The following is a 576,716-nucleotide window of genomic DNA, read 5'->3' on the forward strand; positions in this document are numbered from 1 at the left end:
CAATCCAACAAAGTATACAACAACCAGCCAATCACGGCAAGCGATGTACCGGTATTTTCTGTGCACACTGCATACAAAGCCTGCTTGGATTGGGTGGGTCAGCTCTCCATGCCTGCCCAGACCTCCCTGTCTTCAAGACGATCTGAGCGGTAGTACACAATGTGATACCGCCGGCATGAGAGAACCACTGAGTAGAGAGAGGGGGCAGCGCACAGTGGCTCAGCTAGTCCCTGAAGCTGGTGGACAGCTTCTCCTGTCCGGCTAGGAAGTAAGTTTCAGCACGCCGTATACGGCATATAAGAAGACCCCCGACTTTTCAGACGTTTTTCATGTGTTAAAAAGTAGTCTTATACGCAGGAAAATACAGTAGTTTAGACATACAATTATTCAGTTCAAGACAAGGCCATCAACTTTAAAGACATTAGCATCAAGCTGTCCCCAGTGGGGCTCACAATTAACCACTTCAGCCCCGCTAGGTGAAACCCCCTTCATGACCAGAGCACTTTTTACACTTCGGCACTACACTCCTTTCACCGTTTATCGCTCGGTCATGCAACTTACCACCCAAATGAATTTTACCTCATTTTCTTCTCACTAATAGAGCTTTCATTTGGTGGTATTTTATTGCTGCTGACATTTTTACTTTTTTTGTTATTAATCAAAATGTAACGATTTTTTTGCAAAAAAATGACTTTTCACTTTCAGCTGTAAAATTTTGCAAAAAAAGACATCCATATATAAATTTTTCGCCAAATTTATTGTTCTACATGTCTTTGATAAAAAAAAAAAATGTTTGGGCAAAATAAAAAATGGTTTGGGTAAAAGTTATAGCATTTACAAACTATGGTACAAAAATGTGAATTTCCGCTTTTTGAAACAGCTCTGACTTTCTGAGCACCTGTCATGATTCCTGAGGTTCTACAATGCCCAAACAGTAGAAAACCCCCACAAATGACCCCATTTCGGAAAGTAGACACCCTAAGGTATTCGCTGATAGGCATAGTGAGTTCATAAGTTTTTGTCACAAGTTAGCGGAAAATGATGATGATTTTTTTTTTTTTTCTTTTTTTTTTTCTTACAAAGTCTCATATTCCACTAACTTGCGACAAAAAAATAAAAAATTCTAAAAACTTGCCATGCCCCTCACGGAATACCTTGGGGTGTCTTCTTTCCAAAATGGGGTCACTTGTGGGGTAGTTATACTGCCCTGGCAATTTAGGGGCCCAAATGTGTGAGAAGAACTTTGCAATCAAAATGTGTAAAAAATGGCCTGCAAAATCTGAAAGGTGCACTTTGGAATATGTGCCCCTTTGCCCACCTTGGCTGCAAAAAAGTGTCACACATGTGGTATCGCCGCACTCAGGAGAAGTTGGGCAATGTGTTTTGGGGTGTCATTTTACATATACCTATGCTGGGTGAGAGAAATATCTTGGCAAAAGACAACTTTTCCCATTTTTTTTTTTTTATACAAAGTTGGCATTTGACCAAGATATTTTTCTCACCCAGCATGGGTATATGTAAAATGACACCCCAAAACACATTCCCCAACTTCTCCTGAGTACGGCGATACCACATGTGTGACACTTTTTTGCAGCCTAGATGCGCCCAAATTCCTTTTAGGAGGGCATTTTTAGACATTTGGATCTCAGACTTCTTCTCACACTTTTGGGCCCCTAAAAAGCCAGGGCAGTATAAATACCCCACATGTGACCCCACTTTGGAAAGAAGACACCCCATGGTATTCAATGAGGGGTATGGCGAGTTCCTAGAATTTTTTTTTTTTTGCATAAGTTAGCGGATATTGATTTTATTTTAGTCTTTTTCTCACAAAGTCTCACTTTCCGCTAACTTAGGACAAAAATTTCAATCTTTCATGGACTCAATATGCCCCTCACGGAATACCTTGGGGTGTCTTCTTTCCGAAATGGGGTCACATGTGGGGTATTTATACTGCCCTGGCTTTTTAGGGGCCCTAAAGCGTGAGAAGAAGTCTGGAATATAAATGTCTAAAAATGTTTACGCATTTGGATTCCGTGAGGGGTATGGTGCGTCCATGTGAGATTTTATTTTTTGACACAAGTTAGTGGAATATGAGACTTAGTAAGAAAAAACAAAAACAAACAAAAAATTTCCGCTAACTTGTGCCCAAAAAAATGTCTGAATGGAGCCTTACAGGGGGGTTATCAATGACAGGGGGTGATCAGGGTGATCACCCCCCTGTCACTGATCACCCCCCCTGTAAGGCTCCATTCAGACATCCGCATGATTTTTTACGGATCCATGGATACATGGATTGGATCCACAAAACGCATGCGGACGTCTGAATGGAGCCTTACAGGGGAGTGATCAATGACAGGGGGGTGATCAATGACAGGGGGTGATCAGGGAGTGTATATGGGTGATCACCCGCCTGTCATTGATCACCCCCCTGTAAGGCTCCATTCAGACGTCCGTATGCTTTTTGCGGATCCGATCCATGTATCCCTGGATCCGTAAAAATCATACGGACGTCTGAACGGAGCCTGACAGGGCGGTGATCAATGACAGGGGGGTGATCAGGGGTTTATAAGGGGTTAATAAGTGACGGGGGGGGGGGGGGGTGTAGTGTAGTGTAGTGTGGTGTTTGGTGCGACTGTACTGACCTACCTGAGTCCTCTGGTGGTCGATCCTAACAAAAGGGACCACCAGAGGACCAGGTAGGAGGTATATTAGACGCTGTTATGAAAACAGCGTCTAATATACCTGTTAGGGGTTAAAAAATTTGGATCTCCAGCCTGCCAGCGAGCGATCGCCGCTGGCAGGCTGGAGATCCACTCGCTTACCTTCCGTTCCTGTGAGCGCGCGCGCCTGTGTGCGCGCGTTCACAGGAAATCTCGCGTCTCGCGAGATGACGCATATATGCGTGACTGTGCGCAGGGCTGCCACCTCCGGAACGCGAATCTGCGTTAGGCGGTCCGGAGGTGGTTAAAGATGAGCAAATTTCCACTTATGAAATTCATTCTCACTTTGTTTGTTCGTAAAAGGTGAATTGCGTTATGGATTCCGTTACCACGGACAATAACGCAATTCTGACGGACGGAATGCATGACTGAATGCCTTTTCGTTCCGTCATAATAGAAGTCTAGGGCTGCAAAACGGGACGGATCCATTTTGCAGCCCATAGACTTTTATTATGACGGAATGAATAACTACCTCTAAAGGCATTCCGTCATAGAATTGCATTATGATCCATGATAACTGAATCCATAACTCAATTCACCTTTTACCAACAAACGAAGGGTGAACGAATTTCAAAATATGAAATTCGCTCATTTCTACTCGCAATATGTTGGGACCATTTTCCCACATTTATGACCAGACACGTGATTTTTCTTTTAATTTTTGGCCCTAGTTACAGCTGAAATAGTCTCCAAAGCCTCTTGAACATGAAACTGTCATGGCCACTTCCAGATTTGTATATGGCGGGTGTAGTTTATACAGCATTCAGGTAGGCGTAGGCAGTAGTAGTCTCATCTTGTCTATGGGTAGTCTGGACTGTCACTGACCTGGGGAAGCAAGTTGTCAGTATCTCCTATTGGACCAATAGGAGATACTGACAACTTGCTTCCCCAGGTCAGTATTTGGCTAAATGCATAATTTTTTTTTTTTTTTTCCTAACCTCTTTGGTCTCAGCTTCATTTTTATCAAAATGCAGTAAGCCTTAAAGGGAACCTGTCATGTGGATATTTTGATTATAATCTAATTATATACAATCATGAACTACTAAAAAGTACCTTAGATGTATTCACTTACTGGTGTGACAGATGGTTACATGAGCTGATTGGAGTCCTGCGTGATGTCAGAGTCCAGCGTATATTTAATTCGGAGCTATAGCCACTCCCCTGCCCACCTGCTGCTGATTCATATGGAAACAAACTGTCATTCAGCAGCTGTTGGGCGGGGAGAGTCAGGAGCTCATTAATATAAATGACTCATCATTATCAGCTGGAGCTTTTCAATACAAGGTGTTGGCAGATTGACTGGGTCAATTAAAGAAAGTGACCCAGCATTTTGCTAAGCGAATCAATCACTTATTTGTGTTGCCCTTAGTTAGGACACCATAAAACTAGTGACAGGATCCCTTTTAAGTATGGCTGCTAATCCAGATAAAGATGAGGTACTTTTCTGTGGTGTGGAATGTCTGATGTGGATTGCAAACCCTGTTCAAGGTGCCTGTGCATTGCAGACTGCAATGAGGCCTAAACCTGAGATTTTCCTGCAGTGGCTAGTAATAAAAAAGGGTAAATTACTCTTACCGGTAATTAAATTTTCCAATAGCCTCCACAACGGCATTCACAGGAGGGTGTCCCCGCCTCCAGGACAGGAAACAACGAGGAAGCACAGGATTTAAGGAGCCTCCTACCCTTACCTTACCAGTCAATAAGAGAGGACACAAGTGATGCATAAAAAATTATATATTATAGTAAACAAATTACATCATTTGTCTACATTTAAAGTTTGGGAGGGAAACCAATGCCGTTGTGGAGGCTATTGGAAAATCCAATTAACGGTAAGAGTAATTTACCCTTTTCCCCGGCGCCTCCACAACGGCATTCACAGGAGGACTAACAGAGTAATCAATATATGGGGGGGGGGGGGGGGGGGCACAGCAGATAGAACTTCACGACCAAAGGACAAGTCCTGATCCCTTACTACATCTAGCTTATAGTGCCTGAAAAGTCATATGGTTGGCCCATGTGGCGGCTTTGCAGATTTGTTCCAGAGGGACTGCTTTCGTCTCTGCCCAGGATGAGGCCACTGCCCTTGTAGAATGAGCCCTTAATACCTCTGGTGGCAGAGGATATTACGTTCCTAATCCATCTAGCTATGGTTGATTTGCTAGCCGCTTGCCCCTTATTAGGGCCCTGAAATTGCAGAAAGAGGCGGTCCGATTTGCTTAGTGGCTTGTAGGTAAGAAAGGACTGATCTCCTGACGTCCAGATTATGGAGAGTTCCCTCCGAATCAGTAGATGGAGACTGAAAAAACAAAGGTAGGGAGACTTCCTGTTCACGATGAAATCTGGATACCACCTTTTGGGAGAAAGGCAGGACAGTGCCTGAGGATTATACGATCATCCAGAATTGTAAGATAGGGAGTAGGGGTGCACCGAAATGAAAATTCTGGTCCGAAACCGAAAATTCAGGATACCCCTTGACCGAAACCGAAACTGCCTTTTTGCCCAAATACTTTTAAAAGACCCCCCACCCCATAACGGTGCCATCCACAGACCCCCACCCACCCCATAACAGTGCCATCCACAGACCCCCACCCACCCCATAACAGTGCCATCCACAGCCCCCCCCCACCCCATAACAGTGCCATCCACAGCGCCCCCCCCCCCCCCCATTGTACAATTAATAGAAAATAGCGGGGAGGGACTGGGAGGAGGAGCTGGGGGCCGGTGCGTTCACTGTGCTCCGGCCCCCAGCTCCAGTAGTTATAAAATGTTGTACAATTAATAAGCATTCTATTCATGAGGCCCCCTCTGCAGTATTGCATTCAATACAGCCACATCATACTCACAGGGCTGTCATCTTAATGCTGGCCGGCCGGGCAGAGGAGTGGCAGCGTCACAACTGACGTCATGTGCCCGGCCTACTTTCTGAATGAAGGAGGCGGCGCAGGCATGTGACGTCAGTCGTGACGCTGCCGCTCGTCTGCCCGGCCGGCCAGCACAGCCCTGTGAGTAGGATGTGGCTGTATTGAATGTAATACTGCAGAGGGGGCCTCATGAATAGAATGCTTATTAATTATACAACATTTTATAACTACTGGAGCTGGGGGCCGGAGCACGGTGAACGCACCGGCCCCCAGCTCCTCCTCCCAGTCCCTCCCCGCTATTTCCGGCCGATATGTAAAAATATCGGCAGAAACAGCATTCTCGGCCGATATTTTTGGCCGCCGAAATTTCGGTGCACCCCTAATAGGGAGGCTTGCAGGAGAATGCTTGAATTTCCCCAACTCTTCTGGCAGAGGTTATGGCAACTAAAAAAAAGTCTTCATGGTGAGGAGTCTTAGAGGGATATTATCAATTGGCTCAAACTGAGGAGTAGTGAGAGCAGAAAGAACTAGGCCCAAGTCCCAGGGAGGAATCGCCGGACGAGGGAAGAGCGAAGTTCTTACTGCCCCCTTCAAAAAACGTTTGATTAGAGGGGAATCTGACAGTTTTACGTCCAGGAAGGCACTGAGCGCGGAGATCTGTACCTTTTAGAGTTGACGGGCGTAGGCCTTTTTCCAACCCAGCTTGCAGGAACTGGAGGACCTGAGGAACATCAGGAAAATCTACACTTCCCAAGAAGGACAAAAAGGCATTCCAGGTTGTCAGGTAGATCCGGGAAGTTACAGGTTTCTGGCTTTTGAGCATCGTGGAAATAACCGCATCTGATAGGCCCTTCCGTTTTAGCAGGAGGCGTTCAGATTCCAGGCCGTCAAACTGAGTTGCTTTACACTGGGATGATTTATTGGTCCCTGGTGGAGTAGGTCCGGGTTTGACAGCAGTGTCCAATAAACACCGGCTGACAGTTTGAGCAGGAGTGGAAACCAAGCCCTTCTTGGCCAGAAGGGGGCCACCATAATTACATGGACCCGCTCTTCCTGAGCTTTTACCAGGACTCTTGGAATGAGGCTGAATGGAGGGAAGGCATAAAGGAGCTGTTTTGGCCGGGAGAGGGCGTCTAGCCATACCGGATGATCCTTTTGCGAGAGGGAACAGAACTTTCTGACCTGCCTGTTGCTTTTGGTGGCGAACAGATCTAACACTGGGGTCCCCCACATTTGGCAGATCTGGCTGAAGACGTGGTGATTAAAGGACCATTCGGTTTCCCTTATGAGATGTCGACTGAGATAATCGGCCACCACGTTTTTTTCCCCCCTTGATATGCACCGCCGAAAGGGACAGAAGGCTTCTTTCTGCCCAACAAAACATGTTTTTTGATACTTCCGCCAGTGAGCGACCTCTGGTTCCCCCTTGTTTGTTTACGTACGCTACAACTGTAGTGTTGTCCGTCATTATTTTTACGTGTTTTGGAGAGGAAGCTTTGTAAAGGGAAAGGAGAACTCTGTGGACTGCTGACAGTTCTTTTAAATTTGAGGAGGCGTCCTGCATGTCTTTCTCCCAGGATCCCTGAACTACTGATCCTGAAGAATGACCTCCTCACCCTGAGTTGCTGGCGTCTGTTGTAATGACCATAACATCTCTTGGGTGCCAGTGAACCCCTACGCTCAGGTTTCCCTTTATTCTCCACCAAGTTAGTGACTGTTTTACCTGTCTGGGAACATGAACCTTTCTGTCTAGAGATAGTTCTTTCCGTCCCATGAGGATAGGAGAAAAGCCTGAAGGACTCTTGTGTGACTCTGGGCCCACCTTACTGACGGGATTGCGGCTGTTAGCAGTCCCAGTACAGCCATGATGTCTCTTATTGAGGACCGATCCCTGCTGGGAAAAAAGAGACACTGTTTGGATTAAATGAGATTGTTTGTTAGTCTTGAGGAAGAAAAGACATTAGATGCCTTGAGTCCAACAGCACCCCTAAAAACACCTTTTCCTGATTGGGGATAAGGTCTGATTTATTTATTTATTTTTGGATTTATTATCCACCCTAGAGTTGTAAGACAGTCCTGGATTTGCTTGAGGCGTGATTGTAGAAGTTGGCGCGACTCCGCAAACACCAGAAAGTTGTCCAGGTATGGAACGATCTGTACCCCCTGAAGGTGTAGAAATTTCGTGACTTCTGACATTATTTTTGAAAAAACTCTGGGGGCAGAGGATAGGCCGAAAGGAAGGGCTGTGAACTGAAAATGGGACAACTTTCCTTCATAATAAATTGCAATCCTTAGAAAACACTGCCTGTGGTATATTGGGACATGGTAGTAAGCGTCCTGAAGGTCGACGGTAGCCATAAAGCAGTCCTGCGGAAGGATCTGTGTGGTAGATTTTATGGTCTCCATTTTGAATCTCTTGTAAATGATGGATTTGTTTAAGGACTTTAAATTAATTATTAGGCGAAAGAAGCAGTTTTTTTTTTTTTTTTAAATCAAAAATATAGGGGAATAGAATACTTTGCCGTGTTGTTCTTCTGGTACAGGGATGAGGACTCCTTTGAGGATTAATGTAGTTATCTCTGACTCTAGGGATGCCTGTTTGTCGGGCTGCTGCCTTTTGGTTGATAAAAAAAATGTTTTGGGGGTGGGGAAACAAATTCTAGCTTTAGGCCTTCTCTTATGGTACGAGTGACCCAAGGGGAGGCATGAATTTCTTGCCAGGCGGAGGAGAATTGTTTTTAGTCTGCCTCCTACCTGGGTTAGCGTGTCATTGGGTAGGGCAGGTAGAGGCTTCTAGCTTAAAAAGGTATCCCCTTCCTCTACCTCTAGAAGGTTGCCATCTTTTTGAGCCGTCCCTTTTAGTCTGATCTGCTCTTGACCTTTTTTTATTTTGAAAGGAACGTCTCTGTTGGTAGTAATGGTTATCAGAGGGGAAACCTTTTTTCCTATCGGAGGCCTTCTCCAGAATGTCATCAAGAGCGGAGCCAAACAATCTATCTCCCTCACATGGGATGGAGCACAGGTGGTTCTTAGAGCCTGCGTCCCCCGTCCATGAACGGAGCCATACCACCCTACGGGTCGCATTGGCCAAAGCATTGCTTCTTGCAGAGAGTTTAACCAAGTCGGCCGAGGCGTCTGCTAGAAAATTGGATGCTCTCTTTAGGGTGGGAAGGGAGTTTAAGATTTCTTCTCTGGACGTACCCCCTGACAGATTGCTCTCTAGCTGATCTAGCCACACCGAGAGGGTTCTGGCCGTACAAGTGGACGCTATGCTGGGGCGCAACATCACTGTATTTGTCTCCCAGGATTTCCTTAATAGATTTTCACATTTTTTGTCCATCGGGTCTTTAAGGAGACCCATATCCTCAAAGGGCAGGGAGGATTTCTTTGAAATACGGGCCACTGACGCATCTATGTTGGGAGTTTTATCCCACAAATCAGAGTCAGACTCTGAAAAGGGGTATTTGCGCTTAAAGGCGGCCGATACAGTCCACCTTTTATCAGGATCCCTCCATTCCCTGGAAATAAGGGCTTTAATATTATTGTGGATGGGGAAGGATCTCTTTTTTTTTTTTTTCTTTTTCTTTTTTTTTCTCCCAACCCCTGAAAAATTTGATTGTGTAGGGACTGAGTCTTTTACATCTTCCAATTTTAGGGTAGATTTAATATCCTTCAGTAGGGATTGCGTTTCTTCGGGAAAGCACATAGGCCTCCCTGGCAGCCTCCTCAGAGGATAAGGAGACCTGATCATCCAGTAACTCCCCTTCATCCAGATCCACTTGGTCTGATATTTCCAGATTTAGAGAACGGGAAGGCCCAGGGGAAGGCGCCAATTGTCTAGAATCAGCCGCAGCCTTAATCTCTTTTCTAATGAGGGTTCGCATGGACTCCACGAAGGAAGGTGATTCTTCAGCGATAACCCTTTCAATACATCTAGGGCAAAGGGTCTTTTTTGGATCCGACACCAAGCCTTTACGGCAACCACCACACTTCCTGTGCCCCGAATCCCCTTTGGTTTTAAGCTTTCTGGACTCACTGTCCTTAAAGGAATAAAACAAACTTTGTATAGGACAAAGGAGGGACCCGGAGTAAGGGTGGTGAGGGATCAGTATAGTAAAATTACGGACACCCAGCGTGCAGGGGGAGGAGAGGTGCAGGACTCCTTAACCCTATATACCTATGTGGAAAACATAAAAGAATAGGGATAACTCCCTATTCTGTTTTTGCAGTGATGGGAGAAAAAAAAAAAATTGTCACTGCGGTGGGGCGGACTGAACGCAAGTGTGCGCACAAGATCAGGCCTGATCGGGCCAACACTGCGTTTTTTTGTAGAGACTATAGAATGTCCTATTCTTGTCCTCTCTCTTTCTTTCTCTCTTTCTTTCTCTTTCTTTCTCTCTTTCTTTCTCTTTCTCTTTCTCTCTCTCTTTCTCTCTTTTCTTTCTTTCTTTCTCTCTTTCTTTCTCTCTTTCTTTCTCTCTTTCTTTCTCTTTCTCTCTTTCTTTCTCTCTTTCTTTCTCTTTCTCTCTTTCTTTCTTCTCTCTTTCTTTCTCTCTTTCTTTCTTTCTCTCTTTCTCTCTTTCTTTCTTTCTCTTTCTTTCTCTCTTTCTTTCTCTCTTTCTTTCTCTCTTCTTTCTCTCTTTCTTTCTCTCTTTCTTTCTCTCTTTCTTTCTCTCTTTCTTTCTTTCTCTTTCTTTCTTTCTCTTTCTTTCTTTCTCTTTCTTTCTCTCTCTTTCTTTCTCTTCTTTCTCTTTCTTTCTTTCTTTCTCTTTCTTTCTCTCTTTCCTTCTCTTTCTTTCTTTCTTTCTTCTCTTCTTTCTCTCTTTCTTTCTCTCTTTCTTTCTCTCTTTCTTTCTCTTTCTTTCTCTCTTCTTCTTTCTTTCCTCTTTCTCTCTTTCTTTCTTTCTTCTCTTTCTTCTTCTTTCTCTTTCTCTTTCTCTCTCTCTCTTTCTCTTTCTCTTCTCTCTTTTCTCTTCTCTTTTCTTCTCTTCTTTCTCTCTCTCTCTTTCTCTCTCTCTCTTTCTCTCTTTCTCTCTCTCTCTTCTCTCTCTTTCTCTCTTCTCTTTCTCTCTCTCTTTTCTCTTTCTCTTTCTCTCTCTTTCTCTTTCTCTCTCTCTCTCTTCTCTCTCTCTCTCTTTCTCTCTCTCTCTCTTTCTCTCTCTCTCTCGAAACGGTTGAGTACAGTGGTAAAGCAGGGGCACTTCCTGCTCCCTGAGGTAAAAATTTGAAACTGTTTCTCTCCAGCCATGCAGTTAAAGGGGTTAGCTAGAAAGATATTTATGACTTACTGTACATGGTTAATACAGTTGAAAAAAGACATAAGTCCATCAAGTTCAACCAGGGGATCGGTGGGTATGCAAATCCCAGAAGGAATTGACTCAGATTTCTACACATTTTCATAAGCCTTAAAGGGACGCTGTCACCAGGATTTGGGGTATAGAGCTGAGGACATGGGTTACTAGATGGCCGCTAGCACATTCCCAATACCCAGTCCCCATAGCTCTGTGTGCTTTTTATTGTTTAAAAAAAAATGATTTGATACATATGCAAATTAACATGACATGAGTCACATACAGCACTCATCTCGGCTAATTTGCATATGTATCAAATCATTTATTTATTTTACACAAAAGCACAGAGAGCTATGGGGACTGGGTATTGCGGATGTGCTAGCGGCCATCTAGCAACCCATGTCCTCAGCTCTATACATCAAATCCTGGTGACAGGTTCCCCTTAATGTTTTACTTTTAAGAATTCATCTAAATCCTGCTGTTAAGACATCCTGAGGAAGTCTATTCCACAGCTTCAAATCTTACAGTAAAGAAGCTTTGACTCTTCCGGAGACTGAACTTTTTCCTCTCCAATTGGAGGCAGTGCCCCCTTGTCTTTTGAGCGCATTTTACATGGAACCGTTTTACACCGTATTTTTTTTTATTGGGCCATTTATATATTTAATAAAAGGTTTAATCATGTTCCCCCACCCCTTTTTAGACATCTCTTCTCAAGACTAAATAAATTCAATTATTTGAATTTTTCTTCATAACCAAGACCCTCCATTCCCCTTATTTTAGTGTAGTGCGTCCTTTCTATGGACTGGTGCCCAGAACTGAACTGCATATTCCAGATGAGGCTGCACCAACACTTTGTAAAGTGGTAGTATTACTGCCCTGCCCTGCGAGTCCATGCCTCGTTTAATGCATGAAAATATCCTGGTGGCCTTAGAAGCAGGACATATGAAGAACAGAGATTTGCTAAGTTGATGCCCAATCACTCAGTGTTCAAGTCAGCTTGTAGTTTATGGACATCTTCCATAGACTGTACAGTTCTGCATAGCTTAGTATCTTCTGCAAAAATAGGAATTGTGCTATTAATCTCGTCCTCGATATCATTAATTAATTAAATGAAGGGCCCAGCACTGAACCGTGGGGTACACCACATAACCCGGGACCATTCTGAATAGGAGTCATTGACCACAACTCATGGTTGGACATGGTACTTCAGCCAGTTTTCAATCCAATTACAAACTATACTTTCCAAGCCTATAGACCAGGCATGGCCAACCTTTGGCTCTCCAGCTGTTGTAAAGCTACAACTCCCACCATGCCCTGCTGTAGACTGTCCGGGCATGATGGGAGTTGTAGTTTTGCAACAGCTGGAGAGCCTCAGGTTGGCCATCCCTGCTATAGACCTTACTTTGCCTATTAAAAGTCTGAGGGACAGTATCAAAAGACTTTCTGTCCAGGGGTGGCTGTGGATGTAGTGTTTCTGGATTTTGCAAAGTCTACTACTCACCTCCTCCTCCTAAAAACTAATCGGGTTAGTCTGACAACTTCTGTCCTTTGGTAAACCCATGCTGGTTATCACTTTTATAATATTTAGTGTCACATACTCCTGTATATAGTCCCTTTTAATATTCCTTCAAATATTTTTCCCACAACAGAAGTTAAACGAACTGGTCTATAATTACCTGTGGAGGACCTTGACCCTTCTTTGAATATGGGCACCATGTTTGGCTTGTGCCAATCACTTGGCACTGTACCACTACCTAGAGAATTAATTATAAACGGGCACAGCAATGACTGAACAGTAACATTTCAAACAAGCTCTGCATCATTAGAAATTACCAGATCCAACAGAGCATTGCCCCTAATGGGATCTTCTACAAACTGGCCCATAAGTGATCCTGCTGCAAGTTGAGGAATTTTCTCCCCTTTGCGGTTGAGGCAGAACCATGACCCCAGTCTGTCATGACCCCCAATCTGACCTCAGATAATAGTCCTATGCCTCTTATCAGCCCCATGGCCTAAGAACAGCCCCAAGCTTTATAAAAAAAAAAACTAAAAAATAAATTGCCTCTCCTGCTCCTGGATGCCACCCGCGATCTTCTTCCTCCTGCTGTCAGCTGTGCTGTGAACTGGCGCACACAGCGTGATGTCACAGTGCCCTGGTGTTGTGCGCAGCCACTGCACAGCTGACTGCCGAGGACCAGGAAGCAGTGAGTACAGAGCCTTCACCGCTTTCCGGTCCTCCGGTACTAATGAGCTCTTCCATAACGGGAAGTTTATGGGGCGAAAAATACGGTAGTTATGCCCAGTCTTCCTACTTTCCTCGCTAACCCCAGCCCCCACTAAATCCCCACTGTCCCCCTCTCTATCACTGAGGGCAGCGCGCTCATGTTCTGTGATACTAGACTGCGCAGAAGCGCAGGCCGGTATCGAAAAAATTGAAATCCTGGTATTGTATCGATACCGGGACAAAAGTATTGCAATTTCAATACCTGCAACAACCCTACTAGTGTGTTCCTTCTCGGGACTGGCCTCCATTGCACTTTTTCCTCTACCCCTTCTTCCTACATTAACCCAACTGCTGACCTGATAGTCCTCATCTTGCCCTCCTCCTCCCACCTCCATTTCCCATGATCCCAGAATAAAAAAAATATGGATTTTGTAGGCTCAAACTTCAAAATATTTGTGGTCATGGCTACGGAAAAGAGGTATCTGAAGAACCCTAGGTAGAGAAGCAACGGGAACAACCTATCCCAGCTAGGCGTGTCTTAGCTAACCTGACTAAATGGCTTGTTGTGTGCCCTAAGCCATGATCGTGGGTAGGCCTGTAAGTGGGCAAAAACCAAGCTAAGTAGGGTAGAAAAGGAACTCTAATGGCATGTGCAAACGAATCCCCAAGCCAACTGCAAGGCGTCGGATCTAGAGTGAAAATTCAGGGTGTTTTGAGGAAAGACCAGAAGGAGACCTACAACCCATCTTGTGGATGACAAGGCCAGAGACATGATGCTCAATATTGCAGATACTGCCCCAAAGCAGAACGGAGGAACGGGAATACGCTGTGAAATGGATCATGAAAACCAACTGAACCTTGTAAAGTTTTGGTTCTAGTGCGAGTACTGGCAATGCCCTAGCCTCAGGAGGTCATGGGACCAAAACCTAACTGCCTAGACCAGTGATGAGCAAACTGCGGCTCTCCAGCTGTTGCAAAACTACAACTCCCACAATGCCCTGCTGTAGGCTGAAAGCTGTAGGCAGTCTTTGCATGCTGGGAGTTGTAGTTCTGCAACAGCTGGAGAGCCGTAGTTTGTCTATCACTGGCCTAGACTATGCAGGAATGAGGGCCAAAAAGAACCATGTAGATAGGAAGAGAATCCTTGAATAGTTCCCCAGACAACAGCTATCTGCTAGCCGTGGTCCGCGCATTGTTCTACTGTGTACCCCTGAGAATTGTTTTAATGCTTGAGACGCAAAGACCGACCTACTATCTGAATCTTCTACCGTGAGGAAATGCTGGACCACCTTGTCCAAAACCCTATTCAACGTGGTTGTAGGGCGTCTGAGGTTAGTGCGGCAAGAAGCTACGAAGCCATAATATACAAGATTCTGTCTATGCCCTCCCATGAGTGAGGGAATGCAATTGCAATGAAGCTACCGGCGAAAAGAATTCCTGGTCGTGGTAAAAAGGAAAATACTTTTTGCGGGGTCCTGGTTGACAAGATATGATCGACTACGATCAGACTGAAATGCTAGAGGGAATTGCCCTATTTGTTCTTCCTCTGGCAGGATCTGAACGAAAGCGTGAACAATTAAAGCAAGACGAAATATCTGCATAAGACATGACAATGATGCTGTAGGGCGAACAGGACCAGTTTGCGGTCAAAACATAAGGTGAGTGATCAACATGGATGATTAGGAAATAGGGGAAGCGGGTATGTATGCGATACATACGGGCCGAATCAGCCCAGATGGACAGGCAATCGGCCCCCGAAGTGGTCATCGGGCCCCCGAAGCTAACTATAATTGACCTGAATAAGGTACAGGTGAAATTAAACCATGAGCCTGACCGATGTGGCAGGCGATACCCAAGATAAACTACGTGGCCTGAATAACATGCCAGGCGAAATATCGTTAGGAACGAGACCTGACCGACGCGGAAGGTGACCCCCAACATGAGTTCAACTGCATGACCTGAAAAGACTAAGGGAAACGTGACACAAAATGGAGGTAACGGACATTAACTAAAATGAAACCTAAATAAAATAAGCTGGTAAGCAGGTAAAGATGTGAGTCATTCAAAAGCATAGCTGCACAGGTGGACAGACAACAATTGGTCGGACCCCTGAAGCCATGGGGCCAAAGCAACCACCAGGGGCTCATGGGACCGGGCAGCCGCCGAGATGCGATCCTTAAGAATTAAGGACAGCTTGGGAAAAGATTGGGGCTTAACCCAACGGGTTTAGTAATCAACTGGGACTCGATAACCTAGAAAGACAAAGACATGGGGTAAAGCTTCTTAATGAAATGAACCAAAGTACTAATCTGTAAATTGGCAAAAGAGAACTTCTAAAAGGTGTACCATGGAAAATGGTATCAGATGGCCGTATGACCTACCAATGTCTATGACAATTGTGAAATCCTCTAAGCCAAGAGCCACTCCAGCGAGCCTCTTATGGTGGGAGCCATACGGCAGTCAGGGCAATAAAGATGGTCTTGTTTGGCTGTTAACCCTTGCTTTGTTAGTGGAAAAAATGGGTTAAAATGGAAAATTAGGCAAAAAAAAAGACTTTCAGATTTCATCCCCATTTGCCAATAACTCTTGTGCAACACCTAAAGGGTTAACAAAGTTTGTAAAAGCAGTTTTGAATACCTTGAGGGGGTTAGTTTATAGAATGGGGTCCTTTTTGGGCGGTTTCTATTATGTAAGCCTCGCAAAGTGACTTCAGACCTGTAGGGGTCCCTAAAAATTGGGTTTTTGTAAATTTCTGAAAAATTTCAAGATTTACTTCTAAGCTTTGTAACATCCCCAAAAAATAAAATATCATTCCCAAAATAATTCAAACACGAAGTAAACATATGGGAAATGTAAAGTCATCACCATTTTTGGGGGTATTACTATGTATTACAGAATATAAATCACAGCTAAGACGATATCCCGTCAGAAGGAGTAATACCACAGGAAGTATATATGTATATTTAAAGTAATCACAGGGAACAACCTGTTCTAAAACGTAGCCTTTAATCTAATTTACATAAAATAACAGACTCCCACGAACATACATAAACAAAGAAACAAAAAAAGAAAGAAAAGATATAGCCTTGATGGCATGGGATGATACTGTAATGTCCAGATGGCAGGCTCCGTAATGGACAGGGTAGACAGTTGTAAATTCTAATCTGTCCCTATGCCTAACCCTAGGCTCAAACCCCTGCCTAAGAACGGAATGGCCGCCCTGATGAGGACGATCCCGTGTTCTGGAACCTCCTGCTGAGTCCTACGTATACCCTATAGTGTAGGTTGTAACCTAGGTCAGGGCCTACTCTAGGTATATAGAACAAAAAAAAAAAAGGAATTACAGTATATTAAGCAATTGATCTCCCACAATCATAAGAACTACGTACTGTGGGTGAGCAATTGCTCCCAAAGATAAAATCATGCCAAATTCGCAAGATACCACAGGTGTTATTGCCTATGGATCTATGTGTCATCAAAAAAATGATCTCAAAATTGCCGTACACATTTGTACCTGCCGATGTATCATCAATATAGATATATATGCTGAGCACCAGAAATACTGCCTCCTAGGTTGGTGGCGTGTGGTCGGGTGTCAGAGTCCCAACGCGTTTCACCCTAATAGATTGCCGGGTTCCTCAGGGGACATGTTATAGTACAGTGCTATTATTTGGCATTAATAAGAGGTAGCAAGGCTAATCAGCCAACCCCTCAAGAGTGATGACAATATTTGACCAGATTGTTAACTGGTCAATATTAGTTCATTCATTAAATAGCTTATAAAGATAATGATTTATAAAGGTCAGATGTCACAGTCCTATACATAGACCACTGAAAAGCACCAGGTCAGTGCATAACTCATAATAGTGAATGTATAGCATGAAGTGCAGGCTCCTGCAGGGGTATCTAGATACATGCAGATATAAGTGATTACCAACTTAACAATAGACTTAATGACCCTCTAAGACAATATCATTCATGCAATCGCATGTGTGAGATGCAAAACAAGTAACAAGATACTACTTGCACGTGCCGGATACAGCCAAGGGGGCCCCAAATTATTCATGGGGTTGGCGGTGCATTCATTCGCAAAGTTCGGCCGCAGCCCCTGTACAAGCTGTTGAGAGTAAAAAAAGTAATGGTAATCAGCCTCGTGCCAATTGAGCCAATAGGTACCAGCCCGTTCCAGATAAAAAGACAAGAGTCCACAGTTCATAGAGAAACTCACCATTAGTGGTGCCTCACTGGTCCTGTATGTGAGGTCACCATGCCATAGAGCCCTTCCTGTTTAAATTACCCGCACTCACTTGATAGTGGGAGGGGCCGTGGATGTGCAGCCTATCCCTGTCCAGGCCCAAACTGGGCGTGGGCCAGTGACGCAGAGAGCATAATCACACCCATAGTGGGTGTGTTTAACTAGCAGACTGACGTCGGCCGCTCCCCGATTGGCTACAATTATCGAATATCCCATGCACCCTATATTTCCTATCCTCTCAGTGGTGTCCGCTACCTGCTCACAATGAAGAAATGATAATGCCTTTGCGGCCGTCGGACGAGGTAAGGGCGCTTGCTACTGACGTCACCCAGGGTACCCGATCACATGACCATGCCGACGTAGCGTCATTAGCATAGTGTCAGGTCCTGATATAGTGACGTAGCTGGTCGTCTCCGATCATGTGACCAGGCCAGCCTTAAGAAGTGTCATCCAGTTATATTTTAATAATGCTTGCGATATCAGTTTAATTATTTACAGATGTCAATCGCTGAGAACAAGACATATATCTAACCATAATCAACGAGCTTGTGTTGCACAGCACAAGTGCACCTAAGTACGATAGAGGAAATAAGTTGAGTGAATCATGGCATATCAAAATCAGTGTGGCCAATATATATTATTGGGAGATATACTTTTTGTGAGATGGGTAATGGAAGAGGTAATCCTAATGGCGCAGGTGTCCATTGGATATAAAGAAAGCTATTAATGAAGTCTTAGTTATGTCGTAGTGGATCAAGTTAATGGTATGTGTGTGTATATATATACCTGGGTCGGGCAGCGTGGAGATCTTTTTACCTTTTTGTGATATGCCTGTTATAAGTGGAGACTTGTGAGTATAATAAACCATTTTATCTGATGAGGCATTGCTTCACAATCTTGCGAATCCCTTGGTATTCTACAGATTGTGTAGATTGGGGGAGTGAGTTCTGGTGGATTTCAGCCCTTGTTTCCATGCCCGGGTTCCCAGAAAGGAGCCTTATGGTGTAAAGAGGATTCAGATGAGAAACGTTTGGCAGTGCAGTCCTATATAAGACTTAGGCCTCATGCACACGACAGTATTTTTTCACGGTCCACAAAAACGGGGTCCGTGATCCGTGACCGTTTTTTCGTCCGTGGGTCTTCCTTGATTTTTGGAGGATCCACGGACACGGAAAAAAAAGTTGTTTTGGTGTCAGCCTGGCCGTGCGGAGCCAAACGGATCTGTCCTGAATTACAATGCAGACCCCCCCCCCCTCCCCAGTTTGAATATCATTGGTGGCCAGTGCAGCCCCCCCTCCCTCTATTGTAATAATAGGTTGGTGGCACAGTGTGCGGCCCCCCGCCCCCCCCTTTCCTCCCTCTATTGTAATAATTTGTTGGTGGCACAGTGTTAATGCTATAGAGGGATGGGGGGCGCACACTGTGCCACAAACAAATTATTACAATAGAGGGAGGAAGGGGGGGCCCGCACACTGTGCCACCAATGAATTATTACAATAGGGGGGGGGGGGGGGGGTGCACTGGCCACCAATGATATTCAAACTGGGGAGGGGGGGGGGGGGGGGGTCTGCCCCCTGCTGCCTGGCAGCCCTGATCTCTTACAGGGGGATATGATAGTACAATTAACCCCTTAAGGTGCTGCACCTGAAGGGGTTAATTGTGCTGATCACAGCAGGGGGCAGTCTTGTACACAGTTTGTAGTGTATTCTAACTAGAAGTGTCCCCATCACCATGGGAACGCCTCTGTGTTAGAATATACTGTCGGATATGAGTTTTCACAAAGTGAAAACTTAGATCTGAAAAAGCTTTTATGCAGACGGATCTTCCGTTGTCCGTCAAAAAAATAGGACAGGTCATATTTTTTTGACGGACAGGATACACAGATCACGGTCTCGGCTGCAAAACGGTGCATTTTCAGTTTTTTTTTTTTTTTTTTCTTTTCCCCACGGACCCATTGAAAGTCAATGGGTCCAAAAAAAACCCGGAAAACTGCACAACGGCCACGGATGCACACAACGGTCGTGTGCATGAGGCCTTACAGTGACCTATATGGTGACTTTGACGCACATCACTTTTTAGGATCAGCAGCGCCAAGATTTCAGGCAACGTATTGGACTTCTGTTTTGTAACCTTTGCCATATGTCTACTTTACTTTTGCATAATTTATTAAAAATCAATTTTTTTAATAGTAAGCTTCCAGATGTTCAAGACATTTTCTAAAACCTAATTTTTAGTGACTAATCTATATTTTATAAACCATCCATTTTTCTACTTCCATAAAAAAAAAACTGCACCGCTCAAACTATTCAAAACTTGTAGGAACTTTCTTTAACCACTTTAACCCCGCTAGCTCAAACCCCCTTAATGACCAGGCCACTTTTTACACTTCTGCACTACACTACTTTCACTGTTTATTGCTCGGTCATGCAACTTACCACCCAAATGAATTTTACCTCCTTTTCTTCTCACTAATAGAGCTTTCATTTGGTGGTATTTCATTGCTGCTGACATTTTTACTTTTTTTGTTGTTAATCAAAATGTAATGATTTTTTTGCTGTAAAATACTTTCAGCTGTAAAATTTTGCAAAAAAACGACATCCATATATACATTTTTCGCTAAATTTTGGGTAAAAGTTATAGCGTTTACAAACTATGGTACAAAAATGTGAATTTCCGCTTTTTGAGGTTCTACAATGCCCAAACAGTAGAAAACCCCCACAAATGACCCCATTTCGGAAAGTAGACACCCTAAGGTATTCGCTGATGGGCATAGTGAGTTCATAGAACTTATTTATTTTTTGTCACAAGTTAGCGGAAAATGATGATTTTTTTTTTTCCTTACAAAGTCTCATATTCCACTAACTTGCGACAAAAAATAAAAAACTCGCCATGCCCCTCACGGAATACCTTGGGGTGTCTTTCCAAAATGAGGTCAGTTGTGGCGTAGTTATACTTCCCTGGCAATTTAGGGTCCCATATGTGTGATAAGTAGTTTGCAATCAAAATCTGTAAAAAAAAAAATGACCGGTGAAATCCGAAAGGTGCACTTTAAAATGTGGGTCCCTTTGCCCACCTAGGCTGCAAAAAAGTGTCACATCTGGTATCGCCGTGCTCAGAAGAAGTTGGGGAATGTGTTTTGGGGTGTCATTTTACATATACCCATGCTGGGTGAGAGAAATATCTTGGCAAAAGACAACTTTTCCCTTTGTATAAAAAAAAAAAAAAAAAAGTTGGCATTAGACCAAGATATTTCTCTCACCCAGCATGGGTATATGTAAAATGACACCCCAAAACACATTCCCCAGCTTCTCCTGAGTACGGCGATACCACATGTGTGACCCTTTTTTGCAGCCTAGATGCGCAAAGGTGCCCAAATTCCTTTTAGGAGGGCATTTTTAGACATTTGGATCACAGACTTCTTCTCACGCTTTAGGGCCCCTAAAAAGCCAGGGCAGTATAAATACCCCACATGTGACCCCACTTTGAAAAGAAGACACCCCAATGTATTCAATGAGGGGCCTGGCGAGTTCATAGAAATTTATTTTTTTGGCATAAGTTAGCGGAAATTGTGAGAAAAAAAAACAAAGTCTCACTTTCCGCTAACTTAGGACAAAAATTTAAATCTTTCATGGACTCAATATGCCCCTCAGCGAATACCTTGGGGTGTCTTCTTTCCAAAATGGGGTCAGTTGTGGGGTGTCTGTACTGCCCTGGCATTTGAGGGTCTCTGCAATCATTACATGTATGGCCAGCATTAGGAGTTTCTGCTATTCTCCTTATATTGCGCATACAGGTAATGAGATTTTTTTTTTTTTTCGTTCAGCCTCTGGGCTGAAAGAAAAAAATGAACGGCACAGATTTCTTCATTCGCATCGATCAATGTGGATGAAAATCTCTGCCAAAAAAAAGAGGGGAAAGGCGTCTGCCAGGACATAGGAGCTCCGCCCATACCCACTTAGCTCGTATGCCCTGGCAAACCAGATTTCTCCAGTCACATCAATCGATGTGGATGAATAAATCATTGCCGGGATTTATTTATTTTTATATACAAAGTAAAAGCGTGCAGAAAGTGACGCACAGGAATGGTGCAAACAGTGGAGGAGGTGCTCTCAGTAAAAAAGGAATCACCCTTCCTTTTAAAAGTGAATAGTAAATGAATAAAATACTGGGCACTCTCCAAAATATATGTACCTCACAGTTTATTGAAAATTAAAAGCTAACAATTCATAAAACATACATGATCTTAGAATAATTGATAAAACATACAGATAAAAATATATAAATAAGTTAATAAAAATATCAAGAGCCCTGGGTATTAATATGATCCAATCTATGGGGATGATAATGCTAGAGAAAATTGTCTATTCCACTTTAGTGGTTATATTCTGTGCAGTCTTTGCAGGAAAATGAAATCCACAATGTTATTATCCTTCAAGTAGGAGACAGAGAAGCAGCTGGTGAAATAGCAGTGAATGATACGTGCGGCGTCCCGCTGTTACTCACTATTACGGTGCTATACAAGATTCTGCTGCTATGCCAAAGCCTTTTAGGATCGGTATTTCCTTCGGTCCTTTCCCCACACTGTCCTTTAACACGCCGCTCTATAGATGTAGGTTCCGGCGCTTGTTACAATCATCGGCTCCCTTTTCAGCGCTGGACGAGCGTCATACGTCCCTCTGGTAAATCAGTGTCAGATGCGCCTTGGATCTCCGATTGTGACAGGGTTAACTTGGGGTGTCCGTGGTCTTTAGGCTGGCAAGTTCAATGTCCATAGGGGGGTTTTCTTTACACCAAATGCGTTTCGGGGTCCTTTATCACCACTGAGGAAGGGTGATTTGTATTGTCGTGTCTGCGTGAATGGAGGAGAGCATGTAAACGTCACGCTTGTCTCTCCATTTCACCGCAGGCAGTTCTTCGTTACACAATGTGGCCCTCTGCCCCCTTGCAAGACGGGTGGTAACGAGCCGTTGGGGGAAGCCCGCTCGACTAGTTCGCGCGGTGCCACAGGCGCCAATCTGTTCTAGAAACAAATGCCTAAAGAGGGCCACACTTGTGTAGAAATTGTCCACATAAAGATGGTACCCCTTGCCGAATAAGGGTGACACCAAGTCCCAGACTGTCTTCCCACTGCTCCCCAGGTAGTCAGGGCAACCGACCGGCTCCAGGGTCTGATCTTTTCCCTCATAGATCTGAAATTTGTGGGTATAGCCTGTGGCCCTTTCACAGAGCTTATACAATTTGACCCCATACCGGGCGCGCTTGCTTGGGATGTATTGTTTGAAGCCAAGGCGCCCGGTAAAATGTATTAGGGACTCGTCTACGCAGATGTTTTGCTCTGGGGTATACAAATCTGCAAATTTCTGGTTGAAATGGTCTATGAGGGGCCGAATTTTGTGGAGCCGGTCAAAAGCAGGATGGCCTCTGGGACGGGAGGCGGTGTTGTTGCTAAAGTGCTGGAAACGCAGGATGGCCTCAAAACGTGCCCTGGACATAGCAGCAGAAAACATGGGCATGTGATGAATTGGGTTCGTGGACCAATATGACCGCAATTCATGCTTTTTAGTTAGACCCATGTTGAGGAGAAGGCCCAGAAAAGTTTTAATTTCGGAAACTTGGACTGGTTTCCACCGGAAAGGCTTGACCTAATAGCTTCCCGGGTTGGCGGTTATAAATTGTGTGGCATACCGTTGTATCATTTGTTTCGGCCACGACTAAGTCCAAGAGCTCCGCAGTCAAGAACAGCTCAAAAAATCCCAGGGCCGAACCGATCTGAGCTGTCTCAACCCGAACTCCAGAATGGGCAGTGAAAGGGGGAACTACAGGTGCGGCTGAAGTTGGGGACTGCCAATCGGGGTTTGCCAGCACCTCTGGGAATCTAGGGGCTCTACGGGCCCGTCTTTGCGGTCGCTGCGACGGGGTCACTACTGCTCGTGCCACCGTACCAGCTTCAACTGCCCTTCTGGTGCTCGCCACTTCACCAGGTTGTACGGCAGTGCTGGTACTAGGTCCAGGGAGGGCTGCGCTTCTGGTGTATGCCTCACCACGTAATCCGACAGCGCCAGCCCCACTCTGCTGCTCTTGAAGCGAATCCTGCGCAACCTGTGGTCTAGCGACACGGGGCAGGGTACGCCTGGTGCTATCAGGGACCTCAGCCCCCTCGTCCGAACTTTGGGTCAGAGAGCCACTGCTTTCTACAGGTTCGTATTCTGACCCGCTAGATTCATCAGATGAGGGTTCCCATTCCTCATCCGACTGGGTCAGAAGCCTGTAGGCCTCTTCAGAAGAATACCCCCTGTTTGACATTTGGTCAACTAAATTTAGGGGGTATTCCCTGAGACTACCCAAGAAAAAAAGCAAGCCTGTCTTACAAAGGGGAGGCTAGCGAAGTACCGGAGGCCGCTGCGGTTGATAAATATGAAAACAGATTTTTTTTTTTATCGCTGCAGCGCGTGTAAAGTGAATGTGAAGTGATCAAAAAATATATTTTTTTTTGTCACTGCGGTGGGGTGGGTGTGGGCGAACGCACGTGTGGGCGACCAATCAGGCCTGATCGGGCAAGCACTGCGTTTTGGGTGGAGGGCGAACTAAAGTGACACTAATACTATTATAGATCTGACCGTGATCAGTTTTGATCACTTCCAGATACTATAAAAGTACAAATGCTGATTAGCGATACGCTAATCAGCGAATCGGTGACTGCGGTGCGGTGGGCTGGGCGCTAACCGATCCTTAAACTACCTAACCAAGGGGCCTAAACTATCCTAAAACCTAACGGTCAATACCAGTGAAACAAAAAGTGACAGTTTGCACTGATCACTTTTTTTCCTTTCACTAGTGATTGACAGGGGCGATCAAAGGGTTAGTTGGGGTGCAGGGGGGTGATCTGGGGCTAAGTGTACTGTTGGTGCTACTCACTGTGAAGCCTGCTCCTCTGCTGGATCCAACCGACGAAAAGGACCAGCAGAGGAGCAGGGCAGCCATATAACAGATCATATTTACGAATATGATCTGTTACCTGGCACTTGATGATTTTTAAAAATCATTGGCTAGCAAGCGGATGATGCGACCCCCCCCCCCTTGACGAAATGCCGGCCCGAACTGCGCATGCGTGGGCCGGCAAAGCGCGTCATCTCGCGAGATGACGCGTATATGCGTGACTCTGCGCAGCGCTGCCGCCTCTGGACCGCACATCTGCGTTAGGCGGTCCGGAGGCGGTTAAAGGATAACTGTCACACTTAGACCCTAATTTCAATTTTCATAAATGTAGTTACATTGCATTGCCACATGAAGTTCCAGAATGATATTGCAGAATCCGTTACTATTAGACTGACTTGCCCCATATTTAATAAGATTCAGCCCTTAGCAAACAGTCTGCATAAAACTGCAATTTCGCTATTCAGTTAAGGCTGCTTTCACACTAGCGTTCGGTATTCCGTTCGTGAGCTCCGTTTGAAGGAGCTCACGAGCGGACCCGAACGCAGCCGTCCACCCCTGATGCAGTCTGAATGGAGGCGGATCCGCTCAGACTGCATCAGTCTGGTGGCGTTCAGCCTCCGCTCCGCTCGCCTCCGCACGGACAGGCGGACAGCTGAACGCTGCTTGCAGCGTTCGGGTGCCCGCCTGGCCGTGCGGAGGCGTGCGGATCCGTCCAGACTTACAATGTAAGTCAATGGGGACGGATCCGTTTGAAGATGCCACAATGTGGCTCAATCTTCAAGCGGATCCGTCCCCCATTGACTTTACATTGAAAGTCTGGACGGATCCGTCCCAGGCTATTTCCACACTTAGCTTTTTTTTGCTAAAATAATGCAGACGGATCCGTACTGAACGGAGCCTCCGTCTGCATTATTATGGGCGGATCCGTTCTGAACGGATCCGCCCGAACGCTAGTGTGAAAGTAGCCTAAGATGGCCGCCACTGCCCTCACTAGCCAGTGACAATAGCCCCCCAAAAGTGTCAGTAACCAGAGCCTCCCCCAAAGGGTTAATCTCCTGCAGCACAAAGGGGTCCTCTTACCACATGTTGCTTGCATTTATACACTGAGCAGATGGCAGATCTCCCTTCACTGGTCTGTGCTGCTTCAACTCTACTTCTCCAGCTCTGAGAGAGCATCTGCCAAGCGCAGGGAGAGGGAGAAGTGCACACAGCCCAGGCACTGTTTATCAGCTGCTGGGGAGGACCTGGCTTTAATCATTTACTTACAGTCCCTGGCTGTCAGTAATCTGACCTTGCACGCAGCGTGCTTCTGCGTCCTCCGTCCTTCAACAGATAGACGGACCATGCCTAGCAACCCTATTTTAAGTATAGGTAAAAGTAGGCAGTACATGGAACAAAACTGTGTAATTAAGGGGTAATTGAATACACAGTGAAAAGTTGAAATAGGGCCACCAAGGAGATATTAATCACCACAATCCAATACTCCAAAAAAAAAAGACAGTTCTACTTTAATCCTCTGGGCGCTTCACAGTAAGGCTACTTTCACACTAGCGTTCGTCGGTCCGCTCGTGAGCTCCGTTTGAAGGGGCTCACGAGCGGACCCGAACGTAGCCGTCCAGCCCTGATGCAGTCTGAATGGATGCGGATCCGCTCAGACTGCATCAGTCTGGCGGCGTTCAGCCTCCGCTCCGCTCGCCTCCGCACGGACAGGCGGACAGCTGAACGCTGCTTGCAGCGTTCGGGTGTCCGTCTGGCCGTGCGGAGGCGTGCGGATCCGTCCAGACTTGCAATGTAAGTCAATGGGGACGGATCCGTTTGAAGATGCCACAATATGGCTCAATCTTCAGGCGGATCCGTCCCCCATTGACTTTACATTGAAAGTCTGGATGGATCCGTACGAGGCTATTTTCACACTTAGCTTTTATATGCTAAAATAATGCAGACGGATCCGTTCTGAACGGAGCCTCCGTCTGCATTATTACGATCGGATCCGTTCAGAACGGATCTGATCGAACGCTAGTGTGAAAGTAGTCTAATAAAGGCAAAAGTGGAGAACATTTTTATGTTTTGGCAAATTTTAATCTTTCTGTCAGGGATCTGTAAGTGGTCCAAAACGGATCAGTTTGCATTCTAATGCATTCTGAATTGAAATGGATCTGCTCAGAAATACATCCGTTCAGTCTCCATTCCTCTTTGGAGACTGACACCAAAACGCTTGCAGCGTTTGAGTCCATCTGTTGAAACTGAGCCAAACTGATCCTGGCACACAGTTGGTCAATGGGGACGGATCCGTTTTCTCTGGCACAATAGAAAACTGATCCGTCCTCCATTGACTTTGGTGTTCAAGACTGATCTGTCTTAGCTATATTAAAGATAATACAAATGGATCTATTCTGAACGGATGCATCGTAGTGTCTAACTATCTCCTAACAGCAAAGAGAAATAGTGACTATTCTCTACAGATTCTGCTGGATCTCTCTGCAGCATTTGATACCGTAGACCACCATAAACTCCTCACAATGATCCACTCAATTGGCCTTAAGGACACTGCTCTCTTGGTTCTCTTCCTATCTCTCTGGCTGCTCCTTTAGTGCATCATTCACTGGCTCTTTTCTCTTCCTCTTGATGTTGGAGTTCCTCAGGGCTCAGTACTAGGTCCTTTACTCTTCTCCCTCTATACAGCCCCAATCGGACCGACTATCAGTAGCTTTGGCTTTCGATACCATCTCTATGCTGACGATTCCCAACTATACACATCGTCCCCTGCTTTACTCCAAAACACCAGTAATTGTCTGGCAGCTGTCTCTAACATCATGTCCTCTCTATCTAAAACTTAACCTCTCGAAAACTGAACTTCTTGTCTTTCCCCCATCTACTAACTCTCCTAAACTTGATATTTCAATTTCAGTCTGCAACGCTATCATAACTCCTGTGCAACATGCCCACTGTCTTGGGGCCACATTTGACTCAGATCTCTCCTTTTGTTCCCCATATTCAATCCCTTACATGCTCTTGTCAAGAATATCGCCAGAATCTGCCCTTTTCTTAGGGTGGAAATGGCAAAAACTCTTGTTGCCTTGATTCCTTCTTGTCTTGACTACTGCAACGCATTACTAATTGGTCTCCCTCTCACTAAACTCTTCCCCCTTCAGTCTGTTCTAAATGCTGCAGCCAGGCTCATCTATCCATCCAACCACTACACTGATGCTACTAGCCTGTGCCAGTCACTTCACTGGTTGCCCATCCACCATAGAATACAGTTCAAACTTCTCACCCTCACCCACAAAGCTCTCCACAGCGCTGCACCTCCATACATCTCCTCCCTCATCTCCATCTACCACCCTACTCATGCTCTCCTTCTGTTAGCAACCCAAAATTAATAACATCCAGAATACGTACCTCTCACTCCTGTCTTCAAGACTTTTCTTGAGCTACACCTACTTTCTGGAATGCTCTGCCCCGGAATACTAGGACAATCCACAACTTCTCCACCTTCAAACGTGCCTTGAAAACACACATCTCTTCACGCAGGCTTATCAAGCTACCCAAACTGACTATTCCCCACACCAACTCCTCTGGCCTAAGCTCGATCCTCTAGTAGTCTCAAAGCAGAACGGCTGACACCACTCCTGTCCGTTCGATAATTGCTCAAATCCTACTTTGTGTTGCCCCCAATTCCTTAGATTGTAAGCTCTTGCGAGCAGGGCCCTGACTCCTAGTGTTTCAGTTGCATATTATCCAGTTATTTTTGTTTTGTATATGAACCCTATGAACTTGTAAAGCGCTGTGGATTATTGTGGTGCTATATAAATACATTTTATTAATATATACTTAATTTTTTTTTTTTACTTAAGGCCTCTTTCACACGAACGTGTGCGCTCCGTGGTCGCATTGCAGACCACATTTTCGGATCCGCAATGCACAGGTGCAGTTCTGTGTGCATTGAATGGGTCCTCAATTCCAGAGATGCGGAATGGAAGCACTACGGAGTGCTTCCGTGGGGTTTCGTCCCGCCAAAAGAGAGACATGTCCTATCTTTTTGCAGAATGGGCGGATCGCGGACCCATTAAAGTAAATGGGTCCGCGATCCATTGCAGCACGGCCACGGGGCACACACGTTCGTGTGCAAGAGGCCATATAACTATTTTCCACCTTAGGGGCCAGAACCTGGGATCTTATTACTTTGTCCTATTCACCCTGATAGATCTCCATCAGGGTGAATAGGACTTCACACTCTCCCTTCTGCCCTGTGCCATAGTGCACACAGCAGCAGGGAGCTGACTATGGCAACCAGGGCTTCAGTAGCGTCCTGGCTGGCATGGTAACAGATTGGTGTCCCAGGATTACACTACTGGGGATCAGAACTGCCACAAATGATTTTAATACTGGGGGTGGGAGGGGGCGCACTGCGCCACTAATGATATGATTAACATTTAATACAGGAGGCGGGTGCGGCACCTGAGGTGTTAACTGCCGCTAATCGCAACACCCACCTCTGGGTTTTGTATTAAACCTTTCCTTTAATATGTGGCACAGTGCGCCTGCCCCTCTCTCCTCATTGGCAGTAGCAGCACAGGGGGAGGGAGAGGCTGCTTCCATCTCTCCTATGCTGCTGAGGAGAACATGGAACATGCTGAGGGCAGTGCGTCCCTTGTTCTGATACTAGCCTGCGCAATAGTGAAGTCCTTCTATATTTACATCTGTACTTTCTAGCCGGGCAATTGAGGTACTTAGCACCATGGGTTTCACCTGTAGAGCTCCCTAACTCAGAGTATTACCTACAATATTATTTGCAGCTTTCTAGTCTGTGGCCTGTATTGGCAGACTTGACAGCAATCTCTGGACATCCCCTACCTATCCATAAACTAGCACATCAGGTCTGGAAGGCTGCAAAGCTTCAACAATATGCTGACCTCCCAGATGAGATGCCACCATGGGATAATCAATCACTACCAATGCTGATGCAGTGCGAGGGGGAAGGGTATTTGGCATGGTTATGGAATATGGAGTACTTAGGCTGAAAGATCTATGAGAATGGGATCCTCTTCTCCTTTACTCAGCTTCAAACGAAGGTGGGAGTGGTGCGCCCTCATTTTTTTTAGATGCTTACAGTTGCGCCATACACTTCAGGCGCAGCTGAGGTCCCTGAAGAAATCAATTTCAAAATACCTGCTCATCGGCATTCTTAAAAGCCAAGGCCCCAGGGGCATGATATCGGCCTTTATATACACACACCTCTTGAATATCAAAATGTGCTCAAACTCCGCTGGCAGAGACTAGATTGAGGGAGTGCATCTCAAACCTCACTAAAGAAGAATGGAATGAGGCATTAGTCGCCCCGTGAGGGGTATCGCCCTCCCTTCACAATAGACTTATACATTTATACTTCATAGGAGCTACCTTACTCCAGTCAGACTATATAAGATGGGCAGATTGATACATAGCGGATGTCACAGGTGTGCACAACCAGATGCAGGCTTTTGGCACCTGGTGTGGGAATGTAACCATGTTCAGAACTATTGGAGGTATGTGGCGACAGTACTATCCACTATGATCCCAGGTGCCCTAAAGTTATGCCCAAAAGTGTCTCTTGGGAGTAGTTGATGATGAGGCGCTATTGCACTATAACTGTATTTTTCTGAGGGAGACTCTCTTCATGGCTAGGAAGGCAGTTGCTCTCAGGTGGATGGCAGATAGGCCGCCTACGGTTACTCAATGGAAAGCCTTGGTATTCAAATAATACCCTGGGGGGAAAAATGATGTTCTCCCATAGAAAATGTCCTCAGACATTTGAGAAGGTTTGCGGATCATGGTGTTCCTCGCCATTGACAGTATCTTCGATACATATGCATTCTACAGAGTAAAACAATTTTTGAACGTATGTACCCTGTAGACAACACAAAGCAACGACACAATACTCTGCTGTTGTACCTCCTTTATTAATTGACATTAATGAGATTTAAAGTTGTAATCTGAAGAGATCAATGTGACTCACCAATGGATCCATATGTAATAATGTGAGTATGTAGTGTATCAGTATAATGTATGCAACATTCCAATCTTTGCTTGTTACACTTTTTAAACTCGTTTTATTGAAATATATCAAATTCGATACCCGAAACTAACTTAATTGCTGATCCTGTTAATTGCGCCCGGGTGCCTGCTGTACTATACAGCTGGCACCTGCAGAGGTGTAGCTTTGCTTTCCTGCATCTAATTCGCCTCTCCCAGGAATTGCCTCCAACTTTAGGGCTCTTTCACACCTGCGTTATTGTCTTCCGGCATAGAGTTCCGTCGTCGGGGCTCTATGCTGGAAGAATCCTGATCAGGATTATCCTAATGCATTCTGAATGGAGTGAAATCCGTTCAGGATGCATCAGGATGTCTTCAGTTCCGGAATGGAACGTTTTTTTTTTTGCCGGAGAAAATACCGCAGCATGCTGCGCTTTTTGCTTCGGCCAAAAATCCTGAACACTTGCTGCAAGGCTAGATCCAGAATGAATGCCCATTGAAAGGCATTGATCTGGATCCGGCCTTAAGCTAAACGTTGTTTCGGCGCATTGCCGGATCCGACGTTTAGCTTTTTTAGAGTGGTTACCATGGCTGCCGGGACGCTAAAGTCCTGGCAGCCATGGTAAAGTGTAGCGGGGAGCGGGGGAGCAGCATACTTACCATCCGTGCGGCTCCCGGGGCGCTCCAGAGTGACGTCAGGACGCCCCAAGCGCATGGATGACGTGATCGCATGGCACGTCATCCATGAGCATGGGGCGCTCTGACATCACTCTGGAGCGCCCCGGGAGCCGCACGGATGGCAAGTATACCGCTCCTACTATAGCGTCCTAGCTGCCATAGTAACACTGAAAGCATTTTGAAGACGGATCCGTCTTCAAATGCTTTCAGTACACTTGCGTTTTTCCGGATCCGGCGTGTAATTCCAGCAAGTAAAGTACACGCCGGATCCGGGCAACGCAAGTGTAAAAGAGGCCTTAGTAAATCAGAAAGAGACCATATCAGCATGACGCAACATGCCCTCAACTCCATCCAATGCATAACTATACTAACCCAATCTCACCCAGTCCCCTTAGGGTTTTGGGTGAATAGTTTAAAATGTAACTTAATATCCTTGCAACTATTTTCACGCCTAAGATGGGTGTAAAGTATTTGTAAGCCCTCTTATCCATTTCAGCCACCATGATGGCTACGGAGGGGATTGACCTCTGTAGGGGCAGAAAATCAACAGCGTTTAAGAAGCCCCCCACCCACTCCCACCCTCAGTGTTTTTCCTATCCCCATGGGGCAAGCTGCACAGAGAAGATTTCTTAGGGAGTTGAAAATTATTCTTTTTTTTTTTCCCCTTTTTAGAATTGGCTTAAAAAGATTGGGGAGATTAGCGTGAATCTAGTCTCTAATATCGGGAAACCTGATTTCACTGATGGTCTGCTTCCACACTAACAAGAAGGAAGACCGGCGGGAGCAGAGATGCCGAACGCCGCACAGGGCATTGCTCAAAGCTCCGCTGTGATCCTGGCTATTTCTGAAAGAGGGTGGAGCTTGATGGCTTGATAAAGGGTACATAATCATATGGGATTGGCTCCTGAGGCAAACCCTGATGATGTAACATAGTACATAAGGCCGAAAAAAGACCTTTGTCCATCCAGTTCGGCCTGTCATCCTGCAAGTTGATCCAGAGGAAGGCAAAAAAAAAACTGAGGTAGAAGCCAATTTTCCTCACTTTAGGGGATCAGGCAATCGGAATAAATCCCTGGATCAACGATCTCTCTCTAGTAGCTATATCCTGTAATATTACACTCCAGAAATACATCCAGGCCCCTCTTGAATTCCTTTATTGTACTCACAATCACCACCTCCTCAGGCAGAGTGTTCCATAGTCTCACTGCTCTTACCGTAAAGAATCCTCTTCTATGTTTGTGTACAAACCTTCTTTCCTCCAGACGCAGAGGATGTCCCCTCGTCACATTCCTGGGAATGAATAGATGATGGGACAGGTCTCTGTACTGTCCCCTGATATATTTATGCATATTAATTAGATCTCCTCTCAGTTGTCTTTTTTCTAAAGTGAATAACCCTAATTTTGATACTCTTTCAGGGTACTGTAGTTGCCCCATTCCAGTTATTACTTTAGTTGCCCTCCTCTGAACCCTCTCCAGCTCTATGTCTGTTTTGTTCACAGGAGCCCAAAACTGTACACAGTACTCCATGTGTGGTCTGACTAGCGATTTGTAAAGTGGTAGAACTATGTTCTCATCACGGGCATCTATGCCCCTTTTGATGCAACCAATTATCTTATTGGCCTTGGCAGCAGCTGCCTGACACTGGTTTTTGCAGCTTAGTTTGCTGTTTATTAAAATTCCTGGATCCTTTTCCATGTCTGTGTTACCGAGTGTTTTACCATTTAATAAGTACGGGTGACTTGCATTATTCCTTCCCATGTGCATAACTTTACATTTGTCAGTGTTAAACCTCATCTGCCACTTATCTGCCCAAGCCTCCAATCTATCCAGATCGCTCTGTAGTAGTATACTGTCCTTCAGTGTTAATTGCTTTGCACAGTTTAGTGTCATCTGCGAAAATTGATATTTTACTATGCAAGCCTTCTACAAGATCATTAATAAATATATTGAAGAGAATAGGGCCCAATACTGACCCCTGAGGTACTCCACTAGTGCGATGTCATGTCAGATGCCGAGCTTCAAAACAGCGCGGCAGCTCAGTCAGCGTCTTCCCTGTCTGCAGCGACTATGTCTGCTCCGGAGGCTCCTGGGACCCGTGGTGATTGTGCAGACCCACCTTCAGTAACTCCATCTGTGAGTCTCCCAGTGGGAAACCTGCATCTTTTTTTCTGCTAACATTTACTTAAGTTAGTTAATAGCCTGATTGGGGATTGCTCTTTTACCAGGTTAAGGAAATGAAAGCTTAAACAAAAAACAAAAAAAATTCCGGGGGATAAGGTGACTGAAAATTTTTACGGCACATACTGTGTTAAATATTTTTGTTTTTAAACCCCTTACCGGTACACCATGGTTGCTGAGTCCTTAAGGAGTCAGGACGTAACTTTCCTAACTTTAAAACTGCATTGCGGTGGGGGTTAATCGCAACAGGTTGTCTCATGAAATCATTCAGCAGGCATCCTGTCACAACGCTGGGGAGGTTTTACCTTATCCGGCGGGCGGCGGTGCCATGGCTCAGAATATGGGAACACTAAAACATGATTTATTTTAAAAAAAATATGAAATCATTGTGTAACACTTGCATAAATAAAAATAAAGTGTACATATTGAGTATCGTAGCGTCTGTGACAACCTGGTCTATAAAAATATCACATGAGCTAACCTGTCAGACGAATGTTATAAATAACTTGAGGAGAATGGTGTTGAGATGTGTCCCTGGTGCTACCGCTAGCAGGGATAGACGATGGATCCTTAATATTGTTAGGCAAGCAAAGCAGGAAAGGAAAGTGGATGTTATTCTCCATCTTAGGAGAAACTATCTAGCTTGCAGTGAGGTTTCAAAGGTGAAAGAAGCTTTTCATACACTTGGAAAGGATATACGGGAGGTTGCATCAACTGTTTCATTCTCTGCAGTTTTGCCTGGGCATAACCTTCAGCATGACAGGAAGATGCGCATTAATGAATTCAATGTATTGCTTGATGAATGGTGTCTGAACCAAGGGTTTGGCTTTGTGTCTCATGTTAGCGCTTGTTGGAATGGAAAAGAACTGTACAAGAAAGATGGTTTGCATCTTTATTTCTGTCAAGGGAATGAATGTCCTCGGTGAACAGTTCCAAGTATTTGCTAAGAAGCATTTAAACTAGGAAAGGGGGGCAAAGGAGTGATAATCCAGCAGTCCAACTGCCCCCCGGAACAATGCCAGAAGAGGCCAGTAGCACAAAGGTTTAGAAATGACTAGCTCAGAGTCTCTTGTCTACAAATGCTCAGTCTAGGGAATAAGATCAATGAACTTGAGGCTATAATGGCATCTGAGAATATAGATGTAGTGGCTGTTACTGAGACGTGGTTCAAGGGGAGTAATGACTGGGATATATCAATACCAGGGTTCTCTCTATACAGGAAAGACAGAGAAGGCCCTGTATGTGAAAGATGGCATAAAATCGAATTTGATACAAGTTAGCGAGAACAATTTAGTCAGTTTGGGTTACCTTGCAGCTTGATAATCGTAAGGTAACTCATGTAGGTGTGATATATAGACCACCTAGCTAAGTCAAAGAATTAGATGATCTACTAGTTGAGGAAATGGCTAAAATGACATTGAAGGGGGAAGTAATCATTATGGGAGACTTCAATCTTCCAGATGTAAACTGGAAAACCAAAATAGCTAGTTCTGCCAGGAGTACAGATATTCTAAATTCCCTACTGGGATTATCTCTACAGCAAGTAGTGGAGGAACCAACCCGGAAGGAGGCCATTTTAGATTTTAGTATTCACAAATGGGAATTTGGTATCTGATATTACTCTAGGGGAAAGCTTGGGATCTAGTGATCACCAGTCAGTGTGGTTTACTATAAGTACAGTGACTGAGTCACACCACACAAAAACAAAAGTTTTAGATTGTAGAAAAATTGACTTTTCTAAAATTAGATTAGTGGTATACGAGTCCCTATCAGACAAACTGTTTCATTGGAGTCCAGGAGAAATGGGACTATAAGTCACACTATTGAAGGAAACAGAAAATTGCATTAGGCTTGTCAGTTAAAGCAAAAAAGGAAGAGACCACTGTGGTACTCAGCAGAAGTGGCCAAAATCGTTAAACAAAAAGATGGCATTTAGGAATTATAAAAAACAAACAAAACGAGGATGACAGACAAATTTCTAAGATTAGGCAGAGAGAGGCCAAACAAGTTATAAGAGCTTCTAAAGCACAGGCAGAAGAGAAATTAGCTCAGTCAGGAAAAAAATGAAACTAAAACAAGGTATTACCAAATTAAAAACAAAATATGGAAGGTATATGGAAGAAGATAAAGAACTAGCTGACTGCCTCAATAAAAATACTTCTTTTGTTCAGTTTTTACAAAGGTAAATGAAGGAGAAGGACCTCAGTTAGGGAGGAAGACTAATGAATATTTTGATGCATGTGTCTTTACAGAGGAAGAGGTTCTAAGTCAGCTGTCTAAAATTAATACAAATAAGTCACAGGGGCCTGATGGGATACACCCAAAGCTATTAAAAGAGCTCAGCAGTGAACTAGCAAAACCATTAACGGATTTATTTAACAAATCACTGGTAACGGGAGTCTTCCCAGAAGATTGGAAATTTGCAAATGTGCCCATTCACAAGAAAGGTAGTAGGGAGGAATCGGGCAACTATAGGTAAGTAAGCCTGATATCAATAGTGGGGAAATTAATGGAAACCATACTTAAGGAGAGGATTGTGGAACATCTAAAATCCCATAGATTGAAAGATGAAAAACGGCATGGGTTTACTTCAGGGAGATCATGTCAAACGAATCTTAGTTTTTTTTTTTTTTTTGATTGACATCGCTTAGGCCTCTTTCACACTTGCGTTGTCCGGATCTGTTGTGTACTCCATTTGCCGGAATTACATGCCGGATCCGGAAAAGCGCAAGTGAACTGAAAGCATTTGAAGACTGATCAGTCTTCAAAATGCGTTCAGTGATACTATGGCACCCAGGACGCTATTAAAGTCCTGGTTGCCATAGTAGTAGTGAGGAGCGGAGGAGCAGTATAGTTACCGTCCATGTGGCTCCCGGGGCGCTCCAGAATGATGTCGGAGCGCCCCATGCGCATGGATGACGTGTCCATGCGATCACGTCATCCATGTGCGTGGGGTGCCCTGACGTCACTCTGGAGCGCCTCGGGGGGCGCACGGACGGTAAGTATACTGCTCCCCCGCTACGCACTACACTTTACCATGGCTGCCAGGAAGCTATTCAGAAAAAGCTAAACGTCGGATCCGGTAATGCGCCAAAACGACATTTAGCTTAAGGCCGGATCCGGATTAATAACTTTCAATGGGCATTAATTCCGGATCCGGCCCTGCGGCAAGCGTTCAGGTTTTTTGGCCGGAGCAAAAAGCGCAGCATGCTGCGGTATTTTCTCCGGCCAAAAAACGTTCCGGTCCTGAACTGAAGACATCCAGATGCATCCTGAACGGATTTCTCTCCATTCAGAATGCATGGGGATAATCCTGATCAGGATTCTTCCGGCATAGAGCCCCGACGACGGAACTCTATGCCGGAACAAAAGAACGCAAGTGTGAAAGAGCCCTTATCTAGACTTTAGTAAGGCTTTTGATACTGTCCCACATAGAAGGCTTATCAATAAAGTGCAGTCTTTGGGCTTGGTCTCCCATATTGTTGAATGGATTAGGCAGTGGCTGAGGGACAGGCAACAGAGGGTTTTAGTCAATGGAGTATATTCAGACCAAGGTCTTGTTACCAGTGGGGTACCTCAGGGATCTGTTCTGGGACCCATATTGTTTAACCACCTCCGGACCGCCTAACGCAGATGTGCGGTCCGGAGGTGGCAGCCCTGCGCTCAACGACGCGTATACGCGTCATCTCGCGAGGGCCGGGATTTCCTGTGAACGCGCGCACACAGGCGCGCGCGCTCACAGGCGCGCGCGCTCACAGGAACGGAAGGTAAGCGAGTGGATCTCCAGCCTGCCAGCGGCGATCGCTCGCTGGCAGGCTGGAGATCCGAATTTTTTTAACCCCTAACAGGTATATTAGACGCTGTTTTCATAACAGCGTCTAATATACCTCCTACCTGGTCCTCTGGTGGTCCCTTTTGTTAGGATCGACCACCAGAGGACTCAGGTAGGTCAGTACAGTCGCACCAAACACCACACTACACTACACTACACCCCCCCCCCCGTCACTTATTAACCCCTTATAAACCCCTGATCACCCCATATAAACTCCCTGATCACCCCCCTGTCATTGATCACCGCCCTGTCATTGATCACCCCCCTGTCAGGCTCCGTTCAGACGTCCGCATGATTTTTACGGATCCGATCCATGTATCCATGGATCCGTAAAAATCATGCGGACGTCTGAATGGAGCCTTACAGGGGGGTGATCAATGACAGGCGGGTGATCACCCATATACACTCCCTGATCACCCCCTGTCATTGATCACCCCCGTCATTGATCACCCCCCTGTAAGGCACCATTCAGACGTCCGCATGATTTTTACGGATCCATGGATACATGGATCGGATCCGCAAAACACATGCGGACGTCTGAATGGAGCCTTACAGGGGGTGATCAATGACAGGCGGGTGATCACCCATATACACTCCCTGATCACCCCCCTGTCATTGATAACCCCCCTGTAAGGCTCCATTCAGACGTCCGCATGCGTTTTATGGATCCGTAAAAAATCATGCGGATGTCTGAATGGAGCCTTACAGGGGGGGTGATCAGTGACAGGGGGGTGATCACCCTGATTACCCTGATCACCCCCTGTCATTGATAACCCCCCTGTAAGGCTCCATTCAGACGTCCGCATGCGTTCTGTGGATCCGATCCATGTATCCATGGATCCGTAAAAAATCATGCGGATGTCTGAATGGAGCCTTACAGGGGGGGTGATCAGTGACAGGGGGGTGATCACCCTGATTACCCTGATCACCCCCTGTCATTGATAACCCCCCTGTAAGGCTCCATTCAGACGTCCGCATGCGTTCTGTGGATCCGATCCATGTATCCATGGATCCGTAAAAAATCATGCGGATGTCTGAATGGAGCCTTACAGGGGGGGTGATCAATGACAGGGGGGTGATCAGGGAGTCTATTATGGGTGATCACCCCCCTGTCATTGATCACTCCCCCCCTGGTAAGGCTCCATTCAGCCATTTTTTTTTGGCCCAAGTTAGCGGAAATTTTTTGTTTGTTTTTGTTTTTTCTTACAAAGTCTCATATTCCACTAACTTGTGTCAAAAAATAAAATCTCACATGGACGCACCATACCCCTCACGGAATCCAAATGCGTAAACATTTTTAGACATTTATATTCCAGACTTCTTCTCACGCTTTAGGGCCCCTAAAAAGCCAGGGCAGTATAAATACCCCACATGTGACCCCATTTCGGAAAGAAGACACCCCAAGATATTCCGTGAGGGGCATATTGAGTCCATGAAAGATTGAAATTTTTGTCCTAAGTTAGCGGAAAGTGAGACTTTGTGAGAAAAAAAACAAAAAAAAATCTATATCCGCTAACTTATGCAAAAAAAAAAAAAATTCTAGGAACTCGCCAGGCCCCTCATTGAATACCTTGGGGTGTCTTCTTTCCAAAGTGGGGTCACATGTGGGGTATTTATACTGCCCTGGATTTTTAGGGGCCCTAAAGCATGAGAAGAAGTCTGGGATCCAAATGTCTAAAAATGCCCTCCTAAAAGGAATTTGGGCCCCTTTGCGCATCTAGGCTGCAAAAAAGTGTCACACATGTGGTATCGCCGTACTCAGGAGAAGTTGGGGAATGTGTTTTGGGGTGTCATTTTACATATACCCATGCTGGGTGAGAAAAATATCTTGGTCAAATGCCAACTTTGTATAAAAAAAATGGGAAAAGTTGTCTTTTCCCAAGATATTTCTCTCACCCAGCATGGGTATATGTAAAATGACCCCCCCAAAACACATTGCCCAACTTCTCCTGAGTACGGCGATACCACATGTGTGACACTTTTTTGCAGCCAAGGTGGGCAAAGGGGCACCTTTCGGATTTCGCAGGCCATTTTTTACACATTTTTTACACATTTTTTATTTATTTTTTTATTTTTTATTTTTTTTTTATTTTTTTTTTTGTGTTTTTTTTTTTTTTTTTTTTTTTTCCCTTCTTTTTTACTTCTTCCCTTTTCTATTCTTTGTTTTTTTTTTTTTCTTCTCTTCTTTTATGGGCAGTCAGAGGAGGCTCTAAGTCCTCTCCTATATAACCACCTAGGTGTCACATATATTTTGTGCAAAATATTAAATTGTACAACAGTGTGATTAAAGTTGTGTGAAACGGATTTTAAACTTTCCCCTATATTCTCCCAATCTGGGGGACCCATATCTAAAAGTACAGAAGACCAGGATCTTTGTCCTGGAGAAAGAACACCCAAAAAAAATTCTTTCATTAAGTGTCTATAACAATGTGATATTTTAATTCTCGTGACAGTTTTTTTACAGAATAAATCATGTAAGAATTGTGGAGTATCTATAGAGAAAAGGTGACTATTCAAAGTAGTAGAAAGTGCTGACCTCAATTGAAAGTATGCATACCAAGCCACCTCGCCCAGGTTTGATCTTTGTCTTAGCTCCGTCAGAGACAGGATTTGTCCGCCGCTGACCACCTGATATAAGTACTGAACATTCTTAGTCCTCCAATACTGGCAACAACGCAAGTCCCCTAACTCCAAGAGCTTTGAGTTATGCCACAGTGGGGTACAAATAAGTGATGCCTTGACTCCACACCAGCTCCTTATAACTAACCACGTCTTTATAGCCATTCTGCAAAAAAGTGTATACCCAGTCTGTGGGTTTGCTAAATAATCGGACTCCAATACAGTAAAAAAATCCGAAAAACCTGAGTCTTTCACCACTTTGTTGCAGAAATGGCTACTTTCCCAATCATTAAAAAAACAAAGTTGAGAAGCCACCAAATAGCCCTTAAAATAAGGGAGGTTGAGACCTCCCTGATTATAGGGCATAAAAAAATAAAGTGCCTTCAGTCTCACGCGCTTCCTCCCCCATAATAGATCATTAATCATCCGCTCTATCAATCTAAAATACTTGTCCGTGATCCATACAGGCGAGTTGCGCAGGACATAAAGCACCTGGGGCAGCACTACCACACATGTGGTCACATGTGGGGTATTTATACTGCCCTGGCTTTTTAGGGGCCCGAAAGTGTGAGAAGAAGTCTGGGATCCAAATGTCTAAAAATGCCCTCCTAAAAGGAATTTGGGCCCCTTTGCGCATCTAGGCTGCAAAAAAGTGTCACACATGTGGTATCGCCGTACTCAGGAGAAGTTGGGGAATGTGTTTTGGGGTGTCATTTTACATATACCCATGCTGGGTGAGAAAAATATCTTGGTCAAATGCCAACTTTGTATAAAAAAATTGGAAAAGTTGTCTTTTGCCAAGATATTTCTCTCACCCAGCATGGGTATATGTAAAATGACACCCCAAAACACATTGCCCAACTTCTCCTGAGTACGGCGATACCAGATGTGTCACACTTTTTTGCTGCCAAGGTGGGCAAAGGGGCACATATTCCAAAGTGCACCTTTCGGATTTCGCAGGCCATTTTTTACACATTTTGATTGCAAGGTACTTCTTACACATTTGGGCCCCTAAATTGCCAGGGCAGTATAACTACGCCACAAGTGACCCCATTTTGGAAAGAAGACACCCCAAGGTATTCCGTGGGGGGCACGGCGAGTTCCTAGAATTTTTTATTTTTTGTCACAATTTAGCGGAAAATGATGATTTTTCTTTTTTTTTTCTTTTTTCCTTACAAAGTCTCATATTCCACTAACTTGCGACAAAAAATTAAAAATTCTAGGAACTCGCCATGCCCCTCACGGAATACCTTGGGGTGTCTTCTTTCCAAAATGGGGTCACTTGTGGCGTAGTTATACTGCCCTGGCAATTTAGGGGCCCAAATGTGTAAGAAGTACCTTGCAATCAAAATGTGTAAAAAATGGCCTGCGAAATCCGAAAGGTGCACTTTGGAATATGTGCCCCTTTGCCCACCTTGGCAGCAAAAAAGTGTGACACATCTGGTATCGCCGTACTCAGGAGAAGTTGGGGAATGTGTTTTGGGGTGTCATTTTACATATACCCATGCTGGGTGAGAAAAATATCTTGGTCAAATGCCAACTTTGTATAAAAAAATGGGAAAAGTTGTCTTTTGCCAAGATATTTCTCTCACCCAGCATGGGTATATGTAAAATGACACCCCAAAACACATTGCCCAACTTCTCCTGAGTACGGCGATACCAGATGTGTCACACTTTTTTGCTGCCAAGGTGGGCAAAGGGGCGCATATTCCAAAGTGCACCTTTTGGACTTCACCGGTCATTTTTTACACATTTTGATTGCAAGGTACTTCTCACACATTTGGGCCCCTAAATTGCCAGGGCAGTATAACTACCCCACAAGTGACCCCATTTTGGAAAGAAGACACCCCAAGGTATTCTGTGAGGGGCATGGTGAGTTCCTAAAATTTTTTATTTTTTGTCGCAAGTTAGTGGAATATGAGACTTTGTAAGAAAAAATAAAAAAAATAAAAATAATCATCATTTTCCGCTAACTTGTGACAAAAAATAAAAAGTTCTATGAACTCACTATGCCCATCAGCGAATACCTTAGGGTGTCTACTTTCCGAAATGGGGTCATTTGTGGGGTAGTTATACTGTTTGGGCATTGTAGAACCTCAGGAAACATGACAGGTGCTCAGAAAGTCAGAGCTGTTTCAAAAAGCGGAAATTCACATTTTTGTACCATAGTTTGTAAATGCTATAACTTTTACCCAAACCATTTTTTTTTGCCCAAACATTTTTTTTTTTATCAAAGACATGTAGAACAATAAATTTGGTGAAAAATTTATATATGGATGTCGTTTTTTTTGCAAAATTTTACAGCTGAAAGTGAAAAATGTCATTTTTTTTGCAAAAAAATCGTTACATTTCGATTAATAACAAAAAAAGTAAAAATGTCAGCAGCAATAAAATACCACCAAATGAAAGCTCCATTAGTGAGAAGAAAAGGAGGTAAAATTCATTTGGGTGCTAAGTTGCATGACCGAGCGATAAACGGTGAAATGAGTGTAGTGCCGAAGTGTAAAAAGTGCTCTGGTCATGAAGGGGGTTTCACCTAGCGGGGCTGAAGTGGTTAATTTCTTTATCAGAGAAATTGCAGAAGGCCTCAATGGTAAGGTGTGTCTTTTTGCTGATGACACAAAGATTTGTAACGGGGTTGATGTTCCTGCACGGATACACCAAATGGAAAAGGACTTAGGAAAACTACAGGAATGGTCAAAAATCTGGCAACTAAAATTTAATGTTAAGTGCAAGATAATGCACTTGGGACGTAAAAACCCAAGAGCAGAATATAAAATCAGTGATACAGTCCTAACCTCAGTATCTGAGGAAAGGGATTTAGGGATCATTATCTCAGAAGACTTAAAGGTAGGTAGACAATGTCATAGAGCAGCAGGAAATGCTAGCAGAATGCTTGGGTGTATAGGGAGAGGAATTACCAGTAGAAAGAGGGAGGTGCTCATGCCGCTCTACAGAGCACTAGTGAGACCTCATTTGGAGTATTGTGCTCAGTACTGGAGACCATATCTCCAGAAGGATATTGATACTTTGGAAAGAGTTCAGAGAAGAGCTACTAAACTGGTACATGGATTGCAGGATAAAACTTACCAGGAAAGATTAAAGGACCTTAACATGTATAGCTTGGAAGAAATACGAGACAGAGGGGATATGATGGAACCTTTTAAATACATAATGGGGAATCAACAAGGTAAGAGGAGAGGATATTTAAAAGAAGAAAAACTGCTACAAGAGGACATAGTTTTAAATTAGAGGGGCAAAGGTTTAAAAGTAATATCAGGAAGTATTATTTTACTGAGAGAGTAGTGGATGCATGGAATAGCCTTCCTGCAGAAGTGGTAGCTGCAAATACAGTGGAGGAGTTTAGGCATGCATGGGATAGGCATAAGGCCATCCTTCATATAAGATAGGGCCAGGGGCTATCCATAGTATTTAGTATATTGGGCAGACTAGATGGGCCAAATGGTTCTTATCTGCCGACACATTCTATGTTTCTATAACAAAAAAAATAAAAACTGTGCCAAAACGGCTGTTACCTTGCCTCACAAAAAGTGTAATATAGAGCAACCAAAAATCATGTACCCTAAACGAATACCAGCAATACTGCTACCCTAATCATGTAGTTTCTAAAATGGGGCCACTTTTTGGGAGTGTCTACTCTAGGGGTGCATCAGGAGGGCTTCAAATGGGACATGGTGTAAAAAAAAAAAAAAAAAAAAAACAGTCCAGCAAAACCTGCTTTCCAAAAACCGTATGGCATTCCTTTCCTTCTGCGCCCTGCCGTGTGCCCGTACAGCGGTTTACAAACAGATACGGGGTGTTTCTGTAAACTACAGAATCAGGGCCATAAATACGGAGTTTGGTTTGGCTGTTAACCATTGCTTTGTCACTGTAAAAAAAATTAAAATGGAAAATCTGCCAAAAAAGTGACATTTTGAAATTGTAGCTCTATTTTCCATTAATTCTTGTGGAACACCTAAAGGGTTAACAACGTTTGTAAAATCAGTTTTGCATACCTTGAGGGGTGTAGTTTATAGAATGGGGTCATTTTTGGGTGGTTTCTATTATGTAAGCCTCACAAAGTGACTTCAGACCTGAACTGGTCCCTAAAAATTGGGTTTTTGAAAATTTCTGAAATTTCAAGATTTGCTTCTAAACTTCTAAGCCTTGTAACATCCCCAAAATGATCCAAACATGAAGTAGACATATGGGGAATGTAAAGTAATAACTATTTTTGGAGGTATTACGATGTATTATAGAAGTTGAGATTTTTTTTTTTTACTTCATTTTACCAGTGTCATGAAGTACAATATGTGATGAAAAAAAGTCTCAGAATGGCCTGAATAAGTCAAAGCATTTTAAAGTTATCAGCACTTGGTGACACCGGTCAGATTTGCAAAAAATGGCCAAGTCCTTAAGGTGAAATAGGGGTTGTGCTGGTTCAGAGCTGAACCCGAACATGGCAGTCCACCTGATGTTGGCATCGGAGCATCGCGCAGGGCAACGGCTTTTGTTTACAACAACACACTGCCACACTGTTCGGTGACGTCACCTGCTCTGATGTACTGGGCTCTCCATGGCACGCCCATCACCGGAAAAAAATGCCTTTGCCCTACTTGATTTAGCGCAGGGCAAAGGAGAGCATTGGAGCATCAACTGCTCTGATGCTTAAGGCTACTTTCACACTTGCGTTCAGAGCGGATCCGTCTGAGACGGATCCGCTCATATAATGCAGACGGTGACTCCGTTCAGAACGGATCAGTCTGCATTATATTGTTAAAAAAAATTCTAAGTGTGAAAGTAGCCTCAGACGGATCCGTCCAGACTTTACATTGAAAGTCAATGGGGGGCGGATCCGTTTGAAGATTGAGCCATATTGTGTCATCTTCAAACGGATCCGTCCCCATTGACTTGCATTGTAAGTCTGGACGGATCCGCACGCCTCCGCACGGCCAGGCGGACACCCGAACGCTGCAAGCAGCGTTCAGGTGTCCGCCTGCTGAGCGGAGGCTGAACGCTGCCAGACTGATGCATTCTCAGCGGATCCGCATCCACTCAAAATGCATTAGGGCAGTACGGATGCGTTCGGGGCCGCTTGTGAGACCCTTCAAACGGAGCTCACAAGCGGACACCCGAACGTCAGGGATGCTTCCTGGGTGAAAATGGGGATGTGTCCGGGTTAATCTGTGAACCCGGACAACCCCTTTAATTGGACAGGGGGTGATTTGCAAACCAATTACATTATGAAGTGCAACGCATTGGGGTATACTATTAGGGATGTAAATACCCATAAAGCATACGTTTAAGGTTATGCAGAGATCTGCAAAGCCATATGAAAGAATAAGGTTGCAATGAAATGAATATCTGATTTGTTCTTCAACCAAAACAATAACTCAGTAGCCCGTTTTAAGGCCCCTTGCAGATGAACATTCCTCCTGCAGCGAGTCCACAACGCAGCTGCCGGCCTGACCTCCCAGCGCTGTCAGGGGTCATAGCATTATATTGATTTATCCAGTGTTATCCAATACACTCCAGAACTGTGAGTTACTTGGCATCATAAATCAATATAATGCTATGTGAATCCAGTCAGTGCTGGGAGGTCAGGCCGGGTGCTGCTTTGCAGACTCTCTGTGGGAGGAATGCTTGTCTGCAATGGGCCTAAGGCTTTACCTAGCTAACAAATGTACATAAACCAGTTAAATTAACATACCACTAACAGGAAGCTAGTAAATAGTTATATAGATATATAAAAAAGCGAAGAGTAAGCATGTAGGTGAAAAGAAGGTGGCCTACAACAGGACATGACACAAGACGAAGGAAAAATGGGGTGGGAGAGCAGTGTGACCTCTAGAGGCATGTACAAGAATAACACAATTGCAAGACGCGATCGAACTGTTCAACCTGGTTATTCATGATGGCTGTGAGGTGTTTCAATCTTCTAATGTCAATAAGGTTAGTGAGATCAAGTTGTGTGGGTGCTACAGTCTTCCAAAAGCTGGCAACAAGGCATTTAGCAGCCGTCAAAATGTGTAATATCAATGACAGTGTTTTTCTGAGGTGTTATGGGGCATGTTAAGTAGGTAAGAGGGTTTAAAGAAAACCTAGTGTCCAGGAGTTGGTAGAGCAAATAAATGGGATCCCTTATACATATCTTTTGGGAATGCCCAGTCCTGTTCCACACCTCCAGATCCTGAGACGCCTCAGTTGTTGGATGTGGTACTAAAACAACAATATCCTCTACATGCGTCTCCCATAGAGAGAACTTGTATAAGTCAAGGCAGCTTTCCTCCAAATCAGTTTCTATTCTTCGGGGGAGATTGCACGATCCAAAATGGTATCCCATTTGGTCATATAGGAGTGACGTACAGAAGGAGTGGAGATTAAACCAAGAAATGAGTCCCTTGGTCAAATCCAAAAGTTTGCACAATTTCACAAATTGGGTTGGGATAGAGACCTGTGGGGAATTAAATATACTGTTGAGGAAGTATTGTATTTGTAGGTTCTGATATCTAGTGGAGTCTGGGAGCTGGAAGGTAGATCTAAGAGCATTGACTGGTAAGAGCCACAGGGTTCTGTGGTCTGTTATTTCTGCAAAGTGGAATAACTAACTTCCTAGATAACCATTGTCTAAAAATGGAAGGGAGCATACCCTCCGGAAATATGGAATGGAAAAGGAAAGCGGTCATAGAGGACTTACCTGAGACCAAGGCAAATCGTCTGCAGATTTGCCAGATGTTGCACGTAAAGGACATCGGGCCCAATAGTTGGGACTGAGTTGCAGGCGGAGTGGGTGACCATAGAAGGGAATTTGGATGTATGGGCGCTAGTTTTAATATTTCCATCCATCTAGAGTAAAGGGCTCTTTCACACTTGCGTTCTTTTCTTCCGGCATACAGTTCCGTCGTCGGGGCTCTATGCCGGAAGAATCCTGATTAGTTTTATCCTAATGCATTCTGAATGGAGTGAAATCCATTCAGGATGTCTTCAGTTCCGGAACGGAACGTTTTTTGGCCGGAGAAAATACCGCAGCATGCTGCGCTTTTTCCTTCGGCCAAAAATCCTGAAGACTTGCCGCAAGGCCGGATCCGGAATGAATTTCCATTGAAAGGCATTGATCCGGATCCAGCCTTAAGCTAAACGTTGTTTTGGCGCATTGCCGGATCCGACGTTTAGCTTTTTCTCAATGGTTACCATGGCTGCCGGGACGCTAAAGTCCTGGCAGCCATGGTAAAGTGTAGTGGGGAGCGGGGGAGCAGTATACTTACCGTCCATGCGGCTCCCGGGGCGCTCCAGAGTGACGTCAGGGCGCCCCAAGCGCATGGATGACGTGATCGCATGGCACGTCATCCATGCGCATGGGGCACTCTGATGTCATTCTGGAGCGCCCCGGGAGCCGCACGGACTGTAAGTATACCGCTCCTACTATGGCAACCAGGACTTTAATAGCTTCCTGGGTGCCATAGTAACACTGAAAGCATTTTGAAGACTGATCCGTCTTCAAATGCTTTCAGTCCACTTGCGTTTTTCCGGATCCGGCGTGTAATTCCGGCAAGTGGAGTACACGCCGGATCCGGACAACGCAAGTGTGAAAGAGGCCTAAGCATAAAGAGAGGAGCAAGCTGGAAGTAGTCTCAGGTGTGTGGCCCAATAGTACCTATTAGACAGTCCTCCCTGCATTTTAAGAGCTGTAAAAACACTGCAGGCTATTGTCTTTTTTCCATTCCATATGAACTGCAAGATGGCTGATTGGAGAGCGCTCGACTCCTTCCCAGGAACAGGGAGGGTCTCAAATGGGTATAACAGTTGGGGAAGAATCAATATTTTAACTGTTGCTATTTGTCCAAAGAAGGATATCGGCAGAGTCCTCAATTTGGTCATAAGGGATTTGAGGTCATGGAGAGGTGAAAAATTTGGATCATATAGGGAAGAGTACATGGGAGTTAATTGTATCCCTAGATGGCGCAAGCATCTGGTACTCCGTTTAAAGTGAAAGTTGGTTTGTAGTAATGCTAACCCATCAGGGGGAGGTCAGGTGGTAGGGCTTCAGTTTTGGTTGTATTTACTTTGTACCCTGATTTGATTTCTACAGTAGTCCTCCAATAAACGAAAAAGACTTGGAAGAGTGACATGCAAGTCAGACAAGGTGAGAAGAATGGCATCTGCAAACAGAAACTTTAAGTTCTACATTATTAATTCCATGTATGTCAGGGTGAGACCTGATGTCTGCTGCAAGTGGCTCAATGCAAAGCACAAAAAGGAGAGGGGAAAGTGGGCATCCTTGGCATGTTCTATTACTTATAGGGAATGTACCAGAATGGGTCTAAAGCACGCGCAGTGATAACAATAGCCCGCAGGGTGGAAAACATGAAAGACCAACTTAGACGGTTGAATGCTTTTTTTTCGCATCCCAGCTTAATAGAGCTTGTTGTTTAGGTTTATTGACTACGTCGATCAAGCTTATAGTTCTCCTAGTGTTGTCACCACCCTGCCAGCATGGAACAAAGCTCACTTGGTCCTTATTTATCAATTGAGGGAGCAAATATGTGAGCCGGCTAGCCAGGATTTTAGTAAATATTTTTTGGGTTGAGTTCAGGAGGGCTATGGGTTGATAATTTGAACAGTCTAATGGGTCTTTGCCTGGTTTTGGAATGAGGGTTATATAGGAGTGGGGAGTCTACCTAAGGCCCCATGCACACGGCCGTGTTTCACGGCCGTGGAACCGCGGCCTGGATCCCTTCCTGTGAGCTGGAGCGCACGGCGTCACTGGTTGCTATGACGCCGTGCGCTCCCTGCTGCCGCCGCAATACAGTACTACACTGGTATGATCTATACCAGTGTATTACTGTACTGTGCCGGCAGCAGGGGGCGCACGGCGTCATAGCAACCAGTGACGCCGTGCGCTCCAGCTCACAGGAAGGGATCCAGGCCGCGGTTCCACGGCCCGCACACGGCCGTGAACAACGGCCGTGTGCATGGGGCCTAATAAGAAGGAATTGAATGAGGTTAACGTGGTAGGAGGAGAGGTAAAAAGGATTTGTAATAGAGGTAAGGTAGGCTATCAGGCCAGAGGACTTATTGTTAGGGAGCTGTTTTAACTACCCCCTCAAGCTCTTCCGCTGTGATCTGGGTATTAAGAGATGCTAGTGCCATGTTTGCCATCTTTTGGCAGATTACATGTATTCAGAAAAGCTCAGAAAAGGTTTTGGCGGTCTGTCTAGTTATTTATGAAAATAAAATAAATCCTACACATCTGCTGAAAATGACTGTTTATTGTTTAACAACTTCAACCCCCCTAGCTGAAACACCCTTAATGACCAGGCCACTTTTTACACTTCTGCACTACACTACTTTAACAGTTTATTGCTCGGTCATGCAACTTACCACCCAAATGAATTTTACCTCCTTTTCTTCTCACTAATAGAGCTTTTCATTTAGTGAAAAGTCATTTTTTTGCAAAAAATAAATAAATAAATCGCTACATTTCGATTAATAACAAAAAAAGTAAAAAAAAAAAAATGTCAGCAGCAATGAAATGTCATTGCTGCTGACATTTTTTTTTTTTACTTTTTTTGTTATTAATCGAAATGTAGCGATTTATTTATTTATTTTTTGCAAAAAAATGACTTCACTTTCAGTTGTAAAATTTTGCATCCATATGTACATTTTCTCTAAATTTATTGTGCTACATGTCTTTGATTTAAAAAAATGTTTGGGTAAAAAAAATGGTTTGTGTAAAAGTTATAGCGTTTACAAACTATGGTACAAAAATGTGAATTTCCGCTTTTTGAAGCAGCTCTGACTTTCTGAGCAGCTGTCATTTTTCCTGAGGTTCTACAATGGCCAAACAGTACAAACACCCCACAAATGACCCCATTTCGGAAAGTAGACACCCTAAGGTATTCACTGATGGGCATAGTGAGTTCATAGAACTTTTTTTTTTTTTTTGGCACAAGTTAGCGGAAATTGTGAGAATACAAAAAAAATAAAAAAAAGTCTGTCTCCCTTTTCGCTAACTTGGGACAAAAATGTAAATCTTTCACGGACTCAATATGCCCCTCACAATATGCGTGAGAAGAAGTCTGGAATATAAATGTCTAAAAAATTTTACGCTTTTGGATTCCGTGAGGGATATGGTGAGTTAATGTGAGATATTTTTTGACACAAGTTAGTGTAATATGAAACTTAGTAAGAAAAAAACAAACAAAAATTTTTCAAAATCAATGACAGGGGGGTGATCAGGGGTTGTTAAGGGGTTAATAAGTGACCGGGGGGGGGGGGGGTGTTTAGTGTAGTGGTGTTTGGTGCTACTTATTACTGAGCTGCCTGTGTCCTCTGGTGGTCGATCCAAGCAAAAGGGACCACGAGAGGACCAGGTAGCAGGTGTATTAGACACGGTTATAGAACAACAATATATACCTATATTTTCTTTCAATGGCCAGTTCCCACAATCTAGCGCGCAAGAGCACTATACAGCAAAGCAGATGGCATGATCGTCGTGTTTCCTAGCTAAAATTCGAAATCTTTCAATTGAGCAGTAACTGTGGTCTTTTGTAAAGCAGTGTCTCATTTCAGTTTTGAGCCCAGGGCAATACAATTTCCCTTGAAGACCATCTTATGTGCCTCCAATTACCTTACATCTGGTGGCATTAGAGGCAGAACTTGTTAAGAGCTCATTTGCATCCCTTTCCTCCCAGAATTCCAGAGGAGCATGTATGGCCTAGAAGTCTCCTCACACTGATTTAAAGAGCTCTCTCTCTAAGGAGCGATAGTCTGGTCCATAAATATTGGGACATCAACACAATTCTAACACTTTTGGCTCTATACACCACCAGAATGTATTTGAAATGAAACAAACAAGATGTGCTTTAACTGCAGACTGTCAGCTTTAATTTGAGGGTATTTACATCAAATTCAGGTGACCAGTGTAGGAATTAAACAGTCTGCATATGTGCCTCCTACTTGTTAAGGTACCTAAATTAATGGACAGTTGGCTTCTCAGCTGTTACATGGCCAGGTATGTGTGTTGTTCCCTCATTATCAATCTTATAACAAGGACAGATGCACTCTGCGATTTTACTAAGCCCTCAAACTGGTGTTAAAATTGAGATTAGCCAACATGAGGACATGTCTGAGCCTGAGCACTGCGCCAAGGTTTCTTAAGTAGCTTGGGTCCTAACACTCGCCTACCTGAGCCGCATAGACAATACCAGGGGCCAGAGGGTGAATTACAGGAGCGTGAGGACCGGCTCACAGACCACTCGCCAGTTAACTCCAGCATCTACCATGCCAGCAATGGGAGGAGGGAGGAGTCTGCAAGTCCCACTCAAGACTGGCATGGCGTGGTGTTCAACAGGCAGGAAATGCTTAAACCCATATGCATCCGCTTGAGAAAGGCTCAGTTGGAGCCGAAACGTCGCTTTGCCATTGATGGGTGAATAAACACAGATTTTTTTCAAAGAATTGCTTGGAGTGCAGTCCAATTTTTTTTTGTATATATGTATATGTGTATATATGTATGTGTGTGTGTGTGTGTGTGTGTGTGTGTGTGTGTATATATGTATATATATATATATATATATATATATATATATATATATATAATATTTTGAGCATATCCAACACTTGTGGCCCGTTGCTAATGTATTTGCTCCCCTTTATATATGTGCATATAAAATCAATGAGCATATAAAAGATCCTGAGTTCATTTCAAGTGTGCTATTTGCATTTGGAATCTGTTGCTGTCAACTCTCAAGATGAGATCCAAAGAGCTGTCACCATCGGTGAAGCAAACCATCATTGGGCTGAAAAAAACAATTAAATAATATAATTTAAAAAAAAAACATCAGAGATGGTTAAAACAACTGTTTGGAACATCCTTTAAAAAGAAGGAACGCACTGGTGAGCTCAGCAACACCAAAAGACCCGGAAGACCACGGAAAACATCTGTGGTGGATGACCAAAGAATTCTTTCCCTGGTGAAGAAAACACCCTTCACAACAGTTGGCCAGATCAAGAACACTCTCCTGGAGGTAGGTGTATGTGTATCAGTCAACAATCAAGAGAAGACTTCACCAGAGTTAATACAGAGGGTTCACCACAAGATGTAAACCATTGGTGAGCCTCACAAACAGGAAGGCCAGATTAGAGTTTCCCAAACGACATCTAAAAAATAGCCTTCACAGTTCTGGAACATCATCCTATGGACAGATGAGACCAAGATCAACTTGTACCAGAGTGATGGGATCATGAGCAGTTCCTTTCCTTCTCCATACTCCTCTTCCCAAGCATACAACCTCATCAGTGAAGCATGGTGGTGATGTCATTGCGTGGGCATGTATGGCTGCCAATGGAACTGGTTCTCTTGTATTTATTGATGATATGACTGCTGACAAAAGCAGTAGGATGAATTCTGAAGTGTTTCGGGCAATATCTGCTCATATTAAGCCAAATGCACCTATACAGGATTGTAACTGTAACTGTACCTTTGTCTTTGGACTTGCACCAGCAGGAAAAACGGAGTTTAATTCATATGCAAATGAGCACTCGCAAGTGCCCAGGGAGGAGTTCATTGTGTAGGAGCCCAGGCTGCTCTGCCTTCATTTCACTTTACTCCTCCCCAGCCTCTGCCTTTGCCCGCCCTCCAAGTCTCTTGCCTCATCGATAGGTCCGGACTTGAGGGCGGGCAAAGGAAGAGGCTGGGCAGGAGTAAAGTGAAAAGAAGGCAGAGCAGTCTGGGCTCCTACACACTGAACGCCGCCCCTGGGCACTTGTGAGTGCTCATTTGCATATGAATTAAACTCTTTTTTTTCCTGCTGGTGCAAGTCTAAAGACAAAGGTACTGTTACAATCCTGTATAGGTGTGCTACAGAGCCATGTAAGCACTGTATATGGCCATATGGAGGTGACAGACTCCCTTTAAATGGAAAAGGGGGAAATGCAAGACAACGAACACAAAGAAACACAGAGATTAGGCAACAATGTCCAGGTTGGGGCTAATAAGACATGCCAAAGAAATCTAGTATTGCCCAACATCCTATCGACAAAAGGAGGAAGAGAGGTGCAGAAAGAGAAACGCTGTAACGGAGCGTCCCTAGCGATGATGCGCTCGAAAAAAGAAAAACAAAGATGTAAAAAAACTAGTGACAGAACAGTTTCCACACTTGCAAGAAATGCTGCTCGAGCTTCTGCTGGGGGACAGTCTTGGATCTGTAGTGGTAGGTAGTTCAGGTAGGTGCAGCCCAGGACCCAGACCTGGAAAGTCCATCTTAGGGAGGAGAACGATGCCTCTTCTGTCTCATAGTCCGCCATATTGGGGCAGGTGGTGGCTCAGGAACTTCAGTGCTCGAAAGTCTTAGTATATATACCCAGAAAGGAACATGGCTCCCGAAGATCAGCGTGTGTTCTCAGGGTGGCTGTCTTGAAGCCAAGGGGGCAGCGGCCTCCTTGCTTTAAGTCAAGGTAACCACGCCCCCTCTTGCCTTTGAGTGACAGCCCGCAATTATGTTTCTCTTTCCGAAGTCTCGCTCATGTGCGGTTCCTTCTGTTTTTACTGTGAGATCCCATGGCATGATCAGTTTTAATAGAATCAATGCGAGAGACCATCAGTTTAAAGTCCTGGCGTAAAGAGGAAATTTCAGATTTGCATGCATTGAAGTCCTCTTTAGTGGGCAAGTGTTGTGATGTCTGGAGTATCGCTGAGGCCCGTTAGGGAGGCAACACGCCATTTTCCCAGTCTTCCACACGGTCAGATCTGGTCCCATGCAGCAGTGTACCCCTCAGTCCTTCCCAGGGTTTGCGCTGGATCTTCTGGGGGCTCACCCTAATTACCATGCCGGCATCGCTGCTTGTTTGGTTGCCTATTTAGGTGGCATGGTGGTCATTGTTGGTCCTGTGCGCATGTTCTCAGCGGTGGGCCTGATGTACTGCTCAAGGGAAGACCCTGAGGCCTGAGAGTATACTCCCTTGCTCCCTGCGACCGAGGAGAAGTAGTGGGTTTTAGGGAGCAGCGCTGTTGTGGGCCACTGCGCAGGAGCTGCTGTGTCACAAGGCAGTCCCGAAGCAGAAGATGGGAGTAGGCCGCAATCTGGAGGCAGTGGGGAGGGACCACAATATAGGTATGTGTCTAGAGTTCTGCTCACCGGAGTAGTGGCTGGGGTGTTCCTGGGCTTCTTGGCAGTTAGTTTTGTTGTAAAGATATTAATAGTTGTAATCTGCTCTCCAATATCTTTTGTGTAAGGAAATGTAAATCCCCGTTTCCCTCAGCCGCAGTCAGAGCCAGACCCAGGTGTTGCCATCTTGAATTCCTGCTGAGCAACTCCTCTCCTCCCTGCCCAGTCTGTTTCTTTTATTTACTCACAAAAGGTGTAAAAGGGGCTGGCCCAAGACAAGGATACAGGAAATGATGACATACAGTCAAAGGACAGTGAAGGGCATCCATGTGGCTAGACAGACAATGCACACACCCCATCCCTGCATAAGGAAGGATGAGTCATGTCCATTGTCTGACCAGCCAGGTGGCCGCCCATCCCCCATCACGGTCAGCATGGACCTCATTCAATACTGCTCAAAGCGACTAGTATCTAGTGAAGATCATTCTACTGGTTTTTATAGGTTTGAGATTATCTGCGAGACGGCTATTGTCAGTATACGGTATGAGTATACCGGCAAGGCAGATATGTATCCAGAAAGGGATAGCGAAGCCGCAGCAGAGGTTTAATATGTATCTCTCGTTATGTAGACTTCACTTCTCTAATGTTTATAGACATTTGAAGGGAAGAAGCCCAGTGCATTGCACTTAGTGCTCACTAAGATATCAGCATAATAAAATTTCCACAACAGTTTCCTCCCCATGACTGGTGCATATGAGTCCCCTTATGAAAGCAGAGCAGCTAGCTTACGCCGCCATCTTAGACATCCAGGCCACGCCCCCGGGCAGTAGCTTATGAACTGCTATTTTAATATCACCACGTCCTAGAGCCTAGTTGTTACAATGAATATATAGGATGGTGTTGTGAAGTGAACAAGGAACATCTTGCCTATTTAATAATATACAGTGTGGCTATCAAACAAGTAGGTCCTGATTCAGGGGTGTAGCTAAAGGCTCATGGGCCCTGGTGCAAGAGTTGCTTTGTGTCTGAGGCAGGAAGCACAAGGTAAAAATTGAACCTGCACCCCTCCCCCGTGCTAAATTCTTGCTCTAACCCCTTCCCTCCGGGCAGAGGTGTAACTTCACCTGCATGCACTTTCTTAAATCCATCCCAGTGTCATCTTATGGGGCCTGATAGATACTGCTACCTTTGCACCCCCTATAGCTCCCTGACTCGTATATTCTTAGGACACAGGTGCAATAAGGTTTTAACATTTAGTTTCTTCTGTTTGTATTAAAATGAAACAATCCAATAAAGATGTTTTTCAAGGGCTTAATAGAGTCTGGCGAACAATCAGGCAATATTACATGGCCTGTGTGACAATGTTTAAGATGTTGATGTATACACTTGTGGTATGTGTGAAATTTGCATGCCTTAATGTCACACAGGCCATGTAATATTGCCTGATTGTTCGCCAGACTCTATTAGTATCAGTATGGATGTGTTTAGGTCCAAATGGGTTTTGCTGCGTGTTTTACTTATAAATTTTTTTATTTATTTTTTTTGGGGGGGGGGGGGGGGTTCGGTTTGTCACAAAGTTACATGAAGGTGGACACTGTCCAAGGCAACTGCAATCAGGTTGTCTGCTTTCAGGACATGTATAGGTTTCGGGGTTTACCTAATTTTGCAAGAACTGTAATCTTTGTATTTTGTGGGTTGGTACTGTTTTTTTTATATTTTTTTTTTTATTATAGTTTTACATGTTTTGAACTCTGCACCTGTGTTTTTCCAAAAAAAAAAGAAAAAAAAATACTTTACTTTACACAGTCACATGAAGGTATGTGTGTAAACTACTCAGTGGCATTTTGACAATGTGCCGAGTATTTACGGTCAGAAAATTGTGTATGGGGGAAGGTAAATATATATATATATATATATATATATATATATATATATATATATATATATATATATATATATATATAGATATATATATTTTTTTTTAAAAAGTACCTTAGATGTATTCACTTACTGGTGTGACAGATGGTTACCTCATAATATACACACAAAGATGCCACGTGCTAATGAGCTGATTTTGAGTCCAGTCTTTTTTATTTATTTATTTTTTTATTCAGAGATATAGCCACTCCCCTGCCCATCTGCTGCTGATTCATATATAAAAAATCAGCAGCAGGTAGGTGGGGAGAGTGAGGAGCTTATACATTTTCATGACTCATCATTATCAGCTGGAGCTTTTCAATACAAGATGTTCGCAGATTGACTGGGTCAATTAAAGAAAGTGACCCAGCATTTTGCTAAGAGAATCAGTCACTTATTTATGTTGCCCTTAGTTTGGGACACCATAAAACTGGTGACAGGTTCCCTTAAATACGTCATGGCGTCAGATGACTTCCCGCTTATTTGGCAATTATGTCATGATCGGGTGCCCGTCTGATCAGTGCAGGGGCCCGGCAGTCATAGAAACCGGGCCGCTGCTGTATCTGCTGGCATCGCTGTAAAAGCTAATGTTGGCAGATTAACCCTTTCTATAGGGCAGCATAGAAGGTATTTGCGGTGGGTGAGGATCTCAATCAGGTCCCTGCGCTATGGTGACAGGGACCAGATGGGTGAGTAGGCAGCCTTCTACAGAAGCCTAGGAGATTCAGCCCTTGGCTGGGTCTCCTAGGCAACTGTTACTGTATTACACTGTGTAATACAGTAACAGGCAATGCATTACAATACAACTTTAATGCATTGCAGCAGGGATCAGACCCCCAAACGTTGAAGTCCCAGAGTGGGACAGAAATAATGTGAAAAAGTAGTGTTTTTAATAATGAATAATAGTTTCAAGTAAAAGCGCACCTTTCCCCGTTTTATTTTTAGAGAAAAAAATAGAAAAAAAAACCACATTCGCTGCATATGTAACTACCGGCTCTATAAATATATCAAATCTTAACCCGTCGGATAAATATAGTAGTAAAAAAAACAAAAAACTTTTTGGTCACCTTACCTAACAAAGTGCGACACCAAACAATCAAAAAGACTTATGGCCTATTCCCCCGCCCCCCCAAAAAAAATAGTACCAGTCACCTCATCTTGCAAAAAATTAGCCCCTACACAAGACAATCAGCCAAAAAATTAAACACTATGGCTCTCAGAATATGGAGACCCTAAAACGCTTTTCTTTTTTAGAAATGCTTTTATTGTGTAAAAGTGAAATGCATTTAAAAAAGTAGATCTATTGGGTATTGCTACGTCTAGGGCTGCTGTAAACTATTTTAGTAATCGAGTATTCTATCGATTTTATTTTTTATTTTTTTACGAGTAATCTTATAAGAAAAAAAATATTACTGTTTACCTTTTATAAAAACTCATCAGACCCCCTGCGCGATCAGCCAACGTGCATCAGCTCCACTATCCCCCAGTGCCATCAGCTCCACTATCCTCCAGTGCCATCAGCCATCCATTGCCATTCCCCCCCCCACTGACATCAGATCAGCCCCTCCATGCCATCTATTGCTGGTTATCCCCCTTCAGTGCCATGTCCCCAGCCAGTGAAATAAATTACTTAACTTTCCTGTAGTTGTGCCACTCCACAGCTCCTTTCTCTTCTCTGCGCGCTGCACTGGATTCTGATGTCACACAGTGTGTCACACAGTGTCGGGTCATAGCCCACACTAAGTGCACTATGACCTGACGAGGTGTCAGGATCCAGTGCGGCGCGGTACGGGCCGGCGGGTGACCACAAAGCGGTAAGTAATTGCAAGCGCTTCACTCCCGCTCCGGAGCAGTTTGACGGTAGCAGTTTATCAATCAGTAAGCAGCTTTACAAAAGTCGCACATTTTTTTACGAAAGTCGCATGTTCTATTAAAAAGTCTCATAAGCATGGTTCTCACTGGAGTGAAATTGCGCACTTTTTGCAACTTTTTAACCACCTCAGCCCCCCTAGCTTAAACACCCTTAATGACCAGACCACTTTTTACAATTCTGCACTACACTTTCACTGTTTATTGCTCGGTCATGCAACTTACCACCCAAATGAATTTTACCTCCTTTTCTTCTCACTAATAGAGCTTTAATTTGGTGGTATTTCATTGCTGCTGACATTTTTTTTACTTTTGTTGTTATTAATCGAAATCGACACTTCACTTTCAGTTGTAAAATGTTTAAAAAAAAATGACTTCTATATATAAATTTTATTGTTCTACATGTCTTTGATAAAAAAAAATGGTTTGAGTAAAAGTTATGGCGTTTACAAACTATGGTACAAAATGTGAATTTCCGCTTTTTGAAGCAGCTCTGACTTTCTGAGCACCTGTCATGTTTCCTGAGGTTCAACAATGCCCAGACAGTAGAAAAAAAACCCCACAAATGACCCCATTTCTTAAGTAGACACCCTAAGGTATTCGCTGATGGGCATAGTGAGTTCATAGAACATTTTATTTTTTGTCACAAAGTCTCATATTCCACTAACTTGTGACAAAAAATAAAAACTTCCATGAACTCACTATGCCCCTCACAGAATACCTTGGGGTGTCTTCTTTCCAAAATGGGGTCACTTGTGGGGTAGTTATACTGCCCTGGCATTTTAGGGGCCCAAATGCGTGAGAAGTAGTTTGAAATCAAAATGAAATCAAAATCTGTAAAAAAAAAAAAAAAAAAAAAAGCCCTGTGAAATCCTAAAGGTGCTCTTGTGAATGTGGGCCCATTTGCCCACCTAGGCTGCAAAAAAGTGTCACACGTAGTATCACCGTACTCTTGTGTTTTGGGGTGTCATTTTATATATACCCATGCTGGGTGAGATAAATATCTCGGCAAAAGACAACTTTTCCCTTTGTATATTTAAAAAAAAAAAAAAAAAGTTGCCATTTGACCAAGATATTTTTCACCCAGCATGGGTAGATGTAAAATGTCACCCCAAAACACATTCTCCAACTTCTCCTGAGTATGGCGATGCACATGTGACACTTTTTTTGCAGCCTAGATGCGCAAAGGGGCCCAAATTCCTTTTAGGAGGGCATTTTTAGACATTTGGATCCCAGACTTCTTCTCGCGCTTTAGGGCCCCCTAAAAAGCCAGGGCAGTATAAATACCCCACATGTGACCCCACTCTGGAAAGAAGACACCCCAAAGTATTCAATGAGGGGCACGGCGAGTTCATAGGAAAAAAAAAATTAATTTGGGCACAAGTTAGAAGAAATTTTTTTTTTTTTTTTATTTATTTATTTTTTTTTCCCTCTGTCTCTCCCTTTCTGCCCTGGCATTTGAGGGTCTCCGCAATCATTAAATGTATGGCCAGCATTAGGAGTTTCTGCTATTCTCCTTCTATTGAGCATACAGGTAATGAGATTTTTTATTTTTTATTTTTGTTTGGCCTCTGGGCTGAAAGAAAATATGAACGCCACAGATTTCTTAATTCACATCGATCAATGTGGATGAAAAAATCTCTGCCTAAAAAAAGGGAGGGGAAAGGCGTCTGCCAGGACATAGGAGCTCTGCCCAACATCCATACCCACTCGTATGCCCTGGCAAAACCGATTTCTCCATTCACATCAATCGATGTGGATGAATAAATCCATTGCCGGGATTTTTTTTTTTTTTATACAAAGTGTTTGCCAAAGCATATGAACACCGCCGCCTCCTCAGCTCATATGCCTCGGCAAACGTATCTTTTACTGCAGAGGAGAAATCTCGTCTTGCAGCGCCGCATACACCGACTTTTTGTTGGCTGGTGCAGATGATGCAGAGAATAATCGGACATATATGGATGGCTGTAGTTTACGAGGATTCATTTGTATTGAAGAGACATACAGCAGAGAGAATGGTGCTCATGTTGGCACAGGAGATAGAGAAGAACAACAACCATAGATAACAGGAAAATGCAATAACAGATAGTCAACACATAGAACATTATGATAGAGTATTTGTGTATAGTGACATCTAGTGGTCAGACTCAATACTTCATATACATAGGCATACAGGGAAATAAACCAAGCAATGTAGAACATAGCATGAAACAATGTTCAGTCTCCAACACACTGGTGGATTTCCGATCACTGGGGTCACCTCCCCAGTCTGCATCCACATATCCAGTCAGACCACTTTTCCCTGTTGATGAAAGTTTTAGTTTAAAGTCTATTGTTCCCTTCAAATAGCGTATGATCCTTTTTGCTGCGTTCCAGTCCATCTGGGTTGACTGGGATACTTTTCTGCATAAGAATCCCACTGCTGTGGCTATATCAGGCCTTGCCACTGTAGCAATGTATAGTAACTTCCCCATTGCCCTTCTTGAATTGTGAGTCATTTTGCAGGGGGTTAATTGAGTTGTTTAATTCTTTAAGATAATTTGTCTCCATAGGAGAGTTGACTGGTTTGGCATCATTGAGCCCAAAAGTTTCAATTACTTCCTGTATTTTGTGACTCTGGTTAATAAGAAAACTACCATCTTCTTATTCTCTTTCTATCTGCATGCCTAGGAAGTGTTTGACATCACCTAGATCCTTAGTTTAAAAGTCCATGTTTAAGACCTCCAGCAGTCTGGAACAATCCCCTTCTTGCTCATAACATACTAACAGATCATCTACATAAATGAGTACAAAGATCCACCTACCATTTAGTTTCTTGGTGTATAGGCAGTAGGGCTGCACGATATAGGAATTTTGTGCGATTGCGATTAGGGCCCTAAAAATTGCGATAACGGTATGCGATGCGATATTTTAAGGGAATTGTGCTAGAGGTCGATTTGCTTGGATTTTCAAGGCAAAAGCACATACAAATTACTGATAATGCTGAAATGTAGTTATGCTTAACTCAAGAACTGAAATGCAGTGTTTTTCAAAATAAGACATTTACTAAATTATATAACATATTTGCATTACTGCAAAAGTACAAAATACAAAACTTGCCATTTTCTTAATAGCACTGCACAGAACAGATAAATAAAACAGAATACATAAAAGAAAATTTGTTCATTAAAATAACGACTTGCCCTCCAGCCCCTCCTCCCTCCCTATACTGTAACTGATGTATCGCCGGCCGCACTGTGCAGCATAGCGGCCGGCGACACATCCGCGTCAACCACGTAAAAAGTCAACTATCGCTTTATAAGGCGCACTGCCATTTTCCCCCCACTTTTGGGGGGGAGGGGGGAGTTTGTCTTATAAAGCGAAAAATATGGTAATATAATTGTAGCATTTTTGGACCGGCCAATTGGCGATTAATTGCGATTGCTTTGGCGATATATTGTGCAGGCCTAATAGGCAGGGATCGGCCTTGCTCCTCTGAAAGGATTCTCTCAAAAGCGCCTCATTAAGCTTCATGTTCCATGCTCTGGCTGCTTGCTTGAGCCCGTAGATCCCCTTCTTAAGTTTGCACACCTGTTCTGGCTTTTGTGGGTCTACAAAGCCCTCTGGTTGCTCCATGTAGATGTCTTCTGTTAAGTCACTGTGTAGGAAAGCACATCAAAGTGCTTTACTAGCATTTGTTTTGTAGTTGCAACTGAGTAGAGCTCTGATTGTGGTATGTTTGATGACTGGGGCAAATGTCTCATCGTAGTCTTCTCCATATTTTTGGGAGTATCCTTTGGCTTTGAGTCTCGCTTTATATCTCTCAACTGTATCATCAGTATTGTACTTGACCCTGAAAGTCCTTTTGCAGCCAATTGCCCTCTTTCTGGCCGGCAGTTGCGTTAGCACCCAAGCCTGCGTGTTCTGTAGTGAGATGATTTCTTCCTCAGCTGCCTTTATCCATCTCTTGGCTTCCCTCTCCGGGAGTTGTTTGTCTTTCCAACAAGTGGGTTCTCTTACGCAGGATGTTTCTACTTTGTACGAGAGTCTGTTGGGGGGTTTACCTTTGTTTTTCCTCATTGAGCATCTTGTTTCAGTGTCATTAGCTGGTTCAGTTTGTTCCAGTCTCTTCTGTGACACAGTATCACTCTCGGGTTTGTTCCATAGGAAAAAAACACCTGCTCAGCATTATTTGGTGGTTCTGCTCTTGGCATGGCTGGCTCCGTTACTTCATTTCTCGGGTCCTCAATAAAAGTTACGCTGCTGCTGATTGTCACTTTATTGGTCTTTGGGTCTAGGATTCTGTATCCTTTGGTGTTGTCGGCATAACCAACAAAGACACCTTCAATTGCTCTATTTTGAAGCTTGCTGCGCTTTTCTCCCGGAATGTAAGCAAAAGCTTTGCTTCCAAATATCTTGAGGTGTCCTATGCTTTGTTTTCGACTGTGCCATAGCTCGTATGGAGTTTTGGTTGTTGCCTTGGAGTGTAATCTGTTTTGTAAGTAGGTGGCCGTTTGTGCTGCTTCTCCCCAATATTTTTCAGGGAGTCCAGAATCTGTCAACATGCATCTGATCATTTCAGTCAGAGATCTGTTTTTCCTCTTTGCTACCCCGTTCTGCTCTGGAGTATATGGGACAGTCTTTTGAAGTTCTATTCCTAGTTCCCTGAGTGTATTTTCTACTTGAAACCCGATGTACTTGCCACCATTATCACTTCTGAGTACTAATGGTTTTCTGTGAAATTTATTGCTCACTTTAGTAACCTAGTCCTTCAGCTTGTCGAATACTTCTGACTTATTCTTCATTAGGAATGTCACTGTAAACCTTGTAGTCTATAAAAGTTAATATGTATTTATTTCCTCCTGGGGTGGTTGTTCTCATAGGCCCACATACTTCTTCTGTGTGTATTAGGTCGATCGGTCTTGTTGCTCTGCTTTCACTTGCCTTTGGTGGGGTTACTCTGGTGGCTTTGGCCTTGATGCAACACCTTAGCGCGTTTGGGCAGCCTGTTAAGTTGAAGCCTTTCGTTAAATACCATCTGGCCAGCTCCTGTATGCTGTCAGGGTGCCTGTGGCCCAGACGTCTGTGCCATAAATGAATACAGTGCTTGTGCTTATGTGTGCAGAGCTTTGTTTCTTGCTCAACAAAATCAAGTTCATAAAGGTGCTTACCCGCTTTAGCTGTTGCTATAACTCTTTCCCAATCTTGGATAGTGCATTGGTCACCTTTAAACGTTGTGGTTAGTCCTTTGCTTGCCAGTCGCCTGACTGATATAAGGCCGCCATTGAGTCCGGGAACATACATCAGTCATTGGTATTTTTACAAATGACCATTCCATATCCTGTTACTTCAGCAGTTGTGCAACTCCCGTCTGCAAGATATATGGTTTCTTTCTTGTCTGGATTGAGCTCTACGAAGAATTCTCTATCGTTAGTCATGTGACTTGTTGCTCCAGAATCTATATACCATTTATGGTTTGTGACAGCATCTGTCACTTTAAAAGTTCCGTGCCACGCTGCTTGGCTGTTTTTCATCATGGTTATGAGTGCCTGATTGGGATCTTTTTCCCTCTGCTCATTCCTCCACAATGGACAGTCGCGCTTGAAATGCCCAGCCCTGTTGCACCTGAAACATAGTTTAGCCTTCCAGTTTGGCATCTTAGTGTCTGTTGCTTTAAGTGCTGCTCCTGTATCGCTCTCTTGCCTGTGAGAAGTTTGCTCCTTTCTGCGCTTGTAGTCATCTGAAAGTCGAGATTTCACCAACTGTAATGTGAGTTCTGCTTCAGATCTTGTCTCTAATGCATTAATCAGAGGGTTGTATGATTCTGGCAGGCTGCATAAAAGTATTGCTGTCACATGGTTATCTTTGATCTCCTCTCCGAGGTCCCTGAGTTGTGCAACAATCTCCAGCACACTTCTCATATGTTCTTGCATATCCCCTTCTGGAGTCAGTTTTGACTGATACAGCTTCCTTAATAAATATAACTTTTTTTAAGCTAGAGCTCTCATGTAATCTACGGAGTGCATTCCACATGCCTTTGGCAGTATATTCCCCTTTTATGTGGATAAGCTGTTCAATCTTCTACCAGTAGGGCTATTGTGGCTTTTGCCTGTTTGTTTTTCTTATCCCACTCCTGGTTGTCTACATCCGGCCTGTCTGTGGTGAGGAGATCCCATGTGTCATCTTTGCTCAGCAACATCTCCATCTTGAACTTCCACATCTGGTAGTTGTCACTATTTAGCTTAGTGATCCCCAGTTTAAGATCCCCGCTGCTAGCCATGATTAATGTACCTTGCTCGTATTCTAAGCACCTGGATACCTCAGAGCAGATTTCCTCCGCAGCTTGATCAAAGATGGTGTGCAGATGAAGACTAGGCCTCTGTTCCGACTGTCTGATGATTCACATTGTCTGGGCCCATAACCTTTGTTGGCTGGTGCAGATGATGCAGAGAATAATCAGACATATATGGATGGCTGTAGTTTACTAGGATTCTTTTGTATTGAAGAGACATACAGCAGAGAGCATGGTGCTCATCTTGGCACAGGAGATATAGAAGAACAACCACCATAGATAACAGGAAAATGCAATAACAGATAGTCAACACATAGAACATTATGATAGAGTATTTGTGTATAGTGACATCTAGTGGTCAGACTCAATACTTCATATACATAGGCATACAGGGAAATAAACCAAGCAATGTATAACATAGCATGAAACAATGTTCGTTCTCCAACACTTTTGTATAATCTGACAGCAGCGCAATGCTTCTGTCAGAATGCACATCAGTGCTGCAGCTAGTAGATCGGTTGGTCCACCTGGAAGGTAAAAAAAAAACAAAGCAATAAAGAAAAAACCAGGCCACAACACAATAAATTTATTAACTTTATAATAACATTTGAACGGAACATATATAAACTTTATTTAACTTTTTGAACAGAACATACATTTTTTTTTGCTAACTGGTGATTTTTTTTTTTTTTTTTTTTACCTTTTATAGGACAAACCTCTCCTTCCCCATGGGACAATGTGCAAAGCGCAAATCGCCCAAAGATGTGGTAAAGTACATTATGCACTTTGTCCCAGGTGAAAGGAGAGGTTTGCAGCAGCTGTGTGTGAATGGGCCCTAATAGCCCTGTGTGCCTGTCCTGTGAGATGCAATCCCTAAGTGCTAAGTGTACCTGTGTGTGGTACTTCCAGAAACACTCCCCTAAGCATAGGGCAGGGTGGTCAGGGCAGTCAGCACAGAAATAGCGGGTGTCACGCCTTATTCCACTCCTGCTGCAGACACAACATCTTTTTCGGGGTGACTGTTGGGTTGAGGTACCAGCAACGACATTGGGGAAATGCCGCTTGTGTAGACGGCTCACTACACTGGTGGATGGGGCCACGGAACCTCCTGGATACAGGAGGTTCTCAATGATCTAGGAACAAATGCCTGAAGAGGGGCACAGTTGTGTAGAAATTGTCCACATAAAGATGGTAACCCTTGCCAAATAAGGGTTGACACCAAGTCCCAGTCTTCCCACTGCTCCCCAGGTAGTCAGGGCAACCGACCGGCTCCAGGGTCTGATCTTTTCCCTCATAGATCCAAAATTTGTGGGTATAGCCTGTGGCCCTTTCACAGAGCTTATACAATTTGACCCCATACCGGGCGCGCTTGCTTGGGATGTATTGTTTGAAGCCAAGGCGCCCGGTAAAATATATTAGGGACTCGTCTACGCAAATGTTTTGCTCAGGGGTATACAAATCTGCAAATTTGTTGTTGAAGTGGTCTATGAGGGGCTGAATTTTGTGGAGCCGGTCAAAAGCTCGGTGGCTCTGGGACGGGAGGTGGTGTTTATGCTAAAGTGCAGGAAACGCAGGATGGCCTCAAATCGTGCCCTGGACATGACAGCAGAGAACATGGGCATGTGATAAATTGGGTTTGTGGACCAATATGACCGCAATTCATGCTTTTTTGTTGGTCCCATGTTGAGGAGAAGGCCCAGAATTATTATTTTTTTTATTCGGAAACTTGGACGGGTTTCCACCAGAAAGGCTGGGCATAATAGCTTCCCGGGTTGGCGGCTATAAATTGAGTGGCATACCGGTTTGTCTCTGCCACGACTATGTCCAAGAGCTCCGCAGTCAAGAACAGCTCAAAAAATCCCAGGGCCGAACCCATCTGAGCTGTCTCAACCCGAACTCCAGACTGGGCGGTGAAAGGGGGAACTACTGGTGCGGCTGAAGTTGGGGACTGCCAATCAGGGTTTGCCAGCACCTCAGGGACTCTAGGGGGTCTACGGGCCTGTCTGTGCGGTGGCTGCGACGGGGTAACTATTGCATGTGCCACCGTACCAGCTTCAACTGCCCTTCTGGTGCTCGCCACTTCACCATGTTGTACGGCAGTGCTGGTACTAGGTCCAGGGTGGGCTGCGCTGCTGGTGTATGCCTCACCACGTAATCTGACAGCGCCAGCCCCACTCTGCTGCCCTTGAAGCGGATCCTGCACAACCTGTGGTCTAGCAACACGGGGCCGGGTACGCCTGGTGCTATCAGGGACCTCAACCTCCTCGTCCGAACTTTGGGTCAGACTGCCACTGCTTTCTACAGGTTCATATTCTGACCCGCTGGATTCGTCAGATGAGGGTTCCCCGACTGGGTCAGAATCCTGTAGGCCTCCTCAGAAGAATACCCCTTGTTTGCCATTTGGTCAACTAAATTTAGGGGGTATTCCCTGAGACTACCCAAGAAAAAAAGCAAGCCTGTCTTACAAATGGGAGGCTAGCAAAGTACCGGAGGCCGCTGCGATTGATAAAAAAAAATAATCAAAAATGATTTTTTTTTATCGCCGTAGTGCTTGTAAAGTGATTGTGCAGTGATCAAAAATAAAAACATTTTTTGTCACTGCGGCGGGTGTGGGTGAACGCATGTGTGGGCGACCGATCAGGCCTGATCGGGCAAACACTGTTTTGGGTGGAGGACGAGCTAAGGTGACACTAATACTATTATAGATCTGACTGTGATCAGTTTTGATCACTTACAGATACTATAAATGTACAAATACTGATTAGCAATACACTAATCAGCGACTGCGGTGGGCTGGGCACTAAACGATCGCTAACTACCTAACCAAGGGGCCTAAACTATCCTAAAACCTAACGGTCAATACCAGTGAAAAAAAAGTGACCGTTTACACTGATCACTTTTTTCCCCTTTCACTAGGTGATTGACAGGGGTTAATTGGGGTGATCTGGGGGCTAAGTGTGGTGTTTGGTGTACGCACTGTGAACTGTGCTCCTCTGCTGAGGCCAACCGACGAAAAGAATCAGCAGAGGAGCACAGCAGCCATTAACACCTTGTGTTTATAAATATAAGGTGTTAAAATGGCCTGTGATTCGTCTTTATTTTTTTTTTAAATCATCAGCCTGCCAGCGATGATCATTGGCTGGCAGGCTGATGATGCAACCCCCCTCGAACGTTTGCCGGCCCGCGATGCGCGGATCGGCTGTGAGCATAATCTCGCGAGATGACGCATCCCTGCGTGACTCTGCCTGAGACTGCTGCCTCCGGACCGCGATCCTGCGCTAGGCGGTCCGGAGGTGGTTAAATAGTCCCAATAGTGGGGGGCGTGGCCGGAAGTTGATATGTGAGGACGTGTGTGAGAGAGCTCCGGACCCAAATCCCCTAACTTCTGTATTATCCTGTTAATTCATTGCCGCAAACATTACATCTCGAACCCGCAACACACAAATATGGCTCGGAATAGAGCGCAGTCTGCAGCGGACAGACTCAAGGAGTTTGCTCGCGTGGAAGACCAAGATGGCGCCGGATCTCGTTCGCCGTCGGCGGAGAGGAAGCTGGATCTGGAGAGGCAGAGCAATCGACCAGCGAGCCGTCTCTTAAACAAGTGACTGAACAGTTACTATCAGCAATATCTGTCTGCCGCACGTCCATGGTGGGCAAACTGGAGGAAGTAAAGGTGGATATAGGCCTGCTCCGCCATGACATGCAGGCCATTCGGGACCGAGTTAAAGAGGCCGAGAATAGAATTTCTGATGTGGAAGATCGCCTGCAGCCGCTCCCTACAAAAGTGCAGGAACTGGAACAAAAGGTGAATTTCTGGCAGCAGAAATGCGACGATTATGAGAATCGTACACGTCGCAATAACCTGCGGATCATCGGCTTGCCCGAGAAGGCAGAGGGCAATAATCCGTGTGCATTTGTCACTACCTGGCTTCAGGACTCTTTTCCGGACGCCACATTTTCAACAGCATTCGTCATTGAACGAGCGCATCGCGTCCCTGGTAAACCCCTTCCACCGGGGACTCCTCCAAGACCTCTGCTGGCTAGGCTGCTGAACTATGGATAGAGATCTGGTGCTGCGCATGGCGCGCGGCAAGCAGGAGCTGAAATTCGAAAACGGCACCATTATGATTTTCCCGGACTTCTCATCCGAATTGCAAAAGCGCAGAGCCACTTTCAGTGCAGTGAAGCGGAGGCTGCGTGAAAAGAATTTGCCATATTCTATGGTGTATCCGGCCCGCCTGAGGGTGGCAGATGGTGACGTGAGCCGGTTCTTCAATACTCCTGAGGAAGCCACTAACTGGCTGGATGGAAGAGGGAGAAACGCAAGAGCTCAAAGATAGAAAAGTGAATATTTCCCCTAAAAGCATGTAGTTTGCACATGAGGAATGGATCCCAGGGGACTGGATGTTGGGGCACGAGGTAACACCTGGACAATCTGAGCATTTATCCATTGGACGCTCCTGACTCAGTCTACTGCCCATCTATTCTGACTCTATGGCGTATTGTGTGGTGGACAGTCAGGATAGGAGGACACTAAGCATACTGAGTGGAAGGACGCAGTACATATACTACCCAGTCTGCTGGAGAATGTTCGTAATGTCTCGGTCATCCATGCTCTTCCCCGGTTCCCATCAGAGGTTAGGGATTGGGTCCTAGGCTGTGTAATCAGAATTACTTCTGAATTATTTACAAAATCTTAGGTGCTACTGGTAAATAACCATAAGCACACCCCGTTAATCTGAAGTGCCACCAAACAGTTGTGGTATACTGTTTTTGTTTATATTGTTAAGAGTGATGCGAATGGTACGAGGTTACACCATGCAGGCACTCACAGTATGTGTCAGGATGAGCCTGACAATGCAAATTTTCTGTTTTCTGTGCTGTGTCGGTTATAGTGCAAATTTATGGGAGAAGCGGAAGGTAACTGAGGTCCTTTATATCATGCCAACATGTCAGTTACGTATAATGTCATGGAATGTCAGGGGATTGGGAGCCGCTAGAAAAAGAGCCATGGTGTTCTCTGCAGTCAGGAGATTTAACCCGCAGATTCTTTGCCTGCAGGAGACTCATTTAATAGCAGATAGTACGAGACGCTTGCAAAAGCCCTGGGTTCAATGGGCACAACACTCCTGCTATTCGAATCTGTCTAGGGGTGTGTCTCTCATGGTTCATAAATCTCTACGGTGGGAGGTGGAAGCATGTCAGGTGGATAAAGCGGGCAAGTTCGTATTTGTAGCTGCCTATATCAATTGTCAACTATATGTTATTATTGGTTTATATATCCCTCCGCCCTTTTCACTGCAGGTGGTGCAACAGGCAGTGAGTTTTGCGGCCTCTTACCCGTCTGCCCGTATAGTTAGCCTAGGTGACTTCAATATGACCTTAGATAAGGATATGGATAGGCATCATCCGGTAGCGGCTGCTGATGGTCACTCCACTAACAAAACGGCCTTGGCAGAATTAATGGAGGAAGTGGGGTGGATGGATGTGGCGATTGAAATACCCTGATACCAGACAATATTCATGTTACTCTGCCAGCCATAATGCGCTGTCGCGCATAGACTATGCTTTGGGCAACCCAGGTGTGTGCATTTTAAAGTATGATATAGAGTATGGCCCGAGGGGCATATCTGACCACGCCCCTTTACAACTGACATTGAGGCTGGGTGGGGATGTGATCAGACGCTCAGCTCGGATTAATCCCTTCTGGTTGACCTTGTTCGGACCGTCTGATCGCATTCCTGACCAATTGAAGGTGTTTATGGAAGGGCATGAGGAGGAATCGAATAATCTACTGTTATGGGAAACTATGAAAGCATATCTTAGAGGCTGTCTCAGGTCTACTATATCATATATATAAAAAAAATCGGCGGCCAGACCGGAGGAAAGCCTGGCGGCAGATTGCTCTAGATTAGAAGCAGCGTATATCGCGGATCCCAATGATGGGAATAAGGAGGCATGGTTGGCGAAAGGGAGACAATATTTGACTCTGCTTAAGGAAAAAGCCCAAAGGAAGCTATTTTTCTCTAAGCAGACATACTTTGAGTTGGGCAATCAGTCTAGTAAACTACTGGCCCACATCGTTAGGCAAGGTCAAGCATCCCCTGCTATATTGCGCGTCAAAGCACTGGATGGGCAGATGCTTTCAGATCCAGAGGCTATAGCGGGCAGGTTTCAGGAATACTATAGAGACCTTTATGACTCCAGGGTGGATCATGAGATAGCTGATATAACGCATTATCTAGAGGATCTAGAGTTCCCTACTTTATCGCAGGAAGCAGTAGTCAGCCTAGAAGCCCCCATAACTATACTGGAGATACAGGAATCTATCTCCTGGCAAGAGGTAAAGCTTCTGGTCCTGATGGACTGCCCCTAGAAGTGTATGTCAAATACTCTGCCCTTACTCCTCTTTTGCTTAAAATGTATAATGATGCCTTCAGGAATGGATGTTTTCCGCAAACTATGTATGACGCAACCATTGTAGTGCTCTTGAAACCTGGCAAGGAACCGGATGAGTGCGGGTCATATCGCCCGATATCCTTATTAAACATTGATTACAAGATTATAGCGAAAATACTTGCGGTACGACTGGGTAGAGTAGTTACCTCTTTAGTTCATCCAGATCAATCTGGATTCATACCGGGCAGGTCCACCACTGACAACATCAGAAGAGTGCAGGTGGTGACCCAGATTGGTCTTAGAAGGCAGGAGAGATGGGCACTGGCGTCACTCGACACAGCAAATGTAATGTAACAGGCTAGTTCAAATCTGTAAAAAGAACACAGATGGGCGCACCATAGGGTAATTCTGTGAGTGTATAATAGTATACGGAGAGAAGTGGTAAGGCTCACCTTGTATGGTTGTGCAAAGGTAGGCACAACACTATTGTAGGTATTTTGTCAAACAAGCCTGGATGTCTGGATATGGCGGTCTGCAGCCACGGGACCACAAAGAATCTTCAAACGGAGAAGCCTGGAGCCCCCAAGAAGATGGTGGTATAGGAGAACAAAAGCACGTCCCACGGCGCAAATTACCGTCAGCCAGTCACCAGGATCAGGAAGGAATCTTTTATTGCAGCGATACAACGCGTTTCGGGGAATCACTCCCCTTCATCAGGTACAAACAGCTGCACCGAGGTGCAGCTGTTTGTACCTGATGAAGGGGAGTGATTCCCCGAAACGCGTTGTATCGCTGCAATAAAAGATTCCTTCCTGATCCTGGTGACTGGCTGACGGTAATTTGCGCCGTGGGACGTGCTTTTGTTCTCCTATCGACACAGCAAAGGCATTTGATTCGGTTGAATGGCCATATTTATTTCAGGTTCTCAGGAGATTTGGATTCGGGCCTAAATTCAGGCGTTGGGTAGAGTTACTATACAAAAATCCCAGGGCGGGAGTATTGGTGAATGGGATGCTATCGGACAGCTTTGATTTGAGGAGAGGTACTAGACGGGGCTGCCCATTGTCACCATTACTATTCGCGTTAGCCATAGAACCATTGGCCATGCATATTAGGGCGGACCCACAGTATCATGGCGTTCGAATTGGTGACCAAGAGGATAGGGTAGGGTTATATGCCGACGACATGGTGCTCTTCATGTCACAAGCAGAAGTCACACTTCCTAGAGCGATTTTAACAATTGAATCATTCAGCCAATTCTCGGGATTGCGGATCAATTGGTCCAAATCGACTCTTTGTCCTCTATACCAGTTGGAGGATGCATTTGACTCAGGAGAGCTGCCTGTGGTGCAGAGCTATAAGTATTTGGGTGTACATATCACTAAAGATGTGACGTCCTTTCATACTCTGAATATTCAGCCTCTACTGGTGTATTGTAGGGAGAAATTCAGGGTGTGGCAGAACTTGCCTCTATCTACACCGGGGAGAATCAATCTGATAAAATTGATTGTACTACCAAAGTGCCTGTACGTCTTGCAGCATGCACCGTATGTGGTTCCCAAAAGGTTTTTCCAGAACCTCAACTCGCTGCTATCACCCTTCATTTGGGGCACAAATAGGCCTAAACTCTCAGTAGTTAATTTATCCCGGTTTAAGAAGGAAGGGGGTATGTCTCTACCTGATGTATATTTATATTACTTGGCTGGTCAGTTGAGGAAATATAAAATCCTGGGTGACACCGGGAAGTGGTCTTTGCAGACAGGAGAAGCAGCTGGCTGATTACCTGGGTGTGAGCAATTTATGGTCTGTGTTGGAACAACCCAGCCTACATGCACGTCAATTACTTCCGATTCACAGGGTGGCCATTCAGGTCTGGAGAGCTGGCAGGGGGCTGCATGGGGTGGATACGGAACTGCTGGAGACCCCGATTTGGGACAACCCCATGTTCCCTGATCTATTGGAGATGCAAGATAAGACGTTTTGGAAGGAACATGGGGTTGTCACACTGGGCAATCTGTACAGTAATAATGTGTTTAATGACTACGAATCCATGAGCCGCAGACATGAGTTACCTAGGCAGGCGTTCTATAGATTCCTACAATTGAGGCACGCTATGCAGACTCACTATAGGAATAACCCAATCCTACTGTCCAATTTTCCTATGATTGGAGTTATCCGCTCCCAAGGGCCGCGAGGCTTTATTTCAGTGTTATACACCCACCTGTTGGACGTTAAGCTGAAAGGTACCCCAATTCACGCTCTTAGTAAATGGAAGGCTAAGATCCCAGACTTATCTAATGAGGATGAAGCAGATATTTTAGAATCCCCCACACTAGTATCACCTGCTGTGAATAATAAATTTATCCAAGTCTGCATAATACATCAGAGCTACCTGACCCCGTTACGACTACACAAGATGGGTAGACTTGAACGCTCTGATTGTCATAGGTGTGCATCAGCAGATGCTGACTTTTGGCATCTTATATGGGAATGTTCTTATGTGCAAGCATTTTGGGACAAGGTGGTTGCATTACTCACTAATCTTTTGGGCTCCACAGTACCATTGCAACCAAAAGTTTGTCTGTTCGGAATATTAGATGAAACTGTGTATACGCACCACGTCAGGATATTCTTGAGAGAGGTATTATTCCTGGCAAGGAAGGCGATTGCCATGAGATGGATGGGTGATAGACCACCCACCTTGACACAATGGAAACAGCTAGTCAACACCATCATACCATATGAAAATATAGTGTTCAAAAGTAGGGGCTGCACATCTAAATTTCAGAAGGTATGGGGGAAATGGTGTGCTTCTTCAAGCACTGCTTACTCAACCCATGGATTGTCTGAGGCCTTAAGTGCAGAACATGCCGTACAGCAGTGATTTTGACGTATGGGGGGAGTTGAGCGAGGCGTATAGAATTGGGTCAGCTGAGACGTCATACACAGTTTTTTGTAGTCATATTTATTTTACTTGGGTGGGTCTTTATGTTCAAGGTAATATTGGAACAACGACACAGCGCAGGTGTTTATTGTTAAAAATTTTATTTCTCATGATTTTGCTTAACTTACTTGGCAATATGATGTTCATGTCGTATGTACATTATCTCTGGATGCTTTAATTGTATTAATGCTACTGTATATTGTCCTACGACTGTCATTGATACTTGCTTTGTGTTTTCAATAAAGCGAATTTAAAAAAATAGTAAATCTGTCTAGAGATTTATTTACATAAGAAAATACGCCCACTTTCAGAAAACTGGCTAGCATAGTGCAGAGCAGAAAAGTCGTAAATTTGTGCGCAGTTCTAGCGTTTGTGCATTTTTTTTTGCGACCTTTTTCACTCTATTATTCTGACTTGAGCTAATGATAGATCTGGCCCTCAGAATGGCTTGGATAAGTCAGTGTTCCAAAGTTATTACCACATAAAATGACTTGTGTCCTATTTGCAAAAAATAGCTTTGGCAGAAAGGTGAGACTTTTAAATAAAAGTACATTTACAATTTCATTATTTTGTAATCAAGTTTTATTTGTGAAAACTATGTCGGGTTTTTTATTTTTTTATTTTTTTTTTGGGCTAAAAAAAATTGCTGTGAATGAATAAATTATGCTGTGTAAGCACAGCTTTATTCCTAAGGCAGCGATTGGTTGTGCAAACCAGTTTTACTGCACTTCACTTAATGAATTAAGTATTATTGTTGCATAAAAGTATGTAGTAACTGACCCCTTATAACACAGTAGTTCTAGAAATGTTACTAGAACCGCTTCAGTGAAAAATCTTAAAGGGATTCTGTCACCTCCCCTAAGGCAAAAAACGATTTTAAAGCAGCCATGAAGCACAGCTTACCTGGATTAGGCTGTGCTCTTTTATCTTGCAATCCGTCCAGCAGTTACTGCAAAAAACGACTTTTGATATGCAAATGTGTCCTGAAGGTGCCCAGAGGGGCGTTTTGTTCCCCTTAGTGAGCCCAGTACCGCCCCTCTTACAGTGCCCAGCACGCCTTCCTTGCACTGTCTAACCGCCCCCAGCCTGCCACAGCCTCTCCTCCCTCTCCTCCCCCTCCCTCACGCCGAACGAACTCTCGCACAGGCGCAGTACCCACTGAGGGCTGCGCCTGTGCGATCAGCAGGAGACTGAGGGCAGGAGCTTCAGCCTCGTCACTGGGCATGCGCCGAGCCCAGTGACGTCCGATGCTCGCTCTTCCCTGCTGACTGAGGGAAGAGCGAGCATCGGACGTCACTGGGCTCGGCGCATGCCCAGTGACGGGGATGAAGCTCCTGCCCTCAGTCTCCTGCTGATCGCACAGGCGCAGCCCTCAGTGGGTACTGCGCCTGTGCGAGAGTTCGTTCGGCGGGAGGGGGAGGAGAGGGAGGAGAGGCTGTGGCAGGCTGGGGACGGTTAGACAGTGCAAGGAAGGCGGGCTGGGCACTGTAAGAGGGGCGGTACTGGGCTCTCTAAGAAGAACAAAAAACGCCCCTCTGGGCACCTTCAGGAAACATTTGCATATCAATAAAAGTCGTTTTTTGCAGTAACTGTTGGACGGATTGCAAGATAAAAGAGCACAGCCTAATCCAGGTAAGCTGTGCTTCATGGCTGCTTTAAAATCGTTTTTTGCCTTAGGGGAGGTGACAGAATCCCTTTAAACTGTTGAACTCTGAGACTTAGTATAATTTTATACTTTATTGTACCGTTTATTTTACCAGTGGAACTTTGTGATTTGATCTTCTCAGGGTAACCAGGAGCCAACAGCCACCCCTGAGACCATGGTTCAACCTTTTGCTGCTATTCCTTTCCCACCTCCACCGCAGAATGGTCTGTCCACAGAATATGGAAGCCATCATCCACAAGAATATGCGACTTCTTCCACTGAACATGGACTTCCACTGTATGGAGGAGGACAAGGTCATGCAGAGCATAATGCCCCTGCTACAAGCACAGCAAATACATCTAGTACGGTGCGTGTCTATGGGTTCTAGGTCTATTTATTGCCAAATTTATTATATAAGGATATGGAACCTTATTCAGTTCCCATCTTTTCTTCTTTCTCCTAGCATTCTTCTCGGTATGGGTTAATTTTTACTACCATTCATTTTGCATGCACCTTTTCATTGATTCTGCACAAAATTAGTTATTGCCTGCAGCAAAGTACAGTTAATCCTTAAATGACCAGGAAATTTTAATTTCGTTTTTTTACTCCCAACCCTCCCAAAGATTTAGATTTATAATAAAAAAATTTTTTGGGGGGGCAAAATGCACTTTCTAATGGCATCATATACGGTTGCATAAAACTGGGGTGGGATTAGAAAACAAAACATTCTGCCACAGTTTTGGGGGGGGGGGGGGGTGTTTGCACCATTTCCTTATGCAGTAAAACTGACCAGTTACATCTCCAGGTCGGCACAATTTTTTTTTGTAGGAGGTGAAGCAACCAAAAAAGGCAAATCTGAGATTTGGATATTTTTTTTTTACTTTCTTTTTTCCCCCAGTTTTGCCATGTGAAAATATTTTCGTAGTATGGGTTTTTTTTTTTTTTTTACACGAGGTGCTTCCCTGGGTGGGTTGGGTGAGTGAGTGAATATTTAAAAATAAAATCTCAGATTTGCCTTTTTTGGTTGCTTCACCTCCCTCAAAAGAATTATCAAAAAACTCTACACACCCCAAAAAAGTATCATTGAAAAGTACAGATTGCCCCACAAAGCTCTATTTTGTACACATTACAGAATATGGCTATAAAAAGGATTTGAATTTTTTTTTTTTTTTTTTTTTTTACACTATTACATTTTTTTTTTTTTTTATTAGCAGGGCAGCACTCCTCACTTCAATTGATGCAAATAATTCAGGTGCCAGCGTTTACCCCTGGGTCCTGGGGTCCAAACACAATCCAAATAAATGTAACACAGCACTCCTTCGATAAAAAGTGAAAAAATACAAAATTTATTCAACACCTGTTGATACAGATATTTAAAGAAATATAAACACACAAATACTTACTATAAGCGAACAGATATAACACACAAGAGACAGGTAGTACGTACAATAACTAGCAAACATCAGTCCTAGGGCAGGATATAAATAGTGCACCAATCTTGTTAATTGGTTCTCATGCCATGCATCCCTCTTCTTCAAAACATGTGAGCTTGTCGGGCTACACAGTTTCCTACCAGCTTTCCTGACTTCTGAAGTGAAACTGCTAGCTAAACATTAAAAGGAACTGGCGCCCCCCCCCCCCCCCCCCTTAATTTCTAAATTGCTGACATATATCCCAACTGTGATCCTGTAGCGCCCTCAAATAGGGTAGCATAAGAAATCTGACAAATCGGCTCTCGTAAAGTAATGGCCTGTCTCTAGAATATGTATTGCTGATCAGTGCGGGTCTTGGCAGTCAGAAGACTACAGAAAGTGATGCCATCCCTTTACAAGAAGGGGAGACCAGAAAATGTACTATAGCATGTATTTATGGCATTCACTGTGCTTTAAAAATGACACGACTACCTCATTTGGGTAAGTATGACTACTACAATGATATACAATTTTTATAGTTTTTTTTATTTTTATACATTCAACTTTTTTTAATCTATTTTGGGGTGAGGCACAGCAATGCTTTATAGAAACGCGCTGATACTCCCACAGACTGCAATGGTAAATCATTGCAGTCTAACATGCGATCATCTGATGATTCATTTGATAAAGTCCCGTAGGCGGGGCTAAAGTGTGGGGGGAAAAAAATTTGATAATTTTTATCCATTTATATAAATAGGTAATTCGTATGTCTGAAAATGCCCAAGCTTTTAAAATATAAAGTATTTATTAAATATAGGTAATGTCGCACTAATATGAGATGGGGATCCAACAGAGGTGCACCGACTAGCAGACAACACCCAGTCTGATAAGGATAAATATATAAAAGAATGGAGGTGGGTTACTCACTAAAAGTATAGGGATCTTTTATTACACATATCACAAAAACAATCACAGTATAATGACAGCGATAAAATAGGAGAGCAGATAAAATGTTGGTACTAGCAATAGTATAAATAATAAAATAAATAGGTAAAAATATATTAAATTCAACAGTATCAATATAAGTATAAATAGGGGAGATATATATATATATATATATATATATATATATATATATTAATATTAATAATAGCAATGTTCACTGAACTTATTCTGATGTATAGTTCCATATATAGTAATCCACTCCGGCAACCAGTCCTTATAGCAGGTCTCTAATGTGTAATGGTCCCAAGCGTATGCAGCTTTTGAGAGTTTGCTTAGACAATAATTCAGCTGCTAATACGCACAGCGGCGTCCCGCTGTATTGATAGGAAGCGATCGCTTTAGGTGGGATGTGCAAGGTCTTACCCGAGGATCCTTTATGCTGGATGATAGCCCCTCGACTCGGCATGTTGTCTGACTCCGGTCTCAAGGGTTTGTATTCAGATTCGAATTTGGCGCCAGTAGAAATGTTTCCTACACATGGTTAGATTGCCTTACGTGTAGTGACGTTAGTGTACTCCGGCAATTCGCTGACCAAAAAAATAATCTCCAGGCTTCCTCGGACTTGCAGTCCCACTCCTCTTGGTGGGGGGGGATACCAGACGCGTTTTGGGGATTTACATGAAAGACCCCTTCCTCAGTGGTACCACTGAGGAAGGGGTCTTTCATGTAAATCCCCGAAACGTTTTTCAGTTTTTGGGCGATTATCTTAACCACCTCCCGACCGCTGTACGCACCGATGCGTCCGGGAGGTGGTTGTTTAGTTCCTCCTGGACGCATCGGCGCGTCATATCGCGAGAAGCGAGATTACGTCACAGCCGGCCCGCGCATGCGCATCGCGGGCCGGCATTTCGCAGAAGACTATTTCGTCAGCAGCCTGCTGGCCACGATCATTGGCTGGCAGGCTGCTGATTTTTAAAAAAACCAATCAGCAGCCATATAACCCCACATATTAGTAAATATGATGGGGTTATATGGCTGCTGTGCTCCTCTGCTCCTTCTTTTGGTCGGTTGGTTCCAGCAGAGGAGCACATCATTACTGTGAGTACCCACCACACCACATTTGGCCCCCAGATCACCCCAATTAACCCTTTGATCACCCCTTTTATCCCCCCCATGTCAATCACTAGTGAAAGGAAAAAAGTGATCAGTGCAAACTGTCACTTTTTTTTTTTCACTGTTATTGACCGTTAGGTTTTAGGTATAGTTTAGGTCCCTTGGTTAGGTAGTTAGCGATCAGTTAGCGCCCAGCCCACCGCACCGCAGTCCGTTATTCGCTGATTAGCGTATCGCTAATCAGCATTTGTACTTTTATAGTATCTGAAAGTGATCAAAACTGATCACAGTCAGATCTATAATAGTACTAGTGTCACTTTAGTTCGCCCTCCACCCAAAACGCAGTGTTTGCCCGATCAGGCCTGATCGGTCGCCCACACGTGCGTTTGCCCACGCCCGCCCCACCGCAGTTACAAAAAAATTTTTTTTTTTTTGATCACTGCACATTCACTTTACACGCACTGCGGCGATAAAAAAATCAGTTTTGATATTTTTTATCAACCGCAGCAGCCTCCGGTACTTCGCTAGCCTCCCATTTGTAAGACAGGCTTGCTTTTTTTTTCTTGGGTAGTCTCAGGGAATACCCCTAAATTTAGTTGCCCACATGTCTAACAGGGGGTATTCTTCTGAAGAGGCCTACAGGCTTCTGACCCAGTCGGATGAGGAGTGGGAACCCTCATCTGATGAATCCAGCAGGTCAGAATACGAACCTGTAGAAAGCAGTGGCTCTCTGACCCAAAGTTCGGACGAGGAGGCTGAGGTCCCTGATAGCAGCAGGCGTACCCGGCCCCGTGTCGCTAGACCGCAGGTTGCGCAGGATCCGCTTCAAGAGCAGCAGAGTGGGGCTGGTGCTGTCGGATTACGTGGTGAGGCATACACCAGCAGCCCAGCCCTTCCTGGACCTAGTACCAGCACTGCCGTACAACCTGGTGAAGTAGCGAGCACCAGAAGGGCAGTTGAAGCTGGTACGGTGGCACGTGCAGTAGTGACCCCGTCGCAGCCACCGCAAAGACGTGCCCGTAGAGCCCCTAGAATCCCAGAGGTGCTGGCAAACCCTGATTGGCAGTCCCCAACTTCAGCCGCACCCGTAGTTTTCCCTTTCACCGCCCAGTCTGGAGTTCAGGTTGAGACAGCTCAGATCGATTCGGCCCTGGGATTTTTTGAGCTGTTCTTGACTGCGGAGCTTTTAGACTTAGTCGTGGCAGAGACAAACAGGTATGCCACACAATTTATCACCGCTAACCCGGAAAGCTTTTATGCCCAGCCTTTCCGGTGGAAACCAGTCCAAGTTTCCGAATTTAAAACTTTTCTGGGCCTCCTCCTCAACATGGGCCTGACAAAAAAGCATGAATTGAGGTCATATTGGTCCACGAACCCGATTCATCACATGCCCATGTTCTCTGCTGCTATGTCCAGGACACGATTTGAGGTCATCCTGCGTTTCCTGCACTTTAGCGACAACACCGCCTCCCGTCCCAGGGGCCACCCTGCTTTTGACCGGCTCCACAAAATTCGGCCCCTCATAGACCATTTCAACCAGAAATTTGCAGATTTGTATACCCCTGAGCAAAACATCTGCATAGACGAATCCCTAATACATTTTACCGGGCGCCTTGGCTTCAAACAATACATCCCAAGCAAGCGCGCCCGGTATGGGGTCAAATTGTATAAGCTCTGTGAAAGGGCCACAGGCTATACCCACAAATTTCGGGTCTATGAGGGAAAAGATCAGACCCTGGAGCCGGTCGGTTGCCCTGACTACCTGGGGAGCAGTGGGAAGACAGTTTGGGACTTGGTGTCACCCTTATTCGGCAAGGGGTACCATCTTTATGTGGACAATTTCTACACAAGTGTGGCCCTTTTTAGGCATTTGTTTCTAGAACGGATTGGCGCCTGTGGTACCGCGCGAACTAGTCGCGCGGGCTTCCCCAACGGCTCGTTAGCACCCGTCTTGCAAGGGGGCAGAGGGCCGCACTGTGTAACGAAGAACTGCTCGCGGTGAAATGGAGAGACAAGCGTGACGTTTACATGCTCTCCTCCATTCACGCAGACACGACAATACAAATTGAGCGAGCAACCCGTGTCATTGAAAAGCCCCTCTCAGTCCACGACTATAACCTCCACATGGGAGGGGTCGACTTCAATGACCAGATGTTGGCTCCGTATTTAGTTTCCCGACGCACCAGACGCTGGTATAAGAAGGTGTCTGTATATTTAATTCAATTGGCTCTGTACAATAGTTTTGTTCTCTACAGTAAGGCTGGGAGAACTGGATCCTTCCTCAAATTTCAGGAAGAGATCATCGCGAACCTCCTGTATCCAGGAGGTTCCGTGGCCCCATCCACCAGTGTAGTTAGCCGTCTACACGAGCGACACTTCCCGCCACCCCGAAAAAAATGTTGTCTGTAGCAGGAGTGGAATAAGGCGTGACACCCGCTATTTCTGTCCTGACTGTCCTGACCACGCTGCCCTATGCTTAGGGGAGTGTTTCCGAAAGTACCACACACAGGTACACCTAGCATAGGGATCACATCTCACCAGGATAGGCACACAGGGCTATTAGGGCCCATTCACTCACAGCTGCTGCAAACGTCTCCTTTCACATGGGACAAAGTGCATAACGCACTTCGCCACATCTTTGGGCGATTTGCGCTTTGCACATTGACCCATGGGGAAGGAGAGGTTTGTTCTATAAAGGTAAAAAAACAAACAAAAAAAAAAAACAGGTAAGCAAACAGGTTAATGTTTAGTTCCAAAAGTTAAAGTTACATGTTCTGTTCCAAAGTTAATAAAATTATTGCGTTGTGGCCTGTTTTTTTCTTTTTTTTTTTTTTGTCTTTTTACCTTCCAGGTGGACCAATCGATCTACTAGCTGCAGCACCGATGTGCATTCTGACAGAAGCATTGCGCTGCTGTCAGATTACACGCAAGTCGGTGTATGCGGCGCTGCAAGACGGGATTTTCTCCTCTGCAGTGACAGATACATTTGCCAAGGCATACGAGCTGAGGAGGAGGCGGCGTTCCTATGCTTTGGCAAGCACTTTGTATATGTATGTGTGTGTATGTGTATATATATAATCCCGGCAATGATTTATTCATCCACATCGATTGATGCGAATGGAGAAATCTGGTTTGCCAGGGCATACGAGCTAAGTGGGTATGGATGTAGGGCGGAGCTCCTATGTCCTGGCAGATGCCTTTCCCCTCCATTTTTTTTTTTTGGCAGAGATTTTTTCATCCACATTGATCGATGCGAATGAAGAAATCTGTGCCGTTCATTTTTTTCTTTCAGCCCAGAGGCTGAACGGAAAAAAAAATCTCATTACCTGTATGCTCAATATAAGGAGAATAGCAGAAACTCCTAATGCTGGCCATACATGTAATGATTGCGGAGACCCTCAAATGCCAGGGCAGTACAAACACCCCACAACTGACCCCATTTTGGAAAGAAGACACCCCAAGGTATTTGCTGAGGGGCATATTGAGTCCATGAAAGATTGAAATTTTTGTCCTAAGTTAGCGGAAAGTGAGACTTTGTGAGAAAAAAACAAAAAAAAATCAATTTCCGCTAACTTATGCAAAAAAAAAAAAAATTCTATGAACTTGCCAGGCCCCTCATTGGATACCTTGGGGTGTCTTCTTTCCAAAGTGGGGTCACATGTGGGGTATTTATACTGCCCTGGCTTTTTAGGGGCCCTAAAGCGTGAGAAGAAGTCTGGGATCCAAATGTCTAAAAATGCCCTCCTAAAAGGAATTTGGGCCCCTTTGCGCATCTAGGCTGCAAAAAAGTGACACATCTGGTATCGCCGTACTCAGAAGAAGTTGGGGAATGTGTTTTGGGGTGTCATTTTACATATACCCATGCTGGGTGAGAAAAATATCTTGGTCAAATGCCAACTTTGTATAAAAAAATGGGAAAAGTTGTCGTTTGCCAAGATATTTCTCTCACCCAGCATGGGTATATGTAAAATGGCACCCCAAAACACATTCCCCAACTTCTCCTGAGTACGGCGATACCAGATGTGTCACACTTTTTTGCTGCCAAGGTGGGCAAAGGGGCACATATTCCAAAGTGCACCTTTCGGATTTTGCAGGCCATTTTTTACACATTTTGATTGCAAAGTACTTCTCACACATATGGGCCCCTAAATTGCCAGGGCAGTATAACTACCCCACAAGTGACCCCATTTTGGAAAGAAGACACCACAAGGTGTTCTGTGAGGGGCATGGTGAGTTCCTAGAATTTTTTATTTTTTGTCGCAAGTTAGTGGAATATGAGACTTTGTAAGAAAAAAAAAAAAAAAAATAATCATTTTCCGCTAACTTGTGACAAAAAAAAATAAAAATCTAGGAACTCGCCGTGCCCCTCACGGAATACCTTGGGGTGTCTTCTTTCCAAAATGGGGTCACTTGTGGCGTAGTTATACTGCCCTGGCAATTTAGGGGCCCAAATGTGTGAGAAGTACCTTGCAATCAAAATGTGTAAAAAATGCCCTGCAAAATCCGAAAGGTGCACTTTGGAATATGTGCCCCTTTGCCCACCTTGGCAGCAAAAAAGTGTGACACATCTGGTATCGCCGTACTCAGGAGAAGTTGGGCAATGTGTTTTGGGGTGTCATTTTACATATACCCATGCTGGGTGAGAAAAATATCTTGGTCAAATGCCAACTTTGTATAAAAAAATGGGAAAAGTTGTCTTTTGCCAAGATATTTCTCTCACCCAGCATGGGTATATGTAAAATGACACCCCAAAACACATTCCCCAACTTCTCCTGAGTACGGCGATACCACATGTGACACTTTTTTGCTGCCAAGGTGGGCAAAGGGGCGCATATTCCAAAGTGCACCTTTCGGATTTCACCGGTCATTTCTTACACATTTTGATTGCAAAGTTCTTCTCACACATTTGGGCCCCTAAATTGCCAGGGCAGTATAACTACCCCACAAGTGACCCCATTTTGGAAAGAAGACACCCCAAGGTATTCTGTGAGGGGCATGGTGAGTTCCTAGAATTTTTTATTTTTTGTCGCAAGTTAGTGGAATATGAGACTTTGTAAGAAAAAAAATAAAATAAAAAATCATCATCATTTTCCGCTAACTTGTGACAAAAAATAAAAAGTTCTATGAACTCACTATGCCCATCAGCGAATACCTTAGGGCAGGCATGTCCAAACTGCGGCCCTCCAGCTGTTGCAAAACTACAACTCCCAGCATGCCATAATAGCTGTAAGCTATCCAGGCATGCTGGGAGTTGTAGTTTTGCAACAGCTGGAGGGCCGCAGTTTGGACTTGCCTGCCTTAGGGTGTCTACTTTCCGAAATGGGGTCATTTGTGGGGTAGTTATACTGTTTGGGCATTGTAGAACCTCAGGAAACATGACAGGTGCTCAGAAAATCAGAGCCGTTTCAAAAAGCGGAAATTCACATTTTTGTACCATAGTTTGTAAATGCTATAACTTTTACCCAAACCATTTTTTTTTTTGCCCAAACATTTTTTTTTTATCAAAGACATGTAGAACTAGAAATTTAGCGAAAAATTTATATATGGATGTCGTTTTTTTTGCAAAATTTCACAGCTGAAAGTGAAAAATGTCATTTTTTTGCAAAAAAATCGTTATATTTTGATTAATAACAAAAAAAGTAAAAATGTCAGCAGCAATAAAATACCACCAAATGAAAGCTCCATTAGTGAGAAGAAAAGGAGGTAAAATTCATTTGGGTGGTAAGTTGCATGACCGAGCGATAAACGGTGAAAGGAGTGTAGTGCCGAAGTGTAAAAAGTGGCCTGGTCATGAAGGGGGTTTCACCTAGCGGGGCTGAAGTGGTTAAGTAGGGTCTCATTTTTTGAGGGATGAGATGACTGTTTGGCACTATTTTGGGGTGCATATGACTTTGATCGCTTGCTATTACACTTTTTTGTGATGTAAGGTAACAAAAAAATGGTTTATTTAGCACAGTTTTTACTTTGTACCTTTTACGGAGTTCATCTGAGTGGTTAGGTCATGGGATATTTTAATAGATGTGGCGATTACCAAATATGTATACTTCTGTATTGGGGGCTGGATCTTACAGGCTCTTCACCGGAAGGCAGCGCGATGCCTTTCTTAGACATCGCTCTGCCTTCCATGCCATCGGGTCCCCCCCCAGCCGCATGGGGACCCGATGGCACCGCCAGATTGACCTGCGGTTTGCGGCGATCGCTGGTGCGGAGGGGGATAGGGGGGGGGGGGGGGGGCGTGTCGAGATGCGGATGGCCGCAATGTAAATTTAAACTTGGGACGTACCGGTACGTCCTGAGTCCTTAAGGACTCGGGAAACTGGGAGTACCGATACGCCCTAAATTCTTGAGGGGAATATTCTCATCACATGACGTGAACGCATTGCTCCCGCACTGAATCTGGACCCTTTCATTTCGATGGGTCTGTGTAGGAGCGTTGTTTTTCACGCATCACTTCTGCATTGCGTGAAAATCGCAGCATATTCAGCGTTTTTTCACGCAGCCCTGGTCCCATAGAAGTGAATTGCATCTGGAAGCAAGTGCGGATGCAATGTGTTTTTCACTGATGGTTGCTAGATGTTTGTAAACCATTTATTGATTTATTTTTTTGTGAAAAACACTCAACGCTTTGCATCTGCATGGAAAACTGAACGCAATTGCTGACAAAAGTGGCTGAACTTGCTTGCAAAATAGTGCGAGTTTTTCACGCTTGTGTGTGAAAGGGGCCTTAGAGTGTGTACAAGGCCCAGTCTACCAAAGCAACCAATTGGAACCCATTTTTTTTAACATGCTGGTTTCAATTGGAGGACAGAGGGAGCTTCCTCCCTCTAACTGCCCAAATCCTGTGGTTGCTATTGTTATGGCATCTAAGGGGTTAAATGCCAGAGAAGTTCTCAGATCTGATCATTGCAGCTGGGTGTCAGCTGTTGTAACCTCTTAACCCCTGATGTAATAGGTCAGCAGGGTGTGAGAGATGTAGGATTGCTGATCACAAGACTATTCCACTCCCATACACCCCTTGCACACCACTGTTGTACTGTTACCTCAGTATTTGTAAAGCGATTAAAATATGTTGAACTTACTGACAGGGCTGTGGAGTCGGAGGCAATTTTGGATACTTGGAGTCGGCAAAAAATACTCAGACTCCTACTAGATTTAAATTGGAATTAAAAAAAAAGCAAGTTTAAATGTCCCAATTCACAAAAAGTTATAATTAATTTGATAAATTTCAGTGGCTCAAAACCTCCTGTACCACGTAGATAGCTACACAACCCTGGGCGACCTACCCCTGGTCGCATTGGAAAGAAAGTGATAAATATGGATAGGGGACACTCAACTATCCGCAACCAAATGGATAATAGAAACAATATAAAATATAAAAACTATATGGGTATTTAAAATTGAATTAAATCGATCAGCATATAAGTGCATACTAAAAATATTATATCACATAAAGGTGCCAATAATGATATTGAACATTAATTAAAACACTAAAATGTACTGTAAAATTCACTAAATAAAATAATGCACATCACAAAACTCTAGTTGATGCAAATGTAATCAGCTGTCCCTTTTGGCTCCGGGTTATTACTAATAGCGCTACCACCTCAGTGTATTATGGAAACATCAGGGTCACTGCTTATCCGCTAGAGGGCCTTGTCAAAGGCTGTATCAGCTGGTAGCTTGTATAATAAGGCGCACGCCTATTTAGTTGTTCTTTAGCTGAAAATGCTTATTTCTTTGTGGTCCTTCAGAACGTCATACGGTATATGGGCTCCTTTTGGTCCTGTAGCTGCTATAACCAGACGTGTTTCGGGGTCTGAACTTGCCCCTTCCTCAGTGGTCATATTTATCCCAGTTATAATTAATTACTGTATTTTTTGCCCTATATGACACACCTGCACATAAGATGCACCTAGGTTTTTGAGGAGGAAAATAAGAAAAAAAACATTTTAACCATAAGGTGAGCTTTTGGTGGGGTTTGAACTAATGGTGGTCGTCTGTGGATGGCACTGTTATGCGTGCATCTGTGGGTGGCACCGTTATGGGGGCATCTGTGGGTGGCATCTGCAGATGACACATATACAGAATCTTATCTTATGTGTCATCCACAGATCCCCAGCCTCCCCCCCCCCCCTCCTCCTCAATAAGTGTCCCTGTGTAGTGAATGGGGGTTCAGCATCTGTTTCTGTAATGGCAGCGGAGCCCGGTGCCTGCTTCATTCATAAAGTGGGCAGAGCAGGTGCGTGACGTAGTGAGCTACGCTACGAGCGCCCACCCTGCCTCCTGACTGCCAAAAAGTTAGTAGTAAGTAGTGCAGCGCTAGATTTAAGATGATTAGAATACTTAAACAATACCCACAAGTTAGATATGATTACCGTATAATACAGTGAGCGGGGCCAGGTGTAGTAGAATACAGTGACTGCATCGGGCCCCGCTGCCATTACAGAAATATTTTGCGAAAAATACGGTATTTCTCTACTGTAAGAATAAAGGCCAATGCATGCAGTGCATCGCGTTACCACAAAACGAACACGTTAAGTGACCATGAAGAAGCATGCTTTTCATATGCTTCACTATATGGCATGCAACGCACAGTTAAAGGGAACCTGTCACCAGTTTTATGGTGTCCTAACTAAGAGCAACATAAATAAGTGACTAATTCTCTTAGCACAATGCTGGGTCACTTTCTTTAATTTATAATGATGAGTCATGAATATTTATGAGCTCCTGACTCTCCCCTCCCAACTGCTGCTGAATGACTGACAGTTTGTTTCCATATGAATCAGCAGCAGGTGGGCAGGGGAGTGGCTATAGCTCTGAATTAAATCTACGCTGGGCTCAATGACCTCTCGCTGGACTCCAATCAGCTCATTAGCATGCGGCATCTTTGTGTGTATATTATGAGGTAACCATCTGTCACACCAGTAAGTGAATACATCTAGCTTCTGAGGAGTCGGAGTTGGGGAGTCGAAGTACCAAAAACTGAGGAGTCTGAGCATTTGTCTACCGACTCCACAGCCCTGCTGCCTGAACAAAATTAAACTAGATGGCTCTCCCTTATTGCAAATCGATGGTTTAAATGGTGGTAACTAATTGTGCAATAATGTTAGTCACTAATTAGATCAACAACCATTTGATATTTGCACCCATAGCAATATTGTGAAGGCTCATCTGATATGACTTTTTCCAAGACAGATTTCCACAATTTACCATGGTATGGCTTGTTCATATGTCAGTGTTCTCTATAGACTGCACACATACCCATTCATTTTAATGTGTGTAATAAAACATTTGTGTTTTGGCACAGAAGCATACTTTATTTTATTTTATTTTTTATCCTTGTTCATTGATCCATCACACCCATTGGTCTATGGGTCTGTGAAAAAATAACTGATGCAATACGGATGCCATCTGTGTTTCACAGACCTTTTACGAGGATGTGCTCTGAAAATTAATTTTCAGCTGTGTAGTGTCTGTGGAACATGGGTGACACACAGAGCAAAAACACACGGGCCAAACACTGACTTTTCACTGATGAATTACTGACCATCTTAAGGCTACATGCACACGACCGTATGTGTTTTGCAGTCCGCAAATTGCGGATCAGCAAAAAAAAGATTGTTTCGTATGGCTTTTTTTTTTTTTTTTTTTTTTTGTGCGGATCCATTGTAATAATGCCTATCCTCGTCCGCAAATAAAAAATAAAAAAAATGGACATGCACTATTTTTTTTTTTTTTTTTTTGCGGAGGAATAGACATACTAATACGGAGACCCATTGAAATGAATGGGTCCGCATTCTATCCGCAAAAAAAGGAACGGACACGGAAACAAAGTACGGTCGTGTGCATGAGGCCTAACACAGATTTCAACACGGACGTGTGATTGAGCCCTAAAACAAGATTTTACTGTGGATTGAACACCTTGCTGTGTATTTCCAAATCGGTAGTATCTACTATGCAAATGCTAAAACTTGAGCATTTTCTCCCCCATCCCTGGCTATAAATTGCATTTTGTAAAACCATGTTTGCTGGAATTGTTCTGTATGTTAGTTACAGATTTGCAGCCTGGAACCTACTCTGAATTTATAACTAAACTGGCACATCTTATGACATCCTGATAATGACCTATCCTCAGGATAGGTTATCAGTTGAGGTTCGTGGTGGGTCTGATTCAAGCGCCCCTGCCAATCGGCATTTTGAAGAGACTGCGTCAATCCAGTGGGTGCTACCGGCTCATCCTAGGTCTGATGTCACTTTCAGCCTTCACATGGTCTAGGTGCAGCTCAGTCCCATTCAAGTGAATGAACCTGAGTTGCAATACCAAGCGCATCCACTATCCTGTGTATGGCACTGTTCTTGGAAACAGCTGATGATCTGTGGTGTTGGACCCCTGCTGATCAGATTGATTGACTTATCCTGAGGATGAGTAATAAATATCAAATGCTTGGAAAACCCAGTTAATGTCGATTTAGGGTTTATATTTGGTTTAAAAAAAGTGTAGAATTTATATTGTGTACTAAAACCAAATGTATGATTGTCTTGCTAATGTAGCTTAGCTGTTTGTACACTTATTTTATTTTTTATTTTTCTGCCAGCAGACAGATGGGGCTCAGCCAGAAGGGCAACAGCCACAGACTCAAAGCAATGACAGTTCTGAGACAAAACCAACTCCGAAAAGACTTCATGTCTCCAACATACCATTTCGTTTTAGAGACCCTGATCTACGTCAAATGTTTGGAGTGAGTAATTGGTTTAAAGCGGCTGTCCAGTCATGAAAACAATAGTTTTTTTTGTTTTTTAATTTTATTTAGCCTTACAAACAGTAGAGTAAAGGCAGAGTGGTTATTAAATCCAGAGTAGTAAAAAAAAAAAGAAAAGGCTGCAAATATACCGAGGCAAATGGGACTTAGGCCGAATGCACACGGCCGTGAGCGGTCCGTGGAACCGCGGGCTGGATTCCTGCTGAGAGCAGGAGCGCATGGCGTCATTGGTTGCTATGGCGCCATGTGCTTCCTGCTGCCGCCGTAATACAGTAATACATTGGTATGATCTATACCAGTGTATTACTGTATTGTAGCAGGAAGCGCACGGCAACATAACCAATGACGCCGTGCGCTCCTGCTCTCAGCAGGAATCCAGCCCGTGGTTCCACGGACCATGTGCCTTCGGCCTTAGAAGAGGGATTCTGGATGTTTGATTTAATCCATTTACTAAGGTAATAGGTTCAAGATAATTTTATTACCTTGGTAAAAAATCATTCCAAATCGCTTTAAATTGGGATGTTTTTAAAAGTAAAATTTTAGTACAGTGTGTTTTTATTTTTATTTAATTTTTATTTATTTATTTTCTGCAGCAATTTGGCAAAATTCTTGATGTAGAAATAATTTTTAACGAAAGAGGCTCAAAGGTAAGTTAAAGCTAATTAACTGATTCAACTTCAGTGCACCAGATGGGAGGTCCATATCGTCTATGGAAAATTAGTCGGGTTGTAAATACTTCCCTAGATTCATGATGATTTTTAGTGATTAGGATATCACTGTTATGGGTAGCTATGCTCGATACATATTTTAATTGTAATCTTTTTTTTCTGTAGTGTATAGTTTGTCTATGCCACATGATGGATTACAAAACGGCAAATGCAAAATGGTTTAATTTTACATTATACCTTAAACACAAATCAACAAAAGAGCCCTAAATACATAATTTTAATTTTTACCTTTTTTTTTTTTTTCCTTTTCTTCAAACTAGGTTTAGTTCTTAAGTTAGTGTACAAAAAGGTAAAGTAAAAGGTTATGGAAGATGATTTTTTTTCACATATACAAACACCGTCAAAGCTACATCTGTTTAAACAAATGTGATTTAATCCAGCTCTTTCCACATCTGGTTCAGTTTAACATTTAAATTCATACCGATTCCTTTTTTTTTTTTCTTTTCTTCCCCTGTTGGAATTTTGTCAGAAAAACAAATAAAATACGTGGCAGTATAATCTGTTCCAGGTTGTTATGCAGCCAAAATGGAGAAGGCCTAAAGGGGTTGGCGACTCTTGGGTTACTCACTGTTTTACAGTCACTTTTTTATTTTTCCATTAGTTAATGTTTCCTGGTGATTGCAGCTCCTCCTGTAAGTAGTGGCTGTGCATTTTTTGGGTCCTGCATACCAATATCTATGGCATCAGTCATAGTGGCTATTGTGCCTTCCCCGTCCAGCCAGCATTGAGCTCTCCCTTCCTGTCATCTACTGTGCAGACTACTCATGAAGCATTTGGCGCCTACACAGTAGAAGAAATTCTCAGCTTTTTAGTGTGCTCTGATGTGCACCACTGGCAAGTGTGCGCACTATGGGTTGTTTCCCTGTTTGAGGTACCATAGCCAGTAAGGAATAGGGTTGTACTGCACATGCTGCGTTCCCTGGCATCTCCTGTAGGGCTGCAACGATTAATCGATGTAATCGATTATATTCGATAACTGGATTCGTTGTCGACGAATCCAGTTATCGAATAATCGCCGATTCGTTGCTATTCGGACGGGCGGGCGGTCGCTGCATCTTTATTTTACCTTTTTACAATGACTCTCCCGCTCCTGTAACAGCCAGGCAGAGCGGACGGCGGCGTAACGTCACTCACTCACGTGACACGCCTGCTCCGCCTCCTTCATTCATGAAGTGGGCGGAGCAGGCGCGTCACGTGATTGAGTGACGTTACGCCGCCGTCCGCTCTGCCTGGCTGTTACAGGAGCGGGAGCGTCATTGTAAAAAGGTAAAATAAAGATGCAAGCATCGGGGCCGGGGCTGTTAGGGGGAAGGGGGAGGGGGATCTGTCTATGGCACTGCTATGGGAAGGGGGGGGGTCTGTGTATAGCACTGCTATGGGGAGGGGGGAGGATCTGTCTATGGCACTGCTATGGGGAGGGGGGTCTGTGCACTGTTATGAGGAAAGGGATCTGTGCACTGTTATGCCCATAACAGTGCACATATCCCCCTCTCCATAACTACGCCGTCCACAGATCCCCCTCTCCATAACTACGCCGTCCACAGACCCCCCTCTCCATAACTACGCCGTCCACAGACCCCCCATAATAGTGTCGTCCACAGATCCCCCATAAGTGTCGTCCACAGATCCCCCATAAGTGTCGTCCACAGATCCCCCATAAGTGTCGTCCACAGATCCCCCATAAGTGTCGTCCACAGATCCCCCATAAGTGTCGTCCACAGATCCCCCATAAGTGTCGTCCACAGATCCCCCATAAGTGTCGTCCACAGATCCCCCATAAGTGTCGTCCACAGATCCCCCATAAGTGTCGTCCACAGATCCCCCATAAGTGTCGTCCACAGATCCCCCATAAGTGTCGTCCACAGATCCCCCATAAGTGTCGTCCACAGATCCCCCATAAGTGTCGTCCACAGATCCCCCATAAGTGTCGTCCACAGATCCCCCATAAGTGTCGTCCACAGATCCCCCATAAGTGTCGTCCACAGATCCCCCATAAGTGTCGTCCACAGATCCCCCATAAGTGTCGTCCACAGATCCCCCATAAGTGTCGTCCACAGATCCCCCATAAGTGTCGTCCACAGATCCCCCATAAGTGTCGTCCACAGATCCCCCATAAGTGTCGTCCACAGATCCCCCATAAGTGTCGTCCACAGATCCCCCATAAGTGTCGTCCACAGATCCCCCATAAGTGTCGTCCACAGATCCCCCATAAGTGTCGTCCACAGATCCCCCATAAGTGTCGTCCACAGATCCCCCATAAGTGTCGTCCACAGATCCCCCATAAGTGTCGTCCACAGATCCCCCATAAGTGTCGTCCACAGATCCCCCATAAGTGTCGTCCACAGATCCCCCATAAGTGTCGTCCACAGATCCCCCATAAGTGTCGTCCACAGATCCCCCATAAGTGTCGTCCACAGATCCCCCATAAGTGTCGTCCACAGATCCCCCATAAGTGTCGTCCACAGATCCCCCATAAGTGTCGTCCACAGATCCCCCATAAGTGTCGTCCACAGATCCCCCATAAGTGTCGTCCACAGATCCCCCATAAGTGTCGTCCACAGATCCCCCATAAGTGTCGTCCACAGATCCCCCATAAGTGTCGTCCACAGATCCCCCATAAGTGTCGTCCACAGATCCCCCATAAGTGTCGTCCACAGATCCCCCATAAGTGTCGTCCACAGATCCCCCATAAGTGTCGTCCACAGATCCCCCATAAGTGTCGTCCACAGATCCCCCATAAGTGTCGTCCACAGATCCCCCATAAGTGTCGTCCACAGATCCCCCATAAGTGTCGTCCACAGATCCCCCATAAGTGTCGTCCACAGATCCCCCATAAGTGTCGTCCACAGATCCCCCATAAGTGTCGTCCACAGATCCCCCATAAGTGTCGTCCACAGATCCCCCATAAGTGTCGTCCACAGATCCCCCATAAGTGTCGTCCACAGATCCCCCATAAGTGTCGTCCACAGATCCCCCATAAGTGTCGTCCACAGATCCCCCATAAGTGTCGTCCACAGATCCCCCATAAGTGTCGTCCACAGATCCCCCATAAGTGTCGTCCACAGATCCCCCATAAGTGTCGTCCACAGATCCCCCATAAGTGTCGTCCACAGATCCCCCATAAGTGTCGTCCACAGATCCCCCATAAGTGTCGTCCACAGATCCCCCATAAGTGTCGTCCACAGATCCCCCATAAGTGTCGTCCACAGATCCCCCATAAGTGTCGTCCACAGATCCCCCATAAGTGTCGTCCACAGATCCCCCATAAGTGTCGTCCACAGATCCCCCATAAGTGTCGTCCACAGATCCCCCATAAGTGTCGTCCACAGATCCCCCATAAGTGTCGTCCACAGATCCCCCATAAGTGTCGTCCACAGATCCCCCATAAGTGTCGTCCACAGATCCCCCATAAGTGTCGTCCACAGATCCCCCATAAGTGTCGTCCACAGATCCCCCATAAGTGTCGTCCACAGATCCCCCATAAGTGTCGTCCACAGATCCCCCATAATAGTGTCGTCCACAATTTGTTTTAATATGGCCTTTGAACATAATTTTTCAAGTAAGATCATATAAACCTCTCTTTTTTGTAATTTTGTCGTTTTTTCCGATTAATCGATTAATCGTAGTAATTAATCGGCAACTAATCGATTAAATAATCGTTAGCTGCAGCCCTAATCTCCTGCACTCTGAAAGTACAACCTCATTCCTCATTTGCCTCGGCATTTAAGATGGTGGAACTATCCACAGTATGCACACTTGCTACACTTGTCAGTAGTGCACATTGGACTTCACACTGGAGGCAGAAAATTGCTTCTACTGCGCAGATGCAGTATGCCTGATGTCTGCAGCCACTATTTACAGCAAACCGCAGGGGAGTTGGAGGAGAATGTGAGTGATAGTTATGGCTCTGGTAGTGGTACTCAAAGTTCAGTGTCAGTCTTCTCCCAGGGGCTGATCAGTGGCACTTGCTGGGGTTGGGGCTCCTGTCTGGTGGTAGTTGGGATGCCCTTGATGTTAGAGGTTTGTCTAGGTGCAAGGCAGGAGTGCAGATGAAATGGCCAGCAAATGATGGAGTCGGTAACGAGGCCAGTTGGTTTCAACAAATCTCTTTACTAAAGTGCAAAATGGGAGTAGTTAACTTCAAGCAGTAACCATGTGCACTTCCAAATCATATTATAGTCCAATCTTTTCCCCAACAAAACTGTATGGACAGCAGCAGTGATGGAGGTTGTAGTACTCGCCATAAACATGTACAACACTTTGCTGTCTGATTCCAGTGCATGGCCTTGTGTGTTCTAGACCTAATTTTCTTCTCTCTTGAGCACTTTCAAGGTAAATTTGCTTCCTTGGTTGTTGAAGTCTGAGATGAAGATTCTCTGAACTGGGCCCTAGCAATGAGAGGCTTGCACATGTACTGTAGGTCTTCAATGTAGCACAGCTAGACTAGGCTCCATACTGACTAATCAGACGGTGGACCCAGGTTTGTGACCCTGACAACCTAACACAATGAGCCAAATTACCATGAGTTGTCCAGACAGCTATCCAGTACACCAGGTGTATAGAGTGTGGTCATCAGCTGATCCTGCTCCATATGCAGTGGGCCCAGTCAATTTAATCCCTCAATGGCTTCTTCGCTGTTTGAGCCCCTGTAGTGAATTTGCAGAGCTCTGAGTAGCTGGTATGACACCCTGAGACATTATGAGGGTGCCCAGGCCTTTCATAGCTAGCTGCCCACAAAGCTGTGACTGGCAGCCTCTCAGAATCCTGTAGACTGCAGTAGTAGTTGATTTCGGTCTATGGAACGAGCAGTCAGAAAATCAAATTTTCAAGTCGAAGGAGACTGAATTACAAAAGGCTGAATAAAACGTGATCAGTTGAATGTAACCCAAACTACTGGCAATTAAAAAATATATATATAAAAAATTCTCACCACAAAAAACTCAGCTCAGACAAAAACACAAAAAACTCTCAGCTCAGACAAAAACACAAAAAATTACTTGTACGTGTGTATGCATCAGTGTCTTATTTCTCTAGCAATTATTAGCTATTTTACATATTTAAATAAACTTTGACATAATTTTATAGTAGCTGTTAGAAATTGTGCACAGTAATAAAGACAAATTAACATTGCATTCCTTTCTTACCTTTTTGTACACTACACATTGGTAAATTTTAATTAATATTTTATTTTTATTTTTTATCTGGTACTTATGGTATCAAACAGGTCGTTTATTTTTGCTCTGTTCAAAATTTTAGAACATTCATGTATCAAAACATGCACGAGTGGTAATTGGGGATGCATACAGCTGCAAGAAAAAGTTAACTCTTTGCAATTACCAGTTTTCATTGACTTACTAATGTGGTCTGATTGTTATCAAAGTTACATTTATAGACAGCGTAGTTATATAGGTAGCATGACTAGAAAGACATAGGTCCGTCAATTTCAACGATGGAATGGGAAGGTGGTGGTAAGCCAGAGTTCAACACATTTAAATAAGCGTTAGCACTTTTTTGTATATTGTATATTATCTTGTAAGCCTTATTTAAAACGGTCCACTGTTCCTGCATTGACAACCTTCCAAGGTAAACTGCTCCACAGGTTTAACCCCTTAAGGACTCGGGGCGTACCGGTACCGGGGGGGGGGGGGGGTCATTTGACATTCCGGTCCATTCGTGTGTCCTGTGACCCGATGAACCGGAAAAAGACTGCGATCGGTGGCGTGATTACACACCACCAATCGCAGTACGAAGATTTGGAGAGGCGGTGCTGGCCCTGGTGCTGAACACTGCTGTCCAGGGTGCTGATTGGTGCAGGGGAGAGAGGAGCGAGATTCAAACTTCCTGCGCTCCTCTCTCCCCTCCTCTTCCTGTTCTGCACGAGCACCCGGCAGCATCGTCCAGCACCAGCTCCTGCGCCCCCCTAATCGCCATCCATCACCCTCCTGCACCCATCGCCACCCAGGTAGGTTAGGGTCAGTGAGGGAGAGGCACTGTTAGGCAGGGAAAGAAGGGAAAAGTTAGGGGGGGAAAAAAAAGCACTTTTATTCAAAACCTCTTTGATCCATCTATCAGACCACCACCACCAGCTTAGATGAGGACATTTTGGGGCCTCGTGCTGCATATGGATCTAGTCCCAAAACCCAGTGTCAGGCATTACTGTAGTGGGGACGTCCTATACCAGACCCCACTGTACAGTATGGTTATGACACATCCCCGGTTTGAGGCCATCCGGAAATGTCTGCATTATTCCTATAATGCAGCATGCCCCCCCCCCCCCCCTTCCCCGAGGTGATCCTGCCTATGACTGTCTGTATAAGATATGGCCGGTCATCGATCACTTTGGGGCCAAATTCATGGAGGCCTACGTACCTGGAAGGGAGGTTGCGGTTGATGAGTCTCTCGTTGCGTTAGAGGGGAGACTCAGTTTCCGCCAATATATTCCCACAAAGCGGGCGAGGTATGGCGTGAAGCTATACAAAATTTGTGAGAGTACCTCAGGGTACACTTACAAATTTTGTGTGTGCGAGGGGCGAGATTCCCGTATTCAACCCCCCAGAATGTCCCCCCACTCTGGGTGTTGGCGGGAAACTCGTGTGGGACCTTATGTACCCACTGATGGATAACTGTTACCACTTGTACGTGGATAACTTTTCTACCAGCATTCCCTTGTTCAGGTCCCTTGCCGCCAGATCCACGTTCGCTTGTGGGACCGTGCGGGAAAAATCAACGCAGCCTCCCTGCCTACCCCCTCCAGGTACCTATCCCCAGGGGTGAGACCCGTGCACTTACCAGTGGAAACCTGTTGCTGGTCAGGTATAAGGACAAGAGGGATGTCCTTATGCTGGCCACAATCCACGATAACAGCACCTGTGCAAGGTACCGCGGCAACGGTCCTCAAGCCAGATTGTATCGTCGACTACAATCGGTATATGGGAGGAGTTGATCTCTCTGATCAAGTCCTCAAGCCATATAACGCCATGCGCAAAACCCGGGCATGGTACAAAAAAGTTGCGGTCTATTTGGTGCAGGTTGCCATGTACAACTCTTTTGTACTATCCCGAAGCGCTGGCAGCACAGGGACATTCCTCCAGTTCTATGAGGCAGTCCTCAAGGCCCTGATCTTTTTGGACTGGGAAAGAGCAGGCCGGAGTACCTCAGGAACTGGAGGCGCCCGGATCGTCCCTGGCCAACACTTTCCAGGTGGGGTCCCCCATACTGGAAAGAAGAGACTAACCCCCAAAAAGTGCAGTGTGTGTCGCAGGAGGGGGATACGGAAGGACACCACCACTCAGTGCGACACGTGCCCCGATCCGGGCCTCTGCGTTATCGATTGCTTCAGGGAGTATCACACTTCCATGGAGTACTAAATTTTTATATATTCCCAACAGTCCACTAGAGAACATAAAAAACTATGGCTCTCAGACTTTGGAGACACAAACAATTTTTTTTTCCCCCAAAAAAATATTAGTTTTAGTGGAGGCATCCTCAAACTGCGGCCCTCCAGATGTTGTAAAACTATAACTCCCAGCATGCCCAGACAACCTACAGCCATCAGCAGGGCATGGTGGGAATTGTAGTTTTACAACATCTGGAGGGCGGCAGTTTTAGGATGCCTGCTTAGTGTCTCCAAAGTCTGAGAGCCATACCTATTGGGCATAATCGCGTGCGTAAAAGTAGTCGCTATAAAAATAACTTTTGACCAAACGCCTCGGATGAACGGTGTTAAAAATATAAAATAAAAACTGCCAAAACTCCAATTTTTGGGCAAAATTTCCATTTGAATCCTTTTTTGCCGGTAATGAAGCAAGGGTTAACAGCCAAACAAAACTAAATATTTATTGCCGCTATTCTGTAGTTTGCAGAAACGCCTCATATGTGGTCGTAAATGGCTATATAGCCGCATGGCAGGGCATAGAACGAAGGGAACTCTATACGGTTTCTGGAAGGCAGATTTTGATGGACAGTTTTTTTTTTTTTTTTTTGACACTATGTCCCATTAGAAGCCCCCCCGATGTAGCCTAGACTAGAAACTCCAAAAAAGTGACCCCATCTAAGAAACTACATCCCTCAAGGTATTCAAAAGTTACTTTACAAACTATTTTAACCTTTTAGGTGCTCCACAAAACTAAATAGCGAATGTAGAAACAATTTTAGAATTACATTTTTTGTTACATTGCCTCAAAAAAGAGTAATATAGAGCAACCAAAAATCATATTTACCCCTAAAATAGTCCCAAAACAACAACCACCTTATCCTGTAGTTTCCTAGATGGGGTCACTTTTATGGAGTTTCTACTCTAGGGGTGCATCAGGGGGCTTAAAAGGGTGCATGGTGAAAATAAACCAGTCCAGCTAAATCTGCCTTCCAAAAACCATATGACGTTCCCCTTCTATGTCCTGCCGTTTAGCCCAAATAGTAGTTTATGACCACATATGGGGTGTTTCTGCAAACTACAGAATCAGGGCAACCCATTTTGAGTTGTGTTTGGCTGTTAACCCATTTTTTCCAGTAATAAAGTAAGGGTTAAAATGGAAAATTTTCCCAAAAATAGAAATTTCGAAATGGTTTCTCCATCTACCATTAACTCTTGTGGAACACCTAAAGGGTTAAAGTTTGTAAACCCAGTTTTGAATACCTTGAGGGGTGTACTTTCTTAGATGGAGTAACTTTTTGGGAATTTCTATTCAAGGGGTGCAACAGGGGGCTTCAAATGGGACATGGTATAAACAAAACCAGTCCTGCAAAATGTGCCTTCCAAAACCCATATGGTGGTCCCCTCCTATGTGCTCCCATGTTTTTGCAAACTACAGAATAAGGGCAACCCATTTTGAGTCTTGTTTGGCAGTTAACCCTTGTTTTACTCTTATAAAAAATTGATTATATTGGAAAACTTAAAAAAAAATAGAAATTTCGAAATTGTTTCTCAATCTGCCATTACCTCTTGTGGAAGACCTAAAGGGTTAATAACGTTTGAAAAGACAGTTTTGAATACCTTGAGGGGTTTCTAGAATGGGAGGTTTCTATTATCTAAGCCTCACAATATGACTTCAAACCTGAACTGGTCCATAAAAGTGGGATTTTGAAGATTTCTGAAAAATTTGCTTCTAAACTTCTAAGCCTTGTAACCTCCCCAAAAAATAAAATATCATTCCCAAAATGCTACAAACATAAAGTAGACATATGGGGAATGTAACTTCATCACAATTTTTGGGGGTATTACTATGTATTACAGAAGTAGAGAAACTGAAACTTTGAAATTTGCTAATTTTTCTAAATTTTTGGTAAAAATATTTTTTTTTTTATGGAAAAAATTTTACTTTTCTGACCCAATTTTAGCAGGGTCATGAAGTACAATATGTGACGAAAAAACAATCTCAGAACGGCCTGGGTAAGTCAAAGCGTTTTAAAGTTATGAGCACTTAAAGTGACACTGGTCAGATTTGCAAAAAATGGCAAAGTCCTTAAGGTGAAATAGGGCTGAGTCCTTAAGGGGTTAAAGTTCTTATGGTAACAAAGCTTTTTTGCTGCTGAAGACTGAACTTCTTTTAGGAGTGCCTCCTTGTCTCCTGAGAAGATTTAACATAAGACATGTAGTTCTAATTTTATTCTGGCCGGCTTTTATGTTTGCCGTGCTTCCGCCAGAACTCCAGCCCGCCCCCATTATAGTCAATGGGGCTGGAGCGGTAGTCCAGGGGCATGCGTTCCTTGCCGCTAGTGTGAAAGTGCCTTTATCCATTTTGTAGCTTTTCTTTTGACTTTCAAGTCTTGCATATTGAGCAAACTGAGTAAACCTCCAGAGTTTAGGGAGAGGGAAATGGAGGCTATACATGGAATGATGAGCTTGTCCTCATACAGCAGCATTGTTTCTGGGCACAATCTGCTGTCCAGAAACAACTTGCTTGTATGAACGATTGTTTTGTTCACTCATCGGGTGATTGGCTGAACCTTAAAATGGACAGATTATCAGGAACGAGTGTTCTTCCCCATTATTTGGGCTGCCAACTGTTCAAATCGAACAAGCAAATCTTTTATGGCCAAAGTTAGAGGGAATTTGGACAATTCCTCCCTGTAAATGTTTCAGTTCATCAATATTTTGGGCTGCTTGCATGCAAAGCCCTCTTCGTGTCATATTAAAGAGGACCTGTCACCAAAAAATGCAATCTGAAAGCACCAGATTTTTGGAAGAAAGCATTCGTTCCCGACAGTCGACTGCTCGTTCGTTCATTTACATGCATGGATCATGTGTTTTCGGTCTACCAAATATGTCTGATCTTTACTTATGATGTATAATAAAGCTAATATTTCTAAAAGGTGTTTGCAGTATGCATCTTTTTGTTTCGGTATTCCCACTTTGCTAGCAAGTAAAAAGAAACTTTCCTTTTACCTTTTTAGAATTTAAACGTGCACTGTCCCAGTGTTATGGGACAGTGCACATTGAACAGCGAGCTGGAAACACTTTCCCTAGAAAGGCCCTAATTCAACCTCAGCCCCGGGGACAACCCTTGATGGTGGGATTTCCCTGTCTTGCAAGACCCTGGAATACCCTAGATGGTTTCCCCTGGTTGGGTTCCTCAAGGGGTCGGCACTAGTTAGGAATAGTCCCATCTATATTGATGATCTACTTTATATAATAGATTAACAAAAAATATGACAGATTAGGCAGACTTAAAATTGGATACCAGATACATCATATAGGTAGCCGGAAGAAGCACGTCAGTGCAAAACGGCCGTTGCTGCTTCTCAACGCAGGTGCGGCTTTTGTTTCTGTGATGGCTTGTCCGTCTCAACCCTTTGATGTCTGGATGTTTTGCAAAGCAATAAAGACATACTGCAACTGGTGAGTGCCACTGATTTTGCTACTTATCTCGTTTTGGATACATCATGTTCCAGCAGGGCTAGTAGGAGAGGATACAGCCTACATACGAAAAAACAGATAAGTGCCCATGAGGAAAAACTAAATCCCAAATCGCAATATGCAGCATGGGAAGTTTAGCTAACATGTGAATGCATATTCAAGCAGGGGGAATTCAAATAGGGTGTCGGAGTGCGCCTCAAACCTCCCGGAAGACAAACTTCCGGTCAGTGGAACGCATGCCGCGCTCACACTTCCGGTATCGTGGAGCGCATGCGTCGCTACAGGTTTGGTGAATTGCATGCATTCAAGCGTGTACCTGGAAGGAAGGGGGGGGGGGCATGTGTAGGAGGCTGTCTCTTGCTGTTCCCGATAATCCCTGCCCTACAGCCGTGCATGTGTATTTCGAGGGCAAAAAAGGATAATATATGGGAAAGTGAGTGGCCTCAAAAATAGATACACGCCCCTTCTAAGGTAAAAAAGCCAACGTTAACAATATTAGAAAGTAGTTAAGGTCTTAGACAGATCATACATCCAGCAATACGTGGCTATACACCCCTCATGCCAACCCTGCCCCTCTACTTTGGATGTCCTCTGCACCCGCTCGATAGGGACACTCATGACACTGACAAATTGTTCAGACTGTTAACAAGATAAGAACAGTCAGGTTAAGAAAATAAAGGTGACAAATAAAACATCACACTTCTAAATATTCATTTGAATGCTTTCCGCAATCATGGCCAGTTGGGGCTGTCGAATTTCAGGAGAAGAGGTCTAAATCAGAGGAGGAGAATTTAGATTTATTTGAGAGAACTACATATAATGGAGGGCTGAATGATGTTATATAAAACAAGTGAAAGTCAATCTCTCATTGAGGCCATAGGGTGATTGTGATTTACATTTGTATATCCACTCTGCCACCTTCTGGAGAATTCTCCTGTCGGTCTCCCTTTCTAGGAGAGGGAGGTACCAACTCCAGGATTGATAACTTAAGGATTCGGGGGTTACCTGCATGGTACTCATTCACGTGATTTGCAATAGGGGTGATATTTTTCTTGCTGATATCGTTGATATGCTTGCATACCCTTTTCCTCAACTCCGTAAAGGTCTTTCCAATATAATCCTTAGGGCAGGGGCACTAACAGATGTACACTTTGCCTTTGCTTCTGCAGTTAACAAAATCACAGATGTTAAAAATCTTACTGGTAGCAGAACACATAACCGTTTTGGATATGGAGATGAAGTCTCATCCCTTGCATGTCCCGCATCTAAACATACCCAGAGGTCGACGGTCAAGCCAAGTGCCAGGTACAGCCGGAGGTACATAGTGGCTATGTACCAGGCGATCACTGAGGCTTCTACCCCTCCGGTATGTTACACTGGGGTGAGGAAAGATGTTCTGTGCCACGTCAGGATCCATCCATAGGATGGGCCAATATTTGTTCAGGATTGCTTTGATCTCTGTGTTCGCCACATCAAAAGTGGAGATAAGACAGGTTAGTGTCTGTTCTCCCTCCAATGATCCAATGGTAAGTAGAGCTTCCATTTATGTGGCTAATGCATGTTGGCAAGCTTGTCTAAGGGTTTCATTGATCAACAGGGGGTATCCCAATCTATGGTATCGTTTTCTCGATTCCAAATGGAATTAATCGGTGCTGGAACAATTTCTGCACACCCGCGCAGATACTGGCCTCTCGGGATACCCCTTTTCTGCAAGACTGGATGATGACTCTCCCAATGCAAAATGGCATTGGTTACGGTGGGTTTCCTGAACACAGTAGTGGTAACACGTGGCACAGAACAGCTCTCCTCAACCCAGTGTAACATACCGGAGGGGTAGGAGCCTCAGGGGTCGCCTGGTACATAGGCACTATGTACCTCTGGCTGTACCTGGCACTTGGCTTGACCGTTGACCTCTAAGTATGTTTAAATGCAGGACATGCAAGGCATGTGACTTCATCTCTGTATCCAAAACGGTTGTGTGTTCTGCTACCAGTAAGATTTTTACCATCTGTGATTTGGTTAACTGCAGAAGCAAACGTGTAAGGTACATCTGTCAGTGCCCCTGCCCTAAGGATTATATTGGAAAGACCTTTTACGGAGTTGAGTAAAAGGGTATGAGGGCATATCGACGATATCCGCAAGAAAAATATCACGCCTGTTGCAAATCACGTGAATGAGTGAGTACCATATAGGTAACGCCTGAATCCTTAAGTTATCAGCCCTGGCGTTGATCCCTTTCTCTCCTAGAAAGGGAGACTGGGACAGGAGAATTCTCCAGAAGGAGGCACAGTGGCTATACAGATGTAAATCCAAATAACACTCTGGCCTCAATGAGAGATTGACTTTCACTTGTTTTATAGAACATCATTGAGCCCTCCATTATATGTAGTTCTACTTGCTAGCATAGTTCTCTCAAATCTAAATTCTCCTCCTCTGATTTAGACCTCTTCTCCTGATATTTGACAGCCCCAACTGGCCATGAATGCAGAAAGCATTCGAATGAATATTTATAAGTGTGATGTTTTATTTGTCACCTTTATTTTCTTAACCTGATTGTTCTTATCTTGTTAACAGTCTGAACAATTTGTCAGTGTCATGAGTGTCCCTATCAAGCGGTTGCGGAGGACATCCAAAGTAGAGGGGCAGGGTTGGCATGAGGGGTGTATAGCCACATATTGCTGATCTAAGTCCTTAACTACTTTCTAATATTGCTAAAGTTGGCTTCTTTACCTTAGAAGGGGCGTGTATCTATTTGTGAGGCTGCCTACTTTTCCATATATTATTTTTTGCCCTTGAATTACACATGCACGGCTGTAGAGTGTGGATTATTGGGAAGAGTAAAAGAGAGCCTCCTACACACGCCCCTCCTCCCTTCCGGGTACACGCTTGAATGCATGAGATTCACCAAACCTGTAGTGACGCATGAGCTCCACGATACCGGATGTGTGAGCACAGCGTGCGTACGACCGACCGAAAGTTAGTCTTCCGGGAGGTATGGGGTGCGCTCCGGCACCCTATATGTATTCGCCCTGCTTGAATATGCCTCACTGCCTTACCAAGCACCCTTTCTGAGGCAGCCTGGCAACGATGGGCACTTCACTTGTGTGCTAAACTTCTCATGCTGCATATTGCGATTTTGTTTTTCCTCATGGGCACTTTGTATCTGTTTTTTCATCTGTAGGTTGTATCCTCTCCTACTAGCCCTGCAGGAACATATGATGTATCTGGTACCCATTTTTAGGTCTGCCTAATCTGTCGTATTTTTTGTTCATCTTATTGTATAAAGTATATTATCAATATGGATAGGACTATTCCTAACTGGTACCGACCCCCTGAAGAACCCAACCGAGAACGCGTTTCTGTATTAAAAGGGGTATTAAAAATCCAAACCATCTAGGGCTGTGATGGCTAACCTTGGCACTCCAGCTGTGGTAAAACTTCAACTCCCAAGATGCCCCCCTTGCTTGGCTGCTCCCAGGACTCTATAGAAATAAATGGAGCATGCTGGGAGTCGTAGTTTCACCACAGCTGGAGTGACAAGGTTAGCTATCACTGATCTAGGGCAATCCAGGGTGTTGCAGGACAGGCACAAGGACAGGAAAATCCTACCATCAGGGGTTGTGCCTGGGCTGAGGTTGAATTGTGGCCTTTCTAGGGACAGTGTTCCCCGCTCGCTGTTTTCAACGTGCATTTGCTAGCAATTGGATACTACATGCACAATGATAGTCGGGCTAATTTTTTTTGCCCATAGCTATCTATCCTCTTGATTATAGGGGGATTTTTAACTTTATCCCTTTTTAAAATAATGTTTTTAAGGGTCCTTTTTTGCAATTTATATTAACGACCATTTTCTGAGGACACCACTATCTTTCCTATTTATATACTTTGTTTTTGGTATTTTGGCTTGGAGTGCCATGTTTTTACTTTTGGTTAGGTGATTACCGCTGGGTTAAGAGGTTTATTAGAGCTGATGACCCCTGTCCACAGAAATACAGAAATGGATCTCCTCCCTGGGTTCTGAATATAGTTTGGCATGAACTTGCTTTCGCTCCATTAGACCCTCTAAGAGGGTCCCATTATGTTGGGCTCTTAAATTGGCCGCCTTTCTGTCCATCACATCAGCCAGTAGGGTTAGTAAGATCATCACAGCCTCTATTGACTATCTGTATACAGCATACTTGAGGATAGGGAGTTCTCCTTGCCTATCCTCTATGGGTGCTGTCGTAAAACGAGTGGGAAATTTGGATTACTTTTTTCCCCCCACTTGCCTGAAAAGAGGTACTGGAGAGCTTGCAAAAAGTTTTAAAAAGAGATAGATAGATGGATGGATGGATGGATAAGGGGGATGTTCCCTCCTTTTTAAGCCATTCTGGTTACTGCTTCCTGTCCTGAGGAGGCGGTCTTTCTATAGGTACTGTCATGGTGTCAAGGAAAATCTATTACCATTAAATGTATTCTAAATTTGTACCCATGAAACCGGCTAACCTGTTGCCTGTGCACTTAGCAGCTTAAGGCATTTGTGTTAGTCCCATGTTCATATGTGCCCGCACTGCTGAGAAAAATGTTTTATATATGCAAATGAGACTCTAGGAGCAACTGGGGAATTGCTGTTATGTTGTCATTCTCAGCTCTGCCGTCTCTGCATTTTGACTGAAGTCAGGTCCAGGCGTTATAACATTTTCCCTGCCTGCCCCTGTCAATCAAAATGCAGAGGGCGTGGCAGTTAGAGAGCTGATCCTCTAGGTGTAACGGTAACTCCAATGTTGCTCCTTGAGGATCATTTGCGTATATAAAACAATTTTCCTCAGCATTGTGGGCACATATGAACATGGGACCAGCACAAGTGTATTCAGCTGCAAAGCACACATGCCACAGGTCAACCAGTTTCATAGGTACTGATGCTGACAGATGCCTTAAATAACAAACTTTCAAAAATTCAAATTCTCATATTGCTAAATTGAGGTAAAGTTACAACTGTTGAAAAGTAGAGGTGTGGTGGGAGGATTGTTACTGGGGGTTATGCTATGATTGGTTCCATGTGAGGTACAAGGTTTGTTAGAGATGGTCATGCACTACAAGTACATCAGATATTTCACCAGTCATTGCTCAAATTGTTCTGCTGATTTATTCCAGGCTTGCAGCTAAGGGTACTTTCTCACTTGCAGAGTGATCATTAAGCAGTTCAGTCACCGGTACTGCCTGCCGAATCTGGCAATCTGCATGCAAAAAAATGAATTTGTAGACGGATCCGTCTTACAAATGCATTGCAAGAACGGATCCGTCTGTTTGTCATCTGGACAAACTGATCCGTTATGTTTTTTTCACATTTTTACTGATCTGACATTGCAGTATTTTGAATGCCTTATCCGGCACTAATACATTCCTATGGAAAAAAATGCCGGATCATTCAGGCAAGTGTTCAGTTTTGTTTTTTTTGGGCCGGAGATAAAGCCACAGCATACTGCGGTATTTTCTGTCCTGAACAGTCAAAAAGACTGAACTGAAGACATCCTGATGCATCCTGAATGGATTTCTCTCCATTCAGAATGCATGGGTATAAAACTGATCCGTTCTTTTTCCCGTATAGAGCCTCTAGGACGGAACTCTATGCCGGAAAAGAAAACCGCTAGGGTGAAAGTACCCTTATGGGGCATGTCCTTTCTCAGGGGTATGTCCTTTCTGATGTAGCCCTTTCCCTGCAATCGCCACAGCTTCTAACAGAACATATGGCTTATGACAGTTGAAGGCAATATCTACAGAATAGGTGATAAGTGTCTGACGGCAGGAGTTGTGCCACCAGGGCCCTATTATCCTGTGTCCTTAAGTACTTTGTAGTGGGGCAACTCCTTTATTATAGAGGTTTTCCCTCCCCTTCATTGTGGAGGTTTTACTCATTCTGCTCAATAAAATACATGAATGATATACCGTAACGGTTTCTTCCCAATTCATTAAACTAATAACACAATTGGTCCACGTTTTAGTAATCAAGGGAATTGCCAAACGTTCGTCTTTTTCTTGCAACTGTAATTCTTTTATAGCAATTATGTCTTCCATCATGGCATGCATATGACAAACTTTTTAGTTATGATTAGAGATGAGCGAATGTCCGCTTATGAAATTTGTTCACACTTCGTTTGGTGGTAAAAGGTGCGTTATGGATTCCGTTACCACAGACATAACGCATTTCTGTGGCAGAATGCCTTTTTAGAGGCATTCCGTTATTCATTCAGTCATAATAGAAGTCTATGGGCTGCAAAACTGATCTGTCCCGTTTCCGTTACGTAGGGGAGGACTCTATGTTGATGGAATGAATAAAGGCATTCTGTCATAGAATTGCGTTGTGGTAACGGAATCCATAACACAATTCACCTTTTATCACCAAAGTATGAATGAATTTCAAAATATGAAATTCGCTTATCTCTAGTTATGATTTACTACTGATTAATATTACAGGGTGTTGGTCTGTATTTTAAGGAAATTGCAGATATTTGCATTATGCCTAAGGGCTCATGCACGGTTTGTATTTTTTATTTTTTTTCAGTCATTTCATTGTTTAGTGTTTTATTTATTTTATTTTTTTTAAGCCCCATTGACCCGTAAAAAACAAAAGAAAAATATGTTTGTGTGCATGAGCCATTATTCACACAGTCAGTGATTTTGAGCCAAAACTAGGTGCAACTCTAAACAAACATGTGCAGATCTTTCTTTCTCTGTGTAGGCTTCAATCCTGGTTTTGGCTCAATCACTGACGTGTGAATAAGGCCGAATGCACACGGCCGTGTTTCACAGCCGAGAGCGGTCTGTGGTATGCCAGGCTGGATTCCTGTTCAGAGCAGGAGCACACGGCGTCATTGGTTGCTATGACGCCATGTGGACTACAGTAATACACTATACCAGTAATACACTATACTTGTATTACTGTAGTCCAGCGGCTGCATGAAGCGCACGGTGTCATAGCAACCATAGACTGTGTGTTCCTGCTCTAAACAGGAATCCAGCCCGGCATACCACGGACCGCTCTCGGCCACGTGCATTCGGCCTCAGGCTTAAGGTTTTTAAAACGCCAGCTATTACACATAAAACTTAGAAAGGGGAGTGCTATATTTGCTAAATCTTTTGAAATGGTATGTGATGTTTTTTTTTTTTTTCTTTTTTTTTTTTTTTTCTTCTTCCTTGTGTATTTGGTAACACTTTGTATTCTGAAAAGTTCATAGGGAGCGGAAAAGCCTTCTCGATTATAAATTAACATTTACGGTTACATGGTTACATTTTAACTTCAGACAGGGAATATATATATATCTATCTATATCTCTTCTTCTAATCTTCTACCTATTTCTTATTATTATTTTTTTTTTTATCTGCCATTAAAGTCTGATTCCCAGTCACAATATTAAGCTGAATCCTTAATTGGCAATAGAAATGGGTGTTTTTTGGTTACAAACCAACAAGTAATACATGCAAAGCACTTTGCAAGTTGTTTGATTGAACTATAGTTTGATACAAAATGAATGCAAAGCTAGAAGTACATAATGAACCTAGAATATACTGTACATAATATACAAGAGTTTGTGTAGGATTGGCGATACAAAGAGATGAACAGTTTGTTTTTAAACTTGTATCATAAGGGTAGGGTCTCACTTTTTGTTTAACTAATCTGGCAGGCCGTTTCAGCAGAGAACATATTGCTGGAGTTCACTAGATCTGGCCTAACTGGATACTGGCTTCATTGACTAACTCATGCAATGGCTGTTATCTGGCCAAAGCTGGCATTTCATGGGAAAGTAGACGGATCCTAATATAGTCAATAGGGTACGGTGGTAAAAGTATCCGGCTAGACTGGACCCGGGGAACTCTGGAAGAGCCTGCCGGATCAGTTCAACAGAAGTGTAAACCCACCTAAACTTGGCTCATCCCCTTTTGCATTCAGCTTTTTTCACTGCCAGAAAGTTATATTTACATTAGGTTTCCTAATTTTAAGTTTAAACTCCATTATGAGCAATTCCCATTACTGACAGGCAGCTAAGAGTATCTGTCAGCATGATCAACACTAGTAAACCAAGCATACTGCTTGATAGGGTTGGTTGTGCTGAGTGCAAGGATTCCTATTTTTCAGCAATCCAATGTGTCTATTCCTACTCTTTTAAAGGGAATGTGTCATCAGAAAATGGTCCATTGTTTAAAACTTGTTTTATATAATATTTTTTTATTTTTTTTTATTTCTCCCCCCATGTATATTTAAATAAAAAATCCATCAGTTTTTGCACTGGCCATGAAGCCTAAATGGTACTACTTCTCGCTATGTACAAGTGTTAGTAGATTTAGATTTGTCCTTTGTACGAATCCAAATCTTTTTGATTCTCTCACTAAACAGTGTGAGTTCCACTAATTTTTTTTATAAGTATGGCCCTGCTGCAGCTGAATGAAGATGGCTTCCAGTAATGCACGGTTAGGGTCCATTCACACGTCTGTATGTGTTTTGCAGATCCGCAAAACACTACCACCAGCAATTTGCATTCCGCATTTTGCTGACCGCGTGTCGCCGCACTAATCGAAAATGCCTTTTCTTGTACAAGAATAGGACATGTTCTATTTTTTTTTTGAGGAACGGAATTGCGGATGCGGACAGCACATTCCGGCCCCATTGAAAATGAATGGGTCCTCAAAATTGCGCAACGGATGTGGACTCATTTTGCGGATGTGTGAATGGACCCTTACTGTAAGTAGCGGCACATGCCTAACTTTATTACACAACGAATACAAACCTGGATTTGTTGATTGCACCAGATCAGAGTTTGTATTCTGTGTGTAATAGTTACAGGTATGGCGATTAGAAACTTATGGGGTGGAATTTATCATGAGTGGAATATTTGAAGTCCGTTTGGCTTAACTCTATGTTGGAGTACTTTATACCACATTTATCAAAATTGGAACAGTCCTATCGGTATACTGATGATTCGGTTAATACCTGGATACCAGACTGGAGGAAGGATTTGGATGATACAATGTGTGTATCCTGTCCCTACCTTGCCCTGTCAAGTCTATTTTGCCATAAAAACCTCCTAATACAGAGTCATCGCCCTGATGAGAGCGGCCGCATCCGGAACCTTGCCCTGTTATCAATCCCTGGAAAACCATGTTAGGGAAAATTGGTGGAGTGAGTACCTGTAACTACTCTACTTATTCCAGACCTAAACAAAATCAAAAAGTTCTCACGAGAAGGTCCAACGCGTTTTATCTTTATGGTTACCCCAGACTCCTCAGGGGATGAGGGAGCAAAATTGAGAAAGTTGTGGTCCGGTGTCACTACAAACACTGAGGGAGGGCCAGTGGATTGCTGTACTACCACAAAGTGTATTAAATATGGCAGCTTGATATGTTCACCTATGTTTAGCGGTAACTTTCTTAATGCTATCTAAATGCTAAGAACAGCTCATGCAAGATGGCCGTAACAAAATTCATGTTAAGGAAACTGAATACAAAAATCTAATCAGAAAATAAAGTGTTTCTATCTAGTTTTAACTAGGGGGTAAAGTTTTTGATGACACATTTCCTTTAATGCTAATGAGATGGATGGCAGTTCACACCCAGCATCTGCACTGCCATCCATTACACCACTGTGCAGCATGTACAAAAGCTCTTGCCACCTCACAATAGTAACAGTGCAAATATTGCTGAGGGCAATACCAGCACCTATCATATCCATCCAAAAGACTTGATAATGGGTTCCTGGAACCAGAAACAAATTTTGTCTGTTTTGAAAATTGCCCACCAATAAAGTTCCTTTTATCCATTTACTGGTCGTTTCCTGCGACTGCCTCAACTAGTTGAATTGGTTCCAATCCATGGGGTACACCTCCCCTACTCGCCCTCCTGTTCTTGCTGTTAAAGTGTGAAGAGCTAAAGCTAAATAATGCTTTCTCAGGGGTGCATGTAGCATGTTCAGTAAATAGAAAAAAAAGATCTAGGGGGAACTTTGTTAGCAAATGACAGCCAGAGTTGTCGTTCTGCATCTCCACCACCAGGTGGAGAGATATTGGGGTTGATGTGCTGCAACAATTGTAGGGTATGATACCAGAACATCAATTTTTTTTTTAATAGGAATTATCGCTATGGGATGTGCCGGTAGAAGTCATGGCAGCTCTTCTCCAAATCAGTTTCTATTCCTGCATGGTCCAAGATAGTATCCCATTTAGTCATATAGGAATGCCGAACAAGAGCGGAAGGGGGCTGAGCAGAAAATAAATGTCAGAAATAAGTGTTTTAGTTGAGTCCGATGGCTTACAGTTTTTCTAAAGAGGTTGGAGTGGAGACCTGGGAAGACTTAAATAAAGTAGTGAGGAAATGTTATGTCTGCATACGTGGATATCTAGAAGCTTCTGGTAGTTTAAAGTTAGAACTAAGGGTAGTGAACGGCAAAAGGCGTAGGGTCCTATAGTCTGTCTGCAAAGCAGAATACCTTGTTAGTGAACCATGACTTAAAAAAAATGAAAGCATACCCTTTGGAAATACAGGGTTAAATAGAAACAATGCAATAGGGGATTTGAGGGCTGTTAGAGTAACAATTAAACTTTTTATAATAATTATGTTGTCCCTAATCCCCAAAATTTTTACTGTACGATTTTTACTATACTTTACATCCCTAAAGTGCACCATTCAGTGTGTGCTTAAAACTCAGATCTCCGTACACATCTCAGCGGTGTACGGAGTACTCCTTTTATGAAAGGGCAGGAGCGCACATTGTCTGGGGAGCACGGGCAGGAGCAGCAATTACTAACTCCTGGCATAGCACATGGGTACCCTGTACCCATGTACTATGCCAGGATTAGCTGACCGGAGCAGCTCCTGCCTGTGTCTGCTCCTCTGAGCTAATCCTGGCATAGTACATGGGTTCAGAGTACCCATGTGTTCTATGCCAGGAGTTAATAATTGTCAGGGGAGCACTGGCAGGAGCAGCAATGTGTGCTACTGCTCATACTCCCTGCACTACTGCTGACCATTCATAAAATTTGTACTCTGTACACCGCTGTGCTGTCAGCGGTGTAGGGACAACAGAGTTTTAAGCGCACTATGAATGGTGCGCTTTAGGAATTTAAAAATAGAAAGTTAAGTATATTAGGAAAAATGTATTTAGGGGATTAGGAACAAGATACTAAAATATCATAGGTTTATTTACTCTTTTTAAAGAAAAAGCTGTTTGCAGGCATGCCATACGGTACACATAAAGGACATCGGGCCCACTAGTTTTGACTAGTTATGAGCGAATTTTATATTTTTTGAAATTCTTTTCTGTTTGGCTTGTGGTATAATGTGAACTGCGTTATGGATTCCGTTACCACGGAATGGCTTTAGAGGCATTAAGTTATTCATTCCGTCATAATGGAAGTCTATGGCCTGCATAAATGATCCATCATGGAATTGCGTTATGGTCCGTGGTAATGGAATCCATAACTCAGATCAGATTATACCACAAGCCGAACCGAACATGAATCTCAAAATGTGAAATTCGCTTATCCCTAGCTGTAACGGTAGTGCAGGGTGTATTGGAGACCACAGAAGGGAGTCTGGATATATACTTTACTTTTACTTTTCTTTCTCAATCCACCTCAAATACACATAATTGTGGGTATCCTCTAGAGATGTGCCCCTATAGTATTTAGTAATATCTGGTACCTCCAATCCCCCCCCCCCCCCCCCTTGTGTTTTAACAGCAGTAAGGACTTTAAACAACATTCTATGTTGCTTGCCATTCCATATAAAACGCAAAATGGAGGATTGGAGAGCTCATAGGTCTCAAGTAAAGCAACTTAGGAAGAAGAGACGTTTTCTCTATGCCCGAAGAAAGATAAAGGCAAGTTCATCCATATAGTCATAAAGGTTCTTGGTTTGCAAAAAAGAGCAGCGAAATTCTGAGCGTACAGGGAAGAGTATATGGGGGGTAACAGTATCCCTAGGTACTGTAGAGCTGAGTACTCCACCTCAAGTGAAAGTTGGTTTGAAATAATGCTAACCTATCCTGAGGGGTGGGGTGTGGAGCGGAAATGTATTTACTTTATAACCCGATAGTCTGCCAAATTCCTCCAGTAAGTGGAAGAGATTTGTTTGAGTAACCTATAAGTCAGATAAATTGAGGACATAATCTGTAAATAGGGAGATTTTAAATCCTATACTGTTAACTAATATACCGCGGATATTAGGATGGTGTGTAATGGCCGCCGAGGGCTCAATACAAAGGACTAGGGTTGCATCGGGTATCTAACTTAAGACACCCAATCGATACTTTTGCACCCGCTTCCATGCGATACCGGGATTTGGTATTTTCCAATACTAAACTGTGCAGCCTAGTATCTTTTAGGGAACATGCTCCAAACATACCACCTACTAGATTTGATCATGCTGAGTTTAAGGGAGAAATTCAACATCTCCTTTTGCATCTGAAAAGTTGCATTTAAAGACTCTTGAAAAGTTGTTGCATCTCCCACTTCTTGCCGTCCTCACCATTTTTCTAAAAAGGGTGTGGCAAGCCTTGAGAACGAGACATGGCAAGCTATCCAGACAAATTTATCTTCATTTGCAACAGTTTTCTGTCTCCAAGCTGTCGTAGAGTTCTGGTAAGGTGCACAGACAGAGCTATAGGATGCACCTAATTTATGACCAGGCCTGCACCTCGTCATAAATTAGGCACATGTTCCAGCAGTGCAGGGGATAATAAGATGGGGAGATTTAGCAAGTCAGACACTTAATCTGCCAAAGTGCATATCTCTGCCCTAATTCCAGTATTCTGTTCTGGCATAGGATCAGAATAGTGGGACCACCAGATCTGGCCTATGCCTGACATTGCTGGTAATAGACTGATACCATTCCCAATACTGGGGTCTGGCCGTGTGGAGTATGAGCTCCCTGTTCTCATGATCAGTGTGGTTGGTCCCCACTGATCAAACAATGTAGTTCCCCCTATCCTGTTGATGGGCATTACTTTTTATAACCAGAATCCCCGTTGGTGCACTGGGTGCATAACTTCACTGTGAAGTGCTCTCATTAAAGGGGTTCTCCAAGATTTAAGAAAATGAAAATACTTAAATATTACTATTGTACCTTATTTTTTGCCCCAAAAGTGTGGGGGGGGGGAAGTGATCATTAGTACCGGAGGACCAGGAAGCAGTGAAGGCTCTATCCTCGCAGCGGCTGTTGGCTGTGCAGTGGCTGCGCACAGCGCGAGGGCGCTATGTGACCTCACGCTGTGCACGCCGGTTCACAGCACAGCTGACAGCAGGAAAAAGACAAAGCGCGGGCAGTGAGGAGTGGCCGCGTCCAGGAGCAGGAGAGTTAAGTGGTTTATTTTTTTTTTTTAAAGATAATGTGGGCAATAGCTCACCCTCTGTCACAAAGAGGTGCTCAAATCTAAAATGATTCACCCTTCAAATAATGCAAAAATGATGTCTAGTACTAGAAGACTGGCACACTCGACATATGGGACTCTATGGATCAATGCAAATCAATTTATTGTACATATACATAAAAGGGTAAAAGAATAAAAGGTAACTTATAATAAAATGTTTGATTACTCAAACCTAGTATGATATGAATATTACCACTTAATTACTATTTGAAAATCGCATAATATTGCACTTATTATTGCATAATACCATAAAACATATATTTCAACCTCCTGTATCATGCAATGATCTTTATGTTGGTCGGATGGTAATTACAAGAAAACTATAGCTATTTGCAGATGAGTTCCTATGGGGAAAAAAAAGGTCTGCCTTAGTTATATCCTTTGTGGAAAAAATGGAGGCAAGAGGATAGTAATGTCCTCTGGGATAGAGTCAATATTCCAATTGTGGTTACTTTAAACGTAGTTATTTCCTTTTGCACTAATAAGTGCAATATTATGCAATTTTCAAATAGTAATTAAGTGGTAATATTCATATCATACTAGGTTTGAGTGATCAAACATTTTATTAGAAGTTACCTTTTATTCTTTTATCCTTTTATGTATAGGTTCAATAAACTTTGTGATTTGCATCGATCCATAGAGTCCCATATGTCGAGTGTGCCAATCTTCTAGTACTAGACATTGTTTACCCAGGGAGCATACCCAGGGACAGGAAACAACGTGGAGCTCTTTAAATACTCCCCTCCCCTTACCTGCTCCAGTTGTTTCCTGTCCCTCTGGGAACAAGCGTGGAGTTCCACTGGTGGGAGATTCGTTCGGGTTTCCCATCAGTAAATCGCCGGCTGGTCGAATACGGGGGCAGGATCGCGGGACTGCGGTGCGTTTCTCCCTGTCTCCCAGGTAAAGTCAGCTTTACCCTTTGAGGATTTAGGTCTCCTAAAGGACCCAATGGATAAAAGAAGCGAGGCCCTACTAAGTGTCATGGGAGGCTTCCATGTCCATCCTTGGACCTAGTGTAGCCTCAACCTATACAGCCAGGTCCATGACTATCTAGTTAAAACCAACTAGAGGAACACCTAGTATCAGGAACCCCATGAGAGAATATTTTAGCATCTCTGCCAGTTCTTAAACAGGCGGCAAATTTTCTGGCCGACGCTTCGGTCGATTCTATTAAACTACCAGATCTGCGGCCCTCTCAAACTCCACCATAAGGGCAGTGTGGCTTAGGTCCTGGTCAGGTGATGCGGCATCCAAGAACAAGCTCTGCGGCATCCCATGCGAAGGTGATAGGGTGTTCGGGTCAGTCCTGGACGACATCCTAGAAAAGGCCACAGACAAAAAGAAGGGGTTTCCCTCGGAACAAAGGAGTTTTCGTCAGACTGTTTTTTCCTGCATCCAGGGGCAGACAAGACCAGAAAAGGAAAGATTTTTCTCCCCGGTGGCATTCGGGAAGAGGAAGAGGTCGAGGTTTTTTATTCAACCCCTCTGACTCCTCCCAAAAGTCAACAAAACAATGACTTCAAATGCAGGGTAGGAGGAAGACTGAAGTACTTCCTCCCAGCCTGGGAGCAGTGGCGTAACTACCGGGGAAGCAGGGGAAGCAGCTGCTTCGGGGCCCGGGCTGCCAAGGGGGCCCGGCGCCCCGGCTTAAAATATTGTGTTCATTTTCAAGTTAGTTAAATATTGTGTTCAGGGCCCCTTCACAGCAGCCGCTAGTGTGATCTAATTTTACTGTCTGCTAAAGTCTCCTGGTCTGGGATTCGAACCCACAACCTCCAATCTATTAGTGAATCAGTGGCAAAGCATTTACCCTCACAGCCATAAAGGCTGCATTACAACTGACTGTAAAAAAAAAAAAAAATACATCTATACACATGACAGCTGCCAAAACACACCTAGCACTGCTATATCTGTATATGACAGCTGTCCCTGCACACTCAGCTCTGCTATATCTCTATATATGACAGCTGCCCCAGCAAACCCAGCTCTACTACATCTATACACATGACAGCTGCCAAAACACAGCCAGCTCTGCTACATCTATACACATGACAGCTGCCCCCAACATACCAGGCACTGCTATATCTCTATATGACAGCTGTCCCAGCACACTCAGCTCTGCTATATCTCTATATATGACAGCTGCCCCAGCAAACCCAGCTCTACTACATCTATACACATGACAGCTGCCGAAACACAGCCAGCTCTGCTACATCTATACACATGACAGCTGCCTCCAACACACCAGCACTGCTATATATCTATATGACAGCTGTCCCAGCACACTCAGCTCTGCTATATCTCTATATATGACAGCTGCCCCAGCAAACCCAGCTCTACTACATCTATACACATGACAGCTGCCAAAACACAGCCAGCTCTGCTACATCTATACACATGACAGCTGCACCAGCACACTCAGCTCTGCTATATCTCTATATATGACAGCTGCCCCAGCAAACCCAGCTCTACTACATCTATACATGACAGATGCCCAAACACACCCAGCTCTACTACATCTATACACATGACAGCTGCCGAAACACAGCCAGCTCTGCTACATCTATACACATGACAGCTGCCCCCAACACACCAGCACTGCTATATATCTATATGACAGCTGTCCCAGCACGCTCAGCTCTGCTATATCTCTATATATGACAGTTGCCCCAGCAAACCCAGCTCTACTACATCTATACACATGACAGATGCCTAAACACACCCAGCTCTGCTACATCTATACACATGACAGCTATATATAGAGATATAGCAGAGCTGAGTGTGCTGGAACAGCTGTCATATAGAGATATAGCTGAGATACTGCTATATCTGTATATGACAGCTGTCTCAGCACATTCAGCTCTGCTACATCTCTATATATGAGCAGCTGCCATGTGTATAGATGTACACTTAGCCAGCTATAACAGTAGAAGTCTCATATTTTTTCAGTCAGCATCAAGGCAGCTCCTATGGTCTAGTGGTTAGCTGTTCTGCCTCTGAAGCAGAAGGTCGTGGGTTCGAATCCCAGCAGACTCTTTTCTGAAATACAAGCACTGAGTCCATATAAGGACATACTGGGCGGGACACAGAAAGAGGCTGCATCGCATCGCTGACATGGAGGTAAGTAGAAGTGTTTATTTATTTTTTTTAATACCCGACTGTTACTGCCATGGGGGGAGCGGAAGGCACCTGATACTGGCACATAGGGGGGGGGGGGGGAGTGGGGTTGGCACCTGATACTGGCATGGGGGGGGGGAGAGAGGCACCTGATACTGGCAGGGGGGGGGGGGGGGAGGGAGAGAGGCACTTGATACTGGCACTTTTTTTGTGGTGGTGGTGGGGGGGGGGGAAGATGGCACTATGATACTGGGACATGGGGGGGGGGGGGGGTTGGCACCTGATACTGGCACATGGGGAGGGGGGAGGGAGAGAGGCACTTGATATTGGCACTTTTTAGTGGGGGGGGGGGAGATGGCACTATGATACTGGGACATGGGGGGGAGGAGAGAGGCACTTGATACTGGCATGTGGGGGGGGGGGTTGGCACTATGATACTGGCACATGGGGGGAGAGGCACTTAATACTGGCACTTTTTTGTGGGGGAGATGGCACTATGATACTGGCACATGGGGGGAAGAGAGAGGCACTTGATACTGGCACATGGGGGGTGGGAAGGAGAGAGGCACTTGATACTGGCACATGGGGGGAGATGGCACTATGATACTGGGACATGTGGGGGGGGGGAGAGGCACTTGATACTGGCACATTATTGGGGGGCATTATGGGGGACACTAGGCTGGCAGCCTATCAGAGGCCGGACACTGAGGGGCATCTACTGGGGCACTATATATGGGGCATTTTATACTGGTACATTTTGGGGGCACTAGCAGGAAGGGGGGAGAGGAGCACTATGGGGGAATTTACTGGGGGCACTATATAGGGGTATTTTATACTGGCACATTATGGGGGCACTATGGGGACATTAGCTCAACTGGGGGCATTACAAGGGTGTATTTTTTGCACTGTCACATTATAAGGAGAATTATTACTAGTGGGGGGGGGGGGGGCATTATGGTGGGTTTTATTACTGCCCCATGGTATGACCCCCTAGTAGCAGCACCGGCCTCTCCCTGCTTTGCTATCCCACTGCCCCTTCTCCAAATCCTTATTATAAAATCTTTCTCATTAGGATAAAACACAACATCAGCTCCGCCGAGCCCCCGGCCAAAGTGTGGAAGTGGCGTCCGAGATCCCCAAGGGCCGAGCCAAGTAACTGTAAGTGTTCATGTGGAGTATGTTTATGTTATGCACATATAGCCTACACTGTGCCCCACAATATACAGTATACCGCTACACTGTGCCCCACAATGTACAGTATACCTCTATACTGTGCCCCACAATGTACAGTATACCTCTATACTGTGCCCCACAATGTACAGTATACTGCTACACTGTGCCCCACAATATACAGTATACCGCTACACTGTGCCCCACAATGTACAGTATACCTCTATACTGTGCCCCACAATATACAGTATACCTCTACACTGTGCCTCACAATATACAGTATACTGCTACTGTGCCACACAATATACAGTATACCTCTACACTGTGCCACACAATATACAGTATACCGCTACACTGTGCCACACAATATACAGTATACCTCTACACTGTGCCCCACAATATACAGTATACCTCTACACTGTGCCTCACAATATACCGCTACACTGTGCCACACAATATACAGTATACCGCTACACTGTGCCTCACAATATACCTCAACACTGTGCCACACAATATACAGTATACCGCTACACTGTGCCTCACAATATACCTCTACACTGTGCCACACAATATACAGTATACCGCTACACTGTGCCACACAATATACAGTATACCTCTATACTGTGCCACACAATATACAGTATACCGCTACACTGTGCCCCACAATATACAGTATACCTCTACACTGTGCCACACAATATACAGTATACCGCTACACTGTGCCACACAATATACAGTATACCTCTATACTGTGCCACACAATATACAGTATACCGCTACACTGTGCCAAAGGAGTGGGGTTTACACAGGAGGAGGGAGGTGCGAAGCGCGCTGAGGGGGGCCCTTACAAATATTTGCTGTGGGGCCCAGTCACTTCTAGTTACGCCCCTGCCTGGGAGAGTATCTCCAATTCCCCCTGGGTGTTGGATGTAGTCTCATCAGGCCTAAAGTTGAAGTTTTCCACTCTTCCCCAGGAGGTTTTCCACATCACCAAAAAAGCCGATCCAGTCCAAGCATTAATACTAGATCAGAGAAAGATCCTCTTGCAAAAAGAAGCTATAGTGTCAGTTCCCCCAGCAGAACAGGGAACAGGTTATTATTCCCCTATATTTTTAGTCAAAAAACCAAACGGCTCATACAGAGCCATTATAAACTTAAAGGGACTGAACCAACATCTACTTTACAAACGATTCAAGATGGAGAGCATAAAATCCACTATAAGTCTCTTACAGAGAAACACCTTTATGGCAACCCTAGACCTCACCGACTCGCATTACCATATTCCAATCTGCAGAGAGCATCAGAAATTCCTCAGATTTGCAGTACAGCAAGATTCGGTGGTACTCCATTATCAATTCCAGGTCCTTCCTTTCGGCATTACGTCAGCGCCAAGAGTCTTCTCCAAAGTAATGGCGGAGGTGATAGCAGACCTTCATCTAAAGGGCATATTAGTTGTGCCTTACTTGGACGACTTCCTTATAGCGGCTGCATCAGAGAGTCTTCTATTAGAACAAATAGATTTAGTGAAGCAAAGCCTAACGGCTCTGGGGTGGCTGATAAATATAGAAAAGTCAGACCTCTGGCCCGAAAGCAGAAAGATCTTTTTAGGGATGCTGCTGGACTCAAGTCTCATGAGGACCTTCCTCCCACGGGAAAAGATTCAGACTATCAAGCAGGAATTTACTCTATTCCGCAGCAAATCAAGAGCGACAGTCAGATCAGTAATGAAGATCTTGGGTCTGATGTCCTCATCTATCCCAGCAGTAAAGTGGGCTCAGGCTCACTCACGAACCCTTCAGTCTTTTATGCTCAGAGAATGGGACAAGAGCAGAGCTTCACTAGAGCGGAGGGTAAGAGTCCCTCAATATGTAAGAGATTCCGTGAATTGGTGGTTGATCAGCCAGAACCTAAACACAGGCGTTCCGTGGCAACAAACAGATGTAGTCACTATTACTACAGATGCCAGCAAGAACGGTTGGGGGGCCTTTTCAGACAGGTCCGTAGTACAGGGTGGCCGGCAAGGAGATCCGATCCTAGCCTCTTCCAAACTGAGGGATTAAGTGCAGTCTGAGAGGCCTTGAAGGCCCTTCACTCAGATATCCGCGGGAAAGAAGTGAGAATACTCTCAGACAACACCACACCTGTGGCCTATCTAAACAGGCAAGGATGCACAAGAAGCCCATCCTTAGCGAGGGTCTCAAGAGAAATTTTCTCAGCAGAGATATCTTAAATGAAGGGGAATGGTCCTTTAAACCCAAGGATATTCCATCAGATGGCACAAACATGGTTCCTTCCAGAAATATATCTGTTCGCCACGCGTCAAAACAGACAAGTAGAGAAGTTTGGCTCTCTAGCCTATACGGATCACCCACTCATAGTGGACTCTCTCCCACCCGTGGCCAAAGGTAAACCTGTATGCCTTCCCTCCCTTTGCGTTAATCCCCAAAGTACTGCAAAAGGTACTACAGGAGAACCACAAGCTGATCCTGATCGCTCCTTACTGGCCCAAGAGATCGTGGTTCCCTCTCCTAGTGAGGATGTCAGCAGGAGACGTGTGGCGACTACCAAACATCCCGGATCTCCTTCACCAGGGCCCAGTATGGCATCCCAAGACAACACAGCATGGAGACTGAGCGGGAGATATTAAAGGGAAAGGGCCTCTCGGACGCGGTAATTTTCACAATTCTCTATAGTCGCAAGAAGGTGACTTCTAAGATTTATGACAGAATCTGGCAGTCTTTCAGAAGATTCACCGGGTGGGGGGGGTTGGGGGGGGGGGGGTACCAGAGGTCCCCTTGTAATCACTAAGGTCCTAGAGTTCCTCCTGTCAGGTCTGCAGAAGGGGCTAAGAGTAAGCACTATAAAAGTCCACATATCAGCTTTGAGTGCCTCACTTGATATTAAATTAGCAGAGGTAGACCTTGTTAAGAGATTTGTGAAAGGAGCTCGGAGAAAGCAACCAATAGTGAGGTCCACTGTCCCCCCTTGGGACTTGAATCTAGTCTTAGCAGCCTTATCAGACAGTCCCTTTGAACCCTTATCTGAGAGATCTCTAAAGTTACTTACCTTTTAAAACAGTTTTTTTTAGTTGCCATCACCTCGGCTAGGAGGGTGGGGGAGATCCAGGCCTTCTCGTGCAGGCCCCCGTACCTGTCCATCAAGGATGATAGGATAGTACTGAGACATTCTCCCTCTTTTTTACCTAAGGTGGTCTCTTAAGTTCCACTGTCTTTAGGAGGTGTCCCTCCCTTCCTTTGGATCCCCGTCAGGCGGTCAGGAGCAAAGGCGATTCCACAACCTGGATGTAAGAACAGTCCTTGCCTACCTGAAGGCTACGGAAGATCTCAGGAAAATGGACAGACTGTTTATTCAATTTGCAGGCCCAAATAAAGGGAACGCAGCAAGAAAGGCATCTGTTAGTCGATGGATCAGATTGACAATCCTGACATGTTATGACTTGGGGAGGTTCCTCCCCCGGCAGGCTTGAAAGCCCATTCAACCCGATCTGTAGCAGCCTCTTGGGCTGAATCAGCGGAGGTTCCGTTAGAGCAAATTTGCCAGGCAGCCACCTGGTCGTCACCTTCTACTTTCTTTAGACATTATCAGTTAGACGTGTTGAAGAGCAGGGAGTTATCATTTGCTCACAGAGTATTATCTGCGGTTGTCCCCCCCCCCCCCCCTGATATGGGATTCCTCGGTTATTCCTCCGGTCGTGCCGCTGGGGCGGCGTTTAGTAAGATTTCAATTACTTACCGGTAATTGGTTTTTCCTCTAGCCCCCACAGCGGCACGGGGAATTTCCCTCCCATTAGTTATTCTAACTTTTATTTTATTTTTAAAAGGGAAAGAAGGAAGAAGTTTTTTTGTGTCTTTTCTCGGAGAGTATCCTTGTATATTTTTCAATAACACATAAAGATTAATTTTGTTGCATCCATTCGAGTTTCTCGGTTATTTACTGGAGCAGGTAAGGGGAGGGGAGTATTTAAAGAGCTCCACGTTGTTTCCTGTCCCTGGGGAGGCGGGGTATCCTCCTGTCGTGCCGCTGTGGGGGCTAGAGGAAAAACCAATTACCGGCGAGTAATTGAAATCTTCGCATTGGGTTCTGAGCTGAGGTCTGATTGTGGGACTGAGCTCAGGTCTTGTTAGGGTCTATTAACATTGGTGGTCTGATTGGGGCTGTTAGCTGAGGTCTGATCTGAGGTCTAATGAAACATTTTTTTTCTCATTTTCCTCTAAAACCTCTTATAGGGCGAAAAATACATTAATTTTTATTTTTTTTGTTAAAACTGCTTGTTTGGTCTATGGGGCGGTCATTGGGAGAAAAAATGGTCCTATTAGTCTACACAAAACCTGTCCTAATCACACTGGAGGACATGTCTCCTCTTCTGCTCTACTTGTCAGAGATTATGATCCTGAATACAGCTGATCTTTAGCTTAATCTCTGTAGCAATGGAGTTCTTGAGGAGACATGAAGTAGGGAGGACAGACTGTGGCAATATGTTGCTCTGGTAATGGAAACTGCATACAAGTGCTGCTGCTCATTAGCCCCAACCTCCTTTCTGTACTTCATGTTTACTCATGAACTCCATTCTCATTTTATCAGCTGTTTTCAGGATCATAATCCCTGACAAGTAGAGCAGAGAGGAGGATGCAGCAGCTCTTTACCTCAGTGTTCTGAGGTAGAGCCGGTCCTCCTGTGTGATTAGGACAGGTTTTGTGTGTACTAATAGGAATGATTGTTCCCCAGACAAATAAGCCACTATAGCTAATGAAAGGTATTTGGGAATATGTTTTATAATAAAGTAATTTAGTATTTTTATTTTCTTCTTTCCTGGAGAACCCCTTTAAACTGCATCTCAGGCCATCCTATCTGCTCTTAATGGCAGCTGTAATGGTCTCTTGGTTGACTCTGAGTAGAGGGGAGCTGCTGTGATGCAGCTGAATGCAGCATGCGTTCCATAGTTAAAGGGGTTATCTGAAATGCAGTTCTGATCTCTTGTGGCTGCCATTTCCAAGATCATGTGCTGTCCATCCACCATGTGGTCCCATCCTGGCATTGCAGCCTCCAGTGCCTGCGTGAGTATTGAATCTCGTGAAAGAGTCAGAGATTCAGACTTGCACATGTGCTGGATGTTGTAATAACAAGCTGGGATCACGTGTTGAATTCTGAAAATAAAAGCTCCACAAAAGGCATGTTTGTTCTGCCCTCACCAACCTCTAATCTAAAGGGCACCTTTTCGGAAGATTTGTACCCTTGAAACTGGCTGACCTGTTGCATTTGCACTTGGCAGCTTAAGGCATGTGTGTTGGTCCCATGTTCATATGTGCACGCATTGCTGCAAGCCTCAAGGAGCAAAAGATGTGTTGCCATTACTTCTAGAGGCTCGGTGCTCTCACTGCCACACCCTCTACATTTTGACAGGATAAAGCCTTGTTTACACGTCAGTGTGCTGTATGTGTTCTCCAAGGAGATCACATGTCCCCATTCATTTTAATGTGTTGTATTCACACATCAGTGTTTTAGCACGGGTGCATGCGCTATTTTGTCCGTTCACAGATCCATCACATCCATTATATTCTATGGGTCCGTGAAAACCACTGATGCCATCCGTTTCAAAGATCATTAAGAAGAGATTCTTTTGAAAATTATTTTTCAGCTGTTCAGTGTCAGTGAAACGGATGCAACACGGACAGCTAAAAACGGACACACGGATGCATCACTGACTGCCTGCTCACGTATTTAAGCACAGGCTTAAAGGGGTTTTCTCAAGACACTTTTATACTTGCCTGCTCCCGGCGTGCCGTCCACTTCCTGGTTTCGGCAGGGGGCGGGCTCCATCTTCATTGATGTCTTCTCCCGGCCAGGGCGCGCGCTGTGCTTGCCAGGAGGAAGTCACCAGGGCACATGTGCGTACTTGGTGTGCGCGTTCAGTACAGCGGCCGGCCAGGAGAAGAAAAGAAATGTAGTTCATTATCACTGTTAAATCATTAACGGATTTAACAGTGATCATTAAGATGATAATACCCCTTTAAGGCAGTCGCGTCGCCAAGCTTGGCCCTGACTTCTCCTAAAGTCAAAGTGGAGAGGGTGTGAACGTTGCAGAGAGCTGAGCCCCTAGGAGTAACTGCAGGGCCCCTGTTGCTCCTAGAGGATCATTTGCATATATTAAAACATCATTTTTCTCAGCAATGTGGGCACATCTGAACATGGGACCAACACTGATGGCTTCAGCAGCCAAGCGCACATGTAACAGGTCACCCAGTTTCGTAGACACAAATCTGCTGACAACATGGTCAAGACTGCTGAACCATTCCATTTTAATATAAAGACCAGACTAGTTCCACAAATGTATAACAGTCAATCGAATATGACCTAGAACTAAATCACTTGCTGAAGGTGATTCATCAATGTATTTCTTGTTGAGGTTTGTAAACCCATCGATGAATATCCAGCTATTGCCTGTAATGTGAAAAAAGCTTCATGCCATTGAGCCATGTGGAATCAGAATTAAAAATGGCCACCCCCCCTCCTTCTTCCCTTCCTCTTTTTCCTTTGTAGGTATATTCACTCCCCTCACATTGCATGTGTCTGAAGAGCATCAACATGACAGATTAGCGCTCTGTGTTTTCTGGTCTTTCACTGTTGCCAACTTTAAAACAAATGAGAGGTTTTGATGTCCTGTCTTGTGTGTGTTTTTTTTAAATTTTTTTTTAGGGTTTATTTTTAATTCTGGCTCTTTGGCGGCTGATGTTTTCTTATGCCCCTTTACTCCCTTTCCACTCTCCCTTCCCTTCTCTTTTCTTTCCCCTTCCCTTCTCTAATGATCTGCATGTATGTCTCCCCTTTGCACGCAGGGTTTTGGTTTTGTAACTTTTGAAACTAGCGCGGATGCTGACCGGGCCCGGGAGAAATTGCACAGCACGGTGATTGAGGGGCGAAAAATCGAGGTGCATGTCTTTACCTGAAACTGAAAGATTGCTAAATGCTAGCAGCTAAACACCATTCTGTCCTTACTTTTCACTTTTTTGCCGTTCTTCATATGTCCCTGATTATCTTTTTAATTGCTTGTCTTCTGTTTAGCGCAATTATTATAATGTCATGTCATTTTTAATTTGTACATTAAGCTGTTATCCATTCTGTTTTCCCCAACTCCTTCCTGAAAATACTGCCAAACACCATACTCCACCGTCCCCCTTCGCCTGCCTTACCCTAATTGTGCTATTACATGGGTGTCATTGGTTGTGGGTAGTTTATCACTAAATAATGAGCTGCTCCTGGACTGGCAAACTGAAGCAATGGCAAGTCCAAGTGCAGCCAGCAAATGAAACATCGCGAGTGCTGTCTGTGGCTGCTGATGCACAAGTGTAATAGCACCATAAGGCTATACGCACACGACAGTGAAAAACATTTTTAATGGCTATCATTCTTCTATTTTAAAACCAATGGTGGCCTATGGGGTTATTCACATGACAGTTTTTTGACTGCCAGTGAATATCGGATGTCAGAAAATAGAACATGTTGGTTCTTGTCAGTTTTTTACTGACAGTCTTCCCCCATATAATTGAATGAGTCCGTTTTTAATGTCTCTCAGAAAGGCATCAGGGAAAAAAACATCTTTTCAAAATTGAAAAAAAGTCTGTTAAAAATAGATAAACTGTCCGTGTTGTGTGCATAAATTGTCTGCTTATTTTGTGTAGTTAAAACGAGTTATGCTGGCTATGAACTAACATTTACAGGAGGATGCAGTTCTCCAATATGAAAATCAAACACCATCTCCATACCACTACTTGCCATGAAATGTGTTTTAATACTTTGATTTCCATATTTGCTGCCTCCTTAAAGGGAACCTGTCACCTCAAAAATGCATATAAAACTGCCACCATTACCTTATAGTAGCCCCCAGTCTGTTCATAATCATATGTTTGATCCAGTAGTCTGATGCTCAATAGCTTAAAAAAATAAATAAAAAATATTTAAGCGCCATCAGCGCTATCTAGCGGTCAGCTTCAAGTCAAGGGGGCAGCGGCTTCCTTGCTTAAAGTCAAGGTAAGCATGCCCCCTAAACCCTTTCTTGTTTCACAGCCAGAAGTCTTGCGCAATCACAGTGCACTCCTTGATAAGGCGCAATCCCATCTCCGGCTGCCGCTGTTAGGCGGCTTTCAGTGGCGCATCGTGCATGCGTCAGACTTCTGCGATCCTGGCCGCACTTCAGGCAGTCAATCAAACAAGAGAAAGGACAGTTAGGGGCGCGTGCTTACCTTGACTTGAAGCAAGGAAGCCGCTGCCCCCTTGACTTGAAACTGACCGGCAAGATGGCACTGATGACACTTAAAATAGTGCTGGCAGTTTTATATGTGTTTTTGAGGCGTCTGGTTCCCTTTATATAGAATTCTGTATTTTGCACAGCCTAACACCTCTCCAAGATGTCTTTTAAAACCTGTAAACTAGAGTGTCTGTGCATGCTGGTTGTAGACTATGTTTATGCCATTTTTTTTTTACTACCTTTTTATTGTAGACCAGTTATATACAGCTATGGCTCAATTCACACCATATTTTTGTGTACAGTTGGCAATGTATGCAAGGAACAAAAGTTTTCTAGCAGTATACTGTACGAGATAAATGCCAATTGTCTTCTTTTGGCATATGTCAGGCAGGTATGCATCTGGACACATTTAATTGTATAGAAAGGAATACATGGACTACTGAACTGAGCCTCACACTGAGCACTTAAATGTATAGAAATTGTTTTATTTTCCATAATTGCTATCAAAGCCAGACATATCCAAATGTAAGGGTGCTTGTTTGCATATGTATTCACAGTACATAGTTTGAAGACAGCAAAACTGTTTACTTCCCCTAAATCTCAAAATGAGGACAACTCTCTGTAACTTTATGCCTCGATTTAAGGATCAATGTGACAGATCTGCCAGAAGTGTGTAGTTGTATACTGTTTACACTGTGTGTTTGTCGGAGATATCTACTGCTGGTGAGATTGGCTGATGTGGTCATGTGTTTAATCCCAGAGAACTAGACCAATGCCGCTGGAGAAAGAAGAACGTGAGAATCTAATTTTTTAAGCAGTTTTAGGGATTGTCTGAAATGTATCCGGCATGGCTGTCCACAACCCGGCAAATATGCTGAGAATCGGACAAATCTGTGCATCTATATACACACAGTACAGACCAAAAGTTTGGACACACCTTCTCATTCAAAGAGTTTTCTTTATTTTCATGACAGATTCACACTGAAGGCATCAAAACTATGAATTAAAGGGGTTGTCCGGGTTCAGAGCTGAACCCGGGCATACCCTTATTTTCACCCCGGCAGCCCCCCTGAGCCTAGCATCGGAGCATCTCATGCTCCGATGCGCTCCAGTGCCCTGCGCTAGATCGCGCAGGGCACAGGCTCTTGTGTTTTCAATAACACACTGCCGGGCGGTAACTTCCGCCCAGCGGTGTGTTCGGTGACGTCACTGGCTCTGAGGGGCGGGCTTTAGCTCTGCCCTAGCCGTTTTACTGGCTAGGGCAGAGCCAAATCCCGCCCATCAGTACCGGTGACGTCACCGGTGTTCCTGTCAGCCCCATGGAGAGCCCCGGTACGTCACCGGAACTCAGAAAAATGCCTTTGCCCTGTGCAATTTGGCGCAGGGCAAAGGAGAGCATCGGAGCATGAACTTGATGCTCATGTCAGGGGGGCTGCCTGGGTGAAAATGGAGGGCTGTCCAGGTTCAGCTCTGAACCTGGACAACCCGTTTAACACATGTGGAACATAACAAAAAAGTGTGAAACAACTGAAAATGTGTCATATTCTAGGTTCTTCAAAGTAGCCACCTTTTTGCTTTGATTACTGCTTTGCACACTCTTGGTATTCTCTTGATGAGCTTCAAGAGGTAGTCACCTGAAATGGTTTTCACTTCACAGGTGTGCCCTGTCAGGTTTAATAAGTGGGATTTCTTGCCTTATAAATGGGGTTGGGACCATCAGCTGCATTGTGGAGAAGTCAGGTGGATACACAGCTGATAGTCCTACTGAATAGACTGTTAGAATTTGTATTATGGCAAGAAAAAAGCAGCTAAGTAAAGAAAAACGATTGCCATCATTACTTTAACAAATTAAGGTCAGTCAGTCCGAAAAATTGGGAAAACTTAGAAAGTGTCGCCAAGTGCAGTCGCAAAAACCATCAAGCGCTGCAAAGAAACTGGCTCGCATGCGGACCGCCCCAGGAAAGAAAGACCAAGAGTTACCTCTGCTGCGGAGGATAAGTTCATCCGAGTCACCAGCCTCAGAAATCGCAGGTTAACAGCAGCTCAGATTAGAGACCAGGTCAATGCCACACAGAGTTCTAGCAGCAGACACATCTCTAGAACAACTGTAAAGAGGAGACTGTGTGAATCAGGTCTTCATGGTAGAATATCTTCTAGGAAACCACTGCTAAGGACAGGCAACAAGCTTGTTTAGGCTAAAGAACACAAGGAATGGACATTAGACCAGTGGAAATCTGTGCTTTGGTCTGATGAGTCCAAATTTGAGATCTTTGGTTCCAACCACCGTGTCTTTGTGCGACGCAGTAAAGGTGAACGGATGGACTCTGCATGCCTGGTTCCCACCGTGAAGCATGGAGGAGGAGGTGTGATGGTGTGGGGGTGCTTTGCTGGTGACACTGTTGGGAATTTATTCAAAATTGAAGGCATACTGAACCAGCATGGCTACCACAGCATCTTGCAGCGGCATGCTATTTCATCCGGTTTGCGTTTTTAGTTGAAAAATAAATGATGGTCCAACAGGACAATGACTCCAAACACACCTCCAGGCTGTGTAAGGGCTATTTGACCATAAAGGAGAGTGATGGGGTGCTGCGCCAGATGACCTGGCCTCCAGTCACCGGACCTGAACCCAATCGAGATGGTTTGGGGTGAGCTGGACCGCAGAGTGAAGGCAAAAGGGCCAACAAGTGCTAAGCATCTCTGGGAACTCCTTCAATACTGTTGGAAGACCATTTCAGGTCACTACCTCTTGAAGCTCATCAAGAGAATGCCAAAAGTGTGCAAAGCAGTAATCCAAAGCAAAAGATGGCTACTTTGAAGAACCTAGAATATGGCATATTTTCAGTTGTTTCACACTTCACTTTTTTGTTATGTTCCACATGTGTTAATTCATAGTTTTGATGCCTTCAGTGTGAATCTACAATTTTCAAAGTCATGAAAATAAAGAAAACTTTGAATGAGAAGGTGTCACCGCAGCACATCCAATGGTGAAAAAAATGTGGGATCCTTTATTCACCCAAGCAGCGACGTTTTGGTCCGCTTGCTGGGACCATTTTCAAGCAATGCATCATATACAACTGTGGGTTTTTATGTGATCGTGTCAAATTAGCATACATAAGTGATACTTAATCAATAATATTCAAAAAAAGGATACAAAACCTTTTCATATGGATATATAGAAGCATCATATTCGAAAAGCGGTGTTATAAAGCATATAAATCCGTATGTCTCAAACATAACAGTACATCAGTACATTAAACATATACATGCTTTGCATAAGTGATAATCAACAGTGAATAATTGTCACCTGTGTGTGTGACATCGTAGGAGGGCCAGGCATGGAATCAGGCGAGCTCAATGGTAGGCGGATACAGAGTTGCAAGCGTATGCCACATGGATACGGCGTCCCGGAACTGAAGCTGCGCATGTCCGTGACATCACTGGAGGAATAATCACGTGTTCGCGAGTGGTCCATCACATGACACCTCGCGTCATATGCAGCTTAGGTAGAGCGCGTAATACAAATACAGTATAATGTGTATAGGCCAAATATACATCAGGATGATCTACCCAGGGTACACTCCCGGGTTACGTGCTATCTTACGATGCACTGTCATCCGGAATATACGAGCGGGAGAGGAGGGGACCAGCGGCAGCTGTTGCCCTGCTACTCCCATCATTAACCCTTGACGGGCAGAAAACTTCCAAAATTAGCCAGATTATGTAAAAAAAATGCATTTGAAGAGCGCATCAATGTGAATAAGAATGTAAGTACAGTATACCCAGGAATAAACCGCACGTGTCCAAAGCAACCAACCTCCTGTTAAGCTAAGCCCTTCCATCCACAGGTCCTGTATGTGAGATAAAAGGTGAAAATAAAAAAATATATTATCCAAATATATTTAGAATTAAAAGAAAAAACAGATTTTTCGACACCAATGACAACAAGGTCATGAAAATAGGGAATCGTATGAATAGCCATGGTTTGTACTCCACATTTAGACCCCCCGGTTTGATCGTTTGAAATTTGAAGATCCATTCAGATTCCCGTTTTTTAAGTATTTTTATGCGATTACCTCCTGTTCGTGGCAATGGGACATGGTCTATGATCATGAACCTGAGATCACCTTCCCCATGGCCCATGTTCGCGAAGTGGTGTGAGACTGGCAAATCCTTGCATTTTTTCCGCATAGAAAAGCGGTGCTGATTGAAACGGGATTTGAAATCACATGTGGTCTCACCCACATACAGTAACTTGCATGGGCACCATAAAACAGATGACATAACAAGAGTCACAGGTTAAATAAAATTTCAGAGGATAAGACACCCCAGTATTTGGATGAATGAAATCACGTCCCTTCACCATGTACTTGCAGTTCACACAGTGAAGGCACGGGTAACTGCCACACTTCTTAGGAGCCAAAAGTAATTGGTATACACCTTTTTGTGAGCCAGTCATTTTTCACTAGTTTGTCTTTAAGATTACTGGCTCTTTTGTATGACATGATAGGTCTATTACAGAATTCAGGAATATTCTTATGTTCTGTGCCAAGAATTGACCAATATTGGTTAATAATTTTACTGACTTTAGTACTGGCTTCACAAAAGGTGGATACAAAGGGTATTTTTTTAGATTGATTCCTCTTAGTGCCATGAAAAAGGTCACCTTTCTCTCTCTGGTTGATACGACTCAATTGTTGTTGTAAAACGGATGCTGGATTCCGCCTCTGAAAGATTGTGTCATTCTTTCTAAAGTTTTGTCGAGTGTGCAGCTGTCACTCACTATCTTCTTGGCTCTGATAAATTGGCTGTACGGAAGTGACCGCACCATCGTCCGGCGATGAGCGCTGTCATACCTCAGGACGGTGTTGCGGTCAGTAGGCTTCGTATAGACTTCAGTTTTTAGCATTGTACCGATGCGCTGGACACTGACATCCAGAAAATGCAATTCACATGTGGAAAATTCCAATGTGAACTGTATGTCCTGTAGGGCTGCAGCTAACGATTATTTGAATAATCGATTAGTTGCCGATTAATTTCTACGATTAATCGATTAATCAGCAAAAACGACAAAATTACAAAACAGAGGTTTATATGATCTTACTTGAAAAAATATGTTCAAAGGCCATATTAAAACAAATTGTGGACGACACTATTATGGGGGATCTGTGGACGACACTATTATGGGGGATCTGTGGACGACACTATTATGGGGGATCTGTGGACGACACTATTAAGGGGGATCTGTGGACGACACTATTATGGGGGATCTGTGGACGACACTATTATGGGGGATCTGTGGACGACACTATTATGGGGGATCTGTGGACGACACTATTATGGGGGATCTGTGGACGACACTATTATGGGGGATCTGTGGACGACACTATTATGGGGGATCTGTGGACGACACTATTATGGGGGATCTGTGGACGACACTATTATGGGGGATCTGTGGACGACACTATTATGGGGGATCTGTGGACGACACTATTATGGGGGATCTGTGGACGACACTATTATGGGGGATCTGTGGACGACACTATTATGGGGGATCTGTGGACGACACTATTATGGGGGATCTGTGGACGACACTATTATGGGGGATCTGTGGACGACACTATTATGGGGGATCTGTGGACGGCGCAGTTATGGAGTGGGGGATCTGTGGACGGCGCAGTTATGGAGAGGGGGATCTGTGGGCGGCGCAGTTATGGAGAGGGGGATCTGTGGGCGGCGTAGTTATGGAGAGGGGGATCTGTGGACGGCGTAGTTATGGAGAGGGGATCTGTGGACGGCGTAGTTATGGAGAGGGGGATCTGTGGGCGGCGTAGTTATGGAGAGGGGGATCTGTGGGCGGCACAGTTATGGAGAGGGGGATCTGTGGGCGGCACAGTTATGGAGAGGGGGATCTGTGGGCGGCACAGTTATGGAGAGGGGGATCTGTGGGCGGCGCTGTTATGGAGAGGGGGATCTGTGGGTGGCGCTGTTATGGAGAGGGGGATATGTGCACTGTTATGGGCATAACAGTGCACAGATCCCTTTCCTCATAACAGTGCACAGATCCCCCTCCCCATAGCAGTGCCATAGACAGATCCTCCCCCCTCCCCATAACAGCCCCGGCCCCGATGCTTATAAGTTGGACTAATCACGTCTGCATCTTTATTTTACCTTTTTACAATGACGCTCCTGTAACAGCCAGGCAGAGCGGACGGCGGCGTAACGTCACTCACGTGACGCACCTGCTCCGCCCACCTCATGAATGAAGGAGGCGGAGCAGGCGTGTCACGTGAGTGAGTGACGTTACGCCGCCGTCCGCTCTGCCTGGCTGTTACAGGAGCGTCATTGTAAAAAGGTAAAATAAAGATGCAGGGACCGCCCGCCCGCATAGCAACGAATCGGCGATTATTCGATAACTGGATTCGTCGACAACGAATCCAGATATCGAATATAATCGATTACATCGATTAATCGTTGCAGCCCTAATGTCCTGATTTAAGCCATTTAAATAATTGTGAAAACATATGTAGCTCAGCTACTGAACCCGTCCAGATAACAAAAATATAGTCTATGTATCTCCACCACCTCAGCACATGGCTGAAGTGGTGGGACACAGACATGTTGTTCCTCCAAATGAGACGACCATGTTGGCGTACGTTGGGGCCACATTCGTCCCCATGGCCGTCCCCCTAATTTGCATATAGTAATCATCTCCAAAAAGGAAATAATTACTATGCAGGATTAATCTTAATAAAGCGAGAAAAAGTTTTAGCCTCAATAGAGTAATTTGAGTTAGCCAGAGCAGATTCCACAACTGCTATCCCAATGTTATGTTGTATAGAAGTATACAGACTGACTATGTCGAAGGAGGCCAATATGGCGTTCTCCGGCATTGTCACGTCTGCTAACTTACCCCAAAAAATCGGTATCTTTTATGTAAGATTTAGATTCTAATACATAATTTTGAAGAATTTTATCCAAAAAGATGGAGGCATTGCTTAATAAAGAACCACGGCCAGAAACAATGGGTCTGCCGGGTGGACATTGTAAATTCTTGTGAATTTTTGGTAGCAAATAAAATAAAGGAGTGACTGGATGATCTATCTGCAAAAACTCACTAAGGTGTTCGTCTATGAGACCTATTTGTGTGTACATGTTGATAAGTAACTTTAATTCACGTTGGATGTCAAATTTGGGGTCCCTTTGGAGTTTAACATACACTGCGGTGTCAGATAATTGACGGGTTGCTTCTGCCATGTACATGGAAGTATCCATGACCACTACCGCACCACCCTTATCAGCTGGTTTGATTCAACCAGAGAGAGAAAGGTGACCTTTTTCATGGCACTAAGAGGAATCAATCTCAAAAAATACCCTTTGTATCCACCTTTTGTGAAGCCAGTACTAAAGTCAGTAAAATTATTAACCAATATTGGTCAATTCTTGGCACAGAACATAAGAATATTCCTGAATTCTGTAATAGACCTATCATGTCATACAAAAGAGCCAGTAATCTTAAAGACAAACTAGTGAAAAATGACTGGCTCACAAAAAGGTGTATACCAATTACTTTTGGCCCCTAAGAAGTGTGGCAGTTACCCGTGCCTTCACTGTGTGAACTGCAAGTACATGGTGAAGGGACGTGATTTCATTCATCCAAATACTGGGGTGTCTTATCCTCTGAAATTTTATTTAACCTGTGACTCTTGTTATGTCATCTGTTTTATGGTGCCCATGCAAGTTACTGTATGTGGGTGAGACCACATGTGATTTCAAATCCTGTTTCAATCAGCACCGCTTTTCTATACGGAAAAAACACAAGGATTTGCCAGTCTCACACCACTTTGCGAACATGGGCCATGGGGAAGGTGATCTCAGGTTCATGATCATAGACCATGTCCCATTGACGCGAACAGGAGGTAATCGCATAAAAATACTTAAACGGGAATCTGAATGGATCTTCAAATTTCAAACGATCAAACCGGGGGGTCTAAATGTGGAGTACAAACCATGGCTATTCATATGATTGTAGAAAAGGTTGTAGCCAGCTCACCTTCCGATCCTGTGTGACGGTGCACGGGGCGGACTCAAGCCAGTCCGGAGGTAGATGCACAAAGTAGAAAGGCTCCGGCACCAGAAGGACGTAGTGAAAAATCCCGGTCTTTATTTTTGTCACCACAATACAATGATCATGACTAAGAACAATATCGTTCGAAACGCGTAGATCGTGGGGATAAGTGGGTTCCAGTGTCACTGTTGCTGGTTGTACCTGTATTGTGGTGACAAAAATAAAGACCGGGATTTTTCACTACGTCCTTCTGGTGCCGGAGCCTTTTTCTACTTTGTGTGTTCATATGATTCCCTATTTTCATGACCTTGTTGCCATTGGTGTCGAAAAATCTGTTTTTTCTTTTAATTCTAAATATATTTGGATAATATATTTTTTTATTTTCACCTTTTATCTCACATACAGGACCTGTGGATGGAAGGGCTTAGCTCAACAGGAGGTTGGATGCTTTGGACACGTGCGGTTTATTCCTGGGTATACTGTACTTACATTCTTATTCACATTGATGCGCTCTTCAAATGCGTTTTTTACATAATCTGGCTAATTTTGGAAGTTTTCTGCCCGTCAAGGGTTAATGATGGGAGTAGCAGGGCAACAGCTGCCGCTGGTCCCCCCCCCTCCCGCTCGTATATTCCGGATGACAGTGCATCGTAAGAAACTGATCAGTCAGATCTATAATAGTATTAGTGTCAACTTAGTTCGCCCTCCACCCAAAACGCAGTGTTTGCCCAATCAGGCATGATCGGTCGCCCACACGTGCGTTCACCCATGCCCTCCCCGCCGCAGTGACAAAAATTATTTTATTTTTTTGATCACTGCACAATCGCTTGACTTCACAAGCGCTGCAGCGATAAAAAAAAAAAATCAGTTTTGATATTTTTTTTATCAATCGCAGCGGCTTCCGCTACTTCGCTAGCCTCCCATTTGTAAGACAGGTTTGCTTTTTTTTTTTTGTCTCAGGGAATACCCCCTAAATTTAGTTGACCAAATGGCAAACAAGGGGTATTTAGAGTCCTAAAGGCTTCTGACCCAGTCGGATGAGGAATGGGAACCCTCATCTGACAAATCCAGCGGGTCAGAATATGAACCTGTAGAAAGCAGTGGCAGTCTGACCCAAAGTTCGTACGAGGAGGTTGAGGTCCCTGATAGCACCAGGCGTACCCGGCCCCGTGCTGCTAGACCACAGGTTGCGCAGGATCCGCTTCAAGGGCAGCTGAGGGGGGCTGGCGCTGTCGTATTACGTGGTGAGGCATACACCAGCAGCGCTGCCCACCCTGAACCTAGTACCAGCACTGCCGTACAACATGGTGAAGTGGCAAGCACCAGAAGGGCAGTTGAAGCTGGTACGGTGGCGCATGCAATAGTTACCCCGTCGCAGCCACCGCACAGACAGGCCCGTAGAGTCCCTGAGGTGCCGGCAAACCCTGATTGGCACCAGTAGCTCCCCCTTTCACTGCCCAATCTGGAGTTCGGGTTGAGACAGCTCAGATCGGTTTGGCACTGGGATTTTTCTAGCTGTTCTTGACTGCGGAGCTCTTGGACATAGTCGTTTCAGAAACAAATCCTTATGCCACTCAATTTATATCCGCCAACCCGGGAAGCTGTTATGCCCAGCCTTTCCAGTGGAAACCTGTCCAAGTTTCCGAAATAAAACATTTTCTGGGCCTCCTCCTCAACATGGGTCTAACCAAAAAGCATAAATAGCGGTCATATTGGTCCACGAACCAAATTCATCACATGCCCATGTTCTCTGCTGCTATGTCCAGGGCACGATTTGAGGCCATCCTGTGTTTCCTGCACTTTAGCAACAACAGCACCTCTCGTCCCAGAGGCCACCCAGCTTTTGACCGGCTCGACAAAATTCGGCCCCTCATAGACCACTTCAACACCAAATTTGCAGATTTGTATACCCCTGAGCAAAACATCTGCCTAGACGAGTCCCTTATACATGTTACTGGGCGCCTTGGCTTCAAACAATACATCCCAAGCAAGCGTGCCCGGTATGGGGTCAAATTGTATAAGCTCTGTGAAAGTGCCACAGGCTATACCCACAAATTTTGGATCTATGAGGGTAAAGATCAGACCCTGGAGCCGGTCGGTTACCCTGACTACCTGGGGAGCAGTGGGAAGACAGTCTGGGAATTGGTGTCACCCTTATTTGGCAAGGAGTACCATCTTTATGTGGACAATTTCTACACAAGTGTGCCCCTATTCAGGCATTTGTTCCTAGAACAGATTGGCTGCTGTGGCACCGCGCGACCTAGTCGCCGGGGCTTCCCCCAACGGCTTGTTACCACCCGTCTTGCAAGGGGGGAGAGGGCTGCCTTGTGTAACAAAGAACTGCTCGCGGTGAAATGGAGAGACTAGCGTGACATTTACATGCTCTCCTCCATTCACGCAGACAAGACAATACAAATAGAACGAGCAACCAGTGTCATTGAAAAGCCCCTCTCGGTCCACGACTATAATTTGCTCATGGGAGGGGTGGACTTCAATTACCAGATGTTGGCTCCTTATTTAGTATCCCAACGCACCAGACGCTGGTATAAGGTGTCTGTATATTTGTTTCAATTGGCTGTATTTAATAGTTTTGTTCTCTACAGTAAGGATGGGAGAACAGGATTTCCTCAAATTTCAGGAAGAGATCATCGAGAACCTCCTGTATCCAGGAGGTTCCATGGCCCCAATCACTAGTGTAGTGAGCCGTCTACACGAGCAACATTTCCCCAATGTCGTTGCTGGTACCTCAACCCAATCGTCACCCTGAAAAAGATGTTGTGTCTGTAGCAGGAGTGGAATAAGGCGTGACACCCCCTATTTCTGTCCTGACTGCCCTGACCACCCTGCCCTATGCTTTGGGGAGTGTTTCCGGAAGTACCACACACAGGTACACTTAGCATAGGGATTGCGTTACACAGGACAGGCACACAGGGCTATTAGGGCCCTTTAATTCACAGCTGCTGCAAACCTCTCCTTTAACCTGGGACAAACTGCATAATGTACTTCACCAAATTGGGGGATTTGCGCTTTGCACATTGTCCCATGGGGAAGGAGAGGTTTGTTCTATAAAGGAAAAAAAAAAAAAAACACTGGTAAGCAAAAAAGTTAACGTTCTGTTCAAAAAGTTAATGTTTATATGTTCCGTTCAAATGTTATTATAAAGTTAATAAATTTATTTCGTTGCGGCCTGGTTTTTTTTCTTTCTTTTTTTTTTTTACCTTCCAGGTGGACCAACCGATCGACTAGCTGCAGCACTGATGTGCATTCTGACAGAAGCATTGCGCTGCTGTCAGATTACACAAAAGTCGGTGTATGCGGTGCTGCAAGACGAGATTTCTCCTCTGCAGTAAAAGATACGTTTGCCGAAGCATATGAGCTGAGGGGACGGCAAACACGTGTTTGTGTGTGTGTGTGTATATATATATATATGTGTGTATGTATGCATGTGTGTGTATATATATATATATATATATATATATATATATATATATATATATATATATATATATATATATATATATATATATAAATTAATAAAAAAAATCCTGGCAATGGATTTATTCATCCACATCTATTGATGTGAATGGAGAAATCGGGTTTGCCAGGGCATATGAGCTAAGTGGGTTTGGATGTTGGGCGGAGAAGCTGTACTGGCAGCTACTATGTCCCACCCCCCTCTTCTTTTTTTTTTTTTGGCAGAGATTCTTTTTTCATCCACATTGATCGATGCGAATGAAGAAATCTGTGCCGTTCATTTTTTCTTTCAGCCCCCAGAGGCTGAAGCTGAACGGAAAAAAAAAATCTCATTACCCGTATGCTCAATATAAGGAGAATAGCAGAAACTCCTAATGCTGGCCATACCTGTTATGATTGCTGAGACCCTCAAATGCCAGGGCAGTACAAACACCCCACAATTGACCCCATTTTGGAAAGAAGACACCCTAAGGTATTCGCTGAGGGGCATATTGAGTCCATGAAAGATTGAAATTTTTGTCCCAAGTTAGCGGAAAGAGAGACTTTGTGAGAAAAAAACAAAAAGAAATCAATTTCCGCTAACTTGTGCCAAAAAAAATAAAAAATTCTATGAACTCGCCATGCCCCTCATTGAATATTTTGGGGTGTCTTCTTTCCAAAATGGGGTCACATGTGGGTTATTTATACTGCCCTGGCATTTTAGGGGCCCTAAAGCCTGAAGTCTGGGATCCAAACGTATAAAAATGCCCTCCTAAAAGGAATTTGGGCCCCTTTGCGCATCTAGGCTGCAAAAAAGTGTCACATGTGGTATCGTCATACTCAAAAGTTGGGCAATGTGTTTTGGGTTGTCATTTTACATATACCCATGCTGGGTGAGATAAACATCTCGGTCAAATACCAACTTTTATTTTATTTTTATACAAAGTTGGTATTTGACCGAGATATTTATCTCACCCAGCATGGGTATATGTAAAATGACAACCCAAAACACATTGTCCTACTTCTCCTGAGTATGGTGATGCCACATGTGACACTTTTTTGCAGCCTAGGTGGGCAAAGATGCCCACATTCCAAAGAGCACCTTTAGGATTTCACAGGGCATTTTTGTACACATTTTGATTTCAAACTACTTCTCACACATTAGGGCCCCTAAAATGCCAGGGCAGTATAACTACCCCACAAGTGACCCCATTTTGGAAAGAAGACACCAAGGTATTTCATGATGGGCATAGTGAGTTCTTGGAAGTTTTTATTTTTTGTCACAAGTTAGTGGAATATGAGACTTTGTAAGAAAAAAAAAAAACATTTTCCGCTAACTTGTGACAAAAAATAAAAAGTTCTATGAACTCACTATGCCCATCAGCGAATGCCTTATGGTGTCTACTTTCTGAAATGGGGTCTTTTGTGGGGTTTTTCTACTGTCTGTGCATTGTAGAACCTCAGGAAACATGACAGGTGCTCAAAGTCAGAGCTGCTTCATAAAGCGGAAATTCACATTTTTGTACCATAGTTTGTAAACGCTATAACTTTTTTACCCAAACATTTTATTTTATTTTCAGACATGTAGAACAATAAATTTAGAGAAAAATGTGTATATATAGCTTTTTTTTCATTTTCAGTTGTAAAATTTAAAAAAAATCATTTTTAATTTTTTTGCAAAAATTTCGGTAAATTGCGATTTATTAACAAAAAAAGTAAAAATGTCAGCAGTAATGAAATACCACCAAATGAACGCTCTATTAGTGAGAAGAAAAGGAGGTAAAATTCATTTGGTGGTAAGTTGCATGACCGAGCAATAAACCGTGAAAGTAGTGTAGTGCAGAATTATAAAAAGTGGTCCGGTTAAGGGTGTTTAACCCTTTTCATGACCAAGGGTCATTGATGCCCTAGTGTCCGGGTCAAAATTTACAAATCTGAAATGCGTCACTTTGTGGTAATAGCTTTGGAACACTTTTACTTATCCAAGCCATTCTGAGATTGTTTTCTTGTGACACATTGTACTTCATGATAGTCATATATTTGAGTCAATATATTTCACCTTTATTTATGAGAAAATCCCAAATGTACCCAAAATTTGGAAAAATTCACTTTTTTTCCAAATTTCAATTTCTCTGCTTCTAAAACAGAAAGTGATACCTAATAAAATATGTATTACTTAACATTTCCCATATGTCTACTTTATGTTGGCATCATTTTGGAAATGTCATTTTATTTTTTTAGGACGTTAGAAGGCTTAGAAGTTTAGAAGTAATTCTTAAAATTTTTAAGAGAATTTCCAAAACCCACTTTTTAACCACTTCAGCCCCGCTAGGTGAAACCCCCTTCATGACCAGAGCACTTTTTACACTTCGGCACTACACTACTTTCACCGTTTATCACTCGGTCATGCAACTTACCATACAAATGAATTTTGCCTCCTTTTCTTCTCACTAATAGAGCTTTCATTTGGTGGTATTTCATTGCTGCTGGCATTTTTACTTTTTTTGTTATTAATCAAAATGTAACGATTTTTTTGCAAAAAATTGACATTTTTCACTTTCAGCTGTAAAATTTTGCAAAAAAAAAAAGACATCCATATATAAATTATTCGCCAAATTTATTGTTCTACATGTCTTTGATAAAAAAAAAAATGTTTGGGCAAAAAAAAAAAATGGTTTGGGTAAAAGTTATAGCATTTACAAACTATGGTACAAAAATGTGAATTTCCGCTTTTTGAAACAGCTCTGACTTTCTGAGCACCTGTCATGATTCCTGAGGTTCTACAATGCCCAAACAGTAGAAAACCCCCACAAATGACCCCATTTCGGAAAGTAGACACCCTAAGGTATTCGCTGATGGGCATAGTGAGTTCATAGAACTTTTTATTTTTTGTCACAAGTTAGCGGAAAATGATGATTATTTTATTTTTTTAATTTTTTCTTACAAAGTCTCATATTCCACTAACTTGCGACAAAAAATAAAAAATTCTAGGAACTCGCCATGCCCCTCACGGAATACCTTGGGGTGTCTTCTTTCCAAAATGGGGTCACTTGTGGGGTAGTTATACTGCCCTGGCAATTTAGGGGCCCATATGTGTGAGAAGTACTTTGCAATCAAAATCTGTAAAAAATGACCGGTGAAATCCAAAAGGTGCACTTTGGAATATGTGCCCCTTTGCCCACCTTGGCAGCAAAAAAGTGTGACACATCTGGTATCGCCGTACTCAGGAGAAGTTGGGTAATGTGTTTTGGGGTGTCATTTTACATATACCCATGCTGGGTGAGAAAAATACCTTGGTCAAATGCCAACTTTGTATTAAAAAAATGGGAAAAGTTGTCTTTTGCCAAGATATTTCTCTCACCCAGCATGGGTATATGTAAAATGACACCCCAAAACACATTCCCCAACTTCTCCTGAGTACGGCGATACCAGATCTGTCACACCTTTTTGCTGCCAAGGTGGGCAAAGGGGCACATATTCCAAAGTGCACCTTTCAGATTTTGCAGGCCATTTTTTACACATTTTGATTGCAAGGTACTTCTCACACATTTGGGCCCCTAAATTGCCAGGGCAGTAGAACTACGCCACAAGTGACCCCATTTTGGAAAGAAGACACCCCAAGGTATTCCGTGAGGGGCATGGCGAGTTCCTAGAATTTTTATTTTTTGTCACAAGTTAGCGGAAAATTATGATTTTATTTTTTTTCTCTTTTTTCCTTACAAAGTCTCATATACCACTAACTTGCGACAAAAAAAAAAAAATTCTAGGAACTTGCCATGCCCCTCACGGAATACCTTGGGGTGTCTTCTTTCCAAAATGGGGTCACTTGTGGCGTAGTTATACTGCCCTGGCAATTTAGGGGCCCATATGTGTGAGAAGTACTTTGCAATCAAAATCTGTAAAAAATGACCGGTGAAATCCGAAAGGTGCACTTTGGAATATGTGCCCCTTTGCCCACCTTGGCATCAAAAAAGTGTCACACATCTGGTATCGCCGTACTCGGGAGAAGTTGGGGAATGTGTTTTGGGGTGTCATTTTACATATACCCATGCTGGGTGAGAGAAATATCTTGGCAAAAGACAACTTTTCCCATTTTTTTTATACAAAGTTGGCATTTGACCAAGATATTTTTCTCACCCAGCATGGGTATATGTAAAATGACACCCCGAAACACATTCCCCAACTTCTCCTGAGTACGGCGATACCAGATGTGTGACACTTTTTTGCAGCCTAGATGCGCAAAGGGGCCCAAATTCCTTTTAGGAGGGCATTTTTAGACATTTGGATCACAGACTTCTTCTCACGCTTTAGGGCCCCTAAAAAGCCAGGGCAGTATAAATACCCCACATGTGACCCCACTTTGGAAAGAAGACACCCCAAGGTATCCAATGAGGGGCCTGGCAAGTTCATAGAATTTTTTATTTTTTTTGCATAAGTTAGCGGAAATTGATTATTTTTTTTTTTTCTCACAAAGTCTCACTTTCCGCTAACTTAGGACAAAAATTTAAATCTTTCATGGACTCAATATGCCCCTTCAGCAAATTCCTTGGGGTGTCTTCTTTCCAAAATGGGGTCAGTTGTGGGGTGTTTGTACTGCCCTGGCATTTGAGGGTCTCCGCAATCATTAAATGTATGGCCAGCATTAGGAGTTTCTGCTATTCTCCTTATATTGAGCATACAGGTAATGAGATTTTTTTTTCCGTTCAGCCTCTGGGCTGAAAGAAAAAAATGAACGGCACAGATTTCTTCATTCGCATCGATCAATGTGGATGAAAAAATCTCTGCCAAAAAAAAAAAATGGAGGGGAAAGGCGTCTGCCAGGACATAGGAGCTCCGCCCTACATCCATACCCACTTAGCTCGTATGCCCTGGCAAACCAGATTTCTCCATTCACATCAATCGATGTGGATGAATAAATCATTGCCGGGATTTTTATATATATATATATATATATATATATATATATATATATATATATATATATATATATATATATATATACACACACACACAAAGTGCTTGCCGAAGCATAGGAACGCCGCCTCCTCCTCAGCTCGTATGCCTCGGCAAACGTATCTGTCACTGCAGAGGAGAAAATCCCGTCTTGCAGCGCCGCATACACCGACTTGCGTGTAATCTGACAGCAGCGCAATGCTTCTGTCAGAATGCACATCGGTGCTGCAGCTAGTCAATCGGTTGGTCCACCTGGAAGGTAAAAAAAGAAAAAACCAGGCCGCAACGCAATAATTTTATTAACTTTGCAACAGAACATATAAACTTTAACTTTTTTAACTGAACATTAACGTGTTTGCTTACTGGTGTGTGTTTTTTTTTTTTTTTTTTACCTTTATAGAACAAACCTCTCCTTCCCCATGGGTCAATGTGCAAAGCGCAAATCGCCCAAAGATGTGGCGAAGTGCGTTATGCACTTTGTCCCATGTGAAAGGAGACGTTTGCAGCAGCAGTGAGTGAATGGGCCCTAATAGCCCTGTGTGCCTGTCCTGGTGAGATGATCCCTATGCTAATAGTGTACCTGTGAGTGGTACTTCCGGAAAAACTCTCCAAAGCATAGGGCAGGGTGGTCCGGACAGTCAGGACAGAAATAGCGGGTGTCACGCCTTATTCCACTCCTGCTACAGACACGACATCTTTTTCGGGGTGACTGTTGGGTTGAGGTACCAGGAACGATATTGGGGAAATGTCGCTCGTGTAGACGGCTAACTACACTGGTGGTTGGGGCCACGGAACCTCCTGGATACAGGAGGTTCTCGATGATCTCTTCCTGAAATTTGAGGAAGGATCCAGTTCTCCCAGCCTTACTGTAGAGAACAAAACTATTGTACAGAGCCAATTGAATTAAATATACAGACACCTTCTTATACCAGCGTCTGGTGCGTCGGGAAACTAAATACGGAGACAACATCTGGTCATTGAAGTCGACCCCTCCCATGTGGAGGTTATAGTCGTGGACTGAGAGGGGCTTTTCAATGACACGGGTTGCTCGCTCAATTTGGATTGTCGTGTCTGCGTGAATGGAGGAGAGCATGTAAACGTCACGCTTGTCTCTCCATTTCACCGCGAGCAGTTCTTCGTTACACAGTGCGGCCCTCTGCCCCCTTGCAAGACGGGTGGTAACGAGCTGTTGGGGGAAGCCCGCGTGACTAGTTCGCGCGGTACCACAGGCGCCAATCCGTTCTAGAAACAAATGCCTAAAGAGGGCCACACTTGTGTAAAAATTGTCCACATAAAGATGGTACCCCTTGCCGAATAAGGGTGATACAAAGTCCCAAACTGTCTTCCCACTGCTCCCCAGGTAGTCAGGGCAACCGACCGGCTCCAGGGTCTGATCTTTTCCCTCATATACCCGAAATTTGTGGGTATAGCCTGTGGCCCTTTCACAGAGTTTATACAATTTGACCCCATACCGGGCGCGCTTGCTTGGGATGTATTGTTTGAAGCCAAGGCGCCCGGTAAAATGTATCAGGGACTCGTCTATGCAGATGTTTTGCTCTGGGGTATAAATATCTGCAAATTTCTGGTTGAAATGGTCTATGAGGGGCCGAATTTTGTGGAGCCGGTCAAAAGCAGGGTGGCCCCTGGGACGGGAGGCGGTGTTGTCACTAAAGTGCAGGAACCGCAGGATGGCCTCAAAACGTGCCCTGGACATGGCAGCAGAGAACATGGGCATGTGATGAATCGGGTTCGTGGACCAATATGACCGCAATTCATGCTTTTTTGTCAGGCCCATGTTGAGGAGGAGGCCCAGAAAAGTTTTAAGTTCGGAAACTTGGACTGGTTTCCACCGGAAAGGCTGGGCATAAAAGCTTCCTGGGTTAGCGGTGATAAATTGTGTGGCATACCTGTTTGTTTCGGCCACAACTATGTCTAAAAGCTCCGCAGTCAAGAACAGCTCAAAAAATCCCAGGGCCGAACCGATCTGAGCCGTCTCAACTCGAACTCCAGACTGGGCAGTGAAAGGGAAAACTACAGGTGCGGCTGAAGTTGGGGACTGCCAATCAGGGTTTGCCAGCACCTCTGGGATTCTAGGGGCTCTACGGGCACGTCTTTGCGGTGGCTGCAACGGGGTCACTACTGCACGTGCCACCGTACCAGCTTCAACTGCCCTTCTGGTGCTCGCTACTTCACCAGGTTGTACGGCAGTGCTGGTACTAGGTCCAGGGAGGGCTGGGCTGCTGGTGTATGCCTCACCACGTAATCCGACAGCACCAGCCCCACTCTGCTGCTCTTGAAGCGGATCCTGCGCAACCTGCGGTCTAGCGACACGGGGCCGGGTACGCCTGGTGGTATCAGGGACCTCAGCCTCCTCGTCCGAACTTTGGGTCAGAGAGCCACTGCTTTCTACAGGTTCGTATTCTGACCCGCTGGATTCATCAGATGAGGGTTCCCACTCCTCATCCGACTGGGTCAGAAGCCTGTAGGCCTCTTCAGAGGAATACTCCCTGTTAGACATGTGGGCAACTAAATTTAGGGGTATTCCCTGAGACTACCCAAGAAAAAAAAAAGCAAGCCTGTCTTACAAAGGGGAGGCTAGCGAAGTACCGGAGGCCGCTGCGGTTGATAAAAAAATATCAAAACAGATTTTTTTATCGCCGCAGTGCGTGTAAAGTGAATGTGAAGTGATCACTGCGGTGGGGCGGGTGTGGGCGACCGATCAGGCCTGATCGGGCAAACACTGCGTTTTGGGTGGAGGGCGAACTAAAGTGACACTAATACAATTATAGATCTGACCGTGATCAGTTTTGATCACTTCCAGATACTATAAAAGTACAAATGCTGATTAGCGATACGCTAATCAGCGAATAACGGACTGCGTTGCGGTGGGCTGGGCGCTAACTGATCGCTAACTACCTAACCAAGGGACCTAAACTATACCCAAAACCTAACGGTCAATAACAGTGAAAAAAAAAAGTGACAGTTTGCACTGATCACTTTTTTCTTTTCACTTGTGATTGACAGGGGTGATCAAAGGGTTAATTGGGGTTCAGGGGGGTGATCAGGGGCTATAGTGTAGTGTTTGGTGTACTCACTGTGAAGCCTGCTCCTCTGCTGGATCCAACTGACGAAAAGAACCAGCAGAGGAGCAGGCAGCCATATAACAGATCATATTTACTAATATGATCTGCTATCTGGCACTTTGATTGGATTTTTTAAAAATCAGCAACCTGCCAGCCACGATCATTGGCTGGCAGGTTGCTGACTAAATACTGCTGTGCGAAATGCCGGTGCGAACTGCGCATGCGCGCGCGCGCATATTCGCGACGCGAGATGACGCGTATATGCGTGACTGTGCGCAGCGCTGCCACCTCCGGAACGCACATGTGCGTTAGGCGGTCCGGAGGTGGTTAAGGACCAGTTCAGGTCTGAAGTCACTTTGTGGGTCCTATATAGTAGATACCCCCATAAATGACCCCACTGTAGAAACTACACCCCTCAAGTTACTCAAAACTGATTTTACTTACTTTGTTAACCCATTAGGTGTTCCACAAGAAATAAAGGAAAATGGAGATGACATTTTTAAATTTCACTTTTTTGGCAGATTTTCCATTTTATTAAAAAAAAATTCTTTAACACATTTAGGGTTAACAGCCAAACAAAACTCAATATTTATTACCCTGATTCCGCGGTTTAAAGAAACACCCCACATGTGGTCATAAACTGCTGTACGGGCACACGGCAGTGCGCAAGAAGGAAAGGAATGCCATACGGTTTTTGGAAGGCAGATTTTACTGGATTGGTTTTCTGAATGCCATATGTGTTTTATTTTTCTGCCGATCGTCTTGTGTAGGGGCTCGTTTTTTGCAGAAAGTGTTGAGATTTTTATTGGTACCATGTTTGGGTACATGGGATTTATTGATCATTCATTATTACACTTTATGGGGCAATATGACCCAAAACTTGGCTGTTTTGGAACATTTTCATTTATTTATTTTTACAGCGTTCATCTGAGGAGTTAGGTCATGTGATAGTTTTATAGAGCAGATCGTTACTGACGTGGCAATACCTAATGTGTACTTTTTCTTTTTTAAGTTTTACACAATAATAGCATTTCTGAAACCAAAACAAATGATGTTTTAGTATCTCCATAGTCTGAGAGCCATAGTTTTTTTTTTTTTGTTTTTGGCGATTGTCTTAAATAGGGTATCATTTTTTGCGGGATGAGGTGACTGGTACTATTTTGGGGGTCATAAGCCTTTTTGATCGCTCGCTGTTGCACTTTTTCTGATGTAAGGTGACAAAAATGGCTTTTTTTGGGCACAGTTTTTTTTATGGTGTTTATCGGACGGAGTCTATCATGTGATATATTTATAGAGACGTTCGTTACGGACGCGGTAACACCTAATGTGTTCTTTTTTTTTTTTTATATAGGAAAAGGCAATTTCCTTTAATTTTTATTTTTTTTCCATTTTTATTATTTTCACTTTCTTTTTGTCATGTTCAAGAAACCAATTTGAAATGATTCGAGCTATGTGACATGGTGCATTATCCTGCTGGAAGTAGCCATCAGAGGATGGGTACATGGTGGTCATGAAGGGATGGACATGGTCAGAAACAATGCTCAGGTAGCCCGTGGAATTTAAACAATGGCCAATTGGCACGAAGGGGCCTAAAGTGTGCCCAGAAAACATCCCCCACACCATTACACCACCACCAGCCTGCACAGTGGTAACAAGGCATGATGGATACATGTTCTCATTCTGTTTACGCCGAATTCGGACTCTACCATTTGAATGTCTCAACAGAAATCGAGACTCATCAGACCAGGCAACATTTTTCCTGTCTTCAACAGTCCAATTTTGGTGAGCTCGTGCAAATTGTAGCCTCTTTTCCCCCCCCCCTATTTGTAGTGGAGATGAGTGGTACCCGGTGGGGTCTTCTGCTGTTGTAGCCCATCCGCCTCAAGGTTGTGCGTGTTGTGGCTTCATAAATGTTTTGCTGCATACCTCGGTTGTAACGAGTGGTTATTTCAGTCAACGTTGCACTTCTATCAGCTTGAATCAGTCGGCCCATTCTCCTCTGACCTCCAGCATCAACAAGGCATTTTCGCCCACAGGACTGCCGCATACTGGATGTTTTTCCCTTTTCACACCATTCTTTGTAAACCCTAGAAATAGTTGTGCATGAAAATACCAGTAACTGAGCAGATTGTGAAATACTCAGACCGGCCCGTCTTGCACCAACAACCATGCCACGCTCAAAATTGCTTCAGTGGGGGACTGTAATTAACCAGTTTCTTAGTACTACATTATATTGTATTTTTCGCTTTTATGGTGTAATCCCCATTTAGTATGTGTTGCACAATTGACAACGCAGTCCATGGCACATCTTGCATGATGTATGCAGTCCTGGAACAGGAGTTCAAGGGTGCATATCTTTGTTCAAGATGTGAGCAAATTACCCGTTTGGAATCGCAAATCGAGTCTCTAAATGGGCAAGTTGCAACACTGAGAGGCATTGACAATTTGCTAAAGAGTTTGCTTCGCATCAAACAAGCACTCTTTGGGGTAGATGAGGGGGAGGGTGACAGAGGAGGCTGAGGAAAGTGAGGTTACTAGCTGGGTAATAGTTAGAAAGCGGGGTAGAGGGAAGAGTGCCAGGGAGGCTAGCCCTGATCTGACACACCGCAACAAGTTTGCACGTTTGGCAGATGAGGGGGAAGTCAGTCCAGGGATGGCACTGCCGCAGCCAGACACTTCCTCTGCCAGTCAGGGGAATGTCAGCTCCGGTAAACAGGGGACCAGGAGAGCAGGGCAGGCCAGACAGGTGCTGGTAGTGGGAGACTCAATTATTAGGGGAACAGATAGGGAAATCTGTCACAAAGACCGTGATCGTCGAACAGTGTGCTGTCTTCATGGCGCTAGAGTTCGACACATCGCGGATCGGGTTGACAGATTACTGGGAGGGGCTGGAGAAGATCCATCGGTCATGGTCCATATTGGAACCAATGACAAAGTTAGGGGTAGGTGGAGAGTCCTTAAAAATGATTTCAGGGATTTAGGTCAAAAGCTTAGGGCAAGGACCTCAAAGGTAGTATTTTCCGAAATACTACTTGTACCACGGGCCACACAAGAAAGGCAGCGGGAGATTAACAAGTGGCTCAAGAACTGGTGTAGGAAGGAGGGGTTTGGATTCCTGGAGAACTGGGCCGACTTCTCTATCAGCTACAGGCTCTATCATAGGGACGGGCTGCACCTCAATGGGGAAGGAGATGGCTAGAAGGTTGAAGGAATGTTTAAACTAGGAACTGGGGAGGGTAATTGTTATAGGATGGGAAGATAGTGCAGATAGAGACCGGGGGCAAGGTAGTTGGACTGGGATGAATGGAAGGAGGGACTAGAACAGTTCAGAAGGAAAGGTGTAGGGTAAAAAATATACATAAACCTCTCAAATGTATGTATACTAATGCCAGAAGCCTGACTAATAAAACTGGTGAACTGGAATTAGTGATGTGTGAGGAGGACTATGACATGGTGGGAATAACTGAGACATGGCTGGATGATGGCTATGACTGGGCAGTTAATGTACAGGGTTACAGTCTGTTTAGAAACGATCGTCAAAACCGGAGAGGGGGAGGGGTCTGCTTTTATGTAAAGTCCGGTCTAAAGCCCACACTCCGTGAAGATATAAGTGAAAGACATGAACATGTGGAGTCACTGTGGGTAGAGATACATGGCGCTAAAAACAACAATATATTACTAATAGGAGTTTACTATAAACCACCTAATATACCAGAGTCCACAGAAAATCTACTACTAAATGAGATTGACAAGGTGGCAAATCATAATGAGGTGGTTATTATGGGGGACTTCAACTACCCAGATATTGACTGGGAAACTGAAACTTGTATATCTCATAAAGGAAACAGGTTCTTGGCAATAACCAAAGACCGTTACCTCTCCCAACTGGTTCAGGACCCGACTAGAGGGACGGCCATACTGGACTTAGTATTAACCAATAGGCCTGACAGAACAACAGATGTGCAAGTTGGGGGACACCTGGGAAATAGTGACCACAAAGTAATAACCTTCCAATTATCATTCAAAAGAACGTTTCTACAGGGAGGAACAAAAAAGCTAAATTTAGCCAACTAAGAGAGGCCATAGGCCTAACTAAATGGGATAAAGTCCTCACAAATAAAAATACAGCCACAAAATGGGATATCTTTAAAAGCATCCTATAATCTCATTGTGAGGGGTACATACCGTATGAGAGTAAAAGGTTAAGGAACAAAAAGAAACCATGTGGATAAACAGAACTGTAAAGAAAGCAATAAATGACATAAAGAAAGCATATAAAACACTAAAACAGGAAGGTAGCACGGAAAAACTGAAAAACTATAAGGAAAAAAATAGAACATGTAAAAAACAAAAGCGTCCAAACTAGAGGCCGAGAGATTAATTGCCAAAGAGTAAAACTATCTCTAAAATATTCTTCAATTATATAAATGTTAAAAAGTATAAATCTGAAGGTGTTGGCCGTTTAAAGAGTAATGAGGGGGGAGTCGCAGAGAGCGACGAGGAGAAAGCAAAGCTGTTAAATATATTTTTTCTCTCCAATGTATTCACTGAGGAAAATAAACTGTCAGATGACATGTTGAATGTTAAAATAAATTCCCCATTAAGTGTCCTGTCTGACCCAGGAAGAAGTACAACAGCGACTTAAAAAGATTAAAATGGACAAATCGCCAGGACCGGATGGCATACACCCCCGTATCCTAAGGGAATTAAGTAATGTCATAGCCAGACCCTTATTTCTGATATTTGCAGATTCTATATTGACAGGGAATGTCCCACAGGTTTGGCGCATAGCAAATGTGGTGCCAATATTCAAAAAGTTTATATCTGTAAAGAATAAATCAAGGCAACTGGATAGCGATCTGGATAGGTTGGAGGCTTGGGCAGATAAGTGGCAGATGAGGTTTAACACTGACAAATGTAAAGTTATGCACATGGGAAGGAATAATGCAAGTCACCCGTACTTATTAAATGGTAAAACACTCGGTAACACTGACATGGAAAAGGATCTAGAAATTTTAATAAACGGCAAACTAAGCTGCAAAAACCAGTGTCAGGCAGCTGCTGCCAAGGCCATTAAGATAATGGGTTGCATCAAAAGGGACATAGATGCCCGTGATGAGAACATAGTTCTACCACTTTACAAATCGTTAGTCAGACCACACATGGAGTACTGTGTACAGTTTTGGGCTCCTGTGAACAAAACAGACATAGCAGAGCTGGAGAGGGTTCAGAGGAGGGCAACTAAAGTAATAACTGGAATGGGGCAACTACAGTACCCTGAAGAGTATCAAAATTAGGGTTATTCACTTTAGAAAAAAGACAACTGAGAGGAGATCTAATATGTATAAATATATCAGGGGACAGTACAGAGACCTATCCCATCATCTATTCATTCCCAGGACTGTGACTGTGACGAGGGGACATCCTCTGCGTTTGGAGGAAAGAATGTTTGTACACAAACATAGAAGAGGATTCTTTACGGTAAGAGCAGTGAGACTATGGAACTCTCTGCCTGAGGAGGTGGTGATGGTGAGTACAATAAAGGAATTCAAGATGGGCCTGGATGTATTTCTGGAGTGTAATAATATTACAGGATATAGCTACTAGAGAGATTGTTGATCCAGGGAGTTATGCTGATTGGAGTCGGGAAGGAATTTTTTATTCCCCTAAAGTGAGGAAAATTGGCTTCTACCTCAGTTTTTTTTTTTTTGCCTTCCTCTGGATCAGCTTGCAGGATGACAGGCCGAACTGGATGGACAAATGTATTTTTTTCGGCCTTATGTACTATGTTACTATTAGATGCCCTGTAGGTGGCAACAGCGGACGCTTTTGGAAAGTGTCTGGTTGCCATGGCAACAATCGGGTGCTGCAATCGCAGTGCAGCAGCCCCGATGGTTGAAAAGGGAGCTCCCTCCCTCTATTAACCTCATGGATGCCGCAACCGCGGCATCTATGGGGTTGCAGCAGAGTGTTAATATAGAGCTGACACTCTGCTGATGGCCGCGGCTCAGGAATAGAGCCGCCGCCATCACACACAGCAAGGGTACCGGGGGCAGAGATGGAAAGGGGGGGCGATTGGGGGAATGTACGGCCAGCAACATTGAGGGAAGCTGGGCCAGGAGGGGCGGGGAGAATGAATGGGCGGGGAGGGGGCGGAGGACTGCATCAGGGCACTAGGGCAGGAGATCATGTAGATGAGCAGGAGAGCCGAAGACTAGCGGCAGGCGGACACAAGGGGGGCTTGGCGCATAGATGTGGGGGGGGGGGGGGGGGGAGAAACGATGATACTATGCAATTTCAGGCTCTGATCTGCAGAGCGCAGATCAGAGCCTGAAACCGGCATTTTAACACTGCCGCGATCCGATTGGTTAGTCTGCACAGACTAACCAATCGGATCGATTGCCGGCAAGGGGCCATTGATTGGACCCTTGCCGGCATTACTGCACTGTATGCTGTCCGTGACAGCAGCAGGGCAGGGGCAGAAGCTTTAATCCAAGCACTTTGCAGCGCTTGGATTAAAGAGCTGCCAGAACGTTTATATACGCGATAGCTGCACGGGGCATGTGCAAATATCACTTGTATAAACGGATTGCAGTCGTGAAGGGTTTAAGCTAGGGGAGCTGAGGTGGTTAAATGTTTATTTTTTATTTATTTTTTGCAAAAGTGTCTAGATGTTATATACTAGGGCAGTGTTTCCCAACCAGTGTGCCTCCAGCTGTTAAAAAAAAACTACAACTCCCAACATGCTCGCACAGCCAAATGCTGTCTGGGCTTGCTGGGAGTTGTAGTTTTGCAACAGCTGGAGGCACACTGGTTGGGAAACACTGAACTAGGCAATAAAAGTATAAAATGCCCTATATGCATTGCTTTTTGTAGTGGCAGTTTAATTCTGTTTCCTTCCATTTTTTTTCTGCCAGTTTAGCAGTTTTTTTGTTTTTTTCACATCGTGCGCGGTTTTTGTATTTTTTTTATTTTTTATTACATTTCTCATAGACACCTTTATAATAGAAAAAAATCTTTAAAAAAAGCATTTTTAACGACCTTATTGTGAAGCCTCTTTAACAGCCTTTAGACACTTTCACACAGCCAGTGTTTTGCATCAGTATTTTTTGGTCACTGTACACAAATAACCATAGTAATATGGTATATAAAGCCAAAAAAAGACATTTGTCCATCCAGGAAGTCAAAAAACAAAACAAAAAAAAGTGTGGTAGAAGCCAATGCATGAGACTTCTGCGATCCCGGCAGCACTTAAGGCAGTCAATCAAACGAGAGAGGACGGTTAGGGGGCGTGCTTACCTTGACTTGAAGCAAAGAAGCCGCTGCCCCCTTGACTTGAAACTGACCGGCAAGATGGCAATGGAACAGATTAATTTTTTAAACTTCTTGCCAGGTCTGCTATGCGTGGCAGGCAGAAAAGGTAATTTATTGCCCAAAAAGTTTTTTTTCTCACACACAATGAAACAGATGGATTTAACTGAGATTATATTGCATTCTCACAAATAAAGCACAGGGGTTTTTTACATAAAAAATTGATATTTCACCCCTACAATGGAACAGATGGATTTGCTGAATTTATGTGCCTGCCTCTCTCACATGTGCAGGCCTCAGTTACTTTACACCCGAAAATGGGAATTTGAAGCCCAAAAATGTAACAGCGGTGTTTGCTGATTTTACGTGACTGACAGGAATGCAGCGCAGGCCACAAATGTACTTTCTAGAATTTTTCAACAAAAAATGTAACTGCAGTATTTGGCGGTTTTATTGGATTGTCAGAAATGCAAAGGTACTTTATTGCCCCCCAAAAAGGGTATCTTTAACAATAAATAAAACAGATGGATTTAACTGAGATTATATTTCAATCTCATAAATTAAGCACTGGGGTTTTTACATAAATAATTGTGAATGTCACCCCCTACAATGGAACAGATGGATTTGCTGAATTTATGTGCTTGCTGTCACATATGCAGTGCAGGTCTCAGTTACTTTACAACCAAAAATTTAAATGAGTCACTCCACAATGGAACAGATGGATTTAACTGATTATATTTCACTCTCAGAAATGCAGCACAGGGGTACTTTACAGAAAAAAAATGGGGATATGTCACCCCTTGGGTCCCTGAACTCAGACGGTATTATTTTCCCTTTCCCTCGCACATATGCAGTGCAGGTGCACTTTAAAAATGGTATATGTCGGCCGCTGAACTACAAGAACAGGATTAAATGATTGTCCCTGGCACATAGGCATTGCTGGTGCACTGCTGTTGCACAAAATGGCCGCCGACACCCACCTAACTGACGGATTAAAACTTTTTTTTTTTTTTTTCAGTCTCACTGGGCTCAGGGTAGGGTACAAAAATGTTGCATTGCACCCCCAAACAAAAAACACTGTAGATCAGACTTCACACCAAGTGCAGATATCAGTATTTCCTAATCTCTCCCAGCAGCAGCATCCTATTCTTACAACTAGTAAGGGCAGAGTGACTTGCGTCACTATGTGACTCCAGCTTATATAGAGGCTGGGTCACATGCTGCACTTGGCCAATCACAGCCATGCCATTAGTAGGCATGGCTGTGATGGCTTCTAAGGGCACACAAGTTAAATGTTTGTTGATTGGCTGTCCTACAGCCTTTCAACAAGCGCCGAATATCGAACTCTAACCTGAAGTTTTACGAAAATGTCCGGGTACAAAAAACAATCACAGAAAATAATGCACTATAATAGATTCAAGCATAACATATGGACTAAGCCCTCACTCTATTGATAAAATCTGAGACACTTGGTCAATAGATTTTGATCAAAACACATCTAAGCCCACCTACCAAACGACAAGGTGGTCTCAGTTCAGACTGGTCCTACGCTAAACCTGCCTATGCTGTTATGCATTTATGTTCAGGAGCGCAGACCCTGCACATAGTTTGTTGCTCCTAGTTACCTCCGTGTGCAACAGCAACCGGTGGGAGGAGGAGGAGCACACACACCTATAGGGGTTCGCTCAAGCCTACTCCTTATGTCACTGTACATGAGGGAATACAGTCTCTTGCTGCATCCCATGTACATGTACGTGTTATGATTAGGTGGCTGCAGGAGCTTGCGATCAGCAGCACACGCCCAGCGGTTTCTGACAGGCAGATTAACCGTTCAAATGCTGTGGTCAGTGCTGACTGCGCCGTGTGTGGGGTTTACAGAGGCTCCATTGCCCCCTCCCCTTCCCCCCACACTGCGATGATGGGGCAGATGGTTGCTATGGCAGCCACCGGAGCCTTACAGCTACGGATACCCAGAAGATCCGGCCCCTAGGCTGGGTCTCCTAGACAACTGTCAGTGTCTTCCATTGAAAAGACACTGGAAAGCTGAAATCCCACAGTGGGACAAAAGTAAAAAAATAAATAAATTGGTTTTTCAAGTGAGAAAAAAAAAAACTCCTTTCACCATAAAACTATGTATAATAAAAAAAAGCTATCGCCGCATCCGTAATGACCTATTAAAATGGCACATTATCTACTCCAGGCATGCACAACCTGCGGCCCTCCAGCTGTTGTAAAACTACAACTCCCACAATGTCCTGCTGTAGGCTGATAGCTGTAGGCTGTTCGGGCATGCTGGGAGTTGTAGTTTTGCAACAGCTGGAGCGCCGCAGGTTGAGCATGCCTGATCTACTCCCTCATGTGAACAGCAGAAAAATAAATAGAAACTGTTCCAAAATAGCATTTTATTGTCACTTTGCCCTAAAAGTCCAATATTGAATGATTACAAAATCATAATTACCCAAAATGGTACCAATAAAAGGCGATCAACAGAAGTTTTTTTAGAAATGTAGCTTTCAGGAAATAAACACCAAACATGATTTTTGTTTTCAAAAATGCTTTATGTAAACACATAAATACACATTTGGGATTGTAGCATCTGTATCAACTTGCTCTATAAAAATACCTGATCTATCCTGTCAGGAGAACTCCGTAAAAACAAAAAATAAATAAAAAATGGTTTGCTGGGCGATCAAAAATTATATATAATACCAAAATAGTACCAAAAAAACTGTCCCCTTAGGCCTCTTTCACACTACTGTATGGCTATTTCAGTGTTTTGCGGTTCGTTTTTCATGGATCCGTTCTGTTCTTTTTTTTTTTGTTTCCCTTCAGTTTTTCCGTATTGCATATACAGTATACAGTAATTACATAGAAAAAATTGGGCTGGGCATAACATTTTCAATAGATGGTTCCGCAAAAAACAGAACTGATACTGAAGACATACAGATGCATTTCCGTAAGTGTTCAGTTTTTTTTGCGGACCCAATGACTTGAATGGAGCCACGGAACGTGATTTGCGGGCAATAATAGAACATGTTCTATCTTTCAACGGAACGGAAATACGGAAACGGATTGCATACGGAGTACATTCCGTTTTTCTTTTCTTTTTTTGCAGGAAATGAATGGTTCCGTATACGGAACGCAAAAAACGGCCTGTAAAACGGAAAAAAACACGGTAGTGTGAAATAGGCTTTATCCTGTAGTTTCCAAAATGGGGTCACTTTTATGGGAGTTACTATTGTAGGTGGTGCTTCAGAAGGTCTTCAAATGTGATATGACAACTTAATTATCCCAATGGAATCTTCTGTCCAAAATCCCTGCTGTGTGCACATACAGAAGTTTACGACACCACATGGGGTGTTTGTGTAAACTGCAGAATCAGAGTAATATTTTTTACGTTTTTTTTCCTGGCTGTTAACCCTTTCTATGTTACAGGAAAAATGAAAAATCTGCAAAAGTGACATTTTGAAATTTCTTATGGAACAAACAGCAAAGTTTGTGAAATCTGTTTTGAGTAATTTGAGGAGAGTAGGTTCTAAAATGTGAGTCATTTATGGGTTGTTTATACCATATAAGCTTTACAAAGTGACTTCTGAACTGAACTGGTCCTAAAAAAAGGTGGGTTTGGAAATTTTCTTTTACATTTAGAAGCCATTTTGAAATTTTTAAAACCTTTATAATTTTAATTTATTTTTTTATTTAAAAAATAAAATGACATTTACAAAATGATGCCAACAAAAATATGGGAAATCTAAAGTTAATAACTATTTTGAGGTATCCCTATGCGTCTTGAAAGCAGAGAAATTCTAATTTTAAAAAATAGTGCATTTTTTTTATGAATTTGGGATTTTTTTTTAAATAAAAATAAAACGTATGGACTCTAATTTACCATTAACATGAAGTACAATATCGCAAGAAAACCCTCTCTGAATTGCTCGGTTAAGTAAGAGTTATTACTAGGGATGATCAAATATAGCATCCGAAGTCGATTCGCATAAAACTTTGTTGTAATACAGTATTAGAATGTATTGGCTCTGATGAGCTGAAGTTATTACTTCACAAAGGCTCACAAGACTTTGTAAACCAATTAATGTAAAAAAATAAAAAACCCTGGGTACCGAATTCTGGTTTGGTTCCACATTACCACTTGGAACTGAACCTAAGTTTGGTATCAATTTATAAAAAAAATTTCTACTGTAATTCAGTTATATGAAGAGACTTCCTTCAGCTCATCTGAGTTAATACATTTTAATACTGTACGGAGCTCCTGCTTCATACAGTATTACAACAAAGATAAGCTAATTGACTTCAGAAGAAGCATTCTGCGTTGCGTGGAAATTGAACTGAACACAATCGAAATCTGACTGTACTGGCTTGCAAAATGGTGCGAGTTTCACTGAACGCATCCAGACCTGATCAGTCACGCTCATGTAATAAGGGCCTTAGGCTGGGCCGGCGCTTTTTTACGGCAGCCCAGTCTACGCACTGCACGGGTCCCTGCAGCGGGGAGTGAGGACCTGGCTCTCACATGAGAGCCGTGGCCCCTTTTCTAACAACCCAGACCGGCAGTAGTGCCGATTCGGGTTGTTTAACACTTTACATGCTGCGGGCAATGGCATCTGCCGCATGTAAAGTTCTGACAGAGGGAGCGGACTCCTGTCTCCCATCGGCACCCCGCAAATGCAATCGTGGGGTGCTGATGTGTGTGAAGGCTGGCAGGGGTGAGATGTAAGCCCCAGACCAGCCTTGAGTAATTTCCAGCAGGCTGTGCCTCTCTGACCAGCAGGCCAATGTCAGAATAGCACTGACATTAAAATCCAATGCACTATAGGGATAATGCATTGCATTTTAAAATAAATCAAAATACTGTCTTATAGTCCCCTTGTGGGACTATTAAGTGGTAAAAAAAAAAAAAGTTTATTCAATAAAAATCCTGTATGGTGCAGTAACATTGTTTTATATGGAAAGTGGACCAGACTAGAAACCTTCCATGATACCCAACAAACATTGGGGAGTAACTGTCACTGGATTTTAACACCACAAATATTGTGTTTAGACATCAACACGACTCCACTTTTATCACTTAGACACATTTTAAAGCAGTTGACAGCTGGTTACATTACACTAGTAATCATTACATAAAATGGCTGAACATCCCTTATAACCAATTTAAGCGAATTAGAAAGAACTCTACAGATGACACAACTTTTTCTTTCTCAATCTAAATAGCTAGTGGGACGTTTTGTAGAAAAGGTATATTTGAAAAGAATGATTGCCCTGGAACAGAGAATAACTCTCCACCAGGAGCACTGCCTACTCTCTTGCACTAAGACCACCCCATCGGAGAAGGAGACTGTTAAGCACAACTTTATCAACATCCACTCTCATCACAATATGTATGCAACATTCTTAGAAAACATTGGCGCGTTCTTCTTACTACTGTAACAATCTCCCCCCCCTTCCCTCCCCCCAAATCTGGGTAAAATCCTACCAAAACAGCCAGGCGTCACATTTAGAAGAGCGCCCACCCCCAAAACACCTTGCTCAAACCTAGGGACCGGATGGAGGAACAAAGGGGCAGTGTAATCAGGATTATCAACACCTTTGAAACAGAAACCTCTGGTATCTTCCTAATATATCAAAAACCCTCTGTTTCTTGTTAACAGACTGAGACCTTAAGGGAGTCCTGACTTGCACCCATTTTATTACATTTAGAAAAGGGAACTAATTATGTGATAGTTTGGGCCCTAGTCTTTACCAGAAACAAAGATTCTATAGGCTTTTTTTTTTTTTTTTTAATCTTAAACTTTTTTTCTAGGTGACTATAGCAAGCAATTATTTGCTAGTTCTATTCACTAATGGGTCTTTATTATAGATTGGGCAATTCTGTATATTCCAATGTAGTGCTTCCACCTGCAGGCCTCTATAGGAATACTCCTATTACAAGGTGACAGCTTCCCTGATCTTGGCTAGGGGAAGCTGTCACCGTTGTGGGAGCACACAGATCCCACATTTTCACCACTCAGATGCTGTGGTCACAATTGACTATGGCATTGGAGGGGTTATAATGTTTACAATCGGCATGATCACAGACCTTATTCCAAGATCTCTTCTGTTTCAAACAGAAGAAACTCACTTGTCGAGCGACATATTTAAAGTGACTACTTCTGCTATATATTTTCTGTGCTGGTAGTCAAGGGGTTAGAGGGCTTTTCCTGCAAAACATCTATTGAGATTTACTGGAAAGCTTCATTATTTACAGTGGTCATTACTGTTAACCCCTTCTTGACAAAATTATTTTCCACTTTTGAATTTGTTTTTCATTCCCTGCCTTCCCAGAGCCATAACTTTGAAGAGAAAAAAAAAAAAAAAAGCTATTCCAGAATAATGGGTCTCCTTTTTACATTCCCTGTGCTGTAAAACTGATCTGTGCCTTTTATTCTGTGACTTGACGTTTACAGCATTACTATATCTATATAGGTTATAGTTGTGGTTTTAATACTTAAAATTAAAACTTTGTAAAAATGTTTATTTTCATCACCATAACTTTTTATGTCTGCATGTGCAGTTTTCAGTGATATCACTGTGTGTATGACTTTTTGATCACATTGATCATCAATGAAGAAAGTGAATTCACAATTTTGATTCCCACCCGTATTTCACCATATGGAATAAATATTTATAAATGGCTCAGGCATTTTTAGATACAGCAGTGCAATTGATCTTTATGTTTTGGAATATTTTTTAATAGGAAAAGGGGGGTGAATTTTTATATTAACCTCTTCATGACATGGGGTGTACAGGTACGCCCTTATGTCCTGGTACTTAAAAACACAGGGCGTATTTCCGATCACCGCCGCGCAGCGTCCCATGACACCCCCCCCCCCCCCCCAATGTCAGCGATTGCTACAAACTGCAGGTCAATTCAGACCTGCGGTTTGTGGTAATCCAATGTTGCGGTGGTGGCGTGTGGCGGTGCCATCAGGTCCCCATGCGGCTGTTGGGGGGGGGGGGGACCAGATGGCAGCGCAATATCTAAGGAAGGCATCGCGCTGCCTTCCGGTAACGAGTCTGTGAGATCCAGCCCCCTGGATCTCACAGGCCCCGGAATCTGTATGAGTCATACAGCCAATGCATTCCAATACAGAAGTATTGGAATGCATTGCAAAGGAGTAGACCCCCAAAAGGTCAAGTCCCAAAGTGGGACAAAAAATAAAGTTTTCACCCCCAAAAATTAAGTTTCAAGTAAAAAATAAACAAAAACGTAATTTTCCCCAAATAAAGTTAAAAAAAATTGGTAAAAAATAGGGGGGGGGGGAGAGTATACATATTACATATCGCCGCGTTCGTATCGACTGGCTCTATAAACATATCACATGACCTAACCCCTCAGATGAACACCGTAAAAAGTGTAATGGCAAGCGATCAAAAAGGAGTTTGCCCACCAAAATAGTGCCAATCTAACAGTCGCCTCATCCTACAAAAAATGAGCCCCTACCTGAGACTATTGCCCAAAAAATAACTATGGCTCAGAATATGCAGACACTAAAACATTTTTTTGTTTAAAAAATGATGATGTTGTGTAAAACTTGAATAAATAAAGAAAAGTATACATATTGGGTCCGCGTCCGTATCGACCGGCTCTATAAATATATCACATGACCTAACCCCTCAGATGAACACCGTAAAAAATGTAAAATAAAAACTGTGCTAAATAAACCATTTTTTATCACCTTGCATCACAAAGTGTAATAGCAAGAGATCAAAGTCACACGCACACCAAAATAGTGCCAATAAAACCGTCCTCTCATTCCGCAAAAATCATACCCTACCCAAGGTAATCGCCCAAAAACTGAAAAAATTATGGCTCTGACTATGGAAACACTAAAACATGATTATTATTTTTTTGCTTCAAAAAATAAATCATTGTGTAAAACTTACCTAATATGTATACTTTTTTTTATTTATGTATTGCCGCGTCCGTGACAACCTGGTCTATAAAAATACCACATGATCTAACCTGTCAGATGAATGATGTAAATAACAAAAAATAAAAACTGTGCCAAAACAGCTATTTCTTGTTATCTTGCCTCACAAAAAGTGTAATATAGAGCAACCAAAAATCATTGTACCCTAAACTAGTACCAAAAAACTTCCACCCTATCCCGTAGTTTCTAAAATGGGGTCACTTTTTTGGAGTTTCTACTCTAGAGGTGCATCAGGGGGGCTTCAAATGTGACATGGTGTAAAAAATAAAATAAAAACAGTCCAGCAAAATCTGCCTTCCAATAACCGTATGGCTTTCTTTTCCTTCTGCGCCCTGCCGTGTGCCCATACAGCAGTTTGACTACATATGGGGTGTTTCTGTAAACTACAGAATCAGGGTCATAAATGAGTTTTGTTTGGCTGTTAACCCTTGGTTTGTAAAAGTAAGGCTACTTTCACACTTGCGTTCGTAGTGGATCCACTCCTATAATGCAAACGATGGTATCCGTTCAGACGGATCCGTCCAGACTTTACATTGAAAGTCAATGGGGGACGGATCCGTTCGAAGGCGACACAATATGGTGAATTTTTCAAATGCAAACGCTGGTATCCGTTCAGTACAGATCCGTCTGCATAACTAAGTAAAAAAAAAAGTCTAAGTGCAAGTCAAATGGATCCGTCCTGACTTACATTGATGGTCAATGGGGGTGACTGATCAGTTTACAATTGCACCAAAATTGTGTCAATGTAAACGGATCCGTCCCAATTGACTTGCATTGTTAGTTTTGGTACGTTTTGGTGTCCGCCTCCAGAGCGGAATGGAGGCGGAATGGAGCCAAACTGATGCATTCTGAACGGATTCTTATCCATTCAGAATGCATTGGGGCTAAACTGATCCGTTTGGGGCCGTTTGTGAGAGCCTTGAAACGGATCTCACAGGCAGACCCAGAAACGGCAGTGTGAAAGTAGCCTTAGTAAACAATGTCTTCTCATGTAATATTTTCTACAAGACCATGCTATGTGTTATAATTAATGTTACTCTAAGTTTAACACATGATTTTTTTCGTTATTTTTTGTTGTAATTGAGAAGAAAACTTGCCATGTAAAAGCATAAACTTTCAAATTCAAACAAAGTCCGGTAGTAAAAAAAAAAAAAGTAAAGCCCTTTCTTGCAAAAAAGGACTTAAAATGAATCAGTCAGCAGATTTGTACCTAATGAAACTAATGTGTTGAATGTGTGCTTAGCAGCTGAAGGCATCTGTGTTGGTCCCATGTTCATATGTGCCTGCAATGCTGAGAAAAATGTTTAAATATATGCAAATGAGTCTCTAGGAACATGGTACATAAGGCTAAAAAAAAACATCTGAACATCTGTCCATCCAGTTCGGCCTGTTATCCTGCAAGTTGATCCAGAGGAAGGCCCCCCCAAAAAAAAGGGGGGGGGGCTTTGCTGTTACTCCTAGAGCAGGCATGTCCAAACTGCGGCCCTCCAGCTGTTGCAAAACTACAATTCCCAGCATGCCTGGATAGCTTACAGCTGGGAGTTGTAGTTTTGCAACAGTTGGAGGGCCGTAGTTTGGACATGCCTGTCCTAGAGGCTCGGCTCTCCAACTGTCACACCCTCTCCACTTTGACAATAGGAGAAGTTTGGGCCAGGTGTGATGCCTTGCCTTGTCAAATTGGTGAGGATATTTTAGAGAGCGCTGAACCTCTAAGAGTAATGAAAATGCCCCCATTGCTCCTGTATACTCATTTGCATGTATTAAAACATCAGTTTTCTCAGTATTGCGGGCACATATTAACATGGGACCAACACAGATTATGCATATAGAGAAGTCCGGCTCACTTAATCACCTGGATCACCCGCGTGCACAGAACAGGCAGGTGAACCTATGTAGCATAATGGTAAAACAAAGTTCGATCATATAAGAGACAAAAAGAGCACAACTATATTAGTTGATCAGGGTGAAGTTAACATACAGAAAACAGTTTGAATTAATCCAGCAAACAATTAACAAATATTGGCCAATACTTTGATGTACTGTGCTGTATGTTAAGACAAGGATGTAGAATTGTTTCCAGAAGACCTCGAACTATAGGGAATGATGTATTCTCCTCCATGTATATGCAACAGGCTAATCAAAAAGAGGATACCTGGCTCACTTATAAAGGTTTCATCTGGTTTGGAAGCGCACACTGCTGCACATGTACTTAGGCAGTGAATATGAAAACCTTTCCATGATGCAAATAATTCCCATGTATACCTGATAAAATCGTACATCAATTTTAATTTGGGGGTAGTATATGTCATCCACTGTACGGGCTGTGAAATGATGTATGTGGGATGCACCACTCGAAAATTCAAAGTCCGAATTTTGGAGCATCTCAACTATATCAGTAATCCTGCCAGTGTGAACATATCCAATGCTGCTAAACACTTCATATAGAAGCATGAACGCAAGGTGCGACATTTTAGAGCCTTTGCGATTGAACAAGTGAAACTATCGAAAATAGGAGGTGATTTAAAGCGGTTGGTTAGATTGAGGGAGGCATTTTGGATTTTTAAGTTGGATACCAGACATCCGAATGGTCTTGATTAGGGATGAGCGAACTCGAACTGTATAGTTCGGGTTCGTACCGAATTTTGGGGTGTCCGTGACACGGACCCGAACCCGGACATTTTCGTAAAAGTCCGGGTTCGGGTTCGGTGTTCGTCGCTTTCTTGGCGCTTTTGTGACGCTTTCTTGGCGCTTTTTGAAAGGCTGCAAAGCAGCCAATCAACAAGCGTCATACTACTTGCCCCAAGAGGCCATCACAGCCATGCCTACTATTGGCATGGCTGTGATTGGCCAGAGCACCATGTGACCCAGCCTCTATTTAAGCTGGAGTCACATAGCGCCGCCCGTCACTCTGCTCTGATTAGCGTAGGGAGAGGTTGCGGCTGCGACAGTAGGGCGAGATTAGGCAGATTAACTCCTCCAAAGGACTTGATTAACTGATCGATCTGCAGCTGTGGATCATTGAGCTGCTGATCCTCAATTGCTCACTGTTTTTAGGCTGCACAGACCGTTTGTCAGTCTCATTTTTCTGGGGTGATCGGCGGCCATTTTGTGTCTTGTGGTGCGCCAGCACAAGCTGCGACCAAGTGCATTTAACCCTCAATGGTGTGGTTGTTTTTTGGCTAAAGCCTACATCAGGGTGAAGCTGTCACACCAAGTGCATTTAACCAGCAATAGTCTGTTCATTTTTTGGCCATATACAAAATCAGGGGCAAGCTGCGCCTGTCACCAAGTGCATTTAACCCTCAATGGTGTGGTTGTTTTTTGGCTAAAGCCTACATCAGGGTGAAGCTGTGACACCAAGTGCATTTAACCAGCAATAGTCTGTTCATTTTTTGGCCATATACAAAATCAGGGGCAAGCTGCGCCTGTCACCAAGTGCATTTAACCCTCAATGGTGTGGTTGTTTTTTGGCTAAAGCCTACATCAGGGTGAAGCTGTCACACAAAGTGCATTTAACCAGCAATAGTCTGTTCATTTTTTGGCCATATACAAAATCAGGGGCAAGCTGCGCCTGTCACCAAGTGCATTTAACCCTCAATGGTGTGGTTGTTTTTTGGCTAAAGCCTACATCAGGGTGAAGCTGTCACACCAAGTGCATTTAACCAGCAATAGTCTGTTTATTTTTTGGCCATATCCCAGTCTAATTCTGTCACTAAATCCATACCGGTCACCCAGCGCCTAAATACTAGGCCTCAAATTTATATCCAGCTAAATCTGTCCCTAGTGCTGTAGCTGGGCGAGTTATTTAGTGTCCGTTCAAGCACATTTCTTGTTCTGGGTTGAAATACAATTCCCAATTTAGCAATTTCATAATTTAGTGGTTCCTGCTATATCAGAGCTATTTGAAATCTATCCCAAAAAGGGTATATAATATTGAAGGTGCACATTGGGTCATTCAGAATAACTTCACACACACCCGCTACTGTGTATTTCCAAGTCTAATTCTGTCACTAAACCCATACCTGTCACCCAGCGCCTAAATACTAGGCCTCAAATTTAAATCCCTCTAAATCTCTCGTTACCGCTGTACTGTTGTTGCTGGGCAAGATATTTAGTGTCCGTCAAAGCACATTTTTTGTTCTGGGTTGAAGTACAATTCCCAATTTAGCAATTTCATAATTTAGTGGTTCCTGCTATATCAGAGCTATTTGGAATCTATCCCTAAAAGGGTATATAATATTGAAGGTGCACATTGGGTCATTCAGAATAACTTCACACACACCCGCTACTGTGTATTTCCAAGTCTAATTCTGTCACTAAACCCATACCTGTCACCCAGCGCCTAAATACTAGGCCTCAAATTTAAATCCCTCTAAATCTCTCGTTACCGCTGTACTGTTGTTGCTGGGCAAGATATTTAGTGTCCGTCAAAGCACATTTTTTGTTCTGGGTTGAAGTACAATTCCCAATTTAGCAATTTCATAATTTAGTGGTTCCTGCTATATCAGAGCTATTTGGAATCTATCCCTAAAAGGGTATATAATATTGAAGGTGCACATTGGGTCATTCAGAATAACTTCACACACACCCGCTACTGTGTATTTCCAAGTCTAATTCTGTCACTAAACCCATACCTGTCACCCAGCGCCTAAATACTAGGCCTCAAATTTAAATCCCTCTAAATCTCTCGTTACCGCTGTACTGTTGTTGCTGGGCAAGATATTTAGTGTCCGTCAAAGCACATTTTTTGTTCTGGGTTGAAGTACAATTCCCAATTTAGCAATTTCATAATTTAGTGGTTTCTGCTATATCAGAGCTATTTGAAATCTATCCCTAAAAGGGTATATAATATTGAAGGTGCACATAGGGTCATTCAGAATAACTTCACACACACGCTTCTGTGCATTTCCAAGTCTAATTCTGTCACTAAATCCATACCGGTGACCCAGCGCCTAAATACTAGGCCTCAAATTTAAATCCCTCTAAATCTCTCGTTACCCACCGCTGTACTGTTGTTGCTGGGCAAGATATTTAGTGTCCGTCAAAGCACATTTTTTGTTCTGGGTTGAAGTACAATTCCCAATTTAGCAATTTCATAATTTAGTGGTTTCTGCTATATCAGAGCTATTTGAAATCTATCCCTAAAAGGGTATATAATATTGAAGGTGCACATAGGGTCATTCAGAATAACTTCACACACACGCTTCTGTGCATTTCCAAGTCTAATTCTGTCACTAAATCCATACCGGTGACCCAGCGCCTAAATACTAGGCCTCAAATTTAAATCCCTCTAAATCTCTCGTTACCCACCGCTGTACTGTTGTTGCTGGGCAAGATATTTAGTGTCCGTCAAAGCACATTTTTTGTTCTGGGTTGAAGTACAATTCCCAATTTAGCAATTTCATAATTTAGTGGTTTCTGCTATATCAGAGCTATTTGAAATCTATCCCTAAAAGGGTATATAATATTGAAGGTGCACATAGGGTCATTCAGAATAACTTCACACACACGCTTCTGTGCATTTCCAAGTCTAATTCTGTCACTAAATCCATACCGGTGACCCAGCGCCTAAATACTAGGCCTCAAATTTAAATCCCTCTAAATCTCTCGTTACCCACCGCTGTACTGTTGTTGCTGGGCAAGATATTTAGTGTCCGTCAAAGCACATTTTTTGTTCTGGGTTGAAGTACAATTCCCAATTTAGCAATTTCATAATTTAGTGGTTCCTGCTATATCAGAGCTATTTGAAATCTATCCCTAAAAGGGTATATAATATTGAAGGTGCACATAGGGTCATTCAGAATAACTTCACACACACGCTTCTGTGCATTTCCAAGTCTAATTCTGTCACTAAATCCATACCGGTGACCCAGCGCCTAAATACTAGGCCTCAAATTTAAATCCCTCTAAATCTCTCGTTACCCACCGCTGTACTGTTGTTGCTGGGCAAGATATTTAGTGTCCGTCAAAGCACATTTTTTGTTCTGGGTTGAAGTACAATTCCCAATTTAGCAATTTCATAATTTAGTGGTTTCTGCTATATCAGAGCTATTTGAAATCTATCCCTAAAAGGGTATATAATATTGAAGGTGCACATAGGGTCATTCAGAATAACTTCACACACACGCTTCTGTGCATTTCCAAGTCTAATTCTGTCACTAAATCCATACCGGTGACCCAGCGCCTAAATACTAGGCCTCAAATTTAAATCCCTCTAAATCTCTCGTTACCCACCGCTGTACTGTTGTTGCTGGGCAAGATATTTAGTGTCCGTCAAAGCACATTTTTTGTTCTGGGTTGAAGTACAATTCCCAATTTAGCAATTTCATAATTTAGTGGTTTCTGCTATATCAGAGCTATTTGAAATCTATCCCTAAAAGGGTATATAATATTGAAGGTGCACATAGGGTCATTCAGAATAACTTCACACACACGCTTCTGTGCATTTCCAAGTCTAATTCTGTCACTAAATCCATACCGGTGACCCAGCGCCTAAATACTAGGCCTCAAATTTAAATCCCTCTAAATCTCTCGTTACCGCTGTCCTGTTGTAGCTGGGAAAGTTATTTAGTGTCCGTCAAAGCACATTTTTTGTTCTGGGTTGAAGTACAATTCCCAATTTAGCAATTTCATAATTTAGTGGTTCCTGCTATATCAGAGCTATTTGAAATCTATCCCAAAAAGGGTATATAATATTGAAGGTGCACATTGGGTCATTCAGAATAACTTCACACACACCCGCTACTGTGTATTTCCAAGTCTAATTCTGTCACTAAACCCATACCTGTCACCCAGCGCCTAAATACTAGGCCTCAAATTTAAATCCCTCTAAATCTCTCGTTACCGCTGTCCTGTTGTAGCTGGGAAAGTTATTTAGTGCCCGTCAAAGCACATTTTTTGTTCTGGGTTGAAGTACAATTCCCAATTTAGCAATTTCATAATTTAGTGGTTCCTGCTATATCAGAGCTATTTGAAATCTATCCCAAAAAGGGTATATAATATTCAAGGTGCACATTGGGTCATTCAGAATAACTTCACACACACGCTTCTGTGCATTTCCAAGTCTAATTCTGTCACTAAATCCATACCGGTCACCCAGCGCCTAAATACTAGGCCTCAAATTTATATCCCGCTGAATTTGAATACAATACATTGGGCCAAATAATATATTTGTTGTTGTGGTGAACCATAACAATGAGAAAAACATCTAGTAAGGGACGCGGACGTGGACATGGTCGTGGTGGTGTTAGTGGACCCTCTGGTGCTGGGAGAGGACGTGGCCGTTCTGCCACATCCACACGTCCTAGTGTACCAACTACCTCAGGTCCCAGTAGCCGCCAGAATTTACAGCGATATATGGTGGGGCCCAATGCCGTTCTAAGGATGGTAAGGCCTGAGCAGGTACAGGCATTAGTCAATTGGGTGGCCGACAGTGGATCCAGCACGTTCACATTATCTCCCACCCAGTCTTCTGCAGAAAGCGCACAGATGGCGCCTGAAAACCAACCCAATCAGTCTGTCACATCACCCCCATGCATACCAGGGAAACTGTCTCAGCCTCAAGTTATGCAGCAGTCTCTTATGCTGTTTGAAGACTCCGCTGGCAGGGTTTCCCAAGGGCATCCACCTAGCCCTTCCCCAGCGGTGAAAGACATAGAATGCACTGACGCACAACCACTTATGTTTCCTGATGATGAGGACATGGGAATACCACCTCAGCATGTCTCTGATGATGACGAAACACAGGTGCCAACTGCTGCGTCTTTCTGCAGTGTGCAGACTGAACAGGAGGTCAGGGATCAAGACTGGGTGGAAGACGATGCAGGGGACGATGAGGTCCTAGACCCCACATGGAATGAAGGTCGTGCCACTGACTTTCACAGTTCGGAGGAAGAGGCAGTGGTGAGACCGAGCCAACAGCGTAGCAAAAGAGGGAGCAGTGGGCAAAAGCAGAACACCCGCCGCCAAGAGACTCCGCCTGCTACTGACCGCCGCCATCTGGGACCGAGCACCCCAAAGGCAGCTTCAAGGAGTTCCCTGGCATGGCACTTCTTCAAACAATGTGCTGACGACAAGACCCGAGTGGTTTGCACGCTGTGCCATCAGAGCCTGAAGCGAGGCATTAACGTTCTGAACCTGAGCACAACCTGCATGACCAGGCACCTGCATGCAAAGCATGAACTGCAGTGGAGTAAACACCTTAAAACCAAGGAAGTCACTCAGGCTCCCCCTGCTACCTCTTCTGCTGCTGCCGCCTCGGCCTATTCTGCTGCTGCCGCCTCGGCCTCTTCCTCCGCCTCTGGAGGAACGTTGGCACCTGCCGCCCAGCAAACAGGGGATGTACCACCAACACCACCACCACCACCTCCGTCACCAAGCGTCTCAACCATGTCACACGCCAGCGTTCAGCTCTCCATCTCACAAACATTTGATAGAAAGCGTAAATTCCCACCTAGCCACCCTCGATCCCTGGCCCTGAATGCCAGCATTTCTAAACTACTGGCCTATGAAATGCTGTCATTTAGGCTGGTGGACACAGACAGCTTCAAACAGCTCATGTCGCTTGCTGTCCCACAGTATGTTGTTCCCAGCCGGCACTACTTCTCCAAGAGAGCCGTGCCTTCCCTGCACAACCAAGTATCCGATAAAATCAAGTGTGCACTGCGCAACGCCATCTGTAGCAAGGTCCACCTAACCACAGATACGTGGACCAGTAAGCACGGCCAGGGACGCTATATCTCCCTAACTGCACACTGGGTAAATGTAGTGGCAGCTGGGCCCCAGGCGGAGAGCTGTTTGGCGCACGTCCTGCCGCCGCCAAGGATCGCAGGGCAACATTCTTTGCCTCCTGTTGCCACCTCCTCCTTCTCGGCTTCCTCCTCCTCTTCTTCCACCTGCTCATCCAGTCAGCCACACACCTTCACCACCAACTTCAGCACAGCCCGGGGTAAACGTCAGCAGGCCATTCTGAAACTCATATGTTTGGGGGACAGGCCCCACACCGCACAGGAGTTGTGGCGGGGTATTGAACAACAGACCGACGAGTGGTTGCTGCCGGTGAGCCTCAAGCCCGGCCTGGTGGTGTGTGATAATGGGCGAAATCTCGTTGCAGCTCTGGGACTAGCCAATTTGACGCACATCCCTTGCTTGGCGCATGTGCTGAATTTGGTGGTGCAGAAGTTCATTCACAACTACCCCGACATGTCAGAGCTGCTGCATAAAGTGCGGGCCGTCTGTTCGCGCTTCCGGCGTTCACATCCTGCCGCTGCTCGCCTGTCTGCGCTACAGCGTAACTTCGGCCTTCCCGCTCACCGCCTCATATGCGACGTGCCCACCAGGTGGAACTCCACCTTGCACATGCTGGACAGACTGTGCGAGCAGCAGCAGGCCATAGTGGAGTTTCAGCTGCAGCACGCACGGGTCAGTCGCACTACAGAACAGCACCACTTCACCACCAATGACTGGGCCTCCATGCGAGACCTGTGTGCCCTGTTGCGCTGTTTCGAGTACTCCACCAACATGGCCAGTGGCGATGACACCGTTATCAGCGTTACAATACCACTTCTATGTCTCCTTGAGAAAACACTTAGGGCGATGATGGAACAGGAGGTGGCCCAGGAGGAGGAGGAGGAGGATGAGGAAGAGGGGTCATTTTTAGCACTTTCAGGCCAGTCTCTTCGAAGTGACTCAGAGGGAGGTTTTTTGCAACAGCAGAGGCCAGGTACAAATGTGGCCAGCCAGGGCCCACTACTGGAGGACGAGGAGGACGAGGATGAGGAGGAGGTGGAGGAGGATGAGGATGAAGCATGGTCACAGCGGGGTGGCACCCAACGCAGCTCGGGTCCATCACTGGTGCGTGGCTGGGGGGAAAGGCAGGACGATGACGATACGCCTCCCACAGAGGACAGCTTGTCCTTACCCCTGGGCAGCCTGGCACACATGAGCGACTACATGCTGCAGTGCCTGCGCAACGACAGCAGAGTTGCCCACATTTTAACCTGTGCGGACTACTGGGTTGCCACCCTGCTGGATCCACGCTACAAAGACAATGTGCCCACCTTACTTCCTGCACTGGAGCGTGATAGGAAGATGCGCGAGTACAAGCGCACGTTGGTAGACGCGCTACTGAGAGCATTCCCAAATGTCACAGGGGAACAAGTGGAAGCCCAAGGCCAAGGCAGAGGAGGAGCAAGAGGTCGCCAAGGCAGCTGTGTCACGGCCAGCTCCTCTGAGGGCAGGGTTAGCATGGCAGAGATGTGGAAAACTTTTGTCAACACGCCACAGCTAACTGCACCACCACCTGATACGCAACGTGTTAGCAGGAGGCAACATTTCACTAACATGGTGGAACAGTACGTGTGCACACCCCTCCACGTACTGACTGATGGTTCGGCCCCATTCAACTTCTGGGTCTCTAAATTGTCCACGTGGCCAGAGCTAGCCTTTTATGCCTTGGAGGTGCTGGCCTGCCCGGCAGCCAGCGTTTTGTCTGAACGTGTATTCAGCACGGCAGGGGGCGTCATTACAGACAAACGCAGCCGCCTGTCTACAGCCAATGTGGACAAGCTGACGTTCATAAAAATGAACCAGGCATGGATCCCACAGGACCTGTCCGTCCCTTGTCCAGATTAGACATTAACTACCTCCCCATAACCATATATTATTGGACTCCAGGGCACTTCCTCATTCAATCCTATTTTTATTTTCATTTTACCATTATATTGCGATGCTACCCAAAGTTGAATGAACCTCTCCTCTGCCTGTGTGCTAGGCCTAAATATATGCCAATGGACTGTTGCAGTGGTGGCTGACATGAAGCCTGATTCTCTGCTATGACATGCAGACTAATTCTCTGCTGACATGAAGCCAGATTGTCTGTTACGGGACCTCTCTCCTCTGCCTGGGTGCTGGGCCTAAATTTATGACAATGGACTGTTGCAGTGGTGGCTGACGTGAAGCCTGATTCTCTGCTATGACATGCAGACTGATTCTCTGCTGACATGAAGCCAGATCCTCTGTTACGGGACCTCTCTCCTCTGCCTGGGTGCTGGGCCTAAATTTATGACAATGGACTGTTGCAGTGGTGGCTGACGTGAAGCCTGATTCTCTGCTATGACATGCAGACTGATTCTCTGCTGACATGAAGCCAGATCCTCTGTTACGGGACCTCTCTCCTCTGCCTGGGTGCTGGGCCTGAATATATGCCAATGGACTGTTGCAGTGGTGGGTGACGTGAAGCCTCATTCTCTGCTATGACATGCAGACTAATTCTCTGCTGACATGAAGCCAGATTGTCTGTTACGGGACCTCTCTCCTCTGCCTGTGTGTGTGCTGGGCCTAAATATATGCCAATGGACTGTTGCAGTGGTGGCTGACGTGAAGCCTCATTCTCTGCTATGACATGCAGACTGATTCTCTGCTGACATGAAGCCAGATCCTCTGTTACGGGACCTCTCTCCTCTGCCTGGGTGCTGGGCCTAAATTTATGACAATGGACTGTTGCAGTGGTGGCTGACGTGAAGCCTGATTCTCTGCTATGACATGCAGACTGATTCTCTGCTGTCATGAAGCCAGATTGTCTGTTACGGGACCTTTCTCCTCTACCTGGGTTCTGGGCCTAAATTTATGAAAATTGACTCTTACAGTGGTGGGTGACGTGAAGCCTGATTCTCTGCTATGATATGAAGACTGATTCTCTGCTGACATGAAGCCAGATTGTCTGTTACGGGACCTTTCTCCTCTGCCTGGGTTCTGGGCCTAAATTTATGAAAATTGACTCTTACAGTGGTGGGTGACGTGAAGCCTGATTCTCTGCTATGATATGAAGACTGATTCTCTGCTGACATGAAGCCAGATTGTCTGTTACGGGACCTTTCTCCTCTGCCTGGGTTCTGGGCCTAAATTTATGAAAATTGACTCTTACAGTGGTGGGTGACGTGAAGCCTGATTCTCTGCTATGATATGAAGACTGATTCTCTGCTGACATGAAGCCAGATTGTCTGTTACGGGACCTTTCTCCTCTGCCTGGGTTCTGGGCCTAAATTTATGAAAATTGACTCTTACAGTGGTGGGTGACGTGAAGCCTGATTCTCTGCTATGATATGAAGACTGATTCTCTGCTGACATGAAGCCAGATTCTCTGTTACGGGACCTCTCTCCTCTGCCTGGGTGCTGGGCCTAAATTTATGACAATGGACTGTTGCAGTGGTGGCTGACGTGAAGCCTGATTCTCTGCTATGACATGCAGACTGATTCTCTGCTGACATGAAGCCAGATTCTCTGTTACGGGACCTCTCTCCTCTGCCTGTGTGTGTGCTGGGCCTAAATATATGCCAATGGACTGTTGCAGTGGTGGCTGACGTGAAGCCTCATTCTCTGCTATGACATGCAGACTAATTCTCTGCTGACATGAAGACAGATTCTCTGTTACGGGACCTCTCTCCTCTGCCTGGGTGCCGGGGCCTAAATATCTGAGAATGGACTGTTCCAGTGGTGGGTGACGGGAAGCCAGATTCTCTGCTATGGAACCTCTCTCCAATTGATTTTGGTTAATTTTTATTTATTTAATTTTTATTTTAATTCATTTCCCTATCCACATTTGTTTGCAGGGGATTTACCTACATGTTGCTGCCTTTTGCAGCCCTCTAGCTCTTTCCTGGGCTGTTTTACAGCCTTTTTAGTGCCGAAAAGTTCGGGTCCCCATTGACTTCAATGGGGTTCGGGTTCGGGACGAAGTTCGGATCGGGTTCGGATCCCGAACCCGAACATTTCCGGGATGTTCGGCCGAACTTCTCGAACCCGAACATCCAGGTGTTCGCTCAACTCTAGTCTTGATATGAAAAATGAATTTATGCATTTTTATTGACAATTCCATTTCGATCGATAATGGAGAAATAGGATTTGTTTATGTTGTAATAGCATATGCTACCAAATACACTTATGCATGACAACTTGTATCTGTATTTGCATTTGTATTTTTTATTTTGCATATGAAATTTTACATTTGTTTTTGGTTATGGAATTTTCACATTATATATACAGAATTATCGATTTCACATGGATGCTTATTGCATCTTCATTGTTGGACAATGTGAACAGTGCCTTACCTAGGTAGCAGAGGGCTCCACCTTTCCCTCTTTTCCCTCATTTCCCTTCCCCCGCCTTCCAGGTGGGGGTGGAACCATGTGCTCCCAGACCAGTATTTAATCTCTTGAAAAGACACTGTTCACAGTTAAGAATAAGAACTCTATTTGAAACACTTCAATGTTGCTACACTAGTGGGTGCATGTCCTGTACATTATTTTCTACTGCCTGAATAAAGACTAGGATTTTGGCTACCAAGAAAACATGAGTGCTGGAACTTTGTTTTACCATTTAAGACCAACACAGATGCCTTCTGCTACCCAAAGCTCATACACTAGGTAGGTCAGCCAGTTTCCTAGGTAGAAAGGTGCCCTTCAAAGATGTTTCTGGGATTAACATATTGATGACTTGTCCTTGAATAGGAGCTACGCTAGACCACAGATCTGTGGTGTTTGGACTTAATACACGGTTTACTTCTGGAACTGCAGCTTCTACTTGAATGGGACCTGAGCTGCAGTATGGTGGCTTGGCTACGACTGTGAATAGAACCTTCTGCTTCTGGTTGCATCCACTGTTAAAGGTGTTTTCTTGAGCAAATGGCATTTATCATGTAGAGATAGTTAATACAATGCACTTACTAATGTTTTGTGATTTGTCCATATTCCCACCTTTTCCTGGCTTGATTCCTTTTGCCATTACATTATACACTGCCCATATCTATGGTTAGGACCACCCTGTAATCCAGTAGCGGTGGCCCTGCTTGCACACTGTAGAAAAAAGTGCCTTTTGATAAAAAAAAAAAAAAAAAAAAAAAAAAAGCACAGCCAGCAAAGGAATAAAAATGGACTGTAACAATATATTAGAAAGTGGCTTGTATTAACTTTCTGTACATGATAAATGCTGCTGAAGTGAGAAAACACTTCAGTTTCCACCGCCTGTAGCTGTTCAGCAGTGGCGTAACTAGAAATTACCTTTGCAACTCTCAACTCCTGTGCAACCCTCTTTTGTGGCTAGTCAACATTGCTCTCTCAGATGAGGACTGTCAGCCATTCAGTTCAGTACCTAGCTTAGTGACAGCCATACAAGTGTTCCTGTCAATGCAGCTCATTCATGTTAATGCACCATGATCTGAGCCTCTCATGTATGGATGTTACTCTGAATTTGTTTTGTTCTGCTGATTAGTAGGGGTCTCTTATGTAGGACCCACTCTGATCATTCCCCCTTCAATTTTAAAAATTCAGTTGAAGAGCCAAATGGCACGCTGTTGTTCTGTCACATGCCTTTTTAGGATAGACCACGCCATCAAATTGGTTGGTCCTCTAAAGCAGTGTTTCCCAACCAGTGTGCCTCCAGCTGTTGCAAAACTACAACTCCCAGCATGCCCGTACAGCCAAAGGCTGTCCAGGCATGCTGGGAGTTGTAGTTTTGCAACAGCTGGAGGCACACTGGTTGGGAAACACTGCTCTAAAGGGCTTTGAGATGGTAGAATTGAGCCATATAGGTGTAGTATAATCTGACTTTTGGTAAATAACTGACATCCTCTTTAAGAGCTATAAATTATATATGGTATGTAATATATTAGTTTGGTTGCTTTTAGAACACCTATAATTAGATTGTCTGCTGTACATCTTTAAACAGTATTTTGTTAATTCAACTAGTTGAAAGCTTGTGATGAAATGACTATTAGTTATATATTGTGGTAGGTCAGGAACACATTAGGTCCCCTGCTTTCTGTTAAATTGTAATGGATCACTTTCTACCTAAAATATCCCTGTTAAGCAGGACAGTATATTGAAATAACAAAAATAAGATAAAAAATTTTGGTCATTAAATTTGCTAATATTTGTCATAATATAACAAATATTAGCCTCAAAGTACCACATTGTGCATATCTGTTTAACTTTAACATAAACTATTATATAATTTATAAATGTATACACACATTATTTATCTTATTGTTTATTTGCATGTTAGGTTGTTATAAACTAAAAATCCCTGCATTGCCGATGCATGCTTTTCAGTTTGAATGGCTTTCTGCATGAAAAACATTACTGCATGTTAAATATAAGCTATGGTTATCCTAACTAGATCTCTTTCCTTTCCACTTATGGAATTTGTGCTAGGTCAACAATGCAACAGCTCGTGTGATGACCAATAAAAAAACTGTGACTCCCTATGGAAATGGTGAGATTTACTAATTGGTTCAAAATTTTTCATACTTTGGCAAAAAAAAAAATACTGTAAGCCTCTAAAGTTGCAAATTTGACTGACTTCCATTCTTAAATCTGTTTTGAGCCTGAAGCACACAATGCTATCTATTTTGCGGTCCACAAATTACATATCTGCATGCTTTATTTTATTTTTTTGGAAATGACCATTGACTGCAAAATGGAATTGGACATATTCTTTAACATGGCTGCGGACAGTACATGGATAACATCTGTTTGCTGTCCGCATTTTTGCGGACCCGTAGAAATGAATTGGGTCTGTGTGTAATTTGCAACAAATTTGATGTGGCCGCAGACCCAAAATACTGTAGTATACATAAGGCTTTACAGGGCTTCTGTCACACCCCCCCCCCCCCCAAAAGTCATTTTTCATATTCAAAATATGGTGCTCTTACATTTTTCTGTGGCTTAGTTTCTTTAAACTTTAAACGAGTTCTGGCGGCAGCATGGCAAACATGGCGGCTGGAATAAAAGTATGACATGTCGTGGTTTTATTCCGGCCGCCTCTCGGCATGTTTACCGTGCTGCCTCCGGAAATCCTTCCCGCCCTCAATGGGGCCGGAGCGGTTGTCTGGGGGCACGCGTGCACTAGCAGCAGCACGGATCAGACGGGCTGTTCACCCGCCGGAACAGCCTGCCTGCCGCTAGTGTGAAACTAGCCTATATCCATGTTTCTTTAGTGTTTTTCCTTCATTTCGGTCTGAAGGGGACCTCGTTCTCGAAAGCTTGCCTTATAACATTTATTTTAGTTGCCCATTAAAAGGTATAAAATTAAGACTTCTGAGGCCTTAGAAGGATGGCGATTTTGTATTCATATCTGTACGTATAGTCCTTCTGGTGATTGTAAAGATCTGAAGAATATTTTAAATGTGCATCATACATTACGCACAGTGCTGTTGTGCATTTTACTACAAACCGTTGTTTGCCACAGTTTCTTTTGTTTTTGCAGGATGGCTCCTTTTTTTTGGCTAGGTGGATTGAACAAAATCTGAAATTCAGCTTTTTGTTTTTTTCATTTTGCATGCTCAGTGTGTGATTAGTACTTTAAATGGTAACTAAGGCTACTTTCACATCTGCATTTCTTTTCCGGTTTTGAGATCTGGCACAGGGTCTCAAAACTGGAGAAAACTGCTTCAATTTTGTCCACATTCATTGTCAATGGGACAAAACTGAACAAACCGGAATGGAGCGCACCAGAATGCATTCCGTTCCATTTTGTTGCATTCCCATGCCAGACACACAGCCATTGCAAGCAGCATTTTTAACTGTGGCCTGGGATACTGATCAAGACTAATCTGGCATGAAACACAATGTAAGTCAATAGTCCCTGATCCAGCGCTCATTGATTTTTAAAATGGTCCCCGGATCTGTCTTGTTCATTTTGGAGGCAATACAACTGGATCCGTTCTGAACGGATGCAGACGGTTTAATTATTAACCAAATGCATTTTTGCTGATCCTCTGCTGGACACAGATGTGGAAGTAGCCGAACACTTTAAAAAACTCATAGACTATAAACTAGACTATAAACTTCCTGGGTGGTCAGGACATTCTAAAATATTCGTTAAGAGATCACAGTTGCATGCTAATCATGCAGCTGCTGTGTGGGGCCCGCTGTCAGTGACTGTAGGGCTTCCTATAGAGAATGCAGGAATGGTTCCTTAGTGTCCCTGCCTTCCAGATTGCTGTATATAACAGCGCTGAAGTAGTGCTGTGTATACAGCTCGGGAAGTGCTATGCTGAGGATGAAAGACTACAGGAGCAGCTGGGTCTTCCTAGATCAGCTCTAAAGTTGAGCTGTATAGCGCTGGTCACTTTGCCTCACAAAAAGCATAATGGTAAGCAATCAAAAAGTACTATGGGGGAGAGCTAGCAAACTAGTGTAAAGTATTGCAAACTGGTATAAAGTCCATAGCAACCAATCAGATTCCCCCTTTCATTTTTCAGTGATTTGTAAAATTAAGGGGCAAACTGATTGGTTAGTATGGGTAACTAAGCCAATTCTACTTTACACCAGTTTGCTAAATCTCTATGTACCCCAAAATGACGCCACTGAAAATGTCATCTCATCCTGCAAAAATTGAGCCCTCAAACAAGAACATTGCCAGAAAAAAAATGGTTCTTAGAAAATGGGACATGCAAACAGGATGATTTTTTATTTTTATGTTTTATGATTTTATAGAATACTGACATATAATGTCCATAGTTACCTGCTCTATAAAAATATGATCTACCCAATCAGGTATATACCGCGGGGTAAAAAATAATATTAAAACTGTGCCAGAACAGATTTTTTTTTATTACTTTGTTCACCCTGCCTCCTGAAAAACATCAAGTGATAAAAAAAATTCTTATATCCCCCAAAATAATAATAAAAATAATAAAAAAAACTACAGTCTGTTCTACAAAAAGCAATTCTTCAGACAGCTATGTTGGCAGAAAAATAAAAAAGGTTATGCATATACTGTAGTAAATGGGGAAGATACATATGTGTGTGTACAGTACAGACCAAAAGTTTGGACACACCTTCTCATTCAAAGTTTTCTTTATTTTCATGACTATGAAAATTGTAGATTCACACTGAAGGCATCAAAACTATGAATTAACACATGTGGAATTATATACATAACAAAAAAGTGTGAAACTGAAAATATGTCATATTCTAGGTTCTTCAAAGTAGCCACCTTTTTGCTTTGATTACTGCTTTGCACACTCTTGGCATTCTCTTGATGAGCTTCAAGAGGTAGTCACCTGAAATGGTTTTCACTTCACAGGTGTGCCCTGTCAGGTTTAATAAGTGGGATTTCTTGCCTTATAAATGGGGTTGGGACCATCAGTAGCGTTGTGAAGTCAGGTGGATACACAGCTGATAGTCCTACTGAATAGACTGTTAGAATTTGTATTATGGCAAGAAAAAAGCAGCTAAGTAAAGAAAAACAAGTGGCCATCATTACTTTAACAAATGAAGGTCAGTCAGTCCAAAAAATTGGGAAAACTTTGAAAGTGTCCCCAAGTGCAGTCACAAAAACCATCAAGCGCTACAAATAAACTGTCTCACATGCGGACCGCCCCAGGAAAGGAAGACCAAGAGTCACCTCTGCTGCGGAGGATAAGTTCATCCGAGTCACCAGCCTCAGAAATCGCAGGTTAACAGCAGCTCAGATTAGAGACCAGGTCAATGCCACACACAGTTCTAGCAGCAGACATCTCTAGAACAACTGTTAAAGAGACTGTGTGAATCAGGCCTTAATGGTAGAATATCTGCTAGGAAACCACTGTTGAGGACAGGCAACAAGCAGAAGAGACTTGTTTGGGCTAAAGAACACAAGGAATGGACATTAGACCAGTGGAAATCTGTGCTTTGGTCTCATGAGTCCAAATTTGAGATCTTTGGTTCCAACCACCGTATCTTTGTGCGATGCAGAAAAGGTGAACGGGTGGACTCTACATGCCTGGTTCCCACCGTGAAGCATGGAAGAGGAGGTGTGATGGTGTGGGAGTGCTTTGCTGGTGACTTATTCAAAATTAAAGGCATACTGAACCAGCATGGCTACCACAGCATCTTGCAGCGGCATGCTATTCCATCCGGTTTGCGTTTAGTTGGACCATCATTTATTTTTCAACTGCGGCTGCGGTCATCCCTGCTGGTTCTGCACCTTTTTAATTCCACAGTTGTCCCTTCTACATCACTAAAGTTATTTATTATTGTGCTTTGATACAGCATTTGGGGAACATTCAACTTTTGCAATTACCTTTTGAAGCTTTCCCTCCTTATGTAGGATGTCAATGATGGGTTTTCTGCACAACTGTCAGGTCAGCAGTCTTTCCCATGATTGATTCCTACTGAACTAGACAGATACAATTTAAAGGCTCAGGAACCCTTTGCAGGTGTTATGGATTAATTAGCTGACTAGAGTGTGACACTTTGAGCCTAGAATATTGAACCTTTTCACAATATTCTAGTTTTCGGAGATTGTGAATTTGGGGTTTTCATAAGCTGTAAGCCAAATTATAACAAGTAAAGGCTTGAAATATCTTGCTTTGCATGTAATGAGTCTCTCGTATATTAGTTTCACCTTTTAAGGGTACTTTCACTCTAGCGATTTTGTTTTCCGGTATTGAGTTCCTTCACAGGAGCTCAATACCGAAAAAAACTAAACCGTTTTATCCTAATGCATTCTGAATGGAGAGCATTTCATTCAGGATTCATCAGTTTAATTCCCGTTTAAGTTTTTTGGACGGAGAAAATATCGCAGCTTGCTGCAGTTTTATCTCCGGCCAAAAATACTGAACACTTGCCGGCATGCCGGATCCGGCATTAATTTATATTGCAGTGTATAAGAGCCGGATCCAGCATTAAGTTTTCCGGCAAAACGGATACGGCTTTTCGTCCTGCGTATGCGCAGACCTATAAAAATGCAAAAAAATAAAATTAATGCCGGATCTGTTTTTCCGTATGACACCGGAGATATAGATCCGGTATTGCAATGCATTTGTCAGACGGATCAGTATCCGGATCCGTCTGACAAATGCTATCAGTTTGCGTCCGGCTTGCCTGAACTGCAACTGCCTGCCGGTATCCTCTGCCGCAAGTGTGAAAGTACCCTAAGTTGCATTGCTGAAATAAATGAACTTTTGCGCGATATTCTAATTTTTCGAGTTTCACCTGTATATATGGGCTCTAGTGAACCAATAGTTGAAGAGGCGACTCCTGTCATCCAACGCACATCTTGGGAAGGGGATTCGTGCAGTCTTATTTCACTCCTTGCTTACCACCCATTGACTGGGTACAGATGAGGCACATTATTATGACCACTTCCTACTGTGCTAACAAAGTTTTTTTTATTGGCAGTAAAGGCTTTTTGTGGCAGTGTCTGAATTGGACCTACGGTGATTGGCAAAGGGTTGCCTTCTCCGATGAGTCACATTTATTGCTTCATTGAACAGACTGATATTATTCTGGGTAATGTATTCTTGAAATTATCTGGCCCCCATGATTTATGTGGAAGGCACTCTCAACCGATGTGGTATGAATCAATCCTTTCAGATCATTTACACTCATACATGCTGATTAGCTTTTCTGCGGAGGATGGGATCTTCTAGCAAAACAATATGAAACAGCACATGGCTAGAAATGGCACACACTGGTTGGACAAGCATGACAAAGACTTAAAAGTACTACCTTGGCCCCCTAATTCGCCAGACTTGAACCCAATTGAGCATCTCTTGGACTTCCTCGATAGTTTTCACTCTATGGATCCTCCCCCATGTACCCTCCAGCAGCTGTGGGATGCACTGCAATCAGGATGGTTTGAGATACCTGTGACCAAAATACCAGTACTTTTGAGTCACTCCCAGCCAGTGTAGCTGCTTGATCTTAATGCGACTCAACTGTATGTTTGGATGGTTGACCTATATTTAATAGTTTTAAAATGTGCGTGCAGAGATCACTGCTGTGCGCTAATCGTGTCACTGGCTCCCCATATGGAAGGCAGGGATGATTTTTTTCACGGTCTCTGCTTTCCCCAATGTTTTATATGCAGCACACAATGAACGATGTGTATAGGGATCAGGAAGGAAGTAAATATACAATAAACTCTGTATTTAATTGAAAAAGATTGTTATACACTTAATTTTAAGAAATCTGTGAATCTTCCCTCAGAATGTTAGAAAGGCTCAAGTGGCATGCAAAAGTTTAGGCACCCCAAAATTACTGTTACTGTGAATAGTAAAGCAAGTTGAAGATAAAATGATCTCCAAAAGGCATAAAGTTAAAGATGAAGGTCCAAAAGGAAAGGATTACTTTGCTAAAGTATGAGAACTTAAGGTGATTAGAGCGCTTAGAAAACTTTGACGGCAGTATCAGACCTTAAATAGCCTGTTGGGGTTAAGGCTGGTTTGCAATCATCATTAGTAAAGGTCTGGTGATGCAAATTTCAAAGCCTTATAAATACCTAGATTACTCTAACCCGATTCCAAACAAACAGCAGCCATGGGTTCTTCTAAGCAGCAGCCTAAGGGTCCATTTACACTTCCGCAAATGGTTCTGCGTCCGTTCCGCTAATTTGCGAAACTGGTGCGGACCCGTTCATTTTCTATGGGGATGGAATGGATGCAGACAGCACAGTTTGCTGTCCGCGGATCGCGGCCCTGATCTTCGGGTCAGTAGTTACACAAAAGATAGAACATGTCCTATTCTTGTCCGCAGCTGTGGACAAAAATAGGCATTTCTATAGGGGTGCCGGGCGGGTGTGTTGCGGATCCGCAATTTGTGGGTCCGCAACGCACCACGTACGTGTGAATGGAGCCTAACACTCTGAGAATTATTTAGGCTCACAAAGCAGAGGGCTATAAGAAGATTGCAAAGTGTTTTCAGGTTGCCATTTCCTCAGTTTGAAATTAAATTTAAGAAATGGTAATTAACAGGAACAGTGAAGGTCAAGAGAAGGTCTGGGAGACCAAGAAAGAATTCAGATACCATAGGATTGCTAGAAAGGTAACTGAACCCCTGCTTGACGACATTCAGGAAGATTTAGCAGACTCTGGAGTTTTGTTCTGCTGTTCAACACCTGCACAAATATGGTGTTCCTGGAGGAGTTACGAGAAGAACCTCTACTGCATCCTCGCCTCAAAATTCAGCCTGTAGTGATGATGGCTACTGAAGTTACTTGTACAGAACAGGAAATAAGGACCTATTAGAACTAATGACCAGGATTATATACCAGTACTTTTTATTTTATTTTATTTTTTATATCGAGTGACATTGAAAAGTGAAAAAACAAAACACAAGAAACTGTAAAATAGTTTACCGCAAATGTGATTTTTAACAAATAGGTTGTTTTCTGATGACACTCCCTTTTATATTTCAGTATTCAAGCCACAATCATCCTGAACAGTGTTTAGAGTTCAGGCAGGAAAGGACAATACTGTCCTGATAAAACAGTTTTTGCTGTGCTTCTGAATACTTTCATGGGCTACAAACTACAGCCACAATCTTATCTTTATTTATTTTATGCATTTTATATAGCGCTACTATAATCCGCAGCGCTTTACAGACATTATCATCCAACTGTCCCAATCTAAGGTTCCTATCAGTATGTCTTTGGAGTGTGGGAGGAAACCGGAGTACCCGGAGGAAACCCCCACAAACACGGGAGAACATAAAAACTCCATGCAGATTGAAACCCTTTAACTCAAGATCAGAATCGTGGTGCAAGCTGCCTTAAATTCACATACAGCTTTAAAGGGATTCTGTTACCAGATTGAACCCTGTTAAGCTAGCTAACATTAGCCATGAGCTAATGTCAGCTAAACCTAACTAGCCTATTCCTACTTTTATCTATACCCCCGTTACACCAGAAATCTAACTTTTATAATATGCTAATTAGCCTCTAGGAGCAGGGGGGCATTGTTCCTGCTCCTAGAGGCTCCGTTCTCCCACCTTTGTCGCCTCCCTCCAAGTCCTGATCGACAGGGCCAGGCAGCGCTCGCATCTGTCTGCCAGCCCTATGCTCTGGTGGAATCTCATGCCGTTCAGTATTCGGTGCAGGCGCGGTGAGAAAGCTGGCAGCCTGCGTGCAGCATCCCCGCACTTTGCCTGTGCCGAATGGCATGAGATTTCTTCAGAACACAGGGCTAGCAGACAGATGCAAGCGCTGCCTGGCCCTGTCAATCAGGACTTGGTGGAAGAACGGAGCCTCTAGGAGCAGTAACAGCACCCCCCCTGCTCCTTGAGACTAATTAGCATATTATAACTAGATTTCTGGCGTAAAGGGGGCATAGATAAAAGTAGGAATAGGCATTAATGTCAGCTAGCTTAATGGGGTTAAATCTGGTGACAGAAACCCTTTAGTGTCCATTCACACGTCCGCAAAAGGGTCCGCACTTGTTCCGCAATTCCGGACGTGAAGCGGCCCCAAACTTCCGGTCCTCAGCTCCGCAAAAGATAGAACATGTCCTATTCTTGTCCGCAGCTGCGTCAATAATAGGCATTTCTATAGGGGGTGCCACAGACGTGTGAATGGATCCTCAAGTCGTCAGGTCGGAAGTAAAAGCTGCAGGTTTAATGCAGCTCTTGCTGTGACTATTTTGTAACCGCACAAACACAGTTAAAGGTTATGTACCCCTTCCGAGGCAAATTATAATTTATTTTTATTGCATTTTACTGATTTGGGGCAAAAAACGTTTTTAAATTGGTATTAAAAATATTGAGCCGTTCTATCACAAAGGGCTAGCTGTAAATCCTACATTTTTTACTTTCACTTTTGTGCAGGTCATCTAATAACCCTTATCTTTATTTTACTAAGAGGTCATAAACACTTATTTAAGCCACATTGTTTTTAGTAAGATAAGAATTAAGCTATGGGTGTTTAATGTCAGAGAGCAGAGTAGCAATGTTAGTTGGCTGAGTCTACTTTCACATTAGCATCATGGATCTGCAAAAATTGGTCTCTGGATTTGCTAATACAAGTAAATTTACATATATGTACATGTATACATATTTGCTTATTAGCCATGCGTCAGTATGTACAATATGTCATGGACAAAAGATTAATGTCAGGTTTTTTTTTTTTTTTTTTCCTTTCTTTCAGGTTGGAAACTCAGTCCTGTAGTTGGAGCAGTGTATGGCCCTGAACTATATGCTGGTAAATCTTAACATAAAAAAGATTTTTAAATGTCAGACTCAGACATAAGAGATTTATATGTACTCAAGATTTTCTCTACCTATAATGAAATGTACTTTGAACCGTGGGGCCTGTCACAAAAACCGAATAGAACTGTGTAGAATAACATAGCACAGTAGTAACCATTATCATGTTCCATATGTGCCAGGCCTTAGAGTAACTAAGCTTTTGAATAAATGTTTTATAGATGTTCCTAATGCCATTGTAACACTTTTTTTCTAATATACTTTTATTAATGGTTTTTAGTTAGTAAACCTCCGGGGGCACAGGCAGGAGCAGCAATGTGTGCTCCTGCCCGTACTCTGCGCTGCAGCCCCATTCATAATGGCATCTCCATACACCGGAGTTAGCGGTATACAGAAATGTCAATTTAAAGTGCTTTAGGAGGGGGGAAAGTGTATTAAAAATACAAAAAGCATTAATAGTTTATTACAAAAAGTGTTACTATGGCATTAGGAACATCCTATTAAAACTTTATTCAAAAGTTTAGTTACTCTTTAAATTCAAAATGCTCAGAATGCATCAGTTAGCCTCCGTTCAGTCTCCATTCCGCTTTGGACGAAACTTGGCCAAACTGATCCGTTCTGACACACAATGCAAGTCAATGGGGACCGATCCGTTTTCTATGACACAATCTGGCACAATAGAAAACTGATATCGTCCTCCATTGACTTTGAATGGTGGTCAAGATGGATCAGTCTTGGCTATGTTAAAGATAATACAACACGATCTGTTCGGAAAGGATGCAGAAGTTTGTATTATCTGAACGGATTAGTCTGTGCAGATCCATGACGGATCCACACCAAATGCGTGTGTGAAAGTAGCCTAAATCAGATTCTGAAGTTATTATGCAAAGTCTCACGAGACTTCGCGAGGTAGTAACTTCACCTCATTGGAGCCAATACATTCTAATACTGTACAGAAAACTCGCTCTGTACAGTATTGAAACGAACCAGACTTAAACAAAAAAAATGGGAGCTCACAAGGTACCCATATAAAATATAGTATTCTGTTGAATTTATTTTTACATATAAAAGGATGTTGATGTTAAAAAGGAAAGTGACAGAAGAAAACACCATCCTGGTAGCACACACAATACAGGGGTATATAGTATGTGTACAATTATGTAAATGCATATTAAGACATGATGCATCAAATATAGTGATCTATAGTTGCATAAACGATCATTATACATAAATGGAGGATACTGGCAACCAAAGTATCAAGAGACAATCACCTCTCATTTATATTGACCAGAATATCCACATGCTGCATAAGAAAAAATTAAAAACTCCCTTAACCCCTTAAGGACCGGGCTCATTTTTCACCTTAAGGACCAGGCCATTTATTGCAAATCTGACCAGTGTCACTTTGTGGTGATGACTTTAAAACGCTTTGACTTATCCAAGCCATTCTGAGCTAGTTTTTTCGTCACATATTGTACTTCATGACACTGGTAAAATGGAGTCAAAAATGTTTATTTATAAAAAAAATATACCAAATTTATCAAACGTTTAGAAAAATTAGCAAATTTCCAAGTTTCCATTTCTCTACTACTATAATACATAGTAATACCTACAAAAATTGTTATTACTTTACATTCCCCACATGTCTACTTTTTGTTTGGATCATTTTGGGAATTGCATTTTTTTTTTTGGGGACGTTACAAGGCTTAGAAGTTTAGAAGCAAATCTTGAAATTTTTCAGAAATAAAAAAAAAAAAAATTTTTAAGGACCAGTTCAGGTCTGAAGTCACTTTGTGAGGCTTACATAATAGAAACCACCCAAAAATGACCCCATTCTAGAAACTACAACCCTCAAGGTATTCAAACTGATTTTACAAATGTTAACCCTTTTAAGGGTTCCACAAGAGTTAGGCTTCATGCACACGACTGTTGTGCATCCGTGGGCGTTGTGCCGTTTTCATATTTTTTTTCGCGGACCCAAAGACTTTAAAGAGGACCTTTCACTAATATACAAACTCAAAACTAACTATACCTGTGGGCAGAGCGGCGCCCAGGGGTTCCCCCTGCACTTACTAGTATGCCTGGGCGCCGCCCAGTATATGCTCCGGTGTCTCAGCTCCGTCTGTTGTATTGGACTGATTTTTTTTGTAGGAGGCGTGTCCCTTGCTGTAGTGCTGGCCAATCGCAGCGCACAGCTCATAGTGCAGGGGGGACCCCTGGGCGCCGCTCTGCCCACAGGTATAGTTAGGTATGAGTTTGTATATTAGTGAAAGGTCCTCTTTAAATGGGTCCGTGGAAAAATCGGAAAATGCACCGTTTTGCAGCTGAGACCGTGATCCGTGTATCCTGTCCGTCCCAAAAAATATGACCTGTCCTATTTTTTTTTGACTGACAACGGTTCACGGACCCATTCAAGTCAATGGGTCCGTGAAAGAACACTGATGCACACAAGATTGGCGTCAGTGATCCGTGGCCGTAGGTTACTTTCATACAGACAGATCCGAAGATCCGTCTGCATAAAAGCTTTTTCAGAGCTGAGTTTTCGCTTCGTGAAAACTCAGATCCGACAGTACAAGGAGTGCAGAATTATTAGGCAAATGAGTATTTTGACCACATCATCCTCTTTATGCATGTTGTCTTACTCCAAGCTGTATAGGCTCGAAAGCCTACTACCAATTAAGCATATTAGGTGATGTGCATCTCTGTAATGAGAAGGGGTTTGGTCTAATGACATCAACACCCTATATCAGGTGTGCATAATTATTAGGCAACTTCCTTTCCTTTGGCAAAATGGGTCAAAAGAAGGACTTGACAGGCTCAGAAAAGTCAAAAATAGTGAGATATCTTGCAGAGGGATACAGCACTCTTAAAATTGCAAAGCTTCTGAAGCGTGATCATCGAACAATCAAGCGTTTCATTCAAAATAGTCAACAGGGTCGCAAGAAGCGTGTGGAAAAACCAAGGCGCAAAATAACTGCCCATGAACTGAGAAAAGTCAAGCGTGCAGCTGCCAAGATGCCACTTGCCACCAGTTTGGCCATATTTCAGAGCTGCAACATCACTGGAGTGCCCAAAAGCACAAGGTGTGCAATACTCGGAGACATGGCCAAGGTAAAAAAGGCTGAAAGACGACCAACACTGAACAAGACACACAAGCTGAAACGTCAAGACTGGGCCAAGAAATATCTCAAGACTGATTTTTCTAAGGTTTTATGGACTGATGAAATGAGAGTGAGTCTTGATGGGCCAGATGGATGGGCCCGTGGCTGGATTGGTAAAGGGCAGAGAGCTCCAGTCGGACTCAGACGCCAGCAAGGTGGAGGTGGAGTACTGGTTTGGGCTGGTACCATCAAAGATGAGCTTGTGGGGCCTTTTCGGGTTGAGGATGGAGTCAAGCTCAACTCCCAGTCCTACTGCCAGTTTCTGGAAGACACCTTCTTCAAGCAGTGGTACAGGAAGAAGTCTGCATCCTTCAAGAAAAACATGATTTTCATGCAGGACAATGCTCCATCACACGCGTCCAAGTACTCCACAGCGTGGCTGGCAAGAAAGGGTATAAAAGAAGAAAATCTAATGACATGGCCTCCTTGTTCACCTGATCTGAACCCCTTTGAGAACCTGTGGTCCATCATCAAATGTGAGATTTACAAGGAGGGAAAACAGTACACCTCTCTGAACAGTGTCTGGGAGGCTGTGGTTGCTGCTGCACGCAATGTTGATGGTGAACAGATCAAAACACTGACAGAATCCATGGATGGCAGGCTTTTGAGTGTCCTTGCAAAGAAAGGTGGCTATATTGGTCACTGATTTGTTTTTGTTTTTGAATGTCAGAAATGTATATTTGTGAATGTTGAGATGTTATATTGGTTTCACTGGTAAAAATAAATAATTGAAATGGGTATATATTTGTTTTTTGTTAAGTTGCCTAATAATTATGCACAGTAATAGTCACCTGCACACACAGATATCCCCCTAAAATAGCTAAAACTAAAAACAAACTAAAAACTACTTCCAAAAATATTCAGCTTTGATATTAATGAGTTTTTTGGGTTCATTGAGAACATGGTTGTTGTTCAATAATAAAATTAATCCTCAAAAATACAACTTGCCTAATAATTCTGCACTCCCTGTATATTCTAACACAGAGGCGTTCCCATAGTGATGGGGACTCTTCAGGTTAGAATATACTAAAAGAACTGTGTACATGACTGCCCCCCGTAGTTAACACATTGGTGGCCAGTGCGGCCGGCTCCCCCTCCCTCCCCTGTAGTTAACTCGTTGGTAGCCAGCGCCCCCTCCCTCCCCTGTAGTTAACTTGTTGGTAGCCAGTGGGCCCCCCCCTCCCCCCCTGTAGTTAACTCGTTGGTAGCCAGCCCCCCCTCCCTCCCCTGTAGTTAACTCGTTGGTAGCCAGCCCCCCTCCCTCCCCTGTAGTTAACTCGTTAGTAGCCAGCCCCCCTGTAGTTAACTCGTTGGTAGCCAGCCCCCCCTGTAGTTAACTCGTTGGTAGCTAGCCCCCCCTCCCTCCCCTGTAATTAACTCGTTGGTAGCCAGTGGGGCCCCCCCCCCCCGTAGTTAACTCGTTGGTAGCCAGCCCCCCCTCCCCTGTAGTTAACTCGTTGGTAGCCAGTGGGCCCCCCCCGTAGTTAACTCGTTGGTAGCCAGCCCCCCCTCCCTCCCCTGTAGTTAACTCGTTGGTAGCCAGCCCCCCCTCCCTCCCCTGTAGTTAACTCGTTGGTAGCCAGCCCCCCTCCCTCCCTTCCCCCCGTAGTTAACTCGTTGGTAGCCAGTCCCTCCCCTGTAGTTAACTCGTTGGTAGCCAGTCCCTCCCCTGTAGTTGACTCGTTGGTGGCCAGTCCCTCCCCTGTAGTTGACTCGTTGGTGGCCAGTCCCTCCCCTGTAGTTGACTCGTTGGTGGCCAGTCCCTCCCCTGTAGTTGACTCGTTGGTGGCCAGTCCCTCCCCTGTAGTTGACTCGTTGGTGGCCAGTCCCTCCCCTGTAGTTGACTCGTTGGTGGCCAGTCCCTCCCCTGTAGTTGACTCGTTGGTGGCCAGTGGGCCCTCTCCCCTCCCTCCCCCTCCTAATTAAAATCTCCCCCCTATCATTGGTGGCAGTGGAGAGTACCAGAGTCCCAGTTTAATCACGGGGGCTCCGATCGGTAACCATGGCAACCGGGACGCTACTGCAGTCCCGGTTGCCATGGTTACTTAGCAATTTGTAGAAGCATCATACTTACCTGCGAGCTGCGATGTCTGTGTCCGGCCGGGAACTCCTCCTACTGGTAAGTGACAGATCATTAGGCAATGCACTGCACAGACCTGTCACTTACCAGTAGGAGGAGCTCCCGGCCGGACACAGACATCGCAGCTCGCAGGTAAGTATGATGCTTCTACAAATCACCATGGGAACGCCTCTGGTAGAATATACTGTCGGATCAGAGTTTCACGATGTAACTCATATCAGACAGTATATTCTAACATAGAGGCGTTCCCATAGTGATGGGGACGCTTCAAGTTAAAATATACCATCGGATTGGAGAAAACGCCGATCCGATGGTATAAAAGGGACTCCTGACTTTACATTAAAAGTCAATGGGGGACGGATACGTTTGCAATTGCACCATATTGTGTCGACGTGAAACTGATCCGTCCCCATTGACTTGCATTGTAATTCAGGACGGATCAGTTTGGCTCCGCACGGCCAGGCGGACACCAAAACGACTTTTTTTTTTTTCATGTCTGTGGATCCTCCAAAAATCAAGGAAGACCCACGGATGAAAAAACGGTCACGGACCTACGGACCCCGTTTTTGCAGACCGTGAAAAAATACTGTCGTGTGCATAAGGCCTTAATGGCAAATGGAGATAAAATTTCTGAATTTCGATTAATTTTTTGGGGGGCACATTTTCCATTTTAATTTTTTTCCCAGTAACAAAGCAAGGGTTAACAGCCAAACAAAACTCAATATTTATTACCCCGATTCTGTAGTTTGCAGAAACACCCTATATGTGGTTAAACTATTGTATGGGCACACGGTAGGGCGTAGAAGGAAAGCAGCGCTGTGTGGTTTTTGGAAGGAAAATTTGGCTGGACTGGTTTATTTACACCATGTCCCATTTGAAGCCCCCCCCTGATGCACCCCAAGAGTAGAAACTCCATACAAGTAACCCCATCTAAGAAACTACACCCCTCAAGGTATTCAAAACTGATTTTATTTTGTTAACCCTTTAGGTGTTCCACAAGAGTTATTGGCAAATGGAGATGAAATTTCAGAATTAAAATTTTTGGGCAGATTTTCTATTTTAATTTAACCGCTTTAAGTCCGCCCATAGGATATAAACGTCCTATGGGTGGACCTCTATTTCTGAAAGCACGTTTTAAAACGTCCTTTCAGAAATAGCAGCTGCACGCTAATCGTGCAGCTGCTGATCGGGTTGCCCGCTGTCAGTGACAGCAGGGCAACCCAGAGATAAGGCAGGGACAGTTCCCAGGTGTCCCTGCCTTCCGGATCGCTGCAGACACAGCGCTCACCGAGCGCTGTGTCTGCAGAGCAGGAAGCGCTATGCGCTTCCTGTTCCGGCCCGGCGGTCATGTGACCGCCGGGACCGGAGCGTGCAGGAGCTGTGTGAGGTCTTACAGAGACCTCGATCAGCCCTGCTCTGAGGCTGTACAGCGCAGAATCACGCTGTACAGCCTCTCTGGGGGGTGCATTTCCACTGTAACTGGGGCTACTATGTCAGCCCCAGTTACAGGAGAAATCAACAGTGAAAAAAAAAAAGAAAAAGTGAAGCAAATGTCCCCCAGAGGTCTTGTATGACCTTATGGGGGATGAAAAGTGTAAAATAAAATAAATAAAAATAAAGGGTTGAAAAAAATAAAATAAAAAAAAGTTTCACATGTAAAAAAAAAAAGTCCCCAAGTAAGGAATAATAAAAAAAAAAATTGAAAAAATAAAATAGACATATTTGGTATTGCCACGTCCGTAAAAACCAGCTCTATAAAAATATCACATGAGCTAACCCCTCGGGTGAACACCGTAAAAAAAAAAAGTGTCAAAACAAGCAATTTTTGTCACCTTGCATCACAAAAGGTGCAACACCAAGTGATCAAAAACGCGTATGTCCCACAAAATGGTACCAATAAAACCGTCACCTCATCCCGCAAAAAATGAGCCCCTACATAAGAAAATCTCTCGAAAAATAAAAAAACTTTAGCTATCAGAACATGGACACATTAAAACATAATTTTTTTGTTTCAAAAATGCTATTATTGTGTAAAACTTTAATAAATGAGAAAAAGTATACATATTAGGTATCGCCACGTCCGTAACAATCTGCTCTATAAAAATGTCACTTGACTGAACCCCTCAGGTGAACGCTGTAAAAATAAATAAATAGAAACTGTGCTAAAACAACCAATTTTTTGGTCACCTTGCCCCATAAAGTGTTATAATGAATGATCAAAAAATCATATGTACCCAAAAATAGTACTAATAAAACTGGCACCTTATCCCCTAATTTCCAAAATGGGGTCACTTCTTGGGATTTTCTACTGTAAGGGTGCATCAGGGGGCTTCAAATGGGACATGGCATCTAAAAACCATGTGGAGTTCCTTTTCTTCTGCGCCCTGCTGTGCCCATACAGCAGTTTACGACCACATGTGGGGTGTTTCTGTAAACCGCAGAATCTGGGTAATAAATATTGAGTTTTGTTTGGCTGTTAACCATCGATGTGTTAAAGAAAAAGTTGGATTAAAATGGAAAATCTGCCCAAAAAGTGAAATTTAAAAATTTGATCTCCATTTTCCTTTAATTCTTGTGGAACGCATAAAGGGTTAACAAAGTTTGTAAAATCAGTTTTGAGTAACTTGAGGGGTGTAGTTTCTACAATGGGGTCATTTATGGGGGTATCCACTATGTAGGCCCCACAAAGTGACTTCAGACCTAAACTGGTCCTTATAAAGTGGGTTTTGGCAATTTTCTTAAAAATTTTAAGAATTTCTTCTAAACTTCTAAGCCTTCTAACGTCCTAAAAAAATAAAATGACATTTCCAAAATGATGCCAACATAAAGTAGACATATGGGGAATGTTAAATAATAAATATTTTATGAGGTATCACTTTCTGTTTTAAAAGCAGAGAAATTGAAATTTAGAAAATTGCGAATTTTTCAAATTTGTGGGTAAATTTGGGATGTTTTCATAAATAAAGGTGAAATATTTTGACTCAAATTTATGACGATCATGAAGTACAATGTGTCACTAGAAAACAATCTCTGAATGACTTGGATAAATAAAGGCGTTCCAAAGTTATTACCACATGAAGTGAGATATGTCAGTTTTGCAAAATTAGGCCTGGTCAGGAAGGGGACAAATGGCCCAGATGGGAAGTGGTTAAAAAAATATAATTTGAGTAACAAAGCAAGGGTTAACAGCCAAACAAAACTCAATATTTATTGCCCTGATTCTGTAGTTTTCAGAAATGCCCCATATGTGGTTGTAAACTGCCGTATGACCACACGGCAGGGCGCACAAGAAAAGGAACGCCATATGGTTTCTGGAAGGCAGATTTTGAATTGATTTTTTTATTTTTATTTTTTTAAACCATGTCCCATTTGAAGAACCCCTGAAGTGACCCCATTTTGTAAACTACGGGATAAGGTAGCAGTTTTGTTGTTACTATTTTAGGGTACATATGATTTTTAGTGGCTCTATATTACACTTTTTGTGAGGCAAAGTAAAAAAAAAAATTAATTCGGAAATGTCATCTCCATGCCATTAGCTCTTGTGGAACGCTTAAAAGGTTTGTAAAAAGTTTGTAAAATCAGTTTAGAATACCTTGAGGGGTGTAGTTTCTTAAAGGGGTCACTTTTTGGAGTTTCTACTCTAGGAGTATTCTCGGGGGGAGGGGGATGCTTCAAATGGGACATGGTGTCAAAAAAACAGTCCAGCAAAAACTGCCTTCCAAAAACCATATGGCGTTCCTTTCCTTCTGCACCCTGCCGTGTGGCCACACAGCAGTTTACGACCACATATGGGGCATTTCTGTAAACTGCAGAATCAGGGTAATAAATATAGAATTTTGTTTGGCTGTTAACCCTTGCTTTGTTACGGGAAAAAATAAATTAAAATGGAAAATTTGGCCAAAAATAGCTGTTTTGGCACCGTTTTTTTAATTATTTTTTTATGCGTTCATCTGACAGGTTACATCATGTGCTATTTTTTTATAGTAGGTTCTTACGGACGTGGCAATACCTAATATGTATACCTTTTTTTTTATTTAGGTTTTACACAATATCATTTTTGAAACAAAAAAAAATGTTTTAGGCTACTTTCACATTAGCGTTTTTCTTTTCTGGCATAGATTTCCGTCACAGGGCTCTATACCGGAAAATAACTGATCAGGCATATCCCCATGCATTCTGAATGGAGAGTAACCCGTTCAGGATGCATTAGGCGGTCTTTAGTTCAGTCATTTTGACTGACTGATCAGTTTTTTTTCGCCAGAGATAAAACCGTGCACGCATGCTACGGTTTTCTCTTTTGCCTGAAAACTTGCCTGAATGCCGGATCCGGCATTTATTTCCATAGGAATGTATTAGTGCCGGATCCGGCATTCAGAATGCCGGATCCGTCCTTTCGGTCTGCGCATGCTCAGACCTTTAAAAATGAGAGAAAATACTGGATCCGTTTTGCCTGATGACATCGGAAAAACTGATCTGGTATTGCAATTGATTTTTCTGACTGATCAGGATCCCGATCAGTCTGAAAAATGCCTGATCAGTCAGAAAAAATTACATGCGTTTGCAACGGAACTGCCTGCCGGAATCAAATAACGCAACTGTGAAGGTACCCGAAGTGTCTCCATAGTCGAAGAGCCATAGTTTTCAGTTTTTTAGGTGATTGTCTCAGATTGTGTATCATTTTTGCGGGATGAGATGACTGTTAGGGTGGCACTATTTTGGGGTGCATTCGACTTTTTGATTGCTTGCGATGAGACTCTTTGTGATGTAAGGTAACAAAAAATCGCTTTTTTGAAACTTTTTTTTTTTTGGGGTGTTCACCTAAGGGTTTTGGTCAGTGGTGGGCAAACTTTGTCAACTGAGCCAAATATTGCCAAAACCACGATTGAAGTTTATTTTGAGAGCCACATTTTTAAAACCTAAAATATATAGGAAGGAAGCGCATGCTGAAGTGAATGGGTCCATGATGCAGGCTGCACACGGCTGTGTGCAGCCCGCATCATAGACCCATTCACTTCAATGGGTCCAGGATACGGCATATGAGTGCTACAGAGTGCTTCCATGGTGCTTCTGGTTGTGCCTCCGCACCTCAAAAAAGTAGCGCATGCGCTACTATTTTGCAGTGCGGAGGCGCAGCCAGAAGCACCACGGAAGCACTCATATCCCGGATCCTGGACCCATTGAAGTGAATGGGTCCATGATGTGGGCTGCACACGTCCGTGTGCAGCCCGCATCATGGACCCATTCACTTCAGCATGAGCTACTTTTTTGCAGTTCGGGCAGTTGGATGCGGATCGCGAACCCCATTCAAGTGAATAGGTCCGCGATCCTCATGCAGCTGCCCCATGGTCTGTGTCCGTGCATTGCGGACCGCTATTTGCGATCCGCAGTACAGGCACAGCGCCATTACAATTGTGGGCATGAGCCCAGAGTGGTTTTTTTTTTTACATACTTTTATATGTACTTTCTTTTATTTGGATCTAGCTTATTATTTTATTTAATAGAACTTGGATAGATGGATTGGCTCACCCTCCACTAACAAGGAGTGGGTGCTCCCCCTGAAAAAGATATCCCCAATCTTTCAGAATAAATGGACTAAATGAAAATTAACCTCAATTAGGATCTGAAAGTTCAGGCCGTAGCCAGTAATTGCATAGACAGTCTTGATCATAGGATATCTTCACAGCATGTGTGACTTAGTCTGCTGCTAAACCGCACTGTGTAACCGGTATTTTGTCTGCTGCTACTGCACTATGTAGCCAGTATTTATAATTGCATAGACAGTCTTGGTCATAGATTTTCTATGATCCTATGATCAAGACTGTCTATGCCAGGGATGGCCAACCTGCGGCTCTCCAGCTGTTGTAAAACTACAACTCCCACCATGCCCTGCTGTAGGCTGATAGCTGTAGACTGTCCGGGCATGATGGGAGTTGTAGTTTAGCAACAGCTGGAGAGCCTCAGGTTGGCCATCCCTGGTCTATGCAATTACTGGCTACGGCCTGAACTTTCAGATCCTGATTAAGGTAGTGCGCATCAATCCCTGCGCATCTGAAACACTTTATAGTTTGTATACATAGACAAACTCGATACTATCTAGTCTATTCTAAACTTCTATCTATTGCAACATAGTTACCTACAAGTTCTATGTGTTTTAAACATATGTGCATGTATTAATGTGATTTATTGAGGATCCTCATTTTATTTTATAGTGCGGTGTTAATAAATAAATAATTACACATACGTATTGGCTGGCGGTCCATGTGATTTTCATTTGTAGGTGTGCCCCTCATATCTTTTCATTTAGTCCATTTATTTTATTTTATCTTTATTTTATTTTTACTTTTATTAAACTTGTCTGCAGACATTACTTTTGCTGTTGAAACACATGCCAAGTAAATGTTGATGCCAAATAATTGAGTCACCTGTAGAAGGAGGTAGATGGAGGTACACTGACTCTGAAAGGAGGTAGGAGGTACACGGACTCTGACTTGTAGCCTGCAGCGGTGTTCTGTCTCTGCCCGGGAAGTTTTTTTTAATACCCCCTAGACACTTCCTCCTCGTTCCGACATCTACTCTGGAAGGAGGTGCGTACTGCCGGCCCTACTGTGATGCGCATGCACTAATACTAGTTATTTTGCCTGTGGGACACAAAGAAAGAGAGGGCACGAAGAGAGAGAGTATTAGCACACGCGCGTCACAGTAGGCCCTACTGTGATGCGCGTGCGCTAATACTAATTAGCGAACACGCCCTCTCGATTTGTGGAACGCAAATGCGTCCCACAGGCAAGATTCGATTCCTCTGTAGTGCAGGATGGGTTGCTGTGGGAAAGAGCCGCATTGAAGGGTCTAAAGAGCCGCTTGTGGCTCGCGAGCCGCACTTTGCCGACCACTGGTTTAGGTCATGTGGTATTTTTATAGAGCAGGTTCTTACGGACGTGGCAATATGTATACCTTTTTTTTTTTTTACTTCTTTATAATATATATATATAATATAAGTTTTAGCGCAATAGTTTTTATTTTTTTGGGCGATTGTCTTATGTAGGGTATAATTTTTTTGTGGGATGATGTGACTGTTAGATTGGCACCATTGTGGTGGGCATACGCCTTTTTGATCGCTTGGTGTTGCACTTTTAGTCAGTTAAGGTGACGAAACAAATGTTTTTTTAGCACCGTTCTTATTTTTAATTTTTTTCAGTATTCACCTGAGGGAGTTATGTCATATATTTTTATAGAGTCGGTCGTTACGGACGTGGTGATACTTAATATGTATACTTTTATTATTTAAGTTTTACACAATATAATTTTTGAAACAGAATCATGTTTTAGTGTCTCCATAGTCTAAGAGTCTGTTTTTTCAGTTTTTGGGCGATTGTCTTAGGTAGGGTATCATTTTGTGGGCTGAGATGACTGTTAGATTTGCACTATTTTGGGGGGCATACGACTTCTTGATCGCTTGCTATTACCCTTTTTGGCATGTAAGGTGACAATAAATGGCTTTTTTGACAGCTTATTTTTTATTTTTTTTACGGTGTTCACCTCAGGGTTTAGCTCGTGGTATTTTTATAGAGCAGGTTCTTACAGACGCGGCGATACCTAATGTCTACTTTCCTTTTTTGGGCCATTATCTCATGTAGGGGCTCTTTATATATATTTTTTTTCTGCGGGATGAGTTGAAGGTTTGATTGGTACTATTTTGCCGTTCATACGACTGATCACTTTTATTACCCTTTTGGGGAAGTAAGATGGGCAAAATTTCAATTTCATCATAGTTTTTTTTATTTTTATTTATTTTTATTTTTTATGTTCACCGTGCAGGGAAAGTAACATGACCGTTTTATAGATCAGGTCGTTCTGGATGCGGTGATATGAAACGTGTGGGGGATAAATGTTTTTTACTTTTTTTACCTTTGACCCAGACCCACTTGGTTCTTGAAGATCCAGTGGGTGTCTGTCTGTATAATTCAGAAGGCCTGGAGCGCCACGTCCTTCTGAAACAGCTGATCGGCAGGGGTCCGGGGTGTCGGACCCCTGCAAGTCAAATGCTGATGATCTATCCCAGGGATCAGCAACCTTCGGCACTCCAGCTGTTGTGAAACTACAATTCCCAGCATGCTCCATTCATTTCTATGTGCGTTCTTAAAAGAGCAGAGCAAGTATGCATGCTGGGAGTTGTAGTTTCACAACAGCTGGAGTGCCGGAGGTTGCCTACCCCTGATCTATCCAGAGGATAGATCATCAGTTTAAACTCTGCAGAACCCCTTTAAATAGCTTACATAATAGAAACCGCTCATAAATGGCCCCATTTAAGAAACTACACCCCTCAAATTAGTCAGTACAGATTTTAGAAACTTTCCTTAAAGAGGACCTTTCACCTGGAAAAACATTGTGAACTAAGTATCCTGACATATACAGCGGTGCCCAGGGATCTCGCTGCACTTACTATTATCCCTGGGCGCCGCGCCGCTCCGTTCTCCCGTTATGCCCTCTGGTATGTTCGGGGACTTGGTTATAGTAGGAGGAGACTGCCCTTGTTCTGCTGGGCGTTTCCTCCTCCTAGGCTGCAGCTCACAGCCTGGGAGAAAAAAACCTCAGCCTAGGAGGAGGAGACGCTTCCGTTTTTGCGGAACCATATATTGAAAATGTTATGCCCAGCCCAATTTTTTCTATGTAATTACTGTATATGCCATACGGAAAAACGAAACAGAACAACTTATCCATGAAAAATGGACCGCAGAACACTGAAATAGCCAAACGGTAGTGTGAAAGAGGCCTAACCCTTCGGTTCCACAGGAATTACAGCAAAATGGAGGCAAAAAAAAGAATTCTGGCAGACTTTCCATTTTAATCAATTTGTTTCTGTAAGGCCTCTTTCACACTGGCGTGTGAGCCCCTTTGCAGTATTGCGGACCACATTTGCGGATCCTCAATACACGGGCACCGTTGCGTGGGCATTCCGCATCACAGATGCGGACCCATTCACTTGAATGGGTCCGGAGATGTGGAATGGTGCGGAACGGAACCCTATGTAAGCACTACGGAGTGCTTCTGTGGGGTTTCGTCCCGTACTTCCGTTCCACAAAAAGATGGAATGAATGGGTCCGCAATCCGCTGCGGTTGCCCCGCAGATTGTGCTCTTGTATTGCGGCCGCATTTTCCGGGCCGCAATACGGCAATGGGGCGCACACGCCAGTGTGAAAGAGGCCAAATACAGCAAGGGTTAGGCCTATGAAATAAATGATAGTGTTTCGACTATATGTAATTTCATCCTAAAATGTTTTATTTTCACAAGAGCTAATAGGAGAAAAAGTACCCCTAATTTTGTTACTAAGTACAACAATTTCCCCATTTGTGTTAAACTGTTTGGGCAGGCTGCAAGAAAAGAGAACACCATGTGCATTTGAGGCATAGTTTGTTGATTCATACAGCACTTGCTTACAACTTCAGAGCCTCCTAGGTGCATTACTAAAAATAAACTCCCCCCAAGAAGTAACCCCATTTTAGAAATCACATATCCTTACTTACTTTTTCCAAGTGTTGTAGTGAGTATTTTGACTCCTCAGGTGTTTTGCAAAAGGTAATGCACAGTAGATAATGCAAAGTTAAAATTGCATTTTTTTTATCTGATATACCAAAGATATTAAGTGCCCAATATGTTGTGCCCAGCTTGTGCTAGTGTGAAAAGTAAGCCCTCTAATTAGGCCTCAGTTTTTTGCAGCTTATACATGGGACCCTTCATTTCTATGGGCAGCAAAAAATTCTAACAGCACACGCATGTCACCCATGTGGCTGTGCTACAAATTACAGAACATGTCCTATTCTTGTTTCTTTTGCAGACAAGAATAGGCATTTTGACAATTAGGGAAATCTAATCGCAAACAGTTCTCCAGCACACCTAACAAATCTATTTATTGTAGATATAGTAAAATCATCTTGTAAAAAATTTCTTTTTTTTACCAGATCTATGCATTCTGGACATAGCCACGTCCTTAACCATGGCATTTGATGCCCAGTGTGGAGATTTAAGCAGCTTGTGCTGACAACTGTAAAGGCTCTGGAGTGAAATAATAAATGGAACCCCTGAGTAGTGGTCACTGTTTTGGAAACTACACCACTCAGGGTATTTAGGGGTGTAGTGAGCGTTTTAACCCCAGAAATGTTTTGCAACAGTGAATGAACAGCACAATGTGAACAGTACAATGTGAAAATTGTAGTTTTTGCACAAATATGGCAATGTTGTGGCCAGTTGGTGCCATCTGAGACTCGCCACAGGTTCCACTCTCATATGAGCGCTGCCTTCTCTTCAAACAGCTGATCGTTAGGGGTAGAGAGTAGTGAATTTCATATTTTGAAATTCGTTCACACCTCGTTTGTTGGTAAATGGTGATTTGCGTTATGGATTCCGGTACCGCGGACCATAATGCAATTCTATGACTGAATGCATAACGGAATGCCTTTGGAGCCCTTCCGTTATTCATTGTCATAATAGAAGCCTATGTACTGCAAAACTGATCCGTCCCTTTTCAGTTATGCAGGGGATGACTCCAGCTATTCAGCTAGGAGGGCTGTGGTAGAGAGTGAGGAATGGAAAGGCAGATTACTACTTTTTGTCATCTTTTCGCATAAGTCCTCCTCAGGAGGCAGCCCTGGGGTTGGCAACACCGAGGTTTGTTGTTGAAGTTAATCAGTTGTGAGTTTGTGACCTCGACAGACAGGATGCCTGTAACTTGAGGGACACCCTCCCACTTCTGGGGTGTCTTCTTGTGCACTATATCACCTGCAGACCAGCTGCAGTGTAATCAAAACACCTGTAACTGGCATTCTGCCACTAGCAATCCAGTTGCCTCGGTCCTTCCTTGGTGGGCCAGCATGTTGGGTCTGAGTGAATTAAAGTTGGTGTGCAAATCTGCCATTCCAAATGGGGCACAGCCTCCCCAGTGTTTGGCATTATATATTTATTTTTTATATAAATACAGGGATATCTTTATGTATCAAATTTTTCTTATAGGCACCAGTAATAAGTGTTTATAAGGTCAAAGAGCAGATATAAGGAGCCCATTGGCTCCCTGGCTGACGTAGCAGAGAAAATTCAGAACCAGCTACCTAGATAAACTCAAAACTGTACAGGGAAATCTGCACAATATTTTCATTAAAGACCAATACAATTTTTATTTTATTTTTTTAGCTCAAAAGGAGTATAATGCAATAATAAATAAAATAAAAAGCCACCAAAGGTGTACATAGGTAAAAAATAGAGAAAAATGGTGGCTCACTCACTATTCCACTTCTGGAATGGTGCACTACCCCACAGCACTCCCAAATGCTGGTGTGTAGAAAATGAAATAAAGAAAATTCGGTAGGGGGTCACTCAATATCAGGCAAACACATATTCGTATTGTATCTAAAATGTAATCTTTATGGTAAATAAACATGAAACATAAACGTCAATAGAGCGTATGACCCAATGTGACGGGTAAGTCTATCACCAACCGGGTCTATATCACAATAATATCAGTTCAATTGAACTAGACCTCAGGATCATATATTCATATGCACTCGCATGTATTATAAGCCACAGAGAGTTAATGGTATTCTATTAGTAGTTTTACGTTAGCAAATCTTCATCTGTTATCGCCAATTTGTTTGCGTGGCGTGTATCTCCGCACTCATCTGCAAGGACCTGTGGATGAAACTTCCCCCGCTCCTACGGGTACGATGTGGCGCTATAGCACAGTTCACTGTTGTGACCTGCCAGGACCTACCTGGCGTCACTGTTCGGTCATGTGATTTTGAAGTTTTCAAGCGGAGATTCAAATCATCTATAGACCTGGGCAGTCGATTTGAAGATTGCTATTGGAATATGCAGTTTTTGAAGTATACAATTTTTGGAGCGCTCCTTCTCGATGATCCCTCAACTGTATTTACCAAACGTGTTTCGGGGTGAAACAACCCCTTCAGTGGAAAACCACTGAAGGGGTTGTTTCACCTGAAACTCGTTTGGTAAATAACAGTGAGGGATCATCGAGAAGGAGCGCTCCAAAAATTGTCAGTTTCAAGTTATTTCAGTGACCATTCTTGGTTTTTACCAACAATTTTTGTCCATGTGTATTTGTGAGTTTAACCATACCCTTGTGGTCATTAACTGTATCATATAGCAGACACTGACTCTTCAACTGACATAGCAACTGCTGTTTGCACAGGAAGTCGGCCCCTCTTCATTGAGACTTCTATAGGAATGAATAGAGAAAGTGAATAGATGCTGTTTTTTATTTTTATTTTCTAATGTTTTTCTTTTCTTATTGTAGATTTATTATATTTCTTGAAGGTGATTATGCGGCTGCCATCTTGCCTGAGCTGTTTAATATTTAGAAAGCTTTTAAAGAATTGCTTTATGGCAGCCACATGGGCCATAGAAACAATGGTCAGAAGTGGACCTCTTTGACTTCTATTGGAGAGTTTTTTTTCTAGGCATTCTGTGACCTGTGCAATGGTCATTGTACAAGGTGATTGTCAATGACAAAGGTAATTGGATCCTGTGTTATCTATACACAGAGGTGATATGTTATTCCAAACCTGCCTGTATTGATAAGAAGACAACTGCAGTAAAGTGATCTGTACAGCCTGAGAAGTTGTACCCTTTTATTTTGTATTTTTTTGGTTAGTTTTTTTGTTTTGTGTCCTACTGCATTGCAGAACTGCAACTGTTTGTGTATATGTTCTTCACATGCAGTTGCCCCAGGGGCAACAACTGCATAGATTTTGTATGTTTGTGTGGGTTTTCTCCAGATAGTTCCGTTTCCTTCCACTCTGAAGATGTACTGATTCAGAATTTAGATTGTGGACCCCCCCCCCACTTTGACATTGAGTAATGAATGTCTTTAATAAGTGCTACAGAATATGTTGGTACTATGCCACTAAGAGAAATATACATGTTTAAATCTTTTCAGTTTTTTACATGGTCTTAAAATTTTTATCTGAATTTCAGTCTACTTCAGTTGTACAGTAGTTTAGTTGTCTATATGCTAGTTACAGAAATGATACAAACCCCATTGTAATACATCCCTTAAGTATCTGTACTGGAACAATCTTGTGTGATAATCTTGTTTTATAAGACACCAACATGTTTTTTATTTTATTTTTTATTGTTCATCGCACCTTTTAATATCCACAATGACCAAGTGACTGAGGCTGAGCTCCTGTGTCAGACACAGCCCAGGTACAAGAGTGGTCGGTTTTTTTTTTGTTGCTAATCATACATAGTAACATAGTACATAAGGCCGAAAAAAGACATTTGTCCAGTTCGGCCTGTTATCCTGCAAGTTGATACATGTCTAAATTTGTACAAAAGGGACAAAGTTTTCAACAAATGATGCTACCAGAATTAAGGTTGAAATTTACTAAAAATGTGTTATTTCTTCTTGACAGCTGCACCTGGACTTCAAGCTGATGTCTCTTTGGCAACTGAGGCAGGTGTCCCTCTCCCTGGACCTCGAGGGGTTAACACATACATTCCATTGATTAGTAAGTACAAATTAGATTTTTTTTTCTAAAATCTGGTCAAAGATGTTGGGTAATCTCAAAGTTATGGGGGGGGGGGGATTATAAAACTGCTGTAAAGTAGAACTTGCTTAATTGCCCTTAGCAACCTATCAGATGGCAACCAATCATTTTCTCCTTTGGAAGAGTAGTTTGATAAATTTCCCCATTGACCGATAAATATAAACCTAGCAGACAGCGAAATTCCAGTTCCTAAGATGCTGCAGTACGCTGCTATGCCAATAAGTAGATGATGGGGGTACTAATGATGCCAGACACCTGCTGATCAATTATTCATGGTCTGTTCTCAGTCCGAACCAAAGGACCCCCGACCCTCTTTAACCTCTTTCAGACACAGCCAGTGTTCACCTTCCTAACAGAGCCTTTATGTGGTAATAACTTTGGAATTATTTTACTTAACCAAACCTAAACTGCGGCTTGGATGCGGGCCAAAACAACGGCCGTGTGCATGAGGCCTTTGCCTAAAATTTTTGCACAATACTGTATGTCAGTATGTATGCTAAACTGTGGACTGTGTACATACATTTTATTCAGCCTCTTGAGTTGTCTCATGACAGGAACCTATCGCTTCTCCACAGAATAGGGGGTAACAAACTGATTTGGGGCGGTCTGACTACTGTGGATAGGTGCATATGAATTAATACAAGGGTAGCAGGCATAGCAGCTACTATGGGGTCCACAAATAAGGGGGGTGGTATTTCCACACAGACACATGGTGCAGAGATGGCACTGGAGCCTGGGCAAAAAGATAGAGCATACTGTGAAAGTTCGGGCCACTGTTCCAGTCTGCCTGCCCAGAAGTCCGTGGGTTCAAGGAATAGGGTATGCGCCAGAGTGTAGGTAGGTCTGAACCTGGCCATTGAGGCAGCAGGTTTTGCTTACAGATTTGCCTGGTGCGGCATGTATAAACTGCTCCACATTGCGGATATTGAACTGGCGGCTGCTGTGGTTTCTGCTGCTTGTGGTGGCAGGAGGTGAGTGATTCTGTGGGTGACTGATAGGGCTGCACGATATGGGAATTTTGTGCGATTGCGATTAGGGCCCTAAAAATTGCGATAACGATATGCGATGCAATATTTTAAGGGAATTGTGCTAGAGGTCTATTTACTTGGATTTTCGAGGCAAAAACACACAAATTACTGATGATGCTGAAATGTAGTTATGCTCAACTCAAGAACTGAAATGCACAGTGTTTTTCAAAATAAAACATCTTTTACTAAATTAAATAACATATTTGCATTACTGCAAAAAGTACAAAATACAAAACTTGCCATTTTCTTAATAGCACTGCACATGCACAGAACAGATAAATGGAATAAATTAAGAACATGTGTTCATTAAAATAAGATTTTCCGAACAGTGAACAAACAGGAACTTTTTATAGAACGCCATAGTCGGCAGCAGCAATACAACATTATCTTAAAATGGTTTTCTAAAAGTTATGTGCCGCCCAGGCTGGTAATAAAAGCCTATGTATACCTCCATCACTCCCTGCTGGGCTTTGATATTAGGGAATCCTGTCTGCGGCTGCTAGCACTTTGACTTCTCTTGATTGCAGATCGTAGCGTCAGCAGCTGACACAGTGCCAGACTGCCAATCTCTGGCCACAGCGGTGTCACATCTGACCACAGTCAGTGATTGGCAAAGTGGCATTGTGACCTAGGTCAGCTGCAGATGCTACAATCTGAAACCCAGAGAAGCTAAGCAAATGCTAATGGAATGGCAACAGATGGGGCACCCTAATATCAGAGCCTGAGGGAGGTATGCATAAGCGTTTTTAGTACAAGACTGGGGAGTGGGGACATAAATATTATCTCTTTATTTTTCACTTAAAAAAAAATAATTTAAACTTGCATAAAGTAGAGGATTACAAAAGCATTAATGATTGATTTGTTCTCAATTTGTCTGATATTACTGTCCCACCAAAAAGCATATGTTGTATATGTGCTTTTTGGTGGGACAGTTGTATCAGAGATTGAGAACAGTGAATCATTAATGCTTTTGTAATCCTCTACTTGATGCAACTTTATATATTTTTTTAAGTGAAAAATAAAGATACATTTTTTTTGTTATCTGAATGATATACACAGGCGGGCCATGTGCGAGACGAGTGACGCCGGCGGGAGTACCAGCAGCGTCCCTCGTCCCACGCAGCGCACGTCTAAAGCAAAAAAAGACACCAACCTAAAATACAGTATAGACTCTAGAGACTGTATTACAAAAACATATAAAAGTGCCATTTATAAAAAGAAAACTAATCATAACAAGAAGTGCACTGATGCATACGCATAGGTGTGCAGTGGATGCGGGGAGATCGCAAAGGCCACACGCCCCCAAGAGGGAGACATGTGACCATACATTCCTCCCACAGACAGCGCACACCCTGCGGGACATCTGTCCAGCATCCTAAAAAAGAGGTGATAAATACATCAGAGAACTATCTCTCCCTGGGGACATAATTAAAATAAAGAGAACCCCTTAAAGGGAACCTGTCACCTGGAAAAGACAATTTACACTAATCGCAGTGCCTTAAAGTATCTCTCATAGTGGGCCCAAAGATGTATTAATATCTTCTTTCTGCGTTGTGCTGTCTCATAAAATCGACTTATAAAACTGTGTTTGGCCCCTTTTTGAAGTCGTGCTAAAGTCACGGGGGCAGCGACCTCCTTGACTCAACCATTGGATAAGCCCGCCCCATGCCGCTCCTCCGCATATTGATGGGCATTTTTCCCTGTAGCTGTGACTGTGCTCTTCTCGTGCACGCGCCGTGCGCGACCTGCCGCAGCGCGATCCCGGCTACGGCTCCCTCCTTGGCATCTGCATGTTGCCTGCGCCGTTCCTATACAGCGCGCTCGCGCCCATCACTTCTCCCTGCGGCGTGAGCGCGATCACTGTCTGCTTGAACTGCAGCGCAGGGAGCCGTAGCCAGGATCACGCTGCGGCAGGATGCGCGCGGCGCATGCGCGGGAAGAGCGCGGTCACGGCTACAGGGAAAAATGTCCTTCAATATGCATAGGGCGGGCTTATCCAACGGTTGAGTCAAGGAGGCCGCTGCCCCGTGACTTCAGCACGACTTCAAAAAGGGGCCAAACACAGTTTTATAAGTCGATTTTATGAGACAGCACAACGCAGAAAATATGACTACATCTTTGGGCACACTATGAGAGATACTTTAAGGTACTGTGATTAGTGTAAGTAAATTCGTTCCTGTAAGTGTCTTTTCCAGGTGACAGGTTCCCTTTTAATGAAGCAGTTTCTGGTCCTGCATCCTGAAACAATTGTACTCTGGGCCTACAGACTTACTAAATCCACACAAACTTCTTTATAAGTACTTCCCAAATCCTAATCCGAAAAACTAGTTCCAAACACTACTAAGAGGTTCTTTGACAAAAACACCATCATATCCACCTTGTCTGGTTTCAGACAGGAACGATGATTAGATACGATATTACCACTGCTGCTAAAAGCCCTCTCTGATGCAGAGCTCGTTGCTTGGATACACAGATATTTGTGTGCTAATTTGCATAGCCTAGGGAAGTTGATTTTGTGAAACTTACACCATTTCAAAGGATCTTCTCCATGATCTATAAGTGGCATATAAATGTAAATGTTGAGTTCTGCAGCCACTGCTTCTCTAAACTGTTCTATGGGATCAAATATGGTGTTGCCTGACAGTGGTGCTGCTGCACGTGTAGAATCTTGAAAAAAGTTGCAAGACTTTTCTTCTTGGTTTTCGCAGCAGGTGGGTTTCCCACATGACCATCCCCCTCCATCGCTGCAGTGCTTTGGGGTTAAGGTTGCTGCTGCTGAAGTTCCTGAAACAAATGAAATAAAAATGCATGTTTTAGGAATATGTTACATGAAATTCTAACCAGTTAAGCAGACTGGTTTCACTCACCAGCAACTCGGCGATGACTCGATCGTTAATGCTCTGGGTCTCATCGGCTGACAGGTACTGCGTTCTGAACCGTGGGTCCATAAAAGATGCCATGTTTAACAGGTCTTGGGTGACTTCATATTTCTCATTAAGGTACTGTAGAATTCTTGATTTTAGTGACTTGGTTAGGTCAGTGTCCCCTCCCTCTTCAGCCAACACAGAGGTGTTCAGGAGATTGAGAGCAGGCTTGACACATGAAATGCTTACATAACTTTCACCTGATAGGGCATCTGTGAAATCTTGGTGTGGACTGAGGGCCTTGTTAACAGATTCCAAAACCTCCAGGTCCTGCCATGAGGGCAGTAGGTATCTCACTTTACGGTCTGTGGAGAGAATCTTGGACAGAGCATTTTTGCTGCTCTGACTCGTGCTATCATTTTCTGAGTGGAACCACATCTTGTTGAGCAGTTGGTCACCATAGCATGTTCTGGAAGGTTGAGTTCTCTTTGTGTCTCCCTCAAGGCCACTCTCTTCTTCCAGCTATGGGAGAAGTGGCCCACCAACTTCCTGCATATCCCAGTAGCCCTGCTAATACATTGGGCATGCGCACTATTTTTCATGGCATTTCCTGTGAATAATAAGAGCACAACAACATTAAAAAGTTATTCTCAATTTTATTTAGGAGGACAGGACAGTAGTTAACTACATAGAGTTTGGGTGTAGTTGTACCATTTAAGAATGTTAAATAGACGGTACAGCTACCCCAAACCCAATGAATAAATTGCTGCCCTGCATCCTCCAAACAGAGCAGTACGGTAACAGTTATAGTAGTATTTGGAAACACAAGACAAAAAATGTACTTCTACTTACCAATGGCCAGATGAAGTCTATGCCCATAGCACTGAAATCTTGTCCACTGATTAAGCTCCACAGCTTTGACCATATTTGTTCCGTTGTCTGTTGTGATGGCGACCTGATGATCTTCAGAGGTTCCATGCAGCCAATGCCTCCTTCAAGGCTATGTTCTCTCCTGTGTGGTCATCAGGAAAATAGGATGTTTGCAGGCAACGGCTTTTCAGTTGAAACTCCTCATTGACAAAGTGCACAGTTAGACTAATATATGGTTCAGTTGTTCTGCTTGACCACGTAGTGGTGGAAAAACATTTCACCCAAGACATTTCCTGTTGAACCGCATCACGGCATTTGCTGTAAAGCTCTGGGATAGCTGTTTGAGAGAAGTAGGTTCATGAGGGCAGCTGATACCTCTTGTTCAGGGTGTGGATCAGCTTCTGAAATCCAACTTTGCTAACAGTGTATATGGGCATCATGTCTCTTGACAAGCATTGGGTTATGGCATCAGTGATTTCTTTGTCTCTGTGAAGACTTGGCATATGGCGTGATACACTCAAACGCATCTGTAATTGTGCTCTGGCTTGTTCGGCTTGCTTGCTTGTTTGTTTTGTAGAGCACTGGCAGCAACCGCTGCGTCTTTACTCTTGGCTTTTAGTGTCATGCATTCTTCATACTTTTCTCTGTGCGGTTTTAGGTGCTGGTATAAATTTGTTGTGTTGCAACGTGACGTAGCAACTCTGAATTTGCAAGTTTTGCAGAGTACCTCTTTTTGCTCTGTCGGTTATCATAAAGCCAAAATAGCGCCATATAACAGAGGTAGCATTTTTTTTTAGCCGATAAATCAATTTTAGGGCATGTCTGGCTGGCAACTGCATCCATCTTCACCTGGTCTTCACTTTTCAGCACACTGGAAAGTTAAACATAACATGATCTATTCCCAGCCAATGCCATTTTAAAGTCATATTAAACAATAATAAGACATTACATCCATGATAGACCTGTTCAGAGGGCAAGAGCATAATGCAATATAAGAATTGGCACAAATACCTGTTTCCTTGTCAAATGTAGGTGAATAAATCTGTGGTTGTACTTTGTGCGTCTTCTCCAGTTTTCTTTCTCTTGTTTCGCCACCTAGAAAAAATTAAAAACTATCCAGATCTAAGCCAAGCAAGTGTGTAAAGAACATTAGCCAATAATTATGGCATTGGTACCTTTTTTTGTTTCCAAATGTAGGGGAACCACAATGACAAATCTGCTGTTGTACCGCAGTCTTTTGGCTTGTCCAGTTTGATAACTTGTTTTAATAGTGACACCTGTCGCCTAGAAAGAGTAGTAAACACTGTTGCCAAATGTAAGGAAGGGAACCACGTTGACAAATCTGAGGTTGGAGCGTCTCTTGGCTCTTCCGGTTTTCTTACTCTTGTTTTGCCAGTGACACCTGTAGAAAGTAAAAAACTGTTCAGAGCTAAGCAACACAGGGGTAAGAAGAACCTAGCCCTTAATTAGTATTGGAATTTGGAACCAGCACCTTTTTCTTTGCCAAATGTAAGGAAGGGAACCACGTTGACAAATCTGAGGTTGGAGCGTCTCTTGGCTCTTCCGGTTTTCTTGCTCTTGTTTTGCCAGTGACGCCTATAGAAAGTAAAAAACTGTTCAGAGCTAAGCAACACAGGGTTAAGTAGAACCTAGCCCTTAATTGATATTGGAACCAGTACCTTTTTCTTTGCCAAATGTAAGGAAGGGAACCACTTTGACAAATCTGAGGTTGGAGCGTCTCTTGGCTCTTCCGGTTTTCTTACTCCTTGTTTTCTTGCCAGTGCCACTGAAAAAATGTCAAGATCTGAGGCAGCCAAGTAACAGGATGAGAAGAATCTAGCAGTCTCACCTTTAAGCCAGCAAGAGTCGTAGTCGTCGGGCCACTGTCGGATGTGTTGTTAAAATATATCACAGTTAAGGCTTTGTTTTTAGTGGCCATCAAATCAGCTTGCAGAATTTGTGAGATTCAGGCTCTGAAGATGGTAGAGCCTTTTATCTTGTATTTCCAGACAGAATGGTGTTTAGGTTGGAGGCTTCCTTCCTTCCTAAGGTGGTCACAAATTTTCATAGGCAAGAGGAGATTGTGATTCCTTCCTTCTGTCCTAATCCAAAAACTGAAGGTGAAGAAGGATTTCCTAAACTAGATGTGTGTAGGGCCATCAACTTACAATGCTATGGGGGCTTCGCCTCCCAAGAATTTCAAAACTCACTCCACAAGATCAATTTCTACTTCATGGGCAGAAAGAGCTAATGTGTCAATTGAACATATCTGTAGGGCAGCAACATGGTCCAACCCTCATACCTTTATAAAACATTATAGAGTGGACACGCGGTCGAAGCAGGAGCTTTCCTTTGGTAGGAGAGTTTAAGAAGCCATTGTCTCTCCCTAGAATAATTTGATCTGATATCTCATGCTATGCCGTCATGGAGGATAAAAGGGAAAAACCATATTACTTACCGGTAATTGCCTTTTCATGAATCCTCCATGACGGCAGGGATTTCCCTCCCAAAAAAATATAAAAATAAAATAATTACTAATAAAAATAAAAAAACACCCTGTAATTAAGAAGTAGGTGGGTATGTGTGTGTGCAAAAAAAAAAATATATAGGCTGTCGGTCCAGAAGACACCGAGGAGATGCTGGAGGAGGGTCTATTTTTATACTTCCTGTCTCTATCTGGTTGGATAACCGACCATAAGGAATGAGACAAGTATAATACAAATAAATCGAGTGATACTAGAGTAGTCCAAAAATCACATAATTTATTTGAGAATCACAGAAAGGACACATGATCAGCAGTGGTCACAATAGAACAATAGACACAGGTTACAATACACATTAAAAACCAAGAGGACTGATGGTGAAATGTTGATACATACAGGTCCTTCTCAAAAAATTAGCATATTGTGATAAAGTTCATTATTTTCTGTAATGTACTGATAAACATTAGACTTTCATATATTTTAGATTCATTACACACCAACTGAAGTAGTTCAAGCCTTTTATTGTTTTAATATTGATGATTTTGGCATACAGCTCATGAAAACCCCAAATTCCTATCTAAAAAAATTAGCATATCATGAAAACGTTCTCTAAACGAGCTATTAACCTAATCATCTGAATCAACTAATTAACTCTAAACACCTGCAAAAGATTCCTGAGGCTTTTAAAAACTCCCAGCCTAGTTCATTACTCAAAACCGCAATCATGGGTAAGACTGCCGACCTGACTGCTGTCCAGAAGGCCATCATTGACACCCTCGAGGAAGAGGGTAAGCCACAGAAAGAAATTTCTGAACGAATAGGCTGTTCCCAGAGTGCTGTATCAAGGCACCTCAGTGGGAAGTCTGTGGGAAGGAAAAAGTGTGGCAGAAAACGCTGCACAACGAGAAGAGGTGACCGGACCCTGAGGAAGATTGTGGAGAAGGACGATTCCAGACCTTGGGGGACCTGCGGAAGCAGTGGACTGAGTCTGGAGTAGAAACATCCAGAGCCACCGTGTACAGGCGCGTGCAGGAAATGGGCTACAGGTGCCGCATTCCCCAAGTCAAGTCACTTTTGAACCAGAAACAGCGGCAGAAGCGCCTGACCTGGGCTACAGAGAAGCAGCACTGGACTGTTGCATGTCATTCGGAAATCAAGGTGCCAGAATCTGGAGGAAGACTGGGCAGAGGGAAATGCCAAAATGCCTGAAGTCCAGTGTCAAGTACCCACAGTCAGTGATGGTCTGGGGTGCCATGTCAGCTGCTGGTGTTGGTCCACTGTGTTTAATCAAGGGCAGGGTCAATGCAGCTAGCTATCAGGAGATTTTGGAGCACTTCATGCTTCCATCTGCTGAAAAGCTTTATGGAGATGAAGATTTCATTTTTTGCACGGCCTGGCACCTGCTCACAGTGCCAAAACCACTGGTAAATGGTTTACTGACCATGGTATTACTGTGCTCAATTGGCCTGCCAACTCTCCTGACCTGAACCCCATAGAGAATCTGTGGGATATTGGGAAGAAAAAGTTGAGAGACGCAAGACCCAACACTCTGGATGAGCTTAAGGCCGCTATCGAAGCATCCTGGGCCTCCATAACACCTCAGCAGTGCCACAGGCTGATTGCCTCCATGCCACGCCGCATTGAAGCAGTCATTTCTGCAAAAAGGATTCCCGACCAAGTATTGAGTGCATAACTGAACATAATTATTTGAAGGTTGTCTTTTTTTGTATTAAAAACACTTTTCTTTTATTGGTCGGATGAAATATGCTAATGTTTAGAGATAGGAAATTTGGGTTTTCATGAGCTGTATGCCAAAATCATCAATATTAAAACAATAAAAGGCTTGAACTACTTCAGTTGGTGTGTAATGAATCTAAAATATATGAAAGTCTAATGTTTATCAGTACATTACAGAAAATAATGAACTTTATCACAGTATGCTAATTTTTTGAGAAGGACCTGTATATAGAAGTATAAAGTGCAAGTGCATAAATATTACTAGTTGGTCATCATTTAAAGGATATATAATATCCAAAAACTATGGCTCATAACTACCAAAAGAATACCTACATGTATTATACATCAGAATTTGTCACAAAGTTAGTGTGGTAATACACACCACATTTGTCAAAGCTGAAGCAGTAGGGATAATTGGAGTTATACTCAGCACATAATAAAAGAAATACTGACCACTTGGTTTAAATGTACCGTACAGCAACACCACCACCTAAAGCACAAACACACACACAGCGCGCATGTGTATGAGATAGAGATATATAGATATCTATCTATCTATCTATCCATCTAATAAATATCTATCTATCTATCACACACACACACAAATACGCTGCATACATGCATACAGACCCACACTATCAATATAATGAAGGGAGAAGAAATCCTTTTTAAACGTACCCGTATTTTTCACCCTATGATGCTCTGGTCCATAAGACGCACCTAGGTTTTAGAGGGGGACAATAAGAAAATAAAAATATTGCACCTGAGGTCAGACCACCTATCAGACCCCCAATTTTAATCAGACCTCAGTTGACAGCCCCAATAAGACCCCCAATGTTAATAAGACTACAATAAGACCTCATATCAGTCCCCAATGTGAATGAGCCCCAATCAGATCTCAGATATCAGCCCCCCCAGCAGCATCATATCAGCCCCCCCAGCAGCATCATAGCAGCCCCCCCAGCAGCATCATATCAGCCCCCCCCAGCAGCTTCATATCAGCCCCCCCAGCAGCTTCATATCAGCCCCCCCCAGCAGCTTCATATCAGCCCCCCCCAGCAGCTTCATATCAGCCCCCCCCCCAGCAGCTTCATATCAGCCCCCCCCAGCAGCCGCATATCAGCCTCCCTCCCCCCCCCCCCCCAGCAGCCGCATATCAGCCTAAAAAAACACTTACCGTTCCTGCTCCGGATGCTGCCGCTCCCCCCACCCTCACTCGGTAATCCTCTTGTACAGTCTGCTGTGTTGGCGCGCACAGTGTGAGGTCACAGCGCGGCCTCACACTGTGCACAGCCTTCACAGTGGAGTGCCAAGGACCAGGTAGTAAGAGCTTTCAGTGCTTCCCGGCCCTGACAGAACCTCGAGTTGTCTTGATTAGTGTGTGCCCCGGCACGCCTAGCTGCGTCACTGTTCTGTCGTTGCAAGTCCGAGAGTGTTCCTCGCCAGGGGCCTACATAGAAATCATCGGGCCCCATAGCAAAACTCAGAATTGGTGCCCCCCTAGAAAAAAGTACTATTTTTGCACTAACCTAAGGGCTCATGCACACTAAAGTGTTTTTTTTTTTTTTGTCTGCATCCGATTCACATTTTTTGCGGGTCGGATGTGGAGGGCACACTGACTGAAAAATGGCTACGCCCGTGTACATGAGCCCTTATAACAGGCATCCTCAAACTGTGGCCCTCCAGCTGCTGTAGGCTGAGACCTGTAGGCTGTTCAGGCATGCTGAGAGTTGTAGTTTTGTGACAGCTGTAGGGCCGCAGTTTGAGGATGCCTGCCTTTATAAGAACAGTATGGGTACATTTTATGTGCGTTCTATTTATGTTCACATGAAACATTTAAAGGGTTAAGATTAGGGATCGGCCGATATTGATTCTTTAGGGCCGATACCGATAATTTGTGAACTTTCAGGCCGATAATTTATACCGATATTCTGGGAATTTTCATTTTTGAAAAAAATAAATAAATTCTTACACACATCTGCTGAAAATTAATGTTTATTGTTAATGTGTATTTTTTTTTTTTGTAAATCTTTTTTTCATTTATACTTAATATTTTTTTTTTTTTTTTTTTTTTTTCTAACTTTTAGCCCCCTTAGGGACTCGAACCCTTGTCCTATTCACCCTGATAGATCTCCATCAGGGTGAATAAAAGCTCTCACTGTCCCTGCTGCTCTGTGTTTTGTGCACACAGCAGCATGGAGCTTACCATGGCAGCCAGGGCTTCAATAGCGTCCTGGCTGCCATGGTAACCGATCAGAGCCCCAGGATTACACTGCTGGGGATCCGATCGGAGGAGGAGGGGAGGGGGGATCCTGTGGCCACTGCCACCAATGATTAATACTGGGGGGGGGGGGCGCACTGCGCCACCAATGTTTTTAATGTGGGGGTGGGGGGCGGACTGCGCCACCAATGATTAATACTAGGGGGCTTAGGGGGGCGCACTGCGCCGCTAATGATGTTAAATCTCTTGTTTATTCATATACAGGAGGCGGGAGCTGGCTGCAGAATGACATAGCCGGCTCCCAACCTTTATGAGCGCTAGCTGCCATCAGCGGCACCTGAGGGGTTAACTGCCGCAGATCGCAGCTACAGCTCATAGAGGTCGGGAGCCGGCTATGTGATTCTGCAGCTCCCGCCTCCTGTTCAATTTGAATGAATGAGAGATTTCTCTTCATTGGTGGCGCAGTGGCCACAGCCCCTCCCCTTCTCTTGTCCCCTGTCCTCCCATTGGCTGCAGCGGCAGCACAGGGGGAGGAGACACTGCTTCCTTCTCCCCTGTGCTGCTGCTGAGGGAACACGGAGAGCGCTGAGAGCAGCGCGATCTGTGTTCCCCATAAGTTATCGGAATATCTGCAAAATAAATGCTGATACCGATAACAGTCAAAATCCTCAATATCGGCCGATAAAATCGGTAAACCAATAAGCTAGCTCCAGTCCTGCTACACATCTGCGTAGCAGAGCAAGAAGAGATCTTATAATATATACACTGCCTGTCCAAAAAAACCACCTGGATTTAACTAAGCATATAGTTATGAGACTCCTATTGGATAATTACTGCATGGGCGATTTATCTTTCAGCTGGCAATAAGTTATTTAACCCCAACTGGTGCCATGAGTTGCTTCTTATTTCTTAAACAACCATATCGAAAGACACATCTCGTGGTCGTGGAAAAGATGTTAGTTTGTTTTAGAAGGGTCAATTCATTGGCATACATCAGAGAAAACATCTAAGGATATTGCAGAAACTACTAAAATTGGGTTAAGAACTGTCGAATGCATTATTAAAAACTGGAAGGATAGTGGGGACCCATCGTATTCGAGGAAGAAATGTGGTGGGGAAAAAAGTCCTGAATGATCGTGTTGTCACTTAAACGGTGAAATCATATCGAAGAAAAACAGTAGAACTTAGGGCTATGTTTAATAGTGAAAGTAAAAGCGTTTTCACACAAACAATGCAAAGGCAACTCAAGGGATTGGGACTGAACAGCTGTGTAGCCATAATAAAACCATTAATCATTGTTCAGGGAGTATGAGACATCATTGTTACACATGGATTTGCTACCACAGATTCCAGACCTTAACCCCATTGAGAATCTTTGAGATGTGCTGCAGAAGGTTTTGCGCCGCAGTCGGACTCAACCATCATCAATACAAGATCTTGGTGAAAAATTAATGCAACACTGGATGGAAATAAATCTTGTGACATTGCAGAAGCTTATCGGAACAATGCCACAGCACCACACAAATACAATATATTACATAGACATATGCTTCAAATTCTGAGGGTGGGTCAGTGCCTCCTACCTCTCATTGGCCTCTAAGAAATAGGCCATTAGTAATTGGCCAATGAAGGGTAGGGACTGACCCCCCCACCCCCCTTCAGAATTGGAAGCATATGTCTATGGGGGGGCCACTGTGTTAAGCAGTGAATAGTGCTGTGTGTATTTGTGTGTGTGTGTGTGTGTATAATAATAATTAATAATAACCACTGACCCCCTGTCCCCCCTTGCTATTCCTACATGACACACACCTTGCCCCAAACAGTCAGCACACTAGTTTACACCAAGTGTAAGCTCGCTCTGTGTCCCCCTCTTTTCCACCCTGCAGCACAGCATGAGCTGACTGTCTGCTGTGTCTTTGCCTACTGGTTGTGGGATGCTGGAGAGGGAACCACAAGGTCCTGACAGCTATTGAATTTAAACACTACCTTCCTGGTCGGGCTCTGCAGGTTACAGTGGTCAAAGCAGTGAAGCGCTGCTAATCTTGCTGGGAGCTCGCTCTCTCACGGGGCTCTGCTGTGCTTGTAAAACTGTAAAGAGAGATACATCAGGCGAAGCAGCAGAGTGAATGAGACTAAAGATTTGGCAGGCAGCTGCAGGGGCAAAGAGGAAGAGTGGAATGTACTTTGGTACGAAAGGAGGCGGGGCCATTCAGCCTGGCCTGGCCCCTTTAACTCACGGGCCCCATAGCAACTGCGTAGATCTGCCTCTATGGGCGGTACACCAGTGTTCCGCTCTGTGCAAGACTGGCTGAAATGTGAGAACAGTCTTCTGGACATTGCTATGACCTTGTGTAAGCCTTGCATGACTAGGTTAACCATGCAGGGAAGCATGTGCTATATCCCCCAGGTTCATGGTGGCTGAGATGTTTTGGCCATTGTCGCTGACCTCCTAGCCCAGTTGGAGTTGGTAAGATGACGGCCTGAGGGATGTTTTGCTGCATAATGTGCTGTAGCAACTGCTTGTCTGTGTGGCCACTCTCGCCCAGGCCGATAAGCTCCAACACAACAACAACATGGCAACGCTTGGCTTGACACATGCTGGGAAGTGGGGGGCCTTTGAGTGGCCCTGTGCCCTGCTGCTGTTGGGGGTGGGAGTATGTCCATGGAGGAGGAGGTTGCAAATAAATGCCAAGTGTGGGAGCAAGGCTGACACAATAATGAGGGGGGTCAAAAGGACCTTGCCTTGTTGCAGTATTGCGGTAGAGCTGTGAAAGACCTGTACTGTCCCTGCCCATAATGACTTTTCCAGGTGTCCTCTGTGGAGTGCACTTTGCCACACAGCGTGAATCGCAAGGAGAAGCCCACGTTTTCTGCCGCAAGAAAGTAGAAGGCAGAGATGTGTTTTTTGTGATTCTGAGCACATGCCATCAGCTCCCTGAAAGTCCATTGCGAGACCTTAGTGGTACAGAATTATACTGAAAGCTTTGTCACTGTGATTCTGTAGAAGAAAGTTCAATAAGAGGAACATTTAACATTATAAATCATGATGGCGTCTGCTGCAAGTCCAGAGTGGAGGATCACGCTCACACATGGAGCGTGATTCCCACAATGGACTTGTTCTTTTGTGCTACAACCCTAAGGGAATCGAACTCTACGAAATGGGATGGCAATGACTGCACCAACTGTAACTTGGCTGGGTGGGAATTAAGCTTGTGTATCGGCAGAGTTTTCTGGCCATTCATTCCATTATCGATGACTGATGTTGGAGCGAAGGAGGGAGTCTGAGCGGGAGAAGAAAAAATTGATGACTATGTGTACTGCCCATGGGTGAGGCCTGGCTGGCACAAGGAGACCGGGAGAAGTTTTCGTGGGACACCCCTTGAAGGGATTTAACAGAGGACACTTGGACCCTGTTCTACTGTCTCACCTTTTGTGTTTTTAGATTGATCAGCCTGATTTGTAGTTCTGGAAGCAGTCAGCCCAACTATGTGGCTTGCTGATGCCTTCAGCATCTCATTTTCAACCATTTGTTCTCTGCTACAATTAACTGGTTACTAACAGATATGGCAGGATTTTCCACAGACCTCTTTTAATGCTATTTAGAACACTTATGGGATCATTTATCAAGCTGATAAGTAGAACTGGCTTGGTTGCCAATACAAACCAACTTGCTCACTTTGCTCTTTGTATATCGTTCTACTATCTAGCAGGCCACAAAAACTAGCATACATTATAAATATAAATATATATTCTTCATTTTCAAACCCCATATAACCCGTCCCACCCCCAGATGTGTCCTCCTTCAGCACCAGTCCTTCGTAACCCGACCGAGGAAAGATGTAGAAGGATGGAGAGCGAAGGAAAATCTATCTATTCCATTCTCTCCAGATTTTACTCCATTTTATTTTAATATCTCTTTGCTTATACAGGGTATGTTGGTATCTCTTATTGGTATCTACCAATTTTAACCATGTATTAATACTTGTAGCCTCTCGCGCAAACCAAGAGCGTGCTATTAGGAGTCTTGCCAGGAACATTATCTTAAACAGAAGATTTATTTTATATTGATAACAAGCCACCCTGGCAAGATCCCCCCCCCCCCCCCCCCAACACCCAAAAATCAACCATGAAAGGAATCCGCACGTTCAATTTTCTCTGGATATAATCCTGAATAGACCACCAATATTGTTTCAACTTTGGGCATGACCAAAGCGTATGCAAATAATCCGCATCCGGAGCCTCGCACCTAGGACAATTGGCATGACTCACAATACCACATCTCTTAAGCCATCGCGGAGTAACATACAATCTAAGTAGAATATTAAACTGCACCAAAACGTGATACAAATTATGTGAAACCACGTTAAGATCCTGAAATACTTTCTCCTGATCCTCCACGTGAGTCATTGAGAAATCAGGAGAGCAAGCCCTCTGACCAGGAGACAAAAGATCACCAAATGGTACTATTAGTAAACTTTTATACAGTTGAGAAATCTTCATCCTTTGTCCCAAATTCTCTATCAATTCATTAAATTGTGTAAAAGCGTAAATTTCAAGCCGTTCTTCTTCTTTAATATTTAATAGTGCAGACCTTAACTGTAGGTACCGAAACTATGATAGTTTATGTACATTTTGTCTTTGTGATAATACCATGAATGAAACTATATCCCCATTTCCTACTACCTGTGTCAAATACAAAATATTACCCTTTTGCCAATATAAATCTCTATTTAATTCAGCTAAATTTTGAAAATGCTTATTATGCCAGAGCGGAGTACATCCAATTGAGCCTTTCACTCCATACCACAGAGTCTGATCGAATACCATGACTTCATAAAGAGGTTCCTGGCAGATTTTAAATTCTCTATTGGGGTTGGTCAATTGACCAGACTCCAATAGTGTGAAAAAGTTGTCATAAGGAGATAGTAACATAGTACAAAAGGTCGAAAAAATACATTTGTCCATCCAGTTCGACCTGTCATCCTGTAAGTTGATCCGGAGAAAGGCAAAAAAAACTAAAACACTTAGAGTGGGCTATCAGTTCACTCACGAAAAAAACTGAACTGTGTGGCTAAAAAGTAACCCCTGAAGCAGGGCAGATTAACTCCTCCTCTCTCCAAGGGCTTATACCAATGCTCTAGTTTAAGTCTTGCGTGTTTCCGCCCCCATAGTAGATCCCTAATCATTCTTTCTATTTTCAAAAAAATCTATCCCCAATCCAAACTGAAGAGTTCTTAAAGAGATATAATAACTGTGGTAGAACCACCATCTTAATTAGGGATACTCTCAGCCTTCAATAAAGGTAAGGGTTATCTAAAGGCATATTCATATTGTCCAAGGGCATGAAAGTTGTTTTTTACCAGTTTACATCCAGACCCGAAACCTCTCCAAACGGATGTATCGTTTGAATAATGCTCAACAGCGTAAATTGTGTCTGCTGAACATAAAACAAAATATCATCTGCGTACAGAGAAATTCGGTCTTCAAACCCCACGATCCTAGGGTCCTGTCTAACTCTAGCAGCCAAAGGCTCAATATAAATATCAAATAAAAGAGGAGAGAGCAGGCATCCCTGGCGAGTGCCTCTAGTTAGAGGAAAACTTTTTGTCAGACGACCATTTATATTCAATCTGGGCCAAAGCCCATTTTATGAAGCACTCTCCACAGGAACCTCCATTCCACTCTATCGAAAGCCTTAGAGGCGTCACTAGATAAAATGGATCGTGTATCCCCTCTGGACGTCTGTATATTATCTAAAGAGACGATGTAGATTATAATGGGTCCCTTTCTTAGGGATAAAACCTATTTGGTCTGGGTGTATAATTGATGTCGTAACAGTAGATAACCTCCTGGCCAAAATCTTAGAAAAAAGTTTAACATCTGTATTAAGAAAAGAAATAGGTCTATATGACCCCAAACCCTTAGGGTCTTTACCCTTCTTTAATGCCCGTATAATAACAGCCTCTGTTTCTGGAAGGGATTCCTCCTCTATTGAATCAGTGAGTGGTCTCCACGGATAAGGAAGAACAGTCTCCCTATATTTACGATAAAACCCATACGGGAGTCCATCCGATCCAGGAGAGGAATTACCTGAGCCGCCTTTAATTACATCATCTATCTCTTGAAGGTCCATCTCAAGATGTTCTTTTTGACTCTTTAAGAACTGGAAGAAAAATGCAATCCAAGTGCGAGTCAATCACATCATCTGGAAGAACACTGATTCGTATAGTTCAGCAAAATACTTTAGAAGTTTTTCATAATTCTCTCCTGATCTTCAATAATGGTCCCGTCTATGGCACGAATGCTACAGATCTTTCTTTGGGTCCTGGCTAGCTATTACCCTGGCCAACGTCTTTCCTGGACGCCCTGCCTCAGAAAAATATATTTTTGTCCTCTAAAGAACAACCACTGTTGGGCTTTTTCCAAAAGAAACTTAGAGAAAGCCTGACCCATCCTCTGCATACTCTCTCTGGCTTCCTCAGTCTTTAACCTGGCATAGCCAGCCATTCCAGCTACTGCTGCTTCCTCTAATTCTTTCTCCTTCCTAGCATATCGTTTAGTCACATTGGCAATTGTACTAATAATAATCCCTCTCATAACTGCTTTAAACGCGTCCCAAACAAATTGGGGTTTGGCTGAAGCGCAGTATTTTTTTTCCCAAAAGGAAGTGATCTAATTTTCTGTCTGGTTATGATCATAAATTATTGATGACCAGTGGGGATTTAATCTAAATGGTGGTCTATATCTAAGGTTATTCCTAAGCATACACAACTCAATTACAAAAGGAACATGGTCTGAGACTTATCTGGTCTCATACTTCATCCGCTTGATACAGTTTAAATACCCTTTATCAAGGCCAGATCAATCCTAGACATAGATCTTCCAGATTTACTTGTACATGAGTAGGCCCCTTTTTTTTTGTTTTATAGATATTCCCAAATATCCACAAGGCCAACCTCCTGGCAAAACAGCGCCATGGGGGACCCCTGGGTCGGGGAATAAATATTTCCTCCCATGGTAATCATATCCCTCTCTGGATTAAACACGCAGTTAAAATCCCCCTGGACTATAACCAGACATTCCGGCCATTGATCCACAAACTCCATTAGACAGGTCAGTATTTGTATGGAAAAAGGTGGAGGCATATAGATAAAGGCCAGAATACATAACTTCCCATCTAGCCTACCATGGAGAAAAACATATCTCCCCTGTCTATTAATAGATTATGCCATGTGACTACTCTAGAGTAAGTGGTATATGTATATGTGGTATATGTAGAATTATCCTGTGCTTTCCTCAAAATCGTATCTCTATCGAAAGTGGCTAGCATCTTAACTATTACCGTCCTTGGCCAGCGTCCAGGAATCTGTTTACCATCAGGTATTCGATGGGCCCCTTCTATTAGAAACAGAGATTAAAAATGTTTCTTCCCGTAATTATCAAAAATAATGGATTGTATTATTCCAGCTAGGTTTTTTTCATCAGAGGATTCTATTAAACCTATATCTGTAAATTATAGGTTTAATATGTATGTGAAGGTTCTCATTTATCCAGGTCATGGTATATCTGTAAAGAATAAATCAAGGCAACTGGACGTACTGTAGATTTCTTGAAAACGTTTCACTCGTTCTTCCAATGAGCTTTCTCTCTTCTGAGTGAATTCTTTAGGAATAAATATGTAATTGAATCAACATCTGGTAATTATACCCAGCATGGGGTCAAAGGTGTTGATTCCATTATCCTAATTGGAGTCAGTAGGTGATAAAGACTTCCCAGAAAAAGGTGTCAAGACAGCATTGTATTTATTCCAAGAAAATTCTTGTACAGTCACTCAGAATTGAGAAAGCTCGTTGGAAGAACGAGTGAAACGTTTTCAAGAAATCTACAGTATGTCCAGTTGCCTTGATTTATTCTTTACAGATATACCATGACCTGGATAAATGAGAACCTTCAGACATATTAAACCTATAATTCGGATGTTACATCTTCTTGAGCGATCTTCTAATTCCACCGTTTTTCCCCCCAGATAATTATAATGTATTTTTGCTATATTCTTCGCTTTGAATGCTTTCACTTCTTGTTCCAGGTTAGCCACTGTTTTCTCTAATTCTTTAGTTCTATCCCGGATCTTTGTCAAATCATCTCTCATAATAAGGAGATCTGTCTGTACTGTCCCCATTTGAACGGCAATATTTTGTATCGCTTTCCCATTGTTTTTAACAATGGATAAAATTTCCTCTAATGGGGAGGAGTTGTCCATATAAAATTTCCTCTAATGGGGAGGAGTTGTCCATAGGTGTCTCCCCCCTCTCTAATATGAGCGTCTCCTTCAAGTGCCTCCTCCGCCCTGACCTCTGAAGGATTTTTTCTTATATTAGTATCCAGCTTCCCCTTTAGTCCTGACCTGGTACTAAAATTTGGAGATCTCAAAAATGTATACATTTTAGAGGACTCTGTTTGTTTCTGTCCCACCTTAACCGCGTTTAAATCTGTTGAGCGTCTGTTCTGTTTGGGGGCCATTGTGTTTTTTTTTTTTTTTTTTTCTCCTCAAACTCTTCTCACTGCCACCTTTTTTTCATTAAATTTTTTTTCTCCTCGCCCCCACTTCAATACAGGAAGTTAACAAATAATTGACAATCCTGGGGGAGTAAGGGTTAAACACTAAGACTGTCACATAGGGGTTAGATTAAATCGGGTATTTCAGGGTGAGGCCGAGAAAAAACACGAGGAGATGAGGAAATGAGGCACACAAGGGGTGCAGGGGGGGGGGCAGCCGAGATGGATCTCACCAGTCGAGCGTCTTCTCAAGGTCTTCCAGTCTGGTTTCACCCTCCGCAGACACTTCAGGAGAGTCCCACAGGCAGACAAGAAATAGGGAGGGAGATCAGAGGGGGAAGAGAACAATCCACCGACGGCCCAAATCAAAAAGCAGCATGAGGAATCCAGCGGAGCTTCGGCATCTCTGCAAGCGTGGAAGGAAACAAGTCGGAGCAAAGTCTCCACCGGGCAGCAGGAGGGCAAACGAGGCAGGCACCGGGCTGGCAGGAATAGAGGAGATGGGAGCGCTTTCACCTCCCAGGCAGGGGAATGGAGCAACAATCGGAACAATCCTCCCGTCCCGCTGCAATCACATAGCGGGAAATACAAACGGGGATTCCGCACCAGCATCACCTGGATCTAGAGCCATCTCTGAGACAGCAGACATGAAGGTAAGCCGGAGAGGGAGGAGCGAGAGCACAACGCTACGCTCACGTCATCACGTACTTGTATAAATTGATGACTGTACTGCCCATGGGTGAGGCCTGGCTGCCACAAGGAGACCAGGAGAAGTTTTCATAGGACACCCCTTTAAGGGTTACTAACAGATATGGCAGGATTTTCCGCAGACCTCTTTTAATGCTATTTAGAACACTTATGGGGTCATTTTATCAAGCTGATAAGTAGAACTGGCTTGGTTGACCATACAAACCAATCAGATTCCATCGTTCATCATGGTGACTAAGCCAGTTATAATTTTACACTAGTTTTATATATCCATATAACTCATCAGGACACAACTTTGTTTTGCAAAATGTCACTTTGCTCTTTGTATAGATAGCAGGCCACAAAAACTAGCATACATTTCCCTTCGGATTTAAAGATCTTCTTGACTGAAATTACATCAGTAACAAGTTTTGGCTTGAAAGCGTGGATCTGGAGATCCCTCCATTACATTTAAAGGGAGTTTTTCACCTGAACTGACTATTTTATAGAACACTAACACTATGATCTGCATTATAGTCCCCATATTGGAATGCTACATACCGTATAGCTGTCTGTCTCTTATTTTCGCTAAACTTTTATTCAATATGTTAATTAGGTTCTGAAGGTGCCCAGGGGCGGCGTTCAAGTGGCCGGTGCCGAGGCCCCTCGTCGCTTTTTATATTGAACCCCTCCCCTTTCACCCCTCTGACCCGCCCTATGTTCTTCAGAAATCTTCCCCATTATGGGCAGAGGCACAAGAGCGTTTAATGCGCATGTGCTGGCCCGTACATCTAGCCGGCTTTGTGTCTCTGCCCATAATGGGGAATGAATTGCGCAGGCACGGCGAATCTTGTGAACGGCTCTGGCGCTGGATTTCTGAAGAACCTAAGGCGGGCCAGAGGGGTGAAAGGGAAGGGGTTTCATATGAAAAGCGATGAGGGGCCTGGGCACCTTCAGAACCTAATTAACATATTAAATAGGTGTTTAGTGAAAATAAGCGATGGACAGCTATACGGTAAGTAGCATTCCAATATGGAGACTATAATACAGATCACGGTGTTAGTGTTCTATAATGGTCAGTTTAGGTGAAAGACTCCCTTTAAAAGCACCTTAATGTATTTTATTGCATTTTATTTATTTTTTTCCCAAGAAGCAATCCGTGGTAATTTTTGCACAATACCAAGTTTCACACTACAATATTATACATGCAAATACACCACACTTTCTGCTTGGTGTAATCTAATCCAGCCTCATAATGGGTCTGATTCAAAGATCTATGTGCAATAAATAAGATATGAGGGCACAGGCGGACTTGGCACAGATCCTACAGTGAGTGAAATTTCCTGGTGCGCCAATGCCCAAGGCCTCAGGCCCAGTGACATCACGACTAGTATCACTGGCCTGGACGCGGCAAGCTCCATTCCCTTGAATGCAGCTTAGCCCCGCCCAGGCCAGTTGATACAAGTCGTGATGTAACTCGGCCAGTAGTAAACAGTGAGAAGGCCGTGGCGCTCCTGGAGCACCGCTGCCTTCTCAAACAGCTGATCAGCAGGGGTCCCGGGGGTCAGACCCCCGCCGATCAAATGATTTATCCAGGGGATAGATCATCAGTTTAACCAAAGTGCAGAACCCCTTTAACGTATAAGCATGATGGTTTCATACTGTGGCGTAGATGGCAGTATTTTGTGCTGCATTGTGGTATTTGGTTTGCCATGGTGGTATTTTTGTGCTGCTCTGGGGCATTTTGTTCTGCACTACAGTATTGCTGGTCCTGTCTACTTCTGTTATCCCTGCCTACTTGTGTTGCCCGGCCTACAACATGGAGCCACTTAAAGTCCAATGATGTACAAAAGTGAGTGTACAAAAAAGGTATATTGTGGAAAATCTGTTAAAGTTGTTATTGGAAGTATCTTCTGTGTGTCTGTTACTAGGGGTGGATTTTGCTTGTCAATAGGCAGTGGACTGCAAATTAGTTGGTGAGGCCCCTAGTCACCATGACTTATTTATTTTTTCTATTTATTTTTTTCAGGTAAAATTAAATGATTTTGAAATTTGCTATATAAACCGTTCTCTATTACATGAAATTGTGTAAAAGTACAGTGACTCCTTAACATACTTGCCATTCAGACATATTTGGTTATTTTCCTCTATAAATATGTAACCAAGTCTAATTGTGACATGCCATGTATCTTACTCACATTGACAATCATTGGATCCAAAGTCATGTGACTTTCATGTTGCAGAGCAGCCCCAGCCTAAAGTGATAGTAAGCATGACACAGCTTTGCCTGATAAGTGACAGAAGTACGAAAATGAGATCATTAAAACCAAAGTAACAAAGGCTTGTTTTTCCTTTTGCAGTACCTGGTTTTCCTTACCCTACGGCGGCAGCAGCTACCACAGCTGCAGCCTTTAGAGGTGCACACTTAAGAGGACGTGGGAGAACTGTGTATGGGGCTGTGCGAGCAGTACCACCTACTGCCATCCCAACCTACCCAGGGTAAGTTGAAGTCTTAAATATCAGAGGGATAACTGTGGAAGACATGACCCTAAGATTAACAGTCAACCAGGCAGACCTATCAGTAGATGCTAGACACCCATTGTCAGTTATACTGCTGGTGTCATTCATGATATTTAAACAAACTGGTTGAGTAAATATTAACAAGTTATATAAATTGCAACATTATTATTATTATACACACTTATATAGCGCTACTAATTCCGCAGCGCTTTACAAACATTATCATCCAACTGTCCCCAATGGGGCTCACAATCTAAGGTCCCTATCAGTATGTCTTTGGAGTGTGGGAGGAAACCGGAGTACCCGGAGGAAACCGGAGTACCCGGAGGAAACCCACGCAAACACGGGGAGAACATGCATCCTTTAGAGCAGTGATGGCGAACCTTTTAGAGACTGAGTGCCCAAACTGCAACCCAAAACCCAATTATTTATCACTAAGTGCCAACACAGTAATTTACCCTGAATACTACAGTCCAGTATAGTCTATCTTCCATGTACTTTATTATTTAGCTTTAATAGCCTGCCTACATTCAGTGAACTGCCTGTACTGTTTATTGTGCGTCCTGCACTGAATGAATTGCAGGAAAAGTCTAAGGCATATTGGTACACCATAGAATTTTTCCAGGGTGCGGGTGCCCACAGAGAGGGCTCTGAGTGCCGACTCTGGCACCCGTGCCATAGGTTCGCCATCACTGCTTTAGAGGTTTTTATTTGTTTACACACAAGCTATTCCTCCTTAGCACCAAGTATCAAATAATCACAAATAATTCACACCTTGTATAGTGTTCTACATTCAGATAGAAAGTGAGTGCATACTGATCCATTCATTTAATAAAGAAAACTTAATCTGATCTGTTATTTTTTAAAGATTAAAATAGTCTTCCTAGATGTAAAATGAAGGGCTGGGTTGTGGGAGCGGGGAGGAGGCTTGTTTATATAGCTTGTCAATAACTGCACCTCTGTGTTTGTGTGTGACCAGTCATAGCTGACACGCATGAAATGTGGCCTCATACATAATAACTGGGTGAGCAAAGTGGAATGATGTATGAATAACCACGGGCATAGATGTTCTATTCACAGCATCTTTCTGAGAAAAAAAAGGAATTAAGCTTTAGAGCAATTTAGACATTGAGAAACTTTTTGCATGGTTTTACAAATTAGAAATATTAAGTTGCTAAGAGTTAAAGAAGTTACTCGGTGTGGGAAAATAATGGGCAAAAGGCTCAAAGTATAAAAAAAAAAAATGCTAAATGCCTCTCCATTCCCTTACTGTTTCCGTTCAAGCTTTTACTGAACCCCTGCTGGTCTCTGATTCCGGGTTCATCTCAACACAGAGGAAATTCCTGCTCAGCCCTTTACTGGCTGATGAAGAGCACCTTTTGCTACTTTTCCAGTGTGTTGAGTTGGGAACTGCTGGGATTCCGTAAGCAATGAATTTGGAGTGGTGAGGATCAGTGTTATTTAACTCGCTCTAAGCTCCCACTCTTTGCCTATTATCATTCCCTGTTGGCAACCTCTTTAAGATTTAAAGTAATGCACCCATTTGGTTTAGGCTACTTTCACACTCTTGTTTGGTGCAGATCCGTAATGGATCTGCACAGACTGATCCGTTCAGACAATACAAACGTTTGCATCAGTTCAGAACGGTTCATTTTTTTATATCTTTAACATAGCAAAGACTGATCCGTCTTGAACACCATTGAAAGTCAATGGAGGACGGATCCGTTTTCTATTGTGCCAGATTGTGTCATAGAAAACAGGTCCGTCCCCATTGACTTGCATTGTGTCAGAACGGATCCGTTTGGCTCAGTTTCATCAGACGGACACCAAATGCTGCTAGCCGCGTTTTGGTGTCCACCCCCAAAAAGTAATGGAGACGGAACGGAGGCAAACTGATGCATTCTGAGTGGATCCTTTTCCATTCAAAATGCATTAGGGCAAAACTGATCCGTTTTGGACCGCTTGTGAGACCCCTGAACGGATCTCGCAAACGGAAACCAAAACACCAGTGTGAAAGTAGCCTTAGTGGTTTGCCTGTAAACCATTTTATGATAACTTAAGCTAACCATACATAAATCAGTAATGCGTACCATCATTTGTCATTATCTTTTTGGTAAAAGGAGGTTGTCCTGTCAGCATTTTGAAAAACAAAGTACTTTCTTTCTTCATCACTCATAAAGGTGTTGCTTGAGATTTAATTTTAAAAAAATTTGCTCAACCTTTAAATGCTTAACTGCTCTAGTCCCCCTTTGTCCAGTATCAGTGTGGCTTCAGCAGTAATTTGTTTTAGCAGTCACATGCTATTGATGGAAAAATGACCATTGAGTCAGGTGATTTCCTTCTACACTCACAGGAACGATAAACCTGACATTTTTGCTGCTGGACCAACAAGGACTGGTAAGGCTTCGCATTTAAAAGGTGATGGTTTTTTTTTCTTAATTTTATACTGTTAATATTTGTAACCTTCTCTGACAACCCTGTAAGTTAGAGTACAGTGATGCCATGGAAACTGTCCTTGTGGCAAACGGACAGTCTGCATAGGTTTTCTGTGCAGGTTGTGGTACCTCTCCTGCATGCGGTTTGCTGGCTGCTCTGTTCCTCCTGACCTGGCTTCTGACATGTCCACTGATGCTCAAGGGCACAGAGGGTTAGGAAGTGCAAATTGGATACCTCTTCTTCAAACCTCCCTTCTCTGAGGGTGTTTATTGCTTCTCTGATCCTGTCTAGACCCTGCGGTAATGTACCAGTTAATGAGTGCCACTCCCCTTCGCTAACTAGCCCCTTAGAGGCACACCTATAACCCCTGTTTCAGCCCAGCGTTGCTCAAATATCAGGCATTTATCACCTTTACTATACCAATTTACAGTACAATCTCCCATTATAGGGAGGTTTACATCCATTAACAGTGTGATGTTATATACTACATAAGTGCACCGTCCATTGATATTGCTTGAGGAAATATGACTCATGCCAGGGGTGCACCCAGAAATTTAACTTGTGGTCTCAAGGTCCTTGAGGCACGGCAGTCAGTGCATCCACTATAATGAATTGGGCTAGTTTGGTGTGCAAATAAAGGTGATGAAAATAATTACATTGCTTGCACCACTTTAATTCTACACCAAATCACAATACATCAGGCCATGCTTTCGTGACTTCATAACTGCTTCTCTGAGTTAGGCAGAAGTCGGAGAGGGGTAGTAGTGCTAAGGTATGCGAGTTACTGTTACTAGTATTTTACTCCTTTCAGAGTTTAACACCTTCCTCCTGTAAACGTCTTCATTTTCTCATTTTTCTGGTTTCTTCCAATACCTTTGAAGAGCCATAACAGTTTTTTACTTTTCCTTCACATAAACATTTAACTGCTTGTTTTTTCCAATGTTTGAACTTTGCTTTATCATGTATTGCAAAAACAGGAAAAATTCCTTATGAGATGAAATTGAAGAAAAAAAATGTTGCTAAGTTTTTTTGGGTATTGTTTTTATGGCATTCGCTGTGCGCTAAAATTGATGTTGCTTTTTATTGTGCCAGTCGCACAGCCAACACATGATGCACACAACTTTTTAGAATGTATTTCCATTTAAACAGCTGTGTTTTTATTTTTCAATTTTTGTCACTGATTTGTTGAATTTTTTACTTTGGGGGAAGGGGGTTTGTGGGAAGTGATGAAAAACAGCAATTGAGGCTCCCTCCATCTGTGACTTTGGTGCTGCAGTTACTACGGACTGTGGCACTGGGGTCGGAGTTGCCTCTGATCTGTCACTGTAGTTGGGTCAGCTGTTGAGCATACCCTGCACCCACCACATATGGGTCGGACTCTGTTCCTGAGCCCACTCCATGCACTTCTGCTTCCTCCTTGATGCCTCAACACTTTTTTATGCCCACCCAAATCACCAAGAAATGTATAAAGCAGTGCTTTCTTAGTGAATGTGTACACAGTACTTTTGCTCTGTCTCGATGAGTTAGGGACAAGCCGAAAAGGGGTAGTAACAGTAAATACCATACTCTTGTATTAGTACCCCTCTCTAACTCTAGCACAGATAAAGCAGACTTATAGTGGCCGCCAAGGAGAATAAAATATTACACTATGGTAGCAATTTTACAACGGTTTCCACCTTTCTCCATGTCATGAATGTGGACTTACCCTAAAGTATACGCCACCCTACAATGAATGTGTTTTATTTTTTTTTATTTTTGTTTTTTCCCCCCTAGTGTTGACAGGGGAAATGTAACTTATAAATACCCAGATTTTGGCTGTATCTGCGTATGACGCAATGTACAACACTCACAAATCTATGTACCAAAGACTGAAAAAAAACACAAGATATACCCAATATATTAAGTGAACATGGCAATATATTGACTTGGTGTTTAACTTGAACATTGAAAGAGTGACATGACACTTAAAGCGGTTGTTTCATCACAGAAAATGGGGGCATATCGCTAGGATATGCTCCCATTCCCTTATAGGTGCAGGTACCACTGCTTGGACCCGCACCTATATCGAGAACAGAGCCCCGAAAGTGTTGGAGAGCATGCTTGGTGGCCAGACAGGAGTCCTCCAGCCACCACCTTGCAGGGCTCCATTCCTGATATACATGTGGGTCCCAGCGGTGGGACCCACACCTATATGACAATGGGACAATTCAATAATCCGCAGCACTCGCCGGTAAATGATGAAAATAGTGGTGATTTATTCACTCAAGCAGCCAGTATACAGCGACGTTTCGACCTCAGTTGATAAAGACCAACTGAGGTCGAAACGTCGCTGTATACTGGCTGCTTGAGTGAATAAATCACCACTATTTTCATCATTTACCGGCGAGTGCTGCGGATTATTGAATTGTCTGGATGAGTTGGGACCCCCAGCCAGGATCCCTATCTGCGCGCACCATTTGGCTTGTAAGCCATTTCCTGGTCAGTACCCAAAGGAGTGGGATGAGTAGTGCTGCCAACCCCTGAATTTTCTATATGACAATGGGCCATATCCTAGTAATATGCCCCCATTGTCTGTGATGAAACAACCCCTTTAAGTGATGCTTTTTTTATATATTATATGGACAAAAGGTTTAGGATGTCTCAATCTTTGAATCCAGGTGTTTCAACTGGTCATTGCCACAGGTACTGTATATGAAATCAAGAACCTAGCCATGCAGTTGGTTTTTACAAATACAATGGGGGGGATATAAATGTAAACAATTTGCCTATCCTTAAACCAAACATGGTTTTTCTAGAATAGCTACTCCAGTTTTCCCTACTCCAGCCTCCTGAATCTGGAGTGAAATATAGCTAACCACACCCACTTTCCAAATGATATTTCAAAACTGGAGTGAGCAGTGTAAGACTGCAGAGTGTTGCAAATTATTAGCGCCGAATTCTGGAGCGATTGCTTGATAAATCGGGACTGTGTGTGTATGCGTGGGTGTGAATATATATAAATAAATATATATATATATATATATATATATATATATATATATATATATATATATATATATATATATATTAATCTATCTCTCTCCCCTCCATGTATTGCAGCAGGTGTTGACTACCAAAAGTGACTTGTTAGCGCAATTTAACATCTTTAAGACACAGACAATTTTCACCTTAAAGGGGTTGTCTCATTAAAAATTGCATTTATCATGTAGACAAAGTTAATAAAAGGCACTTACTAGTGTATTGTGATTGTCCATATTGCTTGCTTTGCTGGCTAGATTCATTTTTCAATCACATTAAATACTGCTCATTCCCATGAAAACATCTGGCGTTGGAGGGGCAGCCAATGGCAGGCAGGGATGAGCCTTAGCACCAGTAATCCCTCCCCTCGAACGCTGGGTGTTTTCATCTGTGCACGAGTAGAAGCAGTGGGGGCTGTGCGGGCTTCAGAACCGATGTGGGTGTCAGGGAGTGATTTAAGTATAATCTGTGAGAGGGGCCTTGGCATATGGGGGGGGGATTTCAGGGGTCGGATAACCCCTTTAACTTTCTCTACATTATAAATTCCATTTTCTGAAGCGAGACAAATTCTTTAAAGAGGACCTTTCACCATTCCTGACATGCCTGTTTTAATAGCTTCATTCATTCCCCATGTAATAACAGTTCTGGAACATCTATTCTGGCTGTGATGTGCCATTCCTGTATGGTCTGTGAAGGTTCTCATTTATCCAGGTCATGGTATATCTGTAAATAATAAATCAAGGCAACTGGACGTACTGTAGATTTCTTGAAAACGTTTCACTTGTTCTTCCAACAAGCTTTCTCAATTCTGAGTGACTGTACAAGAATTCTCTGGGAATAAATATGTAACTGAATCAACATCTGGTAATTGTACCCAGCATGGGGTCAGAGGTCATTATACCCAGCATGGGGTCAAAGGTGTTGATACCATTATCCTAATTGCAGTCAGTAGGTGATGACTACTTCCCAGAAAAAGGTTTCAAGACAGCATTGTATGTGGCAGACAATAGATGTCTAACCCCCCGCTTCTATTCAAGCTTTGCTTCTCCATTTTTATGTAGATGGCCTCCTTCACACCTCGTTTGTACCAATCGGCCTCCTTATCCAAAACACGTACTTGACTGTCTTCAAGGGTGTGACCTGTTTCTTTTAGCTGTAAGTACATGGCTGAATCTTGACCAGAGGTTTTGGCTCTTCTATGCGAGTGAAACGTTTCAAGAAATCTACAGTACTTCCAGTTGCCTTGATTTATTCTTTACAGACATTCCTGTATTTCTACTACACTCTATCCAAACAGTGCTGCCATTTTCAGACTGTGCAGGTCCACACCTGCAACTTGTTACCCCCCCCCCCCCCCCCTGTACCATTACTGCAGACTGCTAGCAATTCATTCATAATTTCTAGTAGTAATAATATAGGAATGGCACATTATAGAGCCATAAGAATAGCTGTTCCAGAATTACATGGAGAAAACCATGAAGCTATTGAAACGGGCATGTCAGGAGTGGTGAAAGGTCCTCTTTTTTTTTTTTTTTTTAAATCTGATCTTTTTTATTAATATTATACGATCAGTGCGATTACACCATATAACAAGCAAAAATGCAATATGCAGTGTTACAATTGAAATAACATACTGGTATAAACGGAGGTACAAAGTATATGTTCATCCATACATAAATAAAAACAAAGATCTGAAACCATCCCATCTACCAATCTGCAAAATTCCTCCCCCCCCCATACCCCCCTCCCTTTCCAGAGTTGTTTACATCTACTCCGACTGTCTAAGACGATACTCGTATGCCAGCCATGGTTCCCACAGCTTTTCCTATTTAAGAGAACACCCCCTTTTCTGAAAAACAGCCTTTTCATATCCAAGCATGATGTTTACTTTACGTCGAAATTCACCATACGTAGGAGGGCTGGCCTGTATCCAATGCTGAGCAATCAGCTTCCTGGCAACATAAAGTAGGTGGCCCACAGCCACTCTAAGTGATAGATCAAGCGCAAGCTCAGAAATTTACCCCAAAATGCATACTATGGGATCGCATGGAATACATATTGAATAGGCTGATTGAACAGCAGTAATGATCTTCCCCCAATACATAGTCAATGCCAAACAATCGCCATAACATATGAATCAGTTCTGCCAAATTCTCAGCACATCTAGGACATTTAGCATAGAGTCTGACCCCAATTTTCTGTAAAAAGATTGGCGTTTTGTAAACTCTGTGTATAATAAACTGTTGCAAGAGCTTTCCACCCTCACTCAAGGATGATCTGGGCACTGCCTCCAATATATCCGTCCATTGTTCTGGAGAGATATTACCTACATCCTGAACCCATTTCTGCATTCTAGACATCGGATGCGCCCAACAACCATTTATACGTGACAGATATCACTCCTCTCCTCTCGCCCCCCCCAACATGATGCAAACCAGCATTCCTCTGAGAGCACACATTGCCCCTCTGGGTCATGGCCATATAGGCATGACGTAATTGTAGGTATTGAACTGGGCTTGGAAATACCAAATTTCTCCTGAAAGCTAGTGAAAGTTCTAAAGACTCCACTTTCTAGAAAATTACCAAACCGCCAGACCCCTCTCTCCTTCCATTCCTCAAAACCATTCAGCAGCGTGAATTCAGATAGAACTGGGTTACCCCATAGTGGAGTATATTCACATATCTTAGCAACCCCCCTCAGGTATTTGACCGAGTTCCATACCAAATACATTGTATAATGCAAGAGAAGATCTGACCTCCTCGTTTTCGCCTCTACCCCTTCCAACAATATCCTCCTAGGGGAGACCTTAATCCCCAGATACTTAAATACCTCTACACACGGGACATTATTAGCAGATACCGCCCTTGATATTGGTTGACCATCCACAAGCATCATCGCCGATTTATGCCAGTTAATCGTCAGACCAGACAATCACCCAAATCTTTTGATAAAGGACATCACGGCCACCAATGACGCAGATGCGTCCCCCCAAAAACAATAGGGTATCATCGGCGTACATAGCTACCTTATTTTGTAAAGTGCCATACTGCAACCCTTGGATCTGGGCGGACTTGCGTACCGCCGCGGCCAGCGGTTCTATCGCCAATGCGAACAACATGGGCGATAAACGGGCAACCCTGTCGGGCTCCCCGATATAGATTAAATTGCTTGGACACCACTCCCTTCGCTCTTATACTGGCCTTCGGGCTAGAATATAGTACTTTAACCCACGTAATAAAGGTATCCCCAAAACCCATGTACCGGAGGGTAGTCCATAAGAACTGCCACTCTACACTATCAAAGGCCTTGGCCGCATCTAAGGAGAAAATGGCCCTGTCCCCCACATTGTCCGAAGCAAACTGCAAGCTAGCAAAAACCCTGCGAATATTGATAGCAGTTGACTTCTGGGGCATAAACCCCGTCTGATCAGGGTGAACCACAGACAATATTACTTTGGACAAGCGTGCAGCCAAGGCCTTTGCCATTATCTTAACATCCGTGGATAACAAAGGGATATAGGCCTATAGGAGTCCTGCAACTTTGGGTCCTTTCCAGCCTTAGGCAAAACCACTATCAGGGCCTCTTGCATTGAGGCTGGTAAGTAACCAACCTCCAGGGAATACTTGAATACTTCCAGTAGATCCAGTAACAGGACCCCAGAACACCTCTTATAGATCTCAACAGGCAGCCCATCTAACCCTGGTGCCTTACCATTAGCCATCATTCGTACTGCCTCTTCAAGCTCCTCCAGTTTCAAAGGGGCATCTAGCAAAGAGCGGGCCTCCGGAGTTAACCTCGGGAGATCAGTCTCACTCAAAAACTTCATTATATCCTCCTCAGAACAGGATGTCTTCGATTCATAGAGAGAGGCATAAAATTAGCTAAAATCTCTAAAATGCTACCAGAATCGTTGCCCCCCCTGAATCCACTAAGCCCGTGATGCACGTCTTACCCTGTTGCTCCCTAGAAACCACTGATGGCATATGCCCCACCTTTTTCACCTTCCTCAAAGAATTGCTACTTATAGAACAAGCGCTTTCTGTTCGCGGCCTGTAGAAGGTGACATCTCAATGCTTCCTGCGCTTCCCGTAACTGCACACCATTTTCTGTAGTCGGTTTCTGGGTGAAGGCAGCCTCAACTACCTGTATGTCCTTTATGCATCCGCGCGTCCATCTCACTAGATTTAGATTTTATTTTACTGACAGATTTAATCAAAATCCCCCTCACAAATGCCTTGGAGGCTTCCCAGACTGAGTAAATGGAGGCAGTGTTCCGATGTACCTCAAAATATTCAGTCATGGCGGTCACCACCTCCTCCATGTCTCCCATCAATGTCAGCCAGAACGCATTAAGGCGCCACACCCTTCTCCCCAGTACTGGGTTTCCCGTCAGTGCCAGATCAATACACAGTGGTGAGTTGTCCGATAGAGTCCTAGACAAGTATACCGATTTAGTCACAAGCGAGTACATACGGGAGTTCACTAACCCTAAGTCTATCCTAGACAGGGACGTGTATGTGGATGAGCAGCAAGAGTACATCCGCACCCCCGGATGAGTTTCCCTCCAGACGTCTAAGAGACCTACTTCCGTTAGCAATCTGCTAAAAGCATTTTCAGCCCCAGCTTCACCTCCCGCCGACACCTTACATCTAACTAAGGAGTCATGTAATACATTATTAAAATCACCTATGAGGAGGCATGGCAAGTCAGAGAATTCCGCCACAAACTCCAGTACCGACCCCAAAGGCACTGAGGTATATGGCGGAGGTATATAAATGCTCGCCAGCACCATTCTGATTCCCTGAAGAGCACAATGTACGCCCACAAACCTACCCTCCGGATCCACTAGTTCCTTCAAACACTCAAAGCGGACCCTCTTATGAACCAGGAAGCTGACACCTCTAGAGTGTGCGGAGAAGACAGAGTGCACAAAGTAACCTATCCAAGATTTTTAAATCATATGTAGTCTAGATTGAACCATATGTGTCTCTTGTAAACAGCAGACATCTGGTTGGTGCCTCAATAGGTACTGAAATATACTGTTTCTCTTGTTCACCTCCGCCATTCCCCGCACATTCCAGCTAATCACCCTGGTTGTCATAGTAGGTCACAAAACTATAATAGCCGCAACCGGTGCTTCTGCGTAGCCGACCACTATTGCATCGAATTATTACCTGCATTCTTAAAACAACACCGGAAAGTTCCCTCCCCACCCAATCCCCCCTCTTACCAACCAGTAAAGTATACTGAAAGGACCTATTAATACTCCAACAATACAGGGCTAAAAAGAACCAGCCCAACGTAACAAAAAGCGAACTTAAGTTCAAAACACAGCGAGATATAGCGGTTACTCGCGCTCCTGTGAGAGGACCCCCCTGAACAACAGGTCCGGGAAGTCCAGATTAAATACCGCTCAAGTAAATATACATTCCCCACGGAAGGGTATTGAAGTCTGACTGGCGGCTACAGTACCTACAAGTGTCAAAGTTTTGATTCCGGAGCTGCCGTTCGTTCTTATCTAGCCATTGCAGCGCCGAATCCGGGTCTTCGAAGAACATCGCAGAACCGAAGGCTACCACACGGAGTCTAGCCAGGAACAACATGGAGTATTAAACCTGCAATCCACGAAGGCGTCGCCTAATCTCCACAAAACGGGCTCTTTGCTTCTGCACTTCGGACGAGTAGTCTTGAAAGAAAGATATTTTGACCCAGTCTATCGGTAGATCCGGATGATCCCTGGACTGCCTCAATAGAACGTCTCGATCTCTGTAGTGTAGCACTTTAGCCAAAATTGGCCTGGGCCTCCGGCAGGCTGTTCTGTCGGGTGAACAGACCGTCATATCTGTCCTGCCGCTAGTGACCATGTGCCTCCAGACTGCCGCGCCGTCCCTATTGACTATAATGGGTCAGGGGCGGAGTTCCGCCGAGGCACGGCAGCGCACGTTGAGAGGCTGCCGGAATAAATGTCGGACATGTCGTAGTTTTATTCCAGCAGCCTCTCGCCGAAATTCCGCCGCCGCCCCCATTATAGTCAATGGGGACGGAGCGGCAGTCTGGAGGCACTCTGTCACTAGCGGCAGGACGGATCAGACAGGCTGTTCACTTGATGGAACAGCCTGCCGGAGGTCCGTGCCGCTAGTGTGAAAGTAGCCTTAGGTATTCCACAAGAATTTTAAAGGCTATGAACACCTTTTGAGCGCTAAAAATCAATAACACCATATCTCACCATAATGCAGCACATAATAAAATTACCCTTGTTTGTTTACTGGTATCAGCTTTGCTTCACATGCCCTTAGAAATGCTCTTTTAGGAGTGTTGATCACTGTTGCCCGCGTTCCTGTGGCTTGCACAAGCTCTGCTGCCCCTTCCCCACATCCTGTTACATAGCACATCTATCAGCCACTTGTATGCTACAACCTATAATCAGCAGATCTATTTCTCACTTTCCATTCTGTAGAAACCCATTATTTGTAGACAGCAATAGATATTTCTGATGACAATGTTAGTGCAGCAATCTACAATCCGAGAGCCATGGCATTATAAGCATGATGTAGATCTCATTTATTAACAGCACTCACTTGGTCACAATATGCAGTCCCCAGTGAGCGGTCACTTTTCCCACACAGATTAAAACTAGCACAAAGGAAAACTGGCTTAGTTGCCCATAGCAACCAGATTCCGCCTGTCATTTTTCCAATGGAGCTGTGAAAAATGAAAGGTGGAATTTGATTGCTATGGGCAAATAAGCTAGTTCTACTTCACACTAGTTAGAAAAATGTGTATGTGTGTAAAAAAAAAAAAAAAAAAAAAAAAAAAAGAATTATAATTATATATATATAACATATACATATTTATATATGTCTGGACGGTACGGTCGGAGTGCCAGCGGCTGGGGAGGCGATCCACCTCCAAAGGTATAGAAGCAGAGAATTCCACAGCACATCCAAATAGTAAAAAGTTAAAAAGCGACTTTATTCACCAGACACGCGACGTTTCAATCCGCTCAATGGGATCTTTCTCAAGCAGTGACAAAAGTGGGCAGTGCATAGTGCATATTTATGTGGTTTAAACATCATTAAACAATTAACAAATCAAGTACATTCATCACATTTAGTACAATAAAAACAACAATATAGATATTATCACTTGTATTTGAACAGTCAAAACCTGTAACTCATTTGAGTGTGTCAAAATGGCATTATTCCTTCTTATACAATACAGCATAAACATAAAAATGTAACATAATAAGTTGATTGTGATAATAGTGAACACAGGTGTAGGTCTTTTTAATAACCTAATAATCTAAAGTGCACAGGTGTACCTTCAGTGGGAGATGATATGGATCACAGGAGTGTGTGATGGAGTCAAGACACATGGATCTCGGCGTACCAAACGATGCAGTGTGCATGTCAAAGGACCTTTCCAAACAGTCCGGTCACATGATCGTGTGTAAACCGGTCACATAGTGCGCATGTCCAAGGACCTTGGAACATGTGATCGCACCATGTGATCACGCACCCGATCATGTGGTTAGGTGTATCACGTCACAAGAAGAGAAAGGGGATTCTGAGTGTTCCGTAACCTTACGCAACCTTAAGAACAGCTGATCGCATGTCCGATCATGTGCTCCATTGTGTAATCGCCCCATCGTGGACAGTACACAAATGTAAAATGCTTGGCTGAATTATACAATCGCCATGATGACATCTGCAACTCAGCACATGAAGCAGTCACATGCACCAGCATACCATGATCACCAATCGAGTGCCAGTGTTAACCGCAAAAAACCGGCTCCGATGCAAGACGCATATAAATATGGGTCAGTGGTCCGTCAGGGAGTTTGGCAGGCAACACATTGGACGGAGGTACCGTCGCTATAAAGGAGGAAGAGGAAGGTACATGATATGCGGTAGTACCGCCAATTGCCAAATCGAGTGGTTAGCTCAAGATGGTTATTATAGTATCCCCCAGTCATATCGAGGAGCACAACCATTGTGGCCCGGTTGTCACCACACATCCACAGGTTGGAATATCCCCCCTGTTCGCAGGATACCATTCCTGGAAATCCAGTGTAACAGACCCGGGATCATCCTCTAGACTGGGGGGCAATCATAAGAACACCCATTGGAAGAATCCTAGTGTCACCTATCCCTCTGGTGCCACTGACTCCAGACACACCCCTGCATAACCGGCCAGACAAATGCAGGTCACTATCTGGACATCGTCGGTCCCCCATAGCAATACTGTGCATGGTAATATCCATGCGCTAAAGTACAGAAAAAAATAATTATACAGTATAATACTCAAATATTGGATAAATAATGTATACAAAAAGAATATATGAGAATTCGTGATACAACTAATCCAGGTCCCATCATGATCCAGTCGGTTGACCTTGCACTGCTCACCCCTGGCAAAAACAAGATCAATTATCACCATCGTCCTGAAGATAATAAAAACAATGTATAAAATTACCTTGTTTAATAAACAAGGGGCACTACCACACATAACTCCAAAATGAAACAGGCGAGCAGAATCCCAACATGACCACTCAGGACAATAGCGCACTGCATCGTTTGGTACGCCGAGATCCATGTGTCTTGACTCCATCACACACTCCTGTGATCCATATCATCTCCCACTGAAGGTACACCTGTGCACTTTAGATTATTAGGTTATTAAAAAGACCTACACCTGTGTTCACTATTATCACAATCAACTTATGTTACATTTTTATGTTTATGCTGTATTGTATAAGAAGGAATAATGCCATTTTGACACTCAAATGAGTTACAGGTTTTGACTGTTCAAATACAAGTGATAATATCTATATTGTTGTTTTTATTGTATTAAATGTGATGAATGTACTTGATTTGTTAATTGTTTAATGATGTTTAAACCACATAAATATGCACTATGCACTGCCCACTTTTGTCACTGCTTGAGAAAGATCCCATTGAGCGGATCGAAACGTCGCGTGTCTGGTAAATAGTCGCTTTTTTACTTTTTACTATTTGGATGTGCTGTGGAATTCTCTGCTTCTCTCTCTCTCTCTCTCTCTCTCTCTCTATATATATACAGGTCCTTCTAAAAAAATTAGCATATTGTGATAAAGTTCATTATTTTCTGCAATGTACTGATAAACATTAGACTTTCATATATTTTAGATGCATTACACACCAACTGAAGTAGTTCAAGCCTTTTACTGTTTTAATATTGATGATTTTGGCATACAGCTCATGAAAACCCAAAATTCCTATCTCAAAAAATTAGCATATCATGAAAAGGTTCTCTAAACGAGCTATTAACCTAATCATCTGAATCAACTAATTAACTCTAAACACCTGCAAAAGATTCCTGAGGCTTTTAAAAACTCCCAGCCTGGTTCATTACTCAAAACGGCAATCATGGGTAAGACTGCCGACCTGACTGCTGTCCAGAAGGCCATCATTGACACCTCAAGCAGGAGGGTAAGACACAGAAAGAAATTTCTGAACGAATAGGCTGTTCCCAGAGTGCTGTATCAAGGCACCTCAGTGGGAAGTCTGTGGGAAGGAAAAAGTGTGGCAGAAAGCGCTGCACAACGAGAAGAGGTGACCGCACCCTGAGGAAGATTGTGGAGAAGGACCGATTCCAGACCTTGGGGGACCTGCGGAAGCAGTGGACTGAGTCTGGAGTAGAAACATCCAGAGCCACCGTGTACAGGCGTGTGCAGGAAATGGGCTACAGGTGCCGCATTCCCCAGGTCAAGCCACTTTTGAACCAGAAACAGCGGCAGAAGCGCCTGACCTGGGCTACAGAGAAGCAGCACTGGACTGTTGCATGTCATTCGGAAATCAAGGTGCCAGAGTCTGGAGGAAGACTGGGGAGAGGGAAATGCCAAAATGCCTGAAGTCCAGTGTCAAGTCCCCACAGTCAGTGATGGTGTTGCCATGTCAGCTGCTGGTGTTGGTCCACTGTGTTTTATCAAGGTCAATGCAGCTAGCTATCAGGAGATTTTGGAGCACTTCATGCTTCCATCTGCTGAAAAGTTTTATGGAGATAAAGATTTCATTTTTCAGCACGACCTGGCACCTGCTCACAGTGCCAAAACCACTGGTAAATGGTTTACTGACCATGGTATTACTGGGCTCAATTGGCCTGCCAACTCTCCTGACCTGAACCCCATAGAGAATCTGTGGGATATTGTGAAGAGAAAGTTGAGAGACGCAAGACCCAACACTCTGGATGAGCTTAAGGCCGCTATCGAAGCATCCTGGGCCTCCATAACACCTCAGCAGTGCCACAGGCTGATTGCCTCCATGCCACGCCGCATTGAAGCAGTGATTTCTGCAAAAGGATTCCCGACCAAGTATTGAGTGCATAACTGAACATAATTATTTGAAGGTTGACTTTTTTTGTATTAAAAACACTTTTCTTTTATTGGTCGGATGAAATATGCTAATTTTTTGAGATAGGAAATTTGGGTTTTCATGAGCTGTATGCCAAAATTATCAATATTAAAACAATAAAAGGCTTGAACTACTTCAGTTGGTGTGTAATGAATCTAAAATATATGAAAGTCTAATGTTTATCAGTACATTACAGAAAATAATGAACTTTATCACAATATGCAAATTTTTTGAGAAGGACCTGTGTATATGTATATATATATATATATATATATATATATATATATATATATATATATAATATTTTTTTTTTTTGAGCGAGCTTGTGTTTCAAGTTTGGCGTACAAGGTTCAGTTTATCTAAGAATTCCGTTATGGATTCCTCTTCCACGGACCACAAGTTATGGTACGGGGTGGCGGAATCCTTTTTTATACAATATTTTTATTTATTTTTTTTGGGGGGGGGGGGGGGAGAGGTGGGCAAAATTTCAATTCTATAATGTTTTTTTTGCGTTCACTGTGCGGGAAAAGTAACATGGTCCTATGTGCGGATATAGGAAGAAGTATGTTTGTTTGTGTTTTCACTTTTTTGACCCAGACCCACTTGGTTCTTGAATATCTAGTGGGTTTGATGCCTCCTCAGTACACTGTATAGTGTACTGCAGTTTTTTTTTAAATTACATTTAGCCTTTAGCAGACTCAGATATGCCATGGCAAGCCGGATGCCTGTGGCATCGAGGAGGGAGGGGGGGGGGGGGGGGCGGGGCTGGCTGGCTGGCTGGGGGGAGTTCTTGAAGGGAGAAGGGTGACTTGGCCATCCTGAACTAGGGGGGAAGGGGGAGGGTGTTGTGTCCAGCCTTGAGAGAGGGGTCATTCTGAGGGGGTTGATTTGCACTGGTGCCGGAAGAGAGAAAAAAAATGGCCAAAAAAGTAACTTGTAAACGATGAATCCTTATTGTATAGCTTTGATAAAATGGCTCCTTGTTGGTCCTTGCTGTGTACCAAACTCGTTTCGGAACAACAAATTGTGCGTATCATAGTCCCCTGTAAGAGATCAGGAGCTGCCAGGCAGCAGTCATGTACACGGTTCTTAGTATATTCTAACTTGAAGCGTCCCCATCACCATGGGAACGCCTCTGTGTTAGAATATACCCCCCTCCCTCCCCAATTTTAATTTCATTGGTGGCCAGTGTGCGGGCCCGCCCTCTATTGTATTAGTTTCATTGGTGGCCAGTGTGCGCCCCCTCCCGATCATTGGTGGCAGCGGAGAGTTCGACCACGGATGCACACAACGGTCATGTGCATGAGGCCTATCTCTGTTGCAAACTGCTGACGACACTCTAAGCTCAGCAGCCACTTATGTCTGAGAACATGCTGCTTGAAGCTTCACAATGGCGAGGTACTGTTTATCAATTCCTCTTGTTCCTCTTGTTCCTTCTTTCTTCTTCGCGGTGCACGCGTCTCACCCTTGACCTCAGGCTTGTATATTCATGAAAAAAAAAAAAAAACGCAGTCTCTTTATTCACACATGTGACACAAAATAGGCAACGTTTCGATCCTGGAAGGGGATTGCGTTGTATTTTTTTTTGCAAAGAAGAGTGCTGCGTTGATTTCTCATAAATATCTATATAATCTATCTCGTGTGTCAGCATTTGGAGAAGGTTCAGGAGAGGAGTGGGACCCCATGCATAGCACTGTTGGTGGTAGTGATTACAGTAGTAGCACTTGTAGCCACAGTGGTGGCAGGAGCAGTTTTAGCCCTGGCAACAATGGCAAGTTGGGGCAAATACAGAGTGGAGAATCCCAAGGGGGGGGGGGGTGCGCGGCAAGGAGCCCTCAATGAAAGTAAAACAAGTGTCTGGGAAGGTAAGGACTATGATGATGATTATGTGATGGACAGGACCTGGGAGCTGGTTTCAGTGCTGAGAAGGAGGTGATATCTGAGGAGGAGGGTGGGGGCATTGCAGAGGCCAAAACCTCAAACTAAAAATTTAAGGACCAGTGGGTACAGGCTTTAAGGGGTTGTCTCACTTTAATATGTGCCATTTATCATGTAGATAAAGTTAATATAATATTATCCACATTGCTTCACAAAATTCCCAGAAATTTACCCACCAACCCTCATTTTCATATAATAAACTCTACCCATTAATTTTTGGCTTCAGTAATAATGACACAATAAATATAAATAAAAATAAAAAACCGAATTTAATCAATCAAAATCAAATATTAATATTTGGTATGAAACCAATATAATATATAAATTTGATATGATGAATCCTTGGGATGACGAAACGATCAGGGAGGTGATGATAGATCCCTAAAAGAGGGACCATATACAATGAGAAGTGACCCAATAAAATCATAGACCATATATATAAAAAATAAATAAAAAATATTTATAAATAAATATAAAAAATAAGAAATATATAAATAAAATAATAATAAAAATAAGCTTGATTATTAAAATCGAAATTGAAAGCTATGGTAGTACTGCATATCTATTTATCATATCATCCCCCCCCCCCCCCCCCCCCCCCAGAAAATATCAATCTATCTTGAATTCAATATGGTAGATAAATTTAAATAAAAATAAAAATCGGGTAACAACTACTATCTGCATACTGAGTAATGAGCGCTTACAAAGAATTCAGTATTGTTAAAATCGATTGGTCCATCTGGTGAATCTCGTATGATTCTCTATTATACCAGATATCTATCGCACACATGTAAACATTACCTGACATCGTCAAGAGGAGACCGGATGTCACTAACTGGAGACCACAAAGGAGAAGCGCAAGCGCCCAGTTTACACGTCATGCAGCTGACATCTGACCCGGGCTACACGCACGGACGGGATTGGCTGCATGCTTCGGGGGGGTGGGACTCTGGAGGGCATAAAGGGAGGCCGCAGCGAGCGCGCGCACACATATACCCCGCATCCCCCGACGAAGCCGCAACAGCGGCGAAACATGTCGGGAGGGGTGTAGTTATGTGATGTCGGTTTTAGGCAGTCTGTGAGGGAATAAGAGGAGTTATTGGCGCTGAGATACAGAGATCATAGATAAGCATATAGTGGCAGAGTGTGACAGTGTTGATGCGGTGTGCAGTACCTACCCCTAGTGTTAGACAGCCTGAATAGCAGGTTCAGGAAAGGAAAGTTTAGCAGCTGTACGGACACAGAGATATGGCTACATTGACCTCTATGGCATAAATAGAGGCAACATTGTAAGCCAATCTGAACTATTTGTTGTGCAGATATTAAAGTATCAAAAGCAGGGGACTGGTAACAATTTGTGAGCCCCAGTATGATAATAACTGAATACAGGAGGCCTCAATAAAGGTTCTCTAATTGCACTCCTAATAAAATAAGGCATATAGTCCCAGTGCAAAACCCATAATTAGAATTCCAAGTGAATCTCAATTAAAGGTGAGGCTGCCACACACACAGTCACCACGCCATGCGATAATAGATAATAACTGTATCTAGCCATATATAAAGATATTGCCAACAAAGGTTGCAAAAACTAGGCAACCAGGTTATTTTTGTCTCCCAACTCCTCACAACTGAGAGTTTTAATTTTTCTTTATATTTTCTCTAATCTATGTTTGTTTGTGAGTAAATATTATAAATAATAAAGTAAAGCTTTTTAACTGCTAAAGAGAGATCCCTAAAGGGATTATTTGGTCCTACAGACCAACATAGTATTATGAATTATATCCCGAGGATCTCTTAAGGGACTGTAGATTCAGCATTTGGAGAAGGTTCAGGAGAGGAGTGGGACCCCATGCATAGCACTGTTGGTGGTTGTGATTACAGTAGTAGCACTTGTAGCCACAGTGGTGGCAGGAGCAGTTTTAGCCCTGGCAACAATGGCAAGTTGGGGCAAATACAGAGTGGAGAATCCCAAAGGGGGGGGGGGGGGGTGCGCGGCAAGGAGCCCTCAATGAAAGTAAAAAAAGTGTCTGGGAAGGTAAGGACTATGATGATGATTGTGATGGACAGGACCTGGGAGCTGGTTTCAGTGCTGAGAAGGAGGTGATATCTGAGGAGGAGGGTTGCAGAGGACAAAACCTCAAACTAAAAAATAAAAATTTAAGGACCAGTGGGTACAGGCTTAAAGGGGTTGTCTCACTTTAATATGTGCCATTTATCATGTAGATAAAGTTAATATAATATTATCCACATGCTTCACATTTCACATCACATTTATACACTGCTCGTTTCCATGGTTACAGGCCACCCTGCAATGCATCAGTGGTGGTTGTGCTTGCACAATATAGAAAGTACTAACCTATGTGCGCTCCCATGGTCCCAGCCACCAGAGAGGCTGACTTTTTCCTATAGTGTGCAAGCATAACCACCACTGATGGCTTGCAGAGTGGTCTGTAACCATGGAAACGAGCAGTGTATGTAATAGAAAAATAAATCTAGCCAGCAAAGGAAGCAATATGGACAATCACAATACATTACTAAGTGTCTTGTATTAACTTTCTCTACATGATAAATGCAACTTACTGAAGTGAGACAACCCCTTTAAAATGTACAAGACTTAAGCCAAGCTCAGCTGCTTCTAGTGGTCTAGTATTTTTGCCAATTTTTCTTCACAGTGCAGACAAAATCATTGCAGTGTGCAAAATATGCAGGATAAAAATAAGCCAGAGGCATTCTAACACAAACATAGGCACCATGGCTCTGTTGTAGCACATGAAGCGGCATCTTTCAATCCAGTGGGATAATAGAACTGGACAAAAGGTTTCCACCTTCTCCCTGGTCTCCTTTGTGGCAGCCTGGCTGCATTGATATGTAAAACAGTGTCCTTGCCGGCCAGTCCCCTTCCTCGCCCACTTATTTAGACCGGGCATGAGCAGGTAAGTTGCAGATAGTGGCGCAACTGCGCCTGAAATGCCCCTAATTTAGGCGTATTTCAGATTGAAAAAAATGATCCCCTATGTAATCAATCCACTGGTGCAAAAGCTTAACTCCCCTCTGGCCAAGTTGACTCTGCTCTTTTTAGGGAACGGAGGGTGTGTGATCATCCTTGCTGGAAGATACCTAGCCACCATTATTTCTCCAAACAAAACCATCTCTGCCTTGTGCAGCCACATGGCGGAGACCATGGGCCGCTGCTTTCAATTGTGCATGTCATTGTGGACACCTGAAGCACCTGTAAGATGCAGGGGCAGTACATGTTCATTTCCCATTGGTCCAATGCTCTTTTGCAGCAGTGAAAAACACAGAAAACATGTTGTTTAATGCGGTCAACATGCTTACCTATAGATATGTCAGTGTCGCTCTGACCTTAGTTGCGATTGCTGTCAAGAGCTTAAAGGGAGGAGGTAAAGAGTGGAAAAAAAATATACAAATCTGAATCCTAGTCTATTCGGACACAACAAATTTAAAAAAGTTTGCTCTACTTTCCGCCCAAGTTGCTTTATTCACAACCATACAGGACAGTATTTCTCTGTAATGTCCTCCATGATCTTTGGGCTGCTTTTAATCAGGTTAGAAGGCAGTTTCTCCACTACATTTCGGGTTGCAGTAGATGGCAACTTGTCTCCACCCACCTTGTCCGGGAGAACTGCAAACTAGACTTTCAGCAGGGGCGTACATACAGGGGTCGCACTTGCGACCGGGCCCGGCACTCCAGGGTGCCTGGCCGCCTGTGGACCCGCCCTGCAGTAGTCCTGTGCCTGTATAACCCGTGCGGCCAGCCCGGGGTCCACCCCCCAGTTTTGAGTTTCCTTGCTGCCAGCCCTACCCTCCCTTGAGTCTCCTCCCCAGCCGGCGGTGCGGTGTGCCGGACATGACGTTGAGATGCAGGGAGAAGGCGCCAGAAAAGAAAGGAAGAGCGCTGCGTAAAGAAGCCGGTCCGGCTTTCAGAGTGAGTGAGGTCTGATGGGGGCTGAGAGTTGGGCAATGTATGTAAAGTTATGACTGGTGACTTAAGTTGTGCTATGAAGTAATGGGGGTTTTTCTGTTGTCTGCTCTTTTGTGTAGGCACGCACTTGTATTGAGCTTCTAGTATATGCTTGGATGTAGCAGCTGGCTTTGTCATGCATTTCTTTTGCCTTCATATGGTAAAATACTTTGTTGGCCTATCAATGGCTTTATAACTAACTCTGCTATATTTCTGTAGCCTACAACCTGTGACTGCCCAGTTGGGCTGAAACTACTACACCCAACATGTTCTGGCAGTAATAGTAAATGGATATTGGTGCAATTCTGAGCTACTAGTCTATATAATAAATAATGTAGCACACATTAGTGTGTGTGTGTGTGTGTGTGTGTGTGTGTGTAGATATATAGAGATTATATATATATATATATATACACACACACCTACACACCTGGTTGGGGGGGGGTCGACGGGGAGTGGGCCCCATGGATCAGTTTCGCACCGGGTCCCCATGGATTGTGTGTACGCCACTGACTTTCAGTATGCAGAGAGAGAAAAAAAAAAGTCTGTCTGTCACATAGTGGCCAGAAATGGTGTACCTCATGTACACATGTACTATTGATTGAAGCAAAGTTTGTTAAAAGGCTGAGTACTTTAAGGCTGAGTTTAGGTGTATTTTTGGGATGGATTTTTGTGTGGATTATGCAATGAAAAATCTGCTCAGAAAACACTTGCAGCTGATGCTGCCACCCTGCCTTATTTTTTAAAATATTGCTCCTGCGCCCTGCTGTGCCCCCTCAGCATAACTCCCTGGATCAACAACCCATCTCTAGTAACTATAACCTGTAATATATTATTACACTCCAGAAATACAAACCGGATTCCCAAAAAGTTGGGACACTATACAAATCGTGAATAAAAACTGAATGCAATGATATGGAGGTGCCAACTTCTAATATTTTATTCAGAATAGAACATAAATCACGAAACAAAAGTTTAAACTGAGAAAATGTACCATTTTATGGGAAAAATATGTTGTATCAGAATTTCATGGTGTCAACAAATCCCCAAAAAGTTGTGACAAGGCCATTTTCACCACTGTGTGGCATCTCCCCTTCTTCTTACAACACTCAACAGACGTCTGGGGACCGAGGAGACCAGTTTCTCAGGTTTAGAAATAGGAATGCTCTCTCATTCTTGTCTAATACAGGCCTCTAACTGTTCAGTCGTCTTGGGCCTTCTTTGTTGCACCTTCCTCTTTACGATGCGCCAAATGTTCTCTATAGGTGAAAGATCTGGACTGCAGACTGGCCATTTCAGTACCCGGATCCTTCTCCTACGCAGCCACGATGTTGTGATTGATGCAGAATGTGGTCTGGCATTATCTTGTTGAAAAATGCAGGGTCTTCCCTGAAAGAGATGACGTCTGGATGGAACCATATGTTGTTCTAGAACCTGAATATATTTTTCTGCATTGATGGTGCCTTTCCAGACATGAAAGCTGCCCATTCCACACACACTCATGCAACCCCATACCATCAGAGATGCAGGCTTCTGAACTGAGCGTTGATAACAACTTGGGTTGTCCTTGTCCTCTTTGGTCCGGATGACATGGCATCCCAGATTTCCAAAAAGAACTTCGAATAGTGACTCGTCTGACCGCAGAACAGTCTTCCATTTTGCCACACTCCATTTTAAATGATCCCTGGCCCAGTGAAAACGCCTGAGCTTGTGGATCTTGCTTAGAAATGGCTTCTTCTTTGCACTGTAGAGTTTCAGCTGGCAACGGCGGATGGCACGGTGGATTGTGTTCACTGACAATGGTTTCTGGAAATATTCCTGAGCCCATTCTGTGATTTCCTTTACGGTAGCATTCCTGTTTGTGGTGCAGTGTCGTTTAAGGGCCCGGAGATCACGGGCATCCAGTATGGTTTTACGGCCTTGACCCTTACGCACAGAGATTGTTCCAGATTCTCTGAATCTTCGGATGATGTTATGCACAGTTGATGATGATAGATGCAAAGTATTTGCAATTTTTCGCTGGGTAACACCTTTCTGATATTGCTCCACTATCTTTCTGCGCAACATTGTGGGAATTGGTGATCCTCTACCCATCTTGGCTTCTGAGAGACACTGCCACTCTGAGAAGCTCTTTGTATACTCAATTATGTTGCCAATTGACCTAATTAGTGTTAATTGGTCTTCCAGCTCTTCATTATGCTCAAATTTACTTTTTCCAGCCTCTTATTACTACTTGTCCCAACTTTTTGGGGATTTGTTGACACCGTTAAAATTTGAATCCACGTATTTTTCCTTTAAAATGATACATTTACTCGGATTAAACGTTTGATCTGTCATCTACGTTCTATTACAAATAAAATATTGACATTTGCCATCTCCACATCATTGCATTCAGTTTTTATTCACAATTTGTTTAGTGTCCCAACTTTTTGGGAATCCGGTTTGTACATCCAGGCCCCCTTTTAGTGAATTCAATTACCACCTCCTCGGGCAGAGTGTTCCATAGTCTCACTGCTCTTACCGTAAAGAATCCTCTTCTATGTTTCTGTACAAACCTTCTTTCCTCCAGACGCAGAGAATGTCCCCTCCTCACAGTCCTGGGGATAAATAGATGATGAGAGAGATCTCTGTACTGACCCCTGATATATTTATACATGCCCAGAACTGTACACAGTACTCCATGTGTGGTCTGACTAGTGATATGTAAAGTGGCAGGACTATGTTCTCATCACTGGCATCTATGCCCCTTTTGATGCAACCCATTATCCTATTGGCCTTGGCAGCAGCTGCCTGATGCTGGTTTCTACGGCTTAGTTTGCTGTTCACCAAGACAGTGTTTCCCAACCAGTGTGCCTCCAGCTGTTGCAAAACTATAACTTCCAGCATGCCCGGACAGCCTTTGGTTGTGCGGGCATGCTGGGAGTTGTAGTTTTGCAACAGCTGGAGGCACACTGGTTGGGAAACACTGCACTAAGAATCCAAAGTCCTTTTCCATGTCAGTGTTACCCAGTTATACCATTTAGTATGTACTGGTGACATGTATTTTTCCTTCTCATGTGCATAACCTTACATTTGTCATTGTTAAACCTCATCTGCCACTTCTCTGCCCAAGCCTCCAATCTATCCAGACCCCTCTGTAGAAGTATACTCTCCTCTTCTGTGTTCATTACTTTAGACTGTTTAGACTGTTTAGTGTCATCTACAAAAATGTATTTGACTGTGCAGGCCTTCTACAAGATCATTAATATATTGAAGATGATGGTGCCCAATACTGACCCCTGTGTTACCCCCACTAGTGATGGTGATGCAATCTGTGTGTACTGTTAATAACTACCCTCTGTTTTCCATCACTGAGACAGTTACTTACCCACATACATTTTCTCCCAGTCCAAGCATTATCACTTTATATACGAACCTTTTTATGTGGTACATTATCAAATGCTTCGGAGTCGAGATATGACATCCATTGATCTGCCACAGTCAAGTCTAGAACTTGCCTTCTCATAGAAAGTGATTGAATTAGTTTGACATGACCGATCCCTCATGACGCCGCTGTACTACTTTCTTGGTCAGACAGGGCACTTTTAATGGGGAATTTACTTTTACATTCTGCATTTTACCTGACTGTTTATATTCCTCAGTGAATACAGTGGAGAAAAAAGTATTTACTAGCTTTATTTTCTCCTCGTCGCGGTCTGCAACTTCCCCCTCATCACTATGTAAAGGTCTGACACCTTCAGATTTATGCTTACCAATTATATAATTGAACAACGCTTTAGGGTTAGTTTTACTCTTTTCGGCAATGAATCTGTCTCTAGTTTGACTGCTTTTATTTATCCTTTTTCTCTTAGTTTTTCAATGCTTTTTCGCCTGTTTTTTAGTGATTTTTAAATGTTTTTTCTGTCATTTATTGCTTTCTTTACAATTCTATTTATCCACAGTTTTTTTTTTTTTTCCTCACTATTATTCCCATAACGTATATACCTCTCACAATTAGAGTTTAGGATGCTTTTGAAAATATACCATTTTGTGGCTATTTTTATTTTTGAGGACAGTTGGGACAATGACCTCTCTTGGCTAAATTTTTGCATTTTTTTTTGGTATTTTTTTGTTCCTCCCTGAATGACAGTTGGAAGGTTATTTTATGGTCACTATTTCCCAGGTGTCCCCCAACCTGCACATCTGCTGTTCTGTCACGTCTATTGGTTAGTACGAAGTCCAGTATGGCCATCCCTCTAGTTGAGTTCTCAACCAGTTGGGAAAGGTAATTCTTTGGTTATTGCCAAGAAACTGTTTCCTTTGAGATCTACAGGTTTCAGTTTCCCAGTCTATATTTGGGTAGTTGAAGTCCCCCATAATAATGACCTCATGATTTGCCGCTTTGTCCATTTCATTTAGTAGTAGATTTTCTGTGGTCTCTGGTATATTATATTTACAAATGCCTATGAGGGCAATAGAAACCTATCTTGGCCCAATTGCAAACTAATACTTCACTTTTATTATATTATTCATTAAAAAGTGTCACTGGTAAGTGTGATTCACATGTGATGGGACACAGACAAACAAACAGGTATTAAAAACACAGTCTACGGCCCACTGTGAGAGATGGTAGATATCACCGGTTGGAGGCGATGTGTGTAATCGCTCGCTCCAAACAGCATGAGAACAGCAAATTGTGCTGCCACGTCCCTCAACTGTTGTACCAACTAGATGCCAGCTGGAATTGTCGATTTATATTATCAGATATCAATAGTGGGAGACTGAAGCCTTCATCCCACTATATGGATTGAGAGGCTGTTTGACAGCCTACAGTTTGCCAACACACAATGCACTTATTATATGTGCGGTGGGCTGGAGTGTGTGAGCTACTGATACTGCCAGTCAGGTACCAGTAAACGGGCCCAGCCACTGTTTATTACTGACAGGGTACGTTGTCACGTCTGTAAATGCTGATGCCGACTCAAGCTGGTTGTCAGCAAAGAACAACAGATTTGCGAGTTGTTGCCCTTTATTTGTGAGGGGGGATTTGTGGCATCAACCCTCCACACAGTTGGGAGTGCTCTTTAGCAACTGGCCATTAAATACAGACGATGGCAACACTGTTGGTCACCTGAATGTGCAGCCTGCTGGTGATGCCAGACAGTTCATGTCAGCACATTCAGGGCTAGCAACACCGTTATCCACCTAAAAAATACAGCCTGCTTATAATGTCAGGCAGGTGCTGATAATACATGTGGGACTGGCAACACTGCTGTCCTCCTAAATGTGTGGCCTGTCGTTGGTGCCAAACAGGTCACAATATAACATCCGGACTACTATTACTCTCTAACAGTGGGCAACATGCCTGCTAATTAAAACCTAAATCTGCCCCCCGACATGTTTCGCCAGTATCTCTGGCTTCCTCAGGGGTAACGGGCAGCAATGAATGGGATCCTGTACCGGAAGTCTACATAGTGTCCCAGTGATTGACAAGTGCTTCGAGCCCATCAGTGATACCCATCTGGTATATTATGTGGCTTATAATAAACTCCTATTAGTATTTTATTATTTTTTTTCTCCATGTATTTCTACCCACAGTGACTCCACATTTTCATGTCTCTGTCACTTATCTTTCCAGAGTGTGGGCTTTAGACAGGACTTGAAATAAAAGCAAACCCCTCCCCCTCCCTGGTTTTGACGATCCTTTCTAACTGTACTTTAAGGCTAGGTCCATATGACTACATTAGTCATCGCACAACTGTAGCGCGACAATTTTTATAATAGTCTATGGTTTCGCACTGCGACGAGTCACAAAAAATTCATTTGAAATAGATTTTTCTGCGACTGTCGCAGTGCGACACCATAGACTATCATTCTAATAATTGTTGTGCGACATGTTGCAGTGTAGTTGTGCCCTATGTGTCGCGCGACACATGTCGTTGTGTAGACCTAGCCTTACTGTCCAGTCATAGCTATCTAGCCATGTCTCGGTTATTCCCACTATGTCAGTTGTCCTCACACATCACTAATTCCAATTTCCCAGTTTAGTCAGACTTCTGGCATTAGCGTAGTGAATTGAGAGGTTTATTTATATTTTTTATCCTACACCAGTGTTTCTCAACTCCAGTCCTTGGGACCCACCTACCGGTCAGGATTTGACAATATCCCACAGAATGAATACTTGTGGTAGAACCCCTTCCATTCCTTCCCCCAGTTCCATGACCTCGCCCCAGGTCTTGACCTGCTGTCCACATTTTTTGCAGACCCATTGAAATGAATGGGTCTGCATCCTATCCGTAAAAAAAAAAAAAAAGGAACTGACATGGAAACAAACAACGTTCATGTGCATGTAGCCTCAAACTGCTGTTCCCGGACTGTATACATTAGACAAGATGTGCACTGGACCTCGTGGCCAGAACCGTGGTTTTAGGCCGGACAGTCCGTCTTTCAGACTCGGCCTGGACGGACACGGGGATGTCCTTTTGAACAGCTCACCTTTAGACAGCAGCACTGTGGTGTCTGAGTATGAGCTGAAGGGAGAAAGTCTCCTTCCCACCTCTGCAGCTGAGAGAAGTTGATTTTTACCTTCATTTTTTTCAATCCCAGTCAGCTGTGGAGTGGGAGGGGGGGCCTACCTGGGCCAGGGGTGTGGCTTAGTGGGACCTGGGGGTGGGGTTTTTAAGTCTGTCTTTTAGGCCACTCTACTTGCCCCCTGAACTGGGACCTCCACAGCAATTCCCTCCTTAAGTGTCATCCCATTTAAAACGGACCTACAGCAGTGAAGAAAAATGACTGGGTTGTTGATGGAAACCTGGTGTAAAACTGTGTGTATGTGGAGAGGGTCTGCAAGCTTCTATTAGCTGATAAGGGTCATGTAATCAGGCTTCTATTGCTAATAATAATTTTTTGGGGGAATATCTCAGGAACGGTACATGCTAGAGTGTGGAGACTCGGCCTAAAACCTTCCCAGGCACCTGATTTACCTGTGTGCCACATTTCCGTGATTGTAAATGCAACGGTGTGGATTCCTTTAGCGGACATGCACACATACACTCAGCTTTATATATATTAGATTAAACACTACAAATGCATTGCTGTGCTTTTGGTTAAACTGTATGATACTGCATTGCGTAAATAAATGAAGCCTGTTACCAGGAAATTCCATTAAAGGGATTTTGCCACCTGGATTTTGCCTATAGAGCTGCGGACATGCGCTGCTAGATCGCCGCTAGCACATCCGCAATATACATTCCCCATAGCTCTCAGTGCTTTTTGAGAGATAAGTGCTGCTTTTTTTTTTTTTTTGCTGTAAGACTCGCCTTTCCATAAGATACACTTAGGTTTTAGAGGAGGTTTTAACAGTTATGGCTTTGGCACCTTTCACATCAACAGTCCTGTTTTAAGGAACATCAAAGGTTAAAGGGACTTGGGATCCATTCACACATCCGCAAAATGGGTCTGCAATTTTGCAGAACCGGTGTGGACCCATTCATTTTCAATGGGGCTGGAATGTGCTGTCCGCATTTGCCTATTCTTGTCCGCATATGTGGACAAGAAAAGGCATTTTCTATGAGGCTGCCGGCGATGTGCGGTCCGCAAAATGTGAAACGCACATTGCCACTGTCTGCAAAACACATACGGACGTGTGAATGGACCCTAAATCCATAAATCCCAATATTACCCATTTCAAATCTGTTTCTCTCCTGCATGAAGTAAAAACTTATGAATCTTGTACTCATAGGGGGAGATTTGTCAAAACCAGTGCAAAGGAAAGCAGGCTCACTCAGGTTGCTATGGGAAACTAAGCAATTCATTTTCCAAAGGAGCTTAGAAAAATGGAATGTGGAATCTGGTTGCCATCTCAGGCTACTTTCACACTAGCGTTCGATCGGATCCGTTCTGAACGGATCCGATCATAATAATGCAGACGGAGGCTCCGTTCAGAACGGATCCGTCTGCATTATTTTAGCATATAAAAGCTAAGTGTGAAAATAGCCTCGTACGGATCCGTCCAGACTTTCAATGTAAAGTCAATGGGGGACGGATCCGCCTGAAGATTGAGCCATATTGTGGCATCTTCAAACGGATCCGTCCCCATTGACTTACATTGTAAGTCTGGACGGATCCGCGCGGCCAGGCGGACACCCGAACGCTGCAAGCAGCGTTCAGCTGTCCGCCTGCCGCGCGGAGGCGAGCGGAGCGGAGGCTGAACGCCGCCAGACTGATGCAGTCTGAGCGGATCCGCATCCATTCAGACTGCATCAGGGCTGGACGGCTGCGTTCGGGTCCGCTCGTGAGCCCCTTCAAACGGAGCTCACGAGCGGACCGACGAACGCTAGTGTGAAAGTAGCCTTACTCATATTCTTTTGCCATCTCTTTTTATGCATTTCTAGTTTTGGTGCACATATCAAGGCTACATCTCCATGAATTTTTAACTGTTACTGTAAAATAGATTAAAAAGGAAAATCGCCAAAAAAAGTGAAATTTTGAAATTTCACTTCTATTTTCCCTTAATTCCTGTGGAACATCTAAAGGTTTAGCAAAGTTTGTAAAAAAAAAAAAAAAAAAAAGTTTTTTATTTTGAGGGATTTAGTTTCTAAAATGGGGTTAATTATGGGTGGTGTTGATCATGTAAGCTCCATAAAATGACTTCATAACTGAATTGGTCCTTTTAAAAAGTTGGTTTTAGAAGTTTCTTGAAACTTTAAAAATCTGCTTCTAAATTCTAAACCTTCTTGTGTCCTAAAAAAAAATAATTACATTTTCAAAATAAAGTATGGTGAGTGTTAAGTAATATATATTGTATGAGTTATCACTCGGTCTCAGGATAGGTCATCAGCATTGGATCAGTGGGGGTCCGACTCTTGGGACCCTGCAGATCAGCTGTCTGAGAAGGCACTGGCGCTCCTGTGAGCACCAGGTCCTTCTCGCTGCTTACCAAGCACAGGGATGTACATTGTATAGTGGCTGTGCTTCGTATCGCACTCTGCCTCATTGAAGTGAATGTCGCAGAGTGTGATACCAAGCATAGCCTCTATACAATGTACGACGCAGTGCTTGTTAAGATGCGAGAAGGCCGCGGCGCTCACAGGAGCATTGATGCCTTCTTAAACAGCTGATCGGGGGAAGGGGGGGGGGGGGGGGAGTCCTATCCTGAGGAGTCCTGAGGATAGGTAATCTGTATCAAAATCTTGGAGTCTTGAGTAAAATATGAATATCTAAATCTACAAGTTTTAAAATGTAACAAATATTGTCAAATGGTTTAAGGCCAGTTTCACATGAGCATAATACTGGCACAGAAATGGACCCATGAATTTGCCCATATTGCTCTTGTGTGAACTTGGCTAAAGGAAGTACACCAATTATCAGAAAAATTTCTTTTTTTTTGTACTTGTAGAGCTGTATCAAGTGTATTTGAAAACAAACTAAAGGATGTTTTGTGTCCTCTAAGCTTTACCAATAATGCACATTAAAACCATGCTGTAGAAAAGCAATGATTATTCAAAGTAAATATTTGTCAGTATGAATTCAAATACCATGATTAAAGAATCTGTACATGACTATATTTTTGCCATTGATTTTTTTTTTTTCTGTGGATATTTGTAAAATTATGCAAAAAAGGTTAACTTGGAGAACTTGTTACCACTTAAATGCAGTGCAATCTGCAGACAGTGTGTAATACAGCAGGAGAAGGTGAGCAGATTTGATTATATAGTTTTATGGGGGGGGGGGGGGGAGAATCGGTAACTTGAAATTTATACTTTTAAACCTCTGCTCTTTCTGAAATAAAAGGGTATTCAAATCTCAGACATATGTGGCATATCGCTAGGATATGACCCCATTCTCAGATTGTTGCAACTTCCACCTCTGGGAACTGATCATATCTCAAGAAAAGGCCCTCTAATGTAAAGGGGAGTGCTTCGGGCAAGTGCAACTACGCTCCTTTCACAGCTCTGGGAGTATTTTCTAGCAGTCCCATATCTGTGAACTGAGAGGTGGCCATGCATGCGCAGGATTCTCTCCATTCACCTCTACGGGAAGCTCTGTCAGCTATTTTTGGCAGGCCAATAGAAGTGAAGGGTGAGCTTGTTCGGTGTGCTCTCCTTCACTTTGGGAGGCACGTTCTGAAGATGAGTGCGGGTTCCAGAGGTGAACTCCTGATTCAGGACCCCCATAACAGTATTATAGAACATTATATACATTGCAATGACATACAGTATATATGTGTAGTAAACTGACAGCGGTGGTCTGAGAGGGCTATCTTGACTAGCTGCAGGAGTGGGGTTTACTTGTGGAGGGGGGGCACATAAAGAATGCTATCAACTAATAAGACTGACTGCAAAACTGTATATCGATCTGCTCCTGCTTCAACATGATGCCTACAAATTGCACTGCATTTCATGGCAACAGGCTCTTTTTAAAGTCACTTTAGTAAACAACTTTTGTGCTGAAGGTTGTACTTTCATTTGGGGTGGTATGGATTACATCAGAGGTGCTGTTGATTTGTGGTTAGGGGGATGAAAGGGTTATTCATACATCTCTTGCTTGCTTATGATTATATGGCATGATGCATGCAGCTGCTGTTAATAACTGGAATGTGTTTGTTTTTTTTTTATCATTTTTACCCACCCCCTTTCCTGGTGTGATTTCTATAGTGTGCTATATCAGGATGGATTTTATGGCACTGAATTATATGTAAGTATGCAACAAAGAATTTGAAAATACCAGATACATTTTGAAAACCCTTAGATATTGATCAATTATAATTCCACCCAGCCTTCCCACTTCCCCTTTCCTCTTTGCCTATGCAAGCCAGCCTTACTTCCCATCCATATCACATCCTTTTTTTCTTTTCTTATTTTTTTATTGTGCCTTTAAACATTAGTGTAGTCCATCATTGTCTCATTTAATCATGATTTTCTTTCCCTTTTGTAACATTGGTTGGTGTTGTCTGAGAATGCAGGCATGCTGTTTTTTTAAACACTTCTCTGGCTGTTGGAATAGTAGACTTTGGGAAAAGGTCGGTGTCCTTGTGATGGCAGTTGACAAAACTTTAATAGTTTGAAGAGTTTTAATGCATGTAATGGTCGCCTCCCCGCTACCGTCAATTGCTCTGGCTCCAGTGGAGCAGGAATCGCAATCTTCAAAGTACTGGTTTCCTATTTCATTCTACTATTTTAGCTCAGGACTGAGATTGAATAACGTGTATGTGTGTGTATATGTGTGTGTGTATATGTGTGTGTGTGTGTGTGTGTGTGTGTGTGTGTATATGTATGTATGTGTATATATATATATATATGTGTGTATATATATATATATATATATATGTGTGTGTGTGTGTGTGTGTGTGTATATATATATGTATGTATGTGTATATATATATATATATATGTGTGTGTGTGTATATATATATATATATATATATATATATATATATATATATATAATATAGATATAATTTATTTTTTAAATACACACACACACACTATGTATGTCCTCAGCACAATTAGTATTTAATGCTTTTGTGTGCTGCTCCTCTCCTTTTCCATACTTTGGGCCTCCAATCCTAGCCTTTTCTATCCTGCAGTGTTTAGATTTGTGTAATCTTGGGTAAAGGGGGTACATGTGTTTTTTAAAGGCAATTTTAACCTGCTTGTATTTACTATCTGAGTGATACTGGCTGGCTTGCTCCTTTCCAATCACTTTGGAATGTGTGGGCCATTGAGTGAATGGGAAGAGGGCATGGTTTCATTTTCAATCACTTTTCTTCCACAGGGAGTTCTCTATTCAACGATTATCATGTTATAATTGACCTCTTATGCTTATGTCAGGGTTTCAATATTGTTTTTGTTCTGTTATAGACTAGTCTTACAGGAATCAATCTTAAACCCTAAACTACCTCAGGTAGGCGCCCTTCCACATGGCCTTCCTTCCCCTTTTTTGCCAACCAATCAGAGTGCAGATTGCTGTGAGACGAGATTTAAATTACTAACCCATAATTAATGCCTTGTTGGAGAAGGGAACAGAGCCTTTGAAATCATAAGCAGAACAAAGGTATGCTTAGACTGTCATTTGTGAAATGAAGATGTGTTGAAAGAAATGTACATGCTATAAAATTCAAGGAATCTTGTACCAAGAGCCGTTTATAGTATCTGCAGAATAATCATTCTACAAATTGTAACGAAGGCATAATGTTTAGCTGACATATTCCTTTTTATGTTTGTGCAACACTGCAGTGTTGACAGCTTTCTTGCTGGTCTGGTGTGAGGGCTTTGATTTTCACACCTAACCAGTATGTGGGAAGGTTTGTCAAATGTTTTTGTTCTTCTAGGTTTTTGCTGGTTTACACTGCATTAGTTAGATGCATGCATGGTATTCCCTCTGTATAATGGCTGTTTTGGTGTATGGCATTAGTAAGACTAAAGGGGTTGTGTAGCGCTAGTATATTGACGACCTATCCTCAGGATAGGTCATAAATATAAAACTGATAAACGTCTTCCACCGACTTTCAGCTTCGTTAGGCGTTTCTTTCCATTAACATCCTGTGAGGTATTACGCTGGGTTCACACCTAGGCGTTTCTCAAACGCGCGTTTCTATGCGCGTTTTTGTCGCGCGTTTTATGCACGTTTTTTTTAATAGTGAACGCGCGTTTGACGCACGTTTGGGTGATTGACAGCAGTGTTGTCCAAAGAGTCTATGGCCCAAACGCGCCAAAAAAAGCTCCTGTACTTGTTTGAGCGTCGGGCGTTTTACAGCGCGATCGTACGCGCTGTAAAACGCCCAGGTGTGAACCCTTCCCATAGGGAATCATTGGTTCTTGCCTGTTGTGCGTTTTACAGCGCGTAGGAACGCGCTGTAAAACGCTCGGGTGTGAACCCAGCGTTAGAGAAGACACACACATAGTGAAGCACTGCAACAACCAGCCGTCCCGCCTCTCAATATTGTACTCACATGTGTATAAGTAGAATATGCGCCTCAAAAAAAGCCAACCAGTAGGTTCTCTGCACGGTTTCTCTCGTTAGGTGTGTGTGTGTTTCTTCTCTAATACCTCACAGGATGTTAATGGAAACGCCTAACGAAGCTAGTGTGTGCTTGCTGGAAGTCGGTGGCCCCCTTCATATATGTACTGGATTTTGTGAATAAGGATCCACTTCACCTTGGGACCTGCTGCAATTAGACCCATCCAGGCAACGTATTGGAAAAATTTATATTGAACTCCTTAATATAAGACTAGCTGGGGTCTGGCTGTTCCCACCTCTCCGATCAGCTGTGGTGCTCGTGCGAGCACTGTGAACTCTTCACTGTTTAACTGCATGCCCTCTAACTTGTAGTAGAGTACTTTCACACTTGCGGCAGGACGGATCCGGCAGGCTGGTCTCCCTGTCGGATCCGTCCTTCCGCTGTTTCGCCGTATCACCGGACCGCCGCCGAATTATAGTCAATGGGGACGGAGCGGCAATATGGCGAAACAGCGGAAGGATGAATCAGACAGGGAGACCAGCCTGCCGGATCCGTCCTACCGAAAGTGTGAAAGTAGCCGTAAAGAGTTATCACAATTGCTCGTCCTGACCAAGTGACTGGGGTGAGAAGTTGTAGTTACACTGCACCGCCACTGTGATCTAGATGGCGTGCAGTTAAACAGCTGATTAGCAGGGCTGCTGGGAGGCAGACTCCACTGATCTGATATAGCTGACCTATCCTGAGGTATTCAACATAATAGCACTGCACAGTCACTATACTTGCACAAAGCTTATGATAGCCGATGTCCAAAATAGTAAAAATGTTAATCGCTTTAACAAAAACATTTTTATTTATTCATTTTTATTCATTTTTTTTATTTATTTTTTTAAGAAGGAAACACCCTAAATTGCTGGCCACTAGGGGTCTCACTTCCTGCTAAATTACTGCCCACTACTGCATGTTAAATAAAAGGCCATCTACACCTTCAGGGGCAATTTTTTATGATTGCATTTTACTTATTTTGTGCTTAAATTTTATTTATTTTTTCAATTGGTCTTTAAAAAATATTCAGCAGATTTGTCATAATGGGCTAACTTCTGCCTAGCTGTGATAATCATACTTTCACTTTGTGCAGCCATCTAATAACCCTAATTACAAAATTACTGAGTCTGAGATCACACTTCCTACAGTTACTTAGTCAGTAATTCCATCAGTTAATTTGAGCCAAAACCAGGTGAGGCTCAAAAACACATAAGTGATTAATATAAGTTTATAGTGGCTCACCCTTCTGCTTACCAGGTTCGGTGCTCTAACTATGATGTGGTTCACCCCAACCACATAAGGGGTTAACAGTAAAGAAATATGTAAATTATAGTGAGCACTCAATATCTGTGGTCATATATTAGGTCTGTTAATATAACTACTTTATTAGATCATGAAATTATGCATACAATAGATAGGACAATATAAAATATAGTACCTTAAAATTATAAATATAAATAATAAAATATGGAGAAACACAATTTGTTATACTGATAAGAAATTGGTCACTTAAGATTAGTATTGTGTCCTTATAGAGGCTGCAATTTTGTTCTTATGGGTGTTGCAACATTGTTCCCAACGTTAAATGTCTCAGTTATCACTGGTATATCCGTGAGTGTAGTTAACCAGAAGTACTCACTGTTTGGGGTCCGGCTCGTGTGTAACTGTCCGTGGTGGCGTCCCACCGTGGGTCAGTGCACTCACCCGATGTGGCGTTTTTGGAGTATCTTCCGATGTTCACGGTCCGCGGTGTTGTTACGGTAATCCTGCTCCCCAAGAAACCGCTGTGCGTCCCACGTGTAGCTGGCGTCCTGCTTTTTTGCTGACACTACACGTGATCAGGGCGCCGGGGAGGTCTTTACCCGATGCAAGGTTGTGGGATATCTCCCGATGTTCAAAGTCTGCGATTACGGTAATCCTGCTTCCAGGTAGCCGCTGTGTGTCCCACGTGTGGCTGGCGTCCTGCGCTTTTTGCCGGCACTCCACGTGATCAGGGCGCCGATGAAGTCTCTACCTGTGATTGGTTCAAGACTCCTGTGATGAATTAGGAATAGTTTCGATCACCGTCTATGCGGTCGTGTCCGTGGTTACGTGTGCTGATCAGCTCCGATGGGTTAAGGTGTCCAGTCGTCTATAAGGATCCCAACCGCTATACGCGTTTCAAGGTCTCTGACCTCTTCCTCAGTAGCACTGAGTGCTACTGAGGAAGAGGTCAGAGACCTTGAAACGCGTATAGCGGTTGGGATCCTTATAGACGACTGGACACTTTAACCCATCGGAGCTGATCAGCACACGTAACCACGGACACGACCGCATAGACGGTGATCGAAACTATTCCTAATTCATCACAGGAGTCTTGAACCAATCACAGGTAGAGACTTCATCGGCGCCCTGATCACGTGGAGTGCCGGCAAAAAGCGCAGGACGCCAGCCACACGTGGGACACACAGCGGCTACCTGGAAGCAGGATTACCGTAATCGCAGACTTTGAACATCGGGAGATATCCCACAACCTTGCATCGGGTAAAGACCTCCCCGGCGCCCTGATCACGTGTAGTGTCAGCAAAAAAGCAGGACGCCAGCTACACGTGGGACGCACAGCGGTTTCTTGGGGAGCAGGATTACCGTAACAACACCGCGGACCGTGAACATCGGAAGATACTCCAAAAACGCCACATCGGGTGAGTGCACTGACCCACGGTGGGACGCCACCACGGACAGTTACACACGAGCCGGACCCCAAACAGTGAGTACTTCTGGTTAACTACACTCACGGATATACCAGTGATAACTGAGACATTTAACGTTGGGAACAATGTTGCAACACCCATAAGAACAAAATTGCAGCCTCTATAAGGACACAATACTAATCTTAAGTGACCAATTTCTTATCAGTATAACAAATTGTGTTTCTCCATATTTTATTATTTATATTTATAATTTTAAGGTACTATATTTTATATTGTCCTATCTATTGTATGCATAATTTCATGATCTAATAAAGTAGTTATATTAACAGACCTAATATATGACCACAGATATTGAGTGCTCACTATAATTTACATATTTCAAAAACACATAAGGCTACTTTCACACTAGCGTTCGATCGGATCCGTTCTGAACGGATCCGCTCATATTAATGCAGACGGTGGCTCCGTTCAGAACGGATCCGTCTGCATTATAACTTAGAAAAATTTTCTTAGTGTGAAAGTGGCCTGAGCGGATCCGTTCAGACTTTACATTGAAAGTCAATGGGGGATGGATCCGCTTGAAGATTGAGCCATATGGTGTCATCTTCAAGCGGATCCGTCCCCATTGACTTACATTGTAAGTCGGAACGGATCCGCTCGCCTCCGCACGGCCAGGCGGACACCCGAACGCTGCTTGCAGCGTTCAGGTGTCCGCTCACTGAGCGGAGCGGAGGCTGAGCGCTGGCAGGCGGATGCATTCTCAGTGGATCCGCCTCCGTTCAGGGCCGCTTGTGAGCCCCTTCAAACGGAGCTCGCGAGCGGACACCTGAACGCAGGTGTGAAAGTAGCCTAACGGGAGGATTTTTTTTCCAATTATGCCTTATCTCGGTGAGTAGGCTTTGCTGCTGGTATTGGCTTACAATAACTACACTCGCCTAAAGAATTATTAGGAACACCTGTTCTATTTCTCATTAATGTGATTATCTAGTCAACCAATCACATGGCAGTTGCTTCAATGCATGTAGGGTTGTGGTCCTGGTCAAGACAATCTCCTGAACTCCAAACTGAATGTCAGAATGGGAAAGAAAGGTGGGCTACAACAGCAGAAGACCCCACTGGGTACCACTCATCTCCACTACAAATAGGAAAAAGAGGCTACAATTTGCACGAGCTCACCAAAATTGGACTGTTGAAGACTGGAAAAATGTTGCCTGGTCTGATGAGTCTCGATTTATGTTGAGACATTCAAATGGTAGAGTCCGAATTTGGCGTAAACAGAATGAGAACATGTATCCATCATGCCTTGTTACCACTGTGCAGGCTGGTGGTGGTAGTGTAATGGTGTGGGGGATGTTTTCTGGGCACACTTTAGGCCCCTTAGTGCCAATTGGCCATCGTTTAAATGCTACGGGCTACCTGAGCATTGTTTCTGACCATGTCCATCCCTTCATGACCATCATGTACCCATCCTCTGATGGCTACTTCCAGAAGGATAATGCACCATGTCACAAAGCTCGAATCATTTCAAATTGGTTTCTTGAACATGACAATGAGTTCACTGTACTAAAATGGCCCCCACAGTCACCAGATCTCAACCCAATAGAGCATCTTTGAGATGTGGTGGAATAGGAGCTTCGTGCTTTGGATGTGCATCCCTCACATCTCCATCAACTGCAAGATGCTATCCTATCAATATGGGCCAACATTTCTAAAGAATGCTATCAGCACCTTGTTGAATCAATGCCACGTAGAATTAAGGCAGTTCTGAAGGCAAAAGGGGGTCCAACACCGTATTAGTATGGTGTTCCTAATAATTCTTTAGGTGAGTGTAGTGTGAACTGTGAGTGTTTATAAGGTCAGAGAGATAAGGAGCAGTCAGCTGAGATGCCTAAGAGCATGCTACTAGAGAATCTCAAGATTGTATATAGAAAGCAAGTCAATAGTTTTAATGAAGACCCATTTTTAAAAATTATTTTTAGCTCATAATGAATACAATGCAAAAAAAATGCCCCAAAGATGTCCATAGCCTTTATGTCCATCTCTAGCAGCAGAGACATTGAGAAGGGTTTTAGGAAATGGGGGCTTGTCCTTTGTGCCCTGCGTTATACAGAGCTTCTGGACAATGTCCTGCCTGCTTAGTTCTGTTTCTACTGTACACAACTTCTGCAGTGTCATATTGCTGATGAACTCTACAGCCAGTTGTCTCTTAGGCAGAGATGTGAATGATTGCAGATGGTCTGTTCCATTTGTTGAAACATCGTTGTATGCTAGACACGCCTTTTTGACGCACTCTGTCATTTTGCCCAGTTGACAGACCTTGAGACAAGGCACATCATTTGATAGAAAAAAGGTGGTCATTTAACGAATTGCCTCCCATCTAGGCCTTTCTGATCTTGCTGTTAGGTTTTTGGAGCAGTGGTTACACTAGGGAACTCGGTGGACAGGCTTTGGACGGGCCAGACAGACCTCTAGTAGAGGGTAATGAAATCATATGATCTGCTATCTAGCATGAGCATCTCCCACAGTTTTGTTGTCCACCATCCAGACACAGGTGACGTCTTCGTAACACACCTGTCTCTGCCTGTACTATTTCCTGGTGCTTAGCAGAATGAAACTTGGTGTTATGGTATCCATTACGTTTTCTACCATTTGCCAGTCGGCTACAATCTCCTTCATATGTAGTGGTGTTGTGGATCCAAAACCAGGACTGCTACAAACTGGAACCATTTAATCTTTAGCAATGCATTCAGGACATCCTGCATGTGTTGCCTCTAATTTCAGAGCTCTTAACTCAATTTTTTTTTTTCAGCAGGGTGATTCACACCCACAGACAGCAAGGGTTCCTTAAGAAGGTCACTGTTGGATTGCAGTACTTAATTTGGCTTCTCCGGTCACCAGATTTATCACCACTAGAGTATGTATAGGATGCCAACTTCAGCAGCCTACAAGTGTGCAAGATCTACAGGCCTGACTGTAATATATGTGGGCATATATTCTGCAGGTTACCATACAGAACCTGTATGCCTCCATACCCAATTATCTAATCTTGTATCCAGACTAGAGGCAGCCCAACATGGTACTAGATCCTCCTTTCAGTTGTCAAGTTTTCGCCAATAAACGTATTCTTTCGCTCTAATATTCTAATCCTGTACATATATCATCAATACATTCACACACCTTTTAATTTGATTCAATCAGCATTCTTTCGTTCTGTAAAAGCAGGAATGAACGGAGATGCTGATCCGGAAGAGAGCGAGCTGTAAATCAGACATAGTTGTGAGTGATCGCACCATCTTAGTGCGTAGACTGTTTGGGAAGTGATGGATGAGTGCAAGATCACTCGCCTGTCTGCCTGCTATCAGCTCTCTTCCCCATGTTTACATCAACATCTCATTCATCCCTGTTCCTATACTTTACTAAACACACAGCCTCTGCAAAGTAAATGGATTATGGCGGTTATCCCCTATTTTTTCCTCTGGACATACTGTAATATAACAAAGCACCTAAAAGCATGATAGAAGAGGACTTGTTTCTTAGGGAATAAATCTGTACCGTGAGCACTCTTAGGCAGTTAAAGGATAACTGTCTTTTTTTTTTTTTTGCTAAAGTGTAGGGCGAGTGATGGGTAACAATTTAGCAATATACTTTATTTAGCCAAAACATTTATTTTTGGTAGAAAACTGGGGCTCAAAATGGCCCTTAGCAGCACTCTTCAAAAGAGTGTTGTTAAGGTCCATCCGTCCATTAGAAAAGACAGGCTGTGCAGACGCTCTGCTCTTGACTCGTGCTTCCCTGGGAGACAGAAGGCTGGGCACAGGAGACTTGGGAGTTAAAATGACATTTATATTCCTCCTTTCTATGCAATCTAATGCTCCGTAACATTCACTGACCTGCGATCCCTGTGATAATAGGGGGAATATAAATGTCATTTTAACTCCTAAGACTCCTGTGCCTAGCCTTCTGCCTCCCAGGGAAGCACGAGTCAGAAGCACAGCGTCTGCACAGCGCGTCTTTTCTAATGGACGGATGGCCCTTAGCAACGCTCTTTTGAGGAGTGCTGCTAAAGGCCATTTCAGCCCCAGTTTTCTACCAAAAATAAACGTTTTGGCTAAATAAAGTCTATTGCTAAATTGTTACCCATCACTTGCCCTACACTTTAGCAGCAAAAATAAAAATATGACTGTTATCCTTTAAGGACAGGAAGCCTCAACATGTATAGTGCTGGCAGACTTCTGAACTGTGGGACAACCCCAGAACTTATGTACTGCAAGAGAGGGTTCAGCAGGAACAGGGGTGTCAGGCAAACAATAGAAAAGGTATGAGATGCAATTCTAGGCACAGAAGAACCATATATACTTCAAGGTCATGACTTTAGTTAACATTTTGGGAAAGTACAGGTTCACTTTAAGGTATTGTTTATAGACCTTGATTACAGTTTGGGTTGTGTTTTAGTTTTTTTATTTCTACTTTAATATTGTTACTACTGTGTATTTCTGTACCTCCCAAGAGATCACAAAATATTTGAGCCTCTGGGTGTAGGGGTAAATGGAAGACTTGTGTCTAAATGGACTAAGACCCAGAATCTGCTGTCATGTGATTGAGTCCAGTACTGTTCATAGAATTATTCTTGCCTCTGTTCTGTATGCAGCACTAATTTAACAGAGTGGCACTTAATAAAATGGCGGAACAACACAAACCAAAAACAAAGTAAAAGTATGAGCTGACATGCACTCCCTGACGATATATAATTATAGTACTGTTTATTACCAAAATAATTATTCTTTAACCGCTTGCCGCCACGCTAACGCCGAAAGGCGTCATCGCGGCGGCTCTCCCAGGTCACACTAACGCCAATAGGCGTCATCTCGCGAGACGCGAGATTTCCTGTGAACGCGCGCACACAGGCGCGCGCGCTCACAGGAACGGAAGGTAAGCGAGTGGATCTCCAGCATGCCAGCGGCGATCGCTCGCTGGCAGGCTGGAGATCCGAATTTTTTAACCCCTAACAGGTATATTAGACGCTGTTTTCATAACAGCGTCTAATATACCTCCTACCTGGTCCTCTGGTGGTCCCTTTTGTTAGGATCGACCACCAGAGGACTCAGGTAGGTCAGTACAGTCGCACCAAACACTACACTACACTACACCCCCCCCCCCCCCCCCCCGTCACTTATTAACCCCTTATAAACCCCTGATCACCCATGATCACCCCATATAAACTCCCTGATCACCCCCCTGTCATTGATCACCGCCCTGTCATTGATCACCCCCCTGTCAGGCTCCGTTCAGACGTCCGTATGATTTTTACGGATCCACGGATACATGGATCGGATCCGCAAAAAGCATACGGACGTCTGAATGGAGCCTTACAGGGGGGTGATCAATGACAGGCGGGTGATCACCCATATACACTCCCTGATCACCCCCTGTCATTGATCACCCCCCTGTCATTGATCACTCCCCTGTAAGGCTCCATTCAGACGTCCGCATGCGTTTTATGGATCCGTAAAAAATCATGCGGATGTCTGAATGGAGCCTTACAGGGGGGGTGATCAGTGACAGGGGGGTGATCACCCTGATTACCCTGATCACCCCCTGTCATTGATAACCCCCCTGTAAGGCTCCATTCAGACGTCCGCATGCGTTTTGTGGATCCGATCCATGGATCCGTAAAAAATCATGCGGATGTCTGAATGGAGCCTTACAGGGGGGGTGATCAGTGACAGGGGGGTGATCACCCTGATTACCCTGATCACCCCCTGTCATTGATAACCCCCCTGTAAGGCTCCATTCAGACGTCCGCATGCGTTCTGTGGATACGATACATGTATCCATGGATCCGTAAAAAATCATGCGGATGTCTGAATGGAGCCTTACAGGGGGGGGTGATCAGTGATAGGGGGGTGATCACCCTGATTACCCTGATCACCCCCTGTCATTGATAACCCCCCTGTAAGGCTCCATTCAGACGTCCGCATGCGTTCTGTGGATCCGATACATGTATCCATGGATCCGTAAAAAATCATGCGGATGTCTGAATGGAGCCTTACAGGGGGGGTGATCAATGACAGGGGGGTGATCAGGGAGTCTATATGGGTGATCACCCCCCTGTCATTGATCACCCTCCCCCCCCCCCCCCCCCCGGTAAGGCTCCATTCAGACATTTTTTTTGGCACAAGTTAGCGGAAATTTTTTGTTTGCTTTTGTTTTTGTTTTTTCTTACTAAGTCTCATATTCCACTAACTTGTGTCAAAAAATAAAATCTCACATGGACGCACCATACCCCTCACGGAATCCAAATGCGTAAACATTTTTAGACATTTATATTCCAGACTTCTTCTCACGCTTTAGGGCCCCTAAAAAGCCAGGGCAGTATAAATACCCCACATGTGACCCCATTTCGGAAAGAAGACACCCCAAGGTATTCCGTGAGGGGCATATTGAGTCCATGAAAGATTGAAATTTTTGTCCTAAGTTAGCGGAAAGTGAGACTTTGTGAGAAAAAACTAGAAAAAATCAATATCCGCTAACTTATGCAAAAAAAAAAAAAAATTCTAGGAACTCGCCATGCCCCTCATTGAATACCTTGGGGTGTCTTCTTTCCAAAGTGGGGTCACATGTGGGGTATTTATACTGCCCTGGCTTTTTAGGGGCCCGAAAGTGTGAGAAGAAGTCTGGGATCCAAATGTCTAAAAATGCCCTCCTAAAAGGAATTTGGGCCCCTTTGCGCATCTAGGCTGCAAAAAAGTGTCACACATGTGGTATCGCCGTACTCAGGAGAAGTTGGGGAATGTGTTTTGGGGTGTCATTTTACATATACCCATGCTGGGTGAGAAAAATATCTTGGTCAAATGCCAACTTTGTATAAAAAAATTGGAAAAGTTGTCTTTTGCCAAGATATTTCTCTCACCCAGCATGGGTATATGTAAAATGACACCCCAAAACACATTGCCCAACTTCTCCTGAGTACGGCGATACCAGATGTGTCACACTTTTTTGCTGCCAAGGTGGGCAAAGGGGCACATATTCCAAAGTGCACCTTTCGGATTTCGCAGGCCATTTTTTACACATTTTGATTGCAAGGTACTTCTTACACATTTGGGCCCCTAAATTGCCAGGGCAGTATAACTACGCCACAAGTGACCCCATTTTGGAAAGAAGACACCCCAAGGTATTCCGTGAGGGGCACGGCGAGTTCCTAGAATTTTTTATTTTTTGTCACAAGTTAGCGGAAAATGATGATTTTTCTTTTTTTTTCTTTTTTCCTTACAAAGTCTCATATTCCACTAACTTGCGACAAAAAATAAAAAATTCTAGGAACTCGCCATGCCCCTCACGGAATACCTTGGGGTGTCTTCTTTCCAAAATGGGGTCACTTGTGGCGTAGTTATACTGCCCTGGCAATTTAGGGGCCCAAATGTGTGAGAAGAACTTTGCAATCAAAATGTGTAAAAAATGCCCTGCAAAATCCGAAAGGTGCACTTTGGAATATGTGCCCCTTTGCCCACCTTGGCAGCAAAAAAGTGTGACACATCTGGTATCGCCGTACTCAGGAGAAGTTGGGGAATGTGTTTTGGGGTGTCATTTTACATATACCCATGCTGGGTGAGAAAAATATCTTGGTCAAATGCCAACTTTGTATAAAAAAATGGGAAAAGTTGTCTTTTGCCAAGATATTTCTCTCACCCAGCATGGGTATATGTAAAATGACACCCCAAAACACATTCCCCAACTTCTCCTGAGTACGGCGATACCAGATGTGTCACACTTTTTTGCTGCCAAGGTGGGCAAAGGGGCACATATTCCAAAGTGCACCTTTTGGATTTCACCGGTCATTTTTTACACATTTTGATTGCAAAGTTCTTCTCACACATTTGGGCCCCTAAATTGCCAGGGCAGTATAACTACCCCACAAGTGACCCCATTTTGGAAAGAAGACACCCCAAGGTATTCCGTGAGGTGCATGGCAAGTTTTTAGAATTTTTTATTTTTTGTCGCAAGTTAGTGGAATATGAGACTTTGTAAGAAAAAAAAAAAAAAAAAAAATCATCATCATTTTCCGCTAACTTGTGACAAAAAATAAAAAGTTCTATGAACTCACTATGCCAATCAGCGAATACCTTAGGGTGTCTACTTTCCGAAATGGGGTCATTTGTGGGGTTTTTCTACTGTTTGGGCATTGTAGAACCTCAGGAATCATGACAGGTGCTCAGAAAGTCAGAGCTGTTTCAAAAAGCGGAAATTCACATTTTTGTACCATAGTTTGTAAATGCTATAACTTTTACCCAAACCATTTTTTTTTTTGCCCAAACATTTTTTTTTTTATCAAAGACATGTAGAACAATACATTTGGCGAAAAATGTATATATGGATGTCGTTTTTTTTGCAAAATTTTACAGCTGAAAGTGAAAAATGTCATTTTTTTGCAAAAAAATCGTTAAATTTCGATTAATAACAAAAAAAGTAAAAATGTCAGCGGCAATGAAATACCACCAAATGAAAGCTCTATTAGTGAGAAGAAAAGGAGGTAAAATTCATTTGGGTGGTAAGTTGCATGACCGAGCAATAAACCGCTAAAGTTGTGGAGTGCCGATTTGTAAAAAAGGGCCTGGTCACTAGGGGGGTATAAACCTGTGGTCCTTAAGTGGATAATTGTTTACTAATAATCCCTATACTGCGAGCTCTGCATACATAAGTTAAATAATCATTTTGGTTCAGTAGAATTTGTTAAAAAGCTATTTTTAAAATATGCAAATTACCTTGCTACCAGCAAGTAGGGCGGCTACTTGCTGGTAGCAGCCGCATCCTCCGATCCTAATGACGCCCCCTCCGCATTGTGATTGACAGGGCCAGGGAACTGAATCGTTCTCTGCTGGCCCTGCCTGTTTGCAATCAAAATCCTGCGCCGCAGCCGTACCTATCTTCAATCCACGCAGACGCACTGAGAGGCGGCCGCTCCATCCTCAATGCGCCTGGTGTAGATGCGCCGGATTTTGATTGCAAACAGGCAGCGCCAGCAGGAAACTATTCAGTTCCCTGGCCCTGTCAATCACAATGCGGAGGGGGCGTCATTAGGATCGGAGGATGCGGCTGCTACCAGCAAGTAGCCGCCCTACTTGCTGGTAGCAAGGTAATTTGCATATTTTAAAAATTTTAGCTTTTTATCAAATTCTACTGAACCAAAATAATGTATGCAGAGCTCGCAGTATAGGGATTATTAGTAAACAAAAAAAAACTGTTTAGTGGGCTGATATAATTACAATTGTGATAGCAAATTATAAAATGAAACCATACATTTAATATTATACGATAAAATAGAGAATCTCTCCATACTTAAGACATGAAAAACACAACACATGATAAATTCCAGCATTTATATGCAAAAACAGAAACGTTAAAGGTACTGTTTAAAAATAAATGGATGGCGTAGCTTGTTTCTTAACTGAAAAGATGCTGTGAGAGTAAGCGTTGGCCTGTTGCTGCTAAAATAGCAGCCGTCTGCCTTCCCGGTGTACTTTTTTTTTTTCGGTTTTGAACCAGCAGGGGCTCTGGAATTGATTGGCACCAGTGTTGTTCGGCTGCGTCCTCCTTAGAAACTGCAGCCTAATCACTACCTGGCCCTTGGCTTTGGGCCTAAATTCAAGACTGAGATGCCACCCTCTGAACACTTCTGTGTCTGAATTCCCTACTTGCCCACATCACCTCGCCTGCCCTGGTGACAACTGGCATGGGACATTTTGCTCTAGATCAGGATAACAGGCCAGTATCTCTGGCACCATTGAAAGCGGCATGGCAATGTTGTAAGGCCTACTTTTCTCCTAACAGTGGATGCCTATACCTCTAATCCTTCTGTTCGTATCATCTGACCAATTCTAGGTCTCTGCGAACATCTGTACCTCCCAACTCTCCTGAGATATAACTGTGACTAGAGACCCAGCCTCATTATTTATTATATATTTTATATATATATATATATATATATATATATATTTATTTATCCAAGTGGGACATGCGCAACGTTTCGCTCCAAACCAGTGCCTTTCTCGAGCAGTGTGTGGGGACAAAATGCCAGCAATATATAGCAACAAACTCATTCATTACAATTAACAAAATCTGTGCAATTAATGAACAATTAAGCAAAAAAATCAATTGTGCATCTTATAAAATATAGAATAAAAATGCAAATGTGTGACAATACATTCCAAGTACAATATAGTACATGTTTCCTTAGAAATGTGTACATGATTCTAAATAATACAAGAAAATTACAATTATCAAAATCAGTGCCACTTGTGAATAATAAAAGTGCCAAGTGCTTACTATGAGGTATTGCAAATGGAGGGTGAAAACGAAATAGGAGGATGAATGGCCGCCATCCAGGATACCGCATGTCGATCGGCGTGTCCGGGCCATCTCTGCGCATGTCTTGATGACGTACATAAGGCCCTTCCGGTTGTAGCTGCGTACATCACTGCGCAGCTGCGCATTGCAATTCCAACCCTACGTCGGCCATATTTGTCAAGGGAACCGGACATCCACCGCGGACTTGACACAACAATATCATCATAGTCTGCTGTACACAGGATCGAGGTGGCACCAGCAACATTTTATGCCGGCATAACATTAGTGGCAGTGCGGGGTCGCACGAAGACTGCGTCCACAAATTATTGGTGCAGTCTCCACCCGTAACCCACGGTTAGTAGCGCTCCCATATATTAATATGGGGTCGCACTGTACCCCCGGTCAAAAAAAACACACACAGTATCGCCACTCAAGAGGGTTCTCCTCAATATCACCTCCCATGTGGCCCACAGACCATGACCATGTTCTAAAAGATGAAAACAAAGAATAAAAAAATTATTTTAAAAAATAAAATAAAGACAAACACCGATGAAACGCGAATCCTGACCGCACGCCATTCAAATATCCCCTTATATTCTCCCTCACCAGACTCCATTGCAAACAATCTGTAAAAAAATAAAAATAAAGAGAATTTTTTAATAAAAATGTGGCAATCCATAAGGAACTACAATTTTGTCCCATACAGTTGATCACCAAATATACTCAGGTGCAATGTACCGGTTCCATATGTTGGTCAACGGCAAGCCACCCCAATATTATAGTCCACGTTCAGCCCATGCGGTTTGCGGGAGTTAAGTACATGGATCCATTTGAGTTCCACTGCCCCCCTTTAATGTCCTATAGAAGGTCCCGGAGTTTTAAGGATCAGCTAGTGAAGGCACATTGAAAAAGGGTAGACAGACAACGCTAACAAATCCAAGTGTTGGCTGTTTTCCCCGTCTATCCTGTGTTAATTGCAGGTATATACTTAAGGGTAAAACATTTGTACACCCCCAAACCGGCGTTGCATATCAGATAGAATCGCATGTCAGATAATGACCTAACTTTATTATCTATTTATTAACCTGTCCATGCAACCTTTTGTATGTTGGAGAGACGACTACGGATTTCAAGTCGCGTCTCAACAACCACAGGTTAAGCATAAGAAAGAAAAGACTGGATCTGCCGGTTTCAAAACACTTTTGTTCCAAAGCCGAGAAGGGGTGGTGATATAGTTAGTATTTAAAAAAAAAGGGAACTCAAATGGATCCATGTACTTTCATACATGGAAGCATGGTCTGAACGTGGACTATAATATTGGGGTGATATAGGTCAGTGGCTTGCCCTTGACCAACATATGGAACCGGTACATTGCACCTGAGTATATTTGGTGATCAACTGTATGGGGACAAAATTGTAGTTCCTTATGGATTGCTAAATTTTTATTATGAAAAAATTCTCTTTATTTTATTTTTTTCACAGATGGTTTGCAATGGAGTCTGGTGAGGGAGAATATAAGGAGATATTTTGCGTTTCGTCGGGGATGTCGGTGTTTGTCTTTGCTTTATTTTTTTTGAGAATTAATATTATTATTTTTCTTTATTTTCATCTTTTAGAACATGGTCATGGTCTGTGGGAGGTGATATTGAGGAGAACCCTCTTGAGTGGTGATATTGTGTGTGGTTTTTTGACCGGGGGTACAGTGCAACCCCATATTAATATATGGGAGCACTACTGACCGTGGGTTACGGGTTGAGACTGCACCTATAATTTGTGGACGCAGTCTTTGCGCGACCCCGCACTGCCACTAATGTTATGCCAGCATAAAATGTTGCTGGCGCCACCTCGATCCTGTATACAGCAGCCTATGATATTAGAAAAGAAAAGTCTAAGTGCCCCTAACTCTTCACCCCCACCCCCCTTGCTCCAGAGGCAACAGGGTGGCTGGATCCAAAATATTACACCTTTTGAACATTTCAGGCATCATATGAATACCCTTTGTCAACGAAAACACATTACATTAATCAAATAAAGTGGATGATCATACATCCAGGGCTCCAGATGGGGACCAAAATGGTCCCCAATGCGACTTAGAATTTACAAATGGCGACAAGACTTTTTAGTTTTGTTGCCATTTGCGACTAGAGCCGCAGCTCTGCAGTTGAATACAGCGGCGGGCACAGGAGCTGATAGTTCTCTGCCCCGCCGCCGATGTTCTTCTCAGCAGCGGAGTGGAGGAGTCTCTCCCTCCCCTTGTGCTGCTGATGCCGCCTCTACCAATAAGAAGAGATGGGAGGAGGGGCTGTGGCCACTGCGCCACCAATGAAGAAAACTGACCTGTTAATACAAATACAGGAGGCGGGTGCTGGAATCAAATAGCCGGCACCCGACCTCTGTGACGGGGAGCTGCGATCAGCGGCAGTTGAGTTATACCCTTCAGGTGCAGTACCTGAGGGGTTAACTGCCGCTGATCGCAGCTCCCTGTCACAGAGGTCGGGTGCTATAAGAAACATTGGTGGCTCATTGAGGGTTAAAAAATAATTTTAAAAAAATTGACTCGCCTCCTCCAGTTGATTGCGTAGCTGCCGGTCTCCTGTTCTTTCTTCATGACCTGTGGTGACGTCACTGAGCTCATCACATGGTCCATTACCATGGTGATGGATCATGTGATGAGCACAGTGATGTCACCACAGGTCCTGAAGAAAGAACAGGAGACTATCAATTGGAGCAGGTGAGTTAATAATTGTTTTATTTTTTTTAACCCTCATTGGCACTGCCCTCTGCGCCACCAATGGTTATTATATTGGGGGGGCGCACTGCGCCACCAATGCTGCTTATATTGGGGGGGGGGGCGCACAGCACCACCAATGTTTATTATATTGGGGGGGGGGGGCGCACTGCACCACCAATGTTTATTATATTGGGGGGGGGCACACTGCGCCACCAATGTTTATTATATTGACCTTCTACTATGCGTTCTGTATTAAAGAATGATATTATTTTTCCTTATAACCATAAGGGAAAATAATACAGTGAATAGACTTTCATCCTAGCAACCATGCGTGAAAATCGCACCGCATCCGCACTTGCTTGCGGATGCTTGCGATTTTCACGCAGCCCCATTAACTGCTATGAGGCCTGCGTTGCGTGAAAAACACACAACATAGAGCAGGCTGCAATTTTCACCCAACACACAAGTGATGTGTGAAAATCACCGCTCATGTGCGCAGCCCCATAGAAGTGAATGGGTCCGGATTTAGTGCTGGTGCATTCCGGTATTTTGAATGCTGGATCTGGCACTAATACATTCCTATGGGGAAAAATGCTGGATCCGGCATTCAGGCAAATCTTCAGTTTTTTTTCGCCGGAGATAAAACCGTAGCATGCTGCTGTTTTATCTTATGCCTGATCAGTCAAAATGACTGAATTGAAGACATCCTGGTGCATCCTGAACGGATTGCTCTCCATTCAGAATGCATGGGGATAATCCTGATCAGTTCTTTTCTGGTATAGAGCCCCTAGGACGGAACTCTATGCCGGAAAAGAAAAGCGCTAGTGTGAAAGTACCTTAAAATATTAAGTTTAAATCCCCCTTTCCCAATTTTACATAGAAAATATATAAACAATAAATAAATAAATTACATAGCGATGTCCAAACTATTACTGTATTTTCCGCCGTATAATACGCACCGGCGTAAAAGACGCACTTAGGTTTTTGGGGAGGAAAATGAGAAAAAAAAAAATTTCACCAAAAGGTGTGCTGTGTGTTTGGTGGGTTTGGAACTAATGGTGGTCTGTGGATGGCACTATTACTGGGGATCTGTGGATGACTGACACTGTTATGGGGGGATCTGTGGATGACTGACACTGTTATGGGGGGATCTGTGGATGACGGACACTGTTATGGGGGGATCTGTGGATGACGGACACTGTTATGGGGGGATCTGTGGATGACTGACACTGTTATGGGGGGATCTGTGGATGACGGACACTGTTATGGGGGGGAACTGTGGATGACGGACACTGTTATGGGGGATCTGTGGATGACTGACACTGTTATGGGGGGATCTGTGGATGACTGACACTGTTATGGGGGGATCTGTGGATGACTGACACTGTTATGGGGGGATCTGTGGATGACGGACACTGTTATGGGGGGATCTGTGGATGACGGACACTGTTATGGGGGGGAACTGTGGATGACGGACACTGTTATGGGGGATCTGTGGATGACTGACACTGTTACGGGGGGATCTGTGGCTTGCACTGTTACAGGGGGATCTGTGGCTGGCACTGTTACAGGGGGGGGATCTGTGGATGGCACTGTTATACATGTGTCATCCACAGACCCTCCCAGCCCATAACTGTGCCATCCACAGATCCCCCGCTGCTCCAGTATACTAATATAATATGTCTTATTCAATTAATAGTTATTAAATATGCCTCTTTATTCCTAATAGTACCTTAAATCCTAAGCGCTTCAGTACAATGCTGGCAGGCAGGCCGGGCGGCCGGCGCGGCGCGTCACTCACTGATGTCACTTGCCTGTGCCGCCTGCTTCATTCATAAAGTAGGCGGCGCAGGCACGTGACATCAGGGAGTTGCGCTGCCGCCCGCCCGGCCTGCATTGTTTGTACTGAAGCGCTTAGGATTTAAGGTACTATTAGGCATAAAGGGGCATATTTAATAACCATTAATTGAATAAGACATATTATATTAGTATACCGGCGGGGCTATAGTACAGTGACTGCACCGCCCCGCCGCTATTGCCGGCCCCAGCTCCTCCTCCCAGTCCCTCCCCGAGTCCCCGCTCGCTTTACATCGCAGCTTTCTTGGGGGGAGAAAAAGTGAGTGTTATACGGCGAAAAATACTGTAAATTATTAAAAAATATCTCCTATGCGATGAGCATTCGCCATTTTTTTTGTCACCGCAAAAAATTGGATAGGACTGTTCTATTATGGGCCGAACATTTCATAAAATGCACCCGGGTTTTTTTTTTTTTTGCGCGGTATTATCGCAATACTTTTTATGGTGACGAAAGCGAATCAAAATTTTAGAATCAAAACAACTCTACGCCGATCTGATCGGCATAGCGCTGTCACGATAGCAAAATTTTGATTCGGTTTCGATTTGGCGACTAAAAATTTTATTTGACTCCTAAATTTTTCAGTTCAGGAGCCAATGGCTACTAGGTATTTTTTTTTTTTTTTGTCTGGAGCACTGACATCAACTCAATAATATCCCTGATGGGCACAATATTTTAATGAATATATTGATGGAAAATGTTGCAATAGCTGGAATTCTGTGATGGAGATTTTTTTTTTATAAAGATATGTAGTGGGTTAAGAATCAACGCAATAAACATATGGTTGGGATCAGTTATTAACTGTTAATTTTGTAAATTTTTGGCATACTAAAACACATGCAGTATATACCATTGAGAAACACATTTGTGTACTAGTCGTTGTCTCTTGCCTTTTTAGATAAATTTGGACTGAATTCCTAAGCTTAGCTGAATGGGCCCTATAAAAGTATGTGAAAACCAATTCGCTTATTCTTAGTCAGGAGGAATATGAACATTCAAATCAGCAAGCAGAGATATACAGTTCAGTCCTAACCAGACTGTGGCCTTCTTCCGGCACATAAGTATTTGGTTAAACCACACACTTTGTAAGTTGTCACATCTAACTCTGCGGACAACAAAAAGGTTGATGAGGATAGACGCAATATCACTGTCACTTTGTGGTTCACGACTCTCAGAACCTTTATCAAGCATGGCTTGTACAACTGCTACAGCTCTGATGCAGAAAGGGGCACCTCTGGCCACTGGGTCAAGTCTGGCTGAATAATATGCCACAGGCCGTTGTTGCTGCTGCCCATGAAGTTGGGTGAGGACAACTGAGGCATAGCCACTCGCTTCTGTACAATACAATCTAAGGCTACATTCACACGTCAGTATTTTTCTATATCCCGAATTTCGGTCCGTTTTTTGCGGATCCTAAAAAACGGAAACATGTATAAAGTTGAAAAAAAATGTGAATAAGTGATTTCTGTGGGCAGAATTTAATTTCCAGGAACGGATTCCGCATAAAACGGATGACATACGAATGTCATCCGTTTTTTGCGGAACCATTGACTTTGTATTGTACCAGAATCCGATTTTTGCTGAAAAGAATAGGACAAGTTTTATATTTAATCGGACATGCGGAACGGAACAACGGAAACGGACAGCACACATTGTGTTCTCTGATTTTTTTTTCAGGACCCATTGAAAATGAATGGGTCCAGAACTGGTCCTGATCTGTTCCGCAAAAAAACGGAACAGATCAGGAAAGAAACAACGGACGTGTGAATGGACCCTAACTGTGGTAATCTGATAGGCCCAGTGTGTGACAAACTTGTCATCTTCAGGCATACAATGCATCTACCACCTCATCTGTAAGGTGGAAAGGACTAAAGACAAACCATCGGAAAGAAAACTGCATCAAATGTCGATATCCACGGTCTGCAATAAGAAACAGTATGTCCTCAGTGCATTCATGTTTCTGGGCAAAGGGATGTCCTCCACAGTCGTCTTACTTTCAGGGATGAGAGGTTTCACCCCATGAAGGCAACAGTAATGTGAAAAAAACTTTAGTTTGTTTTTTTTCTCTCACTTGCATCCATGTTGTAAAAAAGGACAGGCGTGACATGGCTGCAGTATACATACTAGGTGAGTTATAGGCTTCCTGTGGCAGCGCCACCCAGGTATACGGCTTACCCTCACGTGAAGACAAACAAATACCAACTGTCTGAATGTAGTGGTACTCAAAAGAAAACATTTGTCAAATCAATCACAGTGGTAGGGGTAGTGGGAACCTGAGCCAACAAGGTGTGTATTGGGCACAATGGGGGTGTTACAAACTGTGGCTTCATTTACAGCACGTAGGTCACGTACCATCTGGTATCGGGTTGGTTTGCCCTTCTCACTTCTCTTTTTCGCAGGGTACAAAAGAGTGTTAGAAGGGGATACAATGTCCCTCATAACCCTTTTTTCAAAATGTCTTGGACTATTTGAGATATGGCATCTGACTCTGCCATACTCCAGAGACACTGCATCTTCCTGGGAAGTGGGGCGCCAGGTTTCATCACCACTTCCACTGCATCTTCCTGGGAAGTGGGGCGCCAGGTTTCATCACCACTTCCACAGGAGAAACTGGGAGCTTGCCAACATCCGTGGGTCCAATATCCCATATATGGCCCGACATTTCCACAAGCAGGGTTTCCTCCTCATCTTCCAGGAGTACTGACAAATAGATTGACCAGGGAGTTTTATCAAGCAAGCAAATTTGTACCCAGGATGCAACAGGGGACATTGCCACTGACCAGCAACCAGGCGAGCACTTCTTGTGTAAGGACAAATCTAACACTGATGGGTTCTGTTGAAAGGGGACTGTACTACTTTCCCATCAACTTCTACCCAAGGACTGGTGTTCTTGGAGATTAAGTCAGGGGAGGCTATATTTGCTGGACAATTTTCTTGGCTGCTCCAGTATCAATCAAAACGGGACTACTTTTTTTTATCACCCAGAGTGAGGGATATCATTGGGACCGGACTTGAATCTGCTAAATGTTTAAAAGCACACAGATACTGGAGGTACTGGATTGCCTGTTTCCTAATCTTAGTCTTACTTCCCCCCTCACCTGTGTCATCCTAATGACAAAAACATTAGGGGACGGACAGTGATCCAGGCAACACAGAATACGATCCTCTCGTGTGGAGTAAGAGTGCCACACACAGCACAACTCTCTCATCTGTGTTCTGGGTCCTGCAGACTCTGCAGGTCCATCTCCCAGGACCATTAGAGAGTGGCAGACCTACTGTTTCCTTTCACTGTTGGGGAGGTGGTTTAACATTATCCTGATAACATTCACAACCCGACTTTGTCTGCCTCTCTACACCTCCTCCTCTTTACACTTGCCTTCTGCAGGAAGACTTTTGTCTCTTCTGTGAGCTTGTTATATTTCAGCCACCCTGTATCTCCCTACATGTATTTTCTCACTACTATCAGTTTACCATCAGAGATGGGGGTGGGGGGCATGTTTACACCTTGCTTGCTGATGTTTTTCACTGCCTGCTTACATTCTTTAACCCCATAGGGACACAGCCTTATTTCACCTTAAGGACCAGGCCATTTTTTGCAAATCTGACCACTGTCACTTTAAGTGCTGATAACTTTAAAACGCTTTCTTATCCAGGCCGTCCTGAGATTGTTTTTTTTCCGTCACATATTGTACTTCATGACACTGGTAAAATGAAGTCAAAATTTTTTTTTATTTTTTTGCACAAAATACCTTATTTACCCCCCAAATTTGAAAAATTAGCAAATTTTAAAGTTTCAGTTTCTCTACTTTTGTAATGCATAGTAATACCCCCAAAAATTGTGATTACTTTACATTCCCCATATGTATACTTCATGTTTGTAGCATTTTGGGAATTATATTTTATTTTTTGGGGATGTTACAAGGCTTAGAAGTTTAGAAGCAAATCTTGACATTTTTCCGTATTTTACAAAAAAAACTATTTTTAGAGACCAGTTCAGGTCCGAAGTCACTTTGCGAGGCTTGCTTAATAGAAACCACCCAAAAATGACCCCATCTAAGAAAGTACACCCCTCAAGGTATTAAACTGATTTTACATACGTCGTTAACCCTTTAGGTGTTGCACAAGAGTTATTGGCAAATGGGGATGAAATTTGAAAATTTCATTTTTTTGCCTTATTTTCCACTTTTAACCCATTTTTTTCCACTATCAAAGCAAGGGTTAACAGCCAAACAAGACTGTATCTTTATTGCCCCGACTCTGCCGTTTACAGAAACACCCAATATGTGGCCGTAAACTACTGTACAGCCACACAGTGGGGCGAAGAGTGAAAGGTGCGCCGTTTGGTTTTTGGAGGGCTGATTTTTATGGACCGGTTTATTTACATCATGTCCTGTTTCAACCCCCCTGATGCACCCCTGGAGTAGAAACTCCCTAAAAGTGACCCCATTTTGGAAACTACGGGATAAGGTGGCATTTTTTGGGGGTCTATCTTTAGGGTAAATATGATTTTTGGTATCTCTATATTACAGGCAAGGTTACCAAAAATTGAAATTCTGAAATGTCATCTCCATTTGCCATGAACTGTTGAACACCTAAAGGGTTAATAAAGTTTGTATAATCAGTTTTGAATACCTTGAGGGGTGTAGTTTCTTAGATGGGGTCACTTTTAGGGAGTTTTTACTCTAGCGGGGCATCAGGGGGGCTTCAAAAGGGACATGGTGTTGATAAAAAAGGCCATCAAAATCGGCCTTCCAGAAACCATGTCGGTCCTTTCCTTTTGCGGCCTCCCTTTTACTGATACTGCAGTTTACAGAAATGCCACATTTGTGGTCGTAAACTGTTGTATCAGGGTAATAAATATCAACTTTTGGTTGTTAACCCTTGTTTTGTTACCTGGAAAAAAACTGATTGAAATGGAAAAGTGCCCAAAATTGCGTTTTTGGGCCTTTTTTTTTTTTTTCTTTTTTTTTTTTTTACCGTGTTAAGGTCATGGGATATTTTTATAGAGGAGATTCTTACGGATGCGGCGATACCTAATAAGTCAACTTTTTTTTTTTTTTACAATTATTTAGGTTTTTAACTATTATCCTTTTTGATATAAAAATAATTTCTCATTTTTTTATTTTTTTTTAAATCAGATTATCTAATGTGGGGGGCTCATTTTTTGCGGGACAAGCGGACGGTTTTATTGGCACTTTTTTGGGGGCTATATGACTTTTTGATCGCTTGCTATTAAATTTTTTGTTATGTTTGGTGACCCCAAAAATCTTTTTTTGCACTTTTTTTTTTTTTTGACCGTGTTAATCTGGGGGTTTGGGTCATGGGGTATCTTTATAGAGCAGATTCTTATGGACTCCGGGATACCTAATAAGTCTACTTTTAAAAAATTATTTTAGTTTTTTTGGGTGTCAAGTCTGAGAACCATTTTTTTTTTTTTATCCGATGTCAGTGCTAAACTGGGATATAAATTTAGTACTCCATGGAAGTGCGATACTCCCTAAAGCAACCAATAATGCAGAGGCACGGATGATCGGGGCACGTGTCACATTGAGTAGTGGTGTCCTTCCGTATCCCCCTCCTGTGACACACTCTGCACCTTTTTTGGGTACGTCCCTTCTTTCCAGTATGGGGGACCACACCTGGAAAGTGTTGGCCAGGGACGATCCGGGCGCCTACAGTTTCCAAGGTACTCCGGCCTGCTCTTTCCCGGTCCGAAAAGATCAGGGCCTTGAGGACTGCCTCATAGAACTGGAGGAATGTCCCTGTGCTGCCAGCGCTTCGGGATAGTACAAAAGAGTTGTACATGACAACCTGCACCAAGTAGACCGCAACTTTTTTGTACCATGCCCGGGTTTTGCGCATGGCGTTATATGGCTTGAGGACTTGATCAGAGAGATCAACTCCTCCCATATACCGATTGTAGGCGACGATACAATCGGGCTTGAGGACCGTTGCCGCTGTACCTCGCACAGGGACAGGGGTGATGCCATTACCATGAATTGTGGACAGCATAAGGACATCCCTCTTGTCCTTATACCTGACCAGCAACCGGTTTCCAGTGGTAAGGGCACGGGTCTCACCCCTGGGCATAGGTACCTGGAGGGGGAGGGCAGGGAGGCCGCGTTGATTTTTCCGCACGTCCCACAAGCGAACGTGGATCTGGTGGCAAGGGACTGGAACAAGGGGATACTGGTATAAAAGTTATCCACATACAGGTGGTAACCCTTATCCAGCAGTGGGTACATAAGGTCCCACACAAGTTTGTCCCCCCACTCTGGGTGTTACTGGGATTCTGGGGGTTGAATCCGGGAATCTCGCCCCTCGTATATATGAAATTTGTAAGTGTACCCTGAGGTACTCTCACAAATTTTGTATAGCTTCACGCCATACCTCGCCCGCTTGGAGGGCACATACTGGCAGAAAATGAGTCTCCCCTTGAACGCAATGAGAGACTCGTCAACCGCGACCTCCCTTCCAGGTACATAGGCCTCCATGAATTTGGCCCCAAAGTGATCGATGACCGGCCGTATCTTATACAGACGGACATGGGCAGGATCACCTCGGGGGGAACATGCTACATTATCGGAATAATGCAGACATTTCCAGATGGCCTCAAACCGGGAGCGTGTCATGGCCGTACTGGTATAGGACGTCCCCACTCCAGTACAGCCTGACACTGGGTTTCTTGACCAGGCCCATATACAGCACAAGGCCCCAAAATGTCCTCATTTCGGCTGCACTGACCGGCGTCCAGCCACCGGGCCTGGCTAAAAAGGAGCCCGGGTGTTGAGCGACTAACTGTTGGGCGTACAGATTCGTCTGCTCCACCATCAGATTTACCAGTGGGTCACTGAAAAAATGACAAAAAAAGTCATATTCACTGTAGCCCACTGTAAATCTGGATTCCTGATTGGCCTACAAAATCAGGAATCACGGGCTCGTATCGCTCTGGGCTACACCAGACAAGTTCACCGGCAGGGTGCTCTGGTGGGCCGGGAAACCAGTACAAGCCCCAGAGCTGCTCGTACTAGGCTGGGCCACAGGGTCCCTAACATGGCTGTCCCCTTGCTGCGCTGCCTTGGGGGCTCATCATCATCGCTAGATGAGGAGGAGGACGCGGATGATAACAGGAATGTGGGGTCATCCTCGTCCTCACTGGGACTCTGAGTCGGAGGCAAGCTGGGCTTATGCCTCCTCGGCCGAGAACGTCCGGCGGGCCATAGGGGAGTCTGTCTGCGTGTGTATGTGCGAGTGTGTAAATCTTTATTTTGTGTGTGTGGGGGCATGGGTGTTCGCAGACATAACCCTAAAACTAACAGAAAAAACTAAAAACTAAAAAAAGGCCCAAAAATGTGAAATAAAAAATTCCAAACCGCTGATCAACTGTCCGAAGTTGATCAACGGTGGGGAGTGCTATGCGCTAACAGTGGCCGGACGCTAAGAGTGCCGGCCACAGTCGGCGTACACAAAAAAATAAAATCCTGCACCCCAAAAAAGTGGGGGGGGGGGGCAGGCAGCTTAAAGTGATGCAATAAAAAGTTCAGAAACTAACTTTCCCTTTTTTTCCCCCTGCCTAACCCAAACTTTCCCTATGCTGTCACTATGTACCTGATGGGGTGCTGGGGGCAGAGATCGGGTCCTGGGGGCACAGATCGGGGGTGCTGGCAGCGATGGCGGACACACGTGCAGGCAGCTACTCTCTCCTCGGCTCTGGAACACAAAAGGAGGAGGAGAGGAGCACCTGCCTCTTTTGAATCTGCCGACGGACCGCCCACAGACCAATCAGAAGCGATCCTGAGTGGTGTCACTGGATGATGACTGGATGGTGAATTGACCTGTGGTTTTCTGAGATCGCCGACATGGGGGGGGGGGGGGGGTTACAGGACCCCCTGGCGCATTTAGCCTAGGTGCCTGCTCAATGATTTGAGCAGGCACCGGGTTCCGATCACCGCCCGCCCGGCATGTGTCCTTAACCCCTTAAGGACCGAGGACGTACCGGTACGCCCTATTTCCCGAGTCCTTAAGGACCGAGGACGTACCGGTACGTCCTGACTTAAAATCTGCATTCCGGCGCCGCAGGGGTTAATCGGAACGGGACGCCGGCTGAAATCATTCAGCCGGCATCCCGTAACAACGCAGGGGGGGGTCATTGGACCCCCCCGTATCGGCGATCGCAGAAAACCGCAGGTCAATTCAGACCTGCGGTTTTCTGCGTTTCCGGTCCATTCGGGTGTCCTGTGACCCGATGAACCGGAAAAAGACTGCGATCGGTGGCGTAATTTTACACCACCAATCGCAGTCCGAGGATTTGCAGAGGCGGAGCTGGCCCTGGTGCTGAACGCCGCTGTCCAGGGTGCTGATTGGTGCAGGGGAGAGAGGCGCGAGATTCAAACTTCCTGCGCTCCTCTCTCCCCTCCTCTTCCTGTCCAGCACCCTGACCGTGCAGCATCGTCCAGCACCAGCTCCTGTGTCCCCCTAAATCGGCATCCATCACCCTCCTGCACCCATCGCCACCCAGGTAGGTTAGGGTCAGTGAGGGAGAGGCACCGTTAGGCAGGGAAAGAAGGGAAAAGTTAGAAAAAAAAAAAAAAAAAAAAACACATTTATTCCAAACTTTTTTTTTTACAACTTTCAGACCCCAGACCCCACGCCACTTGCCCCCCCCGCATCCCCCCCACCACCAGCCCCCCCCCCCCCACCCACCAACCCCCTCCCCCCACCACCAGACCCTTCCCCCACCACCACATTTTTTTTTTTCTGCGTGCGCTGACTGGCCGGCACTTTTTAGCGTCCGTCCACTGTTAGCGCATCGCCCGCCCCACCACCCCACCGACCGCTGATCAGCGTTGAACCGCAGATCAGCAAGTTTGAACTTTTTTTTTTTTTTTTTTTCCTAACACATTTTTTTTGCCTGGACTTTTTAGTACGTGAACACCCGTGCCCCCACACACACGCACATAGAATAAAGGTTTACACGCACGCACATACACACGCACACACACACACCCATGGCCCGCCGGGTGTTCTCAGCCGAGGAGGCATATGCCCAGATTGCCTCCGACTCTGAGAGCCCCAGTGAGGATGAGGATGACCCCACGTTCCTTTTGTCATCCGCATCCTCCTCATCATCATCGGATGACGATGAGCCACCAAGGCAGCGGAGACGCCGCCAGGCGGAGCCAGGGGCCACACATGCTAGGGATCCTGTGGCCCACCCTAGTACGAGCCGCCCTGGGGTTCGTACTGGTTTCCCGGCCCACCAAATAAGTTCACCGGAGCCCCCTGCCGATGAACTTAGCTGGTGTCCCCCAGTGGACTTTGAGCCTGAGATTCCGGATTTCGCTGGCAATCCTGGAATCCAGATTCCCACAGTGGGGTTTACTGAAATAGACTTTTTTAGTTTTTTTTTCAGTAACCCACTGGTGAATTTGATGGTGGAGCAGACGAATCTGTACGCCCAACAGTTCGTCGCTCAAAACCCAGGCTCAGTTTTGGCTAGACCCGGTGGCTGGACGCCGGTCAGTGCAGCCGAGATGAGGACATTTTGGGGCCTCGTGCTGCATATGGGTCTAGTCCAAAAACCCAGTGTCAGGCAATACTGGAGTGGGGACGTCCTATACCAGACCCCACTGTACAGTATGGTCATGACACGTCACCGGTTTGAGGCCATCCGGAAATGTCTGCATTATTCCGATAATGCAGCATGTCCCCCCCGAGGTGATCCTGCCTATGACCGGCTGTACAAGATACGGCCGGTCATCGATCACTTTGGGGCCACATTTCAGCAGGCCTACGTACCTGGAAGGGAGGTCGCGGTTGATGAGTCTCTCGTTGCGTTCAAGGGGAGACTCAGTTTCCGCCAATACATTCCCACAAAGCGGGCGAGGTATGGCGTGAAGCTATACAAAATTTGTGAGAGTACCTCAGGGTACACTTACAAATTTCGTGTGTACGAGGGGCGAGATTCCCGGATTCAACCACCAGAATGTCCCCCCACTCTGGGTGTTACCGGGAAACTCGTGTGGGACCTTATGTACCCACTGCTGGATAAGGGTTACCACTTGTACGTGGACAACTTTTATACCAGCATTCCCTTGTTCAGGTCCCTTGCCGCCAGATCCACGTTCGCTTGTGGGACCGTGCGGAAAAATCAACGCGGCCTCCCTGCCTACCCCCTCCAGGTACCTATCCCCAGGGGTGAGACCCGTGCACTTACCAGTGGAAACCTGTTGCTGGTCAGGTATAAGGACAAGAGGGATGTCCTTATGCTGTCCACAATCCACGGTAACAGCACCACCCCAGTCCCTGTGCGAGGTACCGCGGCAACGGTCCTCAAGCCCGATTGTATCGTCGACTACAATCGGTATATGGGAGGAGTTGATCTCTCTGATCAAGTCCTCACGCCATATAACGCCATGCGCAAAACCCGGGCATGGTACAAAAAAGTTGCGGTCTACATGGTGCAGGTTGCCATGTACAACTCTTTTGTACTATCCCGAAGCGCTGGCAGCACAGGGACATTCCTCCAATTCTATGAGGCAGTCCTCAAAGACCTGATCTTTTCGGACCGGGAAAGAGCAGGCCGGAGTACCTCGGGAACTGGAGGCGCCCGGATCGTCCCTGGCCAACACTTTCCAGGTGTGGTCCCCCATACTGGAAAGAAGGGACGAACCCAAAAAAAGTGCAGAGTGTGTCACAAGAGGGGGATACGGAAGGACACCACAACTCAATGTGACACGTGCCCCGATCATCCGGGCCTCTGCATTATCGATTGCTTCAGGGAGTATCACACTTCCATGGAGTACTAAATTTTTATAATCCCCAACAGTTCACTAGAGAACATAAAACACTATGGCTCTCAGACTTTGGAGACACGAAAACAATTTTTCTTTCCCCAAAAAATATTAGTTTTAGTGCAGGCATCCTCAAACTGCGGCCCTCCAGATGTTGTAAAACTATAACTCCCAGCATGCCCAGACAACCTACAGCCATCATCAGGGCATGGTGGGAATTGTAGTTTTACAACATCTGGAGGGCCGCAGTTTTAGGATGCCTGCTTAGTGTCTCCAAAGTCTGAGAGCCATACATATTGGGCATCGTCGCGTGCGTAAAAGTCGTCGCTATAAAAATAACTTTTTACCAAACGCCTCGGATGAACGGTGTTAAAAATATAAAATAAAAACGGTGCCAAAACACCTATTTTTGGGCAAAATTTAAATTTAAATCCATTTTGCCGGTAATAAAGCAAGGGTTAACAGCCAAACAAAACTAAACATTTATTGCCCCAATTCTGTAGTTTGCAGAAACACCCCATATGTGGTCGTAAATGGCTATATAGCCGCACGGCAGGGCATAGAACGAAGGGAACTCCATACGGTTTCTGGAAGGCAGATTTTGATGGACAGTTTTTTTTTTTTACACCATGTCCCATTAGAAGCCCCCCCTGATGTAGCCTAGACTAGAAACTCCAAAAAAGTGACCCCATCTAAGAAACTACACCCCTCAAGGTATTCAAAAATTACTTTACAAACTATGTTAACCCTTTAGGTGTTCCACAAAACTAAATAGCGAATGTAGAAACAATTTTAGTATTACATTTTTTTGTTACATTGCCTCAAAAAAGAGTAATATAGAGCAACCAAAAATCTAATTTACCCCAAAAATTGTCCCAAAACAACAACCACCTTATCCCGTAGTTTCCTAGATGGGGTCACTTTTATGGAGTTTCTACTCTAGGGGTGCATCAGGGGGCTTGAAAGGGTACATGGTGTAAATAAACCAGTCCAGCAAAATCTGCCTTCCAAAAACCGTATGGCGTTCCCCTTCTTCTATGTCCTGCCGTTTAGCCAAACAGTAGTTTACGACCACATATGGGGTGTTTTTGCAAACTACAGAATCAGGGCAACCCATTTTGAGTGTTGTTTGGCAGTTAACCCTTGTTTTACTCCTGGAAAAAATTGATTATATTGGAAAATTTTCCAAAAAATAGAAATTTCTAAATTGTTTCTCCATCTGCCATTAACTCTTGTGGAACACCTAAAGGGTTAACAAAGTTTGTAAACCCAGTTTTGAATACCTTGAGGGGTGTACTTTCTTAGATGGAGTCACTTTTTTGAAATTTCTATTCTAGGGGTGCAACAGGGGGCTTCAAATGGGACATGGTATAAACAAAACCAGTCCTGCAAAATCTGCCTTCCAAAACCCATATGGTGTTCCCCTCCTTCTATGTGCTACCGTTCGGCCAAACAGTAGTTTACGACCACATATGGGGTGTTTTTGCAAACTACAGAATCAGGGCAACCCATTTTGAGTGTTGTTTGGCAGTTAACCCTTGTTTTACTCCTGGAAAAAATTGATTATATTGGAAAATTTTCCAAAAAATAGAAATTTCAAAATTGTTTCTCCATCTGCCATTAACTCTTGTGGAACACCTAAAGGGTTAACAAAGTTTGTAAACCCAGTTTTGAATACCTTGAGGGGTGTACTTTCTTAGATGGAGTCACTTTTTTGAAATTTCTATTCTAGGGGTGCAACAGGGGGCTTCAAATGGGACATGGTATAAACAAAACCAGTCCTGCAAAATCTGCCTTCCAAAACCCATATGGTGTTCCCCTCCTTCTATGTGCTACCGTTCGGCCAAACAGTAGTTTACGACCACATATGGGGTGTTTCTGCAAACTACAGAATCAGGGCAACCCATTTTGAGTGTTGTTTGGCAGTTAACCCTTGTTTTACTCCTGGAAAAAATTGATTATATTGGAAAATTTTCCAAAAAATAGAAATTTCAAAATTGTTTCTCCATCTGCCATTAACTCTTGTGGAACACCTAAAGGGTTAACAAAGTTTGTAAACCCAGTTTTGAATACCTTGAGGGGTGTACTTTCTTAGATGGAGTCACTTTTTTGAAATTTCTATTCTAGGGGTGCAACAGGGGGCTTCAAATGGGACATGGTATAAACAAAACCAGTCCTGCAAAATCTGCCTTCCAAAACCCATATGGTGTTCCCCTCCTTCTATGTGCTACCGTTCGGCCAAACAGTAGTTTACGACCACATATGGGGTGTTTCTGCAAACTACAGAATCAGGGCAACCCATTTTGAGTGTTGTTTGGCAGTTAACCCTTGTTTTACTCCTGGAAAAAATTGATTATATTGGAAAATTTTCCAAAAAATAGAAATTTCAAAATTGTTTCTCCATCTGCCATCAACTCTTGTGGAAGACCTAAAGGGTTAATAAAGTTTGAAAAAACAGTTTTGAATACCTTGAGGGGTGTAGTTTCTAGAATGGGGTCATTTTTGGGAGGTTTCTATTATCTAAGCCTCACAATATGACTGCAAACCTGAACTGGTCCATAAAAAGTGGGATTTTGAAGATTTCTCAAAAATTTCAAATTTTGCTTCTAAACTTCTAAGCATTGTAACATCCCCAAAAAATAAAATATCATTCCCAAAACAATTCAAACATGAAGTAGACATATGGGGAATGTAAAGTCATCACAATTTTTGGGGGTATTACTATGTATTACAGAAGTAGAGAAACTGAAACTTTGAAATTTGCTAATTTTTCAAAATTTTTGGTAAAAAATGTATTTTTTTATGCAAAAAAATTAACTTTTTTGACCCAATTTTAGCAGTGTCATGAAGTACAATATGTGACGAAAAAACAATCTCAGAACGGCCTGGGTAAGTCGAAGCGTTTTAAAGTTATGAGCACTTAAAGTGACACTGGTCAGATTTGCAAAAAATGGCCTGGTCCTTAAGGTGAAAATGAGCCTGGTCCTTAAGGGGTTAAGTACCAGGACATCATGACGTACCGGTACGTCATGTGTCCTTAAGAGGTTAATAATTATGCAGTATTTTATCTCAAGGTTAGCATTTTTCAGCAACATCATATGAAAGACAGGAAATAAACAGAATCTGTCCGGGCTTAAAGATACAGTTTACCACGGTTGAGACAATCTCCATCACAATCCCCTCCTTTTGCGATTCTCGCAACTGGGCAGGATGGGGGGTCTTCACTTGACTTTACTTGAAAAACAAAAAACAAAGACGTTAAAACCTTTTTTTTTTCCTGAATAAACAATACTACCGGTCATGACTAATTATAAGTATATTTGTATCCTTCATGTATTGACTCGAGTGAGTACCCCTTGTGGTGCTACTTGGATCTATTTGTATTGTTTCACGATTGTAGCCGTATCTGGAGAAATACCAGTAACGAAGATGGCTGCCGGGCAGGAAGTTACCTCAGTTTAGATGGCTGCTGGGGGGGTGTGGTAGGGTCTCTTGGCACCATCTTGGAGGGTAGTGTCAGTGGCGTCATACATTTCTGTCCAGCCTAATTTTTTATACTTAATTATTTTCATGTTGACGATTGCATTGTTTTTTTTATAATATCAAGAATAGAATGTTCTAAATTCAAGGCCGAATGCCTGGTGTTCACTCCTGTGAGAAACTTTGTAATGTTGCTCCTTTTTGGCCTAAAGCCAGAACACGCCCCCCTCCTTGTGTGATGATCTCTTTCATTCTTGACTTAACTCATAATTTGGCCTCATCACATCTGTAGAGTGGATTTCGCTCACAGTAAACTTGGCTGCGTGACCTTCCTCTACTAGTCGGATTCCCGCTCCACACAGACATAACAGTCAATGTCGAACAGCCATATAGAACACTTTCTTATACTTTTACACACACAAGTGTTTGAGCTTGTTAACGAATAACCTACAAATAACATACATATGTGCGCCATACACACACACACACACACACACACACACACATTCAGCACCTCACGCAAATTTTCTTTTGATTATATCCAAACTTTACTGTAAGAACTGTGAATCTGTGGCATAGACTTCCTCAGGACCTGGTCACAGCAGGAACAGTGGACAGTTTTAAAAAGGGTTTTGATTAAATCTTCAAAGTAAATGACATTAATGCTTATGAAAATGTGTGTCCCTTCTGGGATTCGCGTCCCCACCTATCCCTTGGTTGAACTTGATGTCTTTTTTTCAACCGTATTTACTATGTAACCCTTGTAGGAGAACTTGTCGTTGGCCGAATAGCGCATGACTTCAGTATTAGTATCTGCGTGTTTAAAAACATTTTAAAATGGAAATCTGAAGTCTGCATCGGTACTGGTGGGTAACTCTGTACCGAAGCTGATTTAGAATTCATATTTTAAAGTTTTTAAATACGCAAATGGGAATACCGAAGTTTTGCGTAACTTTGGCCAAGGCAAAGTTTTTCTACACTACACATACATTTTAATCCTCTGGATCAACTTGCAGGATAACAGGCCGAACTGGATAGACAAATGTATTTTTTCGGCCTTATATACTATGTTACACAGGAGCAGCAATTTAAACAAAGTTTTTTTTTTTACAAATCAACCTCGCATCTATGATCTGAAGCTTAGTTTGCACAAACCTAGTTTTAATATATGCAAGTGAGCTTTTATTAGCAACTGGAGCATTGCCATCACAGCTAGACTATCTGCTCTCTGCAACTGCTGTGTTCTCTGCACGTTTACACTGCCTGGCCCTGTCAAAGTGGAGAGGGAGTGTATTTGGCAGAGAGCAGAGCCTCTAGGTGTAACTGTGTTGCTCCTAGAGGCTCATTTGAATATATTAAAACATCCATTTTTCTCAGCATTACAGGCACATACAAAACATAGGACCAACACATTTCTTCAGCTGCCAAGTGCACATGCAAAAGGTCAGCCAGTTTTGTAAGTACAAATCAGCGGATAGATGCCCTTTAAATCCTTTTGCACAGTGCAGTTCTGACATGCATTCGGGATGCAGTTTTTAATTTAGCCAGTTTAGCAGCCTTGTCAAACCCAGGTGTTCTGCATAGTGGGAATGATGTAATTAATGTCAGCTAGCTACAATAAAAAAAAAATGCATCCTAAAAGCATGTCAGAACTGCACTGTGTGTTGGCACCCTTGGGTTTTAAACCACCTATTTCCAGACCATTATGACATTCATCTGCTTTTCTATTCTCTTGTGACTGCAGCGCGAAATGTTCTTCTTGGGGCTTATGCACACAAACATAATTTTTTTCGGATCAGATGTGGACTGATTCACTTTAATAGGGCTGCAAAAGATGCATGCAGCACACCTGTGTGCTGTCTGCATCTGTATGTCTATTCTGTTGCCCCGTAAAAAAATAAAATGTCCAATTCTTCATTTTATGGACAAAGATAGTACAGTTCTATAGAGGGTAGGACGTTCCATTCCGCATAATGCAGAACACACACAGCCGTTATCAGTTTTTGTGCAAAAATGGCAACTGCTGTATGCATGAGCCCTTACATCGTACATATCTCAAGTGAGCAATTTACTGGATGCAATCGTAAATAAGACCTTAAAGGGGTTGTCCAGGTTCAGAGCTGAACCTGGACAGCCCTCCATTTTCACCCAGGCAGCCCCCCTGACAGGAGCATCGGAGCAGTTCATGCTCCGATGCTCTCCTTTGCCCTGCGCTAAATCGCGCAGGGCAAAGGCATTTTTCTGAGTTCCGGTGACGTACCGGGGCTCTCTATGGGGCTGACAGGAAACCCGGTGACGTCACCGGCACTGATGGGCGGGATTTGGCTCTGCCCTAGCCAGTAAAACGGCTAGGGCAGAGCTAAAGCCCGCCCCTCAGAGCCGGTGACGTCACCGAACACACTGCTGGGCGGAAGTTACCGCCCGGCAGTGTGTTATTGTAAACACAAGAGCCTGTGCCCTGCGCGATCTAGCGCAGGGCACGGGAGCGCATCGGAGCATGAGATGCTCCGATGCCAGGCTCAGGAGGGCTGCCGGGGTGAAAATAAGGGTATGTCCGGGTTCAGCTCTGAACCCGGACAACCCCTTTAAGCCTTTTGAAAATCTATTAGTAACACGCACTCCTTCCTGAACACATTCCTTTTACAATTGTAAGTAAGATGTCATATCTTATCTCTTGAATATAGCTTTCTCAGATTCTGAAGTACAGTCCATGCTTGTTTTCTCATATAGCTTTTCCTGATGTGTCCTGTTACAGGAAAATGCCTGTTAACTGATTTCCCACTCGTATAGTCTTTAACTGTTGTCATGGTTGTCTTGTACAGTCCAAAACCCCCTCTGGCAAAGGATAAAGTCTCTGCAACAAATGGGTCTCCTCACCTCTACAATATTGGCTGCTGAAGTACCTTTGGCTGAATCTTCTGCAAACTAACGCCCCTCCCAAAAATAACCACCATCTTATTTACAGCAGCTAAATATACCATTCTTCTTCATTGGCTTCAATCTTAATTTGGATTAATAGGGGTAGACAAATTTGTCGCATCATGGAGCTCTCCATCTGGGAATCCCACACGTATACCAAATTCCTGCAGTCAATCAACTCTGATGTCTCTGCTCTTAACAGGAACCTGTCCTCAACTTTATGCTGACTGCACCGAGGGCAGCATAAAATAGTGACAGACACGCTGATTTCAGCGGTGTCTCACTCATGAGCTAAAAGTGGTTCCTGAGAACCAGCATCATAATCATTGTAGCACAGGACTTGAAAAGAGTCAAATCTACTCGAGAAATGACTTCTCCAGTCGATTTGACTTTTTTCAAGTCCTGTGCTACAATAATTATGATGCTGGTTCTCAGGAACCTGGACGTGTGAATGGACCCTAACCATGACGGTTAGGGTCCATTCACACGTCCATATGTGTTTTGCGGATGCACAAAACAATGACACCGGCAATATGCGTTCCGCATTTTATGGACAGCACATCGCCAGCACTCTCATAGAAAATGCCTTTTCTTGTCCGCAATTGTGGACAAGAATAGGACATTTTATTTTTTTGCGGAATGGAAGTACGGATTCGCAGATCCATTGAAAATGAATGGGTCCGCGCCTGTTCCGCAAAACAGAACGAATGCAGACCCATTCTACGTCTAAATTGAGCCTTATTCATAATCTTGTGCTCTCCCCGCCCATCTACTGATTGGCAGTTCTCTACTAGAGAGAAAGGGAGAAAACTAGGTAGATGACTCAGTCATCAGCAGATGGGCATGGAGAGCAGGATTTCATGAATTACCAGGACTCTCTTCCTGGCCCAGTCTGCAATGATTGTAATGTTGGTTCTCAGCAACCACTTAGTTTGAACTTTTAAATGACAGACCGCTGAAATCAACTTGCCTGTCTCTACTTTATTCTGCCGTTAGTATGGGCAGCATAAAGTTGATGACTGGTTCCATTTATTTCTTCCTTCAGCCCTTCTCTCCCCCACCCCTCCTAGTATGCTGCTTTAGTGCTCTTGAACCTTAAAGTTTTTCTTAGGAAGGGAATAATGTTGGTTTTCTTGTACCTAATCATCAAATGCCATACAAAACTGTATGGTTTCACTGTTGTGGAGGTGAAGCACCGCACACAGTTATTGCTGGTGCCAGCAAGGACTTGTAAATCGTATTTAAGCAGTAGAGCATTGCAGCACACAGTCTCTTTTGTCTGCAATTAGGTGTTAATTTATATTACATCACATAAAGTTCATAATCCAGTTCCTTCATAGGAAATCTACAGTAATCACATATTTGTGAGATATAGCAACCGGATGTTTCGGGCAGTGAAGGCCTTATTCAGCAGTCTATTATCTAGAGAGGACAATAATACGAATTCCATGAGTGACCGGGTACATAAGTGTCAGGTATGGATAAACTTAACAAGATACATATAGGAAGCATAGCATAAATAGCATGAAATAATAAACTTAGAAAATACTACAAACTTACAAACTGAAAAAGGGGGGGGGGGGGGGGAGATATAAAATACCCAGTGCCATGACATAATCTGGATTTGAGGTGACACTATAATGCAGTTAAGTCTGGAACCAACATGAAATTATCTGTTTTATAAGGTTAGGCGAATGTCCCAAAGTTAATTTGCAGGCTGACAGAGGCGATAATGTATAGGATTAAACAATATAGCCCATGTGCGTCCAGAGGTAAAACAACTTGATAATTACCATGATGTGGCTGCCTGTCTGGGCTGGTGCTGGATCACATGGTGTGTGTCCTCCGCACGCTGTTGTTAAGTGTTTGGGCTCGGCGTGAGGCCGGTCACATGATCCGGAAGTCACGTGGCATGGGCGGTGCAGACGTGCGTGCCACCCGTGTGTCACGTGCTTAAGTGTTGGTGACCTAAAATAACAATATTCATCTTATACATTTATTTTTTTTAAATAACATTCCCGGTTGAGTCCATATGGTGACAAGGTTCCCAATGTATGGATCCAATAGGTTTCCCTTTGTTTCAAAAATAGTCTGGTTGCTGCTGCATCTGGGAGAATCTATTTGTTCCAGTACTTGGAACCGTAGTTGTGAAATTTTAGGTTTCTTTTCGTTGAAGTGGTAAGGGATGGGTAACTTGGTGTGTCCCAGTCTGATTGTGGATTTATGTTTGCTGATCCTATCGCGGACATGTTGTGTGGTTTCACCCACGTATGCCAGGCCACATGGGCATTTTAGCAAGTACACCACAAAGCTGGAGTCACAGGTCTAGAAACCTTTTAATGGGATATGTCCGTCCAGTCCGTCGGTGAGTAACATATTCACCTCTTATAACACCGGAACATTGTGCGCAATACAAACAGGGAAATGTTCCCGGTCATCGGCTTTTGAAGAATGTTTGTTTGCTTGGGGAGTTTGGTACAACTTCCTATATCCTCCTTGACCAGCTTGTCCCTAATATTTTGAGGTCTCAAGTGGAGGTTAGCTAAACTCATCTATGTTGGGATATGCCTTTGTTAAAATGGGCCAGTGTTTCCTCAACGCCTGGTGGATTTTGGAGATCAGGGGATGGTATGTTGTGACTAGAGTTGAGCGAACACCTGGATGTTCGGGTTCGAGAAGTTCGGCCGAACATCCCGGAAATGTTCGGGTTCGGGATCCGAACCCGATCCGAACTTCGTCCCGAACCCGAACCCCATTGAAGTCAATGGGGACCCGAACTTTTCGGCACTAAAAAGGCTGTAAAACAGCCCAGGAAAGAGCTAGAGGGCTGCAAAAGGCAGCAACATGTAGGTAAATCCCCTGCAAACAAATGTGGATAGGGAAATGAATTAAAATAAAAATTAAATAAATAAAAATTAACCAAAATCAATTGGAGAGAGGTTCCATAGCAGAGAATCTGGCTTCCCGTCACCCACCACTGGAACAGTCCATTCTCAGATATTTAGGCCCCGGCACCCAGGCAGAGGAGAGAGGTCCCGTAACAGAGAATCTGGCTTCATGTCAGCAGAGAATCAGTCTGCATGTCATAGCAGAGAATCTGGCTTCCCGTCACCCACCACTGGAACAGTCCATTGGCATATATTTAGGCCCAGCACCCAGGCAGAGGAGGGAGGTCCCGTAACAGAGAATCTGTCTTCATGTCAGCAGAGAATTAGTCTGCATGTCATAGCAGAGAATGAGGCTTCACGTCAGCCACCACTGCAACAGTCCATTGTCATATATTTAGGCCCAGCACCCAGGCAGAGGAGGGAGGTCCCGTAACAGAGGATCTGGCTTCATGTCAGCAGAGAATCAGTCTGCATGTCATAGCAGAGAATGAGGCTTCACGTCAGCCACCACTGCAACAGTCCATTGGCATATATTTAGGCCCAGCACCCAGGCAGAGGAGGGAGGTCCCGTAACAGAGAATCTGTCTTCATGTCAGCAGAGAATTAGTCTGCATGTCATAGCAGAGAATGAGGCTTCACGTCACCCACCACTGCAACAGTCCATTGGCATATATTTAGGCCTAGCACACAGGCAGAGCAGAGAGGTCCCGTAACAGACGATCTGGCTTCATGTCAGCAGAGAATCAGTCTGCATGTCATAGCAGAGAATCAGGCTTCACGTCAGCCACCACTGCAACAGTCCATGGTCATAAATTTAGGCCCAGCACCCAGGCAGAGGAGAGAGGTCCCGTAACAGACAATCTGGCTTCATGTCAGCAGAGAATTAGTCTGCATGTCATAGCAGAGAATCAGGCTTCATGTCAGCCACCACTGCAACAGTCCATTGGCATATATTTAGGCCTAGCACACAGGCAGAGGAGAGGTTCATTCAACTTTGGGTAGCATCGCAATATAATGGTAAAATGAAAATAAAAATAGGATTGAATGAGGAAGTGCCCTGGAGTCCAATAATATATGGTTATGGGGAGGTAGTTAATGTCTAATCTGGACAAGGGACGGACAGGTCCTGTGGGATCCATGCCTGGTTCATTTTTATGAACGTCAGCTTGTCCACATTGGCTGTAGACAGGCGGCTGCGTTTGTCTGTAATGACGCCCCCTGCCGTGCTGAATACACGTTCAGACAAAACGCTGGCTGCCGGGCAGGCCAGCACCTCCAAGGCATAAAAGGCTAGCTCTGGCCACGTGGACAATTTAGAGACCCAGAAGTTGAATGGGGCCGAACCATCAGTCAGTACGTGGAGGGGTGTGCACACGTACTGTTCCACCATGTTAGTGAAATGTTGCCTCCTGCTAACACGTTGCGTATCAGGTGGTGGTGCAGTTAGCTGTGGCGTGTTGACAAAAGTTTTCCACATCTCTGCCATGCTAACCCTGCCCTCAGAGGAGCTGGCCGTGACACAGCTGCCTTGGCGACCTCTTGCTCCTCCTCTGCCTTGGCCTTGGGCTTCCACTTGTTCCCCTGTGACATTTGGGAATGCTCTCAGTAGCGCGTCTACCAACGTGCGCTTGTACTCGCGCATCTTCCTATCACGCTCCAGTGCAGGAAGTAAGGTGGGCACATTGTCTTTGTAGCGTGGATCCAGCAGGGTGGCAACCCAGTAGTCCGCACAGGTTAAAATGTGGGCAACTCTGCTGTCGTTGCGCAGGCACTGCAGCATGTAGTCGCTCATGTGTGCCAGGCTGCCCAGGGGTAAGGACAAGCTGTCCTCTGTGGGAGGCGTATCGTCATCGTCCTGCCTTTCCCCCCAGCCACGCACCAGTGATGGACCCGAGCTGCGTTGGGTGCCACCCCGCTGTGACCATGCTTCATCCTCATCCTCCTCCACCTCCTCCTCATCCTCGTCCTCCTCGTCCTCCAGTAGTGGGCCCTGGCTGGCCACATTTGTACCTGGCCTCTGCTGTTGCAAAAAACCTCCCTCTGAGTCACTTCGAAGAGACTGGCCTGAAAGTGCTAAAAATGACCCCTCTTCCTCATCCTCCTCCTCCTCCTCCTGGGCCACCTCCTGTTCCATCATCGCCCTAAGTGTTTTCTCAAGGAGACATAGAAGTGGTATTGTAACGCTGATAACGGTGTCATCGCCACTGGCCATGTTGGTGGAGTACTCGAAACAGCGCAACAGGGCACACAGGTCTCGCATGGAGGCCCAGTCATTGGTGGTGAAGTGGTGCTGTTCTGTAGTGCGACTGACCCGTGCGTGCTGCAGCTGAAACTCCACTATGGCCTGCTGCTGCTCGCACAGTCTGTCCAGCATGTGCAAGGTGGAGTTCCACCTGGTGGGCACGTCGCATATGAGGCGGTGAGCGGGAAGGCCGAAGTTACGCTGTAGCGCAGACAGGCGAGCAGCGGCAGGATGTGAACGCCGGAAGCGCGAACAGACGGCCCGCACTTTATGCAGCAGCTCTGACATGTCGGGGTAGTTGTGAATGAACTTCTGCACCACCAAATTCAGCACATGCGCCAAGCAAGGGATGTGCGTCAAATTGGCTAGTCCCAGAGCTGCAACGAGATTTCGCCCATTATCACACACCACCAGGCCGGGCTTGAGGCTCACCGGCAGCAACCACTCGTCGGTCTGTTGTTCAATACCCCGCCACAACTCCTGTGCGGTGTGGGGCCTGTCCCCCAAACATATGAGTTTCAGAATGGCCTGCTGACGTTTACCCCGGGCTGTGCTGAAGTTGGTGGTGAAGGTGTGTGGCTGACTGGATGAGCAGGTGGAAGAAGAGGAGGAGGAAGCCGAGAAGGAGGAGGTGGCAACAGGAGGCAAAGAATGTTGCCCTGCGATCCTTGGCGGCGGCAGGACGTGCGCCAAACAGCTCTCCGCCTGGGGCCCAGCTGCCACTACATTTACCCAGTGTGCAGTTAGGGAGATATAGCGTCCCTGGCCGTGCTTACTGGTCCACGTATCTGTGGTTAGGTGGACCTTGCTACAGATGGCGTTGCGCAGTGCACACTTGATTTTATGGGATACTTGGTTGTGCAGGGAAGGCACGGCTCTCTTGGAGAAGTAGTGCCGGCTGGGAACAACATACTGTGGGACAGCAAGCGACATGAGCTGTTTGAAGCTGTCTGTGTCCACCAGCCTAAATGACAGCATTTCATAGGCCAGTAGTTTAGAAATGCTGGCATTCAGGGCCAGGGATCGAGGGTGGCTAGGTGGGAATTTCCGCTTTCTCTCAAATGTTTGTGAGATGGAGAGCTGAACGCTGGCGTGTGACATGGTTGAGACGCTTGGTGACGGAGGTGGTGGTGGTGGTGTTGGTGGTACATCCCCTGTTTGCTGGGCGGCAGGTGCCAACGTTCCTCCAGAGGCGGAGGAAGAGGCCGAGGCGGCAGCAGCAGAATAGGCCGAGGCGGCAGCAGCAGAAGAGGTAGCAGGGGGAGCCTGAGTGACTTCCTTGGTTTTAAGGTGTTTACTCCACTGCAGTTCATGCTTTGCATGCAGGTGCCTGGTCATGCAGGTTGTGCTCAGGTTCAGAACGTTAATGCCTCGCTTCAGGCTCTGATGGCACAGCGTGCAAACCACTCGGGTCTTGTCGTCAGCACATTGTTTGAAGAAGTGCCATGCCAGGGAACTCCTTGAAGCTGCCTTTGGGGTGCTCGGTCCCAGATGGCGGCGGTCAGTAGCAGGCGGAGTCTCTTGGCGGCGGGTGTTCTGCTTTTGCCCACTGCTCCCTCTTTTGCTACGCTGTTGGCTCGGTCTCACCACTGCCTCTTCCTCCGAACTGTGAAAGTCAGTGGCACGACCTTCATTCCATGTGGGGTCTAGGACCTCATCGTCCCCTGCATCGTCTTCCACCCAGTCTTGATCCCTGACCTCCTGTTCAGTCTGCACACTGCAGAAAGACGCAGCAGTTGGCACCTGTGTTTCGTCATCATCAGAGACATGCTGAGGTGGTATTCCCATGTCCTCATCATCAGGAAACATAAGTGGTTGTGCGTCAGTGCATTCTATGTCTTTCACCGCTGGGGAAGGGCTAGGTGGATGCCCTTGGGAAACCCTGCCAGCGGAGTCTTCAAACAGCATAAGAGACTGCTGCATAACTTGAGGCTGAGACAGTTTCCCTGGTATGCATGGGGGTGATGTGACAGACTGATGGGGTTGGTTTTCAGGCGCCATCTGTGCGCTTTCTGCAGAAGACTGGGTGGGAGATAATGTGAACGTGCTGGATCCACTGTCGGCCACCCAATTGACTAATGCCTGTACCTGCTCAGGCCTTACCATCCTTAGAACGGCATTGGGCCCCACCATATATCGCTGTAAATTCTGGCGGCTACTGGGACCTGAGGTAGTTGGTACACTAGGACGTGTGGATGTGGCAGAACGGCCACGTCCTCTCCCAGCACCAGAGGGTCCACTAACACCACCACGACCATGTCCACGTCCGCGTCCCTTACTAGATGTTTTTCTCATTGTTATGGTTCACCACAACAACAAATATATTATTTGGCCCAATGTATTGTATTCAAATTCAGCGGGATATAAATTTGAGGCCTAGTATTTAGGCGCTGGGTGACCGGTATGGATTTAGTGACAGAATTAGACTTGGAAATGCACAGAAGCGTGTGTGTGAAGTTATTCTGAATGACCCTATGTGCACCTTCAATATTATATACCCTTTTAGGGATAGATTTCAAATAGCTCTGATATAGCAGAAACCACTAAATTATGAAATTGCTAAATTGGGAATTGTACTTCAACCCAGAACAAAAAATGTGCTTTGACGGACACTAAATATCTTGCCCAGCAACAACAGTACAGCGGTGGGTAACGAGAGATTTAGAGGGATTTAAATTTGAGGCCTAGTATTTAGGCGCTGGGTCACCGGTATGGATTTAGTGACAGAATTAGACTTGGAAATGCACAGAAGCGTGTGTGTGAAGTTATTCTGAATGACCCTATGTGCACCTTCAATATTATATACCCTTTTAGGGATAGATTTCAAATAGCTCTGATATAGCAGAAACCACTAAATTATGAAATTGCTAAATTGGGAATTGTACTTCAACCCAGAACAAAAAATGTGCTTTGACGGACACTAAATATCTTGCCCAGCAACAACAGTACAGTGGTGGGTAACGAGAGATTTAGAGGGATTTAAATTTGAGGCCTAGTATTTAGGCGCTGGGTCACCGGTATGGATTTAGTGACAGAATTAGACTTGGAAATGCACAGAAGCGTGTGTGTGAAGTTATTCTGAATGACCCTATGTGCACCTTCAATATTATATACCCTTTTAGGGATAGATTTCAAATAGCTCTGATATAGCAGAAACCACTAAATTATGAAATTGCTAAATTGGGAATTGTACTTCAACCCAGAACAAAAAATGTGCTTTGACGGACACTAAATATCTTGCCCAGCAACAACAGTACACCGGTGGGTAACGAGAGATTTAGAGGGAATTAAATTTGAGGCCTAGTATTTAGGCGCTGGGTCACCGGTATGGATTTAGTGACAGAATTAGACTTGGAAATACACAGTAGCGGGTGTGTGTGAAGTTATTCTGAATGACCCTATGTGCACCTTCAATATTATATACCCTTTTAGGGATAGATTTCAAATAGCTCTGATATAGCAGAAACCACTAAATTATGAAATTGCTAAATTGGGAATTGTACTTCAACCCAGAACAAAAAATGTGCTTTGACGGACACTAAATATCTTGCCCAGCAACAACAGTACAGCGGTGGGTAACGAGAGATTTAGAGGGAATTAAATTTGAGGCCTAGTATTTAGGCGCTGGGTCACCGGTATGGATTTAGTGACAGAATTAGACTTGGAAATGCACAGAAGCGTGTGTGTGAAGTTATTCTGAATGACCCTATGTGCACCTTCAATATTATATACCCTTTTTGGGATAGATTTCAAATAGCTCTGATATAGCAGGAACCACTAAATTATGAAATTGCTAAATTGGGAATTGTACTTCAACCCAGAACAAAAAATGTGCTTTGACGGGCACTAAATAACTTTCCCAGCTACAACAGGACAACGGTAACGAGAGATTTAGAGGGATTTAAATTTGAGGCCTAGTATTTAGGCGCTGGGTGACAGGTATGGGTTTAGTGACAGAATTAGACTTGGAAATACACAGTAGCGGGTGTGTGTGAAGTTATTCTGAATGACCCTATGTGCACCTTCAATATTATATACCCTTTTAGGGATAGATTTCAAATAGCTCTGATATAGCAGAAACCACTAAATTATGAAATTGCTAAATTGGGAATTGTACTTCAACCCAGAACAAAAAATGTGCTTTGACGGACACTAAATATCTTGCCCAGCAACAACAGTACACCGGTGGGTAACGAGAGATTTAGAGGGAATTAAATTTGAGGCCTAGTATTTAGGCGCTGGGTCACCGGTATGGATTTAGTGACAGAATTAGACTTGGAAATACACAGTAGCGGGTGTGTGTGAAGTTATTCTGAATGACCCTATGTGCACCTTCAATATTATATACCCTTTTAGGGATAGATTTCAAATAGCTCTGATATAGCAGAAACCACTAAATTATGAAATTGCTAAATTGGGAATTGTACTTCAACCCAGAACAAAAAATGTGCTTTGACGGACACTAAATATCTTGCCCAGCAACAACAGTACAGCGGTGGGTAACGAGAGATTTAGAGGGAATTAAATTTGAGGCCTAGTATTTAGGCGCTGGGTCACCGGTATGGATTTAGTGACAGAATTAGACTTGGAAATGCACAGAAGCGTGTGTGTGAAGTTATTCTGAATGACCCTATGTGCACCTTCAATATTATATACCCTTTTTGGGATAGATTTCAAATAGCTCTGATATAGCAGGAACCACTAAATTATGAAATTGCTAAATTGGGAATTGTACTTCAACCCAGAACAAAAAATGTGCTTTGACGGGCACTAAATAACTTTCCCAGCTACAACAGGACAACGGTAACGAGAGATTTAGAGGGATTTAAATTTGAGGCCTAGTATTTAGGCGCTGGGTGACAGGTATGGGTTTAGTGACAGAATTAGACTTGGAAATACACAGTAGCGGGTGTGTGTGAAGTTATTCTGAATGACCCTATGTGCACCTTCAATATTATATACCCTTTTAGGGATAGATTTCAAATAGCTCTGATATAGCAGAAACCACTAAATTATGAAATTGCTAAATTGGGAATTGTACTTCAACCCAGAACAAAAAATGTGCTTTGACGGACACTAAATATCTTGCCCAGCAACAACAGTACAGCGGTGGGTAACGAGAGATTTAGAGGGAATTAAATTTGAGGCCTAGTATTTAGGCGCTGGGTCACCGGTATGGATTTAGTGACAGAATTAGACTTGGAAATACACAGTAGCGGGTGTGTGTGAAGTTATTCTGAATGACCCTATGTGCACCTTCAATATTATATACCCTTTTTGGGATAGATTTCAAATAGCTCTGATATAGCAGGAACCACTAAATTATGAAATTGCTAAATTGGGAATTGTACTTCAACCCAGAACAAAAAATGTGCTTTGACGGGCACTAAATAACTTTCCCAGCTACAACAGGACAACGGTAACGAGAGATTTAGAGGGATTTAAATTTGAGGCCTAGTATTTAGGCGCTGGGTGACAGGTATGGGTTTAGTGACAGAATTAGACTTGGAAATACACAGTAGCGGGTGTGTGTGAAGTTATTCTGAATGACCCTATGTGCACCTTCAATATTATATACCCTTTTTGGGATAGATTTCAAATAGCTCTGATATAGCAGAAACCACTAAATTATGAAATTGCTAAATTGGGAATTGTACTTCAACCCAGAACAAAAAATGTGCTTTGACGGACACTAAATATCTTGCCCAGCAACAACAGTACAGCGGTGGGTAACGAGAGATTTAGAGGGAATTAAATTTGAGGCCTAGTATTTAGGCGCTGGGTCACCGGTATGGATTTAGTGACAGAATTAGACTTGGAAATACACAGTAGCGGGTGTGTGTGAAGTTACTCTGAATGACCCTATGTGCACCTTCAATATTATATACCCTTTTTGGGATAGATTTCAAAGAGCTCTGATATAGCAGGAACCACTAAATTATGAAATTGCTAAATTGAGAATTGTATTTCAACCCAGAACAAGAAATGTGCTTGAACGGACACTAAATAACTCGCCCAGCTACAGCACTAGGGACAGATTTAGCTGGATATAAATTTGAGGCCTAGTATTTAGGCGCTGGGTGACCGGTATGGATTTAGTGACAGAATTAGACTGGGATATGGCCAAAAAATGAACAGACTATTGCTGGTTAAATGCACTTGGTGTGACAGCTTCACCCTGATGTAGGCTTTAGCCAAAAAACAACCACACCATTGAGGGTTAAATGCACTTGGTGACAGGCGCAGCTTGCCCCTGATTTTGTATATGGCCAAAAAATGAACAGACTATTGCTGGTTAAATGCACTTGGTGTGACAGCTTCACCCTGATGTAGGCTTTAGCCAAAAAACAACCACACCATTGAGGGTTAAATGCACTTGGTCGCAGCTTGTGCTGGCGCACCACAAGACACAAAATGGCCGCCGATCACCCCAGAAAAATGAGACTGACAAACGGTCTGTGCAGCCTAAAAACAGTGAGCAATTGAGGATCAGCAGCTCAATGATCCACAGCTGCAGATCGATCAGTTAATCAAGTCCTTTGGAGGAGTTAATCTGCCTAATCTCGCCCTACTGTCGCAGCCGCAACCTCTCCCTACGCTAATCAGAGCAGAGTGACGGGCGGCGCTATGTGACTCCAGCTTAAATAGAGGCTGGGTCACATGGTGCTCTGGCCAATCACAGCCATGCCAATAGTAGGCATGGCTGTGATGGCCTCTTGGGGCAAGTAGTATGACGCTTGTTGATTGGCTGCTTTGCAGCCTTTCAAAAAGCGCCAAGAAAGCGTCACAAAAGCGCGAAGAAAGCGACGAACACCGAACCCGAACCCGGACTTTTACGAAAATGTCCGGGTTCGGGTCCGTGTCACGGACACCCCAAAATTCGGTACGAACCCGAACTATACAGTTCGAGTTCGCTCATCCCTAGTTGTGACGCATGCCACTCTTTTGGACTTGTTCTTACGAGGTGCAGTTGTTTCTCCCAGGCCACTTCTTGCGGCGTCGAGGAGAGATTTTGGATACCCCCTTGTCTGAAATTTGTGTGTCATTTTGTTAAGTCTCACTTCACGTGTGTCATTGTCAGAAACAATGCGATTGACTCGTATGTATTGTGACTTGGGGAGTTCTTTGTGGCTCTAGGATGACAGCTGTTATAGTGAAGGAGGCTATTGCGGTCAGTGGGTTTGCTGAAAATGTCTGAACCAGTATTTGTGTTTTTTTTATTATTATTTTTATTTAGCTCTTTATTACTGTTACATAGCAGTGTATATGTGTGAGATAAATGAATAATGATATAAATAAATAACTTTTACAACCGTGGCAACAGGTCACAAGCTTAAAGGCTATGGACACCATTTGAATGCATTTTTGTGTTGATCACTGTAATTGTGCTGATGGAAAATGACTAGTGAAGTATATTTTGTTTAATGTACTGATGCATACTTACAGGGGCATACATAGATATTATAGGGCACCATAGGGGGAGATTTATGAAAACTAATGTAAAGAAAAATTGGCTTAGTTGCCCAATCAGAATCAACTTTTCATTTTCAAAATGAGCTCTGATTAAAGATGGATTCATATTAGTTGCTATGGGCAACTAAGCCAGTGTTGATAAATCTCCACCTTGGTATGGGTACTCCAGCAAGATTTCTGACCAGTTTGCGTTTTTAAAAGTTCTGATTTGTGGAGGTATCTTTTCATAAAGTTTCAACCATGGGGTGAGGGCAGCTCTGTGCACTTGATGTTCTCTCCCACCGTGTCCTAGTGTGTGTCCTAGTGTGTGTATGTATATGTGTGTGTGTGTGTGTGTGTGTGTATATATATATATATATATATATATATATATATATATATGTATATGTATGTGTGTGTGTGTGTGTATATGTATATGTATATATATATATATATATATATATATATATATATATATATATATATATATATATATATATATATGTGTGTGTGGAAATTAAAAAAAAAAAAATACTTGTCGAAGGACTAAAGCGGGGTCTCAATCTACTTGTCCCTCATGACAATCTACTTGTCCTGATACAAAAAGTAATTTTAAATCAAAACCGTATTTAAGTGAATCCCTTTAATGTTCATGCCATACTGGGGCAGTGAATCCCCTTGATGTACATGCCAGTATGGGGAAGCAACTGGCAGCACTCCTATTGACACTTCAATGCCAGGGAGAAGAAGCAGAGCGGCAGCCTGACTAACGTGTGCCTCTGCTGGGAGCTGACTCTGGCCCGTGGCGCCCGACTTCCGGCCTGCACAGGAGCGCTGATAACTAGTGATGGGAAGTTCGGATCTTTTAGGTGAATCGGTTCATTTGAATCAGCTCATTCAAATGAACCGATTCATGAATCGGATCTTCGGTTCACTTGGTGAGTCAGACTGCTGAGCTGACTCGCAAGTGAACCGAAGACTCTAGGTGCCGGTGCGCATGCGCAGATGCTATACACATTCGATTCACTTGCTGCTGCTGACTCAGTGCAGTCGGCTCTTCAGCTCTCTGAACTCTGATTAGTATTGAGTGAGTCAGGAAGAGTGATTTATTATAGTAAAGGGAAGCTGAGGCTGACGCCGGACAGGAGGACAATAGACTTATGGCGTAAAGCAAAATGGAAGGCTTTAAAAGGCATTCCATTTGCTTTCCGTCCTAATAGAAGTCTATGCAAATCAAAATGGATCCGTCTGGGTCCAGTTATGCAAGACGGAAAACTAAGTCCTGTCGACACGACAGGACCCAGACGATCTGTTATGATTTTCATAGACTTTTACGATGACTGAAAGCAAAACGGAATGCCTCTTAAAGGTTTCTGCTGCCAGCGTGAGGTGAGCGGCTGTGTCTGCATTGTCTGTGAACACTGCGGTAAGCAGCCCGGACCTGCTGCACGGGGCTGTGTATTAGAGGAAAACACAGCGCAACCCTAGCCCTGCTAATTGCCCGCAGGGCTAAGCTGCCTGCACAAACTACCTGCCCGGCACCCGGAACTGCATGTCCCGGGCGTCGGGCGATAGGAATTCCACACCCCTGTGTGTGTGTGTATATGATAGATAGATATATATATCTATATCTCAGAAAGAAGATTCGGCGGCACCAGTCTGCTGGCTCAGGTGCTATGTCCAAAGGAGTGAGCTTCAACCTTCTTATATATGTAGAAAACGGGACAGCACTCCAAGACTTGAAAAGGATAGAAATCTTTATTCACCCATGTGAAAAATAATTGCTATTATTTTTCACATGGGTGAATAAAGATTTCTATCCTTTTCAAGTCTTGGAGTGCTGTCCCGTTTTCTATATGTATGTATGTGTGTATATATATATCACACTTTTTTGTTATGTATATAATTCCACATGTGTTAATTCATAGTTTTGATGCCTTCAGTGTGAATCTACAATTTTCATAGTCATGAAAATAAAGAAAACTCTTTGAATGAGGTGTGTCCCAACTTTTAGTCTGTACTGTGTATGTGTGTGTGTGTGTGTGTGTGTATGTGTGTGTGTATGTATGTATGTGTGTATGTGTGTATATATGTATATGTGTGTGTATATATATATATATATATATATATCTATATATGTATATATATATATATATATCTCACTTGTACAGAGTCGAATACAATAATTGATGTCACTCTGGAGACAAATTACCAATTACCACATGAGACCACTGCCACAACCCAAGCCTGCGCTAGGTCTGATAGCTTTTTAGCCTGCACCAACAAAGTCCACTATTACGATATACAGCAACTGAGATGCAAACCAATATATCGGGTTAGGTACACTAGTCTCTGCCAAATACAATTTTTATAATGAAATTTTAAAAACTTGTTTTGAAAGTGTGCAGTTGGGCTCAGCTTGTTACCAAAATATGTGCTGCTGATGATGCTGGAAAATATGCTTGTTTGTAAATTTATGAATTGTAGAAGCTTTTCAGCAGGTTTCGGGAAAATAAAAATGAGTTTAGTAGCATGTCCCCGGGTATGACTAAAATATACAAAAAACAAGGGGATCCGCTCACTTCTGTTTCCCTCAGGACAGGTGCTCCAATCCAAAATTGAGTCACCCCTCAAAATGGGAAGTAAATATATAAAGAGAAAGGATTGGTCACTCTTATATGGAAATATAGGGTATTTATTTAGTTAATATTACTAATATCAGTTAAAATGCAAAAACAATAATATAAAATACATAGGATAAAATAATCTCCTATATCTATTCTCTATTTGTCATATATAACAAAGACGACAATGATTTCAATGCTGGGCTGAAAACAGTGTTACAGTGTCTCCACCTGGATTTGATAGTCTGTTAAGTGGAAGACAAATTGATATAAATATTCGCCCAGTGATTTGGATACAATTTCAGTTGAATGGATAAATCAGCTGTATAATGGTAGAGAATGAGTCTCTAATATTTGTGTCAAAGTTCATATATCTGAACGAAATCCCACTCGTTGTTTCTGCTCCTTTTCTTGATGTTATAATATATGGCACTAATAGTCCATGCAAAATGCTTTAAAACACAGTGAGTGTAGACGAATATGCCACTGTAGGCCGATGTTGCACCGTATGCGTCTGCTAACTGATGTACTATATTGTAAGAATTATCGCTGTATGTACAATTTCAGTTTTCACAGGCAATGTATTTAATCGGTGTTGACTAGACGTTATACCCACTGGGATAGTGGGCTTACCTTAGTTGAGGCCGTCGGATAGAGGTAAGGGCTTAAGTGCGAGACCCTGCTTAACTGGATCAGCCGGCGTCCCGGCTGCAGGGCTGCTCGCGTCCCACGTGTTCTCCGCGGGAAATTTAAACCGGATATGCAAAGTCCTTCCTTCTCAGCGCTGGTAGATGACGTATTACGGTGATTTCGACGATGGATCCAAGGATTTCTTTTTCTTTTTCTTTATAGTGCACTTTAGTAAAAGATGGGGTATTCGTCCAAAGGTGTGACGCTGTAGCGTCACACCTTTGGACGAATACCCCATCTTTTACTAAAGTGCACTATAAAGAAAAAGAAAAAGAAATCCTTGGATCCATCGTCGAAATCACCGCAATACGTCATCTACCAGCGCTGAGAAGGAAGGACTTTGCATATCCGGTTTAAATTTCCCGCGGAGAACACGTGGGACGCGAGCAGCCCTGCAGCCGGGACGCCGGCTGATCCAGTTAAGCAGGGTCTCGCACTTAAGCCCTTACCTCTATCCGACGGCCTCAACTAAGGTAAGCCCACTATCCCAGTGGGTATAACGTCTAGTCAACACCGATTAAGTACATTGCCTGTGAAAACTGAAATTGTACATACAGCGATAATTCTTACAATATAGTACATCAGTTAGCAGACGCATACGGTGCAACATCGGCCTACAGTGGCCAATTCGTCTACACTCACTGTGTTTTAAAGCATTTTGCATGGACTATTAGTGCCATATATTATAACATCAAGAAAAGGAGCAGAAACAACGAGTGGGATTTCGTTCAGATATATGAACTTTGACACAAATATTAGAGACTCATTCTCTACCATTATACAGCTGATTTATCCATTCAACTGAAATTGTATCCAAATCACTGGGCGAATATTTATATCAATTTGTCTTCCACTTAACAGACTATCAAATCCAGGTGGAGACACTGTAACACTGTTTTCAGCCCAGCATTGAAATCATTGTCGTCTTTGTTATATATGACAAATAGAGAATAGATATAGGAGATTATTTTATCCTATGTATTTTATATTATTGTTTTTGCATTTTAACTGATATTAGTAATATTAACTAAATAAATACCCTATATTTCCATATAAGAGTGACCAATCCTTTCTCTTTATATAATGACTAAAATATACACTGCTGTTAATGCACTAAGGCCCAGAAATGATAGAAAAATTGCAAAGGTTTTTGGGAAAAACTGTCTCAATAGGACATTTCCTGGGTGTGGCCAAATTATACAGTACACTAATGTACTAAAATCAACTTATTGCAATACTCAAACTGTAGAAGCTTAGAAAAAGGTTTTTTGACAAAAAGATTGGCTCCGATACATAAACCTTTCTCTTAACAAACTTCTCTTCTGTAATGCAAGGCATGCACAGCTTCAGACCTGGCTACAAACGCAGTACAATAACTTCCTCTATCCTGTCTCTAATGATACAACCTGCCTTTCTGCCTGGTAATTAAATTGGCTTTAATACTACATTTATATTCTTCACAATGCCTATACTGTCCCTACAAGACCTTTTTAAAAAGGGTGACTTGTGTGTCGTCTTGCTGTGTCTGAGCTACCCTAGAGCCTAATAGACCAGCCAACATCCACTATGCTGATTGTCTGCCAGGCAAACTGAAAAGCATTTTCAGCGAGCCCGCCAGCCAGAGGATAAATCAGTTAAAACAAACTGTAGAACCCCTTTAAGATTTGTTCAGAAGAATTTTTGTGAATTAATTTACTAATCTGATTATTTTTATTAAGATTAAGTATAGAGCACTTTATGGAAGTTATGGATGTTTATAAATTGCAAGCTAACTTGAACACAGATTTGAAGGCAGATTTACTAATCCTATTGTTGGTGTAAACCTTGACAGACTGTGTTGACATGCACCAACTATTTCAGTCCCTCTGGCTGGATGAATAAGTTAGTTCATGGCTTGAAACATTTGTCTAACTTTATACCAACTATTGGATGGTTAGTTTGAGACATTAGGAACGAGGGTGCACTTAGCCTTTCTCCTGCCTAAGATGAAAATTTAAAGTGTCCTCCCCCCAATGCCAAATTTTTAACCTAACCTTTTTTTCCTAACATTGCATTGTCACATCTTGCATCCAGTCACATCTCCTCTGATGTAGACATTCTCTTTCCTTTCCTTTTCTTCTCCATTCAGACTAGACCACCATGATGATTTTTCAGCCATCTCTTGTCTCTGCAGAGTTTGACAGACATCTTAATTTCCTACTTTTCTATCATCCTCCCACTTTCTCAACACCGCACTGTGTTCCCCAATATTATACTGCAGAAATGGTCTTTGAAAATACAAGTACCTTTCAGTGCCACATTCAATAATTATAGGCACACAGTACCCTAACCCTGGGTTAACACCTGAGCGTTCCGAAAGGAGCGCTCTGTATGCGCGATTGTACAGGCGCTTACAATCGCGCATACAGAGACAGGCGAACACACATTGTCGCGCGTTCCCGAAAGTCTATGTACGGGAACGCGCGACAAAACGCCCCCAAAAAGCTCAAGAACTTGTTTGATCGTCGGGCGTTTTACAGCGCGATCATACGCGCTGTAAAACGCCCAGGTGAGAACCATTCCCATAGGGAAGCATTGGTTTCTCCTTGTTGAGCGTTTTACAGCACGTAGGAACGCGCTGTAAAACGCTCAGGTGTGAACTTAGGGTAAAAAACATACTACGTCAATAGTGTTTCTGACACAAATAGTGTAAACATGTTTGTGCTAAGCTATTATTGTGCCAGGGTGCCCCCCACAGTAAGTGCTCCCACCAATAGAGTGCAAATATTGCCCCTCAACAGTACTAATGTCCTCACTGTACCCCAGAAGTAATAATCCCATAGTGCTCATACTAGTAATCCAGTTCCCCATAGTCCCCCAGTAGTAATAAAGCTAATCCCAATGCCTATAGTTGGAATAATACCTTCTTAGTGCCCCTAGTAGTGCCAGTGTCCCCATAGTGCCCCCATAATGTGTGCCAATGCCCCTACTGTGTGCCAGTGTAAAACATGCCCTTAGTGCCCCCAGTTGAGCTAATGTCCCCATAGTGCCCCCATAATGTGTGCCAATATAAAATACCCCTATATAGTGCCCCCAGTAGATGCACCCAAAGTGCTCCTCTCCTCCCTTAACCATAGTGCCCCCTATAAAATGTGGCAATATAAAATGCCCTTATAAGAGTGCTTCCATAGTGCTAGTCTCCCCATTTCCCATGGTTGCCTTACAGCATGGTGCCAAATGAAAGAAAAAAAACCACCTTGCCTCCATGCAGCTGTTATCCATGTGATACTGTCCTGTTCCAGCCTGTGTCCTGTGCTGTATGCCTGGCTCAGGCGGTGCAATGTTGAAGAAGTCATCGCACTGCCTGTGCCGGCCTCTGATAGGCTTCAGGCACTAGGCATGAAGCTTATCAGAGGGAACTGGGAAGGGAGACCTCCTCCCGTGCCCCGCCACAGCATCCAATGGCGATACAGTTGAATATAGAGAGATGAGTGCTTCCACAATGGAAGCCCCTCAGCCCTGCCCCCTCCTGTCTCCAGGGCCATGCCACCTGAGGAAATCGCCTTGCCTAATTGGCGGTGCAACCCTGAACCCAAATGAATTGCAATTTTGATGCAAAATGTTGCATATTAGGCCATGTCCCTTACCTGTGAAGTAACACTCCTTTTCAGTTAAACCATGCCTTCTTGTCAGGCTGGATATGTATAATTTATCAAACTATTTACTAGTTTACTTACTATTTTACGCTAAATTCTAAGTGCACTCACATTAGTAAATGTGGACTACTGAGTGTTTGAGCATCCACTCGAGAAATAGGTTCATTTTGGGTAAATGTGAAGTTATGCACCCTGCTACTAAAAATCTGCACAGGCTTCCAGTAAGTTTCCCCCCTCACATATACTAATGTGCCACAAACAGGAAGTTAATATCCCCAACCATTCCCATTTTATTAAGGTGTATCCATATAAATGGCCCACCCTGTAGTATTCTTTTAATACAGAATGCAAAGTCAAATGTCAATTGAGGGTTAAAAAATTATAAAAACATTACTCACCGCATCCACTTGATCTCACAGCCGGGATCCTCTTCTTTATTCTTGTTAAAGGACCTGCAAAAGGAACTTCACTGACGTCACTGCATTCTAATAACAAGGACAGGTGCACTGTGCGATCTTCCTAAGCCCTAAAACTGATGTTAAAATTGAGAGATTCGCAAATATGTCCTATCAGGAGGAAATGTCTGAGCCCGAGCAACGCGCCAAGGTTTCTCAAGGTGCTTGGTTCCTTAACACTCACCTACCTGAGCCGTATGGGCAATACCAGGGCGCAGTGGGCGAATTACAGGAGTGTGAGGTCCGACTCAGACAACTCACCAGTTAACTCCAATATCTACCATGCTAGCAATGGGAGGAGGGAGAAGTCTGCGAGTCCCACTCAAGACTGGCTGGTATGGCCCAGGCTTCACAGGTGCACCTAAATGTAGTCTGTGAATGGAAAACGGCACATTTAAATTGGAGTTTATACACCTCCATATACAAGCAAACTAACGAGAATAGTGTGGTGTTAAACAGGCAGGAGATGCTCAAAACCATATGCAGTTGAGCATATATATACAAGGGAGTAAATCCTGCCCGTTGCTAATGGCAAACCCCAATTGACATGGTGAGCACGATGACTTCAGCGAAGGTCCTTCAAGAAGAACAAAGAGGATCCAGGCTGCGTGATCAAGTGGATGAGGTGAGTAACGTTTTTATATATTTTTTTTTTTAACCCTCATTTCACATTTGACTTTACATTCTGTATTAAAGAATGCTATTATTTTCCATTATAACCATCCCTCGCTCCTCACTCGTCTCCTTAGCACCCATGTGTGAAAATCACGCCTCATCCGCACTTGCCTGCGGATGCGATTTTTCACGCAGCCCCATTAATTTCTATGTGGCTTGTGTTGCGTGAAAAACGCAGAATATAGAGCATGCTGCGATTTTCATGCAACGCACAAGTGGTGCGTGAAAAACTTTGCTCATGTACACAGCCCCATTGAAATTAATGGGTTTGGATTTAGTGCGGGTACAATGCGTTCACCTCACGCATTGCACCCATGCGGAATACTCGCCCGTGTGAAAGGGATCTAAAAGTTATTTTAGCGGTGTATCTCTAGATTAGCCGTTTTCTAATTGACAATTTGGTCTTCGCCAGGGTGCGTCCACAACGTGAAAATTTTACTTAAGTGTTGTCAAATTATAGAAAGTTCTCTTATCCACATCACTTATTCACAGGATATGTGATAACTATAATCAGTGGGGATACTTCTGCTGGGTAAATAAATGGCATGGAAGTTCGCGCTGCTTTCAAATACCACCTCCTTCCTCAGCAAGGGGTTAAAATGGAAAAGACATGAAGGCAGGGATCACCAGATTTCAGACAGTAGTATCCCTCCTTTGCTCGACGCTCCTGTAGATAATCAAACAGATGCAGCCATAGTGAAGTACTGACTACCACTATATAGTCAAAGGGTTTATTTTACTTACAAGCGTAAACTTGTTAAAAGCATAAGTCACAGACGTGCCATGCACAGAAATCACCCATCCATTTTAGGAGGGCTGTACAAGGCCCCCGTTCTCGTGATTGGTGGGGGTCCCAGCAGTAGCATCCCCACCAATCTCATGATTATCCTCTCAGATAGGGGATAGCTTTTTATAACAGGAATATCTCTTTTAAAGATTTTACTTTCAGAGCAGACAGCAGTGCTGTATCAATAAATCAGTTTATGCTTACCTTTTGTCTGCATTTTCAGAATTCATTGTACAGATGAATTGTAGCTTTTTTTAAATGTATATATGGGATGGCATAGTGGCAATACAGATGCTTTTTTTTTTAGAGTATTTTCCATTTAGAGAATGTTATCCCCTATCCACAGAGTAGGGGATAACTATAAGATCAGCGGGGGTCCTACTTCTGGGACCCCCACCAATCACAAAAAAAAGGTGCCCCATACGCTGTGGAGCCCTCCTGGTTGGAAATGCTATGGGAGCATCGGAGATGGCTTAGTGCTGTACTTGGCTATCACTGGCACGCCCATAAAAATGAATGGAGCCGCAGTGCACATTTCCGACCAGCTTTTCTGTCCATTTCCGCTGGTCTCCACGGGGTATGAGGCCCCCATTCTCATGATTGGTGGGGGGTCCCAGCAGTAGGAATTCTGCCAATCTAACAGTAATCCCCTATTCTGTGGATAGGTGATAACTTTTTGTAACCAGAATACTCTTTAATGTGCTAAGCCTAAAACAACCAAATTAATTCACAGTATTAGCAATCAAAATAAACTGTTACTCATTTTTTGCTGTTACATTGTCATCTGTTGCCCTCTCTAGTTCCTTCTCCAGTTTGGCTTAGTTACTAACTACTGATATACAGTAGGTAATGGTGAAAATGGGTCAGCCATGAAATATTAACATTACATTGACATCCTAACTCTTTCACCTTTTAATAAAATGTAGTGTCCCAAATTAAGTAGCTTTTATGAAAACAGATTTGTGTACTGGGACTAAAGTTATGTGGAAATACATGAAAAACTGTATATTATGCTTTGTCTTTTGTGATTTCAAGTCATCTCTTTCATCTTTATAGACTTTTAAGGCTATTTTCACACTAGCGGCAGGACTCATCCAACAGGCTGTTCACCCTGTCGGATCCATACTGCCGCTATTTCGCCGGACCGCCGCTCCGTCCCCATTGACTAGGTGAACAGCCTGTCGGATCCGTTCTGCCGCTAGTGTGAAAGTACCCCAAGTTATGTACTTGCAGTAATTTACAACCATTATTTGATCGAGGAGGAGGAGGAGGAGGAGGATTTTTGAAATGCCCCTCTTTTATTGCATATGTCATGTTGAATAGTTTCTGGTGTTTAGTTCAAAGGTAAGATATAAAGTTCACCCAATTTAGCATTTGCTAGTTATAAAATTATTGCTGTTTTTAACTAACTTTAACTCCTTAGCGACTAGCCTGTTTTGGATCTTAGTGACTAAGGCTGCTTTCACACTCGCATTTTGGGCGGATCAGTCATGGATCTGCAAAAACTGATCCATTACAATAATACAACCACATGAATCAGTCATGAACGGATCAGTTTGTATTAGGCTACTTTCACACTCGAGTTTTGGCTTGCTTTGTGAGATCCGTTCAGGGATCTCACAAGTGGTCCAAAATGGATCAGTTTTGCCCTAATGCATTCTGAATGGAAAAGGAGGTGCTCAGAATGCATAAGTTTGCCTCTGTTACGTCTACATTCCCCTTGCACCGTTTTGGTGTCCGTCTTGGCTATGTTAAAGATAAAACAAAATGATCCGTTTTGAACGGATGCAGACGGTTGTATTATCTGAACGGATCAGTCTGTGCAGATCTATGACTGATTCGCACCAAACGAAAGTGTGAAAGTAGCCTTATCTGTAACATAACCAAGACGGATCCGTCATGAACTCCATCGAAAGTCAATGGGAGACGGATCCGTTTTCTATTGTCAGAGAAAACGGATCCATCCCCATTGACTTACATTGTGTGCTGTTTGGCTCAGTTTCGTTAAGCGGACAGCAAAACCCTGCAGGCAGCGTTTTGGTGTCCGCCTCCAGAGCGGAATGGAGACTGAACGGAGGCAAACTGATGCATTCTGAGCGGATCCTCTTACATTCAGAATGCATTGGGGCAAAACGGATCAGTTTTGGTCCGCTTGCGAGAGCCCATGACGGATCTCCCAAACGGAAAGCCCAAACGCGAGTGTAAAAGTAGCCTAAGCATTTTTTCATAATCATGTTCCAAGAGCTATAATTTTATTTTTCCGTTGGTGTAGCCATGAGGGCTTGTAGTTGTAGTTTTTAATGACAACATCTTGGTGTACATATTATTGATTAACTTTTATTAAAAGAAAATCTGTGATGTTACGTTATAAATGTTGCAGCACTTTTTAGGGGGTTTTTCTACATTAGGACTGTAAAACCCCTTTTTGGAAAAAAAAAAAAAAAAGCTTTTGCATTGCTGCATTCCAAGACCCACAATTTTTTATTTTATTTGTTCTACAAAGCTGTGTGAGGGCTTGATTTTTGAAGAGTAGTTTTCATTTGTATCATTTTGAGGTACATAACACATTTTGATTTGTTTTATTCTATATTTTTGTTGACTAGTAAGCCCCAAAAACATTTTTGGGGGCATTCACTGTACGGAATAAATTTAACTGTTGTCTGGGTGGTTACAGATGCAGCAAATAACAAATATGTGGAGGGATTGTATGTTTGCAAAAGAAATTTATATAGAAAAGCCCTTTTTAAATGTAGTATATTTTATATATATATATTTTTTTTAACCATTTACTATTCCGACAAGGGTACTTTGGTTTCTGTAATGCACTGTGCTGCTTATGCATTACAGTCAGTGACATCCATCAGGATGCCCAGCCTGATGGACATACACTGCAACAGGTCTTTGGCTGTCATTAGGCCCTAGGCTGCCATGCAAAAACTTCAGCACCCCCATGCACACTCATTTACAGAGGGTTGCCCCCTCTGTCTAAATCAGTGTTTCCCAACCAGTGTGCCTCCAGCTGTTGCAAAACTACAACTCCCAGCATGCCTGGACAGCCTTTGGCTGTGCGGGCATGCTGGGAGTTGTAGTTTTGCAACAGCTAGAGGCACACTGGTTGGGAAACACTGGTCTAAATGACTTATATGCAGCAGTCACTGTTGACCACTCATGTGAGAGCTGAGACCTTTCTTTCCGATGCATGTGAAACCCGTGCAGCCCTTAAACTAGGCTACCTTGAAAAGGTGTATGGGTGTGGTCACTAATGGGTTAAGCCTTTAATGCTGAGAATGACCTACATGTATTGCAGGGGCTATGTAGAGCAGAACTATGTTTTAGTGTCTTCACTACAGGAGCTTGGTTGTGATGGTCACCCAGTGGTGTCCTAACAAAGGCCCCTGGTGGCATATCATTGTAGACTGCCTGCTAGTTTCACACTGACAGGCATTCATTCTTTGGTATATGGAGTATCTGTGATTGATCCATCAGTGTGAAGCCCTCTAGTGGGAGTAAAAAAAATAGTCAAATAAAGCTTCTATACAAAGTAAACTGTGGAATAAACAATATGAAGAAGGGAAGGACAGACCTCTTCCTTCGGCTGAGGTGGTGGAGCCTTGACTACCTGAAATTGGCTGCGTGCCACTGGGTGATGCAGCGGTTGCTGCGGCAGGCTGGACCACCACATTGGAGTCACGGTTCTCCCAGGCCACTTTATGGTGACTCTGCATACGTTGACGCAGGGCCGTGGTGCCAACATTGGCACCCTGGCCACGCTTCACCTTATGCCCACAGATTCTACATATGGCCATGTTCACCTCCTCTAGCAGCTTAACAAAAAACTGCCACACCGCCGAGTAGGTGATTTTTACCCCTAACACTACACACTGACTGCTACCGCTGCTGCCTCCGTGAACCCATGCACGGCTACTTCCCTGGGCACATTTGACTACCGACCTCTCCCACTGCTCCCACCCTGATGACTCCCGGCCACGCTAGCAACTTGCTGGCTCTGCCGCTGCCTCACGGGCAAGCTGCCACCCTCTTCTCCCAATGATGAAACCCCTTCATCAGAGGGGGTAAAAATGTGATGGTATAGGTTTGCTACTGTAACGGCACCCCGGTCATAAAGGGGTAAAAGCAGTTTAAGAGATATTCCCTTTCCAGATGCAAAGGCAGCTACTAAAGACACCAATATTCCGAACTGGAGACCATATGAATGCTCCATACAGCCGAATAAGAAAAACCATATGAAAGGTTTACACTGGAAAAGCATACAATAAATCCCCCCCCAAGAACAAGACCAAGCTCTGTGTTGAGGGTGAATCAGAATCTCTTTACTGTGGGATACCCGCCCGTATTTATGCAGGTCCCCATCTGGTGGACACTCCCCTAGGGGGACCAGATGGAGGACTGTGACACAGGACAGATAAGCAGCAATTCAGGATACACAGACACAATACATCCCCACAACGCATCCTGGTTTCCTCCTCTCTGCCCTGGAGACAACCGAGGAGTAATTCAATTATCTCTCAGGACAAGGGGAAATCGCCATTGTACACGTGGGGACAACAGGACAGAAATCACTATTCAAATATACAATGTCACAACCATTACAGTAAACACAGACATTTAACATGGATAGCTCAGGTCTGAGTGCATTTTATTAGGTGAATAGAATCGCCATGGAGCCAAATTCTGTCACATAGTCTTTTGTTATCCGAATCGGCTCCATTGCATAGCTATCCGGGGTATCACTGTTCACATAAGGCAAGTACAAAATGACCCGGCTTTCATCTCTTTGCAGGGGAAAATCAAGCGTTTCAACATGGGGCCATAGTCTAAAGGGATCAGGCGGGCAACCAGGCTTCTCCAATGCAATGTGGCGAGATTGGTCTCGTCACAGCTACGTCGCTCCTCCCTCTGACCGTTCTATCCCGCCGCACTATGCAAGACACAAGCGCCTCTATCTGAACAGCAGGATGCCCCCTCCTCTGGGCCAGTCTGCTGGACCGGACTCTCAGCGGATTTGTCTGGCGGTGCCTGCTTGCTGCCTGGCTCGCAGACAGGCAGTCGCCCTGCTATTGATGTTTCGGTCTGCGCTGCTTCCTGCCGCCCCCCTCCTTGCATCTTCTGTGTCGGCTGGGACCTGGTTACAGGTTTGAAGTATCGAATATACAGTATGTTGCATCATGTCCTCCTCTGCCTCCATGTTTGACCCCTCCTACCCCATGCCCTGTGTAATCATTTTTTCGATCTCCCCGACATCGTCGATTACAGTCTGCACGTTACGGATGTCCTCAACAGTCTGTGGGTCAGGAGCTTGACCGCTCGCAACACCAGCTCCCAAGCCATTAATTACTATTTGCCCGCCTAGTGGCGGATGTCTCTTCCACATCTTGGCTGGCCAGTAGCTGCTGACTGTCTTCTAGTAGCTTGTCCTCACTGTATAGTGGAGCCGACAGCATACAATACTTCTGTGGCTGAGGCAGGTTGAGGACAGGTGAGGGCACAGGTCCTGCTCCTGGGCCTTGCCAACTAAGGGTTGTGTCTGACAAACCCACGGACTCTTGGCTGGGGGTGCCTGATGTCACTTGCAACGAACTCGAAGATCGAGTCCAACACTCCATAAACGCTGGGTTGCAGGACACTACCGCTAGCTGACACTGGGAGCTCCGGCCTCTTAAAGTGACCCCTGCTGCCATGGCCCCTTACTGTGCTGTGACCTCTGCCTGCGCCAGAAACATTTACACCTCTGCCACTCCCCTGTGCAGGGCCTGGCAGTTCTGACATACTGTTAGATCAAATAAAAAAATAAAAAGGAAATTAAAACACCCCCAAAAAGTCTGCAATTTTCTCACTTCAACACACAACGGATAATAAGACCTTTTTTATCCCACTAATACAGGCCACAAAAGGCTTTACAATAGATAACTGCACCTCTGAGCTGCAAATATTTTACTTTTGCCACTAATACACAACAAAAATGGCTGTAATTTTAGCCCTTTTTTCCCCAAAATACAAGCCCAAAAAATGCTTTAGAACATATAACTGCACCGCACAAGGGCAAATAAGACGTAGAAATATTTCCTTGTAATAAACCCTGTTAATGCCTGTATCAAACATGCATTTGCACCCTAATAACGGTTTTCTGGAATTACAGAGCTGCAAGGTGTAATAGGAATGTTCTTATTACCCAGGCTGTAACCTCCCCTATAACGTTGATCGAGCTTGCTCAGCCGAACACCATGCTAGAGTCTCCTCCCCGCACGTTTCTTGGCTGCTAAGCAGCCAATAAACGTGCAGTTAAGTACTGCCCTCACTGTAATGACGTAGCCATGTTGGTTACTGGCATTAGTGATTGACTGGCCGTAACGCATCATCGGGTGCTATATAGCACTCGATGACGCGTGTTTGGCTCAGTCTTCGTCAGGGAAAGCTGTGCTGAGGAAGGGACAGACAGTGTAGGGGTGTGATGTACGAATATTTATAGTAGAAAAACTTTTCAGAGACCCAAAAGTACTTTTTAAGGACTATTGTGTGTGGCAGCAATATCTATTTTTAGCGCATCCTGTGCTAAATGGCGTACAATAGATAGGCCGCTGCAGACAGTGACATTAGCTGTGCCACATCTCCAATGTAAAGTGTGCGCGTCCCAAAAATCGGACATCCACTGTACTTTTTGCGTAGACTGTTTCTGCTGCGGACAGTGACAGGAGCTGCCCCACATCTTCTGTGTAACCAGTGTACTTTTTCGCGTAAACGCTGCAGACAGTGATATAACCGGTGGTACCTCCTGTATAACGTTTCCTCATCCCAAATACCTGTGACGTTCCCTGTAATTTTTTATTAGCCGCTGGTGACAGCATTGACATAATCTGCGGGATATCTCCTGTGTGACGTTTCCACATCCCAATACTTTTTACAATTTGTTTGCGCATACACTTCCAAATCTTACGCTACTGTACATGTGACAGACTTTTAATCCTATATAACCTTTAATATGAAGGAACAGTAAGAGATGGGGAAGTGGCCGTGATGCTGATGGTGCACGCAGAGGCCCTGGCCCTGGGTGCTGTGAAACTGTGCCTGCTGCCAGAGCACAAGAAAAACAATCATCCACGATACCTAGCTTCATGTCCCAGTTTGCTGGGTGGCGCAGGACACCACTCTCGAAGTCAGACCAGTGCGACCAGGTGGTCGGTTGGATTGCAGCAGATTAATGCTTCCAGTCGGTTAAGCACCAGCCTGTCTTCCACAGGGTCCAGTTTCTGTAGCCAAGAGTCTGCTCAACCTGATCCTCCTCCTTCCACCATGGAGAGTCCTGGCAAACAAGTGATCCAACGCTCGGATATTCCGAGGAGCTCTTTTAAGCGCCATTCCTTGATTTTTATTTTATTTTTTCCTCTCACCAAGCACGCTTGAAGAGGGACAGATCTTGTACCCTTATTCCAAAACTCTTGAGCATCGACAATCACAAGAAGATGACTGTGGGGAGCGGCAATTACTGTTTAGCGAGGTGGATGATGATGAGACACAGTTGCCAATAACTAAACAGAAATTACTGTCTCAAGAGGTTGAAGCGGATGAGACACAGTTGTCAATCACTGAGGTATTGGTTAGGTCAACAAGTCAGGAGGATGAGCAGTGTGAGGTAGTGAAAGAGAAGGTGGTGGACTATGAAGTCACTGATCCAACCTGGGAAGGTGGAAAGCCGAGTGAAAACAGCAGTACAGAGGGGGAGGGATCTTCTGTACCGCAGCAGGCTGGAAGAGGCAGTGGGGTGGCAAAAGGGAGAAGGGCCACACCAAACAGGCCCGCAACTGTTCCACAGAGCACCCCATTGCGGAAATCTTTAAACGCAAATACCTAGCCACCCACAGGCCATAACACTAAATGTGCAGCTTTCAAAATTACTGGCCGTGGAAATTTTGCCATTTAGGCTTGTGGACACTGAGGCTTTCCGCAGCCTGATGTTGGCGGTCGTCCCGCGTTGTGCAGTCCCCAGCCGCTACTATTTTTCAAGGTGTGCTGTGCCCGACTTACACCAACATGTGTCCTGTAACATCACATGTGCTCTGACCAACGCAGTTACTGGGAGGGTCCACTTAACCAGGGACACATGGACAAGTGCATTCGGCCAGGGATGCTACATTTCCTTGACTGCACACTGGGTGAACATTGTGGAGGCCGGTAGTGAGTCGTACCCTGGAATGGCACAGGTGCTACTGACGCAAAGGATTGCGGGGCCCTACGTTGATCAGGGTTTCCGCCAGAACTTACGTTAGTGGCTCCAACCCCCCACTTCTCCTCCTCCGAATTATCCGTGTGCAGAACCATTCAGTCATCAGTCGGTAGCCTGAAGCAGTGTAGCACTGCAGTGGGGAAGCGGCAACAGACCGGGCTGAAGCTGATATGCTTAGAGGACAAACAGCACACCGCCGCAGAGCTGTTGCACGGGATAAGAGACCAGACTGAGCTGTGGCTCTCGCCACTCAACCTAGAGCCAAGCATGGTTGTGTCTGATGATGGCCGTAACTTGGTGGCGGCTTTGGAGCTCGGCAAGCTCAGACACATCCCATGCCTAGCCCACGTCTTAAAATTAGTGGTTCAGCGCTTTCTCAAAACCTACCCCAATGTGCCTGAGCTACTGGTGAAGGTGCGCTGCGTGTGTGCCCATTTCTGCAAGTCATTAACAGCTTCAGCCGGTCTTTCAACACTGCAGCTGCGCTGGAAATTGCCAGCTCTTGGGCTGTTGTACAACGTGAGCGCACGCTGGAACTCGACGTTCCACATGTTGGCCAGGCTTTGTGAACAGCAGAGGGCAGTAGTGGAATACCAGCTGCAACATGGTCGTCGCCTTTCCACTCAGCTTCCGTTCTTCACAAGCGAGGAGTGGGCATGGATGTTTGACCTCTGAGAGGGTTTAATAAACTTTGAGGAATCAACACAGATGGTGAGCGGCGATAACATAACCATCCCACTTCTGTGTCTACTTAAAAGCTCACTTTTCACAACTAAGGGCGATGCTTTGCATGTGAAAGAGGTGGAAATTGGGGAAGAAAGTACACAGGGTGATAGCCAGACCTTCCTTAGTTTGTCTCCTCAGCGTGCATTGGACGATGAAGAGGAGGAGGCGCAGGAGACGGTTGCCTCCGCTACAGAGGGTAATACCCATGGAAGTTTTAATTCCATCTGTTCTACGTGGGTGGGCTGAAGAGGAGGAAGAGGATGAGATTGAGAGTGATCCTCCTGATGACAGCGAAGTCTTGCCTGTTGGTACTCTGGCACACATGGCTGACTTCATGTTAGGCTGCCTTTCCAGCGACCCGTGCATTATACACATTTTAGACAACACTGATTACTGGTTGTTCACTCTTCTCGACCCTTGCTACGAAGAGAACTTCTCATCTCTCATTCCTCTGTTGAAGAGGACGAGCAAAACTGTGGAATACCAGAATGTCCTTGTTGAAATATTGCTCCAAAAATTTCCATCTGACAACGCTGGCGGCAGAGTCCGTAGTTTCTTGGGCAACAGAGGAGGGAAGACAAGGGGAACAAATAGTTCCAACAGAGGCAGGGCAACACTCTCCAAAGCCTGGGACAGTTTCATTACACCCCGCCAGCACCCTCACCCTGGTGTCACAAGGAGGGAAACCTTTTGGCAGATGATCCCTCAGTGCCTTACAACTACTGGGTGTCCAAGCTGGACACGTGGCACGAACTGACTCTTTACGCCTTGGAGGTGCTGGCCTGCCCTGCCGCCAGCGTTTTGTCTGAGCAGGTATTTAGTGCTGCTGGTGGCATTATAACAGATAATCTTCCTTTTCTCATCCTCCTCTTCCATCATATCAACATGCTTATTCGTTGCATACGTCTTTAACTTAAGCAGTTCAGTGTTTTATTAACACATAAGTAAAGTGACAACAAAGTCAGTTTCAAGGAAAAAACGGTCACCTTAAGTCTGGTGTTGGTTGATACCAGGCAGCAACACAGGTCCTTGGGTGAAACAGAAGTCCACGTGCTTTCATCCAAACACGATAGCGGACCTTAATCCTGGCCCAAACTATCGGGCTACAACACAGAGACTGACGAAGCTCCACTGTCAGAGGATAATCCACACTAGCTGAGACTGCTGGCTGGGTTTTATATCCCTAACCAAAACTCTGCTTGGAACATGGGGGGCAGCTCCCAGTAAACGCTTTACAGCCACACTAAATAACCTATAGTGTCACTTAAAATTACCGGTTCTTACCTCACCAAGGCCAGGAACCTCGGTGACACATCTTGTGTCAATGACTGCCCCTTGCGCTTTCCTACAGCCCTTGCATATATGCCCTTTGCATATGTTTTACAGGGTCAGCTCACCAGCAGGCCCGCATCTAAAATCTTTTACAGGATCGGCTCCCCTGCAGGCCCTCACATATAATTTTTTTTAGAGGGTCAGTTCACCAGTAGGCCATCAGTCATAATTTTTCAAGGGTGTGTATGATGCCCTCTTCTATGTGTAATAAAGGGTGTATTGGAAATCTGCAAATTATGGATCGGCAAAATAGACATCTGTATGCCATCCGTGTTTTTTTTATTTTTATTTTATTTTTTTGCGGATCTATTGTAACAATGCCAAGAATAGGACATTTTTGAGGGGCTACAAAACGGACATACTGATGCGGACAGCACACGGTTTGCTTGTCCGCATTTTTAGCGGACCCATTGAAATGAATGGGTCTGCATCCTATTCGCCAGAAAAACGGAACGGACACGGAAACTAAATACTTTTGTGTGCATGTAGCCTTAGTGCATAGGCTTTGAGTGTAGGATTCCCACTACCTGAACAATTGTACCACAATGTGAATGAGCCCTTCCTTTGTGATATACAAGTTGTATCGGAGTGCCTCTTCCTTAAAATTTTTACAGCACTTGCACGTTATATAAGTAAATATACAGAAAATAATGCTGCCTCACAATTTTTCCTCAAATAGATTTTTAGCCTCTGTTTTGTGCGTATTCTTGTCAGTCTCTAAATATGGTGTACTACTTGGACAACATTGTTCCCAGCAGCGACCTGAGGGTCCAAGATGCATTCAGACATCCTCCCCATGCTGTTCCCAAACCATTTTGGTGGCGTTTTCATCAATTTCTGACCTCTTTCTATGAAGCAGATACCCTCAACTCTTCAGAACAGGGGGTGCCTGGTTCAATGCTCGGGTTCTCCCATTGACTTCCATTGTGCTCGGGTGCTCAATCAACACTACTCTCCTACTGAACCCTTTTCAACATAAAAGCTGTGGAATAATTCCTCCCTATCCTTTCCCTACACCTTGAATAATTTTTCCCTGCACTTGTAAATTGTTTTTTTTAGCACAATGACGTTTTTTCTAACACTGTCCCTAGCGCCTGCAGACGTCTCTCCTGCAAGTACACTGGTAAATGGCAGAATCTAAAATAGCTGCCGCTATTTATAGAGCTGTGACATCACTGGGCGGGCTGGCTGTTGATTGGCTGCATGCATGGCATTATGGGTGATCGCGCCTTCCCAGCGTTCCTTTCTCCATGCCCTCACATGTGCAGTAGCCATTTTAGGAGAAAAATGCGATTCGTTACCACGAAGCGTAAGCAAATTCGGCTTCGGTACTAATCAAATTTTTCTTGAAATTCGGAACGAATTCCACTTCGTCAGCTTTGATTCGCTCATCTCTAATGATAACCGAAGAACCCAGAACAATTTTCAGAGATTTAGAGGTGAACATCAAGGTACATCCGTTTCAGACCACACCATCCAGTGCTGTCTAGTAGGCTAGTTTCACACTAGCGGCAGGGGACTCCAGCAGGCTGGTCCGGCAGGTGAACAGCCTGTCGGATCCGTCCTGCCGCTAGTTCTCACATGCCCCCGGACTGCCGCTCCGTCCCTATTGACTAAAATGGGGGTGGGGGTGGCGTTTCCAGCGGAGGCAAGGCAGCCGGACTAAAAGTACTGCATGCAGCATGCTTTAGAGGCAATCCGTTACTCATTTTGTCATAATGGAAGTCTATGGGCTGCAAAACTGATCCGTCCCGTTTCTGTTATGCAGGGGAGGACTGATCCGTTTTGCAGCCCATAGACTTCCTCTAAAGGCATTCCGTTCTACATTCCGTCATAGAGTTGTGTTATGGTCCGTGGTAACAGAATCCATAACGCATTTCACCTTTTACCACCAAACTAAGTGTGACCGAATTTCAAAATATGAAATTCGCTCATCTCTAGTGATGAGACAAAACTGGAGCTTTTTGGCAAGTCATATCAGCTCTTAAAAAGTTTTTATGAGACACTACTGTTGTGAAACAATGTCTGCATGCTTCATTCATTTCTATGGGAGTTCCAAGAACAGCCTAGCAAGTATGCATGCTGGGCGTTGTAGTTTATCCACAGCTGAACATTGCTGATCCCAGTTATACACCAATGCATTATAGCCTATCACTGTGACAATGACAGGCTATTATGCTGGCTCTCTAGCACAATCTAATAGTTATAGGAGGCCCGGGATCTTTCTTAGGTCACCAGCTGCCATGGCAACACATCAGTACCCATGGTTGACAGAGATGTTTTGCAGCCCCTCCTGCTATTTAACTGCCTTAATGCCACCACTGTTACTGTGACAGTGGCATCTAGGGAGCTAAGCTGATGGTATCAGTTATCTCTCGCACTCATACACCACTATGAATGAATAAAGGCTCATGCGTAGAAATGTGCATGACTTCTTGCAAAGCATAAAATTGCTTGTATAGGTGTACAAGTGATCTTGCAGTTCCAAGTGGGCTAAATGAATATTTTTCCTATTTATCATATTAGAAATGAAAAAAAGCATAATTGGTATGATTGCATCTGAAATTGTCCCAACTTCTAACGTATCATCTGTGTTCCTCATGGTGAACACCATAAAAAAGCTTGCACCAAAACACCAGAGATGCTGCAAGCACCCCACACACGTACAAGCATGAATAAAGTTTACAGTTCCTTTCTTGCCCATGCCCGATCTATAGAATAAAATATACAGACTGCTTCTCTAGCAATAATTACATACTACAGTGATGGCATTGTCGAATATATTTTCATCAGGAAAAACAGACTTTTGCCATAAGATTTTGTTAGAGTTTTAAAAAAATTGTATTTAACCACTCTAAAGACAGGTTTAAGCTAGTTTCACACTTGTGTTCAGAGGTTTAGGCTACACTTAGGTTACCCAGGCCACGTGACAGTCGTGATGTCAGTAGCCTGCAGGAAGCAGCGATGAGGCTACTGCAAGCACCTCTGCCTTCGTAGTGGACCCCTACGGATCAGATGCTGATGACCTATCCAAAAGATAGATCAGTAATAAAAAGGTGGAGAACGTCTTTAATACAGGGGCTTTTTTGTGTTCATATTATGGATGTAACATTCAGATCTACCACAGTTCATCAGAACCAGAATAATGGTGATCTCATTGTATGATGAACTACATGAGGTTTCAGCTGTTGGGTCCATAATATAGGAGTGATAAAGCGCCCATATGAAACCACTTAGTTAATGCATTGTATTAGATTTAGAAATGTAGTTGTAATAGGGGATGAAAAATGATGTACTGTATAATTCTGTATACTTGCCTGCACATGTTGGTGCATTCCTATGGTTTTTGCATTTCTTTAACACATGCATCATTGAGTGTAGACGTGTAGTATGTATAAACTCCTCACATCTTAGTTTTTGCAGACTGCATTTTATTATATTTTTGGACCCCTGCCAACTACTTTGTCGGGGGTATACATTTTAGTCTCAAATTTGAATTTTTATTCAGTTTTTGCTAATCATCATGATGGTTGTATTAGGCTACTTTCACATCTGTGTTTTCCTTTCAGGTTTTGAGATGCAGCACAGGCTCTCAAAACCAGAGGAAAAAAGCTTCTGTTTTGTGTCTGCTGTGGGAAACTGAACAAGCCGAATTCGGCACCAAAAAACATGCAAGTCCATGGTGTTAGATAATTTTTTTTTTTTTTTTTTTTTTTTTTTTTTTCGAAGACCAAGTCCCTTTTAAGTCCCATAGACTTAAAAGAGTTTTAGGACCAGATCTAAATTTCATTTTGATATAATACGATCAGATCCGTTCTGAATGGATGCAGCTGGTTGTATTATTTGAACAGATGAGTTCTGATGTTTTGAGCAGAAGATCAGATCCTGCTTCCTGGATCTGCCTTGGTGAGAAATACTCTTAGCCAATTGCTGGTGGCCAGCTTTAGACAGTGATTTGCTGAGCGGGCATTTTAATTTCCAGTTTTTTTAGACTGGATCAGGAAGCAGAAACCATTGTGACACAACACTGTATAACCAGCTGTAGACTTCTTGTTGGGTCCAATAAGATGAAACCCAAATGGAAGTGTTGGTTTGTGTTTGATGGCTTTATGGGAAAGAGCCAATATACACTCATTGAAAAGATGGAAAAAAATAATAATTCCCCCAGATAGAAATGTTGGATTGCTGCAAAACTCAAGTTATTTTTTAGACAGATATGTAAATGATTACAGGTGTGGTCTTGCCACAAGATGGTGTAAAACATGCTTCCCCTATAAAAAGGCTTACAGAGGCTACTTTTGGGACCACTAACTGCTAGACATGTTTCTGTGATGCACTTGAAGACATGTTGCCCAGTTGACAGACTTTGATGGGGTACATCATTGGACTGAGAAGCAGAATGATTGTTTTGATGAATTGCCTGCCATTTAGGCCATTCTGACCTAGCTATTAGGAGGTGTTGGAAAAAGTGGTTACATGAGGGCACACACATTGCGAGTAGGCCCTGGACTTCCTAGAAAGACCACCAGTAGAGAGAATTATGTGATCTGCTGACAAGCACAAGCCGCTCCCACAGTTTTGTTGTCCACCATCCAGACACCTGTTGACACATTCATTGCATACCCCTGTCTCTGCCCAGATAATGTCTAAGCTGCTTAGCAGAACAAAATTTGATTTCACTGACAGTGACCATTGGGTCGCAGTGGTGTTGTGAACAAGAAGTCTGGACAGCTATACACTGGAACCGCATTGTTTGGAATCCCACAATGGTTGGTTTAGAGTATGGAGGCCTGGTGGTGAGAGTTTCAATTCGTATTTTTCTGTGGCAACTGCAGGTGTCACAAATAGGAGTGATATGGGGGACACAAACAGCTTTGCAATATGTGCAGTACATCCTATAGCCACATATTTTGTCTCTCATCGTAGGCCTTCCAACTGGCGGTTTTTCAGGCAGGTACTATATGGAACCTGTATACCTCCATGCCCAACAGTATCTCCTCTTGTATCCATGCTAGAGGTGGCCCAACAGCATAAATGAGTCTCCTTTCAATTGCACAGTTTTCCCCAAATAACTTATCCTTTCACTCTAATATTGTAATTACATATATCATTACAGTCACAGTTTCATTTGATTCTAACTAGGGATGAGCGAACCCGAACTGTATAGTTCGGGTTCGTACCGAATTTTGAGGTGTTCGTGACACGGACCCGAACCCGAACATTTTCGTAAAAGTCCGGGTTCGGTGCAAAGCAGCCAATCAACAAGCGTCATACTACTTGCCCCAAGAGGCCATCACAGTCATGCCTACTATTGGCATGGCTGTGATTGGCCAGTGCAGCATGTGACCCAGCCTCTATTTAAGCTGGAGTCACGTAGCGCCGCACGTCACTCTGCTCTGATCAGTGTAGGGATAGGATGCAGCTGCTGCTGTTAGGGCGAGATTAGGCAGGGATTTACTCTTCCAAAACACTTAATGAAGTGATCGATCTACAGCTGTGAATCATTCAACCTCTGCTATTTAAATGCTCACTGTTTTTAGGCTGCCCAGAGTGTTTTTCTGTCACTTTTTTTTGGGGTGATCGGCGGCCACTTTGTGCCTTGTGGTGCACAAGCTGCCACCAAGTACATTTAACCAATATTTTTTTTTTTGCTATATCCTATATCAAGGGCTTGGCTGTGCTTACTATTTTATTGAGGGGTGAAATACAATTGCCAAAATAGCAGTACCCTAAATCTGGTGTTTCAGCTGTGGCTAGCCAATTGTAATACTGTCTGCTGTCTGGCAAAGGATATATTTTTTTCTGGGTTGAAATACAATTCCCAACTTAGCAATTTCCTAAATCAGTGGTTTCTGCTGTATCAGGCCAAGTTTAAATCTATCTATAAAAGGGTATATTACATTGAAGGTGCTGATAGGGTCATCCTCAAAAACTTCACACGCTACCGTGCATTTCCAAGTCTAATTCTGTCCGTAAACGTATACCTGTCATCCAGGGCCTAAATACTAGGCTTACAATTTATATTCGGCTAAATCTGTGGTTACTGCTGTGCCTGTATTAGTGTAATACGGTACCTAAATAGATAGCCAGATAGTGTTAGGTGCCTGTAAAAAAAGGCCTGAATTTGAATTCAATACATTGGGCCAAATAATTTTTTTCTTATTGTTGTGAACGGTAACAATGAGGAAAACATCTAGTAAGGGACGCGGACATGGTTGTGGTGGTGTTAGTGGACCCTCTGGGTCTGGGAGAGGACATGGCCGTTCTGCCACAGCCACACGTCCTAGTGTACCAACTACCTCAGGTCCCAGTAGATGCCAGAATTTACAGCAATATTTGGTGGGGCCCAATGCTGTTCTAAGGATGGTAAGGCCTGAGCAGGTACAGGCATTAGTCAATTGGGTGGCCGACAGTGGATCCAGCACGTTCACATTATCTCCCACCCAGTCTTCTGCAGAAAGTTTACCAAAGGCGCCTGAAAACCAAGCCCATCAGTCTGTCACATCACCCCCATGCATATCAGGGAAACTGTCTGAGCCTTAAGTTATGCAGCAGTCTCTTATGCTGTTTGAAGACTCTGCTGGCAGGGTTTCCCAAGGGCATCCACCTAGCCCTTCCCCAGCGGTGGAAGAAATAGACTGCACTCACGCACAACCACTTATGTTTCCTGATGATGACGACATGGGAATACCACCTCAGCACGTCTCTGATGATGAAACACAGGTGCCAACTGCTGCGTCTTTCTGCAGTGTGCAGACTGAACAGGAGGACTGGGTGGAAGACGATGCAGGGGACGATGAGGTCCTAGACCCCACATGGAATGAAGATCGTGCCACTGACTTTCGGAGGAAGAGGCAGTGGTGAGACCGCGCCAACAGCGTAGCAAAAGAGGGAGCAGTGGGCAAAAGCAGAACACCCGCCGCCGAGAGACTCCGCCTGCTACTGACCGCCGCTATCTGGGACCGAGCACCCCAAAGGCAGCTTCAAGGAGTTCCCTGGCGTGGCAGTAATTCAAACAATGTGCTGATGACAAGACCTGAGTGGTTTGCACGCTGTGCCATCAGAGCCTGAAGCGAGTCATTAACGTTCTGAACCTTAGCACAACCTGCATGACCAGGCACCTGCATGCAAAGCATGAACTTCAGTGGAGAGCTGTTTGGCGCACGTCCTTCCACCGCCAAGGATCGCAGGGCAACATTCTTTGCCTCCTCCTCCTACTCCGCTTCCTCTTCCACCTGCTCAACCAGTCAGCCACACACCTTCACCACCAACTTCAGCACAGCCCGGGGTAAACGTCAGCAGGCCATTCTGAAACTCATATGTTTGGGGGACAGGTCCCACACCGCACAGGAGTTGTGGCGGGGTATTGAACAACAGACCGACGAGTGGTTGCTGCCGGTGAGCCTCAAGCCCGGCCTGGTGGTGTGCGATAATGGGCGAAATCTCGTTGCAGCTCTGGGACTAGCCGGTTTGACGCACATCCCTTGCCTGGCGCATGTGCTGAATTTGGTGGTGCAGAAGTTCATTCACAACTACCCCGACATGTCAGAGCTGCTGCATAAAGTGCGGGCCGTCTGTGCGCGCTTCTGGCGTTCACATCCTGCCGCTGCTCGCCTGTCTGCGCTACAGCGTAAGTTTGGCCTTCCCGCTCACCGCCTCATATGCGACGTGCCCACCAGGTGGAACTCCATCTTGCACATGCTGGACAGACTGTGTGAGCAGAAGCAGGCCATAGTGGAGTATCAGCTGCAGCACGCACGGGTCAATCGCACTGGGGAACAGCACCACTTCACCACCAATGACTGGGCCTCCATGCGAGACCTCTGTGCCCTGTTGTGCTGTTTCGAGTACTCCACCAACATGGCCAGTGGCGATGACGCCGTTATCAGCGTTACAATACCACTTCTATGTCTCCTTGAGAAAACACTTAGGGCGATGATGGAAGAGGAGGTGGCCCAGGAGGAGGAGGAGGAAGAAGAGGGGTCATTTTTAGCACTTTCAGGCCAGTCTCTTCGAAGTGACTCAGAGGGAGGTTTTTTGCAACAGCAGAGGCCAGGTACAAATGTGGCCAGCCAGGGCCCACTACTGGAGGACAAGGATGAGGAGGAGGTGAAGGAGGATGAGGATGAAGCATGTTCACAGCAGGGTGGCACACAACGCAGCTCGGGCCCATCACTGGTGCGTGGCTGGGGGGAAACGCAAGATGATGACGATACGCCTCCCACAGAGGACAGCTTGTCCTTACCTCTGGGCAGCCTGCCACACATGAGCGACTACATGCTGCAGTGCCTGCGCAACGACAGCAGAGTTGCCCACATTTTAACGTGTGCGGACTACTGGGTTGCCACCCTGCTGGATCCCCGGTACAAAGACAATGTGCCCACCTTACTTCCTGCACTGGAGCGTGATAGGAAGATGCGCAAGTACAAGCGCACGTTGGTAGATGCGCTACTGAGAGCATTCAGAAATGTCACAGGGGAACAAGTGGAAGCCCAAGGCGAAGGCAGAGGAGGAGCAAGAGGTCGCCCACGCAGCTGTGTCACGGCCAGCTCCTCTGTGGGCAGGGTTAGCATGGCAGAGATGTGGAAAAGTTTTTGTCACCACGCCACAGCTAACTGCACCACCACCTGATACGGAACGTGTTAGCAGGAGGCAACATTTCACTAACATGGTGGTACAGTACGTTTGCACACCCCTCCACGTACAGTCTGATGGTTCAGCCCCATTCAACTTCTGGGTCTCCAAATTGTCCTCATGGCCAGAGCTAGCCTTTTATGCCTTGGAGGTGCTGGCCTGCCCGGCGGCCAGCGTTTTGTCTGAACGTGTATTCAGCACGACAGGGGGTGTCATTACAGACAAACGCAGCCGCCTGTCTACAGCCAATGTGAACAAGCTGATGTTCATGAAAATAAACCAAGCATGGATCCCACAGGAACTGTCCATCCCTTGTGCAGATTAGACATTTATAACTACCTCCCCTTAACCATATATCATTGTACTCCAGGGCACTTCCTCATTCAATCCTTTTTTTATTTTCATTTTACCATTATATTGCGGGGCAACCCAAAGTTGAATGAACCTCTCCTCTGTCTGGGTGCCGGGGCCTCAAAATATCTGACGATGGCCTGTTCCAGTGGTGGGTGACATGAAGCCTGATTCTCTGCTTTGGGACCTCTCTCCTCTGTCTGGGTGTCGGGGCCTAAATATCTGACAACGGCCTGTTCCAGTGTTGGGTGACGTGAAGCCTGATTCTCTGCTATGACTTGAAGCCTGATTCTCTGCTATGACATGAAGCCTGATTCTCTGCTATGGGACCTCTCTCCTCTGTCTGGTTGCCGGGGCCTAAATATCTGACAATGGCCTGTTCCAGTGGTGGGTGACATGAAGCCTGATTCTCTGCCATTAGACCTCTCTCCAATTGATATTGGTTAATTTTAATTTATTTTATTTTTATTTTAATTCATTTCCCTATCCACATTTGTTTGCAGGGGATTTACCTACATTTTGCTGCCTTTTGCAGCCTTTTTAGTGCCAAAAAGTTCAGGTCGCCATTGACTACATTGGGGTTCGGGTCGCCATTGACTACAACTTTTCCCATTTTTTAATACAAAGTTGGCATTTGACCAAGATATTTATCTCGCCCAGCATGGGTATATGTAAAATGACAACCCAAAACACATTCCCCAACTTCTCCTGAGTACGGCGATACCACATGTGTGGCACTTTTTTGCAGCCTAGATGCGCAAAGGTGCCCAAATTCCAATGAGTACCTTTTTAGGAGGGCATTTTTAGACATTTGGATTCCAGACTTCTTCTCACGCTTTATTGCTCCTAAAAAGCCAGGGCTTTACTCCACATGTGACCCCATTTTGGAAAGTAGACACCCCAAGGTATTCCGTGAGGGGCATGGCGCGTTCATAGAAGATTTTTAATTTTATTTTTTAAAGCTAACTTGGGACAAAAAGTTCAATCTCTTTAATGGACTCGCTATTCCCCTCAGCGAATACCTTGGGGTGTCTTCTTTCCAAAATGGGTTCATTTGTGGGGTGTTTGTACTGCTCTGGCATTTGAGGGTCTCCGCAATCATTACATGTATGGCTATTCTGCTATTCTCCTTATGTTGAGCATACGGGTAATGAGATATTTTTTTTTTCCGTTTAGCCTCTGGGCTGAAGGAAAAAATGAACGGCACAAATTTCTTCATTCGCATCGATCAATGTGGATGAAAAAATGTCTGCCAAAAAATTAAAAAAAAAAAAAAGCAGTCTGCCAGGACATGGGAGCTCTGCCCAACATCCAAACCCACTCAGCTCATATGCCCTGGCAAACCTGGTTTCTCCATTCACGTCAATCGATGTGGATGAATAAATCATTGCCGGATTTTTTTTTTATATTTTTTTTTATAAAAAATGTTTGCCAAAGCATATGAAGCTCATAAGCCTTGGCAAACATATCTTTTTTACTGCAGAGGAGAAATCTCGTCTTGCAGCGCCGCATACACTGACTTTTGTGTAATCTGACAGCAGCGCAATGCTTCTGTCAGAATACACATCAGTGCTTGCAGCTGGTCGATTGGTTGGTCCACCTAGAAGGTTAAAAAAAAAAAAGGCCGCAACGCAATAAATTTATTAACATTAACTTTATATAACATTTCAAACAGAACATTAACTTTTTTTCTTACCTGTGATTTTTTTTATTTTTTACCTTTTATAGGACAAACCTCTGCTTCCCTATGGGACAATGTGCAAAAAGCAAATCGCCCAGAGATGTGGCAAAGTACATTATGCACTTTGTCCCAGGTGAAAGGAGAGGTTTGCAGCAGCTGTGAGTAAAAGGGCCCTAAGAGCCCTGTGTGCCTGTCCTGTATGACGCAATCCCTATACTATTAGTGTACCTGTGTGTGGTACTTCCGGAATCACCCCCCTAAGCATAGGGCAGGGTAGTCAGGACAGAAATAGCGGGTGTCACGCCTTATTCCATTCCTGCTACAGACACAACATTTTTTTCGGGGTGGCGCTTGGTTTGAGGTACCAGCAACGACATTGGGGAAATGTCGCTCGTGTAGAAGGCTCACTACACTGGTGGTTCTCGATGATCTCTTCCTGAAATTTGAGGAAGGATCTTGTTCTCCCAGCCTTACTGTAGAGAACAAAACTATTGTACAGTGCCAATTGAATTAAATGTACAGACACCGTCTTATACCAGCGTCTGGTCCCGCGGGAAAGTAAATAAGGAGCCAACATCTGGACATTGAAGTCCACCCCTCCCATGAGCGAATTATAGTTGTGGACACAGAGGGGCTTTTCAATGACTCCAGTTGCTCGTTCAATTTGTATTGTCGTGTCTGTGTGAATGGAGGAGAGCAGGTAAACGTCACGCTTGTCTCTCCATTTCACCGCAAGCAGTTCTTCGTTACACAAGGCAGCCCTCTCCCCCCTTGCAAGACGGGTGGTAACGAGCCATTGGGGGAAGCCCCGGCGACTAGGTTGAGCAGTGCCACAGCATCCAATCTGGCCTGTGGTCCTTTCGCAGAGCTTATACAATTTGACCCCATACCGGGCGCGCTTGCATGGGATGTATTGTTTGAAGCCAAAGCGCCCGGTAAAATGTATAAGGGGTGTTAAGGCAATGTATAAGGCAGATGTTCTGCTCAGGGGTATACAAATTTGGTGTTAAAGTGGTCTATGAGGGGCCGAATTTTGTGGAGCCAGTCAAAAGCTGGGTGGCCTCTGGGACATAAGGTGCTGTTGTCACTAAAGTGCAGGAAACGCAGGATGGTCTCAAATCGTGTCATGGACATGGCAGCAGAGAATATGGACATGTGATGAATTGGGTTCGTGGTCCAATATAACCGCAATTCATGCTTTTTTTTGTCAGGCCCATGTTGAGGAGAAGGCCCAGAAAAGTTTTAAAATCTGAAACTTGGACGGGTTTCCACCGGAAAGACTGGGCATAAAAGCTTCCCAGGTTGGCGGCTATAAATTGAGTGGCATACCGGTTTGTTTCTGCCACCAGTAAGTCCAAGAGCTCCGCAGTCGAGAACAGCTCAAAAAACCCCAGTGCCGATCCGATCTGAGCTGTCTCAACCTGAACTCCAGACTGGGCGGTAAAAGGGGGAACTACTGGTGCGGCTGAAGTTAGGGGCTGCCAATCAGGGTTTGCCAGCACCTCAGGGACTCTAGGGGCTCTACGGGCCTGTCTGTATGGTGGCTGCGACGGGGGAACTAATGCACGTGCCACCGTACCAGCTTCAACTGCCCTTCTGGTGCTCGCCACTTAACAATGTTCTATGGCAGTGCTGGTACTAGGTCCAGGATGGGCTGCGCTTCTGGTGTATGCCTCACCACGTAATTGGACAGCGCCAACCCAACTCTGCTGCTCTTGATGCGGATCCTGCGCAACCTGTGGTCTAGCAACACGGGGCCGGGTACGCCTGGTGGTATCGGAGACCTCAACCTCCTCGTGCGAACTTTGGGTCAGACTGCCACTGCTTCTACAGGTTCGTATTCTGACCCGCTGGATTCGTCAGATGATGGTTCCCATTCCTCATCCGACTGGGTCAGAAGCCTGTAGGCCTCTTCAGAAGAATACTCCTTATTTGCCATTTGGACTACTAAATTTAGGGGGTATTCCCTGAGACTACCCAAGAAAAAAAGCGAGCCTGTCTTACAAATGGGAGGCTAGCGAAGTACTGGGAGCCACTGCGATTTGATAAAAAAACAATAATCCGTTTTGATATTTTTTTTTTTTTATCGCCGCAGCGCTTGTGAAGTGATTGTGCAGTGATTAAAAAAAATTAATAAAAATGTTGTATCTGCGGCAGGGCGGGCGTGGGCGAACGCACGTGTGGGCAACCGATCAGGCGTGATTGGGCAAACACTGTGTTTTGGGTGGACGACGAGCTAAGGTGACACTAATACCATTTATAGATCTGACTGTGATCAGTTCTGATCACTTACAGATACTATAAAAGTGCCAACGCTAATCAGCGAATTAGTGACTTCGGTGCGGTGGGCTGGGCGTTCAAACCAACGCTAACTACCTACCAAAGGGGCCTAAACTAACCTAATACCTAACAGTCAATACTAGTGGGGGAAAAAAAGTGACAGTTTGCACTGATCACTTTTTTCCCTTTCACTAGTGATTGACAGGGGTGATCAATGGGTTAATTGGGGTGATGGGGGTTTGTGATCTGGGGTTAAGTGTGTACTGTTTGGTGTACTCACTGTGATCTGTGCTCTCTGCTGGGACCAACCGACGAAAGGGACCCACCAGAGAGCACAGAATCCATTTAACACACTATATTTATAAATATAGTGTGTTAAATGACTTTTGATTAGATTTTTCAAGTCACCAGCCTACCAGCGATGATCATTGGCTGGCAGGCTGGTGACTAACTTCTTCTGCGCGGATTCCCAGCCCGCACTGCGAATGTGCGAGCCGGCTTTGCTCGAAGTTTCGCGAGAGGACGCATCCACGCGTCCAGGAGGAACAACGGGGCCGTCGCCAGGACGCAATCCTGCGTTCGGCAGTCCTGACTAGGTTAATAACGCAGTGTAAGTTTAGATGGTTCTCATTGTCTTTTTTGCCTGTTTTTATTTATTCATCTTTCTCTTCCTATGTGCAAAATAATAATCTCCATTTTCCTACATCGTCAACAACTTTGATACAGAGAAGCTTTATTGCATCAATGGATGTAACACTCACTGATTGGACCCTAAGGTGCATTTAGACAAATAGATAATCATTGAGGCAATCACATTCTTCAATTTAAAGCCAGCGATAAGCATTTTCATGTAAAGATGATGTACCAATTTGTTTGGATACTATGGTCTACTCGCTTAAATGAGGATTATTAAGGCAGCAGTGATTTTACATAAGACAACTTTTTTACATCACATCGCTAAAAAATCACATGTACCACAATTCAATAACTACAAGTTTTTGTTTGCATAAAGTTTTTCAAACATTAAATGAACATTTGATTCAATAATTCGCTATATATGTTTACGTTCAAATTTTAACTTATCTACTCATCTAAATGCGCCTTTGGTGCATGAATTTGAAAGGGCCACAAATAACTGATGTACAATTTAATTCCTCTGTTAAAATGAAAATTAAACCAAATGTAATAAAAAAAAAAAAGGTGAAATACCCTTTTTAAATGTACTAAAGTACTTTACATGTTTCTTTGCAGAACTGTTTTTATTTGTAATATCTTGTACTAGTTCTAACTATTTTCTATAGAATAAGATACAATCTATATATGTATGTAAATTCTAAAGTTATATTAAAGTTTATTCAAATGTGCATAAAAAAATGTTTTCTTGCATTTACAAGCTATATTTATCTAAGTTCTTGAAACCTTTAATCTTATATTTTCTTCTGCCAACGGGAATGCATAACACTGTCTTTTATAGCAAAATGAGTTGTCTCAGTTTTTAAAACAAGTTGATTGCTCTAACAACTCTCTTTTATAAACAGGGCGGATATGCAGCTTACAGGTACACTCAACCAGCTACTGCTGCCACAGCAGCCACCGCCGCTGCCGCAGCTGCTGCAGCCTACAGCGATGGGTACGATGTGGTAAAAATGTATTTTTTGTTGTTGTTAATGCTCTAGTTGACAATGCAATCTGCATACAGCATGTCATAGGACAATAGCAGAGCAGTTTGATAAAGTTTAGTGGGAAAAGATTCAACAAAATGTGTAATTTTAAAACTCTGCGCATTCTGAGCTTATAAATCATGTGGTTGGTCTTTTCAGTGATTGACAGAACGTATATAGGACTTCCAAATAACTAGTAAGGTTAGAATGAGCAGATATTTAGGCCACGTTCACATGACCATGTGACAGCCATGTGTGTTTTGCAGACGGCAAATTGCAGATCCGGTAAAAACGGACCGTGGCCATTTGCACCCTGCATCATGTTGTGTACACTGACCTCACACAGTTAAAATATGTGAATCCGGCCTTAAAGCAATAAATTAAATTTGACTTTCCCCCTTCAAAACTATTTATTAATCTGTTCAGCTCTCCCTATTCCCGGGATGGCCAACCTGCGGCTCCCCAGCTGTTGCAAAACTATTAGTTGTAGTTTTACAACAGCTGGAGAGATGCACGTTGGCCAGTCATGCCCTATTCTATAACAGACTGCTTGCAACTTCAGTAGATGCGGAACACATTCTTTCTGCCCATAATCTTATTTTGACCCAAGACTAATGTGTGTTTTTCATTGCATATTTTTTATTTGATGTTCTTTACACGATTGTCAGTGATTTGCTTCACAAAACTTTGACATGACAAAACTTGATCAGAAAACTGTATATTAACGGGTTATTCTCATCATGTAAAGTGATGTTGTATGCAAGTTTATGCCATCTCATAATGATGGTGGGTCCCAACCTCTGGGAACCCCAGTAATCCTGAGAGAGAACAGCCTGCAGCACTGATTTAAAGGATAACTGTCACATTTAGACCCTAATTTCAATTTTCATATATGTAGTTACTAATAACATGATATTCCAGAATCAGTTACTATTAGATTGACTTACCCCATATTTAATAAGATTCAGCCCTTAGCAACCAGTCTGCATAAAACTGCAATTTCACTATTCAGTTAAGAAGGCCGCCACTGCCCTCACCCTGAGGCTAATCCCGCCTGCACTTACTAGCCAGTAACAATAGCCCCCCAAAAGTGTCAATAACCAGAGTCCTCCCTCTAAAGGGTTAATCTCCTGCAGCACAAAGGGGTCCTCTTACCACATGTTGCTTTCATTTATACACTGAGCAGATGGCAGATCTCCCTTCCCTGTTCTGTGCTGCTTCGACTTTGCTTCTCCAGCTCTGCTGAGTGAGGGAGCATCTGCCAAGCGCAGGGACAGGGAAAAGTGCACACAGCCCAGGCACTGTTATCAGCTGCTGGGGAGGACCTGGCTTTAATCATTTACTTTCAGTCCCCGGCTGTCAGGAATGTGACCTTGCATGCCTGCTTCTGCATCCTCCATCCTTCAACACATAGACACAAATAGATAGACCATGCCTAACAACCCTATTTTAAGCACAGGTAAAAGTAGGCAGTACAGGGAACAAAAATGTGGAATTAAGGGATAATTGAATACACAGTGAAAAGTTGAAATAGGGCCACCAAGGAGATATTAACCCCTTCACGTCTGCAATCTGTATATATACGTGATAGCTGCACATACCCCGTGCAGCTACCATGTATATATACGTTCTGGCAACTCTTTAATCCAAGCGTTGCAAAGCGCTTGGATTAAAGCTTCTACCCCTGCCCTGTATGCTGTCACGGACAGCATACAGTGCAGTAATGCCGGCAAGGGACCAATCAGAGTGGCCCCTTGCCAGCAAGCGATCCGATTGGTTAGTCTGTGCAGACTAACCAATCGGATCGCGGCATTGTTAAATGCCGGTTTCAGGCTCTGATCTGCGCTCTGCAGATCAGAGCCTGAAATCGGTAATGTGTCCTGAAGCCCCCGATCTGTGCTCCTTGTTCTTGATCTGCCCCTGATGCGGTCCGCCCCCTCCTGCCCCGATCTGTGCCCCCTTCTTGTCAATCTTCTTATGCTGCCCCCCCCCCCCCGATGCGGTCCGCCCCCTCCTGCCCCAATCTGAGTAAAATGCTGCCCCCCTCCCCAGTTTCCAGCGCTGTCCCCTGCCCCCGATGTGGTCCCCTTTGTGTGTGTGATGGCGGCGGCTCCATTCCTGAGCCGCCGCCATCAGCAGCGTGTGTCGGCTCTATGCTGACACTGCTGTAACCCCATAGATGCCGCAGTAGGGGCATCCATGAGGTTAATAGAGGGAGGGGGGTCCCAGCGCCCGTTGGTTGCTATGGCAACCGGACGCTTTGCAAAGGCGTCCGGTTGCCATGGTATAGGCGTCCAGTGCTGCCACCTACAGGCATCTGATTGTATTATACTTTGCAATGCAAGAGCATTGCAAAGTATAGTACAACCATCAGCCCCACTGGATCTTCAAGGTCCAAGAGGGAACTGATAAAAAAAAAAGTGAAAATAATAAAAGTATAAATAAATAAAAACTTAAAAAATAAATTTCCTTCTCCTATAAAAAAATAAAATAAACAAACAAAAAACACACATATTAGGTGTCTCCACGTCCGTAACGACCATCTCTATAAATATATCACATCATCAACCCCGTCCAATAAACACCATAAAAAAAGTGTAAAAAATAAGCCATTTTTGTCACCTTACATCACAAAAAGTGCAACACCAAGCGATCAAAAAAGGCAACTATACCCCAAAATAGTACCAATCAAACCGTTACCTCATCCCGCAAAAATTGAGCCCATATTTAAGACAATCACCCAAAAAATAAAAAAGCTATGGCTCTCAGACTATGGAGACACTAAAACATCATTTTTTTGGTTTTAGAAATGCTATTATTGTGTAAAACTTAAATAAATAAGAAAAAGTATACATATTGGGTATTGCCACGTCCGTAACGATCTGCTCTATAAAACTGTCACATGACCTAACCCCTCAGATGAACGCTGTAAAAAAAAAAAAAACTGTTCCAAAACTGCCAATTTTTTGCCCACCTTGTCCCATAAAGTGTAATAATGAATGATCAAAAAATCCTATGTACCCAAAAATGGTACCAATAAAAACCTCAACTCTTTCTGCAAAAAATGAGCCCCCTGCACAAGCTGATCAGTAGAAAAATAAAAAACATATGGCGTTCAGAAAACCAATCCAGCAAAATCTGCCTTCCAAAAACCATACGGTGTTCCTTTCCTTCTGCGCCCTGCCGTGCGCCCTTACATCAGTTTACGACCACATGTGGGGTGTGTCTGTAAACTGCAGAATCAGAGTAATAAATATTGAGGTTTTTTTGGCTGTTAACTCTTAATGTGTTAAAGAAAAAAATGTTTTATGAGGTATCACTTTCTGTTTTAGAAGCAGAGAAATTGAAATTTAGAAAATTGCAAATTTTTTAAATTTTTGGGTAAATTTTGGATTTTTTTTTAAAAGAAGATATATAGTGACTCAAATTTATGACTGTCATGAAGTACAATGTGTCACGAGAAAACAATCTCAGAATGCCGTGGATAAGTAAGTGTTCCAAAGCTATTAACACTTAAAGTGACGCATGTCAGATTTGTAAATTTTGACCTGGACACTGGGGCATCAATGACCTTTGGTCATGAAAGGGTTAATCACCACAATCCAATACTCAAAAAATATATATATATAATACGACAGTTATACTTTAACGCTATGTCCCCTTTCTTTGTCTTTCTCTGCACAGTGATATGCGTTGCCCAGTCTCTTGGCTGTGCAGGGAGCTAAAATCAGCTGCATTCCATACTGATATTTTGCTTGCAACAGTTTTTGAGGGTCAGCAATAGAACCTTTACCCACTGTCCTTGTGATCATTAGACGGCCAATCTATAAATCCTCTGGAGTCTAGAGAAATAGATAATAGCATTGTAAGTGTTAACTAGAAAATCCAATCCATTTATTTAAGCAGGTGAATCCATCGAAAGTGGAACGTTTGGCAGTACATTCTGCCTTTTTCTAGCATCCAAGGCTTAGTACATTATTTATATGCCATATTATGTGTAGGAATTTCTTTGTCTTTGTCTCCTGCATTCTGTGCTCTCCAGTGTCTATCCAAAAATTCACTTTGCATCCATGAAAAGTGCAATATGCCCTTTTCAAGCATCCAAGGCAATGAAAAATGCATACTTATATACTGCCTCCCTATTCATCTATTGGTCAGCACATGTGATACATAATCTTTTACCATGGCACTACATACACACAAGATCAGATTTCATATATAATAGTCTATTTATTACACAAATCATATTAACAAGTTCATGTCTCAATAATGGAAGTACACAGACTGGAAATCCACAGCTGATTATTCTCGGCTAGCTCTCAGCCTGATCACATGCATCATCTGACTATATGTCAATGTCTAGCACAATGGGTGACTAGGGCCTCAGTGCAGTTGTAGAGTGGGAGAAGTAGTGATAAATCAGTGCTGCAGACCTTTAATCCACAGGATAAAGTGACTTTATAAAATGAGTGACCCTTTAAAGGGTTTTCCAAATGTTACTTATCTTCTGGATAGGTCATCACTATCGTATCTTTAGGGGTCTGACACCCAAGACCCCTTATGATCAGAGGATAGGTGATCAGTAAATAAAAAAACTGTAAAGGTTATTGTGCAAGGAAGGGGAGGAGGTTAGCAGTCTCGTAACAGTTGACAGTTATGAGCTTCTGTTATTTTCTTTTAGTGTTATAATAGAAGTCTTATTTTCTATTGCAACCCTGACATGGTTGTTGACCTTTCAAAGCGCAAGTGACAAGGACGTGTCAGACTTTTGTGAATTTAGTGATTTTTATTACATGGGAAATGCATGAAACTATTAAAGCGGGCATATCAGGAGTGGTGAAAGGTCCTCTTTAACAATAGATCCATGCATGGCATGAGAATGTGCAATCCATAGCTTTTTCTCCATTGTTAAACATTTTCTTTTAATTCAGACACTTTCAGTATGGCCCAACAATACCGCACTAGACAAACATACAGCTTATTACCCTATAACAAAGTGTATCACAAATGGCAATAATCAATAAGAACATGTTCCCCTTCTTTTGATTGCTGGACAATCAGTTTCTGCTATATTTGGCACCTAAACTTTATTATTTTTTATTATTTTGTTATAAGTGGGATTATCAATGTGTACCAGTTTTCAGTCCTAACTAGGGATAGCAGGTTTAGGGCTCATGCACACGACTTTTTCACAGATCCGTTCTGTATCTGAGTTTTTATCATTTTTCTTTCTGATTTAAGTCCTCTTCTGTTCCGTTTATTGCACAAAACATATCCGTATGGTTTCTGTATTTGATTAGTTTTTTTGCAGATCGGAAACTGATGACATATGGATTGTTTTGTATTTTTTGCAGACCCATTGATTTGAATGGGGCCTCAGACCGTGATTTGCGGACAATAATATGAGGTGCAGTACTTTTTTGCGGAACGGCCATGTGGACAAACGGAAACTGAATGCACACATAGTAACTTCTGTATTTTCTACAGCCCCATTGAAGTGATTGGTTCCACATAAAGTCCGCCAAAAAAAAAACGGAACTGAAGCAGAAAGAAAATTCTTTTGTGTGCATGAGCCCTTAAGGTCCTCTCTGTGGCTTAAGGGCAATCAGGCTTGTCCTGAAACCATCTCTTGCACTGTTAGCTGTGTGCTTAGGGCCTTATTAGACTGCAATTTTTGGACCAATTACCGGGAACAAGCTTTCATAAGAACACTCTTTCCCACTAATTGGCCTGTGTAATTGAGCAGTCAATAAGAGTACAGCGCTCATTTGTGGTCAAGGCTGCAGAGAACGAGGAACCTGACTGGAGGACAAGTGCCTATCTGAGTTACTAACCGAAACCTAGCTAAGATGGCTGGTGGAGTGCCCTTAGCCATGAGCGAGGGTATGCCTTTAAGGGGGGGCAAAAAACAAACCATTTAGCGTATAGCAATTTATTGAGATGATAACTTACATTGCCAGGCTGGAAAAAGTTTTGGATATTTCTGCCTGTGGATTGGATTGGAGAAAGGTATTCCAGCCTGTTTTGAAATTCCTAGCAGTGTTGATTGATACTGATTTGTGGATAAGTGACTTGGCTGCTGAGATATAAATCATTAATCCATTGTCAATGCGTTGACCGCTGGCGGGGTAGTCCTGTCTGTTTTGCCTCCGGCATTGCCTGAGATAAAGCGGGGAAATTGAAACGTGATTACGCATCTGCCGCTAGATTTTGTGCCCCTTGGATGTGCTTACATGAGAAGTGGAAATTGTAATATAAGGAGAGCCAAACCAATTTGTGATCGAAGGGCATGATTTGCAGAGATTTTGATCTGCCTTTAGTGAGAATGTCAACTACAGCTTGGTTCTCTGTGATGAAGGCGACTAGAGAGTTTGTCCAAAGCTTACCCCAAACTTGAGCTGCTGCCACTATTGGCAAAATTTCAAGTAACGGGGAGGATTTTAAAGATTCCTTGACTGACAAAACTTCTGGTGGCCATGAACCTGCAAACCATTGGTTACCGTATATTGCTGCGAACCCTCCTGATGCAGCTGCGTCAGTGAAGAGTGTGGGTGAAGCGGGGCTTGTTTTGTGGGACAAACAGGGGAACACTATTCCAACTAGACACAGATTCCACATGGATAGATCGGCTAAGGCCTTGCTGTCTAAGCGAATGAGGGAATCCTGTGCGTGGGCTGTGGGGAGCAGTTGGAGTAGTCTAGATATGAATGGAGGATGCAAAATGTAACATCCCCAATAATGATTACAGCTCTAGTTTGGCGAGTGTCCTGGAAGTCGCTGATTTGGCAATGGTCTCTTTGATCTTGACTAATTTATTTTGTGGAAGCCTAGCTTGCATTGTTTCGGTGTCTTGTACAATGCCCAGAAAGGTTACCAAAGTGGTGGGACCTTTGAAGGTGCTACAGGGACGTTTAACTTGGAGAAAACTTTTAAGAGGTTGTTGAGTTTGTCAGGACTTTTGGTTTGGATGTTCTATTAATAAGAAATCGTCCAGATGGGCAGGCCCTGTCAGGTAGACAAGCAGATAGTTTGGTTCCCTGGGTGGATAAATTTAAATACTTGGGACTGTTTATAACACCTAGAATTTCGGATTTTGAGGTCCTCAATCTGTCCCCGTTGCTGGCGACTTTCAGGCTTAAGGTGAGGTCATGGTGTAGGCTCTTTCTCTCTGTGGTAGGTAGAGTGAACCTGTTAAAAATGGTTATGATGCCTCAGCTGCTCTACATATTGAATAATGCTCCCGTATGGATCCCCATGGATAGATTTAAGAAAATTCACTCTATATTTAGGGATCTTATCTGGAAGTACGGTTAGGCTAGGATTAAATTGGAAACATTGCAGTACGCTAAGTCTGAAGGAGGCCTGGCTGTTCCTAATGCATTGATTTACTTTTTGGCTTCCCAGTGTCAGCATTTCAAGGGATGGATTAGTTTCCAGGTGACGGATATGACTGGACAGATTTTGCAGCATTGGTTGGGTAGTCGGGACCTCATGGGTATTCTGGAAGGATCAGGTATGCATGCTGAGAGGGGGAAACTTCCTCTTATCGAACTCATGAAAAAGATTTGGGCAAGGGTGAAGCAAATGAGAGGTGTAGGTGGAATCAGTGAGCTCTCCCCTATTAGGAATAATCACCTATTGCCTGGGGGAGGTGATGGGAGGGGTTTTGGGTGGGTCTAGGCATTTATAATTCCTGGTGTCTATTGTTTTTCATATGGATATATAGTACATGCAGATACTTGATTTGTAAGTGTGTTGGTACTGACATGATACCGATGTACGCTGATTCCGTAATGTGGATGAAGTAAGAAAAGACATTGTATTGATTTGTAAACTTCTGTCTTTAATGGTCTAATAAAAACGATCTGATTTAAAAAAAAAAAAAAAAAAGAAATCGTCCAGATATTGAATAACCATGGAGCAGCCGGCATGAGTAACCAAAATCCAGTGGAGGGCCTGGGTGAGTTTATTGAAAAGCCTAGGCTGCTTTTGGATTTGTGAAGTAATAGCAACCCATTCATTTGATCCCGTCCGTAAAATTTCCATAGCTGTGGGTGAACAGGTAACAACTTAAAGGCGTCGGCAATGTCTGCTTTGGACAACCAGGCTCCCTTGCCCAACTGAATGATAAGCTGAATGGCCTCATCTATGGAAGAGTATTGCATAAGGAATTCTTCAGAAGGAATGAGAGAGTTGAAGCTGGGTGTACCAGAAGCATGAGGCGCTGATAGATCGTATATTAAGCGTTTTTTATTAGCATTTTTATGGCTTACAAGCCCGATGGGATTGACCCTCCAAGAATCGAAAGGGGGCGTGGAAAAAGGCCCTATAAGGAAGCCCTTTAATAATTCGGACTGGATTATGGTATTGACTGAATACAAATCTGAGTGCTGAAAGGAGGTTAGGGCCCTCCCAGGTGGATTGAGGCAGGGCTACCAACCCTGTATGAAAACCCTTCCTGAACCCAGACACTAGGAATTGTACGAAATTGAGATCGTGATGGTCTTGTAAGAGGAATGTTAACAAGTCCACATTGACCCCGACTAGTCATGTATTCCTTGATGACCTTTAAGGACAGGTGGTTAGAAGATGAGCACTGAAACAGACTGAGCAGACGCGGAGGGCCCTACACTTTTTGTAGTTACACACCGACAAATTATAATTATTGCAAACCTGCGTTTTGCCAAAAAAGACTATGGGTCTGCCTAATTTGGGATGGATTTAGGCGGTCCTGGAGGACCAGAAAAATACCTTTCCTGAGGGGCGGAACCCAGGTTGGGACACCATTCGAATGAATCATGGACTGACAGGTGGCGCATGCTGGGGCCTTGAGCACTGCGAAATGTCTGCGAAAAAGCTCCATGTCCATGATGGCCAAATTGGTGACATGTTGAAACCATGCTAGTGTGGTGGCAGCTTTTGTGGAGAAGGAACAATGGTAATCGTAAAAAAGCATGCCCACCATATTTGTGCCCCAGATCCTTGACCCTGTATTAATAAGCGTCCAATTCTTCCCATCTAGCTGTGCTGAACATATGTCTCTGAAAAGACTGAACGCCAGTACAAACTCTGGAATGGTGAGTTTCTTTTTGAGACTGGCATCTTTGGACTTGAGCACTATGGAAACGTCGCCGCAGGTGATGGTCCTGCTGTATAGCGAGTCATGCGTGACAACGAGGATGAATGCAAGGTTTACATCCTTGGCTGCTAGGATGTCCATTTTTAATATTGTCAGGCACAAAATTTGACCGGGCTATGTCAGGCGCACAGGAGAACCTGCCTGGGGAGAGTGAGCGGGAAGTTGAGGGACCTGGAATGGGTGAGGCTGGACAGCTGGAAGCAGTCTATTTTGTATATCTGTGACTGAGCTGGAGATGTTAATAGCGGAATGAAACTGCACCAGAGAAAGTTGTATTGTTGACATAGGAACTTGCTCAACCGCTGGAACGGTTGAGTCTGTAACCAGAAGCCTGTATAACTCGGCCTTCCAGGCGGATGCTGGATGACTAATCCCTATTCTAATTCAGCAATCAATTTGGGGATTGTTCAGTTCCTTAAAGACCTGTTGCTTGCGTGTTGTGAAACTGCTGTTTCTGGGACAGAGAATTTGATGTCTGATGGTTGTGACATGACACTGTGGAATAAAGCCAAACTATTATTGGCAAAAGAACCCAAAATGTCAATGCACCGAAACGTGAATGGAAGAATTGAAAACATGATTCTGACAGCGTAGGACAGGGAATCGGCAGCGTAGAAAGGTGGGGTGAATTTGGCGAGGTAGTAAAACCTTTTTTATTTTTTTTATATTTACCTTGATCCGGATTGCCTAAACCTAAAAAAAAGCACGGATGATGCAAGGAAAAAATTACCATAAGCCTGAAAAACTGCGAATGGGGTCTGGACGTGCCAGACGACAGGTAATGATGAAGTAGCCTGAAAAGTACATAATAGGAGAAAAACAATGTCATGAACAGGAGAAAAGTCTAACAAAGGTGCCCAGAGACCTACAGTCAGGTCCATAAATATTGGGACATAGACGCAACTGTTGTATTTCCTACACCGTTCACCTGATTTGCATGTAAATACCCTCAAATTAAAGCTGACAGTCTGCAGTTAAAGTACATCTTTTTCATTTCAAAGCCATTGTGGTGGTGTATAGAGCCCAAAAATTTTGAATTGTTTCGATGTCCCAATATTTATGGACCTGACTGTACCTTACTGGGAGGTGATTGGGTCAATAAACTGGACCTGATTGGCGTCACAGACTATGAGCCGGCATGCATTACCCTGGTGAATAATGATCCTGAGAAGGGGCACTAGATGGATGAAATGTAACAGTGAAAGTTAACCTAATGAGCATGTGCCTGAAAGGCGTGACAGTAATGAAAGCAGGGAGGTGATTTAAATAAACGTGAGCCATGTGAACGTGACTGGCTGGATATTAACTTGAAATTTGACCTAAGCGTCATGAGCCTGAAAACATTACTGGCTAGACATTTACATAACAAAAAAACGTGAGCCTGAAACGTGACTGGCTAGACACTTGCATAACCAACAAGCCTGGAAACGTGACCAGCTGAAAATGAATTTAACAAACGTAAGCCTGGAAATGTAACCGGCTGAAAATGAATTTAACAAATGTAAGCCTGGAAAACGTAACTGGCTAGACATTCATTTTAACAAACGTAAGGCTTGGAAACGTGACCGGCTGAAAATTGATTTAACAAACGTAAGCCTGGAAACGTGACCGGCTAGACATTAACTTAAACAAATGTAAGCCTAGAAACCTAACCGGCTGGAGATCCACTTAAAAACGTGAGCCTGGTAACTAACCCCTGCTAGGTATTAAAAACTTGAGCAACATAAGCAAGTTTTTATTTTTTTTATTGGGATCTGACACATGAGGCATTTCGCAACACGTCCACTAGATGGCGATAGAAGCCTCTACTATACTGGTTATGATGGGACGAGGCTCTGCCCAAGTCATGTACAGCAGTGGTGGGTGGCATTGCAGGGTGCTAGGGTTATGGGGCACGATCTCCAGGGTCTGTCACAGAATTCTCGCTGGCAACAATGTTGATTGTTGGTGCTGGTGTGAAAAATAAATGCACTGCTTGGACAAACACGGTACAAAATGAAAACCTGCTCGTCTGAGCTCTACCTAAACATATAACCTAAATCCCTGACTCACCTAAAGGACCATTCACACAGTCCTAACACGCGGCTTTCCCAACCGAATGTCCATCAGCCTCCTGGCTGTACAGAGCACCGTACACACACAGTCTAAAGCCCAGTGCCTTTATGGGGGAGTGTGGTCCAGTAGTCCTCCCAACTCCGGCCTTGTGAGCACTTGCGTCCAAGCGTCACGGCGTCCCCCCAACAATCCGGCTAGCACCTAGCTCCGTGGCCCCTCAGCCAGTCCAGCGGAGGCCACTCTTCCAGAGCCTCCAGCAGGATTGTGTTTCCCAAAGACTCTGTCTCCTTCCCCAGACTGGGAGCCACACCCAAGTCCAGCAACAGGATTAAAAACCATCCCTGGACATGGGCGTATTCCAAAATCCCAGACTGGAGCATGGGGAACAGGCACCCACCCAACACATTGTCTGTCTGTTCCCAGTAAAAGCCTGCCCCAGACTAGCTTGAGCCAGCTAAGCCAAGTAGTTTGGTGTCCTCCAACTAGCTTAGTGGCCACCTATATCTAGGGCCTTTACTCCACCAAGGCCGGGCCTCTTGGTGACACGCTCCTGGTGCAAACACCCCTTTTTCATGCTTCCCCAGGACTTTACTGCACCATCACTATTCACATTGCTACAGGGGACGCGGGCGGCAGCGCACGCTGTACACAGCGGGGATGGGGTGCCTGTCACGTACTGAGGAGAGAGCCGGGTAAGACCAGGGAACCCTCCCAGCTCCTCATGGACAGCTGCAGCCACCGGCTAATAGGCTGCTGCTACCTTTCTCTCCAGATCGGGGGCGGACCTCGGGCAGTTAAGTGATTCAGCTTGGGACTTCTGCCTGGAGCTAAAAACGTTGTGACCATAGGAAGTGAAACCTTCTGCTGGGACAAAAACTAAAAACTATCCTGGGGGCACATAGTGTGAGGCCGGGAAGTTTCCTGCAGAAACTGGGACCGGGTCGGCGTCCTGAAGGGGGCGAACTGCGATGCATGTAACTGCGAGTTCTTGCCCAAAACAGCAGGTAAGATGCCAGTGGCATGTGTTGCGACACTTACCCGTATGCTGGCTACAGGCTAGCTCGTACCGTGGTGATATAGGGATACTTTCCCTAGCAGCTCCTTGAGGCTCATAGCAGCGTTCAGATTCAGTTCAGGAACGCCCCTCTGCACCGGTGTCATGGTCTTACCTCCTTGCTGTTCCCTTCGTTTGACATGTGCTGGCGGCCATCTTGGTTTCTGGGTTTTCTTGTAGCCTCCCACCCTGCGGCTCCTCCTTCCCACTGGGAGGAGCTGGATGCCCAGCTCATATATATAGGAGGTCTGTGGCTTCAGTTCCTTGCTTGGTCCTCCTGTGTTCACATGCTTCCAAGACTGCTGCTGCTTCTGGTTCCTGATCCTGGCCTCGTCTGACTACCCCGTTGGTTCCTGATTCCGGCTTCGTCTGACTACCCCGTTGGTTCCTGTTCCTGGCTTCGTCTGACTACCCTTCTGGTTCCTGACCTCTGTCTCCGCAAGACCCTGCTTCGGTTTAGCCATCCGTTCGGACTTTGCTTACGGCTTGCTCTTCAATAAAACCTTCTTATTTTCCACTTATCTCTTGTTGTACGTCTGGTTCATGGTTCCATGACATTAGGACCAAGCCATGAATTCTGACGGTACAGGGCCACCCTCGCTACCTACGCTGGTTGCCAGACTTGATCAGCAGGATCACCTGTTGGGTCGGTTCGCTGTGGCGTTGCAAACCCTGCTTGAACGCACGGCTCATTTAGCTTCCGTTGCCAATGGGTCGGTTGTCGCTCCTGGGCCCGCTCCTACTGCCGCTCCGGTTGTTGCGCCAGAGTCTACCCTGACACCTGTTGCTGCGCCTGTGGTGTTTCAGGGTATGACCGGTTCTGCCCCCCTTCCACAGCGCTTTGGGGGAGAGCCAACTCAGTGCCGAGGTTTCCTTAACCAGGTGGGCATTTACTTCGAGTTGCTGCCACATGCCTTTCCTACTGAGAGATCAAGGGTGGGCTTCTTGATCTCGCTGCTCTCGGACAAGGCCTTGGCCTGGGCCAGCCCTTTATGGGAGAACAACAATCCGGTGGTTGCCGAGTTTTCCGGTTTTGTTGCTTCTCTTCGGAAGGTATTCGATGTGCCGGCTCGTGCTGCCTCTGCTGCGAAGCTCCTTATGTCCATCAGACAGGGTTCACGATCCGTAGCTGAATACGCCATTGAGTTTCGTACCCTGGCAGCAGAGGTGGGCTGGAATAATGAGGCTCTGGTCGCTGCTTTCTCTCATGGTCTCTCGGATGCCTTGAAGGATGAGGTTGCAGCTAAGGACCTACCAGTGGAGCTCGAGTCTCTTATTTCTTTCCTGATTTTGATTGACACCAGACTCAGGGAGAGACCTTCCTTTAAGGAGAGCCTGCGGAGGTCTCCTAACAGATTGGCGCCTACGTTTGCTGTCCCACCCGTGCCTCCCTCTCCTCCCACGCCTCCTGGGGATGACTTGTCTGGGGGTGAACCCATGCAGCGGGGGTTTGCTCGCCTGTCTGAGGGGGAGAGGGTACTCCGGAGACGCGAGGGCCGATGCATGTACTGTGGTCTCGGTGGGCATTTTCGGTTGGCATGTCCGAACCGTCCGGGAGAACGCTCGCACCTGAGGTCCTGTCGGGGGCAGATCTTGGGTGGAGTCTCCTCGTCCCCGGTTTCCCGTGTTGACAAACCACTGATCACGGTTGTCCTCTCCTGGGTCGGGGGCTCGGTGACGACCCAGGCGTTGGTGGACTCTGGTGCTGGTGGTTTGTTCATTGATAGAGTGTTCGTTGCCGCCAATTCCATTCCTCTGCAGCCTCGAGGTTCCCCACTGGCTCTTGAGGCGATAGACGGCAGACCCCTTCTGCCGCCACACGTGACTCATGAGACCCTTCCAGTGGGGATAGCCATTGGTGCCGTTCACAGAGAGTCGGTCTGTCTCCAGGTTATTTCGTCTCCACACTACTCGGTGGTCTTGGGGTACCCCTGGCTCCAGAAGCATAATCCGACTTTCGATTGGAGATCGGTCGAGATCCTCTCGTGGTCACCGCAGTGTGGGGCTAGTTGCATCCATGGGCCTGTCAAGTTGCTGTGTACTTCCTCGGACTCTCTGTTGCCTCCTGAATACGAAGAGTACCGGGATGTATTCGATAAGGTGCGCGCGGTTGCCCTACCTCCGCACCGCCCATACGATTGTGCCATAGAGTTACAATCCGGTGCCGTTCCTCCTCGTGGCAAAGTCTATCCACTGTCGGTAGCGGAGAATGAGGCCATGGAGGAGTACGTGAGGGAGGCGCTTTCACGCGGACACATTCGCAAATCCTCGTCCCCGGCAGGGGCTGGATTTTTCTTTGTGAAAAAGAAGGGCGGCGAGTTGAGGCCTTGCATCGATTACAGGGGTCTCAATCGCATCACGATCAAGAACGCTTACCCGATACCCTTGATTTCCGAGCTGTTCGATCGCCTCAAAGGGGCCACGGTCTTTACCAAACTCGACCTGAGGGCGGCATATAACCTGGTAAGGATCAAGGCGGGCGATGAGTGGAAGACCGCGTTTAACACCAGGACCGGTCATTATGAATCCTTGGTTATGCCCTTTGGGTTGTGCAATGCGCCCGCAGTCTTCCAGGAATTCATCAACGATGTTTTCCGTGACCTGTTGCAGCAGTGTGTGGTGGTCTATTTGGATGACATCTTGGTATATTCTGCATCCATGGAGGCCCACATTCTGGATGTCAGACGAGTGTTGCAACGCTTACGAGAGAACAAGCTGTTCGGTAAGCTTGAGAAATGCGAATTTCACCGATCCCAGGTAACCTTCTTAGGTTACATCATTTCCGCTGAGGGGTTCTCCATGGATCCTGAGAAGGTTTCGGCTGTCTTACAGTGGCCCCAGCCCAGTGGGCTTCGTGCCCTGCAGCGCTTTTTGGGCTTCGCCAATTATTATCGGAAGTTCATCAGGGACTTTTCCATGCTAGCCAAGCCTCTCACGGATCTGACCAGGAAGGGCAGTAATCCTCAGGTCTGGCCGCTCGAGGCCATCCGAGCTTTTGAGGCTCTAAAGTCCGCCTTTGTGTCGGCTCCGATTCTGTCGCATCCCAACCCTGGGTTGCCTTTTGTCCTCGAGGTGGACGCGTCTGAGACGGGAGTAGGCGCCCTCCTGTCTCAGCGTAGAACACCAGAGGGTCCTCTGCTTCCTTGTGGGTTTTACTCCCGGAAACTGTCTTCCGCGGAGTGCAACTATCAGATTGGTGACAGGGAGTTATTGGCCATCGTGCAGGCCCTTAAAGAATGGAGGCACTTGCTCGAGGGCTCGGTGGTTCCGGTTCTCATCCTGACGGACCACAAGAATCTGACCTACCTCTCTGAGGCCAAGAGATTGACACCACGTCAGGCCAGATGGGCTCTGTTCTTGTCACGTTTTAATTACGTGGTCTCCTACCTACCCGGCTCCAAGAACATCAGAGCGGATGCCTTATCACGGCAGTACTCCGAGCTGTCCGGGGAGGAGTCGATTCCGACTACGGTCATACCCCCGAATCAGATCCTGGCCGCTATTCGCACCAGCCTGACTTCTCCTCTGGGTGAGCAGATTTTGGCGGCTCAATCTGGTGCTCCCTCTGGGAGACCCAACGGCAGATGTTTTGTGCCTGAGGAGTTGCGCACTCGGTTGTTGCGAACCTACCATAACTCCAAGGCCGCGGGGCACCCTGGAAAGAATCAGCTGTCCTGGGCGGTTTCACGTCTGTTCTGGTGGCCTTCTCTACGTTCCGACATCGCCGCATATGTAGCGGCATGCTCCGTTTGTGCCCAGAGTAAGTCCCCTCGGCACCTTCCGTTGGGCCTTTTGCAACCCATAGCCACCGGGGAGCGTCCATGGTCCCACCTGGGGATGGATTTCATTGTGGACCTCCCTGCATCCCGAGGCCATACGGTCATTCTCATGATTGTGGATCGGTTTTCCAAAATGTGCCACTGTGTTCCTCTCAAGAAGTTACCCTCTGCACAAGAGTTGGCCTCGATTTTTGCCAGGGAGGTCTTCCGGTTGCACGGTTTGCCCAAGGAGATTGTGTCGGATCGGGGGAGTCAGTTTGTGTCCAGGTTCTGGCGCGCCTTTTGCTCCCAGTTGGGGATTCATCTCTTTCTCCTCGGCCTACCACCCTCAGTCCAATGGGGCCGCAGAACGATCCAATCAGGCCTTGGAGCAATTCCTTCGTTGCTATGTCTCCGATCACCAAGACAATTGGGTTGACCTCCTGCCTTGGGCTGAGTTTGAACTCTTCCTCTGGGACGTCTCCCTTCATGGCCAATTATGGGTTCCAACCTGCCGTGTTACCGGAGGTATTCTCTCCCCAGGATATTCCGGCTGTGGAGGATCACCTTTCCGTCCTACGTGCTTCTTGGGTACGGATCCAGAGGTCCCTTGAGGTCTCTGCGCAGCGCCAGAAACTCCAGGCTGATCGCAGACGAGCGTCCGCTCCTTCCTACCAGGTCGGAGACCGCGTATGGTTGTCCACCCGCAACCTCAACCTTCGAGTGCCCACTCCCAAGCTGGCGCCTCGCTTTGTTGGTCCCTTCCGAGTGCTTCGCAGGGTAAACCCGGTAGCCTATGCCCTTGCGCTTCCTCCTGGCATGCGGATCTCCAACGTGTTTCATGTCTCCCTGTTGAAGCCACTGGTGTGTAATCGTTTCACTTCCTCGATTCCTCGGCCTCGTCCGGTCCAAGTGGGCAATCGTGAGGAGTATGAGGTGAGCAATATCCTGGACTCACGCCTGGTCCGCGGCCGGGTGCAGTTTTTGGTCCATTGGCGTGGTTATGGTCCAGAGGAGCGTTCCTGGGTTCCCTCCGCAGATGTCCATGCTCCTGTCTTGCTCCGAGCCTTCCACGCACGCTTCCCTCAGAAACCGTTCCTTACTCCGCGGAGGAGGGGCCCTTGAGGGGGAGGTACTGTCATGGTCTTACCTCCTTGCTGTTCCCTTCGTTTGACATGTGCTGGCGGCCATCTTGGTTTCTGGGTTTTCTTGTAGCCTCCCACCCTGCGGCTCCTCCTTCCCACTGGGAGGAGCTGGATGCCCAGCTCATATATATAGGAGGTCTGTGGCTTCAGTTCCTTGCTTGGTCCTCCTGTGTTCACATGCTTCCAAGACTGCTGCTGCTTCTGGTTCCTGATCCTGGCCTCGTCTGACTACCCCGTTGGTTCCTGATTCCGGCTTCGTCTGACTACCCCGTTGGTTCCTGATTCCGGCTTCGTCTGACTACCCCGTTGGTTCCTGTTCCTGGCTTCGTCTGACTACCCTTCTGGTTCCTGACCTCTGTCTCCGCAAGACCCTGCTTCGGTTTAGCCATCCGTTCGGACTTTGCTTACGGCTTGCTCTTCAATAAAACCTTCTTATTTTCCACTTATCTCTTGTTGTACGTCTGGTTCATGGTTCCATGACAACCGGAAATGCACGTGCACAGGTGACTGGTAGGCTGGGAATGTAAAGACCTTACCCCCCCTCCCCTCCCATAATTGCAGGGTGAATACTCAGCCTTCCCTATTTGTCAGCTAATCAGGAGGAAAGAGGTCTGATTAGTGGCAGCACATCCCCTTGTGTAATCAGGGGTGCCAACCAATCAATACAACTGAATATGGAATGACTGCAGAAAAAAAAAAATTGGTCGGATGAAAAATTGCTAATCTTTCATCCGACCATTTTATATTTTTTTTTTATAAGGCTGGGGCAAATAATCGATGGATGTGCTATCATACATCAGTGCTCGTACTACCTGAACATTGGGCAGTATAATACAGCTTTTAGGGCCATTATCCTCTTTATAGACTCTGTTTATGTAGCTGACCGAAATCCCCACAGCATGATCCTGACCCTGACCCCAACTTGGCAAAGGCATTAGACCAGTTATGAGCATTACCCCTTTTCTTCTAATCCAAAGGGTTTAATCTTTGTTTTGCAAGATCAGACAAGGCACCTGAAATCATGAAAAACAAAATAAGTGACCACTGACTGGCTTTTCTAATTTTGAAGGCCAAATTTTCCCCAAGTATTGTTCAACCCCTTTAAAGATGACCTGTTACCTTCTCTATCATGTCCTTTTTAGCAACAGCTTGCATTCCCCATGCAGTAACAATTCTTTTTTTAGTAGGAGTAGTAATGTGAAGTATTAAAATTGTTGCATGGGGATGCATTTACTGAAACACATAAATGGTAGAACAAATTTAAAAGATCACTGGAACCCTTGTTATATCCAATAAAAGTATGATTAACCCATAGGACACCAGCACCATACATGTACGGCGCTGGAAAGTGGGTCAGAAATCCCAGCGCCGTACAGGTACAGCACTGTGTACACCTGGTCCCTGAGTGAAATGGCTCAGTGACCGGGGTATGATGGCTGCTTCCCCCCCCCCCAGCAGCCCCGATCGCTGTGATTGGCCGGTTTCTGCAGACCGGCCAGTTGCAGCTCCGGATCATTCATGGAGCTGCAGGGGAGTGGTACAGGGGTGACTGGTGCTTAACTAGTCAGCACCAGTCTCCCCCGAGGCCAGGCAGGGGGACTTACTGCACCCACTGCTGAATAAGGGTTACCATCTATACGTGGATAATTACTACACAAGTCTACCACTGTTCCGGTCACTAAGTTTCAGAGGTACTGTATGTGCGGTACTGCACAGTACGCAAAAATCTGAGAGGCCTCCCAAGATCCCTGGTAGGGCAACCATTAAGAAAAGGAGATAGCCGTGCTCTCCTCAATAAGAACATGTTGGTGGTTAAAGGGGTTATCCGAGTTATTTTTTTGTTCTTTCTATGTTCCTGGGATTTAAGGTGAAAAGTTGCTCTGTAGTGAAATGGTTAAAAGTCCAAACATAAAACGAGTTTGGGGGGTTCTGCCCCTTTAGTTAAAAAGAACAAACCGTGCATGCATACCAAAGGTATAGTGGTTCAGTGAATACCCACAAAATGTCTGCTGGCCTTTGTTTTTCATTATGATTACTAATTAATAGATAATTAGTAAAACAATAAATTTCATAAATGAGGGCCAATTTGAACAATTTAAAAGATACAAATTATCAAAAACAAATATTTTGTACATCCCCCTAAAAGTGAGATCGGTTAGGTGACTGGATCTTGTAACCTGATCACCCAAGGCAGGGATGGCCAACCTGAGGCTCTCAAGCTGTTGCAAAACTATAAGTCCCATCATACCCGGACAGTCTACAGCTATCAGCCTACAGCAGGGCATGGTGGGAGTTGTAGTTTTACAACAGCTGGAGAGCCACAGGTTGGCCATGCCTGACCTAAGGTATCAAGGAACATGGATAAATAATTCAGTGAAGCAAGACTGAGAGCACAGTCTCTGCAATGTGCAACCCTGAGCACCAGGTGGCACTGAAGTAGATGGAAAGCTCCTGCTTCATAAAGATCACATGGAAGACAATGGAATATGAGGTGGAGAACGTAGAGATATAAAGCTCCACAGATTTAGGTAAAAAACTTAATATATAGGGTACATGAGGACATACCAACATGTATAGGGCCATAGTGGGGCCTAAATGGAATAAGATGGGCAAACATAACGTGAGAAGAGGGTATGCAACAACTCTTAGCAAGCTGTGCCTCTAGTGCAGTGTTTCCCAACCAGTGTGCCTCCAGCTGTTGCAAAACTGCAACTCCCAGCATGCCCGCACAGCCAAAGGCTGTCCAGGCGTGCTGGGAGTTGTAGTTTTGCAACAGCTGGAGGCACACTGGTTGGGAAACACTGCTCTTGTGCAACCACATGTCCTATCTTATAAGTCAATGTTTTTCTTTTTTAAACAGGCCTTGAGACATGACTTGGATAACAATTAAGGTTTAGTTATCAAATACATGTCGCAAAGTCTGTTTAAAAGGTCGAACATTGACTAGGATAGTGACCTTACTTCTGGTGGCATTAGAGGCAGAGCTTGCTAAGAGCTGTTTGCATAAACTCTTCCTGGAATTCCAGAGAAACTTTGCCTGGCCTATGAGACTCCTCAAGCCGATTAGGTGTTCTCCATAAGGAGATATAGGATCGCCCAAATAACAGATGCAAGTTAAAAAAATGGAAAAGAAGAAAAAAATTGGCCGTGCTTGTAAAATAATCTAAGATGGTATGTAATGTTTTCTCAATCAACCATTGTAGATGTTCGATAAAGTATCTTTGATTCCCAAAGGGGAGAGTATATTCATTCATATTTATACACCCACTAAATCTCTTATCTCCTAAGTTTCTTGTACCCTTTGGAGACTACATACAGCCTGCTCATGCTGTTTGAGATAAAGATTTATTACATTAGACCGACCGTATTTTCCGACGTATGAGACGACCCCCAACTTTTCCATTTAAAATAAAGGTTTTGGGCTATACTCGCCATGTAAGACTACCCCTGAATGCCCAGCCCTCCCTGTCTTCAAGACTATCTTCTCCAGTCCAGGGAACTGACTGGGATCTGTGAATGGCACTGTTATGGGGAGGGGGATCTGTGAATGGCACTGTTATGGGGAGGGGGATCTGTGAATGGCACTGTTATGGGGAGGGGGATCTGTGAATGGCACTGTTATGGGGAGGGGGATCTGTGAATGGCACTGTTATGGGGAGGGGGATCTGTGAATGGCACTGTTATGGGGAGGGGGATCTGTGGATGGCACTGTTATGGGGAGGGGGATCTGTGGATGGCACTGTTATGGGGAGGGGGATCTGTGGATGGCACTGTTATGGGGAGGGGGATCTGTGGATGGCACTGTTATGGGGAGGGGGATCTGTGGATGGCACTGTTATGGGGAGGGGGATCTGTGGATGGCACTGTTATGGGGAGGGGGATCTGTGGATGGCACTGTTATGGGGAGGGGGATCTGTGGATGGCACTGTTATGGGGAGGGGGATCTGTGGATGGCACTGTTATGGGGAGGGGGATCTGTGGATGGCACTGTTATGGGGAGGGGGATCTGTGGATGGCACTGTTATGGGGAGGGGGATCTGTGGATGGCACTGTTATGGGGAGGGGGATCTGTGGATGGCACTGTTATGGGGAGGGGGATCTGTGGATGGCACTGTTATGGGGAGGGGGATCTGTGGATGGCACTGTTATGGGGAGGGGGATCTGTGGATGGCACTGTTATGGGGAGGGGGATCTGTGGATGGCACTGCTATGGGGAGGGGGATCTGTGGATGGCACTGCTATGGGGAGGGGGATCTGTGGATGGCACTATATAGCATCTTATGCTATATGTGTCATCCACAGATCCCCCCCCCCCCATAACAGTGCCATGCACAGATCCCCCTCCCCTAAACAGTGCCATCCACAGACTCCCCCCTCCCCTAAACTGTGCCATCCACAGACCCCGCTCCCCGACGCTCACAGGAGTACATTTATAAACTGTAATCCGTAACTTTAATCATCGCTCATCTCTTACTCTTAGGCCCCATGCACACGGCCGTGTTTCACAGCCGTGTGCGGGCCGTGGAACCGCGGCCTGGATCCCTCCTGAGAGCAGGAGCGCACGGCGTCACTGGTTGCTATGACGCCGTGCGCTCCCTGCTGCCGGCACAGTACAGTAATACACTGGTATAGATCATACCAGTGTATTACTGTATTGCGGCGGCAGCAGGGAGCGCACGGCGTCAAAGCAACCAGTGACGCCGTGCGCTCCTGCTCTCAGGAGGGATACAGGCCGCGGTTCCACGGCCCGCACACGGCTGTGAAACACGGCCGTGTGCATGGGGCCTTACTCTCAGCTCCGGTGACAGCGGGCGGCGCTCACTCACTGACGTTGCTCGCCTGCGCCGCCTAGTGGAAGGAGCAGGCATGTGACATCGGTAAATGAGCGCCGCCCGCACTGCCTGCTGTTGCCGGAGCTGAGAGTAAGGTATCCTAGTAAAGAGATGAGCGATGGTTAAAGTTACGGATTACAGTTTATAAATGTACTCCTGTGAGCGGCATGGCCCTGTATATTCTAATCCCCAGGCAAGCATCCCCATCACCATGGGAACGCCTGGGGGTTAAACTATACCATCGGATCTGAGTATACCCGGCGTATAAGACTACCCCCGACTTGTGAATAGAATTTCAGGTGTTAGAAAGTAGTCTTGTACGCCGGAAAATACGGTATGTTTGAGTCTCTCATGCAAACACATTATCTTACCAAAGTATACACTACTGGAAAATTATTTTGGTGTATAGTATTGTGTGAAAAGATTCAACAAAACTTGTAATTCATAGATTTAAATCTTTCAGATTTTATTGTTCACAGGGAAGGTGTTATCAGTGACTGACAGTAAGCTCTGTATACACACTAAGGGTCTATTCACACGTCTGCATTTTTTTTTCGGGATCCATTCCGGATTTTGCGGACCCCTTCACTTATAATAGGGCCGGAATGGATGCGATGTGCTGTCTGCATTTCCAGATCCGCAATTCCGTTCCCAAAAAAATAGAATATGCCCTATTCTTGTCCGCGAGACAAAGGGCATTTTCTATTATAGTGTCGGCGATGTGCGGTCCGCAAATTGCGGAATGAAAAACACCTACGGACGTGTGAATGGACCTTTAGGGCTGTACTAGACTTGGCGATAGTCGGGCAGATCATCGCTAACAAGCGTTTGTAGGGACACTTGTTAGCGATTATCTGCATGTGTAATGCTGCCAGCGATTACCACATGAACAAGCAAACAATTGTTCATCAGGCAATCGCAATTCTTAAGCGGGCTGAAAAATAATAGTTTGCCAGGGCAGATCATGCTGTCTAATCACTGTTTGTTGCTGGCAAATGATTTTGTATAGGAACAGGCGATTACACGTTTTACTGAATTGTTACCACAAAAATATATTGCAAACTGTACTGCATTTGGTGGTGACAGTTGTTCTTTAATACTGGGTGGCTTCTCCCCTTGTTGTGATACACTGGCATGGTAACTATCATACAGATGCTCTGTGTCCTCCTGTGCAATGTCATTCCTAGCTCTTTCAACCTGGACCCTTATTTCAGCCAAGGTAATTGTTGAGCTACTGTGCATGGAAGATCCGTGTCTCCATCCAGTCCTAGAAATTCTCTGTGGGGGAGAGATTTGGCCAGCAAGCCAGGCAGGGGAACTGCAGGATTCCCTGAAGATGTGTGTATGCAGGCTTCATGTTGAAAACACCTTGTCTCCTAATTGAGTCAAAAAGGCAGTAGGACTGGTTCCACTATGTCAGTGATGGCTAACCTCCGGCACTCCAGCTGTAGATAAACTACGACTCCCAGCATGCTCAATTAATTTCTATTGAATTCTGAGAACAGCAAAGCAAGTGTGCATCTTGGGAGTCTTAGTTTTACCACAGATGGAGTGCTGGAGGTTCGCCATTACAGCACTATGTCCTGGACATACCGAAGACTGGTAATATTTTCTTCACCTAAACCGGACAGGTACAGCCATGGCAGCTAATGGCAACATACACTGACACTTTTTGTAGGTCCTGTGTGAATCTGCATTATGCATGATGGCAGTAGGCAATTTCCAGCCCTTCTGCAAACAGATTTATGGACTGTTATTTGAACAGCTTTTGATATGTCCAGGACATTGTGGAACAAGTCCTACTTCCTTTTCTTTTCTTTTTACTCAGGAGACATTGTGTTCCAACAAGATGATGCTGCCCACAAACCGCCAGTATTACACAATGTGCTTTTCATGGTATTCCAGCAACCCACCTGCCAGTTTGATAACCAGATCTCATTCCCATCAATGTCTGGGACTAAATGGGGAAACAGATGTAATTGCCCCCTTATTAGAGGATAGGAGAAGCCCAAGATAGTCAATGCTAGTGTTTGACACTCTGGCAACCCATTCCTAATAAAGCTTGGTTAAGGAATATAACCTCTGTAGAAAATGCTGGTTGACCAACGGCATGTTGAATAGAGGAAGTGATTCTCAATGTCTCGATTTGCAAAGATTGTTAGCAAACCACATATCTCTAGACAGACTTGGCTTTGGAAACTGAATGCATTATAATGAAATATATTTTTGGAGTTGGATATCAATATAATGAGACAGATTTCATATCACAGAATTTATGCCTGAAATGATGGTTCTGTCCAGGAGGGTTGTGGCATGTTTGTGGATTTTGCAAAGGTGTTTTTTTGTGACTAAGTCTTTTTCTTTTAGTGAGACTCCCCTTCATGTAGGCTTACAAGGTGAAACGTGAAAATTTTTAATATCGTGCAAAGTTCATTTATTTCAGTAATGCAACTTAAAAGGGGAAACTAACATGAGATAGACTCATTACATGCAAAGCGAGATATTTCAAGCCTTTTGTTATAATTTGGATGATTATTGCTTACAGTTTATGAAACCCCAAAGTCTCAATTTTGAGGTACCCTTTGCTCAGGGGGATGGATTAATTAGCTGACTACTAGAGTCTGACACTTTGAGCCTAGAATATTGAACCTTTTCACAAAATTCTAATTTTAACCCCTTAAGGTCAGGGCTCATTTTCACCTTACGGACCCGGCCATTTTTTGCTAATCTGACCAGTGTCACTTTGCGTGAATAACTTTAAACGCTTTTACTTATCCAGGCCATTCTGAGAGAGTTTTTTTTCATTGCACATTTTGTACTTCATGACACTGGTAAAATGGAGTAAGCCAACAGATAGACGGACCTCTCCCGTCCTCCAGCGCAGCCAACAGATAGATGGACCTCTCCTAGCAATGCAGTTTTAGTGTAAGGTGAGAATAGACGCTATGGGTGACAAATTGAATGATTTTAAGGGTATAGGAATAATTTTAAATTTGAAGATGGCCACTAAGGTGATACTAATCACCTTTATAAAAATATGAAGAAAAAAAAAATATGACAGTTATACTTTAAGCCTCATTCACACGTCCGTGTTTTGGTCAGTGATTTCTATCAGTCATTGTGAGCCAAAGCTAGGATTGGAGCCTCCACAGATATAAAGTATAAGGGAAAGATCTGCACCTGTTTTGTGTTTAGAGCTGCACCTGGTTTTGGTTCACAATCACTAATGGAAATCACTGACCAAAACACTGATGTGTGAATGAGGCATTATAGTCAAACTAAAACAGACATGTCAGGAGAAGTGTTAGGTCCTCTTGATAAATGAAACCATTGTTCTTCTGAACCTTGAAAGCTGTTGACATTTTATTATGCCATTCCCCAGGTCTATGAAACAGGATTGTGTTGAAAGTTCCTTCCAATTCATGGGTTTGTTTTTTGTTTTTGTTTTTTTGTTTTTTTTGTTTTTGTTTTTATATATCAAGTAAAAACACTTCTTTTACAGTAAGGCTATAATTTTTTTATTTTATTTAGAAAACATGGGTGGATCTGAAAACTTTCTGAATGCACAGTGTGTGCAAAGAGAGAGATGCTGCCATAGCAAGCTACCATATTTTTTGCTTTATAAGACACACCCGATAAGACGCACCCCCGGTTTAAGAGGAGGAAATAAAAATAAACTTTTTTTTTTTTTTTTCATCAGACCTCATATTAGATCCTCAGATCAGCTCCCCCATAAATATCAGGACATCACATCAGCCCTTTGTCAGAACCCCATCAGACCTCAGATCATATTAAAATAAAAAAAATCTCTCACCTGTCCTGCGCCACGGCTCCTCTCAACCTCCGGCAGAAGTTGCGCGCCCCTGTCTTCCCGGCCTGCGCTGCTAGGTCACCTGGCTGCATGCAGCGTTGGTTCATAGTGTGAGCACTGCGTCCTGACTCTGTACGCAGTGCAGCGTCGACCCCAGCAAGAAAGACCGGGGAGGGTATGTACTACTAGCTCTTGCAGCGCTTCGCTCCCAGCAAGCTAATTCATACTAGTGAGCGCTTCCATAATGCTCACTAGTATTTGCTTTATAAGACGCACGGCCATTTCCCCCCCACTTTTGGTGGGGGGGTCCTTCTTATAAAGCGAAAAATACGGTATGAGAATATCTTACACTCAAGACTGACATTCCTCCTAATTCTAAATGGCAAACATTTATATTTTTGGCTCATAGCACTTAATGGACTATTCCAGTTTTGCAATTTTCATAATTAACTAGAAAGAAGATAGCACTTACTAATAGTGATTGTTTATCTGCAATACTCCATTTTGCTGTACACCAGCACGTTCATGTGACATTTTCCACTGTAACCTCGCGTCAACATCTGAGGCATGTTGAGGCTTGGAATGTTCTGCCCTGTCAAAACAATATTATGCCTCAGAGGGCGGTGTTCTGCTTATTCTCATGTACTCTGCCCTGTATATGTGATGATGCAATGATGCTGTGTCTTAGGGCAGGGTTGGATCTGTGACGTTTGATCCCCATGAGTCTGGCGACGGGATGTGAACAAAGGTTGCAGGTCACAGATCTCAATTATGCTGGAGTAGTCAAAATGCACTCAGAAGTCCATCATCTGACTTATATAATGCCATAAGGTTGAATCCTGATTTTAAAAAAAAAACTTAACTATGAAATATATATAATATACAGTACAGACCAAAAGTTTGGACACACCTTCTCATTCAAAGAGCTTTCTTTATTTTCATGACTATGAAAATTGTAGATTCACACTGAAGGCATCAAAACTATGAATTAACACATGTGGAATTATATACATAACAAAAAAGTGTGAAACAACTGAAAATATGTCATATTCTAGGTTCTTCAAAGTAGCCACCTTTTGCTTTGATTACTGCTTTGCACACTCTTGGCATTCTCTTGATGAGCTTCAAGAGGTAGTCACCTGAAATGGTCTTCCAACAGTCTTGAAGGAGTTCCCAGAGATGCTTAGCACTTGTTGGCTCTTTTGCCTTCACTCTTCGGTCCAGCTCACCCCTAACCATCTCGATTGGGTTCAGGTCCGGTGACTGTGGAGGCCAGGTCATCTGGCACAGCACCCCATCACTCTCCTTCATGGTCAAATAGCCCTTACACAGCCTGGAGGTGTGTTTGGGGTCATTATCCTGTTGAAAAATAAATGATGGTCCAACTAAATGCAAACCGGATGGAATTAGCATGCTGCTGCAAGATGCTGTGGTAGCCATGCTGGTTCAGTATGCCTTCAATTTTGAAGAAAACAGTGTCACAAGCAAAGCACCCCCACACCATCACACCTCCTCCTCCATGCTTCACGGTGGGAACCAGGCATGTAGAGTCTATCTGTTCACCTTTTCTGCGTCGCACAAAGACACGGTGGTTGGAACCAAAGATCTCAAATTTGAACTCATCAGACCAAAGCGCAGATTTCCACTGCTCTAATGTCCATTCCTTGTGTTCTTTAGCCCAAACAAGTCTCTTCTGCTTGTTGCCTGTCCTTAGCAGTAGTTTTCTAGCAGATATTCTACCATGAAGGCCTGATTCACACAGTCTCCTCTTAACAGTTGTTCTAGAGATGTGTCTGCTGCTCTGTGTGGCATTGACCTGGTCTCTAATCTGCTGTTAACCTGCGATTTCTGAGGCTGGTGACTCGGATGAACTTGTACTCCGCAGCAGAGGTGACTCTTGGTCTTCCTTTCCTGGGGCGGTCCGCATGTGAGCCAGATTCTTTGTAGCACTTGATGGTTTTTGTGACTGCACTTGGGGACACTTTCAAAGTTTTCCCAATTTTTCGGACTGACTGACCTTCATTTCTTAAAGTAATGATGGCCACTCATTTTTCTTAGCTGCTTTTTTCTTGCCATAATACAAATTCTAATAGTCTATTCAGTAGGACTATCAGCTGTGTATCCACCTGACTTCTCCACAACGCTACTGATGGTCCCAACCCCATTTATAAGACAAGAAATTCCACTTATTAAACCTGACGGGGAACACCTGTGAAGTGAAAACCATTTCAGGTGACTACCTCTTGAATCTCATCAAGAGAATGCCAAGAGTGTGCAAAGCAGTAATCAAAGCAAAAGGTGGCTACTTTGAAGAACCTAGAATATGACATATTTTCAGTTGTTTCACACTTTTTGTTATGTATATAATTCCACATGTGTTAATTCATAGTTTTGATGCCTTCAGTGTGAATCTACAATTTTCATAGTCATGAAAATAAAGAAAACTCTTTGAATGAGAAGGTGTCCAAACTTTTGGTCTGTACTGCGTATATATGTGTATATATCTCTATCTATATATATATATAGAGAGAGAGAGAGAGAGAGAGAGAGAAATTGCTGCTAGTAACATTGTATTGTTTTCTTGTACAGATACGGGAGGGTATATACAGCTGACCCATATCATGCCCTGGCCCCTGCTACCAGTTACGGAGTGGGAGCTGTGGTAAGTAGAACATTTTAATGCATCTAATCAGAAAAATCCTACTAGAATACTATTTAATGTTGGTTATCTTGCTCCTAGTAATCTAGCTTTTTGGATGAAGTGGGCTGGGGAGCCTGTGTATGTAGGTTAAGCTATTTAAAGACATACTTAACATTTTAAGGTCTCACCAGGGGCGTAGCTATAGGGGGTGCAGAGGTAGCAGTCGCTACCGGGCCCAGGAGCCTGAGGGGGCACAAAGACCCTTGTGCTGCATAAGAAGACACACAAAGCACTGAGGGAAGGGGGGCCCAAGCCTAACTCTTGCACCAGGGCCTATGAGCCTTTAGCTACGCCCCTGGGTCTCACACTTGGTATGATGGCTTGAATGCGATTTTCATTCTCCAGAAGAAAATTGCTGCAAAATGACTTTGCGCATAAACAATCTGCTGAATGTTCGTTATTCCTACAGAAACGAATGTGTGTGCGGAGCTCCTGACTCCTAGCATTAAAAAGAAAAGCTACTGCCAGAAGTGCCTATCAGCTGTTTTCTCCGCTCTCCCTATAAAATACACACGTCCATTGGACTGAGCCGAACATGTATGGGGAAGCTAGGAGGGAGTCGGGAGAGATGTCTTTCGGAATGTGTATGGGCATAGCTATTGAATTTGTATGGACAGCTTAAAGCCACTAGTTGTCTCCATTGCACTTTATTGGAGATAATCCACTTGTCAATTTGTGTGCAAATCCATGGCAGAAATCCAGAGATTCTGTTATTCTATTATTCAGTCACCTGAACGCTGTTCGGAATACTTTAATATGTTGTGCATTTAGTTAAGTGCACCTAAACGTATAACTTTATTAAAACCTATTGGAAATGTGCAGAAAATATTTCTAATACATTTTTTTCCCAGTGAAATAGGTACCTGGGACTGAATCCCAGGTACCTATTTCACTGGGAAAAAAATATGCACGTTTTAATAGGCCTATTGCACGTTTTAATCCTTACTCCTAATACACTGCTGCATTTTTGGAGTACAGATTCCCCTGTGGCTGCATTAAGTGCTGTACAGATTGGAGTATTGCTGCTCTGACTGTACCAGTGCTGCTCTTCCTCAAGCCTGGCTGACTTCATGGTGAAATGGATAACATTTAGGTCTTCTAACAGAGCTGGCACAGGCATAAGAGCGATTTGCAATGTGAGCTTCTGCCCTGCGCTTGCTCCCTTCAGCTCGGCTAAAAGTCTGTATGCAAACTTTTAGAGCTTCAGGTGCCTATTTCACCAGTAAAAGTTAACAAAGGAAGTATGTGAGAAATAATTTCTGCACATTTCCAATAGGTTTTAATAAAGTTTTAAGTTTGGGTACACATTAAACATTCTTTTACTCTGTTATATTTAAAAGGAAAATGTACACACGTGGTATCGCCATACTCGAAGAAGTAGGGCAATGTGTTATTTGGGGTGTATTTTTACATATACCCATGCTGGGTGAGATAAATATCTTTGTAAAAGACAACTTTTCCCTTTGTATATATAAAAAAAAAAAAGGGAAAAGTTGTCTTTTACAGAGATATTTATCTCACCCAGCATGGGTATATGTAAAAATACACCCCAAAACACATTGCCCTACTTCTCCTGAGTACGGCGATACTACATGTGACACTTTTTTGCAGCCTAGGTGCGCAAAGGGGCCCAAATTCCAATGAGTACCTTTTAGGAGGGCATTTTTAGGCATTTGGATTCCAGACTTCTCACGCTTTAGGGCCCCTAAAATACCAGGGCAATATAAATACCCCACATGTGACCCCATTCTGGAAAGAAGACACCCCAAGGTATTCCGTGAGGGGCATGGCGAGTTCCTAGAATATTTTGGGGGGTTTTTTTGGCACAAGTTATCGGAAAATTATTTGGTAAGAGTAAAAAATAAATAAATAATTTTCTGCTAACTTGTGCCAAAAAATATTCTAGGAACTCACCATGCCCCTCATGGAATACCTTGGGGTGTCTTCTTTCCAAAATGTGGTCACTTATGAGGTATTTATACTGCCCTGGCATTTTAGAAGCCATAAAGCGTGAGAAGAAGTCTGGAATATAAATGTCTAAAAAATGTTACGCATTTGGATTCCATGAGGGGTATGGTGAGTTCATGTGAGATTTTATTTTTTGTCACAAGTTAGTGGAATATGAGAATTTGTACAAAAAAATAAATAAATAAAAATTCCGCTAACTTGTGCCCAAAAAAAAATCTTCTATGAACTCGCCATGCCCCTCAGAAGTGATCTTTATAACGCTGCAGGGATTTGATAGTGTTTTTGAAGTGATCAGAAAAAAAAAAATCTGTCACTGCGGTGGGGCGGACTGAACGCAAGTGTGCGCACAAGATCAGGCCTGATCGGGCGAACACTGCGTTTTTTGTAGAGCCTATAGAACATGTCCTATTCTTGTCCGCAATTGCGGACAAGAAAAGGCATTTCGATATAGTTCTGGCAATGTGCGGATCCGCAAAAATGCGGAAAGCACATTGCCGGTGTCTGTGTTTTTCAGATCCGCGGTGTCCGTGTTTTGCGGATCTGCTGATCCACAAAACACATACGGACATCTGAATGGAGCCTTACAGGGGGGTGATCAGGGGTTAATAAGTGACGGGGGGTGTAGTGTGGTGCTTGGTGCTACTTATTACAGAGCTGCCTGTGTCCTCTGGTGGTCGATCCAAGCAAAAGGGACCACCAGAGGACCAGGTAGCAGGTATATCGGACGCTGTTAACAAAACAGCGTCTGATATACCTTTCAAGGGTTAAAAAAAAAATCTAATCTACAGCCTGCCAGCGAATGATCGCCGCTGGCAGGCTGTAGATCCACTGGTTTACTGTCCGATCCTGTGAATGCGCACTCCTATGTGCGCGCATTCACAGGAAATCTCGCCTCTCGCGAGATGACGCCCCGACGCATCCAAGAGGAATAACCTGACCGCCCGCAGGATGCAATCCTGCGTTAGGCGATCGGGTAGTGGTTAACAGTGACTTTCACGGTAACCGCCCCCTTTAACTGTGGCCGCCCCTTTAAGCAGTAAAGAAATATGTCTGGGTTGTTATGGAAACCGGGAGTAAAACTGTGTTTATGGTAGTTGGGCTTGGAAGAGCTTTGGGAATATCTCATGAACGGTACGTCCTAGAGAGCGGAGACCGGACCTTCCCGGACACCTGATATACCTGTGTGCCAAATTTGGTGAAGATCGGTCCAGTCGTTTGGTCGCGCATAAAGAACGTCTAGATAGACAGACAGAAATTCATTTTTATATATATGAGATAAACCTGATCCTTTTGCATAAAACCATATATTAATCTGCTCAGTAGAGATGAGCGAATTTCAGGTTATTAAATTTGTTCACTCTTCTTTTACTGGTATATGCTGAATTGCGTTATGGATTCCGAGTCCCCTGCATAACGGAAACTGGACTGATCCATTTTGCAGCCCACAGACTTCTATTATGAAATTATGAATTGCGTAACTTCCATTATGAATTGTGGTAACGGAATCCATAACGCAATTTACCTTTTACCAGTAAATGAAGCATGGACGAATTTCAAATTATGAAGTTAGCTCATCTCTACTGCTCAGCTCTTCCTGATCTATAGCATGGTGCTTTCAGATTGATTAGCATTTTGTGAAAGATCCTCTCTAAATTTCATCCATTTTCTGTGTAAACAATCGGCTGCAGAAATTGACCTGTGGTGCAGGTTTTAAATTGGCAACATGTCTAATTGTGCTTAAAAATTGCACGATGGATCTCACCTTTTGCAAAGTCTGCTACAGCTCAAGATTGGACAACCTCTGAGTTTCTGGGCACAGACCAAGGGGAAAAAATTGGTGTGACTAGCTACCACTTAAATTAAGGTTGTTGACACAGGCACTTAAAGGGGTTTTTCACATTTTATATATATTTTTATATATATAAAGACCTCTTTATATAAAGACCTCTTATCTGACAAATATTTAAGTGCCCAGGACTCCCACTGATCTGCTGTTTGCAGCCGATGCTGGATGAAGCCTTCTACTTCCAGCTCTGTCCAACGTTGAGCGTTAGTGGCTGCCACAAACGGCTGATATGTACATTTTTAAAAGGATTTTCCTCTTTTGCTATATTGATGACCAATCTTCAGGTTAAGTAATCAATATGAGATTGTCCGGTTTGAAAAAGCGTAGAATCCCTTTAAATATTAAATAAAAATAATTGAAAATTATCCCCTTTTTGCCAGTTTTACCATTTTTTTTTATAAATAAACATAACTAGTACTGCCGCATCCAAAAATTTAAAGTATTTAACATGTACTGTCATAAATCTTGTACATAAAAAGAGTCTTCATATAAAAGAGAGGATAAAAAAAAATATATATAAAAATTATATTATCCTTCAGGCGGACATAAACACGCCTCTAAGTTCTTTTTAGCAAGTATCTTAATTTGATTTGTGCAAGCAGTGAAACAAAGGGACAATTATATGAAATTAATAATCGTAAAATATATAATCGTTTATTATAAAAACAAAGAATATAAAAATCAATACAATTGCAAAACAGAATGATGAAGTTACAAAATAATACCCCAAATATGCCACACGGTGGTGTTAACACACCCCTATCTGATCAGCACAGTATGATTTTGTGATTTGACAACCAGTGTCATACTTTTAACAAACAGAATTGTATACCAAGAGACACTTAGGATCTTCTGTTTATCAAACAGGCTATAACAATCAAACACTGATCATACAGGAAAATAACTGTTATCCCTTGACTCTGTTTTCCTATGACCAATCAAAAATATATGATTTTAATATGATAAAATATTCAGCTCGGCAATCAGACTATGGAAAATAACTTTCCAAGGGTTTTAGTCCTCTTTTCAAATAATGTCAGATTCTCCATTAACAATATGCATCTTTGCTAAGAGAATAATCAGCATTATGGAGGCACCTAACACTATATATTCCCATAGTATGGGAAATCTTGGCTATATACCGAGAGAAATATCTTAATTATATCACGAGTAGTTAACAAAAGTTCTGAAGAACTTTCCTAGTAATCCAAAAAGAATAATCCAAGTTTCTTCTGATAAAGTTTTTTTCTTTTCGATTGAATGAATAGATCAATGGCTTAATATGGATCTTCTGGATCTCCCTTGCTACTCTGCACATGAGTAATTATCCCCCCTCCCTTATCTAAGAATCATCCCCTTTAGATTAGGGATTCCCAATCAGGTAAGGTGGGTGTATTCGCATGCTAATAATACCATGATGTCATATTAACTCCTAATATAGTATAGAACAAATAATGGAATAATGTTATAATATCCATCTGCCTCCAGATGGCACTGCAGTACTGCAGATGAACAGCACAACTTTTAAGCATGTCTAATAATACGTTCTCATGACCTGCTTGACCTTCTTAATATACATCATTGAGGAAGGTCTTTTCCCGACACTTTTAATTACCTATATCCTGGACTTGTTGGAGTTGGCTGTCTTCTCCTATCTTTTTGAAATATAGGTTGACTTGATGAAAATTTTATATAACTGCTTTGATGCTTGGCATCGGAACTTGTACATTTAACGTATCTACATCCATGAATAACTATTGTTTTGAAGTAACATTTACTCTTCTCAGAAATCCAATTAACATAAACTTACTTCAATGTTTCTGTACCTTCTACAATACCTTCTAAATGATAAATACATGGTATAACATATATATAAATCGATACATTGTTACACATAGAGAACACATTATATGAATTATTGATTAACATATGTTGTAAACTAAATATACCATATATAAATTGAACCTCATACAGCAGGTGTGCCTCAAGGATATGAATCCTTATCAAGTCATTGCTTATCCACAAAATAACCTTGTTCCCTTCAGACAGACATTGTCAGTTGGTATACTCCCCCTAGATAAAGCCATATCCTTAACAATAACTTTTAAATACAATGTCCGTTTATATTCACAATTAGTTTTATATAAACTGAACTTGCCATGAACTCATCTTGGCTTCCTCAGCCACATAATAGAACTTTGGTTTTGGCTGATTTTATTATTAAAGGCAATAGATGAGCATTAATTTTGATTATAATGTCATTAGATAATATTGTATACATATGAAAATGCACAACAGCTGTGAACATCATAATGGGGGAAAAAATTTAAATCAGTTTTTACTTTGCTTTACCTCCCCAAATTTTTTTTATATTACCGTATATACTCGAGTATAAGACGAGTTTTTTGGCACATATTTTTGTGCTCAAAAAGCCCCCTCGTCTTATACTCGAGTCTACTATCTTACTTTGTCTTTGCTCCGGTAATAGCAGGCAGTGCGGGGGGCGGCGCTCACTCACTGACGTCACGCGCCTGCGCCGCCTAGTGGGAGCAGGCGCGTGACGTCAGTGAGTGAGCGCCGCTCCCCGCACTGCCTGCTATTACCGGAGCAAAGACAAAGTAAGATATCCAAAGTTAACCACCTCCCGTCTGCCCATTGACTATAAACGTCCAGGAGGTGGATCTCTATTTCTGACAGCACGTTTTAAAACGTCCTGCAGCTTTCCCCCCTGTGCTCTGCCCCTGTACATAGAAACGCCGTGACTAAGCTCCCTCCTGACAGCCAAGAACATGGAGCTTTACCCTGAGACCTTTTTTGCTGGTCTCCGGGCTTTTGATCGCTCTGACAAGCAGTCAGAGCGATCACAAATGCATCTACCATCTCCCTCTTATTACTCCCAGTCAGAGAGGGAGATCGGTATTTAAACTAGGCATCGCGATTGTAATGTTAAACTGTAAGCCCTGGAGACCGATCAGCATGGTCTCCAGGGCATGTGAGCACTGTAATTTCCAGTTACAGCGCTCTGAAATGCTTATACCGTCTCCCTCTGTAGCGCTGGCAGGAGAGGGAGATCGGTCATTCACACTCCAGCAGCGATCCCCCAGCAGCTCTTTTCACTGTATGCTGAGACAAATCAGCATTGTCTCCAGGGCATGTGTTGTGAGCGCTGTAATCTGCAGTTACAGTGCTCAGAAAGGCTTGTACTATCTCCCTCTGATTAGTGCTGGCAGGAGAGGGAGATCGGAACATTTACACTCACCCAGCAGCTGTTTTCACTGGAGTCCAATCAGCACGATCTCCAGGACATGTGACTGTCTGAGCCGGGTGAGTGCAGGAGCTGTCAGGTCTCCAGAGACCTCGATCAGCCCTGCAATGAGGCTGTACAGCAAAGTATACTGCTGTACAACCTCTCTGGGGGGTGCATTTCTCCTGTAACTGGGGCTACTATGTCAGCCCCAGGTACAGGAGAAATCAACAGTGAAAAGAAAAAAAAAAGTGAAGTTAAAGGTCCCCCAGAGGTCTTGTATGACCTTATGGGGGACGCAAAGTGCAAAATAAAAAAAATAAAAATAAAATGTAAAAAAAATAGTTTTCACATGTAAAAAAAAAAAATTCCCCAAGTAAGGATTAAAAAAAATAATAAAAAAATTGAAAAAATAAAATAGACATATTTGGTATTGCCGCGTCCGTGACAGTCGGCTCTATAAATATATCACATAATAGACCCAGTCCAATAAACACCATAAAAAATAAAAATAAATAACTGTCAAAAAAAGCCATTTCACCTTACATCACAAAAAGTGCAACACCAAGTGATCAAAAAGGTGTATGTCCCACAAAATGGTACCAATAAAACAGTCACCTCATCCCGCAAAAAATGAGCCCCTACTTAAGAAAATCTCTCAAAAAATAAAAAAAACTATAGCTCTCATTAAAACATAATTTTTTTGTTTCAAAAAGGCTATTATTGGGTAAAACTTTAATAAATAAGAAAAAGTAAACATATTAGGTATCGCCACGTCCATAACAATCTGCTCTATAAAAATGTCACTTGACTGAACCCCTCAAGTGAACGCTGTAAAAATAAATAAATAAAAACTGTGCTAAAACAACAAATTTTTTGGTCACCTTGCCCCATAAAGTGTTATAATTAATGATAAATAAATCATATGTACCCAAAAATAGTACCAATAAAACTGGCACCTTATTACCTAGTTTCCAAAATGGGGTCACTTTTTGGGAGTTTCTACTGTAAGGGTGCATCAAGGGGGCTTCAAATGGGACATGGCATCTAAAAGCCATGTGGAGTTCCTTTTCTTCTGCGCCCTGCCATGTGCCCATACAGCAGTTTATGACCACATGTGGGGTGTTTCTGTAAACCGCAGAATCTAGGTAATAAATATTGAGTTTTGCTTGGCTGTTAACCATCGATGTGTTAAAGAAGAAATTGGATTAAAATGGAAAATATTCCCAAAAAGTGAAATTTAAAAATTTGATCTCCATTTTCCTTTAATTCTTGTGGAACGCCTAAAGGGTTAACAAAGTTTGTAAAATCGGTTTTAAGTAACTTGAGGGGTGTAGTTTCTACAATGGGGTCATTTATGGGGGTATCCACTATGTAGGCCCCACAAAGTGACTTCAGACCTGAACTGGTCCTTAAAAAGTGGGTTTTGGCAATTTTCTTAAAAATGTGAAGAATTGCTTCTAAACTTCTAAGCCTTCTAACGTCCTAAAAAAATAAAATGACATTTCCAAAATGATGCCACCATAAAGTAGACATATGGGGAATGTTAAGTAATAAATATTTTATGAGGCATCACTTTCTGTTTAAAAAGCAGAGGAATTGAAATTTAGAAAATTGCGAATTTTTCAAAATTTTGGGTAAATTTGGGATTTTTTCATAAATAAAGGTGAAATATATTGACTCAAATTTATGACTATCATGAAGTGCAATGTGTCACGAGAAAACAATCTCTGAATGACTTGGATAAATAAAGGCGTTCCAAAGTTATTACCACATAAAGTGACAGGTGAGTTTTGCATAATTAGGCCTGGTCAGGAAGGGGGCAAATGGCCCAGATGGGAAGTGGTTAAAGGTTACTGATAAATACTACTTTATAAATATACTGCTGTGAGCGTCGGGGAGGGGGATCTGTGGATGGCACTGTAGGGGGATCTGTGGATGGCAGTGCCATCCACAGATCCCCCTACAGTGCCATCCACAGATCCCCCCTCCCCTAAACAGTGCTATCATGGCACTGTTTAGGGGAGGGGGGATCTGTGGATGGCACTGTTTAGGGGAGGGGGGATCTGTGGATGGCACTGTTTAGGGGGGATCTGTGGATGGCACTGTTTAGGGGGGATCTGTGGATGGCACTGTTTAGGGGGGAGATCTGTGGATGGCACTGTTTAGGGGGGAGATCTGTGGATGGCTCCCTGTATTTAATGCAGAGTGTGTGTGTATATAATGCACACACTCTGCATTAAATACAGGGAGTCAGAGTCAGACTCCCATCAATCTGAATCACCCTCTTGCAGATGTGTGTATATAATGTAGAGTGTGTGCATTATATACACATACACTCTGCATTATAGCTGCATTTTTTGGGGGTAAAATTAGGGGCCTCGGCTTATACTCGGGTCGGCTTATACTCAAGTATATACGGTAAGTGATTAAAAAGTCACAACAAGCGCAAAAATTGCATCATCAAAAACTATAGATTAGCCTGCAAAAAAAAAAAGAATACTTAAGCCCATAGACTATATAATGATGCAAATATGTTTTATTACACCATGAATACATAAATTTGGTATAAAAAAAAATGTCATGTTTACCACAAAGTGAATGCCATGAAAACGAAACCCATAAAACAATGGAATAATTGAATTTTATTTATTTTTTTACAATACCACCCCATTTACATTTTTTTTCTAGCTTTGTGAACGATAATATAAAAATATTATGGCTCTTGGAAAGCAGGAAGCAAAAAACCATAAGGCGTGGGCTACACTGCATCTTTTTGTAGAGCGACTGATTAATTTTAACTATTGAATAACAGCTGCAGTCCACAAAATGATATTAAACTGAATGCAGCTGTAGTTAAAGTTAAAATCAATCAGATGCACTGCTTATTGACATTCATTAAAAAAACAAAAAAACAGAATTCCTGACATTTAGTCCTAGTATTCAATTAATCTTGGGTAACCCTGCCGTTCGTTTGTACTGTTCGGGTCATTATGACCCAACCTATTAGTCTGTTATATTTGACATTAAGCTACTCAAAGCGTATTATTTGAATACTAGTTATTTAAAAAATATGTACAACTTTGGAGGCAATTTTTGTTTGATTGAAATTTACTCATTTTTGGCTAAAAATCATATTTTGAGCCATTCTGTCACAAAGGGTTAACTGACTAGTACTCTCACTTTCACTTTGTGCCGGTTATCTAATAACCCTTATCTCTAAACTACTAAGAGGTCATAAACACTTATTTAAGCCACATTCTTGTCAGTAAGATAAGGAAATGGCTTTGATGAATGTTTATAAAGTATCAAAGCAGAGGTGGGGAGTCGTCTGTTCCCCAGATGACTGAAAATGCGAAAAATCCACAAGCTGCTACTACAGCATCTCAGCTCTGTACAGAGAAAAGGTTTCAGGGGATCATTCTGCTTAGCGCAAAACAAGCTGGCTTCAGGCGGATATTGTTCAAATCTTCTTTATTATGGGTTCAATCAGCAAAATAACTTGTTTCAGGGATACCAAGGTCCCCTTTATCAGGTTACACTTGCTGGATATACAACAGTATTAAGGGGCTCAAATACATAAAAAGGGGGGGGGGGGGGGACACCTGTGGGAGGTTGTCCCTGACATTTGGGAAAACCTCTATGGGGTGTTCCTAGAGTGTGAAGTTGGTTAATGCTTCAAAAAACTTTATTTAAAGGGAACCTGGATTTTGTGTAAAGAGCTGAGGACATGGGCTGCTAGATGGCCGCTAGCACATCCGCAATACCCAGTCCCCATAGCTCTGTGTGTTTTTATTGTGTATAAAAACCGATTTGATACAAATGCAAATTAACCTTAGATGAGTCGGAGCTTGAAAATATGACTCTCGTCTGGTCACACAAGTAAGATATGACTCTTAGGTTTATTTGCATATGTATCACATTGTTGTTTTTTTTACACAATAAAAGCACACAGAGCTATGGGGACTGGGTATTGCAGATGTGCTAGTTCCCTTTAAGAAATTTTTACATGTAGATTGACATAATGGAAGCCCATTGACACTTAAAGGAGCCAGAAAAAAAAAGGTTCCATCGAAGATGTGTGTATATATCATGTGATCGCTGGAGGAGCTGCTACTGCTGACACTGATTGCTGCCACATCCCACTATTACCCCTACACACATTAGACTAGGGGTGGGCAACCTGTGCCGTTCCAGCTGTTGTGAAACTACATTTCCCAGCATGCTCCATTTATTTTTGAGAGTTCTGAGAACAGCAGAGCAAGTATGCATGCTAGGAGTTGTATTTTTACAACAGCTGGATTGCCTTAGGTTGCCCACCCCTGCCTTAAACTGTATCCTTTCCTCAACTGTTCCCAAATAAAAGGGAGAATTTTTTTCAGGCTTGTTCAACTTTAGAACAAGCTACTGTTTCTTCTGACACACTAACACTTAACACTGAGCTGTTACAGTTCATTCGTAGAGCCTGAGTGCTCACAGAAGGCCTCTGCTCCTTCTAAAACAGCGATGACAAAAGACAGTGTCTGGTCCTTATTGGGTGAAGTAATCTAAAATGTAATACATGATAAGTCATTTTAGCATACTTTAAATATGTTTAAAAAGTAAACAGTTTAGGCTACTTTCACACCAGCGCATTTGCTGGATCCGTCATGGATCAGCAAAAACGCTTATGTTCTGATAATACAACTGCCTGCATCCGTTATGAACAGATCCGGTTGTATTATCTTTAAAATAGTCATGATGGATCCTTCATGAACACAATTGAAAGTCAATGGGGGACGGAACCGTTTTCCAATGTGTCAGAGAAAACTGATTTGTCCCCTTTGAGTTACATTGTGTGTCAGAATGGATCTGTCTTGCTCTACACCACATCGTGGACAGAAACGCTGCTTGCAGAGTTATTCTGTCCGCGATGGGGACGCAACCAAATGGAATGGAATGCATTCTAGTTAGTGCATTTCGTTTAGTTCAGATTTGTCCCCATTGACGTTTGTTTTTGTGCAGTTTCTAATGCAGTTTTTTTTAGCCCAAATCCAGAGTGGATACGAAAAGAAAAGACTTATGTTTCCACTCCTGGCTTTCCCTTGAAATACTTCATCAGAAACTGCTGTGTTTTTCTGTCTGTTTTGCCACTTTCCTGAAAATGGGCCATGGTGAAGGCTGAGAGGGAGCGGGGACAGCGGACACACTTATTATCTATGCTAGTTTTCTGGTATGTATGTATAGATGTGTGTGTGTGTGTGTGTGTGTGTGTATATGTATGTATATATAGTGTACAGACCAAAAGTTTGCACTAGGGCTGCACGATAAATCGAAAAAATGATCGAATCGCGATAATCGGCAAATGCGATATGGCGATTTGGCCGACCCGAAAATGCTGCGATTATATATAAAGGGGCCCTGCGCACATAACTGCCTTTTGCGTGTAAAGTGTTTTACTAGTGTGTGTGTGGGTTAAACAATCTCTCTCCTAACTGGTCCGGCCTCTGTACTCACTATGAATGCAATGCACTGCAGCGAGCTGGCCGGCCAGCGCGTGACTGACGTCACTTAGTGACGCTCCTGCTTCCTGAAGTGGGAGGAGTGTTACTAAGTGATGTCAGTCACGCGCCGGCTGGCCACCTCGCTGCCGCTCGCTGCAGTGCATTGCATTCATAGTCAGTACAGAGGCCGGACCTGTTAGGAGAGAGATTTTCACCTACACACACACTAGTAAAACACTTTGCACGCAAAAGGCAGTTATGTGCCCAGTTTAGGACACATGAGGGGGACCAGCATAAGATGCTATATGTCTTAAGCTGGCCCCCCTCATGGCCCTATGTGTCCTCCACACATCCCCTATAACAGTGCTATCCACAGGTCCCCCATAACAGCGTCCTCCACAGGTCCCCCATAACAGCGTCCTCCACAGGTCCCCCATATAACGGCGTCCTCCACAGGTCCCCCATATAACGGCGTCCTCCACAGATCCCCCATATAACGGCGTCCTCCACAGATCCCCCATATAACGGCGTCCTCCACAGATCCCCCATATAACGGCGTCCTCCACAGATCCCCCATATAACGGCGTCCTCCACAGATCCCCCATATAACGGCGTCCTCCACAGATCCCCCATATAACGGCGTCCTCCACAGATCCCCCATATAACGGCGTCCTCCACAGATCCCCCACAACACAACGTCCTCCACAGATCCCCCACAACACAGCGTCCTCCACAGATCCCCCATAACTATGTCATACCCAGCCGCGTCAGCGGCTCATATGGGAAAATCCAAGCAAATAGACCTCTAGCACAATTCCTTTAAAATATTGCATCTCATATCGTTATCGCAATTTTTAGGGCCCTAATCGCAATTGCACAAAATTCCCATATCGTGCAGCCCTAGTTTGGACACACCTTCTCATTCAAAGAGTTTTCTTTATTTTGATGACTATGAAAATTGTAGATTCACATTGAAGGCATCAAAACTATTAATTAACACATTTGGAATTATGTACACAACAAAAAAGTGTAACAACTGAAAATGTCATATTCTAGGTTCGTCAAAGTAGCCACCTTTTGCTTTGATTACTGCTTTGCACACTCTTGGCATTCTTTTGATGAATGAAATGGTTTTCACTTCACAGGTGTGCCCTGTCAGGTTTAATAAGTGGGATTTGTTGCCTTATATATGGGGTTGGGACCATCAGTTGCGTTGTGGAGAGGTCAGGTGGATACATAGCTGATAGTCCTACTGATTAGACTGTTAGAATTTGTATTATGGCAAGAAAAAAGCAGCTAAGTAAAGAAAAACGAGTGGCCATCATTACTTTAAGAAATGAAGGTCAGTCAGTCCGAAAAATTGGGAAAACTTTGAAAGTGTCCCCAAGTGCAGTCACAAAAACCATCAAGCGCTACAAAGAAACTGGCTCACATGCGGACCGCCCCAGGAAAGGAAGACCAAGAGTCACCCCTGCTGCGGAGGATAAGTTCACCAGAGTCACCAGCCTCAGAAATCGCAGGTTAACAGCAGCTCAGATTATAGACCAGGTCAATGCCACACAGAGTTCTAGCAGCAGACACATCTCTAGAACAACTGTTAAGAGGAGACTGTTTGAATCAGGCCTTCATGGTAGACTATCTGCTAGGAAACCACTGCTAAGGACAGGCAACAAGCAGAAGAGACTTGTTTAGGCTAAAGAACACAAGGAATGGACATTAGACCAGTGGAAATCTGTGCTTTGGTCTGATGAGTCCAAATTTGAGATCTTTGGTTCCAACCACTGTGTCTTTGTGCGACGCAGAAAAGGTGAACGGATGGACTCTACATGCCTGGTTCCCACCATGAAGCATGGAGGAGGTGGTGTGATGGTGTGGGGGTGCTTTGCTGGTGACACTGTTGGGGATTTATTCAAAATTGAAGGCATACTGAACCAGCATGGCTACTACAGCATCTTGCAGCGGCATGCTATTCTATCCGGTTTGCGTTTAGTTGGACCATCATTTATTTTTCAACAGAACAATGACCCCAAACACACCTCCAGGCTGTGTAAGGGCTAAAAAATTTGACCATGAAGGAGAGTGATGGAGTGCTGCGCTAGATGACCTGGCCTCCACAGTCATCGGACCTGAACCCAATCGAGATGGTTTGGGGTGAGCTGGACCGCAGAGTGAAGGCAAAAGGGCCAACAAGTGCTAAGCATCTTTTGGAACTCCTCCAAGACTGTTGGAAGACCATTTCAGGTGACTACCTCTTGAAGCTCATCAAGAGAATGCCAAGAGTGTGCAAAGTAGTAATCAAAGCAAATGGTGGCTACTTTGAAGAACCTAGAATATGACATATTTTCAGTTGTTTCACACTTTTTTGTTATGTATATAATTCCACATGTGTTAATTCATAGTTTTGATGCCTTCAGTGTGAATCTACAATTTTCATAGTCATGAAAATAAAGAAAACTCTTTGAGAAGGTGTGTCCAAACTTTTGGTCTGTACCGTGTGTATGTATGTATATGTGTGTGTGTGTATATATATATGTATGTATGTGTGTATATATATATATATATATATATATATATATATAGTAAAGGCTGTGTACAGCCTGTAATTGTGGGAGGAGCTCCCTCCCCTACTTATACTCAGCGGTCCAAGGAGGAGGGTGCTCGTTTTCCGTGCATGGTTCCTACGTCGGCAGACTCGTGACGCCACTTCCGGTTCAAGCGACTTCCGGTTCTGTTCCTGCAGAGCGCGGCGCCAGCGGTAAGTGAGTACTTCAACCCATCCATCCGGCCACGGCCTCCCAATAGCACTGGGCGCTTCTCCTCCTGCCGCTTCTGCATCTCGGCCGGAAGCGCTCTGCAACCTGGAGGGCCTCCAGGCATCGGTCGGGGGTTCTGGTCGACGTCCAGGTGGCTTCCCCTCCAGGTATCCTGGCGCTCAGCCAGCTCTGATGTCGCGGCCGGCGGGCGGGTCTGTCTGTCACAGGGACGGGGTTTCAGCAGCTTTACCCTCTTTTCCCATCATGAGAATGCTTCATCTGGCCTTCATAGGTTCATGCAGGGATGATGATGGAGTCAGGGATCCTGGGGGAACCAGGGGCTGGGAAGTGCAGATGGCCAATACCTCTGTTACCAGGAGGCGTATGCAGCGCTATACGTTCTCCAGCCGCTACGGGCCAGCAGCAGGTACTGTCTGTCTGTCAGTTGCTGCCCTTAACCCCTACACTCCCCCCCCCCCCCCCCCCAAAAAAAAATATATGGCATTCATCACTTGCTGCATATTGTTTGTCCAGGCCGCTCAGGGCTCCCGCTGGGGGTCGGGGGGACCCCATTCCTCAGACCAGGTATCGGTCAGGTGGTTACCCAATTGCCCGGTCCCTGTTTGGTGCGTTTGCTTCTGTTCTACTTCGGCTCCATGTGATAACCAGAGTCGCCAGGCCAGGTTGCCTGGGACCGCCAGGCTCATGTGGTTGCCTGGGGCGCTCAGGTCAATGTTGCCTCGTTCACCCAGGTTCCATGCATGGCATGAGTCGCTCAGGGTCTCTGCATCACCGACCTCATTCAGGGTCTGGGCAATTGCCGGATTCACCTGGGTCACGTGTTTGCCCGATCCTCCAGGTTTAGGCATTTTCCTGGATCATCTAGGTTATTCTTGACTGATTCACTCAGGTTGTGTTTCTCCTGAGACACTCAGGGTATATCTTCCTGATTCGCTGGGGCTTCATGTATTTCCCTGCATGCTCAAATTTTCACGTATTTCCACGATTCACCAAGGTCTAGTTTCCCTGAATCGCTCAGGTTTCATGCATTTCCCTGAATCGCTCAGGTTTCATGCATTTCCCTGAATCGCTCAGGTTTCATGCATTTCCCTGAATCGCTCAGGTTTCATGCATTTCCCTGAATCGCTCAGGTTTCATGCATTTCCCTGAATCGCTCAGGTTTCATGCATTTCCCTGAATCGCTCAGGTTTCATGCATTCAGCCCTTGAATCGCTCGGGTTTCATGCATTTCCCTGAATCGCTCGGGTTTCATGCATTTCCCTGAATCGCTCGGGTTTCATGCATTTCCCTGAATCGCTCGGGTTTCATGCATTTCCCTGAATCGCTCGGGTTTCATGCATTTCCCTGAATCGCTCGGGTTTCATGCATTTCCCTGAATCGCTCGGGTTTCATGCATTTCCCTGAATCGCTCGGGTTTCATGCATTTCCCTGAATCGCTCGGGTTTCATGCATTTCCCTGAATCGCTCGGGTTTCATGCATTTCCCTGAATCGCTCGGGTTTCATGCATTTCCCTGAATCGCTCGGGTTTCATGCATTTCCCTGAATCGCTCGGGTTTCATGCATTTCCCTGAATCGCTCGGGTTTCATGCATTTCCCTGAATCGCTCGGGTTTCATGCATTTTCCTGTTTCTTACAAAGTTGGTTGTTTTTCCAGGTTGTATATATATTTTTTTCCCTGAATCAGTCAGGTTATGTATTGGCCTGAATCGCTCAGGCTTCTTGTGTTTTCCCTGTTCTCTCAGGGGGTAAGTAGCGGCCGGGTCCGCTCAGGTTTAAGGTAATGCCCGACGCACCCAGGTGTCATATTCACAAAAGGTGTATGTAATTGCCTGGTTCGCTCAGGTTTTTTTTCAGGAGTGTCCAGCTGGTTCCTGGTTACCCGGTTCGTGTTCCGCATGTTTAAATTCCTGATTCGCTCGGGTCTTTTTTCATGCAGAGCGACTTCGGCCCCTGATGCTTGCGGATCAGGGTCATCCAGCAGTTGGCCATGGCACCCAGGCTGCATCCTGGTCTCCTTCGCTTCAATCCAGTGCCACCAGATCACACCGCTCTCCGGGTCTCGTACCAACGCAAGCTTATTTTTTCATATAAACAGGGCCTCAGGCCTCCGGAATTTCGGTCCATCCTCAGTTGTGTCGCAGGGCTCCTCCATGTCCAGTCACTCCACGGGGCCAGGTTTCAGGTAACTTTTAGACTCATCTGACATCCAGCCTCATCATTAGCTGCACTTCCTCCGAGATGGCTTTTCGCCGAGCCTCGGGGACCCGGTATGGCTTTAACCAGACTTTTGCTTGGGGCTCTGTGACAATATCATGCTGGATTATAGAAGTGTGTCCAGGGAGTTCCTGAGCCTGCTTAGAAGAGAGGCTGTCAGCAATTCTTATTGTGGCAACCGCTTCCCCTGCAGCAGACAGAGGGGCCAAAACCTCTTCCCCTAGACAAACCGACCCGTCTGTCCTCAGTGCAGGTCTTTCTATCTTTTGCCTCATTGGCTGGTTTAGCTTATACTTTACATCTCCAATTTTCTTTATTACCTCGTAGGGTCCCTGCCACCTAGCTAAGAACTTACTGTCCACTGTCTGTACCAGAACCAAGATCCGATCACCCAGGTTAAAGCTCGAGATTCGAGCCTACCGGTTATAGATTCAACTCGGGGCTCGCTGAGCCACCGCCATATGTTCCCGAACCAGAGGCAACAAGGTCTCTATCCGCTCTTGCATCTGGGTGACATATTCAATAACACTTTTATACAGAGTGGGCTGTTGTTCCCATGCCTCCTTGGCATACGTCCAACAGCCCGCGAGGATGTCTGTCATAAAGCAGTTCGAAGGGCGAGAACCCAGTAGAGGCCTGGGACACCCCTCACACTGGGAACATGATGGGGCAGGAGGAGGTCCCAGTCCCTTCCATCTTTAGACACCACTCTTTTTAACATTTTTTTTAGGGTTTGGTTAACCCTTTCTACGAGCCCATCCGTTTGCAGGTGGTAGACAAACGTCTGTAACTGTTTTATGTGCAGCAACTTGCACAATTCCCTCATGACCTTGGACATGAATGGGATCCCTTGGTCCGTCAAAACATCTTTGGGTAGTCTTACGTGGGGAAACATCTCCATTAACTCTTTAGCTATGAGTTTGGCCGATGTATGCCGCAGTGGCACCGCCTCCGGTTACCGGGTAGCGTAGTCTAGGATGACTAGAATGTGTTGGTGCCCTCTAGCTGACTTTGGTACTGGTCCTATGAGATCCATAGCGATTCTTTCAAACGGGACCTCTATGATCGGGAGAGGTACTGAGGGACTACGGAAATCGGGCTGGGGGCTAGTTATCTATCAGGTCGGGCAAGACTTACAAATCTCTTCCACCTCTCTAAACACACTGGGCCAGTAAAACCACTGTATACAGTCCTGTGTTTTCTGCAATCCCAGATGACAATCCTCCCCCCACCCCCCCCCGATACCGCAAATCATGGAGAACCACAAAATGAGGAAATATCGATTCGGCCCCCAGTTGTTGTGGTTCTCCATCGATCATTAACACATTCTCCTAGGCTCGGGATAATGATCGGCCCCTGTGTTGTGCTGTACCGGAGACATTAAAGTCTGCCAATTAAGGGCCCGGCGGAAAGTCCCCCACCTCCCCAACCATCACACCCCCAAAGTTGCGGTCACCCCTACCACTGGCCCTTCGGCCTTGGGTTTCCAGGGTTCTGGCCTCCCACTTGAGCAAGGCCAATACCCTGGGGTTATCCCTGACTCTTGGAGACCAGTAAGTCTCATAGCTGGCCACAGTTCCGGGAAGTCTATTCCCAATAATTCATAGTGTAGATTTGTGGTGACTGCCGGCAACCGTGGTTAAAGACACCAGAGCAGTGGGGTAGTCTTTTAAATCACCATGTATGCACATTATCTCGACTTTCCGGCCAGTAAACTCAGCGGGTCACATCAGGGTAGCCCTTACCAGGGTCACTAGACTCCCAGAGTCCAGCAGAGGCACCGCTGGAGTGTCTCGCACTTTCACCTGGCACAGGTGATTATTATCTAGAGACTCCCTGGTACCTGTTGCACACAGCTTCCTGGCATATAGCGACCGACGGTAGCCATAGTTAGTGTCCATGGGCTCAACCCTATGGGAACAGTCGGCCCTTACGTGACCAGGCTCATGACACCGCCAACAGATCACCGGAACCAGGTCCACAGTGGCTCCAGTCTTCGGGTTTGGGGTGGGGATTGTCAGGGTTTAACTGCCCCCTTCCCAAAAGAGCCCCCCTTTAGTTTCCTGGTAGCCATTTTTGCAAAAGGTGGAATAAAGCATAATACTGGGGTCTCGCAGGCTCAGCCTGGTTAAACTCCCACTGGTGCACCCTCTGGGCCCAGACCAACACATTCACCCCCAGCCTCGCCAGGATCTCACCCTTGACTTTCTGGTAATCTGCCGCTTGCTCATCTGGTAAGTCGAAATACACCTGCTGGGACTCAGATGCCAGGAATGGAGCAACGACCTCAGCCCACTGATCTCGGGGTAGATCCTCACGGCCACTTTCTCGAATACCGCCAAGTAGGTTTCGACATCATCCATGGGTGCCATCTTATGGATCGCCGTACGAACCGCTTTCCGGGCATCATGAACACTCGGGGATGCTCCTGCCGTCTGTAGAGCCATCACATGTTGCAGCAGCAGCTGGTTTGTTTCTTGCTGCTGCTTCTTAGCCTCCCGCTGTTGCAGGTTAGCCTCTAAGAGGGCCTTCATTACAGCTTCCATTTTGCCGAGTAACACCGGTTGAAATTTAGCTGGTTTAATCCAGGACATACATCCGTGCCCAGTGAAAAAAACTATAAAAATATTTAGGCTTTTACGCCAGCCTCACTGCAATTGCACGCATCCTCTACCAACTGTGGGGATTCGCTCTGGTAGACAGGATAAGTGGATGCGGTATAGAGGCACCAACCAGTTCTTAAATCAAACAGTTCAGTGTTTATTCACACTCTTGGCAAGTTCATAAGCCAAAAGTCACATTCAACACGGTCACTTTTTGGTTTTGGTGTTAGTTTACACCCAGTTCTGCCTCAGAGTCAATGAACAGACTTTAGGCGGCCTGTTTCCCCTCACACTGTAAGTGATGAGTCCCACTTTTGTCTCTCTACAATGATAGCAGGAGTTTGGTCTGAAGACCATGCGGGCAATGCCATAGAGACGCCTTCACAAGGGAATGTCACACCAATTCTACTCCTGGGAATATGGTATGGGGTCCTCTAGTTTTCAAGTGTCCCTGGAGCCATTTTTCAGTATGACAACACCAGGCCACATGTTGCTTTTGCTACTGTGAACAGCCTGCATGGCCTAAACATGCTACTATGACCTGCAGCGACCCAGATCTCCCATAAGGCATATCTTGCACGTCAATGGTCAATTGTAAAGGGAGCTGCCAGCAGCTGATCTTGATAATTTGCATTGCAGAACATTCCTCAGACAACCATTTATAACTTCATGCCAAGAAGTGTGTGTATTGTTCTGCATTGCTTTCATACTGAATAAATCAGGGTGTCTTGATTTGAATATATTTGCTCTGAGTTTCATTAAAAAAGTATATTTCCGGGATGCAGAGATCCTTTATAGTGTTGTAGAACACTGTGCCTTGTAATAACATGCATAGGGAGTTTGCTTTGTTAGTGAAATACTGTGAATCCATATGACATGCAGATGACAGGCGTCGCTCTTAGAATCACCTCACACATCACTTATGAGGGCAGTCACGGGGCCAAAACTGACCAAAAAACAAGTATGAACTCAGCCTTACAGGTCGATGTTGGCATAAAGAAGCACACTCCTTTTACACAGTTGCCAGCTAGTTCCACATGGATGTCCACAGAACCTGTTCTATTAAACGCGTATACAATGCAAGTAGAGCCCCCCCCCCCTTCCCCCGGACATAGTGGAGAGGGTGTCAGCAGTAACTTTGTGTTGACGTTACTGATTAATTTGCCCTTCCGCTGATCCGTCAGAACAATAACCCACAAAAAACTGATCCTGTCTGTGGAGAATAAGCCTTCACTCGGTCAGCATTTGCTCAATAATCCATCAGTATTGCTAATGCCAAAAAAACAGGAGTGGGTCTAAAACGTAGATGACACGTGAATGGAATATTTGCATGTCTTCTGTGTTTTATACCCACTCCTGCTTTTGGCTACCAAATCATAAGCCAATTCTGATGGGATAATACACACCTTACAGCTGCTACACAGATGGGATCCGTTGTGCGTCTCCTTTTTCCTTTCTTCTGACAGATCAGAAGAAAAGTCAAATCATGTCAGCCAGGCCAAATAGTGGTCCAGTCATGAAGTGAGGAGGGTGGGAACAGTATGAGAAGTCCACAGAGTGGACCTATGACACATTGATGAGGTGAGAGCAGCATGAGGAGACCACTAGGTGGCCCAATGACTCTCCACCTTGGCTAGGCACAAGCAATCAGTTCTCTGAAAGGTGCAGAGTCCACCACATGGAAAGGGAGGGACTACAGCACCAGCAACTTGGACAGGAGCACGTTCAGCTTCTGCGCCGTTGGATGCTTGCACGCATACTGCTATCTCTTGGCAATCGCTTCTGTGATAGATTGCTGACTGAATGACTGACAAGGAACAGGAGCATCTGGTCCAGCAGAAGATGGGAATGACAGACAGCTCCCTTCGGCTGAGGTGGTGGGGCCTTGACTGGCTTAAACCGGCTGTGTGCCACTGGGTGATGCAGCGGTAGCTGCGTCAGGCTGGACCACCACATCGGAGACACGGTTCTCCCAGACCACTTTATGGCGACGCTGCATATATTGACGCAGGACCGTAGTGCCATCATTGGCACCCTGGCCACGCTTCACCTTCTGCCCACATATGGCCTCGTTAACCTCCTCTGGCAGCTTAATAAAAAAAAACTGCCACACCGCCGAGTAGGTTATTATTTTATTTTTCCCCCCAACAGTCCGCACTGACTACTACCGCTGCTGCCGCCTCTGTAAACCCCTGCACCACTAGCAGGTGGTCTACCCTGGGCATGGTTGGCTCCCGACCTGCAACTGCTGCCACCCTACTAACTCCCAGCCATGCTACCACCTTGCTGGCTCAGCCGCTGCCTCACAGGCAAGCTGCCACCCTCTTCTCCCGATGATGATGAAGCCCCTCTGGCTCCCAAGTGCGATCGGCTTTATCATCTTTAAGTAGTGCCTGCACATCACTGATGTCCTCCTCAATGGTCTCTGGGTCAGGAGCCTGACCGCTCGCAACACAAGCTCCTGCACCACTCTCCTCATCACTACTTGCCCGCCTAGCGGAGTAAGCAGTGGATTTCTCCTCCAGATCTTGGCTGGGCAGTTGCTGCTGACTGTCCTCTAGTAGCTCTCCCTCGCTGAAAAGTGGAGCTGAGCCCACAGCATATAGTACTTCTCGCGGTGAGGGAAATGAAAAGGACACAGGCAGGTTGAGGACAGGTGAGGGCACAGGGCCTGCTCCCGGGCCATGCCAACTAAGGGTTGTGTCTGATGAACCCACTAACTGTTGGCTGGGGGTGTCTGATGTCACTTGGGATGATGTGGATGACTGAGTGAACCAATCAAGAACCGCTCGATTGCTGGTCAAGACACGACCGCTAGATGACACCGGGAGCTCAGGCCTCTCGCTGTGACTCCTGCTGCCACACCCCCTTACTCTTCTGCAACCTCTGCTTGCACCAGAAACATTTTGGCCTCTGCCACTCCTCTGGGCATTGCGTGGCATTTCACTGCCTGACATACTTGTAGCTGAACTAAACAAATTAAACGGAAATTAAAACGCCCATAAAAGCGACGAAAATATATTTTTCTTTTTGTACTGAAATAGGCCACTAAACGCTTTAACAATTAATTGCAGAAGTGAACTGAATACATTTTTCTTGTTGGACTGAAATAGGCCACTATACACTTTGACCAGAAAAAACTGAGTGAAATGCATTAAATTAAAACACCCTTAAAAGCGATGTATATAATTTTTCTTGTAGTACTGAAATACGTCCCTATACGCTTTTACCAGAAATAACCGCAGAAGTGAACGAAGAATATATTTTTCTTGTTGGACTGAAATGGGCCACTGTATGCTTTCACCAGAATGAACTGCAAAAATGCACTGAGAATATATTTTTCTTGTAGTACTGAAATACACCCCTATACGCTTTCACTGGAAATAATTGCTGCAGTGCATATATCTGGCTTCATGTCAGCAGAGAATCAGTCTGCATGTCATAGCAGAGAATCAGGCTTCACGTCACCCAACATTGGAACAGTCCATTGGCATATATTTAGGCCCCGACACCCAGACAGAGGAGAGGTTCATTCAACTTTGGGTAGCCTCGCTATATAATGGTAAAATAAAAATAGGATTGAATGAGGAAGTGCCCTGGAGTACAATAATATATGGTTAAGGGGAGGTAGTTAATGTCTAATCTGCACAAGGGATGGACAGGTCCTGTGGGATCCATGCCTGGTTCATTTTTATGAACGTCAGCTTGTCCACATTGGCTATAGACAGGCGGCTGCGTTTGTCTGTAATGACGCCCCCTGCCGTGCTGAATACACGTTCAGACAAAACGCTGGCCGCCGGGCAGGCCAGCACCTCCAAGGCATAAAAGGCTAGCTCTGGCCACGTGGACAATTTAGAGACCCAGAAGTTGAATGGGGCCGAACCATCAGTCAGTACGTGGAGGGGTGTGCACACGTACTGTTCCACCATGTTAGTGAAATGTTGCCTCCTGCTAACACGTTGCGTATCAGGTGGTGGTGCAGTTAGCTGTGGCGTGTTGACAAAACTTTTCCACATCTCTGCCATGCTAACCCTGCCCTCAGAGGTGCTGGCCGTCACACAGCTGCCATGGCGACCTCTTGCTCCTCCTCTGCCTTGGCCTTGGGCTTCCACTTGTTCCCCTGTGACATTTGGGAATGCTCTTAGTAGCGCGTCTACCAACGTGCGCTTGTACTCGCGCATCTTCCTATCACGCTCCAGTGCAGGAAGTAAGGTGGGCACATTGTCTTTGTACCGTGGATCCAGCAGGGTGGCAACCCAGTAGTCCGCACACGTTAAAATGTGGGCAACTCTGCTGTCGTTGCGCAGGCACTGCAGCATGTAGTCGCTCATGTGTGCCAGGCTGCCCAGGGGTAAGGACAAGCTGTCCTCTGTGGGAGGCATATCGTCATCGTCCTGCCTTTCCCCCCAGCCACGCACCAGTGATGGGCCCGAGCTGCGTTGGGTGCCACCCTGCTGTGACCATGCTTCATCCTCATCCTCCTCCTCATCCTCGTCCTGCTCGTCCTCCAGTAGTGGGCCCTCGCTGGCCACACTTGTACCTGGCCTCTGCTGTTGCAAAAAACCTCCCTCTGAGTCACTTCGAAGAGACTGGCCTGAAAGTGCTAAAAATAACCCCTCTTCTTCCTCCTCCTCCTCCTGGGCCACCTCCTCTTCCATCATCGCCCTAAGTGTTTTCTCAAGTAGACATAGAAGTGGTATTGTAACGCTGATAACGGCGTCATCGCCACTGGCCATGTTGGTGGAGTACTCGAAACAGCGCAACAGGGCACACAGGTCTCGCATGGAGGCCCAGTCATTGGTGGTGAAGTGGTGCTGTTCCGCAGTGCGACTGACCCGTGCGTGCTGCAGCTGAAACTCCACTATGGCCTGCTGCTGCTCGCACAGTCTGTCCAGCATGTGCAAGGTGGAGTTCCACCTGGTGGGCACGTCGCATATGAGGCGGTGAGCGGGAAGGCCGAAGTTACGCTGTAGCGCAGACAGGCGAGCAGCGGCAGGATGTGAACGCCGGAAGCGCGAACAGACGGCCCGCACTTTATGCAGCAGCTCTGACATGTCGGGGTAGTTGTGAATGAACTTCTGCACCACCAAATTTAGCACATGCGCCAGGCAAGGGATGTGCGACAAACCGGCTAGTCCCAGAGCTGCAACGAGATTTCGCCCATTATCGCACACCACCGGGCCGGGCTTGAGGCTCACTGGCAGCAACCACTCGTCGGTCTGTTGTTCTATACCACGCCACAACTCCTGTGCGGTGTGGGGCCTGCCCCCCAAACATATGAGTTTCAGAATGGCCTGCTGACGTTTACCCCGGGCTGTGCTGAAGTTGGTGGTGAAGGTGTGTGGCTGACTGGATGAGCAGGTGGAAGAGGAGGAGGAAGCCGAGAAGGAGGAGGTGGCAACAGGAGGCAAAGAATGTTTCCCTGTGATCCTGTGGAAGGACGTGTGCCAAACAGCTCTCCGCCTGGGACCCAGCTGCCACTACATTTACCCAGTGTGCAGTTAGGGAGATATAGCGTCCCTGGCCGTGCTTACTGGTCCACGTATCTGTGGTTAGGTGGACCTTGCTACAGATGGCGTTGCGCAGTGCACACTTGATTTTATCGGATACTTGGTTGTGCAGGGAAGGCACGGCTCTCTTGGAGAAGTAGTGGCGGCTGGAAACAACATACTGTGGGACAGCAAGCGACATGAGCTGTTTGAAGCTGTCTGTGTCCACCAGCCTAAATGACAGCATTTCATAGGCCAGTAGTTTAGACATGCTGGCATTCAGGGCCAGGGATCGAGGGTGGCTAGATGGGAATTTACACTTTCTCTCAAATGTTTGTCAGATGGAGAGCTGCACGCTGCCGTGTGACATGGTTGAGATGCTTGGTGACGGTGGTGGTGGTGTTGGTGGTACATGTTGGGCGGCAGGTGCCAACGTTCCTCCAGAGGCGGAGGAAGAGGCCGAGGCAGCAGCAGAAGAGGTAGCAGGGGGAGCCTGAGTGACTTCCTTGTTTTTAAGGTGTTTACTCCACTGCAGTTCATGCTTTGCATGCAGGTGCCTGGTCATGCAGGTTGTGCTAAGGTTCAGAACGTTAATGCCTCGCTTCAGGCTCTGATGGCACAGCGTGCAAACCACTCGGGTCTTGTCGTCAGCACATTGTTTGAAGAAGTGCCATGCCAGGAAACTCCTTGAAGCTGCCTTTGGGGTGCTCGGTCCCAGATGGCGGCGGTCAGTAGCAGGCGGAGTCTCTTGGCGGCGGGTGTTCTGCTTTTGCCCACTGCTCCCTCTTTTGCTACACTGTTGGCTCGGTCTCACCACTGCCTCTTCCTCCGAACTGTGAAAGTCAGTGGCACGACCTTCATTCCATGTAGGGTCTAGGACCTCATCGTCCCCTGCATAGTCTTCCACCCAGTCTTGATCCCTGACCTCCTGTTCAGTCTGCACACTGCAGAAAGACGCAGCAGTTGGCACCTGTGTTTCGTCATCATCAGAGACTTGCTGAGGTGGTATTCCCATGTCCTCATCATCGGGAAACATAAGTGGTTGTGCGTCAGTGCATTCTATGTCTTCCACCGCTGGGGAAGGGCTAGGTGGATGCCCTTGGGAAACCCTGCCAGCAGAGTCTTCAAACAGCATAAGAGAGTGCTGCATAACTTGAGGCTCAGACAGTTTCCCTGATATGCATGGGGGTGATGTGACAGACTGATGGGGTTGGTTTTCAGGCGCCATCTGTGCGCTTTCTGCAGAAGACTGGGTGGGAGATAATGTGAACGTGCTGGATCCACTGTCGGCCACCCAATTGACTAATGCCTGTACCTGCTCAGGCCTTACCATCCTTAGAACGGCATTGGGCCCCACCATATATCGCTGTAAATTCTGGCGGCTACTGGGACCTGAGGTAGTTGGTACACTAGGACGTGTGGATGTGGCAGATTGGCCACGTCCTCTCCCAGCACCAGAGGGTCCACTAACACCACCACGACCATGTCCACGTCCGCGTCCCTTACTAGATGTTTTCCTCATTGTTATCGTTCACCACAACAACAAAAATATTATTTGGCCCAATGTATTGAATTCAAATTCAGGCCTTTTTTTACAGACACCTAACACTATCTGGCTATCTATTTAGGTACCGTATTACACTAATACAGGCACAGCAGTAACCACCGATTTAGCTGACTATGAATTTGAGGCCTAGTATTTAGGCGCTGGGTTACAGGTATACGTTTTACGGACAGAATTAGACTGGGATATGCACAGTAGCGTCTGTGTGAAGTTATTGAGAATGACCCTATCAGCACCTTGATTCTGATATACCCTTTTACTGATGTATTTAAAGTAGGCCTGATACAGCAGAAACCACTAAATTAGGATATTGCTTAATTGGGAATTGTATTTCAACCCAGAACAAAAACTGTGCTTTGACGGACACTAAATAACTTGCCCAGCCACAACAGTACAGCAGTAACTACAGATTTAGCAGGATATAAATTTGAGGCCTAGTATTTAGGCGCTGGGTGACAGGTATAGGTTTACTGACAGAATTTGACTTGGAAATGCACAGTAGCGTGTGTGTGAAGTTATTCAGAATGACCCTATGTGCACCTTGAATATTATATACCCTTTTAGGGATAGATTTAAAATAGCTCTGATACAGCAGAAACAAATAAATTAGGAAATTGCTAAATTGGGAATTGTATTTCAACCCAGAACAAAAAATGTGCTTTGACGGACACTAAATAACTTGACCAGCCACAACAGTACAGCAGTAACGACAGATTTAGCTGGATTTAAATTTGAGGCCTAGTATTTAGGCGCTGGGTTAAAGGTATAGGTTTACTGACAGAATTAGACTGGGATATGGCCAAAAAATAACCACACTATTGCTGGTTAAATGCACTTGGTGTGACAGCTTGACCAACCACACTACTGAGGGTTAAATGCACTTGGTGACAGGCGCAGCTTGCCCCTGATGTAGTATATGGCCAAAAAATAAACAGACAATTGCTGGTTAAATGCACTTGGTGTGACAGCTTCACCCTGATGTAGGATTTAGCCAAAAAACAACCACACCATTGAGGGTTAAATGCACTTGGTGACAGGCCCAGCTTGCCCCTGATGTAGTATATGGCCAAAAAATAACCAGACAATTGTTGGTTAAATGCACTTGGTGTGACAGCTTCACACTGATGTAGGAATTGGCCAAAAAACAACCACACCATTAAGAGTTAAATGCACTTGGTCGCAGCTTGTGCTGGCGCACCACAAGACACAAAATGGCCGCCGATCACCCCAGAAAAAAGTGACTGACAAACGGTCTGGGCAGCCTAAAAACAGTGAGCAATTGAGTATCAGCAGCTCAATGATCGATCAATTAATCAAGTCCTTTGGAGGAGTTAATCTGCCTAATCTCGCCCTACTGTCGCAGCCGCAACCTCTCCCTATGCTGATCAGAGCAGAGTGACGGGCGGCGCTATGTGACTCCAGCTTAAATAGAGGCTGGGTCACATGGTGCTCTGGCCAATCACAGCCATGCCAGTAGTAGGCATGGCTGTGATGGCCTCTTGGGGCAAGTAGTATGACGCTCGTTGATTGGCTGCTTTGCAGCCTTTCAAAAAGCGACGAACACCGAACCCGTACTTTTACGAAAATGTCCGGGTTCGGGTCCGTGTCACGGACACCCCAAAATTCGGTACGAACCCGAACTATACAGTTCGGGTTCGCTCATCCCTACTTACAACCCCTTTATTTACTTACCAAAGTTTGAGAGAAAATTGGATGAATGTAAACACACAATTTACCTACAATGTTGCATTAATGTCTGCATAGTTACAAAAGTTCATACATTATGGAAAGCAAGACCATATCACTAAATTTAATCTACACTACTCAAATCTACAATGCAAAAAGTCAGCACTTAATGTGGCGTAACAGGTCACTTATGAGTCCCAGAAAATACCAATGAAAATTTGAAAGTGTATTTCCAGTTTTGCAGTGTTCTTGCCCAGGGCCTAGAGCTTCTAATGTGGTGGAAGGGGAAACTGCTTGCCAAAATTGTGGGTTGTCAAATTTAAACTTCTGATGGTAGATGAGTGTTCTTACTCTGAAACCTCATATCACTCAGCTTTTATAAGAAGATTTTCAATAATATTAATTTGTTTTGGCCAAACTTATCCAAAACCTCTAAATTAAAAATAAATTTCGTTTTTTTACAACTATGGACTTTCAATATGCATTCTGGAATCCCTATGGGAAATCACTTACAGTGGAGGAAATAATTATTTGACCCCTCACTGATTTTGTAAGTTTGTCCAATGACAAAGAAATGAAAAGTCTCAGAACAGTATCATTTCAATGGTAGGTTTATTGTAACAGTGGCAGATAGCACATCAAAAGGAAAATCGAAAAAATAACTTTAAATAAAAGATAGCAACTGATTTGCATTTCATTGAGTGAAATAAGTATTTGAACCCTCTAACAAAAAAAGACTTAATACTTGGTGGAAAAACCCTTGTTTGCAAGCACAGAGGTCAAACGTTTCTTGTAATTGATGACCAAGTTTGCGCACATTTTAGGAGGAATGTTGGTCCACTCCTCTTTGCAGATCATCTCTAAATCCCTAAGGTTTCGAGGCTGTCTCTGTGCAACTCTGAGCTTGAGCTCCCTCCATAGGTTTTCGATTGGATTAAGGTCCGGAGACTGACTAGGCCACTCCATGACCTTAATGTGCTTCTTCTTGAGCCACTCCTTTGTTGCCTTTGCTGTATGTTTTGGGTCATTGTCGTGCTGGAACACCCATCCACGACCCATTTTCAGTTTCCTGGCAGAGGGAAGGAGGTTGTCGCTCAGGATTTCACGATACATGGCTCCGTCCATTTTCCCGTTTATGCGAATAAGTTGTCCTGTGCCCTTAGCAGAAAAACACCCCCAAAGCAAAATGTTTCCACCCCCATGCTTGACGGTGGGGACGGTGTTTTGGGGGTCATAGGCAGCATTTTTCTTCCTCCAAACACAGCGAGTTGAGTTAATGCCAAAGAGCTCTATTTTGGTCTCATCAGACCACAGCACCTTCTCCCAGTCACTCTCTGAATCATTCAGGTGTTCATTGGCAAACTTCAGACGGGCCTGCACATGTGCCTTCCTGAGCAGGGGGACCTTGCGAGCCCTGCAGGATTTTAATCCATTGCGGTGTAATGTGTTTCCAATGGTTTTCTTGGTGACTGTGGTCCCTGCTAATTTGAGGTCATTAACTAACTCCTCCCGTGTAGTTCTAGGATGCTTTTTCACCTTTCTCAGAACCATTGACACCCCACGAGGTGAGATCTTGCGTGGAGCCCAGAGCGAGGTCGATTGATGGTCATTTTGTGCTCCTTCCATTTTCGAACAATCGCACCAACAGTTGTCACCTTCTCTCCCAGCTTCTTGCTAATGGTTTTGTAGCCCATTCCAGCCTTGTGCAGGTCTACAATTTTGTCTCTGACATCCTTGGACAGCTCTTTGGTCTTTCCCATGTTGGAGAGTTTGGAGTCTGCTTGATTGATTGATTCTGTGGACAGGTGTCTTTTATACAGGTGACTAGTTAAGACAGGTGTCCTTAATGAGGGTGACTAATTGAGTAGAAGTGTCTAACCACTCTGTGGGAGCCAGAACTCTTAATGGTTGGTAGGGGTTCAAATACTTATTTCACTCAATGAAATGCAAATCAGTTGCTATCTTTTATTTAAAGTTATTTTTTCGATTTTCCTTTTGATGTGCTATCTGCCACTGTTACAATAAACCTACCATTGAAATGATACTGTTCTGAGACTTTTCATTTCTTTGTCATTGGACAAACTTACAAAATCAGTGAGGGGTCAAATAATTATTTCCGCCACTGTAGGTTATTAACATGTGGAGCAAGGATAACTGTGAATCATCTTATCAGCTGAGAAATTGAAAGTTTGTTTTAAGAACTTCTAACTCTAGTTATAGCTTCACAAAATGTTTTCTTTTACTGAACCTCTTCTTGAATTCTAGATGACTGCAGTAACTGGAGGACAGAGTATTTAGGACACATATAATTTGTAATGCTCTGACCTTTGATATTCCCCCCCACCCCCTCCTATTCCCTTTGCTTTTCTGCTCACTGGCTCCACTTTCTCTTTACCTTACAACAGGCATGTCCAAACTGCGGCCCCCCAGCTGTTGCAAAACTACAACTCCCAGCATGCCCTAATAGCTGTAAGCTATTCAGGCATGCTGGGAGTTGTAGTTTTGCAACAGCTGGATGGCTGCAGTTTGGACATGCCTGCCTTACGAAGTGGTAACATGGCATGTTAGACCCACCCACCTCCTCCCACATTGTCCCACCCCAGCTAGTGAATTGGCTGCTTCGTCCAGTTTAAAGTTTTTTTTTAAATTGCCAAACTCATTGCATGGGAAGAAATTAGCAGCTTAGCAAGCACGCTGCTTTTGATATATAGAAGAAGAGTTATAAATAGATGACTTTACATTAAGCCTGAGCTGAAGCTCTTTTTAAGTTTCCACTGTTCCTGCTGTGGCCATTTCTTGAGGTAGACCATTCCACACATTTAAAGTTCTTAAACGCCTCTGGAGACTGAACTTTTTCTTCTCCAGATGGAGGGATTTCTCCCTTGTCTTTAGAGGAGATTTTAGAGGATAGTGGTTATTTTGTTGGTGATATTTTACAGCTGCCAATTAATACTGGTAACACATATTTACCATTATATGCAGCTATATAACTTATATTTAACCTTCTTTATTGTTTTCCAATTTGTCCATAAAAATACTGGCTATCAGTGATTTTGTTGTATAAATTGTAAAAATTCCAGTTAGCAACCTGGTTGTCATCCAATCTTTTAAGCACTAGTATGAGATTACCTTGCAGACAAGCCCTTCAATGTACAGGTCCTTCTAAAAAAAATTAGCATATTGTGATAAAGTTCATTATTTTCTGTAATGTACTGATAAACATTAGACTTTCATATATTTTAGATTCATTACACACCAACTGAAGTAGTTCAAGCCTTTTATTGTTTTAATATTGATGATTTTGGCATACAGCTCATGAAAACCCAAATTTCCTATCTAAAAAAATTTGCATATTTCATCCGACCAATAGAAGAAAAGTGTTTTTAATACAAAAAAAAGTCAACCTTCAAATAATAATGTTCAGTTATGCACTCAATACTTGGTCGGGAATCCTTTTGCAGAAATGACTGCTTCAATGCGGCGAGGCATGGAGGCAATCAGCCTGTGGCACTGCTGAGGTGTTATGGAGGCCCAGGATGCTTCGATAGTGGCCTTAAGCTCATCCAGAGTGTTGGGTCTTGCGTCTCTCAACTTTCTCTTCCCAATATCTCACAGATTCTCTATGGGGTTCAGGTCAGGAGAGTTGGCAGGCCAATTGAGCACAGTAATACCATGGTCAGTAAACCATTTACCAGTGGTTTTGGCACTGTCAGCAGGTGCCAGGTCGTGCTGAAAAATGAAATCTTCATCTCCATAAAGCTTTTCAGCAGATGGAAGCATGAAGTGCTCCAAAATCTCCTGATACCTAGCTGCATTGACCCTGCCCTTGATAAAACACAGTGGACCAACACCAGCAGCTGACATCACTGACTGTGGGTACTTGACACTGATTTCCCTCTCCCCAGTCTTCCTCCAGACTCTGGCACCTTGATTTCCGAATGACATGCAAAATTTGCTTTCATCCGAAAAAAGTACTTTGGACCACTGAGCAACAGTCCAGTGCTGCTTCTCTGTAGCCCAGGTCAGGCGCTTCTGCCGCTGTTTCTGGTTCAAAAGTGGCTTGACCTGGGGAATGCGGCACCTGTAGCCCATTTCCTGCACGCGCCTGTACACGGTGGCTCTGGATGTTTCTACTCCAGACTCAGTCCACTGCTTCCGCAGGTCCCCCAAGGTCTGGAATCGGTCCTTCTCCACAATCTTCCTCAGGGTCCGGTCACCTCTTCTCGTTGTGCAGCGTTTTCTGCCACACTTTTTCCTTCCCACAGACTTCCCACTGAGGTGCCTTGATGCAGCACTCTGGGAACAGCCTATTCGTTCTGAAATTTCTTTGTGTCTTACCCTCTTGCTTGAGGGTGTCAATGATGGCCTTCTGGACAGCAGTCAGGTCGACAGTCTTACCCATGATTGCGGTTTTCAGTAATGAACCAGGCTGGGAGTTTTTAAAAGCCTCAGGAATCTTTTGCAGGTGTTCAGAGTTAATTAGTTAATTCAGATGATTAGGTTAATAGCTCGTTTAGAGAACCTTTTCATGATATGCTAATTTTTTGAGATAGGAAATTTGGGTTTTCATGAGCTGTATGCCAAAATCATCAATATTAAAACAATAAAAGGCTTGAACTACTTCAGTTGGTGTGTAATGAATCTAAAATATATGAAAGTTTAATGTTTATCAGTACATTACAGAAAATAATGAACTTTATCACAATATGCTAATTTTTTGAGAAGGACCTGTACATAAGGGTTGTAAACTGACAATTACCATTCATTATTTAAATACTTTCTTCTGGCAGCTAAAAAAAAGTACATTTTATATTTAATTTATTATTGCATAATAAGGCTGAAAGCCAAACATTTCAAAGTTTGCACCTCATCATCACAAGCAGGATGACCATAAAATGTAATGCATACATAGGCAGCATGGTGGCTCAGTGTTTAGTGGATTCAAATCCTTGACTCCATGCATAGTCAACTCTGAATAGGCCACAGAGCATTCCTGGAACACTGTTCTATAGATGTAACTAACGTTTTTTTTCAGCTGCCTTCCCCCTCTCTCTCACACAAAAATGAAACAAACGTATCTTATATGATCACCAGTATACTCATCCTCTGGTTTTCTGACATAGTGGTACCTCACAAAATAGTTATTACTTTACATTTATCATGTCTACTTCATGTTTGCATCTTTTATTTTATTTTTTTTATTTCACTTTCTTTGCAGATTTTTCCATTTAGATCCATATTTCCTGCAACCCAGCATGGGCTAACAGAAAAATAAACCTCAATATTTTACCCTGATTCTTAAGTTTACATTAACACCCCATATGTGGTCATAAAGTTCTATACGGGTGCACAGCGGGCTCAGCATGGGAGGAACACTGTGTTGCTTTTGAAAGGCAGATCTTGCTGGATTAATTTTCAGGCACCATGTCATATTTGATGACACCTTGAGGCACCCCAAAAGTGACCCCATTACTGAAAATACAACCCCCAAAGAATCTTTCGAGGGGAGCACTGAGCACTTTGGTCCAATAGCCGTTTCATAAAATTTAGAAAGACTTGGCAGTGAAAATTAAAAATTTCATATTTGACAAGAATATCTAGCTTTAGGCCCAAATTTTTCATTTTAACAAGGGGTAGCAGGAGAAAATGCACCGCATAATTGGTTACCCTTTTTCTCCTGAATACGTCAACACCGCATATGTGGTTGTAAAGTGCTGTATGAGCACGCATCGGGGCTCAGAATGGGAGGATCACTGTGTGGCTTTTGAAAGGCAGATTTCGCTGGAATAATTTTCAGGCACCATGTCGCATTTGAAGACACCCTGAGGCACCCCAACAGTGAAAACAGCAAAAACGAGGTTCTAGGGGTGCCAGAACATAATTTGGAAATTGAAGAAATGCCTCATTTAATGAATACATTGAAAGGTGTCATTTTATCTAAAGGTATAATGGGAATTTTTTATTTTTGGGGGGGGGGGGGGGAGGTTTATTGCCAAATGAAAAAATGCTAAACTGAAAATGTCTTCCCATGGATTAATTAAGAAATTAATTAAATGGACTAAATGGATATCAGTGGAAGTGTGATAAACTTGAAAGCACTCTCCAATGCAGAGGCCTAAGGTTTAGAGGGGCAGGTCTGACAGTAGTGAGTAGTGTCTTTCCTAATCCCTTTAACCGAGCAAACTCGACATCTTTTTTTCGGGTCGTCTTTTTTTTTTTTTTTTTCTGTGGGTGAAGTACTCCAGGGAAATGCTGCCCATGTAATATTCCTTGAGACCCCAGAACTACTGCTATCTAAAAAAAAAACTAAAAAAAAAAACTGCCCTCTCCTCCCTGAACGCCAAAAATGATTTTCTTTTTTTTTTTCCCCTTCCTGAAATTCCACGAAGGTCCCCCCATTACCAGCTGTTCTGTGGATGACAAAGGTATTATATAGTGACACTTGAGTTAGGTATAGAGCTAATCTTTTGTACCACACCTTAGATTTTCTTAAGGCACTGTAGGGCCTTTTAAGATCCACCTGGTCTGAAAGATCCATTCCACCCATGAACTTGTTGTAATCCTGGATACACACAGGCTTGATGTTCTGCTCTGTGGTTCCTGGGACTGGGGGGGGGGGGCCCGATTTGCATGGATGGTAGTTAATACAAGAACATCCCGTTTGTCCTTTGTATTTTAGCAGCATCAAATTTTCTGAGCAAACAGCCCTGCTTTCCCCACGACGCTGTCACTGATGTAGTAGGGGAGAACACCAAAAGACGACAAGAAGGAAGGGAAAATACACTAGGCCTCACCGCTAGGGAAGGAAAAGGGTCACCACCTATAAAACCCTGCTCCTGGCCCTAACTCCTATCCGTATGGGCACCTCCCGATGGTCGAGATGCCCATACACAGGAACCTGGAAAACCCTGGTGGCCCTCGGATGCCCTATTGGTAATGACAGGGCAGAGACAACCCGCTCCTTCCCAGGTGAAGGAACCAGCGTCTCGCTAAGGCCTAGCAAACAACAAAGAGGGGGGGGAATACAAAATGCAACAAGCGGAACACAACTTCTGAGGCTGATGGATGAACAGGACTTCAATTAGAACCACACTCCAGCTCTTCGAAAAACCAAATGAAGCTATCCAAAACAAGGAGTGATGGGTAAAGTCAGACTAAATAGGGGGAGGTAAAGGTCACATGATCCACACCTGAACAGGAGGTGTGGACATACAAGCAACACACAGACAAAGTGAAACCAAAACCAAAAGAGGCTGTTAGATCACTAATGTGCAGATAGTCTTTCAGACAGTCTAAAACCTGTCACCGGTGTGACAGTACCCCCACTTCTATGGGTGACCTCTGGGCACCCAGGACTGACCTGGATGAGCTTTGTGGAATGCTCTCACCAGACGACTAGCATTATCATCGGTCGCTGGAACCCACATCCTCTCCTCTGGTTTGTACCCTCTCCAATGAACGAGATACTGCTGATCTGAAATTCTAAATTGCTGTCCACCATAACAGGAGCCGGAGGCAAGGAGGACGGCTCAACAGGTTTGACACATTTCTTTAGCAACGATTTATGAAATAAGTTATGGATTTTTAATGCCTGAGGAAGTTCAGGTCACCGCCAGATCTCTGAGAAGTTCTGATAGACGTTCTTCAGTACCTCCTGCATGATGTTCTTTTTGTTTTGGTTTCGCTTTGACAGCTCTTCTCCCTCTCCAGCTTTCATCTATTAGCAGTGATTGCCTCCCTTTATATCCCCTCGCATACTGCCTCAATTTGCGGTTTATACTACTTCCTGGATTGTGCTCAGTGCTAGAAGTTTGCTACTGCTGCTTTCTCAGATAAGTCTTTCCCTTTATTTGTGTTTTCCTGTTGGCTTGATTCTAAGTGACCCTGACTCCCTCCGTATTAAGTGCAGGGAGCCGGTGGTCGTGTCCCCTCACTATTATAGGGTTTTCAGGTGTCACTCAGTCTAGGTACATGGACATGCAACTTTCTATCAGAGATCTTTGCATGAACTGAGCAGTCAGGGAGAGCTATAGGGCTCACACTTTTGTTCCTTAGTTTGGGATCAAGTCAGTGGGATCTTTATTTGTTACTTCTTGTTTTCTGCAACACCATCCGTGACAGCTACAGGGTTAATAATGGTACTGATCTTATATGGACCAATAAATCTTGGTCCCAACTTCCAAGAAGGTACCTTAAAGAGGACCTTTCACTAGAATAAAAAATCTAAACTAAGCATACAGACATGGAGAGCGGCGCCCAGGGATCTCCCTGCACTTACTATTATCCCTGTGCGCTGCTCCGTTCTCCCGGTATAGGCTCCAGTATCTTCATATGTTCGGCTCAACTGGGTGGAGCCTGCGGCATCTCCTTCTCCCAGGCTGGAGTGCTGGCCAATCGCAGCGCTTAGCTCATAGCCTGAGAGTTCTATTTTTTTCTCTCAGGCTATGAGCTGAGCGCTGCGATTAGCCAGTTGATCCACTCAGTTGAGCCGAACATATGAAGATACTGGAGCCTATACCGGGAGAACGGAGCGGTGCCCAGGGATAATATTAAGTGTAGGGAGATCCCTGGGCGCCGCTCTCCATGTCTGTACGCTTTGGTCCCCGAGCCACTTAGTTATCACTTTTGCCTTTATGGCACGGTACTCAATCATGCTGGAAAATGCATTGTTCTTCACCAAACTGTTGTTGGATTGTTGGAAGAAGTTGCTGTTGGAGGGTGTTTTGGTACCATTCTTTATTCATGGCTGTGTTTTGGGGCAAAATTGTGAGTGAGCCCACTCCCTTGGATGAGAAGCAACCCCACACATGAATGGTCTCAGGATGCTTTACTGTTGGCATGACAGAGGACTGATGGTAGCGCTCACCTTTTCTTCCCTGGAGAAGGCTTTTTTCTGATGCCCCAAACAATCGGAAAGAGGCTTCATCGGAGAATATGACTTTGCCCCAGTCCTCAGCAGTCCATTCACCATATTTTCTGCAGAAGATCAATCTCTCACTGATGGTTTTTTTGGAGAGAAGTGGCTTCTTTGCTGCCCTTCTTGACACCAGGCCATCTTCCAAAAGTCTTCGCCTTACTGTGCGTGCAGATGCGCTCACACCTGCCTGCTGCCATTCCTGAGCAAGCTCTGCACTGGTGGCACTCCGATCCCGCAGCTGATTCCTCTTTAGGAGACTATCCTGGCGCTTGCTGGACTTTCTTGGATGCCCTGAAGCCTTCTTAACAAGAATTGAACCTCTTTCCTTGAAGTTCTTGATGATCCTATAAATTGTTGATTGAGGTGCAATCTTAGTAGCCACAATATCCTTGCCTGGAAGCCATTTTTATACAAAGCAATGATGGCTGCACACGTTTCTTTGCAAGTCACTATGGTTAACAATGGAAGAACAATGATTTGAAGCATCACCCTCCTTTTAACAGGTCAAGTCTGCCATTTTAACCCAATCAGCCTGACATAATGATCTCCAGCCTTGTGCTCGTCAACATTCTCACCTGAGTTAACAAGACTATTACTGAAATGATCTCAGCAGGTCCTTTAATGACAGCAATTAAATGTAGTGGAAAGGTATTTGGGGGGATTAAGTTAATTTTCATGGCAAAGAAGGACTATGCAATTCATCTGAGCACTCTTCATAACATTCTGGAGTATATGCAAATTGCTATTATAAAAACTTAAGCAGCAAGTTTTCCAATTTCCAATATTTATGGAATTCTCAAAACTTTTGGCCACGACTGTAGTGAAAGGTCCTCTTTAAGTTTAATGTTTCATGTAGACAGCCACACAGAATCACCCACTCTCAGGTCCGGACCATTAATACGTTTCCTGTCAGCCACACACTTATACTTGTTGCCCATCTTTTCCAGGTTATTTTGGATTTTCCGCCAAATAGAAGACAAAGGGGAAAATCGTTCCTCCTCAGGAATGCCAGAATTATGAGCACCAGAAAATGTACCAAACTGTCGATGGAACCCATATGCCCTAAAAAACAGTGACTTATCAGTGGATTCCTGTCTACTGTTATTTATAGCAAACTTGGCTAACGACAAAAATGAAAACCACTCTTCCTGATTCTCTGAAACAAAACATCTCAAGTAAGTCTCCAGATTCTGATTAGTGCGCTCCGTCTGTCCGTTCGACTAAGGATGAAAAGCCGAAGAGAAGGACAATTGTACACCCAGACGAGTACAGAACGCTCTCCAGAGTCCCTCTATAGTACACCACATCAGAGGGAATGCCATGTAGTTTCACGATGTTGTCGACAAACACCTGCGCAAGTTTTAGCATTGGGTAGATTAGGTAATGCAATAAAGTGTGCCATTTTACTAAAACGATCAACAACCACCAGAATCGCGGTCTTTCCAGAAGAATTCGGTAAATCCGTGATGAAATCCATGGACAAATGGGTCCAAGGTCTGGACGGGATGGGCAATAGAAGCAGAGATCCGGAAGGCCAAGTATGTGTCACCTCAGCACATGCACAGGTACCACAGGTGACACATAGTGTATTGAGGACTAACGCAACCCTGACCACCAGAATCTGCGAGAGATGAAATCCACAGTCTATCTACTCCCAGGGTGCCCAGCAAGCACGGTACAGTGATGTTCCTCAAACACCTTGTGACGGGAAGCTACGTGACAAAGCATCCGCCTTGACGTTCTTAACCCCAGGGCAGTAAGTGACTAAGTTAAATCTGGTGAAAAACAGTGACCATCTGGCCTGCCTTTGGTTCAGTCCCTTAGCTGACTCCAAGTAGGCCAGATTCTTGTGATCCGTAATTACCGTAATAGGATGAATTGCTCCTTCCAACCAATGTCAATATTCCTCGAACACCAACTTAATGGCCAGCAATTCCCTATTCCCCACATCATAATTCTTTTCAGCAGTCAAGTTTTTTTTTTTATTTAGAGAAAAATGCACATAGGCGCCATTTACTGGGTGAAGGACCCTGCGACAATATTGCTCCTACCCCTACCTCAGACGCGTCAACTCAACAATAAATGGCTGAGACACCGTCCGGTTGCACCAAAATAGGAGCCGAAGCAAAACATTCTTTCACAGCAGAAAAGGCCTGTAATGCCGCATCAGACCATATAGAAATATCAGCACCCTTCCTAGTCATGTCTGTTAAAGGTTTAACCACCAATGAATAGTTAAAAATAAATTTACGGTAGTAGTTGGTAAACCCCAAAAACCACATAAGCTTTCAGATTTTCGGGTCGACCCCAGTCAAACACGGCAAGGACCTTCTCGGGATCCATACGAAAACCTGAGGATGAGAGCAGGTAACCCAGAAATTGTACTTCCTGTACAGCAAATACACCCTTTTCCATCTTGGCATACAACTTATTCTCTCTTAGGATCTGTAACACCTGTCGCACATGATCCTGATGAGTCTCCATATTAGGCGAATAAATTAGTATGTCATCAAGGTATACAACGACAAACCTCCCCACCAGATGATGATAGATGTCATTGACAAAGTGTTGAAAAACTGCAGGAGCATTGGTTAACCCAAAGAGCATGACCAGATTTGGAAAATGACCCTCAGGGGTATTAAATGCGGTCTTCCACTCATCCCCCTCTTTGATCCTTAACAGATTATATGCCCCCCTCAGATCCAATTTAGAGAACACCTTGGCACCGACTATCTGACTAAACAAATCCAGAATCAAAGGAAGGGGGTAAGGATCACGGACTGTAATACGATTGAGCTCACGGAAGTCCAGACATGGTCTCAGGGTACCGTCCTTTTTCTTTACAAAGAAAAATCCAGCAGCCACTGGGGACTTGGATGGTCTAATATGTCCCTTTGCCAAACTCTTGGTGATATACTCTCGCATAGCCTTTCTTTCGGGTTCCGAAAGATTATGCAACTGAGATTTGGGCAATTTAGCACCGGGAATAAGATTGACGGGATAGTTATACTCCAGGTGCGGAGGCAAATCCGGATTACCACTCTCAGAAAATTCAGAAATGAGCAAGGGTACAGTTTTAGTGGTAACTATAGCGAACCAGATTAAGATAGTTGTCCATGCAAAAATCACTCCAATCGAGAATCTGTCTCGCTTGCCAATCGATGTTAGGGCTATGTTTGCTTAACCATGGTAAGCCCAACACCAATGGAGCAGGCAGACCCTCCAACACATAGGAGATGGATTCCTGATTCAAATCACCCACTCTTAAATGAATGTCATTCACTACCTGCGACAGGCATTTTTGTGCGAGAGGTGCTGAGTCAATTGTAAAGACAGGAATACTATTGTCTAATGCATTAGTAGTCAACCTGTGAATGCGTACAAACTGTCCATCAATCAAGTTAACTCCTGCCCCACTGTCGATAAATGCTTCTAATTTTTTTCACAGTTTTGGACTCTAGCGCCACCTCAGCAGACAGGAGAAAACGGGTACTACCAGTAAAAGACAAAAGTAGGTTTTCTTGCTCCTCACCCACACAACCAATAGTAATTTGGGGATGAAACTTTTTAGTTTTGTTTACACCTTGATGCTGCAAGTACGGACAAATATTCACAAAATGTCCCTTCTTGCCACAATAAAAGCAGACTCCTTTCCCATGACCCAAGCTTTTGCCAGTAGTTCCAGGAGTAGCTCCTCCTAACTGCATAGGCTCATCACAAGGCGCAACTACCAGTGTCTCTCCACGATAAGTCTCAAAGGAAGCAGTACCCTTATTGGACAGTACGTCCTGAAGGTGAGGACCCCTAGATCTCTCCCTCAGGCATCTATCAAGACGTACAGCAAGGGACATAGCTGCTTCCAATGACTCAGGATTTTCATGAAAAGCCAATGTGTCCTGCAGTCTCTCAGAGAGACCCTGGCAGAATTGGCTACGGAGAGCAGAATCGTTTCACTCTTTGTCCGTAGCCCATCTCCTAAATTCAAAGAAATAGGTCTCCGTAGAACATTCTCCCTGCCGCAAACCCTGTAACTTTGTCTCTGCCTGATTGATCCGATCCGGGTCATCATAGAGAAGCCCAAGATCATGCGTCCTCTTTAAGCAATGAAATAATCATACCCACACTTTGACACATCACCAATAGAGTATGGACGCAGCCTAAAATATAATTTACATGACTACCTGAACAGGATGAAATTGTCACTACCCCCGGAAAACCTGTCCGGTAGAGCTACCTTTTGGTTCAGGGCAGGCCTGGAACCCACCACCGGAACCAGCAGCCTGTGGACTCTGAATCTCCAAAACCATCGCACGGAGGTCCGCTACCTCCAAAGTCAGATTCTGCAGCTGTTCGACCAGTGCAGTCATAGCATCCATAGCTGCACAGATCAGAACAAAAAATGGCGGTATGGGCTCTGGATAATGTCACGGATGTAGTAGGGGAGAACACCAAAAGACAACAAGAAGGAAAGGAGAAGACGCTAGGTCTCACCGCTAGGGAAGAAAAAGGGTTACTACCTATAAAACCCTGCTCCTGGCCCTAACTCCTATCCGTATGGGCACCTCCTGATGGTAGAGATGCCCATACACAGGAACCTAGAAAACCCTGGGGGCTCTTGGATGCCTTAATGGTAATGACAGGGCAGAGACCACCCGCTCCTTCCCAGGTGACGGAACCAGCGTCTCGCTGAGGCCTAGCAAACAACGGTGGGCGGGAATACAAAATGCAACAAGCGGAACACTTAACTTCTGAGGCTGATGGATGAACAGGACTTCAACTAGAACCACACTCCAGCTCTTCCAAAAACCAAATGAAGCTATCCAGAGCAAGGAGTGATGGTTAAAGTCAGACTAAATAGGGGGAGGCAAAGGTCACATGATCTACACCTGAACAGGAGGTGTGGACATACAAGCAACACACAAAGTGAAACCAAAGCCCAAAGAGGCTGTTAGATCACTAATGTGCAGATAATCTTTCAGACCTTCTAAAACCTGTCTGGTCTATCAAGGATTTAGGGAGCCCTTTTTGATTTCTTCTATTTGTGCCACATGTGCCTATGCCTCTGGCAGCAAGGCACTTCAGGAGAGGGACACTATTGTAAAAGTTGTCCAAATATAGATGGTATCCGTGGTCTAGCAGGGGCTGTACTAAATCCCATACTATCTTCCCACTTATACTCAGAACTGGGGGACAATCGGGTGTCTCAATTTTGGAATCTTTTCCCTCGTAAATACGAAAGCGCAATGTATACCCGGATACACTTTCACAGGCCTTATACAACTTCATGCCATACCTAACCCTTTTATTGAGCAGGTAATGGCAGAAATGTAATCTGCATTTGAAGTGCACCAATGGTTTATCCACTGAGAGGCATTTTTGGGCGGTATATACTTGACAAAATTTGGAATTGTAGTGCTCAACCACTGGCCTAATTTTAAAGAGTCTGTCATAACTGGGGTCGCTTGGGGGTAGGCATTCATTATTGTTGAAGTGTAGAAATCTTAGAAGAGCTCTGAAACGGGCCCAGGGGAATGCCAAGACAGTGAAGAGGGGTGTGATAAAGAATATCTTTGTTCCAGTACGTATAGTTTTTTATTTCTTTTTTTAAATGCCCATGCTTAGAAGTCCCCAAAACCTTTGCATTTCAGTCGTGTTAGTAGGGGTCCATTTGTGGATCCTTGCCATATAACTGTCAGGACTGGAGGCAATAGATTGCTCTGCATATATATTTGTTTGTTCCACCATCATGTTAATTAGGTCTTCAGTTAAGAATAATTGGGAAAAAATATTATGCTGAAACCTGTGGTGTCTACATTGATTCCATGGAGGGATTGTAAATTCAGGCACCTGGGGCACATTGTTATCTGTGGGGATCCATGAAGAGTCACTTGTATGGGACTGCGACTGCGCGCAGGACGCCTACGAGGGGGCTCATCATTCTATCAATATGGGCCAACATTTCTAAAGAATGCTATCAGCACCTTGTTGAATCAATGCCACGTAGAATTAAGGCAGTTCTGAAGGCAAAAGGGGGTCCAACACCGTATTAGTATGGTGTTCCTAATAATTCTTTAGGTGAGTGTATAGTACAGCCATCAGCCCCACTGGATCTTCATGATCCAAGAGGGACTTGATAAAAAAAAAGTGAAAATAATAAAAATGAAAAATAAAAATGTACATTTAAAAAAGAAATTGCCTTTTTCTATATAAAAAAAATGAAAAAATAAAATACACATGTGTCACCGCGTCCGTAACGACCATCTCTATAAATATCACATGATAGACCCTGTCCGATAAACACCAAAAAAAAATAAACTGTGCCAAAAAAGCTATTTTTGTCACCTTACATCACAAAAAGTGCAACAGCAAGCGATCAAAAAGGCTTATGACCCCCAAATCAAACCGTCGCCTCATCCCGCAAAAAAAGGATACCCTATTTATAACAATCGCCCAAAAAATAAAAAAGCTATGGCTCTCAGACTATGGAGACACTAAACCATTTTTTTTTGTTTCAGAAATGCTATTATTGTGTAAAACTTAAATAAATAAGAAAAAGTATACATATTAGGTATTGCCACGTCCGTAATGATCTGCTCTATAAAACTATCACATTACCTAACTTCTTAGATGAACGCTGTAAAAATAAATAAAAAACTGTTCCAAAACAGCCAATTTTTGGGTCACCTTGCCCCATAAAGTGTAATATTGAATGATCAAAAAATCCTATGTACACAAATGGTACCAATAAAAACCTCAACACTTTCTCAAAAAACGAGCCCCTGCACAAGACGATTGGCAGAAAAATGGCGTTCAGAAAACCAATTCAGCAAAATCTGCCTTTCAAAAACTGTATGACATTCCTTTCCTTCTGCGCCCTGCCGTGTACCCGTACAGCAGTTTACGACCAGATGTGGGGTGTTTCTGTAAACAGGGTAATAAATATTGAGTTTTGTTTGGCTGTTAACCCTCAATGTGTTAAAGAAAAAAATTAATAAAATGGAAAATCTACCCAAAAAGCGAAATTTTGAAATTTAATCTACATTTTCCTTTAATACTTGTGGAACACCTAAAGGGTTAAAAAAGTTAGTAAAATCAGTTTTGAGTAACTTAAGGGGTGTAGTTTCTACAATGGGGTCATTTATGGGGGTATCCATTATGTAGGCCCCACAAAGTGACTTCAGACATGAACTGGTCCTTAAAAAGTGGGTTTTGGAAATTTTCTTTAAAATTTTAAGAATTGCTTCTAAATTTCTAAGCCTTCTAACGTCCTAAAAAAATAAAATGACATTTCCAAAATGATGCCAACATAAAGTAGACATATGGGGAATGTTGAGTAATAAGTATTTGATTAGGTATGACCTTCTGTTTTAGAAGCAGAGAAATTGAAATGTGGAAAATTTTGGGTATATTTTGGATTTTTTCATAAATAAAGGTGAAATATATTGACTCAAATATATGACTATAATGAAGTACAATGTGTCACGAGAAAACAATCTCAGAATGGCTTGGATAATTACCACATAAAGTGACGCATGTCAGATTTGTAAATTTTGACCTGGACACTAGGGCATCAGTGAGGGTTAAAAAGGTTTTCCGAGTGTTTTATATTGATGATGACCTATCTTTGGAGGGGTTATGACTCGTATCCGATCTAGGATGAAGTTCCTGGTCGAATTCTAATTCATTTTAATGCAGACCACACTTCTCATCAACCACTCCTCCAGTGTGCATCACACATGTCTCTGAGATCACTCAGGAATGTGTTCTTATCAGCACAATGGTTGATGGGTACTATCTCTAATCCACTTCATTACAAGAGAAAACATGTAAATTATTATACAGAGTATTAAACCAAATTAAAAGGGACAACCAGTACTGTAAATAAATAAAAAAAAAAGGCAGAATTTTTTTTCTCCTCAACCCCCCCCCCCCCCATCCTCCAATTCCACTTGCCTCCCACTACATCATATGCAATATTAAATGGTGGCGTTGGAAAGTACAACTTGTCCCGCAAAAAACAAGCTCTCATATGGCTGTAAGTGGGGAAAAAATAAAGTTATGGCTCTGGGAAGGCAGGAAGCTCAAAACCAAAACACACACAAAAAAAAACTCTGGGGTACAAAGACCAGGCCAAGTAATCCTGACATCGTTTTTTGCCATAGGGTAGTAAAATGTAACCACTATGATTTGCATCTTTATTAAAAATAAAAATGTAAAAATCAATAAGAACAGTTAGTCATTTTTTCCTATTTTCAACTGCAATATTTCGCATATTGATACATACAGTTCTGTATGTTTATGGCTGCATTTTTTAAAAACTTACATGTTATGAGAAATCGAGGAGACTTGGGCTACTTTCATATCTGTGCTTTCCCTTTCCGCTATTGAGATAAGTCATAGGATCTCCATAGCGTAGTAAACGCTTCCGTTTTGTCCCCATTCATTGTCAGTGGGGGGAAAAACTGAACTGAACAAAATGAAATGCACCCGAATGCATTCCGTTCTGTTTGGTTGTATTCCCATCGCGGACAAAAGAACGCTGCAAACAGCGTTTTTCTGTCCGCAATGTGTTGCGCAGCAAGATGGCTCCATCATGACTTGCAATGTAAGTCAATGGGGACAGATCTGTTTTCTCTGACACAATAGAAAACGGATCCGTCCCCCCGATCAATTTTCAATGGTGTTCATGACTGATCCGTCGTGGCTATTTTAAAGATACTATGCTGACTGTTGTATTATCAGTAACTGAAGTGTTTTTGCTGATCCAGCAAAAATGCTGGTGTGAAAGCCTAACTGATTTAATATTTAAAAAGTAGATATTCTTTTCTTGCACAAAGCCAAATTTACAGAGGCTTATAGGTGCCAGAATAATAGAAACCTGCAACAAATTTTAAAACCTAAACCCAATCAGTTTTTCATTGTGAGTAAAATCAATATTTTGACTACAGTTTTTTGTAGGAATAAATGGTAACCAGGTAAAACGCATTTAAAATGACACTTTTGTAAAAAAAAAAAAAATGTAATTCAAATTTGTATTTTTGTACAGAATCCCTGTTTCTCCTGCCTTCAGAAGTACCTCCATTGTCTTGACACAGAGCAGGCCCAAATGCAAATGTAAAGGAGAGCCCATTGGCTTTCAGAGCAGAAATTTTGCTTAAAAACATTCCATGCCCCTTTGCACACTTGTAAAAGGGCATTGAGCTGGAAAAATGCTAAAAGTCCCCCAGAAATTACCCCATTTTGAAAATTTAGACCCCTTAAGGTATTTGTCTATATGAGAGATGAACATGCCAAGCTACGTGGTGCACCATAAAAGGCCATGGATCAGCATGGTACAAACTACAATGCGCAAAAATCTACAAAATATATAAAAGGTCTGTGTCCAGAACTGTCTGTAGGAACAGTAAAGGATCACTATTCCTAAAAATACTGTGAATATTTGTAGAAGTATTGTTGGGTGTAAGAAGTCCACCAAAAACCAGAAAAAAGCCTTGAAAGGGAGTTTATCAGTTTTTCACCAATACTGTATAACTAAGAGCACTGCCCCATAGAAGACTGCATACACATCCCAAACATACCTGTGTGCACTTTTTGCTTTTATTCCATGCAAAAGCACTTTTATTCTGCTGCAAAACAGCCCCTAAGTGCCCAGCTCTGCTTCTGCAAGTGCCCAAAGCAAACCAGACTGAAGAGTGGAGGGCTGCTTTAGTTGCTCATAACTAGATTGGTAGCAGCTAGAAATATAACCTATAAAGCTGGCATTCCAACCTTTCAAACGATATCAGAATCACGGCATTGTATCCACTATATCAGAAGATATGGCTGTTAAAAATCAAGTCAGGAGTGAAAGCTGTTTTTTACTTTCTCTTTCAGCTGGGCACTTGGGAGCGTTTTTTCAGCAGAATAAAGCCCCTTTCAAATGAGCAAGTTTTCCGGGTACAATGCGTGACGTGAACGCATAGCACCCGCACTGAATTCGGACCAATTCATTTCAATGGGTTTGTGTACATGAGCGATGGTTCTGCGTTGCGTGAAAATCTTTTTTTTTTTTTTTTTTTTTTTCAAGCAGCCCTGGCCCCATAGAAGTGAATGGGGCTGTGTGAAAAATGCATTGCATCCACACCAAGTGCAGATGCAATGCGTTTTTCACTGATGGTCGCTAAGTGATGTTTTGTAAACGTGAAAAACGCATAAAAACGCATTGCAACCGCACAGAAAAAAACTGAATGCAATCGCAGACAAAACTGACTGAACTCTCTTGCAAAATGGTGCAAGTTTCACTGAACGCATCCGGACATGATCTGTCACGCTCATGTGAAAGGGGCCTAAAAGTGCTTTTCCTGGACATGGCATAAAGGCACAAAGTGCACACAGGTATGCTTGCGATGTGTATGCAATCTTCTATGGGGCAGTGCTCTTAGTTATATTGGTGAAAATTAGGCGACAGACTCCCTTTTAATGTATTGGTTGGGAAAAATTCAATTAGAGATCCTCCAAATACCATGCCCATATTACGATACCATAATATCAATGGAATTAACAGCTTAAAGTTAATGTCATCAGAAAATGACCTGTTTAAATCGCTTTGTTTAACATATTTTTTAAGAATAGTTTATTTAAATTTTCCATGTATTCCATATATTTAAACTAAAAAGATAAAACCTGCAGTTTTTGCACTGGCTACTATGTCTGGTGACACTTTTTGGTTTCTACAGATAACTTTACTGCAGTTAATTTATTCTAATCCTGCCTCTAATTATATCACCTCTATCTCCTCTTATCTATACGCCTTACTTTTTCCAGGGATTACAGGTCCTTCTAAGAAAATTAGCATATTGTGATAAAGTTAATTCTTTTCTGTAAAGTACTGATAAACATTAGACTTTCATATATTTTAGGTTCATTACACACAACTGAAGTAGTTCAAGCCTTTTATTGTTTTAATATTGATGATTTTGGCATACAGCTCATGAAAACCCCAAATTCCTATCTAAAAAAATTTGCATATTTCATCCGACCAATAAAAGTGTTTTTAATACAAAAAAAGTCAACCTTCAGATAATTATGTTCAGTTATGCACTCAATACTTGGTCGGGAATCCTTTTGCCGAAATGACTGCTTCAATGCGGCGTGGCATGGAGGCAATCAGCCTGTGGCACTGCTGAGGTGTTATGGAGGCCCAGGATGCTTTGATAGCGGCCTTAAGCTCATCCAGAGTGTTGGGTCTTGCGTCTCTCAACTTTCTCTTCCCAATATCCCACAGATTCTCTATGGGGTTCAGGTCAGGAGAGTTGGCAGGCCAATTGAGCACAGTAATACCATGGTCAGTAAACCATTTACCAGTGGTTTTGGCACTGTGAGCAGGTGCCAGGTCGTGCTGAAAAATGAAATCTTCATCTCCATAAAGCTTTTCAGCAGATGGAAGCATGAAGTGCTCCAAAATCTCCTGATAGCTAGCTGCATTGACCCTGCCCTTGATAAAACACAGTGGACTAACACCAGCAGCTGACATGGCACCCCAGACCATCACTGACTGTGGGTACTTGACACTAGACTTCAGACATTTTGGCATTTCCCTCTCCCCAGTCTTCCTCCAGACTCTGGCACCTTGATTTCCGAATGACATGCAAAATTTGCTTTCATCCGAAAAAAGTACTTTGGACCACTGAGCAACAGTCCAGTGCTGCTTCTCTGTAGCCCAGGTCAGGCGCTTCTGCCGCTGTTTCTGGTTCAAAAGTGGCTTGACCTGGGGAATGCGGCACCTATAGCCCATTTCCTGAACACGCCTGTACATGGTGGCTCTGGATGTTTCTACTCTAGACTCAGTCCACTGCTTCCGCATGTCCCCCAATGTCTGGAATCGGTCCTTCTCCACACCTTCTCATTCAAAGAGTTTTCTTTATTTTCATGACTATGAAAATTGTAGATTCACACTAAAGGCATCAAAACTATGAATTAACACATGTGGAATTATATACATAACAAAAAAGTGTGAAACAACTGAAAATGTCATATTCTAGGTTCTTCAAAGTAGCCACCTTTTGCTTTGATTACTGCTTTGCACACTCTTGGCATTCTCTTGATGAGCTTCAAGAGGTAGTCACCTGAAATGGTCTTCCAACAGTCTTGAAGGAGTTCCCAGAGATGCTTAGCACTTGTTGGCCCTTTTGCCTTCACCTTTTCTGCGTCGCACAAATACACAGTGTTTGGATCTCAAATTTAGACTCATCAGACCAAAGCACAGATTTCCACTGCTCTAATGTTCATTCCTTGTGTTCTTTAGCCCAAACAAGTCTCTTATGCTTGTTGCCTGTCCTTAGCAGTGGTTTCCTAGCAGATATTCTACCATGAAGGCCTGATTCACACAGTCTCCTCTTAACAGTTGTTCTAGAGATGTGTCTGCTGCTAGAACTCTGTGTGGCATAGACCTGGTCTCTAATCTGAGCTGCTGTTAACCTGCGATTTCTGAGGCTGGTGACTCGGATGAACTTAACCTCTGCAGCAGAGGTGACTCTTGGTCTTCCTTTCCGGTGGCGGTCCGCATGTGAGCCAGTTTCTTTGTAGCGCTTGATGGTTTTTGTGACTGCACCGCGGGACACTTTCAAAGTTTTCCCAATTTTTCGGACTGACTGGCCTTCATTTTTTTAAAGTAATGATGGACACTCGTTTATCTTTACTTAGCTGCTTTTTTCTTGCCATAATACAAATTCTAACAGTCTATTCAGTAGGATTATCAGCTGTGTATCCACCGGACTTTGCCACAAGGCAACTGATTGTCCCAACCCCATTTATAAGGCAAGAAATCCCACTTATTAAACCTGACAGGGAACACCTGTGAAGTGAAAACCATTTCAGGTGACTACCTCCTGAAGCTCTACAAGAGAATGCCAAGAGTGTGCAAAGCAGTAATCAAAGCAAAAGGTGGCTACTTTGAAGAACCTAGAATATGACATTTTCAGTTGTTCCACACTTTTTTGTGTTGATTCATAGTTTTGATGCCTTCATTGTGAATCTACAATTTTCATAGTCGTAAAAATAAAGAAAACTCTTTGAATGAGAAGGTGTCCAAACTTTTGGTCTGTACTGTAGATCGGGTTGAATGTATTTAACAGTTGCGGGGCCCAGTGTATTAGTCACTGCACCGGGCCCCCGCCATGAGTGTCTCCGCCTCCTCCCTGGAGTAGTGAAAAATGGGGGGGGGGGGGGGAGTTGTAGGATCCCACACTGAAAAGGACAGCAACACTGGGCTGTGAACATGGTGACTCAGTGGTGACATCAATCGCTACAGGGTATGGGGGTCCAGTGCTGGAAGCAGAACTTGAGTCACTAAATATATACATATATATATATATATATATATATATATATATATATATATATATGCAGTACAGACCAAAAGTTTGGACACACCTTCTCATTCAAAGAGTTTTCTTTATTTTCATGACTATGAAAATTGTAGATTCACACTGAAGGCATCAAAACTATGAATTAACACATGTGGAATTATATACATAACAAAAAAGTGTGAAACAACTGAAAAGATGTCATATTCTAGGTTCTTCAAAGTAGCCACCGTTTGCTTTGATTACTGCTTTGCACATTCTTGACATTCTCTTGATAAGCTTCAAGAGGTAGTCACCTGAAATGGTCTTCCAACAGTCTTGAAGGAGTTCCCAGAGATGCTTAGCACTTGTTGGCCCTTTTGCCTTCACTTTGCGGTCCAGCTCACCCCAAACCATCTCGATTGGGTTCAGGTCCGGTGACCGGAGGCCAGGTCATCTGGCGCAGCACCCCATCACTCTCCTTCATGGTCAAATAGCCCTTACACAGCCTGGAGGTGTGTTTGGGGTCATTGTCCTATTGAAAAATAAATGATAGTCCAACTAAACACAAACCGGATTGAACAGCATGTCGCTGCAAGATGCTGTGGTAGCCATGCTGGTTCAATATGCCTTTAATTTTGAATTCGAATTAGAAAAATGACTTGAATTTTGTCGTCTTATATCACTCCATGAGGTGTATTTCCAAGTTTTGTTTTCATCTGAGTAATTTAATTGAAAGTCCCTTTTATCACTCATTTCTTCATCTCCAAATGTTAATTATCAATAAGAGTTGTTGCTGCTTTTTATTTAGGCAGGCATTCCTGCTGATATGTATGCATGAGAAACTACAGCGTTATCATTATCTATTGAATTTTTTCTTTGCTTTGCTATTTGAACTGTAAAACTAAAACTTATTGTTCCTTTTCAGGCGAGTTTATACAGAGGCGGTTACAGCCGATTTGCTCCGTACTGAAGTGACGTAAGCTTATTGTTAGTTCAACCTGGACAAAACTGCCCTTTCTCCCCTTTTGCCTGTTCCCCTTCCCCCAACTGTCAACGTTTGTGAGGCGCGGCTTTTGCAATACTTAAAGAAACTCCTCTAGGAATTTTCTGGCAATGCAAGATGGATGGATACAACCGAAATATATACAAATCAAACAAAAAGGACTTTTTTTTTTATACCTCAGTTTTCTTTCAAATTGCAATTTTTATTTCTGCATTTACTTTTTGTTTTAAGGGGTGTGTTCATTTTGTTCCAAAGATATTTTTTTCAACTGTTGTAAACGTGTGTGTGTGTATATAATATTTACATAACTGTTGTGAGCTTTTATTACTATTATTTCTGTGCCTGTAAGAAGAAAATAGGACAACATAAATGGTGTTGCAAGATTAATAGAAGACTAGGAAAGTTTATTATTTCTTAATTACCAGTTCCGTTAAGTAAATCCCGCTGGTGTGAAGGATGGAAAAGTAAAGTGTTCTCCAAAAAGATTTTAAAAATGACTAAAAGTATACCTTAACAATGGTCCAAAACCTAGATATGAATGGACATGTTTTTACTGCCTGCATTACTTCGAGATTTCATGTGTATTCCCAGCTGTCTGAATTCTTAGCTAATAATTTATTTAGTACCCTGTGTAGGACAATTGTTTTCTGCAGGAAAAGCACATAGTTTAATGGATACTTGCAGGATGACAGGCCGAACTGGATGGACAAATGTCTGTTACCTTTTAAAGTCTCATTCATATGTCAGTGTTTTGGTCAGTGATTTTGACCCAAAGCCAGAATTGGAAGGGGAACAGGCAAATGGTATAAGGGAAAGATCTGCACCTGTTCTGTGTTTAGAACCGCACCTGGTTTTGGATCACAATCACTGATGGAAATCACCGACTAAAACCCACTGACGTGTGAATGAGGCATAATTCTAGTGATTGCTATGTAATTTTTTTCCAAACCTAAACTTTATATGCACGATAAAACATTAAGCATAACCTATTAATGGAACCTAAGGCATATTTTGTAATTTATTACTTTTTAGCCTTGTAATTATTATAGCAGGGAAAATCATTTTATGTATTAGTTCCCAAGCTACTTTTTTTTTTTTCCCCCCCCCCGTGCTGGTCACAATATCCGTCCTAAGAAAGTCCCCATCCTTTGAATGGCAGCTCACAGATTAATAAACTGTGTATGCTCCTTTCACAAATTGCCAAAATTAGTTTAAAGGGAACCTGTCACCTGGAAAAGACAATTTACACTAATCACAGTACCTTAAAGTATCTCTTAGTGTGTCCAAAGATGTATTCATATCTTCTTTCTGCGTTGTGCTGTCTCATAAAATCGACTTCTAAAACTGTGTTTGGCACCTTTTTGAAGTCGTGCTGAAGTCACGGGGGCAGCGGCCTCCTTGACTCAACCGTCGGATAAGCCCACCCCTATGCCGCTCCTCCGCATATTGATAGAGATTTTTCTCTGTAGCCGTGACCGCGCTATTCTCGCGCATGCGCCGTCTGTGTCCTGCCGCAGCGCGATCCCAGCAACGGCTCCCTCCCTCGCATCTGCATGTTCACTGCGCCTGCGCTGCAGTGCAAGCAGAAAGGGATCACGCTCACGCCGCAGGGGAGAAGCGATGAGCGCGCTGTATAGGAACCGCGCAGGCGCAGTGAACAAGAAGATGCCAGGGAGGGAGGGAGCCGTAGCCGGGATCATGCTGTGGCAGGACACGCACGACGCATGCGTGAGAAGAGCGCGGTCCCAGCTCCAGGAAAAAATGTCCATCAATATGCGGAGGAGCGGCATAGGGGCGGGCTTATCCGACGGTTGAGTCAAGGAGGCCGCTGCCCCCGTGACTTCAGCACGACTTCAAAAAGGTGCCAAACACAGTTTTATAAGTCGATTTTATGAGACAGCACAACGCAGAAAGAAGATATGAATACATCTTTGGGCACACTGAGAGATACTTTAAAGTACTGTGATTAGTGTAAATTGTCTTTTCCAGGTGACAGGTTCCCTTTAACAGTGGGTGATTAATCAATGCTTAGGCAAATGCAAGTGTTTTATTTTTAGAAATCTAGGAGATTTTTTTTTTAGTAATCTCCTTAACTTTTAGTATTGAAATTCTCAATCTGTGAAGTTTTAAAGGAGAAGTAGATAACATGCATCCACCTAAAAGGGAAATATGGGGGTTTCCTCTTGTTCCTCTGAATAATATTGCAGCTATTCATTTATCAGTCAGGTAAAAATTTTAACTTTCCACGGAAGTGGATTGTCATGGTCTTCCTACAAGTGATAAAAATTGTGATGTAAATTGTACTTTGCTACTTTGGGGTAATTATATGGTACCACATTGTAGTTCTTCTATTGTGCACTGCATTATACAGTATGCATTTTCAGTAGCATTTCGGACATGGCTGCAATGACCAGGTGTCTATTTTGTTTGTTTTGTTTTTGTTATTTTATATTTGCATGCAGTTTTATAGATTTCAGTATTTATTTTCAACTATTCAGGACTTCCCCAGTTGTTGCTACCATAGCCCCTTTTTTTTTTTTTTTTTTTTTTTTATAATCGTCCAATAACAGGCTATTGATGATAGTAGCTTACTCTAGGGTATACATAATAGAACCACAAAAGGCAATGTCCCATAAATATGGGAGCTCTATGCAAACATTTTAAAAGTATTATGTAAAATTGTTTTATTTTCTCATCCTACCCAATTCCACACTGTACTGTAAATTGGCTGTAATGTGGTGACATTTGCACAAATACATTTTACTTCTGATCATCTTGGAAATGTCATGTGTTACATATATTTTAAATGCCATTTGTACCAACTGGTGTTAAACGGGTTGTCTGGTTTCCAATATTAACGACCTAAACTCAGGAATTGGTCATCACAGTATCAGATCGGTGGGGGTCCTCCACCTCGACACCCAAGCTGATGAGTGAAGTGAACACAGGGGTCTCTTTGCTGTTTACCTGCGAAGTATAGTTCATCAATATCAGAAACCAGACAACCACTTTATTGTTCTATCCCTTGCATTCTGACTTTAAGGACGTCCAGAATTTTACTATTTATGATCTATCCTCAGAGTGGACCATCAATATTTGATCGCCTGGGGTCCAACACCTCGCACCCAAGCCTATCAGCTGTTCTGCAGAGGTTTTGTCCACTGTGTAGTTGAAGTGAATGGAAGCAGCGCTGCAGCAACCAGTTCCATACACTGCACAATGGCCAGAGCAATGTAGTTCTGGAGCTATTGCAAAACAGCCAGTAGTGAGGGGTGTGGTTGTCAGAACCCTGCCAATCAGGTATTGATGGCCTGTATCCTGAGGATAGGCCATCAATGGTAAAATCCTGAACAACTACTTTAAAGGGGTTGTCTGGTTTTATGAGGAAACCAGACAACACCTGCAATCTGCCTGCAGTGAAGAAATAAAACTTTACATACCCACAGATCCCTTACAGTCAGGCTGTTTACCTGGCTGTAGCAATGACATCACGTTAATAACTTGTGACAGCTAGAGCCAATCACTGGCCACTTCAGTGCACCTCTGAGGCCCAGTGATTGGCTGCAGTGGTCCAGTGTTGACATGTCACCCTTGCAGCTGGGTAAACAGAGCCCAGCCAGGTGAACTAAGTAGCAGTGCAGAAGCTGTCAGGTAAAGAACTATCAGTTCTTTAAGGTATGACATGTGTTGTCTGGTTTCCTTCTGGAACAGGACAATTCCTTTTACTTCCAAACATCTTTATAGATATATGTAGTCTATATACACACTGCAGTTGTGGTCCTGGATTGAAACCGTGTTGGAGAGGAGAGTACATTTCTGGTGTTATTGTTAGTAACTTGCATTTACAGCAAACCAATAAGAATATTATAAGACAAGGGTGTAGATTAGTACTGTTAGAACTAGAACAGCTGTTAGTATTTTTAGTGCAGTAATAACAGGGATTGGAAGCATGGATGGTGACTTGCTTTAGGGCAACCATCTGCAATTTTATGTCTGCGTACATAGCCACTCCAATATGTATATTTCTATATTGTATTTGGCTTACCTATCAAATGAATATCCATGTCAATTACCACTTAAGCACTAAGGTTTTGTCATTACTGTCTATACCTTTTAAAGAGGTTGTCTACCTTTAAGTGATGGGCTATCAGGATAAGCAATGACTAGCTGATCGGTGGACGTCCAGCCACCTCACTGTTTGGCAGTGGTTCCAGTGCCAGAAGCAGATAGCTTTGTCAACTTTGTAGTGAACTATGCTCATCTTTGCAGCGCTGCTTCCATTGACTTAGTTGATGGCGCTGAGTTGATAGATCAATTGGGGTGCGGGGTATCGCGCTCGCTAACTAGCTAGTGAATGGCATATACTGAGGATAGGCAATCACTAATTAAAAGTGGACAACCCCTTTAAAGGGAACCTGTCACCGGGATTTTGGGTATAGAGCTGAGGACATGGGTTGCTAGATGGCCACTAGCACATCTGCAATACCCAGTCCCCATAGCTCTGTGTGCTTTTATTGTGTAAAAAAATGATTTGATACATATGCAAATTAACATAAGTCATATCTTGGGGTACTTTCACACTTGCGGAAGGACGGATCACACAGGCTGTTCACTCTGTCCTTCCGCTATTTCGCCGTGCCGCCGCTCCGTCCCCATTGACTATATTGAGGACGGGGCGGAGCTCTGGCGCAGTACGGCAGTTTGCGGTGAGAGGCAGCCAGACTAAAAAGTCAGACATGCTGGACTTTTAGTCTGTCGGCTATTCGCCGTGCACTGCCGTGCTGCGCCGGAGCTCCGCCCTCGTCCCCATTATAGTCAATGAGGAAGGAGCAGCGGCACGGCGAAATAGCGGAAGGACGGATCCGACAGGGTGAAAAGCCTGTCGGATCCGTCCTGCCGCAAGTGTGAAAGTAGCCTTACTTGTGTGACCAGAGAAGAGTCATATTTTCAAGCTCTGACTCATCTCAGGTTAATTTGCATATCTATTAAATCTGTTTTTTTTACACAATAAAAGCACACAGAGCTATGGGGACTGGGTATTGCGGATGTGCTAGTGGCCATCTAGCTCTATACCCAAAATCCAGGTGACCGGTTCTGTTAAACTATTTTGGCAGTTGTTTAGAAAAATACACTACAGTGCAGCTGGTCTCCGGTATATTATGTATCATAGTGTAAATAAATATTGCCTCCAGTAAATAATTTATTAAATGTTGCTACATAAATTCACATCAGTTATGTTAAATTAATAATTGTAGTTATTTCCCAGCTATATTTTATAGTCTATCCTAAAAGTGCCACTTCTGTAAAATACTTATAAAAGGGTACAGCCTGCCCAATCTTGTTGTCGTTTTTGCCCTTATAGTGTGTTTTATTGCCTGGTGTCTTTTTAATGGCATTTTTTTTTGCATAGCTTGCATTTATATAGGAAAGTATGTACCATATTAATCGCCCTATAAGATGCACCTATGTTTTAGAGGAGGAAAATAAGAAAAAAAATATTTTATCAGACCTCAGCTCAGACCCCCAATGTTAATAAGACCCCCATGTTAATCAGACCTCAGATCAAAGAAAATAAATAAATCAACTTACCTCTCGCCAACCGGCGATCCAGCTTCTGCTCTTCTTGCTGTGCGGTGTGCAGCCGATGAAGACCAGGAACCAGCGAGTACAGAGCCTGCACAGGGAGCACTGCATTCACCGCTCCATAGTCCTCTTCTACTAATGAGCACCTCCATAATGGAAGCGCTCATTAGTATTCACCCCATAGGATGCACTGACATGTTTTCCCCCACTTTAAAGAGAAAAAAGTGTGTCTTATAGCGCAAAAAAATATGGTCCATCCCTATAATGTCACATCCTCTGTAGACCAAGAATGAATTGGTACAAAAAACATAATGCAAAAATGCCAACACACATTACACATGTTTTATTTTTGTAACGTTACAAGAAACACAGTGGAAGTCAGTGAAACACAAGAGAAAGAGGGAAAAACAGCAGACCCAGAGCTGCGATTTTTAAAAAAACTTATAAATGACCCCAAAAATGTGCCACAAGGGTGAAAAATATGCCTTTTTGTACAGCGTTTACTATTTCACATAAGCTTCTGTGCAATATCTGGTGCTGGAAAGTTTATCCTAACAAATGCTAAAAACAAAACTGCAAAACCCCTCAAAAATGTGTAAAAATAAACTAAAATAAACCACACTGCAGAAAAGTGTCCTTTACAGTCTTGATGCAGATTCTGTATGCAGAATTCCTATAAAAAATGAAAATACTGTATGAGCATACTCTTAACACTAAGGGTACATTCATTCGTCTGTAAGTGTTTAACGGTCTGCAAATTTCAGATCTGTAAAACATGGATACCAGCCGTGTGCATTCTGCATCTTGCGGACCGCACATGGCCATACCTATGATAACCATGCCTATTCTTGTCCGCGGACAAAAATAGGACATGCTCTATATTTTTGGGACCCCAATTAATGGGTCTGCACCCATGCTGCAAAATTGCAGAACGAATGCGGACCCGAACTACGCACGTGTGAATGGACACTATTAGAATTAACATATACTCGCACTAGCCAAGGGAGAGTTCTACCAGTCCACAGCTCTCCTCAAATAAAAAAAATCCTCCTCAGTCAAGCATGCAGGAGTACGGGTATGACAACACTGGTCACAGCCAGGATTGCAGGGGCAGCACAGTGTAGCAGTGATCCCATAGAAATTAATAGGGTTGCAGCACGAGTCATATGTGTGCCAAAACTTTAACCTCTGAATCCCAAAAAGTCCATTGTCGCTATGTAGCCATACCATTAGAGTTCCTTTTAATGGCTAACTGAAAAGTTGATGATTAAATTGCAGGCTTTCAAGACTACTCAGGAGACTACCATGCCTGATAAAGACCTAGAGAAGTTTGTGCAAGCAGAATTTGAAGAAGATTCTGTGCTTAAAATCTACTGGGTGGTCACACGGAACCTGGCTCCCATTGTTTTAAATAGTTAGTACTGCCCTTCATGCAGCCATGATTTATTACTGTGACCGCTGCAAAAACAGCACATGTCCTTTCTTGGTGTGGTTATAGCCATAAACCATGGTCTCCCATTAAAAACAATACCACCCGGCAGCTTTTTGGTGCCGATTTTAAGCCAGATTCTGCCTGCACAAAATGCTTTGTGAATGCTCACTTATATTAAGACATACAGGATTAATGTCCTTTGAAAGGTTGCCTTCACATACTGCCAATTTCGTTGAAGAATTTCCACAAATTAAAATCTGTTCCATTCACCTGAATAGGGCATGCTGAAATCCATGTGTTTGCCGCACTTTCAAATAAATGAAACTGGTTTTCAGTTGCGAAAATTCTGCAACAAAATCTTTAGCATGTGAAGGCACCCTAAGACCAGACACAGATAAGCGAGTTCATTGCAAGAAAGTGTCTAGTAGTGTAGGTTCCCATTTGGAACTCTGCTCCTCTGACAGGATCTCTCATCATTAGGAGTTATAATACTGTGTGACCCGAGAGACTTGGACTCATTCACTTCAACAGGGCCGCAAAAGATGTGGACAGCACACCATGTGCTGTCCGTATCCGTATGTCCATGGAATGTTTGTATGTCCATTCCTCATTTTACAGACGAGGACAGGACTGTTCTGTTCTGTAGATGGCAGGACATTCCATTCCGCAAGATGTGAAGTGCAGACAGCCGGTATCTATGTTTTACAATGGATTCCAGGTATCGCAGGTAGACACAGCAGAGTTCAGAATAGGACCTCACTACCACACACAGCAAGTTTCTTGCACTGAACTCACTTGGACTGGTGTGTGTGTGTGTGTGTTTCTACCTTGAGCTGGGAACACAAGCACTACACAGCTGGTGTTTGGTTGCATAATTTAAGTATCTGTAAAAATACATTGTTAGGGGACATTCACATGACAGATTTTTACAGCAGAATTTTGGAGCAGACAGCCGTACCAAAATTCCCCTGAAATACCACCGCTGGCTGCATCCTTTCTGCCTCCCACTCATTTCATTAGGAGCCAGTACTAAGGATAGCAAAGTGGCAGCTTATTCCAGTAATTTCAAGTTATCCAGTGCTAGAACCCGGCAGGGCCCCCAAAATGATTGGAACTACAGGTTGAGCATGTTCACTATTCCCCATTCGCATCTATGGGACTGCTGGAGATCAAAGCATACAGTTCTTGGCTGTTTCTAGCAAGTCCTCTAAAAATGAATGGCGTGTAAGTGTGGGTGCTTGACCAGCTGTGGTGTACAGGGTCCCCATTCTTAAGAGTCCCAGACACTTTCTGGTGATTGTTGACCAATGTGTCTGTGGGATAATTATATGGCACTTACTAATATAGTCCTTATTGAAATTCTGTAAACAAGGGACTATACCCCATGAAATAGTCTTTTCTGCTGTCCACACAGAGTGTTTGTCCATAAAATAGCTGCTGCTGGAGGGACCTGTGTGGACAGCAGTAAACGAGGGAGAATATCCCCTGAAACACATAAAATGGTGCAGAATTAAAAAGAAACTATATTAGTAAGTGCTGTATAACCATCTTACAGACACCTTGGTGAACAATAACCAGAAAGTAGGCAACCCCTTTAATTTTAAAGGTTAAAAAAATAAATAAAAATAAACTTATAGCAGCTCCATGCATCCTTCGGCTTGTATTTATACATGTTGTTTTTTTATTTTTCCCCTGTCAGTCAACTAATAACACTGGAATGCATGCTACGGATGGAGAGCTGTCCCAGAGTTGTTTTTTTTTTTTTTTCTCCAAACGCTTAGGCCTCTTTCACACGGGCGTCAAAGATTTTGTCCGGATGCGTTGTGGGTGCATTGCGGCAAAACGTTCGAGTAGGCACGCAATTTGTTAGTTTTTTTTCCACGCAAGTGCAATAATTGGACAATGGAACGCAATTGCAGACAAAACTAACAGATTGCTTGCCTACTCGCACGGATTTTCCGCAATGCACCCGCAACGCATCCGGACTAAATCCGTGACGCCTGTGTGAAAGAGGCCTAAGTGTTTGGAGGGGGGAAAAAAAAACTGGGGCAGCTCTCCATTTGTAGCATGCATTCCAGTGTTATTAGTTGACTGGCGAAAAAAAAAAAAAAAGCATGTATAAATGCAAGCTGAAGGATGCACACGCGTGATACAAAAAAACTTAGTGGTACCAAGACCCGAACCCAGACTTCTTCACTGAAGTTCGGGTTTGGGTTAGGTGTTCTGTTGATTTTTATTATTTTCCCTTCTAACATGGTTGTAATGGAAAATAATAGCATTCTTAATGCAGAATGCTAATAAAAAATGTCCATTGAGGGGTTAAAAAAATAAAATAAAAATAAACTCACCTCATGCACTTGATCGATCAGCCGGTATAGTCTTCTTTCTTTTTCCTGCAGGACCTGCGCTGACGTCATCGCACTCACCACATGGTGAGTGCAATGATGTCAGTGCAGGTCCTGCTGAATGAAGATAGAAGGTCCTTCTATCTTCATTCAGCAGGACCTGCGCTGACGTGGTGAGCGCCATGACGTCAGCGCAGGTCCTGCAGGAAGAAGAAAGACTATACCGGCTGCACGATTAAGAATGCTATTGTTTTCCCTTTATTACCATGTTAGAAGGGAAAATAATACAGTGAATTGGCTTTAATGGGGTCCGCTCATCCCTAGTTACTAACATCATCTCCTAGCACTTGCTCACGGATGCTATGCGATTTTCACGCAGCACCATTCATTTCTATGGGGCCTGCGTTGCGTGAAAACGCTGAATATATAACCTGCTGCGATTTTCATGGAACGCACAAGGGCTGCGTGAAAAGCAACACTTATGTGCACAGCCCTATTGAAATGAATGGGTCAGGATTCAGTGCGGGTGCAATGCGTTCACATCACGCTTTGCACCTGTGCGGAATACTCACCTGTGTGAAAGGGGCCTTAGAGTGCCTGCACACAGATTTGTGTGCAGAAAAAAAAAAAACACATTGTAATATAGTACCACCAAAGTAAATGAGATTTGACAAATCTCGTGTACGCTTTGCTTTTGTTTTCTTAGTAAAAAGTGTTCTGCTGTTTATTTTAAAATCCATAGCATGTCAATTGTTTATGCACACCTTCTATTGAGTGGTTTTCCCTATAGACTTTAATTGGGTTACTAACATAAAGAAAATCGGAAAATCCACAACAGAAAGGTAACAAAACCAAGATTTTGGTGCAGATTTAATGCAGACAAATCTGCAGTGTGTGCAGGCACCCTTAGGCCTCTTTCACACAAACATAAGGGCTCCGTGCTTGACGGTAGGGCAGCTGCATGCGGATCTCAGACCCATTCACTTGAATGATATCCGCGATCCGTCTGTTCTGCAAAAATATAGAACAAGTTATATCTATTTGCGGAATGGAATACTACAGAAGCACTCCGTAGTGCTTCAGTGGGGTTCCGCTCCGTGCTTCCGTTCCGCACCGCATCTCTGGATTTGCGGACCTATTCAAGCTAATGGGTCCGCATCCGTGATGCGGAATGCACATGGCTGGTGACCCGTGTAGTGCGGAACCGCCGTATGCAGCCCGTAGCACCGGCACAGAGCCCTTACGTTTGTGTTAAAGAGACCTTAGTCCTCTTTCATACAAGCAAGTTTTCCTTCTAGATGCTATGCATGTTGTGAACGGACAGCATCCGGATTGAGTCCTGACCCGTTCATTCCAATGGTTATGGGCACTGTTCATCACTGATGATCTCTGTGTTCAGGAACAATCACAGCATGTTCTATAGTGTGTTTTCATGCAGCTATGAACCTATAGGTATGAAAGGGGCCTGCATGAAAAATGGAATGCATCCGGAATGCATAAAAAAATAAAAAAGTTAACTCACCTTATCCTCTTGTTCGTGTAGTTCGTTCCCGGTCTGTAGTTTGCTAGCTGTGGGCTTGGGCTAAAGGACCTTTGATGACGTCAGATCACATGCTCCAATCACATGGTCCATCACCATGGTGATGGAGCATGTGATCTGACGTCATCAAAGGTCCTTTAGCCCAAGCCCACAGCTAGCAAACTACAGACCAAGAACGAACTACGCGAACAAGAGGATAAGGTGAGTTAACTTTATTTTTTTTAACCCTTCCAGCGCTATTATACTATGTATTCTGTAGTCAGAATGCTATTATTTTCCCTTATAACCATGTTATAAGGGAAAATAATACAGTGAATAGACTGTCACCTAGAACCCATGCGTGAAAATCGCACCGCATCCGCACTTGCTTGCGGATGCTTGCGATTTTCACGCAACCCCATTCACTTCTATGGGGCCTGCGTTGCGTGGATTATCGCACCGCAACGCACAAAGAGGAGCATGCTGCGATTTTCACGCAACGCATAAATGATGCGTGAAAATCACCGCTCATGTGAACAGCCCCATAGAAATGAATGGGTCAGGATTCAGTGCGGGTGCAATGCGTTCAACTCACGCATTGCACCCGCGCGGAATACTCGCTCGTGTGAAAGGGGCCTAAAAGTTCCATGCAGAAAATTCAGCAACAAAATGATAAGATGCGGGTGCGTTGCGTGAAAATGTTCAAAACATCGTAATTAGTTTTACACGCAAGTTAGAAAATTCGGCATGTTTGGTACCCAAACCTGAACTTCTTCACAAAAGTTCGGGTTTGGGTTAGGTGTTCTGTAGATTGTATCATTTTCCCTTATAACATGGTTATAAGGGAAAATAATAGAATTCTGAATACAGAATGCAAAGTAAAATAGGGCCGGTGGGGTTAAAAAAATAAATAAAAAAATGTAACTCTCCTTAATCCACTTGATCGCGCAGCCAGCATCTCAGCATCTCTTCTGTCTGTCTTCTTTGCTGTGCACAGGAATATGACCTTTGATGACGTCACTGTGCTAATCACATGGTTCATCACCATGGTGAGGGACCATGTGATTGGATCATGTGATGTGACATCACCACAGGTCCTTAGCCGGCAGCTCAACATTACAGAAGAAGACAGAGATCCGCAACTACGCGATCAAGTGGACTTTTAACCCCTCCATCACTATTTTACTTTGCATTCTGTATTCAGAATGCTATTATTTTCCCTTATAACCATGTTATAAGGGAAAATAATACCGATCGGGTCCCCAGCCCGATCGTCACCTAGCAACCATGCGGGAAAATCGCACCGCATCGGCACTTGCTTGCGGATGCTTGCGATTTTCACGCAACGCACAAGTGATGCGTGAAAATCACAGCTCATGTGCACAGCCCCATAGAAATGAATGGGTCAGGATTCAGTGCGGGTGCAATGCGTTCAACTCACGCATTGCACCCGCGCGGAATATCCGTGTGAAAGGGGCCTTAGGGTATGGCCTTAGGATCCGCAAAACACGGATGGCGTCCATGTGCATTCCGCAATTTGCCATTAGCCATTAATATAACTGCCTGTTCTTGTCCACAAAACTTTTTGCAGACCGCGGAACAGAGCAATGGATGCAGACAGCACACTGAGTGCTGTCCGCACCTTTTGCAGGTTCCAGTTAACAAGTTGGCACTGCACAGTATTGTGGATGAATGCTATTAACAATACAGCTCAACTAAACAGTACAGTCCTAATTAATTAAATGGAGCCCACTGCAGCATGTATGGCCACGTCGTATTCAACCGCCGTGTGGCCGCATTGCAATAGAGTCATAGCCTTATGCTGGTACCACAGCAACAAAATAAGGCACAATTTAGCAGTGAATGTATAGTATACAGTGTGTTTGCATTTTTCTTTCTTTTTCAAGTGCTGGTTTTTATTTTACTGTTCTACATCATACCAAATTGTTCTCATATTTCATTCTTGGACAACCCCACCAACAGAATTTGACTCTAAAGCCACGTCACGTTGTGGATGTGTTGCACTACAGTACCGGTGTTCTGCCAGATTTCTATAGCTTGCCGAAAGTCTATGGCGGAAGTGACGTGGTGCGCTGCGCAAGCGCACTTCCACAAATCATCCGAATCATCGCCTTAAAGTTACAGTAACCTCCAGTAAAATACAGCATCTACATTAATTTATACCCTAGCAGGCTCGCTTCGCTCGCAAAGCATCGGGCTCGGCCTCGCTGCGCTCGGCATTTAGTAAAACTAACTCTATGCCGCCATTGATAGTAAAGAAGGAAACGGATGGTAAAGAAAGAGATGGATAGTCTTTCTTTACCATCGATTTCCTTCTTTACTATCAATGGCGGCATAGAGTTAATTTTACTAAACGCCGAGCGCAGCGAGGCAGAGCCCGATGCGTGGCGAGCGTACAAATTAATGTTGATTAATGAGCGCTGGGGAGGGGGGGTGGCGGCGGAGCTGTATTTCAATGGAGATGACTGTCACTTTAAGAAAGATATACCCTTAAGTCTGCGCATGCGTGGTGTGCGAACTACTGCAGTGGAGGCTGCAGGAATGCTTCGCTGAAGTACGCTTGTGCGCTTGCGCAGCGCACCACGTCACTTCCGCTATAGACTTTCGGCATGCTATAGAAACCTGGCAGAACACCGGAAACATGTATGTGATTACACAAATCTTGTGTTCACTTTGCAGAATTTTTTTTCGTGAGGCAATTGACCTGCCGTGTGGACTTCAAAATAAAAAGAATGTTAATTATGAGATTAAATAGGTAGTGGCTCCACCAACTGACAAATAAAGAAATGGTGCTCACTCCGCAACACACCCTATGTTGCTAAAAAGTAGAATAAAAATTATGCAGTAATTGGAGGACACACAAATATCCAGTATCGCGTGGATAGAATATAATGTATTAAAACATATAAACAAAGTGCATAAATTACTTGGGTAGTAGTATCGCCCTAATAAAGCCGCAACATATGTATCCAAATATCTTAATAACTATTAAGACATAGTCCACTTAATGATCTATATTCATCAGCATTTGAATCCTAAATGTCTCTGCCTTATTCACAGCTCTCTCTCTCTCTCTATCTCGAGATATATATACATATATATATATATATATATATATATATATATTTATATTGCAATTACTATAGCTCAAGGGACATTATATAGTCATGTAGCTCCATGTCTTATGGTTCAAAAAACTCATAACTTATCAGATTCACTTTACAAGAGAATAGATTGATTTATATAAAAAAAAAAAAAAAAACACATATGCATTTTCCATGCGGTTTAACTGCATTTCTTATTTGTTTGATTTAGAAATATGATAAAACTCATGCCCATTACATTAAAACTACTGTATCTTTTATATAAAGATCTATATAAATCTATACAATTTAAAGTTGGAGTGGTTTAATCTTTCTCATTACATGGATAAGTTACTACAGCCAGTGGTAAAAACTATTCCCTCTCACATAAAAGATACCACAGACATCATTACTATACTTGAACAAATAGAATCTGAACATTGTTGGATTCTAGGGATCCTAGATGTTAACTTCTTTATACACTATAATAGAACACACACACAGGGCGTGGAAGCCCTTTGGGAACAACTAGTCCACAGTAAAACATTATACGAAGACCGGATCTCATTCATATTGGAGGGTGTTGCGTATATTTTGACTCAAGATTATTTTTCATTTAATTAAGTTTTATACACATATGAAAGGAACTGTCATGGGCACCAGGTTCACCCCCAATTATGCCAATTTGTTTACGGCAAAATGGGAGAAAGATACCATCCAGCCCAGACTGGGGGTGGACCTGGTGTTATAGCGCCGGTACATCGATAATGTCGTTTTTATTTAGCAGGACACAAAAGAGAATCTTAATACTTTTTTTTACAAGATATTAACACAAATGAAAATAATTTAAGTTTTACATCGAAGACCAGTAGAACACAAATAGAATTTATGGATTTGATCATCAAGCTAGAAAACCGGAAACTAATATGTAATGCATACTATAAACCCGTGATGAGGAACAGCTGTTTTCTATATTCTAGCTGCCATCTCCCAAATTGGCTCCTTAATATACCCACAAGCCAATTTAGGAGAATAAAAAGGAAATGTACATCTGAAGAACAATTTGAACAGGAAGCAAGGTCCATAAACAGTTAGAAAAGGAATATCTTAATCAAATACTTGAAAATTCATTGGGTAAGGGGAGGTCTATGAATAGGACAGATTTCTTTACACCCAAAGTAATAAGGGTGAGGAAGCTCTTCGTATTATTATACCATTTAACTCGCAATACAAAACGGTTGAAAAAAATATTAAAAAACACTGGCATCACTTATTGGGAGACAAAAGCATAGGACCCATTCTAACCACTAATCCATTGATAACTTATACAAAAGTTCCGAATTTGGGCCTGAAGGTAGCCCATACAGTAAAAGTAAAGAAAACCACTATTGCATCAAATTGGTTATTGTTAAAGGGATTTTTCTGATGTGGACACTGTCGTAACTGTAAAACCACAAATTTTCGGAAGAAAATTATGATTCTACACAGTTATTTTCAACTGGATATTAGCGACATCCTTACTTGTGATTCCGTAGACGTTATATATTTATTAGAATGCCCTTGTCATAAACAATATGTAGGTAGGACAAAACGCCCTTTCAAGAGGAGAATAGCAGAGTTCATCACTAAAATTAAAAAAGGGTATGAGTTACATTCAGTCTCCAAACACTGTAAAGACTTTCATAATAGTGATCCTTCCACACTCAGATATGTAGCGTTTGAAAAAGTGAAATGCCTTGGAGGGGAGGTAATCACATATCACATGTTAAGAGTGGAGTTGAGGAGAATATTTGAATTTAACACTTTAGCCCCAAGGGGCCTTAATGCGGAGATGGAACTATTTGGTTTCCTGTGAGGAGTGGGACGGCAGCCGTCCAGGAGGGGGAAGTGGGACGTTGACTATTTTGGTGCGTCTCGTCCCCCCTCCTGGACGGAATCCCGCCCCTGTGTCTTCAAACTTTAGCTCTCCGATATTTGTTGGATTGCCACCTTTATCCTAGAGGAACTGCGTTAGAACGTTATGATTTGATATGAAGACCACTCCAACTTTAAGTGCAGGGTAAAAACACACATGCGTTTTCTATATAGTCATTATACATTTATTGATCTTTATATAAAAGATACAGTAGTTTTAATATAATAGGCATGAGTTTTACTATATTTCATAGTTAAACCGCGTGGAAAACCATGTGCTTTTTTATATAAATCAATCTATTCTCTTGTAAAGGGAGTCTGATGAGTTTTTTTGAGCCATGAGACATGGAGCTACATGACTATATAATGTCCCTTGAGCTATGGCAATTGATATACCTGCGATACAATCTGATAATTATGATATATGGACATTTGGATACATAATCCATAGATCCAGTCCGTTGAAGTATGAAGACACCTCCTCCAAATTGAACATACACCCTATTAAAAAAAGAGATTTAGTTTAATTGCTGTTAAGCCACTGAAGTAGGAACATCTAAGTTCCGAAACGTGTTTGGTACACAGTGATATTATCAGAAGTTCAACAGGAGATATCTATATGTGCCGTCTTCACCATATATACAAGTGCAACCGCCCGTGACACATATATTGCGGCTTTATTAGGGAGATACTACTACCCAAGTAAGTTATGCATTTTATTTGTTTTTGTTTTAATAAATTTTAAGGGAAATTTTATTGATTTATGTGATACCAGATAGCATGTTAATTATGTTTGCGGTTTTAGCTGTGGATTTCACCCTTATCAACGGAAGGGTGATATCTGCAGAAAAACTGCATAGAATCGGCACCAAAAACCACTGCTAGTCATTGTGAATTTAGGTGCGGATATGCTGCAGAAACGCATATAAATCAGCCTGGAAATGCATGAGGATCTTTTTTGTGTTCACCCGCACCTGTTTTGATGCATCTTTTGAACTGATTTTTTTTTTCTTAATAAATATATATATATATATATATATATATATATATATAATTTGTCCCTAGAATTCTCTTTTAACTATCAAGTCAACTGCAATTGCTTTTATTATCTATTTTTACTGTCTACCATTGAAAGAGAACTTCAAAATGTTGTTTTAAGGCATGGATGTCAAACTCATGGCCCTCCAGATGTTGCAAAACTACAACTCCCATCATTCCCTGATAGCTGTAGTATGCACAGGCATGATGGGAGTTGTAGTTTTGCAACAGCTGGAGGGCCACGAGTTTGACATCCCTGTTTTAAGGGAAACTGTAATTAAAATGTTTGCCATAACCTTTTAATTGTATATTTGTTTCATGTAGTACAATATTGCATTAAACAATTTATTTATCCATTTTTAAACTTTACTGATCCTTCCTTTTTTGGGGGGCTAGCGTTTTATCAGAATAATGTGGTCTAATAAATAAGGCGTATGCACTAGATTATTGATTGCATGCTCCATCTGATTTTATTGGGGACAGCATATGTCTGTATGTTTCAGAATGCGATGTGAAGCCGATTCATTTTGGAACAAATATTTTCTGGGAAACAGTGATTTGGGAGAAAATTAGCAGCTGTTTGTTGTCGCAAGACATGTGTAACCATACCCTAAGGCTATTTTCACACTAGCACTTAGTGCAGAGGAACAGCCTTCCGGAGAGCATCGCATCCAGTATGACCAGAAACTGCTGGAGGACCACCAGGCCCCATTGACTATCCTCTGCCGGAACAGCCGGCTGGACAAAGCAAGCCCTAGTGTGAAACTAGCCTAACCCTGCCTCACAACTATTTTCCGATCTTCAAGTGACTGATGAAAACATTTGATTGGGGAAATTTTCTAATGGGATCACATGAGGACCATGGTGGAACCAGGCAGACATATATTCAATATCAATAGGTAAAGTAATGGTGGATTTGATCCACCTGGATTCCTTTGAATGTCTGCATGTTGCCAAACTGCTCATAGTTTGTCAGGACCAGATGTATGGTTATGTCTTCATTCTGTTCATTCTGCAAACTGCACCAATGAACTGATTCCACATGTTCACCTTTATGGGTTTTACAGCATGGAGTAAAGCTAACATCTGCATTTTGATAATGGAGAAGTAACTCTTCCCCCCCGCCCCCCCCCCCCCCCCCTCAAAGGGCTGGAAAGTGTGAGTTTTAAAACTATACAATGTATACAAGTGCAACTTTTGTTATACACAACTGAAAATGTATTTTGTTTAAAGGGACACTATCATTAAAAATGTTTTTGTTCTTCTGTAAGTTATGATTTGTGAGAACTGTTCTATAATAAATGTAAGGTTAACATTTTTTAGTATTTATTTGCTATAAGATTGATTTGTCTGCAGCCGAAAAGCTTTTTTTTCCCAAAAATTATATTTACCTCTGCTACAATCTATATATTCTAGTTTCTGTGTAAACACCAAAGGGAATGTCACTGACCTTTTTTAGTTAAAATTAGATAGCAGCACCGCTTTTCTAATGTTTTTTATTTTCCGATTATACTTTTTTAAAATTTTATTTATGGGGGATGCTATCTTGCCTGAACTGTTTTTAACAGCATTTAGAGTAAAGCCTCATTCACACTTCAGTGTTTCATGGACGTGTGCTGTATGTGTTCTCCACGGACAGCACACGTCCCCATTTATTTTAATGTGTATTTAGACATAGTGTTTTAGCACGTTCTGTGATTCAGTGTTTTTAGCACAGATACATGCTCTATTTTGTCTGGTTCACAGATCCATCGCGTCCATTATAATCTATGGGTCCGAGAAAACCACGGCTGCAACATGGATGCCATCAGTGTTGAATCCGTGTTTTACAGATCATTAAGAGATACTTTTAAAATTATTTTTCAGCTGTTCAGTGTCAGTGAAACACGGACAGCAAAAAAACGGACACACGGACCCAACACAAATCCTTCACGGATGCATCACTGACCACACCTGCTCACTGATTTGAACACTGATGTGTGAAGGAGGCTTTATGCTTGACAGGAGCCACTATGGGTTACAGACACAATTGACATGAGAGAACATCATTGACTTCTATGGGAGAGTTTTATAGGCGTGTTATGTGACTTGTGCACAGGTCAGGAGGGAATAGATAAGCTGGGACAATCGCCTGTTGTGAATGAAGCATACTGTGGTATCTGTATATTTGTGATCTGTCATTCTAATCATGCTTCTAATGATAAGAAGATAACTGCGGTGAAGTGTTCTGTATCAAGAAGTGGTGCCTATTAGGCTTAGTGGCCAGTGTAAAAACTGCAGGATTTTAGGGTTTTTATTTAAAATGGATATTGACATTGAAAATGAAAAATAACCACCAGAAATTCTTTTAATAAGTGGTTTTCTGAGTACACTTTACCTTTTAAGTGATATTGATTTTCTGTATTACTGACTTATTGCTTGCATGTGAAAATCCATGTGACCAAACCTTTTGTTTGCAAGTTATATCACAATTAACTGCTCTAATCTTTATTAGGCTGCCCATACATTTTCAGATTTTGATCAGATTTTCTTTTCTGAATCCACGCCTGTTTTAGCTTCAAAACTGCATCAGAAAACCTGAAAATGTACTGGCACCCTATAAGGGTAAGTTCACATGGGAAAAATACTTTTCTGAAAAAGTCAGTATTTTGCAAACCTATCTGGAAATCTACGGGGGAGAGCCAACGCTGAGCCTCAGGTTTCTGCCATGGAACGGCATGCAGATTAGCCCCATTCAGAGGGAATAATAGATGTGTGGCCACTCGCCACAGTCTCTACGACGTTTCCGCCGCTGAAGCTGCAGAGATTCTTTATTTCAGCACAATGAAAAACATTTTGTCACTGCCTCACATTTAAAACAATGGGAGGCAGAATTGAGGTGTTTTGCAACCACCTAGGGCAGGCATCCTCAAACTGCGGCCCTCCAGCTGTTGCATAACTACAACTCCCACAATGCCCTGCTGTAGGATGATACCTGTAGGCTCCTTCGGGCATGCTGGGAGTTGTAGTTTTGCAACAGCTGGAGGGCCGCAGTTTGAGGATGCCTGACCTAGGGGGTGGTTTCACATATACAAGTCAGTCAGTTTTCCAATAATTTTTAATCCACTTCTGACTATGGCTCAAAAGCTGCATTAACAAAAGCTGTGTGTGAAACCGCTCTGAGGCCTAGTTCACACATTAATGTTTTGGTGAGTGATTTCAATCACCAAAGCCAGGTGCAGGTCAAAAACGCCTAACAGATGCAAATCTTTCCATTGTGCCTTCTCTGCCTGCTCCACTTCTGGTTTTGTCTCATTATCACTGATGTGTGAGCTAGGTTTAAGACCACTTTCACACAGTCAGTATTTGGTCATCAGGAGAGGGAACTTCAAAGGGGTTTTCAAGACACCTGGCATTGATGATTGTGATAGAAGCCTACCTCGTAGTCTCTATTATCTATATATGATTTTATGCAAATATCATGTCATATTGTCTATATTATATTTAGCGTCTCCTGCAACCACTCATTCCTGACAATCTGCCCATCTAGAGGTGCTGCCAACTGCTCATTCATCAGGTGATCCTGTCGTTCGTTAGGCATCTAAATTGTTTCTAGGCAGCAAATCATGTTGTCTAAACAGTGAGCTGCTAGCCTGAAACAACACAGCTGTATGAGGACGTGGAAACAAAGTAGCTATCCTTCGTTCTCATACTGTAGAGGTGATCACTGCATGTAAATGCAGAGCTTCACCTCCACTGACCAACTGTCCAGAGTGACGCCTTCTTCCCGATAATTTGCTGATCCTCGGCAAGTGTAAAAGCGCCTTTAGAACTGGTAACAAGCTCTTTCTTTCCTGGGTTTTTATCTTCAAGTCCCATTGGAAATGCAAAACACGTTTGCCACAGCAGGTGTCCAGGAGGATGAATAAAATATATCATAAGCTGTAACTCATTCTTGGCACACTGCACATAATTTAATGATTGCATTTGATACAATGTGGGCATTTCAAGGAGGCCAAACACCCCACACCAGGCAGCCTGTTTTCACATATAATGGGGAACTCATCTTATGTACAATTTGCATGTCATATTTGGTACGATAGGTCATTGATATTTGATCTATGAAGATGTCACCCTGCACCCTCACCAGCCTGTGACACTGGAACTAATGCTTTGAATAGAACAGGAAGCACAGCTCCATTCAAAGTGTAACACCTCCTGCATATTAATGCTCAGTATTGTTGCCCCAGTATTAAAAATACTCGGTATTAATTCCTTCTATAGTGCCCCGAGTAATTTGAATGCCTACTATAGTTATGTAGTTAACCACTTCAACCCCGCTAGCTGAAACCCCCTTAATGACCAGGCCACTTTTTACACTTCTGCACTACACTACTTTCACCTTTATTGCTCGGTTATGCAACTTACCACCCAAATGAATTTTACCTCCTTTTCTTCTCACTAATAGAGCTTTCATTTGGTGGTATTTCATTGCTGCTGACATTTTTACTTTTTTTGTTATTAATCAAAATTTAAAGATTTTTTTGCAAAAAAATGACTTTTCACTTTCAGTTGTAAAATTTTGCAAAAAAAACGACATCCATATATAAATTTTTCGCTACATTTATTGTTCTACATGTCTTTGATAAAAAAAAAAGTTTGGGTAAAAAAAAATGGTTTGGGTAAAAGTTATAGCATTTTACATATACCCATGCTGGGTGAGAGAAATATCTCGGCAAAAGACAACTTTTCCCATTTTTTTTATACAAAGTTGGCATTTGACCAAGATATTTCTCTCACCCAGCATGGGTATATGTAAAATGACACCCCAAAACACATTCCCCAACTTCTCCTGAGTACAGCGATACCACATGTGTGACACTTTTTTGCAGACTAGATGCGCAAAGCGGCCCAAATTCCTTTTAGGAGGGCATTTTTAGACATTTGGATCCCAGACTTCTTCTCACGCTTTCGGGCCCCTAAAAAGCCAAGGCAGTATAAATACCCCACATGTGACCCCACTTTGGAAAGACACCCCAAGGTATTCAATGAGGGGCATGGCGAGTTCCTAGAATTTTTTTTTTTGCATAAGTTAGGGGAAATTGTTTTTTTTTTTTTTTCTCACAAAGTCTCACTTTCCGCTAACTTGGGACAAAAATTTCAATCTTTCATGGACTCAATATGCCCCTCACGGAATACCTTGGGGTGTCTTCTTTCCGAAATGGGGTCACATGTGGGGTATTTATACTGCCCTGGCGTTTTAAGGGGCCCTAAAGCGTGAGAAGAAGTCTGGAATATAAAGGTCTAAAAAATGTTACGCATTTGGATTCCGTGAGGGGTATGGTGAGTTCATGTGAGATTTTATTTTTTGACACAAGTTAGTGGAATATGAGACTTTGTAAGAAAAAATATATATATATTTCCGCTAACTTGGGCCAAAAAAATGTCTGAATGGAGCCTTACAGGGGGGTGATCAATGACAGGGGGGTGATCACCTCATATACACTCCCTGATCACCCCCTGTCATTGATCACCCCCCTGTCATTGATCACCCCCCTGTAAGGCTCCATTCAGACGTCCGTATGATTTTTACGGATCCATGGATCGGATCCGCAAAACACATACGGACGTCTGAATGGAGCCTTACAGGGGGGTGATCAATGACAGGGAAGTGATCAGGAAGTCTATATGCGTGATCACCCCCTTGTCATTGATCACCCCCCTGTAAGGCTCCATTCAGACGTCCGTATGCGTTTTGCGGATCCGATCCATGTATCCGTGGATCCGTAAAAATCATACGGACGTCTGAATGGAGCCTTACAGGGGGGTGATCAGGGAGTCTATATGGGGTGATCAGGGGTGATCAGTGGTTCATAAAGGGTTAATAAGTGACAGGGGGGGTGTAGTGTAGTGGTGTTTGGTGCTACTTTACTGAGCTGCCTGAGTCCTCTGGTGGTCGATCCAAACAAAAGGGACCACCAGATGACCAGGCAGCAGGTATATTAGACGCTGTTATCAGCATCTAAATACCTGTTAGGGGTTAAAAAAAATCACATCTCCAGCCTGCCAGCGAGCGATCGCCGCTGGCAGGCTGGAGATCCACTCGCTTACCTTCCGTTCCTGTGAGCGCGCGCGCCTGTGTGCGCGCGTTCACAGGAAATCTCGGCTCTCGCGGGAGGACGCGTATATGCGTCCACCCAGAAGAGCAGGGCCGCCGGCAGGTCCTGTAGCGGTTAATATGGTTGAAAAAAGAAATGTATCAAGTGCCTCCACAAATAAGTGTCCCCCATCAATAATAATGCCCACTCTAGTGCCTCCACCAAAGATTGTGCCTTCCATTATACCCAGAGCAATAATGCTACCCCAACAATAATGCATCCTATAGTTCCTCCACCAAAAATAATGCCCCCTATTTATAAGAGTGACCCCAGAAATGCTCTAAAGCTCCAGTATTCAACATGTTCACATAGTGTCCCCAGTAGTAAATATGCATCCATAGTGACACCAGCACTAAAAAAATGTAATATTTACCTGGGTCCTGTTCCCTAATGACAAACACGTGGTAGCCCCTGGACCTCTTCCGGCATGCACTCTGAGATGCCTAGGCCTGAAGCCTATGAAGCAGTTAGGCAGCGCAGACGGTCCTGAACGGCGACATCATCATGACTGCCTGTGCCACGTCTCAGACAGCACAATGACATCATTGTAACCACTTGAGTTAATACCTAGGCAGCCTGAGGCCTATGAGGGTGAACTATGGTAAAAGAAGCCATTGGCTCACGTGTCCAGCTTTATTATTCAACTCTACCACCATCCTTAGGCCTCTTTCACACGGGCGTCATTTTTTTTGCCCGGATAAGAGCCGGGTGCGTTGCGGGAAAATGCGCGATTTTTTCTGCGCAAGTGCAAAACATTGTCATGCGTTGCACTCGCGTGAGAAAAATCGCGCATGTTTGGTACCCAAACCCGAACTTCTTCATAGAAGTTCGGGCTTGGGATTGATGTTCTGAAGATTGTATTATTTTCCCTTATAACATGGTTATAAGCGAAAATAATAGCATTCTGAATACAGAATGCATAGTAAACCAGCGCTAGAGGGGTTAAAAAATAAATAAAAAATAATTTAACTCACCTTAGTCCACTTGCTCGCGAAGCCCGGCATCTCCTTCTGTCTCCGCTGCTGATGAACAGGACCTGGGGTGAGCTGCTCCATTAAATACAGGTTAAGGACCTTCGATGACGTCACTCCGGTCATCACATGGTACGTCACATGATCTTTTACCATGGTGATTCACCATGGTAAAAGATCATGTGATGACCGGAGTGACGTCATCGAAGGTCCTTAAGCTCTATTTAATGGATTAGCTCACCCCAGGTCCTGTTCATCAGCAGCGGAGACACAAGGAGATGCCGGCTTCGCGAGCAAGTGGACGAAGGTGAGTTAATTTTTTTTTTTTTTCTAACCCCTCTAGCGCTGGTTTACTATGCATTCTGTATTCAGAATGCTATTATTTTCCCTTATAACCATGTTATAAGGGAAAATAATAATGATCGGGTCTCCATCCCGATGGTCTCCTAGCAACCATGTGTGCAAATCGCACGGCATCCGTACTTGCTTGCGGATGCCATCCGATTTTCACACACCCCATTCACTTCTATGGGGCCTGCGTCACGTCAAAATCGGAAAATATAGAGCATGCTGCGATTTCAACTGAACGCACAAGTGATGCGTTAAAAACATCGCTCATGTGCACAGCCCCATAGAAATGAATGGGTCAGGATTTAGTGCGGGTGCCATACGTTCGCCGCACGGATCGCACCTGCACGGAAAACTCGCCCGTGTGAAAGGGGCCTTAGGATGGTAATACAGTTGAATCCAGGAGGGCATCTCCGAACGCTGGCAAGGTATATAAGTACCTGTTGCTCCTATCGTTAACTAATACTTGGAGCGCCGAAATGTAGTGTAGCTGGCCAGCCCACTCGGAATCATCTTGCTAGGGTCTGTGGCCAGTTTTCATTTGTATTTGTAAGCCAAATCCAAGAGAAAAAGTTTACTGGAAATATTTGTGCCTCTTCTGTGTTTTGAACCCACTCCAACATTTGCAGCAGACTTGTCCTCTATGAAATTTTTGTGGTTGTTAGTGAAGGTGTTAAGGGGGTCATTTATTATTTCAGGTTGTTATGGTGTTTTAATTCTTTGTATGCCTGCACAAAATTTATTAAATGGTGCAGGCTGGGTCTCAGACTCAGACAAACTGTCAATGTAAAACTGATAGTTCAGGGCAGTACAATACAGCGTGCATTGTATTGTATTGAAACAGGGATCAAACCACATAATCTACCCCGTCAGGTGGACGCTGTAAAAAATTCTTTAAAAATAACTGTAAAAAAATAAATAGAAAAGCTGTTTTTTCCCAAAATTCTTTTTTAGTTTTTGATTATTTTTTTTTGCTGCACATTCATACAAGTATCCTACTAAATAAATATAAAATATAAGGAGATGGAACAAGTCAATAAACTATAAACCAGTGAAATAAGGTAATGGAAATTAGTTCTCCTTCAGCATCAAATAAAATACCAATCTCAAAAGAAATGTTCAGGAAATTGTCCAGGCATGTCATCATAATCGGTGTATAGGTCCCAGGGAAACTTGTCCACTAAATTTGTTTTAGTGCTGTATCAAGTGCTGTAAGGTATTTCATAGTTAAAAGATTCGGAATCAGAGTGTATAACTCAGAACTCAACCAAGGAGCTGGGAGTTTTCAAAACAATGTAGCCGTTTATAAGTAGATCACTTGAATCCTTTACAGTGAATATTTCGTATTATTTTGTGAGAGAGTGAGATAATAAGGTGTCATTAAGACGCCAATGCATCCATCAGGGACGGGGGAAGGTGAGATCAATCTCAACGAATGTCTCCATGTACCAAGCTGCAGAGTATGGGTATATTTCCAAAGAAATGGTCAATGCGAGTATGCATGAGGTGGGGGTGAGGATAAAACTTATATTGACGGTCCATATGGTTATCCACCCAACAGAGGTCATACAGTGTGTGGACACTAAAGTCTGAAAAATCCTGCTGAAAGATGCAGATCTCCAAATTGCAGATCAGCAAAGAAAAGCGGATGACATCCGTATGTCAACGTGGTTTTTTTTTGTTTTGTTTTTTGCTGATCCATTGTAACAATGCCTGAAACAGACAAGAATAGGACATGTTCTATTTTTTTTTTGCGTGGCTACGGAACGGGCATACTGATGCATTTTTTGCTGACCCATTGAAATGAATGAGTCCGCATCCTATCCGCAAAAAAAGGACCCGACACGGAAACAAAATATGTTTGTGTGCATGTAGCCTTATGGGTATGGTATGTTACACAATGAAATTTTTACACCAAGTAAATGTACCTGCACAATACTATAGCGGCCCTGTGGATCGAGTAGAATAGTGTTAACTTGAAGTGGATGTGATCTTGCCATTAGGATTGCTACACCTGCTGTGTTAGTAAGCTCAAAGTTGAAAGAAAAATACATTTAAAGGACATCTGTCAGCAGTTTTGTACCTATGACACTGGCTGACCTGTTACATGTGCGCTTGGCAGCTGAAGGCATCTGTGTTGGTCCCATGTTCATATGTGCCCGAATTGCTGAGAAAATTTGTTTTAATATATGCCAATGAGCCTTTTTCTTCCTTTTTTCATTGTCGCATTCCAAGAGCTATAACTTTTTATTTTTTTTTTTCCATCTATATAGCTTTATGAGGGCTTTTTTGCGGGGCAAGTTGTAGTTTTTAATGACTCCATTTTGGGGTACACAACTTTCTGATTAACTTTTATTAACTCTTTCTGGGAGGGAGATGGGAAAAACAGCAATACTGCCACTGTGTTTTTACGTTATAAATTTTACAGCATTAATTTTTCGGTATAAATCTTTATTCTCTGGGTCAGTACGATTACAGTGATACCAAATGCATATAGTTTTTATTTTACTACTCTTTTGCAAAAAAAAAACCTTTTAATAAAAGAAAACTATATTTTTGCATTACCACTTCCCATAAGACCAATAACTTTTTTCTTTTTCTTCCTGTGGAGTTGTGTGAGGGACGACTTGTATTTTTCATTGGTATCATTTTGGAGTAAATAGCGCTTTTTGATTGCTTGTTTTACGTTTTTTTTTTTCTGAGGCAACTAAAAATAAATTTGCAATTCTGTCTCTTTTTTTATTTTTTGTGACATTCTCCGTAGGGGATAATGATATTTATGTAGTCTGGGTTACAGACATGGCAATACCAAACATATGGGGGAAAATTTTGATTTTTTTCATTGAAGCGTATTTTCATAGGAAAACGTAATTTTTAATGGAATTTTTTATTGAATGATTTTTTTAAACTTTTTTTTTACCACTTAATAGTCTCACATAGGGTACTATAACACAGTATTTTGATTGCTTTTAAAATGTAATGCACTATCCCTAAAGTGCAGGGATGGCCAACCTAAGGCTCTCCAGCTGTTGCAAAACTACAACTCCCAGACTGCCTACAGCTATCAGCCTACAGCAGGGCATGGTGGGAGTTGTAGTTTTACAGCTGGAGAGCCGCAGGTTGGCCATGACTGCTATAGTGCATTGCATTTTAATGGCAATGCTATTCTAACATTGACCAGCAGTCTGCACCAGAGAGGCACAGTCTGCTGGAAATTACTGAGGGCTGGTCTGGGGCCTACGCCAGCCTTCACACACATCGGCACCCCGATCGGAAGGTGTGCATCTGGTCGGAAGGTGTGCATCAGCAAAGCCCTGTCTAGCTCTTGGCGTCTTGATGATCCCAGTACGTATGCACAGCAAAGCGCAAGACGTCTCACGTGTACTCAAGCCGGTATGTAACGGAGGTTCATCCGTGAGAAGCAAGCGCTTACCGCGTCAGGATCCGTGAGTGACAAACCTTTGAATCATCATTGGAAATAACTACGGATCATATAAAGTATTTTACAAACATGCAATATAGGCGCATTATTCATTAGCTGACTGGCAGAGAATATAAGCCACTCAGCCATAAGAGAACATTGAAGCAGACTGTTATGAAGTTCTATGAGTTTGTTACCAACTAAGGAAACGTTGCAATAGAGTTGACACTGAAGATAGATACAATTGCTAAATATCAATTGATACTAACAATTGCATACCAATGAGATGAACTAAAAGGAAGCCACATATCAGATCATATTAGTAAATATGATCTGTTATATGGCTGCCCTGCTCCTCTGCTGGTCCTTTTCGTCGGTTGGATCCAGCAGAGGAGCAGGCTTCACAGTGAGTACACCAAACACAACACACTAGCCCCAGATCACCCCCTGCACCCCAATTAACCCTTTGATCACCCCTGTCAATCACTAGTGAAAGGAAAAAAGTGATCAGTGTAAACTGTCACATTTTTTTTTCACTGGTATTGACTGTTAGGTTTTAGGATAGTTTAGGCCCCTTGGTTAGGTAGTTTAGGGATCAGTTAGCGCCCAGCCCACCGCACCGCAGTCACTGATTCTCTGATTAGCGTATCGCTAATCAGCATTTGTACTTTTATAGTATCTGGAAGTGATCAAAACTGATCAGTCAGATCTATAATAGTATTAGTGTCACTTTAGTTCGCCCTCCACCCAAATCACAGTGTTTGCCCGATCAGGCCTGATCGGTCGCCCACACCCGCCCCACCACAGTGACAAAAAATTTTTTTTTTTTTTGATCACTGCACATTCACTTTACACGCGCTGCGGCGATAAAAAAATCAGTTTTGATATTTTTTATCAACCGCAGCGGCCTCCGGTACTTCGCTAGCCTCCTATTTGTAAGACAGGCTTGCTTTTTTTTCTTGGGTAGTCTCATGGAATACCCCTAAATTTAGTTGCCCAAATGTCAAACAGGGGGTATTCTTCTGAAGAGGCCTACAGGCTTCTGACCCAGTCGGATGAGGAATGGGAACCCTCATCTGATGAATCTAGCGGGTCAGAATACAAACCTGTCGAAAGCAGTGGCTCTCTGACCCAAAGTTCGGACAAGGAGGCTGAAGTCCCTGATAGTACCAGGCGTACCCGGCCCCGTGTCGCTAGACCACAGGTTGCGCAGGATCCGCTTCAAGAGCAGCAGAGTGGGGCTGGCGCTGTCTGATTACGCGGTGAGGCATACACCAGCAGCGCAGCCCTCCCTGGACCTAGTACCAGCACTGCCGTACAACCTGGTGAAGTGGCAAGCACCAGAAGGGCAGTTGAAGCTGGTACGGTGGCACGAGCAGTAGTGACCCCGTTGCAGCCACCGCAAAGACGGGCCCGTAGAGCCCCTAGAATCCCAGAGGTGCTGGCAAACCCTGATTGGCAGTCCCCAACTTCAGCCACACCTGTAGTTCCCCCTTTCACCGCCCAGTCTGGAGTTCGGGTTGAGACGGCTCAGATCGGTTTGGCCCTGGGATTTTTTTAGCTGTTCTTGACTGCGGAGCTCTTAGACATAGTCGTGGCCGAAACAAACAGGTATGCCACACAATTTATAACCGCCAACCCGGGAAGCTATTATGCCCAGCCTTTCCGGTGGAAACCAGTCCAAGTTTCCGAAATTAAATTTTTTCTGGGCCTTCTCCTCAACATGGGTCTAACTAAAAAGCATAAATTGCGGTCATATTGGTCCACGAACCCAATTCATCACATGCCCATGTTCTCTGCTGCTATGTCCAGGGCACGTTTTGAGGCCATCCTGCGTTTCCTGCACTTTAGCGACAACACTGCCTCCCGTCCCAGAGGCCACCCAGCTTTTGACCGGCTCCACAAAATTCGGCCCCTCATAGACCATTTCAACCAGAAATTTGCAGATTTTTATACCCCAGAGCAAAACATGTGCGTAGACAAGTCCCTAATACATTTTACCGGGCGCCTTGGCTTCAAACAATACATCCCAAGCAAGCGCGCCCGGTATGGGGTAAAATTGTATAAGCTCTGTGAAAGGGCCACAGGCTATACCCACAAATTTCAGATCTATGAGGGAAAAGATCAGACCCTGGAGCCGGTCGGTTGCCCTGACTACCTGGGGAGCAGTGGGAAGACAGTTTGGGACTTGGTGTCACCCTTATTCGGCAAGGGGTACCATCTTTATGTGGACAATTTCTACACAAGTGTGGCCCTCTTTAGGCATTTGTTTCTAGAACAGATTGGTGCCTGTGGCACCGCGCGGGCTTCCCCCAACGGCTCGTTACCACCCGTCTTGCAAGGGGGCAGAGGGCTGCATTGTGTAACGAAGAACTGCTCGCGGTGAAATGGAGAGACAGGCGTGACGTTTACATGCTCTCCTCCATTCACGCAGACATGACAATACAAATTGAGCGAGCAACCCGTGTCATTGAAAAGCCCCTCTCAGTCCACGACTATAACCTTCACATGGGAGGGGCGGACTTCAATGACCAGATGTTGTCTCCGTATTTAGTTTCCCGCAGAACCAGACGCTGGTATAAGAAGGTGTCTGTATATTTAATTCAATTGGCTCTGTATAATAGTTTTGTTCTCTACAGTAAGGCTGGGAGAACTGGATCCTTCCTCAAATTTCAGGAAGAGATCATCGAGAACCTCCTGTACCCAAGATGTCATGTCTGTAGCAGGAGTGGAATAAGGCGTGACACCCGCTATTTCTGTCCTGACTGTCCTGACCACCCTGCCCTATGCTTAGGGGAGTGTTCCCGGAAGTACCACACACAGGTACACCTAGCATAGGGATTGCATCTCACCAGGACAGGCACACAGGGCTATTAGGGCCCATTCACTCACAGCTGCTGCAAACGTCTCCTTTCACCTGGGACAAAGTGCATAACACACTTCGCCACATCTTTGGACGTTTTGCGCTTTGCACATTGACCCATGGGGAAGGAGAGGTTTGTTCCATAAAGTTAAAAAAAACAAAACAAACACCAGTAAGCAAAAAGGTTAATGTTTAGTTCAAAAAGTTTATATGTTCTGTTCCAAAGTTAATAAAATGATTGCGTTGCGGCCTGGTTTTTTCTTTCTTATTTATTTATTTTTTTACCTTCCAGGTGGACCAACCGATCAACTAGCTGAAGCACTGATGTGCGTTCTGACAGAAGCATTGCGCTGCTGTCATATTACACGCAAGTCGGAGTATGCGGCGCTGCAAGACGAGATTTCTACTCTGCAGTAAAAGATACGTTTGCCAAGGCATACGAGCTGACGAGGAGGCGGCGTTCCTATGCTTTGGCAAACACTTTGTATATAAAAATAAAAAATCCCGGCAATGATTTATTCATCCACATCGATTGATGTGAATGGAGAAATCTGGTTTACCAGGGCATACGAGCTAAGTGGGTATGGATGTTGGGCGGAGCTCCTATGTCCTGGCAGACGCCTTTCCCCTCCCTTTTTTTTTTTTTTGGGGCAGAGATTTTTTCATCCACATTGATCGATGCGAATGAAGAAATCTGTGCCATTCATTTTTTTCTTTCAGCCCAGAGGCTGAATGGGAAAAGAAAATCTCATTACCTGTATGCTCAATATAAGGAGAATAGCAGAAACTCCTAATGCTGGCCATACATGTAATGATTGCGGAGACCCTCAAATGCCAGGGCAGTACAAACACCCCACAACTGACCCCATTTTGGAAAGAAGACACCCCAAGGTATTCGCTGAGGGGCATATTGAGTCCATGAAAGATTTAAATTTTTGTCCCAAGTTAGCGGAAAGTGAGACTTTGTGAGAAAAATAAAAATAATACCTTGGGGTGTCTTCTTTCCAAAGTGGGGTCACATGTGGGGTATTTATACTGCCCTGGCTTTTTAGAGGCCCTAAAGCGTGAGAAGAAGTCTGGGATCCAAATGTCTAAAAATGCCCTCCTAAAAGGAATTTGGGCACCTTTGCGCATCTAGGCTGTAAAAAAGTGTCACACATTTGGTATCGCCGTACTCAGGAGAAGTTCGGGAATGTGTTTTGGGGTGTAATTTTACATATACCCATGCTGGGTGAGATAAATATCTTGGTCAAATGCCAACTTTGTATAAAAAAAAAGGGAAAAGTTGTCTTTTGCCAAGATATTTTTCTCACCCAGCATGGGGATATGTAAAATGACACCCCAAAACACATTCCCCAACTTCTCCTGAGTACGGCGATACCAGATGTGTGACACTTTATTGCAGCCTAGGTGGGCAAAGGGGCACACATTCCAAAGAGCACCTTTCGGATTTCGCAGGCCATTTTTTACACATTTTGTTTGCAAAGTACTTCTCACACATATGGGCCCCTAAATTGCCAGGGCAGTATAACTACGCCACAAGTGACCCCATTTTGGAAAGAAGACACCCCAAGGTATTCCGTGAGGGGCATGGCGAGTTCCTAGAATTTTTTTTTTGTCGCGAGTTAGTGGAATATGAGACTTTGTAAGGAAAAAAAAAATATATATTTTCCGCTAACTTGTGACAAAAAGTACAAAATTCTAGGAACTCGCCATGCCCTTCACGGAATACCTCGGGGTGTCTTCTTTCCAAAATGGGGTCACTTGTGGGGTAGTTATGCTGCCCTGGCATTTTAGGGGCCCAAATGTGTGCAAAGTAGTTTGCAATCAAAATGTGTAAAAAATGGCCTGTGAAATCTGAAAGGTGCTCTTTGGAATGTGGGCCCCTTTGCCCACCTAGGCGGCAAAAAAATATCACACAAGTGGTATCGCTGTACTCAGGAGAAGTTGGGGAATGTGTTTTGTGGTGTCATCTCACCCATGCTGGGTGAGATAAATATCTTGGTCAAGTGCCAACTTTGTATAAAAAAAATAGGAAAAGTTGTGTTTTGCCGAGATATTTCTCTCACCCAGCATGGGTATATGTAAAATGACACCCCAAAACACATTCCCCAACTTCTCCTGAGTACGGCGATACCACATGTGTGACAATTTTTTGCAGCCTAGGTGGGCAAATGGGCCCACATTCCAAAGAGCACCTTTCGGATTTCACAGGGCATATTTTACAGATTTTGATTTCAAACTGCTTCTCAGGCATATGGGCCCCTAAAATGCCAGGGCAGTATAACTACCCCACAAGTGACCCCATTTTGGAAAGAAGACACCCCAAGGTATTTCATGATGGGCATAGTGAGTTCATGGAAGTTTTTTATTTTTTGTCACAAGTTAGTGGAATATGAGACTTCGTAAGGAAAAAAAAATCATCATTTTCCGCTAACTTGTGACAAAAAATAAAAAGTTCTATGAACTCACTATGCTCATCAGCGAATACCTTAGGGTGTCTACTTTCCGAAATATGGTCATTTGTGGGGTTTTTCCACTGTCTGGGCATTGTAGAACCTCAAGAAAAATTTATATATGGATGTCGTTTTAAAAAAAAAAAAATTACAACTGAAAATGAAAAATGACAATTTTTTGCAAAAATTTTGTTAAATTTCGATTAATAACAAAAAAAGTAAAAATGTCAGCAGCAATGAAATACCACCAAATGAAAGCTCTATTAGTGAGAAGAAAAGGAGGTAAAATTCATTTGGGTTTTGCAATACCGAGCAATAAACGGTGAAAGTGGTTTAGTGCAGAAGTGTAAAAAGTGGCCTGGTCATTAAAAGTGTTTCAGCTAGGGGGGCTGAAGTGGTTAAGCCCTCTTGGGTGTAATCTACCTGGACCCGGAGCCTTGTTCACCTTTACCCTATTTAACCACCTCAGCTCCCCTAGCATAAACCCCCCTAATGACCAGACCACTTTTTACAATTCTGCACTACACTACTTTCACGGTTTATTTCTCAGTCATACAACTTGCCACCCAAATGAATTTTGCCTCCTTTTCTTCTCACTAATAGAGCTTTCATTTGGTGGTATTTCATTGCTGTTGACATTTTAACTTTTTTTGTTATTAATCGAAATGTTTGCAAAAAAATGAAATTTTTCACTTTCAGTTGTAAATTTTTTCAAATAAAACTACATTTCTATATAAATTTTTCTCTAAATGTATTGTTCTATATGTCTTTGATTAAAAAAAATGCAATAAGTGTATATTTATTGGTTTGCACAAAAATGTGAATTTCCGCATTTTGAAGCAGCTCTGACTTTCTCAGCACCTGTCATGTTTCCTGAGGTTCTACAATGCCCAGACAGTAGAAACACCCCACAAATGACCCCATTTCGGAAAGTAGACACCCTAAGGTATTCGCTGATGGGCATAGTAAGTTTTATTTTTTGTCACAAGTTAGCGGAAATTTTTATATTTTTTTTCTTAACTAACTTGCCAAAAAATACAGGGAGTGCAGAATTATTAATAAAATTATTAATTTTTATTATTGAACAACAACCATGTTCTTAATGAACCCAAAAAACTCATTAATATCAAAGCTGAATATTTTTGGAAGTAGTTTTTAGTTTGTTTTTAGTTTTAGCTATTTTAGGGGGATCTCTGTGTGTGCAGGTGACTATTACTGTACATAATTATTAGGCAACTTAACAAAAAACAAATATATACCCATTTCAATTATTTATTTTTACCAGTGAAACCAATATAACATCTCAACATTCACAAATATACATTTCTGACATTCAAAAACAAAACAAAAACAAATCAGTGACCAATATAGCCACCTTTCTATGCAAGGACACTCAAAAGCCTGCCATCCATGGATTCTGTCAGTGTTTTGATCTGTTCACCATCAACATTGCGTGCAGCAGCAACCAGAGCCTCCCAGACACTGTTCAGAGAGGTGGACTGTTTTCCCTCCTTGTAAATCTCACATTTGATGATGGACCACAGGTTCTCAATGGGGTTCAGATCAGATGAACAAGGAGGCCATGTCATTAGATTTTCTTCTTTTATACCCTTTCTTGCCAGCCACGCTGTGGAGTACTTGGACGCGTGTGATGGAGCATTGTCCTGCATGAAAATCATGTTTTTCTTGCCTTGCAGACTTCTTCCTGTACCACTGCTTGAAGAAGGTGTCTTCCAGAAACTGGCAGTAGGACTGGGAGTTGAGCTTGACTCCATCCTCAACCCAAAAAGGCCCCACAAGCTCATCTTTGATGATACCAGCCCAAACCAGTACTCCACCTCCACCTTGCTGGCGTCTGAGTCGGACTGGAGCTCTCTGCCCTTTACCAATCCAGCCATCTGGCCCATCAAGACTCACTCTCATTTCATCAGTCCATAAAACCTTAGAAAAATCAGTCTTGAGATATTTCTTGGCCCAGTCTTGACGTTTCAGCTTGTGTGTCTTGTTCAGTGGTGGTAGTCTTTCAGCCTTTCTTACCTTGGCCATGAGTATTGCACACCTTGTGCTTTTGGGCACTCCAGTGATGTTGCAGCTCTGAAATATGGCCAAACTGGTGGCAAGTGGCATCTTGGCATCTGCACGCTTGACTTTTCTCAGTTCATGGGCAGTTATTTTGCGCCTTGGTTTTTCCACACGCTTCTTGCGACCCTGTTGACTATTTTGAATGAAACGCTTGATTGTTCGATGATCACGCTTCAGAAGCTTTGCAATTTTAAGAGTGCTGCATCCCTCTGCAAGATATCTCACTATTTTTGACTTTTCTGAGCCTGTCAAGTCCTTCTTTTGACCCATTTTGCCAAAGGAAAGGAAGTTGCCTAATAATTATGCACACCTGATATAGGGTGTTGATGTCATTAGACCACACCCCTTCTCATTAGAGAGATGCACATCACCTAATATGCTTAATTGGTAGTAGGCTTTCGAGCCTATACAGCTTGGAGTAAGACAACATGCATAAAGAGGATGATGTGGTCAAAATACTCATTTGCCTAATAATTCTGCACGTAGTGTACAATTTTACATGAGCTCGCTATGCCCCTCACGAAATACCTTGGGGTCTCTTCTTTCCAAAATAGGTTCACTTGTGGGGTATTTATACTGCTTGGCATTTTAGGGGACCCAAAGCGTGAGAAGTCTGGAATATAAATGTCTAAAAAAATGTACGCATTTGGATTCCGTGAGGGGTATGGTGAGTTCATGTGAGATTTTATTTTTCGTTGCAAAGTTAGTGGATAAAGAGACTTTGTAAGAAAAAAAAAAACAATTTCCGCTAACTTGTGCCCCAAAAAAATTATCTTCTATGAACTCGCCATGCCCCTCAAAAGTGATCTTTATAGCGCCACAGCGATTTTACAGTTTTTTTTGCAGTGATCATAAAATATAAATTCTATCACTGCAGTGGGGCGGACTGAATGCAAGTGTGCGCACAAGATCAGGCCTGATCGGGCGAACACTGCGTTTTTTTGTAGAGCCTATAGAACATGTCCTCTTCTTGTCCGCAATTGCGGAGAAGAAAAGGCATTTTCTATATAGTTCTTGCAATGTGCGTATCCGCAAAATGCGGAAAGCACATTGCCGGTGTCCGTGTTCTGCAGATCCGCGGTGTCCATGTTTTGCGGATCCGCAAAACACATACGGACGTCTGAATGGAGCCTTACAGGGGGGTGATCAGGGGTTAATATGGTATTAATAAGTGACAGGGGGGGTGTAGTGTGGTGTTTGGTGCTACTTACAGAGCTGCCTGTGTCCTCTGGTCGATCCAAGCAAAAGGAGAGACCAGAGGACCAGGTAGCAGGTATATCAGATGCTGTTAACAAAACAGCGTCTGATATACCTTTCAAGGGTTAAAAAAAATCGCATCTACAGCCTGCCAGCGAATGACCGCCGCTGGCAGGCTGTAGATCAGCTCGTCTACCTTCCGATCCTGTGAGCGCGCGTTCACAGGAAATCTTGCGTCTCGTGAGATGACGCGCTGATGCGTCTAGGAGGAATAACCCAGCCTCCCGCAGAGGACATCCCTGCATTAGGTGGTCGGGAGCTGGTTAACTTGTCTTGGACCATTTCTACAGTTAGTACATCCAGTAATATACTCAGTTGGCTGACAGCCCCAGCACCACAGATAACAGCTCTGTTTTCTTCTTTTTTATATACAGAGCTAAAAAAAAAAACATAGTAACTCTGCTTTTTCCTTAGCTTCCTTTATTTAGTGGACCTAGTTTGTTTTAGAATTTATATATTTAAAGATTTTTTTGTGATTTGTTTTGCTCTCTTACTACCTACTGTTCTTTTTGTATTTTTGCTAATTTTATCTCACCTCCCTTAAATGTGCCTGGAATTGTGTGGCATTCATCATCTAGTTCCGCAGGGCATTGTTTACAATGAAGCGATCAGTGTGGGATGTGGCCAAAGGATAACCACTTCTACGCCTTTCTGTCATTCTTCCAGTCTCTCTCTATCTTTGTTGCAACCTGCTGATCTCGGTAACTCTCTAAGCTCAGTGGCCATTTCTGTCTGAGAACATCCTGCTTGAAGCCTCGCAATGGCAAGGTACTGTTGATCAATTCTTAGGTGTCAGTTTGGTCTCATGAGGTCAAAATGTGAACAGCATGATGAGGAGGTCTGTGTAAATGCCAATTCTAATTGAACCAGGAAATTTATTGGGCGATTCATGGAGGAAACACCTCTTGTTAATTTTACTATTAAGCTCCTTGTTAGAGAACAGAAAGTTGTGCAAAAAGTCCTGAAACACTGAACAGTTAGACATGTGCATTCAAAAGTTTAAACAAGTTCACATTAAGTTCACCTGTGAAGCTTAGAGTGCATTTTAGGTTCAGCCTGAAATTTCACCCACAAGCCTAACATTTTTTGAGTACTGTATATGTCCCCTTTTGAATATCCCCTTCCAGGTGCCTCAAGACAAGGAAATGAGGCTTAGTAGTGTGTATGGCCTTCACATGCCTGTATAACCTCCCTACCACGCCTGGGCATGCTCCTGATTAGGCGGCGATGTTCTGAGGGGATCCCCTCCCAGACCTGGATTAAAGCATCAGTCAACTCCTGGACAGTATATGGTGCAATGTGTTGTTGGTGGATGGAACGAGATATGATGTGCCCTATTGAATTTAGGTCTCTGGAATGGGCTGGCTAGTCCATAGCATCAATACCTTCATCATGCAGGAACTTCTAACCCACTTCAGCCACATGAGGCCTAGCATTGTCATGCATCAGAAGGAACCCAGGGCCCACTGCACCTGCATATGGTTTTACAATGGGTCTGAGGATCTCATCCTGATACCTAATGGCAGTCAGAGTACCACTAGCTAGCACATGGAGGGCCCTCCAAAAAAATGCCTCCCCACACCATTACTGACCCACTGCCAAACCTGTCATACTGGAGGATGTTGCAGGCATCAGAATGTTCTCCACGGCGTCTCCAGACTGTCAGGCCTGTCACATGTGCTCCCTGCGAACCTGCTGTCATCCGCGAAGAGCACAGGGTGCCAATCTCGAATCTGCCAATCTTGGTGTTGTCTGGCAAATTCCAATAGCCCCAGGGGTGTAAGCACAAAACAGACTTGTGGACGTCTGGCCCTCATACCACCCTCATGGAGTCTGTTTGACAATAACTGAAATATGGCTGGATCATAGCTATGACTGGGCGGTTAATGTACAGGTTTACAGTCTGTTTAGAAAGGATCATCAAAACCAGAGAGGTGGAGAGATTTGCAATTATGTAAAGTCCTGTCCAAAGCTCACACTCCAGGAAGAAAAAAGTGAGGGACATGAACATGTGGAGCCACTGTGGGTACAAATTCATGGAGTACTGCGTTTATTATAAGCTACCTAGTATACCAGAGTCCACAGAAAATCTACTTCTAAATGAGATAGATGAGGCAGCAAATCATGAGGTCATTAATTTGGGAGACTTCAACTACCCAGATATAGACTGGGAAACTTAAACCTGTACATCTCATAAAAGAAACAGGTTCTTGGCAATAACCTAGGACAATTACTCTTCCCAACTGGTTTAGGACCCAACTAGAGGGACGGCCATACTGGACTTCCAATAGACCTGACAAAGCAATAGATGTGCAGGTTGGGGGACACCTGGTAAATAGTGACCATAAAATAGTAAACTTCTATAGACATTTGTCTATAGATGCATCTAAGGCCTTTGAGAGTTGAGTGGGGGTTTCTTTGGACAGTGCTTCATAAGATGGGCTTTGGACTGAGGTTCAGTAACATGATTAAACTTCTTTATAGATCTCCTACTGCAAGACTGAATATCAACTTACAAGAAGTTTTTGTATGTCCAGAGGCACTCGCCAGGGATGTCCACACTCTCCTCTTTTATTTGACATCTATATTGAACCCTTTGCCGCTAGAGTTAGACAAGACTCTAGGATTCTAGGGTTTGGGGTATTAAGAACGGAAGACCGAATCTCTTTATATGCAGATGATATTTTATATTCAACAGACACAATTTACTCTGCCAAATATCATTCAAATGATAAATCATTTTGGAGAAGTTTCAGGTCTGGATGTAAACCGGGAAAAAACTACCCTCATGCCATTGGATAATATGACCATGCCCTTAGCTAAATTTATACCTCCCAACGACGCCCCGTGGAATATTTTGAACACTTTGAAAACTTCTGAGTCCTTTGAGTATTTGGGCATTACAGTCTCTCCTCGGGTGGAAGATTTTATTCCACTCAATTTGATGCCATTGATAAATAAGCTCAGGTCAAAAGTAACAACATGGCTTAGTTTATCTTTATCTAAGGCGGATAGAATATCTCTAGTCAAGATGGTGATTCTCCGCCAGTTACTCTATGTCTTTAGGAATTCTCCAGTCTGGATTGGGGATAGATTTTTTTAAAATTAATAGTAAGACTTACCAATGACCTACTTTGGGGAAGGAAACATGTAAGACTCAAATTTGAGTATTGGTACAAGCCGTTGGAGAGTGGAGGAGTTAATCTCCCTTGCTTCAAGGGCTATTTTTTAGCTATACAGTTTTTCTTTTTTCGGGAGTGGAAAGACAGCCCACTCTGTAAGCATTTGGTGAATAGATCTCCATATGATCAATTTTTTACGTTTATTGGAGTGTGATCAATTGAATGACTCTGATATGGAATTTCAATCTGCTAGGAATATTTTTATGAAGGCATGGTATTCTATTAGACTTTGGTGTGTAGTGAAGGGTTCGTTGGGATGTGCTTCTTTGTGGCATAATAAGCACTTTCAAACTTTAGGTGAATTAAGTAGAGATTCATATTGGCAAAAAGGTAATATCTTGTACTTGACACAGGTAGTAGCTAATGGGGATATACCGTATTTTTCGCCACATAAGACGCACCCCCCCCCCCCCCAAAAAAAAGTGGGGGGGAAATGCCCCTGCGTCTTATGGGGCGAATGCTGCCATTTTACATCGCAGTGATGTATCAGCTGGACGGGGGAGGGAGGAGGGTCTGGTGTCATGCAAATGCGGCAGGGCCGGTGCTGTCACTGTATTCCGGCCCCACCGCTCACTTCCTAAATGCCTAAACATTCATTCATAAAATAGGCGGCGCAGGCACGTGACATTAGTGAGTTACGGCTGGCCACCCGCCCTGCTCTGCCTGCTACAGGACATTTAGTAAGTAGTACAGATGAGGCTGGGGATCGGAACTTCAATGAAAGCTATTATTATAAAATGTTTAGGCAATAAAGCAGTAAGTGAGCGGTGGGGCCGGAGTACAGTGACCACATCGGCCCCTCCTCCCTTCCCCCTCCCACAGGTGATATATAAGGGCATCTGTGGATTCCACTATTATGGGGTGGGGGATATGTGGATGGCACTGTTATGGGGGGAGAGCTGTGGATGCCACTGTTATGGGGTGGGGGATCTGTGGGTGACACATATATAGCAGTGCCATCCACAGATCCCACTCCATAACAGTGCCATCCACAGATCACCCTCCCCATAACAGTGCCATCCACAGATCACCCTCCCCATAACAGTGCCATCCACAGATCACCCTCCCCATAACAGTGCCATCCACAGATCACCCTCCCCATAACAGTGCCATCCACAGATCACCCTCCCCCATAACAGTGCCATCCACAGATCACCCTCCCCCATAACAGTGCCATCCACAGATCACACTCCCCCATAACAGTGCCATCCACAGATCACCCTCCCCCATAACAGTGCCATCCACAGATCACCCTCCCCCATAACAGTGCCATCCACAGATCACCCTCCCCCATAACAGTGCCATCCACAGATCACACACCCCCATAACAGTGCCATCCACAGATCACCCCCCCCATAACAGTGCCATCCACAGATCACCCCCCCCCATAACAGTGCCATCCACAGATCACCCCCCCATAACAGTGCCATCCACAGATCACCCCCCCATAACAGTGCCATCCACAGATCACCCCCCCATAACAGTGCCATCCACAGATCACCACCCCATAACAGTGCCATCCACAGATCACCCCCCCATAACAGTGCCATCCACAGATCACTCCCCCATAACAGTGCCATCCACAGATCACCCCCCCATAACAGTGCCCCCCTCAGATCCCCCATAGTAGTGTCATGCACAGACCACTATTGGTTCAAAACCCACCAAAAGCACACCTTTTTGTTTTTTTTTCTTATTTTCCTCCTCAAAAATCTATGTGCGTCTCATGGGCCGGTGCATCTTATACATGGGGCGAAAAATACGGTAGTTTCATTTATGGTATTATCACAAAGAGAAAATTCACAAACGATTATGATTTTGGTATTTACAACTAAGATCGGCACTTTTAAGTATTAAAAAGAAAGATAGGCTTAAAATACATACTTCTACACAATTTAATGATTTGATTTGGGCAAAGAATGAAGATTTCTCAACTTTATAAAAATTTACTTCTAGCACGTTTTGGAGATATCTCCTCTCCTGGACAAAGGGTTTGGCAAAATGAATACTCAATGATACGCTCGGATGACCAGGAGAAAGTAGTTCAGGATTTAAAACTGGTTTCACATCAGTTTAATCACGTTGTGGTGCAGTTTAATATTCTACATAGACTTTGTTACACCTCTTTGGCTTAAGAGATGCGGCATTAGGACTGATTCGAGCTGCCCTAGGTGTGATGTTTCTGATGCAGATTATCTCCATATGTTTTGGTTTTGTGTAGAGTTGAAACAATATTGGGGGACTATTTACAAATACTTGGAGTGAAAATTGAATGTGCGGATTCCTTTTACTGCCGAATGTTGGGTGATCTTGCCAAGGTGGGCTGTCAACAGTATAAGAAAAATCTTTTGTGTAAGATGATGTTCTTGGTTTGCACGAGATGCTCCCAGTATGAATACATGGCTAAATCTGGTCAACACTAATAAGAGATATGAATATATTCTGTATAAGCAAATAAATATTGAGATAAAATGGCTTAAAATTTGGGGAGATTGCAATCCCTAGGGCCTCCTCCTCTTCCTCCATCCTTCTTCATCCCTCCTCGTTTTTTTTTTACAGAGTGGTGGTGGCGAAGGGAAGACGCATCATAGGTGGGTAAGGGGAGGGATTGGGGTGTTTTGTTGGTGGGAAAAAAAAGATGTTAATAATGTTTTGTTTATAAAATTGATTGCTAATATTTTAACTTTAATAAAGAAAGTAAAAAAATTAAAAATATAAAAAAATAAAATGGTAAACTTCCAATTGTCATTCAAAATAGTGTTTCTTCAGGGAGGAACAAAAATATCAAACTTGAAAAAGGCCATTAGCCTAACTAACTGGGACAAAGTCCTCAAAAATAAAAATACAGCCACAAAATGGGATATTTTTAAAGCCATCCTAAACTGTAATTGTGAGAGGTACATACCGTATGGGAATGAAAGGGTAAGGAACAAGAAAACAAACTATATGGGTAAATAGAATTGTAAATAAAGCAATACATAAACCTAACCTAAAATGTTCTTCAATTATATAAATGGTAAAAAGGATGTGTGTGTGTGTGTGTATATGTGTGTGTGTGTGTGTGTGTGTGTATATATGTATGTGTATATATATATATATATATATATATATATATATATATATAATTTATATATATATATTTTTGTAATCAGTTGCAAGAAAAAGTATGTGAACCCTTTTGGAATTATATGGATTTCTGCACAAATTGGTCATACATTGTGATCTGATCTTCATCTAAGTCACAACAATAGACAATCACAGTCTGCTTAAACTAATAACACACAAAGAATTAAATGTTAACATGTTTTTATTGAACATACCATGTAAACATTCACAGTGCAGGTGGAAAAAGTATGTGAACCCCTAGACAAGAGCTAATTGGAGTGAGGTGTCAGCCAACTGGAGTACAATCGATGAGATGAGGTGTTGGTTACAGTTGCTTTGCCCTATAAAAAACACACACCATTTCTGGGTTTGCTTTTCACAAGATGCATTGCCTGATGTGAATGATGCCTCACACAAAAGAGCTCTCAGAAGACCTACGATTAAGAATTGTTGACTTGCATAAAGCTGGAAAGGGTCATAAAAGTATCTCCAAAGCCTTGCTGTTCATCAGTCCAGGGTAAGACAATAGGTCTATAAATGAATAAAGTTCAGCACTGCTGCTAGAACAGATCACCCCCCCCCCCCCCCCATAACAGTGCCATCCACAGATCACCTCCCCCCCCCATAACAGTGCCATCCACAGAAGAAACACACAACACTGTGTGCAGAAAAAGAGGCACAGCACACCAACATCAAAACCTCATCCCAACTGTGAAGTATGGTGGTGGGGGCATCATGGTTTGGGCTGCTTTGCTGCGTCAGGGCTTGGACGGATTGCTATCATCGAAGGGAAAAGTGAATTCCCAAGTTTCTCAAGACATTTTGCAGGAGAACTTAAGGCCATCTGTCCACCAGCTGAAGCTCAACAGAAGATGGGTGTTGCAACAGGACAACGACCCAAAGCATAGAAGTAAATCACAACAGAATGGCTTAAACAGAAGAAAATACGCCTTCTGGAGTGGCCCAGTCAGAGTCCTGACCTCAACCCGATTGAGATGCTGTGGCATGACTTCAAGAAAGCGATTTACACCAGACATCCCGAAAATATTGCTGAGCTGAAACAGTTCTGTAAAGAGGAATAGTCAAGAATTACTCCTGACCGTTGTGCACGTCTGATCTGCAACTACAGGAAACGTTTGGTTGAAGTTATTGCTGCCAAAGGAGGTTCAACCAGTTATTAAATCCAAGGGTTCATATATTTTTTTTCCACCTGCACTGTGAATGTTTACATGGTGTGTTCAATAAAAACATGGTAACATTTAATTCTTTGTGTGTTAATAACACACAAAGAATTAAATGTTACCATGTTTTTATTGAACACACCATGTAAACATTCACAGTGCAGGTGGAAAAAAAATATATGAACCCTTGGATTTAATAACTGGTTGAACCTCCTTTGGCAGCAATAACTTCAACCAAACGTTTCCTGTAGTTGCAGATCAGACGTGCACAACGGTCAGGAGTAATTCTTGACTATTCCTCTTTACAGAACTGTTTCAGCTCAGCAATATTTTCGGGATGTCTGGTGTAAATCGCTTTCTTGAAGTTTAAGTTTAAGTTTAAGCAGACTGTGATTGTCTATTGTTGTGACTTAGATGTAGATCAGATCACATTTTATGACCAATTTGTGCAGAAATCCATATAATTCCAAAGGGTTCACATACTTTATCTTGCAACAGTGTGTGTATGTGTATATATGTGTATATATAATATATATAAAAAAGCAATGGCAGCACCGTCCTCAATGCTGGTGGGTGCAGCAGGCCCAATATGGATCATTCCAAAAATACAAAAATGGAAAAATGGGCAGCACTCCAAAGAGTAAAATATAGAAAAACTTGATTTACCCCAGTGGGAAATACGCGACATTTTCGGCTCCGCTTGAGAGAGGTTCTGATTCGGAGCCGAAACTTCGCGTATTTCCCACTGGGGTAAATAGTTTTTCTATATTTTACTCTTTGGAGTGCTGCCCATTTTTCCATTATATATATATATATATATATATATATATATATATGAAAAAGGTTGTACTGCACTCCTGAATTGTAGTGAAAACAATAAAAACTTTATTCATCCATATTGTGGCAAGTTTGCCACAATATGGGTGAATAAGGTTTTTATTGTTTTCACTACAATTCAGGAGTGCAGTACAACTTTTTTTCTTTTTTATAATATTGGGTATTGCTGAAACCCATTGTTGGGCATTGCACCCACCCTATGGATGGTGCTCCCGTTGGATTTTTTATATATATATATATATATATATATATATATATAGGTCCTTCTCAAAAAATTAGCATATTGTGATAAAGTTCATTATTTTCTGTAATGTACTGATAAATATTAGACTTTCATATATTTTAGATTCATTACACACCAACTGAAGTAGTTCAAGCCTTTTATTGTTTTAATATTGATGATTTTGGCATACAGCTCATGAAAACCCCAAATTCCTATCTCAAAAAATTAGCATATCATGAAAAGGTTCTCTAAACGAGCTATTAACCTAATCATCTGAATCAACTAATAACTCTAAACACCTGCAAAAGATTCCTGAGGCTTTTAAAAACTCCCAGCCTGGTTCATTACTCAAAACCGCAATCATGGGTAAGACTGCCGACCTGACTGCTGTCCAGAAGGCCATCATTGACAAACTCAAGCAAGAGGGTAAGACACAGAAAGAAATTTCTGAACGAATAGACTGTTCCCAGAGTGCTGTATCAAGGCACCTCAGTGGGAAGTCTGTGGGAAGGAAAAAGTGTGGCAGAAAACGCTGCACAACGAGAAGAGGTGACCGGACCCTGAGGAAGATTGTGGAGAAGGACCGATTCCATACCTTGGGGGACCTGCGGAAGCAGTGGACTGAGTCTGGAGTAGAAACATCCAGAGCCACCGTATACAGGCGTGTGCAGGAAATGGGCTACAGGTGCCGCATTCCCCAGGTCAAGCCACTTTTGAACCAGAAACAGCGGCAGAAGCGCCTGACCTGGGCTACAGAGAAGCAGCACTGGACTGTTGCATGTCATTCGGAAATCAAGGTGCCAGAGTCTGGAGGAAGACTTGGGAGAGGAAAATGCCAAAATGCCTGAAGTCCAGTGTCAAGTACCCACAGTCAGTGATGGTCTGGGGTGCCATGTCAGCTGCTGGTGTTGGTCCACTGGGTTTTATCAAGGGCAGGGTCAATGCAGCTAGCTATCAGGAGATTTTGGAGCACTTCATGCTTCCATCTGCTGAAAAACTTTATGGAGATGAAGATTTCATTTTTCAGCACGACCTGGCACCTGCTCACAGTGCCAAAACCACTGGTAAATGGTTTACTGACCATGGTATTACTGTGCTCAATTGGCCTGCCAACTCTCCTGACCTGAACCCCATAGAGAATCTGTGGGATATTGGGAAGAGAAAGTTGAGAGACGCAAGACCCAACACTCTAGATGAGCTTAAGGCCGCTATCAAAGCATCCTGGGCCTCCTTTACTCCTCAGCAGTGCCACAGGCTGATTGCCTCCATGCCACGCTGCATTGAAGCAGTCATTTCTGCAAAATGATTCCCGACCAAGTATTGAGTGCAGAACTGAACATAATTATTTGAAGGTTGACTTTTTTGTATTAAAAACACTTTTCTTTTATTGGTCGGATAAAATATGCTAATTTTTTGATAGGAAATTTAGGTTTTCACAAGCTGTATGCCAAAATCATCAATATTAAAACAATAAAAGGCTTGAACTACTTCAGTTGGTGTGTGGTGTGTAATGAATCTAAAATATATGAAAGTCTAATGTTTATCAGTACATTACAGAAAATAATGAACTTTATCACAATATGCTAATTTTTTTAGAAGGACCTGTATATATAGCCCTTTACAGAGTGAAGAGGGGGGTGTTGGTGACAGCAATGAGGAGAAAGCAAAGATATTAAATATTTTTTTCTCCACTGTATTCACTGAGGAAAAAAAACTGTCAGATGAAATGCAGAATGTAAAAGTAAATTCCCCATTAAAAGTGCCCTGTTTGACCCAGGAAGAAGTGGAGCTGCATCTTAAAAAGATGAAAAGAGACAAATCGCTGGGAGCATACACCCCCGTATCCTAAGAGAATTAAGTATTGTCATAGCCGGACTTATTTCTGATATTTAAGGCGCTACCTCCACACTATGTCACCTCACCACTCTGTGGTCTCCTGCTGCTGCTACCTCAATAATATGTCACCTTGCCACACTGTGGCCTCCTCATGCTGTTGCTGCCACCTCCACACTATGTCACCTTGCCACTCTGTGGTCTCCTGATCCTGCTGTCACCTCCACACTATGTCACCTTGCCACTCTGTGGTCTCCTGATTCTGCTGCCACCTCCACACTATATCATAGGGCGACTCTGTGGTCTCCTGATTCTGCTGCCACCTCCACACTATGTCATAGGGCCACTCTGTGGACTTCTCATGCTGTTCCCACCCTCCCCATTTAATGATTTGGCCACTATTTTGCCTTTTTGGCCTGGTTGACATCATCATTTATTTGACCCTTCCTCTGATCTGGCAGAAGGAAGGAAAAATTAGACACACAACAGATCCTGTCTGTGTAGCAGCTGTAAGGTCTGTATGGTCCCATCAGAATTGGCTTATGATTTGTTAACCAAAAGCAGGAGTGGGTACAAAACACAGTAGACATGCTGATATTCCATTCACATGTCATCTCTGTTTTGGATCCACTCCTGTTTTTGTTTTTTTACATTAGCAATACTGATGGATTACTGACTAGTGATGATCGAGCACCAAAGTGCTCGAGTGATCTGGCCGAACACATTGGGATAATCGGGTGCTCTACCGAGTATAATGGAAGTCAATGGGAGAACCCGATAATTAAACCAGGCACCCCCTGGGAGGGTGCCTGGTTCATGGGAAAAGGTCAGAAATTGATGGAAACACCACCTAAATGGTTCGGGAACAGCATGGGTTGGACTCCCAGGTCGCTGCTGGGAACCATGTTGTCCAAGTAGTATGCCACTTTTACAGACTGACAAACTACACCTCCCAGCATGCCTGGACAGCCTTTGGCTGTGCGGGCATGCTGGGAGTTGTAGTTTTGCAACAGCTGGAGGCACACTGGTTGGGAAACACTGGGTTAAGGACCACCCTGTCTTCCACAGTCTCAGTAGACAAGAGTCTGGTCAACAGAATCCTCTCCCTAATCCTTCTTCCTTCCACCACGGAGTCTGGCCAAACAAGTGATCCCACACTCGGAAATTGTGGGAAACACTGTTGGGAAACACTGCCTTAACCGACTAGAAGCATTAGGCACTGGTCTGACTTCAAGAGTTTTGTCCTGCAATGCCCTGCAAACTGACGCATGAAGCTAGGTATCGTGGATGATTGTTTTTCTTGTGCTCTGGCAGAAGGCACAGTTTCAACATGCCCAGGACATGGCCTCTGCATGAACCATCAGCATCATGGCCACTTCCCCGTTCCTTACTGCTCACCTTGGGCATATTAAATGTTATATGTACGCTTGACACACAAGACGTGGCACGGATGTCACAGTTCACAGCAAAAACAGTATATGGGAAAAGTATGGAAAAGGGAAAATAGATTTCAGTTATATTTCTCCAATTTCTGGCCCTGAGACACAGAAGTTATTGGACAGATGTCTCTAGTCACTGCAGACACCCTCTATATAAAAAGTACTGAAAATGATGGGAAAAATATAGTAATTTTGAGTTATATTTCTCCAATTTCTGGTCCTGACATACAGAAGGTATTGGACAGATGTCAGAAGTCACCCCAGACACCATCTATAGAAAAGGTATAGAAAATGATGGAAAAAATATAAAAATTTTCACTTATTTCTCCAATCACTAGCCCTGACACACACAAGGTATTGGACAGATGTCTCTAGTCACTGCTGAAAACCTGTATATAAAAAGTATTGAAAACGATGGAAAAAAATGTTAATTTTCACTTATATTTCTCCAATTTTTGACCCTGACACACACAAGATATTGGACAGATGTCACAAGTCACTGCTGACACCCTGTAAAGGGGGAATATTAATCACCAATATTATGCGAATATCGATAATTAATATTCCTAAATAGGAGGAGCCGCCTAGTGATGACTCCGCCTATTTATACCTTTATATAATAAATACACAATACCTTCGCTATCCTTTACACTGATCGCTACACTAGCTGCATGCGCCTTACTCACTACTGCTAACAAGTATACACTACACAAAGGGTACAAATATTACGGTATTTATTACAATACACTACGCACGCAATACACTAACAATACAGCACTAAATATACAGTACTCAACCACTACACGTTCCCAAATTCCACCCATAAACTAACTAGACAATTCACACATACAAGTATAACAACCCACCCACCTAGCTCTATACTGTCCCTACGGGGTTACAAGAGGGTTAAACACAACAATGGCTCTGCAGGGGTTAATACCTGCAGGCCATGAAATATTGTTTGCAGAGCAGAGGCATGCTCTGCAGAGCAGGGGTTAACCAGGGGAATGCAGGAAGGGGGCGATTCAGGGATATCAGTGACCCAGCAGGGGAAGGCCTGGCAGGAAAAGGGTTAAATCAGGGGCAGGGGCACAAAATACCAGCTGGGGTTCTGGCAGGGAAGGGGTTGAGGAATCAGGGGCACAGCAGGGGTTACTGGCAGTGCTGCTGCCGGGCAGCGTTGGTGGGATAGTGGGGCAGAGATCAGGGGTGGTAAATCATGGGTAACAAGGGGATAATAGGGGATTAAGTGGGGTGATACTTAGTCCAGCCAGGGGGGGGGGGGCCGCTCCGTCTTGAACGCCGATCGCACTTTCCTCTGGGGATGCGGCAGGGGTCCTCTTCCTGAGCGCGATGCGCTCTCCTCTTAGGTGGGGGCGACAGGGCTCCGGTCAGGCTGAGCGGGGTCCGGTCGGGCTCAGCGTCTGTTGCGCTCTCACTCTTGGGAAGGGGAAGGTGGGGGGGTCCCGGTTCTTAGTGCAGGACGCGCTCCCCTCAGGTGGGGGTCTGGTCCTAACCCTAACTGCCGGAGTGCTGGGGCCGCCGGCATTTAACCCCGGCGGCCCGCACTCCCGCGCCGCCTATCATCCACGTGGGCCGGCGCAGTGATATGACGTGATATGATCATATCACTGCGCCGGCCAGCACATCGGGGACGCGCTGCAGACAGGAGGGAGATGTCTTTGATCTCCCGCCTGCTGCACCTAGCATTCCGGACAGTGCGATAGTAATCGCACTGTCGGAATGCGCATAATAGGAGGAGGGGAGGCTTCTCCCCTTCTTCTATCATGCGTAATTATCTCCATCGGCACTGAAGATAATTACAACAAAGGGCTCAGATTCTGTTGAATCTGAGCTCTTTGTATCCATCAGGATGACCGGACCCTTGTCCAGTCATTCTGATGCAATTAGCCAGATTGCATCGGTTTGAATGCTTGGGGCACATTCACACCGATGCACCTGGTTTCAGGTGTAGGAGTGGGGAATATATATAATATACATGTGTATAGATGCTTGGGGCACATCCATACACATGTATACATCAATATTAGGGACATCTAAAGGAGGCACAGATTATATAAGGGGGCGCAGGCCCCTATATTATAAGGGGCACAAGCCCATATATCCCACAGGGGCCACCATGAGCCCCTGGGGATCACCATGGGCAGACGTGCGCAGATTCTGGGCGCATCTGCGCACATCATCCCATGGTGCGTTGGTTAATGTATGCATATATACCATAAATGCCCGCACGTGTTTGGCATGCATGGATATACATGCATACGTCTCAACCCTTCCTCAACACACCCTCTGTAGAAAAAGTACTGAAAATGATGGAAAAAATATATTAATTTTCAGTTATTTTTCTCCCATCTCTGGCCCTGACACAGAGAAGGTATTGGACAGATGTCACAAGTCACTGCTGACATCCTCTATAAAAAAAAGTATTGAAAATGATGGAAAAAATATAGTAATTTTCAGTTATATTTCCCCAATTATTGACCCTGATACACAGAAGGTATTGGACAGATGTCTATAGTCACTGCAGACAACCTCTATATAGAAAGTATTGAAATTGATGAAAGAAAAATAGTAATTTTCACTTATTTCTCTCATTTTTGACCCTGACACACAGAAGGTATTAGACAGATGTCACAAGTCACTGCTTACACCCTCTATATAAAAAGTATTGAAAATGATGGGAAAAATATAGTAATTTTAAGTTATAGTTCTCCAGTCTCTGGCCGTGACACACAGAAGGTATTGGACAGATGTCAGAAGTCACTGCAGACACTCTCTATATAAAATTTATTGAAAATTATGGAAAAAATATATACATTTTTACTTATATTTCTCCAATATCTGACCCTGACACAGAAGGTATTGGACAGATGTCTCTAGTCACTGCAGACACCCTCTATATAAAAAGTATTGAAAATGATGGAAAAAATATATAAATTTTCACTTCTATTTCTCCAATTTCTGACCCTGACACACAGAAGGTATTAAACAGATGTCACAAGTCACTGCTGACTAGTGATGGACGAACATCTGATGGGACGGTTCGCGAACGTAATCGCTTGAACTTGCTCAAATGTTCGGCGAGTCCCGTTCATTTTAATGGCAGGCGAACATGAAAAACCTCCAGGCTCTATTTGCAGCCACAAAATACTTAGTAGATGCGCATACATAGTCCCACAGCATGGACACTGACATACCAGATGTATTAAGCAAATATGCAATCGACAAGCATTCTATTTTTATCTGCGAAATTTCGGCAAAGTATTAATCGCAAGAGCACATGAGCTAGGAAGGCGTGGCCTACAGCAACTGGTTTGCACCAACTAGCAGTTTAGATGGATGTGATGGTTGGAACGAAGTACAGCGATGAAGAGGAATAACTCCTGGTGACTGTAAGTAATCTTACATTAAAGTAGTGTATTTGATTACATTTCACCTGCATGTCTGAACAATCGCTTTATATGCATAAATAGTGTTATAAAAATATTGCCAGTGCGACATTCTGCGATTCTAATATTTCTTAAGTGCACCAAACTTCACATTTTATAAGGTCTCACTAGATATTATTGATTTTTGCACTAAATATTCCTGTGACATCACACCCACTATGTTAGTAGCATATTTGTATGGAAAGCATAGAAATATATTGCACATTACACATCTATTGTTATGCCGCACACTATATACCACACACACACTATATACTGCACACACACACACAGAGTCTATAGATTATAGTTTGTATCCTGTTGGTCAGGACTCAGGAGAAGCTTTCTTTGTCAGACTGCCAGTATTTGCTGGTTCATTTACAGTTACCCAGGGTGCATCCCGGGGAGGCAAACCAGCTGTACACCCCATACCGTACCGTCACTTCACTAGACGGGTACATCTCTGCTTAGCTGGATAGTATCTGATAGCTCAGACCCCACCCACATACAGTTGTAATACAATCCCATCTTCTAACCGTAACAGTAAAGCCGCATGCACACGCATTTGTTTTTTCACAACTACGGACCGTAAAAACCCGGGCTGCTGTCCTGCAGAGTGGACGAGCGCACAGTGTCATTGGTTGCTAACTCGCTATGACTCAGTGCGCTTCTTGCCGCTGTACATTAATACACTTGTATAGATCATACAAGTGTATCACAGTACAGCGGTGGTGGCCGGAAGGGCAAGTCGTCATAGCAACCAATGACGCTGTGCGTTTGTCCACTCTGCAGGATGGGTTTGTGCGGCCTAAATCTAATATTTCCACTTCAAAGCATTAAATACTTTTTGCAGTTTACTTGAGTAAATTATTTTCAATACTATTATTGTTAAAAATTGGGATTATATGCTTGCATTTTTATTTTGCATCGGATGTTGGGGCAGGGATATTACCGCACCCGGGCCCACGCCGAGAAGCAGCAGCTGGCCTATGAGATATGGTGCCAAACGGGTGTAAAACACTGCCGTCTGGCCATTAGAAAAAAAATGTTCAGACATGAAGCGAAGACACCCCCGGTTTATAAAAAGAATCCAGGACGAAAAATGCCCAGGTGTAGATGTGTAAATAACTTTTGTATGTGTTGCCAACACTCTGTAATGTATACAGTGCTAAGCAAAAGTATTCACCCCCCTTGACTTTGTTCTTTTTTTTGTTGACTCACCCCCTGGAACTAACATGGATTGTTTGAGGATTTGCATAATTTAATTTGTAGAACATGCCCACAACTTAGACCTTTTTATTAAATTGGTTAATTGTAAAGCATACAAAAAAATAGGACAAAATAATAGAAAAGGGTCAATGTGCATAACTATTCACCCCCTAAAGTCAGTACTTTGTAGAGCCACCTTTTGCAGCAATCACAGTTCCAAGTCGCTTTGGATAAGTCTCTAGGAGCAGTTGCCACATCTTACCACAGGCGTTTTTGCCCATTCCTCCTTGCAAACTGATTCAGCTCCTTCCAATTGGATGGTTTTGCTTGTGAACAGCAATCTTTAAGTCTGACCACAGATTTTCTATTGGATTGAGATCTGGACTGTGACTCGGCCATTCCAACACATTTACATGTTTCCCCTTAAACCACTCAAGTGTTGCTTTAGCCGTGTGTTTGGGGGCATTATCCTGCTGAAAGGTGAACCTCCTTCCTAGCCTCAAATCACGCACAGAGTGGTACAGGTTTTGCTCAAGAATATCACTGTCCATGTTTCCCTCAACTCTGACCAGTTTCCCAGTCCCGGCTGGGTGATGTGATGTGTTGGCTTTGTGCCAGACAAGTGACGGACTGAACCATCACTGTGTGTGCAGTAGAAGCCTGAGGGCTAGCCTCCTTCCTATGGGCTATTGTCCCAGGACTATGGAGACCCCCACTCTGACCTATTTGGTTTAGACGGAGCTATAAAACCATGATATTTTGGTTGAGTTTATAGGTCACATCTTTCCTATTCCCCATTAAAGTTGCATGGTGTGAATCAATAAACGTAATAGGGTTAACTCTGCTCTGAGACTCCCAATGAATGTGTTAGTTCATTTGTCCCTTTATTCTATTGTGTTAGTTATGTGATTAAGAAGTAGCCGACTCTGGTGTAGATCATCATATGATACACTCAGGAGATAATCCCATCCCTATTGTTTCATCAAGACACTGTGGAGGGGATGTCTTTTTGCATGCTGTTCATTTTTTATTGGGTTATGCATCATAAAGCTGGCAGCCACTGCAATTATTGGAATTTATTTATATCTAATGTTGTTAAGATTTCAGAGTTGTTTATCTAAAATCTGACATTCTGTGATCACAGAAGTTCCTATTCCCTCCATTCAGAGAAGGCAATCGGCGGAGGCCGTGAAGGTGGTGGAGGTTGAGGAGGAGGAGGCTGGACCCTCCCAGCCTATTGCGCCACCCCCACCAGATGTGGGAGAGGTGAAGGAGGTGGAGGTGAAATGTGCTGGACCCTCCAGCACCGCCCCATCTCAGGACTCGGAAGAAGAGGAGGCGATCACCAGCCCCCGCCAGGAGGGTAAATATGTGTACATAACAATATGATTATGTATCCATAACATGTACATAAACATTAAAAGGGCCAACAATGAGGCGACAACACTAACTAACATACAAAATAAAATTATACTGTAATCTCACTAATAAACTATATAATCATAAATATCACAAACTAACGTATTGAGATTTAAATAGTCAATGTGTATAAAGACTTTAAATAAAAAAAAGTTAAAAAAAAAAAAACATATTTTGTACCACTGTGGACATATAGACCGTCTCTATAAAAATATCCTATGATCTAACCCCTCCGGGGAACACTATAAAAATTTAAAAAAATAAACAATAAAAAAAATACTAATTTAGTCACCTAACATCACTAAAAGTGCAACACCAAGCTATCAAAAAAGGCATATGCCCCCCAAAATAGTAACAATCGGTCATTTCATTCTGCCAAAAATTAGACCCTAACATTAGACAATCGCCAAATAAAAACAATAATATGGCTCTCAAACTATGGAGACAGTAAAACATGAATTGTTTTTGGTTCAACAATGCTTTTATTGTGTAAAATAGAAATAAAAAAAAGGAAAAATATTAGGTCTTGCAGCATCGTATAAAAATATCATACCAACTAACCCCTCAGATGGACACCTTTCAAATCAAATATTTAAAACTCTCAAAAAAGGAATTTTTTTGGGACTTTTATCACAAAGTGTAGTAGCAAGCGATCATAAAGTCCGATGCACCACATTTGTGTGCTGTCATGAGGAATTTGAATCAAACATGGTCTACTGGCCACATGTGTTGAATTCTCCGAGATCCATGCCTCATTCATTTTTAGAAATGTGAGGTAGTCAACACTGTCGTGAGCTAGGCAAGTGCGCTTATCGGTCATGATCCCCCCTGCTGCGCTGAACGTCCTTTTGGACAGGACACTTGACGAGGGGCAAGCCAACAGTTCCATTGCAAATTGTGCAAGCTCTGGCCTGAGGTCAAGCCTGCCCACCCAGTAGTCCAGGGGTTCATCACTTCTTAGAGTGTCCACATCGGCCGTTAACCCGATGTAGTCGGAAACCTGTCGGTCTGGGCGTTCCCCGAGGCTGGATCCGGAGGACAGCTGTCGATAGGTCGGCTGAAAGAATGATCTCATCAGAAGTGACCAACACATCTTCAAACCGCCCTCTTCTTGCAGGCGCTGTTGGATTGGTACCCGCAACTGTTTCTCTGTAAGTGGAAATTCCTCTGCCAGCGCCCACAAAAGCAGAATGCAGAATTTCCAGGCACAACAGACGCAACACAGCATGGCAACGTCTCACCTGGCATGTCGAATAGGTTCTGGGGATCTTGGGAGGCGCAGCGGAAGAGATGGTAGCAGCGGAAAAGGAGGAGTCAGCCGAGGAGGAGAGGGAGGATGGAGTAGAAGGAGGAGAAGAGGAGGCAGGCCTGCATGCAATCCGTGGCGGTAAAAGGTAAAACAAAATCTACACTGGTGCCACAGGTTACATGCTTGACTGCCATCAGAAGGTTCACACAGTGGGCAGTAAAAGTTATATACCGTCCCTGCCCGTGTTTGCTAGACCACATGTCTGTGGTCAGATGTATCTTGGCACCGACACTGTGTGCCAGAGATACATTCACTTGCCGCTGAACGTGGCCATATAGCTCTGGGATGTGCTTCTGCGAGAAATATTTCCTTCCTGGGACCTTCCATTGTGGTGTTCCAATGGCCACAAATTTTGGAAAGGCCTCAGAGTCCACCAGTTTATATGGCAGTAGTTGGCGGGCTATCAGTTCCGACAAGCCAGCAGTCAACCGTTGGGCAAGAGGGTTATTAGGCATCATCATTTTTTTTCCGCTCGAACATTTGGGCCACGGAAGCCTGCCTTTTTACAGACAAACATGAGGACGGCATGATGGAAGGTGGAGTGGAGGACAATTGAGAGGAGAGAAGAGGCTGGACGGTGAGAGCCTGGAGAATGGCTTTGTGGGTTCTGACGGCTGTTGCTCCCACTGGGCTCGGTGATGCGAGGCCAGGTGCCGCCTTAAGGCGGTCGTCCCTAGCTGAGTGTTGGGCTTAACGCGACATACGTTGACTGCAAAGGCTGCAGATTGCAACACTATTGTCAGCAGCAGACATGTTTAAAAAAGCCCACACTGCGGAGCCATGTGACAGCATCCTGGGAGCGCCAGATGTGACCTTACATGGTTGATGGCTCATTCCTGATACATTAGCAGTCTGGTTTGTCCCTCCTGTGCAATGTAAGTTCGGCCTGCTTCTCCTCCCTATCTGCTGGTCCATCTCTCCCTCTGAACTCCCCTCCTCTTCCTCTCTTGTGGGCACCCATGTGACGTCCATAGACACGCATCATCAACGTCACCTTCCCCACCACTAACATTAGAAATCTCAGAGTAGGCAGCAACAGTGGGGACCAACCTCCTTGGGCTGATCTGGGTACTGTCGTCAGACTGCTGAGTGGCGGCTGTTGCTACCTTCTCTTCCTGATACGATGGCAAGAATGGCTGCGCATTGGAAATGTCTTGTGATGGATCGGAAAATTATTCCTGTGACTCAAGCGGGGTGTTGGCGGTGGTGTCTTTGGGGGTGCACACAGCAGAGAGTGAAGAGGGTGCAGATAGAGAGGATGAGGAGGGTCCAGAAGAGGAAGGTTGAGTGAGCCACCTTCTGCAACTTCCCACTTTTTTTTTTTTTTTTGGGGGGGGGGGGGGGGGGGGCACTGGTCTATCACACCAGTTATAATACTTTTTTCTAATTGCGTTTGTCACTCTTTGTAGTTGTGGTATCGCTGCAGAACCGATTACCACTCACAATGCTGCACAATACAAATCCACTATAATATGCTTTATATATTAGAAAGTATATTATAAGTGTATTACACCCCTATATACTGCACACCAAATAGTACACCTATACCGGTCCTTAAAAGGACTTTTGTGGACCTTTTAGCTAGCTAATTGTGTCACTAACAGTCTGTCACTGCTCCACACAGCAACCTCTCCCTACACTGACAAAAGGCAGAATGTAAAATGACAGCCAGATCAGATCTATTTATAAGGTAGGGGATATGTCCATGTGTTGAAATGTCTCAATTGGCTGTCCTGATGGATGTGTAATGGGTCAAAGTTCTTCACAATGTAAAAGAATATGGAGGGAGTGAATCGCCATATGTTCGCATGTTCGGCGAACAAGCATAGTTAGCCGCGAACGAGGCTGGGTGAACCGCAAGGCCATCTCTACTCCGGACACCTGCTATAGAAAAAGTATTAAAAGTGATGGAAAAAGTATAGTAATTTTAAGTTATATTTCTCCAATCTCTGGCCCTGACACAGAGAAGGTATTGGGCAGATGTTTTAATTCACTGCAGACTAACCTCTATATATAAAAAGTATTGAAAATGATGGAAAAAATATAGTAATTTTCAGTTATAATTCTCCAATTTCTGACCTTGACACACAGAAGGTATTGGACAGATGTCTCTAGTCACTGCAGACACCCTCTATAGAAAAAGTATTACAAATGATGGAAAAAATATAGTAATTTTCAGTTATACTTCTCCAATCTCTGGCACTGACACACAGAAGGTATTGGACAGATGTCTGTAGTCACTGCAGACACCCTCAATATAAAAAGTATTGAAAATGATAGAAAACATATAGTCATTTTCAGTTATATTTCTCCTATCCATGGCCCTGACACACAGAAGGGATTGAACTGATGTCACAAGTCACTGCAGACACCCTCTATAAAAAAGTATTGAAAAACATGGAAAAAATATAGTAATTTTCAGTTATATTTCTCCAATCTCTGGCCCTGTCACAGGGAAGGTTCTGGACAGATATCTCTAGTCATTGCAGACACCCTCTATACAAAAAGTATTGAAAATTATGGAAAAAGTATAGTCATTTTCAGTTATATTTCTCCTGTCTCTGGCCTTGACACACAGAAGAAATTGGACAGATGTCACAAGTCACTACTGACGCATTCTATAGAAAAGTATTGAAAATAATGCTAAAAATATAGACAATTTATATCCTCCTTCACACGTTCCTTCAGATTCACATGTACAGTCGTTTAGTTTCCTACATAAAAAGGTTGTAGTCACTTGTTCTTTTATGCGGACATGAGCCGGGAGCTTGTTGCGGAGTGTTGTGATCTTAAGCTCTACTGCTGATCCACGTGCGGCCCCGGACAGTGGCAGACGCGCGCGCAGGAGCCGGCTCATCTCTGCATAAAAGAACAAGTGACTACAACCTTTTAAGGTAGGAAACCAGGCGACTGTACATGTGAATCTGAAGGAACTTGTGAAGAAGGATATAAATTGTCTGAATTTATTAATAAAAACCTGCGCGGATATAATATTAACATACATAGATATACTTAATTACCTTGCCAGCCCTATCAGGGGACTGGAACCTATATCCAGCAGCGGTCTCCTGCTAGTACTAGCAGGATAGAATACAGGATTTACACACACGGGAGCGCAGTGTATCTCTATAATATTGATATAATCTATTAATCCCTCCCTGACATATACACACTTGCAGCAAACCTAAATATTGGGTGCCAATCATTATAGAAAATTTAAACCACTTCTAAAAAGAATAATAATTTATAACTATCATTATATACATCGGGTCATTTAACTTTATTAGAACATCTAGACGCTGATCACAATGAGTGAATTATGGGGAGACAGGAAATCACAAATCGAATATATTCAATCGATTTCCCGTGACAAGTATGAACCACTAATAATGCAAAATATACCAGAAGGGGAAATTACGGAAACAATAAGTCAAATAAAAAAACTGGAGAGATTACTGATTACAGAAATGAGGGATTTATGGGAAGTAGTAACATTAGAAAGATACCTCAGTAATGATATAACACCTAAAGGCCTAACAGTCTTTAAAACACTAACCAGTGATTTTGGAGACACGGAGACCTTAAAGGAATGAGAGAATGTATTTAATGAATTCTCTAACAGGACAGTCCAATTTATCATAGACAAACGTAAAATTGCTTTAACCACGTCCGGACCGCTGTACGCACCGATGCGTCCTGGAGGTGGTTGATTTGTTCCTCCTGGACGCATCGGCGCGTCTTCTCGCGAGACGTGAGATTACGTCACAGCCGGCCCGCGCATGCGCATCGCGGGCCGGCATTTCGCAGCACAGTATTTCGTCAGCAGGCTGCCGGCCACGATCATTGACTGGCAGGCTGCTGATTTTTAAAAAATCCAATCAGCAGCCATATAACCCCACATATTAGTAAATATGATGGGGTTATATGGCTGCTGTGCTCCTCTGCTCCTTCTTTTGGTCGGTTGGTTCCAGCAGAGGAGCACACATCACTGTAAGTACCCACTACACCACACTTAGCCCCCAGATCACCCCAATTAACCCTTTGATCGCCCCTGTCAATCACTAGTGAAAGGAAAAAAGTGATCAGTGCAAACTGTCACTTTTTTTTTTCACTGGTATTGACCGTTAGGTTTCAGTATAGTTTAGGCCCCTTGGTTAGGTAGTTTAGGGATCGGTTAGCGCCCAGCCCACCGCACCGCAGTCCGTTATTCGCTGATTAGCGTATCGCTAATCAGCATTTGTACTTTTATAGTATCTGGAAGTGATCAAAACTGATCACGGTCAGATCTATAATAGTACTAGTGTCACTTTAGTTCTCCCTCCACGCAAAACGCAGTGTTTGCCCGATCAGGCCTGATCGGTCGCCCACACGTGCGTACACCCACGCCCGCCCCACCGCAGTGACAAAAAAAAATTTTTTTTTTGGATCGCTGCACATTCATTTTACACGCACTGCGGCGATAAAAAAATCCGTTTTGATATTTTTTATCAACCGCAGCGGCCTCCGGTACTTCGCTAGCCTCCCATTTGTAAGACAGGCTTGCTTTTTTTTTCTTGGGTAGTCTCAGGGAATACCCCTAAATTTAGTTGCCCACTTGTCTAACAGGGGGTATTCTTCTGAAGAGGCCTACAGGCTTCTGACCCAGTCGGATGAGGAGTGGGAACCCTCATCTGATGAATCCAGCGGGTCAGAATACGAACCTGTAGAAAGCAGTGGCTCTCTGACCCAAAGTTCGGACGAGGAGGCTGAGGTCCCTGATAGCAGCAGGCGTACCCGGCCCCGTGTCGCTAGACCGCAGGTTGCGCAGGATCCGCTTCAAGAGCAGCAGAGTGGGGCTGGTGCTGTCGGATTACGTGGTGAGGCATACACCAGCAGCCCAGCCCTTCCTGGACCTAGTACCAGCACTGCCGTACAACCTGGTGAAGTAGCGAGCACCAGAATGGCAGTTGAAGCTGGTACGGTGGCACGTGCAGTAGTGACCCCGTCGCAGCCACCGCAAAGACGTGCCCGTAGAGCCCCTAGAGTCCCTGAGGTGCTGGCAAACCCTGATTGGCAGTCCCCAACTTCAGCCGCACCTGTAGTTTTCCCTTTCACCGCCCAGTCTGGAGTTCGGGTTGAGACAGCTCAGATCGATTCGGCCCTGGGATTTTTTGAGCTGTTCTTGACTGCGGAGCTTTTAGACTTAGTTGTGGCAGAGACAAACCGGTATGCCACACAATTTATCACCGCTAACCCGGGAAGCTTTTATGCCCAGCCTTTCCGGTGGAAACCAGTCCAAGTTTCCGAACTTAAAACTTTTCTGGGCCTCCTCCTCAACATGGGCCTGACAAAAAAGCATGAATTGCGGTCATATTGGTCCACGAACCCGATTCATCACATGCCCATGTTCTCTGCTGCTATGTCCAGGACACGATTTGAGACCATCCTGCGTTTCCTGCACTTTAGTGACAACACCGCCTCCCGTCCCAGAAGCCACCCTGCTTTTGACCGGCTCCACAAAATTCGGCCCCTCATAGACCATTTCAACCTGAAATTTGCAGATTTGTATACCCCTGAGCAAAACATGTGCATAGACGAGTCCCTAATACATTTTACCGGGCGCCTTGGCTTCAAACAATACATCCCAAGCAAGCGTGCCCGGTATGGGGTCAAATTGTATAAGCTCTGTGAAAGGGCCACAGGCTATACCCACAAATTTCGGATCTATGAGGGAAAAGATCAGACCCTGGAGCCGGTCGGTTGCCCTGACTACCTGGGGAGCAGTGGGAAGACAGTTTGGGACTTGGTGTCACCCTTATTCGGCAAGGGGTACCATCTTTATGTGGACAATTTCTACACAAGTGTGGCCCTCTTTAGGCATTTGTTTCTAGAACGGATTGGCGCCTGTGGTACCGCGCGAACTAGTCGCGCGGGCTTCCCCCAACGGCTCGTTAGCACCCGTCTTGCAAGGGGGCAGAGGGCCGCACTGTGTAACGAAGAACTGCTCGCGGTGAAATGGAGAGACAAGCGTGACGTTTACATGCTCTCCTCCATTCACGCAGACACGACAATCCAAATTGAGCGAGCAACCCGTGTCATTGAAAAGCCCCTCTCAGTCCACGACTATAACCTCCACATGGGAGGGGTCGACTTCAATGACCAGATGTTGGCTCCGTATTTAGTTTCCCGACGCACCAGACGCTGGTATAAGAAGGTGTCTGTATATTTGATTCAATTGGCTCTGTACAATAGTTTTGTTCTCTACAGTAAGGCTGGGAGAACTGGATCCTTCCTCAAATTTCAGGAAGAGATCATCGCGAACCTCCTGTATCCAGGAGGTTCCGTGGCCCCATCCACCAGTGTAGTTAGCCGTCTACACGAGCGACACTTCCCCAGTGTCGTTGCTGGTACCTCAAACCGACCGCCACCCCGAAAAAAATGTCGTGTCTATAGCAGGAGTGGAATAAGGCGTGACACCCGCTATTTCTGTCCTGACTGTCCCGACCACCCTGCCCTATGCTTAGGGGAGTGTTTCCGAAAGTACCACACACAGGTACACCTAGCATAGGGATCATCTCACCAGGATAGGCACACAGGGCTATTAGGGCCCATTCACTCACAGCTGCTGCAAACGTCTCCTTTCACATGGGACAAAGTGCATAACGCACTTCGCCACATCTTTGGGCGATTTGCGCTTTGCACATTGACCCATGGGGAAGGAGAGGTTTGTTCTATAAAGGTAAAAAAAAAAAAAAAAAAAACAGGTAAGCAAACAGGTTAATGTTTAGTTCCAAAAGTTAAAGTTACATGTTCTGTTCCAAAGTTAATAAAATTATTGCGTTGTGGCCTGGTTTTTTTTTTTTTTTTTTAAATCCTGGCAATGATTTATTCATCCACATCGATTGATGCGAATGGAGAAATCTGGTTTGCCAGGGCATACGAGCTAAGTGGGTATGGATGTAGGGCGGAGCTCCTATGTCCTGGCAGACGCCTTTCCCCTCCATTTTTTTTTTTTTTTTGGCAGAGATTTTTTTCATCCACATTGATCGATGCGAATGAAGAAATCTGTGCCGTTCATTTTTTTTCTTTCAGCCCAGAGGCTGAACGGAAAAAAAAATCTCATTACCTGTATGCTCAATATAAGGAGAATAGCAGAAACTCCTAATGCTGGCCATACATGTAATGATTGCGGAGACCCTCAAATGCCAGGGCAGTACAAACACCCCACAACTGACCCCATTTTGGAAAGAAGACACCCCAAGTTATTTGCTGAGGGGCATATTGAGTCCATGAAAGATTTAAATTTTTGTCCTAAGTTAGCGGAAAGTGAGACTTTGTGAGAAAAAACAAAAAAAAAACAATTTCCGCTAACTTATGCGAAAAAAAAATTTTTTCTATGAACTTGCCAGGCCCCTCATTGGATACCTTGGGGTGTCTTCTTTCCAAAGTGGGGTCACATGTGGGGTATTTATACTGCCCAGGCTTTTTAGGGGCCCTAAAGCGTGAGAAGAAGTCTGGGATCCAAATGTCTAAAAATGCCCTCCTAAAAGGAATTTGGGCACCTTTGCGCATCTAGGCTGCAAAAAAGTGTGACACATCTGGTATCGCCGTACTCAGAAGAAGTTGGGGAATGTGTTTTGGGGTGTCATTTTACATATACCCATGCTGGGTGAGATAAATATCTTGGTCAAATGCCAACTTTGTATAAAAAAAATGGGAAAAGTTGTCTTTTGCCAACATATTTCTCTCACCCAGCATGGGTATATGTAAAATGGCACCCCAAAACACATTCCCCAACTTCTCCTGAGTACGGCGATACCAGATGTGTGACACTTTTTTGATGCCAAGGTGGGCAAAGGGGCACATATTCCAAAGTGCACCTTTCGGATTTTGCAGGCCATTTTTTACACAATTTGATTGCAAAGTACTTCTCACACATATGGGCCCCTAAATTGCCAGGGCAGTATAACTACGCCACAAGTGACCCCATTTTGGAAAGAAGACACCCCAAGGTATTCCGTGAGGGGCATGGCGAGTTCCTAGAATTTTTTATTTTTTGTCGCAAGTTAGTGGAATATGAGACTTTGTAAGGAAAAAAGAGAAAAAAAAAATCATCATTTTCCGCTAACTTGTGACAAAAAATAAAAAACTCTAGGAACTCGCAGTGCCCCTCACGGAATACCTTGGGGTGTCTTCTTTCCAAAATGGGGTCACTTGTGGCGTAGTTATACTGCCCTGGCAATTTAGGGGCCCAAATGTGTGAGAAGTACCTTGCAATCAAAATGTGTAAAAAATGACCGGCGAAACCCGAAAGGTGCACTTTGGAATATGTGCCCCTTTGCCCACCTAGGCTGCAATAAAGTGTCACACATGTGGTATCGCCGTACTCAGGAGAAGTTGAGGAATGTGTTTTGGGGTGTCATTTTACATATACCCATGCTGGGTGAGAAAAATATCTTGGTCAAATGCCAACTTTGTATAAAAAAATGGGAAAAGTTGTCTTTTGCCAAGATATTTCTCTCACCCAGCATGGGTATATGTAAAATGACACCCCAAAACACATTCCCCAACTTCTCCTGAGTACGGCGATACCACATGTGTGACACTTTTTTGCTGCCAAGGTGGGCAAAGGGGCGCATATTCCAAAGTGCACCTTTCGGATTTCACCGGTCATTTCTTACACATTTTGATTGCAAAGTTCTTCTCACACATTTGGGCCCCTAAATTGCCAGGGCAGTATAACTACCCCACAAGTGACCCCATTTTGGAAAGAAGACACCCCAAGGTATTCTGTGAGGGGCATGGTGAGTTCTTAGAATTTTTTATTTTTTGTCGCAAGTTAGTGCAATATGAGACTTTGTAAGAAAAAAAAAAAAAAATCATCATCATTTTCTGCTAACTTGTGACAAAAAATAAAAAGTTCTATGAACTCACTATGCCCATAGTTTGTAAATGCTATAACTTTTACCAAAACCATTTTTTTTTTTGCCCAAACATTTTTTTTTTATCAAAGACATGTAGAACTATAAATTTAGCGAAAAATTTATATATGGATGTCGTTTTTTTTTTGCAAAATTTCACAGCTGAAAGTGAAAAATGACATTTTTTTGCAAAAAAATCGTTACATTTTGATTAATAACAAAAAAAGTTAAAATGTCAGCAGCAATAAAATACCACCAAATGAAAGCTCTATTAGTGAGAAGAAAAGGAGGTAAAATTCATTTGGGTGGTAAGTTGCATGACCGAGCGATAAACGGTGAAAGGAGTGTAGTGCCGAAGTGTAAAAAGTGGCCTGGTCATGAAGGGGGTTTCACCTAGCGGGGCTGAAGTGGTTAAGAAAGATCACCCTGAAATAACTAAGATTTCAAATTCAATAAAAAGGATGAGGATGAAAGAGGAAGAAATTTGAGAGGAATCAAAATATACAAAAAATACAGGAAAATATTAACATAGAAAGACACCATAATCCACATGATCAAGAAACAACAACATCTAGAATATATGAGAGCCATTATGAAACTATAGATGACACTATATGTGAGGAAATAGGGACCCGGTTATTTGAAATATCAATATATGAAGAAAGTATAGAGGATGTAGCTACAGAAGGACTATCGATAAAAGAGCAAAATCCAATACCACTATCGCCTATAATCCAAATTCAGAGAAATAGAAGTATAGTGACTAGGAATAAATATGAAGTGTTGCACTCGCTCAATGAGGAAACAACAAATTTAGAAGGACCAGAACCCAATGGGCACAACCCAATAGTGAATGATACAAATACCCAGGCAAAGAGGGCGGATTGTATGGATACAACAGAGACATCAAAGAATGGGACAAACGATATCAGTTATAGTTCAGCTGTGAAAAGGAACATGAATATTCGGAATCAAGAAGTAATAATACTAAAATAGGGATAAGAAAATTGATGAAGATAGGAAAAGGGACATCCCCAACAGACCAAAAATAAAAAACAGTAAATAAGGATTTTTTTCAACCGCAGATGTCCAAAAAAAGAAAAAAAAAAACTAAGAGAGGAAAGAGAGGGAAGGGACTCTTAAAGAAAGCAACGAATATGACCAAAAAGATAATGGGGCAGGGTATTTTTAATTTAAGCAAATATACCCTATTATAAGAAAATTATGAGATATTGTTATTGAAAAAGGCCTTAAATTTGCGCCGACATCAAAATTTTGCCCCTTTAATGCCTTTATAGGCATAAAAAATGTATTTGAAAACTAGCATTAAAGAAAGGACAAAAACAATAAACAACAAAAAAGCAAAGAAATACTCCAAAATAACAATAAAGGACAAATACAGGAAAATAAAGAGGAAGATACCAAACATAGTGGATTAATGAAACAAATAGATAAAGAGATGGATAACTATACTCACACCACTTTGAAACCAAAATCTCTGGAGGGGAGCATGGGAGCGTCTGTCGTGTGACGCTAGGCTCCGCTCCTGCACGCTGGCCGCTTGCCGCTGATCCCATGCTTGCGGCCACAGCGGACCTCTTGCTGTTGTGCCCGATGTTGTGACAGCTTTGAGACGCCTTGTGGGACTCCGATGCTGAGGCTGAGGTTTCCGTCCAGCCCTGATTCGGTTCGATCATTGTTTCGTTGGGAGAGGCCAGAAGCTGGAGGTGATACCTTATGTGACTCTGCGGCTTCTCACTGCAGTGAGAAGTGGAGGGGTTATACAAATTGAACCAGCGAGAGTTGTGTATTAAGGTCGGAGTGGCTGGGGAGGCTGGAGAGGACGGGCTGCAGCTGAGAATATTATTGAGCCTGATACAGAGTCGGATTATTTGCTCTGTGGGTCTATTTTTGATGTTCCTTCTTGCTGGAAGGAATAAAGTTATAAGCAAGAAAATATTATTGGGCCTGATACAGGGTCACATTATTTGCTCTGTGGGCCTATTTTTGATGTCCCTTCTTGCTGGAAGGAATAAAGTTATAAGCAAGAGTGGAGAGAGGGAAATAGGGAAGGAAAAAAAGGGGGATTGAAGACATCCATTAGGTGGCTGACACAGTTCACTGTAGCCGCTATATGTTTTCCCCTATTCATACTTTCATATGTGTCTAGACCCTAACCCTCTAAAGACAGACGTTTCCTCCTACAGGACTAACCCCTTGTTTAATACCGCCAAACCTTTTCGGACTAACCAGGGACTAACCTACCTCTACGCGGCTCTATCCTGGTATTTAAACTCCAAAGTGACTATCTGCTGCGCCACTATTGTGACTTTCTTTCCTCCCGTCTTTTTGGAATTGGACTCCATCTTTTTTTTTGTGGTATTCATGGACATCAGGAAAGTGTTTTAACCTGTTTGCCGGAATTGTCTTTTTTTTCTTTTTTTTTTCCTCTCTCTCTGCCTCCCCCTATACTAATATACTATACTAATATAATATACTAATTATACTAATAATTTGTGTCTTTAACAAATGTATGGTTGTTTCAACTGACCGTTTGCTATAATATTTTCGTCAGGATCTTAAATTTGTGGGTTAGCATATTGCTGGATCTGAGGTTTTTCCGTACGACATACAACAAGCACATTAGTGTAACGTGGAGGGGGGAAGGGAGGGGAAAAGGAGGACAAAATTTAAAATGCCATAAAAAAAAAGGGAGGAATAGCGCGGCCCTACGGGGAGTACCGCCAGGCGATCAGTAACAGGGTTAGAGAGCGGGTCTAAACAACAGGGTTTAAATAAGTTCTTGGTCCTGAACTCGCCTGGGTTTAGATCCCCACAAAAAGAAAAAACTATAGATGTCGGGCCCCAAGGCTCGACACATGAGAATGGGTCTGCGGGGGGAGGGGGAGAGAGGGGAATCTTGGCGACATTTACAGAAACAGACACAAGAATGATGCAGGACATATTTCTCTAGGATGGAAAACTTAATGGGTAATATAGTGACACAGCTCAGGGCAGTGAAAATGGATGTTACTGTAATACGGGACGAGATGGAGAAAGTAAGGCAGCGCTTGTATGAGATAGAGAAAAGGATTCCCGTCCTGGAACACTCTGTTCAGAATTGGTACTTTTAAAAGAGATAAATGCTAAGATGGAACAAAAACTAACTAATAAAGAAGATAGATCAAGAAGATCCAATATAAGATGTGTAGGGATCCCAGAGCGTTCAGAGGGGGATAATTGTACTGAATTTATGGAGAAATGGATAAGGGAGAATTGTAAAGAGTGTATTCTCTCCCCCCTGTTCGCTATTGAAAGAGCACATAGGGTCATATGGGATGAGGGAGAGGGGACGTGTTTTTTTTTTTTCTGCTAGATGGTTAGGATCCTTTCGTTGAATGTGAGAGGTCTGCGAGAGAGAGTTAAGAGATATGCTATCCTTGAGTGGATGAAGAGGTTCTTGCCAGCCATCATCTGTCTTCAAGAGACCCACATGGATAAGGAATCACTAAGGTGGTTGGAGAGGAGATGGATGGTGGAAGGGTACCTCTCCGTATATACTACTTATTCTAGAGGGGTGTCAATCTTGATACATAATAAGAATAAATTTGAGTGTGTGGTATGTGAGGCCGATGATTATGGCAGGTACCTCTTTCTACACTGTAACATAGAAGGGATTAAAACAGTAATTGCTAATATATATATTCCACCACCATATAAGCCAGATGTCTTGTATCAATTGCACAGATTTATGTTGAACAGACAGGAGTGTGTAATGATTGCGATAGGAGACTATAATGCGGTAATGGATCCACTCAGGGATAGAAAGTCTAGCAGAGGGGGAAGAACACAAAATGTAGATTTTTTTTTAAACTAGCCCAGGAATTTAATTGGGTTGATGTTTGGCGTTTTCAGAACCCGGATGAAGCCATGTACTCCTGTTATTCTAAAACACATCAAACTTGGTCAAGAATAGATATGGTCCTGGGAAACAAAAAGTTAATGTCCCAAAATAGGATTAGGATAAAGTACATACCCATGGCCCTATCAGATCATAGCGCAGTGGTAATTGAATTAGACCTGAATAAAATATTTTGCCATTGTTTAAGTTCAATTCCCATTGGTTACCACTGATCCCAGATAAAGAGAGAACAAAAAAAATTTTTTAAAGGAAAATAAGGACTCCGCTAGTAGGTTAATTGTCTGAAACACTGCTAAGGCATATTTGAGAGGATTGTTGTTTAAGAAGGTGAATCGCTGGAAAAAAAGTACTAGAGAAAGCGGTAATGTACTGGGAAAAAAAAAATACAAGAAGTAAGAATAGCATGTATAAGGTACCCCACTGATTGTAATAAGAGAGTTTGGGAAGAACAGGAAAAGTTAAAAATACATCAATTAGAAAGAAGTAGGAAAGAACTGCTTTTTCAAGGGATCCGGTTAGCCTCAGAGGGTGAAAAGGTTGGTAAAATCTTAGCAAGTATAGTAAGAAATCAAAGAGGGAAATCCTGGATTGGCGAGATTAGAGATAAAATGGGCAAAATAATTAGTACATTGGAAGGTATTAAAAGTGTTTTTGCAAAATACTTCCTGGAACTATATAAGTCCAGGGTCCAATATTCAAAATAAGATTTAGACCTATACTTAGATCAGATTGCTTTCAGAGGCCCAAAAGGAATATTTAGAAAAATAAATATCGGTGGCGGAAATAAATGAGGTTCTGGGGAAGGTAAAATCTGAAAAAGCACCAGGTGGTGATGGGCTCCCCTTAGAAATATATAATACCTTTTCTCAGGTGTTAGTACCAGAGTTAAAAATAACACTGAATGAGGCCCAAAAATTAGGTGATCTACCGAATTGAATGAAAGAGGCAATTATCACATTAATCCCAAAAAAGGGGAAAGAACAATTAGATCCTGGGTCATACAGGCCAATATCTCTCCTAAACACGGATGTTAAAATTCTGGCAAAGGTTTTGGCTGATAGGCTGTCAAAGTTTATTAAAGTAGTAATAAATGAAGATCAGACAGGCTTTATACCTGGTAGAACGATGTACTCAAATATAAGAAAGTTGTTCCTTAATATTGAAGCCAACAGATTAGAAACAGGGGAGAAAGCTGTACTTTCACTGGACGCTCAAAAGGCATTTGATTGTATTGAATGGGAGTATTTATGGGCAGTATTAAAAAGGATTGGTATAGGGGAGGGATTTATAAGATGGATTCAGTATATATCTTAATCCAAGGGCTAGAGTAATGGTGGAGAGCAGCTTGTCCCTGCCACTTGCCCTTTACCGTGGCACTAGGCAGGGATGCCCTCTCTCCCCATTACTATTTGCTATCGCAATTGAGCCTCTGGCAAGTATAATAAGAGATGATAGGGAGATTAAAGGGTTTCAATACGTGGGTGGAGAAGAAAAATTGTTTATGTACGCGGACAATATTTTATTGTTTTTGCACAATACTGGGGATCAGTTTAATAGAGTAATAGAAATAATAGATAATTTTTTTTTTCTGGTTTAAATATTAATTGGGGGAAATCACATATTTTGTTATTAGGAGACGAACAATCACAGGGAGATTCAAGGGTTCATGTCCTTGAAAAACACGAGAACTTTAAATATCTAGGGATACAAATTTCTGGAAATATAGAAGAATATGAAAAATTAAATGTACTCCCCTTAATAAAAGAACTTAGAACCAAAATACATATTTGGAAAAGAGTACCAATGTCAATACAGGGTCGGGTAAACCTAATAAAAATGGTTTTCCCCCAAAAAATACTCTAGGTTTTTCAAAATACCCCATTGAGATTACCGCTGAATATTTTTAAGCTATTCGATAGCCTAATGGGGGATTTTATTTGGAAAGGCGCTATTCCTCGGATAAAGAAAGAAGTGCTTCAGCTCCCAGTGCGAGAGGGAAGGCTAGCGGTTCCGAATTGGTTTTTCTATTATTTAATAACACAATATGGTCACATAAAAGGTAGTTTAAATGGTTTAGTGGGTAGGCAGGAACTAAATAGATTGGGGTGGAAAGAGGAATGGATTCACTTAGAGGTGTTGAAATCGGGTACATTGGGGAAAAATAATACAGGCAATAGAATACTAAATTCACTGGAGTATATATAGGTGGAAATTAAACAAATATTAGAGATCAAAGGGTTCTTGCACTATACACCTATTTGGAAAAACTTCAATTTAAAGGAACTGCAAATGATTAGGATTTATATAGACTGGGAAAAAAAGGGGATGAAATATCTAGACCAGATATTTGAGGAGGATAAGTTGAAAGACTTCAATGCACTGGCCAGAGAGTTCGGAATCCCCCAAAAGGATATGTATAAATACTTTCAGCTCAGTAATGCGTTGCGGACAGTGGAGCAGGAGGATAAGTACAGAAGTGAAAAATCAGATATGTTGTACAAATTTACTAACGGAGGGGAAAGAGGAGGAATAACCGCAAGGAGATATAAGATTTTGATGGAGGGAAAGAGCAAACGGACCATAATGCTTGCTGGGAAAAAATGGGAGAGAGAATTAGAATTTTTTACGGAAGAGAAATGGAAAGATGGCCTCAGAAGTTATGCTAGGGTCTCGGATAGGGGCTCACATAAGATCTCACAGTTTTTTTTTATAGTTCATAGATTACATAGATCCCCGTGGATGTTGAACAGAATGGGTGTGTGAGCTTCAGATAAGTGCCCAAAATGTAGGAGAGAGAGCAGACTTAATACACTGTTTCTGGAGATGTCCCAGACAGTTCAGATATTGGACAGAACTAGCAGAGACTGTATTTCTATTCTTGAAGGTTCAAATATCTGAAGATCCAGTAACTTGTATATTAGGGGCAACCAAACATTTGAAGTTAAATAAAAAGATAAGATTGGTCCTGAGTAAAGTATTATTTCAAGCTAGACTCCTCATACTTAGGAAATGGGTAAAGGAAGACCCCCCCTCCCCCGACAGCGGGTCAGTGGAGAAAAGCAATCGATAATCTGATTAACCCCTTAAGGACTCAGCCCTATTTCACCTTAAGGACTTGGCCATTTTTTGCAAATCTGACCAGTGTCCATTTAAGTGCTCATAACTTTAAAACGCTTTGACTTACCCAGGCCGTTCTGAGATTGTTTTTTCGTCACATATTGTACTTCATGACACTGCTAAAATTGGGTCAAAAAAGTTAATTTTTTTGCACAAAAAAATAAAATGTTTAAAAATTTTTGGGAAAAATTAGCAAATTTCAAAGTTTCAGTTTCTCTACTTCTGTAATACATAGTAATACCCCCAAAAATTGTGATGGCTTTACATTCCCCATATGTCTACTTCATGTGTGTAGCATTTTGGGAATGATATTTTATTTTTTGGGGATGTTACAAGGCTTAGAAGTTTAGAAGCAAATTTTGAAATTTTTCAGAAATCTTCAAAATCCCACTTTTTATGGACCAGTTCAGGTTTGCAGTCATATTGTGAGGCTTAGATAATAGAAACCTCCCAAAAATGACCCCATTCTAGAAACTACACCCCTCAAGGTATTCAAAACTGTTTTTTCAAACTTTATTAACCCTTTAGGTCTTCCACAAGAGTTAATGGCAGATGGAGAAACAATTTAGAAATTTCTATTTTTGGGAAAATTTTCCAATATAATCAATTTTTTCCAGGAGTAAAACAAGGGTTAACTGCCAAACAAAACTCAAAATGGGTTGCCCTGATTCTGTAGTTTGCAGAAACACCCCATATGTGGTCGTAAACTACTGTTTGGCCAAACGGCAGGACATAGAAGGAGGGGAACACCATATGGGTTTTGGAAGGCAGATTTTGCAGGACTGGTTTTGTTTATACCATGTCCCATTTGAAGCCCCCTGTTGCACCCCTAGAATAGAAATTTCAAAAAAGTGACTCCATCTAAGAAAGTACACCCCTCAAGGTATTCAAAACTGGGTTTACAAACTTTGTTAACCCTTTAGGTGTTCCACAAGAGTTAATGGCAGATGGAGAAACAATTTAGAAATTTATATTTTTTGGAAAATTTTCCAATATAATCAATTTTTTTCCAGGAGTAAAACAAGGGTTAACTGCCAAACAAAACTCAAAATGGGTTGCCCTGATTCTGTAGTTTGCAGAAACACCCCATATGTGGTCGTAAACTACTGTTTGGCCAAACGGGAGGACATAGAAGGAGGGGAACGCCATATGGGTTTTGGAAGGCAGATTTTGCAGGACTGGTTTTGTTTATACCATGTCCCATTTGAAGCCCCCTGTTGCACCCCTAGAATAGAAATTTCAAAAAAGTGACTCCATCTAAGAAAGTACACCCCTCAAGGTATTCAAAACTGGGTTTACAAACTTTGTTAACCCTTTAGGTGTTCCACAAGAGTTAATGGCAGATGGAGAAACAATTTAGAAATTTCTATTTTTTGGAAAATTTTCCAATATAATCAATTTTTTCCAGGAGTAAAACAAGGGTTAACTGCCAAACAAAACTCAAAATGGGTTGCCCTGATTCTGTAGTTTGCAGAAACACCCCATATGTGGTCGTAAACTACTGTTTGGCCAAACGGGAGGACATAGAAGGAGGGGAACACCATATGGGTTTTGGAAGGCAGATTTTGCAGGACTGGTTTTGTTTATACCATGTCCCATTTGAAGCCCCCTGTTGCACCCCTAGAATAGAAATTTCAAAAAAGTGACTCCATCTAAGAAAGTACACCCCTCAAGGTATTCAAAACTGGGTTTACAAACTTTGTTAACCCTTTAGGTGTTCCACAAGAGTTAATGGCAGATGGAGAAACAATTTAGAAATTTCTATTTTTTGGAAAATTTTCCAATATAATCAATTTTTTCCAGGAGTAAAACAAGGGTTAACTGCCAAACAAAACTCAAAATGGGTTGCCCTGATTCTGTAGTTTGCAGAAACACCCCATATGTGGTCGTAAACTACTGTTTGGCCAAACGGCAGGACATAGAAGGAGGGGAACGTCATATGGTTTTTGGAAGGCAGATTTTGCTGGACTGGTTTATTTACACCATGTACCCTTTCAAGCCCCCTGATGCACCCCTAGAGTAGAAACTCCATAAAAGTGACCCCATCTAGGAAACTACAGGATAAGGTGGTTGTTGTTTTGGGACTATTTTAGGGGTAAATATGATTTTTGGTTGCTCTATATTACTCTTTTTTGAGGCAATGTAACAAAAAAATTAAATTCTAAAAATGTTTCTACATTCGCTATTTAGTTTTGTGGAACACCTAAAGGGTTAACATAGTTTGTAAAGTAACTTTTGAATACCTTGAGGGGTGTAGTTTCTTAGATGGGGTCACTTTTTTGGAGTTTCTAGTCTAGGCTACATCAGGGGGGGCTTCTAATGGGACATGGTGTCAAAAAAAAAACTGTCCATCAAAATCTGCCTTCCAGAAACCGTATGGAGTTCCCTTCGTTCTATGCCCTGCCGTGCGGCTATATAGCCATTTACGACCACATATGGGGTGTTTCTGCAAACTACAGAATCAGGGCCATAAATATTGAGTTTTGTTTGGCTGTTAACCCTTGCTTTATTACCGGCAAAAGGGATTCAAATTGAAATTTTGCCCAAAAATGGGTGTTTTGGCACCGTTTTTGTTTTATATTTTTAACACCGTTCATTCGAGGCGTTTGGTCAAATGTTATTTTTATAGCGACGACTTTTACGCACGCGACGATGCCCAATATGTATGGCTCTCAGACTTTGGAGACACTAAGCAGGCATCCTAAAAACTGCGGCCCTCCAGATGTTGTAAAACTACAATTCCCACCATGCCCTGCTGATGGCTGTAGGTTGTCTGGGCATGCTGGGAGTTATAGTTTTACAACATCTGGAGGGCCGCAGTTTGAGGATGCCTGCTCTAAAACTAATATTTTTTTGGGGAAAAAAAATTGTTTCTGTGTCTCCAAAGTCTAAGAGCCATAGTGTTTTATGTTCTCTAGTGGACTGTTGGGGATTATAAAAATTTAGTACTCCATGGAAGTGTGATACTCCCTGAAGCAATCGATAACGCAGAGGCCCGGATGATCGGGGCATGTGTCACATTGAGTGGTGGTGTCCTTCCGTATCCCCCTCTTGTGACACACTCTGCATCTTTTTTGGGTTCGTCCCTTCTTTCCAGTATGGGGGACCACATCTGGAAAGTGTTGGCCAGGGACGATCCGGGCGCCTCCAGTTCCCGAGGTACTCCGGCCTGCTCTTTCCCGGTCTGAAAAGATCAGGTCTTTGAGGACTGCCTCATAGAATTGGAGGAATGTCCCTGTGCTGCCAGCGCTTCGGGATAGTACAAAAGAGTTTTACATGGCAACCTGCACCATGTAGACCGTAACTTTTTTGTACCATGCCCGGGTTTTGCGCATGGCATTATATGGCGTGAGGACTTGATCAGAGAGATCAACTCCTCCCATATACCGATTGTAGTCGACGATACAATCGGGCTTGAGGACCGTTGCCGCGGTACCTCGCACAGGGACTGGGGTGGTGCTGTTACCGTGGAATGTGGACAGCATAAGGACATCCCTCTTGTCCTTATACCTGACCAGCAACAGGTTTCCACTGGTAAGTGCACGGGTCTCACCCCTGGGGATAGGTACCTGGAGGGGGTGGGCAGGGAGGCCGCGCTGATTTTTCCGCACGGTCCCACAAGCGAACGTGGATCTGGCGGCAAGGGACCTGAACAAGGGAATGCTGGTATAAAAGTTATCCACGTACAAGTGGTAACCCTTATCCAGCAGTGGGTGCATAAGGTCCCACACGAGTTTCCCGCTAACACCCAGAGTGGGGGGACATTCTGGGGGTTGAATACGGGAATCTCGCCCCTCGTACACACGAAATTTGTAAGTGTACCCTGAGGTACTCTCACAAATTTTGTATAGCTTCACGCCATACCTCGCCCGCTTTGTGGGAATGTATTGGCGGAAACTGAGTCTCCCCTTGAACGCAACGAGAGACTCATCAACCGCGACCTCCCTTCCAGGTACGTAGGCCTGCTGAAATGTGGCCCCAAAGTGATCGATGACCGGCCGTATCTTATACAGCCGGTCATAGGCAGGATCACCTCGGGGTGGACATGCTGCATTATCGGAATAATGCAGGACATTTCCGGATGGCCTCAAACCGGGGACGTGTCATGACCATACTGTACAGTGGGGTCTGGTATAGGACGTCCCCACTCCAGTATTGCCTGACACTGGGTTTTTGGACTAGACCCATATGCAGCACGAGGCCCCAAAATGTCCTCATTTCGGCTGCACTGACCGGCGTCCAGCCACCGGGTCTAGCCAAAAATGAGCCTGGGTTTTGAGCGACGAACTGTTGGGCGTACAGATTCGTCTGCTCCACCATCAAATTCACCAGTGGGTTACTGAAAAAAAAACTAAAAAAGTCTATTTCAGTAAACCCCACTGTGGGAATCTGGATTCCAGGATTGCCAGCGAAATCCGGAATCTCAGGCTCAAAGTCCACTGGGGGACACCAGCTAAGTTCATCGGCAGGGGGCTCCGGTGAACTTATTTGGTGGGCCGGGAAACCAGTACGAACCCCAGGGCGGCTCGTACTAGGGTGGGCCACAGGATCCCTAGCATGTGTGGCCCCTGGCTCCGCCTGGCGGCGTCTCCGCCGCCTTGGTGGCTCATCGTCATCCGATGATGATGAGGAGGATGCGGATGACAGAAGGAATGTGGGGTCATCCTCATCCTCACTGGGGCTCTCGGAGTCGGAGGCAATCTGGGCGTATGCCTCCTCGGCCGAGAACACCCGGCGGGCCATGGGTGTGTGTGCGTGTAGGTGTGCGTGTGTGGAAACCTTTATTATATGTGCGTGTGTGTGGGGGCAACGGGTGTTCGCGTACTAAAAAAAGGAAAATAAAGGGGCAAGTGTTAGGAAAAAAAAAAAAAAAAGTTCAAAGTTGCTGATCAGCGGTACAACGCTGATCAGCGGTGGGGCGGGCGATGCGCTAACAGTGGACGGACGCTAAAGTGCCGATCCAGTCAGCGAACGCAGAAAAATAAAAATAAAGTGGTGGTAAGGGGGCTAGTGGTGAGGGGGGGGGGCTGGGGGAAGGCTGGTGGGGGGGGGGGGGGGGGGCTGGTGGTGGTGGGGGGCTGGTAGGGGGGGGCAAGTGGCAGAGGGGGGCTCTGGGGTCTGATAGATGGATCAAAAAAGTTTTGTGTAAAAGTTCTTTTTTTTTTTTTTTCCTAACTAACTTTTCCCTTCTTTCCCTTCCTAATGGTGCCTCTCCCTCACTGACCCTAACCTACCTGAGTGGCGATGGGTGCAGGAGGGTGATGGATGCCGATTAGGGGGACACAGGAGCTGGTGCTGGACGATGCTGCACGGTCAGGGTGCTGGACAGGAAGAGGAGGGGAGAGAGGAGCGCAGGAAGTTTGAATCTCGCGCCTCTCTCCCCTGCACCAATCAGCACCCTGGACAGCAGTGTTCAGCACCAGGGCCAGCACCGCCTCCTCAAATCCTCGGACTGCGATTGGTGGTGTAAAATTACGCCACCGATCGCAGTCTTTTTCCGGTTCATCGGGTCACAGCACACCCGAATGGACCGGAAACGCAGAAAACCGCAGGTCTGAATGGACCGGCGGTTTTCTGCGATCGTCTATACGGGGGGGTCAAATGACCCCCCCCTGCGTTGTTACGGGATGCCGGCTGAATGATTTCAGCCGGCATCCCGTTCCGATTAACCCCCGCAGCGCCGGAATCGCGAATTAAAGCCATGACGTACCGGTACGTCATGGGTCCTTAAGGATTCGGGAAACATGCCGTACCGATACGTCATGGGTCCCTAAGGGGTTAAAGAACAGGTGATGGAGGGCCATAGTAAAAAAATCTTGACGAAATATGGAAAAATTGGTTATTATAGGGCTGGGGCTGGACACGTGTTAACATTTTTTATTTTTTTTCCGTCCCTCTCCCCTAAGGGTGGTGGGTGGTGGGTGGTGGGTGGGTATTAAATAAAGGGGATTGGTAAGGGAGAAAAAAAACGTAATTTCAATTATTAATTGTTAATCTGGATTTTTTCTACTGTTAAAGTTGATGTGTTTCATGTACAAATGTATATGTTCTTATGAAACAGAAATAAAAAGATATATATATATATTTAAAAAAATCTCATTTTAACCCTTTAGGAGAATACTCAGATGCCTTTACCACGTTCCAAACGTTAGTTTTACGCGACTTAAGGAAAGAAAAGGGGACCCCCAAAATTTTACAAATAAAGAGAAAGCAGCTATCTCAACTGTCCATAAAAATTATGAAATTGTTATTAGACCCGCAGAAAAAGGAGGGGGGATAGTGATTTTAGATCAAGAAGCATATCACAAGGAAATCATGAGATAGAAGTAAACTCGGTACACTTGTGAAAAAAGATAAAAACAGGGGAATTCTGTAATCTGAAGAATCTAAATACATAAACAACCAAAATCCAAGGATACCGATGTTCTATTATTTGCCCAAGATCCATAAATGTCAATCTAACCCCCCCTGGGAGACCAATAGTCTCGGAAATAGAGGGTCTAACCGCAAATCTCTCCAAATACGTGGATGTCCTCCTTCAGAAGTGCGTATTAAAATTACCGGCGCATATTAAAGATACTAAACACATCCTCCAATTATTAGAGAAAGTGCAGTGGGAGGAGGGATACATATTAGGAACAATGGATGTAACATCATTATATACCATTATAGAAAACACCAAAGGACTGCTGCGTCAGAATATTTTCTAAAACAGAGGGAGCCCTCTCTGAGACACAAAATTGATTTTATAGGACAATGTATAAACATTTATTTTAACACATAAAAGGTTAGTATATAAAATGAGAATGCTCGGACTGGGAGAAAACGTCTAAGTGGGTAAGTAGCTGGCTCAATCATAGAAAACAGAGGGTGGTTAACGGTACATACTCAGATTGGGTCACTAGTGGAGTACCTCAGGGGTCAGTATTGGGCCCTATTCTCTTCAATATATTTATTTATGATCTTGTAGAAGGCTTGCATAGTAAAATATCAATTTTTCGCAGATGACACTAAACTGTGTAAATTAATTAACACTGACGAGGACAGTATACTACTACAGCGTGATCTGAATAGACTGGAGGCTTGGGCAGATAAGTGGCAGATGAGGTTTAACACTGACAAATGTAAAGTTATGCACATGGGAAGGACTAATGCAAGTCACCCGTACATACTAAATAGTAAAACACTCGGTAACACTGACATGGAAAAGGATCTAGGAATTTTAATAAACAGCAAATTAAGCTGCAAAAACCAGTGTCAGGCAGCTGCTGCCAAGGCCAATAAGATAATGGGTTGCATCAAAAGGGGCATAGATGCCTGTGATGAGAATATAGTCCTACCACTTTACAAATCATTAGTCAGACCACACATGGATTACTGTGTACAGTTCTGGGCTCCAGTGAACAAGGCAGACATAGCAGAGCTGGAGAGGGTCCAGAGGACCATGAAAGATTATCAAAATGAGGGTTATTCACTTTAGAAAAAAGACGACTGAGGGGAGATCTAATTACTATGTATAAATATATCAGGGGTCAGTACAGAGATCTATCCCATAATCTGTTTATCCCCAGGACTGTGACGAGGAGACATCCTCTGCGTCTAGAGGAAAGAAGGTTTGTACAGAAACATAGAAGAGGATTCTTTAAGGTAAGAGCAGTAAGACTATGGAACTCTCTGCCTGAGGAGGTGGTGATGGTGAGTACAATAAAGGAATTCAAGAGGGGCCTGGATGTATTTCTGGAGTGTAATAATATTACAGGATATAGCTGCAAGAGAGGGGTCATTGATCCAGGGAGTTATTCTGATTGCCTGATTGGAGTCGGGAAGGAATTTTTTATTCCCCTAAAGTGAGGAAAATTGGCTTCTACCTCACAATTTTTTTGCCTTCCTCTGGTTCAACTTGCAGGATGACAGGCCGAACTGGATGGACAAATGTATTTTTTCGGCCTTATGTACTATGTTACATAACTATTTTAAATATGATAATGTTTTTTACCTCCAGACGTGGGGGACCGCGATGGGGACCCAATTCTCACTGAGTTTCGCTAACCTCTATGATGGGAGATGGAAGGAGTCTACCATCTTTCCATTAGGTGAGCTCGGTGCGGGTCTGGTCCTCTGGCAGAGATTTATAGATTATATTGTTTTTATTTGGAAGGGTGGGGAGACTACATTGATACAGTTTTTAGATAAATTAAATAAAAATGACTTTCATTTACATTTTACTTGTAATTGGAGCCAAAAAAGATACATTTCTTGGATCTATCTATATTCACTGAAAATGGGAAAATACAAACAAAGATGTTCCATAAACCAACAGATAGAAATAGCTATATACCTTTTAGATAGCTGTCATTTACCCACATGGTTAACCAATATACCCCACAGTTTATATACGGATCCAAAGAAACTGTAGCAACATAACACATTTTGAAGAAATGCAGGAATTGAATAGGAAATTTGTGGAGAAAGGATACAAATTGAGGGATCTAACAACAACTGTAAAAAGGGTGAAGGGGATGGACCGGAATGAATTATTGCGGGACAAAAAAGAAGGGAATAGGAATTGATCAGGTGAATGAAGATAAGGATAGCAACAAATAAAAAATCCCAATAATAACCAAATACAGTGAAGGCGTAGGCAAATTTAAAAGAATTGTGAAAAATCACTGGGATATATTAAGGCAGGATAAAATTGATTGGAGACAAAATTCCTATACACCCCACCTTTACATTTAGGCAATTTAATAGCACCCTCTATAAAACTAGAAAAATATCAAAAGAAAATGGGTAGGAATATGAAGAAATGGTTTTATCCATGTAAAATGTGTAAGAACTGCAAAATTACAAGAAATTACATGAAAAATCCGGTATTTAAGATAAACGGAGGCAAGGATAAATATACAATAGAGGATTATATCACATGTAATACGAGGGGAGTAGTCTATTATATCACATGTCCATGCAAAAAAATCTACGTGGCGAGGACTAAACACCTATTGAAAATTCGGATTAATGAATCGCGCCATTATGCAGAGCATCATAAAGGAAAATGTATTGGCTCAGTCTTTGGAGGAATAGAAAGGGTTAAAAACGGCATGAGAGGGTGGGGATTCTATAAAACAAATGTCAAGAAATTAAAGTAAGTGGATTTTCAGATTAGACAGCCTTGCCCCCAAAGGACTGAATCACAAAATGGAACTTTTTGCATTTCAATAAACGATGAGAGTATAGGTTAAAAGAGAATGAACTAAAAGTAATGGTGGAATACAAAGGGAGTGTTGGTAAATCAAGCGGTTACCATGGGAACAGAATGCCTATATACTCCGCAGGACAACAGTGCTTGAACCACCCTGATGAAGGAGCCCGTAGTCCCCGAAACGCATAGGATGAGAATTGTCCCACGAAGGTACCAGTAGGAACAAGTGTGACGTCATATGCTTTCTGTTCATGCAGCGGCTCTTGTGCGCGCGTCTGCCACCGGCCGGGGCAGCACGTGAATCAGCAGTAGAGCTGAAGATCACAACACTTCGCAACAAGCTCCCGACTCATGTCTGCATAAAAGAACAAGTGACTACAAACTTTTAAGGTAGGAAACTAGACGACTGTACATGTGAATCTGAAGGAACTTGTGAAGAAGGATATAAATTGTCAGAATTTATTATTAAAAGCTTTATGCCACCTAGGTGGCATGTTGTCTTGCCTGGAAACTAAAGGTTATATATGATCATCATTTTTCGTTACACGTCGGCCTGAAGCGTTCGGCCGTGGTGGCATGTTGTCCTGCCTGGAACGCCCGGGTTGTTATACTTATCAGTCCTAGTTACATGTCTGCTTGAAGCTTTCGGGCAATGTCACGTCTGCCACCAGCGGTGGCATGTGGTCCTGCCTGCAGCATCCAGGTTGTTGTACTCGTCAATCCTTGTTGCACGTCTGCTTGAAGCGTTCAAGCTGTGTCACGTCTGCCACCCATGGTGGCATGTTGTCCTGCCTGGAACGTCCAGGTTGTTGTACTGGTCAATCCTTGTTGCACGTCTGTTTGAAGCGTTCAGGCAATGTCACGTCTGCTGCCCGCGGTGGCATGTTGTCCTGCCTGGAACGTCCAGGTTGTCATATTCGTCAGTCCTAGTCACATGTCCGCTTGAAACGTTCAGGCACCATGTCTCGTCTGCCCGTGGTGGCTTGTTGACCGGCCTGGCACGTCCAGGTCGGTAGGTAGGAAAAAAAAAATAACATGTGGTGGGGGTCCACCGGCCAGTGCTCTTCTAGCATGGGGTCGCCTTTGGTATTCAGGGCATGAAGGTTATGTTCATCATGATTCTTTTTTTGTTTTCACATGACAGCAACGTTGGGGGGCTTCAGTTCCATCGGCCTTCCTAGAACAAGGCCTCCACCTCCGTCGGTGGGTTCTGGTCCCCTTCCACAGTACCTGTTCCATTCACGTCCGTATCCATACCCAGGTAAGTGTCAGCACTAGTCCACAGGGCGCCATTCACGGTCTTAGGGTCGGCCCATCTCACCCCTGGTAGTGGTCGGGCACTCAGCATGCGTTGTCTCCTCTCGGTCTCCTTTCCACATAGTAACTAAGGTTTTAGTCCTCGTTTGTCCTGTCAGTCGGCGCGGCCAACATGTCCCAGGCTTCGGACATAGATGACACTTCGTCCATCTCCGAGTCCCAGGTTTCCGGTCTGACTGGCCATGGATCCCTCAGGAATTGGACAATTCCGAAGCTGGTCGTGGAATTAAACAGAAGGGGCATCAGCCACACTGCGTCGGCCAGAAAGGCGGAGCTGTATAGACTGCTGGTGTCTAATCCGGGACCTTTCAGTGACCAAGCATTGTTACCCACAATTCAGACTTCGTTGGCTCAGTTGCACTCCACGATGGGAAGTCTGGCTGCTTCAGTAGCAGACATCCAGACCAGGGTCATGGAGCTCGAGTCCAGGGCCTCCGCCATCTCGCAGCCAGTGGCTCCCGTGGCAACCCCACCATGGCCTTTGGCAGGTACCCCAGGTTTGTCCTTCAATCCTCCGGGCATTGCCCCGGCTCACTTCGTGGCAGAAAATATCAGGAAGGATATATTGGCTGGAAAGGAAGTCAACCTGGCTTCAATTCTCATAGTGTCGCATGATGCTAATGAGAACAAAACTATTGATTGTGGAGAGGTCTCAGTAGTGTTGAAATCCAAAGATTCCCGTCTTAATCGGACCTTTCCATACCAGAGTTCGTTCTCGCTTTCAGTCTGTTAAGGGATGTCATCTGCTCTGCGCAGCCGAATAGGAGGGAAGAGCTTGACTCGTATCTCTATCAGGTCACCGATTTAGGCCACAAGTATGGGGGCTCGGCTTTTTACGATTATCATCGTTCCTTCGTGGCCAAAGCAGCAACCACTCTTGCACTAATCCAGTTCTTACCAAATTGGGCTACGCTCGACATGGAGCTCTTCTGCAGACATTTTGCAGGTCTCTGAGCCCCCACTTGTGGTTCATGTCAGTCCATCTTTCATGCTACAGAATGGTGCCCCAATGAAGCGGTCTCCCAACCAGATAGAGCCCTTCCGGGCACGTCGGGGGTCCCCAGGGGCCTGGCCCTCATGGATAAGTTCGGTAGACCTATTGTATATTTGGGTAAAAGTCAAATATGCAACAACTTCAATTTCTGTCACTGCATGTTCAGCGGGTGCAGGGCCCTCCATGTTTGCACGGTCTGCTTCCGTGCTCACCCCAGGTCCACATGTCCCAAAAAATCCTCCAAGCAGCCATGACTGACCGACATAAACGTGGACCTCCTCGGGGCGCTCCTGAAGGGTCACTTCGATTGCCAGTTTGTCACGCATCTGTTAACGGGTCTGTCACATGGGTTCCACATGGGGTTGTTGGCCCTCCCTCTGTCCAACTGGGAGTGTGAGAACCTTCTTTCCGCCAGGCGGGATCTGGAGGCAGTGCAGGCAGCGATTGTCTCGGAGTTGGACAAAGGGTTCCTCATCGGCCCCTTCAATTCCATTCCCTTCGATGTTTGGAGGGTCAACCTCATCGGTGTGGTGGCCAAGAAAGATTCCAATAAAAAAGGGCTTATTTATGACCTCTCGGCTTCTCATTCTTCCAATGTGCCCAGTATTAACTCCCTCATACTGTCTGAAGAATTTAATATGAAGTACTCTTCAATTGATGAGGCTATACAGTTCATACTCGAGGCAGGTAGGGGGGCTTGGTTGTCCAAAACAGATATTGCGGACGCATTCAAACGTCTTCCCCAACTTTGGCAATACTATGGTATCAGGTGGGCGGGCAAGTACTACTTTGCCAATCGCTTTATGTTTGGCTCCAAAAGCAGCCCTTGGCTGTTTGACCGGCTCGCTCACGACCTGCACTGGATCCTGGTCGAGCACGGGGAGGCCCCCCATGTGCATCCATTACCTGGACGACTTCCTACTGGTAGAGCACCCTTCCCCGCAGCCCTCTAGCTTGTCCTCCTTGTTGGAATTATTTTCCGCACTTCAAGTCCCTGTAGCCCCAGGAAAAACGGTAGGCCCAGCCAAGGCTATCACCTTCCTGGGGGTCATTCTCGACTCAGGTTGGAAGCAAGGCTCCCTGAGGAGAAGTTGCGGCAGATCCGGACGGCTATCCAGGAAGCTTCCGAGTCCTGCTTCCTGACATAGGCAAATCTCCAGTCTTTACTGGGCAGGCTGAACTTCGCCATGAGGGTCATGCCCCAGGAACGTGCCTTCATTTCACGGCTCTTGCTTCTCCTGTCATCTGCTCCGGAACAGGACAGTATCGTTCAATTGGACCAACAGGCCATGGCGGACCTGTCCATGTGGAACACGTTTATGTCCTCATGGAATGGGGTCAGGTTGTTCATCCCCCCCCCGGGGGCCCTTCCTCCCCACGGTTTATTCGGATGCGGCTGCATCAAAGGGTTTTGCAGCCATCTTTGGGAATCGCTGGCTTACCAGTCCCTGGCCATCTCAAATCACCGTAGACAAGGAGGCTCTTCGCTATTCCCCCCTATTAGAGTTGGTGGCAGCGGCACATGTGTGGGTAATGTTTGTCACTGACAGTCAGGACCTGGTTGATATCATCCACAAGGGCAGAGCCAAATCCCCTAAAATCATGTCCCTCATGCGTAGATTGGTTTGGCTTTCAATGGTGTATAATTTCTACTTTGAGTGCTCCCACATTCAGGGATCCAGGAATACTGCCGCCAATGCTCTGTCCTACTTTAATCTTAATGTTTTTTTCCAGAACATGCCACACGCGGACACAACAGGGGCGTACATTCCAGCATACAGCGACCTAGTTTGGGATTAGCATCATTGATCAGGACAGCGAAAGACCTCTTGCACCAAAGCCTCTCAGGGAACACCATCAGGAATTACCGCACGGGCTGGAATCTCTACAGGGATTTTGCCAATGGACACCCTCAGGGCGACGTAGATGCCATTCCAACCTCGGCCTCTCTTCCAACACCATCCGCCTTTAATTGGCAGGGGTACAACACCTGTTCACGTTAAACGACCCTGTCCGAGGCCCATTCTTCACGTCGCAAGCCATCAAAGCCACTCTCAGGGGCATTGAGAAAGTCAGTGCCAGTAGGCCAGTGTTCCGGCAACCCCTGTCCAGCTCGATGTTCAGGCAGCTGTCTTTGGCCCTGGACGGTAATCCTTTTGGGCCTCTAGTCAGCACAATCATTAAAGCCGCAATATACCTAGGGTTCTACGGGTTCCTCCGGCCCAGGGAATTCACTGCCACCGTTAGGAGCGGTCGTCATCTCCAAAAGCAGCATTTATCCTGGCATCACAACCACTTCATACTCAGCATTCCTTCTACTAAGACCGCACAGACAGGGCCTCCAACACAGGTGAGGTTTTACCCTTCTCACAACGATTGGTGCACGGTCAAAGCACTGCAGCAATTATTATTAGGGCTTCAGGCAGCAGCCTTGGTTAGTCCTCTGCTACCATTCAAGGGGGGTCCATTATCAACGTCGCAGTTCGTTTTGCATGTTCGCTCATTAGCGGCGGGGTTAGGTTATGATCCAAAGACCATCTCAGGCCACTCATTTCTCATTGGGGCGGCTTCTAGGCACCAAATACCTCTGCATGTCATCAGGAGCATGGGGCGTTGGAGGTCGTCTTGTTTCTCCAGATATGTTCCAAATCCTCAATCGGAAATTCGCAATGCTTTTTGCTCGCTTGCCCTGTCAATCATACAATAAAGTGTTTTGGCAGTATGTTCTCTCTATTTTTGCCCCCTTTTAGGCCTACCCTCGTCCTTGGCTCTCGGCATTAACCAGCCATCGGTAAGGTCCGGTTAGTACGATCAGGGGCCGTCGCCCCGACCACAAATATATGTTAAAAATATAGTAATTTTCAGTTATATTTCTCCTTTCTTTGTCCCTAATACACAGAAGGTATTGGACAGATGTCTCTAGTCACTGCAGACACCCACTATAGAAAAATTATTGAAAATGATGAAAAAATATTTTAATTTTCAGTTATATTTCTCCAATCTCTGGCCCTGACACACAGAAGGTATTGGACAGATGTCAGAAGTCATTGCAGACACCCTCTATATAAAAAGTATTGAAAATGATGGAAATATAGTTATTTTCCTATTGCAATAGGAGAAAAGAAAAGAGGTGGTTCCACCAGGGCTATAGGTCATGGGGAAAAGGCGCCAAAGGGATGGAAAAGATGTTAGTGTAGATAGAAAAAGAAGTATAACATACAATATAAAATAGCACCACAATCTAAGTGCTGTTCAATAACTATTTAGGGAAGGCAGCACAAGTGTAATAGGGAGGTGAAAAAAAAAATTCAATCCCAATAGACAAATACCAGTGATGGGTGAACCTAGTCTGGTGGTTCCAAAGTAACCAAATGGATCCAACCGGACGTGATTCAAAATAAAGAAAACACTATAAAAGGTGCCACTCCCAAGAGTATGGAGGGGATAGGTATGGTGGGTAGTGCCCCCTTGAACCGGAGGATGGTAATACAATAGAATAGAATACTCTCCTTAAAAGAGATTTGTGTTTCTGAGAGTTAGAGTACTCACTTCACGGGGGGGTGGGGGGCGTGGTCACAGGCTAAAGCTCAAGACACCTGTGACTAACTGCCCCCCTGGCCGGGATCTCATGTCAGATGGTATCAATTGATGGCAGCCAACGACAAGGCTTCTGATCAATGCAGTTTATTGCAATAAAATATCCCAACGCGTTTCGGAGGTCTTACAATCCTCCTTCTTCAGGGGTATTAAGAGAAAAATAAGACATACAATATAATTGAAACAGCTGAATACACAATAAAAATACACAAAAAAATAATTAAATATACACATTCATAAAAAATATTTTTAACCAAGAACACGTGTGATCACAATTACATCACGGATATCAAGTAAAATAAAAAGTCAAACTGTAATATATTCCACTTGTAGACAGTGCCTTATAATATTTACTAAAGTTAATGCCCCCCCCCCCCCCAATATAAACCTAGCAAGTAGCCACAGCAGGCAAGGAATACAACAACAAAAACAACCTCCCTCAAGTATAAAAATATATTCCCCAAGTTGGATATATAGTCTTCGCCATATATTCTGGCGTAAGACAATAATTAGGGGCCAGAAACTGTCTGGATCGCAATGCGTTCCAGTGTGGAACTCACAGTGACTTCCGGTGAGCGGCCCACACATCACTTCCTGTGCGTTCACCTTCCGGCGGGGATCGCGGCGCTCTCATGCGCTCCCCTATGGAACGCTTCCGCAGATTACCACCCAGGATGGCGAGACTGATGTTTTAAAGAATGGGGATACTGTACATATAAGTAGTTTCACTATATATTGTTCTAGAGGGGGAAAAAAAGGGTAGGATAAATCGCCTATTGAATAAGGATAAGAATATAAAACTAAAGGGCTCAATCTGCTAATGGTATATAGTATAATTGTAATTGGTAGGAATAGATAGAATAGAGTTTTAGTAGAAATAGAATTAATAGAAATAAATATATATATATATATAGATAAAATATATATATTAAATAGTTAATGAAATGAGATGAAAATGGGGATAGAAATAAAACCAGTAATCAATAAAAATTCAATAGAAAATCAACAAAGTACGACTGAATAGACTAGTGGTCTGTTGATATATTTAAAATGTATCATATATGAAATAGATAAATATAAAAAAATATATATAATTAAAAAATTGTGATAAAAAGATTGTAATTCTAGACACAGAATATTATATTGCGGAATCTATGAGGATTCTCTCAGATGGAAAGTTCTACAAAACCCTCCCAGTGGACCCCACTCAGGATTTTAAGAAATTACTCTATGATCTTGTTCTATCAGGGTATGAAGGGGGTATAATTGATAAGAAACTGAAAACTTTTCTCCAAATGGCACATCCCTCCACTCCACGTTTTTACTTCTTGCCAAAGATACATAAATCTTTAACAAATCCCCCAGGTAGGCCGATCATATCAGGGGTTGGGGGCCTAACGGCAAATCTATCGGCATATGTGGACAATTATTTACAGAAATATGTCACTGAGCTCCCCTCTTATATTAAGGATACAGCCCACCTTATTACCTCACTAGAAAGCTTTTGTTGTGAAAATGATTTTATTTGGATAACATTAGACGTGTCGGCCCTCTACACCAATATTAAACATGAAATAGGTATTGCTGCTATAATCCACACGCTATCCCAGGATGCACAGATGCCAGATAGTCAGAGGGATTTTATTGGTAGGGCCATGGAATTTATTTTAAAACATAATTATTTCACTTTTAATAATAACTTTTATCTACAAACTAAAGGTACGGCAATGGGTAAAAAATTTGCGCCATCCTACGCCAATTTGTTTATGGGCAGGTTTGAGGAGAAGTTTGGTCTTTTATCCCATCCGAATATAAAATGTTACCGTAGATTCATAGACGATATTTTTATTTGGCAGGGGGATACCATGGAACTATGTAATTTTATTGACAAATTGAATTTAAATGACTGGAATTTATCCTTCACTTTGGAATATAGTACTACATCGGTTATCTTCCTAGACCTTAAATTTACTATAGAGAATAAGAAAATTGTTACACAGACTCACTTCAAGACCGTTGACGCAAATAGTTATTTGGAGTATACGAGTTGTCATCATTCAAAGTGGATTAGAAACATCCCTTTCAGTCAACTAAAAAGGATCAGGGGAATGTCTTTTCAAGACCGTTGACGCAAATAGTTATTTGGAGTATACGAGTTGTCATCATTCAAAGTGGATTAGAAACATCCCTTTCAGTCAACTAAAAAGGATCAGGGGAAATTGTTCCGACGACCATACTGTGAAGAGTCAAATAGGGTTCCTTAAGAAGAGATTCAGGGATAAAGGTTACCCGAAAAAATTATTAGAAGACTCCATCAAAAGAATCTCAAACTACCCAACAAGATAGTCTACAACCAAAGGTAGCTAATTCAGCATCTGGAACAAAGGACCCTGGTTCAATCCGTCGTATAAGTCTGGTTACTAGATTTAGTTCCCAACACAACCTGATCCGAGAAATTCTAAGAAAAAACTGGTCCATACTATTAAAGGATCCCCTTTTGAATAAAGGCATCACTTCCACACCCATCCTCTCGTTCCGCAGAGCAAAAACTTTAAAAAATGTATTGGCCCCTTCCTGTCCGAAACTAGACTGCCCCCTCAAAAATATTAAAGGGCACTCCAGGTATATTTAAGTGTAAAGGTAGTAGGTGTAAGTGTTGCCTTATGATTACACATGGCATCCGGAACATAAAAAATTCCTCCGATGGCGAAACATTCACATTTAAACAACATATGGATTGTAGCACGATGAATGTTGTTTATCTCCTCCAATGCTCTTGTTCACTCTTTTACGTGGGCTGCACCACACAATCCCTGCGTGAAAGAATGAATGAGCACCGCTCCAATATTATGAGGAAAGTGCTAACACATTGTCTCTAGACACTTTGCGAAAGTACATGATGGCGACCCTACATGCCTACGGGTGACACCAATTGAACAGGTTACACACTGTTTTCAGATACCATTCGGTCTTAATGAGTGCCTCGAATATGTTAATTTTTTATAAAATAATCTAAGTAATTAATCAATATCCCATTAAGTAATCTAAGTAATCAATATACCATTAATTCACTTAGTCCTATTATTCTAAATATATTTATTTACATATATTTTTTATCAACATCCCATTAATTCATTTAGCCCTATACAGATATATTTTTTATTTTCTTTTTTATTATATTATTATATATTTTTTTATATTTATCTATTTCATATATGATACATTTTAAATATATCAACAGGCCACTAGTCTATTCAGTCGTACTTTGTTGATTTTTCTATTGAATTTCTATTGATTACTGGTTTTATTTCTATCCCCATTTTCATCTTATTTCATTAACTATTTAAATTATTTCTATTAATTCTATTTCTACTAAAACTCTATTCTATCTATTCCTACCAATTACAATTATACTTTATACCATTAGCAGATTGAGCCCTTTAGTTTTATATTCTTATCCTTATTCAATAGGCGATTTATCCTACCCTTTTTTTTCCCCCTTTAGAACAATATATAGTGAAACTACTTATATGTACAGTATCCCCGTTCTTTAAAACATCAGTCTCACCATCCTGGGCGGGATCTGCGGAAGCGTTCCATAGTGGAGCGCATGAGAGTGCCGCGATCCCCGCCGGAAGGCGCTGTGCGTTCCACTGTGGAACACACAGAAAGTGATGTGTGGGCCGATCACCGGAAGTCACTGTGCGCTCCACACTGGAACGCATGGCAATCCAGACAGTTTCTGGCCCCTAATTATGGTCTTACGCCAGAATATATGGCGAAGACTATATATCCAACTTGGGGAATATATTTTTATACTTGAGGGAGGTTGGTTTTTTGTTGTATTCCTTGCCTGCTGTGGCTACTTGCTAGGTTTATATTGGGGCGGGGGGCATTAACTTCCGGTTTGGGTCTTCCTTACCCTGCACGCCACCCCCATGTGCTGTCAAAATTCCATTTAATTAGCCATTAAAGGGGAAGCCCACATAGAAGGAACATCTCCTCTTGAAGTACTGGAGACCTCTGTTAAAAGACCCCTGAAGGTAATTTTTACATTTTTTAATACATTGCTAGAAATGAAACTTAAACCTACTTGGAGGGAGGATCCTGTTGATATATTGATATATTAATTCATTTAGTAAATATTAAAAGGCACTGTCTACAAGTGGAATATATAACAGTTTGACTTTTTATTTTACTTGATATCCGTGATGTAATTGTGATCACACGTGTTCTTGGTTAAAAATATTTTTTATGAATGTGTATATTTAATTATTTTTTGTGTATTTTTGTGTATTCAGCTGTTTCAATTATATTGTATGTCTTATTTTTCTCTTAATACCCCTGAAGAAGGAGGATTGTAAGACCTCCGAAACGCGTTGGGATATTTTATTGCAATAAACTGCATTGATCAGAAGCCTTGTCGTTGGCTGCCATCAATTGATACCATCTGACATGAGATCCCGGGCCAGGGGGGCAGTTAGTCACGGGTGTCTTGAGCTTTAGCCTGTAACTACCCCCCCCCCCTCCGTGAAGTGAGTACTCTAACTCTCAGAAACGCGTATCCCCTTTAAAGAGAGTATTCTATTCTATTGTATTACCATCCTTCGGTTCAAGGGGGCACTTCCCCTCCATACTCTTGGGAGTGGCGCCTTTTATAGTGTTTTCTGTTTTTTTAATCACGTCCGGTTGGATCCATTTGGTTACTTTGGAACCACCAGACTAGGTTCACCCATCACTGGTATTTACACAAGGTATTGGACAGATGTCACAAGTCACTGCTGACACCCTCTATAGAAAAAGTATTTAAAATGATGGAAAACATATATTAAGTTTCACTTATATTTCTCTAATCTCTGGCCCTGACACATAGAAGTCAGTGGCGTCGCCAGGGGGGGGGGCCAGAGGGGGCCACGGCCCCCCCCTACATCATGCTGGGCCCCCCCATGTGCCCCCCAACTAAAATGAGCCGCCGCCAGGCACAGGGAGATGAGCGCTTCCATTGTGCTCATCTCCTTACTACTGCCTGTGCCAGCGGCATTCACTTGACTGATCCGAGTTCAGCTCAGCTCAGTCACAGAGAGTCTCTCACCTCACGCTGCTGGCAGCAGGGACTCAGGGAGCCGGAGCCTGAGGGAGGGACGGGGAGGAGCGTAATATGATCTCAGAGTGGAAGCTGGCCCTCCCCTCCCCGCCCACCAACCAATCACCGACCAGAGCTGAGGGGGCAAGGCAAGCACAGCACACTAGCAGCTCTGACTCGAGTCGTCTGAGTCACACAAGTGCAGGGAGTCTATGAATAGAAATGAATCGAATGAGTCACAAGTTAAAAGAATCTAAAGATCCGACTTGGTTTGTGACTCATTCGATTCATTGAGTTAAAAGAGCCGTGAGTGAGAGTGTAGAACAGGTTACATTACACTGAGGCTGAGGCTGCTTTTGTTGCAACAGACAGGAGAAGTGACAGATGACACAAGAGTTTAGATTACAGGTTGAATTAAATTAACCCTTTAGAATCAAATTGGCTTCTCAGGAGATATATATGTTAAAGGTATCTCATTCAGTAGCTATATAACTAAGGGCACTTTCACACTTGCGTTGTCCGGATCCGGCGTGTACTCCACTTGCTGGAGGTACACGCCGGATCCGGAAAAACGCAAGTGTACTGAAAGCATTTGAAGACGGATCCGTCTTCAAAATGCTTTCAGTGTTACTATGGCAGCCAGGACGCTATTAAAGTCCTGGTTGCCATAGTAGGAGCGGGGGAGCGGTATACTTACAGTCCGTGCGGCTCCCGGGGCGCTCCAGAGTGACGTCAGAGCGCCCCAGGCGCATGGATGACGTGTACATGCGATCACGTCATCCATGCGCCTGGGGCGCCCTGACGTCACTCTGGAGCGCCCCGGGAGCCGCACGGACGGTAAGTATACTGCTCCCCGCTACCCACTACACTTTACCATGGCTGCCAGGACTTTAGCGTCCCGGCAGCCATGGTAACCATTGAGAAAAAGCTAAACGTCGTATCCGGCAATGCGCCGAAACGACGTTTAGCTTAAGGCCGGATCCGGATCAATGCCTTTCAATGGGCATTAATTCCGGATTCGGCCTTGCGGCAAGTGTTCAGGATTTTTGGCCGGAGCAAAAAGTACAGCATGCTGCAGTATTTTCTCTGGCCAAAAAACGTTCCGTTCCTGAACGGAAGACATCCTGATGCATCCTGAACGGATTTCACTCCATTCAGAATGCATTAGGATAAAACTGATCAGGATTCTTCCGGCATAGAGCCCCGACGACGGAACTCTATGCCGGATCCGGACAACGCAAGTGTGAAAGGGCCATAAGGGTGGGTTCACATCACCTTTATGGATTGTACTGTCAGTGTCAGACAGTTGTCACTGTGAGTAACAATGCACAACAGACAACAATTCACATTGCACACCACAGTGACAGCTTCTGACTCCTGAGTCCTCCTGTCCAGCGTCAGCCTCAGCTTCCCTTTACTATAATAAATCACTCTTCCTGACTCACTCAATACTAGTAATCAGAGTTCAGAGAGAGCTGAAGAAGACGAGCCGACTGCACTGAGTCAGCAGCGCAGCAAGTAGTGAGTGAATCGAATGCATCAAGCATCTGCGCATGCACATCGGCACCTAGAGTCTTCGGTTCACTTGCGAGTCAGCTCAGCAGTCTGACTCACCAAGTGAACCGAAGATCCGATTCATGAATTGGTTCATTTGAATGAGCTGATTCAAATGAACCGATTCACCTCAAAGATCTGAACTTCCCATCACTGAGTGGCGGTGCAGGGGAGGGAGAGGCGTGTCCCTTCCCCTTGCTCTGATAGGCTGCCGGCCTAGTGCCTGCAGCCTATCAGAGGCCGGTGCAGGCGGCACAATGACGTCATCGCGCCGCCTGAGCCATACAGCGTGGGACACAGGCCAGAAGAGGCCTGCATCGCATCGCTGACACTGAGGTAAGTATGTGTTTTTTTGTTTTTTTTTACAATAGTGATACTTGGGGGGGGGGGGGGACTTACTTAATAATGGCACATGATGGGGGGGCTTACTTAATAATGGCACATTGGGGGGGGGACTTAATTAATAATGGCACATGATGGGGGTGCTTACTTAATAATGGCACATGATGGGGGGGCCTTAATACTGGCACATGATGGGGGGGCTTAATACTGGCACATGATGGGCGGGACCTAATACTGGCACATGATGGGGGTCTTATTACTGGCACATGATGGGGGTCTTATTACTGGCACGTAATGGGGGTCTTATTACTGGCACGTAATGGGGGTCTTATTACTGGCACATAATGGGGGTCTTATTACTGGCACGTGGAGTCATCTAAGGGGGCACTAAGAAGGGGTAATTTATACTTGCAAAATTATGGGGGACATTGAGGGCATCTACTGGGGTATTTTATACTGGTACATTATGGGGGCACTAGGAGGAAGGGGAGAGGAGCACTATGGGGCATTTACTGGGGGCACTATATAGGGGTATTTTATACTGGCACGTTATGGGGGACATTAGCTCAACTGGGGGCATAAGGGGGTATTTTTTGCATTGTCACATTATAAGGAGAATCATTACTACTGGGGGGCATTATGGTGGGCTTTATTACTCCCCCATGGTATGACCCCTAGTAGCAGCACCAGCCTCTCCCTGCTCTGCTATTCCTCTGCCTCTTCTCCAAATCCTTATTATGAAATCTTTCTCATTAGGATAAAGCACAACATTAGCTCCGCTGAGCCCCCGGCCAAAGTGTGGAAGTGGCGACTGAGACCCCCAAGGGCCAAGCCAAGTAACTGTAACATATAGCCTACACTGTGCCCCACAATATACAGTATACCGCTACACTGTGCCCCACAATATACAGTATACCTCTACACTGTGTAGTCTGTTGTATAAGCACCCTTGTTCTGTGGCGGCGGACAGAAAATAATCTGGAAGTGCCTCTCCCGAGACCAGGCTCTGATCTGCCACTGGACCGCTCACAGGAGTGTACATTTCTTCTAAACTGTAATCCGTATCCTCTGACCTGCAGAAATCAGCACTCGCTCGATAACAACGAACAGGCAGGACCTGTAGGCTGTAGCCTTGCCCTGTTACCGAAGCTAGCCGAGTGGTGTAAGGTTAAGGTACTAGTAGAGATGAGCGGCCGCTTAATCCTGATTTAAAGTTAAAGTTACTGCAGGATATGGATTACGGTTTAGAAATGTCAAATGTACACTCCTGTGAGTGGCAGGGAGGGGGATCTGTGGATGACACTGTTATAGGGAGGGGCATCTGTGGATGACACTATTATAGGGAGGGGCATCTGTGGATGACACTGTTATAGGGAGGGGCATCTGTGGATGACACTGTTATAGGGAGGGGCATCTGTGGATGACACTGTTATAGGGAGGGGCATCTGTGGATGACACTGTCATGGGGTGGATCTGTGGATGACATATATAGCATAAGATGCTATACATTACACGCTATGTGGCATCCACAGATCCCCCCCCCCCCCGATAGCAGTGTCATCCACAGATCCCCCTCTCTATAAAAGTGTCATCCACAGACAGCTGGACTTTTCTTCCCTGTTGCGGTTTTAGGAATTGGGTAAAGTATCGCAGCATTTCTAAGCGTACTTGTGTAAATGTATCGTTGTTATAGCTGCCCCCCCCCTACTTTTGTCCTGGCCCCCAGTGTGCCCCCCCAAAATTTGAAAGCTAGAGACGCCACTGATAGAAGTATGTAATAAAAGTGAGTCAAGTGGTCACACACCCCCTCAGGAGGATGATCGTTATATACATTTTTCTTAAAAATAGGTATTCTGGAAATTTCTGATGGAAATGTTCAAGATGTGAATACTCACTTCACAGGGGGGGGATAATCACAGGATGAAGCTCAAGACACCCGTGACTAACTGCCCCCCTGGCCAGGATCGCATATTTGGTGATACCAATTGATGGCAGCCGACAACTAAGGCTTCTGATCAATGTAGTTTAATACAGTAAAAGCTGTCCGAATGCGTTTCGGAGGTCTCGCTGCCCTCCTTCAGGGGTATCAGAGAAATAACAATAAGAATCATTGTAATACAAATATGTGACATCCAAAAATCTGTTTAAAATATGTTAAAATGATAAAAAAAACAAAGGAAGTAACATAGTACATAAAGCTGAAAAAAAGACACTTGTCCATCTAGTTCGGTCTGTTATCCTACAAGTTGATCCAGAGGAAGGCAAAAAAAAAACTGTGAGGTAGAAGCCAATTTTCCCCACTTTAGGAGAATAAAAAATTCCTTCCCGACTCCAATCGGGCAATCGGACTAATTCCCTGAATCAACAACCCCTCTCTAGTAGCTATAGCCTGTAATATTATTAAGCTCCAGAAATACATCCAGGCCCCTCTTGAATACTTTTATTGTACTCACCATCACCACCTCCTCAGGCAGAGAGTTCCATAGTCTCACTGCTCTTACCGTAAATAATCCTTTTCTATGTTTGTGTACAAACCTTCTTTCCTCCAGACGCAGAGGGTGTCCCCTCGTCACAGTCCTGGGGATAAATAGATGATGGGATAGATCTCTGTACTGACCCCTGATATATTTATACATATTAATTCGATTTCCCCCTCAGTCGTCTTTTTTTCTAAAGTGAATAACCCTCATTTTGATAATCTTTCAGGGTACTGTAGTTGCCCCATTCCAGTTATTACTTTAGTTGCCTTTCTCTGGACCTTCTCCAGCTCTGCTATGTCTGCCTTGTTTACAGGAGCCCAGAACTGTACACAGTATTCCATGTGTGGTCTGACTAGCAATTTGTAAAGTGGTAGGACTATGTTCTTATCATAGTACATAACATAAGGCCGAAAAAATACATTTGTCCATCTGGTTATCATGGGCATCTATGCCCCTTCTGATGCAACCCATTATCTTATTGGCCTTGGCAGCAGCTGCCTGACACTGGTTTTTGCAGCTTAGTTTGCTGTTTATTAAAATTCCTAGATCCTTTTCCATGTCAGTGTTACCGAGTGTTTTACCATTTAGTATGTACGGGTGACTTGCATTATTCCTTCCCATGTGCATAACTTTACATTTGTCAGTGTTAAACCTCATCTGCCACTTATCTGCCCAAGCCTCCAATCTATCCAGATCCCCCTGTAGTAGTATACTGTCCTCTTCAGTGTTAATTACTTTACATAGTTTAGTGTCATCTGCGAAAATTGATACTTTACTAGGAAAGCCTTCTACAAGATCATTAATAAATATATTGAAGAGAATAGGGCCCAATACTGACCCCTGAGGTACCCCACTAGTGACAGTGACCCAATCTGAGTGTGTACCGCTAATAACAACCCTCTGTTTTCTATCATTGAGCCAGTTACTTACCCACATACAGACGTTTTCTCCCAGTCCGAGCATTCTCATTTTATATACTAACCTTTTATGTGGTACAGTGTCAAATGCTTTGGAGAAGTCCAGATATACAACATCCATTGATTCGCCACTGTCAAGTCTAGAACTTACCTCCTGATAGAAACTGATTAAATTAGTTTTGCATGACCGATCCCTCACGAAGCCATGCTGATATGGCGTTATTTGCTTATTTCTGTTGAGATGCTCTAAGATAGCATCTCTCAGAAAACCTTCAAACAGTTTACCCACAACAGATGTTAAACTTACCGGCCCATAGTTTCCAGGCTCTGTTTTTGGACCCTTTTTGAATATTGGCACCACATTTGCCATGCGCCAATCCTGTTGGACATTCCCTGTCAGTATAGAGTCTGCAAATATCTAAAATAAGGGTCTGGCTATGACATTACTTTATTCCCTTAGGATACGGGGGTTTATGCCATCCGGTCCTGGCGATTTTGTCTATTTTAATCTTTTTAAGTCGCTGATATACTTCTTCCTGGGTCAGACAGGACACTTTTAATGGGGAATTTATTTTTACATTCTGCATGTCATCTGAAAAAAATATTTAACAGCTTTGCTTTCTCCTCGTCGCTCTCTGAGACTCCCCCCTCATTACTCTTTAACCTCTTCAGGACACATGACGTACCGGTACGTCATGATGCCCTGGTACTTAAGGACACATGACGTACCGGTACGTCATGTGTTGTTCTGATCACTGCCGGCTGGCAGTGATCGGAACAAGGTGCCTGCACAAATCATTGAGCAGGCACCTAGGCTAAATGCGCGGGGGGGTCCCGTGACCCCCCCATGTCGGCGATCGCAACAAACCGCAGGTCAATTCAGACCTGCGGTTTGATGCGCTTTTTGCCGTTTCTGATCCCCGCGGTCCCTGACCGCGGGGATCAGAAACTTCACAATGCCCAGAATATACATGGTCTTCCTCCCCCTGCACCCCTGAATGATATTATGTGGGCGGGTGGTGCAGGGGGAGGGTTGCGGGCGGTGCGGGAGGCGGGCGGTGCAGCAGGAGGGATCGCGATCCCCCGCCCGCCTCCATTTGAATAATCGTTGGCTTCTAGTGGGTATACCAGGGTGCCAGCACATTGCTGGCACCCTGGTATAAACGGCTGACATCTTTGATGCGATGTCAGCCGTTTAACCCTTTCCATACAGCGGTCCGTACGGACCGCTGTATGTAAAAGGTTAACAGCGCAGGGAGCTCCCTCCCTCTCCCATCGGGGGGCTGCTGTGCCTTTGCAGCCCCCCGATGGGAGAGGAAGAGAGCCCCCAGACAGCCCCCGACACCCCAGTCCTCACCCTTCCCCGTCTGCGCAGTTGTGACAGACGGGGAAGGTTCCCATGGCAACAGGATGCCTTCTCAGGCGTCCTGCTGTCCATGGTGCTGAACAGATCTGTGCTGAAAGCATAGATCTGTTCAGTGTAAGTAAAATACAGTGCAGTACCCTATATAGAGTACAGTACTGTATTATACAGACATCAGACCCACTGGATCTTCAAGAACCAAGTGGGTCTGGGTAAAAAAAAAAGTGAAAAAAAGTGAAAAAAAGTAAAAATCAAAAAACACATTTATCACTGATTAAAAATGAAAAAAATTAAATTCCCTACACATGTTTGGTATCGCCGCGTCCGTAACGACCTGATCTATAAAACGGTCATGTTACTTTACCCGAACGGTGAACGCCATGAAAATAAAAAATTAAAAACTATGATGAAATAGAAATTTTGCCCACCTTACTTCCCAAAAAAAGGTAATAAAAGTGATCAAAAAAGTCGCATGTACACCAAAATTGTAACAATCAAACCGTCATCTCATCCCGCAAAAAATGAGACCCTACTTAAGATAATCGCCCAAAAACTGAAAAAACTATGGCTCTTAGACTATGAAAACACTAAAACATCATTTTTTTGTTTCAAAAATGAAATCATTGTGTAAAACTTACATAAATTTAAAAAAAGTATACATATTAGGTATTGCCGCGTCCGTATGGACCGGCTCTATAAAAATATCACATGACCTAACCCCTCAGGTGACCACCGTAAAAAAATAAAAATAAAAACGGTGTAAAAAAAGCTATTTTTTGTCATCTTACATCACAAAAAGTGCAATAGCAAGCGATCAAAAAATCATATGCACCCCAAAATAGTGCCAATCAAACCGTCATCTCATCCCGCAAAAAATGAGACCCTACTCAAGATAATCGACCAAAAACTGAAACAACTATGGCTCTTAGACTATGTAGACACTAAAACTTTTTTTGTTTTAAAAATGAAATCATTGTGTAAAACTTACATAAATAAAAAAAAATTATACATATTATGTATCGCCGCGTCCGTGACAACCTGCTCTATAAAATTACCACATGATCTAACCTGTCAGATGAATGTTGTAAATAACAAAAAAAATAACTGTGCCAATATAGGTATTTCTTGTTACCTTGCTGCACAAAAAGTGTAATATAGAGCAACCAAAAATCATATGTACCCTAAACTAGTACCAACAGAACTGCCACCCTATCCTGTAGTTTCTAAAATGGGGTCACTTTTTTAGAGTTTCTACTCTAGGGGTGCATCAGGGGGGCTTCAAATGGGACATGGTGTCAAAAAAAAACTGTCCAGCAAAATCCAGCCTTCCAAAAACCGTATGGCGTTCCTTTCCTTCTGCACCCTGCCATGTGCCCGTACAGCAGTTTACGACCACATATGGGGTGTTTCTGTAAACTACAGAATCAGGGCCATAAATAATGAGTTTTGTTTGGCTGTTAACCCTTTCTTTGTAACTGGAAAAAAAATATTAAAAAATATTAAAAAAGTGAAATTTGGAAATTGTATCTCTATTTTCCATTAAATCTTGTGCAACACCTAAAGGGTTAAAAATGTATGTAAGATCAGTTTTGAATACCTTGAGGGGTGTAGTTTCTTAGATGGGGTCAATTTTTCTGGAGTTTCTACTCTAGGGGTGCATCAGGGGGGCTTCAAATGGGACATGGTGTCAAAAAACCAGTCCAGCAAAATCTGGCTTCCAAAAACCAAACGGCGCACCTTTCACTCTACGCCCCGCTGTGTGGCCGTACAGTAGTTTACGGCCACATATGGGGTGTTTCTGTAAACAGCAGAGTCAGGGCAATGAAGATACAGTCTTGTTTGGCTGTTAACCCTTGCTTTGTTAGTGGAAAAAATGGGTTAAAATGGAAAATAAGGCAAAAAAATGAAATTTTCAAATTTCATCCCCATTTGCCAATAACTCTTGTGCAACACCTAAAGGGTTAACGACGTATGTAAAATCAGTTTTGAATACCTTGAGGGGTGTAGTTTCTTAGATGGGGTCACTTTTAGGGAGTTTCTACTCTAGGGGTGCATCAGGGGGCTTCAAATGGGACATGGTGTAAATAAACCAGTCCATAAAAATCAGCCTTCCAAAAACCATACGGCGCACCTTTCACTCTACGCCCTGCTGTGTGGCCGTACAGTAGTTTACGGCCACATATTGGGTGTTTCTGTAAACGGCAGAGTCAGGGCAATGAAGATACAGTCTTGTTTGGCTGTTAACCCTTGCTTTGTTAGTGGAAAAAAATGGGTTAAAATGGAAAATTAGACAAAAAAAATGAAATTCTCAAATTTCATCCCCATTTGCCAATAACTCTTGTGCAACACCTAAAGGGTTAACGACGTATGTAAAATCAGTTTTGAATACCTTGAGGGGTGTAGTTTCTTAGATGGGGTCATTTTTGGGAGGTTTCTATTATCTAAGCCTCACAATATGACTTCAAACCTGAACTGGTCCATAAAAAGTGGGATTTTGAAGATTTCTGAAAATTTTCAAAATTTGCTTCTAAACTTCTAAGCCTTGTAACATCCCCAAAAAATAAAATATCATTCCCAAAATGCTACAAACATGAAGTAGACATATGGGGAATGTAAAATCATCTAATGTTTTGGGGGTATTACTATGTATTACAGAAGTAGAGAAACTGAAACTTTGAAATTTGCAAATTTTTGAGATTTTTGGGTAAATTAGGTATTATTTTGTGCAAAAAAAATAATTTTTTTGACTTCATTTTACCAGTGTCATGAAGTACAATATGTGACGAAAAAACAATCTCAGAACGGCCTGGATAAGTCAAAGCGTTTTAAAGTTATCAGCACTTAAAGTGACACTGGTCAGATTTGCAAAAAATGGCCTGGTCCTAAGGTGTAAAAAGGCTGTGTCCCTATGGGGTTAAAGGGCCGACACCTTCAGATTTATACTTTTTAGAATTTATATAATTGAAGAACATTTTAGGGTTAGTTTTACTCTCTTTGGCAATTAATCTCTGTCTCTAGTTTGCCCGCTTTTATTTGTTTTTTACATGTTCTATTTTTTTCCTTATAGTTTTTCAGTGCTTCCGTGCTCCCCTCCTGTTTTAGTGATTTATATGCTTTCTTTTTGTCATTTATTGCTTTCTTTACAGTTCTATTTATACACATTTCTTTTTGTTCCTTAACCTTTTATTCCCATATGGTATGTACCTCTCACAATGAGATTTTATGATGCTTTTAAAGATATCCTATTTTGTGGCTGTATTTTTATTTTTGAGGACTTTGTCCCAGTTAGTTAGGCCTATGGCCTGTCTTAGTTGGCTAAATTTAGTTTGGTATTTTTGTTCCTCCCTGTAGAAACGCTCTTTTGAATGATAATTGGAAGGTTATTACTTTATGGTCACTATTTCCCAGGTGTCCCCCCAACCTGCACGTCTGTTCTGTCAGGCCTATTAGTTAATACTAAGTCCAGTATGGCCGTCCCTCTAGTCAGGTCCTGAACCAGTTGGGATTTTTTCTCGGACTGGGAGAAAACATCTGTATGTGGGTAAGTAACTGGCTCAGTGATAGAAAACAGAGGGTGGTTATTAACGGTACACACTCAGATTGGGTCACTGTCACTAGTGGGGTACCTCAGGGGTCAGTATTGGGCCCTATTCTCTTCAATATATTTATTAATGATCTTGTAGAAGGCTTGCATAGTAAAGTATCAATTTTCGCAGATGACACTAAACTGTGTAAAGTAATTTACACTGATGAGGACAGTATACTACTACAGAGGGATCTGGATAGACTGGAGGCTTGGGCAGATAAGTGGCAGATGGGTTTTAACACTGATAAATGTAAAGTTATGCACATGGGAAGGAAAAATGCAAGTCAACCGTACATACTAAATGGTAAAACACTCGGTAACACTGACATGGAAAAGGATCTAGGAATTTTAATAAACAGCAAACTAAGCTGCAAAAACCAGTGTCAGGCAGCTGCTGCCAAGGCCAACAAGATAATGGGTTGCATCAGAAGGGGCATAGATTCCCGTGATAAGAACATAGTCCTACCACTTTACAAATCGCTAGTCAGACCACACATGGAGTACTGTGTACAGTTCTGGGCTCCTGTAAACAAGGCAGACATAGCAGAGCTGGAGAAGGTCCAGAGGAGGGCAACTAAAGTAATAAGTGGAATGGGGCAACTACAGTACCCTGAAAGATTATCAAAATTAGAGTTATTCACTTTAGAAAAAAGACGACTGAGGGGAGATCTAATTAATATGTATAAATATATCAAGGGTCAGTACAGAGATCTATCCCATCATCTATTTATCCCCAGGACTGTGACGAGGGGACACCCTCTGCGTCTGGAGGAAAGAAGGTTTGTACACAAACATAGAAAAGGATTATTTACGGTAAGAGCAGTGAGACTATGGAACTCTCTGCCTGAGGAGGTGGTGATGGTGAGTACAATAAAGGAATTCAAGAGGGGCCTGGACGTATTTCTGGAGCTTAATAATATTACAGGCTATAGCTACTAGAGAGGGGTCTTCCTCTGGATCAACTTGCGGGATAACAGGCCGAACTGGATGGACAAATTTCTTTTTTCGGCCTTATGTACTATGTTACTATGTTACTATGTTATTGCCAAGAACCTGTTTCCTTTATGAGATATATAGGTTTCAGTTTCCCAGTCTATATCTGGGTAGTTGAAGTCCCCCATAATAACCACCTCATTATGATTTGCCGCCTTGTCTATCTCGTTTAGTAGATTTTCTGTGGACTCTCGTACATTAGGTGGTTTATGAATAAATACTAAAAAGAGAGGTCTCTAGGACTATATAGTTTATCAAGGGTATTATGTACCATATCCGCATAGAATAACCATAGTAATAAAAAAATACGCAATAAAGAGTAGCACAGACAATAATTATAGGGAAATGGGCTACCATGTGGTCTGAAGATTTTTTTACAAGCACAAATATTCACAGCAGCTCATCAAAAAGTTTAGTAGATGGATAAAGTATGAACAGATAATTCAGAAAATTCAAGATATACCTTCAGGGGGTCTTTCTACAGGGTCACCTATCCTTTAAGAGAAATAACTCCGTCTGTATGTGCCTCCCTTTAAATAAGCACTTTAAATAGGGCGGCAAGGATCCACATGGGGGTGGCAAACACAGGGAAAAAATGAGGGGGGGGCGGGACCAGAAGTATATACTTACTATTGGCCAGTTCGACATGTGTCCACATATAAACAAAGGGCTCACCGGAGGTTCTAGGATGAATATACAAATAAACATCCAGGTGAAAAACAGGGGAATAGATATGTAGTCACCAGAATTAACTGCGCGCTCCACCGTGGAACGCACAATGACTTCCGGTGGAGCTTGCGAACGTCACTTCCTGTGCGTTCCACTATGGAAGTCACTTCCTGTGCGTTCCACTATGGAAAGTACAGTATCTGCCGGTCTTCTGCCGAAAGTCTATAGCTTGCCGAAAGTCTATAGCGGAAGTGACGTGGTGCGCTGCGCAAGCGCACAAGCGCGCTTCCACAAATTATCAGAATCATTGTCTTAAAGTGACACTCACCTCCATTAAAATACAGCTACATTAATCTACATTAATTTGTACCCTCGCGGGCTCGCTTCGCTCGCCACGCATTGGGCTCGGCCTCGCTGCGCTCGGCATTTAGTAAAACTAACTCTATGCCGCCATTGATAGTAAAGAAGGAAATGGATGGTAAAGAAAGAGACTATCCATCTCTTTCTTTACTATCCATTTCCTTCTTTACTATCAATGGCGGCATAGAGTTCGTTTTACTAAATGCCGAGCGCAGCGAGCCCGCGAGGGTACAAATTAATGTATATTAATGTAGCTGTATTTTAATGGAGATGACTGTCACTTTAAGAAATCTATACCCTTAAGTCTGCGCACGCGCGGTGTGAGAACTACTGCAGTGGAGGCTGCAGGAATGCTTCGCTGAAGGACGCTTGTGCGCTTGCGCAGCGCACCACGTCACTTCCGCTATAGACTTTCGGCAAGCTATAGAGATTTGGCAGAACACCGGCAGGGATCGCGGACCTGCTGTGTGCTCGACCGTGGAACGCACAGCCACTTCCGGCCAGGATCGCAATAAGTAAGCTGTTCTTGGGGCGCATTTCCCTTAGAATGTATAGCGGGGGCTAGGAGATAATACCGCACGGCTTACTTCAGGAATGATTGTGAATACCTAAGCCAGGAGAATAAGGGAAAGGAATATAGAAAATATACTTTGTGGGTACAGGTTTATAAAGATAAATATATATATATATATATATATATATATATATATGTGGTATATCAGTAATATGTTACAATAAATACAAAAAAAAAATAATAAAAAAAGGGTGAAATACAAAGAAGGAGCAATTTATAATTAGAAGTGTCGATCTGATGTCTGTTATATGAGAAATGTTCTAATAAGACATCAAAAATGGACATATTCAAGGGATTCGTTAAGGCCAAACGGTGTAAGAGTGTTTAAACGAAATATGCAATGCATTTCTTTCTTACACATTGTTTCCAGTCATTGTGTAACATGTTCTTTCGAGATTCTTTTAATCAAATCTTCTAATAATTTTTTCGGGTAATCTTTAGCCCTGAATCTCTCTGAGGACTCTCATTTCAGTCTTCACAGTATGATCGTTGGAACAATTTCTCCTAATCCTTTTCAATTGACTATAAGGGTTATTCCTAATCCACTTTGAATGGTGGCAACTAGTGTATTCCAAATAACTATTGGCATCTATGGTTTTGAAATGAGTTTGAGTAGTGATTTTGTTATTCTCTATATTGAGTTTTAGGTCTAAAAAAACCACTGATGTGGTATTATGTTCTAAAGTAAAGGATACGTTCCAGTTGTTGAAATTGAGTTCTTTAATGAAGTCACATAATTCTTTGGTTTGCCTCTGTCAAATAAAGATAATATTCTCTATAAATCTACAATCAAATTTAATATTAGGATGAGCTAAAAGGCCAAATTTTTCTTCAAACATGCCCATAAATAAATTGGCATAGGACGGCGCTAACTTAGTGCCTATTGCTGTGCCTTGGGTTTGTAGATAAGGTATTGTTGAAAATGACAATATAGCAGAAAGAAAAAAGGAGTGAGCACTCACACTATCTGGACCATGGGGATAGATATTATTTAATTCTTAATTAATAATAACACCACTCAAATACATTAAAATCACATAAAATAACATAAAATAGAAAATAGAAAATAGAAAATGGTACCAACGTAAAATCACACTGGTGGGTGATAATAGCGCAAGCCTTATATAATAAATTCACACTTGTCACCACCTCAGATTAAATGGTGGCAATAGAACCGCAGACCGTGAGTACAAAGTCCCAATATAGATTCGTGTGGCTCCGGATTAAAGTGTCCACGTGTATAGAAATGTCTCTCAAACAAACAATCTCTCCACGGCTGGTACAGTATGTCCGCAAGGGGCTATAGGTATTAAATGCCCAATTCAAGTTCCTACCTTAGTCCAAAGTTCAAAGTTTTGCCAGCTGTTCTCCGCTGGGCTGTCCTGCCACGAGCAGCGAGTGTGCCGGCCGCTTCGGCGTCTCACGTCACAAGTCTCGTGTCGCTGACGTCACAATATCGCGGGAACACAGAGTTTGGCTGGTATGGATGGTAGGCAAATAATCAGACCTGTATTCAGCTCCTATGTTTTGGTGGAGTATTGATAGGATTCCTTATCGCATGGCCATGCAATGTATTATCTCAGAATCCAGTAGATTGGGTGGGCGCTTCTTCCAGTCACCAGACGCGTTTCGGGGCGTTCTACACCCCTTCCGAAACGCGTCTGGTGACTGGAAGAAGCGCCCACCCAATCTACTGGATTCTGAGATAATACATTGCATGGCCATGCGATAAGGAATCCTATCAATACTCCACCAAAACATAGGAGCTGAATACAGGTCTGATTATTTGCCTACCATCCATACCAGCCAAACTCTGTGTTCCCGCGATATTGTGACGTCAGCGACACGAGACTTGTGACGTGAGACGCCGAAGCGGCCGGCACACTCGCTGCTCGTGGCAGGACAGCCCAGCGGAGAACAGCTGGCAAAACTTTGAACTTTGGACTAAGGTAGGAACTTGAATTGGGCATTTAATACCTATAGCCCCTTGCGGACATACTGTACCAGCCGTGGAGAGATTGTTTGTTTGAGAGACATTTCTATACACGTGGACACTTTAATCCGGAGCCACACGAATCTATATTGGGACTTTGTACTCACGGTCTGCGGTTCTATTGCCACCATTTAATCTGAGGTGGTGACAAGTGTGAATTTATTATATAAGGCTTGCGCTATTATCACCCACCAGTGTGATTTTACGTTGGTACCATTTTCTATTTTCTATTTTCTATTTTATGTTATTTTATGTGATTTTAATGTATTTGAGTGGTGTTATTATTAATTAAGAATTAAATAATATCTATCCCCATGGTCCAGATAGTGTGAGTGCTCACTCCTTTTTTCTTTCTGCTATATTGTCTATCTATTTTTGGGTTCGGGCACCCAATTTGTGAGTTTGCAGCACCCGCCCGTAATTATCTAAGTGTGAGCCAACCACCATTTTACTCTATTGTTGAAAATGAAATAATTGTGTTTTTAAAATGAATTCTATGGCCCTAACGATAAAAACTCCCTCTGGGTATCTGGCATCTGTATGCCCTGAGAGAGTGTATGGATAATAGCTGCAATTCCTAATTCGTGCTGGATGTTAGTATAAAGGGCCGATACATCCAGTGTTGCCCAAATAAAATCTTCCTCCCAATGAAAGGTTTCTAACAAAGTTATAAGGTGAGCTGTATCCCTAATATAGGAAGGGAGCTCAGTGACATATTTCTGTAGATAGTTGTCTACATAAGCTGATAAATTTGCCGTTAGACCCCCTACTCCTGATATAATCGGTCTCCCTGGGGGATTGGTACGAGAGTTATGAATTTTCGGTAGGAAGTAAAATCGTGGAGTAGATGGATGTGGAGTTTTAAGGAAGGTTTTTAGTTTCTTGTTGATAATGCCACCTTCAAAACCTAATTCAACCAATTCATAAAGCGATTTCTTAAAATCCTTGGTGGGATCTTCAAGGGGTCTATGAAGGTTATCAGAAAGAATTCTCATAGATTCGGCAATATAGTAGTCAGTATCTAGAATTACAATGCCCCCTCCCTTATAGGCACTTTTTATTACAATATCCCTATTCCTCATAAGGGTTCTGATGGCTAATTTCTCTCCCTGATATTGATTTGTGATCCTTGGTTCAGAACCTTCCTATGTGGTTCTCCCAAGGTAGTTTTAAGGTCCTTCATCGTCACATCATAGAAATATTCGATGAAGGGACCTTTACTATCCAATGGATAAAAGGTAGATTTCCCTTTCAATTCATAGGGAATCAGTGTCTCGGTAGATGAATTAGTGACTAGGGGAATGGGGTTGGGAGCATTCCCCTCTTAACTAATTTGTCTACCGAGACACTGATTCCCTGTGAATTGAAAGGAAAATCTACCTTTTATCCATTGGAGAGTAAATGCACTAGTTGCCACCATTCAAAGTGGATTAGGAATATCCCTTATAGTCAATTGAAAAGGATTAGGAGAAATTGTTCCGATCATTCTGTGAAGACTCAAATAAGATTCCTAAGAGAGATTCAGGGCCAAAGGTTACCCGAAAAAATTATTAAAAGATTCGATTAAAAGAATCTCGAAAGTATCTCAACAAGAAAGCCTACGACCAAAGATAAGGAATAAAATACCTGATACTAAAGATCCTTGGACAGTACGTCGCTTAAGTTTGGTTACCAGATACAGCTCCCAACATAATCTAATTCAGAAAAGTTTGAGAAAAACCCGGTCCATATTATTAAAAGATCCTCTTTTGAAACAACATATCACTCCTACTCCCATTCTGACCTTCTGTAGAGCTAAGACTTAGAAAAATCTTTTGGCCCCTTCTTGCCCCAAATTCCACCCCCCCTAATAAAGTTAACATAATTAAGAAAACCCCAGGTATCTCACAGTGCAAAGTGAGTAGGTGTAAGTGTTGTATTATGATTACACATGGCATTAGTAGTATAACCAATCCTTCGAATGGAGAAACAATCACCATAAAACACCACATGGATTGTGGTACGATGAATCTCCTTCAATGTTCATGCTTACTCCTTTACGTGGGTCGCATCAAACAATCCCTGCGTGAAAGGATAAATAAGCATCGCTCTAACATCACAAGGAAAATACTCAACCATAGCGTCTCAAGACATTATGCTAAAATTAATTATGGCGGTCCCTCTTGTTTCCGCATTACACCTATCGAACATGTTACACATTGTTTCCAGTCGTTGTTTAAGAAAGAAATGTATTGGATATTTTGTTTAAACACTCTTACACCTTTTGGCCTTAACGAATCCCTTGAATATGCCCATTTTTGATGTCTTATTAGAAAATTTCTCATATAACAGACATCAGATCGACACTTCTGATTTATAAATTGCTCCTTCTTTATATTCCCCCTTTTTTAATTATTTTATTTTTTTGTATTTATTGTAACATATTACTGATATACCACATATACAGTACAGACCAAAAGTTTGGACACACCTTCTCATTCAAAGAGTTTTCTATATTTTCATGACTATGAAAATTGTAGATTCACACTGAAGGCATCAAAACTATGAATTAACACATGTGGAATTATATACATAACAAAAAAGTGTGAAACAACTGAAAATGTAATATTCTAGGTTCTTCAAAGTAGCCACCTTTTGCTTTGATTGCTGCTTTGCACACTCTTGGCATTCTCTTGATGAGGTAGTCACCTGAAATCGTTTTCACTTCACAGGTGTGCCCTGTCAGGTTTAATAAGTGAGATTTCTTGCCTTATAAATGGGGTTGGGACCATCAGTTGCGTTGTGGAGAAGTCAGGTGGATACACAGCTGATAGTCCTACTGAATAGACTGTTAGAATTTGAATTATGGCAAGATAAAAGCAGCTAAGTAAAGAAAAACGAGTGGCCATCATTACTTTAAGGAATGAAGGTCAGTCAGTCCGAAAAATTGGGAAAACTTTGAAAGTGTCCCCAAGTGCAGTCACAAAAACCATCAAGGGCTACAAAGAAACTGGCTCACATGCGGACCGTCCCAGGAAAGGAAGACCAAGAGTCATCTCTGCTGCGGAGGATAAGTTCATCCGAGTCACCAGCCTCAGAAATCGCAGGTTAACAGCAGCTCAGATTAGAGACCAGGTCAATGCCACAGAGTTATAGCAGCAGACACATCTCTAGAACAACTGTTAAGAGGAGACTGTGTGAATCAGGCCTTCATGGTAGAATATCTGCTAGGAAACCACTGCTAAGGACAGGCATGGTGTGGAGGTGCTTTGCTGGTGACACTGTTGGGGATTTATTCAAAATTGAAGGCATACTGAACCAGCATGGCTACCACAGCATCTTGCAGCGGCATACTATTCCATCCGGTTTGCGTTTAGTTGGACCATCATTTATTTTTCAACAGGACAATGACCCCAAACACATCTCCAGGCTGTGTAAGGGCTAGTTGACCATGAAGGAGAGTGATGAGGTGCTGCGCCAGATGACCTGGCCTCCACAGTCACCGGACCTGAACCCAATCGAGATGGTTTGGGGTTAGCTGGACCACAGAGTGGGCCAACAAGTGCTAGGCATCTCTAGGAACTCCTTCAAGACTGTTGGAAGACCATTTCAGGTGACTACCTCTTGAAGCTCATCAAGAGAATGCCAAGAGTGTGCAAAGCAGTAATCAAAGCAAAAGGTGGCTACTTTGAAGAACCTAGAATATGACATTTTCAGTTGTTTGACACTTTTTTGTTATGTATATAATTCCACATGTGTTAATTTATAGTTTTGATGCCTTCAGTGTGAATCTACAATTTTCATAGTCATGAAAATAAAGAAAACTCTTTGAATGAGAAGGTGTGTCCAAACTTTTGGTCTGTACTGTATATATTTTGTCTGTAACTGGGTTTTATCTTCAATTCAATGCAGATCACGAGCTTGTTTTAGCTTGGTATTTATGATATAAATAGAAATAATATAGACTGTCAATCGGAGACGGCATAAATATTTCAACATATCTGGAGGTCTCACCGAGATCTGCTTGTAATAGAAACAAAATTTTGGGGTGCAAAACATATATATTTGATAAAGTTATTGTGGTACTTGTAGTGCAACAAGTAGAAAAATGTCTGAGAACAATAGCAATGCTAGCCAAGGCATGCAGGCTGCTGCAGTGGTTAAGACTGATATGCATGATAGGGAGACTGAAGAATTAGTTAAACATATTGTGATGTGTCATATGCATGACAGGTTGGATATTAAGAAAGAGTTAAAGGATTGGATGGTTGAACTGGAAAGGAGATCTTTCTACATATATGCAGATGGTGTCTGGTCTGATAAATTCCCGGTTTGCTGATTATCTCTGTCACATTTCCCAAGCTAAACATGAGAAAGATAAGGATTCATTAATCCTTCAATTTTGGCCTGAATGTGTATATTTAGTTGTTGAAATAGCAAAGCAATTTGAAAAAGCAAAATAGAAAAAAAGCTGAACAGGCATATGAAATTGATAAATTTCAAAAAGACCTATCTGAAATGGAAATTAAGGCGGCCACGGTTTCTGGTGAATTAGCACAATGGTCTGCTAAATTATCAGAATATAGTGACAGAGACGATAAACGGCAAGAGGTAATGTAAAGGGGGAATATTAATCACCAATATTTATGCAAATATCGATAATTAATATTCATAAATAGGAGGCGCCATATAGGGGATTGTTGAGGAAGGGTTGAGACGCATGCATATATATACATATATGCATGCAAACATGTGCATGCATGTATACTATATATGCATGCATTAATCACTTTATAGGAGGATGTGCACAGATGTGCCCAGCATCTGCGCACATCTGCCCTTAGTGGCCCACAGGGGCTCATGGTGGCCCCTGTGGGATATATGTGCTGTGCCCCTTATAATATATATATAGGGCTGTGCCCCCTTATAATGTAGGGGCTGTGCCCCCTTATAATGTTGGGGCTGTGCCCCCTTATAATGTAAGGGCTGTGCCCCCTTATAATATATATGTGCCCCTTTATAATATGAGATCCCCCTTATAATAATAAGATGCATGCCCCCATATCCATAGGCCCCAATATCTGCAACCAGGTGCATTCAGTGTGAATGTTCCCCAAGCATTCACACTGATGCAATCTGGTTGATTGCATCAGAATGACCAGACAAAGGTCCGGTCATCCTGATGACTACAAAGGACTCAGGTTCAACAGAGTCCTTTGTTCTAATTATCTCCAGCGCCATTGGAGATAATTATGCATGATAGAAGAAGGGGAGAAGCCTCCTCTCCTTCTAGTATGCGCATTCCAGCAGTGAAATGAACATATCGCTGTCCGGAATGCTAGAGGCTACAGACGGGAGATCAAAGGCATCTCCCGCCTGTTGGCCCATAGAGCATCCCCGATGTGAGCATGCGGGCCGGCGCGGTGACGTCATATCACTGCGCCAGCCCACGTGGCTCTGATGGGTGGGCGCGTGCACACGCCCCCTGGTGGGCGGTGCGAGCCGCCGGGCCCCTGCACTCCAAGGAAGAGGATTGGGACCCCCCCACCTGAAAGGGCAGCGCATCCTGCGCTCAGCCTGACCGGACCCCTGCCGCCCCCACCCCCCAGAAGGAGGAGAGCGCGATCGGCGCTCTGTACAGAGCGGCCCCCTGGCTGGCGAGGATCACCCTAGACGAACGAGCAGAACCCTAAGTATCACCCCATTATTATACCCCTGATCCCTACCACTATCCCACCAACGTTTTACCCTTTAAATCCCCTTGTTGACCCTATAACCCTATACATTGTGCCCTGATTACCCTTGCTGTGCCTACCACCCCTGATTAACCCTGTATTTGCCCTAGTCCCTGCCCTGAAACCCTTGCTGTGCTTACCATACCCCTTAACCCCTGATCCCTGGTGGCCCTGATTAACCCCTGGTGGCAAACCCCTGCCCTGCCACACACACCCCTACCCCTCTTAATGTAACCCCAGCAGCATTGCTGCTGTCCTTAACCCCTGCTCTGCTGCCACAGTGCAGAGCGTTAACCTTTTCAGTGCTCTGTTCTCTGTAGAGCATTCCCCTGCTCTGCAAACAACCCTTTAACCCTGTGTTCATTGGCCTGCAGGTATTAACCCCTGCAGAGCCACTGTTGTGTGTAACCCCTTGTACCCCGTAGGGACAGTGATCAGCCAGGTGGGTGGGCTGTGAATATACTTGTATGTGTAAATTGTATAGTTAGTTTGTGGGTGGAATTTGGGAACGTGTAGTGTAGTTTAGGATTGTATATTTGTAGTGCTGTGTATTTACTGTATATCGTGTGCGTCAGGTGTTAATAAATACTGTTCTATTTGTACCCTTGGTGTAGCGTGTACTTGTTAGCGGTAGTGAGTTAGGCGCATGCAGCTAGCGTAGTGATTAGTGTAAGGTATAGCGAAGGTATTGTGTTATTATATAAAGGTATAAATAGGCAGAGTCATCAATATACGGCTCCTCCTATTTATGAATATTAATTAACGATATTTGCATAACTATTGGTGATTAATATTCCACCTTTACAGGTAATAAGAACTCTTGAATGGAAATTAAGTCAAGCTACAAATGAACTGTCTAAACATCAATTGTTTATGGCGGATCTAGATGAGGAATGTAAAAAGTTGTATCAGGACAATAAAAATTTGAAAACCGAGTTAGATAACCGGGATCTTTCCCCTTTACAATTCAGACAGGCCAAGGATTCTAACAGAACAAAGGTAAAATATTCCAGGGGAGAATCAGATGCAGAATGTAAATATGACAACCCCTTTAAAGGAGAAGAGCTAATGGCCCTGAGAGAACATTCTCTTCCTAAATTTAAACGGATTTCACCTCTTAGGTCCTCTAAAAGTTTAGTACAGAGAGCTTCTCAACCCATGATAGACACTACCAAAGTGATCAAGTTTCTTAAGGAAACTGTGGGTCAATTTGCTAAAAAGGATCACCCTCCATAATAAGTCATTTGGAAACATATGAGCAGGCCATGAAAACTTTACATTTAGAACAGGACACACAGAAACTTGAATTTATTACCTTGGTATTTGAATCAAAACACCAGTATTTCTTTAATTCCCTTAGAGATATGGGTAGGGATTCTTGGGCAGAAGTGGTCGCCGAATAAAAACTGAATTTGGTCCCTGAAAGGATTTGGACCTTTCTGGAACTCTAAGACCACCTTGGTTTGATTTTACGGACGTCAGGAGAGATATTTCTCAGCCGGAAATAACATGACACACACACAGGTATCATAGAGAAATACTCTAACTTTATTATGCTATAGCTTGGCCTTATATAGGCAGTAGAAAAGTTTGCATAACAACAGCGTTAAACCAATCATAAAGATACATATTGTTGCTCATACACATGCTACTTACTGTGTACGTGCAGTAAACAAAAAGAATAGGTTTTAATCAGTCACATATAAGAATGTATGCAGTTGTGCCGAATGACCCTGAATAAGGTAAGAACGTTTGTACTAGTTCTGGGGGATTCCCAGAATCTGTCCTGGGACAGATAAGTGAAACTTAACTCACAGCAGGTGGAACTTGAAACGTGGGTGAGATGTTATTACAATTCTTTACATATTTAGAGCAGACAAGATGGAGACACATTTCTCTTCAGTCCCTATAAGTCAGCTACTGCTGCAAGGAGGGCCTTATTTAGCCTGAAATGTAGACCTAATCAAAGTCCCAGGGAATTTTTGTCAGTCCTCAAAAATGCTTATAGTGTCTCCGAAAAAGATCCCAATTTGTAGTGAATTCATCCAGTTATTTTATGACGCTTTGCCCAATAAAATAAATTTTATTTTGGCCAGGGATTACCATCCCAGAAAGACTCTGGATTGGTTACTCACCGAGAGTACAACTCTGTATGCTGCAATACAAAATTGCGATGAGTCGCCTGAAAATTAAAAGAGCGAGTGAGGAAATAGCAGAAACTAAGATAAAAAGAGATCAGGGAAAATTTGAGAGCCCTAAAAGGAGTAATGCTGAGGTGGTGAAAACTCCTAGACCTTCCCAGCCAAATAAAATTCAGCCTAGGCCAGGTGGGAATAGGGGCCCAAAAGTTGCTGAAAAAAACCCAAACCACCAGAAGGAGTTTTTACAAATAGACGGTTCCCTCCCTATCGATGTAATTATTATAGGGGATATCAACGTAGGCCAGAAAGGGTTCAAAGTGGTTCTGAATCAGACGGTTCTGGGAGGTCACAATTAGAGTTCAGCGAACACCTGGATGTTCGGGTTCGAGAAGTTCGGCCGAACTTCCCAGAAATGTTCGGGTTTGGGATCCGAACTCGACCTGAACTTCGCCCTGAACCCGAACCCCATTGAAGTCAATGGGGACCCGAACCTTTCGGCACTAAAAAGGCTGTAAAATAGCCCAGGAAAGGGCTAGAGGGCTGCAAAATGTAGGTAAATCCCCTGCAAACAAATGTGGATAGGGAAATGAATTAAAATAAGTAAATTAAAATTAACCAATATCAATTGGAGAGAGGTCTCATGGCAGAGAATCAGTCTTCATGTCACCCACCACTGGAACAGGCCACTGTCAGATATTTAGGCCCCGGCACCCAGACAGAGGAGAGAGGTCCCATAGCAGAGATTCAGGCTTCATGTCATAGCAGAGAATCAGGCTTCATGTCATAGCAGAGAATCAGGCTTCAAGTCACCCACCACTGGAACAGGCCATTGTCAGATATTTAGGCCCCGGCACCCAGACAGAGGCGAGAGGTCCCATAGCAGAGAATCAGGCTTCATGTCATAGCAGAGAATCAGGCTTCATGTCATAGCAGAGAATCAGGCTTCACATCACCCACCACTGGAACAGGCCATTGTCAGATATTTAGGCCCCGGCACCCAGACAGAGGAGAGAGGTCCCATAGCAGAGATTCAGGCTTCATGTCATAGCTGAGAATCGGGCTTCACGTCACCCACCACTGGAACAGGCCACTGTCAGATATTTTTAGGCCCCGGCACCCAGACAGAGGAGAGAGGTCCCATAGTAGAGAATCATGCTTCATGTCATAGTAGAGAATCATGCTTCATGTCATAGTAGAGAATCATGCTTCATGTCATAGCAGAGAATCATGCTTCATGTCACCCAACACTGGAACAGGCCACTGTCAGATATTTTTAGGCCCGGCACCCAGACAGAGGAGAGAGGTCCCATAGCAGAGATTCAGGCTTCATGTCACCCAACACTGGAACAGGCCACTGTCAGATATTTTTAGGCCCCGGCACCCAGACAGAGGAGAGAGGTCCCATAGCAGAGATTCAGGCTTCATGTCACCCAACACTGGAAAAGGCCACTGTCAGATATTTTTAGGCCCCGGCACCCAGACAGAGGAGAGAGGTCCCATAGCAGAGATTCAGGCTTCATGTCACCCAACACTGGAACAGGCCACTGTCAGATATTTTTAGGCCCCGGCACCCAGACAGAGGAGAGGTTCATTCAACTTTGGGTTGCCCCGCAATTGAATGAGGAAGTGCCCTGGAGTACAATAATATATGGTTAAGGGGAGGTAGTTATAAATGTCTAATCTGCACAAGGGATGGACAGGTCCTGTGGGATCCATGCCTGGTTCATTTTTATGAACGTCAGCTTGTCCACATTGGCTGTAGACAGGCGGCTGCGTTTGTCTGTAATGACGCCCCCTGCTGTGCTGAATACATGTTCAGACAAAACGCTGGCCGGCGGGCAGGCCAGCACCTCCAAGGCATAAAAGGCTAGCTCTGGCCACGTGGACAATTTGGAGACCCAGAAGTTGAATGGGGCAGAACCATCAGTCAGTACGTGGAGGGGTGTGCACACGTACTGTTCCACCATGTTAGTGAAATGTTGCCTCCTGCTAACACGTTCCGTATCAGGTGGTGATGCAGTTAGCTGTGACGTGTTGACAAAACTTTTCCACATCTCTGCCATGCTAACCCTGCCCTCAGAGGAGCTGGCCGTGACACAGCAGCGTTGGCGACCTCTTGCTCATCCTCTGCCTTCGCCTTGTGCTTTCACTTGTTCCCCTGTGACATTTGGGAATGCTCTCAGTAACGCGTCTACCAATGTTCGCTTGTACTCGCGCATCTTCCTATCACGCTCCAGTGCAGGAAGTAAGGTGGGCACATTGTCTTTGTACCGGGGATCCAGCAGGGTGGCAACCCAGTAGTCCGCACACGTTAAAATGTGGGCAACTCTGCTGTCATTGCGCAGGCACTGCAGCATGTAGTCGCTCATGTGTGCCAGGCTGCCCAGAGGTAAGGACAAGCTGTCCTCTGTGGGAGGCGTATCATCATCGTCCTGCGTTTCCCCCCAGTCACGCACCAGAAATGGGCCCGAGCTGCGTTGGGTGCCACCCCGCTGTGAACATGCTTCATCCTCCTCCACCTCCTCCTCATCCTCGTCCTCCAGTAGTGGGCCCTGGCTGGCCACATTTGTACCTGGCCTCTGCTGTTGCAAAAAACCTCCCTCTGAGTCACTTCGAAGAGACTGGCCTGAAAGTGCTAAAAATGACCCCTCTTCCTCCTCCTCCTGGGCCACCTCCTCTTCCATCATCGCCCTAAGTGTTTTCTCAAGGAGACATAGAATTGGTATTGTAACGCTGATAACGGTGTCATCGCCACTGGCTATGTTGGTGGAGTACTCAAAACAGCGCAACAGGGCACACAGGTCTCGCATGGAGGCCCAGTCATTGGTGGTGAAGTGGTGCTGTTAAGCAGTGTGACTGACCCGTGCGTACTGCAGCTGAAACTCCACTATGGCCTGCTGCTGCTCACACAGTCTGTCCAGCATGTGCAAGGTGGAGTTCCACCTGGTGGGCACGTTGCATATGAGGCGGTGAGCGGGAAGGCCGAAGTTACGCTGTAGCGCAGACAGGCGAGCAGTGGCAGGATGTGAACGCTGGAAGCGCGCACAGACGGCCCGTACTTTATGCAGCAGCTCTGACATGTCGGGGTAGTTGTGAATGAACTTCTGCACCACCAAATTCAGCACATGCGCCAGGCAAGGGATGTGCGTCAAACTGGCTAGTCCCAGAGCTGCAACGAGATTTCGCCCATTATCGCACACCACCAGGCCGGGCTTGAGGCTCACCGGCAGCAACCACTCGTCGGTCTGTTGTTCTATACCCCGCCACAACTCCTGTGCGGTGTGGGGCCTGTCCCCCAAACATATGAGTTTCAGAATGGCCTGCTGACGTATACCCCGGACTGTGCTGAAGTTGGTGGTGAAGGTGTGTGGCTGACTGGATGAGCAGGTGGAAGATGAGGAGGAAGCCGAGTAGAAGGAGGAGGCAACAGGAGGCAAAGAATGTTGCCCTGCGATCCTTGGCAGCGGAAGCACGTGCGCCAAACAGCTCTCCGCCTGGGGCCCAGCCGCCACTACATTTACCCAGTGTGCAGTTAGGGAGATATAGTGTCCCTGGCCGTGCTTACTGGTCCACGTATCTGTGGTTAGGTGGACCTTGCCACAGATGGCGTTGCACAGTGCACACTTGATTTTATCGGATACTTTGTTGTGCAGGGAAGGCACGGCTCTCTTGGAGAAGTAGTGGTGGCTGGGAACAACATACTGTGGGACAGCAAGCGACATGAGCTGTTTGAAGCGGTGTCCACCAGCCTGAATGACAGCATTTCATAGGCCAGTAGTTTAGAAATGCTGGCATTCAGGGCCAGGGATCAAGGGTGGCTAGGTGGGAATTTATGCTTTATCTCAAATGTTTGTGAGATGGAGAGCTGATCGCTGCCGTGTGACATGGTTGAGATACTTGGTGACGGAGGTGGTGGTGTTGGTAGTACATCCTCTGTTTGCTGGGCGGCAGGTGCCAACGTTCCTCCAGAGGCGGAGGAAGAGGCCGAGGCGGCAGCAGCAGCAGAAGAGGTAGCAGGGGGAGCCTGAGTGACTTCCTTGTTTTTAAGGTGTTTACTCCACTGCAGTTCATGCTTTGCATGCAGGTGCCTGGTCATGCAGGTTGTGCTAAGGTTCAGAACGTTAATGCCTTGCTTCAGGCTCTGATGGCACAGCGTGCAAACCACTCGGGTCTTGTCGTCAGCACATTGTTTGAAGAACTGCCACGCAAGGGAACTCCTTGAAGCTGCCTTTGGGGTGCTCGGTTCCAGATGGCGGTGGCCAGTAGCAGACCGACTCTCTTGGCGGCGGGTGTTCTGCTTTTGCCCACTGCTCCCTCTTTTGCTACACTGTTGGCTCGGTCTCACCACTGCCTCTTCCTCCGAACTCTGAAAGTCAGTGGCACGACCTTCATTCCATGTGGGGTCTAGGACCTAATCGTCCCCTGCATCATCTTCCACCCAGTCTTCCTTCCTGACCTCCTGTTCTCCTGTTCAGTCTGCACTCTCCAGAAAGACGCAGCAGTTGGCACCTGTTTTTTCCTCATCATCAGAGACGTGCTGAGGTGGTATTCCCATGTCCTCATCATCAGGAAACATAAGTGGTTGTGCGTCAGTGCATTCTATGTCTTCCACCGCTGGGGAAGGGCTAGGTGGATGCCCTTGGGAAACCCTGCCAGCAGAGTCTTCAAACAGCATAAGAGACTGCTGCATACAGTCATGTGAAAAAATTAGGACACCCTTTGAAAGCATGTGGTTTTTTGTAACATTTTTAATAAAAGGTTATTTCATCTCCGTTTCAACAATACAGAGAGATTAAAGTAATCCGACTAAACAAAGAAAACTGAAGAAAAGTCTTTTCAAGATCTTCTGTAAATGTCATTCTACAAAAATGCCTATTCTAACTGAGGAAAAAGATAGGACACCCTTGCCCCTAATAGCGAGTGTTACCTCCTTTGGCTGAAATAACTGCAGTGAGACGGTTCTTGTAGCCATCTACCAGTCTTCGACATCGGTCTGAGGGAATTTTACCCCACTCCTCAATGCTGAACTTTTTCAGCTGTGAGATGTTTGAGGGGTTTCTTGCACGTACAGCCCTTTTCAAGTCACCCCACAGCATCTCAATGGGATTCAAATCTGGACTTTGACTTGGCCATTCCAGGACTCTCCATTTCTTCTTTTTCAGCCAATCTTTGGTTGATTTACTAGTATGTTTTGGGTCATTGTCATGTTGCATGGTCCAGTTCCGCTTCAGCTTTAATTTTCTAACTGATGGTCTCACATGTTCTTCAAGCACCTTCTGATACACAGTAGAATTCATCGTGGATTCTATGATGGTGAGCTGACCAGGTCCTGCTGCAGCAAAGCAGCCCCAAACCATGACACTTCCACCTCCATGCTTCACAGTTGGTATGAGGTTCTTTTCTTGGAATGCTGTGTTTGGTTTACGCCAAACATGTCCTCTGCTGTTGTGTCCAAATAATTCAATTTTGGACTCATCTGTCCAAAGAACATTATTCCAGAAGTCCTGGTCTTTGTCAACTTTATCTCTGGCAAATGTCAGTCTGGCCTCGATGTTTCTCTTGGAAAGCAAAGGTTTCCTCCTTGCACACCTCCCATGCAAGTTAAACTTGTACAGTCTCTTTCTGATTGTAGAGGCATGTACTTCTACATCAACAGTAGCCAGAGCCTGCTGTAGTTCTCGAGATGACACTTTAGGGTTTTTGGAGACCTCTTTTAGCATCTTGCGGTCTGCTCTTGGGGTGAACTTGCTGGGGCGACCAGTCCTGGGCATGTTGGCAGTTGTTTTTAAAGCCCTCCACTTGTAGACTATCTTCCGGACAGTGGAATGGCTGATTTCAAAATCTTTTGAGATCTTTTTAAATCCCTTCCCAGACTCATAGGCTGCTACAATCTTTTTTCTGAAGTCCTCTGACAGCTCTTTTGCTCTCACCATGGTGCTCACTCTCACTTCAACAGTCAGGAGCACACCAAACTAAATGTCTGAGGTTTAAATAGGGCAAGCCTCATTCAACATGCAGAGTAACGATCTACTAATTATGTGCACCTGGTGTGATATACCTGTGTGAGATCTGAGCCAATTTAAGAGGGAATACATGTGAGGGTGTCCTATCTTTTTCCTCAGTTAGAATAGGCATTTTTGTAGAATGACATTTACAGAAGATCTTGAAAAGACTTTTCTTCAGTTTTCTTTGTTTAGTTGGATTACTTTAATCTCTCTGTATTGTTGAAACGGAGATGAAATAACCTTTTATTAAAAATGTTACAAAAAACCACATGCTTTCAAAGGGTGTCCTAATTTTTTCACATGACTGTAACTTGAGGCTCAGACAGTTTCCCTGATATGCATGGGGGTGATGTGACAGACTGATGGGCTTGGTTTTCAGGCGCCATCTGTGCGCTTTCTGCAGAAGACGGTGGGAGATAATGTGAACGTGCTGGATCCACTGTCAGCCACCCAATTGACTAATGCCTGTACCTTCTCAGGCCTTACCATCCTTAGAACGGCATTGGGCCCCACCAAATATGGCAGTAAATTCTGGCGGCTACTGGGACCTGAGGTAGTTGGTTCACTAGGACGTGTGGCTGTGGCAGAATGGCCACGTCCTCTCCCAGCACCAGAGGGTCCACTAACACCACCACAACCATGTCCGCGTCCGCGTCCGCGTCCCTTACTAGATGTTTTCCTCATTGTTACCGTTCACCACAATAAGAAAATAATTATTTGGCCCAATGTATTGAATTCAAATTCAGGCCTTTTTTTACAGGCACCTAACACTATCTGGCTATCTATTTAGGTACCGTATTACACTAATACAGGCACAGCAGTAACGACAGATTTAGCTGAATATAAATTGTAGGCCTAGTATTTAGGCCCTGGATGACAGGTATCCCTTTTACGGACAGAATTAGACTTGGAAATGCACGGTAGCGTGTGAAGTTGTTGAGGATGACCCTATCAGCACCTTCAATGTAATATACCCTTTTATGGATAGATTTAAACTTGGCCTGATACAGCAGAAACCACTTATTTAGGGAATTGCTAAGTTGGGAATTGTATTTCAACCCAGAACAAAAATATATCCTTTGCCAGACAGCAGACAGTATTACAATTGGCTAGCCACAGCTGAAACACCAGATTTAGGGTACTGCTATTTTGGCAATTGTATTTCACCCCTCAATAAAATAGCAAGCACAGCCAAGCACCTGATGTAGGATATAGCAAAAAAAACAACAACAACACACTATTGATGGTTAAATGTATTTGGTGGCAGCTTGTGCTGGCGCACCACAAGACACAAAATGGCCGCCGATCACCCCAGAAAAAAGTGACAGTGGGCAGCCTAAAAACAGTGAGCAATTAAGTAGCAGAAGTTGAATGACTCACAGCTGTAGATCGATCACTTCATTAAGTGTTTTTGCTGAGTAAATCCCTGCCTAATCTCGCCCTAACAGCAGCAGCTGCATCCTCTCCCTACACTGATCAGAGCAGAGTGACGTGCGGCGATATGTGACTCCAGCTCAAATAGAGGCTGGGTCACATGCTGCACTGGCCAATGGCCTGGCGAATGGCCTCTTGGGGCAAGTAGTATGACGCTTGTTGATTGGCTGCTTTGCAGCCTTTCAAAAAGCGTCAAGAAAGCACCGAACCCAAACTTTTACGAAAATGTTCGGGTTCGGGTCCGTGTCACGGACACCCCAAAATTTGGTACGAACCCGAACTATACAGTTCGGGTTCGCTCATCCCTAGTCACAATCATATCAGTCCCAAAATCAATCTCCCAAAGATTATGAGAGAAAGAGTAGTACCCTAGTAACCTATATGATTGAATGGATCAAATCCAAAACCAGTTTGGTATGTTGATGCAGCGGATGGAGGAATTGTCTAAAACCATCACTGCTAACCCTAAAAATGCTTTTTTAGGGGTAATCCCTCCTGTAGAGAGTCCTCCCCAAATATAAAGGGGGAGAAGCAGGTAAGTATGTCAAATGTTGCAGAGGTTGATGACTTAAATGTATGTAAAATGGAGCAATCTAATATAATTGGTTCACAAGTGATAGGTCGCACTACTGTATGGGGGAACCCGGATGGGTGCTCACAGCCCACAGATTCACCCAATCTAACAAGCAGAAGATTATACAAAAGAAAGGGCTGGGCACTCACTATATCTGGCAGCCATGGTACTTTATTGAATAAAATAAAATATTATATTATTAAAACCATATATTTATACACATATACATACACATCAGTAATAAAAGTACCTAAAATATATATATAATCACTGTAACACAATGGTAAAAAGGACCTATTTGATATATGAAAAGGGCAGATATGGCCAATAATTCGCATATATGGAGGATAGGAAATATCCGAAACTATCCAAATGTTCAGTCCAATGTCAGAGGTGTGCCATATACAAGAAAAGACGGATGATATTCGGAATTTAAATTGAAATAGTCGATCCGATATCCTAGGCTCTGTTGCAGATACTAGTAGCCTGTATAATTGTAATTGTGGATTTGAATATATTTGCACAGTTCAAGGTAACAGCGTTAACTTCAAAATGAATTATTTGTCGATTATATTTTTGTTCAGCCTGCTCACATAATAGATGTACTTAGGCGGCTCAGATCAACAATCCGCGGCGTCCCGTGTAATGGTCAGGGTATGATCTCCGCTTGCACGTGAGAGCCTCGACTTCACAATAGGATGGTATATGATAACCCCCAGTGGATTTCACAAAGGGTTTTAGACCAGCTGTTTTTCAATTGAACAATCAGAGTTCCTCACTTACTGGCGCCAGCAGTATCTTTGTAGTCCACAGCTCTGCAGATATACAATCAACCTTCAGTGTATTTTCTCCAAGAAGGGTCGGAACTGCAAGAATTCATGGTCCTTAAGTCCAATTGGTGGATCCACTACAGATTTTGAGGAGAACCCGATCCATTTCAGAATTTGAGGAATACCTGGTTTATTCCCAAGTCAGACTGATTACTGAAGTCCTCTATAAAAGGAAAGACATTAAGGAGGGGAGGTCAACCACTGAGGAAGGGGCCACTAAGAGCCCCGAAACGCGTCTGGTACTGGACCCCCCAATTGGACTTAAGGACCACGAATTCTTGCAGTTCCGACCCTTCTTGGAGAAAATACACTGAAGGTTGATCGTATATCTGCAGAGCTGTGGACTACAAAGATACTGCTGGCGCCAGTAAGTGAGGAACTCTGATTGTTCAATTGAAAAACAGCTTGTCTAAAACCCTTTGTGAAATCCACTGGGGGTTATCATATACTATTGTGAAGTCGAGGCTCACACGTGCAAGCAGAGATCATACCCTGACCATTACGCGGGATGCCGCGGATTGTTGATCTGAGCCGCCTAAGTACATCTATTATGTGAGTAGACTGAACAAAAATATAATCGACAAATAATTCATTTGGAAGTTAACGCTGTTACCTTGAACTGTGCAAATATATTCGAATCCACGATTACAATTATACAGGCTACTAGTATCTGCAACAGAGCCTAGGATATCGGATCGACTATTTCAATTTAAATTCCGAATATCATCCGTCTTTTCTTGTATATGGCACACCTCTGACATTGGACTGAACATTTGGATAGTTTCGGATATTTCCTATCCTCCATATATGCGAATTATTGGCCATATCCGCCTTTTTCATATATCAAATAGGTCCTTTTTACCATTGTGTTACAGTGATTATATATATATTTTAGGTACTTTTATTACTGATGTGTATGTAATGTGTATAAATATATGGTTTTAATAATATAATATTTTATTTTATTCAATAAAGTACCACGGCTGCCAGATATAGTGAGTGCCCAGCCCTTTTTTTTTGTATAATCTAATATAATTATCTTTCCCCATAAAAGGAATTTAACCCTAACAAAGCCACATGGCAAGTGGGAGGGGAAACCTGTTTGTTCTGTCTTACAGCCCACAAAGTCTTCAGCTGCACAGATGAAGGCATATGATCCTGCTAATAAAAAGGAAGGAGGAGGAGTCGAGGACAAGTATAACTGCCAAGCAGGAAAACAATTTCAATAATCATTCCAAATATCTTTGTTCCATACAGGAAATAGAAAATAGATATTATATGAAAGTGGACTTATTTGATAATTTCAAACCTATCACAGCCTTGATAGGTACAGGTAGCCAAGCAACTTTATTATCTTTAGAGTACTTCCAACAATTACAGGATGTGTCTTCTGACAGGTATAAGTTAAAAAGTTTTAATGCTAACCTGGTAAGTGTCTCAGGCAATGCCCTCAAGGTTTTAGGTAAAGTTTGGCTGGATTTTAAAGTAGGAAACAAAGTAATTAGCCACCCTACATTGATCGTGGATATGCCCATTGATCGATTAATTATTGGCATCGATTTCCTCAAAAGATTAAGCCCAGTGATTGATTTTGTTAACAAGGTGATATGGTCCCAAGTGAGGATGCCCATTAATTATGAACAATCACAATCCTATCACAATAGGCGTAACTGCCATGTGATAGAGGAAAGGCCGGATTCCATTGAGGTACATTTCCGAAATAGCCAATTCCCTGATGTTTCTTTCCTGCAAACCACTCCAAATTCCACTATAGGTGAACAGGAGGATAACACCATATGTGTGTCTCCTGAACGTGTAAAAGATGTTTGTTTGGAAGGGGGTGTTCTTACAATCCACCTACACCCAGAAACTACTGACCCTACTGGGTTTAATGGCCATGAACAATTCCTAGTGGGAATGGAAAAGGCAGATGATGAGATCTTCTTCCCAGTACAGGTGAATGACTTAGGAAGAACTAAGAGGGCTAAATTGGATTTGCGCCATGAAAATAGTTATATTAGTAGGGAGCTACTAAATCAATTGGCCAATCCAAAAGTGATTCGATATCCAAATCCACAGGATAATTGGATACATGACTCGGATAATGACTGATAATCCAAATTTGATTGCAAAATGTATTTTAAAGGGAATCTGTCACCTATTTTGAGCATATAAAACTGTTAACATAGCAATGTGCAATAAAGTAGCTTCATTTCAGCATGGGTCTTCTTTCTTTTATTCAACTTTTCATATAGATGAAAAAGCGATTTTTCTGATTTGCTAATTAAGCCTCAAGGTGCCCAGAGGGGCGTTATTACTTTCCTCTAGTGCCCAGTAACGCCCCCCCCTGCAGTGCCCAGCCCGCCTTTCTTCTAAACCCAGCACGCCTCTTAAGAAATAAATTTACTCCCACATGCTTGCCGAACGGCGCCGCCCCCTCCACTACGTCATGTAATTTATGCACCCCACCATCCTTGCATCCTCCTTTCTTGGCCTCCCGCGCAGCCGCAGTATCGCTGACTGCCTACGCCTGTACGATACTCCGGCTCCTGAGGCAACAGCGCTCTGATTACATCACTGGGCTCGGCGCATGCCCAGTGACACTATTTAGGCTGTTGCCCTCAGGAGCCGGAGTATCGTACAGGCGCAGGCAGTCAGCGATACTGTGGCTGCGTGGGATTTTGCAGACCAAGAAAGGTGGACGCAAGGATGTTAGGGTGAATAAATTACATGATGTGTGGGGGCAGTGCCGTTCGGCAAGGATGTGGGAGTAAATTTATTTTCTAGGAGGCGTGCTGGGCTTGGAAGAAAGGCAGGCTGGGCACTGCAGGGGGGCGTTACTGGGCACTAGAGGAGAGTACTAATGCCCCTCTGGGCACCTTAATTAGCATATCAGAAAAATCACTTTTTCATCTAAATGAAAAGTTAAATAAAAAGAAGAAGACCCATGCTGGAATGAAGGTACTTTATTGCACATTGAGCATATAAAACTGTTAACATAGCAAAGTAGGTGACAGATTCCCTTTAACCATTTCTATTGCAGGAAAATCAGCCACTCATTTATTCCTGGCGCTTGATGAGCCAAGATATCCCATGTACATTGTCAAACATATTTTACATAGTTTTGCCATCCATGTGGATATAGTGAACTCCACATTGTGGACAAGATTAAAAGGTAATCCTGATGGTTTTATGGATGAACATGAAGCACTGAAGTCATCCCAGATACTGCCTTATGCAGTAATAATCTCTCCAGGTACTAATAATTTCCTGTTACCCATTCAGGTATCAAAAGGCCAAAAATTTAAGAATTGTGATGCATTATATGCCTATCAAACAGAATGCAACAGTATTTCAATAAATCATACCCCGATGGTGAATTTACAAACCTTCAAAACCCAAATAATTGTGAATAATGGTATGCCAAATGAAGTCCATTTGTCTAAAGACACTATCATTGGTATGGCATTAGATTCAGATTATTATACTTTTGGGTTTCAGAATGTAATTATTGGCCTAATACCTGAATCGTATCTAACAGAAGAACAGTTGGTTGAACAAACATTTTATTCTTCTCCTGAAGGATTGTTCAGTATATCTTTTTAATCTTGAAGAAGGTACCTGCAAGGTAGAGGAATCCTCCCTTACCTTTAATCATACAATTAAGGTCGAATGCACACGGCCGTGTTCCGCAGCAGAGAGCGGTCCGCGGTATGCCGCGCTGGATTCCTGTTCAGAGCAGGAGCGCACAGCGTCATTGGTAGCTATGATGCCGTGCGTTTCAAGCCGCCACTGCACTACAGTAATACACTATACGAGTGTATTACTGTAGTGCAGCGGTGGCATGAAGCGCACAGCGTCATAGCAACCAATGACGCCGTGGGCTCCTGCTCTGAACAGAAATACAGCCCGGCACACCAAGAACCGCTCTCGGCCGCGGAACGCATTCGGCCTACTGAGCAGGAAGCCCAGAAATATCATGAGTTTGCTGAAAAAGCAGGTAAATCAAATTATGACCTCACTGACAGGTTGGAGGAAACCTATGAAATCGGTCAACCTGAAGTTTTCCCAGAATTTATGGAAATGATCCAGCAACAAATCTCATTAGCTGATGGATGCTCCAATGACCCAGAGCGACAACAACTAAAGGAAGTTCTCTTGGAATTCAAGAATATCTTTGCTAAAGATTCCTATGATTGTGGTCTGACTGACATACACATTGCCAGGATTCAGACTGATCCTGAGGCACCTACCGTTTATATCAAGCAATATCGTCTTCCACTTAAGGAGAGAGGTATTATAAGACTGGTGCACAGTTCTTATAATAATCCTATTCTTGGAATTCTTAAACCGAATGGTCAATGGCGTTTATGTGCTGATCTTCGTCAGCTCAATAAATGTGTATATATGTCCGGCTAGCCCGTGCCATATATAGACCAATGCTTGGTACAAATGAAAGGTGCCAGGATCTTTACCACCTTAGATTGCGCTCAGGGATATTGGACCATCAAAGTGAGTCCTGAAGACCAATACAAATTGGCCTTTACTTTTGGTAAAGAACAGTGTGCCTGGACCAGACTACCATTTGGATACATAAACTCAGGTCATGAATTTGCGGTATTCTTACATAAGGCTATCCCTGATGCCACAGAAAGAGGAAACTTATGTAGATGACATATTGATAAAAAGTATCTAATTTGACCAACATATCCAAGAAATTAGGCATGTACTGAATCAGTTGAGGGAGGCAGAAAGCCCAGTGGTGTCGAACCAAGGTAAATTTCCTTGGACATGAGGTTACCTCTGAAGGCCTGAATCCCCAGAAGAAAAAGGTGGAGGCTGTGATGAAATCTAAAACGCCTACCAAGATCAGTGAACTAAGTCATTTCTGGGTATGATGAATTACTCCCATAAATTCATTGATAACTATGCTGAGATTAGTAAGCCACTGTTAACATTGCTAAAGAAAGGTATCCTGTGGACATGGGGGAAGGATCAGGAACAAACTGGTTTTACGAATCTTAGTATTATTGCTGTCCTCTGCCAAAAAACAGGATAAATTGCGTTAAGTTATAGCTTATGCAAGTAAATCCCTGTCACAGGTAGAAATAAAGTTTGACTGTGAAAAAGCTTTACTAACCACAGTCTGGGCACTTCAAAACTTTAGAAGTTTTGTACAGGGTGAGAAAATCATTGTTGAAACGGCCCATCAACCCCTACAATATCTGCAGAGGGATAACATTAGGGATGGTAACTTGTCTAACAGCAGGATCACTGCCTGGACCTTGTCTTTACAAGGATGGCCATTGGAAGTTCGGTATAAGCAAATTGCTGAAATGCATGACTGCGCCGCTCATTCTCATACAGAAGAGCTGGCAGATGACTTTCTAGAGGAACAAAAATCTTCCCCTTTCAAAGTGTATGACTAAGATTATTGCTCTCTACTCCCCTGTGCGTACATAGATGGTTGTGCTTACCACACTACTGTAGGGGGGACAAAAGAAAACTAGTGTCAGGAATTGGCATTACTTGGATAGATGAGTGCCCGAGTATTTCAATAGGTTACAGCATTGGTGCTAAAAGTAGCCAGGTAGACGAATTAGCAGCTGTCTACCAAACTGTTAAAATTGCTGTAGAGCACATTATAAAGGAATTCGTCATAGTTACTGATTCAAATTATGTACGGAACAGTTTTGTAGAATATATGCCCACATGGAAGAGGAATCACATGGTACGGTCCAATAACAAACCAGTGAAACACGCCAAGTTGTTTTGTGCCATAGATGAGTTGGTCCAATGTAATGATCTAACCATTTATTGGAAAAAGACTAAAGGTCATTCCAAAACCCAAAATAAAGATAAAGAGGGTAATGACCTAGCTGATAAACTGGCCAAACAAGGAGCCATAAATGGTGATCATGTGAATATAGATCATTTACTAGAGATGATTCCCATTGACGCTATCACTAGACAACAGGCTAAGGCCCAAACTGAAAATAGTGTAGTTCAATGGAGCCAAGAGTCTTCTAGTGAGGCTCTGATCAAAAGCCAGAAGGAAGATCCTATATTGGGAATCTTCTGTAAACCTATTGAGGATCCTAATAATAATCCCATATCGGAGGATAATTATAGGCAAAAGGAAGACTTCCGATTACTTATGAAATCCAAATCCCAATTTAGTATTCAGGATGGGTTATTAATGAGAACCTCTAAAAATGGTATTCAGCAGTGGGTAGTTCCTACTATATTTAGAGGTTTAATGTTACAGCATGCCCATGATACACCTACATATGAGTCACTACGTGATTATGCCTACTGGCCTCATATGTTAAAGGATGTCCAGAGTTATTGTCAATGTTGTTTGGTGTGTGCACAATTTCAACCTCAATGTCCTAAACATCGTGCTCCACTTCAGAAGAGAAAGGTTTTTCATTACCCTGGTCTGACATCCAAATCGATTTTATTGGTCCTGTTACCCTGTCATCCCGAGGGAATAAATACATGTTGACAGTCACTTGCGTATTTACCAAGTGGGTAGAGTGTCTACCGCCCCGCAATAACACAGCCGAGACCTGTGCATTTTTGTTGATTAACCATGTATTTTCCAGATTTGGGTTACCGTTAAGGATTGATTCAGACCGTGGATCACACTTTGCAAGTGAGGTAATGGCAAAGATGTGGAAGATATTGGGTGTGAAGAGAAAATGACACATTGCCTATCGTCCAGCATCTAGTGGATCCATTGAGCGCTAAACCCCAGTCCATTGTTAACATCCTTAAGAAGTATGTTAACCCCTTCAGGACCGCAATCTGTATATATACAGACGTGGACAAAATTGTTGGTACCCTTTGGTCAATGAAAGAAAAAGTCACAATGGTCACAGAAATAACTTTAATCTGACAAAAGTAATAATAAATTAAAATTCTATAAATGTTAACCAATGAAAGTCAGACATTGTTTTTCAACCATGCTTCAACAGAATTATGTAAAAAAATAAACTCATGAAACAGGCATGGACAAAAATGATGGTACCCCTAACTTAATATTTTGTTGCGCAACCTTTTGAGGCAATCACTGCAATCAAACGCTTCCTGTAACTGTCAATGAGACATCTGCACCTCTCAGCAGGTATTTTGGCCCACTCCTCATGAGCAAACTGCTCCAGTTGTGTCCGGTTTGAAGGGTGCCTTTTCCAGACTGCATGTTTCAGCTCCTTCCAAAGATGCTCAATAGGATTGAGGTCAGGGCTCATAGAAGGCCACTTTAGAATAGTCCAATTTTTTCCTCTTAGCCATTCTTGGGTGTTTTTAGCGGTGTGTTTTGGGTCATTGTCCTGTTGCAAGACCCATGACCTGCGACTGAGACCAAGCTTTCTGACACTGGCTAGTACATTTCTCTCTAGAATTCCTTGATAGTCTTGAGATTTCATTGTACCCTGCACAGATTCAAGACACCCTGTGCCAGACGCAGCAAAGCAGCCCCAGAACATAACAGAGCCTCCTCCATGTTTCACAGTAGGGACAGTGTTCTTTTCTTGATATGCTTCATTTTTTCGTCTGTGAACATACAGCTGATGTGCCTTGGCAAAAACTTCGATTTTTGTCTCATCTGTCCACAGGACATTCTCCCAGAAGCTTTGTGGCTTGTCAACATGTAGTTTGGCATATTCCAGTCTTGCTTTTTTATGATTCGTTTTCAACAATGGTGTCCTCCTTGGTCGTCTCCCATGTAGTCCACTTTGGCTCAAACAACGACGGATGGTGCGATCTGACACTGATGTTCCTTGAGCATGAAGTTCACCTTGAATCTCTTTAGAAGTCTTTCTAGGCTCTTTTGTTACCATTCGGATTATCCGTCTCTTAGATTTGTCATCAATTTTCCTCCTGCGGCCACGTCCAGGGAGGTTGGCTACAGTCCCATGGATCTTAAACTTATGAATAATATGTGCAACTGTACTCACAGGAACATCTAGTTGCTTGGAGATGGTCTTATAGCCTTTACCTTTAACATGCTTGTCTATAATTTTCTTTCTGATCTCTTGAGACAGCTCTTTCCTTTGCTTCCTCTGGTCCATGTCGAGTGTGGTACACACCATATCACCAAACAACACAGTGATTACCTGGAGCCATATATATAGGCCCAATGGCTGATTACAAGGTTGTAGACACCTGTGATGCTAATTAGTGGACACACCTTGAATTAACATGTCCCTTTGGTCACATTATGTTCTGTGTTTTCTAGGGGTACCATCATTTTTGTCCATGCCTGTTTCATGAGTTTATTTTTTTACATAATTCTGTTGAAGCATGGTTGAAAAACAATGTCTGACTTTCATTGGTTAACATTTATAGAATTTTAATTTATTATTACTTTTGTCAGATTAAAGTTATTTCTGTGACCATTGTGACTTTTTCTTTCATTGACCAAAGGGTACCAACAATTTTGTCCACGTCTGTACGTGATAGCTGAACATACCCCGTGCAGCTACCACGTATATAAACGTTCTGGCAGCTCTTTAATCCAAGCGCTGCAAAGCGCTTGGATTAAAGCTTCTGCCCCTGCCCTGTATGCTGTCACGGACAGCATACAGTGCAGTAATGCCGGCAAGGGACCGATCAGAGTGGCCCCTTGCCGGCAATCGATCCGATTGTGCAGACTAACCAATCGGATCGCGGCAGTGAAAAAATGCCGGTTTCAGGCTCTGATCTGCGCTCTGCAGATCAGAGCCTGAAATCAGTGTCCTCGAACCCCCCCCGATCCGTGCAGCCCCCCCACCCCGATCTGTGCAGGCGCCTCCCGATCTGTGCAGCATCTCCATGTCCACAGTGCCCCATCTTGTGTCCCATCAGTGCCCCCTCCTGCTGGCCGTGACAGTTTCCAGCCCCCCCCCCCCTTTCCAGCGATGCCCGCCCCCCCCCCCCCTCGGTCTGCCCCCCTGCTGTGCTTGATGGCGGCGGCTCCATTCCTGAACCGCCGCCATCATCAGAGTGTCAGCTCTATGCTGACACTCTGCTGTAACCCCAGAGATGCCGCGGCAGCGGCATCTATGGGGTTAATGGAGGGAGGGGGCTCCCTCTCTCCACCATCGGGGCTGCTGCGCTGCGATGGCAGCCCCGATGGTTGCCCTGGCAACCGGACGCTTTGCAAAAGCGTCCGCTGTTGCCACCTACAGGGCATCTGAATGTATTACACTTTGCAATGCAAGAGCATTGCAAAGTATAGTACAGCCATCAGCCCCACTGGATCTTCATGATCCAAGAGGGACTTGATAAAAAAAATTAAATGTGAAAAAAAATAAAAGTAAAAAATAAATAAATAAAAATGTAAAATAAAAAAATGCCTTTTTTTCCTAAAAAAAATAAAAATAAAAAAACGACACATATTAGTTATCACCGCGTCCGTAACGACCGTCTCTATAAAGATATCATATGATAGACCCCGTCCGATAAACACCATAAAAAAATAAAATAAAAACTGTGTAAAAAAAAGCCATTTTTGTCACCTTACATCACAAAAAGTGCAACAGCAAGCGATCAAAAAGGCGTATGACCCCCAAAATAGTACCAATCAAACTGTCACCTCGTCCTGCAAAAAATGATACCCTATTTAAGACAATCGCCCCAAAAATAAAAAAGCTATGATTCTCAGACTATAGAGACACTAAAACATAATTTTTTTGGTTTCAGAAATGCTATTATTGTGTAAAACTAAAATAAATAAGAAAAAGTATACATATTAGGTATTTCCACGTCCGTAACGATCTTATCTATAAAGCTATCACATGACCTAACTCTTCAGATGAACGCTGTAAAAATAAATAAATGAAAACTGTTCCAAAACAGCCAATTTTTGCGTCACCTTGCCCCATAAAGTGTAATAATGAATGATCAAAAAATCCTATGTACCCAAAAATGGTACCAATATAAACCTCAACACTTTCTGCAAAAAACGAGCCCCTGCACAAGACGATCGGCAGAAAAATAAAAAACATATGGCGTTCAGAAAACCAATCCAGCACAATCTGCCTTCCAAAAACCGTATGGCATTCCTTTCCTTCTGCGCCCTGCCGTGCGCCCGTACAGCAGTTTACGACCACATGTGGGGTGTTTATGTAAACCGCGGAATCAGGGTAATAAATATTGAGTTTTGTTTGGCTGTTAACCCTCAATGTGTTAAAGAATTTTTTTCTATAAAATGGAAAATCTGCCAAAAATGTGAAATTTAGAAATTTCATCTCCATTTTCCTTTAATTCTTGTGGAACACCTAAAGGGTTAACAAAGTTTGTAAAATCAGTTTTGAGTAACTTGAGGGGTGTAGTTTCTACAATGGGGTCATTTATGGGGGGTATCCACTATGTAGGCCCCACAAAGTGACTTCAGACCTGAACTGGTCCTTAAAAAGTGGGTTTTGGAAATTTTCTTAAAAATTGTAAGAATTGCTTCTAAACTTCTAAGCCTTCTAATGTCCTAAAAAAATAAAATGACATTTCCAAAATGACGCCAACATAAAGTAGACATATGGGGAATGTTAAGTAATAAATATTTTATTAGGTATGACTTTCTGTTTTAGAAGCAGAGAAATTGAAATTTGGAAAATTGTGAATTTTTCCACATTTTTGGTAAATTTGGGATTTTTTCATAAATAAAGGTGAAATATATTGACTCAAATATATGACTGTCATGAAGTACAATGTGTCACGAGAAAACAATCTCAGAATGGCGTGGATAAGTAAAAGTGTTCCAAAGCTATTACCACATAAAGTGATGCATGTCAGATTTGTAAATTTTGACCTGGACATTGGGGCATCAATGACCCTTGGTCATGAAAGGGTTAAGGAGTCGGGTAAAGACTGGGACGTAAGGTTACCGTTAGTGCTCATGGCCATTAGAGCTACTCCTAGCACGGCTACCCAGATGTCCCCTTTTGATCTGATGACTGGGAGAAGAATGGTGCTTCCTCAACATATGTTGTATCGCACATCAGATCATAACCTGATCAATCCGGCCACGACACATCAGTATGTGGAGGACCTTCGTAAGTATCTTCAACACGCGTTTGCTTTCACACAGAAGAATCTTGAGAAAGCCGCCGTAAGTAACAAACCTTATTACAATTTGAAAACTACCACAGGATCGGGTAAAAGAAAGAAAATGTCTCCAATCATGGAAGGGTCTGTATGAGGTCATTGACAAAATATCACCTGTCGTTTATAAGGTGAAAATTGATACAAAAGATGGGTTCATCAAGAAATGGGTCCATGTAAATCAATTGCGAGTATGTCATCCGAGATCACAGTTGAGAATCATAGAAGGTGATGCTGAATAAGAGAATGAATAAGGATTGCGTTAATCTGATTTCTCTCAGTTCACAGATGTTCCCATTTTGGTGTTTCCTTACAAAGTATTTTATATAACAAAGTTAGGAAACTGTAAGTGTAAATGGATAAGAATATATATATTTTATGCTCTTAATTTCTTTTTACAGAAAAAGGAAGTAATTGGCGGAACCGAGACGTTGATTCCCTGAAGTAATGATGACTACCAAGACTACAGCCATTGTGTGGATGGTATTAATCCTTGGAGCCCAATTTCGAATGGAACCTATCATCAAGTCGGGACCATTGTTGGGAATTATGTTACAAGATGCTCCAGGATTCTTGTTGGTGGAAAAGAAGATTCTGTCACAGAAATTTTTTGTGAATTTGGATCCCAGTACCTTTATTGAGAGAAGAGATAACATATCACAATTTCAGTTGGAAGAGATGCAAGAGTGGTACAAGGTCCATATGAATCAAGCTCAAATGAGAGTACAGGATATTTTCGAACATGCAAGGAAACACTTTATTCTGCAACCTATGTCCCGGAATGAGCGACCAAAAAGATTCCTTAGTATTTTAATTGCTAGTATTGTTTTTACTACATTAGGAATGGTGGTGGCTACTATAACTTCAGCAGTTAATTCTGTTTCCGTCAACACTTTACAAGCGGAAGTGGGAAATTTGAAGGAAAGTATTAAACTCTTCTATCAGGGGATTGAGGTTCAAAAGACAAACATGGAAAAATTAATGGACGTTGTTAATAATATTATTGTGACCTCAAATCTTCACTCCAAATTGATTTCACATTCTACTAAGTTACATCAGAATCATGAATGATTTAAATATGAACTTTTATTTACAAAAGATGCCATTATGTTCCACACATTATCATTTTTGAATGAAATACAAAGCGGGATATGTGACTTAATTCGGGGTCGTGTGCTATTTAATTTTTTTTTTGCGGGACATGATGAAGAAAATGTTAAGACGTGAAGAAGCCATGGAGGAATTCCACATTAATTTATCCTTTGAGATGGGGAGTGCATTACCTTTATATATTGATCCTGAAAGAATGGAGATTTGTTTTTTATTATCAATACCGGTTGTAGATGATCAAAACATATTCCAGATGAAATACATTCATAGCATAGGGACATATCAAAATGATTTACATCTGAAAATACTAACTCTGGAAATAATTTCTTATTGAATGTCCGAACCTGAGGTGTTTTCCATACCTATGTTAAATGAATGTGTAAAATTTAAAGATAATTTTTAATGTGATGGAAAGCCATTTGTCTATGATGCATCACAAGCATTATGTGGGTTAGATTATGTAAAATATGGATCCGAAAAAGTAACCATTAGTAAAACTGAGGGAAACAGTGTATGAGCCATTTTAGTGGGAAACAAGTGGCTAGTAAGTACCAATGAAAAGGAAGCTAATGTGTATTATAAGGAACTAATCCAGAATAGAAAGATTTTATTACCTACTTCAGTCATTCTCGTTCAAGTACCCAAGAATGCTAAGGTAGTTATTGGATCGTTACTCTTTATCCCGTAGGTAATGATGTCTGGGAAAGTGACGTTTTGATTGTAGATGCTTTTCAGGGAAAAGAAATTCCCATTAATCCAGATTTAAAGTTTCTACTGGATAATAAACCTAACCATACGATAGAATTATTTGTAAAGAAAGATAATGTAATGATAAATACTTTAAAATATTCATTACAAGATCATCAAATATTGTCCTCAAATTTTAATTTTAACATTGTCGAAATGATGCTGCATGTGTTCGCAATAGAATGGTTCATTTGCTTGATCATCTTATCTAGGAAGATCTACCAGTTGAATCATGAGAGGAACAAAAATATTTCTTCATCAGAATGGATAGAAAGGTCAAAAGTTTAAGACCACATGAAAAATGGCAAAAAATAATATTTTACATTGTTTGATCTTAACAAGGTTCCAAGTAGAGCTGCAACATGCAACAAGAAGAAATGAGAGTGAGACAAAACATTTTTTGAGCATTCAATTAATTGAAAATAACGATTAAACCAAAACAGACTGTTTTTCAGCTGATCCAAATTTCAGGACCACATGCCTTTAAAAGGTCAAATCTGTGCAAAGATGTGGATTCATTGTCATTTTGTCACGGATGGTGTAACAGAAAACAAGAAGTTACAAATAAGGATCCGACTGGCTTGATCCAAAACTAAGGAACAAAAGGGTGACCCCTTATTAAAGCCCTGAAGCTCTCCCTGTCTTCTCAGCCCATGCAAAGATCTCAGTGATAGAAGGTTGCATGTCCAGGTACCTAGACTGAATGACACCTGCAAACCCTATAATAGTGAGGGGACACGACCACCAGCTCCCTGCACTTAATACGGAGGGAGTCAGGGTCACCTAGAACCAAGCCAACAGGAAAACAACAAATACAGAAATAGACTTATCTGAAAACCCAGCTGTAGCGACTTCTAGCAGAGAACACAATCCAGGATGTAATATAAACCGCAAGGTGAGGCAGTATGGGGAGGAGATACAGTACAGACCATAATACAAATTCTATTCAGTAGGTGTGTATCCACCTGACTTCTCCACAACGCAACTGATGGTCCCAACCCCATTTATAAGGCAATAAATCCCACTTATTAAACCTGACTGGGCACACCTGTGAAGTGAAAACCATTTCAGGTGACTACCTCTTGAAGCTCATTAAGAGAATGCCAAGAGTGTGCAAAGCAGTAATCAAAGCAAAAGGTGGCTACTTTGAAGAACCTAGAATATGACATGTTTTCAGTTGTTTCACACCTTTTTGTTATGTATATAATTCCACATGTGTTAATTCATAGTTTTGATGCCTTCAGTGTGAATCTACAATTTTCAAAGTCATGAAAATAAAGAAAACGCTTTGAATGAGAAGGTGTGTCCAAACTTTTGGTCTGTACTGCATATAGGGAGGCAATCACTGCTAATAGATGACAGCTGGGAGAGGGAGGAGAGATGTCAAAACGAAAGCAAAACAAAAGAAGATCATGCAGGAGGTACGGAATAACGTCTATCAGAACTTCTCAATGATCTGGTGTTGACAGTACCCCTCCCTCTACGAGTGGACTCCGGACACTCAGAGCCCACCCTCTCAGGATGGGACCTATGGAATGCCCTGAGAAGACGAGTGGCCTTAATGTCCGCCACTGGAACCCACATCCTCTCCTCAGGACCATAACCCTCCCAATGAACGAGGTATTGAAGAGAACCGCGGACAATACGAGAGTCCACAATCCTAGAGACCTGAAATTCAAGATTACCATCAACCACAATCGGAGGATGAGGCAAAGAGGAGAGTACAGTGGGTTGGACATAAGGTTTTAATAGGGACTTGTGAAAAACATTATGGATCTTCCAAGTCTGAGGAAGACCAAGATGGTAGGCAACGGGATTGATGACTGACGAGATTTTGTAAGGCCCAATAAACTTAGGACCTGTTAAAGGGGATAGTAACCCTTTCATGACCAAAGGTCATTGATGCCCCAGTGTCCAGGTCAAAATTTACAAATCTGACATGCGTCACTTTAAGTGGTAATAGCTTTGGAACACTTTTACTTATCCACGCCATTCTGAGATTGTTTTCTCGTGACACATTGTACTTCATGACAGTCATAAATTTGAGTCAATATATGTATCTTTTTTTAAAAAAATCCCAAATTTACCCAAACATTTTAAAAATTAGCAATTTTCTAAATTTCAATTTCTTTGCTTTTAAAACAGAAAGTGATACCTCATAAAATATTTATTACATAACATTCCCCACATGTCTACTTTATGTTGGCATCATTTTGGAATTGTTATTTTATTTTTTTAAAGTTTAAAAGCAATTCTTAAAATTTTTAAGAAAATTTCCAAAACCCACTTTTTAAGGACTAGTTCAGGTCTCAAGTCACTTTGTGGGGCTTACATAGTGAAAACCCCCCATAAATGACCCCATTGTAGAAACTACACCACTCAAGTTACTTAAAACCAATTTTACAAACATTATTAACCCTTTAGGTGTTCCACAAGAATTAAAGGAAAATGGAGATGAAATTTCTAAATTTCACTTTTTTAGCAGATTTTCTATTTTATTGCATTTGTTTCTTTAACACATTAAGGGTTAACAGCCAAACAAAACTCAATATTTATTACTCTGATTCTGCGGTTTACACCCCACATGTGGTCGTAAACTGATGTAAGGGCGCACGGCAGGGCGCAGAAAGAAAGGAACACCGTATGGTTTTTGGAAGGCAGATTTTGCTGGATTGGTTTTCTGAACGCCATATGTTTTTTATTTTTCTACCGATCGTCTTGTGCAGGGGCTCATTTTTTGCAGAAAGAGTTGGTTTTTATTGGTACCATTTTTGGGTACATAGGATTTTTTGATCATTCATTATTACACTTTATGGGACAAGGTGGCCAAAAAATTGGCTGTTTTGGAACTGTTTTTTCTTCTTTTTTTTTACAGCGTTCATCTGAGGGGTTAGGTCATGTGACAGTTTTATAGAGCAGATCGTTACGGACAGTGGCAATACCCAATATGTATACTTTTTCTTATTTATTTAAGTTTTACACAATAATAGCATTTCTGAAACCCCAAAAATTATGTTTTAGTTTCTCCATAGTCTGAGTGCCATAGCTTTTTTTTTTTTTGGGCGATTGTCTTAAATATGGGCTCATGTTTTGCGGGATGAGGTAACGGTTTGATTGGTATTATTTTGGTGTATATTCGCCTTTTTTTGATCGCTTGGTGTTGCACTTTTTATGATGTAAGGTGACAAAAATGTCTTATTTTTTTACACTGTTTTTATTTTTTATGGCGTTTATTGGACGGGGTTGATGATGTGATATTTATAGAGATGGTCGTTACGGACGCGGTGACACCTAATATGTGTGGTTTTTGTTTTGTTTTATTGTTTTTTTTATAGGAAAAGGAAATTTATTTTTTACATTTTTATATTTTTTTTATTTTTACTTTTATTATTTTCACATTTTTTTTTTATCAGTTCCCTCTTGGATCTTGAAGATCCAGTGGGGCTGATGGTTGTCTTATACTTTGCTATGCTCTTGCATTGCAAAGTATAATACAATCAGATGCCTGTAGGTGGCAGCACTGGACGCCTATACCATGGCAACCGGACGCCTTTGCAAAGCGTCCAGTTGCCATGGCAACCGTCGGGCACTGCGATCGCAGCACCCCTGATGGTTGAGAGAGAGGGAGCCCCCTCCCACTATTAACCCCATGGATGCCGCTACTGCGGCATCTATGGGGTTACAGCAGTGTCAGCATAGAGCTAACACACGCTGCTGATGGCGGCGGCTCAGGAATGGAGTTTTTTATTTTTTATTTTTATGGCGTTCACCGTTCGGGAAAAGTAACATGTTTAATCAGTGATAAATCTCATGTTTAATCAGTGATAAATATGTTTTTTGATTTTTACTTTTTTTTTCACTTTTTTTTTGACCCAGACCCACTTGGTTCTTGAAGATCCAGTGGGTCTGATGTCTGTATAATACAGTACAGTACAATATATATTGCACTGTACTATATTTTACTTACACTGAACAGATCTATGCTTTCGCCTGAGAAGGCGTCCTGTTGCCATGGGAACCTTCCCCGTCTGCTCAGTTATGGTCAGAACTGCGCAGACGGGGAAGGGTAAGGACGGGGCTCTGGGGGGGCTGTCTGGGGGCTCTCTCCCTCTCCATTGGGAGGCAGCAGCCCTCCGATGGGAGAGGGAGAGAGCTCCCTGAGCTGTTAACCTTTTCCATACCGCGGTCCGTACGGACCGCGGTATGGAAAGGGTTAAACGGCTGACATCGCATCACCGATGTCAGCCGTTTATACCAGGGAGCCAGCAATGTGCTGGCACCCTGGTATAACCCACTAGACGCCAACGATTATTATAATGGGAGGCGGGCGGCGGATCGCGATCCCGCCTGCCGCACCGCCCACCTCCCGCAACTGCCGCACCGCCCACAAACTGCCCCCCTGCACCCCGCCACATAAATGAATTCAGGGGTGCAGGGGGGGTTAAAAAAAATCGATTTTGGGCAATTTTTAGGTTTCTGACCTGCGGTTTGCAGCGATCGCCGATACGGGGGGGGGGGGGGGGTCACAGGACCCACCTCGGCATTGAGCCTGAGTGCCTGGCTGTGTGTAACAGCCGGCACTCAGCGCTGTCACCAGTTAAATGCGATGAGGAGTATACTAGTCATGGAGCGCTAAGTAGCAGTGCTCCATGACTAGTATACATGTGATAGGTACAGTATATTGTCACACTCTCCTTCTCTGATCGCTTCCCTGACAGGAATGGGGACGATCAAAGAAGGAGAGGCACACAGTCCCTCCCTAACCCCCCCCCCTTACCTGCCCCGATGCGCTGCGTTTGGTCCCTCTGCAGTATTGGACCAATCACAGCGATCGTGGGCGGGTCAGGGGTCCAATACAGCTCCTTCCGGCTTCTCTGGTTGCCTAGCAACCCCAGCACGCCGGCTTCACTGAATCTTCAGCGCTTCGGTCCCTGCGCTGACAGTGAAAGCCGATCACGTACATGCACGTGGGGATGCGGTGAGGCATCACATTCCCCCACGTACATGTACGTGATGTTGCGTGAAGGGGTTAAAGAGCTACCAGAACGTATATATACGTGGTAGCTGCACGGGGTATGTGCAGCTATCGCGTATATATACAGATTGCAGACGTGAAGGGGTTAATTATTGCTCTTTATGCAAATATCAATAATTAATATTCATAAATAGGCACAAGTCGTCTAGTGATGACTCCGCCTATTTATGCCTGAATTAACAACACATCACTACTGATTGCCTTATGCTAATCACCAAACTACCCTAGCTGCATGCGCCTTACTGACTACCGCTAGTAATCACACGTTACACAATAGGTATAAATGACACAGTATTTATTAATCCTTACAGAATACACTAATAATCCAGTGCCAACAATATACTACATCTATTGCGGCGACTCCTTACTAATACAAAGGAATATATATGTTTATAACTATATATATATCTATATCAAGGGGATAGATATATATTGTTATAGCAGCACACAACAATATAAGTACACACACTAATACGGTTCTGACTACGCTAACACAACCCCAAGTCCTCCCCAAAATCAATCTACAATTGAGGCAATACACATTCATACACTTTACCAGCAACCCACCCAATCCTGACAATATGCTGTGCCTACGGGGAAAACCCAGGGGTTATTACGGACACTGTTACTGCTGGGGTAAGCAGGACAGCCGTGACGGGGGTAGAGACACCGGGGAACAGGGGATATGAGGGAACACAGGGGATATTAGGAGTATAGGGGGACTCGGGACAGGGGAAGGTAAAGGTTACGAAGGGTTCAGGGGGTGAGGGTATACTACAGGGGAAGGTAATTTGGGATATAATGAGTATGGGGGAAGTAAGGTTTATTGTATGGGGGGAATAAGGATTATTGTATGGGGGGGAATAAGGGTTATAACTGTATGGGGGAAATAAGGGGTTAATTGTTGGTGGAATAGGGCATAGCAGGGGTTAATGATACTTAATGGGGGGAAAAAGGGTTTATAATTGTATGGGGGAAATAAGGGGTTTAATAATATCGTTGGTGGTATAGGGTATAGCAGGGGTTAATGATACTTATGGTCTTTTTCTCGTTGTCCAGGGGGGCTCGTTTGTCCAGGGATGATTCTCTCCGGCTGTGGCTCGTGTTCTGAACTGCCTCAGCGTAGCGCCGCCGGACTATTTAAGTTCGGTGGCGCTCGCTCCCGAGGCAGCCCGTCCTGTGGCGCGCATGCGTGCCGCTTGCCAGAACACGTGGGCCGGCGCGGTGATATGATGTCACCGCGCCGGCCTGCGCATCCCAGAACACGCTTCTAGGCGGAGGGTTCCTTGTTCCTCCGTTTGTAGCGCATCTGCATATCCTGCGGCGTGATAATTATCGTGCCGGAGGTATACAGATAACAGAGGGAGGGATGTTTGTTTCCCTCTCTCTGTTATGTTAACTATCCCCAGCAGCTGGGGATAGTTAAATACCAAAAGGCATCGGATCTCTATTGATCCTATGCCTTTTGAGGTCACCAGAGGCTGGACCTAATTGTCCAGCCATCTGGTGACCTTCTCATCCCCTGCAAGGATGCAGGAGGCGGGGGGGGGGGGGGGCACATCTTGTCCTTAATCCATGTAACACCTCCTTATGGGGTACGGACGGCCGTAGGCTGGCCTTTTAACTCAAGTACGACTTTCATCTTGATAGAAGACTCAGTTGTTGGAAAGGTTCTCCCATGGACAGATACGTAGGTTTTTACAAGGCAGGTCAGAATTTCTGTTAAGAGTTGATATCATAGTACCTAAATTCTAACTGCGGGAAGGAACCCTGCACTACCACCATTCAGTCCAACCCTTACAAAAAGGTCACCATTGTCGATGTTAAAAGTGGCAAATACTTTAGAAATGAGGGACCTGACCCTAGAGAATCTACTCCTCCCCACTCACACAAACAGGTCACATCCCTCCCAATACAGCCCAATTCAATTTAGTGTGTACCCATAGAGGCTCCAGCAACCTGGCTTATCTTTCTACACCTCCAAAGATGCCGGTAGTTAACAGACTTCCATGTCATTGGGGAATGACTATAGGATGCAAGTGTGGGTCCAGCCATATTGTAGTGTGGCTGTCACACACTTGTACCTAGAGCGTCCATGGGTACACAAGGAACTCGCATGCCTATAATCAATATAAATCTATACACAGTATAATGAAGTTACAGGGTGGTCTAGGATACATCCCGAACCCTCATACGAAAATCTACTACAATACAATATATATATATATATATATATATATATATATATTCAGCAGGCTGAATTCAGCCTGCTTTTGTGGGAGGGGCGTAAGGGGCTTCTTAACCTCAGCCGCCCAGCTCTCCTGGTGCATGTCCTCTCTCGCCTTTTGCTTGGTAGGAGGAGTTGCACCAATCAGTCCTCACTTCCGGCCAAGCTGCCTGCACGTGCAGCGTTTCTGTGCGCCAGAACCTGCCGCCAGGTAAGTTGCCCCAGCTTTCTTTCATCCCCCTCCTGCTTCCACCCCACTCACCCCGCGCCACCATTTCTCCCCCCGCCGGTCCGCTCCTCCGCCCGCTGCTTGCCTTGCCTCCATGCGCTCCAGCGTGGAGCGCATCACGTGGCCGCCGGACGCCGGCACGATCCACCTGCCCCCACACTCGGACCGGCGCTTCCAGTCCCCAGGGTTCCTCAACATCCCCCTCCTACCATGCCCCCTCCCCCCGCAGGACCTCGCACCGATCCGCCAGCTCCCACCGGGTCCATCGCTGTGGCCACTTCCGGTCCTCCCACTGCCGCAACTTCCGCCCGCCGTGCTTCCCAGCGTGGAACGCATCGCTCCACCACGGCGGGTCAGCGGTTGACGGGTTGGGGCCTGGCATCGGCATCCGCTCCCGCCCGCTGCGGACCACAATACATCACACTCCCACACCGTGGGGACTGGTTCAGATGCAGTGCAATCTCGGCGCTGCGCTGCCACCATGTGCACATTACTCACACACACATCAGAACACATTGCTCACAGAGGGGACGTCCATCACCATGTCAGTCCCCGCGCAGACTGACGATCCTTCAGAACTCTTGCCCCTGCCCAGCCTCCTGACAGCGGCATGGAAAAAATACATAAACAATAAAAAAAAAAATTAAAAAGGCATCCATGGCCGCGGCCATCCCAGTCCACCCCCCCCTCCCCCCGCCTCCTTCCGTCTTCCAAAAAAAATGCAGGAACGCCCTGCTCTCTTCTCATCTCTTTCCTCTCTCTTGTCGCTTGTCACAGGCAAGGCCTGTTTCCCTCCGTCCTTCCCACATCACCTGTCTGTGTCCATCTCTCTCTTTGTTTTTCCGCTCGGGTCACGCAACCCATGTGTCTTCAAGGTGGTGCGCTCACTCCGCATTCTCACCCCTACCCCAGGCCTGGTACACCCAGGCCCCACTTTGTCCCAACAGTCATCTTCACAGGTACACCCTGAACTGCTCCTCAACCCGTCCACCCAGGATTGCCCTGGCACACATTTCACTCAGCGACCCCTCGCTACAAACTCCATCAGTTCCGCCGGGACGCAATCCCACCCATGGCACGCTTTTTCCCACTCCTTGGCTTGCCGCTGCAGCAGTCACACGCGTCATTCCCGGCACCGCCCGGTCATATCCCAGGAAACCTCTGGTCACGCACCAGTTGCGTTTTTTTCCCAAATCAATATGTCCGGTCTTGTTCTTTCAGGTGGCTAAGCTACTCCGTGAGTGCTCCTTTAGAATCCTTTGATCCTTTTTGTCTTCCAGGTAAGTAGGGGCCACGATTCGCTATTCTGGCCGCCCGGCATAGCCAATCGTAGCATCATATACTGTTCTTTTCAGGTGAACCAGGGACAATCTCGGCTTCGCCAGTTTTTTCCGTCCCCTTTATTCGCGGCACAAACGGCTCCAGTGACTTAAGGTAAGTCGATAAATCACGCCCAGCAAGGGGACCTCGCGTCCTCCGGCCTCGCCCTGACACAGGGCACCACCGTCCCGCTACGCGCATTTTTCTGTAACACCGCCCGCACCCATCTCGCTTCCCCCTCCAGCTTTCGTCTTTTCCCTCTTCGTTTTTTCAGCTCTAACATGTTCCACGTTTCCGATCTCGAGGACGCTCTATCGACCGTAGAGTCCGCGGTATCGGAACGAGCAAGTCGCTCTTCTTACCGGACATGGAGCATCCCCAAGATGATCGCCGAGCTGAACAAGCGAGGAATCAGCCATTCGGCCACAGCCCGAATGACCGAATTATATCGCCTCTTGTTTCCTGAGCCATCCACAGGGCCCACGGAGCCGGTCTCCATGTCTACCATACAGCTGTCACTGACGCAACTACACGCCACTATCAATAATCTGTCCAGTTCCATCTGTGACATCAACACCAGGCTCCAGGCAGTCGAAAGCAGGGACGCTTCACCTGCCGCACCCTCCAGTCCCGCCCCTGGTCCTTCCACTTCCCAGCAGTCTTCCCCAGGTAGGTTGTCCGGGGCTCCCGAAATAGCACCTTCCTTTTTCGTCCCCGAAAACCTGCGCAGGGACATTCTCGCAGGCAAGGACGTGAACCTGGCTGCGGTCCTCATCTCCACGCACGACACGGTGGAAAACCGGACCATCGCTTGCGGGGACGTGTCCGTAGTCCTGAAGGCCAAAGACTCCAGGTTGAACAAAAAACTCTCCAGAGTTCGTGCTCGTGTTCAGCCTCTACCGCGACATAATCTGCTCGGCACACCCAGCCAGAAGAGAGGAGCTGGACGCATATCTATACAGGGTTACGGAGCTTTGGGCACAAATACGGAGGATTCACTTTTTACGACTATCACCGGTCGTTTTCGGCAAAGGCAGCTGCAGCCCTCGCCCAGTTCCAGCATATCACCAACTGGGCCTCCCTCGACATGGAGCTATTCTGCAGACACTTTGCAGGTCTCAGGTCCCCTTTTTGCTCCAACTGCCAGTCAGTCCTGCACGCCTCCGATTGGTGCCCAAACTCCCACGCCTCCCCCCTGCCCAAACAGCAGCCCGGCACTTTTGCCCTCCAGAAACCGGGTTCGCTCCTGGACAAATTAGGTCGCCCCATCGTGTACCTGGGTAAAAACCAGTTGTGTAATAACTTCAATTCCAGCTTCTGCAACTATAGCAAATGTAAGGCGCTCCACATTTGTTCCACCTGCTTCTGGGCCCACCCCCAGTCCTCCTGCTCCCAGCGCTCGGCCAAAAGCTGACTAGCCGACATTAATTTTCCCCTTCTCATCTCCCTCCTCGATACCCACCACGATCCCGCCTTTATCCATTTCCTGCATTCCGGTTTTTCAACAGGCTTCCACACCGGTCTTGTCACCCTGCCCCGGGATTCCTGGGAGACCCCCAATCTCATGTCAGCCATGGCGGACCCGGCCTCGGTGGATTCCCTTCTGCAGGTCGAGCTGCAGAAGGCTTTCATCATAGGGCCTTTTCCCACCCCTCCCTTCCAGGTCTACAGGGTGAGCCCCATCGGGTTGGTCTGCAAAAAAAATACCAATAAAAAACTATTAATATATGAATTTGTCAACGCCTCATGCATCCAGCACCCCGAGCCTCAACTCCTTGATACCGTCGGAAGAATACTCCATGCACTACTCTTTCCTGGATGAAGCCATCCAACTCATCCTACAGGTAGGGGCAGGCGCTTGGCTCTCAAACGCGGACATTTCGGACACTTTCAAGCTTCTGCCAAACCAACCCCACCTCTGGAGGTTTCACGGGATCAACTGGAGGAACCAGTACTACTTTGCCACCCGCCTCACGTTCGGGTCAAAAAGCAGCCCCTGGCTCTTTGATCAGTTCGCCCAGGCCCTCCATTGGATCCTGGTAAACCACGGCAGCTGTCCCAGAGTCATACACTACCTGGACGATTTCTTACTGGTCAAGAACCCCAACCACGTGCCCGACAGATTAAAAAGCCTCCTTATCATTTTTTCCGCCTTACAGGTCCCAGTGGCGCCATCAAAGGTTGATGGCCCTAACACGGTCCTCACCTTCTTGGGTATCACGCTAGATACCTGCAGAATGGAAGCCAGACTCCCAGAGGACAAACTAGTCAGACTCCAGTCATCCATTTCTGCTCACATCGGATCCAGAACCATGTCCAAGGGCGACCTGCAGTCACTTCTGGGCTCTCTCAATTTTGCAACCCGCATCATGCCACAGGGACGATCCTTCACAGCAAGACTCCTCCAATTGTTACCTACAGCCTCAACCCAGGACTCGCTGATTCAACTGGACCGTGAAGCCCTGGCCGACCTTGACATGTGGAGGGTCTTTCTGTCAGCATGGAATGGCATCTCCATGTTCGTCCCTCGCTGGAGTCCCACCTGCCCGACCGTGTACTCCGATGCGGCAGCATCCGTCGGGTTCGGCGTCTTATTCGGGCACCAGTGGTTCGCTGATTCCTGGCCCTCCCAGATCCACTCGGACCCTCAAGCCATTCAGTCCTCTCCTTGAATTGTACCCCATCGTGGCAGCCGCACAAGTCTGGGGCGAAGAATGGAGCAACATGCCCGTGCGGTCGTCGACATCATCACCAAAGGCAGATCCAGCTCACCCAAAGTCATGCGCTTCCTACGCAAGCTCACCTGGCTTGCCCTCAAGTACAATTTTCATGTTTCTTGCACCCACATCCAGGGCATCAGGAACGTCGCAGCAGATGCCTTGTCACGCATAAACCAAACTCTCTTCTTCTAGGTCCCGGACTTCGGCTCCCTGATCCTTGACTAGACAGGCACTTAGTCATGGCTCAAACTCTCATCCGCAAGTCCCTGTCCGAAAACTCCACAAGGAACTACCAGTCTGGTTGGAAAGCTTTCGAGGTATTTCGTCACCTTCACCCCAGGGGCAACGTAAGCGAAACTACTTTCATTATGGCTTTCCTGGCATACTGCCACAAGGACCTACACCTCTCTTTCAGCACCATCAGATCGTATCTGTCAGGGGTCCAGCATCACCTCATGATCCGTCATCCAGACAGCAACCCAATCCATCAAAGCCACGCTGCGGGGTATTCAAAAAAGCTCTCACAAATCCGGACCCTCCAGGCAACCCGTCTCAGGGGACCTGTTCAGGAAACTCTCATCCTCCATAGACGGCAGTCCTTTTGGCCCTTTCAGAAGCTGCATTCTCAAAGCCACCCTCTACTTAAGCTTTTACGGCTTTCTCCGGCCCGGGGAATTCACCGGCACCTCTCCTCACAACTTAAGCCCTGCTCAAAACCAACTCACCCGTAGTCACGAGCATTTCACTTTCACCTTGCCAGTCTCAAAAACCTCACAAATCAGGCCCCCAGTGCACATAGAATACTTCCCTATTTCCAACTCCTGGTGTCCCGTGGCCGTCCTCAACAGGTTACTAACCACCCTGGGCAATCAGGCTCCCACCAGCCCTCTCCTTCCTTTCCCGTCACGACCACTCACGTCCTCGCAGTTCGTCAAACACATTCGCAGCCTCGCGTCAGGGTTAGGGTTCAACCCCCAGGCCATCACGGGCCATTCATTCAGGATCGGAGCCGCCTCCAAACATGGGGTCCCGGCCCATATTATCCACAAGATGGGCCGCTTGAAGTCCTCCTGTTTCTCACAATACATCCCTCATCCAGAAGCCGAAATCGCCGCGGCTTTCTCTGACTTAGTTCTGTAGTACCATCATTTACAATAAAGAGTTGCTTCCTAAACCTTTCCTACTCGTATTTTGCCCCCTTTATTTGGCCTACCCTCGTCACGTGGCAACAGGCACACCACCAGCCACTTTAGCTAGATTAGGTTCAGTCACACTCTCCAGGCTTCGCGCCGTAGCCAGGACCACAAATTATATATATATATATATATATATATATAGATACGAAAAATGGCGGCACTGACTACAAAGAAGGAAAAATAGGGTGCATGTTCCAGGGGAATCGACTTCTTACCCCAATCAATAAATCCAGAAAAAGGACGGCACTCCGGTCTTGAAAAGGTGAAAGTGGTTTTTAATCAACCTTGCGGTACAACGTTTCGGCTCCAATACTGAGCCTTTCTCAAGCACAAATACAAATCAAGTGTGAGCAGTTAAATAGGTGAATCAATTAAGTTACAAATCATGTGATCACTACACGTCCCACCCCAAGGGGCGTGTTCGAAGCTAGCCAATGCATAAACATAATCACAAAAAATACAAGTGCAAAAACAAATGTCATCAGTTACATATATCTGATGTTATTACAATGTAAAACATCATTCAAGTGCATGTATCAGACATTATGGTGAATAAGAGAAGAAGGAGGGCAGACCCATCGGCTGCACTTGTACTAGTACATAGCCGGTGGATGTGTCCAAAGCGTGTAAACATACTGAGGGAGGAGCTGAGAAATGAATCAAAGGACACTTTCAAAAACTTATAGCTATGCAATTACTTGATCCTGTGTAAGTTGAACGCCGCAGCTGTACGATCGCTGGGTCCCATTACCGACTCACTGTTGTCCCGGTCCGGCACCAGGAAGGGGATATCGCCTGTTGTCAATCGCCTTGCGTCATCAGAGGCCGCCCTCTGCTGCGTCACCACTGCGTCATCACTTCCGGCCTAGGTGCTTCACGGCGCATGTCCCATTCACGTCTCATGCCGGGACGCCATCTTGGAAACTGGAAAGACGCCCTTAACCCATATTGTGGTACTCCAGGGTATAGCGAACCAGACCGACACAGACAGCCCGGAAAACAGATTGTCATCATGCCATGCCTGGATAGGAGCCCACCATCACAACGAAAACCGTTGTATGTAGGGGGTTTACCATCACTGGTGTCCGGTCGCTTACATACCCACGAGGGTTCTCCTCCAGTCTGTACCCAGGTGTTACAGGGGGCAAATCTATACCAGATAGATAGAACAGCCGTGACACCATATCGGCCCAATTGTAGTGCCCCTGATGTGTGCCTGATCGGACAGTGAGAAATGCCAAAAAAATAAAAATAAAAATAAAAAAAGCATAGCTCTCAGAGGTGTTAACCTCCTGTATATAAAATTGTGTCAATTTCATTCTCAGACTCAACCCCTCCGCATGGTAAGTGCTGGTGATCTGTGAAAAAAGAAGAAAAAAATGAGAGGAAGAATCAAATTTACTGTTGATTCAACAGTTTTTGAATAAATGTACATTCTGTGTGTACACAGACACACCTAGGCATACTCCACATGACACAGAGGGCAAGCCCCTCCTCACAACACCTCCCCAAAATTAAACTCAATGTTCAATCCATTGGGTTTAAGGCTGTTAAGCCTATGTATCCAGCGGAGTTCCCTATGTTTCAGTAATTTAGACCTGTCACCGCCACGTCTGGGCTGGGGTACATGGTCGATGATCCAAACCATCAGATCACACTCCCTGTGCCCAGCCTCAGAAAAATGTTTAGAAACAGGTAAATCAAGGCGTTTTTTACGAATGCTCAGGCGGTGATTATTAAGGCGGGTCTTCAGGTCAGTTGTCGTCTCACCCACATAGAGTAATTTGCAGGGGCATGAAAGTACGTAAACAACGTAACTGGAATTGCACGTAAGATGGAACAGTATACTGTGTGATTCACCTGTGAGAGGATGTATGAACGATCTCCCTTTGCGAATGTACCTACAATTAACGCACCCCAGGCAGGGGAAACACCCCAAGCCCGGCTGCGCTAATGTGGTTTGTCTGCAGGACCCTTTGGGGCCAATGTCGGCCCTGACCAATTGGTCACGGAGATTTCTTGACCGACGGTAGGAGAATAAAGGGGGGCATTGAAATTCTGGTATCTCCTTGAAACAAGATCCAAGGAGATCCCAGTGCTTTCTGACAACCCTGTTGATAGATGGACTGAGTTCATTGTACACTGACACGAACGGAATCCTGGCTGTTCTCTGCACAGTCTTCCGTTGTGTTAGCAGAATATCCCTCTCCATACCGCGTGCTTTGGCCATATGTTGATCTAACAGGTATTTAGGGTATCCCCTTTCCCGGAATCTCATTGCCATGGACCCCAGGGTTGTAATAGATTTTTGTTCATCGGAGACGACCCGTTTAACCCTCAGGAATTGTGAGAAGGGAAGTGACTGCACCATTCTCCTAGGATGGGAGCTATTATAACAAAGGAAGGTATTGGTGTCCGTGGGTTTGGTAAATAGTTCTGTATGTAATGTTCCCTCCTTGTACATGACCCTGGTATCCAGGAACTGAATGTCCGTTCTGGAATGCACGAGAGTGAATTGTAAATTCGGATCATAACCATTTAAAAAGGCTTGAAACGAAATCAATTCCGTCTCGCTACCTGTCCATATGAGGAAGATGTCGTCGATATATCTCCACCACCTCAGCACATGGCTGAAGTGGTGGGACAGATAGACGACATCCTCCTCATACACGCGCATGAATATATTTGCATAAGTGGGGGCCACGTGAGACCCCATGGCCACACCCCGCTGTTGCAAATAATAGACATCTTTGAAAAGAAAATAGTTGTTACGAAGAACAATGTTAAGCAAGTCAACAATGAACTCCACAGCGTCCGTGGTATATGAGGACTGCATAAGTATTTTTCTGACCGCCTGGACACCACTTTCATGTGCAATGGACGTGTAAAGTGATGTGACATCGAACGATGCCAACGTCAATGACTCAATCTGTGACACGTCTGTGTCACGTAATTTCACAAGGAAATCTGATGTGTCCTGTATGTAAGAGGACCCCCCGGTGGAAAAATCCCGCAATACCTTGTCAAGAAAGATGGCTATGTTGCTGAGGATGGAATCCGAGCCCGAGACGATGGGACGTCCCGGGGGATCGATGAGGGTCTTGTGAATCTTGGGTAGCACATAGATCACCGGAGTGACCGGATGTGCCACCTCAAGAAATTCAACAAGACCCCCATCGATAATACCAGCCAACATAGCATCTTTGAGACGATTGCGGATGATACCAGCTATTTTGAATCTTGGGTCAGAGTCCAAGACTTTGTAGACATCTGAGTCACCGAGCTGTCGCATGACCTCTTGTATATATTTACTGGTGTCCATCACCACTACAGCACCACCCTTGTCTGCAGGTTTCAGAACAAGGGTGGAGTCAGACCTCAGAGTGTCCAGGGCCTCAACCTCTGCACTGGTCAGGTTCGGATATCTAAAGTCAGGGTCCCCCTGTATGGAGGCCCTGAGCTCAGAAAGCCCCCTACGGACCGCATTAATGTAGGCTTCAACGGCGGGTTCATTAATGTTAGGTGTAAAATTGCTCTTCAAAAAGAGATTGAGAGAACCCAGCGTGAATACACTGGTCTGGGGTCTCTCAAGACTGGTTCTGTTGTGATGCCATACTTTCAGTATTAATGCGACGAAAAAAAGAAAACAGGTTAGATTCAAGTTCAAACCAGTTCACAGAGGAACTGGGACAGAATGAAAATCCTTTAGATAGGACACTCACTTGTGTGGAGGTCAGTTCTTTGGAGGACAGATTGATCACAGTCATCTTTTCTTCCCCACGTTGCTCCTGGTTGTCACAGGACGACTTTTGTTGCGTGGTTTGTTTGGACCCCCTGTGTCCACGTCCACCTCTCCTGATGCGTCGCCTCGATCTGCCGGAGTCTGTGGAACCCGGTCTAAAAAAGACTGCTCGTCTGCGGGAGAACTTTGTGTGGTCTTCCTTCTTTTTCTGACGTCCTTCTGGGTGTTGAACTGTCGCTCCGACTGCCAATTGTAGATGTTGCCCTTTTTATAGTCTTCAGTGTCTCTGCACCACTTGACTCTTTTGCTCTCCTCAGAATCAGTTTGGAAAAGTTTCATCTGCACAGATAAGTCCTCAGTATATTTGGTA

General features: G+C 43.8%; 1 protein-coding gene across 1 annotated transcript; it reads left to right on the top strand.

The window, feature by feature from the left end:
- Positions 1–67,852: 67,852 nt before the first annotated feature.
- On the top strand, positions 67,853–424,008 carry LOC122944171 (RNA binding protein fox-1 homolog 2). Its single transcript, XM_044302402.1, has 15 exons — positions 67,853–68,032; positions 69,808–70,116; positions 71,612–71,698; positions 74,895–75,128; positions 88,827–88,970; positions 89,585–89,638; positions 125,112–125,204; positions 176,583–176,643; positions 185,278–185,331; positions 204,000–204,095; positions 226,941–227,079; positions 260,707–260,749; positions 342,887–342,978; positions 371,393–371,465; positions 423,544–424,008. Exons 1-15 carry the CDS (start codon positions 67,853–67,855, stop codon positions 423,586–423,588), a joined length of 1,704 nt encoding a protein of 567 aa, XP_044158337.1. The 3' UTR covers positions 423,589–424,008.
- Positions 424,009–576,716: the final 152,708 nt, after the last annotated feature.

Source organism: Bufo gargarizans, chromosome 7 (genome assembly GCF_014858855.1).
Source record: "Bufo gargarizans isolate SCDJY-AF-19 chromosome 7, ASM1485885v1, whole genome shotgun sequence".
Classification (NCBI taxonomy): domain Eukaryota; kingdom Metazoa; phylum Chordata; class Amphibia; order Anura; family Bufonidae; genus Bufo; species Bufo gargarizans.

Bases quoted from the DNA above. Each gene is read 5' to 3' on its own strand.
- LOC122944171 (XM_044302402.1), top strand. From the start codon at position 67,853: ATGGCGCGCGGCAAGCAGGAGCTGAAATTCGAAAACGGCACCATTATG. The intron at 68,033-69,807 runs GTGAGCCGGTTC...TTCTCTAAGCAG, and splicing joins TGAGGGTGGCAGATGGTGAC to ACATACTTTGAGTTGGGCAA. The intron at 204,096-226,940 runs GTAAGTACAAAT...TTCCTTTTGCAG, and splicing joins CACATACATTCCATTGATTA to TACCTGGTTTTCCTTACCCT.